This window comes from Biomphalaria glabrata, chromosome 7 (assembly GCF_947242115.1).
Source record: "Biomphalaria glabrata chromosome 7, xgBioGlab47.1, whole genome shotgun sequence".
In the NCBI taxonomy this organism is placed as follows: Eukaryota; Metazoa; Mollusca; class Gastropoda; family Planorbidae; genus Biomphalaria; species Biomphalaria glabrata.
This window is the reverse complement of record NC_074717.1, coordinates 38,011,918-38,588,633: the sequence shown is the minus strand read 5'-3', so window position 1 is coordinate 38,588,633 and position 576,716 is coordinate 38,011,918. Positions and strand designations below refer to the sequence as shown.

The 576,716-nt window shown below is 35.5% G+C and overlaps 18 protein-coding genes and 4 long non-coding RNA genes across 37 annotated transcripts; 10 read left to right on the top strand and 12 right to left on the bottom strand.

Moving 5' to 3' along the window:
* Positions 1-80,998: 80,998 nt before the first annotated feature.
* On the bottom strand, positions 80,999-94,772 carry LOC106064143 (RING finger protein 212B-like). Of its 5 annotated transcripts, none has more exons than XM_013222646.2 (14): positions 94,658-94,772; positions 90,155-90,314; positions 89,038-89,099; positions 88,831-88,905; positions 88,692-88,748; positions 87,514-87,581; positions 86,610-86,667; positions 86,341-86,369; positions 85,996-86,030; positions 85,842-85,875; positions 85,414-85,441; positions 82,714-82,750; positions 82,470-82,527; positions 80,999-81,560 (listed from the first exon to the last, which is right to left on the bottom strand). In XM_013222646.2, the coding sequence occupies exons 2-14, from the start codon at positions 90,261-90,263 to the stop codon at positions 81,521-81,523; spliced, it is 690 nt and encodes a 229-aa protein (XP_013078100.2). In that variant the 5' UTR covers positions 90,264-90,314; positions 94,658-94,772; the 3' UTR covers positions 80,999-81,520. The 5 variants fall into 5 exon arrangements, with proteins under 5 accessions (XP_013078100.2, XP_013078096.2, XP_013078097.2 ...); XM_013222642.2 differs by lacking the exon at positions 94,658-94,772 and adding an exon at positions 94,139-94,286; XM_013222643.2 differs by lacking the exon at positions 94,658-94,772 and adding an exon at positions 94,139-94,286 and having other exon boundaries at positions 86,356-86,369.
* A 2,885-nt stretch (positions 94,773-97,657) lies between these two features.
* LOC106064145 (uncharacterized) lies at positions 97,658-105,186 on the bottom strand. 2 transcript variants are annotated; one of them, XM_056036328.1, is made up of 5 exons: positions 105,028-105,186; positions 103,104-103,272; positions 99,761-99,901; positions 99,463-99,579; positions 97,658-97,882 (listed from the first exon to the last, which is right to left on the bottom strand). In XM_056036328.1, the coding sequence occupies exons 2-5, from the start codon at positions 103,158-103,160 to the stop codon at positions 97,679-97,681; spliced, it is 519 nt and encodes a 172-aa protein (XP_055892303.1). In that variant the 5' UTR covers positions 103,161-103,272; positions 105,028-105,186; the 3' UTR covers positions 97,658-97,678. The 2 variants fall into 2 exon arrangements, with proteins under 2 accessions (XP_055892303.1, XP_055892304.1); XM_056036329.1 differs by lacking the exon at positions 105,028-105,186 and adding an exon at positions 103,818-103,996.
* Positions 105,187-106,898: 1,712 nt separating this feature from the next.
* On the bottom strand, positions 106,899-154,174 carry LOC106069564 (uncharacterized). 3 transcript variants are annotated; one of them, XM_056036951.1, is made up of 20 exons: positions 152,947-154,174; positions 146,129-146,207; positions 142,801-142,851; positions 142,235-142,421; positions 136,708-136,880; positions 135,551-135,702; positions 135,034-135,245; positions 132,935-133,068; positions 132,654-132,832; positions 131,370-131,526; positions 128,943-129,089; positions 128,704-128,819; positions 121,754-121,907; positions 120,563-120,688; positions 114,692-114,802; positions 113,530-113,757; positions 112,283-112,423; positions 110,823-111,077; positions 109,919-110,042; positions 106,899-109,331 (listed from the first exon to the last, which is right to left on the bottom strand). In XM_056036951.1, exons 1-20 carry the CDS (start codon positions 153,339-153,341, stop codon positions 108,457-108,459), a joined length of 3,996 nt encoding a protein of 1,331 aa, XP_055892926.1. In that variant the 5' UTR covers positions 153,342-154,174; the 3' UTR covers positions 106,899-108,456. The 3 variants fall into 3 exon arrangements, with proteins under 3 accessions (XP_055892926.1, XP_055892927.1, XP_055892928.1); XM_056036952.1 differs by having other exon boundaries at positions 106,899-109,328; XM_056036953.1 differs by lacking the exon at positions 106,899-109,331 and having other exon boundaries at positions 113,526-113,757.
* A 20,123-nt stretch (positions 154,175-174,297) lies between these two features.
* On the top strand, positions 174,298-180,760 carry LOC106069548 (uncharacterized). Of its 2 annotated transcripts, none has more exons than XM_013229240.2 (2): positions 174,298-174,429; positions 178,266-180,760. In XM_013229240.2, exon 2 carries the CDS (start codon positions 178,440-178,442, stop codon positions 179,538-179,540), a length of 1,101 nt encoding a protein of 366 aa, XP_013084694.2. In that variant the 5' UTR covers positions 174,298-174,429; positions 178,266-178,439; the 3' UTR covers positions 179,541-180,760. The 2 variants fall into 2 exon arrangements, with proteins under 2 accessions (XP_013084694.2, XP_013084702.2); XM_013229248.2 differs by having other exon boundaries at positions 174,309-174,433.
* A 1,887-nt stretch (positions 180,761-182,647) lies between these two features.
* On the bottom strand, positions 182,648-318,832 carry LOC106078282 (neuronal acetylcholine receptor subunit beta-4-like). The gene is made up of 13 exons (XM_056035293.1): positions 317,933-318,832; positions 282,235-282,480; positions 266,190-266,332; positions 257,053-257,097; positions 253,355-253,464; positions 251,131-251,310; positions 215,045-215,161; positions 214,085-214,329; positions 192,470-192,644; positions 191,119-191,166; positions 190,307-190,351; positions 186,531-186,600; positions 182,648-184,388 (listed from the first exon to the last, which is right to left on the bottom strand). The coding sequence occupies exons 2-13, from the start codon at positions 282,293-282,295 to the stop codon at positions 183,831-183,833; spliced, it is 1,797 nt and encodes a 598-aa protein (XP_055891268.1). The 5' UTR covers positions 282,296-282,480; positions 317,933-318,832; the 3' UTR covers positions 182,648-183,830.
* Positions 199,409-207,462, top strand: LOC129927247 (uncharacterized). The gene is made up of 2 exons (XR_008778876.1): positions 199,409-201,654; positions 206,989-207,462. It is a non-coding gene; the product is annotated as an uncharacterized LOC129927247 (long non-coding RNA).
* A 17,992-nt stretch (positions 318,833-336,824) lies between the features above and the next one.
* Positions 336,825-340,423, bottom strand: LOC106059630 (mediator of RNA polymerase II transcription subunit 10-like). Its single transcript, XM_056035296.1, has 4 exons — positions 340,272-340,423; positions 339,643-339,726; positions 339,074-339,176; positions 336,825-337,939 (listed from the first exon to the last, which is right to left on the bottom strand). Exons 1-4 carry the CDS (start codon positions 340,400-340,402, stop codon positions 337,844-337,846), a joined length of 414 nt encoding a protein of 137 aa, XP_055891271.1. The 5' UTR covers positions 340,403-340,423; the 3' UTR covers positions 336,825-337,843.
* Positions 340,424-347,099: 6,676 nt separating this feature from the next.
* LOC106078288 (sodium/hydrogen exchanger 8-like) lies at positions 347,100-367,953 on the bottom strand. The gene is made up of 18 exons (XM_056035292.1): positions 367,854-367,953; positions 367,785-367,822; positions 365,030-365,415; positions 364,613-364,749; positions 363,884-363,964; positions 362,393-362,442; positions 362,180-362,263; positions 361,617-361,718; positions 360,817-360,995; positions 359,564-359,702; positions 358,804-358,909; positions 358,049-358,165; positions 357,755-357,837; positions 354,203-354,314; positions 353,912-354,054; positions 353,093-353,176; positions 351,229-351,369; positions 347,100-350,186 (listed from the first exon to the last, which is right to left on the bottom strand). The coding sequence occupies exons 3-18, from the start codon at positions 365,377-365,379 to the stop codon at positions 350,004-350,006; spliced, it is 2,091 nt and encodes a 696-aa protein (XP_055891267.1). The 5' UTR covers positions 365,380-365,415; positions 367,785-367,822; positions 367,854-367,953; the 3' UTR covers positions 347,100-350,003.
* Positions 367,954-367,996: 43 nt separating this feature from the next.
* LOC106078281 (E3 ubiquitin-protein ligase Trim36-like) lies at positions 367,997-382,838 on the top strand. Its single transcript, XM_056035291.1, has 11 exons — positions 367,997-368,210; positions 371,803-371,876; positions 372,882-373,031; positions 373,658-373,882; positions 374,829-374,950; positions 375,415-375,603; positions 375,775-375,870; positions 375,961-376,796; positions 377,485-377,606; positions 378,460-378,725; positions 379,138-382,838. Exons 2-11 carry the CDS (start codon positions 371,807-371,809, stop codon positions 379,471-379,473), a joined length of 2,412 nt encoding a protein of 803 aa, XP_055891266.1. The 5' UTR covers positions 367,997-368,210; positions 371,803-371,806; the 3' UTR covers positions 379,474-382,838.
* A 589-nt stretch (positions 382,839-383,427) lies between these two features.
* Positions 383,428-391,141, bottom strand: LOC106078280 (transmembrane protein with metallophosphoesterase domain-like). Its single transcript, XM_056035295.1, has 5 exons — positions 389,807-391,141; positions 387,578-387,688; positions 386,606-386,774; positions 386,058-386,197; positions 383,428-385,500 (listed from the first exon to the last, which is right to left on the bottom strand). Exons 1-5 carry the CDS (start codon positions 390,612-390,614, stop codon positions 385,304-385,306), a joined length of 1,425 nt encoding a protein of 474 aa, XP_055891270.1. The 5' UTR covers positions 390,615-391,141; the 3' UTR covers positions 383,428-385,303.
* Positions 391,142-391,394: 253 nt separating this feature from the next.
* LOC106078285 (cyclic nucleotide-binding domain-containing protein 1-like) lies at positions 391,395-402,263 on the top strand. Its single transcript, XM_013239132.2, has 14 exons — positions 391,395-391,627; positions 392,026-392,104; positions 393,777-393,896; positions 394,461-394,510; positions 394,910-395,069; positions 395,761-395,909; positions 396,314-396,447; positions 396,627-396,682; positions 397,164-397,242; positions 398,407-398,539; positions 399,288-399,397; positions 400,117-400,267; positions 400,426-400,493; positions 401,610-402,263. The coding sequence occupies exons 1-14, from the start codon at positions 391,504-391,506 to the stop codon at positions 401,739-401,741; spliced, it is 1,545 nt and encodes a 514-aa protein (XP_013094586.2). The 5' UTR covers positions 391,395-391,503; the 3' UTR covers positions 401,742-402,263.
* A 1,320-nt stretch (positions 402,264-403,583) lies between these two features.
* LOC106078286 (uncharacterized) lies at positions 403,584-426,804 on the bottom strand. Its single transcript, XM_056035294.1, has 8 exons — positions 426,579-426,804; positions 423,284-423,354; positions 423,031-423,112; positions 413,055-413,152; positions 412,371-412,409; positions 411,122-411,465; positions 408,512-408,586; positions 403,584-407,289 (listed from the first exon to the last, which is right to left on the bottom strand). The coding sequence occupies exons 1-8, from the start codon at positions 426,684-426,686 to the stop codon at positions 406,427-406,429; spliced, it is 1,680 nt and encodes a 559-aa protein (XP_055891269.1). The 5' UTR covers positions 426,687-426,804; the 3' UTR covers positions 403,584-406,426.
* LOC129927246 (uncharacterized) lies at positions 413,728-421,533 on the top strand. Its single transcript, XR_008778875.1, has 2 exons — positions 413,728-415,955; positions 421,273-421,533. It is a non-coding gene; the product is annotated as an uncharacterized LOC129927246 (long non-coding RNA).
* Positions 426,805-427,015: 211 nt separating the features above from the next.
* On the top strand, positions 427,016-443,371 carry LOC106078287 (nucleoporin SEH1-like). Of its 2 annotated transcripts, none has more exons than XM_056034420.1 (10): positions 427,016-427,110; positions 429,306-429,429; positions 429,990-430,037; positions 430,709-430,939; positions 432,205-432,335; positions 432,729-432,821; positions 433,092-433,232; positions 433,559-433,637; positions 434,069-434,147; positions 435,330-443,371. In XM_056034420.1, exons 1-10 carry the CDS (start codon positions 427,031-427,033, stop codon positions 435,455-435,457), a joined length of 1,134 nt encoding a protein of 377 aa, XP_055890395.1. In that variant the 5' UTR covers positions 427,016-427,030; the 3' UTR covers positions 435,458-443,371. The 2 variants fall into 2 exon arrangements, with proteins under 2 accessions (XP_055890395.1, XP_055890396.1); XM_056034421.1 differs by lacking the exon at positions 427,016-427,110 and adding an exon at positions 427,117-427,288.
* On the bottom strand, positions 439,421-462,747 carry LOC106078284 (guanine nucleotide-binding protein G(s) subunit alpha). The gene is made up of 10 exons (XM_013239131.2): positions 462,088-462,747; positions 461,880-461,952; positions 461,621-461,675; positions 457,618-457,737; positions 455,860-455,957; positions 445,555-445,683; positions 445,164-445,343; positions 444,474-444,604; positions 443,520-443,587; positions 439,421-443,370 (listed from the first exon to the last, which is right to left on the bottom strand). Exons 1-10 carry the CDS (start codon positions 462,218-462,220, stop codon positions 443,224-443,226), a joined length of 1,134 nt encoding a protein of 377 aa, XP_013094585.1. The 5' UTR covers positions 462,221-462,747; the 3' UTR covers positions 439,421-443,223.
* LOC129927168 (uncharacterized) lies at positions 451,415-457,738 on the top strand. Its single transcript, XR_008778763.1, has 2 exons — positions 451,415-451,537; positions 457,338-457,738. It is a non-coding gene; the product is annotated as an uncharacterized LOC129927168 (long non-coding RNA).
* A 5,877-nt stretch (positions 462,748-468,624) lies between the features above and the next one.
* Positions 468,625-491,881, bottom strand: LOC106069483 (uncharacterized). Its single transcript, XM_056036260.1, has 23 exons — positions 491,447-491,881; positions 491,373-491,412; positions 490,724-490,839; positions 489,981-490,081; positions 489,459-489,517; positions 489,273-489,336; positions 487,133-487,334; positions 486,365-486,478; positions 485,617-485,747; positions 484,870-484,927; positions 481,993-482,119; positions 481,426-481,667; positions 480,165-480,231; positions 479,851-479,940; positions 476,158-476,277; positions 475,154-475,236; positions 473,779-473,867; positions 473,003-473,185; positions 471,405-471,643; positions 470,462-470,988; positions 469,884-469,997; positions 469,137-469,202; positions 468,625-468,756 (listed from the first exon to the last, which is right to left on the bottom strand). The coding sequence occupies exons 2-23, from the start codon at positions 491,407-491,409 to the stop codon at positions 468,718-468,720; spliced, it is 2,868 nt and encodes a 955-aa protein (XP_055892235.1). The 5' UTR covers positions 491,410-491,412; positions 491,447-491,881; the 3' UTR covers positions 468,625-468,717.
* A 3,040-nt stretch (positions 491,882-494,921) lies between these two features.
* Positions 494,922-507,644, top strand: LOC106053924 (myosin heavy chain, clone 203-like). 4 transcript variants are annotated; one of them, XM_056035749.1, is made up of 13 exons: positions 494,922-495,071; positions 495,274-495,514; positions 496,780-496,919; positions 498,205-498,326; positions 498,669-498,727; positions 499,234-499,333; positions 499,918-500,017; positions 500,232-500,311; positions 501,341-501,418; positions 503,885-503,986; positions 504,492-504,557; positions 506,741-506,883; positions 506,980-507,644. In XM_056035749.1, exons 3-13 carry the CDS (start codon positions 496,784-496,786, stop codon positions 507,038-507,040), a joined length of 1,047 nt encoding a protein of 348 aa, XP_055891724.1. In that variant the 5' UTR covers positions 494,922-495,071; positions 495,274-495,514; positions 496,780-496,783; the 3' UTR covers positions 507,041-507,644. The 4 variants fall into 4 exon arrangements, with proteins under 4 accessions (XP_055891724.1, XP_055891728.1, XP_055891725.1 ...); XM_056035750.1 differs by having other exon boundaries at positions 494,936-495,071; positions 495,294-495,514; XM_056035752.1 differs by having other exon boundaries at positions 494,937-495,071; positions 495,409-495,514.
* Positions 507,129-517,665, bottom strand: LOC106053926 (GEL complex subunit OPTI-like). The gene is made up of 4 exons (XM_013209572.2): positions 517,383-517,665; positions 512,433-512,536; positions 510,971-511,100; positions 507,129-509,111 (listed from the first exon to the last, which is right to left on the bottom strand). The coding sequence occupies exons 1-4, from the start codon at positions 517,482-517,484 to the stop codon at positions 509,070-509,072; spliced, it is 378 nt and encodes a 125-aa protein (XP_013065026.1). The 5' UTR covers positions 517,485-517,665; the 3' UTR covers positions 507,129-509,069.
* A 3,785-nt stretch (positions 517,666-521,450) lies between these two features.
* LOC106053928 (partitioning defective protein 6-like) lies at positions 521,451-538,052 on the top strand. The gene is made up of 5 exons (XM_056035950.1): positions 521,451-521,722; positions 524,157-524,379; positions 530,983-531,257; positions 531,376-531,501; positions 534,155-538,052. Exons 1-5 carry the CDS (start codon positions 521,660-521,662, stop codon positions 534,575-534,577), a joined length of 1,110 nt encoding a protein of 369 aa, XP_055891925.1. The 5' UTR covers positions 521,451-521,659; the 3' UTR covers positions 534,578-538,052.
* Positions 538,053-539,561: 1,509 nt separating this feature from the next.
* On the top strand, positions 539,562-570,011 carry LOC106053923 (cleavage and polyadenylation specificity factor subunit 1-like). 3 transcript variants are annotated; one of them, XM_056035741.1, is made up of 37 exons: positions 539,562-539,669; positions 541,611-541,800; positions 542,354-542,396; positions 543,373-543,500; positions 544,597-544,677; positions 545,036-545,193; positions 545,339-545,479; positions 546,285-546,424; positions 547,396-547,506; positions 547,723-547,816; positions 548,330-548,417; positions 549,359-549,521; positions 549,623-549,720; positions 550,010-550,165; positions 550,590-550,769; positions 551,206-551,347; positions 551,883-552,058; positions 552,799-552,935; positions 553,512-553,604; positions 554,389-554,464; positions 554,646-554,752; positions 555,115-555,217; positions 555,992-556,237; positions 556,774-556,926; positions 557,310-557,426; positions 557,981-558,071; positions 559,128-559,212; positions 559,384-559,525; positions 560,174-560,242; positions 561,033-561,116; positions 561,874-562,050; positions 563,623-563,689; positions 564,822-564,869; positions 564,978-565,136; positions 565,823-565,952; positions 566,821-566,959; positions 568,433-570,011. In XM_056035741.1, the coding sequence occupies exons 2-37, from the start codon at positions 541,657-541,659 to the stop codon at positions 568,478-568,480; spliced, it is 4,314 nt and encodes a 1,437-aa protein (XP_055891716.1). In that variant the 5' UTR covers positions 539,562-539,669; positions 541,611-541,656; the 3' UTR covers positions 568,481-570,011. The 3 variants fall into 3 exon arrangements, with proteins under 3 accessions (XP_055891716.1, XP_055891714.1, XP_055891715.1); XM_056035739.1 differs by having other exon boundaries at positions 539,570-539,804; XM_056035740.1 differs by having other exon boundaries at positions 539,570-539,834.
* Positions 561,794-575,066, bottom strand: LOC129927300 (uncharacterized). Of its 2 annotated transcripts, none has more exons than XR_008778962.1 (3): positions 574,906-575,066; positions 567,380-567,635; positions 561,794-562,068 (listed from the first exon to the last, which is right to left on the bottom strand). It is a non-coding gene; the product is annotated as an uncharacterized LOC129927300 (long non-coding RNA). The 2 variants fall into 2 exon arrangements; XR_008778963.1 differs by lacking the exon at positions 574,906-575,066 and adding an exon at positions 570,144-570,285.
* Between the last annotated feature and the right edge of the window lie 1,650 nt (positions 575,067-576,716).

The following is a 576,716-nucleotide window of genomic DNA, read 5'->3' as shown; positions in this document are numbered from 1 at the left end:
GTTTTTATTTGACTTTATAGAACATTCCAACAGCCTCTTCCTACTCAAATCAGAAATCTTGCATACCCTGCATGTAAAGTCAATAATGTCCCTGGTCATATGCACAGAAGACAGACATAATAGAGACAAATACATGACGATCTAATTTAAATAAATCTAATTATTCCAGAAAACATTCTGAAATCCTGCAGGAAGTAGAACTCTTTTTGGCGACTTCCTGTTTGTAGAGACCACTATACTGCTGACCATTGTAATACCATATATGTTTCACATTTCCTGTCATTTATCTATCCTCTACCATTGGAGTTTGGTTCCCATTGAAAGTCATTTTCCTTTTTTTCTATATTTTCAATTTGCTAAGATGCTACATGAAAAGACCAATCATAATGTGAAACTAGGAACAATACAAATCCCAACTACTGGCAAGGCTGACATTATCCCACTTCACTTGCAGCCAGACCAATTCCGTTATATTCATGAAAAATTGATCATGTGATCAAATACTTTTCTGAATTATTATTTTTTTAAACTTTTTACCTTTCTTTTAAATAAAAAAAAAAAGAATTTATTTGTAATGTTTTGTTTTCTGCCCCTATATTGTGTCCACTACAGTTCAAACATAAGGACAACCATAAACTTCCTATTAAATTATTAATAACTTACTTTGCAATTTTGTATATGGTTTCCATAGATAATGAAAAAAAAAAGCCACAATAACACAAACATGGTAACATTTATTCTGGTGTTTTTAGTTATACATATATTAATGCATTTAACTCAGTCTGTGAAGAATTTTGTGTAGCCCTTATTGGTATATCTGTAGTCTTATATGCTAATGGGTATTTTACTATTTAGCCCCTAATTGGTATGTTTCCCTTTTATTTCTGTGCTTAGCATTATAGTCTGTATGTTAGTAGCTGATGGTGTTAAGCATTGAATTCTTTGATTCACTTGGACTTGTTATTTATTGTATACATGTGCAATAACAACCCAACTAGTGGACACAAATAGAAATTGGCTTGACTTTAACCAGAAAAACATTTTTTTTTAAATTTTAAATTGCTAATCTGTTGAGAACTAGTTGATTGGAACTCAGTTTGGTATCTCAAAAGACACATTTAACTCTTAAAGTGCTGAGCTGTCTTGCAATGAGTGCATACAAAACAGAAGTACAATTCTGATGCTTAGAGGCTCAACTACCACACGCGCTTTAAGGGTTTGCTGTTTAATTCAAGGGAGACTACTGTGTCTTAAGAAGCACTGAGTATCAAAACTTCGTACATGTAATGTGATCTCACATGCCTCTTTTTCTAGTTTTTGTTGACACAGTTAATGTCTACCATTCATTTAGCGCCTTGCTTCTTTTCGTCTGTAAGGAGAATGTTTCTCTGGTTAGCCAATAATTTGCATTACAATTCAAGATATTGTAAGTATTGGGTTACAAAAATTCTTATATGTTTCTGACATTATTCTACTAAAGCTTAGTTGTTTAAAAATGCCATGTTGATGTCAAGCTTGTTTCTTGTGTTATAGCAATTCATAATGTCACTGAATCCTATTTTGGGTTTATGGTTAGAAAAATTGTTTAATGTATAATTGAATATGTTTTTCATATTTGTAGGAATGATGCAATTTTTGTAGCCATATTACTTGTTTATAGTTAAGTGTCGCCTGATCTTGTCTCGTTGTAACGTTAGGAAAAAGTGGGGGAAAATATATCTTTTTTTTTGTGCCAGAAATAGCAATGCAATTTTCTTAAAGGTGAGGGGGGATGGAAAAGGGCTGGCTGGGGGGAATAGAAAATCAGCAAGGACAGATGACAGCCGGTCAGCAGATTCACTTCGAGTGGCTAAGAAATACGAAATAAATGGTGTCCTTACAGCCTTGTGCTTCATCATGTGTCTGGAGAGACCTCTGTGAGCCCGGAATGGTTGGCTACACAATGGGCAAGCTATTGAAGCAGGACGTTGTGTTGGTTGCCTTCAACTCGGGCGCTTTGTTTTCGTCCTAGGAGATTCTTTTGCGCCAGCTCTCATCTCACAGAGCGGCGCCACAATGCCCTCTCGTGTGCTTTCGTTTTGAAGGTGGCAGGTTTTATGTTGAAGACTGCCAGGGACGTTTAGTGGGTGTTCCTGAAGCGTTGAAGTCGTCTGCTTTGTGCTTGCTTTCCTTCCGTGTAGGAGTCTTTAGTTATGTGGGAGTTGTCCATTTTTCAGAAATGGCTTATCCATAGTTTTTGAGACTACAGCAAGATGGTGTGGATGCTCAGCAGGCCCACATTAAAGCTAAACAATGACTAACTACATTCATTTGACAAAGTGATTACATTACTTTATTCTGGACCGACATAAAAATTTATTTTTAACAAAGCTTATATTAACTCACTCTGTCTGTTGAAAGTTTTGAACACCTTATCTCCCCCACACCTGTTCTCCGATCAAGTTGAAACTTTGCACAATTATTTATTGGTCAAGACAATAAATGGATTAAAAAAAAATAAAAAATTAACCAATTAGTCAATTCGTTGCTGGAAATTAATTATTTATTTGATACCAACTAACAAAAAAATAATCCTTTACTATTCATAGATATGTAAGGCGTCTCCTTGGCGGTACACGTTATTTCTCCCACACCCATTCTCGGATCAAGTTAAAACTTTACACAATTATTTATTGTACCTAACAAAACATGAATCAATTTAAAAAAAAATATTAACTAATAGGTCAATTAATGATTGGATATTAATTATTTTGTTTGATCTTGAAAAGAGGAACTAATTTCTACATTATTGAAATATACTGTTGTAAATGTGGAATTCTTCCTCTTAGATAAGCTTTGTGTTATGTTTTGAATATTCTTGAACTTTTTTTGCTTATTTTTTAAATCCATCTATGTGAAACTCTTTTCTAATTTCTATGTATAGTTTATCCCCCCCCCCTTCCCCTCAAACACATGTTAATGTTATTGCCATAAACTCTACCTGGGGCACATGGTCTGAGTCTTAGTTGAAACTTATTTCAAAGCGTACCTTAAAAAAATGAAATGCTGTGTTAGCAACAGGTAACATTTGTTTTTGAAAGTATGAGATATAACTTAAAAGTTTCCAGAGACCCATGACCGGCGCCCGTTGATAACCAATATCCCTCACGTTGCGCCTGCAGCTTTCAAACGAGGTCAAACAGTAAGCATGGCTAAAGAAATAGGCGCGTGGAGACTTCACTTCTTCTTTAAAAAAAAGTTTGTATTCAAACAAACAAAAAAATCTTTCTATTTCTCAGCAAAACAAATCATTGGGTAATAGCGTCAAAAAGGCGTGTCTTTCTCGTAACTGAATAGCAGACGACTGTTTGAACACGGCGTTGACTTTATTCGCGCCATTTCATTCCCGATAAAATCTCGCGTTTCCCCGTGTTCGGCGAGACCTTGAGAGCCATGTCGAGGCCACCACGAGCTGGCCCATAACGTCAACGTTTTCTGACAAAACACGAGAATCTCGTGGCTTAATCTGAGACTACGTCAACACTGGTGGTCACGGAGGTTGTTTTCTCTCTCCATCCTGTTCTATCACATCGTTTTTTTTTCTTTTCCATAGTCTCTGATTGAGTAGCTAACATCTATCAAGTAACAATCAAGTCAAACAATCCTAAGATATGGATTGGTATTCATTTTATGGTTTTAAGATATTTCTTACTAATTCCTCCAGAAAACATTGTACTAGAAGAGACTCTTCTCTAAATTTTCGCACTTCTTCCATCTTATCTTCTCTAATAGTTCAATGTTCTCATTACATTTGGATGAAATAGTGGAACTATAAAATGACTTTAGTTCATCTTTAGTCTTTTTGACTTTCAGTGGAGCAAAGGACAGTAAAAGTACTACGCCACCGTTCCGGGCAACGCCCTTTGGGTCCATGTCTATCCTGACGCCTTTGCTTCTTGGTCTGTAGAGAAACAGGGTCCAAGCAACTGGAGCTGGTTTGGGTTGCAGCGGATGACCAGTGTGCTCTACATGTCCCATAGTGCTCCGAACGTTCCACGACGTTTTGCTAAATGACGTCTGATGGCCCTGGTAGTCCAATTCTGTGACTTGAGCGCCATGCAGCCGCAACATGATAACATAGCAAAGCACCAGACCAATGACACAATTTGACGCGACAATTTATGTATTTGATTATTTTTATTTTGGCTGCCCGTTTTGAAATTGTATATGGCCACAAGGCCGAAAAAATGTGGATGCCACTGCCCTATATAGTGCAAAGCAGTAGCCAATACAAAACCCAAAAGAAAAATCTTACTCTGGAATAAATGTAACCTAACACAACTACACCAAGCTGCACTAAACTTTCAACAAACATTCTTATTAGAAAAAGACATTAACCAACCAGTCGATGACCTCTGGAATTTCATTAAAAACCATCTTAAAAGCATTATAGAAAATCATATACAAACTAAATACACATCAAACAAAATAAATAAATGCTGGTTTAATAATAGACTAAAGAAGCTTTGTAAACAGAAGGAAAACCTCTATAGAAAATTTAAAGAAACTAATGCAGAAAGAGTTTACAAAAAGTATATAAAAATTAAACACTTAACCCAAAAAGTAAGCAGACAGCTGCAGAGTGAATACATAAACAATGTAATATCTAAAGATAACAACAAAAACCTATGGTCATACATTAAGTCTAAGAAAATGGAAACAACAGGCGTAGCGCCATTAAAAGATGAACATAACATAATACATAATGATAATGAAACTAAAGCAAACATTCTAAACAAATACTTTGCATCAGCATTCTCAGCCCCAGGAGACAAAGACATATTACTGAATTTGAACCAAGTAGACAACATAGAAGATATAGTAGTACAAGAAAATGGAATTCAAAAACTATTAGCCAACACCAAACCAAATAAAGCTTCTGGACCTGATGGTATTCCAGCTAGATTACTCAAAGAACTAAGTAATGAGCTAGCCCCAGTGTTCAAAATACTCTTTCAGGCTTCACTTAACCAGGGCAGAGTACCAAAGGACTGGAAAGAAGCTAATGTCACCCCCCTATTTAAAAAAGGAGAAAAATCTGACCAAGGGAACTACAGACCAGTATCACTTACCAGCATCACATGTAAAATCCTAGAACACATAATATGTAGCAACATCATAAACCACTTAGACAAACATAATGTCCTCACACCATACCAACATGGCTTTAGGAAATATAGATCATGTGAAACACAACTAATAGGACTAATTGATGATTTTTGAAAAGGTTTAGATAATAGTGAACAAATAGATGCTATCTTACTAGATTTTTCTAAGGCTTTTGACAAAGTTCACCACCATAGTTTCGGCATTAATGGTCCACTGCATCAGTGGATTAAAGACTTTCTGATAGGGAGAGAACAAACTGTAATAATAAGTGGCTCTAAATCAACACCGATAACAGTAAACTCAGGTGTACCTCAAGGTACAGTCTTGGGTCCACTACTATTTTTAATTTACATAAATGATTTACCAAATTGCATTAGTTCAGGAACAAAAGTCAGATTATTTGCAGACGATTGCATAATATATAGAACAATAAAAACAACACAAGACACAGATATTTTACAAAGAGAATTAGATGAATTACAGAAATGGGAATCAAATTGGAGCATGTCTTTCCACCCAGAAAAATGTCAGTTGTTAAGAGTAACAAAAAAACTAAAACAAATTAATTCCACTTATCTTATTCATGGCAAACCAGTATCACAGACTAAAAACGCAAAATACCTAGGTGTTATAATAAATGAAAAACTATCATGGAATCCACATATTGATGAAACTACAAAAAAATCAAACAAAGCATTAGGATTTATTAAAAGAAATTTCTATAAATCAAATAAGAACATAAAACTAAAATGTTACTTAACCTTGGTTAGGCCAATAATAGAATATGCATCCTCCGTTTGGGACCCCTCAACTCAAGAAAACATTAAGAAACTGGAACAGACACAAAATAGAGCAGTGAGATTCATAACAAAAGAATATTCACATTTGACTAGAGTAACACCTTTAGTAAAATCACTAAATTTAGAAAGCCTTCAGGACAGAAGGCTCAAAAGTAAAGTAGCAATCATACATAAAACACTGAACCATAATCTTCAAATACAAAAACAAAATTTAATAAAATACTCTGAAAGACACAAAGATAAAGGCACATTCCTCGTCCCATATGCTAGGACAAATTTGTACAAATACTCCTTCTTCCCTAGTGCTATTAGAGCATGGAATGGGTTGCCTGAGCTAGCCAGAAAAACCAGTGACTTGGCAGAATTTAAGTCATTGGTTAATATGCATGACTAAATGCATGACGCGTAGGACGTAATCATCTTCTTTTTTGAAGTAACGTCTGTATTATATAAGATAAGATAAGAGGCGGCCTTAGGGAGTGGTGAGAAGGGCAAACGCCAGAGGCCCCGCGATTAAGGGAGCCCCGAGAATAAGTGACTATTTTGTCACCCTCAGCCCTTCGTAAATATTCGTGGCCCTGATATGATACTCGCCCATGGCCCTGCGCACTTCTAAGGCCGCCCCTGTATAATGACACACTTTCAGTAATCTGTCCTACGTCTGTTCTAAACGCTCACTTTTTAATATGTATTAAGCAAACTCTCCACAGCTTTTGCCTCCATGTTCAAACTTCAAAACTACGTACCAGGAGACGGAAGTCTTTGAAACAGAAACAAAAACACTTGATTCAAACAAAAAGCAGGTCTGGAGCTCGTGCTCTTCAGGAGCTGGTTCTTCTCTTCATGTGTGCACATCACACTGGCGCCAATTTCCAAGTTTTTAAAGCACGTGCAGCCTCCTTTTGGAACATATGTGTTTGATCTTTGTATTTACAAGTCGGTTGAAATATGTGCAGGGTTTCGGCCCTTTCTTTAAACGATCAAAGATATTTAACTTAATCGACATGTTTGTTTGTTTTGAGAGAACATGCTTTTTAAATTGAACAGATGTGCGCAATGGCTACAGTCTTCAAACTAAATATTTTGTTTTATGGGATGTGTGACTGAGTTGCGATCAAACTAAAAGGGTGGTGTGGGGGGGGGGGAGGGCTTGAGTTCAAATCCTGATGTAGACTAGAAATTTTTATATTCTTGTTGCTAAGCGCCTAAAGGTAGCATGGTAGCCTTCTCCCGTCACCACATCATGTCCACCTAATGGACTGGACCAGAGTGTCCACTGGGCATGCTATAGAAGCATGAACAATGTTGTCTACAACAAGCAGTAATAAAAATAATAATAATAATAAAAAATAATAATAATTATTACTAATAATTATAATAATAATAATTAATAATAATAATAAATAATACTAATGGGGATAATGACAAATGACCTCGCAGACACTTTCGAAATATATCAGAAGTAAAAAAATAAATATTAAGCAGATATCCTTTCGTTAAGAGTTAAGTTATGTGAGCCAAGCTATAAGCCAAGTTCATCTTTACAAGTCAATGACCTTCACCTTGGCATACTTGCTTCACCACTCATATAATGTAAGAAAATTAATAAGTTCAATAAACTGTATTTAAACAAGTCGGGAAATATTTTCTAAATGTATGTGAACATTTTTTTTAAATTCTTTGTCTCTCTCAGTCTTTCGCTATTTCACTTTCACTGTCTCTCTTTGTCTCTCTCACTCTTTCGCTATTTCACTCTCACTGTCTCTCTTTGTCTCTCTCACTCTTTCGCTATTTCACTCTCACTGTCTCTCTTTGTCTCTCTCACTCTTTCGCTATTTCACTCTCACTGTCTCTCTTTGTCTCTCCCAAACTTTCTCTATTTCACTCTCACTGTCTCTCTTTGTCTCTCTCAGTCTTTCTGTTTTTTTTTTAAATGTTTATTTCTCTCTATTTCCCCCCGTCTCTCTCTCTCTCTCTCTCCATAACTTTTAAAATTGTAAAATCACAGACCGAGTTATTTTTTTGAAGCACACATTTGCTTGCCCCTTATAAACTAAGGCTGTGCTAAAAAAAAACTCGGTCTAAGCTATTACTGGAATAAAAAAAAATAAAAAAAAATTAGACTTTCTGCTTTCTGAGTAAAAAATATGTATTCATGACATCTAAATAGTACTTTAAATCTTTAAAACAAAATAGGATGTGATCAAATGAATGTCTAAACAGGATTTTAATTGACTGAATTAACGCAGACGTTTAAAAAAAAAAAGTTGAATAATTGAAATGGAAAATACAGACAAAGGTCTTAAATATTTCCATCTTCGAAGGAGACACAACAATTTAAATATTAATTTTATTTACCAGAGCCCCACCCAAAGCCCACTTTCATAAACAACACTGAAACCCACTTAATGAGCCTGACAGAGCCCCACACAAGGACCACGGAAAGTACTAACAGCCCACACAAAGCCCAAAGCCACTACGTGCCTACACAATGCCTTCACGAAGTCCCCCCGAATTCCCTCACAGCTGACACTACACACTGTCTTCACGGATTCCAAGCAAAGTCCTTCACATAAAACTCACGAATCACACAAGACCCACACAGAACCCACTTGAGAATTTTTTAGAACCCTTGTGTTTTTGCTTAGGTCAATCATAAAACTAAACAAAACAAAATGAAAATATTTGTAGACTTTTCTTAAAACTGTTAAAATTATAACTAATGAATTAACTGTATTTTCCCGTCCATAGATGATATCCAAAGGGAGGAAATCCAAACAAATACGTGTCTTAACTTTGTATTTATACAGCAACAATGGAGAGACAACTCTTTGAACGACGTAGCACTGCAAGAGGACCATGTATTTGAACATTATTTGTGTACATTCTAAAGAAAGACAACTCGTGTTTTCCTTCATGATGAAAAGACAAACAGAAAATGTAAAGAAAGTCAGATACACCGAAGACGAACGAGAGACTCCGTCCTGAGTTTTTTTTATTGTTTCTGTACGTTGCATTGAAAGGGTCTGTAATCATCCAGGGCTACTGGCTGTATACTCGTATAATTTGTAGGAATATTCCTTGCACTGTGATGTTCGCGGGAAATGCCAAACACTCGTGACATGAAAGCAGAGTCGTGTCTGATGGGAGCACGAGGAAGTCGAGGGGCTGGGAGCGGGGAGGTGTGAATGGTGAGACGCGCGTGACTTGTACTCGCGGTCCTGAAATTGGTACTCCTTCCGTTACATGAAAGAGACAGGGTACAGGTGTAGGGATTAAAAGGTCAGGTGTCCGAGATGAATGGGTTACTTTCCAGGTTACATAGGTCTGTGATCAGTTCAATTATATAGGTATCTGTTCAGTTAGATTACATAGAAGTGTGATCAGTAGAGTAACATAGGTATGTGATCAGTTAGATTACAAAGATATGTGATAATTTGGATTACATTGGTATGTGATCAGTAGAATTACTTAGGTATGCGATCAGTTAGATTACATAGGTATCTGCTCAGTTAGATTACATTGGTATCTTATTAATTAGATTATTTAGGTATGTGATTTGTTGGATTACATAGGTATGTGATTAGTTAGATTACATGGGTATTTTATCAGCTGTAATACATCGCTATGTGATACTATCTCTCGATGTTTCTTAATCTATTAATCCTCGACCTGTTTCTGGAAAAGGAGATTTTAAAAAACGCACAGGGCAGACTGCATCGACCTTCGCTAGACTCTGACCAAGAGTTTGGGAAGTTCACGACAGAGACCGAAATAGAGGTCTACCAGGCATGCGTTCTGAGTACGCTACTGTACGGCAGTGAGTCGCGGAATACCTACGCAAAGCAAGAGAGAAAACTAAACGCATTCAACGCTGTCTCCGAAGGATCTTGAAAACCACTTGGCAAGAGAGAGTGTGCAATACTGAGATCCTTGCGCGAACGGGCGTTCCAAGCATCTTTACTGTCCTCAGACAGCGCCGCCTGCGCTGGCTCGGACATGTTCGCCAAATGGAAGACAATCACATCCCGAAAATCATTCTCTACGAGCGACTAGCGTCCGGCTCAAGAAAAACTGGTCGCCTCCAACTTCTTTACGTGGCTGTAATAAAACGGGACCTAAAAACAGTGAACACTGATACAGACCATTGGGAAGACATAGCCGTAGACCGCACTAGATGGAGAGAGATGGTGACCAAGAAAGTTATGAACAGTGAAAAAATATGGGCCTCAGCTCTGGAAGAAAAGCGTGCAGTACAAAGAGTATATATGAGCATAAACCCACTTTCTTTTGTGCGTTTTGTCTGTCGGTCTGTCTGTCCCACACGTTAAGATCGAAAAAAAAAAGACTAAATCTATTGAAAATCTGATTAAACCTTTAATCTAATACCATTAATTAAATTTTTGGGATGTCTTTGCTTGAAAATTAGATGTACCATGACCTTGTAGAGAGTTTTTGCAGCTTTGCAAGCCACAGCGCATGTTGAATTTTTCATTTGTCTTCTAGTTTTTGAGATCTGAGTGTTACATACGGACATTTTGCACAAACCGAATAGCGGCTTTTCTCCTTACGGGGGCCGCTAAAAATATAAACATTATCAACAACTACAACAATAGATGCCAATAATTACGTAACAATACTTCCTTTGAAGTCAATGCCGTTGGTTTTTTCTTTTAATCTTTTTACCTCTATCACGCTAGCAAGCTTTACAATAGAATCATTGGGCTTCATCTACAATTAAACAAAGTGATTTACTTCAAGCCTAAAAAGTGTATTGAACCCTTCCAATGTTTTATCTCTGGATGCGATCAAAGAAGTTTAAATAGCAATGTGAATGTAGTGCATGTTTGCATTTCGTGATTCACATATAGAAGGCCTCAACACTGACCTCCCACGTCACAACCTGTGGGCAGCATAGATCCAATAGCTCGTTGACACGTCGTACACACCTGTGGTGTTGTCTAGACTACCCACAAGTTGTGACGTTGCAGGTCTGTGATCAAGCCTTGTATAACGATGGATCTCGGCTCAACGTAGACATAAAGCATTCGAAAAGTTTCAATTGAAAAATTCTCCTCATATCTCTAATTCATTGATAAATAACTAATGCACTAAACCCTTCCATTCATTGCGATCTTCTTTCTGACGTCTGCAACGTGTAATATATATATATATATTTCACTTAATGTCATTCCTAAATCCTAACTTCACATAGAAAAGAACTCTAAACCTAACAGTTCACATCATTAATAATGTTTCTCTACGTTGAAATGAGATTCCAACAAGGTGCAATGTGGTGGTGTGGGACTGGATGATAGCCCTTCATGGACCTACTGTAGACATGTCGGGTAGAGGGAACAAACAGCAGGGCGTGGACAAGCTAAACTAACAATGGAAGTACTCACCGAAACAGCTTTTGTTCTGGTCACCATTGCGATGCCGGCATTGATTTTTCGGTGACCGCAGGTCATCTGTTTAGCGGTTTCCCTTAATACCATCAGACACATGATCTCATTACGACCTGGGACTCATGGGGACTGGTGTCATGTCGTTCCATAATAGTGCTAGCGATCGCTTGGGTACCATTAGTACTGAATACGTATAGTGAACGTTGTATGAAATGAGAGGCGGAAACCTCTTGACTACCCATCTCATGGTGCTGGAGTTCAAGTCCCGATATAAACTAAAAATGTTTCATTTGAGATTTGAATATAGCTGAGCTTGGTGTTTCTTGAGTGGCTTGGTGTTTGTTGAGCGGCCTATAGTTGTGTTGCATAGTAAAGTAAAGTTCAGCATTGTGGTCTATAGGGCAGATGATGTAAAGGTCATCTGTTTCTATGGCCCACGGTTAACGAAGGTGTCATGTGGCCAGCACAACGACCAACCACCTTTATTTTTTCATAAACCAATGTCAGGTACCCATTAGAGCTGAATAGACACATAGGCTCCCAAAATTGAAAATCCAGGTCTTCACCAGGATTCGAACCCGTTCCCCCTCCCTCAGCCACCGCGCCTCCCGAGCGGCCTAGTGGTAGCACGGAAACCTTCTCTCGAATTTTCCCCTTCCCCACCCCCCTACACATGTCATCAAAAGAGATTGAAACAAAACACAAAACGCATGGACTATGAGCTCTACAAAAAGCAAGAATATTAATGGGGATAAGTTTGTTACTTTGTGATACGAATTGAATCCTTGACCTTAAAATCTCTTTAATTAGCTGTGTGCTAGTGTTACAGTAAGACGCGCGAATCATTCCAGTAGGTTAAAGCTAAAGTAGACTTTACACGGAGAAATTCTTATTATTTTAACGTTGGCCATCAAGTTGGCTGACTCTTAGTTCACATTTCTTTTAGGGCGTGATGTCTCCAGGGGCCAGATTTTCAACAATGTAGGGCTGTGCGCCACCAGGGGAGTCAACTTTTAATTTTTTGCCTCACCAATACTTAAAGCCTGGCTTCAGAATGTGCATAGTGCAGTCTACACGCTATCACTGTAAGGCAGTGTTTCACAAACGTTTGACCTATGTGTACCACTTTTATAATTCTTATATTATCTTATATAATTTAGCCATGCATATTAATTTATATGCATTTAGCCATGCATATTAACCAATGACTTAAATTCTGCCAAGTCACTGGTTTTCCTGGCTAGCTCAGGCAACCCATTCCATGCTCTAATAGCACTAGGGAAGAAAGAGTATTTGTACAAATTTGTCCTAGCATATGGGACGAGGAATGTGCCTTTATCTTTGTGTCTTTCTTGTACTATAGAGTACCCCACCACACTTTAATTTAGTAAGAGAACATAATAAATGAGTATTAAAACTTTCAGCATAGTAAATGAGGTGCAATGCGTACGACTCCAAAGTCTTCCCGTACTTCTGGGGGGTACTGTGACGAACTGGCCGAACGATTGTATTCATAAGTTGATGAATTCATATGAAATGACGATCACACTTGCCGGGGATTATATGATTAAACTTGACAATTCAATGAAATGAAGAAAGAAACATCTCTCTGTATTTTCTTCAAACTTCTTTAATAACTTCTTCAACTTTCACATCAAATTAACTTCTTAATTCAATAACAACTTGATACTTCATAAATAAAACTTAAAGATACATAAAACTTCACTTAGTATAACTTCAACTTCAATTACTAAAACTTTACTTAATGGACCCGCTAATATCACAAAACTTATTACTAATCGAGGACTGAGCGAGGACCATCGCTCTACAAGAACTACTACTATGCGAGGACCGAGCGAGGACCCCGTCTAACTGACTTTCCCCTTATTTATACTTTCTTTAATCGTACGTTCCAGAATCATGGAACCTTCTCAGATAATTATTTTAGTAACTTTGACCTTCTAGAAGCTGACGTGTGCTCTTTTTTTCCTTAACCCCTTTCTTTGATTGGATACCTAAAATTAACTTGTTTACGCTGGACACTTGCACTGGTTTGAACTCGAGCTTCTAGAAACTGGTCGAAATAGGTCACAGACTCGACTCGTGACAGGTACACGTACCCACTTTGGGAAACACTGCTGTAAGGGAATGAGCTAGACATTAACTGGACTTGAAAATCTCAAAAGAAAAAAAAGGACAACTCAATTCAAAGAGAAGTGACCACTACCAGGAGGTGACCACTACCAGGAGGTGACCACTTGAAGAACTCTTCTGTTTATCTCTTCTGCACGCCAAGGATGAACTCCAATTGGCAACAGGACATAAATTTCCCGGCATTAAAAGTACTAAGATCAAGGTGTCGAAATGACCATGCATAGTAAGTAGCTGATAACATGAAAGCCCCGGGTTCAACTATGGTCAGTCAAGCAGATTTTTTAGGAAAATGAAGATACTTGTGTCACTAAGTGCATTGATCAGTGATACCTGCTAACATGCTAGAACTGTTAATACCATCCCAAATTGAAAATAGATTAAATTTTTTTCAAGGGAACCTTGGGTTTCATGAGCTCTGTACTCTTCAACTCTCGCAACTAGAGAGAGCGATAAAGTGAAAGAGAGAGAGAGAGCGAGAGATAGAGAGAGAGGGAGAGAGAGAGAGAGAGAGAGAGAGCCTGAGAGAGAGAGAGAGAGAGAGAGAGAGAGAGAATGAGAGAGAGAAAGAGAGGGAGAGAGAGATAGCGAGAGAGAACGAGAGAGAGTGAGAGAGAAAGGGAGAGAGCGAGAGACAACAGGGTACAGGTGGGCTTTCGTCTTCTCCTCCCACACCCATATGTACAAACTTTCACCTTCAGATAAATATCATAGTCATAAAAGAGGCGCGGTGGCTAAGCGGTAAAGCGCTTGGCTTCCGAACCGTGTGTCCCGGGTTTGAATCCTGGCGAAAACTTGGATTTTTTTTAAATTTCGGGATCTTTGGCGACTCTGAGTTTCCCCAGCTCTAATGGGTACCTGACATTAGTTGGGGAAAAGTAAAGGCGGTTGGTCGTTGTGCTGGCCACATGACACCCTCATTAACCGTGGGCCACAGAAACAGATGGCCTTTACATCATCTGCACTATAGATCGCAAAGGTCTGAAAGGGGGATCATAAAAAGAAAGTGTGAAGGGCTCACCTTTCTATTGAGGTCCCTGACTAGACTGTTTGCACTCCCCCACCGCCTCTTCTGGCTGCGGGCCTGGAAACATAGCTAGAAAAATTGTGTGCAAGAGAGAACGTAGAGTTCTCCTTAAGACTGCATCGTTCTTAGCAGTTTAGTTCTACTCGAACCATCAGAAGATGGTCATTATACTGCAAACTCCCAATCAAGTCACTATATTAAGTTATAAATCTGCTGAAGAGTTCTGCAGCTCAGCAGCAAAAAGCTGGAAAGGAACATTAACTTGTTCTTTGAAAATATCTTTCCAAACTATTGGCTACTTCAGACAAGCACCCTCGCTCTAAGTCCAGTCACACGACAGACGGACTTGAAGAGATAGCATGATCTAAATGGAACAGAAAGACGAAAGACAGACAGACATGACCGGACTCCTCACGCGCGACTGATGAGCTGGTTGAACGTGAGGAGGCATAACCGGGGAAGGGGGGGGGGGGAGGCAGAGACATTTTTTTTTATTTTTTTTTTTTAAGAACTGCAGGGGAGCTAATAGACGTCGGTACTAGAAGTTATGGGCCATGGCAAAGTGGAAATCCGGTCTCCACAACACACAAGGAGCCACACACTAGAACTAAAATATACTTAAAACTCTAGAACAGTCGAAAGGGAGGGGGTAGGGAGTCCACTTTCCAATACTTTAGCATGTCTAGCATTCTGCACGCTCAATAAAGCAAGGTAGATGGCGCTGGAGGTTCAGGAGAGGGGGAAAAAAAAGTAACAACCAACGATAATTGGTTGGTACATAGTTATTAAGATAGAAATACCAGGAGCGTGTGTGCTTAAGGGTCTCTGGATGGGTAACGATCGCGACTATTAGATCTAGAGAGGTAGGTAAAGTTGAAACCCTTTGTCAGAATCAAGTCAAAGGTCACCTAAGGGCTGGGTGGTGCTGGGAATGGAGGGTGGAGGGGTCACTCATTTATTTACTTGGAGTGTGAATGAACTTGGTAATTGTTGACACTATGTATGTGTCAGTGACTTTGAGTGTGTTCATGTGAAGGTGTGTGTGTGTGTTGGTGTATGAGTGTGAGAGAGACTGAGTATAGTATATTTACACAGAAGGCACACCCTACATGGCCAGGAATGATAAAGTCATTAGGACCCAGTAATTAGCTTGTATGAACGGAACTGATGGTGTGGTTCGAACTAACAGGCCACCTTGGGATCTCAATCTCAGCGGTAGGCCCGCTGACTCAATGCTCGCCTTGCGGGTTTGTGGGAAAATCGTCAAATCTTGGTAGCCAGCCATAAGTACTAAATTTTAGTCTCGAGATTAAAACAGATTTACCATTACGGTATTGAAAAGTGTTTTATTTTTAATTACTTCATGTCTAAAAGAAGCTGTTAAATCTTTCCAGATCTAAAAGTTATTTATTGATCCAGATCTAAAACACATTTAACTGTGTTTTCAAAATTAAAATATTTTTTATAGGTTTTAAATAGACTTTTTAAAAACTTTTAATTGAACACGACATAATGCTATCCTGTCAAGATTTGGATTTCCATGCATCGGCAAAAAAAAAATGTATTTAATAGAATGTAATTAATGCCACGTAGGGAAATTTTAAGCAGACATTTTTTTTAAAGTTAAATTTTAATAGTTTGAAAAAATGAATGGATTGCCAGGATTGCATGTTCTGGAGGCGTTCTCAATCTACATTTCTATACACCCCGATAATGTGACGAAATTTTTATTTTACGAAGATTATATCAACTCTATCTGTCTGGTAAAAAGTTTGTACACGCTATTTCTCCGACACCCAATCTAGGATCTAGCTAAAACTTAGCAAACATTTCTTTTACCTCATAAACAAAAATCAATAAAAAAAATATTAAACAATTCGTTTATTAACTATTAGTAATTAATTATTTTGTTTAGTATCTCGAGCGAGGGGCAGAAATTGTACTTAACTGAGGTGGTGGTATAAGCTGAATTAGTCCCCTTTTATAGGTTGTCGTTTTAAAGTAAGTTTGAAACAAACCAGTCGTCTATTCGAGTCACCAGTATCCAGTCAGTCGTCTGTGCGATTCACCAGTAACCAGTGAATTCGTTAAGTATGCCGAGTCTGTCATTGAGAATGATGGGGGTCCGACTAAGAGTTTGTGTGTAAACTAGAGCACTCACTCCTTTCGTCACCGTGTGTGAGTCTGTTGTTGTCAGTATGTGGTACAATGGCAGCTCATTTACAAGTCACACATTATCATGTGAACTTAACCACAGGAAACGCCTATGAGTTTGTGTGTAACTTTCTCTCTTTTCTTTTTGTTTGGACTTTGTTATTGTCAGTGTGTGGTGCAACGTCATTTGCACGTCACTTCCTGTCATGTCGTCGACTCCCCACCAAACAGCATTCAATTCCTTCCCCCACACCTTATTACGGCTGGGCGCCCCAGCATAAGATAATTCACCCTGTCGTTCAGCGGCGTGTCCTCCAGTACGTCCCTGAGTGCACCCCAGCGTTCTCCCCCAGCTGGCATAGCTCTGTGGTGGCTGTACGGAGAAGGGAATGGTCCTGCTGTGTTGACCCCCCCCCCCCCACCAGATCTCTTGAAGTCTCAGCAGACTTTCCACAAGATAGAACCGTTAATAGGGGAAGGGTAAGGGAGGTTATGGGAGGGAGGGAAGGGGGGGGGGGGGAACTGGGCATGATATTTCCATTATGTTTCACAGAAGAGTTTTTAAACTCGGCGGATCATAGATCCGGAGTCCCCCTTGATGGATATTAATGCGTTTGTTTGTAGAGATAGGGCGAATGTAGAAAAGGTCGACAAGAACTGCCGTAAGGTCGACAAGTACTCCCGTAAGGTCATTGACAATCACTAAAAGGTCTTTATATGACAAGATGTGAATCCTGTCAAAAAAGTTTCAAGTCCCTTTAAAATGGCTATAATAGACGTAATGTCCGATGAAACACGGTTTAAATCCATCATCAGATACAAGAACTCTTTTGATTCCTTAGCAATTCAGTCATTGAAAAAAAATAAAAAAATTCACATGTAATGTTTAACTGAAACTGTGGTACGAACGTATGTATGTGTATGTATAATGCTTTGTTATGTGTAATGTACAATTGTGGAAAAGATATCGTCAAGGATATAGAAAGATGCTTGAAATATTTTATTACAAAATTAACGTAGAATATTCATAGGTCACTTCCTGTGAATGCAATGTCTTTAGAATATACTGAGATATAAGCTTGTAGAGTATGGTCATCGATTGCTAATTGGAGAAAAAAAAGGTTTAAAATGTACACTTTGATTTGAGTGCATTAAAAGGACAAATGATGTACATTCTATTAAAACCAGTAAAAGTTTGAAGCACTTAATTGCTATTCCAAAAGTTCAATTGTGAGCTCAGTTCGTACAAAGTGTGTAATAATGAGTTCAGATGGTGCAATGAAACAAAGGCTGAGTCTCTCTGGGAATGCAATAAAACAACATTGATTTAAAACGGATTGTCCTAAAATGAGATCATTTCCATACAAGGCAAATGCAGCTACTCTAGTAAGTGTTTGGGAAATGAGAGAGAGAAAGAGAAAAAGAGAGAGAGAGGAAGAAAGAGAGAATGAAAGAGGAAGAGAGAGAAATGAGAAAGAACAAACCTAAACTCGGGTGGTACAGAAAGAAAGATTAACTCTCACGAAGGAAGAGTGTGTGGGGGGGAGGGAGGTGGTAACTAATCTCTCAAAGTTTCTGCCTGACTGTCCATCAAAGTGAGTGGGTCAACAAAGAGCCTCTGGTCAGCTGGTCAAGTGGACAGTACTTCTAGATAAATATAGCATTTCTCACACCAGAAAGGGAAGCAAGGACTTTAGGTACAACACAATATCTCATCTCTGAACATTCATAGACAAAAAAAGGAACTGTATATGTTTATCAACACAATATTTAATCTCTGAACATTCATAGGCAAAAAAACGGAACTGTATATGTTTATCAATGTTCTATTTTATAAGACCTCCTTCAGTCGTAACGACCATGGCTCATCTCGTAGAATACTTTTTCAGGTGACTACGTAGCCCTATTGTGGTAAGACACTCCGGTCCACTTATATCACAGGCTATTGTGGCTTTCGCTTTGGTGGTAGATGAGTCAGCCATTTCCTTCCATAACGATGAGGTCAGAAATCTATGAGACGAATATGAAGACAGGTCAATGACAAATCCACTTTGCAGTAATTAACAAATAACTCGGATGGTGTTATGGATAAGTTTAAATGACAATAAAAATAAGTAAAATTTTTAGAAGAAAATAAACTAGATTTGTATTCATAAATTTCTAGACGCTTTTAATATACAAATTTAAACATAAGATGTTCTAAGATTATCATAGAACAACTATTACATCAGCTAATACACACCGGGTTGTAAAGTTCATCTGTTTTTTTTTTTTTTGGTCTACTGTCTACGAAGTCTCATGTGGCCAGCAAATGACCAACTGCCCCTTTCCTCAAACAGACGACTGGCAGCCATTAGTGAATGGACTCCTAAAATCCGTAAACTTAAAAACCTCACAATTTTCTCTCGGAACTATTATTTGACAATCAAGTTTTGCATGACCTGGTTATCTACTTCCTAAACATAGATCTATACAACTTTGGAACGTGACACAATTCATGAAAAATCTCATTTCTAACCATTATGGTATTGCGTATTCCAGATTATCTTGTCAATCATTCTCTGTTAAAAAAAAACAACTTTTTTTTATATTGGTTTTATGTAGAAAAGTAAAAAAAAAATCAACAACATTGACTATGTAGACCTACTCGACTTTGTAGACCTACCCGACTTTGTAGACCTACTTGACTTTGTAGACCTACTTGACTTTGTAGACCTACTTGACTTTGTAGACCTACTTGACTTTGTAGACCTACCCGACTTTGTAGACCTACTTGACTTTGTAGACCTACCCGACTTTGTAGACCTACTCGACTTTGTAGACCTACTCGACTTTGTAGACCTACCCGACTTTGTAGACCTACCCGACTTTGTAGACCTACTCGACTTTGTAGACCTACTTGACTTTGTAGACCTACTTGACTTTGTAGACCTACCCGACTTTGTAGACCTATTCGACTTTGCTCTAATAGGAAGCACCTTTTAGTACAATTTCATTGAACTAAGTGAGTCGAGACCAATCGTTAGAGAAGGCTATAACACTGACCTGTAACGTCACAACGTGTGGGTACTTTAGACCCAATAGCTCGTTGTCACGTCGTACAGACCTAAACTGCCCATTGGCTGTGACCACGCAGGTCAGTGCTCAGGCCTTCTATTACAAATGGTTTCAAATGGTCTCGAGTGAAGCATGCTTTCATAGCGTAAACCGCGACGGTTTGTCGAGTACACATCACATACGCTGGTACAACAAAAAGCACTAATTGATTTTCGCCATTAAGATACGCCCATGAGAACCTCTAGTTTCCTTTTCTTGGCCCAGTTCACGCCGCCTCTCTGCTGTACTCCTTTCCACCCCAGCCCCCTCCTCCTGGCCGCCACATCCGCTTAACAATAATGTCAAAAACTGTTGGGTCTCCGCAGATGAGGAGTTCACGCGAGGGTGTTGCTGGGAAGAAAGAAATAGCTCCCCCATGCACGTGCTAAGGTTAAAAATAGCTTTTTAGTCCACAGGAACTTATTTTCGGTAGTCTGCCTCCTGGAACAACGACTTGAAGGAAGAGTTTGGGGGAGGCAGAAGGAGGACGATCTCAGGGGCGGATCATCCTGAGGTGTTGGTGGAGAAATGAGCACTGTAAATATTTCAAACATGTGGAACGTCATTGCGGAGCAAAATAAAAGTTAGATATCTATGATGTTATCATCTAGTTGAATGGATAGGTGGAACAAGCAAAATATAAAATATACTTTAAAAAACAACAACCAAAGATTATATAAAGAAAAGAACCGCAGTATTACTGCACTATCGCTCAATAATGCTAGATTCTTTTCCTTTTCTATCAAACAAATTTAAATAATTACCACTAATGAATAAAGTAGTTAGTTAATATTTTAATTGATTCATGTGTTATCGAGAATGAATAATCGTACACAGTTTCAACTTGATCTGAGAATGTGAAGTGGGAGAAATCACGTCATTTGTACCAGACAGACAGACAGACAGACAGAGTTAATCTAAGCTTTGTATAGACACGAGTTCACGTATTTGTAGATGTCGACTATTTCATTCATACCTAAATAAAGTGTTTACTGTGGAGTTTGGCTCTGAGTGTTTGCATTGGCTAATTTAGTCTGATTTCACCATGAGTAGGACCATCGCAAACAATTTTATCTAAAGGGAGGGAAGGGCAGTGATGACAGAAACATCAAAAAGTTACAGTTTAATATCAATTCTTCTTGTAGTCAAATTGATGGTCGTCTAGAATTTCTTATTAGATTTTTTTCTCCTTTAAGTCTGCAAGGTGTCTCTCCAGTAAGCTTCAACAGTTATTTTATTCTTTTACACTCCATCTATTTTATACATAACAGCAAAATGTATACAAATGTTTATTCATTTATTCAACTCTTTATGTAAGAAAAAAAGGAGGCGGCGCGGTGGCTGAGTGGTTCATCGATTGGCTTTCGAACCTGGTTCGTGATTTTTAGGGCGCCCTAGATATCCACCCAACTCTGGTAAAAAATCAAGAACTGTAAGTAAATTTTACAGGTTATAAATATCTAACTTCTCCCTAAAAGACTTTCTAGCAATGAATATTGTCTTTCTAACTTCCCCCCAGATTTTTTGTTTGTTTGTAAAACTGGTGTGAACTTCCAAATTCAAAATTTATTTTAATTAAAGTCAGGCATTCAAACAAATTAATATTTATTTTTTTTTACAACTAGAGGCTTTTTAAATAAATGGGTATTCAAATGAAGTCTATTGAAACTAAACATTCTTTAAATTCATCAGTTTCACTGAACGAATGTCAACTGCCAACAAATCATTTACTAGACTTGAGTAATAGTACATCGAACTAGTGTTTGATAAATGTGTTGGGTGCTCTGTATTCGGCTTGATCCAAAGAAGATTACTGGCTTCGATTACAGTATTTTAAATACGAGTTCGATACATTTACAACAGACGAATAAAGGTAGCAATGATATACTAAATAAAACTGGTTAAACATCGACGACCAACGAAATTTCTATTCACCATGTAATGATCGTCTTTTGTCACTAAATTCTTTCATTCCTATAGCAGCGAATGTTCGATGCTTCACGTACAAAGCCCAAAGACCTCCTCTATTTTGTGGGCACCTATTCTGCAACGTCATAAGTTTAGGCGGTCATGTCACTGTTTCTACCGTCGCTAACATAAGTGTGCACAATTCTTAATTTAAGTTAACATACTCTCCAAACCAAAGCGTTACACTAGCCAAGATATAACATAGTTCTAGGAATAATAGGTACCGTATAGTATTACATAATAATATACAAAATAATTATTATAGAATACTTTGTTGTTGTTATGATATCGGACGATTTTATTTTGAAAGAAAATTTGAGTAACTTAAAATACAGCGACTGAGATTTTACCAGATGTGAAATAATCCGGGCACTGTTAGTTAAGTCACGTGATCTCACATCTCGCGAGCGTTACATCTCGTCTTCACGACCCAAAGCTGTCTTCTACTATTTCTATATCTAATGATATATCTGCAGCTTTACAATTTTTGAATAATTAAAATCTTCATGTAAGTTCGATAACAATAATAATGGATTAAAAGAAAATCAAAGGCGATTGTTAGGAAAGAATCGTGATAGAATCGAGTCTGAAATATCTGGAATCGCCCAGGTCCAACACATTATCACATCTTAAATAAAACCCGGCAGCCATTACAGCGACCAGCTAATTAGTACAGCAAGAAACTAAATAGGATACCATATATCAGGACTAGAGTCATCTTCACCATTATACAATGTTTATCTCTTGTCTATTTTTTTTTTCTTCATCTTCCATGTTTCTCAGTGGCGCCACCACCCCCGCCCTCTTCAGTAACTATTCCGCCGTTGACCTGGTTCCTGCTTCTCAAGAACTCTCCTGCCACATAAATCAATGGAAGGACTCCGACCTAAAAAAAAAAAAAAAAGACTACAAGTTTCCCGGCATCCATCCACCGTGACCTACTTTGGCTACAAGAGTCTTTGACTACCTCTCTGAGAGACACGAGGAAGTACGAAGAGAAAAAAAGTAACTTCCGCTTGCCAGATTTTTTTTATATTCCGGCTCCGTTAAAAAAAAACGGGGGTTTTAAACCCCTTGTATCTTCGCTGTCAATAATTTGATTCAAAGAGAAGCAAGACCGGCACCCCCACACACGCGAAACGCCAAAACTACCTCCCCCCTCCCCCTTTTTTTTTTTTAATGTCACGGTACTTGTGTGATGATTGCAACACCACGTGCTTTGAAACACCGGAATCTTCAGCTGCTGGAGATGGGAACTTGTTACAATCTTGTGGTATCATCGCTTCCTGTTCGGCGGCAATGGACGACTTAATTAAAAAATAAATCCCCTTTAAATTCCTTTTGTTGTGTTTGCTTTTATATCGTCTGCATCTTTTTTCCATGAATGAGTTAACTCTCTTAGGATGACTACAAAAAAAAAAAAACAACTTGCAATATGAATGGCTCACTGTGAATACATAAGTTTGTTCTATATCTAAATGTTTTGTTCTGTTTTAACATAGCGTATTACTGAGTGGATTTACGTCTGAGTCAAACTTGGCGAATGTTCCCATAACATTTCGTTTTGCCACGACAATGAAAGTAGAGTGTGAAAATGGGCTTTCCTGTTTAACCGACCTATTGATATCATATATACAATACAGTGAAAACGGGTTTACCCGATTTTTAAAAAAGTTTCGTTTTTTAATAGAGCTTAATTAAGGTAATTTTTTAAATTTAATTTTAAGACCTTCCTTTTGTGGAAGGGACATTTAAACTTACACTACGGTCTCCGCCATGATCTAAGGAGCATTTATGCCAAGTTTTATCAAGATTGGTCAAACGGTTTTGATTTCTATTTGGAACATACATACACTCATACATACATACATATCACTTACATTCTACTTTATATATTAGTTAGAATCTTTCTGGTACTTATGCTGACCGTTTAGAAACAATGATCTTTGCGGGACAGGGTGTGGCCGATCTGATACATACTTTCCTGGACTGGAGCATTGGTAGTCTATCAACAAATAGTGAAACTGGCTCTCAAGTCCTTAGGGTGGAGATTCAATACAGACTCGCTAGCCTAGTCCGAAAATCCCGCGGAGTGGTTCCACATTAGTGAGGGAGGGAGATAAGGGGTGCCTTCCTCATATAAGTGACAGTCTTCGTGGATTGAGGCACCATTGTTCTATCCAGATCTTAAGGGTATCTGAACATCTTTGGTCAGATTTTAAGTGATTGGTCATCCGGATAGTCACAAACCGGAAGTCACATAGGCATAACGAAATGAGCTTACATGTAAATGCAGGTAATCAGCACGGCCCCAATAAGCTTGTGGGGGGAAAAACTGGTCGAAAACAGCTTAAAACTGCTGTGCCAAGGCCGCCCCACCAATAGGGCGCCAGACGCAATGTCTAAATGCGTGGAAACATGAATAATACTGTCAGCAAACATGTGCTCGCGGCGTCCTGATTCTTAGCTCTGGCACTAAAATAGAAAAAAAAGGAAAGGGAGGAGTCTAAAGCAAGTAATTTTTGCAAATTAAAACGTTTCATTACAAATCAAGCCAGTTATTGTTACTCCACCAGCACACCCCCTCTTGTTAATATTATACAGTCTGCAATTGGCCTCTACCACTTTCTTGTTCAGTATATCTCTATGTCACAAAATGTCACAAATGGAATGACTTGTCTAAAAAATAAATGTCACTATTGTCATTTTTAAAGGATTTTTTTTTCTAGACAAGGGAAGACGGCAGATATTTTCCCCCTCTGTATTTATAAGTGCTACGTTTGAAAGAGTGCATAAAAGTTTTAGAGCTGTGCTTAGAGGAGGACCTAGATATAAAGACCATTAGTTCATGCAACGGAATTAAATGAGGGTCAAGTCACGTGCAGTCATGTGATTTGATTTCGTGGCGCAGAAAATATTTACCTGTTTCTATTAGCCAGATAAACACGAGTCAAGTTAACACATTTTGGTTTATCGAAGTTTGTCCAATTTTAGTGATTTAATTTGCTTTTTCTTACAGACAATGAGATTTGTATGACATTATTACTGATAAGTTAAGACATGAATAAAGACAAATACAGGATTGGAACAATTGAGAATCGGGTTCGCGGACAAACACCTAACCACTCGACCAAACAAGTACTTATTATAATTTTATTTTGTTAACAGTTCTATTCAGTGGTATCGATTTCAACTTTTAAACTATAAGTATTGATTGATTCCGTACGTTCCGTTTGATCACCATCATTTGTATCCTATCTCTAAGTTGTTCTTTAGTGGCTCTGTCCTTGATTGCTGGTCAAACTATAAAACTCAGGCCTAAAATACTTCCACTAATCTAATAACGACATTAATACACAGACTCAGTCTGAACAAAGCCTGCAACTAGCGCAGACCGGAAGGTACATTTTACGGAAACAAAAAATTGGCGACAGAGAGCGAGAGAGAGAAAGAGAGAGAGAGAGAGAGAGCTAGGGCGTGGGCTGCAGCATTGTTCAGACCTTCATTAGGATCCAATAAAACGTCCAGTTAAGCACGTTCCCATCTCCCCCCCCCAGCTCCTTACTAGGCTTTACGGTCAGTTAATAAAGGCAGTAATGGTCTAATTACTCACTGTTCAAGGTAAAAGAAAAAGGCTGAGCTCTTCATTAGGGAAGGGGGAATCGAAGGTTGAAAGCGGAAGCTATTACATTCAAAATTACAGGACTTTTGAGCCTGTTCATCAACTTATCTGCGTGGTAACAGACTCACTCTGGCGTGTATGGGGGAGCTAAAACTGTATCCCCCTTTATTGTCTTGAGTAGTCACTACTTCTAGTTGTTGTGGATCGTACCGTGCATGCAAAGATTTTATGTAGACCGAACCATGACACTCTACAACAGCAGCTATATCTTTGTCGTGTAGAGATGACCTTTCAAATGAACTTTCCATTTCGCCTGAGAAATTAATGTACGTTGATCAGATATAAATTCTATATGATAAGAAATGAAGATAAGAAATGAAGATAAGATGTGTACTTTGGACACTAGATTGTTGGACTTGTGTACTTTTGTTTCCCTTAGCAAGTTCAAAACAAAGTTCTCTTTTCGCCGCTTGCGTCCGCCTTAGGCAAAGACTTTTCTCTAGATCTCTGATGTGTTTCCCTTGACCTCGGTTCATTCCACAAGCCTTTGGATCTAGTTGTTTTTCTCTATGGCGGTGATGTCAAACTGGTTACTGATTTGGTCTTTATAGGGCTTTTGATGGGCACATCTTTTTAGCCATTCTCGCCAAAAAAAAAAAAGAAAAAAGAACGCCTTATGATACGGTCATTTTCCGCGTGGGACTGTTGTTCTACCCTCGACCTCTGTAAGAGTCCCCAGCTTTCCATTCCACAAGCCTTTGGATCTAGTTGTTTTTCTCTATGGCTGTGATGTCAAACTGGTTACTGATTTGGTCTTTATAGTGCTGTTGATGGGCTCATCTTTTTAGCCATCCTCGCCAAAAAAAAAAAGTTTGCCTTGTGATAAGCTCATTTCCCATGCGGGACTGTTGTTCTACCCAGAGCAGCTGCCAAACATTAAGTAATGCCTCTAAACTGTCCCCACTGGCGTTAGCAGAACTTATTTAAGCCCACGGCGGACAATGGCTCTCTCTGCACTATATCTAGCAAAATATGCAGGTCGCAATAGGGTCTGCGTAGTCACGTGAAGTACTGAGTTCATTTTAAGTATTTGGACTCGAAGATAATGGATTCACTCACAAAAAGGTCAGTTCTACGTTGTTTACTGTTCACTAAGTACAATGGTTCTCAGTCAGTCGGCACATGAGATCTCCGTCTGCACTTTCTTCATTCAGTAGCTTCCAACAGAGATCATCATGCTTCGAGCACCATTATAATGAGATGAGTTGCACATTCAGAGCTCGGACCACTACAGAAGCATGGCTTGAGTGGTCTGTGGAGCACAGAGTGAGATCCACTGCGCTGGAGCTTGATTGATGCTTGTCCGTGACATGGCATCCGCCAACACAATCTGTAGAGACACACTCAAAAAAGCGCAGCCGTAGAGCAAACGTTTTGTTGATATTGGTGTTAGATCTTCGCGCCATATTTGTTGATATTTCTCATCTACCCGTGCACCAGATCTACGAGCCCTCCGCATGAGGCGCCCCTGCAATCTGGCATGTAGCTGCCGGCTTACGGAAACCCAAATGTTTATATTCATTCATCAATACATTGGTTGCTAGGAGACCACATCAACAGTTTACACAGGGCGGCGAGCCCCAGGAGTCTATTATCTGGATCATATATTGACCAAGTTAAATAATAGACACGTTACAACAGATGCTTGCGATAAAATCCAATGTTTAGATGGATCGAACCCACATCTCAACACACACACACACATACATAAACACACTTTATCCTCATTTTGTGTGTAGATTGCATTTATTAATAATATCGACCATCTGGCAATCAGTTGCAAACGAAAATCTAAACATCAAACAAAAGTGCTTTTCAAAAATAAAAATAAAAAAATTCTGCATTTTCCAGAGTAAAATATATAAAAAAATAAAATAAAAACAAACAAGCCAAAAATAAAAAAATAGTCAGAACTTTGAATGATCTAAAATATCATGATGTCGGATTTTCACTATATTTTCTAGTTTTCGAGATCTAGACGGGACGGACGGACGGACAGACATTCCACACAAAACTAATAGCGTCTTTTCCCCTTTCGAGGGCCGCTAAAAATGGATTACTAAATTAAATACTTTCTGTCATACTAACTACTTATATTTCATTCAAAATGTGTTGTTTTTTTAAAGAGAAAAACAAATCTCTTTAGTATGCATGTGAGTCAAATATATAGTGATGGGCAAAAGTTAACTAAAAAGTTGCTAACTTTTAGTTTAACTAAAAAAAATTAGTTAAGGCCAAAGTTTAATTAAAAAAGAAAGTTTAGTTAAAATCCTAGTTTAATTAATTTTTTTAGTTACAAACTAAAAAGTTTAATTACAAATTATACAAACTTTTTTAACATACATACCAATAAATATTTAGATCTATGTAATTTGGAGAATATATATAATGAATAATGGAGAGGAGAATAAACTAGAGGGTGCACAAGTCACTAGAAAGCCTTTTGACCTTTACCCTATAATGGTCGCTATTCCCGCCAATTCAAGGTATTTGAAAGGCGAGAAAAATAAACGTGTTCATTATATTTCTAGCAAGTTTCGCTGCTTGATAAATCCTGATAATTCCTTAATTGCTTCTATAGATCTACATTTTGCTGCTTTTTATTAAACACCACTGTGTTCCTGTATAGCTGCAGGCAAAGAATTTTGCTTTACTATAGATCTAAAAGAAATGTTGACTCTTTTTATTTTAAAACTTTTTTACTAGATCATGGATTTAGATCTAAAGTTAGAGTCTAGTGACGTCTAGTCTATTAGTATTAGTCTATTACTACTATTAGATCTATAGACATAATAGTCTATATTTAATTATTTTAGTCTTAAGTTAAGTAGAGTCTAACTCTTAGTAGTCTTAGTCTTAGATGTAAATTTAAAATTATAAGTCAATAATATAATATCTAGATCTATTAGTTTAGAGATTCTACTATTCTAGAATTAGAGTCTAGATTAGATCTAGATATATCTAGATTACTTATTAGGCCTATACTAAGACCTAAGATGCAAAGATGATAGATCTATAATATTAATGACTATAAGGCGGCTTTTTAAGGCCTAATAATAGTCGTCAATGTACTAGATGTAATACTAAGTTAACTAAATCTAGACTAGATCTACATCTACTTCTATTATAATTATACTTATAACTTATATCTACTATCTAGATCTATTAGATCTAGTATTATCTACTAGAGTATACGTATATAGATCTAAATACCCATACCTAGTTATAATCAAAATTATAATAAACTAAAATCTCTAGATAGATCTAGAGTTACTACGGTATCTACTAGACTCTATTTAGATCTAGTAGTAGTTGTAGTAACTAGTATTTCTTAAATTATTTTTAGATTAAAATATTAATTATTTGATCTAGGTCTAGTAGCTAGATCTAATTCTAGATCCAGATTATATTTCTGATCATTTCGTTTGTAGAAGATATTAGATCCAGAATATTCTAGAATTAGTTAACGAGTAAACATGCAGTTTTATCATTACTTCTAAATAGATAACTTATATTAGAACTTGGACAATTACTTCTAATTTCTTTCTATAATAGTATCATTCTAGTGATTCTATTAAGATCTACATCTATCCCATAAAGACATTGAAATCTTTTTTCATGTGCACAAATAAATGTTTATTACATTTTGCTAAAGAGATTGGTTGTTGTTTATATTTTTCATGTTTGGCTGTTTCGTCCTTAAAAAAAGGTCAAAATAGTTAGTAAAAGTTTAACTAAAGTTTCTTAGTTTAGTTTAACTAATTTTTTCAATTTGTGATTAACTAAAAGTTTAATTACTTTTTTTTAGTTCAAACTTAGTTTTAGTTTAACTAAAAAAATTTAGTTTAGTTCCCATCACTAGTCAAATATAATTTAAAAAAACAGTTAATAACTCACGTTTCATATTATACACGTAAAATGCTTTCCATACTTGAGAAACCAGATACTTTTTTTGTGGCGGTACGCTCCGGTACGGCGTTCCGGCACCGTTTTAATGTGAGGAAAAAAATATTACTTTTCTTGTATTTTAACGTTTAATATTAATATATTAGTAGTTAAAAGTTAGGCAATCAATAACTGAGTACAGGCACCTAATCACTGAGTATCGGCACCTATTTTTTTTTTTTACAAAAAAAAAAAAAAGCACTGATGAGAAACACAATGCATATCTCTCCTTAGCTTAGCAGGTCCAAATGTCTATTTAAAAAAATCATTGATTAATTAAGACTATTAACTTATTTTTTTTTATTTTTAATTTATTAATGTGTTGTCATAGACAATGAAAAATTGTGTTAAATTTCAACTTGATAAGAGAATGGGAAGTGGGAGAAAAAACGTGTTCAAGATTCCACCCAGAAAAACACAGAATAAAAGCTTTGAAAAAAAAGGAACTTTACCACATCAAAACTCTTCGTTCTCCTTGAGAATATGTTTACATATGACCTGGATTCCCTTGCACAACAGAAAGGAACGATGTCAACATGGGCCAAAACTCAAGACTCCCCCAAACTGACTCCAGACCTGACACATTGGGTGGTCTTAATGTCCCTCGCGGCACTTCTTTCCCTTGTCTTTTGGACATGAAATAAATATTTTAGCGCCAAGCATGCGCAGTGTTAATCCCCAAAAATGTCCCTTAGGGAATTGTGTGTAGATTTAGTTCGTTCTCTTTGAAGATCCTCGACCAAGTGATTGAACACTGGAAGCGAATTTAAATTCATCCCATAGATCATAGATGATATACACTATACACTTAGTAGTGGTCAACGATTATACCTTTATGGAGACTATTACCTTTCAGTATCTAGACTTAAGCCTTACAAAATTATGCAGCACAGGAATCGAATGTCAAAAAAATATTTTATAAATTCCGATTTTCGATTTACACAATCTTCATAGTGAAAAAAAAAACCGGGGTGGACACGGATTTCGAAAACAGCTCTAATGGTTGTCCTATAAATTTAACAGTTTATGAATATCTTTTGGAAAAGATTAACTATTTAATTGTTAATACTAGGTCTACATATGTACGACTTTTATAATTTTCAAAGTTTAATAACAATGAAGTTTAGAATTGGTCTGGAGATCTAGAAAATATATATCTTGAACAGACATACGTCAGCGGGTATTCGCGCATCTATGGACCATAGAGTTTAATAAATAAATACATTTTGCGCACCGTCTACTAAGTCTGGATCTTTAGTCCTATTATTAGAATTGTATATACTCTGAGTAGATTTATTTAGACCTGCGCTTAACCATGGGAGATCGGGGCTGGGTAAAAATGTTCATTTTTTTAAAGTATATAATTCATTACTTATTAAGAGCAAAGTAATCACTCTTACAAAAAGTGATCAGCTTCACAAAGAAGAAATGAGAAAGAAACTTTTTTATGTGACTTGTTTGGTCCATAACTTCTTAATGACTTTTTATTTACGTTTGAACAGAGTCTTAGCCCAAGTCTGCTGCAGATCTCCACGGCACGACAGTCCAGACAAACGCTTACATTTAACTCCCCCAATATTTCCAAGTATAATATAACCAGGTCTGGACCTGTGCAAATCAGCAATAGACGAATCATTGATAGGAATATAAAGGATCTTAACATGTATTTGTACAAATATTTTATTAGCTCACTCAATCTGTCTGGTGAAACGCGGTGGCCAAGCGGCTTGGCTTCTGAACCGGGAGTCCCGGGTTCGAATCCTGGTGAAGATTGGGATTTTTAATTTCGGGATCTTTGGGCGCCTCTGAGTCCACCCAGCTGTAATGGGTACCTGAAATTAGTTGGGGAAAAGTAAAGGCGATTGGTCGTTGTGCTGGCCACATGACACCCTCCTAAACCGTAGGCCACAGAATCAGATGACATTTACATCATATGCCCTATAGACCACAATGTCTGAAAAGGGGAACTATCTGTCTGGTGAAAATGTTGAGCATGTTATTTCTCCCACTTCCCATTCTCGGATAAGGTTTAAACTTTACACAATTACAGTTACAATTACAAAAGTGAATAAATAGAAAAAAAAAATGAACCAATTAGTTAATTAAATAGTAAAAAAGTAAGTAAAGTTCCCCTTTCAGACATTGTCAAATATAGGGTAGATGATTTAAAGTTAATCTGTTTCTGTAGCCTACGGTTAACGAGGGTGTCATATGACCAGTACAACGACCAACCGCATTTAGCGGTAGTTTTTAATTAATTAATTTTGTTTGACATCGAAAAAAAGGAAAATAAATCTTATAGTATTGAGAGGCATGACTGTAAATGTAACATTCTTCCCCCTAGATAAAGTTTTTCCTTTTCTTTTTTTTTAAAGTATTTTTTAAAATTTTGCTTGTTGCTGCACAGCAATCTAAAGACATCTTCTAGAGACATCAGCTAAAGCCAAGCTTTCTCTCTTTATTTTGTTTGGATTTGACTACCACGTTTAGGATCAGACCTCGCTGGTGCGCCGCCACTGTCATTGTTAGCGTTGAAATTGTGTGGCATGCACGTGCCCTAGAGGCAACCTGTTGATCATTTCCTCTATTGTGATGTTCTTCCCCGCCCGCGCACTTACCACAGTGGTTGCAGCGTGTGGCGCACAGTTAGCCCAAAATACCGCTGAAAACAGCGTAGCACAACGCCACACTGCAGGGTACATCTTTGAGAATGTAACAGATATCGGTCTTATCTTTCTGCTGTCTTCTGTTACAATTGAACTCTTATCGTATCTTATCTTATCTTATACAATACAGACGTTACCTCAAAAAATAAGATGATTACGTCCTACGCGTCATGCATTTAGTCATGCATGTTAACCAATGACTTAAATTCTGCCAAGTCACTGATTTTCCTGGCTAGCTCAGGCAACCCATTCCATGCTCTAATAGCACTAGGGTCTAATAATGATATATTTGTTATGTTCTTTTATAGTATCAATATTAACTAAATTTTACTAAACTGGTATTCCCCCCCCACCCATCCCTTGTTCAGACAACTTCTTAATGCGTGTAGCTTGATGCAATGTGAAATGTGACATCTGAAAGCATTATTTATATGCTACAAGCCTTCTGCTATTTTGTCTATGGGAGTAATGTCCCTTGTTTTGGCTGTTCTCTTTGGAAGATGTACCTTCCGATTAAAAAAATCTTAATTGAATGTTACATTCCAAAGTTAGTTACTAAGTGATGTTCTTTCTTGGCCGTATTAAATTAATATTTTAAAGTTTCCTTAATTAGTTATTTTTTTGTACCTCTGATGTTATTTAAAAAAAAAAGGAACATGATATTCTGTTGCAGTAAATACGAACAGTTGTTGACGCTTTGAGCTACAAACCCTAACCCTACATACTATAGAAAGAAGACTGAGATGCCTCCTTTGTATGACTCTAGCATTTTGATTCCATCAGTGTCGGGTCTACCCACGGCATGGCAAATAACGTTTGAACAAGCTGTCTGTCAACGTTCTGAGCAAAAAGGTTGTGACAAGATGGCAGAGTAATGAAACATTTGGCAAACTGAGTGCGTGCTAAACACTTACATTGGAGAGTTTGAAAGTAATTTGCATATCATTTAGAGAGGGACTCGAGGGAGAGTGAAATATGAATTACATTAATCAGACTGTCAGTCAGTCAGTCAGTCCCTCTCTTTCTCTCCCTCTATCTATTTATCTATCTGTCTATCTATCTATCTATCTATCTATCTAACTATCTATCTATCTATCTATCTATCTATCTATCTATCTATCTATCTATCTATCTATCTATCTATCTATCTATCTATCTATCTATCTATCTATCTATCTATCTATCTGTCTGTCTATCTATCTATCTATCTATCTATCTATCTATCTATCTATCTATCTATCTATCTATCTATCTATCTAACAAATTTTATTTTACATTAACAAAAAATCAGAAAAAAGAAAATGTTTTAAATAGTTCTTAGTTAACATTGTTATTATAATTGGTTGTTAATTAAAAATGATTCCATTAAATCCAGTCTGAAAGATCAATCATTTTATTATAATACAATTTATACTGCGTGCAATGATCAAAGTAGATAGAGAAATTATTATTAACATAGAGAGAGATAAAGAGAGAGAGAGGAAGAGAGGTAGATAGAGGTAGAAAGGTAGACAGAGAGGTTAGAGGTAGGGAGAGAGAAAAATAGAGAGGTAGAGAGAGAGAGGTAGAGAGAGCGGTAGAGAGAGAGAGAGAGAGAGAGGGGGGTAGAGAGAGAGAGAGAGAGAGGGGGGGGGGGTAGAGAGAGAGAGAGAGGGGGGTAGAGAGAGAGAGAGGGGGGGTAGAGAGCGAGAGAGAGGGGGGTAGAGAGAGAGAGAGAGAGAGGGGGGGGGTAGAGAGAGAGAGAGGGGGGGGGGTAGAGAGAGAGAGAGAGGGGGGTAGAGAGAGAGAGAGAGAGAGGGGGTAGAGAGAGAGAGAGGGGGGGGAGAGAGAGAGAGAGAGAGGGGGGGGGTAGAGAGAGAGAGGGGGTAGAGAGAGAGAGAGAGAGAGGGGGGTAGAGAGAGAGAGAGAGAGAGAGAGCAGACGTAAATGAACAGTAACAACATGAACTATCCCATCGCATTGATCTGTGGTGGCTTTTTGTTAGAGTGCAGTGGTTCTCACTTGGTGAACAAAGACTTCATCTGCGCCTAGCTCTTCTTTCCTTCACGTTACATTTCATTCGAACTTCAAATGCAGTTGTAAAATATGACTGCAATACGAATCACGTGCAGTTTTAGTCGTCTGCTGGCATTGTGTGAACTGTGAATCCAAACATGGCCTGCGGTATGAAAACAAAATGTTGAGAACCCTCTTTCTGGAGATTTTAACACCACAAGGGAAGTAATCAAAAGTATGACATTTCTTTCTCTCGGCGCAGACGATAGAAATCCGCCGCGCGGACAAAGGGACATAACTCCGATGTGTCTAGCTTTGAATGAAATGCTCTTTTTTTTTCTTTGTGTTTATCTGGGTATTTATATTTTGTGTACGTCTGTGTTGAACAGTGAGGGGACAGGGGAAATAAATGACGAAAAAGGCGGGAAGGAGGGGATGAAGATGACGGCAGGTTAGGGTTAGGGTTAGGGTTAGGGTTAGGGTTAGGGTTTAGGGTTAGGGTTAGGGTTAGGGTTAGGGTTAGGGTTAGGGTTAGGGTTAGGGTTAGGGTTAGGGTTAGGGTTAGGGTTAGGGTTAGGGGTTAGGGTTAGGGTTAGGGTTAGGGTTAGGGTTAGGGGTTAGGGTTAGGGTTAGGGTTAGGGGTTAGGGTTAGGGTGCTATCCCACCCCCTCCCTTTCTGACATACGTTGAACTCATTTCGTTGACGGCAGTGAAAGAGGAAAAAAAAAAGGGAAGGGGGAATTGGGGTAAAGGCGATGAAGGTAAGGGTATAGAGTTCACGTAAGGACAGAATGTCAGAGGCAGCCCTGCAGGATGGTAGGTACCATTGACTCATGATGCAAGTGAAAAGAATATTTGAAAGGCATGGAAAACTCAGACTGGCGTTACTAATGGGGTTACAGATCCCCTACTGCTAAAAAAAATTGCATACACATATAACCGAGAGGTTTGACTACATATGGTTACTGATACATTCTATATACGAGAACGCAATCTTTGACCGAAACGAAAAGAGTGGTTCTCGTGGCGGTTTCGCCACTAAGTGACTGAATTATCAAATTTTAGAATTAAATAGAAGTTTAAGGATAGGAGAAAAAATATAAAACAAGATTAAGATTACGATAGGTTAACATTATTATGAATAGTAAACCATTTGACGGCTAACATTTTATTTTTTCAAGAAACGTCTGATCCTGAGATTAGAATGATGGGCTTTAAAATGTAACCTACTTTTTTTCCCCCTTTTTAACACGGGATCATTTAAAAGTTGACATGATAAACTACTTTGGTAAAATGCTGAAGTACTGATACTTCTATGGTGAACTAAAAATAACCATCGCATGGAGATAAGGCGCCGGATTAGATTTTAGTGACAGAAATGGTTTGCAGAATTTGAATGAGACTTATAGTCACTTAAACTCTACTGATTACTTTGCAAGTGTTCTAGTTTTAGTTCAGGTTTTTTATTCGTTGAGGGCTGGAATTCTCCACTTGTAGCTTGCTAGCCATCAGTATGTGAAACCTGTATCTCTGTAACTCAAAGGATTACCAAAAGAGAGAAAAGAGAGAGAGAGAGAGAGAGAGAGAGAGAGAGAGAGAAAAGATTTTGACTATACTACTTAAATTGGAGTTGAAGAAAAGAAATTGTATGACTTAGCAAAGTCTCATGTCAATGGTGTAATTTTTTTTTTCTTAACAATTATGTTGGAAAAAGAAACACAATTCTCCAGTTTCAGTGGTCAATTGGCTCCTGGGTGCTATGTAGCCAGTACACTAGCCCACCACACAACCCTTTTTCTACCCACACACACAATTTAAAAACTTTTCAGCCTAAAAAACAGATTAAAAAAAAAGTTTTGAATAGGCAATGTAGCGCTGTACCCACTGACTGACTCTACCCACTGACTGACTCTACCCTCTAACTGACTCTACCCATTGACTGACTCTACCCACTGACTGACTCTACCCACTGACTGACTCTACCCACTGACTGACTCTACCCACTGACTGACTCTACCCACTGACTGACTCTACCCACTAACTGACTCTACCCACTAACTGACTCTACCCATTGACTGACTCTACCCACTGACTAACTCTACCCACTGACTGACTCTACCCACTAACTGACTCTACCCACTGACTGACTCTACCCACTGACTGACTCTACCCACTGACTGACTCTACCCATTGACTGACTCTACCCTCTAACTGACTCTACCCTCTAACTGACTCTACCCACTGACTGACTCTACTCAATCGTTTGTACAGCTATAAACAATAATACAATCACAGCCATATGACAGGCTCATACGCACGTACACTTGAATCGCCAAACTTATATGAACAAAATACTTATCGGACAACACGGAAATGTACTTTTCCATTCAACTAGATATTGACTTTATTCTTTTTCACTACGTCTTTCAATCTTTTTTTTTTTTCACTAGTGTATTTTTTTTCCGATGACAATGTCTGTTCTAGGGTCAACGACCTTGCCACATTTGAGCCTAACCGTTTAATAAACCCCGAGCCTCCTCTCTGGAGACAACCATTGTTTTGACTAGGCTAAATATTTCCTCGTTAGTACGGACTAATTTCTGACTCTCTCTCTCTCTCTGTCTCTCTCTCACGTTCTCTATTTCTCTCTTCTTCTTTCTCTCCTAACTATTCGTTTGTTTTCGTTCCCTCCGTCTCGGTCCATCGTAGTCGAGAGAAAAAAAATTACCATTACAAAAACATCGCTGCTTTTTTTTTTCTTTTTTTTTTTTTTTCTGAGAGTCCCTCCTGGCACCTGTGATTTAACTCTTAACATCTGATGAGCCAGGAGCTCTTTCACAACAGCTTCTTCTTTTTTTTTCTCCATACTTCTATTACTTCTGGCTCTTCAACATCGCAGATATCAAAGCTGATTTCCATTTTTCCCGCCATTTTGTCCGTTTGAACCAGCTTTGAAGAATGCGGGCCGCATATTGATTCAAAAGAAGACGCCCCCACAAGCAAGACATTTCTATTCACGTCTTTTTAATTAGATGCAAATTGAAAGATAAGGGAGAATGCAGTTAGTATTTTAATTCCTCCCCCCACTCCCCTTTTGATATTAATGATATTTACAGTAGGCCTACTAAAGGATGGCTTAGTTCAGCGGACCTATACAGCCGCATCCGGCCCAGGCGTAAATTATTTAATTAAAACATTATAACTTATATATAATAACAGGGTTTCCACGGCCTCCTGGTTTTCCAAGACCTGCTGGAAATCTCCAGAAATAGCAAAATATACGAAGAAGTCCTGGAAATTTTAAATTATTAAAATCTCTTGAAAAAGTCAAAATTGTTATTTTGGGATGCCAATACTACGCGCGATTTAAAAAAAAAAAACGACATTGTCAGCTTTCATTTAACAAAATTTATTGCAAGGACGAATTTATTATATCTTAATTTTGGTATTATGCTTATCCCTACCCACACAGGGCCTCGCGCAATCAGTTTCGCATAGGGCCCCGCAATTGTTATGGCCGGCCCTGGCTGCGTTGCTGTGAGGTTGCTAGGGACTGTCGTCAGGATGGTCACGAGTTTGAACCCGCCATTCCAGGCCTTCTTATCTTATCTTCTTCTTATCTTATCTTCTTCTTACATATTACAGACGGTATTTCATGTGTCAATCTAGTCATGCATGTTAATCAATGACTTAATCTCTGCTAAGATGTTGGTTTTCCTGGCTGATTCAGGAAACCCATTCCATTCTATGATGGCACTACGGAAGAAGGAGTACTTTTAAGAGTTTGTTCTAGCGTACGGAATAAGAAATGTGTCTACTAAAGATTTTGTGCTCGAATGTAATAATCTTTATTTCTTAAGTCAAGTTGAAACTTTAGAAGTATATATATAATAATTGAAAGAAATTACTAAAATATTTAAAAAAAAATGTTTTTGTTTTAAAAAAAAGAAAGCTTATGTAAGAGAAACAATTGTACATTTATAGCCATATCTATCAATACAATAAGATTTATTTCCTTTAATGAATATCGAACTAAACTAATTAATTATCAATAAATAAATAAGTTTATTAATTAATGGTAATTAATAAATTTTTGTTTCATATGAGGAGAAGGAAATACATCTAGCAGAATAAAGATATATAGCTGTAAATGTACAGTTCTTTAAAAAAAAGTTTTTTTTTTTAAAGTATTTTGATATTTTTGTTTGTTTTACTCTTAATATATGAGCTTTCAAAATTCTGCTCACCTCATTTATAACGGTTAACATTTTTTATGACAACTTATAAAAGCTTATGAAAATAAATGGCATTCCAATGTTGTAGCTAAATTGATGGTGTCATCTAAACAGCTCGGTTTATAAAGAAAAAAAAAAAAAAGAATCTCTTAGCAAATGTTTAGGTTTTAATTCTCTTTTCTAAAGTTTCGTTTTTCTTCCTCCCTCATCCCCCCCCCCCCCCACTTCATCCCTTCTCCTCGTGTGTCCGGGCCATCTTGACACTGTAAGGACAGCAGGCAGAGGGCTCATCTCTCTTTCATTCTCCAGTCAGTGATGGCCTCATCAAATAATGAAATCTTTAAGGCTAACGTTTCCATTACATTGTATCTGCACACACACACTTTCACACACACACACACACACATACACACATGCAAAGACACGTGCACACACACTTTCACACACACACACACACTCGCACGTGCGGGCAGAACGAAGCAAATCTAAATTACCGAGTTCAGAAAATGAACTTTTATTTATTTTCTTTTTGGCCTCCACTTGTGAAACCTGATGAAGTTACGGAATGTTGAATATGAGGAGAGGAAGAGGTGAAGGAGAAGGGAGGGTAAGAGGCATGCTTTCCTTATTTTGTTTCTTCAAATTCATCTTTTCAAAGATGTTTAGGTTCTAGGCACTTGTTGGTCTATGGCAGCTATTGTGTAAGGTGGTTGGATTGACTGAAGGTGTTTCCATTCGTCGTCAATTAAGATTGATAAGATCAGATCTTGGAGGAACTCTTTAATATCAACTATAAATGTTTCCCTTTTATTTTTTGTGTATCACCGCAGCCTGCTGAACTGGGGAGGGGAGGGGGGGGGGGGGAAGAGAAAACGTGGAGTTTAGAAATTTTTTTGTTTATTAATATAAATTTTTTTTTTTAAAGATACATTCACACTTATTGGCACGTAACATTCAGAGTATATTGCACCCCTCCCCCCCACCCTCAAATAACTTAATCTCTCTCTGTTTGAGGTTGTTTTTTTTTTCTTCAAAGCCCCCCTCCCTCTCTCTCTTCTTTTGCCCAATTTAAAAAGCACGCGACGCAAGTAAAGGGAAATAATTAAAACGCTTTCATACGATAGTGGCGTTTTAACTCTATTAGTCGTCACTAGTACTCACGGAACACTTGGAGGCACAGCGCCGATCCAGGCCACTTAAAATCATCGCCCCCCCCCCTTTTCACCCTGGCGCCCCATCAGCATCCCTCCCCTACACACGACTGGCTTGCTCCGTCCCTTGTCAAAGTTGTGGAGTGAGTAAGTTTGTCATTAAGTTAAATAATTGAATTGGAAAATAGAGTTTTGTACTCTCTTTTGCCCTCATTCTTTCTCTTTCTCTGTCTCTCACTCTTTCTTTCATCTCTATTTTTTTCTCTCTCTCTCACACTATTTTCACTATCTCTCACAAGTCTCTCTTCCACAAATCTCTCTCTCTCTCACAAGTCTCTCTCTCTCACAAGTCTCTCTCACACAAGTCTCTCTCTCTCTCTCACACAAGTCTCTCTCTCTCACACAAGTCTCTCTCTCACAAGTCTCTCTCTCTCTCACAAGTCTTTCTCACACAAGTCTCTCTCTCACAAGTCTCTCTTTCACAAGTCTCACCCTCTTACAAGTCTTTCTCACACAAGTCTCTCCCTCACAAGTTTCTCTCTCTTAAGTCTCTCTCTCTCCCACTCTTATAGTGTCTCTCCATCTATCTCTTTAAGACAAACTCTTTCTCCCACACACGCACATTATCTCTATCATTTAAATTTCAGTCGGCATAACTCTGGTCCTGTCCCGGATTCTTTTCCTCTAGGTATTTAACACTAGACTAAGTTTTACGGTTCTATCATTGTCATAAATTGAAATGCTTTATGTCAAAAGAAAAACGATTCTTAACACTTAATCACCTATCTCCCCCCCCCCCTCTCTCTCCAGCCGGCCCTCAAATCCACTCCCCCCTCTCTCTCTCTCTCTCCAGCCGGCCCTCAAATCAACTCCCCACTCTCTCAAACTGGTCCTCTCAGAGAGCACGAATGTACCCTCTCCCCAATGCCACCTCAACATTTTTAATTGCTGGCACTGATTGGCTGCCCCTCTCTTAAACATCACTTCTGCCTGGCCCCAAGTGAATGGGCCAGGTGCAACTTGTTTCGACTTGTGTCCTTAAAACTTTTGGGAGAGAGCAGAGATGTGTGGCAGAAGAAACAGAATGTCTGTCTGTCTGTGTGTGTGTCTGTGTGTGTGTGTATCAGGGTGTGAGGGAGGAGGAAAGTTTCAGACGATGAAGAAACTAACCTGGTGTCTGAGAGGGAATGGGTTTCAACCCATTAAAATATAAAGTAGACAGTGACCCGGTCTAAAGATGCTAATTCTTTTTTTTTTTTTCTGACAGATGAGCAATAGTCAGCTGGGAAGTGGAGAGGATAACTCTGGAGGAAAAATATTTTGACAGTAGGTAATAGAACCTGAGCCACGCCCTAATTTGATTTTACTGCTAGACGATTTAATTTGAAAATTCTCTAAATACTTAAGAAGTAAACTTTTTCTTTAGTTCACATTGAAATGAAAAGTCTACTAACTTAGCAATTCCAAAAAAAAAAAAAATAAAAAAAAATTAAACTTTCCTTTCTCTTGTTATTAGTATTAAAGTTCAATCGCGAGTGTGTGTGAGAGTCTATACTGAAGTTTTCTGTCTTTAAAAGTCCATTGTCTAAAACAATTAAATGTTTTAAAATAAATCAACACAGATAAGAACAAAAGAAGAGATTTAATAGCAAGAACTAATGATATGCACTAGTGACACAAACGTATGTCTAGAACTTATAATAAGAACTAGTTTTAGAAACTACTAGTAAGAATTATTGATGGGAAATAATGGTGATAATAATTAAACTTTTATCTCAACTTTTTGCATCTCGAAATAAAAAAAATAAAAAAAACCTTTTTAACTATTCCCTGTTTTCTTTATGAAAGGAATATCCCCAAACCAGCTTCCCCCCCACCCAAACTTGATCAGTTTTTGTAAGAAACACAAATCCTACCACCATCCCAAACCACTCCTCCCCCGCCCCCGGACCCACAAAAAAAAAAAAAAATCATTTGAGATTGAAATAGTCATTACATCCCCTCTCCAGCCAACCAACTTTCTTTAAATTTTGTTGTTTTTTCTTTTTAGAATTATAAGCATTTGTTTGAATCGCTCATTATTAATGACGTCACGTGGGACTAAATTTAGAGTTTAAAATAAATAAGGAACGAATCAAAAAGATAAATTTAAACGAAGTTGACATGGGGAGACAACTAGAGCTAGAGCAAAAAGTTTTTTTTTTGTTTTTGTTTTGTCTACAGTTCGTCTTACTCCTATTGAAACAGAGGCAGTACGTTTTTTTTTTTGTTTGGTATTTGTTTTTTATATTTTATTAATAGATCGGGAATTTCACCTTGTTAATAGACCGCGACTTCCTCTTTTTCTTACGTTGCTTTGCCACCGCATTCCTTTATATCGTTTAGTCTTGTTTTTCTCTCATACTGAAAATGTATTGCTTAAAGAACGTTAAAAAAATCAAATTGTAACCAAATGGCCAGTCACTTCGATTAATTTTTAATGTTAGAACATCCTGTACCAGGGGTTCTCAACCTGTGATTCGCGACCCATTTGGGGGGTCGAATGACCGTTTTCGAGGGGTCGCCTGACACCATCGGAAAATTGATATTTTCATCGGAAGTTTATATATATATATATATATTCTGTGTGTGTGTCTAACGTGTTGTAACAAGCATTATTGTTCTATAGTCGTTATACATTTATATTTTGAATGTTGTAGGATTGGAAAATTATTCAGATTATATTATTATTATAAGCAAATTATGAAACGATCGTCAAGTATCGTTAAAATAAATGTGTGAATAACAAAGATAGATTTAAGAACATACGCATATAGCCAGTGGCTACGAATGACACTTTAAATGAATGTATCATCATTCAACGTAGAAGTGGTTTTTAGTGGTAGTTACTTCTTTCTTTTTTTTTATAATTGTTATTTGAAAATATTTGTTGCGGACCACATCTTCGTTGTTGCAGTATACTTTTTCAACAACCGAAATTACAGTCCAACAAATGCGTCGTAACGCCATTGCGGGATGAAACATTTCTATGGAGATGATCTAATCACGTAGTGAAGAAAAATTTAACACTAGTTAAATCCCATTTACCTAAGCCAATGAACGAAAAAGATTTTATGGTTGGGGGTCGCCGTCTACTTTAAAATTGTATAAGAGGGTCGCGGAGCTAAAAATGTTGAGAACCGCTGTCCTATACAAAATGTATTTAAAGTTACCCAGGTCTCGAACCAGATTCACAAAACAATATTGCTTCCTACAATGTTAACATGGTGGCCTGGTCATTACGTTGTTAGCTTCACAGCTGCTGAGGTTAGGCTATAAATCATGTCAGAGTGGAACTTCATTTCGCTTTTAGCAAAAATAATTTGGATATATTATCTGAAAAATTTAATGCCGAATTCTAGCTCTTCCGATCTATGAAATGTTCATTTGAAATAAAACATAGGAGATTTTGTTTTTCATTCAAAATTTGATTCAATAAATATTTGGTAAATGCTCATTTCTACACAGGGAGGTTACATAAACATGAAGACATAGGAAACTTTATCGTGTCAATTTTCATATTTAGTTGCAGTTCAGAAAATTGATAGTGCTATATTTGTACAAAATAAAATTCAAAGTTTGGCGGCTGAATATTGAAGGTTAACCTAAAGATTTTTAAATTCATTTTTGTTTTTAAAAATCTTTTTTAAAACCTTTTTTCCTTTTTAATTTTTTGAATTTTTTTTATTCACCTGAAATCCGTTAGAAAATTTCATTAGAAAAATTCGTTTGCCTTTTTAAGTTGAACATTTTAATGTGACTTTTACAAGACGAATGAGATTTTTATCTAAGCTTACTTGTCCCCCCCCCCCCCAAACCACCACTAAAAAAAAAGAAATTCAAAAGGTTCACACGCGGACTAAGGACATGTCGCTGGAAGACACATTTCTTATGCTCATAGAGCAGAAGTTCTCAGAATGAAACCAAAAAAAATGTTGCTATTTCATCGCTAGAACAAAGCATTTTTCCCCCTTTCCCCTCCACCCTCAAGATTACTCTGCGTCGTCCTTAAGCTCGACTGATTCCCCGGACAGATATCACTCGACACAACTTCAGAGTTCAAAACTCCAAAAAAAGTCGTTCATCAAAAGTCAGCGACGTTACAAATAACTTGCAACTTTCGCCAGAAGTGGGAGAGACAATTGAATTTCTGACTAAGCACTTGCAATGTTTTCAGATGATGCTATCACGTGGCATCCTGTCTTACGATGGTGTCTTGGAGATTTTTCTTGCCACGAAATTATTTCTGTTTTGAAATGTTTTGTATTTTTGATTCTGAAGGATGTGAAAAAAGAAAGGATGCTGAAATGTTGATGGGACTGATGGTTTCTGAGTGGGTTTTAAATGAGCGGCGCCAGGCTTACATCACGTGATTAAAGATACTCTCTGATCACTGTTATCGTCTGCTTTCTGGTCTTTGAACTTGACTTTCTGCTGCAGAGAGTAGACAAAAAAGAACAAGAAAATATTTTTTTTAAATACTTTAAAAAAAAAAAGACAGAGCTTATATTAAGCATAGTTGTATCGATTAGTTTGGATCAGTCATGTAATTAAATATGTAATGGATCTAGACAAACAATTTTAAATATGTGCGATTTTATAAATATTTTTACCTTTTTTTTCTATTTAGCGCAATTTCATGCTTTTATCTTTCTCAATCACTTGTCTGGACCAGTTTGGAAAAAAGTAGGGATGTGTGTGAATGCTACGGTGATGACTTTTTAAATTCATTTATAAAAACAATAAAATTGAAAGACAAGAATTTGAGCTCGAGGGATCAAACCAACACACTTACCACTGTGCTAGCAAATCGTTTATGAAAATAGAAGGTTTTAGAATTATCTATTTTTAGATTCAAACTTTTAAGCGGCGACCTACTAAGTATGAAGGAGGCTAATTCAGCGTTTACCACCACATCAGCCAAGTACATATTCTTTCCCTTGTTCGATACCAAAGAAAATAATTACTAATAGTTAATTAACTAATTTTTTTTTTCTATTGATTCTTGTTTTGTCAGACAAAAATAATTTAGTTAATTTCAGCTAGATCCGCGATTGGGTGTCGTAGAAATATCGTGTACAGACTTTTTACCAGACAGACAGACAGACAGAGTGAGTTGCTATAATTTAAAAAAAACAAAAAAACAAATAACATTGTAGGTCTAAATACATGAATTAAAATGTGGGCTAAGTACAGTTTTGAACTAAGTAGGTCAAATGACGAAGTATACCTTCAGCAGACGATAGAAGAGTCTGACAGTTTAGTAAAAATCATATGCCATGAAAGAATAAGAGGCCAAGCATTAAATCAACTTTTTTAAAAAAATGTCTGACAAGTATTTGGTAATATCAACGGAGGATACCAACTGCGTATCTGTTATATCTTTACATCCGTTTAGTTGACATATTTTTAATCGCAAGTGTTTTTTTCCCTTCCTCTTGTACAATCAGTAATTAGAACCAAATCAGAATAGTGGAAAAATAAATACGCGGATGTATTGGCTTACATTTTCTATTTGAGTCTTTCTTATCCGCTACAGTTGTCTATTGCGCTACCTAAGCAACATGCTTGCTAAGACATACACTTACAAACTAAAGCACAACTCTCTCACTTTATCCACTGACATACAGGTGTTTGTGATATCTTAAAAGGGCAGCTCCATGTCACCTCCCGCCTCTCCACAGCACAACCCCCTCCCCCTACATTCTGACACTAAGCTGTGCACGTGTTTTTTGTTTTGTTTTTTCAGTCGGCCATCTTTGACTTTGTATTCATTAGATCAAAATGCTTTTAAACATGCGCCTTTCAATTCAACGTTTTTAGCCAAAGGATGAGATTTAATTACAGTAAATATTTTGTCTTGGATTGAGATGAATTTAAATTTGCTAAAGCTTCTTTACTTGAACAAACTCCCGGGACTACAATAGAAACATCGGGGAGATTGAACGGAGCAGAATTAGGACTTTTTGACAAGTCCATAAAATAAATAATGTCCAAAACGCCTTTTTTTAAAAGATACCTGTTGCCATTTAAAAGAATAAAAAATGACTTTGTGCTATAAGCAATGTCAATAAGATATTTGATTCTAAAATTCTAATGAGTGAACACAAGTAACGTGGCTTATTACAATGCTTCGCTTATCAATACCTCAATCTTCTGTAAACCGGAAACACCAAAGAGCTTACACTCCACGGAACTGCCACCATATATAACATTTTCTCTTTCATTCGCTTTTTTAAAAGATAATATTTAACTATTTTTAATACTTACGATGAAAACATTATAAACGTTTTATTGTAGACTAGTAAAAAAAATAATGTTTTCTTTATAGTGGTATCCAATTACAAAAGTATCTAACGAAAGAGTTTATCTCTTTGTTGTATTTTTTTTTATTCATAAGCTGCCCTTTTCAATTCTGTTAGCACACCCTGGCACTCCCTTCCGTATTTCTTCTCCTCCCCTGAGTAAGTGTTATCAACACCCTCACATCTGTAGCCAAAGACCAAATTTCTTATTACATGCCGCACACCCTCAGGCAGCCTTTCCTTCCTCACCCGCCAAACAGTATTACACGCGCGACCCAGTCTGTTACTCAATCGCCACAGAATTCCAGACTTGATGACATCATACTCGCGCGCACACCTGAGCAGAAGACTCTTCCAGTGCACACCCTTAAGTCGCCTTGACATATCAGTGCCTGACTGTGTCGTCCGGCAGGCAATCGTGACATCTAAATGTCAGCCTCGTTTACATCTTTTGTTAGACTGTCCCCAGGAGAAGAGCACTCTGGAGACGAAGAAGCCGTCTGCTTTACCCTCTGACCTTTCCTTCCAGTCTCAAGGACACACTTTAAATTTGATTATTAGAAACGTCTCTAAGGAATTCTTAGCTGATATTCCTTTATCATAATAATAATAATAATTTAGTATAGTTTATTTATAGCACTGTTAGCAAAAATAGTCTAGGCAAAATAATAGAGTTGTGATATTTATAACTAACGCTAATTCACATGTCACATGTTGATTAGAGCAATGATGCTCAAAATGCGGCCCACGTGGTTCCGGCCTGCCGAAACGTTGCACAAAGTGGAGAAAATCCTATATCGCCAAAAAGAATAAGAAACTTTAAGAAAATTATCTTGCCCTACAAAAGGGCTCTCAATCTTTTTATGGACTGTTACCGATAAAATAAAAACAACATATTTGTCCTATAAAGAAAGAGTGGCTCTTTTTAAAAATACACACAGTCTAACCGCTGTATAAAACTAAACACGTCAATAAATAAGGCGGCATTCTTGGTTTGCGACACGATTGTTAAATTTCACCTAGAGTTCAGGATTGATAAGAATATTTACTAAAAAAAAAACCCCAAGAAAATGAGTCTGCTGTAAGACTTGCTACAGAGTTGCTTACATTGTAAGAAGAGACATAAGCCATTTTCCGACGGCGAATACATAAAAAGTGCTTGCTAGCAGTGATGGAAGAAATGTGTCCTGACAAGAAGAATGCTGTTGAAGCTGTCTCATGACAATTGCAAGGGAAGTGAAAGATATTGGTTAATTATCTCCATTCAAAACGGGCAAACCAGATTTCGAAATATTTTGTATTGCCGCTAACGAGTTTATCAACATATCTGATACCTCTCAAAATCTTGGTATTTATTCGAGGTACAATAGCAGTTTTGAAATCAGAGAAGTTTGATATAAGGAGTATGCATGGGACTTCCACTGGCGACTGTCAAAGAAGTTTCAACCGTTATCTTACTCTTCCATGGGAGAAATTAGTGGGAGTGATTTCTGATGGTGCTACAAGTAAGATTGACAACAAGAGCTATTGGTAAAGTTGTCGAATCAAATGTAACCGAGCCATTGTGGCTTCATTGAATTATTTACCAACGAAGTGTATGTGACAAGATGTTCTGTCTGGACCGAGTGGTGATGATCGTGTTCAGATTGAGCAATGTCGTTTTAAAAATCCATCTGTGGCCAATGTGTCAAGTGCCTAGACAAGGCTGCAGCTGGAACTGATTGACTTACAAAGCCAGGCATCTTCTGCTTGACAAATTTCAAGTGATTCAGACTTTTGACTTCTACTCCGTGTTGCTTTAACTCTTTCTCTCCGTAATTATTTACAACATTCTGGTGGAATCAACGTTGGTATCGTCAGTTAGGAGAGAAAGAGTTAAGAAACGTTTCTAAACCTCCGAAAACAAGCGTTTACGATGTCCATAATAATTACAAGCACTTATGTGTGAGGACAAACCTTTTCAGTGAGGAATCGTGCGAAACGCCTGTTACGTAACCGTGTCATGGACGAACATCTAGAATACTGGATTCAGTATTTGCTACTTGGCGTCTCATCTTGCCGGATATTTACCAGTTAGTCTAGGATAAAGGTCTCGTGAATAAATGTAAGTACTAGATTCACGGGTTTTTAATAAAAATGGTTTATGGTATATTTCCTTTTTTTTTTTTTTTTTTTTTTTACTTCTGTTGATGTAGCCCGTGACACGAGTGTCGGAAATTAAAAAGGCCCGTCGGCCGAATATGATTGAGACTCCCTGGGTAACATTATAACATCCAATTATATTGGAATAATTTTGTGCTATAAACAGCTTAGAAAATGTGATTCTTCCGTGGGTAAAAAGTACAAACAAATTTAAAAAAAAACAGTTAACTAGCGTTTCCTTTATTTTGTACACCGTATACACCAAAAAGCTTATAATTTTTTTGTTTTGCCTTGTATGAAAATCTCCACCAGAACCATACGAAACATTGTACTCACACGACTCAAAGCTCATCTCTCTCTAATGTAAACCTATTGTTACTTCCACGACTCAAAGCTCATCTCTCTCTAATGTAAACCTATTGTTACTTCCACGACTCAAAGCTCATCTCTCTCTAATGTAAACCTATTGTTACTTACACGACTCAAAGCTCATCTCTCTCTAATGTAAACCTATTGTTACTTCCACGACTCAAAGCTCATCTCTCTCTAATGTAAACCTATTGTTACTTACACGACTCAAAGCTCATCTCTCTCTAATGTAAACCTATTGTTACTTCCACGACTCAAAGCTCATCTCTCTCTAATGTAAACCTATTGTTACTTCCACGACTCAAAGCTCATCTCTCTCTAATGTAAACCTATTGTTACTTCCACGACTCAAAGCTCATCTCTCTCTAATGTAAACCTATTGTTACTTACACGACTCAAAGCTCATCTCTCTCTAATGTAAACCTATTGTTACTTACACGACTCAAAGCTCATCTCTCTCTAATGTAAACCTATTGTTACTTACACGACTCAAAGCTCATCTCTCTCTAATGTAAACCTATTGTTACTTCCACGACTCAAAGCTCATCTCTCTCTAATGTAAACCTATTGTTACTTCCACGACTCAAAGCTCATCTCTCTCTAATGTAAACCTATTGTTACTTCCACGACTCAAAGCTCATCTCTCTCTAATGTAAACCTATTGTTACTTCCACGACTCAAAGCTCATCTCTCTCTAATGTAAACCTATTGTTACTTCCACGACTCAAAGCTCATCTCTCTCTAATGTAAACCTATTGTTACTTACACGACTCAAAGCTCATCTCTCTCTAATGTAAACTTATTGTTACTTACACGACTCAAAGCTCATCTCTCTCTAATGTAAACCTATTGTTACTTCCACGACTCAAAGCTCATCTCTCTCTAATGTAAACCTATTGTTACTTCCACGACTCAAAGCTCATCTCTCTCTAATGTAAACCTATTGTTACTTAATTGTACTTACACGACTCAAAGCTCATCTCTCTCTAATGTAAACCTATTGTTACTTCCACGACTCAAAGCTCATCTCTCTCTAATGTAAACCTATTGTTACTTCCACGACTCAAAGCTCATCTCTCTCTAATGTAAACCTATTGTTACTTCCACGACTCAAAGCTCATCTCTCTCTAATGTAAACCTATTGTTACTTACACGAATCAAAGCTCATCTCTCTCTAATGTAAACCTATTGTTACTTACACGAATCAAAGCTCATCTCTCTCTAATGTAAACCTATTGTTACTTAATTGTACTTACACGACTCAAAGCTCATCTCTCTCTAATGTAAACCTATTGTTACTTACACGAATCAAAGCTCATCTCTCTCTAATGTAAACCTATTGTTACTTAATTGTACTTACACGAATCAAAGCTCATCTCTCTCTAATGTAAACCTATTGTTACTTAATTGTACTTACACGACTCAAAGCTCATCTCTCTCTAATGTAAACCTATTGTTACTTACACGAATCAAAGCTCATCTCTCTCTAATGTAAACCTATTGTTACTTAATTGTACTTACACGAATCAAAGCTCATCTCTCTCTAATGTAAACCTATTGTTACTTACACGAATCAAAGCTCATCTCTCTCTAATGTAAACCTATTGTTACTTAATTGTACTTACACGACTCAAAGCTCATCTCTCTCTAATGTAAACCTATTGTTACTTAATTGTACTTACACGAATCAAAGCTCATCTCTCTCTAATGTAAACCTATTGTTACTTACACGAATCAAAGCTCATCTCTCTCTAATGTAAACCTATTGTTACTTAATTGTACTTACACGACTCAAAGCTCATCTCTCTCTAATGTAAACCTATTGTTACTTAATTGTACTTACACGAATCAAAGCTCATCTCTCTCTAATGTAAACCTATTGTTACTTAATTGTTACTTACACGAATCAAAGCTCATCTCTCTCTAATGTAAACCTATTGTTACTTACACGACTCAAAGCTCATCTCTCTCTAATGTAAACCTATTGTTACTTACACGAATCAAAGCTCATCTCTCTCTCTAATGTAAACCTATTGTTACTTACACGACTCAAAGCTCATCTCTCTCTAATGTAAACCTATTGTTACTTACACGAATCAAAGCTCATCTCTCTCTAATGTAAACCTATTGTTACTTCCACGACTCAAAGCTCATCTCTCTCTAATGTAAACCTATTGTTACTTCCACGACTCAAAGCTCATCTCTCTCTAATGTAAACCTATTGTTACTTACACGAATCAAAGCTCATCTCTCTCTAATGTAAACCTATTGTTACTTACACGACTCAAAGCTCATCTCTCTCTCTAATGTAAACCTATTGTTACTTCCACGACTCAAAGCTCATCTCTCTCTAATGTAAACCTATTGTTACTTCCACGACTCAAAGCTCATCTCTCTCTAATGTAAACCTATTGTTACTTACACGACTCAAAGCTCATCTCTCTCTAATGTAAACCTATTGTTACTTCCACGACTCAAAGCTCATCTCTCTCTAATGTAAACCTATTGTTACTTACACGACTCAAAGCTCATCTCTCTCTAATGTAAACCTATTGTTACTTCCACGACTCAAAGCTCATCTCTCTCTAATGTAAACCTATTGTTACTTACACGACTCAAAGCTCATCTCTCTCTAATGTAAACCTATTGTTACTTCCACGACTCAAAGCTCATCTCTCTCTCTAATGTAAACCTATTGTTACTTAATTGTACTTACATGACTCAAAGCTCATCTCTCTCTAATGTAAACCTATTGTTACTTACACGAATCAAAGCTCATCTGTCTCTAATGTAAACCTATTGTTACTTAATTGTACTTACACGAATCAAAGCTCATCTCTCTCTAATGTAAACCTATTGTTACTTACACGAATCAAAGCTCATCTCTCTCTAATGTAAACCTATTGTTACTTAATTGTACTTACACGACTCAAAGCTCATCTCTCTCTAATGTAAACCTATTGTTACTTAATTGTACTTACACGAATCAAAGCTCATCTCTCTCTAATGTAAACCTATTGTTACTTACACGAATCAAAGCTCATCTCTCTCTAATGTAAACCTATTGTTACTTAATTGTACTTACACGACTCAAAGCTCATCTCTCTCTAATGTAAACCTATTGTTACTTAATTGTACTTACACGAATCAAAGCTCATCTCTCTCTAATGTAAACCTATTGTTACTTAATTGTTACTTACACGAATCAAAGCTCATCTCTCTCTAATGTAAACCTATTGTTACTTACACGACTCAAAGCTCATCTCTCTCTAATGTAAACCTATTGTTACTTACACGAATCAAAGCTCATCTCTCTCTCTAATGTAAACCTATTGTTACTTACACGACTCAAAGCTCATCTCTCTCTAATGTAAACCTATTGTTACTTACACGAATCAAAGCTCATCTCTCTCTAATGTAAACCTATTGTTACTTCCACGACTCAAAGCTCATCTCTCTCTAATGTAAACCTATTGTTACTTACACGAATCAAAGCTCATCTCTCTCTAATGTAAACCTATTGTTACTTCCACGACTCAAAGCTCATCTCTCTCTAATGTAAACCTATTGTTACTTACACGAATCAAAGCTCATCTCTCTCTAATGTAAACCTATTGTTACTTACACGACTCAAAGCTCATCTCTCTCTCTAATGTAAACCTATTGTTACTTCCACGACTCAAAGCTCATCTCTCTCTAATGTAAACCTATTGTTACTTCCACGACTCAAAGCTCATCTCTCTCTAATGTAAACCTATTGTTACTTACACGACTCAAAGCTCATCTCTCTCTAATGTAAACCTATTGTTACTTCCACGACTCAAAGCTCATCTCTCTCTAATGTAAACCTATTGTTACTTACACGACTCAAAGCTCATCTCTCTCTAATGTAAACCTTTTGTTACTTCCACGACTCAAAGCTCATCTCTCTCTAATGTAAACCTATTGTTACTTACACGACTCAAAGCTCATCTCTCTCTAATGTAAACCTATTGTTACTTCCACGACTCAAAGCTCATCTCTCTCTCTAATGTAAACCTATTGTTACTTAATTGTACTTACATGACTCAAAGCTCATCTCTCTCTAATGTAAACCTATTGTTACTTAATTGTACTTACATGACTCAAAGCTCATCTCTCTCTAATGTAAACCTATTGTTACTTACACGACTCAAAGCTCATCTCTCTCTAATGTAAACCTATTGTTACTTACACGACTCAAAGCTCATCTCTCTCTAATGTAAACCTATTGTTACTTAATTGTACTTACACGACTCAAAGCTCATCTCTCTCTAATGTAAACCTATTGTTACTTCCACGACTCAAAGCTCATCTCTCTCTAATGTAAACCTATTGTTACTTACACGACTCAAAGCTCATCTCTCTCTAATGTAAACCTATTGTTACTTCCACGACTCAAAGCTCATCTCTCTCTCTAATGTAAACCTATTGTTACTTAGTTGTACTTACATGACTCAAAGCTCATCTCTCTCTAATGTAAACCTATTGTTACTTAATTGTACTTACATGACTCAAAGCTCATCTCTCTCTAATGTAAACCTATTGTTACTTACACGACTCAAAGCTCATCTCTCTCTAATGTAAACCTATTGTTACTTACACGACTCAAAGCTCATCTCTCTCTAATGTAAACCTATTGTTACTTAATTGTACTTACACGACTCAAAGCTCATCTCTCTCTAATGTAAACCTATTGTTACTTCCACGACTCAAAGCTCATCTCTCTTTAATGTAAACCTATTGTTACTTCCACGACTCAAAGCTCATCTCTCTCTAATGTAAACCTATTGTTACTTAATTGTACTTCCACGACTCAAAGCTCATCTCTCTCTAATGTAAACCTATTGTTACTTAATTGTACTTACACGACTCAAAGCTCATCTCTCTCTAATGTAAACCTATTGTTACTTAATTGTACTTCCACGACTCAAAGCTCATCTCTCTCTAATGTAAACCTATTGTTACTTAATTGTACTTACACGACTCAAAGCTCATCTCTCTCTAATGTAAACCTATTGTTACTTCCACGACTCAAAGCTTATCTCTCTCTAATGTAAACCTATTGTTACTTACACGAATCAAAGCTCATCTCTCTCTAATGTAAACCTATTGTTACTTAATTGTACTTACACGAATCAAAGCTCATCTCTCTCTAATGTAAACCTATTGTTACTTAATTGTTACTTACACGAATCAAAGCTCATCTCTCTCTAATGTAAACCTATTGTTACTTCCACGACTCAAAGCTCATCTCTCTCTAATGTAAACCTATTGTTACTTCCACGACTCAAAGCTCATCTCTCTCTAATGTAAACCTATTGTTACTTCCACGACTCAAAGCTCATCTCTCTCTAATGTAAACCTATTGTTACTTAATTGTACTTACACGAATCAAAGTTCATCTTTCTCTAATGTAAACCTATTGTTACTTAATTGTACTTACACGAATCAAAGCTCATCTCTCTCTAATGTAAACCTATTGTTACTTAATTGTACTTCCACGACTCAAAGCTCATCTCTCTCTAATGTAAACCTATTGTTACTTGCACGACTCAAAGCTCATCTCTCTCTAATGTAAACCTATTGTTACTTAATTGTACTTACACGAATCAAAGCTCATCTCTCTCTAATGTAAACCTATTGTTACTTGCACGACTCAAAGCTCATCTCTCTCTAATGTAAACCTATTGTTACTTAATTGTACTTACACGAATCAAAGCTCATCTCTCTCTAATGTAAACCTATTGGTACTTATAACGACTAGGTGTTAGCGCAGTGTACACAATAGTCCTGTCCACAAACCAGGCCTCGTACCTTGCGTTGGACAAACCCAACAATGGTCTTGCGAAGAAGTAATCTAACTGTAGCATACAAAGGGACAGAGCTGACCAACGAGTTTGGCCTGAGGGGAGGGGGGCTGTGACACTTTCTTTGACGCATATATATATAGGGTTAATATAATAAATTATGGCTTTTATATAGCGCTACTTTCATGCTTATAGCATGCTCAGAGCGCTTAGGTCCAGTCTCATTTGTGGACAGTCTGGGGGAGGGGTATCTGGGAGAAGGTTTTTCCGTGCTGCCTTTAAGTGCTCAGTAAACACAACTCTGCTCGAACCTCGAGTCCCCATCATAGGTAGGCAAGCCAAGCTCAAGCGATGTTTTTAATGTTTCCTCTTTATACAGTGCGGGCTGATGTTTCGAAGGACCGGATAGCATGGCGTTAAGGGCCAAATTTGACTCCCCCTCCCCTTCCAGGTCATATGGCATCGTTGGCTAGAAGTTATGATGTGAAGCGTGTCAGTTTACACAGAATATGTTTCATGGTAGTAAGGAGTAGGGCTCAAATCAAATTTGGTGAGGCTGCTAGGCAAAGATGATCAAGTCTGACCAAGGGCAAATACAAAACTTACGAGCGGGGAAGGGGGGAGCGATTTATTTTGTTTACAAAGCTTGTCTCAATTCACTCTGTCTGTCTGGTGCACATTTGGTAGTTATTTCTCCCACTTCCCATTCTCGGACCAAGTTGAAACTTTGCACAATTATTCATTGTCCCTAACAAAACATGAATCTATTTTTAAATTTATCAGTTAAATAATTAATTAGTGGTAATTAATTATTTTAGTTTTCTGTAGAAAAATGGAAATAAATCTTACGGTATCGATATATATAAATGGCTGTAAATTAGAAGTTCTTTCCCTTATATAAGCTTGTTGTTTGTTAAGTTATTTTATGTTTTTTTTTAATACCTGTAGATCTGTTTAGGACAATATACATTTCGCAAAAAAGCGATTGACAGTAAACATCGAAATTTCAAATCTAGAAAATTTAAAGCAAGAATTCTGAGACATTTCAATAACAGCGCTATCAAGAGAGACAAAACATTGGAGGCAGTGGTACACAGAAGACTCTTAAGACTTAACAATGGAAATGAAGTAACATAGGCCAACTAGGCTAAAACCAAAATTACTTGTAACAGAAGTTTCTTGTCAGGATATACAGACCCCACCTTGATTCTCTTTAGTGGAAAAGTTCCCAAGAAATGTTCTATTAGCGCCATTAAAATATTGACTTGAATTTCTCCCATCAAGACTCTTTCTATTTAAACTACTCACACTTGGAGTTCTTCCCGCTCGAGTCTAACCACCTGGTCTGTACAGCCCACCTACCTGGAAGTTTAAGACTTGGAAAGTCACAGTGGACGATTTATGTCACAGCCTGGAAGTTTAAGACTTGGAAAGTCACAGTGGACGATTTATGTCACAGCCTGGAAGTTTAAGACTTGGAAAGTCACAGTGGACGATTTATGTCACAGCCTGGAAGTTTAAGACTTGGAAAGTCACAGTGGACGATTTATGTCACAGCCTGGAAGTTTAAGACTTGGAAAGTCACAGTGGACGATTTATGTCACAGCCTGGAAGTTTAAGACTTGGAAAGTCACAGTGGACGATTTATGTCACAGCCTGGAAGTTTAAGACTTGGAAAGTCACAGTGGACGATTTATGTCACAGCCTGGAAGTTTAAGACTTGGAAAGTCACAGTGGACGATTTATGTCACAGCCTGGAAGTTTAAGACTTGGAAAGTCACAGTGGACGATTTATGTCACAGCCTGGAAGTTTAAGACTTGGAAAGTCACAGTGGACGATTTATGTCACAGCCTGGAAGTTTAAGACTTGGAAAGTCACAGTGGACGATTTATGTCACAGCCTGGAAGTTTAAGACTTGGAAAGTCACAGTGGACGATTTATGTCACAGCCTGGAAGTTTAAGACTTGGAAAGTCACAGTGGACGATTTATGTCACAGCCTGGAAGTTTAAGACTTGGAAAGTCACAGTGGACGATTTATGTCACAGCCTGGAAGTTTAAGACTTGGAAAGTCACAGTGGACGATTTATGTCACAGCCTGGAAGTTTAAGACTTGGAAAGTCACAGTGGACGATGTATGTCACAGCCTGGAAGTTTAAGACTTGGAAAGTCACAGTGGACGATTTATGTCACAGCCTGGAAGTTTAAGACTTGGAAAGTCACAGTGGACGATTTATGTCACAGCCTGGAAGTTTAAGACTTGGAAAGTCACAGTGGACGATTTATGTCACAGCCTGGAAGTTTAAGACTTGGAAAGTCACAGTGGACGATTTATGTCACAGCCTGGAAGTTTAAGACTTGGAAAGTCACAGTGGACGATGTATGTCACAGCCTGGAAGTTTAAGACTTGGAAAGTCACAGTGGACGATGTATGTCACAGCCTGGAAGTTTAAGACTTGGAAAGTCACAGTGGACGATTTATGTCACAGCCTGGAAGTTTAAGACTTGGAAAGTCACAGTGGACGATTTATGTCACAGCCTGGAAGTTTAAGACTTGGAAAGTCACAGTGGACGATTTATGTCACAGCCTGGAAGTTTAAGACTTGGAAAGTCACAGTGGACGATTTATGTCACAGCCTGGAAGTTTAAGACTTGGAAAGTCACAGTGGACGATTTATGTCACAGCCTGGAAGTTTAAGACTTGGAAAGTCACAGTGGACGATTTATGTCACAGCCTGGAAGTTTAAGACTTGGAAAGTCACAGTGGACGATTTATGTCACAGCCTGGAAGTTTAAGACTTGGAAAGTCACAGTGGACGATGTATGTCACAGCCTGGAAGTTTAAGACTTGGAAAGTCACAGTGGACGATTTATGTCACAGCCTGGAAGTTTAAGACTTGGAAAGTCACAGTGGACGATTTATGTCACAGCCTGGAAGTTTAAGACTTGGAAAGTCACAGTGGACGATTTATGTCACAGCCTGGAAGTTTAAGACTTGGAAAGTCACAGTGGACGATTTATGTCACAGCCTGGAAGTTTAAGACTTGGAAAGTCACAGTGGACGATTTATGTCACAGCCTGGAAGTTTAAGACTTGGAAAGTCACAGTGGACGATTTATGTCACAGCCTGGAAGTTTAAGACTTGGAAAGTCACAGTGGACGATTTATGTCACAGCCTGGAAGTTTAAGACTTGGAAAGTCACAGTGGACGATTTATGTCACAGCCTGGAAGTTTAAGACTTGGAAAGTCACAGTGGACGATTTATGTCACAGCCTGGAAGTTTAAGACTTGGAAAGTCACAGTGGACGATTTATGTCACAGCCTGGAAGTTTAAGACTTGGAAAGTCACAGTGGACGATTTATGTCACAGCCTGGAAGAATGTCGGGGGAAATAAAAAAAAGCACTTTGACAATTCTAAAAATAGAAACCTAGCTTTTTTACAGGTGCATGATGGTTACAAAAATGTTTCGAGCCGATCTTCTATCCTATTTAAAATGAGGAAATTTGGGTTAAAAATAACAAGTGCATTTTAATAAGAAACCTACAAGCCTGAAAATTCGTGTGGAAATTTAGTTTTTGGTGTTTATTTTGCCTGCAATAAAGCCATTTACAGTTTTCATATAAGATTATTGTTTTTACAGATTATATAATAATAATAATAATAATAATAATAATAATAATTCACAACCTCATGACCAAACACAGGAGGTCGGTCTACTCCCTGACTCGCACCCCACACAATTGAGAGGTGCTGTTGGTGGTAGAACAAGAGGAGCCAAAAGGATCAAATGGACGAGAGAAATGAATATAGACATTGTCAAATCGTTCTTCCGTGTAAACATTTGTGATGATAAACCTCTCCCAGGTTATAGGCAAAAACTCTCCCTGGACCACTGTCTCATAATTTGAGAAAAACTGAGATAGAAAAACAAAGAAAATATGGGAACCTAGGCTTGGAGATTAAGCGTCTATGGAAATTGTCCAAAATAACAATATACCCCATTGTCATATCAACCGAGGGGATAATAACAACTGACCTCACAGACACCTTCAAGGCCCTTAACATTCCTAGGAACATCTTCGTTGCCTGTCAGAGGGCGGTACTGCTGCAGACCTGCCACATCACCAGAAAATTCCTCAGTGGAAACTGTTAAAGGGACTACGATGAATTTTGTTTCTCTTTAGCGAAACTCGACCCTGGCAGTGCCAGAGAATGACTACTTGTTCATTTCTAACATAATAATAATAATAATAATAATCTTTATTATCCGTAAGGAAATTTGTCTTACAATTTGTGCATTACACCAAACAAAAAACATTATAACTATAAGAAACCAAAGTGTACATTCACACCAGACCCACTCATAATTTACATGTGACAAAGTTTATACCAGATTGTTCTTATTTAATGATTTGATTGCCAGGGGAACAAAAGAGTGTTTGTGTCTGTTTGTCTTTGCTATCGGTGTCTTGTATCTCTTTTGTGATGGTAAAATCACAAAATCCCGACACAAAGGGTGATTCTTTATCTCGAGGATCTTGTTAGCTTTTTTATAGATGTTTGTCTCAAACAACTGCCCAAATGGGGTTTGTTTTTTGCCAATGATTTTGCCAGCAGCATTTAGGATTCTATTAAGTTTATTTTTATTTTTAATGCTCAGATTGCCATACCAGGCAGTGATATTGAAACTTAGAATATTGCAGATGTGAGCGTGATAAAACATAGCCAAGGCCTTTTCGCTAACATTAAACGAGGACAGTTTTCTTAGTAGTCGTAATCTTTGCTGCCCTTTTTTGCTGATATAATCAGTATTTGCAGTAAAATTTAGTTTATTGTCTAGGATAGTACCAAGGTATTTAAAGGTTTGCACAATTTCAATAATATGGCTAAACGATTGTACTGGGAAACCTGAAATGTATGTGTATAGATTATGTAGTATGTGGGATGTGGTACTTGTGTGGGGAGTGGTGTATGAGATGTATGACAGTAATGTATGAGTGTCCTGTATTTGTGATGTGAATAAATGTTATGTGGCGTGTGGAATGTTCCTAGAATACCTATAAAGATCTACTATATAGATCTATGGCTTCAAATACAGTGAGTTCTCATATGGAAACTTCAATAAAATACATACAAATAATAAAATCATTCATTTACAAAAATCTTTCAGTATCAACTCGTCTGGTGGTCTGGTTTTAAAATATTTAAAACATAACTCCACCTTTGTTTGAAACTTCACACTTATCAGTGTTAGCTCCCTTTGGTTAGTGTTTAAGTTTTCAGGTGGTCAATGTTTACCTCCCTTGTTTGTCATTCCCAGCAGACTTTCGACTGAACAGGAAGCTGAAAGTTAACAAACCATGCTAGCGGTATTAATTTGACCATAAGACTTTCAAGATTTTAGATAAATCCAAGATTGCGATCTTCGGTGGATGTTAGGTCCTCACAGTTTCTGGCAGGGCACTGGGGGCCGAGCACAAATGTAACATGAGAGAAGGCGACAGAGAGGTGGTAAGCTGACCTACTTATTACCCATACTGTGAGAACTAGGAACTCCAACAGGGCGGAAGTCTGTCTCACGTGCAGTCCATGGGAGGTCACGGTCGACTTAAATTTAATTTGACACTGTAGTCTAATCTTTCCTTGTTTACATGTCCTGCTAAATATTTACACGATGTACGCTGAATGCCCATATGTGGACTGAACCCTTACAAAGGAAGCCCCAATGGTGCTCTGCTCGTGCAAGTTGGATGTGAAAATGTCTCGCTTGACAAATTTGTAGTCATCTTATCAGATGAAATGTCTAGAAAAGTGTACCAAAATGTAAAAAAAAAAAAAAAAAAACTTGTAAAAGATATTAAATGACGAAAGTTTGAAGTCTCACAGCATTTTAATTTTACTAAAGAAGAAACAGACGTAGAGCCTGTATGTAGTATTAACGACTTATAAATAGACGTTTTCAGTATTTGCGTTTTTTTCTTAAATTCACCTCAAGGAAAAACTTTTTTTATTAATTTCCATCAGGATATTTAAATCTCAAAATCTAAAGTGCAATTGAAAGAGGTTAAAAGTAGATCTAGATTAATCTAAACCAACTTGGTAGTTTGAAAATTCTGCATTTCCTTTTCATTTTGTTAGAGTATGTTTGTGGCTACAACGTTGGCTTTTCTGAAAGCAAAACTCATATTTTTAGTTAATAATTAAATAAGCAAAGGACTGGTACAAAGACACACACCTTTTTTAAAACAAAGATTCAGAGGTCATAAAAAGTGTGTAGGAATAAAACGTACACAAATGAACTGTAAACATAGAATTCCTTGGTATGCATCAAATAAACAAAGTAAGATTATAAAATGTTAGATATATGTGTTCTTACGTACACCAGCCATATAGGACTTTCCATATTGTCCATTATTATGTTTGAATAACCAACTCTACATAAGAGTGCATATGTACATACGTATTAACTTTTCTAAAAGCAAGCTTTAGAATCCAATACATGTTTCTATAATTAGCATGGTGGGGCATCACGTGACTCAATATGCAAGTACAACTGCACCGCAGAGGCCAATACGAGCCTGTGTAATACAAACTCTCTGTAATGTCCCTATTATTTTTTATGGAAATGAATGAAATTTTCATTCTCTGGCACTTCCAGGGTCGAGCTTCGTTAAAGGGAAACAAATTCATTATAATCCCCTTGATAATGTTAATTGAGAAAACCTCTGATGATGTGGCAGGTCGGCAGTAGTACTGCCCTTTGAATTATATAAAACACAATTGGAACGTTCACATTTAGGGTCACTGTACAATTCTAGTAACGAAATTCAAGTGATAATCTAGTAGAGCTAGTACTCTGGGCCAAAACGTGATGGTGTGGCTGTGACTACAGTTATATAGGTATATTCACTTTGTTGTGTTTTTGATAACTTTAACAAATCAGTAGACAGCTTTGCATTCATAATCATCTATTTTCTTATATTACAGTCCTTTATAGTTTGTTCAGAAACTTTATCTACGAATGTATTCTTCCCTTACCTCCCTTTGGTGTAGCTTTGTGTAAATTTTATTCATATTTTAACAAATAGCACTTTGAACAACTTACAGTCGCACACAAAGACACATTCACACATACACAAACTGAGGTCAAGGTTCACAGGTAGGGGTAGAGTAAACTTTAACTTAGCAGTCCAACTACAAAGCCTACTACACCCTAAGTCCCTAACTATCAGATCTGATTTTACTACTCCAAGGTAAACACATACCCAACATACGAACACACACACACACAACTACGAAATCAATCTCAGAAGCTAAGCAGTGGATCTTTTCAATCAATCTGTCTATCCATCTCTCTATCTATATCTCTCTCTCTTTCTATAGATAGATAGATAGATAGATAGATAGATAGATAGATAGATAGATAGATAGATAGATAGATAGATAGATAGATAGATAGATAGATAGACAGACAGACAGACAGATAGATAGATAGACAGACAGACAGACAGACAGACAGACAGACAGACAGACAGATAGATAGATAGATAGATAGATAGATAGATAGATAGATAGATAGATAGATAGATAGATAGATAGATAGATAGATAGATAGATAGATAGATAGATAGATAGATAGGCAGGCAGACAGGCAGCCAGGCAGGCAGACAGACAGACAGACAGACAGACAGACAGACAGATAGATAGATAGATAGATAGATAGATAGATAGATAGATAGATAGATAGATAGATAGATAGATAGATAGACAGACAGACATACAGACAGACAGACAGATAAATAGATAGATAGATAGATAGATAGACAGACAGACAGACAGACAGACAGATAGATAGATAGATAGATAGATAGATAGATAGATAGATAGATAGATAGATAGATAGATAGATAGATAGATAGAACAAAAGTAAGAGCCAACAGGACCAGAACAAAGCTTGCATATTTTTGGGTTCTCAACTCAAAATCACAACTTTGACAGCTAATTGTTTTACCGTCACTTTCAAACTTGTTCAATTATTTCCTTTTCTCCATATGTCCTGATGGATTCTGCAGATTTTGTTTCAATTTGCAAGATGAGATATATGTTCTTAAAATTTTTTAAAAAATCCATGTCTGTTATATTAAATTATAAACTTTTCTCTATTCTCCTGAATTATCGGTCATCAAAGTAAGCAAGTGCTATAGAATAGTCACTAGGTCTAGTTCTTTTACTCTCTGGTATTGTATCCTAGATTTAGGTGTTTTTGTTTTTTTTTTTTTTTTTTTTGCCTCAATAGCTCACTAGTTTCTTTATTTGTATTTAGCTAGAAAAAAATGTGTTGTACTGGAATTAAAGCATCGAGTATTAATCATTATTATTTTTTACGTCCCTGCTAATCCAACTAAGAAGAATTATATATGAAAAACAAAACATAATCAAATAAATCATCGGGGTATGTATTTTAGGTTAAAAATGCCTAGATTCTGGGTATTTTTCCAGAAATTTAGTGGAAGCACTGTTAGTCACTATTACAGACTTGAAAGATGGTAATGACATCATCTGTAGGTACTTAAAGGTAAGTACCATCATTAGAGCTTTAATTCTTCAGTTATCCCCCCTCTTCTATTTCTTTTTCTCTCATATCCTCTCTTACTCTCCCTGCTTTACTTCTTCCCCCCACCCCTCGCTACCTTGCCCTCCCACGTGACATAGAACGAACATCAAACTTGAATGTCTCCCAGAAGACTAATTTCCCAAAGCATTATTTATTTTCGAGTTTGCTGTGGCTTCCTGAAACCTGCGCCGGACACCAAAGAAGGGAGACGACCTCGGGAGGAAATAGCAGTTTAAACATTCAACAATTATCTCCCCTTTGATGTCCATGAGATGGGAAGAAAATTCATGGAACCGAGACACTTACTTGGGATAAGTTCAACTTTCCTATCTCCGGAGTGAAGAGATTAGAAAAGCTGGAATGAAAGGTGAATGGGAGGGGTGGTGTGGGGAGGTATGGTCAACGAATGTGGTAGTCATTTAAATGCATGAACACATGAAAGCTGAGGGAGATAAAAGACAATAATTCTTTTCAACGAAAAACGAAAGAGAAATTCTAATTCGATCATCATTGATCTATTCATCTGTTGACTAGGGAAAGGAAAAAAAAGAATGTTGAATTGAATATCTCCAGGTATAGTCCATCTTAGTTCAAAGCTTATTAAGTTTTCTTGTTGGAATTGGTTACGTTCAAGCTACACAAAGAATTATAAACAAACAAAAGAATACGACGGAAAGTTTTTAAACACACTATGCGATTGAAAAGAATAATGGATCAAAATGGATAAATTGGGAATTTGATTTGTTGACGAATTTGTGCATTGTACTTTATGTGCCATTTAATCCAATGTAATGGTCGTTTTAAGATACATAGTGAAATAGGTTTCCCTTCACCCAATGGCAAATTATTGGCAATTTATATTCACTCAGGCAGTGGCGTCACTCTTGTCGGTGTCACCTAGTTCGGTTAGCTCAGGGTGTCACCCCCTTCCATCAACTTTCTTAAAATATGTTCCAATAAACACTATTTTTAGTTAGTTTTTTTTTTTTTTTTGTTGAACCAATACAGTGAGCTGATTACCCATTTTTATTATTGCTACTCAAATGTCAAATGAGTGTCCATTCTATTATAAAATCACAATGCTTATGGTATTTATTCAATTGTTATTGCGAATTTTACAATGCAATTTATTTAAAATTAGAAACAGACTTAACAACGCCTGAACAGGTTTCCTTTGTTACACTTTGAGACAGAAATGATATAACGATGTGCTCTATCATTTAAACTTAAACAACCATCTAGATGTGTTTAGGCATATTTGGGCATATATCTAGAGATTTTATTATTATTATCTTTTTCAATCTGTCTACTTTTGCCAAGATATAATTTTTCTATTTGGGTGTCATCCCCAATAGGGTGTCAGCCGGTGCAGACTGCACCCCTCACACCCCACTAGTGACGCCACTGCACCCAAGCATATATACTGCAAAAGTTTCTGACAGGCAAATATACTGCCAACGTTTAACGCAGGCGCATGCACTGCACAATTTTAACCCAGGCACACCAACTGCGAAGGTTTAACTCTGACACATTCTGTAAAGGTTTGACTCAGTCACATAAACTGCAATGGTTTAACAAGCACATACATCACTAATGTTCAACCCATTCAAGTTACAGAGAAAGTGTATGGGGCTGGGGCAGGAGCTCGGTGTGTGGGGAGGGAGGGAGAGGCTGCATTATGACCAGCAGTTGTGCCAGATATGTCGAGAATTAATCGTTTCAGACAACATGTCTACCCAGAGGTTTAGGATGTTCAATCGAGGTATGTGATTGTGCATGGTGCGCGCCTGGGCGAAGGCGTATGAAAATATCAAAAGATGTGTGCATGTCTGTGCAAGGTTGAAATCTAAGCCAAGAACCGCAAGATGTTTCCATCTGGACATCGAAGGAATCAGTTTGGGAACTTCCTTTCTTTTTGTTGTCTCATCACCAGGGCTTTATGTTAAACACACAAACGTACACTACAAGCAGGGCCGGCCTTAGATAAATGGAGGCCCTAGGCGAAATAAATTTGGCGGTTCCCGAATGAAATAGAAAAAAAAATAAACTGCGAAATAAAAGAAGTTATGCAATTTCTTTAAAACCTAGTATACTCCAACTGTAACATTGGAGACAAGTTTTTTTTATTTCTTCTTGTAAAAAATGAAAACAAACGCTATGAAAGTCGGAAACCCAAGGCGGCTGCCTACTTTATTTATGCCCAGGGACGGCCCAGCTACAAACATACCAGGCGTTGGTATTGAAAGGGAGATTGTAGGACCAAAACAGCTGTCGCTTAGATTCATTTAGAAATACAAAAAAATTGTTTATTTCCCTTGAATATACGGCAAGGTAAGATATAAATATCACGTGGTTATGTTGGGGAATAAGTTAAGCCCCCTGTTTACATTATGAACTGAAAACGTTTAATACTAATTAAAAGTTGATTAAACTGTACACATAAAATGTAGGCTAATATTAATATAAGACACATCAAACAGAGTCTTCTATTGGGCGTGTTTTTTTCTGTAGGTATCCCATTTCAAATAGTATGTACTTTTCAATATTTAGTTTTTCATTTTCTTCAAAGCAATTGAAATTGAAGGGTTGACAATTTTTTTTTTCCAAAAAGTGTTATCATTATTACCATGATAATTGTCTGTCCCTTGATTTTTGTCAGTTCGCGTAACCAAATCCGTCCATTTTTCTCGGTCAGGAGCTGTTCTTAGCAGGATAGCAAGCCAGTTTTTGTTCGGACAACCCTTTCTTCGTGCTCCGTCCTTTGTACCTTGAAGGATGACTTTTGATTGTGAGTCATGTCTTACAATATGACCAAACCAACTCAGCGTTCGTCTATCCACAGTATTAAGGAGTTTCTCCTTTCTGCCAGCAAGAGGGTTGACTTGTAACAGTACAAACTCATTTGTCTTCTTTTCCTGGTATTTGATACCCAGCATTTTTCTGTAGTATTTACTCTCAAAGGCTTGAATTCTTCTTTCACCCTCAGCGTTCAGTGTCCAACTTTCGCAACCATATGGAGGTGTGGTGACCACTAGTGAAGAATACAGCTTTAATTTTACTTGGAAGCTGATATTACTCTTACAAAAAATCTTACAGTTTGTTCTTGGCAAAGACTGCGGTTTGATTCACAGAGACCCATGCCGATAGATATAAGATTTCGTTTTCAAGGAATACTTTACATACACAAATTTGAATAAATATTAACTTAAACGTTTTTGAATATCAATTGCACCCTAAATGTCGGTATTATAATTATTCATTAATCGCTTTTATAATTCATTTTTACTAAGAGGCAAGAAAAGAACTGTAACCTAGGCAAAAAGATGCGTTGAGATAATGATGGTCTTAGGTCTTAGGTTAAAGTTCTTTGTCCTAGCTAATGACAAACTTAAACTTGTTATCTAAATATATCTTATTGTTCCTTCACCAACAAAGCGATGGCCACCTTGCTCTGCTCTATATGTGGACGGGAGTGTCTCTCCAAAATAGGGCTCCACAGCCATAGGAAAAAGTGTTCGAGATGAACCATAGTCGTTCTACGACTCAAGGAGGCCAATACTAAAAATTAATAATTATAATATTTCTTTCTATGACAAGCTGCCTCTTTTAGTAGTTCGCAATCCGCAACTTTTATTACAGTTATAACGAACTGATTCTTCAGCTCAAATTTTTTATTGCTTTTCTTTTACCTAAAAGAAGTTGCGGTTTGTAGACAGAATAAGACTGGTCTGGTCCTGGGTAAATTAAGGAGGAAAGGAAGTTGTCTGGGTTTAATGCATGCGTGACTTTCTCGTGTAATGTACGCACATTATGATGACGTGGCTAGAAAACACATTTATCTCCATTTTCGAAGCCACCATTTCAACAGTCTCCCATTAACGAAACAATTAATCTCTCAGAGTATCAGTTTTCAGCACACAGACTGCACAATTTTACGTTTGGACGATTTTTTTTTCTTTCCCCGATATTAAAAAAAAAAAAAAAAACTAAACTCTTAACCGGTTCCCTCTGGTCGCCTGTCCCGTGATGCTCATCTCTGAGGTCAAAGTTGAATGTTCCCACGATTCGGAAATGCACAATGATAGTTAGATTTATATGTATATGTATATATTCTTTTCGGTTTTATGTTTGCAGTATACAACAGAATTTTGATGACCTTTTCGACCAGGTCAACAAAAGACATATCTGATGTGTGACCTTTCCCTCTCCCCCCGCCCTCTCTCTCTCTCCCTCTCAAAACTTATTCAGGACTGAAATTCATCTCATGAGTCCCACAGCAAGTTCAAGGACGACCATATGGCTTGTCAACAGTGACGCATGTTCCGGGTAGGGAAACGGCAAATGGCTAGAGGGAACGGGAAGAGGGTGGTTGGGTAGTCGTTGTTACGGGAATTCCCGAACATTTAGAGACAAAGTTGCCTCTTTCTCAGATCGGAAATGGGTGTTTCCTTCAGACTAGCCTCCCAGTTTCCCGAACCCGTTTAGACTTGATCTCGAATTGTGTTTATGTTTAAGACAAGGCTTCCGTTATCCTTGTGGCGTTCCATGGCGGTGCCCAGTGACTGTTTAGTCAACAAGTAGACACAAAACATTTCAGAAAGTAGTTGCCGTATGTGTTTTTTTGGAGGCGCCCTTTCTCACCTCTCCCACTCACGCCCCCCACCACTTCCGCATTTTTTTTTATTTTTGGGATGTATCAATGTTACTTCCACGCCCCTCTCCCTCAAAATAGAAATCTTTTAGTCTCTATTCTGGAACTTTAAATCCCCCCCCCCCACGGCGTTTTCGTTTACTGTTGCCCTTGTCGTCGGCATCTCCCATGGAACAGTAATCTCGCGAACTGGGAAAAGTCACGTGACTAGTTATTTGGTGGTCAAAGATTTACATTGCAGATAAGTCGCTGGACAGTGTCACAAATGTGCCAAAACATGTGCTTGAAAGTACATCTGGAGCTGACGGGTCTCACTACTCACCCTCGAAGACTTATAACCTTAACCATCTAATGTTACTCAAGCTCTTGTTACCTGAGAGTGTGTGTGTGTGGGGGGGGGGGGAGGCAATACACGGAGTCTTTTGTTTACTTTTGGCTTTAGTCGTGCTGGTAAGAAGAGCAAACGTTTCCCAGCATGCCTCCCGGTACAGACACCGAGATCCGGAGTGAAGCAGAGGCACCTCCAACTAGGCCTAAAATTGTCAAAAAGTAAATTAAAATTGACTCTTTCCGACACGAAGTTAAAAATATCACACGCTTCAATCAGGTGACTGCAAAGAGTCGCTCCACTAAGGCGGGAAAACGAGATCTATAATTAGACCAAAGGGGACAGCTCGTTTTATCCCCCCCCCCCACCATTTTCTCTTTCCCTATGGTAATTTACGTGTAAAACATTTGCATAATTTTTTTAGCAAAGTTATATTTCATGTGACAAATAGGACTAACCCTATATTCTCTCTTTGCAACAGTTTATATCCAAATATTGTCTCTACTATATATATAGGTCTGTGCTCTCAATACAGAGATTGACTTTCTGGTGTATTTATTGTAGCCAACACGGAAAGACTACAGTGTCATATTGGGTTTATGTCTTACCATGCATTTCAAAATAAAGATTGAAGTTTCAACAAACAATAGAAAAAAAGAATACTTTTTAAAAATCAAAGCCTATTTAAAGGCAACTAACCGCTAATTACTGACATTTATCTGAAAATTACAGGGTTTAGCTCCCTTTCTAATAAATAAAACAAAATTAATTAATTAGTACTAAATGATTAATTATTTGGTTAATTTTGGACTGATTCATATTTTGTCATCGACTATAAATAATAATGCTAAATTTTAACTTGATCCGAGAATGGGAATCGGGAGAAAAAACATTTTCAATTTTTTTTTTACCAGACAGACAGAGTGAATTGCTATAAACTTTCTAATAAAGAAATACACGACAACTGGCTGGAGAATGAAAAGAAGAAACTAGACGTGCAGAGCAAGCATTCAGATCTATATATATACGGGGCTATTTTGTGACGGTACGCACCGGTACGGTGTACCTGCACCTTTTTGAATGTGGGGAAAAAATTATTACTTTTCTTGTATTTTAACGTTTATTAGTAATTTATTAGTAGTTAGGTAATCAATCACTGAGTACCGGCACCTAATCACTGAGTATTTGTATTTATTATTTTTTTTTTTTTTTAAAAGCACTGTATATCAACAGAAAATATATCTCAAATGGTCTACGTAAGTGACAAATTAAGAACATCACACTGAAATGTAAACGTAGATCTTCTGTAACAAGCTCAGAGATCAGTGCAAGTTGATACAGTTTCAAAAATGCCTAATTTTAAAAGCAAAGGATCTACTAGAAAACATGGTGAGGGGTCTACGAGAAAAAACAGGTTGGGGAGCACTGGTTTAGAGAATATTTTCTAACAAGTAATGAAATCTAACGAACAAAAGATTCAGCAAATCAAATTTAAATTCATTCGATCGGCTGATAGTTTGTAAACAGAAAAATACAAATAAACTTCTTAAGTTACTGTAATAATGGTTTGCATTTTAAGAAACTCTCTCTCTTTTTTGTTTTTTTTAGTTCAACAGATATTATTCTTGTAAAATAATTGTCACTCGGTGAGCAGAGGCCAGTTTGATAAATAGTCAAAAGTCTTGAGTTGAGAAGTTACTTTATTTAAGAGAAGAATCCATTGAATCGTTCATTGAGTCCTTCATCAATGTCAAGGACGCTAAAGTAAACCACAAAATTGCAGCCTAAATAAAAGTTACAAATAGAAGAGTTACACATTTTGTTACGCAATGAGCACCTTGTGAGCCGAAAGGAGAGATTTACATATTATATTACTTTAAAACAAAATAGCTTATCAACCCTTATTTTATTTTATACACCGAAAATATGCTATTTATAGTTCTTCCGCCCTTCATGAAAATCTCCAATAGGTTAGGAGTTAAGGATATGCATACGTCTATTTGTTTGTCAGTCATTTCAAAGAACTACGACTAATTTGGATTGCAACTAATAATAGAGATAATACTATTAGTGTAACTCTGGGTCACGTGAAAATTCAAGAGGTTAAGTTAGGAAATTAAATAAATCTAGGAAAGATCTAAATAACAGGCAGTAAAAATACATTAGTTCTAGTTCCTCTACATCTTCTGATAGACATCATAGATCAGAGAATGTATTAGTCGTATTGCTCGTGTTACAGTTTGTCGTAATAAGAGATAGAAGATAAATGCGAAACCAAACCTATACCTATCTTCAACTCATCACAAAGTTTTTCTTTCTATACTTCTACAAACAAAACAAAACAACACAATACAGTTGAACACGCTGAGATGATTTAACATTTAAGAATGGGGTGGAGAACAAACCCATAAAAACCTATGAACCAAGAAGGGACGCTAAAGCTGATAATGGCGCACGTCCAAGGATCATAATAACTTCTTATAAAATGTCGGCTCACATCATCCGGTCAACCACTGCATGAACGGGACGAGGGGGGGGGGCTTAATGACGTAGCAAAAATCGATAATGTGATCTGAAAGACAAACGTCTTCTTAATCAGTGGCCATCCTGGGCTGAGATCTTCTTTCCGCCAACAGGGGCACTTAGCCGCTCTATCTTAATATCCTTAGAAAACGCCTCCCCAAGTAGCACACTAGCTTAGTGTATGATAAGAAACAAAAATTGTTTGTAGTTCTAAGTGTATCTTTTTACTAAGTGACGTAGATGGTCAAGGGACCTACGTCCATTTCCTAATTCTTTTCTAATACCGGCCCTTTATTTTCAGTCTCGGAAATATCAGAAATATGTTTTGTTTTGGTCAACAAAAAGAAGGCCTAGAATTTGTAAATTGTAATGTTTTGTGTGTGTGTGTGTAGTGTGATAGTATGCTCAGTGCACATACCTGTTGGGGGGGGGGGGGTAATCTGAGAGAAGGTTTCCGTGCTGCCTTTAGGCGCTCTGCAAACACAACTAAGCTCGAGTCGGGATTAGAACTCCAGCCCATTTGATAGCTAGCCTCGCGGTTTAAAACAATTAGCAACATAATTGTTAATCTGACTTCTTAGATAAACATTTGTTAATTCGTTGGTTGTTTCATGGGTTTCAGCTTCTTATCTTATCTTATATAATACAAACGTAACTTCAAAAAAAAAAATGAGTACGTCCTACGCGTCGTGCATTTAGTCATGCATGTTAACCAATGACCTAAATTCTGCCAAGTCACTGGTTTTCCTGACTGACTCAGGCAACCCATTCCATGCTCTAATATCTCTAGGGAGGAAGCAGCATTTCCAATCTTCTTTTTTAAATATATTGGTATATTGTTCGTCTACTCCTAAGCAAAAGCAATAACAGAGTCCCGGCATTTCTGTTAGGCTACTCCTCCCCCCTCCCCTTCAGCCACACCCCTCCGGATCTGACCTATGTGATCTCGGCTGCTTTAGCTACACTGATGACCGACCTTCTCCAAATCCAACTTTTTTGAATTTACTTGTAGGCCTAGATCTAGGACGTCCACCAATTAGATCTACTGTCCATTCTTCATTCAAAACAGATGCTCACTCTTAAAATATTCAGGTGTTCAATGATACCGGGAGGGGAGACCAACTCGCGTATCTTCTTGAAGACGCGTCAATCTGAGCATCCCCATCGAGGCTGGGACGTGTCTGCAACGATAAGTTTTTTTTAAATGAAATTCACGAGAAAATTTCATAACCTTTTAAAATCTCGAGCTCAGTCATAACAAGACGAGGATTAGGTTTTTTTAAAGTGCAAGTCTTATTTCTTCCTAGCAAGCCATCACAAACTTTAATGCTGCGCGTACTTACACGACCGCCAGGTTCATTTCTACCTTCTCACGCGCTCACTTTAATTGGTAGCTAATTGCTCCATCACGGTGTAGGTAGCACAGAACAACATCGACTTTTAACCTTTCGCCCCCTTTAGTTGAAAACATCTGGCCCTCACCGAGTACGCGCGGCTGGATTTGAAAAACAACCAAGATCGGTGGGTTGTGGCATAAAAATTGAAAACAACCCAGCCCTTTTTCCTAGAGCTCCACAATCAAACAAAAAACCCAGAACTCTTATTACTCAACTATTCGACAGGTCTTTTTTTTTCTGGGTCGGAAAATTCAAAGCGATGAGAAGATAAATAAACAAAATCAGGAGCAGTAACTCCTGGTCGGACACCTGGGCCATGTACCTTAACGCTATGCGCACAGGAAGTAATGTGCAAAAATAGACAAATTGAAATTCCGACCTGTGTGTATTATGAAAAACGTATAATAATTTATTATGTTCTTTATTCTTATTATGAGAATTCAGTAGATTAAGCCATGAATAATCAAATGTGTTTTCCCCACCAAGATGCAAAGATGGGCTTGTAAGAAAACATGGAAGACAATAGCTCTTCAATTCCGCATACATGACAATAGTGAAAGAAAGAAACAGTGCAGACTGCAGTTGTAAAAGGTTGCGTACTCAGATTTAAAAAATAGAATTTATTGGAAAATGTTTGCAAATTGTGACTTTGTCATTTTCATAGAATTTAACTTTTTCAAACTTTTTCACGTTCCCCTCTTCCCCTCACCAATTTTTTTCCCACGAACTAAACCCTCCTAGAAACACTTCAGGTTTCCATAGTCGCATCTCCCACCCCCCTTTCACCTTTCCAAAGTCACATCTCCCCTTTCTATAGTGTGTATAGTCGCACCTCTCCTCTTCCAGCAGAGAACAAGATTATTATTGTTTTAGAAAATGTACTTAATCAAGCGAGACCTGTAAATTTAAGGTGCTGGTCCTTTAAACCTGATCCTTCTTCCTTAAGTATTTATTTACGCTATAATCATGTTGCAGCTTTAAGTCTACTTGACGATTGTAAATAATACATAGATACAGAAAGAGTTTGTTTTGGTTCGGGTGTCCAAATAGGCAAATAAAACAAGAAGATAGCAATCTCTTTTCTGTTTGGTCAAAGAAGTGAATTAACACAGCAGTGACAGAGAATCCTCTCCACACATTTCATACCATTGAAAATTAGTGCTTATTAAACCATCGGCCAACAGCGTAAAGTAACCAAAGAATGTACCAAGGTGTTGATGGCTGGGCCATTTTTTTTTATTTACAATGTTTAAAATTACTTTTTTTTTTCAACCTGCAATCTGATGCCAAGGCATAACAACTGACTATACCGACTCCAATACATCCCTTAATAAGGCTCAATTGTTTCGTACTAATGTTTATTTTGAAACAGTTCTTGCCTTGGCCAGATTTTTTGAGAAACCGGAGCACGGAAGAATTTACATAAGTAATGCCATATTTTAGCTTAAAATAAAATTAGATGACAATAGAGCACGGGTTCTCAACCTGTGGAACGCGACTCCCTTAGGGGTCGATTGACGATTTGCCAAAGACCATTGAAAAAATGGATTGTTATTGTCTATTCTTCAATTGCTGTGTGTGTGCGTGGGGGGGGGGGGTCGCGGCTAAGTGGGGTATTGTAAAAAGAGGTCGCCGAGCATAAAAGGTTGAGAACCGCTGCAATAGAGTATTCAAAAAATTAAAAACTTTTTATACTTTCGTAATGTTATTTAAGCGAGATACCGGCTGTAATTAAATCTAATTTTTTAAGAATTGTAGAAAGATATAGACAAACTGGAAATTTTAGAAAACCCGGGCAGTAGTCCTAAAAAAAATTCAATAGTAGCTGAATGCCAAAATAAGAAATCTATAAACTGCCCAAGGAGAAAACAGTGGCGTATCATCCATGGCGCGAAGGGGTTCAATGAACTCGGGCCCACGAACATTAGGGGCCCACAGTAGCAACAATGACGCAAAGGGGTTCATTGCACTTGGGCCCATGACTATTGACTAGTTGGGGCCCACGTGAGAACTTACGGATGTTCTAATGTTCAAAATTAAAATTTCGACACAGCTGCTAATTATTCAATTTTTTCAAAGCTTAATCAGTTTCTTTATTTTTTTGTATTTAAAATGTGTTGAAACAACTTTTGTTATTAGCAACAATGTTTCATTAAAATCTTTAAAAATTCTTACATTTTAACTGACTTTCAACTTAAGTAGCCAACTATCGCAACAGGTGCTACAATGAATGGCGAAACAAAATTGGGGTGCAACTTTATAACAAAGATCTAGAAGATAGAGAGATGTCCAAATTAATCAGGAATAGCGTCTTTCTCTCACCATTGCTTAGGATTTGGTTCATAGTTCTAAAAGAAAGTTAATACCATTATATTTATACAAAAACCTCTGACCAGGTTGTTGTTTTTTTAAATTGTTATGAATATTGAAATTTGACAGGAAAACAAAGCGCCACAAATTCAAAACGAGATAATAGACCTGTTGGGCGATGAAGTTCTGGACAAAATACCGAGGTCCAATCAACACCATTTTTCTCTTTCATTTTCACTCTGCTAACCACGACTTAAACTTGGTCCTAAATGATTCCGTCAGCTGTGTCCAAGACGTTGCAGATTTCTAAGACTTGGTGTTTTTTGCTCACAGCATCTCAAGATGGGCGCGTCTTGAATCCCATAGGAAGAGCATAGTTTACATTAGACTCAAATACTTTTGCCCAAAAGGTGGTCATCAAGGAATGCTCTAAGAAAATGAGATTCATATATCTTGATTTACCAAAGTTGATCACTCAAATTACTTTGTGTTCTTCAAAAGAAAAAGAACGCCTGGAAGCTGCAGTACTTTGAGGAAAATTAGAAACATTCGATACAATTGTTCTGCTTATTGTCGAGTATAAAATTGTAAGCGCAGTCAGCGTTACGTTACTTAAAACATTAAAGTTTTGGATTGTCTTTTGGTTAATATACCCATACATTCAGATTACTAAATTGTTCTGTCACACACTACACTCGTTTTATTTGGAGGAGGGGGCCCACCATGATATTCTTGAACCCGGGCCCACGAATACCTTGCTACGCCACTGGGAGAAAATATGTATTCGCTGTATTGTCTAAATCAGCCCCCCAAAAAAAGTAAGGACTTGAAGGATTCAGTGACTTGGCTCTTTACCCAAAAGAAAACTTGTTCTTCAGTGTTAAGAATTTTTGGAGTAACACCTTTAGTAAAATCGCCAAATTTACGAACCCTTCGGGATAGAAGACTAAAAAGTAAAGTAGCAATTATATATAAAACAATGAATCATAATCGTCAAATGCCAAAACAAAATCTATTAAAATACTCAGAAGGAAAGGCACATTCCTTGTTTCAGGACAAATTTGTACCAACGCTCTTTCTTCCCTAGTGCTGGAACATTCAATGAGGTGCTTGAATCAACCAGGAAAACTAACGACTTGTCAGAGTTTAAATCAGGGATTAACATGCATGACTAGATTGACCTATGAACACGCGTAGGACGTAATTATCTTATTGAAGTAACGTCTGCACTATATAAGCTAAGATAAGATAATAGTCTAATTACAAACAAGTTTCCACGTTCCATGCATAAAAACAAAAGAACTATACCAATCTTTGCAAACAATGTAATTTTACAAAGCTTATATTTTTACCTAGCTAATAAGAGCAATTTTATTTTTAAGAAGTTATGGTGATCTGTAAAATTACACGAGAGACCACAAACCTATATGATATAGTCTGTGTGAGAGACTTAAGCAAAAAAAATAAATAATTTTTTGAAACGAAAGACTTCAAATCTTTGTAAACAGTTTGATGAGTAGGGCAGGCACAATTGAAAGGCTTTTGTGTCTTTGTTCACTATAAAATTTATTTCCCAATGTGTTGGATGTGTTGTTAAATCTAATTGTATAAATAAATATTTAAAAAAAATGTATTTATTGTTCACCTACTTTGGACCACATTGTATATAACAATGAAAAAATATCATTCAAAAGATGTATAGTCGAGTCGACTAAGAAAAAGCAACATACGCTTAGGAAAATGCTTTGTCAGCCAGTTATGAATCTACGGCTTCATTTACATAACTGATCCCTTTATGGCAGAGTGTGAGACACGAGCCGATCCAAAAAGACAATCCAAAGGGATATTTTCTGCTCACTTCAGCATTTCACAATCCTGCGCTTGGCGCGGGCGTTGGATAAAGTGACGAGTGTACGTGGCTTACATTCTCACCCCATTAAGCTCTTTGTGGACCAACCTATCGTCTGCCCAATAAGTAGCTGAATATTCATATGCCGGAAACATCGAAACTTTATCCTGGCAACATCTTGCCCCCGTGTCATTGATAAATTGCTTTGCATACGTCTTTCTGGGCGGGAAATGACTTCCAGAATAGGTCTTGTCCGTATTCCTGCGTCATATTTTTTTTTTATATATAGGCTATGTATTGATGTGGACTATTTGAATAGAAATGACTCGATAAACTTTCTTGTCTTCTAAAAAGCAATCATCGGTTGGTAACGCGGGAAGATCCAGACGACTAATTTCTTGCCAGTTTTTTCTGACGTGGAAAGGCTTAGAAAAAATCGTTGTTAACATAACGTAATCTTGTCTGAAGGATCAGCGGCGATTAGTCCGGGGTATTAGAGTCGGGAAACGGAAAGGAGAAAAAGGGAGTAGGACGCAGACGGATCAGTAATTGCCATGGCGACTTAAGTCAACAAACTGGCGTTTATTGTAACCAAATATGGTATTTCAATACTTATTATTCTAGCGGCTTTTTCGTTTCTAATGTAGATCTAGATTTATTTGCTGGTGAGGATCTAGCGCTGGACGTTAATAGAGAGCTTAATAGCGTAATTGTTTATTTGTTTGCTTTTTAATTGTGTGTTTATCTATGAGGAAATCTATGTTTATTTGATATCATATTATATGTTGATTACTTCGATATGTAGATAAAGGCGTATATAAGGTAGGGTTTAAGTCTTACCCGGATTTTATGTAACAATAGTCATTTATGTTCAAAAAAGCGAACACGTCTTACAAATGATGTATATTTATTTCTAATAGGTCTACTTCTGAACTCAATTTAAATATACAAAGGGAAAAATCCAAAGAAAGGAAATCTCACCTGGGATTTTTAAAATATTTATTTTTATCTAAGTTTCATCGGAAGTAAATGTGAATAAACTGTGGATCTAAGTATTAATGTAGGCCTATCATTGGTAACAAAAAGACTATCTCTCTCTCTCTCTCTCCACTCTGTTGCTCTGTCTGTATAGACACACCTATGTGTTTATCGTTTAAAAATATTTAATCAATTTTAAACTAAAATAATACGATCAAATTGTACATTAAGTTCTATAAATAGATGTGACGAAACAATGCGTTTAACAGCCGTCACTTAAGAGTTCTGATAGCCATGCCATGAAACTCGCCCACTTCGTGAGATAACAATTTTTCTATGTTCATATTTGTGGATAATACTCTTTGACATTTCAAAGCTTGAAGAACAAATAACTCAGTCTGTTCCCAATTATGTTTTGCTTTTCTTCTTGCAATGAAAAATCGTTTCTGTCAGTTTGTAGGTCACGATTTTTTTTTACTCAAGTTTAATTTCGAGGTAGAACACGTCTGTAACAGCATGTTCCGGCGCCCCTAGTACATATTTCGTTTTGGCGCCCGTTTTGTTTCTCTCTTATACCTTTGCGGAGGTTATTACAAGAAATCAACACAGGCAACGAGATAACGTTCTGTTTGCCTCCTGGGACGTTTTGTCCCGGGAACTCGTTTGGTTCAAGATGATAAAGATATCAGCATCTGCCGGAAGGGTCTGATATTGTTTTATGAAGTGCGCCATTAGCTTATATTTTCTGCGAGATGGAAAGATGTGCAGTCACACAGGTCAGGCTCATTACAGTCATCACGTTAGCAAGGTATGACGTATTTCCGTTTCATTTGTATAGGCCTACGTCGTTACCTTAACTATTGAAATCTTAAAGAGCTATCGTCTTTAATTTGATACATCTTTACAACCCCCCAAAAAAAAATAAAAAAAAGATACCCAGACAAACAAATAACCATGCAAATGCAGGTAAATTAACATATATTTCCAGACGGAACGTATTCTTTCTTCTTCGTTCTTATATGTTGGAGGGTTCAGACGAGTAGTCCTATAACTGCGCAGTGGTTTCCAGATCTGGCAGCTCTCCATATTGTTTATGTTCTATAAGAGAGTCAGTGTCTTCTTCGGGCCTCTCGATAAAGTATTCAGCTTTCAAGGATATGGTCGGCATTCTCTGGCGATGCTCCAAAGGGACAAATCTCATTAGTTACGGAACCTATGTAGTCTCATTTTGTTACGTCCGGTTCTGAGACGAAATATATTATGTTGGTCTTGTCGGGATAGCTTGTAATAGGCATTTGTTTTTCTTGAAATTTGGGCGAGAGCTGGTCCATTTTTCGTTTATTCAACACTATTTTATTTTCCATTTCTAATTACAATAGTTGTTATTTTTTTTAGTTATATTCCCTAATATATATATTTTTTTTATCTGGTAATATGGGTTAGATTATTTACGTTAAGTTTTTAACCCTTATATATATATACACATCTACATGATAAGGAAGGGAATGGAGAGGGAGAAAGAGAGAGTACAAGAATAATCTTATGGACACGTTTTTTGAAGCCATTTTAAAATATTACAAAAAATTCGTCCATTCTAGACTACTTTATTTTAAGAGATGTTGTGTACATAGTCAACGTTAGCAAAATGAACACAGCAAGGTATTTTGTTATTTGTTAGAGAAATACTTATTCTGCGAGGTTTCTATAACTCAGATAATTCTCATCCACTTAATGAGCAAGAACGTTGATGTTTATAGGTATTCATGTAACTTGGAGCAATTTATTCCTTGAGTTCTGATATAGTGTGTCCATTGTGCAGAAAGATATTTCTACATATTTGTTTGTAGCCCATCGTCCTGTAACACGAGCACGTTAACAACTTTGGTGATCAATAAAAAAAATGCAATAATAATATCGTTAAGTTTATAAGTAGTAAGTGATGTTGTCTTTATATGAGAAAAAAAGTCCTTGTAATCACAACAAATTTCCATTTGGATCAATAAAGCAAGTCTTAGATTAAATTACTCCACACCCCTACACCCTTTTTCCAACTGTCCGGTAATTTGGCAGAAACATTGATAGTCTAGCCAATATTTTTACAAAGCTGATATCAACTCACTCTGGTTGGAATCTTATAGGCCTACACGTTATTGCTCCCATTTTCCATTATCGGATCAAGCTGAAACTTTGCACAATTATTCATTGTTTATGGGATAATACATGAATCAATAACAAATTAACCAATACAAGTGGTCGATCTTCAAATTTACTTTATTTCTCAATGTTGCTTACCTTTCGTTGTCTATTCCTTTTGATGTCTTCCTAGTCCCCCCCACCCCCCACCCAATGCTTTGCCAGTATTTTATATTTCTTTTTAGCTTTAACGAGCCATTTTGTTAAGTATTTTGTATGGGTTAGTTTTGGTTATTTGTTTTACAGCTCTGTTTAGTTCGGTCGCTATCCATTTTTAGAAGGTTCAGTGCATGTGTGGCTAAAATGTATTAAACTTGGGTCAGTGATGTGAGCTTTCAGCTGATAATGTCATTTTTAAACATTAGCATACTTTTAACTCTTTTAATTAACCACGAGAAGTCTTAGACGATTGTGTGAGATCAATATCTAGAAGGCCTACGACTTCACTAATAACAAGTCTGGAGTGGTTGAGTATAGTTTTAGCAAGTTTCAGTTCACAGGTTCAAGTGTACTCTTTATAATTAATTGTGTTAATTATAACTACATTACATAAAACTATGATAAAACATTTTACCATCTTTCTTTTATTTTATGTAAATAAATTGTGTAAGCTTAAAAAAAAATGTATGCATTCATATACGATATACCGGTATGTGTATGTAGGACATATAGAACTACATACTGCACTGCTATTTAATCTTCGGACTCGATAATAAAGCATTTTCATTCATATATGACAAATGGTTAATGCAAGATGCAAAATATTGCCATATCCGAACAAATTGGTTCGAACCACACAAAGCTCTCACTAGTTGCCATATAGAGAATAATGGAAGCTGGGGAGCAGAACAAAAGCTGCAAGGTATACCCATAAGAAACAGGAGACTGATCAATGCATATTCAAACATCATGAACCAATGTGGAGATCAAATGTGACAGCAAAGAGTAATGTTTCAACTGAAGGGTCTAGAGCTACTAGCTAGCCTTAGTTTGTGTACGTTGAAGACCATCGTAAGAAATGATTTCCTGCAAGATGAGGTAGCGACGAAGACAACTTTTGCGACGGAAGTCTAAACACCGCAGTTGCTTCTAACTACATCTTTGACAAGATAAGAAAAACTAACAAACTAGGTTTTCATTGATGGGACACACCAACAAATACATTTATAAAATTAGAACTAATACGTGTAACGATAATGAAAACAAGTTATAATGCAAGGGAGATAATTTGTGTGTGCTTAACAAATGTTTTGTTTCCACTAGGCTACTTCCCTTATATCTAACGTGTGCAGTATTTTTGAGTTTTATTGTTTTTATGAAATACTGTTATGTGATTAATTATTGGTTAATAGTACTAATTTTGTTTAATGAAATAGTTCAGCGTAGTAATTTAGAAGTAATGGGGATAGTAATGTACATATATTCTTATTCATTTTCTATCAAAGCAAATAATTGTCTGAAGTGTACATTGTGCATAAACTTTGCTAGTATTTTATTGGTTGTAAATATCGGTCTATAACTAATATCTCAGTAATAAAAATACTCAGTTATTACGTTATGCTGTTTCAATCAATATTTCAATGACTAAATATTGGACTTATTTAATTTATCTTGGCTTTTCTTATTTCTATTAATTATAATATTTCACAAATTGAAATTGTACTGTCAATATGCTGTTTCATTCAATATTTCAATGACTAAATATTGGACTTATTTAATTTATCTTGGCTTTTCTTATTTCTATTAATTATAATATTTCACAAATTAAAATTGTACTGTCAATATGCTGTTTCATTCAATATTTCAATGACTATATATTGGACTTATTTAATTTATCTTGGCTTTTCTTATTTCTATTAATTACAATATATAACAAATTGAAATTGTACTGTCAATATGGTGTTTCATTTTATCCTATGTACTTATCTCAAATTATCTATTTTAGTATCTGATAATAGATATATTACATCAAATTTTAATGCCAATATCAGCATGTCTATAACTAATTCAAGATATGAGAATACTATCTAAACAAGACATGATATTTAGATATATTACTGCTCTTTAATATTTCAAGCTTTATGCAATAGAAACAAAACATTACATGAAAGAAATTATAAATTGAATGCCAACATCAACAAGTCTATAACTAGATCAACATATGAACAGAAAATAAGCTAAACAAGACAGAGTTTAAGATTCAGGATTCACGTTTTACAAAATATTTAGACAATTCAATAGCAAAGAGGATGGGGCAATGACAAAGAACCACTCATTATTTTACTAAACTTTATTAAACAGAAATCAAAACATTACATGTAAGTAAGAAATAAAACAAGGGGGCTTATTAAGTCTCTTTATGGGCTAATTAAGTCTTAACAATGAAACCTGTATGTTTAAACAACAACAACAAACCTGTTAACACCTTTAGTCAAATGCAAACAAAAGTAATTATAACTTATCAGTTACCTAATAATTGTTCCAAAAATCTAACTCCAACAAGTAAACCAACAAATAAATACCAAGATTAAAAACGAATTGTTTGTCAGAGTTGATTCCAGCTTCTTTATCCACTCTTGGGAAATGCAATAGGCCTGGGAATACTCCTGCATACAAAAACATTGCATTTTGTTTCTAGTATAAAAAAAGTTAAGTTTACATTGCAGCCCAGGGGCTAATTCAATATTTTTTCAAACTTTACACCTATTGATGGGGTTGTGTTCTCTACATATATACGTAGCTAATTTTTTTGTACAATTGTAATATAATAAAGATATAAAGAATGGTTAATGTATTTAAATAAATGATTTAATTATCAATTCAGGTAATAGCTAATATTCCAACAATGCAATTAAATGAAAAGAATAAATTTGAGAAAAATGAATAGGTAACTTGTGATCTACTAACATATTAATAATGAAATAAAACAGTGAAACAATAAAAAAATAAAAAAACAAATTTTATACAAAGTGTAGTTGTATCAATTAGTTTGGATCACTCATGTAATTAAATTTGTAATAGATCTAGACCAACAACAATAAATCTGTGCGATTTGAAATATTTTAATTAATTGTTTTTGTTCTGTGCTATTTCATGCTTTCAGCTTTCTCAGTACGATTCTTTCACTTATCTAGACCAATTGTGAACAAAAAAAAAAAAAAGGGGGGGGGGGAAAGAAATGGATATTTGGTATTTGGGTGGATTTTATCGTAATTGTTTTTTAAAAGCATTTCTTAAAAAACAAAGGTGGAACCTGAATTCAAGCTCTTGACTCAAGGCTTCTTAACTCCTCAAGCTGACATTCTAAAAACTTATGAAAATAGAATTTTCTATAGTTATCTATTGTTTGTTTCAAACTTACTTTAAAGGGCAACCTATAAGGAGGACTGATTCAGCTTATACCACCTCCTCAGTCAAGTACTATTTCTTCCCTTGTTTAAGATACTTAACAAAATAATTAATTATAAACTTTGTAGAAAAAAAGTACAACACAACCAAAATAAATCTTTACTCACATTGGGTATACAGTGGTGCCAAACTCAATAGGACTGCAAGTGGCACTATGAATTACTGCTGCATAGTTGGACATAACAAAGAATATGAAATCATAAGACTTTCTTAAACTTATTTAAACTTTTATTAAGTGGTTAAAGCATTCTTAATCATTCACTTTAAAAAAAAAATTTTGTTGAAATTTATATGAATACACAAAACATAATTTCAAATAAAAATTTTAAATCTTGAATGTTAAATATTTACCTTGTGGTGGAGTTCTATAACTGAAACTAGAGAGGGGCTAAAACCAAAGAAATATAATATATATTTATAAATCATAAGGAATATAAATTTTTTTAAAAGCACAATAGAAGTAATTCCAGTACTTGATCAGTCCACTAGTGGCAGAGAAATTTGTAACAGTCAATCTATTACAAGTAGTCAAGTCTGATAAATCCTTCTTAATTGGTCTTACTCTGCACCTTGAATATGCAGTGTTGTATGCTCACAGAAACCAATAGGTGGCTTTAAAGGGCCATAAATTGACTAAGTAGAAAGGCATCATTCATGCATTGATGTCATCATGACTAATGTAGATGTTTTCCTACAACTCTTCTAAGAAATCTCACCAATGGAAATGTCACACTATGAAATGATATTGATTTATGGGTGTTGTAGTTCATTTGGCTCATCAAAGAATTATTTGATTATTCACTGATGCCAAAAAACTAACAACCATTGATATTTTAGTATACTTCTCTATTACTAGGCATCTGTCTTTCTGTAATACATAGTAGATGTTGGTTCATTGGACCACATCAGAACATGATATATTTTGGTCCTATCATCATTAACAGGCTGGCCCAATTATGTTACTGACAAGAACTAATGTTGTTTCCAAACTTAAATGAAAATGATCTACAATATACATTGTATAATCTACTCAGCATGCATAGCAGAAAAGTCAAGCCTTTATTTTTTTTGGTAGATTTAATCTTTGCATTTTATGTCTCATGGGTCAATATTTTCCTTATGCAACTTTTCATGTGATGAACGAAGTCTTGATACACAGTTGTAGTCACAGGTTGGGTTTTTGTGATCATCAGATGCTGCAGGATTTTCCCCTTTCACTCCACTTCTAGTGCGTGCACCATCTGCAAATCAATGACCATGCCTTAATGCTTTCTCTCTATGTGGATCTATTCAGTGCCACTTTCTCCCAACTGTTGGTGTTGATTTAGAAGAGCTTCATGTCGTGCTTGCATACATCAGCATACCTTCAAAAGTGGACTACAGCTTCCCTTCCTTCTATTAGATCACCATACAAAAATGTCTTGTGTAGGGGTAATTACCAAGTTATTGGTCTGATTTAATCCAAATAAATGAACAACATAATACATCTTGTTAGGTGCTTTAGCATTTGGCATGAAAAAGAAATATACTGTATAATTAGCACTATTGATGTTGTTTGCTTTCAATTATAAGTTCCTTGTAATGGAAAAATGTGTGTTTAAGTTTAAGGGAATACATTAAAAACAATAAAAATCAACAATATATTTTTAAATTGTGACTAGGGAGATAAAAATGGTAAATTGGTTAATAATTAAATAATATATGCATTATCTGAAAGATTATCATGTTGTTACAATGCTAATAAAAAACTTAAGAACAAAAATATATAAGTCATTATTTTACTTGAAAATACAGTTCTAGATAAGTACCAGAGGCTGATCAATCGTTATGTATAAATTTGGTTTTGGAACTAGATATAGTGCAGTCAATTTTAATCATCATAACACAAAAATTGGTAAAAAAACTTTTTTTTTAAAAGTTACTTTCAATTTTATATTACCAAAAGATGAAATAAAGAAAGATCCAAGATTGAATACCAAAAGTATTTCATCTCTAAGGATCACTGGCGGATCCAGAACTTTGGAGGGGAAAGGGGGGGGGGGGCGATTTTTTTCCAAACCCTAACCCTAACGCCCAGTAAACCCTAACCCTATGCATAAACGTGCGTACAGCATATATATATATATATATATATAAATATATTCGATATATGAGAATAAAATAAGACTGTTTCTCAATCTTTGGCGAAAAAAACAGAAAAAAAAAACAGTCTTTCTCTTGCAAGCTTGGGGGTCTGGGAGAGCGATGTAAGCTTCTTCAGTGGGATTCGGGGCTAAACCCCGACGCCAAAAGCGTTTTCTTGCATTTTCACGGCTGAAACGCATTCTCCAGACAACTACAGCTTATTATTCATCAGTGAGGTTCGGAGCGAAGCCCCGACGCCAAAAGCGTTTTCTTGCATTTTCCACTGCAGAAACGCATTCTTCTGACATCTACAGCTCAATATTTATCAGTGGGGTTCGGGGCGAAGTCCCGACGCCAAAAGCGTTTTCTGGCATTCTTCACTGCAATAACACATTCTCGTGCCCTACAGCTCATTATTCATTCTATTATAAAGTGCCTTTTGAATAATGAGAAAAATATTCTAATATGAATTTATAGTCCCTTAATACATTGCAAATAAAACCGATTTGTTCTTTGAAAAGATTAGATATCCCACATATTTAGTTTAAGGTTTTGAGGATCGCCGCCGAAAAAAAAATATTCGATTAATAATATTCAATAAAATTCTAGTATACATTGTGAGTTATAGTCCTAAATTTATTTAACTAGAAAAATATGAGATAGAGTAAAGGTTGGAAAAAGTCGACTAGGAAAGGATTATCTGGCTTTTGAACTCATCTCAACCGTGACTGTTATATTGAAAAATTTCGTTTGAATTATAACTTTTAAAAAACAAAGTCTTTCTTAAAATAGTTATGATAAATTCATGTCCCTATCGCCCCCCCCCCCCCCCCCCTGGATCCGCCAGTGCTAAGGATGTATAATGTGTCCCGCAAAGACATTTCACATTGCAACACAAACTAATCCTTCAGCTAACTGTGAACTTACCTTGTTTAATGAACTGTGTGCACAGTGCCTGTAATTAAAGACAAACAAATCTTTTAGAAATATTAATTTTGACTATTAGGTAAAATAACTTGTAGAGCACATAAATTATATATATGGCCTTGAAATGAGATGAATGCCTGGGCATTAGCTGTGGTCAGAACGATGTCGCCCACACATCAGTTCCCCCCACTCCACGCAGCTGATGTACCCAAAGGAACGGCATTGCCAATACAGTTTGGGGTCAGCGGCGTCGCAGGTTCTGCCAGAGTGTAGCACATAAAAAGGGATATAATATACAGATTCATAATCAATTTACAAAACAATACACTTATCCCTAAGCATGGATTGTATGTTTGTGTGATGATAAAGACAAAATTTAACAAAATAGATTTGGGTTAATCTACTGTCCTATACAATATAAAACTTACTGAGTCATATCATGAGGCATTGTTGTAGGAGAAACTGAAAAAAAAATTAGCAAAAGATATAGTAATTTTAATTTGTTCTTATTTTTTAATATAAAAAATATTTTTTATAAAATAGAATGTGATACAATATAAAAATATGTGTTTAATACTTAACCATCAAAATTTCTTGGTGAAATTCCATTTTTGCACCTAAACATAAAGAATACAATAGTTAATTATTTACACTAATATTTTAGTTTAACAACTTTCTTGAAATACAAACACTAGAGTTGAAAGAACAAAACACGAAGAAAGAAAAACATTTTTATACAAATTTGTCCTGTTTAACAAAATAAATAAAAACTATTGATATTTTATAAAATTCTCAAATATTTAAAAGATAAGTATAAAATAAACTTTAAAATAAGAAAAAAAAATTACAAAACAAATAGGGTAATCAAAAGCTACAATTAAAAATTAATCAAGTGTTATTTTGACAACAAGAAAATAATACTCATACCTGATATACTCATACCTGGTATGCGAGTCCTAGAAAACAACAGACATTAATTATATAATGCTTTTATTTTTTAAACTTCAAAACTAATAACTATGAAATGTTGGTAATGACATATTTGTTTTATGCACTACATTTGCACTCTTTAGTGGGTCTCTTGAGAAACTTATTAAAAGATTACATTTTAAGAAATATGATTGGATTCTTAAAAATTTGTTTTAAAAAAAAACAAAACAAAAAAAAAAAAGAAGAAAAAGAAAGTTAACACAGACCTTTTTAGATAAAAGCAATTTGAGATATTCATTTTCGGACTTGAGTCTAATTAGTTCCCTATTTCAAAAAAACATTTAGAAAATTAAATCTTGTTAATGTCTGAATAACAAAATGTCTGAATAATGCTTCATGAGTCTAACCAAAATTGTTAAACACATGTCAGCAAGCAAGCGAAAAGATATAGCAAAGAAGAGTTCTTTTACTCAACATTCTTTGTATTACTTACTGTATAACCAAAACAAATTCAAGAGCACATTTAAGCAGATGATTAGACTTTAAAATATACAGAAAAATATGTAAAAATTTCAGCAAGAAATTTTGGTCTACTACTTAGCAAGACATTTCAGTGGAAACCATTAAAACATTTGTCATCTCCACAATTAAAAGAAAAAATTAAAGAGCTCTAGATAAAACAACTTTAAAAAAACAGCGCTATACTTTTTGCAGTCACATGACTCAAAACTCAAAGACAAAAATCACAAAAAAAATATTCATAGCTAATCCATAAAGAAAATAGAACCACAGCAATCAGAGTCTCAATTAACATTGAAAAAAACAATTCTGGATAAGAGAAATTGGAAGTGTGATTGGAAGCAACTAAAACATAGCCATTCAATTATGATCAACATGTCTCAATAAGACAAAAAAACATGCTTTAGTGCAGTCAATCTACAGAATGATGAAGACATCCTATTATAACAAACACAATATTTTCATATATTCCTATATCAGATCAACTCTATGCGGAGCAGGTTACAACAAAAACTTCTGGAACACTGAATATAAATATTAGACTTATTGTTTCAGCTATTTCAATGTTTTGGATAAGAATAAAGAAGGGAGACAAAGATAAAAATACACTTTCAAATAACAATGAAATATAAAAACAATTTAACTCTATACCTATCTTTGACCTGAGACTGTGCATATGCATTGTGATAAGCTGCAAGTTGAGACTCCATTGCTTTCAGCTGTTAAAAAAGAAAACAAAATGTGTGCATATATATATATATACAGTAAAAATTTAATGTATATAGCACTGTTAACAAACATAACGCAGACTCAAGGCACATTGAGAGCACATCAGCATAGAACAAAGCTAAAAAGGGGAAACCAACCTAAGAAAGTTTCAAAGAGGTAGCTCTTCATTTTCTTAAAAGTAGAGTAGCTTTTGGTATTTCTGAGCTCAATGGTGAGAGGAGGTCGAGTTCCTAAACTTAAAGGATTCTCAGGCAGTAGATTTTGAGACAAAAGATGGGCAGAAGAGATAAGTTTGTGAGTGTAGGAATCTTAGAGGAATATATGGAGTGATCAGTTCCATAATGTTCATCTTTGTAGAGATGTCATGATGACAGATTGTCACATTTTTCTCTCTTTATAATCCATTTTATTAGGAAAGCACTGTCTCGACAGGTCTTGGAAACCAAAAATTCTCGACCTGTATGGCGACATTTATGCACTACGCAACACAGCAGGGTTTCTTGTCGTCCAGGGCTTTTGCAAGAGAGGATTTAAGCCTCTCAAGCCCTCACTCAAATGGAGTTTGACGATGATGATGATTAGGAAAGCACATAAGATTAGATGTAAAATCATACCTTGTTTGCAAAAAACTTTTCTAATAAGTATTTTTAATTTGCTGTAGCAAATAGTTTTTTCTCAACATTTTTTAAGCCTCTCAAATATCAAAAGTGAAATCAAAATAAAACTCCCCCACCTGAACTCATAAGATAAATGTTCAAATTCTGGGATGAAAAAGTGATAATTTAACAAAAATCTTTTACCTAGATTCTTAAAAGATATAATCATTTCATTTTTTTCACATCTCTTTAGAAACTGCACAACTATTTTAGTCAAATGAAAGCTTTTATAAAAAAAAATAATTTTTTAGTCCTAGACATTGTGAGTCTAACTTTGTGCAGTTATTTTATCAAATAGATGTAAAATCCATTTAAGTTAACAGTAAGCATGCTCTATATGTTACCTGGTAACTTATAAAATAACAGTGTAAAAGCTAGACATACTTTAAGCATTCAGTTTTGTTTCTTTAAATAAAATACATTATAAAAATAAAATTAACTCACCCGTGCCCTCATCTGTTTAAAAAGTCTCTTTTGGTGATTTTTTTGAAATTCTAAATTCTAAAAGAGAAAAACTGAATTAGATTACAGTCCTTTCTTTCATTTAATTTTTTTTCCCTGAATTATAAATTATCAAAAGTACCTGTTCAACTTTTTTCATGCTCCTTTTAAAAACTTCCATTGGCTCATGGAAAAGACTTTCTATTTCTTGACTAACCTAGAGATATTGTGTCAAAAATTAATGATTCTATTCCTTCTAAACTATATCATAATGTGTACAAAATTAATGATTCCATAATTAATTTCACAGATAAAAAACTATTTAAAAAAATCAACACATAGTTCCTACCTTGTTATTTAATAACATCGTCTTGCAAATAGATCCACAAACCTTGCACTTTTCCTTAGTGCCTAATGAAAGAACAAAGTTATATATACTGTCTCAACATGAGCATCGTTTGACATGCTTTTATCTCTTACCCCCAAATGAAAAAAAAATTCTTTCACAACCTCCTAAGCCACATAGTGCCCTGGGGAACACAGCAAGCTACCTCAGTGAGGTCAGGAAAGGTTTTAAAAATTTAATAAAAAAAAAAAAAAGGATCGTAAAAGATAATGATTACACATTATTCTAGTTTTACTTTGCATATATAATGTTCATTTAAAACTAGTCCCTTTAACCTTTTCTTATCTGAAGTAGTGTTTTGTTGAACATTTTAAAGTTTTTAGTAAACTAGAAAAGATTATTTCTTAAATAAGTAGTGAAAAAACAGCAGGTTTCTCCCACCCAGACAGCAATGAGGTCTGATCAATCTTGTTGCAAACCCTTCTTGTGGAAAGGTCCAACTTGGAAGAGGCAAGATATCCCTTACTTCCATTTTGTTGTTAAACATTGATATTAATGTCATCTTTACTTGGTCAATATTGACAAATGGATTTATAACTGCAATGATAATACATTTTTAAAATCCATTAAAAAAACTGAAAGCTTTCACACACCAGTCATTCAATCCACAATTTGAGAAGCACTGGGTTAGAAGGATAGTGATTTGACCCAACACTCACACACAAAAACTTGTAAGTTTCAGTAAAGTTTAAAATCGGGACCATCACGATGACATCTCAAAGTACATATCAAATGGCCAGGAAGTTATCTTTTATATGTCAATATTTTTGATAAGTAAATTCTTACCCTCCCTATTTTAAATTTTTAGCAAATCTTTACAATCTTGTTGGTAATGGAAACATAAAAGAAATTCAGGTTCACCGCATGCAACAATTTTATTGAGCTCATTCAGGTTACTTCCACTGACTACTCAGCTTACCAAAAGCAGTAACTATAATATTAGAATTTAATTTTTTTCAATTGATATAGTTTAAATATTTCAACTAAATTGCATTTTGTTTATTGGTAAAATAGAAATGTATGGTAAAACACAGTTGCAACAGTTCACAAGTAAACTTACACTCCATCACACATTTTTCACAGAAAATGTGGCTGCAATTGGTCAAATAAAATTTCAGGTTGGTTACTGGCGGGCTCAAGCACCTATTACAGTGAAGCCAGTGAGACATCTTGTTTTCTTGGAACTGTTTAGTAGAACTATCAGGGGTAGGTATTAAAACCTGAAGAAGAATACACAAAAACGTAATAAAATCAGCAATTTTGATCTAGATCTATTATGATTTTTACAACAGCATAAAATGTTTTTGAATGCATGAGAAAGAGAATTTATATTAATTGATTACACATCTATATCTAGTAGGTCCACCACTGTTTCTAATTTACATAAATGACCTACTTAATTGCATTAGTTCAGGAAAAATGTTAGACTATTCGCTGATGATTGATCAATAGTAGGCCTATATATAGAACAATACTGATATTTTACGAAGAGAATAAAATGAATAACTGAAAAGGAAATCCATAAACAACAACATTAAACTAAAATGCTGGTCTTAACTTGTTTGGATGATGTAAGTTACTCTAGATCTAGATAGGACATAGTAGGACGTAATCTTCTTTTTTGAAGTCATGTCTGTATTTGATAAGATAAGATAGAGATCAGGGGTTCTCAACGTGTGTGTTGCAACCCCCTTGGGGGTCCACTGACGATTGGCCAGGAGTCGCCTAAGACTATTGAAAATATTATTGTTGTTGTTTTTTTTGTGTATTATCCTAACGTTGAAAAATTTTTTCCATTGGAAGTTACTATTTTTCTATTGCCATTCTAGAATAGATGTTTTATACAATTGAAACAGAATGATCTCAAACATTGAAATTGTTGTAGAATAACTTTTTTTTAAACAGTTTAAATTAAATTAGCTCTTCAAGGTCTGACAGGTATAGGTATGATTCTTCGACGAATATTAGTAACAAGACACATCCGAAATAATTACAAGTAATTAAAAGCATAACAGTATGGATCAAATGTAACATGGCTCGATTTGTCAAAAAACAATCATATCCTTCTAAATGAATTTTGCCAATCATATCTGATCATTATGAACCTGACAATTGGATAAAATGATAATTTCTGTGAAAGAACATTTATCTTATCTTCTTATCTTATATAATACAGACGTTACTTCAAAAAAGAAGATGATTACGTCCTACGCGTCATGCATTTAGTCATGCATATTAACCAATGACTTAAATTCTGCCAAGTCACTGGTTTTCCTGGCTAGCTCAGGCAACCCATTCCATGCTCTAATAGCACTAGGGAAGAAGGAGTATTTGTACAAATTTGTCCTAGCATATGGGACGAGGAATGTGCCTTTAGCTTTGTGTCTTTCAGAGTATTTTATTAAATTTTGTTTTTGTATTTGAAGATTATGGTTCAGTGTTTTATGTATGATTGCTACTTTACTTTTGAGCCTTCTGTCCTGAAGGCTTTCTAAATTTAGTGATTTTACTAAAGGTGTTACTCTAGTCAAATGTGAATATTCGTTTGTTATGAATCTCACTGCTCTATTTTGTGTCTGTTCCAGTTTCTTAATGTTTTCTTGAGTTGAGGGGTCCAAAACGGAGGATGCATATTCTATTATTGGCCTAACCAAGGTTAAGTAACATTTTAGTTTTATGTTCTTATTTGATTTATAGAAATTTCTTTTAATAAATCCTAATGCTTTGTTTGATTTTTTTGTAGTTTCATCAATATGTGGATTCCATGATAGTTTTTCATTTATTATAACACCTAGGTATTTTGCGTTTTTAGTCTGTGATACTGGTTTGCCATGAATAAGATAAGTGGAATTAATTTGTTTTAGTTTTTTTGTTACTCTTAACAACTGACATTTTTCTGGGTGGAAAGACATGCTCCAATTTGATTCCCATTTCTGTAATTCATCTAATTCTCTTTGTAAAATATCTGTGTCTTGTGTTGTTTTTATTGTTCTATATATTATGCAATCGTCTGCAAATAATCTGACTTTTGTTCCTGAACTAATGCAATTTGGTAAATCATTTATGTAAATTAAAAATAGTAGTGGACCCAAGACTGTACCTAATAAGAATATTTGTTGAAAGTTTAGTGCAGCTTGGTGTAGTTGTGTTAGGTTACATTTATTCCAGAGTAAGATTTTTCTTTTGGGTTTTGTATTGGCTACTGCTTTTATCTGACTGTGTATTTTTATGATCTCATGGTCTGATAGACCAGGGATAATTTCATAATCAACTACTAATCCAGGTCTGTTGGTTAAGAAGAGATCTAATGTGTTGTTTAATCTAGTTGGCTTTTTAATGATTTGATCTAAACTTAGGTTGTGTAAAGTTTCTATGAAAAGCTCATTTATGTCCTTAAGGTTTTGGTGTTTATCTATGGTTAGTGTTTTCCAATTTATATCAGGTAGGTTGAAATCACCCATAATCCAAAAAACTGCATTTGCGCATGCATGCGCACGAAATTTCATGCTACTTTTCAAATCTACCAGACATACTGTTTGCACTTGCCAGAATTCATTAACAGTTAAAAATGAAGATGTTCCGGAGACATGTCAGAAAGTATTGAGTTCATTAATAGCGATGCAGTAAAAACTATTTTCTTTAATGCCAGTTAAAGAAATCTGAATGAAGTATTTGCAGTCTGATTTGTCTGTATTGCGATTTTTTCTCCGTTTCCAATAATTATTTTTGTGAAACATCGTTTTTCAGCTTTTTTTTAGTCATGAAGTCTAAATAGAAAATAAAGTAGACTTGATGCAGAAGATAACATTAGTTGTGATCTTCCAAAGACTGTCCAGAGAATCCCTAATCTAGTAAAAGAGAAACAAACTCAGACAGTTGCAACAATATTGTAGTAATGTCACTTACTATTTTCCAGTTCACAGCTCAGTCATGCTTTGCAAATGTTCATATAAATATATGCAACATGGATAAGGTGAATAAGAAATAGAAAAGTAAATAGAGGCCCGTGTGAAAGGTCAAAAAGAAAAATTTATTTTTGTAATGTAATGATAAGGGGACTATATATAGATCTAGATCTATTTGAAAAAAAAATCATTTCAAACTGATTCATGATTAAACATTTAACTTTAGCAATGCATATCACTCATTGATATCAGATAACTATAGTATAGTCTATAGGAAATTTTCATTTTATAACAGAAGGAAAAGTTACTTATGCTGATCTAGACTAATCTTGATAGAATCTATAATATATCTAGGTCTAGATTAATAGATTAGATGGTTATTCGTTTTTATTGTAAGACACAGCTCACTGTCAAAAGTCATTCTGCAAACTGTCACAGCATGTGAGCATCCCCTCCGACAAAAGTCAAGGGACAGATGAGATGTCAAATGAGATAAATTATTAAATAAGAGTAGATAATCGAGATTAGTCTGATTAGATTATCATGATTATCCATTCCATTTATCTACAAAAAAACTGTAGTACTACTAGATCTAGTAGTACTAGATCTATAATCTAGCTTATAACATGGATATGGACTATGTCTATGGTCACATTATCATATGATTATGGTGAATAAGAAATAAAAAAAAAGAGACTTAACCTCACCTGTCTGAGGCCTGAGTTCTGCCAGTAATTACGGAAATTACCATAATTCATTAATTGGCATAATTAAATCATAATTTTTGATTAATAATATTATTTAGATAGAACTAATAGAAGCCTGAGTGTATCATGAATGATTGAATATAATTCAATTATTTCAATATCAATAAATTTCACTAAACTTAAAATGATCAATCACCATGACGTCCATGATGATCATGAATTCAAATTTCAATTGAATTTCATGAAAAATTGAATTTGAAATTGAATGCCTAGCATCGCTTACCATTGCGAGTGACAAATGAGAAAAAATCAAGCAATTAGATCTAGATCTATATATCTAGATTAGAAATCTCTAGATAAGATGTCATATAGATTAAATCTAGACCTAGAATCTAGATCTAACTCTGGTTAGTGTTTCAGTTTGGTTCGTACCACTATTCCACTGATCACTAACAACGTCTGCTGGGCTGGAGACATCAAAATTAAACTTCGAAACAAATTGAAAGTGAAATATAAAAACAGGAATCAGTGTATTTTTTTAGAGACCAATTATTCATTGTTTTTAATTTAATTAATAATAAGACTTGTCTTCGAGTCCAAAGATCAATGAGGAGTGATGTAATTTCACGTGGCTACGCAGTCCCACCTAGAGTCTACCTATTTTGGCACATCTATCTATCCATAGACTAAAACAGCTAAATAGTTTTTCTTAAACTGTGCAGTAATCCTGACAAATAGCGCGAGGTCCTGACAATTTATCTATATATGTTTTGGGGTGAGGGCAGACAATTTATTTATTATATTTATTAATGGAAAAAATATTCTTGGTATGTTTGAATATTAACTAAGTAAAATGTTATTATTACCGATGTTTTAAAAATTGAAATATTTTAAAGAGATGTAAATGTTTCACTTCTAAGAACTTTTTTAAAAATCTAAGCTGTAGCCTACTCTTTTATCAGGATAGGCCTACGTCTACAATGACTTGTTAAAATGTCTCATTTAACGAGGTTATTCTTGACGTTATATTAGTCTTTTGTCAAATGAACTCTTCCCCGACAGTTGTGCCTCGTTATGTTGACATTTGCCTGCAAAAAAAAAAAAAAATCCAACAAACAGGAAAATTATTTTAAAATAGCTTTTCTAAGAGGAAGAACTACAAAATCACTACCATATACCTGAATACTGCAAGAACAAGTTCCAATTTTCTATTTTTTAAAAATTAGTAATTTGCCTCTAATTGATTAGGCCTAACTAGTTTGTTAATTTTTATTTTTTTTAAATTGGTCATCCTTTATGAAAAATTCTGCACAATTTCAACAGAAGACTAAGTAAAGTAGCAATCATACATAAAACACTGAACCATAATCTTCAAATACAAAAACAAAATTTAATAAAATACTCTGAAAGACACAAAGATAAAGGCACATTCCTCGTCCCATATGCTAGGACAAATTTGTACAAATACTCCTTCTTCCCTAGTGCTATTAAAGCTAGAGCCTGAGCTAGCCAGGAAAACCAGTGACTTGGCAGAATTTAAGTCATTGGTTAATATGCATGACTAATGCATGACGCGTAGGACGTAATCATCTTCTTTTTTGAAGTAACGTCTGTAATATATAAGATAAGATAAGATAAGATCCGAAACTGAGAAGTAGAGGAAAATAAAATCGTCTGCAATAAGGGAAATAACTTCACATAAAAGAAGGATTTATCTCCCTTTTTTGATACGAAACAAAATAATTAATTTACTAAAGGTTATTTTTTTTATTGATTCATACCTATTGTAAGGTAATAGGTACAACAAATAATTGTGTAAAGTTTCAACTCGATCCAAGAATGGATGCAGGTTGGACAAATAACGTGTGCAAAAATTGTACCAGACAAAGTTAGTTGATATAAGTAAAGTTATGTAAAGTTTCCATTTTAGGCCTTGCGATCTATAGGGCAGATAATGTTAGGGTCATCAGTTTCTTTGGCCAACGTTTACAAGCAGGGTGTCACAACGATCAACCGCCTTTACTTTACCCAACTAAAGTCAGGCACCCATTAGAGCTGGGTGGACTCAGGGGCGCCCTAAAAATCCCGAAATTCAAAACCCCATTCTTCAACGAGATTTCGAACCCAGGACCCTAGGTTCGGAAGCCAAGCGATTAACCACTCAGCTACCGCCCCCCACCCCCCGAGTTGATATAAGCTTTGTAAAAACTACGCCAGACGTCTAATTTAACACAAAGATTAACTTTCAACGAACACATACATAACAGACGTTAAACGTACTTGCGTTATATTTAGCCCCTTCTGTCTCGGAAGACAATCGATGTGCCCAGAGGAGTAACTGTGCACATATTTTTTTTACAATATCTCTATTCAAGTCTTAACTTCATGGATCCAGGAAACTTCATGAACAGCGGATCTCAAAAAAGGGCTCAAACGATTTTCCTAGAAATTTAACAGTTGATGAATATCGCTGAGAAAAGAATGACTAGCTCGTTTAGCCACACGGGGAACAACTCTAGTGTGACCGTTATCATTTTTCAAGTACAAAATTAAAATAAATCAAAATTTGGCAATTGGATCTGTTTCTAAATTTTAAGGTCTTCACAGGCGTGTTCAAGTTGTGGACGTTTCTTCAGGAATAAAGAAAATTACCCACAAGCACAAACCTCTTGCAGGACAAAATGGATGACAAGAGCAGGTTTTGAACTCGCGACTATCGGTCGATAATCTATTATGAATATCATATGATCATGCAGCTCCAGTCCCGTACGTCCAAAATATGTTTGGTCTATAAGTTTATTTAAAATCTAAGTAATAGAGACTGTTGGCTTCCTTCAGTCGTAGAGCATTATGGTTCATCTCAAACTCTTTAACACATCATTGTGTGCTGAAATTTTGGAAAGAAACTCCTGTCTATCAAAGGATAGTGTGGCTTTCGATTTGGTGGTAGAGGAGCTGGCCATTTTTCGTATAGTATTGTTACGAATCTCACTATCCAGGCTCTCTGCAAACTGCACAATACACCACCAACTTAAAGAACTTGACAACTCAGGGCTCCAAAGTAACGTAACACTTTAATAGTTGAATAAATAACAGCCAATACTGTACAATTGGCAACATGTATACTGTACAAATATCTCTCCGATAACACCGTTCCGCCGTATCAACTCTTGCACTGGCCTCTCCGTCTCGTTCCGGGCTTGCACTAGGTTCAACAGTTCAGGACTGACTTCACACACTAGGCTCGTTGTGACGGACTCGATCGCAGACCAAGATCAACACGCCAGTCATCTCAACTATACTTGACAGTACTCCGCACTGAACCGTCGTAATGCTCCGTACAGAGCCACACCGTTGAACTGTGCTGTAGTCGACCGGACTGTATTGAACCGGGTTGTCGTGAACCTTCTGTCGTGAACCTCGTTGTATTGAGCCCCTTTTCTCAACCGTCTTGACTGCGACACCTCCGCTCTTATATAGGGTCACTAATGGCCTTCTAGAACCGGACAGAACGCCGCTTGACGTTTCTAGGTGGTCAGATGACTACAACTCTCGTGACGCTCATGAGCTTTGTTCACGACGGCGATCCTTCCCGAACCGTCCTGTTGACACTTGACTCGGCTGACCGTCGTAACTCGTCACGGTTGACCGCTCGTCTAGCGCTGGCCTGGGGCGATTTGCGTCGGCTAACTACACACACACCACTTTCCCTCTCTGTGCCACCACCAGGTTTATAACAGTATGCTTTTCTTTCGTGATAGTGATTTACGTTTTTTACTGATTACAGATATATTATATTTTTACCTTGCCCAATCGGTCTGGTATAGCTTTTATTTAATTGCATACATTTACGTGCGTCATAAAATAAAGAAACAAGTTTGTTTGTGTTTTAGCTCATCATATTTGTTATTCCTCTTGGATCTAAAAATATCGTGTCCCCCTTTTTTAAAAAAAAAAAAGCCAATTCAAAGTTTATTGGTTTTGTTTATCAGGGAGGGCCGATCTGGGTTGGTCGACAACATTCAGGGGAGGTAAGGTCCTCATGCCGTTGCCTCTGGTGAACTGCTTGTGACACAGGAACTCCCGGGGATACAGAAGGTTGACATTGTCGATCATGTAATCTCTATACCGGCCATAACTCATGTTGACCTCCACATTGACCTTGCGAGTCATTTCCTGGAAAAAAAAAGCAGGTCATTTTAGTCCTTTATTTTATACATTTAAATTGAGAAAATAAAACAATGGAAGTACGGAATAAGTGTGTGTGTGTGTGTGTGTGTGTGTGTGTTATTGACTGATTGTTATGGAGTGTGTGTGTGTTTCTATGGTGACAGTAATAAGAGGTTAGCGATTGGTTTGAATAATGCAAGATAGGTGGCATTGTCGTCATTGGTCTTAGGGCAGACGACTCCAAAACGTGAGACTTAAAGTGGACTGAAAAGGTAGTGTTTATACAGTGAGTTAGATATTGTTAAAAAATAACATTACTAAAGTCTATTATATTTATTTTATCTCATATCAGCTTGATTTTGTGATTTTTGTCCATATCATAATAAAAAAAATATTTAGTATTGTTCACAAGGAAGCTATTCAAGCTCATTGAAGTTTTATTAGTTGAGATATATTATGCCTACATCGGTTTAGTTGTCTACCAGCGGCATGGTACTAAAAGTCAACGACTGTCAACAACACTGATGTAACATGGAGGGCTGGATTGCGCGGGTCATCTATAAAATAGGGCAACAGCTGATGAAAGACGGAAACGGAAACACGTGCGAATATTAAACGGCGTGAACGGTAGATTTTATGTGAGCAGAGATAATGTTTTAAAATCCCAAAACATCTAGTGATTTAATTTGTATTTTGTACATTTTCTACATTGAGACTAAAAGATTTTAAGTATTTCTTATTAAAAATTAAGTTTATTTTGTTGATAAAAGCGATCTGAAGTTCTAATCAAGTTTCTGTATCACGTTAATTAAAACCCATACATGGTAGGTTGGGATAACTGCCGGGCGTGGGAGCTTCACCACAAGGCAAGCCTAAATAAATAAATAATTAATAAGCATAAAAAAATCTATAAAACTTTGACCATCTTTCATTTCAACTAGCAATGTTTTCACTTAGAAAAATAAAAACTTACCACCTAAAACATTTCTGTGATTTTTTGTTTCGAGCTAAGTTGGAAAAAAATTGCCCATGACATGAAAAACTGCTAAGACCAAAAAATAACGGTAAGAACTAGGGCGGAATGAAATGGCAGCGAAAGACAACATCGAAGCATGGACAGTCGTTACAATATGGGACACTACAGAGACCAGACAACAAGAAATTAGTGAACAGCTCGATGTGCGCCAAGCACCCATTCCAGGTTCCGAAAAAGAAAAGCTCAAAACTGTTTGTAGCTTGTATAAATTGTAATATTCCATAGGCCTAGCGTCCCAAGAGTCTTAGACTCAGTTCTTAGGATAATCAGGAATAGAATAAGTCAGTGTGGCCAAACTATTTTTTGAGCTATGGGATCAATGGCATTTCCTCTCATGTTTCACGGGCCTCTACTGCTTCATTATGCACTATGGGTAGAAATTCGGAGGGGCCAGCTACCAACTCGTCACTAGTCGGTACGGCCATCGGGCGTAGTTAGGTATCACTTTTAAGTTATGAATAAACATCAGACGGAAGGGGGGGGGGATGAAATTTGCCATCTTTTGTCTCTGAAGCTTCTAATACAGCAAAGCAAGCATGTTCCATTCTACCTCTTTTCTGGCGGAGATCATGACCGTAGGCTTGTGAAACATGTTGTCCTTCAGCAGCCTCTGGTCGTAGCCCATGACCGGGTTGTTGATCCTGTCATAGTTGGACACGTACTCCACCTGCAATGGGACCAAAAAAAAGACATTATAACACACACACACACACACACAAAGCCGGGAAAAAGTTAATCAGTTGTAAAAAGCAGACGTCATAAGTTACGTCATTCATTTATTCAATGCAGGGGGTCGAATAAGGGAGATAATGAGTCATGTGGGAGAGAAAAATGTACTGTTTACTTACACAGGTTTTTTTCTTTCTGCGTCCACAGTAACTGTCCCTCAAACAGGCGATCTCCTGTGGAGTCAACTGGTCAGTATAGGGCCATCTCGACTCTCTGCACATCTTAGTAGTCGGGTGTCTCTTGTAAATCGAGATGTTTCGCTGGAAGAAAAATATTGAGACGTCTGCGTTTATTGTTTATTACGAACAAGTCATCTTTAATTCAAAGTTTCAACTGCTCAAGATGAAAGAAGAAAAGTAAACAATTTTCAAAAGATATAAGTAAACAAATATACGTGATATGCAAACATTCTTGGAATGTCGTCAATTTAGATAAATAGTAAACATTTTTGAAATATCGTCATGCTAGATGAATAGTAAACATTCTTGGAATATCTTCAATCTAAATGAATAGTAAACATTAAACATTTTTGGAATATCGTCAATCTAGATGTATAGTAAAAAGTAAACATTTTGGAATATCGTCAATCTAGATTAGTGATGCCCAAATACTGCCCGAGGGCCAGATCCCGTCTCACCAGGCCCGCCGAAACGTCGGTACAAAGTGTAGAAGATCCCCCTTTTTTTTTTCAACAAAAAAAATGTAAAATGTATCTTTACCTAAGTTAGGGCCCTGACTTTTTCACTGATGGATTGGTACCATGACATTGAAAATGTGTAGGTTTATGAAATGGGAGAGCCGAAGAAACTAAAAGTGGACTCCGAACTTAGAATCTACCAGGAAAAGTGAACGGATCTTTACTTTTTTTGTGGACATGATAATAAACCAATATATTTGTAAAGTGTGGCTGTTTTAAAGCACAACATAGAAACGGATTATAAAATATTCTTAGTTTGAGCTGCGAATTAAAGATTATTTAACTACTCTTGAAGGATCGATGGGAAAATTTAACATAAGACAAGAAAAAAAAAATGTGTGTAAAATGTTTTACATGTTTCGGATGTTCCTTCAGAGTTGAAGATGATGTACTTCCTAGTCTAAACCTCTCACAGAACGACGGGGGATGGGAGCGGGCAGGGTTTGAACTCGGGACCATTGATAAATCCAAACGACAGTCCAGCGCGCAAACCGCACGACAAGGCAGCCATCCACGACCAGAAAATAAGTCGTTGGTAAAGCTATCTACGATGTTGCTCACAATTCATGTAGAGAAATGAAGCCAGTTTCCGACGCGTCAAAAAAAAAAAGAGATATATCCCCAATTTCCTATCCATCAAGGTAAGTACTAGATCCACGAGTTTCTAATAAACTTGTTTCAGGTCAATTTCGTTTTGTTTTGTACATTTTTGGTCATGTGGCCCCCGAAACGAGTTTCGGAAATTAAAATGGCCCGCGGGTCGAATTAGGTTGGGCATCACTGATCTAGATGAATAGTAATTTCGTCAATCTATGTTAAACAATTTGGAATGACGTCAATTTATGAGACTAGCAAAAACTATTGGAACGGTGTCAGTTTTATCAGTTTATATGAACAACACACATTCTTTGCTTCGTTTAGCACGCCATCTCTTCATCTTACAACCTGCTCAATGCACTCTTATTATTGCCAGTTTCTGACAATCGTTAGGAGCGTGTTGTATTGCATAGTATGCACTCAATGCGCCAGGTTCAAACCCTGCACGCTGCCATTCCCCGACGTCCTGAGGAAGCTTTGGTCTAGAATGTAGTCATCTTCAAATCTGAAGAAACATCAGAAACATGTATGCAACATTTTATTTTTTTCTTACAAGTTCACGTTTGAGTTGTACGAGAAGTACACTTTTAATCTCGAACTAAAATTGCTAAACCTAAGTTTGTCAGTCAAGCTATTTATAGTTAGGTTCAGGGGAATTTGTGACTTGAGATTATTGTTAATTCTTTGTAAAAAAAAACAAATAAAAAACTGTGGTAAAGATATTCCTTAAAGCTGTAAATCAGTGGTTCCCTAAGTGGTTTGTACTGATCCCCGGGGAATTGATACAATAACTGCAGGCAGTGGCGTACCGAGGGTGCCAGGCGCCCGGGGCGGCATAGTCTGTTGGCGCCCCCCCCCCCTATTAGTATGCGTAATCTATATTTGCATTAAAACAATCACCAATCAATAAATTATTTTTTTTTATTGTAAACAAAGTTAATAAACAATCTGAAGCAACATTAGCCGTCAATGACATCATCAAAATTAATTGTTTCGACCAGCTCCTTTTCTATGCTTAGCAATGCCAAGTCTGACAGACGCTCCTGACCCATTGAAGCTCTCAAATAAGTTAAAATGATTTTTAGTTTACTAAAAGAACGCTCACAGCTTACAACTGACACAGAGATTGTCAGCATAATTTGCACAGCAATTCGCAAGTTTGGAAATATGTCATTGCCATATGAAATAATAAATGAAAGTAATTCTAATGGGCTGCTTGGGGTAGCATCTGGCCGGGTTTTCAGCAACATACTGCAGTCACTGATTTCTACGAACAGTTCAGTTCCATCGATATCTGTTTTATAAAAGTCAGCCAGCGTAGCACAGTGCTGTTGAATATCATTAGAGGTATCATTAGCAAACAATTTGCTGATGTTGAATAGAAATCCAAACTTTTCATCTAACGTCTTCAGACGACCAAATCGTGTTGTCATCTCCTGGATTAGTCTATCAATAACTGATTTCATAATGCGAGTTATTTCTTCAACAGCAGCGAGTCCTGCATCACCAGCATTTTCACCAGGCATCTGTTTTCGACGTTTAATTCTTCCTTCTATCCTAATTCCCAATTTTTCACACAGAACTTTAGCTGCAGTGACTGCAGTGATGCAAACATCTTCTCGAATGATACTTAGAAGTTGCTGCAGTCCTTCTAAATCCAGTGCTGCGTCATGGAAATTCATTGATGGATCTTGCAGTCTTGCACCTGCCTAGTGACGCCATTGGTAATACCCATTTTGGCGCCCCCTACTCTCCAGCGCCCGGGGCGGATACCCCCCCGCCCCCCCCTCCTTTCAGTACACCACTGACTGCAGGGGTCCACAAGATTAAATTATGAACTAACATTTCGATATTTGACACTGGTTTTGGGTGTTCATAAAGATTCTGTATTGCTAAGTCAACAGACTTAACTAGTGTATTAAAGGGGACTTACTCTTCTTGACAAAAAAAGTAACTACCCTTATTATCCCTCTTGTCATACCTATATATGCCTCGGTATCCATTGCATTGCTACAAGCGCGCCAAAAAGGTGGGCTTATATCCTGTGAGGACTGTGATAAAAATATTAAGATGCCACAGGGGCTTTGCAAAGCCTCTAGTACAGATTTCGCGCCAATGACAAACGACAATGTGTGTTGCCTAATTAGATCTGTATTATTAAGACTTACATTTATTTGTTCCACTTCAAAGGAGTGTGTCCTGTACGGAGTTTTGTCAGGTTCCATCTGCAGCAGACGATCAACTTGAAAGAAAAACTCGACACACAAACTACCGGAAACTACGAGCAGAAGTGTGCTATCTTGAGAAATATTCTGACACGAAACTGTTTTCACCGACCTTGTGGGGAAGTACAAATATATCTTTCAACAAAAACTAGTTTCAGTTTGCAAGCGAACAAATGTAAGTTTTACGGTGTGTAAGAAAAAAAATAATTTTCTGTATTATTTTAAAAATCAAATTACGAGTCTAGATCCGTGAGTAGGATGTTATAAGATCATGTGATGCTAATAAAAATATCGATGACGGACAGACAGTCGGACGGACAGACCACACAAGACTAATAGCGATTTTTCCCTTTTTTTTGGGGGGGGGGGGCGCTTAAAAAAAGAGTTGTTCGTAACAAAGAGTTTACGTTGTGATAAAGTTATCGTCCAATTATATCTAGAGTATAGATCTATGCTGAACAAGATTTTTTTTTAAATCTAGAATAAATCTAATCTGTAGATTAGTCACAGATGAACAGATTGTCCTTACAGTCGTCTACTGATTCTTAGTGATTCTTTTTTTTTTATTGCATATGAAATTTTGATTTCATTAAGTTTATTAACATTAACATTGTTATAGTATAGATAGATCTAGATTGTTGTGTTTATTTGTTATACCTTATGTTATTAATTTAGTAAATAAGTCGATTAGATGTCACCATAGAATCCCAACTCCATAACGAATTAATTTTTAAACAGCTTTGACAACACATGTTTCAGAATCAAAGGATACGAGAATATAAAATAATCCAAGTAATATTAGCCCATGGTGTTCAGCATGATCACACCTCTGCGTTTAGCACTTGGTTAAACATGTGCTTCTTCTGCGTTCTCATTGTTATGTTGGAGCGTTCAGATGACTAGACCAATTTATGAGATGAACTGCGCAATGGTTTCCAAATCAGAGAGCTCTCCATATAGTTTTCTTTCTTGGAGGAGCTACCACTTCTATCAAGCGTGTCCCCAGGTGGCGGATAGGGAAAGGACCCTTAGATGGCTAAATGCATGACGCGTAGGACGTAATCATCTTCTTTTATGAAGTAACGTCTGTATTATATAAGATAAGATATAAGATAAGCTGTGAATACCAAATAAACAGCCGCTGACCAACTGGTTTGCAGTCATGGAGGATGAGGTGGAGTATTTCAATGGTTAGAATATTTACAAAAGACCTCTCAGAAATCCAGGGAAATGATAGCAAAAAGCGAGTATGGGGCACTCAAACTCTAAACGCGGGTAGATGAGGCTCGTTAGCTAAGGAAAGCAGTTCATCTAGGAGAGAAAACTCCGAAAATAAACACCTGCTGCCTTGCAGATGATCTTGGCTGATCAAAGGCTATGGGAGTGCACCCAAAAAGAAAAGCAGGCTGAAGTCGGAGTCAATGGGCCTCCTGACGCATAACGCTTTGACACGCAACCTCATCCTTACATGTGCATAATTTATTTGTATTTGTTTGTGTTTTGGTGGATAAAAATGTATATTTGTTTTCCTAGAAACGAACTTTATTTTAATTTTTTCATTACAATACCCATAGATATTTTCCTATACGAAAAATGTGTTCCAAGCGTGGTCGAGAGGCCAAGTGCAATTGGCTTGGCTTGGCTACCTAGAAGGGGGCTCGAGGTTCGAAACCCGACTCGGGCAGAGTTGTGTTTACTGAGCGCCTAAAGGCAGCACGGAAAACCAACTCCTAGATACCCCCTCCCCCCTACTGGTCCACAAATGAGCATGCTATAAGCATGAAAGTAGCGCTATATAAAAGCTATGATAATAATGGAATTGTGGGAAGTAAAAATAAAATGTAGCTAGATATTGACACTAACTTACTTTACGAAATATACAGGCCTAACGGAAATGGCCCAAACATTCAAGTTTGTAAATAGATCAAGATGTGTCCATTTAAAAAGGAAAAGAAAAAAAATCGATCAATCAGACATGAGTGTCCAGAGTGTTCTAGATCTATCAAGACAGTATAGAACTTTTTTCTTTCACCCGCGATTAAGCCAAGAACTCATTTAGTATGCAGACATGGTGAGAGAGCCAGCACGAGTGATTCATGAGATTCACTCGTGTGCTTTTGTGTCTGTGTGTGTGTGTGTGCTTGAAAGATCAGATTATTTACACCAAGTATTGAACAACATCACTCATTCGCTGTACTGCACAATGGCTAATTAGAAAGGTTTAGGGACATTGAACTTATTGATTTGAAACTTTCTCGATAATTTTTTTTCTGGATTTAAAAAAAAAACGTTAGGGCATGCGGCAGGTCAATTCAAGTTCAATATCATTTGAATCATTAAATCAACGTCATATAGTTAGTTTGGAGGCGCAGTGGCCGAGTGGTAAAGGGCTTGGCTTTCGAGCGGGAATCCCGGGTTCGAATGTTGGTGAAGACTGGAATTTTGAATTTCGGGATTTTTAGGGCGCCGCTGAGCCAAGGTAACTCTAATGGGTTCCTGACAAATGTTGGGGAGAAGTATAGATGGTTGGTCGTTGTGCTGGCCACATGACACCCTTGTTAACCGTGGGCTACAGAGACAGATTATCTTCACATCATCAACCCTATGGATCGCAAGGGTTGAAAAGGGAACTTTTCACTTTACTTCTATATGCATGTTAGTTTAAACCTTTGAGAAGTGTCCAAAAAAAATATACCCTCCCCCCCCCCCCCCCCCAAAGTAGAAAAATATTGAGCGCCACTGCTCTTACAGAATTTCTATTGGTAGTGCAAACGAGTTTTAAATGTGTTGAAACCTTCTACTTCCCACCTCCCTTACACGTTAACGCCTGCACTGACTTAAAGGTTAGTCACGTGATCCTTCTTATAACTAAATATATCGGCCCTATATATATATCATTGCGCAATGTGATTACAACATTTTTGTGGTGGTCATTTTCCTAGTCTAGGTCTTAAAAAAAAATCGAGAAAGTGCAATGTGTTACTACATATCAAAGAACTAGTAACATATGTTTTTTTTTTCTTTTAGTTATATCTAACTAGACTAAACATTGCAGACGATAGTCGAATGAAAAATATGATGTATACTTGTGTTTTGATGTATACTTGTGTTTCTCTATTTTATTAGGTGATGTTTTTGTAGGCCTATGTGTATCATTTTTCAGACATCTATAAATATTCCACCTGTAAAGAGCTAATTTGCGTTAAAAAAAAAACGCTAGCTTAAAATCTATGGCCATATTACAAGATCTTCGGGGTTCGCAAAGACCTTCCTTCAGGGAACAGTACCAAGAACAGGAAGAAGAGGCAGACAGAGAAAGCGATGGGAGGGCAACAGAAAAGAATGGACGGGCCTGCCATTGAAAGAAGTTCTAACTAAGGCAAAGAGAGAGATCAAGAAAGACGGTCGACGAGTCTTGCATGGTGCCCCAACGGTCCAACAGACTAAGGGATAGGTAAATAAATATTCCACCAGTAAAGAGCTTACCTTACTAGCAATGACGCATAACTATTTTAAGTATTTCTTTTTTGCAAGTCATAGATTTACCTTGAATTAAAAAAAAAAGTATTTATATCTGTCTCTTGACACTTTAAAGTAAGTGACTCCCAGGCATTGATAACCTTGGTTACTGGCTTCATCACAGCATTCAAAGGAGCGCACCCAGCGTAGAGTGAATGATTATAAGTTTTGTGAAACAATAAACTCAATCCAAGTAATGTGTTGTTTTATCATGTTTATTTAATAGTAGATAAAATGCAAAGTGCTTTATAATGACAAATGATAAAAATGTGATATGTAAATAGATAAATAATGACATTCAACAATTTTGCATATCAAATATTTTAAGCAGAGTACGAAATGCATAAAGTAAAGCATAGTGACACCCAATCTGGCCACCTTTTTTATTCTCGTCTAAGGCATAGAAAAATATAAAAACGAGAAAATATTTGATAAAAGAAATGTGTAACTTTAATATTTACAAATCAATTTTTAATTAATCTACATTGGCTACAATTTTAAAATAATAAATATGAATATAAGAAAATATGAATTGTCGAAACTAGCTTTTACCAATGTGATATTTAGCGGCCCCGAAAGGGGAAAAGACGCTATTAGTTTTGTGTTGCCTGTCCCGTTTAGAAACTAGAAGAGAAAATGAGAATCGGATATCATCATGATATTTTAGATCATTCAAAGTTCTGATGCAACGGCTATTTTTTCTTTTCCGAAAGTGAACCCTTTAATTTAAAAAATTATATATACAAGTAGATTTTTCAAAAAATTACACCACTTTTCAATGAAAAGCTTCAGGGGAGGTAGCTTTTTATGGACTTCTTAATAACTCAAGCTTCATTCATAGATTCACGCATTGGCACATACAATTTGCATCAGAGGTCACAATGGTAAAAGTGTCAATAGATCATTATAAAAAAAAATTTTCATTTATAAACGAACTCATTCAATAGAATACTGATTCAAATGTTGTTTTTAAAAACAGAATTTTGATACGAACTTCGTTTTAGTTATAACTTTAAAAAATAATGACATATCCTCATTAATTATAGGGGCCTACACTTGACAGTCTAAATAAGACTAGATAGAGCCCAGATCTAGATATATTTATAATTAGCCGGACATTACCCACGGCCTGCGGGCCTTAGTTTGTTTCTACTTATGTAGTAAATTGGATTTAGATTTTAGATGTATGTTAAACTTAGCTAATGATCCTTTCAAGTTTTTCTCTTTCGCCACGAAAATAAAAGTAGTTTTGCAAAAATGGGCTCACTAGCTAAAGTAGGTCAAGAATTTTTTCATATTCCCAATTTATCTAATTTTGTTAGAAGAATAAATCTTTTTTTTTTTTTATATTTCTCTATGACATGTAGCATGTTATTAATTTTCAATGTATGGATAAGGTTAATAATTATTATTTTAAAAAATATAAGTGTACGCTAAATGAATATTTGGAGATGCTGTGGCTGAGGGGTAAAGCACTTGGAACCGGAAGTCCCGTGTTCGAATCCTAGTGTAGACTCTAGGTGGACCACTTAGGGGGCCCATTTTGAGTTTGTGTTTCCACACAAACTGTCTTTGCAACCTTGTTTTCTTCTTAGTATATTGTACAGCAAATTGTCAGCAAAGAGTCTTATAACTAGAGCTGCTAAAAGTTATTTTTATTTGAAATAGGACATAAGTAAAAGGTTAAGACTCTTTATAACATGGTTATTTATTATGTACATATTTAGCAAGGTTGAGTGTACATAAAACATACTAGCTGTAACATAAGTTTTCAATGCTACAAAGGTAGGACTTTACGATGTCTAAAATGTTTCTTTGACTTTGTTCTTTCAGTTTGTTGTAATTCATTCAAGTCTTCGATTATATCCATTGGTTTCTCCGAGGAACGTAACTTTGATTTCTTTGTTTTAGCTTTGAGATTAGAACTCTGCAACGTTTCGTCTATACAGTCAGATTGGTCGACTCTGTCATTAGTTTGATGAAGCGGATCACTTTCCGGTATCAAGCTGCGAAGATTTATTGTAGAGATAGGTCCTGCCACATTGTGGTGGTCAGTTTTTTCATGTGCACAACTGTTACATGAGTCGTATTTTTCGACCCATTCCGTTGAGTCATAGGCTTCGAGGTGCGCGGGGAATCTAATGTCGAGTTTTTCTTTGGAAGATTGAGGTAGTTCCTGGGCAATGTAGAAAGTTGTTGTGGGTGGTTCGTGCAGATCCACATCCACCTCAGCAGTGCTGCCTGTGTACGCTCGTTTAGATGCCTTTAAGAAATTAGTCACGGAATCTGAATTTTGTTTGCCTTTCGCCTCAAGATGTGAAGATTTTCTGAAAGTTTGTAAATGTTCAGATCTCATTGCTGCGTCGTCGACAGGATTTTCGCATATAGCGCTGTGTGCTATCGTCACTGTCGATGGAGGTAAATCAACTTTAAGATCTAATTTGTTTTCTGGAGATTTAACCAAGTGACTGGTGCCACATATTGGCATGTCAGCAGCTTGGCTTCCCGTTGTCTGAGGAACACTCTTGTCAGCAGAAATGTCTACATCCCGCCGCCGTAACTCGCACTTCAGTTTATTACGTTGTAGCCTGCCCTTAGAGTTAAGCTCTTCTGTACACTGCCCATTCAAAGCTTGGACTTTTGACGTTTCTGCTGAAAAGAAGAAAAGAAAAATTAAAACAGAACTCCTTTAAACATAAAAAAAGTTACCGATTTGGCCTGACCTATAAATCTACACACTATCGCCTGCGATAATTGGGGGACAATTAGAATGTTGTGAGTAGTGATTGGACTTTCCAAACAATTATGTTGGCGACGTTATGTCTCAATATCACTGTTACGCACCTTTATGTTCATGTCCTACTGTTAAAATACAATATTAAATTTGGCGTTGACTGAGGAAAGGGATAAAATATATTTTGCTTCATAGTGTAGATTCTTGATGATAAAGTATAAATATTTTATTTAGAACTTTACGAGTAGTTTTTATGAATTTGATGTTTGTGGTCCTTTGAATATCAATTTATTATGAATCATCATTAAGATCTATAGCCAATACCAATTTGTACAAATAAGCTATCACTTCCCAGTAGAAAACCAGCCAGCTCTTATTTTCTTTGGGTCCCTACCTATTTGTCTAATAATCATTTCCATTATATTATCTAACCTTAAAATGTGCAACAAACCAGTTTTTTTGAGAAAAGGGAGGCAGGCAGGTTTTAAATTGAAATTGAACTGACCTTTAGTAGTTGAATGATTCTTGTCTCGTGACTCTCCACCAAGACCAGAGTCCAGCGAGACAGATGGTGCAGGATTGGGGTCAGCTCTATTCCCAACCAGTATAAAAGCTTCGATGTCTGTGTCCTGGTCAACAATGAACAATGAAAATTGAAGTGACTGCATTGTTTGTATGTTGTTTTTTTTCAGAATTTATTAAGTTTTGAAAAACAAAAAGGTTTTATACTTAAAATTAAAAGATACAATTTATTTCATACAATTTCATCGTAATGTACTTAATATTATTGTAAAACGATATATTTTATGTATAAAGCCATATTTTATGTATGAAACCATATATGTATAACGCCGTATTTTATGTATTAAGCCATATTTTATGAATTAAACCATATATATTATATAAAGCCATATTTCACACATGAAACCATAATGTATGTATGAAGCCATATTTTATGTATAAATCCATATTTTATGTATAAAACCTTAGTTTAGCTTGTTGACCCCAAGTTAGAATGAATATTTTACAGATTATTCTCCACAAATATTTAATTTTTAAGCAAAAAAAAAACAACAACAAAAACTGTTGATTGCTAATCAATTTTTCATCTGGAAAATCAATCCCCTAATGTCCACACTAAACCCTACTAAATTAAAAGTAACAGTTGAACCATAAAAACAGTTCTGGACCCAAAGCACTTAAAAAAAAAAAACAACTCTGGAAATGAAACGAAACATAAAGACATAACTGTTTTCAGGGCCGGATATAAGTATGCGTATTCAAGTGAAAACGGGAAGAAAATTAATTAACAAAAAAAGACACTCTCTTAGTCCCAGCTAAGGAGTTCTTAAATTAACACCCACTTCCGCTGACGTATCGTTAGCCGTTAGCATAGTTACCAGACTTACGTTACACGTAATCCACTCGGCGTCTCTTCCGGTGAAGAGAAACTCGGGCGTTTTCTCGATCTGGCTGAACAGGCACTTGGAGACGTAGACTGTGTCCGGTCGTGCAGAGGTCAGCAAGGACCGACTCACATCTAGACCGCTGCCTCTCAAGAAAAAGTGCGGGGAAGTGTGAGTGCTGCTCCCCACCGCCACTGTGCCAACGTGGGCGCTGATACGAATGCTTCTTGAAGCACATCCCTCTAAGGCAGACATTGCCTTGGGTTTAGAAGGAAACATAATGATTCAATATGTGTTTGTGTCTGTATGTTTTTACCCTAACCATTTTTTACCATATATTAAGACTGAATGGACACAATCACTCAACTCATTGACATAGAAAGTTTATGGTATTTCTTTTTTTGTTTAACAAGTTGGGTTTTTAAAAATTGTATTGAAAAAGACAGTGTTTAAATTAGTTTCTAGTTTTAACCAAGACATGTTCCATTGAATAAAAGTACTTTCGAGTATTTAAAATATGATTTTAGAGAGAAAGATGGAGAGAAAAATAAAGAAATGAAGAGAGAGAGAAATAGAAATGAAGAGAAAGAGAGAGAAGGAAATGACTAGTAGTGTTATCGCCAAAGATCAATAAATTACATTGAGTTTCATAAAATATATAAACTTTTTTTTAAAATCAATAGTATTCTAATAGTGAGGGCAGAATTTACAACAGGGAACACAGGCTATAGCTTACCACCCTTAAGAAATAATTAGCAGTGACATATACTATCTGGGCTTATAAAGAGCCCAAAAAGGGCCCAATATCTCTATTAGATTAGAGTATTTTCCAGTCTTAAGTAAGACACTCATAGTAATAATTGTACTTGGTGTTTGTCGCACAAGACGAGTATTTTGTTTGTATCGCTTTTGTTTGTTTCGTGTGAAAACCATTGTTAATTTTCAATGTAGATCTCTCCTGGGTTTTAGTTACTTAATTATTTGTTTCATTTGATCGATTTAAAAAAATGGATTCAAATCTTGCTGATGCAATATTAACTTGCATAAATCTGATCATTTAAATACTTGACGCATGTTGCCAGTGCATTTCTCGTGTTATTTCATACCCTTTAACTCTTTCTCTCCGTAATTATTTTCCATGTTCCTTCAGAATTCTTCAATTTGCTCATTAGTAATTATCTACCCTGCTATGATTAAGCTTGAATAACTTTCTCGTTTGTTATCAGAAAGTGTTTTATTTAGGCTAGAATTCAAGGGGAATGCATGCTTTATTTTCATATAACACAAAGTAAAGTTGATAAAATCAAACATTAATTTAATTTAATGAGGTCAAATCAACGATGATGTCGTCACGTAGGGGAGAAAGAGTTAAAGTAAACAACGTTATTACAAGTAAATTATATCACAGGGACTGCAGAGTTAATGTAGACATAGTAAGTATGGAGACACTATATATAACTTACCTTCAAGAGATTCAGTGCAATGCGAGAGACCTCCACACACCTGTCGTATAAGATGACTTGTTCCTGGCCGATACCTATCAACAGGAGATGAGCTTGACCATAGGGACAGGGGGGAGAATAGGCGTTGTACCTGGCAGCAACCTTCAGAAAGTGTACAGAAGAAACACGAGGCAAAAGTTTGACTTGTAATAGTTTTACATTTTAAGGTGGACAACTCGTAAAAATATTTTAATAAGCTGTCTCAGCATCACTCATATTACACTGGTGTTAGTTTCCCCTTTTCTCTTATTAGAGATTTTCATACATGGCGGAAAATCCATAAATAGCAAGCGTTTTGGTGTATGCGGTGTATAGGATAAGGACGTGTTGACAATCTTGTTTTAAAAGTAGCATGATAACGTTTGTAACACTTTTTTTTTAGCGCTGCAGAATTACATTTTGATTTTGTTGGCTGTTCTGAAGTTCAATTTAATGCTCTTCACATTGTTGAGTATATCGTAAAAAAATCTCCATAAACGGAATTCTGTGAGGCTGATGAAGTGATATGGATGAATGTAATTAGTGAAGTGAGATTGGTGAGTCAGGATAGACGAAGTGAAAAGAGGTATTTGAATTCAGGTGAGTTGATGACAAGAGGTAATTGAAAAGAAGTGTGTTCAATGAAGTGAAATGAGGTAGGTGAAATGAAGACATTGAATTTAAATCTGTGAAATGGAGTAATTAAGGTGAGATAGATGAAGTAAGGTAATTGAAGTGAGATAGGTGGAGTGAGATAAATAAAGTGAGGTAATTGAAATATCCTAACACATACTAATGTGTTATGTATATATTATAAAGTTAAATAGCATAATATACTCAAAAGGTAGTTGGTAAATAATAACTGTCGATTTTTTTTGTGGGGACTTACAAATGTGATTATATTCTTCATTAATATTCCAGTCTGACAATGGACCCTCGCTTTCTCTAAAGAATGATTTCTAGTTTTTTTTTTTTTTTTTTTTTTGCTGGTAGAGAGGTAGGGTGTTAAGCTTCCAAACCGAAGACTGCGAGATTGAAATGTTTTTAGGACATCCTTAGACCACCAAGCTCTAGTGGGTACATGACATTAGTTGGGAAACGTAAGGGCAGACAATCGTTGTGATGGCCACATGACACCCTCGTTAACCATCAACCTTAGAAACAAAAAAACTTCACAATGCAGACAGCAAGAGGAACTTAAAATGTAAGTACATAAACAGTTTACCTACTGATTTTATTTCACTCCGAACTTTGTCCAGGAAGTTAAAAACTTCATTGAAGTGACCGCTGTCCACCGAGTCTCCCTCTCTTTCAATGTCCAGCATGATGATACCCAGAGCTGGGTAGATCCTTGATTCAATGGCCTCCCCAACTCTCAGGGCTTCCATATAGTCTACAGGTACTAGCTCGGACATGAGAGTGTCCAGGTCTAGTTTGACAGATTGAAGAGTTGATTCCTTTGAAATAATACAAACCATTAATGGTCCCTGTCACACTTGACTGCACATTGAGTCCTATAAACTGATTAAGTAAATACACAAAAATAAAGTTCTTTTCTCTGGCTTTGAACAGATAAACTCAAGATTCGGTTACTGTTGATTACGTCATACTGTCAGTCAAGCTTGAATTATTGGCTTCCTGGTCTGCGGTATGTGCGCGGACTGTCGTTCGGTACTCTTGATGGTCCCGGGTTCCTTCATTGCCCCTGCCACCCAACGTTTCATAAGGGAGGTACAGACTAGAAATAGATCACCTTCAACTCCGAAGGAACTTAAGATACATGTAAAACAAACTTTAAAAAAATACTTATACCTTGAAGCTTACATTACATTGAGAGGCATTGAGAGCTAATAGCAACTCAAATGACAGAAATAGTTGATATCTCATTACATAACGCCATACTTTCATAAAGACTATTACAAGCAAAATGTATTAAATACTTTGAAAAAGCTTATCCACGGGAAAGAATTTACAGAGATTCATCTCAATACTGTAAAATTTGCGTTTTTCAATATCCAACTAAATTGATTCATGTTTGGTTAGGAACAAAAAAAAAATTTAGCACGGTTTTAACTTGTTCCGAGAGTGGGAAGTGGGAGAAATGACGTGTTCAAAATTGATACCAGACAGACAGACAGACTTGGTTCATAAAAGCTTTGTAGAAAGTAATTTCTCCAAATAGTTATTAAGCACAATGCAAGGAACATGTGCAAAGTATATTCTTATAATCTATACTTTTTTATTCTTATAAAATTAGCATAACAACTGTAGATCTTTATTATAATAGTATAACCATACCAAATGTACTACTCATGATTATCTGTACTATTTCTTCTGGGACCATCATACCGTCATGTTATTTCCATTGACTCCGGGTTATCTCCCCTTTACCTTGGTTTGCATTTCCTCCTCCAACTGATTGGTATAGTCTTCCATGGTCTCCATCATGTTGTCCATAATAGTTTTACCTCCCCTTTGATAGCGGCGTAACATTTTGTTCATCTGAAAACACGTTACCAAAACATCGAATGTTAGTTTCAATAAAAATTGGAAATTTAAATACCAAAAAGTCAATCATAGTTATCTTTCCTTTCTTTCACTTTAATTTAAAAGATTACATTTACGTTTTTTAACCCTTAAAGTGCTGAGCTGTTTTAGAATGAGTGCATACAAAACGGAATTACAATTCTGATGTTTAGAGGTTAAACTACCACACGCGTTTTAAGGGTTAAGCAGTACAAAAGAGAATGAGAAGGGGGAGCAATACGAAATAAGAAAAAAATGGAAAAAAAACGAAGCATACATTAAGTGTGATTGTCTAAAATGAGTTTGGATCAGTCAGGCATATGTATGATGTATGATTGGCCTAGACATAATAAATATGTGCGATTGGAAATATTTTTACCAGCTGCACCTGTTTAGCTTTTAGCTTTGTCAATGTGGTATGATCCAATCACCCATCTGAACCAGTTGTCTCGGGCGGAGGGAAAAAGAGGTATATATTGTGAATGTTTACATGATCGTTTTTTAAATGCATAAAAAAAATATTTTAAAAAAACATAACAAGGACGACATATTTGAAATATATTTTGCCTATTAGTAATATCGGTACTTAGAGTTACAAAGGATTGAGCTTAAAATATTGAATAAAGTGCAAATATACTGGTATATGGTTTATTAAAATACTTCGCTTATCAATACTTTAGTATTCTGTATTCTAGATATAACCTTCCTATTTGTGCATCCGGGCTACCGAATAGTGAAATAAAGTAAAAATGTATAGAACCCAGGTTGTTAAAGTGAGGGCTTTAGTGTCGTAAGATCTCATAGAACACTACAGAGATGACACACTTATTCTTGTCACGTTGATAGTTCAATGAGATTGGGACGTCTGTGTGATAAGAGTCGAAACTCTTAAAGACAAGATAATTTTAAAAAATTGATCGCTCTCAAATAAAACAACAGAAATATTGACCAGGCGATGTTGTAACACGGGCGGCGAAACAAAAAGAATGAAGCTAGTTAGCGCGGTGATAATTGTATCTCAAAAAAAAAAGCAATAAGTAATAACAAAACATTTCATTGTCAATACAGTATCTTTCATTTCTCTCCCTTCCCCTCATATAATACAATGGCACCATCACTCACTTGCAACGCACACACACACACTTACACACACACAACCTGTGTTTCGTGTTATCAATTTTTTTTCCACACATTTCTATCCATGGACTTTGATCTTATGACCTTATGGGAACAAACGTGTGATGTAGCCAGCCATAGGACTGTCTAGTAAAAATTATAAATAAGAAATATTTGCAAATTGAGTTTCATTTATTTGATATTTATGTTTCATTTTCAGTGAAATGTCCTGGCTCAAATTTGAGGATTGTATAACAGAGTTTCTTAACTTACGGGGCGCAATTATCTGACAAGGCGGTGGACATTCAGAGCTGAATTTACCTATAGACAACATAAGCCATAGCGAAGAGCCCCCACTTGACTGCTAGGCTCCCCAAAAATTGTTTTGAAGAACACGCAAAAGAATACATTGCCTTCCGTTGATTACATGGAGACCCCTATCTCAAATACTTTAGGCCTTTATTGTTATGGATTGTGTGTGTTTCTATGGTGACTGTGGGAAGAGGTTAGCGATTGGTTGTGAATAATGCAAGATAGGGGGCATTGTCAACAGAGGTCTTAGGCACTGACCCGGGAACGCTATTCTGCCTCAACGTGGCACTCGGGTGGAAACGACCATTTGAGGAAGTGATTAGGCTAAATGAATAGCAAAACAAAACTCCTGTGGGAGTGTCCAAAGAAATGCGAGAGCTTTCCCATTGCAAGGTGCGGAGTTGAAAGAGAGCTCCCACGTCCCTGTCGATAATCCATTTGCCGTTCCTCAAGGGACCGTTACACTAATGGCGAGTCCTGCACGGCTAGCTTGGTACAACATAGGAAAATGGCGGAGGTTCCCGGTGTACTCGGCCTTCGACCATGCACTCTAGTCCATGCGCCCGGAGTGCCGGATATATCGGAAATAGTAATGCTTTACATAGGCATTGACTTGGATCTCTTCCAGACAGAACGGTTGTTCAATCAGGCTTACACGCCTAGAGCTCGAAGAGCTTCGGCTCAGCTCTTTTGACAATCAAACGGTACAGCTGACGACTCCAAGATGACTAAAATCAGCCCTGGGGTTGGTGTAGCTCTGTTTGTATTGCAGTTGTTTATTTATATTTGGAGCATTAATTAACTAAAACATTTTTTTTTATTTGAGTAAAGGTCGAATTTCTCCACTGGGTCTTAGCATCGTTCTGTTGACGTATGTTTTATAACCAAAAACAGGCCCGATTTAAGACGAATAGTCAACCGAAAAGATAATGTTACGGACATCAAGCAAATCACATATGCAAATTAGTACTAGCTCATTATAATGGAATCGTTACGTCTTATGCCAGAGAGATTTAACTAAACTATAAGTACTTTCTCATGCTCATCTTTGCCTGTGCCCTTGTCTGGGGCATTGGCCACCAATCAGCTTGCAAACTTTCACCTCACCTATCCCTTAGTCTGTTGGGCCGTTGGCCACACATGATTTTTTGACCATCTTTCTCCATTCCTCTCTGTCTTTAGCCTTGGATAGATGCTCTTTCAATGGCAGGCCCGTCCATTCTTTTATCTTGTCTTCCAATCGCTTTCTCTGTCTGTCTCTTCTTTTTCCTGGTACTGTTCCCTGAAGGAAGGTCTTTCCCGAAGACCTTGTAATATGGTCATAGAATTTTAGTTTGCATTTTTTTACAATAGTTAGCTGGTCATCGTGGGGTCCAATCGCTCTAGTAACCCTACATCTAATCTCTTCGTTTGTGATGCGGCCTTTAAATGTGATACCAAGTATCCTTCTCTACCATCTCTATTCCATTGCTACGATCCTCCTAAACAAACTTTAGTGAAACCTAAACTGTTAGACATATGCGTTTCACTTGACAAATTTCTGCGGGCTACACTCCGAGAATACCGCACGTCTTGAATACACCCTAAAAATAATCTTTCCCCAAGAATAGCATTCACTCCTCTAAATAAAAGATAAGAACGTGCTAGAACTGAAAGAAAATGTGTAGAATCGAAGTGTTTGTATTGACGCCATCTATTGACATATTTGCTTAAAACATCACTGACAAGTCCATTATCCCGCGACAAACAGCGACACACGATCGTCCAGACTTGAGTTCAGCAGGTACGGCTAAACACTTCATTAAAAAACAAAACAAGGAAAGGATACAATCTTTAACATGGACCTTTGGTGAAACGCGGCGGGATCGTTAATTAAGTCTTAAAGAAAAAAAAGAAACATAAAGTAAAAGACTACTATAAAATTGACAATCTTATTTAAAGTGCATGCGCAGTCAGCCAATGTGACGGTGAAAGGATCATGAGTACACAGTTTAAGAAGAAAGCAAAAACGTCCATTTAAATCCCCTTTATTCTTGCTCTCTCTCTCTCTCTCTCTCTCTCTCTCTCCTCTCTCTCTCCTCTCCTCTCTCTCCTCTCTCTCTCTCATCTCCTCTCTCTCTCCTCTTTCTCTCCCTCTCTCTCTCCTCTCTTTCTCTCCTCTCTCTCCCATCTCCACCTCTCTCTCTCTCCTCTCCTCTCTCTCCTCTCTCTCCTCTCTCTCTCATCTCTTCTCTCTCTCCTCTCTCTCTCCCCTCTCTCTCTCTCCTCTTTCTCTCCCTCTCTCTCTCCTCTCTTTCTCTCCTCTCTCTCCCATCTCCACCTCTCTCTCTCTCCTCTCTCTCTCTCTTTCCTTTCTCTCCCTCTCTCCTCTCTCTCTCTCTTTCCTTTCTCTCCCTCTCTCCTCTCTCTCTCCTCTCTCTCTCTCAATTCAAAAAAGGAGTAAGAAAAAATAAAAGACAAATGTGAATATCTACTTATGATCTCCCTGTCTCACCAATACCAAATATAATAATCCTTTCTACGTAGAGCAATGTAGTTATATTTAGCATTAGTCTAGCACAACGAGCCCTAATCCCTAACACACTCACATACGTAAACATACTTTTCGGATGTAAATTCGCACACCTTTCTTTGGAGTTCTGACCATAAGTTTCAGGCCTAAAAGGAAAAAAAAAACATTTTCTGGAGGCCTCGCTTGAATGCCTGACACTGAAATATCTGTGGTTTCTAATTTGTAGATCTAGAAATGTAGATAATGATGTCGAGATAAGACAATAGAATAGTCTTATCCAGTGGCGTCACTAGTGTTTGTGTCGACCGGTGCGGTAAGCTCGGTGTGTCACCCCACCACCAAGGAAAAAATAATCTCCCCCTAAAATAATATAAAAAAAAAACTTTTGTTTATTTTGTTTCTTTATGTTAAACAATAAAACTGTAAGCTAATTCATTGTTGGTAACACACAAACACACAAAATAGTTTTTGATACTTTTTTTAAATGTTATTTATGACATTTTATCAAAAGTTATTACATTAATTAAAAATGTACAATTATTGAATTGTGAACATTGAGTGTAATATATTGTTATTAGAAATTATTTAATAGCTCCTTACGGAAAGTTTTTAATTATACTTGTCAATACTAGTGTTTCTCAGCTGCTCCCAAAAAGGCATATCAAGAACTGAACAGTTTTCAGTCCTGAGTAAAAAAAAAATAATTATCTTTGCAAAGTGTAGTTCTTAAAATTAGATCTAGATCCTTTCGGTCTGGTCGCATGTAAACATGGCTTTATGACCTAGATCCAAGAAATAGGCCTACTTTCATAGAGTTTGGCAATTATTTTTTTTTTGTTGAGGGTCTTCAGCTTGTTTTAGGGCTACTTTACATACGTTAGTGTTCCAGTTAGTATCCAAGGAACATTTATGCCAAGTTTTATCAAGATTGTTGAAAGGGTTTTGATTTCTATTCGGGACTGTGTCGAGACATACATATATACATACGCCTTACTTTATGCTTTATATTATCATCATCATAAAACTCCATTTGAGCCCTGGATAGAAACCCTGCTGTATTGCATAGTGCATGCATGTCACTATACAGGTCGAGAATTTTTGGTTTCCCAGATCTGTCGTTGATAATTCTTAAGCTATGAACAAGAGAAAAATACGCACAGCTGATATCTAAAGGTATTGTGGGTATAGAGAGGGCGTTTCCCAAGACCAACAGAATCTTTTCTTTGTTTCTTTTTTTTCCTTTTCCCATTAAGATGATATTTTTGCTGTGCCCTAGTTTGGTTTCACTCCCGGGCACTAGTTTTGAGCTGGAGTCTGCTATTAGAGAAGCTAATTGTATTCTTTTTATGACTGCGTATAGGGGGGGGGGGGACTCTAACGGGTGTTATTATAAAGACGACAATTAACCCGTTATATTTCGTCGTGTGGGTTGGCGTGTGTGTGGGTATGAGTGTGTGAGTGTGTGTGCCTAGGTGTCTTTCTACGTCATTTAGTATTGGCAGTTTAAGTTCTAATACTATCGATCTCCCGTACTCGTAATTGTAATGAAGTTTAGAACATATAAGCGACTCAAGTCTCAGATCTACGTATAAGGTTCTTCTGAGCAGTTTGCATGATATTGTTTTTACTATGACATAAAACACATTTAGAAATTCACGTGGGTCGGGACGAGCATGGGTGAATCAAGAGGGAAGTTAACCAGGAGGCACGCTAAGGCCTGGTATTGAGTCCTAGGTGGTTTCTTATATTACCCCACATTACTGTTTGATAATAGAAGTAATATAAAGAAATTTTACCTGCTCAAAACTTGGTCGAGAGGAAGGCACATCTGACCAGGCCATCTCCATGATCTGTCGTATGGACATCGGGATGTCGGAATTCGGTTCAGGCCGGAGACGATTTTGCACTACTGCTTGAAGGATCTAAGGTGAACATAGAAGTGAACATAGAAGTGAACCAAGCAGTGAATTAAATAGTGAATCAAATAGTGAACCAAGAATTGAAACAGGATGTTAGCTATGGAGTGTATGCGAATTACATATTGACTTATGTATTCAGAATACTATGAACAAAATGTTATTTTTAGAAAGACGGACTGCATGTTCAAATTGGGCTCCTGAAGATTGGATATTACGAGTAGATTTGAATTTAAAAGTGAATGAAATATGTTGAGAATTAACTGTTTCCGTATTTCACTACTCTGATCTTGAAGTTTTGCAGATATTTCTGATTAAAATTTAAGCTCATTTTGCTCACTATAAGAGATTTCCAAGGTTTTATTCCAATGCGGATGTCGCCATTGGATAAGCTACCTAGAGCTACATTCTAGCACAGACTTACACGACACATTAAAAAGTAACTGTAACAAATTCAACACAATCAGACATATAAAACCTACATGCTTATGAGGTAACCAAGATTCCTTTCAGACATTGCGTTCTTCGGGCAGATGATGTGTAGCGCATCTGCTTCTATGACCTAGGGCTACGAGGGTTTCGTGAGGCTAGCACGTAGACATTCTTTATTTTCACCAACTAATATAAAGTACAGTACACATTAATGTTGACTGTCCTAAAAATTCATACGTTTAAAATGCCTGCTCTCAGCGGAATTCTAATTCGAGAACCCTCGGGTTAGCAGTCAATCGCCTAACCACGGGCCACTATCCTCCGAAAATAAAATATATTCTAAATGTGTTGCTGCTGCTATTGCTGTTGAACTATTTGAGTACATGAGAGTGGGTAGAGGAAGGTAGGAGGATGAAGAAGAGGGAGACGATGGACAGAAACAGAAAAATGAGGAACAGGAAGAAGAGTGTTGATGATATAAACCAAAGTAACATTTATTTAAATCAGCCGCCCTACGGTATATAAATGTTAAAAACATGCTCTAAATAGATAGATAGATAGATAGATAGATAGATAGATAGATAGATAGATAGATAGATAGATAGATAGATAGATAGATAGATTGATAGATAAACTCACTTGCTCTGGACTCATATCATTGGCCAGTTCTATGTACGGCTCGTCTCTGGTAAACACTTCATGTAATATGATGGCGTAACTATAGACATCACTGGATTGGGAGGGCCATTCGGTGAACTCTGACCTTAAAATTTCAGGCGCTGTCCAGAAAGATCTGAAATAGTGAAGAGTTGACAAGAACTCAGAGTTGATAAATGGGAATGCCCAAAAAAAATTACAGAAACATTGACAGTTGTGCACTTAAAACCCTCTGTAGCTATCACTTCTGATCGTGCATTCTATTTGGGTGGGAATTCACACTTCCTAGATATCCTTATGTAAATAAAAAAGGCGACTAGAATGTATGTGTTATTAACATGAAACAACATTTGAGTAGATCTTTCCCGTGACACACACTCTTTCTTTTTTTATAATAACACACACATACGTGCACAAACACACGCACACCTAAAGCTATGTTTTCATTTTTTTAATATTTTTTTTTTTTTGGAAACGCCATGATTAATTTTTCTAGCAGTAATATTGAAGGGAATGGATAAAAATGACCCCTCTGTGGGGTACGCGTATTCCCAGCTTGAGAAACTCTGACCTTGTAGACTATAAGTAATGACTACACTAAGTAGACCAATCAATAGAATGCGGCTTACAAAGTTTCACAATAATGGTCCGAATAGTTATGTTGATTGATGAATCAAAAAGGTACAAAAGATAAGATTAGATAAGATAAGATTTCGTCATTTCCATAGCCTATCTGAATACTTTTTTTTTGTACAGTATTTCCATTCAAGTCATAACTTCATGGAGGGCGACTGGACGCTGATTCAAGATCGGTTTTGTAAGGACTATCGCGTTCTTGAAATGACTATCGCTTTCGAAAATTTCCAAATGCTATGATTTATTGATTCAAGACTTAAATTAAAATTCAGGAAAATTGTGCGCATCGTCTTCCAAGTCTAAACCTAAATGCTTATCATCGGAATGTTTAGAAGTTTACTAGATCTATACATTTGCTTAACCAGGATTCTTTCTCGGGGGAGAGGGGCGGAAGGGGGCGGGGTTAAAAGAAATGTTCAATTGTTTTTAAAACTCCATTCATTATTTTTTAAGAGCCAAACAATATGTTGTATACAAGAGGAATTGTCTTTTTCAAAATGTAGGCCTATTTGTTATGTTTTTCATGTTTAAAACTATTATTCTGTAAAACAGCTATTTGTTCAAATGAATGTAATATTATTCAAGTAGTTATTGTGAATAGTCAATCGATTCACACTGTAAAGGAAATCAAATACTTATGAATTATATTTTAAATCTAAACAATAGAGCAATGGTTCTACATGCATTGACATCCGATTCCAGTATTGATTCGTGATTAAAGCATGCAAACAGATCATGCTATAAAGTATTGGGCAATGAAATCTAGTCTCCTGTATTTAAATAGTAATGCAATCCGGTTGATGGAAGCTCATTTTATAACGGCTTTTGATTAACGTAGCGGAATTCGGTTTAAATTTAGTGCGTCTGCTGAGAAGGGAGATAACTTGTTTGAATTTCCTGTTTCAACGAATTCAAGTTCTCTGTCAGGTTCAGTACATAAGGGCCGCGGTGGTTCTCATTTGTGTTCCTTGTTCCTCCCACACTTTTCAATCTGTGCCCTAACATTGTACTCATCACGCTGTTAAGGTCATAAGTCAAAGGGACAAGCAATTAGTCCACGTATCATGAATGCAAAGTTAAAAGTAAAGTTTCCTTTTCAGACCATATAGTATCAATTACATATAATGTTCAGATCGTCTGTTTCTATTGTTACTGTCTTCTCAATCAGGCCTTCTGCAAACACTACTTAACAACACAACAGCACATCTAACACAAGAACTTGACAAAAAGAGCTTCAAGTAACAAAGTGGCGGTTTAATTACAAATACATCGACAGCCAATTCAACACAATTGGCTACATCAATTCAAATGCTTTCTTGAACTTAACAGAACTGCCTAACTAAACACTACTAGTCTATCTAGCTCGTACAGCTACATTTTCGAGGACTCAAAGGTACCACAAGTCCTTACTGCCTTGCTGACCTGGACTCTAACTGTCCTTTTAAACACACTGTCTCTCGACCGTGAAGGCTCTTGATCACATGACCACAACACAGGTCATACTTGCGGTTATTAGCGGTACTGTCCCTTGTCTATCGACAGCCGTTGACACGTTGACCTGTGTGATTGGCCTGAGTCGTGTGTATCAGTAGGCCGCACACACATTAACCCTTTCAGTCCGCCACTGGAGTTACAACACTATGGCCAACGGTTAACGAGCAGGGTGTCAAGTGGCCAGCACAGCGACCAAATGCATTTACTTTCCCAAACTAACTTCAGGCACAAATTAGAATTGGGTGGACTGGATAGATATCAACAAAGCAGAATCTTTCACAGCAAAAGTCTGGACTACTTTCTTTTACCATGTCTGGATGTGTATCACCAAACTAGAACTTTATATACTATGAGTTTATTCATGCGAGTAACCAGGGGGAGTAACCGCTCTTACAAAAAGTCAACCGCTTCTAAAAGGGGGAATTGTTTTCAAAAAAAAATAAAAAAAATTCTGTTACTTTTTTAAATTGGAAACCTCGGCCTTGAACTTCTCATCTTCTGAATCCTTTGGTCTCTTGGGTGTCCCATTTTCTCTGACTTCCCCCCCCCTTTTCCCTTTTGTGAGAGTCGAATCTGGTGATGTGTATGACTATTGAATCAAATTCTTGAAAGTACATTTGGCATCTAAAATTGAAAATCACACCTCCATGGAGTACATTAACAAACAAAAATGTCAATGTTTCATTTATATAATATAGTACGATTTCAATGGAATCCCAATACAATTGGAAATTTGAGCATTAATTAGGTTGTATTTATTTGCATACATTTTCATGTATGCGATAATTGTAGATTTAGTTAGCAATGTACTTCGACTTTGGAAAGCATATGAATTGAAGTGCCAAAATGGCCGAAATTTTATGAGAAAACTCAGAGCTAATATATCATCTAGATTCTAGATGTACAGATAGCTGACATCAACCAACTCAACTCTGATAGTAGTTAATGCCTTAGTGTAACATCGCTGTAAAGTCATCACGCATATAAATTATGTTATAATCTCATGTAATTTGTACAAACCTTGTATCAACTCACTCTGTCTGTTTGTCTGCCTGTCTGTTTGTCTGTCTGTCTGGTACCAAATTTCAAACACGTTATTTCTCCCATTTTCCAATCTTGGATCAGGTTGAAACTTTGCACAAAAATTAGTCATTGTGCCTAACAAAACGTGAATCAATTAAAACATGAACCAAATAGTTAATTAAATAGTAGTGATCAATTAATTTTGATTGATAGCGAAAAAGGGAAATACATTTTACAGTATTAAGATATATGGTTAGTGAATAGAGTTCTTCACCCTAGATAATTATTGTTTTTATTTACTTTTTTAAAAATTCTTTTTTATATTTACTTCTACATTTTCCAGCCAGCTTTTTGATGCTGACTGTAGGCGTTGCTTTGTTTTTCAGCCCTACAGGGCGTTGGTTTGTTTCTCAGCCCTACAGGGCGTTGCTTTGTTTTTCAGCCTTACAGGGCGTTGCTTTGTTTTTCAGCCCTAAAGGGCGTTGGTTTGCCTGGGTTGTTGAGTAAGTTGAAGCCAAGCGCTTTACAACAACTTGGCCACCCGCCCCAGACTAATTTACAACTACATTTATTTACAATATATATTTACTTAAAGGGGTAGTAGCTAAATCAAACATAAGCTTTTAATGTCTACTTATATTTCCATGCAACGTACGTAAGTTAACACAAGAAATAATTTGATTACGAAATAAACATACAAAAAAAAAATATGATTGCCGTACAGGAAGCTGTTGCCATAGAGCTTGCAATCAATACGCTGGACTGTTGTTCTCATTGATAGAATAGGAGATGTGGAGAAGGAAAAAAAATGGGGGAAAAAACGTTTGTACCACGTGACATGACATCTAAAGGAAGTGACAATGAACAATTCTGTTCATTGTCCTGGGTAATGTAAGAGATACAGAAGATCAGTTTCCTTTCATCAATACACTATTCTCTCGCAATTCTCTCACAATTCTCTCATAATTCTCTCACTATTCTCTACATCAGAACAAAACTTTAAAAAAAAAAAACTCTTTGTCTTTTACCTCACAAAATGTAAACAAAAAAAAATAAAAGGCCATAATGTGGGTGTTTTCGTAGAAATGGCTTTTAATTGTCAATAAGTCAATACAATTCAATAGCTTTCTGGGCATTTAAAAACATCAATTGCATTAACACCCAGTGAGGGCTGATACAATCTAAGGTCTTGTAGTTTATAGACTAGTAATTAAAATATAGACATACTAAGTTCTACTCTGACTTGTTTTATAATTTAACTAGTCGACTCACGGCGTAGCATACGCCGCTATTTAGTGACGGGTGAACACTTCCTGAAATACAGAGTTGTCCAAATGGGGTGGGTTTGGGCAAACGACTGTGAGTGAATGAAAAGACGGAACTCTGGAGAGAGCAACATACAATTGTCCATGACTGAAAACTGGTTTTGGAAGATACAGGCATATCTTTTTGAATGTTTGGCCTTGTGCTTTATTTATTGTCATGGCAAAGGCTAATCTTACAGGGAATTGTCTGCCTAAAGGTAAAAGGCAAATTTGAATCTGATGAAGTCAGGAAATCAGTTTATGAGGTAGGCGCTGCGATAGTTTTACACTCCAGCTAAATAGCAGGGATATGGAGAGAAGAGATGTTGATCCGGATTGTGAACTCGAGGAGGGTCATGCGGACGTTCTCTGAAGTGAATAGTGAAAGAGCGGGAAGTATTTGAGACATCGACACAATTTCAGCCTCGCCACCATAAACGCCGGAGGTATTTATGTAGGCAGCGTATTGTTGAGCAGAGTGCATGACTGAGCTTCCGTGAGTAAGAACAACGGACAGGGCGTCGCCATAGTTATGCCAATGTTCGCAAACAAAGCTGACAGCCATCTTGCAAAGTTCGAGAGCGACAGTTTCGTCGATGACATTTTTCTAGAAATATGCGTCTGATAAAAATAAAGAGTTACCTGATGCATGAATTTCGACTAAATTGAAAGACCTGTTGACTCCACGAAATATATGTGAAGCCGAGGCCATGCTTAGGAAACGAAGGGCAATACAAAGGGGCAAAATCAAAACAAAGCTACATAAGAAACATGCAGCTATTTTAATGACACCAGATACTGACGAGTGTAACAAAATGCACACATAATAAATGTAGTCAAATAAATAATGTCAAGAGAAAGATGACTTGTTCTCTCCCCCCTCCCCTTTTTTTTCTTTTTTTTCTGATCGTCTAGGCTTGCAGAAATAAAAGAGTTATCTTTCCATGACTGTATCGTGGTGTACTGCATGGTTGGGTCATGAAGAGAACTATATAGATGGATTACAATAACAGGCTATGGGCATAGCCGGGGAGTATGGAGTCGGTTTTCAGCCACCCACCCACCCTATTTTTAAATAAAATCTCCCCTCGCAGTTTTGATTTAGTAGTTTTTTTGAGTTTGTTTTTAAAAGGAAAGAAAAGCCAAAGTTTATGAACGTAACCAAAGAAGAAAAAGGTTGAGGTTAAAGCCCTCGCTCCAGTGAACAATGAATGTAAAAAATAACACCAAATTGAGGTTAACCCCTCTTCACCTTAAAAAACCTAAAGCAAAACAATAGTCAGTGACCAAAAGTTATTTGCGTAGCAAAGATGTATTTTAAAGTTAAAATTGTCGTGCGCGCGTGAAGTTTTCTTTACATTTAATATTGGTGCTTTAGCGTATAGGAAGTAGTTTCTTTTAAGTGCGTTTTGTTGTCTAGAATATTGTGTGAGTGTGTGTTTACGTCATCCTTAGTTCCCGCAAGAGAGAGAGAGAGCTTCGTTTGTTGGCTGGGTAGCTGGTGTTGTGTTTCCCCCTTGTAAGGGTACGTAAGTACATAGTTTTATTAAGTAGGCTGATCTTTCGGTACGGGTGTCGCTATTGAAAAGTTCTTTCTTGTAGCGGCATCGCTAGATCTAGGTTTTCTTGTCGTTTCAGGGTGTTAGGCTTTGGGCTATGGGAAAGTGTGTCGCCTTTCCGCCCTTGGAGTTGTGCCGTAACTATTGTTATTGAGGTGTAGGGAGTTGAGGTTACGTTGGGCGCCGAGATGGAGTGTGAGCGTGAAGGTGTGTTATGTAAATTTATTGGCGTGATATTAGACTAATTATTAATTCAATGATGACTTCAATGATAGTGATGAATATGTAAATATGTTGGTAACTTATAATGAATTATTATTAAATATTGTTCATATTGAAAACCATTGTTATTCACTAACTGTTCAGTTGAATAACTGTTATCCGATGTTCGTATGTTACATGCCATTACCTTTAGGTTCTTGTGTTACTCTGTTCAGGCTGGGGATACGGGACCATCATATCATACCCTACTTAAGCGACTAAACCCACCTGACAAAAACTACCCCTTCAATAAAAAAACAACAACTAAAGCAAAACTACAGTTGCTAAATTCCACGAATAAAGCCAGGGGTTTTTTTTAGGGTAAAGTGCAATAGACAGATACTCTTGTTAAGAGCAATAGACATATACTATTGTTATAGTGCAATAGATATAAACTCTGGTAGATACTCTTGTTATTGTCAACAGACACTCTTTGTTACTGGGAGACAACCTTTGAGACCCAAATCCCTAGATTGATAGATTGATCCTTTGCTGTACCTAGTGGCTCTGTTTATATCTCCCTTTTCATCTTTTGGACACATTGAAGAGACAAATTTGATAAAATTCTCTCTAAATGAGCTTCAATAAGTCAAATTGATATCAGAGTAGCGGGAGTTGAAAATGACTTGACAAAAATGTTTGTACTAAAACTTACTTGAGTGTCGCGTCGTCTTTGTCCTGTGTTAAAATAGATTTGGTTCTGAAGGCCAACAGAGGATTCATCTTACTCTTGTAGGAGAAGAACAGCTTGCAGTATTCCCAATCAGCAATCTGAGGATATAGAGACAGAATACAACGTTTTGCAGACGTCAGGTTTTTAATGACTTGATAGTTCGCTAATGGGAAACAATGAAGAAAGGAAGAAAGAGAGACAGTTTTTAAAATGTCTCCTACCTTAACTGTCCATTTATTGTCCAGCATGCAGCAGTGTGAGGTCAGCATCCCGTGGACAATGCCATGCATGTGCAAAAATGACATTCCAGACGAAATCTCGACAGCCACAGCCATTTTGAGGTCTTCGGACAAATTGTATTTACCATTCTGAGAAAACGTAATGTGACTCATTCAAGACATCGACGACAAAACTGTCTCATATTATATTATGTACAATGAATGTTGATACATACAAACAATACTTCTTCACGTTGACATTCATGACAATAGACGGATATACCTAGAAACAAACGCCCAGAAAAAAAAATTTAAAACAAAAATCTACACAACTCAATATTTGCAGTGCTTAATTCATGATTCATTAGACACCTGCAACGGACCGAGACCAAAATCTATCCCAAAGGATTTTTGTCCTGAAAACATTTTTTTGAAACTATGAACGTGAACTGAAGTATAATTTAATGGGCTTCCCAACGAACCAATGGTTTCTAGTTTTGTATTCTTGTTTTGACTGGCGAATTACAAGTTTTTTTCTAAAAGTTTAGGTATAAGAAATGTTTTGGTATAGTCTGTTTGGTATTTCCAGAGATCTGTTGGTATCAAAGTATTTACATTAAGCTGGAAGATAGCGCTACAAACATATACACACATTTACAAACATGTGATGAGATTAAAATAAAAAGCATACTATTGTGTTGCTGGTACAACACTCAAACTACATATCCAAACGTTGCTAGTAGAAGACACTATTATAATATTATTACTATAAGGTGACAAGACGTCCCGATTCAAACTGGACAGTCCCGCTTTTTATAAAATGTCCCAGCGGTACGCCAATTTCCCATATTCATCTAAAAAGTTACTTCTTATTAAAAATCTGATTTAGCGAATCGCTGTTTGATTAATAATGTCAAAGTGACTGCTTTTTTGCATTTAATTCTCAATCGTTATTTAATTTTAATTAAATGACGAGGTACCGTGTATGACGTATTAGTAGGGAGATGCAAGCTAAAATATTGGAGATGAATCCGTTTTAGGCAAACACTAAGGAGATTAAATGCCAATTTATTGCACATGTATTGCACATAGGTTTCTCCCCTCAAACAAAGTACGCTGTGGCCACGAGTTTCGACACATCTTCCATTTACGACTTTTACTATCTAAAGCTTTGTTTCGGCTTCAGTGGTTTTAGTTGGTGTGTGCGGCAGAGGAGACGCTGTGACCAGGCTGTGGACTGAGGAAGACGGCGTCACAGCAATCGAATTGCATGCCATTTTGGCTTGTTGCTTGAGAGGTCATTGATTGCCAGCTATGTTACAAGGACATCTGAGAGGAGAAGACTGCGGCAGTATTTCATGAAGAAATAGAGGCCTGTAAAAGATCCTCAACCCTCTACCTCAGCTGTCTCTCCTGACTTACCAACATTATCTGTATATATAATTCTCTACGTCACCCAACCGTGCGGGACACGCACGCAAGCAAACTCTCTAACCCTCGATGAAAAAGTTATGGAAAGATAACTCTTTTATTTCTGCAAATCGGACTAAGGTTACCATACGTAACTTTCTCGGTGACAGAGAGCACAGCTCAGTAAAAAAGAAGGGGGGGGGGGGGAGAACAAGTAATGTTCTCTTCTCTGTATACATAATTCTCTACGTCGACCAACCATGCGGGACAACATGCACGCATGCCGAGTCTCTAACCCTCCTTTCGCCCCCTCCCGCGCACCAGCGCCTTATTCGCTCCCCACGGTAGTTTGCTCAAAACCACCCCATTAGGACAACTGTGTCTTGCAAAAAGTGTTCACCCGTCACTAATAAGCGGAGTATGCTACGCCGCGGGTCGCTTGTCTAGAAATAATTTTAATACTCAGTTTATTTCAATACACTATTCTATGGCGCATAGACATATATTTTGTTGAAAGCGCAGTTGACAGGCAAAAGCAAAACAGACCCTTACTTCCCTCTTTTATTGTATGTCCCATGATCTGCACGCGCCCCGATTTCGGTCAAGAAACATCTGGTCACATTAAGTAGAAGATCATACATTATTAGTATTCCATAGTTACCAGTAGAAGCGAGGTAGCTGAGTGATAAAACGCTCGGCTTATCAACCTAGGGGTCCTGGGTTCAAATGTTGGTAAAAGATGGGATTTTTAATTTCGGGATCTTTACGGCACCTCTGAGTCTACCCAGCTCTAAAGGGTACCTGACATTTGTTGGGGAAAAGTAAAGGTGGTTAGTCGTTGTGTTGGCCACATGTCATCCTCATGGGTCACAGAAATAGATAGCCTTTACATCATCTGCCCCATAGATCGCAAGGTCTGAAAGGGGAACTTTACCTATTTTTTTAAAATTATTACCAGTAGAACACATGTTGCATGTGTCAGCGTTATCTTACTAAACGAATCGCCAGTTCTCTTGTTACCTGTAGGACGTCCAAGATGGTTCCTTTGCTGCAATAGTCTCCAATGACGTACCTGGCGCCGTCAAGTTCCGTGAGTCCGTAGAACCTGACAACATTGATATTGATGAGGGAGTCTCTCATCCAGAGCATGGTGTTCTCCACATCGCGAGTCACTTTCCTAGAGGAAGAGATCGCACATAAACATTTTAACTTGAGACACTCTTTAAGTTGACATCTACTCGCCATTTTAAAGCGTTGCAGCTATTCGAATAATGAGCATCTAAAAGTAAACTTCACTTTCAGACCTTGAGATGATGTAAAAGGCATATGTTTCTGTGGCCCACGGTTAAGGAGGGTGTCATGTGGCCATCACAATGACCAACCGCCTAAAAAAATCCCTAAATTGTAAAGTCCATTCTTCACTATGATTCGAACCAGGGACACCTCGGTTCAGACACCAAGCGCTTTTTTACCACTCAGCTACCGAACCCCCGATCATCATGTAGTACTGCTATATATTTTTTTTTAAATCTTTATGAAGACGTTTACAACGGAAATCTTTGAACGCCTTGACTACAAGAAAAATAAATAAAATAACAGCGCTTAACTAGGCCGTCGACGTTTGTGCTGCGAAATGTTTTATCATTGAAATATCATCTTTGTCCTGTAACCGGGGAAAGGTTAAAATGATTGTCATAGAGCTAAAATACAAGACGCACAGAATAATAGACATTCCTGTTTTATGATATGCCATTGTTTATAAAAGAAGATAAAACAACTCATTAATCTCATTGGATATGTCAAGTATCGTGTTGAATTTAAAATGTCATAGAACAAAATATTTTTTTGGGGTTGACATTTTTCCGTGCAGTATATTCAACTATATTCCTGGAGTCAACAACGCTTACAGACGAACGAACAGAATAGAGAATTCAGTAAAAAAAAAACAGTACAAGAAAAAGTTCCCCCTTTCAGACCTTGCGATCTATAGGGCAGATGATGTTAAGGTCATCTGTTTCTGTTGCCAACGGTCAACGAGGGTGTCATGTGGCCATCCCAACGACCAACCTCCTTTACTTTTCCCCAACTAATGTCAGGTACCCATTAGAGATGGGTGGACTCAGAGGAGCCCAAAGATCCGGAAATTTAAAATCCCAGTCTTCACCAGGATTCGACCCGGGGACCCCTGCTTAGCCACAGCGCCTCTATGATAAAAAGGATAGACAATTATTCTAAAATCTGAAAGAACCCATAAATGACTCAAAAACACTAAATACATTTATATGAAAGGGTCAGTTTACTCACCGTATGTCCAGTACGTCCAGAAGTCGTATTCCAATCGTATTACCCCTCCATTTCCCTGGCCACTGCAGAATTTGAGACAAAAGTTCTGGGCCCTCAGAGATTTGGCCAATAGACATGAAAGACTTGACGGACTTTTGGCGTAAAAACTTTGATCTTCCACTAACTGACGTCAACTGCATCTATGAGAGAACAACCGGAAGTGGGAAAATTCAATTCTATATGTTGCGCACTGTGTATGCATTTAGAGCTGATTGTAAAGCAGTAGCTAAACTTGCTGTTACCTTCTCATCGTAGAAGAAGACAATGTCTTCTATGGGGATGTTCCAGTCATGTCTGTGGTTGACAGAATTCAGTTTGAACCTTTGATACATGATGTATGCAGCCATGGCAGCAAATAACAAGAGACATACTGAAACTTCAGACACCAAACAAAAAAATCAATATTGGAGATGTTCATATTACAGGTTATTCACAATGATCTGCATTTTATTCAGTATGTGATTTTTTTAATTCTATAGTGTTAAAAAATAAAGTGCATAAAAATTAGCCTGTCCACCGGATACACAGAAAATCTTTTTAAGGATTTACCTCTGTTTTACGAAGATCTCTGATAATGAAAATGTGTTAGACATTAATTAAAGATACGTGACGCTAGAACTAATCGTATTCATAATTTCATTAAAGGAAAATCCATTGTGACACTAGGGGACACACTCCTAGATTAACCTTTTTTATGACCTTTGAAGTTATTCTGTATGATTTATCCGTTCTTTAATTGTTCTTAACTAAAATGCTAATCTGTGGAATGTTATATATATATATATATATATATATATATATATATATATATATATATATATATATATATATATATATATATATATATATATATATATATATATATATAATTCACGTCTGCTTCAGGTAAAGGCGCTCTGGTTGTTTGCTTCTTTATATTTGATAGATTTTTTTTTTATTTCTTATGTTTGTTTGTTCTTTTTTTTTTTTTTTTTTTTGCTGCTAAGAACAAATACACTTGGTTTACTTTTACGAGCTTAGGAACTGACGATAAAAAAACCCATTCAGGTCATGGACATCTTTCAATTGGCAGTTCACGCACCACTGACTGAGCTCTAACTAGCTCAATGGCTTTACCGTAACCCTCTCCAAGTGCAAATTATACTGCAGACAGTGCAGAGTATAAATACCAGATGCAGGTGACAGAGAGGGCGTAGCTAACACAAATTTAAATAGCTCTTGAGTAAATGTAACATTTGTTCTTCCTTTTCATTTGATTTCATTTTGACGGCAGATACGAGATTGTTATTAAAACCCGTGTATTCTCTGTCAGATGACGTTAGGTTCAAGTTTATGTACTTGTTGTTGGCTTTGTCCGGATGTATATTAAAATAAAGTTCCCTATTCAGACCTTGCGATCTATAGGGCAGATGATGTTATGGTCATCTGTTTCTGTGGCCAACGGTTAATGAACAGGGTGTTATGAGGCCAGCACAACAACCAACCACCTTTGCTTTCCCCAACTAAAGTCAGGTACCCATGAGAGGTGGTCTCGGGGGCGTTCTAAAAATCCCAGTTTTCACTGAGATTCGAACCCAGGACCCCAGGTTTGGAAGCCAAGCGCTTAACCACTCAACCACCGCGCCCCCTAGGATGTATATTACATCATGCTTATTACTTGCGTACGGAACATCCAGGCATCTTGCGTAAATGACTACAGACATTCGTCTTGGGGCAGACAAAAATGATATGTTTATTACAATACAATGTTGATGCTGATAAAGACCACTTCATAAATAGTATACATATATTACATCATAATCCAAGAATATAATTCCTTTGACTTAATAACAAGCTCCTTCGAGAAATAGGTAATATAATAATATAAAATACTGGACTTCACATTTGTAGAACAAATGTTTCTCAACTTGACCATAGAATGACTGTCCACCTTAAGTATATCTGGTTAGTTGAAGGCTACACGTATTCATTCTAAAACTCGTGAATGATAACGCAGTCACCTGGGAGATCAGTGCAGGCAATTTTTGGGAACCACTGTTCTACTGCTAAACCTTAACATAACCTATTGGAAGGACTATAAAAGAATAAGATAGAAGAGTTTAGAAGAGTTAGATCTATGCACTCTAAGGCAGAAAAAGCAAATTCAGTTAACATCTGCTTACGCGAAACCTAGAAACTGCCCATTAGCAGAAGATACATATTAAAAATCTAATGTGACCACTTCCCAATGGACAAAAATATCTTTAAATACACCCCCCTTTTGTTTTCTCTTCAAATCCCAATCCCCAGATTTAAGGGGAAATATCCAAAAGTAGATTTACCGATGACAAAGCCTACCGACCTGTAATAGACACTGGTATCACCCAGGCGGGTGTATCCACTGTCTCCTCGCTATCAGCTTCGATCATGTCGATGACCAGTTCTCCATTACAGGTCACTTTCTTCAGGACCTCATCGTGGACACGCTGCTTCATCCGGTCACTAAGAGTAGAGAATCCGAAGTGGTCAGCGTCTTTCTGTGCCTGGGGGTCTGAAGTTAGCCACATGAAGAATCTGAACGTAAAACAATGGCGGACGTTAGAGATTCAAATTTATTGTTAGTGACAAATGTGTCATGGATCGGATTAAACCTTTCAGCTGTATCCGAGTTGGCCGGTGGCTGCAGTCAGCCCATGACTGCATATGCAAATTATTAAAGAAAGGATCAAAGGGGTAATTATCCACAAATTATTTTAAAAATTGCTTTGCCTCAAAGCACAAGGGCTACAAAGGCAGTTAAAGTTACAAATAAATACACATAATCAGCATGATCAAAAAATTGTTTAACTTATCCAATTCGAGTCAGGATTGCCACTCACCTGACCATTTCCATCACAGTGGCACAATCAGTTTTGTAGGTCCTATAGAATACCAGGTACGTATAGCTCGACACCGGGTAGGCGCCAGGTGTTTTAGGGTCTACCAGGTATGGAGTTAGTGACGTGTCGTTCTCTTTGTAAATCATGGCACCCTGGGGGTAGAATGAACAAAATGCAAGCAGACAAAGCCTATGTCCTGTCTCAAAAAATAAAATCGTAAGGACATGAGATGACCAAAACTCAAACGATGAATTACATTTTCTGGTATTTCCTAATAAAGCTGGTTAAATGAATTTGTAAATAACTATGCAGGAAAATGTTAAAACTAAAAAGTTATCAACTGCTGCTAAAAAGTATTACTTTTGTTGTAAATGTTTAAATACTTAATTTTACTTTACTATTGAAATCTAAAGCCGATGAGATTGCCGAAAAGTAATGTATGTATTTCTAGTCTTATTTCCAGAAGACTCTTATTTCCAGAAGACTCTTATTTCCAGAAGACTGAAACTTGAAAATCTTTTCCTCTTAAAAAGTAAATAGACGCAATGAATGCCCTCTTATTACGACTTTCAAGAAGCCTATTAGGCTCCCCCTTTCCGCCTTAACAAACAGTCTCTGGGAGTGCTAGAAGACAATCGATTCTGAACTGAAGAAAAATAAAATTAAAGCAGATGAGCAATGACTATAGATCTCTGCATATCGCTGATTTTGGGCCTGACACCATTGACTTCTTTAAGGAACTTTTTTCATCCAGGGCGGCATTTTGATTATATGTTTTAAAATTATGTTGTACTCTTTAAACAAGCTCGACCAGAAATCATTTAACGGTTAATGTTTGTACCTTTGTTTCAAATTAGAGTCAAATCTAGAGCAGTTCAAAGTTCAAAGTTCACAGTGATGTTATCGAATTTTTCCGTTTCCGAGAAGGGTTCATAAAATCTATTTTTCTGTTCTGCATTTACTGTGGAATTAATTATCGTGTTGTCCTACTCATTAATTGCTCCAATAATTCGTGGAAATACCTATCCAGGCCCGCGGAACACAGTTTGGGAAACACTTTACAGCTATTCTATTAAATTTCATGAATTTTTTTTTAAAATTTGGTTTAAATTTTGATATTGAACTCTGACATATGAACTCTGACATTGAACTCTGACCTGCAACGAGGCCATAGAAGGTAAGATGAACTCGTCGTTTATGTTTCCGATGGCGGCGTAGCTGATGTTGTCACTCTCCGCCTCCCCCACAGAGAGATAGCTCAATGAGTAGAACAGAGATCGAACTAGACTTCCGATGTCACGGTTGGTTGAGCCGTAATAGCGAATCACATCTGAGGGGAAAATAAATTTGGGGGGGGGGGAGAGGGGAGGGGGGAATTCAATTAAAGGCTGTTAGATATAAAAAAAAATCAATAAACCACCAATGTCAAGGACATCACTTGTACCTCATTATCCAATTTCAAAAAGTTTTTTTTTATCAAATAGACAGTTATATATAGCTAAAAGTGGTCTTAATTCAGACCAGTGGTTCTCGCCTTTTTCAGTTTCAACTCCATTAAAAACATTAACTCATTCCCTACAAGGACCTGTACTTTTTCTGTTTCAACTCCATAAAACACATTAACTCATTCCCTGCAGAACCTGTACTTTTTAGAAACGGGTACTTATTGCCAACGAATGACAATGATGGCCCTTTATAAGGGTCTGTAATTGTCTGTAAGGGCTCTCTCATGCCAAAATTCTCACCTCTCAGTCAGAGGCAACCCGCAACAGCATGTACAATTACTAGCCTCACATGCCTATTATTGCATATACAAAAGGCGTGCTATTAAAAAAATAAATTAAAAAAGGTAAATGACCCATTTCAGGCCGTGCGATCTATGGGGTAGATCAGTGATGCCCAAACTGCGGCCCACGGGCCTGATCGGGCCCGCGACCAGCTTCTATCCGGCCCGCAAAAAACATTGGAACAAAAAGTAAAATAAAATGTAGAAAATTAGAATGTTGAAAAAAATATTCTCTTTAATTTAGGATTCCCACTCGTTCTTTGATGAATCGTTATGTTTGGTATCCGAGTATCCATATGAAATATTTTCTTTTTGTAAGAACACAAGTGTTGTTGTTTTTTTAATGGCGAAAAAAATTGACAGCTATTTTTAATTCTTGGAAAATCCTCTACTGTCTTGAGCTAGCCGTGTCCTTGACACCTTGTGTTTGCAACACAAAACATCATTGGTGCATCATTTTGGGTTGTGTTCTATTGATATTAAAGTAATTGGTACCGAATTTGCGATTTAATAAAACGGGAGAGCCAAAGAAAAATGAAAAGTGGACTCTAAATGTGTAAACTTTTAGGAAAAGTGGACAGAGCTTTACTTTTTGTGGAATATGATAGTAAGCCAACATGTTTGATTTGTAAAGAAAGTGTGGCTGTTTTTAAAGAACATAACATCAAAAGGCATTTTAAAACCAAACACATATGGTAGCTTTCTTGGTTTGAGGACAAATTGTCATTGATTGGGGTGTTGTCGAGAATATTTACAAAAAGAGGAAAGAAAATGAGTCGGTGATAAGGGCCAGCTACAGAGTTGCTCACATCTTAAGTAGAGCAATGAAACCTTTTTCCGATGGCGAGTGTGTAAAAAATCTGTTAGCTAGCAGTGATGGTAGAAATCTGTTCTGAAAAGAAGAATGCAGTAGAAGCTGTCAGCCTTTCTCGCATGACAATAACAAGGCGATTGGAAGATATGGGTGAAAATTTCCATTCACAATTAAAAGACAGAGCAGCAGAATTCGAAATGTTTTCTATTGCCGGTGACGAGTATACTGACATAACTGATACTGAGCAACTCTTATTCACTGTACAACAGCAACTTTGATAGAACAGAGAAGTTAGCAGCTATGGAGAAGACCTGTTCAAAGAAGTGTCAACCACCATAGAGGACCTTGCTCTTCCTTGAAATAAATGAGTTGGAGTGTCTACTGATGGCGCTAGAAATATGGTTGGATGTCACAGCGAACATACAGCAAGAGTTATTTAAAACGTTATTGAGTCAAATGGAACTGAATTTTTGCGGCTTCAATGCATCATTCACCAACTAAATCTCTGTGGAAAGGTTTTCAATCTCGACCATGTGATAAAATGATTGTGCTCAGCACTGTAAATTTCAACAAATCACAGAACTTTCAAAGATTTTCTGACATTGAGTCCGAATATGAAGACGTTCTATTTCACAGTGAAGTAAGGGGCTGGTTAAGCCGAGGAAAGGTATTAAAACTTTTTTTTTGTATTTGAGACATGAAATTGAAATATTCTTGACGGAAAAATCAAAACAAGTGCCACAACTGAATAACCCCTCATGGTTGTGGGATTTTATGCGACATCACATCACATCTAAATGAACTCAACACCAAACTGATTTCGCATGTGTATGTAGACATAAGCGCTTTCCAAAGAAAATCGCAACTCTTCATTAAACAGGCGGAAAGTGTGCATCTTGTCCACTTTTCAATCTGTACCACTCAACAAAATGATAAGCAGCTAAATATGTCTTTCCCTGATGACAGAATGATCCAACTTCTGAGGCTCTTGATGAATAATTTCAGTGAAAGTTTTTGTGGATTTCCATATTTTTAAAAATATAATACGTCTTTTAGAAAAACCGTTTGCTGCCGATGTGTCAAGTGTCCCAAATGATCTGCAACTGGAACTGATTGACTTACAAAGCCAGACATTCCTGCTTGACAAATTTCAAGTAATGCAAACTGTTGACTTCTACTCCGTGTTACCTGCAGAAACTAAGCGAAACAAGCGCTAAGGATGATCACAATGTTTTCAAGCACTTATTTGTGTGAAAAATCTTTTTCAATGATGAAACAGGTGAAAACCATGTGACGTAATCGCCTCACGGATGAACATCTACATTCAGTGCTCCGACTTGGTGTTTCATCTATGCAGCCAGATATTCAGAAGATGATTTTGAAAAACTTCATGCATCACATTAATTTATGTAAGTAGGTCCACAAATAAAACTTAAAAATAGCTTATTGTATTTTTTTTTTCTTTTCGGTGATATGGCCTGCGACACTCGAATGCCGAAAATTAAAATGGCCCGCGGACCAAATAAGGTTGGGCATCACTGGGGTAGATGATGTAAAGATCATCTGTTTCTTTTGGCCAATGGTTAACGAGCAGGAGGTCATGTGGCCAGCACAACGACCAACCGACTTAACATAAGGTACCCGTTAGAGTTGGGTGGACTCGAGTACCTCCTGACAATCCCAAAATTAAAAATCCCAGTCCTCAGTGAGATTTGAACCCGGACCACTTTGCCACCACGCCCCCCCCTTTTTTTTAAACTTTGGTGGCGGATTCGAACTAGATGCAATAAAGATGGAATCGATATCTACACATTGAAGCAGTGTTGTCCAAAACGAGTTTAAAAGAGAGAACTACCTCTATAGGTTTTATTAAAAGAAATTTCTATAAATCAAATAAGAACATAAAACTAAAATGTTATTTAACCTTGGTTAGGCCAATAATAGAATATGCATCCTTTGTTTGGGACCCCTCAACTCAAGAAAATTATTAAGAAACTGGAACACGCATAAAATAGAGCAGTGAGATTCATAACAAACGAATATTCACATTTGACTAGAGCAGGGGTCGGCAACCTTTTGAGTAGGAAGAGACAAAAATAACAATTCACAAAATTTCAACGTTTTTAAAGAGCCACAATTTTTTTTCTTCCAAACAATAAATAGTACTCACATAAATAACGTTATTTTTATTTTAAAAATACGAATCTATTTATTCATAAGAAAAAATTTCTACTTATCTTTGTATAAATTGTGTTTTTCACAACCAATAACAATATTATATTTATTTATATGGTATTTATATGCTATTATTAGATAATTACTTCTTATGTAAGTATAAAATTTAAAACAATTAAACATTTACATACAACACTAACGTGTACTTCATAACAAACAACTGAGCAAACCAATTCAGTAGTAACTGTGACTTTTGCATGGTTTTAGAAAGTTTTGATACATTCGGTTCATAGCTTGTTTTTAGTTCCAATCACGACCCTAAATTTTTATTTGCTAATTGTTTTCTTACTTTACTTTTAATTATATTCATGCAAGAGAACGCTTGCTCGCACGAATAGGTCGAACCAACGATAGTCAGCCTTCCAAATACCAATTTGTTCACCTGACTGTAGCAATATAAGTGCCTCATCTCGCGGCATTTCTTTGAAAGCTACATACATTTGTTGTGTTGCATACATTTCTGGACATACAACTCTTCAAACTTGATTTTCAACTTAGTAAATTTCTCACACCACATAGATTTACTTTTTAAATCGATCAATTGCATGTCAAGAGATCCAGTATCAATTCCAAATGGCTCAATGTGGATTTTTAATAAATACTACTAATCGTTGTCTTGATTTTTAATTGCTAAAATCTGTTACCAATAATTCAGGGTGATAAATGCATTTTTTATTTAGAAATGTATTCAATTCATTCAAGCACAAAGCGAAATGCGATCGCACTTTATTGTACAGAAGGAGGTCGGAATCTCCATTTCGTTAAGAATTCTTTAAACTGACAATGTCAGAATGCTTTTGACAAGATGCTGTTAAAAATCTTGAATACCAAATCATGAAGTCAACTATTTTGGCGTAGATGTTTGTACTTAAAGCACTTCCTTGTGTAGTATTCAGTGAAATGTAAAAATTTCGCGGTTTATTTTGCATCAAAGAATCGTAGTTGCCCCTTTATTTTTCCTGTAAAACTTCTGGCTCCATCAGTTGCTATTGAAACGATTTTAATTATATCGATTATATTGTCTTCAATGTATTTTTTAAGACATAAGCTCTATCTTTTCCTCTAGTTTGTCACGAGCGCGGTAGCAATCCTAGAAGTTTTTCTTATGGACCTTAGGGAAGACATATACCTGACAAAAAGGTCTTGACTTGTCTTATATGTCGCAAGACTCATCTATATCAAGTGATAAGGCAGAAGAAAGTTGAAGATCTTCCACCTGCAAATTGGTTACATTTCAAGACGCGGGGAAGGAGTGCGCTGAAAAGCGAGTACAAGGGTCTGAGAGATAGAATCGAATCAGAAAGATTTTTAATTATTTTTTTTTCGTTAGAATGCATACTATTTGCAAATGGAACTAAAGAGCCGCAGTTTAACATCCAAAGAGCCTGAATGTGGCTCGCGAGCCTCAGGTTGCCGACCCCTGGACTAGAGTAACATCTTTAGTAAAAATCACTAAATTTAGAAAGCCTTCAGGACAGAAGACTCAAAAGTAAAGTAGCAATTATACATAAAACACTGAACCATAATCTTCAAATACAAAAACAAAATTTAATAAAATACTCAGAAAGACACAAAGATAAAGGCACATTCCTCGTCCCATATGCTAGGACAAATTTGTACAAATGCTCCTTCTTCCCTAGTGCTATTAGAGCATGGAATGGGTTGCCTGAGCTAGCCAGGAAAACCAGTGACTTGGCAGAATTTAAGTCATTGGTTAATATGCATGACTAGATGCATGACGCATAGGACGTTATCATCTTTTTTGAAGTAACGTCTGCATTATATAAGATAAGATATCATCTTCAGACAATTCTAAAACTACCTGTCTGTGTGGTCTAGTGGCACTCACCTGGATACCAGTAGACAGGTATATCTGTTCCTTCTTTAGTACCTTCAGAGAAAGATCCTTTCTGATTATTCCACGCTACGTCAAACGCCGACAGGGCGGAGGTAAAGGTTTTAGTGGTGCCGGAGCTAACACGTCGTGCGATAACAATGATTGAGGCGTTGGGCAAATTGCACATAGAGTTGACCATCTGGAAATAAAAGCTAGGTGTAATGCTCTGATTAAAAAATTACCCCCTCCCCCCTGATTTTTCTCGTCCCTCCTAACAAAAAAAAAAAACAACCTTTAAATTGGTTCGGAAATAATTTCAGGATAAAGAAAAGTTCATTTTTGACACCTAAAGATCTATGTATCAGTTGACTTACTATTTTTTTAGGCCTTGATGATAAGAATTTTGTGTCACTTACCTTTTTTGTTTTTAAATTCCGACTACCGCTACTACTAAAACATGTAAACTTACAAATCTGCTACAACATTCGACCAAATTGTTTGTCAACAAAAAGAAAGTTGAAAAATTGATGTTTAACTCTTATCATTTAATTTAGTCAGCAATTCAAAGCACTATTTACCTGTATGGATGGGTCATTCCACTTGACAAATGTGCCATTAAAAATTCCAACCTTAATAATAAAACGATGTAAATATTAAATACAAATATTAACACATTTTTCTGTTTACAAAATCCTTTAGTCCTTAAACCTCCAATACAAATGAACGTTTCATAAGCAGGGGCGTAGCTTGCATTGTTTTCTCACGGGATTAACTCTAAATGTCTTCCTTCTTGATCTACTCCTTACAACTCATTCTCAAAACATTTTGAGGTGTAGATTTTTTTCAAATTCATGTTTCGAAACACTATCGATACTTTCTATTCATAAAAGCTTAAACTTTAAGAGAGTTCTATATATATACATTAAAATAGAAATAAATTATGTGTGTGTGTATACTTGCTGGAGAGAAATATTTTCCCATTCCAGTCCTTGACTTTGCCATTGTAAACAAAAACAAAAAATGAACCAGCGTTGGGGAATTTAAAAATTATTATTCATTTCATCCTCTGTAATTCCTTGACACATGACACACACACACAAGCACACACACACACACACACACACACACACATGTAAAAGACAAGGTCGACGATAAATATTTGTATTAAAAAAAATAGTGCCTATTATCAATCAAGATTTGCCTGATTGGCTGGATAGATGTTCTGGTCAAAATATCAAACATGGGAAAAAATAATACTTGGAGAAGGAAGTTCATTATCTTCCACTGTGGAGGAAAATCCGAAACTTGTTAAACATCATTTTATATAGAAACATGATTTTAACTTCAAAAATTAAACTCTTCTGCTTCGAAAAGAAAAGTTTTATTGGTTTTTCACCTATTCAAGAAACTCCTTCACACCATTGGACAGTGGCTCATCAGACTTTGTACAGTGGCTCATCAGACTTTGGATCAGATCAGATTGAACTTCTGAAAATACCAAGATATTCTCCAACACCATTGAAACAATGTCTCTATAACCTTTCATGCAGTTGTTTGTCTTGTAGGCTTATCATGTCCAGGTGAACAACGTTGCTCCTTAAACAAAGTAGTACACAGTTCCTCCTTCGTGGTCCAAGATGTGCATTTTCTATGAACTAGAAGATGGATATGAATTCAAATCTTTGCTGGACCGCACACAAGGCAGGGGTAGGTAAGGTCTGTTGCTAAGTGGCCCGCTTTTTACGAATCGTATATCAAACCACTCTGTCTGTCTGTCCTACGCCCATTCTTGGATCATGTTGCATAATTATTCATTCGCATATACAAGAGATGAATCGATAAGTATTGTTATAAACTTGGAGGTGGCACAAATGGGGGTAGTGGTGTGTGTGTAGTCAGCCGACGCAAATCGCCCCAGGCCAGCGCTAGACGAGCGGTCAACCGTGACGAGTTACGTTTGTCAGCCGAGACGAGTGTCAACACGGCGGTTCGGGAAGGATCGACGACGGTCCGGGAAGGATCGACGTCGTGAACAGAGCTCAGGAGCGTCACGAGAGTTGTAGTCATCTGACCACCGTGAACCGTCTTGACTGCGACACCTCCGCTCTTATATAGGGTCCCTACTGGCCTTCTCGAACCGGACAGAACGCCGCTCGACGTTCAGCTCGCAGTCTACTTTTGTAGGCGTGGGTTCAGATCCCACTTCTGACACCAGTTGTTACGAATCTCACTATCCAGGCTCTCTGCACCATACACCACCAACTTAAAGAACTTGACAACTCAGGGCTCCAAAGTAACGTAACACTTTAATAGTTGAATAAACAACAGCCAATACTGTACAATTGGCAACACGTACACTGTACAAATATCTCTCCGATAACAGCGTTCCGCAATATCAACTCTTGCACTGGCCTCTCCGTCTCGTTCCGGGCTTGCACTGGGTTCAACAGTTCAGGACTGACTTCACACACTAGGCTCGTTGTATCGGACTCGATCGCAGACCAAGATCAAGACGCCAGCCGTCTCAACTGTACTTGACAGTACTCCGCACTGAACCGTCGTAATGCTCCGTACAGAACCACACCGCTGAACTGTGCTGTAGTCGACCGGACTGTAGTGAACCGGGCTCTGAACCCCTGCCGTGAACCGTCTTGACTGCGACACCTCCGCTCTTATATAGGGTCCCTACTGGCCTTCTCGAACCGGACAGAACGCCGCTCGACGTTTCTAGGTGGTCAGATGACTACAACTCTCGTGACGCTCCTGAGCTCTGTTCACGACGTCGATCCTTCCCGGACTGCCGTCGATCCTTCCCGAACCGCCGTGTTGACACTCGTCTCGGCTGACAGTCGTAACTCGTCACGGTTGACCGCTCGTCTAGCGCTGGCCTGGGGCGATTTGCGTCGGCTGACTACACACACACCACTACCCCCATTTGTGCCACCTCCAGGTTTATAACAGTATTAACCAATCGGTAAATTAATTACTGGTAGTTAATTATTTTTTATATCAACAAGGGAAATTAATCCTTCAGTATTCACATATACGGCTAAATATGTGGGATTGTGTACCTTAGATAATTCAACACTTTTTTCTCCCATAACCAATCTCGGATAAAGTGGAAACTTTAAACAATTGTTTATGTACCTAAGAAAACGTGAATCGATTTTAAAAATTAACCAATTAGTCTATTAATTCTTGGTAATTAATTATTTTGTTTGATATGGAATAAGGCTAATACCTTCCGCATTATTGAGAGATATAGTTTATATGTAATATTATATTTTGCTTGTTTTTATCTTCATTCATTGCTGAATGCTGTCCTCTGTGCCTCGTAGCTTGATATACCGACAGTCACAGCCAAACGGCTTGAGAAGCGACCAAGGGCAAGTAATTCCCACTCGTGGATGTCAGTGTCACATTCTTTAGGGGGGACAGTTTGAGAGTGTCTTTTGTCTTGTGAGCACTTCCCAGCACATAGGTCACCATAAAAAAAATCGTGAAAATGAAACCAAGAAGTAAACAAAATTATAATACATCGAGCATGACATCCCCTGCACTTCCGCCATGTTAGCCTATCGAAACGAGGGTATGTCTTCTGCTTGATATCGTCTGGCTAGCATACCTCTTCAATAGTTCAGAAATAGCTTCTCGTATTTCTCCAATGTGTTTATTTTGTTTTAAAAAAAAGGCCATCGATCCTTTTGTTTTGTTCTACACCAAGTGCCCCATACATATTTGATACTAAAGCATTAACAAACTTTTTCAGCGCATGCCAACTCCGAGGAGTGGAAGAAAGAAAAAGGAACTCATTATCATTCAAAACAAAATGGAATTGTTCTCATTGCTCTCCCTTACCACGCTCTGCTACTCAAGCTGACATGCGCACTAATTAGCAGGACTTACCACGTGTTCTCTGGTCAGGTTAAGTGTTTGACCAGCGGTCTTTTGACAACTTGGTAGATTGTAGGCAATGACTATACCTCTGAAATTATAATATATTCGTGAAAAAACATACAAAGATACTTGAAGTAGATAAAATGTTAGTCTTATTATTTACTTTATTATTACACTTTTTAAGTTGATATTCTGATATACTCATTTATTTTCTAATACCAGTATCTTGTGGATGGTCGTTGACTTAAAGTACCAAACTGCTGGTAGACAACTAAACTGCTGTAAGCGTACTATATTATTACTTGTAAAACTTATAATAACTTGAATAACTTCATTGTGAACAATATTATGAATAACTTTATTACAAAATAAACGAATTCAACTTAAGATGAAATGCAATAAATGTAGTATACTTGAGTAATAATCTAAAATAGTATTTTGAACAAAATCTAGCTCACTACAAAAACACGTCTTTTCACTCTTGCAATTCGGATTCATCTGTCTTACTTAAGACAAAGAAGAAAATAGCAATTGTCTTGCATTATTAACACTGCAGAGCTAACCTCTTTCCACCATCGCCATAAAAAAAAAATAAGGTTACAAAGACAGTTTATGTGGAAACACAAACTCAAAATCGGCCCCCGAAGTGGTTCGCCCAGGCAGGTTAAAAGGCAGGTTTCAATATTTTCAGAAAGAACATCAGAATGAAATTCTATCAAAGAAAAATTACAGATCTTGTGTGGTGCCCCCAGCGGTCAAGCAGACCAAAGGATAGGTGAAAGTGAATGTAAAGTTAAATGCGAACCTGGCCTAACTGATGTCTTATAATGAATATCTAATTGATTTAATTGTTTTGTAAAGAGTCTATCTCTTAATCAAATCCAAAAAAAAAAAGCAAAAAATATTTCCGTAAAAATAAAATAAAAAAATTCCTTAGTTAAGTGTTATATGACCACAGTGTTACTGCAGTCTTCGCGATAATATGAAAAACCTACTTATTAATTGTGTCCAACTTATTTACATACTAAATAGATTTTTTTCTCTTGAAAAAAGTAAACATTTTTTGGGGTAAATGTAGTACTTAGTAGGACAGAACTTACATAACGTAGCAATACAAATGTAGAAAAAAAAATATTTGTAACATAAAATGTAAAACCATTTGCATAAATGTGTTATAAATATGGTAAATGTCTATTTCCCCTACTAAAGAGTCTCATGTGTTTGATACTATTAAGAGTGAATAGTTGTAAAAGTGGTGTATTTTTATGAAAAAAAAAACTGCTTGCATAAGTGATTTAAAAAATTAGATTTTTCGCTTTTAGAAAAGAAAAAAGTAGCCGTTGCACCAGAACTTTGAATGGACTAAAATATTATGATGTCGGATTTTCACTATCTTTTCTAGTTTACGAGATCTAAACGGGACGGACGGACAGACGGACAGACATTTCACACAAAAACTAATAGCGTCTTTCCCCTTTTGGGGGCCGCTAAAAACACATTCACGCACTCCAGAATACCCGTGAAACATTCGTTGGTGTTGATTTTCTTTAATAGAAAGCCGGATTGAAGTTTAGTTTAGATGTTTTTTAGCGATTTGAGAACCTTCTTAAAAACAATTTTTCTTCTTCATCAAATCTGTATTCTGTATAGATAATATTTGTGTTGTCTACAAAAGTGATGTTCTGTGTATGACCTGCTGGCCACTTCCGGCCTGTGACGTTGTGCTATTCAACTCTTGATTTGTTCTCATACATTATCATTGATACAAAGTCATTGACACTTACATAGTCATTGACACTTACATAGTCATTGACACTTACAAAGTCATTGACACTTACATAGTCATTGACACTTACATAGCCATTGACACTTACATAGTCATTGACACTTACATAGTCATTGGCACTTACATAGTCATTGGCACTTACATAGTCATTGACTCTTACATAGTCATTGACACGTACATAGTTTTTGACACTTACATAGTCATTGACACGTACATAGTCATTGGCACTTAAATAGTCATTGACACGTACATAGTTATTGGCACTTACATAGTCATTGACTCTTACATAGTCATTGACACGTACATAGTATTTGACACTTACATAGTCATTGACACGTACATAGTCATTGACACTTACAGAGTCATTGACATTTACATAATCATTGACACTTATATAGTCATTGACACTTACATAGTCATTGTCACTTACATAGCCATTGACACTCACATAGTCATTGATATCTATTGGTAATAGCTGTATAGACGCAATTACTTTAATTTGCTGAATGTTTATAATGGCTGCCTGGTAATCTGGTAAGCGCTATAAAGATCAAATCAGGCGCCATTTCGCCCTCACTGGCATAGAGGTAGGTAGCTGGCAGCAGACGGCCTCTGAGACAGTTGGAGAGCACTTTCAAAGGCTGCGGGACACACATTTGAGACCCAAGAGAAAGCACATGTTGAAGACAAGCGCAGAAGACGATCTTAAAAAAAGATGGCCTGAGGACAACGTCACGAGATGCGGAAAAAATCTGCAAGCCGCAACTCATTCTTAATCTTCGGAATCGAAGATATTGCCATTATTATTATTATTATCTTGTGGTATGCTTTTTAGAATGTTCTATGTTCCCCATTTTAAATCCTGCCATTCAGGACGTTTGGAATAAGACGTAATAATCTCCATTTTAGTGTGGAGCGTCCGAAACTTATAAAAACGAACATCTAAAAGGGACGCTTACCAACAGTTCTTTGAAAGGAATATTGAAAATGCTCAATGTGTATCTTTCAGTTAGTGGCAAAGTATGTAGGTCACGGCTGGGTCACGGGAAAAAAACCTGCAACTATCTTCAATCTGCGAAGACAAGACCTTATCTTTATCATCAATATCTTTCAATATTCTATTAGCACATCCGACCTCATGTGAACTCTGACCCAAGTTCTTCTAAATATAGTTCAAAAGATGTACAGCTGTATGGCCGATGTTCTGAAAACTAAAAAACAATAAACTAATGAATAATTCAAACGCGTGTTGACATTGGATATCCCATGATTCCTTGCTATCACGTGCTTCCGTATTAGTGATCGTTGAGTGTACACAGCACAGTCGTAAGTTACGAAACTTCGGGCTAAGTGACACGGAGGGAGGGGGGAGGGATGAAAAGTGAGAGGGAAATAAACAGATAACGGGAAGACAATTTTAAAAGGCGGGAAGGGAGTTAACAAAAGTAAATAGATTATGATAAACAGTTTAGGAAGATAACCAGAGATGAGGAGAGAGAGAAAAAAAGATGAAGAAATCGATAGAGTTGTCTTATCATGGTAAAAACACTAAGCCAGAGACACAATTAAAAATCTGTATCTTGAACAGACTGTCTTCGGGAATTTCCGCACGAAGGTTAAACTCGTTAAAGACTTTAATAAATTAATATTCAGGAAAAGGTCCATGTTGTTTTTCTAATCTAACCTTCATTAGTTATCAACCGCTCTCTAAGTCGTTTAAGGTAACTTTTGTCTGTTTTTTTTTTATTTTTATAAAGTATTATTGTAACCCTGCCTTGCACCAGTGCTTGTGGTGCGCACTAGCGCACTGTTGAACGTAAACAGGAAGACACTAGAAGAGAGAGAATAACAGTGCATCGGGGACTGTCAAGAGTCTGAATGTTTGGAAAATAAGAAGCCATATTTTGTGCTGCCTGAAGGTTGTAGAAGGGACCTGGAGCAAAGCGGGGAAGGCTGTCGTTAGTCCACATTCGGGTTAAGCAGCTGGTATAGTTAGTTGCAAGACTCTGAGGAAGCTGAAGAATGTTTTGTGTTTGTCCTAGTGAATAAACACACGTATTTATTTCATGTTGAAATGCATTGAGTTGCCTACCTTAGAGTTACAACAGTATTCTTTTAGATCTTTCTAATTCTAATGTAACTTAATCCTCGGGTCGGACTGCAGTGTATTGTTATAATATTTTTTGTTATTATACTTTGAAACATCTTTTAAAATCAGCTTTAAGTGTATTGAATAACCAAAAAAAATATTTTAAAAGTCTACTATAAAAACTATGAAATTCAACCTCTCAGGTTCTCGAGTTCCGATACAAAATACAAAGTGGTAGTTATCAGATCAAGAAATAGTTTCCATTTCATCCAATATTGATGTATTTTACGTCTGATCCTCACTGTCCATATTTAACGAGATACTTAATATCAACATGACGTATGCGTTGGGTCTTACCAAACAGTCGGTGGAGATACAAATGTTGTAGGAATGGTTTCAACGGACTAGCGGTCATTAATTTTTTTGTTGTTGTTATTGAGTAAAGTTGGTTTGTGCTACTAACATAGATCTATATTTAAGAAGTCGTAATTGAAGTTAATATCGCATTTTAAAACTTTACTGTTAAAATATTCAAAGTACTGAGTACCACGAACTGCACACAAAAACAAAGAATAAAATCAACACTAGATTGTGCTAAATATTGTTCACACATAGGGACACTATTTATTTATAATGCAACTATCGATCTGTACGGGAAATAAAAACAATTTTAATGGATGACACAAGTGACGAATAACAAAATGAGAGATTTATGGATTATTACCGCTAGTTTGACTTCATTTAGATTTTAGAGAGTCAGGAAACGTAACTCTAGTTTGACGTCATGTTGGTAACGTTTCTCAGCCTCAGCGTGGCGACTGCGTGAAAACGTTCGTTAGAGGAAAACGAATAGACCAAGAGAGAAGAAAAATGGAACCGCCGTTGAAGTGCCAAAAGGAACAAAATTCGCGAACTGGGAGGGGATATTTGAAGAGAGCCTCAACAGTTTTGTTATAATCCACAAACCGTTCCCTAAGAGGCTGCTTGTATGGCGGACCCCGCTCTGCTGATATTGTATTGAGGTGTAAATGAAAGGGTCTCCTTGGTGTGCTTGGCCTTCAACCTCGCTTCTGTCCCGACTGCCTTCGGAAATAAACCTCCGAGGAAAAAAAAACAACAGGTGTAGCGAATTTATTTCTGCTTGGAATCCTTTCAGACAGAGCGACTATTTATGCATGCCGTAGAGAGAAGCTTCCTTTGACCTAGTTTGATGAGATTTTTTATGTAAAGATAGCGAATAAAAAAAAAAAAGAAAGAGAAATGGAGATTAAAAAAAAAACATGAAGAAATCAATAGATCTGATGACATATTCAAATCTGTAGAGTGGGGCTTGTATTCGAATCCTAAGATTTAAAGAGGGTCGTGGCTACGAAGACCCTTACCGAATGCCGCTGGCTAATTTGTTTGTTTGTTTTTACCGCATTCTTCCGTCTTGGACAGTAGGTTTCTTTTTGGACTGAAAGGTGTATTCCTTAGCCGTTGCAAGAGTTCTCACTTTAAAAAAATACCCAGCGTAGGCTAGAGGCCTTCTATCTTATTGACATTTGTTTATAAAATTAAGACAGGGCACACACAATCAACAAATACGACCGCATGAACTCAAAGACTTATTCAAACCCCAAATTTAAAAAAAAAATACAGCTTTACAAAAGTATTCGATCTTGTGATCTCTCTGTGAGGCAGCCAAAGATTTTTAAGCCCCAGCACTACACCCTATACCTCTTTGCAGTGCTTTTTTTTTGTAAAAAAAAAAATAAAAAAATAGGTGCCGGTACTCAGGGATGGATTGCTTACCTTTTAACGACTAATAAGCTAATAATAAACGTTAAAATACAAGAAAAGTCATAATTTGTCCCCACTTTGAAAAAGGTGACGGTACGCCGTACAGGTGCGTACCGTCACAAAAAATCACTGCCTCTTTGTACGAAATGAGTTCAATAATTAATGCCCAATATAAATTTTGTGTGTGTGTGTGTGTCCGGGCTTGATTGTTGAAAGGGCAAACACTAAATGTAAACAACATGTTCCACTGTAGATGACTAGGGAGTTATCAGATCAAGATCCTATTTCATTCTTGATCTATTTTATGTCTGATCCTCGCTGTCCTTATTTCACGAGATACTTAATATCATTCCTGTCACCGAACTGGATCTGATTAGTGACTAGATCTTGAATCTAAATTTAGATCTAAAACCAGGTCTAGACCTAGTTAGATCTGTGTCTAGTTTGTATGACAAATGACAATGGAGATATTAAGTCATTTGTAAACGATTGTAGCTTAAGGTAGGTCAAGAATTTTTTTTCGTGTTGCCAATTTATTAAATCTTGTTAGAAGAATAAATCTTTTTTAGTTTCTCTTTATTACATGTAACATGTTATTAATTTTGAATGTATGGATAAGGTTAACAATTATTTTTTTAAAAATATAAGTGTACTCTAAATGAATATATGGATATGCTGTGGCTAAGGTGTAAAGCACTTGGAACCGGAAGCGTTCGAATCCTGGTGAAGACTCTAGGTGGACCACTTCGGGGACCGATTTAGAGTTTGTGTTTCCACCCAAACTGTATTTGTAACCTTGCTTCCTATTGTCTTCTCTTCTTTTACTACTTTGATGGAGTTAGTTGTTTAAAGAACATATACTGGATCTTAAAACATAATGTTATATACGTAGAGTATGTATGCTTCAAATTTAAATTTAAAGTAAGAAACAATAATGGATGGGCCTAGAAAAATGAGTTCAATAAATTTTTCAGGACCAAACAAACGAAACAACTTTGGGGGACTACTATATATATATAAACTTTCAACAATTTGAATTAAAATGGGCATGATTTCGAAAAAAAAAAGAACTATTAATTCAAGGATTGTCTCCTATGTAATATGCAAGTTATTTAATTTCGAATCAAGAGACTACTGACGACAAAAAAAAAAGATGAAAAAAAAACTTACCCTGCAACTGTAGGAAATATCAGTAAATCTAAATCCTTATCTGCAAACTTGCCGCTGAGTGGATTGTCGGAGCCCACAAAATTAGCCTTCTGTGGCGCATTGACGATAAGATTGAGGCCCAGGCTGCTTGAGGTAGCCTTGTAACTCAGTACGACGTCTTTCTTGGGGCTTCGATACGTTCTGTAAGACTCGCTCCACTTTTGATACACCGAGTCTGGGAAGCTGGCGCCTTCAGAATGCAGGGAGATTTGCTGTGCGTCTGTTGGAGTTCTGAAGACGATTAGCAAGATGTAGAGGAAGCAAGAGAGCCGTGACCTGGTGCCAGCAGTGCGTAGCGCAGACATCTTTACAACGTGCCTGATCAGAATTCCCTTCGCTTTGATTTCTATAGGCATGGTAAACGCAAATCGAACAACGAGAAACAATAGATACTTTATCTTTCATTATAATTCACATTCCACACCAAATATATAACTTACAATATTGAAATAAATCAGTTTACCTTATATAGCAGTTTAAACGAAACAAACACATAGACACTAAATATTAAGAAACAAAAAATCCTAAACGGTGTCAATCCTATGTAAACGCCAGCGTATGTACACAACACTGAACAGGTCTTGAGCTAATTCTGCTCAAAATAACACTATCCTATTACATAAAGTAAGAACCAAAGTAATTCGATCTCTCCAGCCCCTAAGTCGTTGTTCTCTCCCCTACACATTTCTGCTGTTTGTTAGACAAAAGTGGCTCTACTAAATATTTGATACATCTCTGAAATAAAAACACTTGCGCGTGAAAGAAAATATTCACATCTCTCTTGGCATTGAGAGAGAAAAACCTCGTCACGTGGTGGCGGAATGAATATTGCATTCTCTCTTTTGAAATATCACCGTTGGTGTTAAGTTGCTCCGTCGCTATGTTCGCGGGGCCTGTGTGGAAACAGATCGATTGGTCATCCAAAATAGAAACTTGTTCAAACTAGAACTTAACTTGCCAGAGTAATTATAACTTACCGTCTTGAAGGACAGGTAATTTCTGATGTATACAGATTTTAACAAACAATGTTTGTGTTCGTTTGGACAGATATAATTGGAGTGAGCCAACGTCTACGTTGTAATTCAAATGGGGATCATAAAAAAATCAAACTTTGGTGTCAGGAAAAATTGGAGCAGATAACAAAACAAAAAGTCATATCTAAGGAGAGAAACCGGTGTGTGCGTGTGGGGGGGGGGGGAGAGGGGAGACTATACAAATGAATGATCGTAGGTCCAACCACATTATAAATAGCATCCAATGGCCAACTCCTTACTTTATAGTGTATACAAGTCCAGGTCATTCAAACCGATAGCTAAAAACAGATCTCTTAAACTTTAGTTAAAAAAAACAACAACAAAACCAGTATTAAGGAGACATTTCCCCTCAAGCTTCTTTTTTTTTTTCTCAGACGAGCTCTATCTCATTTGAAATAGTCAGTCCGATTGACCCCTAGTTACTAATTGAAAAGTCCATTACGCCCAGGCTATGTGTATGGTGGATGTGACTCAATGGTGCCAAAATTACTCCCGCGGGCCTTATTCGGCTCGTGACGCGGTGCTCTCTGGCCTCTCGAAACTTCTGTCCATAGTGTATAAGGAAGTCGCAAAGGCCTCAGTATTAGGGGCCTCAGTCGTAGAGGCCTGAGTTCTAATGAACTTGGAACGGACCACGACAAACAAGGCCGTGAATTTAGAAGGACCCCCAAGGCCGAAAAATGTTCGACAACCGTGATCTAAATCCACTTGTTTGTATTTGCTTGGAGGTTTTCCTTCAGTGCTACGCTTAGTAAACATGGCGAGGACTTATATCAATTAAGTTAATTATAGTAATTTGTTTAAACTTTTTTTTTAATCCGATTTATTTTCGAAAGACAAACCCATTCATCGGTAAAATACAGAAAGAAAGAAAAAAAAATGTAAAGCGATATGGAGAAATTTTTGGATCGATAATGAAACTAAAGAAGAAACGTAAGAAATGAAAAAGAAGAAAAAACTTCGGAGAGAAAACAAGGTCAAGGACACTAAAGTGATAGGTCATGAATGTGACCTACAGTAACAGCCATGACGTGGTGTTACGGGTGAAAGAAGCTGAGACATTCCCAATGCGTTCCTTGTCAATCCAATCATCACGGCGTTGTCCAGCATGGCAAGGAGATCATCAGGAACATTCATCGTCCATTCTATGTACAGTGGCGTAGCTAGGGTGAGGGGAGGAGGGGTCCAAAATTAAAAAAATCCACGTGGGCCCCCACTGAGGGATCCCCCAAAATGAATGTCCCAAATGTGTTTTTACATTCAATATTACACCATTATCTCATGTCATGATGTTGAATGTCAAAATGATGAGGCCCCTAAAGCCACCTCGGGCACCAAAATCCCTAGTTACGTCACTGTCTATGTGTCTGTAATAATTAGTAATATGTAAATTACTGATGCCTATGGATTGGAGGCGCGGTGACTAAGTAATAACGCGCTTGGCTTATGAACAGGGGTTCCGGGTTCGAATCCTAGTGAAAACTGGCATTTATAATTTCAGGAAATTTTAGGGCCTCCGAGTCCATTCAGCTCTAATACCCATTGGACATTAGTTGGAGAAAAGTAAAGGCAAATGGTTGTTGTGCTGGCTACATGACACCATCGTTGGTCAAAGAAACAGATGACCTTTACATCTTCAGCCCTATGTGCAATGTCTGAAAGGGGGAACATAACCTATATCGACCCACTCTGTCTGTCTGTCTGTCTGTCTGGTAAAATGTTTCTACACGTTATTTCTCACACACCCAATCTCGGATCAAGCTGAAATTTTGCACAATATTTTCTTTTACATGCCAACACAGGAATCAGTTTAAAAAATTAACTAATTAGTTTATTAACTATTAGTAATTAATTATTTTGTTTGGTATCTCGAACAAGTGAAAGAAAATTTACTAGACTAAGATGGTATAAGTTGAATTACTCCCCTTTATTTTTTGTAGAATAAAAATGTGTAAATACAAAACATTTCCATAACCAGCTCCATGGCACAGTGGTAACGTACTGGCTTGAAGCGGCTGATGAGGAGTTCGACTTTTAATCGCTCATTTTATTTTTTAAATAATTATATTTAAAAAGCGATCACCCAGATAACCCTTCTTTCTTACCTCTACCTTTTTCTACCCCTTTTCAACTGGTCCAGACCAGTGATAGGTTCAAAGCGTATTGAGAAAGCTTAAAGCTAGGAATTACCGCGAAAAAAAAATGGTACAAATGTTTCTAATCGCACAGATTTATTGTTGTTCGTTTAGATCTATTATAAAATTTAATGACATGACTGATCCAAACTAATTGATACAACTACACTTAATAAAAGCTTTGTTGTTGTGTTTTTTTTTTGTGTGTTTTGTTTTTCAGTACTTTTTTTTTCATTTTGCTTGTTAATAATAATAATAATAGGTGCATCTTGTCAGACAAACCTGTGTCATGGAGTGACAACCCGAAGAGCAATTTTGAAACATATATTTTTTTTGTTACAAAGCTTATATTGACTCATTCCGTCTGTCTGGTACAAAGCTTATATTAACTCACTCCGTCTGTCTGTTTGGTACAAAGCTTATATTAACTCACTCCATCCGTCTGTTTGGTACAAAGCTTATATTAACTCACTCCGTCTGTCTGTCTGGTACAAAGCTTATATTAACTCACTCCGTCTGTTTGATACAAAGCTTATATTAACTCACTCCGTCCGTCTGTTTGGTACAAAGCTTATATTAACTCACTCCGTCTGTCTGGTACAAAGCTTATATTAACTCACTCCGTCTGTTTGGTACAAAGCGTATATTAACTCACTCCGTCTGTCTGGTACAAAGCTTATATTAACTCACTCCGTCTGTCGGTTTGGTACAAAGCTTATATTAACTCACTCCGTCTGTCTGTTTGGTACAAAGCTTATATTAACTCACTCCGTCTGTCTGTCTGGTACAAAGCTTATATTAACTCACTCTGTCTGTCTGGTTATCTGATACGTTTTTTCTCCCACTTTCCATTCATGGATAGAGTTAAAATTTGGCACAATTATTCATACGTGAATAAGATAACATAAGATTGTTAAGATCATTTTTATTGGTTCAATGAAATGGAAATTCAGTTTGACAACTATTGACCACAATTGAAAAATTAACTAATATGTTAATCAATAAGTGATAATTAATTTTTTTTCATTAGAAAAGAGGAGTTAAACCTTGCATTATTGAGGGATATGGCAGTAATTTTGTGGTTCTATTTTTATATTTTGGTTTAGATATTATTATATTAATGTCAATTATATTTAAAGAAAGTAATGTCATAACCCAAATACAGTCTTTAACACTGGCTAGTACACCAGTAATCCGTTTTGACCTCAACAAAAATAAATATTCTTTAAATTTTAATGTCAAAATCGTCTACATATTTCTTCAATGCACTACCACGACATTTGATTTTGAGCGGCCCCCGAAAGGGGAGAAGACGCCATCAGTTTTGTGTGATCTAGACTTAGATCTATTTCTAGATCTAGACATGGATGCAGTTCTAGACATAGACTTAGATCTTGAATCTAAATTTAGATCTAAAACTAGGTCTAGAGTCTAGACCTAGCTAGATCTGTGTCTAGTTTGGATGACAAATGACAATGGAGATATTAATTTTTATTTGCGAAGGGAGAGTCTTGCTTGACTAGTAATTTGTATACATCTGTACTCTGTAGCTAGCTCACTACCTAGAGTGCTAAAGGCCAAGAATTTATTTTTTCGTGTTGTCAATTTATCTAATTTTGTAAGAAGAATAAATCTTTTTAGTTTCTCTTTATTACATGTAACATGTTATTAATTTTGAATGTATTGATATAGTTAATAATTATTATTTTTTAAAATATAGGTGTACGCTAAATGAATATATGGATATGCTGTAGTTGAGGGGTAAAGCACTTGGAACAGCAGACTTAGAAATTTTATTAGAATGTGAAAAACCAGACATAATTGCAGGCACAGAAACTTGGCTACATCCTGAAATTTATAATGCAGAAATTTTCAATAGTAATTATGAAATTTTTAGAAAAGATAGGGCTGATAATCATGGAGGAGTTCTTTTAGCAATAAAAAACACTCTTATAGCAGAAGAAATTACCTTACCTAACTCAAAAAATATAGAATCAACATTTTGTAAAATTAATACCACCTCAACATCCCTAATAATAGGCAGCATTTACAGACCACCAAATTCTAGTTTAGAATACATGCAGGAACTATGTAATCAGATTACTACACTTAAAGAGACAAATAAAAATGCAGTTTTTTGGATTATGGGTGATTTCAACCTACCCGATATAAATTGGAAAACACTGACCATAGATAAACACCAAAACCTTAAGGACATAAATGAGCTTTTCATAGAAACTTTACACAACCTAAGTTTAGATCAAATCATTAAAAAGCCAACTAGATTAAACAACACATTAGATCTCTTCTTAACCAACAGACCTGGATTAGTAGTTGATTATGATATTATCCCTGGTCTATCAGACCATGAGATCATAAAAATACACAGTCAGATAAAAGCAGTAGCCAATACAAAACCCAAAAGAAAAATATTACTCTGGAATAAATGTAACCTAACACAACTACACCAAGCTGCATTAAACTTTCAACAAACATTCTTATTAGAAAAAGACATTAACCAACCAGTCTATGACCTCTGGAATTTCATTAAAAACCATCTTAAAAGCATTATAGAAAATCATATACCAACTATATACATATCAAACAAAATAAATAAATGCTGGTTTAATAATAGACTAAAGAAGCTTTGTAAACAGAAGGAAAACCTATATAGAAAATTTAAAGAAACTAATGCAGAAAGAGTTTACAAAAAGTATAAAAAAATTAAACACTTAACCCAAAAAGTAAGCAGACAGCTGCAGAGTGAATACATAAACAATGTAATATCTAAAGATAACAACAAAAACCTATGGTCATACATTAAGTCTAAGAAAATGGAAACAACAGGCGTAGCGCCATTAAAAGATGAACATAACATAATACATAATGATAATGAAACTAAAGCAAACATCCTAAACAAATACTTTGCATCAGCATTCTCAGCCCCAGGAGACAAAGACATATTACTGAATTTGAACCAAGTAGACAACATAGAAGATATAGTAGTACAAGAAAATGGAATTCAAAAACTATTAGCCAACACCAAACCAAATAAAGCTTCTGGCTTCACTTAACCAGGGCAGAGTACCAAAGGACTGGAAAGAAGCTAATGTCACCCCCCTATTTAAAAAAGGAGAAAAATCTGACCCAGGAAACTACAGACCAGTATCACTTACCAGCATCACATGTAAAATCCTAGAACACGTAATATGTAGCAACATCATAAACCACTTAGACAAACATAATGTCCTCACACCATACCAACATGGCTTTAGGAAATATAGATCATGTGAAACACAACTAATAGGACTAATTGATGATTTCTCAAAAGGTTTAGATAATAGTGAACAAATAGATGCTATCTTACTAGATTTTTCTAAGGCTTTTGACAAAGTTCACCACCATAGTTTGCTTAAAAAATTAAAATATTTCGGCATTAATGGTCCACTGCATCAGTGGATTAAAGACTTTCTGATAGGGAGAGAACAAACTGTAATAATAAATGGCTCTAAATCAACACCGATAAGAGTAAACTCAGGTGTACCTCAAGGAACAGTCTTGGGTCCACTACTATTTTTAATTTACATAAATGATTTACCAAATTGTATTACTTCAGGAACAAAAGTCAGATTATTTGCAGACGATTGCATAATATATAGAACAATAAAAACAACACAAGACACAGATATTTTACAAAGAGAATTAGATGAATTACAGAAATGGGAATCAAATTGGAGCATGTCTTTCCACCCAGAAAAATGTCAGTTGTTAAGAGTAACAAAAAAACTAAAACAAATTAATTCCACTTATCTTATTCATGGCAAACCAGTAACACAGACTAAAAACGCAAAATACCTAGGTGTTATAATAAATGAAAAACTGTCATGGAATCCACATATTGATGAAACTACAAAAAAATCAAACAAAGCATTAGGATTTATTAAAATAAATTTCTATAAATCAAATAAGAACATAAAACTAAAATGTTATTTAACCTTGGTTAGGCCAATAATAGAATATGCATCCTCTGTTTGGGACCCCTCAACTCAAGAAAACATTAAGAAACTAGAACAGACACAAAATAGAGCAGTGCGATTCATAACAAACGAATATTCACATTTGACTAGAGTAACACCTTTAGTAAAATCACTAAATTTAGAAAGCCTTCAGGACAGAAAGCTCAAAAGTAAAGTAGCAATCATACATAAAACACTGAACCATAATCTTCAAATACAAAAACAAAGTTTAATAAAATACTCTGAAAGACACAAAGATAAAGGCACATTCCTCGTCCCATATGCTAGGACAAATTTGTACAAATACTCCTTCTTCCCTAGTGCTATTAGAGCATGGAATGGGTTGCCTGAGCTAGCCAGGAAAACCAGTGACTTGGCAGAATTTAAGTCATTGGTTAATATGCATGACTAAATGCATGACGCGTAAGACGTAATCATCTTCTTTTTTGAAGTAACGTCTGTATTATATAAGATAAGATAAGATAAGATAAGAACTGGAAGTCCCGTGTTCGAATCCTGGTGAAGACTCTAGGTGGACCACTTCGGGGACCGATTTTGAGTTTGTGTTTCCACACAAACTGTCTTTGTAACCTTGTTTAAGATTGGCATTGCTAGTTTCTGGTTAGCACACTTTTTTTTTCCTTTGGTGTCTGCAGTTTTGAAAATTTTAGTTATTTAGAGATTGTCCTCAAAGACTAGAGTGCACACTGTAACCATAATCGTCAGATAAAATTAAAGCAGCTAACTGATTTATCTAATCTCTCAAAGATCACAGTTATGGTCGATGTTCGTAAGGTCCAGCTGTTAGTTTACATCAGCTATTACCACGAGGATTGTGAAGTCGTTAAACTGGTTGGTCCAAAGGTCAAAGGTCGAGATCTATAAATATTTGTAATTCAGGAAGTAGGAACTATTGGTACGTGGGAGGTGAGGTACTCGGGCTATTTATGGTGCTCCAAAAGTGTATATTTTTGTTTTTGAATTAATCATGCTTATATTATGCACATGCATATAAACTATTTTAGAAACGTGACGAAAAAAGCAGTTCGTGTTAGACAATGATATATCTCATTACTTTTACATATCATCCACCGTCGTGAGTCCATGTTGTTATCTTCTTCATTGTGTTTGAAAAACTTTGATCCATGCAAAGACATAAATAGTCTGAACAAAAAGCTAGCCTTTTTGGTTCTAAAATTAGGTATGTATGTTTTGTGCACATACGTACAAAACATTTTTTTTAGAACAAATAAAAAAAAAATAATTATGATATTATTCATTAGTTGTATAGATGATATGCATTTGTACAACCTAACCAAAAAAAAAAGTGAAAAACAAAACATGGACATCGAACATCATTTTGACAAAGCTTATGTCAACTATATCTAAGACAATCTAAGACAGTCTAACACAATCTAAGACAGTCTAAGACAATCTAAGACAGTCTAAGACAGTCTAAGACAATCTAAGACAGTCTAAGACAATCTAAGATAATCTAAGACAGTCTAAGACAGTCTAAGACAGTCAGTCTAAGACAGTCTAAGACAGTCTAAGACAGTCAGTCTAAGACAGTCAGTCTAAGACAGTCTAAGACAGTCTAAGACAGTCTAAGACAGTCAGTCTAAGACAGTCTAAGACAGTCTAAGACAGTCTAAGACAGTCTAAGACCATCTAAGACAGTCTAACACAATCTAAGACAGTCTACGTGCATTCTCTCATACGTGTTTTTCTTACACTTCCCATTCTCAGATCAAACAGAAACTGCACACAAAGATTCATAAGTCGAAGACAAAACATAAATCAATATAAACAAGGTTACAAAAGACAGTTTGTGTGGAAACACAAACTCAAAATCGGCCACCGAAGTGGTTAACCCAGGCAGGCTTCAATATTTTCAGAAAGAACATCCGAATGAAATTATATCAAAGACAATTGAGAGATAAGAATGGAGAAAGAAGGTTAACAGATCTTGTGTAGTGCCCCAACGGTCCCGCAGATCAAAGGATAGCTGAAAGTGAATGTAAAGCTAGATGTGAACCTGGCCTAACTAGTTCCCCTTTCAGACCTTGTGGTCTATAGGGCAGATGATGTAAAGTTCATCTGTTTTGTGGCTTCTGTTAACGAGGGTGTTATGTAGCCAGCACAACGACCAACCGCCGTTACTCTTCCCCAACTTATGTCAGGTACCCATTAGAGCTGAGTGGACTAAGAGGCGCCCAAAGATTCCAAAGTTGAAAATCCCAGTCTTCACCAGGATTCGAACCCGGGATCCCCGGTTCGGAAGCCAAGCGCTTTACCGCTCAGCCACCGCGCATCCCCTGGCCTAACTGATGTCTTATAATTGATCTAATTGTTTTGAAAAGGCTCAATATCTTATTCGAATCCTAAAAAAAAAATAAAAAAATAAAAATTCCGCAACAAAACAATGTTCACAAAAATGAAGTTTACAAGATTACTATTCTTTTTAAATTAGGTCTAACTTGTAATGCATACTAATTAGCTTTTTCTCATAAAAAAAACTGCTTGCATAACTGATTTTAAAAATTAGATTTTTCGCTTTCTGAAAAAAAAAGTAGCCGTTGCATCAGAACTTTGAATGGTCTAAAATATTGTGCTGTCCGATTTTCAATATCTTTTCTAGTTTACGAGATCTAAACGGGACAGACGGACAGACGGACAGACATTTCGCACAAAACTAATAGCGTCTTTTCCCCTTTCGGGGGCCGCCAATAAATTACTCAATAAATTAGTGTTAATTATTATTAATTAATTTTGCTTTATATAAGAAAAAGCGAAGATAAACTTTGCATATATGTATAAGGCAATGATTGTTCAGTGCTTTTCCTATGTACTTTTATTTAAGTACTTTTTAAAAAATATTTAACTTTTTCTGCAACAAAGTTCCGTAATTACAGTAATGGTCTGTTATTGTTAAATAAGCTACCACTGTTGTAAGTGATGGAGATTTTTTTGTTATTGTTATGTGTAAGTAAGTACAACTGACCCATAGGGCCGCCTACCAGTATTAATGTAACATAACTCTTTTTTAAATGTTCTTTGCTATAGGACAAAAAGAAAGCTTTTCTTTTTTATCTGGCTTTCTTAAAAGTGTTGCATATATTACTGTCTAGGCGGCTTACTGAGTGGGCTAGTTGTACAGCTTGCAAGCTAACAAGCACATTAAATATTATAGGAGATTGGTTTCCTTATATAAGGCCTCTTTCTCTCTCTCTCTCTCTCTTTTCTCTATCTGTCTGTCTCTCTCTCTCTCTCTTTGTCTCTCTCTTTCTTTATCTTTTTCTTTCCCGCCCTCTGTTTTTCTCTCTCCCACTGTATCTCTCTCATTCTTTCTCTCTTTTTTCTCTCTGTCTCTCTCTTTCTGTCTCTCTCTCTCTCTCTGTGTCTCTCTGTGTCTCTCTCTGTCTCAGGTAATCTCGCTCTTTCTCTGTTGCTCTCTCTCTCTCTCTTATATTAATCCTCTATAAAAAGCCAGTAATGCTAGATACTAATGGGTTCTATTTCACGTCTGCTCGAGCTAATTATGCATTCCGCAGACGTTTCTCCATTACGGACATTATTAAAGTCATACCACATCTATATTTAGGGATAAAGTGAGACCTGGGATTAATTATGAACAGGTTTCTGGATGTTTAATTATGGCCAGGCGGAAGGGGGGGGAGAGACTTACTGAGGATAAGAGAGAACTAAAGTTTAGAGATCTTGACATAAAAGACGTGATATTTTGAGTCAGTGGTTCTCAATCAAAAGAACAGAGATCATAGAGCTCAAGAATATGTCTGCTGATATGTGAGTGTTATGCTATTAAAATTTAAATACCACTAGCTCGTATGAGTCCTACTCATTTCATGTGTCAATCTAGTCATGTATGTTACTCAACTTTTACAGCTCTGCTAAGTCGTTGGTTTTTCTAGATGACTCATGCAGCCTATTCCATTTTCTAATGACACTAGGGAGGAAGGAACACTTGTACGAATTTGTTCTAGCATATAGAATAAGAAATCTTTGTGTCTTTCTTGGTATTTCATTCTACAAAAGTAGACATGGATACTGAAAGCAAGAACTATACCAAAATAGACATGGATACTGAAAGACAAGAACTATACCAAAGTAGACATGGATACTGAAAGACAAGAACTATACCAAAATAGACATGGATACTGAAAGACAAGAACTATACCAAAATAGACATGGATACTGAAAGACAAAGAACTATACCAAAATAGACATGGATACTGAAAGACAAAGAACTATACCAAAGTAGACATGGATACTGAAAGACAAAGAACTATACCAAAGTAGACATGGATACTGAAAGACAAGAACTATACAAAAGTAGACATGGATACTGAAAGACAAAGAACTATACCAAAGTAGACATGGATACTGAAAGACAAAGAACTATACCAAAGTAGACATGGATACTGAAGACAAAGAACTATACCAAAGTAGGCAAGGATACTGAAAGACAAAGAAATATACCAAAGTAGACATGGATACTGAAAGACAAAGAACTATACCAAAGTAGACATGGATACTGAAAGACAAAGAACTATACCAAAATATACATGGATACTGAAAGACAAAGAACTATACCAAAGTAGACCAGAATAGTTAAAGACAGGAAGTGTCCTAGAGCCAGACTTCAAGAAACAAGATTGAAGCAGATTAAGTGTATGCCATAACTGAGTAACTCGACGTCTGCTGCTGAATACTGAAACACCTTTGTAATGTGTATAGGTAGGGTTAATGAGCGCCCTACTTGACATTTATTGTTTAGGCAGCTCGAGGTTGAAACAAAACCTGTCTTCTGGGTTGCATTCATATCCGGCTTCAGAAAAACAGTCCCGTGTTAAGACGTGTGGCGGTGGAAGAACAGGTCTGAGAGACAGGATGACAGCCATGAGACAGAGAGAGAGAGAGGAGAGAGAGAGAGAGAGAGAGAGAGAAACGGATAGTAGCGAAGAAATGGATGAGTGAAAGAGAGGGGAACAAAGGCATACACAATAACAAGAGAAAATGCGAAAGAAACACATGACAAAGAGACAGGTGAAACTTGATCACAGAAAGAGAAACAAAGAGAGAAAAAAATAACAATTATATATATAAAGAGAGAGAGAGAGAGAGAGATTGAAATCGAGAGTGAAGTGAAAGAGATTAAGAGAGAAAAAAATGAAAGAGGAAGAAAGAGAGAATGAGAATAGGACGTTGGAGAGACAGAGAGAGATAACAAGAGTGTATAGGCCTGTTGCTGTTGACGGTGGTTGACTTACTGCACCAAACCACTGACAGACAACTAAACCACTGACAGACAACCAAACCACTGGCAGACAACCAAACCACTGGCAGACAACCAAACCACTGGCAGACAACCAAACCACTGGCAGACAACCAAACCACTGGCAGACAACTAAACCACTGGCAGACAACCAAACCACTGGCAGACAACTAAACCACTGGCAGACAACCAAACCACTGGCAGACAACCAAACCACTGGCAGACAACCAAACCACTGGCAGACAAACAAACCACTGGCAGACAACTAAACCACTGGCAGACAACCAAACCACTGGCAGACAACCAAACCACTGGCAGACAACCAAACCACTGGCAGACAACCAAACCACTGGCAGACAACCAAACCACTGGCAGACAACCAAACCACTGGCAGACAAACAAACCACTGGCAGACAACTAAACCACTGGCAGACAACCAAACCACTGGCAGACAACCAAACCACTGGCAGACAACTAAACCACTGGCAGACAACCAAACCACTGGCAGACAACTAAACCACTGTCGGCGTATTACATTATAACGTGTAACACTTGAAATAACTTCGATTGTGAACAAAACTAAATAGAACTCTTACTGCAATATAAACAAATTCAACTTGAAGCAATGCAATCAATAGAGTAGGCATCAGTAGTAATATAGAATGGTATTTAAGATAAAATCTAACTCACTAGAATAAAACGTCTCTCCTACCTAATACTGACGACAGTTCCTCTTATCTAGCATCATTCACAACCAATCGTTAACTTCGTCCCTCCGTCACCATAGAAAAACACACACACACACTATATATATAACACATATAAAGGCAAGTAGAGCGACTATTTGATTACATTATCTATGACTAAATTGAGGTGTTTTATACTTGTGAAATGAAATAAGATGATTACTGGTAATCTCATGAACTTTTGATATACTTTAACAAATCAACTTTTTAGGTGTAATTTCCTGTTAGTCACTAAATAGCAAGTCTTATAGCAAAATGTCTGCAAGAGTATAACAAAGAAACATTACACCTTACACGCCCCCCCCCCCCTTTTTACTCCCATGATTTGTTTTTTTTAGTCAGATACCTATTTGTCCCTAAAACTTGATTCTTAGCACTCTGTCACCTCAGCCATCACCCAAGTCTTGAATTGCTTTGAATGTATCAAACTCGGTGCATGTCATCAAAATCAAATTAATTTCTCTCTAGTTTTATTATAATTATTATTTTTATGCTTCCAAATACTTTACTGAAAACCTTGAGACTTGAGCATGATAAATGCGAACATAAATGTCACCAGGCGGGCTTAAAGGTCTAGAATACGAAAGCATATAATATGAAATGGATTAGTTTGTCTTCCTTCATGAGAAATCATAATAAAATGTAGAAGTAGTCTAGAAGAACACATTGAGTTTCATAAACAGAGTCTAGCTAGTAGATGTTAAGTCTACGACATCTTTAACTCCCCCTCGAGAATCCATGCCTTCCCTCTGTAACTTCTCATGTGACTTAAGAGGTCAATGCTTGATATACATCCAGTCAAAAGCAATGCATCTGTGTTCACCAATTGCTGCAGCCCTTTCAGCCTTTTCCCTACTTCTGATATGTTCACCCTCTGTGATCCAGGACCTCTCCTTTATACTTGCCTTAATGTGACCAGAGCACGTGTCCTGTATGGGGGATGAAGGTATGCCAAAAGCAGTCTTTTTATTTTGGTGAGCTAAAAGGTGGTCGACGTAACAGAGGTGCTCCATGGAAACGCTTTAAAGACCAGCTTAGGCGCAAACTTGTCTTAGCTGAGATAGAAGAGAGGACCTGGTGGCATGAACATTCAGAACAAGACAGCTGGAGGTCACGCACAAAGGCCGCGGGATACACATTTGAGACTGAAAGAAAATCTGCTGCCTAGGACAGACGCAGACGGCGAAAAGAAAATCTTAATCGACCACCTGCGGACAATGGTTATGCTTGCAATGGATGAGGCAAAATATATAGGTCACAGCTGAGGCTGCGTAGCCACGGGAAAAACTGCATTCATCATTAATCTTCGGACTCGAATTAATGTGGGTCTATACGATGCGTTTTCCTTCCAAATGTCGGTGTCTGTCTTGAAGAGCTTCTTGAAGAGCTTTATGTCCTGCTTTCAAACTGTGAGGTGACGACCTGCATCTCTCTCCCATTTGGCATTCAGTGTACACGTCCAAGGCGTAAAACACGCTGACATCATGGCGGCTGTCCTGGAGGATGTCCTGGAGGATGTCCTGGAGGATGTCCAGCTAAGAGTAGGCCTACATATACAAACGTAACGTAGTGACTAGCTAATGACATTAACTAAATACACAATGTACCACACATTCTTACATATGTGACGCCCAAGCCACAACTCCTGATGTCATTTCCTGTCTATGGCTGGGTCATATCCGGCTCTTCAGTTGTTCCGCTCGCACTGCCTAGTGAAGACGTAGAAGACGATTGTTTGCAGTGCAGAAGCCAGTGACCCAAGTGTAGGAAATGTTAATGTCTACCACAGACATCGCTAATAATGTCAGCCACGGGAAATACTACACTCTTCCAGCCACATTAAATACTACACTCTTCTAGCCACGAGAAATACTACACTCTTCCAGCCATGGGAAATACTACACTCTTCCAGCCATGGGAAATACTACACTCTTCCAGACACGGGAAATACTACACTCTTCCAGCCACGGGAAATACTACACTCTTCCAGCCATGGGAAATACTACACTCTTCCAGCCACGGGAAATACTACACTCTTCCAGCCACGGGAAATACTACTCTTCCAGCCACGAGAAATACTACACTCTTCCAGCCACGGGAAATACTACACTCTTCCAGCCACGAGAAATACTACACTCTTCCAGCCACGGGAAATACTACTCTTCCAGCCACGAGAAATACTACACTCTTCCAGCCACGGGAAATACTACTCTTCCAGCCACGGGAAATACTACACTCTTCCAGCCACGGGAAATACTACACTCTTCCAGCCACGGGAAATACTACACTCTTCCAGCCACGGGAAATACTACTCTTCCAGCCACGAGAAATACTACACTCTTCCAGCCACGGGAAATACTACATTCTTCCAGCCACGGGAAATACTACTCTTCCAGCCACGGGAAATACTACACTCTTCCAGCCACGGGAAATACTACTCTTCCAGCCACGAGAAATACTACACTCTTCCAGCCACGGGAAATACTACACTCTTCCAGCCACGGGAAATACTACACTCTTCCAGCCACGGGAAATACTACTCTTCCAGCCACGAGAAATACTACACTCTTCCAGCCACGGGAAATACTACACTCTTCCAGCCACGGGAAATACTACACTCTTCCAGCCACGGGAAATACTACTCTTCCAGCCACGAGAAATACTACACTCTTCCAGCCACGGGAAATACTACACTCTTCCAGCCACGGGAAATACTACACTCTTCCAGCCACGGGAAATACTACACTCTTCCATAATCTACGGTCTCTAAAACTCGCCTATATTTACTGACAAATGGTGTTTTATGATTCCCCTGTGCCTGCTAGACACTAGTTACAAAGTCAAGTCTATCAGGTACACATCTCTGTTCTAGACATCCACAGTTCATAAATCATTCGCTCGACTTATATTGAGGGTTTGTAACTTTATATTGCCAGGATTTCTTACCAATAAACAGTCTTCAAGCGGATTCTCTGGTTAACTCTTGGTTCAGTGGGTTAAAATTTGCTAACTAATATAATAGATTCTAAAATTACAATTATTTGTTTTCTCATCTTTAGTAATTTTGGGCATCAAGTTTTGAAGGCAGAGAAATGACAGCGTCTGGGTCACTATCAAATTCTATTTCATTGACAAACTAATTTGAATTAAGTTCAGGTCCGTCTTGCTTTTGTAAGTAAAATGTATGTTAAGTAGTCAAAAGTAAAGAAGTTTCTCTTTCAGACCTTTTGTTCTATAGATCCCGTAAAAAAAAAATCCCAGTCTTTACCAGGATTCGAACCCGGGAACGTCTGCTCAGAAGCCAAGAGCGTTACCGCTCAGCCACAGCGCCTCTGGGTTAAGTTGGCCATATTGAAATGATGCTAAAACATCAGGATGTTGTTCAGACATTGCAATATTAATCAGACATTGAACTGTATGACATGCATCAAAATTTAGGTCAGACATCAAATTGTTGGCCGGACATGATGTTGTTATTCAGGCATCAAATTGTTGGCCGGACAGGAAGTTGTTATTCAGACATCAAATCGTTAGTCAGATATGAAATTGCTCGCAGACATTAAATAGCTGGCAGACATCAAGTTGCTGGCAGACATCAAGTTGCTGGCAGACATCAAGTTGCTGGCAGACATCAAGTTGCTGGCAGACATCAAGTTGCTGGCAGACATCTAGTTGCTGGCAGTTGCTGCCCTGACCACACGATCACACAGACCAACACCATGTCCCACTCAGTCACATCAGCTGGTTTATTTAACAGTTTTATTGATGATGGCTTTATTTGTATCAGGATCATCGCCTTTCGATGAGGTTTTTGTTTTATTTTAGAGGACTTCGAACAGGAAAAGGTGTGACTTATTATATCGTCAGCCTGTCCGTCTGTAGGCTACGTCTATATTGAAATAGATAGACTAAAACTACCAACAAGATCACTCTAGAATAACAACCTCATATCTCGAACTCTTCGATGGAACTAGGGTGGCGGGGGGGGCGCATAGTGAGAGTATGTAAAAAGGGGTCGCCGAGCTTAAAAGGTTAAGAACCGCTGAACTAGATCTACGAGATACATGATGTAAAATAACATCACAGCATTGTTAAGCAACTTACAGCGAATAACAACAACTAATTGTATTCATAAATTACAAGCATTTATATAGATCGTGGGTGAACATGTTTCCAACGCATTACTCATGTATCTATGGACAAATCATACAGACAACAACTGACAACGCTCTGTATAAGTCCAGATTGTCTGGAATGAAAGCCCCCCACCCCCCAAATAGGTCACTAAGGTCCTACAGTTGACACACCTGTATGTCTGACAGTAAGCCGTTCATAAAGTTTGCCTAAGTAGTGGATAACCACTGACCACTGGCTATTTTTTAATGACTGACTAAAATATTGACAGGGCGACGTAAATTGACGCCAGAGCGTGCCAAAAATCTACTCTTTCAGTAGCACACTGCTTAAGTTAAAAAGCCTGCATTTCATAGAACACAACTCACACAACAAGCCACTCCAACCCTAGGGTGATTGCCCTTGTCGCCTCGACGTAAAGATGGTGAACGCGCACACTCGAGCAATAAAAACGGCAAACTATTAACAGTAAGCACTTCACAGCTTCATTCAAATATACGAAAATAATCCACATAATGAATCGTGTTGCTAAATCCATCTTTATATTGTCTGCACGCAGACAGGCTATGCCAGACCTCTTAGTGTACAGGTGAGATGTCCTGGGACTAGATCGATTGCACCTGTCTCGGTCACTCGGTGAAATATTTGTGACCGCATTTCATTGTTGGGAGTTAGTCCCAGGTATGGAGCAGGGCGGTGATTGACAGGGCATTGTTCAAAATAAAACATAGGGCGGTTATAAGCATTATATATGTAGAAGATTATTTCTGTTCGAACTCTGCGTCGCTCACTAAACGTGAGACACTGTAATACGTAGGTGGGGGAGTGTGTGTAGTGCCGAGTGTGTAGTAAGTATGTGTGGGACTGTAAGGCGATGTCTATTGGAAGTATGTGGCGAGTATGTGTGATTCTGTGTGTGGAGTATGTGGCGCGTGGGCCTATGTGTGGGGCTGTGTGTGGAGTATGTGGCGCGTGGGCCTATGTGTGGGGCTGTGTGTGGAGTATGTGGCGCGTTGGCCTATGTGTGGGGCTGTACGTGGAGTATGTGGTGCATGGGCTTATGAGAGGGGCTCTGCGTGGAGTATGTGGCGTGTGGGCCTATGTGTGGGGATGTGTGTGTAGTATGTGGCGTGTGGGCCTAATTGTGTGGCTGTATGTGTAGTAGCCTATGTATTTGGCTGTGCATGGAGTATGTGACACATGGGCATATGTGTGGGGCTCTGTGTGGAGTATGTGGCGTGTGGACCTATGTGTGGGGTTCTCTGTGGATTATGTGGTGTGGGCCTATGTGTGGGGCCGCGTGTGTAGTGTGCGCCTATGTGTGGGGCTGTATGGGGGCCTATGAGGCGCGTGGCCTATGTGTGGGGCTGTGTGTGGAGTATGTGTTTGACTGTGGAGAGCCCGAAAAATGAAATGACTATGTCATTGTCTCATAATAGCTTACATCTGATCACTATCGTTTTAGCTAATGTTAGAAGTGAATATTTTAGTTAATTAATACCATTTTTTTTAGATGACACAAGAATAACTTAACTGTTAATACTGTTACATAAAGAAATACTAATTAAAAAAACAACACACGCTAATAAAATACTCAAAAAGACACAAAGATAATTTCTTTTCCAGTTGCTAGGATAAATTCGTATAAGCGCTATTTCTTCATTAGTGTCAGTAGAGCATGAAATGGGTTGTCTGAATCGTGTGTAGATAACATTGACTTTGCATGTAAGACTATATTATCACGGTGGAGTTCATGTGCCATTGTTATAGTGTACAAGTAGTATCTTACAAGATGAGATAATCTTAGAGATAAAGTAGGTGAATTTCACCATTCACGATAGATTCGGGTGCTAATATTTTCTATATTATATTTGTAAAAGATTTTAATTCACAAGTATGCCTTTATCTCATTTATTTACACATTCTTTTTATTTTTACTTCAGTTATTAATATATTCAACAAAAATTGGGACTTTTTTTTCAATATTGTGTATATACTTGGTATATTTTCTGAGTTAAGTTATTGCTCCTGAAACTGTTTCGTTTAATTTTCTGGTTTCTACGAGAGAAGTAGAACATTTTTAGCAGCAATATTTTTTTTATCATCCTACACTCGAGATGATTCTAAAGTAATCATCTATCGAACTCAGACTGCGAAATGGGAAAATGACAATAATTGAGATAATAAAATGGTTTGCACTTTCTTCTGGTGGGACTCATGCATTATGTCTAGAAGGTAAGAATGTCTAGGAGAGAATTGTTGTGTGTGTTCATGTGTACAGTGTGTGCAGTGTGTGATGTGTATACAGTTTGATGTGTAGAGAGTGTTTGCTGTGTGTGTTATGTGGTGTGCGTGCCCTGTGATGTATTATGTGTGTTGAGTGTGTCCTGTGATGTGTCATGTATATTACATATGCTAAAAGTGTTGTGCGCAAAGTGGTGTGTGTGTGTACTGTATGAGCGTGTAGTGTGTGTGTTGGGATGTATATGTTAGGTAAAGCAGGCCTGTGTGCTGCGTGGTGTACACATAAATAAAGTTTTGTTTGGCCCATAACCTTGTTTTCAAATATTCGACATGGCTTTGTATGTATGCAGTTATTGTCTTTCATGAAACCGACCAAGGGCTAACGAGCAAACCAAGTGACCAGCACAACGATCACTAGTTGTTCAATGATGTCCTTACAGTTAGTTGGTCTTTCTAGTTGTCTTAAATCCCCAACCATTATCACGCATGCGCAAAACGAGCTTAAAGGAGGACTGGGTGAAAGAGACACCCTGGAAGCGCTATTCAGATCAACTCTGCGCCATTTTGCCCTCACTGGCATAGAGAAAAGAAGCTGCTAACAGATGAGCTCTGAAAGAGTTGGAGAGCTCTCACCAAGTCCGCGGGACACACAGTTGAGTCCCAAAGAAAAGACGCTGCCGAAAACAAGCGCAAAAGACGAAAACTTAAACCTTCAGTGAAGTCCAGTAGGGAATCGGCGCCTATGAGGGCGCCATTATCCCGTTGGTTGTAGGCTTTTATCCAACAACCAGGCCTGGACAAGGGATTCCCCATCCCGAGTCCTGTCTGAGGACTCCAAGTGGTAGACAGCCATGTTGGTTGAATGGGCTATAACCGTACTGTGCCGAGTACACAGCGCACCGTCCCAGTTCCTGGACCCCACTCGCTACAAGTGGCCGAGGAAAGTGCTGACTGCGGGGAGCTTGTTTCATATTCCTATAATGTAAGCGCCACTGTTCCGTGCAGGGACCGCCACTCCAGCTACGGGTTTCTGATGACGGCCCCCTTTGTGGAACGGCGTGGCGGACTTTTTGGACTGGTGTGCGGGCTACTTGTTCCATCCCTACCCCGAGTGAGATTAAAAAAAAAGCTCACCCTGGGGGTCCCGCAAGGGCCTGGTTCGCTACTATTTTACTATTTTACTATTTCTAGTTCCACTACTAGACGTTTCCACCGGAGGCGCCACGCTGAAGCTACGGGTAGCTGGAATCCTCCGGAAAAACTTAAACAGACCCCAGCGGGCTAGGGCTTTGTCTGCATTAGGTGGGACAAAAATGCATGTCGCAACTGGGTTTGTGTAGTCATGTGAAACAATGCAATCATCCTTATTCTTCGGAATCGAAGAATTTACGGTTCAAATCTCAGCTGAAAAAAAAAAAGACAACTTTCATTGATTTCTCACCATTCAATCACCAACCAAGAGCTCTATCCACTGAGCCACTTCATTTGATGGTATGAACATACTTCGTAAAATGTGCCCAACAAGGTCAAGTGGACTCGCTGACAAAAACATGTCACATTTGCATGACATAACGTGGCCCTGACGTCACACACATACACACTCACCTACGCAAAGGAAAGCTCACAGGTAACTTTTTTTTTTGTTGCATAAAAAAAAATATGATCTATGTACAGCTTATAAAAAAAAATCAGAAAAGGTCAAACATAAAGCTTGTTTGTCATTATGAAAAGAGAGCCCTGTCTAGGCAGATGGCTTTCAAATTCTCAGTGGTGTAGTGTAACGTCTGGACTGACTGGATTCGGGTGATTCTATAGCAACGAGTAAAGTTTTAATATTAAGTAAGTAAGTGTTTTGTTTTAGAGTCTGTTGTTCCGTTTAGCAAAAAAATATTTTGTTTTTATGTTGTCAACCTTCACTTTGTTCAGTATCTTTCCAGGCACCTGAATACATGTATCACTGAAGTTTTGTTCATTCAAGTTTTATTCTTAATAATATTATATATATATATTCTTAATAAGACGTGATTTAAATGATTCATTCAAATCTTATTGCAGATTAGTTTATATACATTTTATTCTTATTAGTAAAAATCCACTTTCAGACAATTTACAAATAATACACTGGTTCTTGTACATCTTATTGTACACTGGTTAATTCACGTCTTATTTTAGACTAGTTTATGCATGTCTCATTACAGTGTCGGCCTTAGGCCGATTTGACCAATTGATCATAATTCGGCCTCGCGCCTGGAAGGAGCCTCGCAATTTACATTTAGCAAATTACTATCAGTCATGGCTCTTGTCAAATGCTTTTATGTAAGATGTAGGACTTAAAGGGTTAACGTATTTAGTGTATCGTTCGATTGACGTCACTTTGCGCCTATTGTATTTGAGTTGCTTCCTATGCACGTTGTATAATAAATGTTATATAATGAACTAGGTAATAGTAATGGTTGTTATGGTATAAAAAAAGGGCCTAAAAAAACTGCTTCGAGACTCCCCCCCCCCTCTACTGGTCCAAAAATGAGATTGGACCACAGCGCATTGTGCACGCTAAAGCAAGAAAGTTGCGCTATATAATAAAAGCAGGATGTTTCAGAAAGAGACACCTGGAGATCACTTACATGGGCAGCGGGATACACAGTTGAGACCAAAAGAAAATCTTCTGCCGAGGATGGACGTAGACGGTGAAAAGAAAATCTAAATCGACCACCGGCGGACATTGGTTATGCCTGCGCTGTTTGTGGCAAAATATGTGGGTCACAGCTGGGGATGCGTAGCTACGGTAGATATTGCATTCTTTATTAATCTTCAAACTCGAAGACCAGCTTTATTATTATTATTAAAAAAAAGAGAACGTGTGACTATTTCCATTGAAATACTTTTTCAATGAGTCTTTCAGTCTTAGAAACACGGCACGCTATTTTGAAATGGTTCAAGAGTCGTTTCTTTGTGCTGGTAATGATCTTGATTTCATGTTTCAAAAACTTACGTGTTTTTGTTATCTTTTGTTTTACTTTCTGCATTTCATGTTTCATCGTATAGAGGAATTGTGAATTCAGTTGTAATTGAATACAGCCTCTAATTGTAACATAATGATAGTTTTAATAACGCGATACACTTGCAAAAAAAAAACAACAACAATAAAACAAAAGCATGCATTGAAAGGCAGACCACGACTACCATGGATTGACGATGTAGATCTACAAAAACATAAAGTTCGAGCAGGGAGACGACATAATCAAGAGAGATCTGAATGAAAGGATGTGATGAAGCAGGTCAAGGTACTTCATGGGCTGTAGCACCACTGGGAGGGATGGATATAACTTAGAAGTTAATGACTCGTGTATGATTAGGCTATACACATGCTTTGAGCTACAGTGGACCCGCGGGACCCTATTTGTTTTAAATAGGTCAACGGTCAATTACATTTTTTAAAATAAATGTGTTCAATAGCTGTGCACGATTTTTTTTCTAGAAATGTGGCTAATGGCAAAGTATAAAGCGTAAAAAGACACTATCACCCTAGACTTTCGGTCTTTGTCAACAGCCTCTCTCTCTCTCTCTCTCTCTCTCTCTCTCTCTGTGTGTGTGTGTGTGTGTGTGTGATTGTACCGTAATGTACCTTTGACACTTTCTCTTGGTAATGAGCGACATTCAGACAACTCTTTGTATTTCCCTGTACATGGTAACCTTACCTAGTGTAAACAGACATGGTCCACTAATCACACGTCACAAGGTCGCTAGACTTAGTCCACATTTCACAATCCGTACCATCCAAAGGTCCAGACTTCCTTTCTCTATTTCCTGGTTGCTGTCTCGTGGCTAATCTTCATTACGCAGCGTTTCCTGATAGTCAGTTCTCGTGTTGCTCTTTTTATTTTTATGTTTGGTCGCTGGTCGTTAATGGGGTCGCTGACTTGAATGAGGCTCTAAGCTTCTACATGTCTTTAGCTTCAGAGGTGAACTCCTTGACTTGAAAAGTCACGTGTCCTTGTAGCCGATGACGTTCACCTACTGTTCCTGCATAATCCTAGTGTTCTTCTGACAATGTCAGAATGTACATAAAAATTAAATGCTATTTATAGGAAGTCTACTTTCTGTTACGATGTAGGCCTTCACTTTTTATGTTGTTATGCATCTAGGATTGTGTATTTTTGTGAGTGTATGTATGCATTGGTGTGGAAAAAACGCGTTTGTTACGCCTGTATGTATCATTGTTCTCTCCCTTGTGTATATATCTTAGTTCTCTCCCTTGTTTATATATCTTAGTTCTCTCCCTTGTGTATATATCTTAGTACTCTCCCTTGTGTATATATCTTAGTTCTCTCCCTTGTTTATATATCTTAGTTCTCTCCCTTGTGTATATATCTTAGTACTCTCCCTTGTATATGTATTTTTGTTCTCTCCCTTGTGTATATATCTTAGTTCTCTCCCTTGTGTAAATATCTTAGTTCTGTCCCTTGTGTATGGTTCATGGACCTGTTTTGACTTCTTACTCCGAAGGTCCAAAACACAAAATTGATTAATTTATATCTAAATTTATAGTATTTCAATAATAGAAAGTTTGTATCTAGATTATCTACTAACAAAAATAAGTAGCAATAGAACTATATTTCTGTACAATGTTCAATAGTTCTACTATAGTAATTTGTACTTGTTTATGAATGTTAATTATTATAACGGGAAAAGACATAATAATAAAACCTTTTGTTTACTAAAAACCTGACATTAATAGAGAGAAGAATATTTCACAGTAGATGCCTTGCTAAAACATACACAATCTATAAAGACTATCTGCAACTAGGAAACCATTCTTAGGTCAGACCTGGACGAAGTGGTCGGCTCGTCTCATTGCAGGGCAGATCAAGCTGTTTTGAGATCGTTTGTGGTTACTGAGACGTGCATAGAAGCTCAGTTTCGAGATCGTTTGTGGTCACTAAGACGTGCATAGAAGCTCAGTTTCGAGATCGTTTGTGGTCACTGAGAAGTGCATAGAAGCTCAGTTTCGAGATCGTTTGTGGTCACTGAGAAGTGCATAGAAGCTCAGTTTCGAGATCGTTTGTGGTCACTGAGAAGTGCATAGAAGCTCAGTTTCGAGATCGTTTGTGGTCACTAAGAAGTGCATAGAAGCTCAGTTTCGAGATCGTTTGTGGTCACTGAGAAGTGCATAGAAGCTCAGTTTCGAGATCGTTTGTGGTCACTGAGACGTGCATAGAAGCTCAGTTTCGAGATCGTTTGTGGTCACTGAGACGTGCATAGAAGCTCAGTTTCGAGATCGTTTGTGGTCCTGAGACGTGCATAGAAGCTCAGTTTCGAGATCGTTTGTGGTCACTGAGACGTGCATAGAAGCTCAGTTTCGAGATCGTTTGTGGTCCTGAGACGTGCATAGAAGCTCAGTTTCGTCAAGCTCTGGTTGTGTGTTTAATTATTTGTCAATTGTAGTCAAACTGAGTTTCCATTTGATTGGATCAATAAAATTATCTTATCTTATCTTATTTACCTGTAGGTTGCGTGTAGTTACATTTATTCTTGTAGTAGCCTAATGCTGAGGAGGAAATTGTAGACAAAACTGAATTTTCATTCGTTTGTAACTATAAAAATATCTTATTTAGCATTGAGTGTAAGGTAGTTTCAATCATTTGTAATCTTCATTTGTGTTCTTCTTTTTTAAGGTGTTAGACCCAAGTTGGCAGTACTGTTGACACCGGATTTCGCCTTCTTGCAATGTGAATACAGCGGCGTCCAGGACATCTCAACATTGTTTTGAATTAGGATTAATTGCCAACTATGAAATAAATTAAGTTATAACAAAAAAAGCAGCTCTGAAATTCTAACGACCTTAAAGGATGTCTTCTCTTCTTCACTGGTTTCAGAAACGTCGCTCTCTGTCCGAAGAGACAACGAAAGACAAAATGCTGGGCTTCCAAATAACTGTAACAAAGAAAGGAAGAGGAAACCACGGTGCAAGGGAAGTAACCATGAAAAAACAAAAGTCTCTTCCGGCCAGACCTAATTACCCCCAATTTTATCTAGATTCGGACAACTACGACACACTGTACGACCATCAGGAAAACATGTATAACCAATATGCCAGATTGTATGGCAATCGTGACAGTATGTATGACATACATAACCCTGACTTCATCATGGGCTATCAGCCCATTTGGAATTGTCAAAGAAACGTTTCCGAACAGTTAAACTTGAACCATCCTTGCTTTTACAACGCTAAAAAGCTGCATCCTCTCCAGTTCAGCAACAAAGTTCCAGCTACCTCCGGGCTTGTACTTCGAAACTCGTTCTCCCAGCAGCGGCACCTCGGAGAGATGAAAGCACGCAGAAGGAGCGACAGCTTGTTTAATTACGTCCCCAAAGCTTTCGGAGATCAAGACGCCTCAAAAATTTTAAACGGGGAACGAAAAGATGACGTTCTGACATCACGTATGTCACTGCCGGCGTTGTCGGCGACTCACGAGAGAAGGTCAGGTCCTGGCAGCACAAAGCTGACTTCTAACTGCGTCACGATTAATCTAAGCAGCCGAAAGAATGACAATTCCAAGCGATTCGCTCGCACGTGCAGTCTAGACAGACCAACATTCCCGGATGTGGATGAGGAGAGCCTCGATCTGAATGAGAACGACGGCGTCAGCCATTTTTTCTTTACTCCAGCCATGTTAATCGAAGACAAGATGGAAGATAAAGAAAATCAAGAAGCTTTTAACAATAACAAAGATGTGACTGACAATGACAAAGATGTGACTGACAATGACAAAGATGTGAAAGACAATGACACAGATGTGACAGACAACGACAACTACAATATCAACAGCAAGAGTGCTGACGAGGAAGTCTCCAACATACTAAAAGAGTTTGAGAACATTGACCGCGACAACAGCAGAATTAGCGACTGTTCCAAAAATATCGTCGCTAGACAGGAATTTCTTTATTAGTATCTTAGCAGCTGGAACAGGAAAGTGATACTGTTAGTGGTCAGTGCTTCTCAAATAATATTGATACTGAAAGTGAATACAAATACATATGTAAGCTGTATAAACATAGTGATAATTCAATGTTGAAGACGCAGTAATAATTTGTTAATACTTTTCTTTACCAAATATCAGTCAGTTATCTCTACTTGCAGGTGTATTCAACTTTATTGTGAAACTATTGGGGCCAAAAAAAATACTGTCAAAAGTTTAATATGCGTGATTGTGTGTCAGAGAAAATACCACTTAGTTTTTGTCTCCCTTTTCCACATAACTTGACTAGAGGATTTTTTCTTTGATTGATTCGTGTGTTATCATCGACAATGAACAATTCAACAAAAGTTTGAACTTCTTCCGAGATTGGGGAAGTTGCTTTTTCGCCCTCACTGGCATAGCGGCACAACAGTTGTTGGCAGATGACTTCTGACAACGGTGAGCTCTCGCGAAGGTCACGGGACACACATGTGAGACCCTAAGACCCCTTCCGAAGTCAGGGACAAACAACAAAAATAAAACTTAAATAGACCCTTGGAGGACAAAAGCTTTGTCTGCATTAAATATGGCAAACTATGCAGGTCGCAACTGGGTTTGCGTGTCCCTGTGAAACACTGGACTTATTTGAAATTGAAGGCAATGCCTACTATTGAAATATCTAGATTTATGTCTGCAAATATTAAAATTAAACATAAATCTCATGACAAACATTTTGTACATTCCTCTATCGAAGTGTAAATATTGTGTTTGTTGTTTTGTTTTGTTAATTAATTTTTGTCTGTTTTAGATGTGCCACAATATGTAGGCCACCGCAGGGTCAATGTAAACATCTAATGTACTTTTTTCTTCCTTAATTTATGACTCGATGACGTTCTCTCGAGACCAATCGTTATGCAAGCCCTGAACACTGACTTGCACCATCACAACCTGTGGGCACTTTAGACCAATAGCCACTTCACAGGTCTGTGCGACATGGCAACGAGCTATTGAACTGAACTGCCCACAGCTTGTGGCGTTACAGGTCAGTGCTGTGGCCGTCTGTTACGAATGGCCTCGCATTCTCTTAGCTTATCTTAATGACTGTTAACAAATTGACCAGCTCTTTTTGTGCTAAGATTAAAATCTGTATTGCTCGTTTGTGTAAAGTAATGATGGATAACTCTGAAATATAAAATTTATGTTTAAACAGACATTAACTCCCTTTTTTTGGCTTTAATTTCAATGTTAGTTTTTTCTAGTTTATCCAACCCTAGCCAGATTTTCTGGTGTATCTGGTGTACAGAACGAAAGAAGTGTTGATAAAAATAATTATTGTAAAAGTTATGTGATTATTTTTCTACTCTGCAGAATCAAATTACCATACACCTCCGTTTGTAACACAAAAATATAATAACAAAATAAGGAAATATAAGAAGATTAACTCTGAGACACTGCTGCGACTAAATACATACTGAAAGACAAATGGGCAACAGACTAGCGGTAATAAGGCAGGGTTGATATGAAGATCGCCAGATGAAGAGATAAAGAACTTCTTGGATGCCATTCATTGCTACCAAGTGATGCTTAATTTATTAAACTCTCGAATCAATAAAGCCTTACATTCGGAAATTCCCGAACGCGATACTCATTTGAAGAACGCGATAGTCCTTTCAAAACCAATGTTGGCTCTAGATCTAAGTCTTCTTCTCAAGCCAAAATTGTATTTATTTATTTTCACTTTGAAAAATTATTACGGTCAAACTAGAGTTTTTTCCCTATGTGGCCAACGAGCTAGTAATTCTTTTATCAGCGATATACATCAACTGTTTAATTTCTAGAAAAATCGTTAGAGCCTTTCTTGAGATCAGCGTCCTTGCAGGTTCTCGAAGGATCCATGAAGTTCTGACTAGCTTACATTCCTTTTCGTGGGTCATTAAAAAGTGTTTAAATCATTGCAAGAACATCTCGTCATGTTTGAAAAAAATAAAATGCATTAGATCAGATGTCCAAGCCAAGGCACGCAAGTCATAACCGGCTTTTTACATTATAATTTTAAAATAATAAATTTATCTTTTTTTTTTTCACTTCAGAGATAGCATGACCATAAGGATGAATCTTTTGTACAGAGACAATGGTGTGTTTTTAACCTCTCAGCACGTGTGTTTGTTATGCCTGTGTGTGTGTGTGTGAATGCACGCATCAGTGTGTGTACGGGTCGTCCGCTGTGTTAGATCTTCACGACATATTTGTTTGTTCCGAGCCTACGTTAAATCAACAGCACCCCCCCTTCCTCCACCTTTTTGTAACACCTGTAAAACATGTTGATCTGTTTTTCAAACGTCGCCACGAAGGGCGTGGCTGTAATTCAAATGTAAACACTCATTGACTTTTGATTGTGCACGAAAGAAAAAAAAAATTTAAAAAAATATAAACTACTCCAGTTTCAAAGAGTTACCCTCTCCTCTTTTTTTATGTTCATACTGCTACCGCATGAGCAACCATTCGTTCTCTTTGACTCTCCAGGAGACCATATGGATGTCCTCTGACAGGTCATGTGGTTGTCATCCACCAGATCATATTGTTATTGTCCAACAGGTAATGTGGTCTCAAAAAAGGTATTGTGGTTGTCTCAATTGGTAATCTGGTCATGTGGTTGTCTCAAACAGGCAACGTGGTGCTTGTCTCAAACAGGTAATGTGGTTGTCTCAAACAGGTAATGTGGTTGTCTCCAACAGGTAATGTGGTTGTCTCCAACAGGTAATGTGGTTGTCTCAAACAGGCAACGTGGTTGTCTCAAACAGGTAATGTGGTTGTCTCCAACAGGCAACATGGTTGTCTCCAACAGATAATGTGGTTGTCTCCAACAGGTAATGTGGTTGTCTCCAACAGGCAACGTGGTTGTCTCAAACAGGCAATGTGGTTGTCTCAAACAGGCAACGTGGTTGTCTCAAACAGGCAACGTGGTTGTCTCAAACAGGCAACGTGGTTGTCTCAAACAGGTAATGTTTTTGTGAACCCTATTTTTAGAATTATATTTCAAAATATTTCAAACAACAATCAAAAAAAGAAATCACGTCAAACATAAAAATATCATTCAATAACCAAAACATGAAACTATTTTATTTTTGCATGAATGATATAAGAGGGTAATGAGACAGTAAGTGACCTGGGTCTGAACAACTAGGAAGAGAAAAGAATACATACGAATCTTCTGCCAAAACAAATCCAAATATTTACTTCTATGGCTGCTTGAGAAACATAAAAAACAAGACTTGAAATACACAAACTTACTGGTTAGTGAACTTTGTTCTTCAAAGTCATTCTAGTGAATTAAACATAACTTTTTTTATTTCATAATTTGTTAATTTTAAAGTGATGGGAGAAGGGGGGAATGCATAGGCTTATTTTTTTTAGCTTCAATGGTTAAGATCTGGGGACAGGCTATGGATGAGAATAACATTATTCCAAAGACAACATTTTAAACGGCGCCCCTGTGTGGTCTTAGAGACACCAACGAATACATATAGGTGGTGATATATAAACAGATGTCATGACATGATAAAAATAGCAAAATATTTCTTTTCGATGATCAAGCAGATCAAATAAATTTACGATATTTTAATAGCGTTCAAGCTAGAAATGCGAACAGTCCTTATCAGTTTAAAACACCATAGTGTCACGCCTTAGTGATCAAGTCATTGTTTTATGCCTCTCCGGTGAATTTGAGCTTTCTCTCTACTGGTCTTTAGCACAAGCTAGTCAGCCATTTCTAGCACAAAAATATCGTGTATGGCATCATCAGATAGTTTAAAAAGTGGCCAAACTAGTAGCACTTTTTAACTATCAAACAAAACAGAAAGCTAAGTCGTAGTCCTTTTTGTAAGTTACAAGTGAAGATGTCAGTACAGAGTCCACCTTGGCATCATAGCTAAAGGTTTAGCATATTTGGCATATTTGTTTTTAACCGAAATCAATCAAAGTTTGGCAGCACTGATGTATATAATATGAGCCATGAACGAACTAAGATGTAGCTGTTTTTTAAAGTACAGAATGCAGAAGGTCTAGCATTTTTTTAAACAGTTGAGAGTAAAGCAGCATTTATCACCTTTCAATAGCACTCACTGACGGATCATTCCCATTTAGACATTAATTAGTGAGAAAGAATATTATGGCGGCATTAATTTCTAGCACAAAACGATCCAGTTTGGCATGATGTTTTAGTGCCATTTTAAGAAGTTTGAGCTGTTGACAACTAAGAATCGGTTCAGTATTTAGCCTTCATCACACTGATAGATCAAGCTCTGTGTCGTTTCTGATAAACAGTACCAAAATGACCACAGTGACTGTGTTGGTGACCAAGAAGAATATCCAGAATAGCCAACGGTCAAGGGAGTTTCCGATGTCGTGCCAAGTCACCTCTTGGTCAGTCTTCTGTGGATCGACCATTGGACGAAGTATCTCCTGAGAGTCGCCGGGCAGGTTGTTGTAGCCGTCGTGCAGGTATGTCGTCTGCCTGGTCTGGCGGCTGAGCTCATAGCTCTCAGCGGAGGTGGCCCGAGCGTGGTTCGAAGCCCGCTCCAAGACAGGGTGCTCCTCACGAGAGACGTATGCCTTTCTTGTGCTGTGGCTGGAGTTGGGGTGCGGCTCCCTGTAAGGGCGGCCGAGGTACCTAGAGCCAGCCTCCCAAGTGACCTCAGCGGCCAACTCCTCCTTAGCGTTGTTGTTCGGACCCTCGTTTGTCACCTCTGCGTCGCTGGAATCCTTGTTGCCTCCCGACCTAAAAGATCGGTTGCCATAGCTACGTGACCCATGATTTGACCTCTGCACTCCACCTAGTGGCTATACAAAAAAAACACACAAAAGTAAAACTTAAAACTGAATATAAATTACAGTTTTCAAAAGCATCATTCAATGTAAAGAGTTATGATTTGGTTTATATAGTAATAAAAGAATGTAATGACTATAATGAACAAATTTGTTACTTGTGACTGATTTACTTAAATATTAATCTAATATATAAAGTAGAATGTAAGGTGTGTGTATGTTTTTCATAGAACAGCGTTTGAAATTTGACCACAATTTTCCTTAGATCGGGTGTTTTCAAACTGTGGTACGCTTACCCCTGGTGGTACTTTTAAACAATGCCAAGTGGTAGACTTGTTGTCCATTGCTTTCTATGAATCATGTCTCAATCTTTCCGGGTTTTTGTTTTGTTTTATTTTATTGCAGTTCTTTTCTCCTTAATAATATGTGAACGATCTTAAAATAAAAGCATAATTAAACTTTTTGTTTTTAATCAGTAATTAGAGACAGAAAAATGGAAACATGATTTAATTAAATGTAATAGCATTCACTTGCCAGTTTGTCTCAAGGAAGTTAGTGCGATTCCATTTTATTATTTTTTAAGCGCGTGCAGTCACTTTGAAATAAACAAATTAGTCATGACAAAAGTGACAATACGTGGACTAGAATTACGGAGTGGCGGCTCTAACAGTAAAGTCACAGGTTTGTACGAAATGGCAACAAGCTATTGGTCTACACTGCCCACAGGCTACGACGACGCAAGACAGTGTTGAGACCCTCTATATGAATGGTCTCGCTTAGATTATTGCGGAGGCTATTCTATATAAGTTAGAAGTCGTGTATTTATCTTTATTATTTTTTGTAAATGGAGGTGGCTGGTAGGTAAAGCATTGGCTTCCGAACCGAAAGGTTCCAGGTTTGAATCTCGATGAAGATTGGAATTTTAAATTTTGGTTAATGGGTACCTGGCTTTAGTCGGGGAAAGAAAATTGGCTTGTCTTTGTGCTAGCAACGTGACAAAGTCGTTAACCGGCGGCCATAGAAACTGATGACCTTTATATCATCTGCTCTATAGAGTCGCAAGGTCTAAAGGGGGAACTTTACTATAGGCCAACAATTATTTTTAAAACTTGAATTACTAGTCATTCTCTGACAGCCCGGCTCGACATTCGTCAAAGGCAAACAAAATTGACTAGTCTTTAATGGATTGCCCCGCTGATGTGTCAGGTCTGCAGTAGTACCGTCCCATTATTATTATCTTTATTATTATTTTTTTATTTATTTGCCATTTGAATTTGTAAATTGTAAGACAAATTTCCTTATGGAAAACAAAGATTATTATTACTATTATTATTATTAAATCTTTTGTATTTGTATTGTGGTTATAAATTCATATGTGAGTATTTATCAAGTATAATATCCAGTATCAAGAATAATATCAACGCTGTCAATTTTCGTCAAAGTAAAAAGTTTTAAGCTGTTATCGCCTGAAGCCTCTGCAAGCAAGATCGATTTAAAAAAAAAATTATTACAGAAGAGATTTCAATACATCATCACCTAGAAAGGTCCTCTATAAATCGGCTTGCTAAATACGAACATGTTCTTAAGACAATCTAAAGACAATCTTTAGACAATCTTAACACAATCTTAACACAATCTTGACACAATCTTAAGACAATCTTTAGACAATCTTAAGACAATCTTGACACAATCTTAAGACAATCTTAAGATAATCTTTAGACAATTTTTAGACACTCAAGTATATTTCAAAGATATACGTTATACCGCCTTCAGTATTTCACACTTCAGTATTTCACACTTCAGTATCGACACGTTCAACCACTTGCGCTCTTCTTATTTGAAGAATAATATTGCCTTGCAGACGTCAGGAGAATGAATCAATTCTTAAGTACAGAATGCAGAACGCCTTGGAGAGCTTTTCACATATATTCTAGCTGACAAAAAGGGGCGGGGGCGAATGTCATTATTTTTTATATACATTTTTTTTTTGGGGGGAGGGGCACTACTAAACAGACATCTTAGCTGCCAGAAAGAGGCGTGGGAGAGAAAGTAAATATTTTTTAAAGTTTTTGGGGGGAATGGACACTACTAAAAGTTTGAGATACACTGATATGCATTAAAAGAAAAAAAATACTATTCTGACTTTGAAAACCTTACCTTCTCAATTTCAACAGTTGTATCTTCCTTATCATCCGTTGTATCAGTCAGGTGACTTTCTCTGCTGTTTCTGCAGGTGTATAAATATACAAATAAGTCAAAGTGCTTCTATTTTCAGTGTAATCCATTTTATATCTAAATTGAGATTTCAAAAAAATGTACCTACACAATCTTTAGTCTCAACACTAGTCGACTTACATTGCGCTAGTAAAACTGGTTAAAATATAATTAAACGAGATGTCTTCGAATATAAATTGGGGAAATTTTCCACACAAAATATCTGTATGTGTTCACATATTATTACATTTCTTTCATTGAATATTTTTGTTTTCTTGAGAAAATCAAAAGGATTCCCAACTATAAATAGTTTCTTCATATTCACTTATTTCCTATACAATAAGTATATACTATATGTATATTAGTCATACAGGTACCTATTCATCATCATCATCATTAAACTCCATTTGAGTGAGGGCTTGAGAGGCTTAAATCCTCTCTTGCAAAAGCCCTGGACAGAAACCCTGCTGTCTTGCGTAGTGAATAAATGTCGCCATACAGGTCGAGAATTGTGGGTTTCCCAGACCTGTCGAGACGGAGATCAGCAAGTCTGGGACAGTCAAACAGAATATGAGGCACGGTTTCCTCTTCTTCCCCGCATTTGGCCATAGCCGTGAGAAATATGAGCCAACAGGACAAGTTTATGTTTGTGGTCTTCCCCTTAGATTGAAAATGCCCTTGTAAGACTTGACAGTAGTGGAAAAATATTGACATATTTTTTTTTCAAGGGGGGGACTACATCTCTTCACTTGTTACAATCGATGTGCCAGTTCTTGTTTGGGTTGTCGTTCAACTGCACGTAATACACCCGAACAATTACACCCAAACGATTGCAGAGTAATTGGTTGACTTCAAGACAGCCTGAACTAGCAACATCACAGAAGACATGAATTTTTAATTGTGGTAATTTTAGGACGCCCGTGAGTCCAGCAAGCTCTAATGGGAGCCTTACTCTAGTAAGGAAAAGTCAAGGAAAGCTGGCCACGTGACATCCTCGTTAACCGTCGGCCCTAGAAGCAGCTGACATTTACATCGCCTTTCCAATAGATCACAAGGTCTGAAAGTTGTACTTAACTGACATTCTTTTTGTGTGCTGATATCTATTGGTAGGGGACACGACATAAAGATGTTTAATTAACATACCCATTTTATTGATATCTTATTAACAAAAACAAATATAATACAGACGTTTCTTCAAAAAAGAAGATGATTACGTCCTACGCGTCATGCATTCTGCCAAGTCACTGGTTTTCCTGGCTAGCTAAGACACACTAGTATTTTTTCCACAATCCTTTCAGTGTTTTTACGAGAGATAATTTAGATTTTTAACAATGGTACTAGATTTGGTACAATATATGGTTTCACTGTTCAACTCTGAACGTCACATACTAGATACAGATCTAAGGTTAATACTTATCAATTAAGACATCTAAGAAAAAAAAAACTAATTACATATACAACACTAGGAAATATTTTGATCCCCTATCAAAAATTATAATTTATCGCAATACAACAAAATAAAATTGTTTCAATAAATTTGTTATTGAAGTCCAAGCAATCAAATTAGTCTACCAATGGGTGGTCACATTGAAACAAGTTAACTAAAATAAAAATAAAATAGAACTCCTTTTAAACTTGATGGAAAGTACTATACTAGTGTCTAGTAGATATTTTCAATAATAACAGATTGAACATGTGTATAGGCAATGTCCAATAAAGTTTGATTACTTCCAGAGGAGCCAGTCTGACTAGCACTCCACTAGGTGTTAACTAGAGTATCCAGATGAATGGCTAGATTCACGGTAGATGAACAAAAAAAAGGTCGGTGTAAGGTATATTAAAGGTGAAAGTAAAAATGTTACCTACAGTAAAGTGAGGGCCCGTTTACATTTTTCAGCTAGCTTGTAAGACCTCTTTTTTAATTTTTTTTAAATTTTAAGTATAATTTTTATCACATACTGTCCTCATTAACAAAATATCAACAACAACAAAAACAACAACAACGAAATTAAATAAACTCGGATTTGACCTGATCTCTAGAATTTTTTTGCATTTGGAAATAATAGCTACAAAAGTTTTAATGTAAATAAATTAAACAGGCGATGAGAATATATAATATTAACAATATGTTACTATCCAGTGAACGATTTGTCTGTGAACAATTTGTCCGTGCCGTGAACGAATAGTCGCGTGAACGATTTGTCGCGTGAACGATTTGTCGTGAACCAACTGTCGGTGAACAAGTTGTCTGTGAACAAGTTGTCTGTGAGCGAATAGTCTGTGAGCGATATGTCGCGTGAACGAATAGTCTGGTGAACGAAATGTCTGGTGAACGAATAGTCGCGTGAACGAAAAGTCGTGAACGATTTGTCGGTGAACGAAATGTCAGTGAACGAATTGTCGTGGAACCCTAGTGGTATGTGTTAGAAGCAGCGCCTATTTCTGGAAGCAGGGGGAGACAACAGGGGGAGGGGTAAGATTGAAGCACATTTTTAAAGAATAAATACCTAGAAAAAAAAAAAAAACAATTTGCTTCTTTACACTCTAAGAAAATGTATCATGGCTCGTGTGACTTTACATACTTTTATTTCAAAGTGTATCATGGTTTAAATCAGTGTTCTACAAACTTTAATTCGCGAGGCCTGAATATGTATTTAAAAATTGCTAAAATAATTAAATAGTAGGCCACCAAGTGAATTAATAAGGCTTGTCTTCGAGTCCGAAGATTAGTGAGGAGTGCAGTATTTCCCGTGGTTGCCCAGCCCCAGCTGTGACCTAAATATTTTGCCACATCCAGGGCAAGCATAACCATTGTCCGCAGGTGGTCGATTTAGATTTTCTTTTCGCCAGCGGAGTTTCTTACCAAGTGAATTAAGCTCTCTAAAAAAGATATGCAAGGTATACTCTAAATACTCAAAATGTGTAAAGTGTTCCGTTAAGGACAAAGTTTGGCGACGCTGGTTTAAAAAAAAAGGGCAGTTCATAAAAGAAATGAAAAGACAGTCTACACATGTGTAAGTATACCAATAATTGTGATATTAGGTTGAACCATTGTACACAACACGTTACCTATGTTCTCGCACACAAACATGTTACCTATGTACACAAACATGTTACCTATGTTCTCGTACACAAACATGTTACCTATGTACACAAACATGTTACCTATGTACACAAACATGTTACCTATGTTCTCGTACACAAACATGTTACCTATGTACACAAACATGTTACCTATGTACACAAACATGTTACCTATGTTCTCGTACACAAACATGTTACCTATGTACACAAACATGTTACCTATGTACACAAACATGTTACCTATGTACACAAACATGTTACCTATGTTCTCGTACACAAACATGTTACCTATGTACACAAACATGTTACCTATGTACACAAACATGTTACCTATGTTCTCGTACACAAACATGTTACCTATGTACACAAACATGTTACCTATGTACACAAACATGTTACCTATGTTCTCGTACACAAACATGTTACCTATGTACACAAACATGTTACCTATGTACACAAACATGTTACCTATGTACACAAACATGTTACCTATGTACACAACATGTTACCTATGTACACAAACATGTTACCTATGTACACAAACATGTTACCTATGTACACAAACATGTTACCTATGTACACAAACATGTTACCTATGTACACAAACATGTTACCTATGTACACAAACATGTTACCTGTGTTCTCGCAATGTTAGACGTCTTGCTTTTATGGAGGGCCTTCTGAAAAATAAACAAAGTTCAAAAGAGAATCACAAATTAATTCCATTATTAAATGAATATAAAGGAATATATATTAGCAATACAACGCAGAGTAAAAGTCTGTACCTCTGTATAATAGATGGAAAGTCACAAAAAACAAAAACACCAGACTTTCACCAACATTTATCTTCACCTACATTTCACCAACATTAACCTTCACCAACATTTACCTTCACCAGATAATAGGAATACGGTGGCCCGACAAGATATCAACTGTCAATTTGTGGAATAAATAAGTAGCAGAAATCCATCATCCAAGACTGCCAAGACATTAAAAAGCAAAAAAAGGGGGGCTGACAATGACATACTTTGGAATCCGCAAGGAAAGAGGATAGTGAGCAGGCTTATAAACCGCCTATACAAACCTAGAGGAGGGCGTTCATCATTTGTATTTGAATAAAAATTAAAATCTGTGTAATTCGTAAAAAAAGGATTTCATGCGTTTGTTCAAATTTGTAAGTCAAGCTTTACGCACACGCTTAAGGGGCAGGATGGATTAGTTTTCAGAGGTACCACACATGTAGGGAAGATCCACAAGACAACAATACATATAGAACTCTTAGGATACTCAGATACCGAGTCTTATGTACAAATATAATTTGAGGATCGCCGTATTGGTATAATTGGAAATATTTCCAATGTTTTATGAGGAGGAAAAAAAAAGGAAAATGTTTCTTTTGCTCAAACGATTCTCGGAAAACATTCAGAAGACATTCAGAAGACATTACCTTTGATCCCAGAAAGCGGGTCTTCTGTCCAAATGCGAGATCGATGCCCTGGGAAAAAAATAAGGAAATGAATACACGAGTGCAGCTATGAATGTGAATCACTTCCTTGATTACGTCCCTTTTATTTATTTATTTTTTTTCTTTTTTTTTAAGAAATCAAGATACTAAAAAAGATACAAAAGAAAAGAAAACATTGTTGATTATATTTTTAGCTCTATTTTTTATTATGATTAAATCATCATCAAATTATAATAGAGTGTAGATGATTATCATCCCAATAATGAACTAGCAAATAATGAACATTCCAATAATGAACATTCAAATAATGAACATTCAAATAATGAACATTCAAATAATGAACATTCATATAATGAACATTGAAACCTTATTTTTAGGTTATCTTTAGGGTATTCAGATATTAGAAACTCCCATAAAATAAAAAAGCGTTCGTTGTCATTGTATGAAACAATTAGCCCGCGATTCATGGTGATTTCCCTTTTTATTCCAAATACGAACTTAAATCACACAGCAGATCTCGTAGTCAATAAGTCGCAATTGTTAGATCTATCTACTTCTGAAGTTTCAATTATCACTTTCTAGCATGACGATTGTTTACTTCGGAATGTCGTCATGGTGGTCCTAGGTTCAAATCCAACAGGAAAATTTAGGGTAAGGTCGTAAAAATCTTCATTTCTGAACAAACGTTCGAACTGTGTAGACATAAAAAAAGAAACTATTTTGAAAGAAAGAGTAAAAATGGTTGTTAAATTATTTCTTTTATCATTCATCGTGTCTAAGACTTGATGTGCATTGATTTCTACTCAGTGGTAAAATGTAAAGACCCTTTCAGACCTTGCGTCTATAGGACAGATGATGTAAAGGTCATCTGTTTCTGTGGCCTATGGTTAACGAGGGTGTCATGTGGCTAGCACAATGACCAACAGCCTTTACTTTTCCCCAACTAATGTCAGGTACCCATTAGAGCTGGGTGGACTCAGAGGCGTCTGAAGATCCCGAAATTAAAAATCCCAGTCTTCACCAGGATTCGAACCCCAGACCTCGGTTCGGAAGCCAAGCTCAGTGGCGTAGCTGAAAATTTGGGGGCAGGGGGGCTTGACCTCTTTAGGAGTCCCTGCATTTTGACATTCGACATCATGACATAGGATAGTGGCGTAATATTTAATGTAAAAACAAATTTCGGACACTCATTTGAGGCCCCCATTAAGTGGGAGCAATTGGGAATTTTCAAATTCGGACCCCCCTCTCCCACCACTCTAGCTACGACACTGTTTCTACTAGCTCTGGAGTGAAGTTTCTACCTGCCAAGGTTCCTAGACCTGGACTAACCTACCTTTGACATGTCAGGTTACAGACGACCTTGGTCTTGCTCTGGTTGACTGAGGAGAACATCCAGATGAGGATGTTTGGGACAGGGTGGGCAGGATCTCTGTAGTGGATGTTGAGAACAATGCCAGCACATACAACAGAAGCTGTGCTCAGGGCCAGGAGACTAGTCAGGTAGATGGCTGAAAGACAGGATTCATCGGAGAGATTATTACAAAACAGGGGAAGATAATTCTGAGACAAGGCCGATCACTAAGGGTCAAACAATACACTGACATAGGATAGTATGTGAAGTAATGTACAATAATTATAATAAATTATAATACGACTAATCGATACCGTGATAGGTATCGATTTATCATATTGTGACACGTAATAATACGTGTGAGGGTCAAGATTGTTTTAATTGTGTAACCAATAAACAACATGTTTAGATTTCGAGAAACAACAGTAATTTTCAAATCATACTAAATATAACCACTGGAGTTCAAAATTAAGAAGGGATCTTTCCAGTAGAAGGTTCTGGTTCTGTTGGACAAGCAATTTTAGAAGAGAAGAAAATACAAGACAAGACAATAAGCGGAGTCAGTCATTAAGTTTTAAGTTTCATGTTAAGTCTACTTTTTGTAGATCCATGGTTGAAATAGTTATGTTGTGTGTTTTATGTATTCGTTTAATATTCCCATGATTTCTACTTGAGGAATTAAACAGTCTTTATTTCATAAAGTGGAATCACGTGACTTCTACATCACAAGATTTCTCGGCGTACCTAAACATTTGGGTCATAGGATTGAACTGGAGTGTGCAAGATTTATTATACACACCTGATTCCATTGCAACACTTTGTCATGTACAGGGGCGGACTGGCTATATGGGCAAACGGGCAAATGCCCGGTGGGCCGGTACAAAATGGGCCGGTCTGGTCGAGACCAAAGAAAAAAGAATGTTTCAATGCAGACAACTTTTTTAAAAAAATGACAGCAGCAAGACATAGATGCCCAAACACGTTTTCTTTTTTTTTTAATTATTATTACAACAAGAATATCAACAAATGTACACTGTACACTGTAGCCTGCTTATTATCATTTGCAAAACGTTAGACCGTACTTTTTGCTATGCACGAGCGGCATGAACTTAAACACTACTTTGATGTCTTCGAGGCTGTGTTTGGCCTAATCATTTTGCTGGTCAGCATGTACGTTTGATGGCTCTCCCTTTTGTTTTTGCTCCTTCCCTATTCTAGGCTAAAAAAAAAAACGCCCGAAAGAATGAAAGGTCAGAATGTAATGAAGATTAAATACATACATATACATTGCAGAGTGGGGGGGGGGGGGGTAAAAAAAACACCCCCGCACCACCGAAAAAATCCTGGCTACGCCCATGATATGACATGCCATTTATTTGTGGGCCGGTTTATATGATAATGCCCGGGCCGATTTTGATTCCCAGTCCGCCGTAGTTTGTAGATGTGTCGATTCTTGTAACAGACTTTTGTTTTCTAATAATGTACGCCTACAGACTGTATACAATGGTGGCATTGTGCTTTTAAGTATAATGCCGTCCCCTAGTGAGTCTTGTTCTAAAAATGAATCCGATAAACTAAGAAGATTGAATTCGACATCCGGGTAACAAAATTTCTAAGACAAAGTTATTTCTTTTAGTAGCAAACTTATACTCAAAGGACACACACATTCGGGGGGGGGGGGGGGATATCCTTTCCCCCTTTCCTTTGAAAGGGATTTGAAAATAGGCATTTGTAACCAGACAAGATTAAGTGGCCAGAGGTGACTAGGGTTCCGAGATACTTACAGATACAGTAAGAGTGTATTGAATGTAGAAGCCATCTCAAAGAAACTCATTTAAATTTACTGGTCAAAGTTATCCAGGACTCTAAGATATAACAATAAGATTTGAACCCAGCCCATTCATGACGTCAAGAATCTCTCGATGTTATTTCACGTAATTAGCTCTAGCACATTACCAACAAGACTCTTCTGTGGAGTCATTAAGTGCAACAAACAACAGCATAAAACTTCCCAGTTTAGTTTCTTCTTGATATAGAAATGAGAGAGCAAGTAATGTAGTTCTGAGATCTCCAAAATATAATAACAATGATAAATAAAATAATTTTACCCAGCTGGGCCAGCTCTCTTGCAAGGGATTCGAACCCTAGAAATTGCGTCAATTATGCATTTTAATATTTCACTCTTAAGTAATGTCAACAGTGGTGGTCCAGAAGCAAGCTAATGGGATAAATCACTAATACTTTCAACTCGATGAATAAAGTCTGAAACCTACCGTCTACCAACTGACACTTCAGTGTCAAATAAAACTTCTTGCTTCTCCACTGACCCACTAAGTACACACACACACACACTATGTAGATGTCTCAGGGGGCCGGGGGGATGAGAGGGGAAAGAACTTGTAGATAACGAGGAAATGTCAACAGACGAAGTTAATTAATGCTCAGGTATTAGCGTAACCAGCTCTAGCAATAACTAGACATTTCTATTTCATTCGATTTACGTCCCGTTTGATTGGCTGGGGCTTATCGTTCTTAGGGGACGAGTATTTAACACTTTGGGGGACTGGGTGCGCACTTCTCCAGGACATTCTCTGTTCACGCTAGTGTGCGACATTTGGGCGGGGACAATTTATCCTCTAACTGGACAAATTGGTCAATAACAAGAATTATTTTCTTTAGCTATTAGTTCCACTCAGTTTCCTCCCTTTTTCTTAGAAAAGGATTTGAAAATAGGCATTTGGTAACCAGACGAGATCTAGTGAACAGTGGTGAGTAGGGTTCCCAGAAACTTACGCCCACATAGGAGAACAATTAAGAGTACACACACATATACCTACTAGACTGTAATGAGTCAGTGAATTGTGGAATTGCAAATCGTATAACAGACTTTCAGGCGTGGTTCTATTATAATTTAATTATTAGTATTCTTATTGAGTGTAGAACTCCGTGCATGTTTTCTTCAGGTGTTAATAGCACCTTACACACTCCTCGGAGTTTATCGTAAGTGAAGATTTGAAGCACAACCTCAAATAGCATGAATGGAAGGGGGAAGACAGTAATACACTGGAAATAAAGACGCCATGAACCTATTTGTTGTAGACTTGTCAAGACACAGAGTTTACTTTAGTCAAACGTTATTAAAAGTCTACTTTGAAGAGCAAACAGACCTAATTAACAATTAATTGTATTAACGTAATGAGGCCTGAAGACACGAGAGCAGATGAACTCAGTTCCTAATGGTCATCTCTGGAGACAATCGCTGCTAACGGTGATTGGGCCACGGCCTTGACTACCCAGATGTGGCTAGTAGACTAGTAGAATTAAACGGTTTTGAAGTATGAGAAACGCGATGCAAAAGAGGACTACTTTAAGCTGAGCCCAAGGCTATAAATAGATTAAACTATATTTTAAAACATGTTTCTACCTTGTCGTTAAAAAAAAAAAACACACACACAATGGGCTTTGTTGCTGCCCTTAAAAAGTATACATGTGTCAGACGCGAATAGCCCAAATTTTCAGTAAAAGAAATTACAAAAGTCATTTCTCTATAGAAGAAGTTACGAAAGTTATATAATATAAAACCACAGACCTATATACAATAAATATAGGTATTTGCTCTCTATTTACGATTTATTTAGGTAGGTGTTATTTTACTATTACACACCAAGTATCTGATTTTAGAAAAACCCAGGTTCGTTGTTTTTTTTTTTTTGTGTAACGCTATTCGCTAAAACCATATAGATCTAAATAACATCTCTTTATTAGTACATGTATAATTAAATCTATATATTGAAATCTGTTTCAAAGCGTTAATAAAATAGTAGACTAGAGCCACATTATCCACATATTATAAATGAGATTAGTAGATTTATGTTAATAAATTAAGGGGTTTGAGTTTGAGTTTTGAGTTTTTGGCACATCGGCACGCTTTATGCCATGTCGTGCCCATAATTAATAAATTAAGTGGAATAGATCTATTGTTCTAAAATTTTAGAATCTACATGTTTTGTGTTTTTTTTTTGTTTTTTTTTTTTTGGCATCTCGTATAGCACAGCACATGTTAGACACCTTATTTATATAAGTTAGTTATTTAGCGACGCACCATAGTAGACGCATATTGAACGGGACTAGTGACGTTTGGGATATGTTGGGTTAGAGACCGGAAAATCAGTTAGCGTTAGAACACTCCAGGGTAACGACGTGTTTAGTGACAGAGACTTCTACTGTGGCCTTTTATCATAATAAATATATGTACAATTGTTCATCATCGTTTGACTACATCTCTTCACCTGTTACAATCGATGTGCCAGTTCTTGTTTGTGTTGTTGGTCAACAATAATTAATAAATTATTTATGTTTTAAGTATAATGCCGTCCCCTAGTGAGTCTTGTTCTAAAAATGAATCCGATAAACTAAGAAGATTGAATTCGACATCCGGGTAACAAAATTTCTAAGACAAAGTTATTTCTTTTAGTAGCAAACTTATACTCAAAGGACACACACATTCGGGGGGGGGGGGGGGGATATCCTTTCCCCCTTTCCTTTGAAAGGGATTTGAAAATAGGCATTTGTAACCAGACAAGATTAAGTGGCCAGAGGTGACTAGGGTTCCGAGATACTTACAGATACAGTAAGAGTGTATTGAATGTAGAAGCCATCTCAAAGAAACTCATTTAAATTTACTGGTCAAAGTTATCCAGGACTCTAAGATATAACAATAAGATTTGAACCCAGCCCATTCATGACGTCAAGAATCTCTCGATGTTATTTCACGTAATTAGCTCTAGCACATTACCAACAAGACTCTTCTGTGGAGTCATTAAGTGCAACAAACAACAGCATAAAACTTCCCAGTTTAGTTTCTTCTTGATATAGAAATGAGAGAGCAAGTAATGTAGTTCTGAGATCTCCAAAATATAATAACAATGATAAATAAAATAATTTTACCCAGCTGGGCCAGCTCTCTTGCAAGGGATTCGAACCCTAGAAATTGCGTCAATTATGCATTTTAATATTTCACTCTTAAGTAATGTCAACAGTGGTGGTCCAGAAGCAAGCTAATGGGATAAATCACTAATACTTTCAACTCGATGAATAAAGTCTGAAACCTACCGTCTACCAACTGACACTTCAGTGTCAAATAAAACTTCTTGCTTCTCCACTGACCCACTAAGTACACACACACACACACTATGTAGATGTCTCAGGGGGCCGGGGGGATGAGAGGGGAAAGAACTTGTAGATAACGAGGAAATGTCAACAGACGAAGTTAATTAATGCTCAGGTATTAGCGTAACCAGCTCTAGCAATAACTAGACATTTCTATTTCATTCGATTTACGTCCCGTTTGATTGGCTGGGGCTTATCGTTCTTAGGGGACGAGTATTTAACACTTTGGGGGACTGGGTGCGCACTTCTCCAGGACATTCTCTGTTCACGCTAGTGTGCGACATTTGGGCGGGGACAATTTATCCTCTAACTGGACAAATTGGTCAATAACAAGAATTATTTTCTTTAGCTATTAGTTCCACTCAGTTTCCTCCCTTTTTCTTAGAAAAGGATTTGAAAATAGGCATTTGGTAACCAGACGAGATCTAGTGAACAGTGGTGAGTAGGGTTCCCAGAAACTTACGCCCACATAGGAGAACAATTAAGAGTACACACACATATACCTACTAGACTGTAATGAGTCAGTGAATTGTGGAATTGCAAATCGTATAACAGACTTTCAGGCGTGGTTCTATTATAATTTAATTATTAGTATTCTTATTGAGTGTAGAACTCCGTGCATGTTTTCTTCAGGTGTTAATAGCACCTTACACACTCCTCGGAGTTTATCGTAAGTGAAGATTTGAAGCACAACCTCAAATAGCATGAATGGAAGGGGGAAGACAGTAATACACTGGAAATAAAGACGCCATGAACCTATTTGTTGTAGACTTGTCAAGACACAGAGTTTACTTTAGTCAAACGTTATTAAAAGTCTACTTTGAAGAGCAAACAGACCTAATTAACAATTAATTGTATTAACGTAATGAGGCCTGAAGACACGAGAGCAGATGAACTCAGTTCCTAATGGTCATCTCTGGAGACAATCGCTGCTAACGGTGATTGGGCCACGGCCTTGACTACCCAGATGTGGCTAGTAGACTAGTAGAATTAAACGGTTTTGAAGTATGAGAAACGCGATGCAAAAGAGGACTACTTTAAGCTGAGCCCAAGGCTATAAATAGATTAAACTATATTTTAAAACATGTTTCTACCTTGTCGTTAAAAAAAAAAAACACACACACAATGGGCTTTGTTGCTGCCCTTAAAAAGTATACATGTGTCAGACGCGAATAGCCCAAATTTTCAGTAAAAGAAATTACAAAAGTCATTTCTCTATAGAAGAAGTTACGAAAGTTATATAATATAAAACCACAGACCTATATACAATAAATATAGGTATTTGCTCTCTATTTACGATTTATTTAGGTAGGTGTTATTTTACTATTACACACCAAGTATCTGATTTTAGAAAAACCCAGGTTCGTTGTTTTTTTTTTTTTGTGTAACGCTATTCGCTAAAACCATATAGATCTAAATAACATCTCTTTATTAGTACATGTATAATTAAATCTATATATTGAAATCTGTTTCAAAGCGTTAATAAAATAGTAGACTAGAGCCACATTATCCACATATTATAAATGAGATTAGTAGATTTATGTTAATAAATTAAGGGGTTTGAGTTTGAGTTTTGAGTTTTTGGCACATCGGCACGCTTTATGCCATGTCGTGCCCATAATTAATAAATTAAGTGGAATAGATCTATTGTTCTAAAATTTTAGAATCTACATGTTTTGTGTTTTTTTTTTGTTTTTTTTTTTTTGGCATCTCGTATAGCACAGCACATGTTAGACACCTTATTTATATAAGTTAGTTATTTAGCGACGCACCATAGTAGACGCATATTGAACGGGACTAGTGACGTTTGGGATATGTTGGGTTAGAGACCGGAAAATCAGTTAGCGTTAGAACACTCCAGGGTAACGACGTGTTTAGTGACAGAGACTTCTACTGTGGCCTTTTATCATAATAAATATATGTACAATTGTTCATCATCGTTTGACTACATCTCTTCACCTGTTACAATCGATGTGCCAGTTCTTGTTTGTGTTGTTGGTCAACTACACGTAATACACCCGAACAATTACACCCAAACGATTGCAGAGTAATTGGTTGACTTCAAGACAGCCTGAACTAGCAACATCACAGTGGCGACCCCCGACGCCCGAAGCCCGGATTAACCGAACCTCGAAGCCGAACATCGAACCGGACCTCGAAGCAGAACGTTTACTCAGGTGAGGGTCGTGCACTCGAAGATATAAGATTTCATTTGAGTACGGCTGAACACAACATCAGCGCAGAGTGACTTTGTTCTAGATCTACATGTTCTTGATCGTACGTTCAACGAGCCGTTAACTCAGGGTGACCTTCGTCAGGACAGTAATCATCGTAACGTCTGGTCTACTTAACCAGTATATTATCAAAGCCTGATCTTCATATGCTGAATCGACCTACAACCAGAGAAACCGTTCATTCATAACGGGTGAGAGATCGTTAGTGAACCTGTTGGACATATTTTTTTTCTTCGTCATAGGAGCCACATCGAGTATCAAGTTTTACCTCGTCAGTTTCGAGAAGGACAGTTTGCCCGCTGTCAGAAATATTGTGAGTACTACAAGTTTAGTAGCTAACTAAATCGAAATCGCTCTGTCGTCTTACCCTTGGAGAGATTCTTGTGGAGCAGTTTGCTCATTGAACCGGTTGCTTGCCACGTTTATAACGGTCACTGTGTTTAACCTTTGGAAGGTTAGTGAAGTAATATTTAGCAGTACTGAACATTGATATATATAGTATTCGTCGGTCTAGACCATACCTAGACTTGTTAGCAGTGAAGTTGTGGAAACAGCTACATCCACTTAATTTCGTTGAAAACCGTTAATCGTCTAACGGAACGTCGTCGGAGGTGACCTTGGTCTCACCTAGTCTACATTGGACAGTTTGATCTAGTGAAGCAGAGTACAACAGCAAACTTCGTCGTACTACCAGAGTAGCAGCAGAAGCAGTGAACTATTTTAGAGAACCGTTATTCGTCAGCCCAGATCAAGTCATCGTCAAGAAAGCCGTTATTCGTCAGCCCAGATCAAGTCATCGTCAAGAAAGCCGTTATTCGTCAGCCCAGATCAAGTCATCGTCAAGAAATTCGTTATTCGTCAGTCGTCCAGATCAAGTTGCCGTCAAGAGACTGTTATTTGTCAGTAGTCGTCTACACAAGTCAAGTCATCGCCAGAAGAACCGTTAACCTATTCGTCAGTAACTGTGTACACAAAGTCGTCGGAACTACACATACGGTCATCAACAGTCGTCGAAGAAACTGGAACATTTTGCTGTGGCATATCAGGACATCTGTGGCATTACGTGGGATACTGGTAGCACCGGAGAACAGAGTCAGAACTGGAAGAGAGGCAGTGGAATTTGTTGTGATCTAGCATATTCGGGAGTCCGAACAAAGGGATCTTTCTTATCAAAAGCTAAGTGCCATTTTTCTTATTAGTATATGTTTAGATTGCCCTTAGAAATAGATTTTGTCTAAATTTGGTACGTTAGCCTGAGTAAAATCAGGTGGTGCGCCTTAAAACCCGTCGGGGTAGAAGACGTAATTTAGATGAAAAGCTATATTATACATTTAGGGTTGTAATTTGTTTTGTTTGTGTAAACGTCATATCCGTTGTTGCCTGGTTACTTCGTGACGTTATCATTGTGTGCCATATTGTCACATCCCAACCCATAGTGATAGTCTCATTTAATTATTTCATTTGTTTATATTATTTTAAATTATTTATTTTTATTAATTTAATTAGATCTGTATTTTTTTTCACTTAATGATAGAAAGTGCGGGTAGGATTCTTTTACTGTGAATCAGACTAAAATAATTTTAGTTTGAGCGGTTAAAATCAAATATGATTTTGCCATGAGAATAATGCCGAAACTGGCTATGTAGTCAAACACTGTCGTCTGGCTAAATTTAGATCTGCAAATTGTTGTACATCTCTTTGGTACAATTTAATTATCTAGACTCTAATTTGAGAATATTGTTATTAAGTTGAAGATGAATGAAGGTAGTACATTCTAGATATATATATCTTGTTGAAGATATATTTGACACTGTATACACATATTTATTTCGCATGATTAAACAGAACCATAATTTCTGGATCTAGATCTATCTTATCTACTCTAGACAATCTTAGAGTCTACTGAGTACTCTAGACACTTCAGTCATACCAGATTTTAAAATTGGTCATAGTTATTCATACTAGATCTAATAGTCATAGTGCTCTTGATAACTATAGATCTAAATTGTATTATTATACATACTATAATATACTAGATTTAAATTTGTGTGATACTAGACCTAATATACAGATTTGAATATAACCATAATAACTCAGACTAGAGTTACACATTTACTAAATCTATAGATAGAGATATAACATTTAAAACTTGTATAGAAGTTTGTAAAAACTTAAATATAAAATAAGTTTAAAGTATAGCCATAACCAATATAGGCTAAGTAAAAATATAGATAAAACACAATGGCTACATCATCATATGTGGACCTTAAGGAGGTTAAGGAAACAGCTATGCAGGATGGAAAGGCCATGGAGTTAAAAGGAAAGGACTTAGCAGCTTATGTACAGCAAGTTGTGAGGGAAGAAACAGAACGTCAAAAACAAGAAATAGAAAGACAAGAAGAACGTCAAAGACAAGAAAGGATCAGAAAGGAAGAATATGAGAAGCAAAAAGAGGAACAAGAAAGGCAAGACAAAGAGAGAGAAAAAATTAGAGAGCATGAAGCTAAAATGGAGAAGATGAGATTGGATGCAGCACAAGCCAGAGCTCAAACTGAACAAGGAAATAACACAAATAACTCAAATAATTATACCACTCAAAGAGACAACCCTAATTCACAGACATGGCTAAAAAGAAAAATTCAAAGTTTTGATGAACAGAAGGATGACATTGGTGATTTTCTAAAAAGATATGAGGCAAAAATGTCTACATTTAATATGCCTGAAGAAGAGTGGTCTGAAATACTGATAGACTTTGTTCATGGTCAAGCTCTAACAATATGTCAAAATCATGACCATCATATTGATGATAGCTATCAGGTTTTAAAAAGAGAATTATTGAATGCCTATGGTCATAATGCTACAACTTTTAGAAAGAAATACTTTGACAATATACCATCATTAGGAATAGAACCCCAAACTACTATTAATATGGAAAAGGATTTTTTCAATAAGTGGGTAAAATTAGAAAAAGTGACAAGCTCTTATGAGGGATTAAAAAATTTTATTCTAGTGGACAACTTTGTAAATAAATGTGATCCTCAATTACAATCTTTTATTAGAGAAAGAAATCCAAAAACTATAGATGAAATAACAGAGATAATGAGAGTATACAAAAATGCCTATCCAAATAAACCATTTTCTGATAGGGATAAAAGCAAAGTAGATTTAATAGGATACACCAAAGAAAATGTTGATAGAAGTAGAAATAGAAACAGATCAAATAGTGGAAATAGAAAATATAGTGAAATAACCTGTTTTAAATGTCAAGGAAAAGGTCATATAGCAGCTAAGTGTAGAAGAGGGAATAGTAGGTCTGGAAGTAGAAATAGATACAATGAACAAAATAACAGTAGATATAGGAGTAGAGATAGGAATGACAGGGGAAATTATAGAAATAGGAGTTACAGTAGGGAATACAAAAATAAAGGTACAGATAGGGTATATTTCATGGAAGGAAATAGGAACAATTTTGCAGTGTACCCAGGGTTTGTAGATAGAATTCCAGTGGAATTAATCAGGGATTCAGGTTGTAACACTTTGGCAGTAAAAACTAAATTTGTCAAACCTCATTGGTATAAAGGGTTTACTAGGAAAGTAGAATTAGCAGATGGCACTGTAAGGGAATTTAAAGCTATAAGGGTATACATTGAAACCCCATTTTTCACTGGCTATTGTGATGGCATTGCAATACCAGAAATGAGATATGATATGTTAGTAGGAAACATAAAAGGAGTTAAAGAATGTTCAAGAAAAGAATTAGAAGACTGGCAAAACAAATACAAAAACATAAGACAAAATCATGAAAACATAGAAACACAAAATATAACAAGTATGGTAATAACAAGATCAATGGATAAACAAAGTAAGAAACAGGAAAATACAATAAATGTAATAAGTAATGATAAAGAAAAAGAAACCAGTAATGTAATACAAATAGAAAATACAGATGTTAAGGAAAGAGAGATAGAAAATGAAACACAAAATAGTCTGGAAACACAAATATCCCAAAGTGAAAAAGAAACAACACCCACATTTGCATTAGAACAAATGAATGACAATATTATTGGGAAAATTTATTCAAGAATAGCAGATAAAAACAATAATAATCCAATGGAGAAATTTTGTATAGAGAATAAAATATTATTTAGACAAACAAGTAATGATAACAAGAAAATAAAACAACTTGTCTTACCACAGAAATATTGGAAAGATGTTTTAATCATGACACATGATAATAATTTAGCAGCACATAGGGGAGTAAAGAAATGTTATAGGAATTTGTCAAAACAAGTATTTTGGCCCAAAATGAAAGCAACAATCAACAAATACATAAACTCATGTGACATATGTCAAAAGAGATCTAACAAAAGCCTAGTGAATAAAGCACCTATTCAAGAAATGGATGAACCTACAGCACCATTTCAGAAAGTATCTATTGATTTAATAGGTCCTTTAATTCAAACTGAAAATAATAACAAATACATTCTAACAGTAATAGACATGTTTAGTAGATACCCAGAGGCAATCCCATTATCAAATACAAGTGCAGAAAATATCATTAATGCCATAACTCAAAAAGTAATTACAAGACATGGTATACCTAAAATTATATTGAGTGATCAGGGATCTCAGTTTAAGTCAGAACAATTTAAGAAATGGACTAAACAATACAATATACAGCACATATACTCTTCGGTTTACCACCCGGAGAGTAACGGTTTATGTGAACGATATGGTGGTTCATTAAAAAGATCACTAACAAAGATAATTCAGAATAATCAGAACAAGTGGGATCATTACATTAACTATGTACTATTTGCTCATAGAAACAACATCCATGAAGCAACACAATTTTCACCATATGAAATAATACATGGAAGAAAACCTAGAGATGAATTAGATGTTTTCAAAGAAAATCTAATAGACAATGAGAATAAATTAAATAATGACAGTGAAACAACAATCACAACAGAATTGAAAGAAATATGGACTCAAGCATATAACAACAATAAGAAGTATAAACAAAGTGCTCATGAGAATCTAAATAAGAAAAGACAATTGAAAACACTAGAAGTAGGAAACAATGTATTAATATTGATAAATGACCTGAAAAATAAAATTGGTAAACAATGGAAAGGTCCATTTAAGGTGATAAAACAAATTAGTGATGTGAATTATCAAATTGAAATAAATGGGAAAATTAAAACATATCACATAAATAATTTGAAACTGTATCATGATAGAGAAGATGAGTTGATACAAAACATTCAGGAGGAAATAGAAAATACATTTTCAGAAAGAGAAGAATGCTTGATGATAATAACAAATGAAAATCACAATGAAAATGATATTAAGGAAATACCTGTAATAGAAACAAAAGAAAATCAAACTTGGCAAAAGATTAATCTTAATAATCTAACTAAGGAAAAGTCAAAAGACATAACTAAAATAATACAGGAATACAAAGAAATTTTTTCCAGCATACCAGGAAAAACTAATATTATTAAACATGACATTAAAGTAACAGACACAAAACCTATCAAGCTTAAGCCATATAGAATACCGCTACATTTACAAGACAAAGTAAAGAAAGAAATAGACAATTTACTAGAATCAGGTATAATTGAGCCATCAACATCTCCTTATGCTTCACCAATTGTGATAGCCAAAAAGAAGAATGGAGATATACGGTTATGTATTGATTATAGGAAACTTAACAACATCACAGAATTTGACCCATATCCAATGCCAAATATAGAGGATATTTTACATAAATTAAATGGAGCAAAATTTTTTACTAAATTAGATTTAACTAAAGGTTATTGGCAAATACCTTTAACAGAAAATGCAAAACCTTACACAGCATTTGTAACACCATATGGTATTTTTCAATGGAATTATATGAGTTTTGGATTAGTAAATGCACCTGCCACATTTAATAGAATGATGAACATGATAATTGGAAACAAAGAAAATGTTATTTGCTATTTGGATGACATATGTATTTTTAATAATAGTTGGGAGGAACATTTGGTAGATGTAAAAGAAGTGTTCAAAATAATAAAAGAAAGTGGACTTACAATTCAAGCAGAAAAAGTAGAAATAGGATTGGAGGAAATAATTTTCTTAGGACATAAAGTAAATAACAACATGATTAGCCCTATTGAAGATAACATAAAGAAAGTACTTAATATTGAAATACCTACAACAAAAAGACAAATTAAAAGCATATTAGGAATAGTAAATTATTACAGAAAGTTTATAAAGAACTTAGCAGAAATAGTGAATCCACTAAATGACTTACTTAAAAAAGGAAAACCTCAAAAAGTAGTTTGCAATGAGGAATGTGTGAAAGCTATTGACAGAATTAAAGATGTTTTTAGTCATGAATTAATATTAAGACTACCTGATAAAGACAAAATATTTTATGTCACAACTGATGCATCTGGTAATGCTATTGGTGGTTGTCTGATGCAGAACTATGATAACTTACATCCTATATTATATGTAAGTAGAAAATTGTCAGAGGCAGAGAAAAAATATAGTGTCATTGAAAGAGAAGCCTTAGCTGTAATATGGGTAATTACTAAGCTAGAGAGCTATTTAATAGGAAGGAAATTCATATTATTAACTGATCATAAACCTATTCAGTATATACAGCAAAAGAGCATGAAAAACAGTCGTGTTTATAGATGGTTCTTAGCACTACAGGAATATAAATTTGAAGTGAAAGCTATTAGTGGATCTGTGAATATTGTAGCTGATCTATTGTCTAGAATGACATTGAAGTGAAATAATTTTGTAAATAAACTATGATTATATTGATTATGTAATATATATTAATATATTGACACCATTTATATGTTATGAAAAAGGGAGATAAGTAAATTTGATGTTAAGCATTTGAAAGTAAGTATGGATATTTTTTTTTTGTGTGAATCATTTCATATATCATTGACGAAAGTTAGTTCTATGGAAAAGGGTGAGTATAAAAGAAAAATGGACAAAAGCACATAAAAGGGTGGTAAGAAGAAAAAAATTTATGGAATGTGTAAATAAAGTTTATAATTGGTTTTTTGAAATATTGTATTTTATCAGATTACTGCCAGTGAAGAACATTTGAGATGTGTAGGACGTGCCCATAAAATGCCACATTTTCCTCCATGATGAACTGAAGATGATTCTGGAATGTTATGAACTGTTATGAACATTGACATGAATATGAGGAACTGTCAAGATGAAGATGTCAAGATGAAGAGATCAAGATTTTATGTTTGTGGTCTTCCCCTTAGATTGAAAATGCCCTTGTAAGACTTGACAGTAGTGGAAAAATATTGACATATTTTTTTTTCAAGGGGGGGAGGAATCTGTTAGACACCTTATTTATATAAGTTAGTTATTTAGCGACGCACCATAGTAGACGCATATTGAACGGGACTAGTGACGTTTGGGATATGTTGGGTTAGAGACCGGAAAATCAGTTAGCGTTAGAACACTCCAGGGTAACGACGTGTTTAGTGACAGAGACTTCTACTGTGGCCTTTTATCATAATAAATATATGTACAATTGTTCATCATCGTTTGACTACATCTCTTCACCTGTTACAATCGATGTGCCAGTTCTTGTTTGTGTTGTTGGTCAACTACACGTAATACACCCGAACAATTACACCCAAACGATTGCAGAGTAATTGGTTGACTTCAAGACAGCCTGAACTAGCAACATCACACACACCAACTTACAAAAGCCGTCAAGTCACAATAGGTTCTGCATGTCACCATTGTGTTTGATCTGGCCTTTTTGTCCCAGATGAAACTTCTAAAGAATGGATAGGAGCTTAGTTGGGCATCCGAGCCTGGCCAGAATCCTCCATTAACCATTGACCGTGACGAAAGTCTTGGTGAGGTAGCATACATATAGGTTTATATAGTATACTAGACTTAAATCTAGTCTAAAATCAAGACTGTCTAAGACTCTAGATCAAGATTGCCTAGAGTACCAGTAAATTCTGATTATCTTAGATTCTGTATCTACTATATTTGTAACCTAGATATATATTCTAAAAGTAGATCTAGACTGATTGTATTCTATGTTACAATTTGAATTCAACGTGAATATTTATGATTATATAGATTATAGATTTATAACTAGATTTTATAGATCTATGACTATTTTGACAAGGCCCATGGCATGTGTGAGATCAATTTTTCAAAGCAAATCTAATTAATGGACTTCATCTAAAACAAGTTCATTCATATATTCACATGCAATTTTTTTTTTTATATTTATAACCTTAGTACTATTTTGGACCAATGTCTCACAACGACTGATAAGGGAAATCAGGTATAATCATCAAGAGAAAACACGACCCCTTAACTCAAGAAATAATTAAGAAATGAAAACAGACACAAAATAGACAGTGAGATTCATAACAAACGAATATTCACAATTGATCACAGTAACACCTTTTTAAATACACCTTTTAAAAAATCATTAAAAGTTTTAAAATCACACTTTTTATTTCTACAATTATTTTTGTGTGTGAAATAGTATATCGGAAATAGCCGGGAACTTGAAGTTCTAAAAAAAATACACAGATGTTGGGTAAAAGACTCATCAAATAAAGTACTGTAAATGTGTAACTTCACGAGCATGTTTCAGGTCTTTTCTTTTTATAGCCTCTATCGGGTTTGATCCCAACTACCCGTATTTTTGTCCAGAATTTTGTTTCTATCAGGTACACTTAAATTTACAGCCTAATAATGTCAGCTCAATTTAAAATGAGAACTGAAGAATGCAAAAGATATATAAGGAAAAAGTTACTTCCGGCCCAATTTCTAATCCTAGTTTTAAACCAAAGAAACGAAACTCAAGCGTAACATAGACCAGTAAACATGGAATATCTAGAGTTCTAGATATCACATTTTTAGTACGTATATATATATATATATATATATATATATATATATATATATATATACGTACTAAGAAATGAATTGCATTTGATTGCTTTGATTTCTGCATATCTCTTAAAAATGTTAATTTATTTTTTCAAAATATAATGCTGGTTAGAAAAGATAATAATAATAATGAAGACATTGTCTCCAAGTTAGAAGAATAAGGAAAACTGCAGTACAATACATGGGTATGTGGTCCCCGGCTGTGACCCAATTATTCAGTCACAGAGGATACCGAAAGTCAATATAAGTTATGTTTTACTCCTCAGGGCTTTCCTTATCAGAGAGTCGACTAAAAAGTGTGCTAATTATATTTCATTGTAGTTCGTGGATCTATGGTACTCGTTTCAGCAATTTAAGGATCTTTGGTACTCGGTAGATTGTTTCAGTAATTTATGGATCTTTGGTACTCGATAGACTATGTCAGCAATTTATGGATCTTTGGTACTCGGTAGATTGTTTCAGTAATTTATGGATCTTTGGTACTCGGTAGATTGTTTCAGTAATTTATGGATCTTTGGTACTCGATAGACTATGTCAGCAATTTATGGATCTTTGGTACTCGATAGACTATGTCAGCAATTTATGGATCTTTGTTACTCGATAGACTATGTCAGCAATTTATGGATCTTTGGTACTCGGTAGATTGTTTCAGTAATTTATGGATCTTTGGTACTCGATAGACTATGTCAGCAATTTATGGATCTTTGGTACTCGATAGACTATGTCAGCAATTTATGGATCTGTGGTACTCGATAGACTATGTCAGTAATTTATGGATCTTTGGTACTCGATAGACTATGTCAGCAATTTATGGATCTTTGGTACTCGATAGACTATGTCAGCAATTTATGGATCTGTGGTACTCGATAGACTATGTCAGTAATTTATGGATCTTTGGTACTCGATAGACTGTTTCAGCAATTTATGGATCTTTGGTACTCGATAGACTGTTTCAGCAATTTATGGATCTTTGTTACTCGATAGACTATGTCAGCAATTTATGGATCTTTGGTACTCGATAGACTGTGTCAGCAATTTATGGATCTTTGGTACTCGATAGACTGTGTCAGCAATTTATGGATCTTTGGTACTCGATAGACTGTTTCAGCAATTTATGGATCTTTGGTACTCGATAGACTGTGTCAGCAATTTATGGATCTTTGGTACTCGATAGACTGTGTCAGCAATTTATGGATATTTGGTACTCGATAGACTGTGTCAGCAATTTATGGATCTTTGGTACTCGATAGACTGTGTCAGCAATTTATGGATCTTTGGTACTCGATAGACTGTTTCAGCAATTTATGGATCTTTGGTACTCGATAGACTATGTCAGCAATTTATAGATCTTTGGTACTCGATAGACTGTTTCAGCAATTTATGGATCTTTGGTACTCGATAGACTGTGTCAGCAATTTATGGATCTTTGGTACTCGATAGACTATGTCAGCAATTTATGGATCTTTGGTACTCGATAGACTGTTTCAGCAATTTATGGATCTTTGGTACTCGATAGACTGTTTCGGAAGCTAGATAAAGTTAGAAAGTTGTTTTAAATAATAAATTTCACATTTTGAAAAAAGTCTGCAAGAAAAAAAAAAAGAAGATAATCACAAATATGTTTTCTGAAATTACTATCATACAAAAAAATATACTTCAAGAAAAGGTTTGATTTGAACTCCACAACGACTTCTGTGAACCGAGTCTCACGTGCCAGACATACTTCCATACACGGAGCAGACGTGAAGATCTTGAATGAAGTGACAGAAGGCGGAGAGGACAAAAAACGCGTGTTTCTTTGACCACAAGTGAATGCTTACCAAACGAGTTACTGCTGCTGTGACCCTCACTTAGGCTAACCTCATTTTTTTTTCTTTTTCTTTCTTTCTTTTCTGCTGTGTTAGCTCACAAAATCCTTTCTCCATCATAAAAGCCTATTCACAACCTAGACTTCTCTTTCAACAGTGAACAAAAATAGTTCCGTGATCTATTTTTAAACTTCTTTTTAAGCAGCCCAACTTTTGGTCACGTGACTTTCTTTTCACACAAAGGCTAACCGGAAGTGAGGTCAATGATGAAGAAAAAAAAAACAATCTTGTATAATTCCCGGTACGTTATGAACAGATTTAAAAAATGTTTAAAAGTCTAAATGACGTCAGACAACTGTTATAGTGATATACAAGATCTAGCAGACGAGCAGAAAGTAGTTCTAATCGAGATTACATACACTGAATTTTAAGTCACGCCTGTCACTGGCCACATCGCAACAAAATAAATCTTTGAGTCCAAAAGATCTTCTGATGCTTCATGATGCACTGTGGTCAGAGGATACCAGTGGCCGGAACGCACCTCGTCACGGACCGGATGTGACCCGAGAGTCGTAGTTTAGGCATCACTGAGATACAGAATTAAAAACTTCAGTTCTTAGGCCCAATGACTGACACGTGGACATAAGACAAGAAGAAGTGAATTAAGGCGAGTAGAGACAGCAGGGCATGATATCTAGGTCAGAGCGGTCCATCTCTTAGTTCACAACTGTGTCCGCCGTCAGATCAGATTTCCTACGTCAGATCATTTACATCCTAGTTATTAGTTCAGGTTTTGGTTTTAAGATGCTTGAAAAATATTTCCTTTATTCTAGTACGCTAATAGATCTACAATACTATCACTATTAGACCCTTGATGAGTGAGAGGCGATTTAAAACAAGTAAATGAAATAGTTTTGTTTTTTAATCAATTCCTCTTCTATGATGCTGACGGTGGTCTATCATTTTTCATTCTAATTATTTCTTGTAATGATTCAATATTGCATGGAGTCTTTCCAGTCAGTTTTGCACAATCAAATTTTTCTACTACAGTCAAGTTCATTTCTACATAAGACGGTGCGCAACATGCACATGAATGTCTATTAATTTATTCAATTCTTAACTATTTAAAACTCTCTGAGGGAATACCCGCTGAAGTGTATTTAAAAATGAATATGAAGAATCATTTGAGGTGAGTGCGGAAATTCGCACAAAAGCGCATTCAAAATAAACCAAATTTATTTTTAATATGATATAATTTTATAAATTATAACGATTGAAGCGGAATTGTCCATGTATAGCCAATAAGCTTGTATTTTTTTCCATAACGTAAATAAAAACTGTAGAATTTCTAGGAAAATTGTTAGAGCAGTTTTTGAGATCCGTGTTCACCCCACCCTCTATCCATGAAGACTTGCAAGAAACATTGCATTGTAAAAAGAAAAAAAAAGTCACATGACTGTATGAGTTGTACAAAATGTGCTGGGGATCCACTTTCACTTCATTTAAAGAGTTAAAAATGAGACTCGAAAAGACAAACATTTGTTAATAGATAAAAGGAAAAAGAACTGAATTCTTTCCAGATTTCTTTAACTTTGATGACTTTGAATCCGAGGTTCTACAAACACACAGAAAAAAAGACATTTTAGCCTCGAAATGACAAGTCTGTGCAGTGTAAATATTTATTCTGCATTTTTTTTGTGTCCTAAACTTTTAATGATTTTGGAAAGTGAGAATTCTACGCAAAAAAACTAAAAATGTTAATTGAAATGCTAACAAAAAAAGACACTTCAGAGAGTTTATTACAAATGTCAATAATACACTGTTATAGTAAAAAAAAAAGATCTCTAGATGAGTAACATTCTCTTAATGATGCCCTCTTCACTCTTAGGGAACAACATTTTAATAGAAATCCCAGGATCAACTGAGTGTTATGGATACAATTTAGTTTCCCCGAGATGGCGTCACCCTAGGCTGAATAAGACAAACAAACCTCGCAATTCAAAGAGGATTGTCGGTGCCTCGTTTGTAAGAAGAAAAAAAACTAATGTTAATAAATTTAACCTAGCTTCTTGAAGACTGGAAATCTCACAATGCTTCTTGGGCTTCAAGTTTACGTTGCACTCTCTGGCGGATCTGCAAATTTTGTACACGTTACTAAGGACGCCGCGATAGTTCTTCAAACTGATGTGTCATTACTCTTGTGTCGAATTGTCAATATTGTACATTAAATTCTGGTAGTTATGGAAGCTACCAATCCCAATGTAAGCATCGAGTACTGATCAACATATATTTCTTCAATGAAATATACAATTTGCTAATTATTTCTTTCATTCAGTTTAGCCCCTTACTACAATACTTTGGATAAGCTTTGTGAGATTTTTAAATAGAAATTTAATTAAAATACTGGAGACCGAAATTTAGCAGCTACTTGATCAAGATACAGGCTAATTTGCAAAACTTTCTATCAGTAGGACTCCTTTTTTTTTATTTTTATATTAAGGTTTGTTCTCCTTCACTAGAAACTTGACAAATACTAGATACAGAGAAGAGACAGAAAAATGTCACATCCTGAGAGAAGTCAGACGAAGACATACACAGAGAGATAGAGAGAGAGAAAAGGGAGAGGTAGCGAGAGAGAAAGAGAGTCAGAGAGAGGCGCCGTAAAAAAGAGAGACAACTAGAGAGAGAGACGAAGAGAGAAAGACACAGAATGAGAGAAACAGAGAGAGAAGACCCTATGTAAAATTAAGGACTTTAAGACGGCAGTATTAAATTTTTACAAAAAGACAATCTAGATTCTAGAAACTCAGTTGAGATTGAATTATCTCTCTCTCTCTTTCTCTCTCTCTCTTTTAGCTTGAATTAGTTTGTTTTCATACAGGCAGATGGGGAAAAGCTTCTAAACGCCTAGAGCTCCAAGAGTCTTAGAATCAACTCCTAGAACGATTGCAAAAAAAAAATACCTGAAGCAGCCAAGAAAACCAAGTGACTTATTCTAAGATTCTCTAATTAATATGCACAACTAGATTAACATTAATTATGTTTTGAAGGAACGTCTGTAACTTATAAGATAAAATAAGATTCCATATAGTAAGACACATTCTTTCAATCGCCTCTTCCTTTTTCTTGTTCCATTAGAGCATGGAACGGGTTGCCTGAATCAGCCAGAAAAACCAATGACTTAGCAGAGTTTGTCTCTAATAAACATACACATTGATACACGAAGGACGTAATTATCTTATCGTTTGAAGAGACGGCTATAAGTTATACCATAAGATAAGATTTCAACTTCTTTTCAAATTTATTTATTTTCCAAACGTATGCCTGCGTCACTTCCGCTACTTCCATTAAACATCCTTTTTCTCTTTCGCAATTTTGTATTTCTAAATATAGCACATCGCTCATGACCATGAACTCCTACTCACCCAGTAAAGACAGGCTCTCGGAAGTCTTTGGAATGTTGTCGCTGATAATCCCCAGGTAAACGGTAAAGGCCAGAAGCACGGTGACCGCTAGTGCCATCCGCTCCCCGCAGTCCGAGGGCAAGATGAAGACCAGGACATTCAGACAGGACAGCATGACCACTGGAATGATTGTATTCAGAACGTAGAAAAAACGTTTCCTCCTGAGATGGACAACAAAAGTCACTCCCGTGTGGTCAGTGCCAGCCCTGGAATACAATTATACAAATTGGAGTAGTAGTAATAATTATAATAATAAATAATAATATGGGAACCTAGGCTTGGAGATTCAGCGTTTATGGAAGTTATCTAAGTTAACAATATACCCCATTGTTATACCAACCGAGGGGATAATACCAACTGACCTCACAGATACCTTCAAGGCCCTTTTAACATTCCTAGGAACATTCTCGTTGCCGGTCAGAGGGCGGTACTGCTGCAGGCCTGCCACATCACCAGAAAATTCCTCGGTGGAAACTGAATTTTGTTTGTCTTTAGCGAAACTCGAATTATAAGTCGCTAGTGTATAAAAAAATCATTTCTACTGTATATATTTCAAAACGCTAATCACCTCTTTAAAACACCTCTTCAAGACAAATATTTACTGAAGGCCTATTTCTCTTCAACATAGGAAAACCGTAATAACTGAATCTCTCAGTACAAATTGTTCTTACGACATTTCCTTACAATATAACCCTCAGATTTTTTACCCATCTTAAGACTCTCTCCCCATCTCTTCTCCAGCCACCGTACAGCAGATACAACGTTTCAGCAATTACCAGAAGTGCATAAGTTGTTTGCCAATGACTAAAACCTGTACACCAATAGCTAGACCTAGATCTACATAACTGTGAACCGATTGCTCCATCTTCCTACCTCCAGAACAAAGATTCACATTGTCTACTAATGACTAGATTTGCCTACCTGTAGGTAGAAGGATATCTGTAATCTTTAGCTTCAGTTTTGGTAATATCCCATTCTCCATTTGGAAGTAAGGCGTCCAGGTTTATGGTGTCTATTTCAGGCTCAACTGTCAAAGTCCTAAGAGAAGATAAGATAAGATAAGATAATTTTTATTGGTCTGAACAAATGGAAATTCAGTTTGACTACAATTGACCACCTCATTGACTTAAAAAGATTCAAAATGTTCTCACCTTAACAGAAACCTTTTTTTTTTCCTTTATCTAACCCAGAATGTAAATGATTGTATTGGAAATGACAGGACAATCAAAGTGAAAGTATTGGAAGAATTTTGTTTGTATCTTCTTTTTTTTTGTTTATAACTTTTGTTTTGTTATTGTACTACTTTAGTGGTTTATGTGGGAGACCATTCATTTCAAATATTTGAGAAAATTGTTTAGATCTTTGAACCGGAAGAGGAAACATTTCCAGAGACTGACAGATAGAGTTCCGATTATCGGACATAGTTTCGGGTATTGGACTTGACAAGAAGAAAACAAACCCAACAATATGTTTGCAAAGATAAGACTCTAGGGTACAATAAGATACACATTATAACAGAGGAGCAATAGTTTGATTTAAGTACAGAACCAGTGTAAGATATGGTCAAATTTTCTCTCAGTGCAGAAGGGCTAGGTCTTAGTACAAATAGTCACGGGAGAGTTATTGTTTAGAGAGAGCTTGTGGATTTCAATCTTTTTCAACCAAATAGAAAGTAGACATTTGATGTTTTCAAAATATCAATTCGTCTCACAATCACACACACACACACACACATACGTCCATAATTAAACACCAAATCAGAATCAGGCTTTCTTTTCAATAAATAGCACATTAACATAATTGTATGCAACTTTGTAACATTTTTTCTGTCTCTCTCTCTCCTTTTCATTTTCTATTTATTTCATTTCTTTCTCTTTTCTCTCTCTCTCGCAATTCGCTTCTTTTTTTTTTCCGCTCTCTTTTTCCCGTTCTCTTTTTTATTTACACTTTTCATTTACTCTCTTTTTCTTTCATTTTCTATTATTTTCATTTTTAGCTTCTCTCTCTCTCTCTCTCTCTCTCTTTCTCTGTAACCTCTTTTATCCAAATTTCCTTTAAACCCCATTCATTTCAGTGCAGCGTTATGTTTGTGTCTCTCCCCCCCCCCAACATTTTTTTCTCTTAATCTCTTCTCTCCCCCTCCCCCCTTTTCGCTTCTCTTAATCTCTCACTTTCTCCAACATTTGTTTTAATCTCTTTCTGTATACTCTCTCTCTCTTCTCTCTCTCTCCCTCTCTCGCTCCTCTCTCATTCACCCAGTAGTTAATTATCCCCGCATAATTCCACTCCCTATCAAACTCTTCATGTCAATGTCAGAAGAAATTACTTTTAAAAATTAGATACAAAAAAATCCTCATTTATTATTATTGTGCATTAGGCTTCATAATCCCCTTCTCCGTACTGTCTTCGGTGCGCACTCTTGCTCTTGCTTATACTAATGGGAGTCCATGATGAATGCGTCCTAACAACAAGAGGAAATAACCCCCATTGTCTTAGAACTAGATCTACAACTCTTTATCTTGATGAGCGCCAACATTTGTTTTCATGGGTGGGAGGAGGGGGGGGGGGGGTGCTGACTCTGAAGATGATTGAGTTCACGTGTGGTTGGATTGATGGCAGTATGGAGTTGGGTTTTTCTGGGTTGCGAAGGGGCCTTGACCTTGGAAGGGAATGTATGGTTATGAAAGAGGCAGGGGCGTGTCAAAAGGTCATTGTGAAGTCGGGGCTGAGAAAAGTGGCTGTAAAATAAATTGATATTGGGATGAGAGAAGGAATCAGTTCTAATGGGTGAGAGACTCTCCTGCCGAAGATTGGGTGATAGAGGGAGGGTGTCAAGGCATAGAGAATTGTGAGGAACTCAAGTGCTGAGTAGATTCCAGAGGCACAGATTTGTCTGCCTTTTTAAGATATATAAGTAGACTGTAAGGTGAATGTTTGTATGTAAAGTGAATGTTTGTATGTAGGCTGAATGTTGGTATGTAAAGTGAATGTTTGTATGTAGGCTGAATGTTTGTATGTAAAGTGAATGTTTGTATGTAGGCTGAATGTTTGTATGTAAAGTAAATGTTTGTATGTAGGCTGAATGTTTGTATGTAAAGTGAATGTTTGTATGTAGGCTGAATGTTTGTATGTAAAGTGAATGTAAAGTGAATGTTTGTATGTAGGCTGAATGTTTGTATGTACTTCCTAGACACCAACACGTTTTGACCACATCTTTATTAAACTTGGCATTAATGTTGCTCAGAGCGTTGCAGTGGCCGTAACATATGGATGGATGCCTAATCGCGCGGTATGCGCTACAAACTGTCGTCTTAGATGGTTACGGGTTCGAATCACTCCTCGCCAACACTGACCACATCACAATATCTGCTAGTGAGACAATAAAGTACCACTGAGTCTCACAAGTGTCCATCTGTTCTAGCTAGATATTCGTGTCATTTCGACACGTCTACTGTGAGGACGTGTTAAAACAAGCAAATAAAAAAATAAAAAAAGCAAAACTTATATAAAGGGAAGAGCCGCACTATCACGAGCACATAACTCAATATCTATCTATATTTATTTTTTTATTTATTTATTTATACTGCAAGATTTATCCCCCTTTTGTATATAAAACACAATTTTATTACCACTAATTAATAGAGCAATGGTTACGTTTTTCATGGTTTCATGTGTAATCATCGACAATGTGGGTTAATTGATACAAGATACATTTCTGTCTGACTTTTGTCCTATAGAATTAGTCTAAGCTCTCAAGGTCAATGAGATATTTCTGAAGAACCAGATGTGAACGATCAAATAGTTTCAAAGTCTGATATGCAAAGATCCAGTTGTTGTGTCGACAGGATTCCACCGCTAGAAAGGATTATTTGACGTCGCAGTGTAAGCGGAAAGTAAATGACCACCAACTTCCTGTTTCCTGTGACGCCATGTTCAAATAACAGGAGCGCACCATCCAACAAGCGGTTCCAAACATTTTGATTGGTCCAAAAATGCTTGGAGTTGAAAATTAATATAATGATGTTTTTAACATTATAAGCCTTAATTCATTCTCAAGGAAACTATCAAAAATGGCCACCGAAAGAATAATTCTTAAATACTCAGACTTAATCACAGACACAAAATACAAATACAAAGATTCAAGACATTAAACATGCATTTCATTACAAAGACATTATCTCTACTTTGACATAACACTCACTCAATTTCTATCAACGCTTTAAATGATTTTTGAATCCTTACTTGATGCATTATTTTGAGCGGAACCTTGAAATAAAGCCAAAAAGGTTCCATTTCCAAAATTAATTAGTAAAAATTCAAAATCGATAATTATTCGAACTTTTAAATGTATCGTAATTGTAATCCTACATTAGATGAGCGTGAACTCACATTGGCCTGTTACAAGGAATAAGCGTAATGCCATTTTTATGAGTATGATGCTAGAATGTAGATCAGACAGAAAGTCAGTTAGCCAAATAGCAATTGAACTTTTAAACAATCACAATTATTGTTTTAACAAACTAGTTACAGAAGTTCTTTTTTCAGACCTTGCGATCCATAGAGCAGATGATGTCAAGGTCATCTGTTTCTGTGGGCCAAGGTTAACAAGGGTGTCATGTGGCCAGCACAACGACCATCCACCTTTACTTTTTCCCCAACTAATATCAGGTACCCATTAGAGTTGGGTGGACTCAAAGGCGCCCTAAAGATCCCGAAATAAAAAAAATCCCAGTTCTCACCAGGATTCGAACCCGCAAACGAAGTCATCTAAAATGTATTCATCTAAAAGATATTGTAAGACATGAATGCACGTGAAACTTGGACACTGCCAAAAAAAAAAAAGAAGAATACCTATTACAGGACTGGGACAAGCGAATTCTTAGAAATCTACAAGGAATTTTATATTGACGAGGGGAGTGAACTTAAGAAAATAACTCACCGTTTGTCAGGTTGCTGGTATCTCTCCTATTGCAGAAGCACAATCCAACTATAATCAGTCAATACTCCAGGTAAAAAGAAATAATTTCACAATACTTCAAATTGAAATTTACATAGCCAGATTCACTAACACAAATTTTAAAAAAAAAGTCCTCAATCCTCTGTCGAGAAATCAAAAATCAAAAAAGTTACTAAACACATTAACACACAAGCTCAGGTCATTTGCGCCCACAGTATTAACAAGAACCACTCTACTTCGCACATGGAAAAAATGGTTAGTAAGGGAGAAACAGGTTTACATTAATACAATTAAACTGAATGGAGGTCAAGTTATAACCAGGAAATAAACCAGGAGATAAATGTACCAATGATATGAAGACTCATCTTTACTGATTTAAATAAAAAGAACAGTTTACGTTGAGCAGGGCTCCTCAAAAGAATTCGGGAAACAGAAAAACGAAAAAAAAAAGTTTTCTGGCAACAACCAAAAGACAGACCACAAATTCGATGGCTGCAGAGGCAGACCTAAAAGTCGGAGATGAAAAACTCAAGAAGAAATCTGAATGGAAAGATGTGTCCGAGCAGACCATGAACCTCTGAGGGCTGCTGCTGTAGCGCCACTTGAATGGAGGAATGGCAGAACGAGTTCCAATAACAGGAAGCTGGATTCATAGGGTGAGCATTTAAACATTCTTTGATTGTCTTAAAACAATGTTTTAATTAGGCATTAGGGTAAGCTCACTGTTGGAGCCCAAAGCCGACTGTATTTCTAATATATAAAGCAGAAAGTAAGGGTATTTATGTGTGTATGTATGTCCAGAATAAAAATCATAACTGTTTGACCAATCTTGATAAAACGTGGGGTGAAAGTTCCTTAGATCATGGTGGAGACCATAGTGTATGTTGAATGTTTTTACAGTAATTTATATTGGCTATGAATATGTTGGCTGAACGGGTAAACCCATTTTCATTCTCTACTTTCATTTTCGAGACAAAATGTAAAATAAATGTGAAGGGAACATTCTCCAAGTTTGACAGATCTAAATTCAATCCAGTCGTTTATTATGTTTACATCGATGACATTGATGATGTCTTTATAACATTTTAAGACACCAATCGATAATACGGAATCAATGTTATTATGATAACTCTGTACAATTAGTAGTCTCCCAATATTTATGGCTTTTCATTGAGTTGACCTTCAGAAACAAGAAGCCTGGTTTCTGAGCCAAAAGTGGAGAGAGGCTCAATATTATTTTGGCCAGACTGTCCGGAGGTGTTTTGATTTCATTAAATTGTATAGCGGTCAGCCTCATGTCAATAGTTCACGTCAACAGCCGGTGTTTGTTTGTTGATGTTGTTTGTTGACGTTGTTTGTTGATGTTGTTTGTAGATGTTATTATTTGTTTGTTGATGATATTATTTGAGGATTAATGTTGTTCTTAGTTTGTTACTGTTGTTAGTAGATGTTCTTTGTTGATGATAATTGTTTTTTGTTGATGACATTGTTTTTTGTTGATGTTGTTTTTGATGTTGTTTAATGATGTTGTTTGTGTGAGTTCGCTATTTACCTATTTAAGTGTAAATAGACTAGCAGACTTCGACCAGATTATTGCTAGGCCTTATCCATAGATATACAAGCTAGTAAGTGTATAGACTAGCAGGCTTCGACCAGATTATTGCTAGGCCTTATCCATAGATATACAGGCTAGTAAGTATATAGACTAGCAGGCTTCGACCAGATTATTGCTAGGCCTTATCCATAGATATACAGGCTAGTAAGTATATAGACTAGCAGGCTTCGACCAGATTATTGCTAGGCCTTATCCATAGATATACAAGCTAGTAAGTATATAGACTAGCAGGCTTCGACCAGATTATTGCTAGGCCTTATCCATAGATATACAAGCTAGTAAGTATATAGACTAGCAGGCTTCGACCAGATTATTGCTAGGCCTTATCCATAGATATACAAGCTAGTAAGTATATAGACTAGCAGGCTTCGACCAGATTATTGCTAGGCCTTATCCATAGATATACAAGCTAGTAAGTATATAGACTAGCAGGCTTCGACCAGATTATTGCTAGGCCTTATCCATAGATATACAAGCTAGTAAGTATGGGATGGGAGGAGTAGACAGTGTCAGTGTTTGTTTTTATATTTCTTTAACAGAAAGAAAACGATACACTAAAAAAGAGAGAGAGGGAGACAGATCCAGAGAGAGACAGATCCAGAGGGAGACAGATAAATTGTGTGTGCGTGTATCTGTGCGTGAATGAGACAGAGAGAGAGAGACAGAGAGAGACATAGAGAGAGAGACAGAGAGAGAGAGACAGAGAGAGACAGAGAGAGAGAGAAGGCAAAAAAAAAGGTTGTTATTTTTCTGCTCAATAATTAATAAGAAAAATGAACACAAATCTCTCAGCACAGATCACACACGATCTCACACACCGCACATCCTTCACACATGTAAGCAACATCATATGTTGCCTTTGTTTACTTTCATTACATCTAAACAATACACAGCGACATCTACTTCATCGCAGGCTATAGCGCCGAGCTCTTCCCAGACCCTGGCCAGGTCCTTCACAATTGAAGTAAAAGGGTGAACGAATGAAACGATGGCCTGCAGATATATATCATCTACCCTTGTGCCCACAGTGAGCAGACAAGATGGCCGATCACAAGTAGTAAATAACTTTTGGAATATAAAAGCCCATGGTCCTTGGTGCTGCTTTGGGTTGGAGGGGAGGAGTATCGACCTCACCCCTCCTCCCGAGAGCCTTTTTTTTCTGGTTCGTCTAACATTTTTAGTTATCTAATAAACCAGAAGTCTTTTTTTTTAATGAAGATTTAGGATTAAAAGAATAATTATATTTAACATTTGAGCCGTTTGTGTAATTATGTGTACTATTGGGGTGTATGTGAGAGTGTCAAGTAGAATTGGTTAGCTTCTGTAACACGCCCAGGCAGGTTGTATTAACACAAAAAGAAATCAAAGGCAAATAAACTTCACAAAACTCATAGGAAGGTACTTTTAAAAAATCAAAGGAAAGTATTTCCAAAAAATCAAAGGAAAGTACTTCAGAAAAAACTTAAAGGAATGTACTTCAAAAAGCTCAAAAGAAAGTATTTAACAAAATCAAAGGAAACCATTTAAGAAAAAACTTTGAATGTACTTCAATCAGTTTGTGAGATTTTCATCAATAGGGTTTTCCGGTGCACACAATACGGAAGTCTTAATAAGATCTACATTTTCAATAGTTCCTATTGTCTTAGAACTGTACATTGCTAAGCGTTTCCTGATGCAACACAAATAAATGATTATTTGATTAGCCACAGAGAACTTCCAATTCACCGTCATCGACATTGTTAATTTTATCTTTTTTTTATTTCCAAATGTCTGCCAATCTTTAGCTTTTCATCTTGTTACGTTTGTCTAGAGCGCATGCCACACGACCATCAGACATCGTTGTCAGCATGTATAAACGTCTATAGAATGAAACTAGATGAAGTATTACTATTGTAGTTAAGTTTACTTTTTGAAAGTCTTACTATTTCCTTACGTTTTCTTCATGGATGGAAAAGTAAGGGTGGAAGTTCGTTTAAAACTTAGGTTTAAAAAAGTAATAATTTTTTTTTCAAGCTGAAATTCTGCACATAGATAAAGCGTTGCGCTAAAAGCGCGAAGGTCGTGAAGTTGTTTTGTTTGTTCATAGAGAACTCAAATCTGAATGTTTTCTGAATTATTAAAACTTCGATCTGAGCTTGTATTTCGTTCAATAGAGACAAATGATTCAAAGTAAGACTTCCTGGATGTCATGTTGTACTTGCTGGACAGATTTGAATCAACGCATAGATTTTGTTTAAAATTCAACTCAACTCATAGATTTTGTTTAAAATTCAACTCAACTCATAGATTTTGTTTAAAATTCAACGCAACTCATAGATTTTGTTTAAAATTCAACTCAACTCACAGATTTTGTTTAAAATTCAACTCAACTCATAGATTTTGTTTAAAATTAATCTCAACTCAAAGATTTTGTTTAAAATTCAATTCAACTCAGATTTTGTTTAAAATTCAACTCAATTCATAGATTTTGTTTAAAATTAAACTCAACTCATAGCTCCACTCAATTCACAACTCGTGTAGATCATTCGGGATGATGCTATTCCCTGATATTGTAATTCAGGAAAATCGATAGCTGGAAATTTTGAAAATGTTTGTCCCGCCCTTAGACACCAGACGCTTTTCATCAAAGATTATCAGAGATTATCAGAGATTAACCTACTTAGAGCGACCAGGATCCAGGTAAAGATGAGGAATAGAGGGATCAAAGGTATCACCAGGTAGACAGTCTATCATGAAATATATCATTTGATTGCATGTGTTATGTGGACATCTAGGATTCTAGCCCGGACTTTTGACAGATACTATGACTGACCAATCAAATCTGAGATTTCAATGAATGTTATGGTCATATAAACTAACCTAGGTTTAAATCTTCTACGAAAAAAAAAACTTGCCTTGATTGAAAAAAAGGAAATTCTGTGATATGTTTTTTAAATAACTGAAAAATTAAAACCTGTATCAATCTCTTTATTTAATTCATAGAAGTATTTATAGTGTGTTTCAACTTCTCTGGCGCTTCCAGGTAATACATTTATAAAAAAGAAGCACAATTTATTGTAGTTTCCTCTGAGAAATTTTCTTCTGCCATGACAGCCGTCCAGCAGGCCACTCTCGGGGAATGAACTTCTTAGACATGTTCTTCTGCCATGACAGCCGTCCAGCAGGCCACTCTCGGGGAATGAACATCTTAGACATGTTCTTCTGCCATGACACATGTCCAGCAGGCCACTCTCGGGGAATGAACTTCTTAGACATGTTCTTCTGCCATGACAGACGTCCAGCAGGCCACTCTCGGGGAATGAACTTCTTAGACATGTTCTTATGCCATGACAGACGTCCAGCAGGCCACTCTCGGGGAATGAACTTCTTAGACATGTTCGAGGTCACGAAGAGGTCAGTTGTTACCACACCTACAGCTGATGTCACAGTAGGGAAGATTGTAGTTTTAATTAACTGCCGAAGCCGCTTCATCTCCAAGTAAAGTTGTTCATTTTTTTGTTGCTTTTTTTTTCTTTTCTTTTTTACAAAGTTTATATCAACTCTGTCTGTCTGTCTGGTAAAAAGTTAGTCCCACACCCAATCTCGGATTAAGCTGAAGTTTTGCACAGTTATTTCTTTTACCTGACAGCACAAGAATCAATTTTAAAAATATTAATAGTCTTGAATCAGAAGTCTAGATTTAGATCTAGTTCTAGATCATAAGATGTCTATATAATGAAAGTGTCAATAAATCATTATGCAGTTATGCAATGCCCGCTGGCCTCATGGCTAGCATCGTTCCTACAAGGCGCTGAATTGGATTAATTATTGTTTTGTAATTAGATTTAACTTTTGTATAACGGAGCTATTATCTTTTTAATTTTTTAAAAATATTTTTTATGTTTTTCTTATTTTATTGTTTGTTATTGTTTTTTTTTAATTGTTTTTTTTTAAATTGTTTTTTTTTTAATTTTGTTTGTAGAAATAAAAAGGAAATTTTTAATATACTATTTGGCTTTAGTCTTTTTAGTGTTTGTGTATTAGTTTCACATGTTTTGGATGATTCTTTCAGTCCAGAGCGCATACCATAGAAATATAAACAGGCAGTCATCCAGACCAGGCACACATCCAAGACGAGGATCCTTAAGTGTGTGCTGGTCACCAACTGATCAGTTTAGAAGGACAAAATAAAATGATGTGGATATTTCTTTCTTTAAACTTAGAGCAACTTTCTTTTTACTATTGCCAATGACATGAATGTTATGTCATGTCTATAGACATCTTTAAGTATTCACACATATGTAAACACACATTCACACATATGTAAATACGCATGTACACATATACATGCTCAACGACAACAAAACGATCATGGAACAGAAGTGCTGGGAGATGATTGATGCTACAATAACTCCGAGGCCAGCTCGAGACGAAGCCTGGGGGTCAATGCCTGATGACAACACAAGCGCGCCTCACAGAATGGGAAAATGTATCCATGCCTCCTTTGACACATCAACCAAACACAGACATAAATCCTCGTTGAGTATTGAAGCTCAATTTGGTAAGAGCTTTCCGTGACAAGAAGTAGTCCCACGGACAGAAGTCTGCTTTAGTTCTGAAATAGCATATAGTTTAGAAATTATCGTCTGTTCCTGTTTTCATGTACTTACATTATTCCAACTTTTACAGATACATTGTCTTAAGAGTTTGGTTTGAGGTTATCTGAAAGACAGAAGTCTAGTCACGTGATCTTCTCTACAGCACGTAATCTTACGCCATCCGGATATAAACAAGAGATAACATGCTGAACAATCTCCATCATTCCTTGAAGCTTTACTCACCAATGTCACTTAGGGCATTAGTATCTGCCTTTACTCACGAGTAGAAGGCAAGAACAGAAACTTGTACACGCAAAAGTAATGTCGCAGAGTAGCAGGCAAAAGTAGGATTTCAAATGATAATTGGAGATAATGATAATCCATAGATAATCCGTAGATAATCCAGAGACTTTCGGGGGGTCGGCGAATAAATGAGCCAATAACAAAAGAAGAAGATTGAAATATACAAAATATTTATAAAAGCAAAAGAAAGCTGATGTTGAGTGAAATTGTGTCAATATTTTGGAACAATCATGTAATCTATTGTTTTGAAATATTTATGACTCACAAGTTAACAATATACTTGCAATACCAAATAGTTTTGTTGTCCAAAACTATGTGTTATATATGTATGTATGTATGTATATCACATATATATACATCACAGTATCACAGTACGATACGGTTCAATCACCTTAGCGGACCAGTGCGTGGGAGAGAGGGTATTTGGGAGATGTTTTCTATGTTACAAAAGCTAATTTAATAAAGCACAATATAAAAAAAAAAAATACCCTATTTTTCAAATCAAAGGTTATCTAAGGGAATAACGGTATATTTATAGCCATATCTATCAGTACTGTGAGATTTATTTTCCTTACTCAATATCAAACTGATTTAACTAATTACTACTAATTAATTTATGAAATCACTTAATTTTTTATTGATACTTTGTTAGGAACAATGGATAATTGTGAGAAGTTTCAACTTGATCCGAGAATGTGAAGTGGGAGAAATGACGTGTTAAAGACTTTGGCCAGACAGACAGAGTTGATATAAGCTTGAAAAAAAAATATTCACAAAGTATTGTGATTGTATTTGGGAAGACCAAAACAAATGTATATAGGGTAAATGAACCTAAGATAAAAAGAGGGTCAATGACAAGTCATTGTTTTATAGTATACCTAGCATCAGCCCGTCTGCTATATCTGGCACCTCTTTAGAAAAGCGAAAGAATTACGTTAAAATAAATAAAAGTCAAACAGGCAGAAGACAGGTTCGGCTCTAAGGTAATATTTCAAATTATTTTGCAGTAAGGAAAATAAAAAAATGATTTTAAGCTAATGAAGAAGTATTTAATAATGAAAGACACAAGCGATGACACATTGAGACTCTTTCCTGAACTCACTTGTGTACATCAGGCTCACTCATGTACTCCCTTGTGTACATCAGGTTCACTCATGAACTCACTTGTGTACTTCAGGTGCACTCATGAACTCACTTGTGTACATCAGGTGCACTCATGAACTCACTTGTGTACATCAGGTGCACTCATGAACTCACTTGTGTACTTCAGGTGCACTCATGTACTCACTTGTGTACATCAGGTTCACTCATGAACTCACTTGTGTACTTCAGGTGCACTCATGAACTCACTTGTGTACTTCAGGTTCACTCATGAACTCACTTGTGTACTTCAGGTTCACTCATGAACTCACTTGTGTAGGACAGGCTCACGCATGTATTCACTTGTGTACATCAGGTTCACTCATGAACTCACTTGTGTACTTCAGGTGCACTCATGAACTCACTTGTGTACATCAGGTGCACTCATGAACTCACTTGTGTACATCAGGTGCACTCATGAACTCACTTGTGTACATCAGGTGCACTCATAAACTCACTTGTGTAGGACAGGCTCACGCATGTATTCACTTGTGTACTTCAGGTTCACTCATGAACTCACTTGTGTACTTCAGGTTCACTCATGTATTCACTTGTGTACTTCAGGTTCACTCATGAACTCACTTGTGTACTTCAGGTTCACTCATGAACTCACTTGTGTACTTCAGGTTCACTCATGAACTCACTTGTGTACTTCAGGTTCACTCATGAACTCACTTGTGTAGGACAGGCTCACGCATGTATTCACTTGTGTACATCAGGTTCACTCATGTATTCACTTGTGTACTTCAGGTTCACTCATGTATTCACTTGTGTACATCAGGTTCACTCATGTATTCACTTGTGTACTTCAGGTTCACTCATGAACTCACTTGTGTACATCAGGTTCACTCATGTATTCACTTGTGTACTTCAGGTTCACTCATGTACTCACTTGTGTAGGACAGGCTCACGCATGTATTCACTTGTGTACTTCAGGTTCACTCATGAACTCACTTGTGTACTTCAGGTTCACTCATGTACTCACTTGTGTACTTCAGGTTCACGCATGAACTCACTTGTGTACTTCAGGTTCACGCATGAACTCACTTGTGTAGGACAGGCTCACGCATGTATTCACTTGTGTACTTCAGGTTCACTCATGAACTCACTTGTGTACTTCAGGTTCACTCATGTATTCACTTGTGTACTTCAGGTTCACTCATGAACTCACTTGTGTAGGACAGGCTCACGCATGTATTCACTTGTGTACTTCAGGTTCACTCATGAACTCACTTGTGTACTTCAGGTTCACTCATGTACTCACTTGTGTACTTCAGGTTCACGCATGAACTCACTTGTGTACTTCATGTTCACGCATGAACTCACTTGTGTAGGACAGGCTCACGCATGTATTCACTTGTGTACTTCAGGTTCACTCATGAACTCACTTGTGTACTTCAGGTTCACTCATGTATTCACTTGTGTACTTCAGGTTCACTCATGAACTCACTTGTGTACTTCAGGTTCACTCATGAACTCACTTGTGTACTTTAGGTTCACTCATGAACTCACTTGTGTACTTCAGGTTCACTCATGAAATCACTTGTGTAGGACAGGCTCACGCATGTATTCACTTGTGTACATCAGGTTCACTCATGTATTCACTTGTGTAGGACAGGCTCACGCATGTATTCACTTGTGTACTTCAGGTTCACTCATGAACTCACTTGTGTACTTCAGGTTCACTCATGAACTCACTTGTGTAGGACAGGCTCACGCATGTATTCACTTGTGTACTTCAGGTTCACTCATGAACTCACTTGTGTACATCAAGTTCACTCATGTATTCACTTGTGTACTTCAGGTTCACTCATGAACTCACTTGTGTACATCAGGTTCACTCATGTATTCACTTGTGTACTTCAGGTTCACTCATGTACTCACTTGTGTAGGACAGGCTCACGCATGTATTCACTTGTGTACTTCAGGTTCACTCATGAACTCACTTGTGTACTTCAGGTTCACTCATGTACTCACTTGTGTACTTCAGGTTCACGCATGAACTCACTTGTGTACTTCAGGTTCACGCATGAACTCACTTGTGTAGGACAGGCTCACGCATGTATTCACTTGTGTACTTCAGGTTCACTCATGTATTCACTTGTGTAGGACAGGCTCACGCATGTATTCACTTGTGTACTTCAGGTTCACTCATGAACTCACTTGTGTAGGACAGGTTCACTCATGTATTCACTTGTGTACTTCAGGTTCACTCATGTACTCACTTGTGTAGGACAGGCTCACGCATGTATTCACTTGTGTACTTCAGGTTCACTCATGAACTCACTTGTGTACTTCAGGTTCACTCATGTACTCACTTGTGTACTTCAGGTTCACGCATGAACTCACTTGTGTACTTCAGGTTCACGCATGAACTCACTTGTGTAGGACAGGCTCACGCATGTATTCACTTGTGTACTTCAGGTTCACTCATGAACTCACTTGTGTACTTCAGGTTCACTCATGAACTCACTTGTGTAGGACAGGCTCACGCATGTATTCACTTGTGTACATCAGGTTCACTCATGTATTCACTTGTGTAGGACAGGCTCACGCATGTATTCACTTGTGTACTTCAGGTTCACTCATGAACTCACTTGTGTACTTCAGGTTCACTCATGAACTTACTTGTGTAGGACAGGCTCACGCATGTATTCACTTGTGTACTTCAGGTTCACTCATGAACTCACTTGTGTACATCAGGTTCACTCATGTATTCACTTGTGTACTTCAGGTTCACTCATGAACTCACTTTTGTACATCAGGTTCACTCATGTATTCACTTGTGTACTTCAGGTTCACTCATGTACTCACTTGTGTAGGACAGGCTCACGCATGTATTCACTTGTGTACTTCAGGTTCACTAATGAACTCACTTGTGTACTTCAGGTTCACTCATGTACTCACTTGTGTACTTCAGGTTCACGCATGAACTCACTTGTGTACTTCAGGTTCACGCATGAACTCACTTGTGTAGGACAGGCTCACGCATGTATTCACTTGTGTACTTCAGGTTCACTAATGTATTCACTTGTGTAGGACAGGCTCACGCATGTATTCACTTGTGTACTTCAGGTTCACTCATGAACTCACTTGTGTAGGACAGGTTCACTCATGTATTCACTTGTGTACTTCAGGTTCACTCATGTACTCACTTGTGTAGGACAGGCTCACGCATGTATTCACTTGTGTACTTCAGGTTCACTCATGAACTCACTTGTGTACTTCAGGTTCACTCATGTACTCACTTGTGTACTTCAAGTTCACGCATGAACTCACTTGTGTACTTCAGGTTCACGCATGAACTCACTTGTGTAGGACAGGCTCACGCATGTATTCACTTGTGTACTTCAGGTTCACTCATGAACTCACTTGTGTACTTCAGGTTCACTCATGTATTCACTTGTGTACTTCAGGTTCACTCATGAACTCACTTGTGTACTTCAGGTTCACTCATGAACTCACTTGTGTACTTCAGGTTCACTCATGAACTCACTTGTGTACTTCAGGTTCACTCATGAACTCACTTGTGTAGGACAGGCTCACGCATGTATTCACTTGTGTACATCAGGTTCACTCATGTATTCACTTGTGTAGGACAGGCTCACGCATGTATTCACTTGTGTACTTCAGGTTCACTCATGAACTCACTTGTGTACTTCAGGTTCACTCATGAACTCACTTGTGTAGGACAGGCTCACGCATGTATTCACTTGTGTACTTCAGGTTCACTCATGAACTCACTTGTGTACATCAGGTTCACTCATGTATTCACTTGTGTACTTCAGGTTCACTCATGAACTCACTTGTGTACATCAGGTTCACTCATGTATTCACTTGTGTACTTCAGGTTCACTCATGTACTCACTTGTGTAGGACAGGCTCACGCATGTATTCACTTGTGTACTTCAGGTTCACTCATGAACTCACTTGTGTACTTCAGGTTCACTCATGTACTCACTTGTGTACTTCAGGTTCACGCATGAACTCATTTGTGTACTTCAGGTTCACGCATGAACTCACTTGTGTAGGACAGGCTCACGCATGTATTCACTTGTGTACTTCAGGTTCACTCATGTATTAACTTGTGTAGGACAGGCTCACGCATGTATTCACTTGTGTACTTCAGGTTCACTCATGAACTCACTTGTGTAGGACAGGTTCACTCATGTATTCACTTGTGTATTTCAGGTTCACTCATGTACTCACTTGTGTAGGACAGGCTCACGCATGTATTCACTTGTGTACTTCAGGTTCACTCATGAACTCACTTGTGTACTTCAGGTTCACTCATGTACTCACTTGTGTACTTCAGGTTCACGCATGAACTCACTTGTGTACTTCAGGTTCACGCATGAACTCACTTGTGTAGGACAGGCTCACGCATGTATTCACTTGTGTACTTCAGGTTCACTCATGAACTCACTTGTGTACTTCAGGTTCACTCATGTATTCACTTGTGTACTTCAGGTTCACTCATGAACTCACTTGTGTACTTCAGGTTCACTCATGAACTCACTTGTGTACTTCAGGTTCACTCATGAACTCACTTGTGTACTTCAGGTTCACTCATGAACTCACTTGTGTAGGACAGGCTCACGCATGTATTCACTTGTGTACATCAGGTTCACTCATGTATTCACTTGTGTAGGACAGGCTCACGCATGTATTCACTTGTGTACTTCAGGTTCACTCATGAACTCACTTGTGTACTTCAGGTTCACTCATGAACTCACTTGTGTAGGACAGGCTCACGCATGTATTCACTTGTGTACTTCAGGTTCACTCATGAACTCACTTGTGTACATCAGGTTCACTCATGTATTCACTTGTGTACTTCAGGTTCACTCATGAACTCACTTGTGTACATCAGGTTCACTCATGTATTCACTTGTGTACTTCAGGTTCACTCATGTACTTACTTGTGTAGGACAGGCTCACGCATGTATTCACTTGTGTACTTCAGGTTCACTCATGAACTCACTTGTGTACTTCAGGTTCACTCATGTACTCACTTGTGTACTTCAGGTTCACGCATGAACTCACTTGTGTACTTCAGGTTCATGCATGAACTCACTTGTGTAGGACAGGCTCACGCATGTATTCACTTGTGTACTTCAGGTTCACTCATGTATTAACTTGTGTAGGACAGGCTCACGCATGTATTCACTTGTGTACTTCAGGTTCACTCATGAACTCACTTGTGTAGGACAGGTTCACTCATGTATTCACTTGTGTACTTCAGGTTCACTCATGTACTCACTTGTGTAGGACAGGCTCACGCATGTATTCACTTGTGTACTTCAGGTTCACTCATGAACTCACTTGTGTACTTCAGGTTCACTCATGTACTCACTTGTGTTATTCAGGTTCACGCATGAACTCACTTGTGTACTTCAGGTTCACGCATGAACTCACTTGTGTAGGACAGGCTCACGCATGTATTCACTTGTGTACTTCAGGTTCACTCATGAACTCACTTGTGTACTTCAGGTTCACTCATGTATTCACTTGTGTACTTCAGGTTCACTCATGAACTCACTTGTGTACTTCAGGTTCACTCATGAACTCACTTGTGTACTTCAGGTTTACTCATGAACTCACTTGTGTACTTCAGGTTCACTCATGAACTCACTTGTGTAGGACAGGCTCACGCATGTATTCACTTGTGTACATCAGGTTCACTCATGTATTCACTTGTGTAGGACAGGCTCACGCATGTATTCACTTGTGTACTTCAGGTTCACTCATGAACTCACTTGTGTACTTCAGGTTCACTCATGAACTCACTTGTGTAGGACAGGCTCACGCATGTATTCACTTGTGTACTTCAGGTTCACTCATGAACTCACTTGTGTACATCAGGTTCACTCATGTATTCACTTGTGTACTTCAGGTTCACTCATGAACTCACTTGTGTACATCAGGTTCACTCATGTATTCACTTGTGTACTTCAGGTTCACTCATGTACTCACTTGTGTAGGACAGGCTCACGCATGTATTCACTTGTGTACTTCAGGTTCACTCATGAACTCACTTGTGTACTTCAGGTTCACTCATGTACTCACTTGTGTACTTCAGGTTCACGCATGAACTCACTTGTGTACTTCAGGTTCACGCATGAACTCACTTGTGTAGGACAGGCTCACGCATGTATTCACTTGTGTACTTCAGGTTCACTCATGTATTCACTTGTGTAGGACAGGCTCACGCATGTATTCACTTGTGTACTTCAGGTTCACTCATGAACTCACTTGTGTAGGACAGGTTCACTCATGTATTCACTTGTGTACATCAGGTTCACTCATGTATTCACTTGTGTACTTCAGGTTCACTCATGAACTCACTTGTGTAGGACAGGCTCACTTATGTATTCACTTGTGTACTTCAGGTTCACTCATGTATTCACTTGTGTAGGACAGGCTCACGCATGTATTCACTTGTGTACTTCAGGTTCACTCATGAACTCACTTGTGTAGGACAGGTTCACTCATGTATTCACTTGTGTACTTCAGGTTCACTCATGTACTCACTTGTGTAGGACAGGCTCACGCATGTATTCACTTGTGTACTTCAGGTTCACTCATGAACTCACTTGTGTACTTCAGGTTCACTCATGTACTCACTTGTATACTTCAAGTTCACGCATGAACTCACTTGTGTACTTCAGGTTCACGCATGAACTCACTTGTGTAGGACAGGCTCACGCATGTATTCACTTGTGTACTTCAGGTTCACTCATGAACTCACTTGTGTACTTCAGGTTCACTCATGTATTCACTTGTGTACTTCAGGTTCACTCATGAACTCACTTGTGTACTTCAGGTTCACTCATGAACTCACTTGTGTACTTCAGGTTCACTCATGAACTCACTTGTGTACTTCAGGTTCACTTATGAACTCACTTGTGTAGGACAGGCTCACGCATGTATTCACTTGTGTACATCAGGTTCACTCATGTATTCACTTGTGTAGGACAGGCTCACGCATGTATTCACTTGTGTACTTCAGGTTCACTCATGAACTCACTTGTGTACTTCAGGTTCACTCATGAACTCACTTGTGTAGGACAGGCTCACGCATGTATTCACTTGTGTACTTCAGGTTCACTCATGAACTCACTTGTGTACATCAGGTTCACTCATGTATTCACTTGTGTACTTCAGGTTCACTCATGAACTCACTTGTGTACATCAGGTTCACTCATGTATTCACTTGTGTACTTCAGGTTCACTCATGTACTCACTTGTGTAGGACAGGCTCACGCATGTATTCACTTGTGTACTTCAGGTTCACTCATGTACTCACTTGTGTAGGACAGGCTCACGCATGTATTCACTTGTGTACTTCAGGTTCACTAATGAACTCACTTGTGTACTTCAGGTTCACTCATGTACTCACTTGTGTACTTCAGGTTCACGCATGAACTCACTTGTGTACTTCAGGTTCACGCATGAACTCACTTGTGTAGGACAGGCTCACGCATGTATTCACTTGTGTACTTCAGGTTCACTCATGTATTCACTTGTGTAGGACAGGCTCACGCATGTATTCACTTGTGTACTTCAGGTTCACTCATGAACTCACTTGTGTAGGACAGGTTCACTCATGTATTCACTTGTGTACTTCAGGTTCACTCATGTACTCACTTGTGTAGGACAGGCTCACGCATGTATTCACTTGTGTACTTCAGGTTCACTCATGAACTCACTTGTGTACTTCAGGTTCACTCATGTACTCACTTGTGTACTTCAAGTTCACGCATGAACTCACTTGTGTACTTCAGGTTCACGCATGAACTCACTTGTGTAGGACAGGCTCACGCATGTATTCACTTGTGTACTTCAGGTTCACTCATGAACTCACTTGTGTACTTCAGGTTCACTCATGTATTCACTTGTGTACTTCAGGTTCACTCATGAACTCACTTGTGTACTTCAGGTTCACTCATGAACTCACTTGTGTACTTCAGGTTCACTCATGAACTCACTTGTGTACTTCAGGTTCACTCATGAACTCACTTGTGTAGGACAGGCTCACGCATGTATTCACTTGTGTACATCAGGTTCACTCATGTATTCACTTGTGTAGGACAGGCTCACGCATGTATTCACTTGTGTACTTCAGGTTCACTCATGAACTCACTTGTGTACTTCAGGTTCACTCATGAACTCACTTGTGTAGGACAGGCTCACGCATGTATTCACTTGTGTACTTCAGGTTCACTCATGAACTCACTTGTGTACATCAGGTTCACTCATGTATTCACTTGTGTACTTCAGGTTCACTCATGAACTCACTTGTGTACATCAGGTTCACTCATGTATTCACTTGTGTACTTCAGGTTCACTCATGTACTCACTTGTGTAGGACAGGCTCACGCATGTATTCACTTGTGTACTTCAGGTTCACTCATGAACTCACTTGTGTACTTCAGGTTCACTCATGTACTCACTTGTGTACTTCAGGTTCACGCATGAACTCACTTGTGTACTTCAGGTTCACGCATGAACTCACTTGTGTAGGACAGGCTCACGCATGTATTCACTTGTGTACTTCAGGTTCACTCATGTATTAACTTGTGTAGGACAGGCTCACGCATGTATTCACTTGTGTACTTCAGGTTCACTCATGAACTCACTTGTGTACTTCAGGTTCACTCATGTACTCACTTGTGTTATTCAGGTTCACGCATGAACTCACTTGTGTAATTCAGGTTCACGCATGAACTCACTTGTGTAGGACAGGCTCACGCATGTATTCACTTGTGTACTTCAGGTTCACTCATGAACTCACTTGTGTACTTCAGGTTCACTCATGTATTCACTTGTGTACTTCAGGTTCACTCATGAACTCACTTGTGTACTTCAGGTTCACTCATGAACTCACTTGTGTACTTCAGGTTTACTCATGAACTCACTTGTGTACTTCAGGTTCACTCATGAACTCACTTGTGTAGGACAGGCTCACGCATGTATTCACTTGTGTACATCAGGTTCACTCATGTATTCACTTGTGTAGGACAGGCTCACGCATGTATTCACTTGTGTACTTCAGGTTCACTCATGAACTCACTTGTGTACTTCAGGTTCACTCATGAACTCACTTGTGTAGGACAGGCTCACGCATGTATTCACTTGTGTACTTCAGGTTCACTCATGAACTCACTTGTGTACATCAGGTTCACTCATGTATTCACTTGTGTACTTCAGGTTCACTCATGAACTCACTTGTGTACATCAGGTTCACTCATGTATTCACTTGTGTACTTCAGGTTCACTCATGTACTCACTTGTGTAGGACAGGCTCACGCATGTATTCACTTGTGTACTTCAGGTTCACTCATGAACTCACTTGTGTACTTCAGGTTCACTCATGTACTCACTTGTGTACTTCAGGTTCACGCATGAACTCACTTGTGTACTTCAGGTTCACGCATGAACTCACTTGTGTAGGACAGGCTCACGCATGTATTCACTTGTGTACTTCAGGTTCACTCATGTATTCACTTGTGTAGGACAGGCTCACGCATGTATTCACTTGTGTACTTCAGGTTCACTCATGAACTCACTTGTGTAGGACAGGTTCACTCATGTATTCACTTGTGTACATCAGGTTCACTCATGTATTCACTTGTGTACTTCAGGTTCACTCATGAACTCACTTGTGTAGGACAGGCTCACTTATGTATTCACTTGTGTACTTCAGGTTCACTCATGTATTCACTTGTGTAGGACAGTCTCACGCATGTATTCACTTGTGTACTTCAGGTTCACTCATGAACTCACTTGTGTAGGACAGGTTCACTCATGTATTCACTTGTGTACTTCAGGTTCACTCATGTACTCACTTGTGTAGGACAGGCTCACGCATGTATTCACTTGTGTACTTCAGGTTCACTCATGAACTCACTTGTGTACTTCAGGTTCACTCATGTACTCACTTGTGTACTTCAAGTTCACGCATGAACTCACTTGTGTACTTCAGGTTCACGCATGAACTCACTTGTGTAGGACAGGCTCACGCATGTATTCACTTGTGTACTTCAGGTTCACTCATGAACTCACTTGTGTACTTCAGGTTCACTCATGTATTCACTTGTGTACTTCAGGTTCACTCATGAACTCACTTGTGTACTTCAGGTTCACTCATGAACTCACTTGTGTACTTCAGGTTCACTCATGAACTCACTTGTGTACTTCAGGTTCACTCATGAACTCACTTGTGTAGGACAGGCTCACGCATGTATTCACTTGTGTACATCAGGTTCACTCATGTATTCACTTGTGTAGGACAGGCTCACGCATGTATTCACTTGTGTACTTCAGGTTCACTCATGAACTCACTTGTGTACTTCAGGTTCACTCATGAACTCACTTGTGTAGGACAGGCTCACGCATGTATTCACTTGTGTACTTCAGGTTCACTCATGAACTCACTTGTGTACATCAGGTTCACTCATGTATTCACTTGTGTACTTCAGGTTCACTCATGAACTCACTTTTGTACATCAGGTTCACTCATGTATTCACTTGTGTACTTCAGGTTCACTCATGTACTCACTTGTGTAGGACAGGCTCACGCATGTATTCACTTGTGTACTTCAGGTTCACTAATGAACTCACTTGTGTACTTCAGGTTCACTCATGTACTCACTTGTGTACTTCAGGTTCACGCATGAACTCACTTGTGTACTTCAGGTTCACGCATGAACTCACTTGTGTAGGACAGGCTCACGCATGTATTCACTTGTGTACTTCAGGTTCACTCATGTATTCACTTGTGTAGGACAGGCTCACGCATGTATTCACTTGTGTACTTCAGGTTCACTCATGAACTCACTTGTGTAGGACAGGTTCACTCATGTATTCACTTGTGTACTTCAGGTTCACTCATGTACTCACTTGTGTAGGACAGGCTCACGCATGTATTCACTTGTGTACTTCAGGTTCACTCATGAACTCACTTGTGTACTTCAGGTTCACTCATGTACTCACTTGTGTACTTCAAGTTCACGCATGAACTCACTTGTGTACTTCAGGTTCACGCATGAACTCACTTGTGTAGGACAGGCTCACGCATGTATTCACTTGTGTACTTCAGGTTCACTCATGAACTCACTTGTGTACTTCAGGTTCACTCATGTATTCACTTGTGTACTTCAGGTTCACTCATGAACTCACTTGTGTACTTCAGGTTCACTCATGAACTCACTTGTGTACTTCAGGTTCACTCATGAACTCACTTGTGTACTTCAGGTTCACTCATGAACTCACTTGTGTAGGACAGGCTCACGCATGTATTCACTTGTGTACATCAGGTTCACTCATGTATTCACTTGTGTAGGACAGGCTCACGCATGTATTCACTTGTGTACTTCAGGTTCACTCATGAACTCACTTGTGTACTTCAGGTTCACTCATGAACTCACTTGTGTAGGACAGGCTCACGCATGTATTCACTTGTGTACTTCAGGTTCACTCATGAACTCACTTGTGTACATCAGGTTCACTCATGTATTCACTTGTGTACTTCAGGTTCACTCATGAACTCACTTGTGTACATCAGGTTCACTCATGTATTCACTTGTGTACTTCAGGTTCACTCATGTACTCACTTGTGTAGGACAGGCTCACGCATGTATTCACTTGTGTACTTCAGGTTCACTCATGAACTCACTTGTGTACTTCAGGTTCACTCATGTACTCACTTGTGTACTTCAGGTTCACGCATGAACTCATTTGTGTACTTCAGGTTCACGCATGAACTCACTTGTGTAGGACAGGCTCACGCATGTATTCACTTGTGTACTTCAGGTTCACTCATGTATTAACTTGTGTAGGACAGGCTCACGCATGTATTCACTTGTGTACTTCAGGTTCACTCATGAACTCACTTGTGTAGGACAGGTTCACTCATGTATTCACTTGTGTATTTCAGGTTCACTCATGTACTCACTTGTGTAGGACAGGCTCACGCATGTATTCACTTGTGTACTTCAGGTTCACTCATGAACTCACTTGTGTACTTCAGGTTCACTCATGTACTCACTTGTGTACTTCAGGTTCACGCATGAACTCACTTGTGTACTTCAGGTTCACGCATGAACTCACTTGTGTAGGACAGGCTCACGCATGTATTCACTTGTGTACTTCAGGTTCACTCATGAACTCACTTGTGTACTTCAGGTTCACTCATGTATTCACTTGTGTACTTCAGGTTCACTCATGAACTCACTTGTGTACTTCAGGTTCACTCATGAACTCACTTGTGTACTTCAGGTTCACTCATGAACTCACTTGTGTACTTCAGGTTCACTCATGAACTCACTTGTGTAGGACAGGCTCACGCATGTATTCACTTGTGTACATCAGGTTCACTCATGTATTCACTTGTGTAGGACAGGCTCACGCATGTATTCACTTGTGTACTTCAGGTTCACTCATGAACTCACTTGTGTACTTCAGGTTCACTCATGAACTCACTTGTGTAGGACAGGCTCACGCATGTATTCACTTGTGTACTTCAGGTTCACTCATGAACTCACTTGTGTACATCAGGTTCACTCATGTATTCACTTGTGTACTTCAGGTTCACTCATGAACTCACTTGTGTACATCAGGTTCACTCATGTATTCACTTGTGTACTTCAGGTTCACTCATGTACTTACTTGTGTAGGACAGGCTCACGCATGTATTCACTTGTGTACTTCAGGTTCACTCATGAACTCACTTGTGTACTTCAGGTTCACTCATGTACTCACTTGTGTACTTCAGGTTCACGCATGAACTCACTTGTGTACTTCAGGTTCATGCATGAACTCACTTGTGTAGGACAGGCTCACGCATGTATTCACTTGTGTACTTCAGGTTCACTCATGTATTAACTTGTGTAGGACAGGCTCACGCATGTATTCACTTGTGTACTTCAGGTTCACTCATGAACTCACTTGTGTAGGACAGGTTCACTCATGTATTCACTTGTGTACTTCAGGTTCACTCATGTACTCACTTGTGTAGGACAGGCTCACGCATGTATTCACTTGTGTACTTCAGGTTCACTCATGAACTCACTTGTGTACTTCAGGTTCACTCATGTACTCACTTGTGTTATTCAGGTTCACGCATGAACTCACTTGTGTACTTCAGGTTCACGCATGAACTCACTTGTGTAGGACAGGCTCACGCATGTATTCACTTGTGTACTTCAGGTTCACTCATGAACTCACTTGTGTACTTCAGGTTCACTCATGTATTCACTTGTGTACTTCAGGTTCACTCATGAACTCACTTGTGTACTTCAGGTTCACTCATGAACTCACTTGTGTACTTCAGGTTTACTCATGAACTCACTTGTGTACTTCAGGTTCACTCATGAACTCACTTGTGTAGGACAGGCTCACGCATGTATTCACTTGTGTACATCAGGTTCACTCATGTATTCACTTGTGTAGGACAGGCTCACGCATGTATTCACTTGTGTACTTCAGGTTCACTCATGAACTCACTTGTGTACTTCAGGTTCACTCATGAACTCACTTGTGTAGGACAGGCTCACGCATGTATTCACTTGTGTACTTCAGGTTCACTCATGAACTCACTTGTGTACATCAGGTTCACTCATGTATTCACTTGTGTACTTCAGGTTCACTCATGAACTCACTTGTGTACATCAGGTTCACTCATGTATTCACTTGTGTACTTCAGGTTCACTCATGTACTCACTTGTGTAGGACAGGCTCACGCATGTATTCACTTGTGTACTTCAGGTTCACTCATGAACTCACTTGTGTACTTCAGGTTCACTCATGTACTCACTTGTGTACTTCAGGTTCACGCATGAACTCACTTGTGTACTTCAGGTTCACGCATGAACTCACTTGTGTAGGACAGGCTCACGCATGTATTCACTTGTGTACTTCAGGTTCACTCATGTATTCACTTGTGTAGGACAGGCTCACGCATGTATTCACTTGTGTACTTCAGGTTCACTCATGAACTCACTTGTGTAGGACAGGTTCACTCATGTATTCACTTGTGTACATCAGGTTCACTCATGTATTCACTTGTGTACTTCAGGTTCACTCATGAACTCACTTGTGTAGGACAGGCTCACTTATGTATTCACTTGTGTACTTCAGGTTCACTCATGTATTCACTTGTGTAGGACAGGCTCACGCATGTATTCACTTGTGTACTTCAGGTTCACTCATGAACTCACTTGTGTAGGACAGGTTCACTCATGTATTCACTTGTGTACTTCAGGTTCACTCATGTACTCACTTGTGTAGGACAGGCTCACGCATGTATTCACTTGTGTACTTCAGGTTCACTCATGAACTCACTTGTGTACTTCAGGTTCACTCATGTACTCACTTGTGTACTTCAAGTTCACGCATGAACTCACTTGTGTACTTCAGGTTCACGCATGAACTCACTTGTGTAGGACAGGCTCACGCATGTATTCACTTGTGTACTTCAGGTTCACTCATGAACTCACTTGTGTACTTCAGGTTCACTCATGTATTCACTTGTGTACTTCAGGTTCACTCATGAACTCACTTGTGTACTTCAGGTTCACTCATGAACTCACTTGTGTACTTCAGGTTCACTCATGAACTCACTTGTGTACTTCAGGTTCACTTATGAACTCACTTGTGTAGGACAGGCTCACGCATGTATTCACTTGTGTACATCAGGTTCACTCATGTATTCACTTCTGTAGGACAGGCTCACGCATGTATTCACTTGTGTACTTCAGGTTCACTCATGAACTCACTTGTGTACTTCAGGTTCACTCATGAACTCACTTGTGTAGGACAGGCTCACGCATGTATTCACTTGTGTACTTCAGGTTCACTCATGAACTCACTTGTGTACATCAGGTTCACTCATGTATTCACTTGTGTACTTCAGGTTCACTCATGAACTCACTTGTGTACATCAGGTTCACTCATGTATTCACTTGTGTACTTCAGGTTCACTCATGTACTCACTTGTGTAGGACAGGCTCACGCATGTATTCACTTGTGTACTTCAGGTTCACTCATGTACTCACTTGTGTAGGACAGGCTCACGCATGTATTCACTTGTGTACTTCAGGTTCACTAATGAACTCACTTGTGTACTTCAGGTTCACTCATGTACTCACTTGTGTACTTCAGGTTCACGCATGAACTCACTTGTGTACTTCAGGTTCACGCATGAACTCACTTGTGTAGGACAGGCTCACGCATGTATTCACTTGTGTACTTCAGGTTCACTCATGTATTCACTTGTGTAGGACAGGCTCACGCATGTATTCACTTGTGTACTTCAGGTTCACTCATGAACTCACTTGTGTAGGACAGGTTCACTCATGTATTCACTTGTGTACTTCAGGTTCACTCATGTACTCACTTGTGTAGGACAGGCTCACGCATGTATTCACTTGTGTACTTCAGGTTCACTCATGAACTCACTTGTGTACTTCAGGTTCACTCATGTACTCACTTGTGTACTTCAAGTTCACGCATGAACTCACTTGTGTACTTCAGGTTCACGCATGAACTCACTTGTGTAGGACAGGCTCACGCATGTATTCACTTGTGTACTTCAGGTTCACTCATGAACTCACTTGTGTACTTCAGGTTCACTCATGTATTCACTTGTGTACTTCAGGTTCACTCATGAACTCACTTGTGTACTTCAGGTTCACTCATGAACTCACTTGTGTACTTCAGGTTCACTCATGAACTCACTTGTGTACTTCAGGTTCACTCATGAACTCACTTGTGTAGGACAGGCTCACGCATGTATTCACTTGTGTACATCAGGTTCACTCATGTATTCACTTGTGTAGGACAGGCTCACGCATGTATTCACTTGTGTACTTCAGGTTCACTCATGAACTCACTTGTGTACTTCAGGTTCACTCATGAACTCACTTGTGTAGGACAGGCTCACGCATGTATTCACTTGTGTACTTCAGGTTCACTCATGAACTCACTTGTGTACATCAGGTTCACTCATGTATTCACTTGTGTACTTCAGGTTCACTCATGAACTCACTTGTGTACATCAGGTTCACTCATGTATTCACTTGTGTACTTCAGGTTCACTCATGTACTCACTTGTGTAGGACAGGCTCACGCATGTATTCACTTGTGTACTTCAGGTTCACTCATGAACTCACTTGTGTACTTCAGGTTCACTCATGTACTCACTTGTGTACTTCAGGTTCACGCATGAACTCACTTGTGTACTTCAGGTTCACGCATGAACTCACTTGTGTAGGACAGGCTCACGCATGTATTCACTTGTGTACTTCAGGTTCACTCATGTATTAACTTGTGTAGGACAGGCTCACGCATGTATTCACTTGTGTACTTCAGGTTCACTCATGAACTCACTTGTGTACTTCAGGTTCACTCATGTACTCACTTGTGTTATTCAGGTTCACGCATGAACTCACTTGTGTAATTCAGGTTCACGCATGAACTCACTTGTGTAGGACAGGCTCACGCATGTATTCACTTGTGTACTTCAGGTTCACTCATGAACTCACTTGTGTACTTCAGGTTCACTCATGTATTCACTTGTGTACTTCAGGTTCACTCATGAACTCACTTGTGTACTTCAGGTTCACTCATGAACTCACTTGTGTACTTCAGGTTTACTCATGAACTCACTTGTGTACTTCAGGTTCACTCATGAACTCACTTGTGTAGGACAGGCTCACGCATGTATTCACTTGTGTACATCAGGTTCACTCATGTATTCACTTGTGTAGGACAGGCTCACGCATGTATTCACTTGTGTACTTCAGGTTCACTCATGAACTCACTTGTGTACTTCAGGTTCACTCATGAACTCACTTGTGTAGGACAGGCTCACGCATGTATTCACTTGTGTACTTCAGGTTCACTCATGAACTCACTTGTGTACATCAGGTTCACTCATGTATTCACTTGTGTACTTCAGGTTCACTCATGAACTCACTTGTGTACATCAGGTTCACTCATGTATTCACTTGTGTACTTCAGGTTCACTCATGTACTCACTTGTGTAGGACAGGCTCACGCATGTATTCACTTGTGTACTTCAGGTTCACTCATGAACTCACTTGTGTACTTCAGGTTCACTCATGTACTCACTTGTGTACTTCAGGTTCACGCATGAACTCACTTGTGTACTTCAGGTTCACGCATGAACTCACTTGTGTAGGACAGGCTCACGCATGTATTCACTTGTGTACTTCAGGTTCACTCATGTATTCACTTGTGTAGGACAGGCTCACGCATGTATTCACTTGTGTACTTCAGGTTCACTCATGAACTCACTTGTGTAGGACAGGTTCACTCATGTATTCACTTGTGTACATCAGGTTCACTCATGTATTCACTTGTGTACTTCAGGTTCACTCATGAACTCACTTGTGTAGGACAGGCTCACTTATGTATTCACTTGTGTACTTCAGGTTCACTCATGTATTCACTTGTGTAGGACAGTCTCACGCATGTATTCACTTGTGTACTTCAGGTTCACTCATGAACTCACTTGTGTAGGACAGGTTCACTCATGTATTCACTTGTGTACTTCAGGTTCACTCATGTACTCACTTGTGTAGGACAGGCTCACGCATGTATTCACTTGTGTACTTCAGGTTCACTCATGAACTCACTTGTGTACTTCAGGTTCACTCATGTACTCACTTGTGTACTTCAAGTTCACGCATGAACTCACTTGTGTACTTCAGGTTCACGCATGAACTCACTTGTGTAGGACAGGCTCACGCATGTATTCACTTGTGTACTTCAGGTTCACTCATGAACTCACTTGTGTACTTCAGGTTCACTCATGTATTCACTTGTGTACTTCAGGTTCACTCATGAACTCACTTGTGTACTTCAGGTTCACTCATGAACTCACTTGTGTACTTCAGGTTCACTCATGAACTCACTTGTGTACTTCAGGTTCACTCATGAACTCACTTGTGTAGGACAGGCTCACGCATGTATTCACTTGTGTACATCAGGTTCACTCATGTATTCACTTGTGTAGGACAGGCTCACGCATGTATTCACTTGTGTACTTCAGGTTCACTCATGAACTCACTTGTGTACTTCAGGTTCACTCATGAACTCACTTGTGTAGGACAGGCTCACGCATGTATTCACTTGTGTACTTCAGGTTCACTCATGAACTCACTTGTGTACATCAGGTTCACTCATGTATTCACTTGTGTACTTCAGGTTCACTCATGAACTCACTTGTGTACATCAGGTTCACTCATGTATTTACTTGTGTACTTCAGGTTCACTCATGTACTCACTTGTGTAGGACAGGCTCACGCATGTATTCACTTGTGTACTTCAGGTTCACTCATGTACTCACTTGTGTAGGACAGGCTCACGCATGTATTCACTTGTGTACTTCAGGTTCACTAATGAACTCACTTGTGTACTTCAGGTTCACTCATGTACTCACTTGTGTACTTCAGGTTCACGCATGAACTCACTTGTGTACTTCAGGTTCACGCATGAACTCACTTGTGTAGGACAGGCTCACGCATGTATTCACTTGTGTACTTCAGGTTCACTCATGTATTAACTTGTGTAGGACAGGCTCACGCATGTATTCACTTGTGTACTTCAGGTTCACTCATGAACTCACTTGTGTAGGACAGGTTCACTCATGTATTCACTTGTGTACTTCAGGTTCACTCATGTACTCACTTGTGTAGGACAGGCTCACGCATGTATTCACTTGTGTACTTCAGGTTCACTCATGAACTCACTTGTGTACTTCAGGTTCACTCATGTACTCACTTGTGTACTTCAGGTTCACGCATGAACTCACTTGTGTACTTCAGGTTCACGCATGAACTCACTTGTGTAGGACAGGCTCACGCATGTATTCATTTGTGTACTTCAGGTTCACTCATGAACTCACTTGTGTACTTCAGGTTCACTCATGTACTCACTTGTGTACTTCAGGTTCACTCATGAACTCACTTGTGTACTTCAGGTTCACTCATGAACTCACTTGTGTACTTCAGGTTCACTCATGAACTCACTTGTGTACTTCAGGTTCACTCATGAACTCACTTGTGTAGGACAGGCTCACGCATGTATTCACTTGTGTACATCAGGTTCACTCATGTATTCACTTGTGTAGGACAGGCTCACGCATGTATTCACTTGTGTACTTCAGGTTCACTCATGAACTCACTTGTGTACTTCAGGTTCACTCATGAACTCACTTGTGTAGGACAGGCTCACGCATGTATTCACTTGTGTACTTCAGGTTCACTCATGAACTCACTTGTGTACATCAGGTTCACTCATGTATTCACTTGTGTACTTCAGGTTCACTCATGAACTCACTTGTGTACATCAGGTTCACTCATGTATTCACTTGTGTACTTCAGGTTCACTCATGTACTTACTTGTGTAGGACAGGCTCACGCATGTATTCACTTGTGTACTTCAGGTTCACTCATGAACTCACTTGTGTACTTCAGGTTCACTCATGTACTCACTTGTGTACTTCAGGTTCACGCATGAACTCACTTGTGTACTTCAGGTTCACGCATGAACTCACTTGTGTAGGACAGGCTCACGCATGTATTCACTTGTGTACTTCAGGTTCACTCATGTATTAACTTGTGTAGGACAGGCTCACGCATGTATTCACTTGTGTACTTCAGGTTCACTCATGAACTCACTTGTGTAGGACAGGTTCACTCATGTATTCACTTGTGTACTTCAGGTTCACTCATGTACTCACTTGTGTAGGACAGGCTCACGCATGTATTCACTTGTGTACTTCAGGTTCACTCATGAACTCACTTGTGTACTTCAGGTTCACTCATGTACTTACTTGTGTACTTCAGGTTCACGCATGAACTCACTTGTGTACTTCAGGTTCACGCATGAACTCACTTGTGTAGGACAGGCTCACGCATGTATTCACTTGTGTACTTCAGGTTCACTCATGAACTCACTTGTGTACTTCAGGTTCACTCATGTATTCACTTGTGTACTTCAGGTTCACTCATGAACTCACTTGTGTACTTCAGGTTCACTCATGAACTCACTTGTGTACTTCAGGTTCACTCATGAACTCACTTGTGTACTTCAGGTTCACTCATGAACTCACTTGTGTAGGACAGGCTCACGCATGTATTCACTTGTGTACATCAGGTTCACTCATGTATTCACTTGTGTAGGACAGGCTCACGCATGTATTCACTTGTGTACTTCAGGTTCACTCATGAACTCACTTGTGTACATCAGGTTCACTCATGTATTCACTTGTGTACTTCAGGTTCACTCATGAACTCACTTGTGTACATCAGGTTCACTCATGTATTCACTTGTGTACTTCAGGTTCACTCATGTACTCACTTGTGTAGGACAGGCTCACGCATGTATTCACTTGTGTACTTCAGGTTCACTCATGAACTCACTTGTGTACTTCAGGTTCACTCATGTACTCACTTGTGTACTTCAGGTTCACGCATGAACTCACTTGTGTACTTCAGGTTCACGCATGAACTCACTTGTGTAGGACAGGCTCACGCATGTATTCACTTGTGTACTTCAGGTTCACTCATGTATTCACTTGTGTAGGACAGGCTCACGCATGTATTCACTTGTGTACTTCAGGTTCACTCATGAACTCACTTGTGTAGGACAGGTTCACTCATGTATTCACTTGTGTACATCAGGTTCACTCATGTATTCACTTGTGTACTTCAGGTTCACTCATGAACTCACTTGTGTAGGACAGGCTCACTTATGTATTCACTTGTGTACTTCAGGTTCACTCATGAACTCACTTGTGTAGGACAGGCTCACTTATGTATTCACTTGTGTACTTCAGGTTCACTCATGAACTCACTTGTGTACTTCAGGTTCACTCATGAACTCACTTGTGTACTTCAGGTTCACTCATGTATTCACTTGTGTAGGACAGGTTCACTCATGTATTCACTTGTGTAGGACAGGTTCACTCATGTATTCACTTGTGTACTTCAGGTTCACTCATGAACTCACTTGTGTACTTCAGGTTCACTCATGAACTCACTTGTGTAGGACAGGCTCACTTATGTATTCACTTGTGTACTTCAGGTTCACTCATGAACTCACTTGTGTACTTCAGGTTCACTCATGAACTCACTTGTGTACTTCAGGTTCACTCATGTATTCACTTGTGTAGGACAGGCTCACTTATGTATTCACTTGTGTACTTCAGGTTCACTCATGAACTCACTTGTGTACTTCAGGTTCACTCATGAACTCACTTGTGTAGGACAGGCTCACGCATGTATTCACTTGTGTACTTCAGGTTCACTCATGAACTCACTTGTGTACTTCAGGTTCACTCATGAACTCACTTGTATAGGACAGGCTCACGCATGTATTCACTTGTGTACATCAGGTTCACTAATGTATTCACTTGTGTAGGACAGGCTCACGCATGTATTCACTTGTGTACTTCAGGTTCACTCATGAACTCACTTGTGTACTTCAGGTTCACTCATGTATTCACTTGTGTACTTCAGGTTCACTCATGAACTCACTTGTGTACTTCAGGTTCACTCATGAACTCACTTGTGTAGGACAGGCTCACGCATGTATTCACTTGTGTACTTCAGGTTCACTCATGTACTCACTTGTGTACTTCAGGTTCACTCATGTACTCACTTGTGTACTTCAGGTTCACTCATGAATTCACTTGTGTACTTCAGGTTCACTCATGAACTCACTTGTGTAGGACCGGGGTCGGCAACCTGCGGCTCGCGAGCCGCATGCGGCTCTTTGGATGTGAAGCTGCGGCTCTTTAGTTCCATACTCAAATATTATTTAATTTATCGAAAAAATTTTTTTAACGAAGATTAAGCATCGATTCTATATCTCAGCCACTTGTACTCTTTTTTCACCACAACCTCCCCCATTACACGCTTCGTCACTTTCGTCAGTCCCCGGGAAGCTCTCTGTCGTCGTCGGATGTGTCTATGTAAGTTTTAATTCGCTTACTACGCAAGACGAATTGGTATCTTCACCACTCGCTTTGGCTGAGACGTAAAGTTTATTGTTTCAAGTAATGAGTTAGAAGCGATTATCTTCTCAAAGATAGAAGCAATGTACAAGTAATGCTAATATGGCGAGCTTTGTAGTACCACTAGAAATTGCACAAAAAGGCTAACCATTTACAGATGATGAGAATATCAAAGACTGCTTCCTACGTGCATCTGAGAAACTGTTTAGTGATTTCAAAAAACAAACCAGATATCTTGAAAAAAAAATCAAAGGTTTGCCACTATCCATTAAAACAGTGCAAGATAGAATAGCTCAATTGTCTTCAAATGTAACATATTTACAGGTGGGAAAATTCAACTTTCTTTTGTCTGATCACTTGCTAAAGATGAGTCTTACAACATAAAAGACACGACATAAGTTGCCCATTTTGTCAGATATATGTCTTACCAAAGGTCCAAGAGAAGAGCTTCTAGGATTGCTACCACTCTCGTGACAAACTAAAGAAGAAGATGTAGCGCATGCCGTGTAAAAATACCTTGAAAACATTAGGCTCGATTTAAATAAAATCTTTTCAATACCAATTGATGGAGTCGGAAGTATGATAGGAAAAAATAAAGGGGCAACAACACTTCTTTGGAGCGAAATTAACCATAACATTCTTACGTTTCACTGCATAATACATCAGAAAGCGCGTTGTGTCCAAACACTGCAGCCGAAATGGTTGTGGTCATAAGTTTGGTAATCAAGATTTTTAACAGCATCTTGTCAAAAGCACCATCGTCAGCTTAATGAATTCTGAAACGAAATGTAGACTCAGTATTCCGACTCCATTCTGTCCAATAGAGTGCGAGGGCTTTCCAAAAGTTGAAATGTTTCTCTTTGTGCTTGAATGAATTAAATACATTTCTAAATTTAAAAAAAAGGCATTGATCCCCCTGACTTAGAGAACGACAAATGGTTGCAAGCATTTTACTTTATGTTGGATATAACAAAGAAATGAAATGAGCTGAATCTGAAACTGCAAGGAAAGTAAAAAGTAAAAACCCAGCCGATGTTTTGGTAGAAGAATTGTTTTGTTTTGAAGAAAAACATTCTTTTAGCAGAAGATATTCAGTGCGGTAAGTCACTTCATTTTCAATGTCTAAAGCAGTATCACGATACAATCAGTGCAGCTTTTAAAACGAATAACTTCAGCATAAAAAAAATCTGAGATGAATTTCTTGACAGATTTGAGCAGTTCAAAACCAACAAAACTAATCTGGCATTCCTGGTACACCATCTCAACACAAATAGTAACGAAATCCACACTGATCCATTTAGAATTGATACTGGATCTCTAGAAATGTCATTGATCGATATAAAAAGGGAAGTTTTGTGGAGTAAAAAATTTACAGAGTTGATTTCAAGTTGGAAGAATTGGAGGTCCAGAAATGTATGTACGTAACACAACAAAAGTGAACAGCTTTAAAAGGAATGTCGCGAGTTGATGAGCTGAATAGTCTTCCAGATTGCTACAGTCAGGTGAAGAAGTTAGTATTTTAATTGACATATTCATGCAAGCAATCGTTCACTTGCATAAATATAATTAAAAGTAGAGTAAGAAACCAATTAACAAATGAAAATTTAGAGTCGTGTTTGAAACTAAAAACAAGTTATGACCGAAATGTGTCCAAACTTTCTAAAACCAAAGCCATAGCTTCCATTGACTTAGCTTCCTAAATTGTTTGTTATGGCAGTACATGTTGGTGTAAGTAAATAATTAACTGCATAAGTTGTTACTGAATTTAGAAATAATTATCTAATAATTTATATATATATATATAATCTAATTTGTTGCAAAAACACTATTTATAAAGGAATAAAAAGTATAGTGTGTGTGTGATATTTATTGTTGGTAAGAAAAAAATGTTGTGGCTCTTTAAAGCTTTAAAATTTTGTAAATTCTCATTTTTGGCTCTTCCGACTCAAAAGGTTGCCGACCCCTGGTGTAGGACAGGCTCACGCATGTATTCACTTGTGTACTTCAGGTTCACTCATGTACTCACTTGTGTACTTCAGGTTCACTCATGTACTCACTTGTGTACTTCAGGTTCACTCATGTATTCACTTGTGTACTTCAGGTTCACTCATGTACTCACTTGTGTACTTCAGGTTCACTCATGTATTCACTTGTGTACTTCAGGTTCACTCATGTACTCACTTGTGTACTTCAGGTTCACTCATGTATTCACTTGTGTACTTCAGGTTCACTCATGAACTCACTTGTGTACATCAGGTTCACGCATGTACTCACTTGTGTACTTCAGGTTCACTCATGAACTCACTTGTGTAGGACAGGCTCACGCATGTATTCACTTGTGTACATCAGGTTCACTTATGTACTCACTTGTTCGTGTGCATCCAGGTAAGGAATCTCACGTCGCACACCTGGGTGTCGAAGGGGTATTTGCCGATGTTGACGGCGCAGCTGGTCTCCGTGATGATGCCCGGCTCCCAGTGGACCATGCCCGTGTGCCGGACACTGATCAACATCTGGCTGTTACCAAGCTCACGGTAGTGTTGGGCTCTGAAATCAAAACCATAGGACAAGTGTTACAGCAGTGGGTATCAACTTTTGTTATACTACAGATTCACTGCTCTAGATGTTTGAATCACTCCCTCACTATCAGGGAATTGAATTAAAAACTGTGATATCCAAACACAAAACCAGATGTGATATTGATTTATTACCAAGTTTTAAAGTCCTTAACAATATTACTACGTAAATCAACATCAGAATATAAGAAGCAAAATATAAAATTATATCCTTTTTTAAAAAAAACAACAACTTATCTAAATGGGAAGAACTCCGCGCTTAAAACTATAGGCCTATCTATCAATAATTTAAAATTCATTTCCCTTAGTCGATATCAAACAAAATAATCAATTATCAATAATTAATTAACTAATTGATTAATTTTTTATATTGATTCATGTTTTGTTAGGTATAATAAATAATTAGTTAAAGTATATATTTTAAAGTATATAAAAAGTATTAAAGTATATAAAGTATATATAAAGAGAAATAACGTGTACACACTTTTTACCAGACAGACAGAGTTGATATAAGCTTTGTGAAAATGTATGACTTTTAACTCAAACGTTCTTACTTAGTAGACTAGTCAAAACACTAGTAGACACTAATTGACAATCAAAACATCACTGAGGCAATCAATTATCTGACTGTACTTTTCCCTACACGTTGCGATCCATTGGACCCTTTACAAATCAAGAATCATAGCAAAAGTTTGTTGTTGTTATTTATTAAGAACAAAAGAAGTTTGAAATATTTTTCAGTGTTTTCTATTAGCATACTCAGTAATTACTCAGTACCCAGACCAAACAATAACAAACATAACCAAATAGTCTGGGAAGGTAGTTTAAAAACTAAAAGTACTATTTGATAGGAAACCTTTAGAGTAAAGCATATAGATCTACTCTACTGGTCAGGTTACAGTCCCCTGGGCTGCTCCTGTCATGATCATTTGTATGCACGGAGAACAAATGTTGTGCTTCTAACTTTGACAAAACTTTCTTTCACCAGATACTCTTTCATTACACAAGGCATAAGCACTATTTGAAAGCCAGTAGATCATGCTTCACATGCTATGGGAAATAACTTCTCGTGTTTCCAACTTCTCAAAAGGACATACTAAATACAAGATGACTCGAAGAGTTGTCATGTAATATATTGCCTCAACTACACTGGGGCGTTTTCAGAATATTTTAGCTTACAGTACAATTGACAATGTCACTTTGTTACTTTGTTTTGTTACTTTGTTTTGTTACTTGCTTCATTACGCTGTCCCTCCAAATACTTTGAAACAATTCAAATATTCAGTCAATCGAAACATTTATCTGACGGTATCCTTTCTATCTATCTGAAAGAGACATTTGGAGAACTCTCGCAAAGGCTAAAGGACACACATTTAAGACCCAAAGGAAAACCCTTATTGAAGACAGGCACAGAAGACGGAAAGAAAACATAGACCGCCAGCGAGAACGGCTTTGATGCATTAGATGTGGAAAAATATGCAGGTCGCAACTGGGTTAACGTAGTCCTGTGAAACACTGACACTCATCCTTAATCATCGGAATCGAAGACATTGTCATTATATGTCATTATATATATATATATATATACAGTATTATACAGTGCTTTTTTGTAAAAAAAAAAATAGGTGCCGGTACTCTGTTATTAGGTGCCGGTACTCAGTAGTTGACTGCCTAACTTTTAAGTACTAAAAATTAATAATACGTCAAAATACAACAAAAGTAATAATTTTTTCAAAAAGTTGCCGGTACGCCGTACCGGTGCGTACTGACACCAAAAAAGCCCTGTATATATTTATATATATATATATATGTATATACGTGTGTATATGCTTAGGTGTGTGTGCGCGTGCAAGGTAGCAATTAAAATGTTTTAATTAAAAAGAAAACACCTACCTAAGCTAAAATCACCAGAGATTATGATTTTTAAAAAATTAGGCTAAACTGATGAATATAGGCATTAGCCAATCAATGTTTCAGATCAATGGCATGGCACCGTTCTCTCCCCACAAACTCACGTGTTTTCCACAAATATGTCAGGAAGCCAGACATCCTTTTGAAAGAGGATCAGCTCGTCAATGCCTCCATAATCAGCTGGGCTCCACTGGAGAAACTCGTCACACCATTCCTGAAAATAGAACAATATGCAATAAGTCTTAAACCTTTTTTGTATCTTCTAGGTTACTTAGTGCAAGAGAGCTGGAGACAGTGACAAGGATAAGCTCAACATGAGATTGACTTTTGTCGCCCGGTGCAGAAAGGGAGGCCATTGTATTTGTATATTTCTAACAGTAACATATGAGTCATCTTCTGGCCAGATTTTTTTCTGCTTAAGTTCGTTTGGGGTTTGTGACAAGGAAAAATCGCGTGCTGTTGGGTTTTTTGTTGTTGTTTTTTTTTTTTTTGTTGTTGTTGTTTTTTTTTTGTTGTTGTTGTTTTTTTTTTGTTGTTGTTTTTTCAGCTATTCGCACTACCACACACTGTGTTGGTTATGCTGGGTTGTTATAGTAATATGGTCTGCCTAAGGTGTATTAAAGATGGTATGTTTGACAGTTTCGTAAGGACGCAGTATCTGTAATGGGGTGAATGTGTAGTTGCTTTTTGCTTTTTTTTTTATATTTCTGTGAAAGAGAAAATGTTAAGGTGTGTGTCCTGGAAGTTGGAAGATTGCGGATTGGTCTTAACTGCCTGTTAGATATTTTGATTACATGGAGGCAAAATTCATAAATATCGCGTGTTATGGTGTATCCGGTGTAATAATACGGAAGTATTGATAAGCGATGTGTTTAACTAGATCATATAGATCTAAAAAAAATAATTGTAAGTGTTACATCTCTTTAGCTTGTAGTAATTCTTATTTTGTCTTGCAACCGCGATCTTGTATCTGGCCAATTTGACCTTGTTTTGTCTGTTTCTATCAGAAACTCTTGGAATCTTTCCCTTTTCTTACGTTTTTTTCTTTGGGTTTCATTACATACCACCACATTTCTTCATGTTGTTTTCTCTTCTTTTTTTTTCCTCTTATTGAATATTACTATTTCAAGAACCTGAATGGGGTCTTTAAAAAAACAAACAAAGAACAGATAATGGTTGATGACTTTTAGGGTAGGTAATTCTATTACCATCCGCGTAGATACACTTTACAGACTTCATTTGGCTTTTATGATTGATTTATTAATGACTCGACTCTTGCAAAGTTTATGACACGAATTTTGTTTCTTGAAAATTAAATAATTATATACGTGTACTTGTCTATAAATTAGTAATTTTTCGTTTGTTAAGAGGTCTTAGGCTTAAATCAATAATAGAATCGAAAGTTACAGAACCGCTCAGCTTGTGCAAGAGTAAAATAGAAGAAAATCCAAGGGAGATAAATTGTGAGGAAAGAGTTCAAGAAAGTAGAGTGAATGGACCTTAGTACTTGTAATAGGATTTTTTTTTCTTCTCTTCTTTACACTTTTCATTTCAGTCTACCGGACAATATGTTTAGCCTCTTGACCAGTGTAATCTCAGTGACCATCCTAAGTCCGGGCAGAAGTGTCCAATCCTGCTGGATGAATCTTACTGTCCAGTTCAGGCAGAGGTTTACGTGAAAAGGGGAATTGTGTGGAGGGTCACAAATATGGTGGTAGGTCAGTTGTACCACGGTGACTGGCCAGGAGATGTACAGACTAGCATCATGAGCCTGTCTTTATGTTGGATTAGAAGCAGATCTATAATTTAGACCAAAAAAAAAGTATAAACTCGGTCTAGATTTGGTGATAATGTCGTTGTTAATGTTATATCTCAACCACTGCAAATATCAACAAGCAAAACAATTTATTTTTTATTTCTTTAGCTTATCTAAGAGGAAGAACCTCAATATCACTGTCATATATATTAATAGTACATGAATAAGCTCTCTTTTTTTCTATAAATAAATTTAGCATTACTAAAATTAAGTTGTTTTTTTTTTTTACAGATTCGTGTATCAGCTATGAATAATTATGCAAAACGTCAAATTAATCCAGAAAAGGACAGTGTGAGAGAAAACGTGTACAAAATGTAATAAGCGAAATAACTCCATATATACAGCCACATCTCTCAATAAGTAGCAGGTATTTCACTGATTTGATACGAAACATAATAAATGATTACCAATAATTAATTACCAAAGGATTTATTTTTATTGATTCAGGTTTTTTGAAGTGTACTATGTCGTTCTAACTTGATCGAGAATGGGAAGTGGGAGAAATAAGGTGTTCACATATTGTACCAGTGAGTTGATATAAGCTTTGTAAAAAAAAAGATTTTCACAACTGTAGGTTTAAATTTTTACAAATGAAAATTTTATAGTTTATAAATGTTCACAAATGTAAATGTTCACACAGCCTACATGTTCAAGTTTAATCTTGTATATTACAGCCTTTCCCTCACAAGAGAAGATAATTACGTTCTTCGCGTTTACAAGTTTTATTTTTAACTCATTTCGCCTATTCCTTAAATCAACTACAACATTTGTATGCGACATGAACCTAATACCAACGGGTCTACGTTTTACCTCTCTACCATTCAACCAATAATATAAAACATTTATTTAAAAAAAAAAAAACTAAAAAAAAAAACTAAATAAAACCATGATACAAAATGAACCTCTTCTGTGCGTGATAAAAGGGAGATTTGAAGACTGTTTAAAGTATCTATTCATATTTTACATAATATCTGGATACAAATACAGACTTTGATGTGTGTGGGGGGAGGTGTATATTGAGAAATACCACTGTAGCCTGAATGGAAGCAGACGTCAGACAGAGCTCAATGAGCAGATGACAGGTGTGGGCACTTTACGTCTCCTTCAATTACCCTCCCCACAGGCACGGAATGATTGGTTTTAATCTCTTTCTAAAGAAACACACACAGAGACACACATGCAATGCTGTACTCTCCCCCACAACCCCCCCCCCCTCTCGTCTCCGTGCTAACGAGATCGAGGCGCTCACGTGATGGAGATGTCGGGAGTAACGGAAATGAAATTATCGCCATCTTTAAAAACAAACCGCCAATTGTAATCAAATCTTTTACCACCACAGCCCCGCAACTCACGCTGTGTGTCAATAAAGCGCTTTGAAAAGTTTTATAATTGGAGATATGCCATCTTCGCTTCCATTTTGTATCACCCTCCCGGTCTCACCCCCCCCCCCCCATCTCCCCTCTTTGTGCCCCGGGTTCGAATAGCCGTCGCGGAATTGTATGATTCTAGAACTTAAGTCATTTACACCTTAAAAGACGCTGGGGTGGGAATAGCTCTGTCACGTGATCTGCGCAGACGATATGATAAATGGAATTGAGATAGTGAATAGCAATACAGACAGTACAAACATATCTTCCAGTGTATAGATCACCCTAGTAAACATTGAAAAAAAAAAAGAAAACATTTTTGGGTATACAGAATTCCATTGTGTTTTGTTCCTATTTACCGAGACATCTATACGTTGAGAGGAGACATTTAAATCAATAGGAAGTTTCTTAGACACAAATAAAGGTCTATGAAGCAGTGGCGTCGCTAGCGTCGGTGTCACTCGGTGCGGTACGCGCTCCGCGTAGCGCTGAAATTACTTCACCGTCATTTAATTTTAAAAAAATAATAAATAATATAAATTTTAATTTAATTTAATCTCAAAATACAGTATCGTGTCAGATTCAAGATGCACTGTACAACAAAGAAATAAACACTTACAAACTTGAGCCATCCACTGGCCGTTAGCACTTGATTTTTCATGTTCTGTTAACAGATAAGAAGAGCATTTCGTTAGGACAACTATATGAAGAAAATATCATGAGTAAATATTTAATGACTTCTGCTTCCACTGTCTCCAGCATTGAAGACGGTAAAAAAAACCTAGTTCTATATCGGAGTTACAGAGCTTTTTAAGGAACTAAAGTTATAACTCGTAAGAGAGTTTCTATTATATAATGATTATTGTTATAAACTTGATGGAGGCACACATGGGGGTAGTGGTGCAGGGGCGTAACTAGGGATTTGGGGGCCCGGGGGGATTGACCTCTTTGGGGGCCCCTTGCATTTTGACATTCGACATATGACATGAGATAATGTACGCAAAAATATATAAGCCCCAAATCAAATTGGTTCAGTATATCAGTAAACTTAACAAAAAGTAATCATCAAGACTCTTTTAATTAATAATACCGTTGTTTATTAGTTAAATAATGCACAAGTGACAAATCTAAATTGATATCGCTTCACGTCGTGCATTCTGTGCAGCAAAGACATCTATAACATCAACTACATCGATACTTTCTAGTATTTGTGACTTCACTGACATTAAAACCATGATAAGCCTTTCTTGCGTCATTGTGCTCCTGAGATTCTTTTTGATGAGCTTGAGCTTTGAGAATGATCTCTCACATGACGTAATGGAAGTGGCCTGAGTTAGCGGTATTCGGAGGAGGTTGCAAAGTCTGAGCACACGTAATTCCCATATGAAGCCTGTTTTCTCAATATGTCTATTGGTGATTGTATTACTGTTTGTTGATGAAAAGTGCTCGTGCATCAATGACATCATTGAAAAAGCGATTTTCCATTTATTTCATCATACAAACAGGAAAAGTAGCACAGTTTGTAACAAGCGTGTCTTCTAACAGGTGTCTTGGTTCAAGAAGAAACCCAAAGATATCCATTTTCTTTCCAGCCTTTGGAATCTGCCCTTCATCTCCATATGAAATCTGTCCAGCACTTCTGTCTCAACACGTTTGAATTGCAGTTGTATTGACAGTCCTACATTAGAACTCAACTTCCCATCAAGTCTTTTCTTTCATATGGTTGTTTTGATTACAGGGAATCCATAGTATTCACTACCTTCTTTTGCTTTTTCGATGGATTGGGTTTTTGTCAGTTTCTCATCATTTTGCAGAAAGCATGAAAGGGTACTAATTTCTTTAGCAGATTCTCGTATATGCAGTCCAGACTTTTGTAGTTTCTTCCGAACTATATTAATTGGGCACAGGAGCTTTGACCAGATTTCAAGATAGGCAAAAAATTCGTAATTTTCCACTGCATGAAGAAGATTCTGTGCTAATATTATATGGCATTACGTCATTGTTGGTTGTTTATGTTTTATTCGAAAGCAAAAGGATTCAGATAATACAAAAGTGGGAAAGATCCATATCTCGTTATGCTCGAGTATAGAAATACTCCGATAAGTGGACTGCCGTATTCACCATCACAACTGCTGACGAGTAGAAGACTCAGGGAATCATTCCAACTGATCCCAAACTATTGAAACCATCGGTAGCTGAAAATGTGGAGACATTACTCAACGAACGACAGACGAAAAGCTAAGTGAAATACGATGCAAAAGCAAGACTACCTAAAGATTATTCTGTCGGAGAGTTCGTCTAGGTCAAACATGGCAGAAAGCAGTTGTCATTAAAAAAAATTCAGCACCCAGATCTTACATCATAAAGACAAACAATGGAATAACATACAGAAGAAATCAACGCTTTTTAAATAAGAGTTTCGATGAAGACATCTCTGGGTACTATGATACCGATGAAGACAATGAACTGCAAACTGTTGCTACAAACGAAACAGACAGTTATACACCAACGTCTAGAGAACTTGTTCAGTCAAAACAACCAGAAGTGGACGAATTGTTTAAGTTCCTAGTAGACAGTGCCGGTCGCAGTGGGCGCCGCGCTTTCATAGGGCCCGCGCTAATTCCAAGTGTACATTATTAAATTAAACAATTATAACGTATATAAAATAACAGGGTTTTCGCGACCTCCTGATTTTTCAGGGCCTCCAGGAAATCTCATGAAAAGGCAAAATATACGATAAAGTCCAGAACTTTTTTTGAATTTATTCAAATCTCCTGAAGAATAGACGAAATTGACGTTTTGGGGTGCCAATAATTAAAAAGTGGCATTGCGAGCTTTCATTTGATTAAAAATTTATTGCAAAGACGAAAGTAGGCCTATTTTCTAATTCAAAAAATAATAATGTTGACATTATGCTTATCCCTACCCAGACTTGGCCCGCGCGATCCGTTTCGCATAGGGCCCCGCAAATGCTAGGGCCGGCCCTGCTAGTGGATATCACTATTAAGAACTTTAAAAGGAAGGGTGTGATAATAACTTCAATAGGAAGGATGTATTAATATTATATGATATTACGTCATTATTTTTTTTTTATATTTTGTGCTAAAGCAGGATTAGATCATTAGATGTAAATAAAAAGAGAGAGTTTCCATTGGATTGAGGAAAGATGAATAAAGGGGTAATAACTCGAGTGTGAAGTTTAATTCTGAAATTATAGACGCCAAACCCGAATAATGGACAATTTTAGCATTGTTAAGAATAACTTTTATTTATACTCGATTCTGTAAATTTTGCTTCAAGGTTAATTAGTGTAGCCATATAATACTCGCCATTTAGATCTATTATTAGTAAAGGTAACAAGATACCTGGAATTCGCTGTATATCATGCAGTTTTATTCGTAGCAACAAAGTTTAAATTGGAAGGGGAATTCCATTTATAAAAACCGATCTCTGCGGCAAAAATATCTTTAAAATATCTAGGTTTAGTCTTTGTGATAAATTTAATCCATAAATGTTGATTAAAAAAAGACACCCGTTGACACTATTTATCAATCAAATATATTAATTTATGTATTTACAAATAAATTTCGGACACCCATTTGGGGGCCCCCCCTAGGTGGGGGCCCGGGGGGATTTTAAAATTCTCCCCCCCATCCCCCCCCCCCCTTAGTTACGCCACTGAGTAAGTGGTGTATGTGTGTAGTCAGCCAACGCAAATCGCCTCAGGCCAGCGCTAGACGAGCGGTCAACCGTGACGAGTTAGGACGTCGGCCGAGACGAGTGTCAACAAGATGGTTAGGGAAGGATCGACATCGTGAACAGAGCTCAGGAGCGTCACGAGGGATGTAGTCATCTGACCACCCAGAATGGTCCAGCGACGTTCTGCCCGGTTCTAGAAGGCCAGCAGGGACCCTATATAAAGAGTGGAGGTGACACAGTCAAGACGCTTCATGACAGGGGTTCAGAGCGCGGTTCACTAATGTCCGGTCGACTACAGCACAGTTCAGTGTGGTTCAGCGGTGTGGTTCTGTACGGAGCATTACGACGGTTCAGTGCGGAGTACTATCAAGTACAGTTGAGACGAACGGCGTCTTGATCTTGGTCTGTGATCGAGTCCGACACAACGAGCCTGTACAGCCTGTGTTACGTGTTGCCAATTGTACAGTATTGGCTTTAATTTATTGGACATTAAACTGTTACGTTACTTTATAGCCCTGAGTTGTCAAGTTCTTCAAGTTGGTGGTGTAATAAAAATTTCGCAGAGAGCCTGAATAGTGAGATTCGTAACATTATATTAACTCTGTAACTTTTTGTATGTTTAGACTTTTTACAATTTTCGACCATTTCTTCCCTTCCAATTGTCATCAAAATTTGCAATAAGCTCATGATTGATGATAACACCACATGAATTGATAAAAAAATAGTTAATCAATAAGTCGTAATTAGTGTAGAGAATTACTACTTTTTAGTGCGTTTATATTCGAGCGTTGTTTTTTTTTTCTTATTATTATTTATTTATTTATTAAGTCCGTAGCTGTCCCAAGCCGTTTGATAAAGTATCATGGTAATAGGTCTTACTTAAACGCACCAAAGTATTACTGTATTATCTCGTGGAGAATATTAGCTTACTTGATTGTTTAATTGCATTTATATACTCAAAAATGGTATATACTTTTATGTTCTACACAGCCAAGTTCCAATTAGAGTAGTCTTTTTGCAAACGTTCGTTTGATATTTAGATCTGTACTATTATATTGTTACGAATCTCACTATCCAGGCTCTCTGCAAACTTCACCTTACACCACCAACTTAAAGAGCTTGACAACTCAGGGCTCCAAAGTAACGTAACACTTTAATAGTTGAATAAATAACAGCCAATACTGTACAATTGGCAACACGTACACTGTACAAATATCTATCCGACAACACCGTTCCGCAGTATCAACTCTTGCACTGGCCTCTCCGTCTCGTTCTGGGCTTGCACTGGGTTCAACAGTTCAGGACTGACTTCACACACTAGGCTCGTTGTGTCGGACTCGATCGCAGACCAAGATCAAGACGCCAGCCGTCTCAACTGTACTTGACAGTACTCCGCACTGAACCGTCGTAATGCTCCGTACAGAACCACACCGCTGAACTGTGCTGTAGTCGACCGGACTGTAGTGAACCGGGCTCTGAACCCCTGCCGTGAACCGTCTTGACTGCGACACCTCCGCTCTTATATAGGGTCCCTACTGGCCTTCTCGAACCGGACAGAACGCCACTCGACGTTTCCAGGTGGTCAGATGACTACAACTCTTGTGACGCTCCTGAGCTCTGTTCACGACGTCGATCCTTCCCGAACCGCCGTCGATCCTTCCCGAACCGCCGTGTTGACACTCGTCTCGGCTGACCGTCGTAACTCGTCACGGTTGACCGCTCGTCTAGCGCTGGCCTGGGGCGATTTGCGTCGGCTGACTCCACACACACCACTACCCCCTCTGTGCCACCACCAGGTTTATAACAATATGAATACATCATGACATCTTAATTGAAATTAACATTGCGAGACTCTGAAAATTGTTTAATGGTTAAAAAAAAATAATTTAATCGCAAATAATTAAGCTGAGTATTTTGTCTCCCCCCTTCCCATTTCAATCCTTCAGACAATAATTTCCATTGTTTAAATATCTTCTCCACTGTAAAGCTGCACAAAACAAGCTTATTGAGCAATCGATTGGCTTGTAATAATAAGAGGGTTAGAGGGGAAAATACAACGTTTATAGTGAAGGATGGAAAAGTCAATCGAATTTGACTGGGCTAGTCTGAGGCAGGAGAAGCAAAGTGACGTCTTCTTGTTTAACTAAACAATTTATAAGTACTCTATCAGACTCTTATTATAGAAACACGGCAGTCCTACCAACTAAGTCTAGGTCTACTTGTTCTAGGTCTACTAGGTCTACTGGATCCAGGTCTATAGGTCTACTAGGTCTATGTCTACTAGGTCTACTGGATCCAGGTCTATAGGTCTACTAGGTCTATGTCTACTAGGTATACGGGATCCAGGTCTATAGGTCTACTAGGTCTATGTCTACTAGGTCTACTGGATCCAGGTCTATGGGTCTATTAGGTCTATGTCTACTAGGTCTACTGGATCCCGATCTATAGGTCTACTAGGTCTATGTCTACTAGGTCTACTGGATCCAGGTCTATAGGTCTACTAGGTCTATGTCTACTAGGTCTACTGGATCCAGGTCTATAGGTCTACTAGGTCTATGTCTACTAGGTCTACTGGATCCAGGTCTATAGGTCTACTAGGTCTATGTCTACTAGGTCTACTGGATCCAGGTCTACTAGGTCTATGTCTACTAGGTCTACTAGGTCGTGGTCTCCTAGGTCTATGTTTACTCTTGTGGGACATTCGGAATGTTAAGATAACGATTTCCATAGTTTCCTGTCAAATCTAGTCAAGATGAAGTTATATTGTTGTGTATGAAGCTTACTGCGTATTCATCGAACGCAGACTTAAAGTTGCCAACTAGTTAATGTAAGACATACAGATTTACTTCTGCATTAGATAAATAATATAAAACTATACTAGACATTCAGTTTTCAAACAGGGCTTCCTATATGAATCTCCATGAATGGCTGCATATACGACAACCCAAGACTGTGCAGGCGTCAAAAGCCTCACCCTAAAATTGGGCCTTCACATATCAAAAATATTAATTACACACAAAATGTGGACATTAAATATAAACAAGAAAAACACTCTTTAAAAATTTATAAAAACAAAGCTTATATTAAGTGCAATTTTATCAAGTGGTTTGGATTAATCGAGACCATTTGTTAAAGGCTTCAACACTGACCTGCGACGCCGTAACCTTTGGGCAGTTTAGGCCAATAGCTTGTTGTCACGTCCTACAGACCTGTGACGTGGTACGAGCTATTGGTCTAAACTGCCCACAGGTTAGGACGTTGGAGATCAGTGTTCAGGTCTTCTATGACGCTTTGGTCTCGTATCAGCCATGTCATTCAGTTTGTAATAGATGTAGACTAACAATAATAAATCTGTGCGATGAGAAATATTTATTTTTGTTTAATGCAATTTGATGATTTTAGCTTTCTCAATGCACTATGATCCTATCACTTTCTCAATGCACTATGATCCTATCACTTTCTCAATGCACTATGATCCTATCACTTTCTCAATGCACTATGATCCTATCACTTTCTCAATGCACTATGATCCTATCACTTTCTCAATGCACTATGATCCTATCACTTTCTCAATGCACTATGATCCTATCACTTTCTCAATGCACTATGATCCTATCACTTTCTCAATGCACTATGATCCTATCACTTTCTCAATGCACTATGATCCTATCACTTTCTCAATGCACTATGATCCTATCACTTTCTCAATGCACTATGATCCTATCACTTTCTCAATGCACTATGATCCTATCACTTTCTCAATGCACTATGATCCTATCACTTTCTCAATGCACTATGATCCTATCACTTTCTCAATGCACTATGATCCTATCACTTTCTCAATGCACTATGATCCTATCACTTTCTCAATGCACTATGATCCTATCACTTTCTCAATGCACTATGATCCTATCACTTTCTCAATGCACTATGATCCTATCACTTTCTCAATGCACTATGATCCTATCACTTTCTCAATGCACTATGATCCTATCACTTTCTCAATGCACTATGATCCTATCACTTTCTCAATGCACTATGATCCTATCACTTTCTCAATGCACTATGATCCTATCACTTTCTCAATGCACTATGATCCTATCACTTTCTCAATGCACTATGATCCTATCACTTTCTCAATGCACTATGATCCTATCACTTTCTCAATGCACTATGATCCTATCACTTTCTCAATGCACTATGATCCTATCACTTTCTCAATGCACTATGATCCTATCACTTTCTCAATGCACTATGATCCTATCACTTTCTCAATGCACTATGATCCTATCACTTTCTCAATGCACTATGATCCTATCACTTTCTCAATGCACTATGATCCTATCACTTTCTCAATGCACTATGATCCTATCACTTTCTCAATGCACTATGATCCTATCACTTTCTCAATGCACTATGATCCTATCACTTTCTCAATGCACTATGATCCTATCACTTTCTCAATGCACTATGATCCTATCACTTTCTCAATGCACTATGATCCTATCACTTTCTCAATGCACTATGATCCTATCACTTTCTCAATGCACTATGATCCTATCACTTTCTCAATGCACTATGATCCTATCACTTTCTCAATGCACTATGATCCTATCACTTTCTCAATGCACTATGATCCTATCACTTTCTCAATGCACTATGATCCTATCACTTTCTCAATGCACTATGATCCTATCACTTTCTCAATGCACTATGATCCTATCACTTTCTCAATGCACTATGATCCTATCACTTTCTCAATGCACTATGATCCTATCACTTTCTCAATGCACTATGATCCTATCACTTTCTCAATGCACTATGATCCTATCACTTTCTCAATGCACTATGATCCTATCACTTTCTCAATGCACTATGATCCTATCACTTTCTCAATGCACTATGATCCTATCACTTTCTCAATGCACTATGATCCTATCACTTTCTCAATGCACTATGATCCTATCACTTTCTCAATGCACTATGATCCTATCACTTTCTCAATGCACTATGATCCTATCACTTTCTCAATGCACTATGATCCTATCACTTTCTCAATGCACTATGATCCTATCACTTTCTCAATGCACTATGATCCTATCACTCGTCTGGACCAGTTGGGAAAGGAGAGGGGGGAGAAGGGAATATCTGAGTTAACGTTACCGTTTTAATACGTTAAAAAAAATTCACTAAGAGGTCAAGCCTCCTCAAGGGAACTAATTCAACTTATACCACCCCATCTGTCAAGTAGGATTTCTTTCCTTTGTTTGATACCAAACAAAATAATTACTTACCAATAGTTAATTAACTAATTGTTGTTGTTGTTTTTTAATTGATTCTTGTTTCGTCAGGTGAAAGAAATAATTGTGCGAGATTTCAATTTGATCCGAGATTGGGTGTCGGAGAAATAACGTGTAAAAAAAAAATTTGAATTCAAACTCAGGGCTTAAAGCCTTCTCAGAGGTGACTAATTCAGCTTATACCAACACATATGTCAAGTACAAGTTCTTTCCCTTGTTCGATATCAAACCAAAAATAATAATTATCTGACAAATAGGTTAATGTTTTAATTTGTTCATGTTTTTTATGGTACGCTAAATAATTTTTTGAAGTTTCAACTTGATCCGAGATTGGGTGTGGGAGAAATAACGTTTACAAACTTTTTACCAGACAGACGGGCAGACAGAGTGAGTTGATATAAGCTTTATATAAATAATGTAAAGGCTATTAAAAGTAATCTATTTATTTATATATTTCACAAATAAGACATGCTTTTTGACTTATTAATATTATAGAGTGCAATTATATTCAACGGATATTCGCCCAGGCCCTCTACTTAATAAAATACGACCATGTGTATATTTCACGTTTCTACTTGTTGCATGAAGCGTGGGACGTAATCATCTTTTTTTTTAAAGTAACGTCTGTATTATATAAGATAAGATAAGATGTCTTTATTATAGATAATATGGGACCTTCACTATATTACAGATTTCCCAGATACTTTGAAAAAAATGAGCCAGAAGTTTACTTTGAAAAAAAAGTTAAAGTTCTCACCAAATTGTGTATCATTATCAGGAAGAAGGACATGTTGACTGCGATGGACTTGCTCTGGTTCTTGATGGGCAGTACTCCTACACTGTAGCTGGTCAGTAAGTCGTTGCGTAGTTTGACCATCTCGTCAGAAGAAAATCCAAGAACTGCAAGAATACTCACATGTCAATAGCATCAAGAGATGAAGAGAATCATCCTTTCAACTGTCTCACAATACTAAAAGATGGACCAAACATTGATAGAGTATAAAAACTAAGAGGGTTTCTTAGGTCCCCATTTGAGATGAAAGTAAAAAAAAGCTTATATTGTATATAAAAATTTACATATACAACTTTAAAAATAGCATTTAATGGTTGACTACATTTATGAAACAGAACTCGGGCTAAATGCTAAAAGCATATATATAATATTGTGAGTTGCAGGATGAGGTCTCATGATATAAATAGCTTAGTAGTTGTTTTTTTTTTTTTAGTTTTTTTTTTTTGGAGACGGTAGCCAGGTTTAGATAATGAATTGTTGGTAAATGAAAATTTACAAATCGAAATTAATTATTGAAACTAAATGAGTTTTTAGAACATTTTTAAATACTTCCTTCCCCTTACATCTATGAAGATACTAGACAAGCAACTAACTGGCTTCAACCTTTCCCTGCGTCTCCAATATTTGCTTATAATCGTCGATTAAAGTTTCCCTTTATAGACGTAGGTTGGTCAATTATGTCTTCCACATTGTCTAGGTAGCTGTCAAGACAAAAAGCAGAAGTCTCGAGCCTACTTATTCACATCTGTGATTCTTCCCTACCCATCCTTTTTTTTTCCACGTTCTCTCCCTTGTGTACACAATATTTCTATGTCTAATACTTCAGCTGTATACTTTATACACAGGTTATGTGATTATTATGAGCTGTGGCTGAGTGATAAAACGCTTGCTTCCGGACATGAGGGTCCCGTGTTCGAATCCTGGTGAAGACTTCGATTTTTTATTTCGGGAATTTTTTAGTCCACCCACCCCAATGGGTACCTGACATAAGTTGGGAAAAAAGTAAAGGCGATTGGTCGTGTTGGTGACCACATGACACCCTCATTTTAATCTTAAGGTCACAGAAATAGATGACCTTCACATCATCTGCCCTATCTGCACCCTCTGAAAGCGGAACTTTGCTATGTGATATGGTTTAAAATAAGCATAGTTCATTCCTGGATCAAATAGTGTGTGAGTTGTTTGTGTTCACCTCTCCTTTCCTTTATGTATAGCAGTATATATAACATATATAAATATAACAGTATACGGGCACGACATGGCCTAAAGTGTGCCGATGTGCCAAAATACTCAAAACTCAAACTTTATAACAGTATATTGAATTCACCTGAATATAGGCAATCAAAAGTTTGGTCTCAGAACTAGCTGATTGGTTGGAATTTTTATCAGGCGTCCAATCATTTTTTTTTTTTTACAAAGTTTATATTAACTCAATTTGACTGTCTGGGTGAAATCCTGCACACGTTATTTCTGCCACTTTCCATTCTCGGATTATTGTTATTGTTATTATCATTTGTCTAGATTCTAGATCTACAAAAAGTTAATAAGGCTACATGGTTGATTTGAAGTAATTGCTTCAATTTCACTCAATATAAAAATAAAGTATTTTTTCATAGTTTACATCAGTGATGCCCAACCTAATTCCCCCAGCGGGCCATTTTAATTTCCGACACTCATGTCACGGACCACATGAGCCAAAAGGTAGAAAAAATAAAATGAAAAATAAATGAAATGGACAAGAAATTATTTTATTACAAATTCGTGGGTCTAATACATTAATTAATGAGATATATTTTTTTTTCACGCGTCAGAAAATGGCTTCATTTGTCTACTGAGCAATATCGTAGTTAGCGTTACAACCGACTCATTTTCTTGTCGCTTTTTGGTCAATAGTCCCATCGATCCTCTACCATTTAGGCTCTTTTATTCGCGGCTCAAACCAAGAATGCTTTCACATTCGTTTTAACATGCCGTTTATATGTTGTCCTTTTTTTAAAACATCCACACATTCTTTACAAATCAAATATGTTATCTTAATATCCACACACAAAAAAAGTAAAATGCGTACACTCTTCCTGGTAGATTCTACATTTCATAAACGCACAGACCAATCCATCAAAGAAAATGTGAGAGCCCTAACGTAGGTTAATAATTTTTCGACTTTTTTTTGGAGGGGAGATTTTCTACGCTTTGTGTCGACTTTTCGGCGGGCCGGATTGAACCACGTCGCGGGCCGGATATGGCCCGCGGGCCGTATTTTGGGCATCACTGGTTTACATGTTTCTCAACTATCCAACGTAAAGTTTAGACCACTAGCTTGAAACTAAATTTTAATCTAGCACAACCTGGTCTTTAACTATTAGGCCTATATGTAGTTTCTAATTCTATTTACAGTAGCCTATAAATGTGTATATCCCAGACGTTTGGAATTAAATGTTCAAAGCCCTTTTCCCCCCTTTTTTTTCTTTTTTTTTTTTTTTTAAAGAATGAATCTGTAAAAGAAAAAGAAGTCCTGGGTTACAGAGCTTTAGAGCAACAGTGGGGGATAACAATGATTGTAATGAAAGGGGCGGACAACTCTAGAGTAAAGCTTGGGCAGAAGATACAAGATTTATGGGATAAAGACACGAGATGACGTCATTTGAATCTTTTTCTTCTATCCAATCGCTGTTTACGGCTAAAGAAGACATTTATTTTTTTTTATAATTAAAAAAAAGGTTGCTAAATTGAAAATAGATTTTAATGTCAGCCTGAATTTGTCCGGTGTGTGTCACAAGACAGTTTGGAGAGTGTCCGTCTCAAGAAGGACTTTGTCATCAGACGTCCGTCAATATATTCTGACAGATCGGGTAAATAGTGCTTTATTGAGTGGACACACACACACGGCGCACAAACATCTTAAAGTAGAGTCTGATATGCAAAAGGAGAGTTCTTAAAAATATTTCGACTTTTTATAAAATGATATGATTAGAATTGTTTTATTTGAGTGCGTGTTTCAATTTTGTGTGTATGTCGGCGCTATAATATTCTTATATGTCAGATCTCAATAGCATACTGTTAGATTTAAGTTTAAGGTCTCAAGAGAAGTGTAAACAAGAAGTCTTTACATAGAATAGTATACATATAAAGGGAGTAGTAAGAAATGAAAAAAGTTTTTATTATATTTCCGCTTTCGGTTTGAAAGTCTATATATAGACGAGCTTGTGTCAGGATCTAAAAATGGGTCTGTTCACTTCATAAATTTTAAGCTTCAAGTTATCACCACCTTATCTTATATAATACGGACGTTAATTCAAAAAAGAAGATGATTACGTCCTACGCGTCATGCATTCAGTCATGCATATTAAACAATGACTTAAATTCTGCCAAGTCACCCATTCCATGCTCTAATAGCACAAGGGAAGAAGGATTATTTGTACAAATTTGTCCTAGCATATGGGATGAGGAATGTGCCTTTATTTTTGTGTCTTTCTGAGTATTTTATTAACTTTTGTTTTTGTATTTGAAGATTATGGTTCAGAGTTTTATGTATAATTGCTACTTTACTTTTGAGTCTTCTGTCCTGAAGGCTTTCTAAATTTAGTGATTTTACTAAAGGTATTACTCTAGTCAAATGTGAATATTCGTTTGTTATGAATTTCACTGCTCTATTTTGTGTCTGTTCCAGTTTCTTACTGTTTTCTTGAGTTGAGAATTTATTATTGAATTTGAATTATAAAGTGTATTAGTCTTTATTATATAGTGTGTGTTCAATCTTTTAAAGATTTCTACTTCTAGAATTAAAGTATTTTACTTACCTAAACCAGTATCTCCGATATATTTTAGATATTGGGTCATTATCGGGTCACTTTTTTAAAAAAAAGCTAACCACCCTACTCCATAGTTACACATAAATTAGTCTATATATGACTAACTTGAACAAAGAACATTGGCTTGTATAGGGTTTAAATTTTGCCACGAGAGGACAAAACGTTATTTACGTTACAGAACCACTAACTACAATACCAGAGCAAGATTTTAAACACTTAGAGAGCTGTCCAATTGAAACGATTTACAAACTTTAATAGTAAATAAACATAAAGTTATTACTATTTGATTCATAGTAATATTAATTTATAGATTTACAGAAACCACAGCCATCTGAGTTGTAATTAAACGTACTTTTTTTCACGATTTATTAAGATCGTACCCTCGTCATCATGTCGGCTCACCCTAAAATTGTGCAATAATTACAATGCGCGGGCATTAGGTAAAAATACAATTTCTTAAAGTAGGACCAAGAACTAAATTAATCCTTCAACCAATTCCTAACCATATAATCTCATCTTTTTTTTTATGTCCTTCACCATATCAACAAAATAAAGACCAGATTTGGATTATCTCTCATCACAGTTCTCTTCCGAGCCGCAAGACTTTCTGAAAATCAATGGAGCATCCAGAAACTGGCCTTAAGGGTGCAAATGGGATTTCTTTTTAACAGCATAATGAAAGTAGAAATAACTCAATAGTTCTTAGTTGTGTTGTTGCGTTTTTAAGTTCTAGGAATAGTGGTTGAGTTTCCAATAGTTTTTTCTACCTAGTATTGAACAGAGGTTGAAAGACTAGATACTAGTCTTAAGATTCCCCCCTCTCTTCCAGTTCCACTTATATTTTAATCAATCCATTCAAAGCTAGTTTCAACTGTAACCATACAGTGTACACCTCTCTCTCACATTCTCTCTCTCTATCTCTCTATCTATCTGTCTATCTATCTATCTATCTATCTATCTATCTATCTATCTATCTATCTGTCTATCTATCTATCTATCAATTTATCTAGATCGATCTATCTATCTAGCTATCTTTTTTTTCTCTATTTATCACTTTCTCTCTCTCTCTCTCTCTCTCTTTCATCTTCCATACCCTCCATGATACTGTTTGTTGTTTTGAATGACGAACGCTGACTGGTTGCTACGATCTCTTCTTTCAACACAGGTATCTTCAATCACACTTAAGAACAGCGGTTCTCAACCTTTTACGTTTGGCGACCCCTTTTTACAATCCCCTACTCAGCCGCGACCCCCCCCCCCCCAAGCAATAGAAGAATAGACAAAATACAATCCATATTTTCGATGGTCTTAGGGGACCCCTGACAAATCGTCAATCGACCCCCCAAGGGGTCTCGACCCACAGGTTGAGAACCCCTGCTTTAGAACCATCTTCGACAGCAAGCGCCTCAAGATTATTCTTTCAATTATCATGCGTACATACCTTGAGATAATTCCCTGACATTATAGTTTACTTTGCAATTTACAAACATTTAAAGAAAAAATAAAGAAAAAAAACAAAAGAAAAAAACGCTTATGTCATGTACATCAGTCTTTCTGGCTATTGCATTGTCATTTGTTAGTTTTGATCATATTTTGGAGTACTCAAATGATTACCAAGAAACAGTCGTGGCAACAGTGTAGCAATCTTTACTGACTGTGCGACTATATAAGATCAAATGGGTCGTTTTGTCCAATATTGGGCACCATGTGATTAAGTGGTCCATTCAAATGTAGACTATCCATGTAAAACACAAGAAGACGATCGCTGTAATTGGACCGGAAGTCTATAAGAACATATTGACGCGACTGTTACATCTCTGGGGCAGGCTTTTTTCTCCCCCTTGTAACAGACGCTACGGGATAAGTTCTTAAAGTTGACCGTGATGACGCAGGCGGAAGTCAATACCATACATGCCCTGGGGGCAAACTGACATGAATATGGGCCATTTCCTCGGAATATTTTGTCTCACCGAGGGGTTGAGAATCCACACTTGAAAAAAAAAAACACAGCGCTAATTGTCATTTTCAAAATTATTGAGAAACAATAAGCACTGATAATGTGTTGAAGTGAAAATAGTTGTATCAGTTCACTGTTTGACTATTAATTACATCTTCATGACTATGTTACACGTTACTTTATATCTACATAATATTTGACCTAATTGTACAACACAACTGGTCGTGGTTATAACGAAATGATAAACCGCTTGGTTTCGAACCGATGGTCGAATCCCATGGTGTTCGTGTCCTCTGTCCAGCAGACATTGGTCTTAATTGTGAAAATGTCTGAGTTTCACGCTGCAGTTAACTGCATTGTCCAGTAAACGGATTAATTCTTTGTATTTTCTGGTTTAAACGCATAGACTTACTTAGACTTAGGTTCTCCTGCGCCGTTCGGCGCATTCGGCGGCAAGTTGTCTCCATAAAGATCTGCCATTGGCAATGTCTGAAGCCTCCTCCCACCTGGTGTCCACTGTTCTGAGGTCCTCCATGAAGGTGTGACGCTTGCGTTGAAGGGCTTGCCATGTATCGGGCATTGGACGTCCAGTTGGGTTTGATCCAACACCGCCCTCGCAGCATGTATAACTCTTCCATCAATGATGACACGCTTACAGCACTTAAAGAAATGTGATATTATGTTAAAGATTTTCCATCATTGGACCAGTACTTCAAATCATTTGTCGGTGGGGTTACATGACACCTGCACGCCCAAAGTGTCAGTGGGGTTACATGACACCTGCACGCCCAAAGTGTCGGTGGGGTTACATGACACCTGCACGCCCAAGGTGTCGGTGGGGTTACATGACACCTGCACGCCTAAAGTGTCGGTGTGGTTACATGACACCTGCACGCCCAAAGTGTCGGTGGGGTTACATGACACCTGCACGCCCAAAGAAAGACAGAAAGGAAAGCAAAGCCTCACCAAAAAAGACAATTAAAAAAACATCTTAACTTATATATTACAGACGTTACTTCAAAAAAGAAGATAATTACGCCCTACGCATTTCATATGTCAATCTAGTCATACATGTTAATCAGTGACTTAAACTCTGCTAAGTCGTTAGCTTTCCTGGCTGATTCAGGCAACCCATTCCATTCTAATGACACTAGGGAAGAAGCAGCACTTGCATGAATTTGTTCAAGTGTATTGAATAAGAAATGTACTTCTATCTTTGTGTCTTTCTGAGTATTTCATTAGGTTTCGTTTTTCTATTTGTAAATTGTGGATTAGTGTCTTACGTATTATGGCTACTTCAGTTGTTTTTTTTCTTCTGTCCTGAACTGTCTCTAAGTTTAATGATTTTACTTATGGTGTTACTCTAATCAAAATGGAATATTCGTTTGTTATAAATCTCACTGCTCTATTTAAAAAAACCATGACCTACACATTAATTTAAGAACTAGAAAAGATATTGAAAATCCGACTTCACAATATTTTAGACCATTCAAAGTTCTGATGCAACGGCTACTTTTTTTTTCCTGAAAGCGAAAATTCTAATTTTTAAAATCAATTATGCAAGCAGTTTTTTATAAGAAAAAGCTAATTAGTATGCATTATATGTTAGACCTAATTTAAGACGAATAGTAATCTTATAAATATCATTTTCATGAACATTTTTCTAAAAAGCGGAAATTTTTTTTTTTTTTTTTGAGGATTCGAAAATGAGATTGAACCTTTTCAAAGAAATTAACTTATTTAGTTCGAACCGAGGGTCCCGGGTTCGAATCCTGGTGAAGACTGGGATTTTCAACTTCTGAGTCTACCCAGCTCTAATGGGTACCTTACATTAGTTGAGGAAAAGCAAAGGCGGTTGGTCGTTGTGTTGGCTACATGACACCCTCGTTAACCGTAGGCCACAAAAACAGATGAACTTTACATCATCTGCCCTATAGACCACAAACTAGTTAGACCAGGTTCACATCTAACTTTACATTCACTTTCACGTATCCTTGTGGATTAGTGTCTTACGTATTATGGCTACTTCAGTTGTTTTTTTTCTTCTGTCCTGAACTGTCTCTAAGTTTGATGATTTTACTTATGGTGTTACTCTAATCAAAATGGAATATTCGTTTGTTATAAATCTCACTGCTCTATTAAAAAAAACATGACCTACACATTAATTTAAGAAAACCTGTCAATAGATCTTTGGTAGTGAGACTAGTTATTAAGTAACATTTCTTAGAGCAAGAGATTTCTCTCAGTTGATCATTAGCGCAACGAAAACCACAGATGCACGGGGTAGGCAACCTCAAAAAGAAAAATCTGTCCTCCTGTTGCATACGTCTGGTCTAACTATTTGTTGCATAGGTAAGGGACACCTTTTCGAAACAAATTTCTCCATGAACAGTGATGTTTGTATGTTCAAACTGTCCCTGTAATGTTTGTATATTTAAGCTGTTCCCATAATGTTTGTACATACAAGCTGTTCCTGTGATATTAGTATATTCAAGCTGTTCCAGTGATGTTTGTATATTCAAGCTGTTCCAGTGATGTTAGTATATTCAAGCTGTTCCAGTGATGTTTGTATATTCAAGCTGTTCCAGTGACGTTTGTATATTCAAGCTGTTCCAGTGATGTTTGTATATTCAAGCTGTTCCAGTGATGTTTGTATATTCAAGCTGTTCCAGTGATGTTTGTATATTCAAGCTGTTCCAGTGATGTTTGTATATTCAAGCTGTTCCAGTGATGTTTGTATATTCAAGCTGTTCCAGTGATGTTTTTATATTCAAGCTGTTCCAGTGATGTTAGTATGTTCAAGCTGTTCCAGTGATGTTTGTATATTCAAGCTGTTCCAGTGATGTTTTTATATTCAAGCTGTTCTAGTGATGTTAGTATGTTCAAGCTGTTCCAGTGATGTTTGTATATTCAAGCTGTTCCTGTGAATGTTTCTTTTGGAAAAAAAAAGTTTCTTTTATCAACGCGTAGTGGCAAAAAGAAAGAAATAGACCCTCCATTGACTCAGTAAGAAAGAAATAATAATAATAATAATAATCTTTATTATCCGTAAGGAAATTTGTCTTACAATTTGTGTATTACACCAAACAAAAAACATTATAACTATAAGAAACCAAAGTGTACATTCACACCAGACTCACTCATAATTTACATGTGACAAAGTTTATACCAGATTGTTCTTATTTAATGATTTGATTGCCAGGGGAACAAAATAGACCCTCCATTGACTCAGTAAGAAAGAAATAGACTCTCCATTGACTCAGTAAGAAAGAAATAGACTCTCCATTGACTCAGTAAGAAAGAAATAGACTCTCCATTGACTCAGTAAGAAAGAAATAGACTCTCCATTGACTCAGTAAGAAAGAAATAGACTCTCCATTGACTCAGTAAGAAAGAAATAGACTCTCCATTGACTCAGTATGAAAGAAATAGACTCTCCATTGACTCAGTAAGAAAGAAATAGACTCTCCATTGACTCAGTGAGAAAGAAATAGACTCTCCATTGACTCAGTAAGAAAGAAATAGACTCTCCATTGACTCAGTAAGAAAGAAATAGACTCTCCATTGACTCAGTAAGAAAGAAATAGACTCTCCATTGACTCAGTAAGAAAGAAATAGACTCTCCATTGACTCAGTAAGAAAGAAATAGACTCTCCATTGACTCAGTAAGAAAGAAATAGACTCTCCATTGACTCAGTAAGAAAGAAATAGACTCTCCATTGACTCAGTAAGAAAGAAATAGACTCTCCATTGACTCAGTAAGAAAGAAATAGACTCTCCATTGACTCAGTAAGAAAGAAATAGACTCTCCATTGACTCAGTAAGAAATAAATAGACTCTCCATTGACTCAGTAAGAAAGAAATAGACTCTCCATTGACTCAGTAAGAAAGAAATAGACTCTCCATTGACTCAGTAAGAAAGAAATAGACTCTCCATTGACTCAGTAAGAAAGAAATAGACTCTCCATTGACTCAGTAAGAAAGAAATAGACTCTCCATTGACTCAGTAAGAAAGAAATAGACTCTCCATTGACTCAGTAAGAAAGAAATAGACTCTCCATTGACTCAGTAAGAAAGAAATAGACTCTCCATTGACTCATTAAGAAAGAAATAGACTCTCCATTGACTCAGTAAGAAAGAAATAGACTCTCCATTGACTCAGTGAGAAAGATATAGACTCTCCATTGACTCAGTAAGAAAGAAATAGACTCTCCATTGACTCAGTAAGAAAGAAATAGACTCTCCATTGACTCAGTAAGAAAGAAATAGACTCTCCATTGACTCAGTAAGAAAGAAATAGACTCTCCATTGACTCAGTAAGAAAGAAATAGACTCTCCATTGACTCAGTAAGAAAGAAATAGACTCTCCATTGACTCGGTAAGAAAGAAATAGACTCTCCATTGACTCAGTAAGAAAGAAATAGACTCTCCATTGACTCAGTAAGAAAGAAATAGACTCTCCATTGACTCAGTAAGAAAGAAATAGACTCTCCATTGACTCGGTAAGAAAGAAATAGACTCTCCATTGACTCAGTGAGAAAGAAATAGACTCTCGACTCAGTAAGAAAGAAATAGACTCTCCATTGACTCGGTAAGAAAGAAATAGACTCTCCATTGACTCGGTAAGAAAGAAATAGACTCTCCATTGACTCAGTGAGAAAGAAATAGACTCTCGACTCAGTAAGAAAGAAATAGACTCTCCATTGACTCAGTAAGAAAGAAATAGACTCTCCATTGACTCGGTAAGAAAGAAATAGACTCTCCATTGACTCAGTGAGAAAGAAATAGACTCTGGACTCAGTAAGAAAGAAATAGACTCTCCATTGACTCAGTAAGAAAGAAATAGACTCTCCATTGACTCGGTATGAAAGAAATAGACTCTCCATTGACTCAGTAAGAAAGAAATAGACTCTCCATTGACTCAGTAAGAAAGAAATAGACTCTCCATTGACTCAGTAAGAAAGAAATAGACTCTCCATTGACTCAGTGAGAAAGAAATAGACTCTCCATTGACTCAGTAAGAAAGAAATAGACTCTCCATTGACTCAGTAAGAAAGAAATAGACTCTCCATTGACTCAGTAAGAAAGAAATAGACTCTCCATTGACTCAGTAAGAAAGAAATAGACTCTCCATTGACTCAGTAAGAAAGAAATATACCCTCCATTGACTCAGTAAGAAAGAAATAGACTCTCCATTGACTCAGTGAGAAAGAAATAGACTCTCCATTGACTCAGTAAGAAAGAAATAGACTCTCCATTGACTCAGTAAGAAAGAAATAGACTCTCCATTGACTCAGTGAGAAAGAAATAGACTCTCCATTGACTCAGTAAGAAAGAAATAGACTCTCCATTGACTCAGTAAGAAAGAAATAGACTCTCCATTGACTCGGTAAGAAAGAAATAGACTCTCCATTGACTCAGTGAGAAAGAAATAGACTCTGGACTCAGTAAGAAAGAAATAGACTCTCCATTGACTCAGTAAGAAAGAAATAGACTCTCCATTGACTCGGTATGAAAGAAATAGACTCTCCATTGACTCAGTAAGAAAGAAATAGACTCTCCATTGACTCAGTAAGAAAGAAATAGACTCTCCATTGACTCAGTAAGAAAGAAATAGACTCTCCATTGACTCAGTGAGAAAGAAATAGACTCTCCATTGACTCAGTAAGAAAGAAATAGACTCTCCATTGACTCAGTAAGAAAGAAATAGACTCTCCATTGACTCAGTAAGAAAGAAATAGACTCTCCATTGACTCAGTAAGAAAGAGATAGACTCTCCATTGACTCAGTAAGAAAGAAATATACCCTCCATTGACTCAGTAAGAAAGAAATAGACTCTCCATTGACTCAGTGAGAAAGAAATAGACTCTCCATTGACTCAGTAAGAAAGAAATAGACTCTCCATTGACTCAGTAAGAAAGAAATAGACTCTCCATTGACTCAGTGAGAAAGAAATAGACTCTCCATTGACTCAGTAAGAAAGAAATAGACTCTCCATTGACTCAGTAAGAAAGAAATAGACTCTCCATTGACTCGGTATGAAAGAAATAGACTCTCCATTGACTCAGTAAGAAAGAAATAGACTCTCCATTGACTCAGTGAGAAAGAAATAGACTCTCCATTGACTCGGTAAGAAAGAAATAGACTCTCCATTGACTCAGTGAGAAAGAAATAGACTCTCGACTCAGTAAGAAAGAAATAGACTCTCCATTGACTCAGTAAGAAAGAAATAGACTCTCCATTGACTCGGTATGAAAGAAATAGACTCTCCATTGACTCAGTAAGAAAGAAATAGACTCTCCATTGACTCGGTATGAAAGAAATAGACTCTCCATTGACTCAGTATGAAAGAAATAGACTCTCCATTGACTCAGTAAGAAAGAAATAGACTCTCCATTGACTCAGTAAGAAAGAAATAGACTCTCCATTGACTCAGTAAGAAAGAAATAGACTCTCCATTGACTCAGTGAGAAAGAAATAGACTCTCCATTGACTCAGTAAGAAAGAAATAGACTCTCCATTGACTCAGTAAGAAAGAAATAGACTCTCCATTAACTCAGTAAGAGGCCTTCCACTTATAATGTACACAATCAGAATCTGGAGAAAATTTCATCGCGAATGATGAATTTCTCAAAAACTTTCATTCTGTTATAATTCTAATTCTTAAAACCCAAGTTTGATTTACTGAGTTGTTTCATCATTAACATTGTAATTAAACCTGGGGGTGGAGGGGCGGGTATCCTCCCTTGTAAGGCTTGGCTCTTCTCTCTGGCCTCCTTTGCACGTGCATGTCTCTAGCCACACCAGTTCTTATGGCTTTTCATTAACCTCCTATTAACATAAGGCCGCCAAATCTGGTGAATTTAAACCTGTATTCCCCACTCCCGACCCGCCTTTTAATTATATGAGACACTGAAACGTGAAACACCGACTCAAGAAGCTAGGTCAGACGAAAAAAGAGAGATGTGAGACTTATAACAAAGGAATATTGACATTAAACTAGAGACACTTGGGGCAGAAGACTGGCAAGTAAAGGTGTAATAATACACTTAACACTTAACCGTAATAAAAATATAAACAATAATACAAAAAATAAAACTAATAAAATACTCAAAGGGACACAATGATAAAGGTATTTTACTTTTTCTTTATGCTAGTAGGAATTCTCTTAAGTGCTCTTACCCCCCCCCCCCTAGTGCCATTAGAGCATTGCACGGGTTGCGTGAATCAGCCAGGAAAACTAGTGACTTATCCGAGTTCAAGTCTCTAACATTAACGATTAACACAAGGTTACCGGTAAGAAACGAATACAATCAATAACATAACAAGGAAACACAAACTCAATATCGGCCCCCCGAAGTGGTCCACCCAGATAGGTAAATGCCTTTTTCAATATTTTCAGAAAGAACATCAGAAGGAAATTCTATCAAAGAAAAAAGACAGAGAAGAATGGAGAAAGAAGGTTGACAGATCTTGTGTGGTGCCCCAGCGGTCTACCAGACCAAAGGATAGGTGAAAGTGAATGTGAAGTTAGACGTGACCTGGCCTAACTGATGTCTTATAAAGAATATCTAATTGATTTAATTGTTTTGTAAAGAGTCAATGTGTTATTCATATCCTCAAGAAAAAATAAATTTCCTTTACTTCAGTGTTCTATTGTTTACGTGCTTTCTGGCAGTTCACGCGATAGTATGAAAAACTACTTATTAATTCTTGTTTTAAATTATTTTCTGCTTATATTCATACTAAATAGATTTTTTTCTCTTTAAAAAAAAAGAAAACATTTTTTGTGTGTAAATGTAGTAGGTAGTATGACAGAACGTACCTAACTTAGCAATACAATTGTAAAAAAAAATGTTTTTTGACAAAAAATCTAAAACCATTTGCATAAATGTGTTAAAAATATGGCAGATTATTATCCCCTCTACTAAAGAGCCGCCTCCCTTGTTTGTTACTATTAATAGTGAATAGTTGTAAAAGTGGTGTATTTTTATGAAAAAACTACTCGCATAATGGATTTAAAAAATTAGATTTTTCACTTTCAGAAAAGAAAAAAAGTAGCCATTGCATCAGAACTTTGAATGATCTAAAATATTATGATGTCGGATTTTTACTATCTTTTCTAGTTTACGAGATCTAAACGGGACGGACCGACGGACAGACATTTTACACAAAACTAACAGCGTCTTTTCACCCTTTTCGGGGGCTACTAAAAATCAGTTTAACTGGACCAGTTTATAGTTTAAAGTTTAGAATAAAATATATGAGTAATGTCCACTCTGACCATTTCAAGCCAGACAAGCAATCCTCGAGTTTCTCTAGCGCGAAAGAAAAAAACAAAAACATGTATTTGACAAAACAAAGGTAGCTAACAAGATTGTGGGTAGAAATAGTGTTCAACGTTTGTGTTTTTCAGAGTTTTTCTGGGTTGATTATCAGATTTTTTCTGTGTAGACAATATGTACGTTTGAAGTGGTATATTAATAGAAACTTTTCCATCGACATAGGCAATTGCCGCTGACACTAAGATGTACGAACAAGAAGCCTGGACTCGATGGACTCGCCGTCCGACTTTCACAATGAGTCCCACTCTGAGTGACCGATTGGCCAAATTAGGTTTTTTTTTCCTTATGTGAATGCTGATGGGGTGAGTGGGGGGGGGGGCAGGTTCTCTCGTCAGACAGACTTTCATGGTACATTCAAATTGTGTCTCTAGAATATATTGATCTAATTTAGAATATGACGAAATAGGTTTTATTTTTGGACAATACAAACCTGGGGGTGAAATTGATGTGGCTTGATCAAATATCTAAGATACAGCCGACATGTAGTCTAATTATAAATTATGTCCCATTTTAAAATTACAACTTGATTGGCTGGTTTCGTAACGAGCTGACCTAATTAGCTTTTATGTGTATGTGTATATAGTTGAGGTCTGTAAAACTATTCTGGATGTATATGTTATTATGTTCAGTTTTTTAGTCGCATCTATATTCTGAAAACATACTACCTCTAGAAATACAAAAGACTTACGGAGTGGATGCTATATTTTGTTTTCCCCCGAAATCGTTGAACAAAGCTCATTGGGCCCAACAGGAGCCATTGACTTTGGCTCCTTTAATGTTTTCTTTTCGGAATGGCGTGAAAACAGCGGAGGAAAAAGCCTGGGACAATTAAGTAGGACAATATTTGTCCTCCACAAAGCGCAATCAAGTTGTGAAAACAGTGAGGTCCCTATCAGATGGGTGTATCTCTTTAAGTGTGGTGTACACACTTGAACAAACTCTGGAACATTGTGAATTGTTTTCTGTTGAGATTTTAAGATGTCAAAGATGGTTTACAGTGCGATAGGAAAAGATCTAAGACCCATTACAATTTGAAATATTTTAGAGTGTTTATTAAAACTAGTTCTTGGTATTTTATTTTATAATCTTATTTTTTTATCGACTACAATAGTGCTAAGCCCTTTTGGTTTTGTGCAGTCTGTCTGTCAGTGTGTGCGTTGTTGTTGGTTTTTTTTTTTGCTTGTTGTTTCTTTGTTTTCTATTTATTAATTTATTTTTGTTAGATTCTTTTCTTACAGTTTTACTTCTTCAAAGCCAATGTAAAGTCAATTGATTGGATAGGAATTCGCAACGACCAGCAAGAAAAGCAGTGCCGAAACTTAAGGGTTGGAATACTGTGTGGCCTCGTACTTAGAAAAGGATAGTTTTGCAGCGTATAAAGAATTTTCTCATGAGATACCAGAGGTCCAAGTAGAGGCCAGCACACCAAATGGCCGGAATAAATTGGATTCCAAGTTTGTCAGAAAATAGTAAGGAAACAATGGGGGGCGGGGGCTGGACGTTAACACAAATGTAAGTATTAAGTATTAAAGTATCCCTTTTCGGACCTTGCGATCTATGAGGCAGATGGTGTAAAGGTCATCTGTTACTATGGCCGATGATTAATTAGGATGTCATGTGGCCAGCACAACGACCAACCGCCTTTACTTTCATCAACTAAATTCAGATTCTCTTTAGAACAGGGTGAACTTAGGGATGTCATAAAAATCCCAAAATTACAAAATGCCAGTGTTCACCGAGATTCGACCGGAACCTCTCGATTCGGAAACAAGCGCTTTACCATCCAGTCACCTCAACCCGCCTTTTAAGTTTATCGTTTATTTAAAAAAAAGGATTGCACTTCAGACTGTTGTCACTAAAGCCCCGAGTTCGACACCTGACTAAACGACATGACTTACCGAGATGGACGCCTCGAAGTATAAGCCAGAAGATAGCGAGCAACAGGAAAGGTTTCAGCATGCTCTGTGTCCTCTTGGTCCGGGTCCGTAGTTCGTCCTTCTGAATGACCACCACCGAATAGAAATGGTAACCATAGATGACTTCCCACCATCGGGTGACCTTCAACTCAACTGATTCCAAAAAGCAAATCTGTCATGAATGTAGACTTCGTAGTGTTAGCCCATGTAGCTCTAACTTCAAGACAGCTGGGGAGTAATGAAATGAAGAGAATTATGTTTGATAATAAAAACGTAACTACACTGGCTAGCAATGTGAAAATAATATGGTCAGATTATAATAATAATAAGGCTTGTCTTCGAGTCCCAAGATTAATGAATAATGCAGTATTTCCCTTGGCTACGCAGCACCAGCTGTGACCTACATATTTCGCCATCTAGCGCAGGCATAACCATTGTCCGCTGGTGGTCGAATAAGATTTTCTTTTCGCGTCTACGTCTCTCCTCGGCAGTGGATTTTCTTTTGGTCTCAGTGTATCCCGCGGCCTTTATTTGTGACCACCAGCTGTCTCGTTCTGAGTCCGAATGCAACCAGGTGCTCTCCTCTATGCCAGCTAAGGCAAGATGGCGCCTAATCTGGTCAGACTATAATATGTATGTAAAACACATGTATAACTATGATCCGGAGAAAAACAAAGTTGGCAGATTAGCAAAAAAATATTTTTAAGTAGGGTAACAAACAGTGTCGGATTTAAGTAATTGGACTCCCTGGACAAGACTTATAAGGAGGTCCCAAGCCTCTTCTGAAGACATCAATAAAAATGATTTTAATGTATGTCAAGACAACGAGAAGAGAGGACTATTTGATATAATTCTCCTGTTTTATATTAATTTTCAAATTTTTGTTTTATTTCGGATTGTTTAGTTTGTGAACTTTCTGATTGCTTAGAAATATTTTTTCTCCAGAAATATGCATTAAAAGTGTATTATCCAATAAGTCTTGAAAAAAACAAAACTTTTTATTTACTCAGATATTCTTAGGACTAACTTGGGACTACATGCTTCCGTCTGTTAATACTGTCATTGATCCTCATAACCTAGGATTTCTTTTTGTTGAATAAAAGTCCTGTTTCTTCGCTAATTTCGAGAGTCTGGTCAGTTTGGAGTCCGGGAGAAAAGGCAGATGTCGAGGTGAAATTCAGGTCTTCCAGATGTTGTGTTAGGGTCCATTGTATGCCTTTTTGTTGTCAGAGACTGTCTGTCTCGTGACCCAATCAATCAAAATTTTAAAAAAGGGCGAAAGCATACATCCTTGTTTGACTCCTGTTGTAACAAGAAAACGATAACAGTTCTGTATTTCTTGGCATGATGAACCATTGTACAACTTTTTCAAAATGTTGGTGAACTTCGTTGGAACTCGTAATTATTCGTAAGCCTCCATATTATGTCTCAACCGTCGGCCATAAAAACTGATGACTTTTACACCATCGGCCTTATAGATCGCAAGTTTTGAAAAGGGGGGGGGGGAACTTAATTTATAAGAATGGTGGGGGCTTATTTATGAAAAGTAATATATTTATTTAATGTAAAAAAAGTAAAGGGGTCTTAGTGCAATTATATTTTTAAATAAGGTAAGATAAGAACATTTTTATTGATCCAATCAAATGGAAATTCAGTTTGACTACAATTGACAACCTCAGCATAACTACTGTAACAATAACAATATAGATGCAAATACGAACAACATTCACACACGAAACACATACACACTCATAACCAGCGCTTTATGAATTAGACTTCTATGTAGTTCTCGATGATGACAGATGATCTTGTAACACTCTGACCGACAGTGGGATGAAGGAGTTTTTAAATCTTTCTGTTTTAGTTCTAATGGAAATGAGACGACCACTTCGTTCAGATCATATGTAACAGTGGTTTTATGGGTGCAGGTTATCTTTAAGAATCGTGAGTGTTTTGGAAAGGCATCTTTCATGGAAAAGCTCTTCAAGAGATGGTAGCTGTGTTCGAGTGATATACGATGCTTTTTTAATTAGTCTGTTTGTTCTAAGTCTTTGTGCAAGTGAAGTATTACCATACCAGCTGGTGATGGCAAAGTTAATTAGACTGCTGATGTAAGACTCGTAAGCTATATTTCTTTTTAATATGATGAATATTTCTCTGTTTATACTCTAAGCAGAGGCTTATGCTTAAATGCCTAGCCTGTAGCCTTGAGTGTGTATCAAAGACTGGCCACTTTAGTCACGTGAAAGGCTGCAAAGAAGACTATCTACTCTAGAGAGTAACTGGCTCCAGGGATTTCAGATAAATAATTTACTATACAATGAACAGAAGGTTTAAAAAAAAAAAGGTTTCTGAAATTTACATTCCAATTTCAAATTAAGACACTTTTTTTTATTCGACCTTTAACCTACAATAACACACATGACAAACATGTTAACGCATTCACGTCCAGATATCACTGTTGAGCAGTCAAAGTTATTTAGAAGTTGTATATAGTTCATGATCATTTACACTTTTCATTCGAATATACCCGCCTCAGCTCATCACTTATCAATCCATCGTCGCAAATATAGGAGCATAAGCCTTAGGGCACTGCAACCTATGAGGCCGCAGTGGGCCCCGCACTTTCATAGGCCCCGCTCTAACTCTAGTTGAAAATTATTATTTTAATTTATTACAGGGTTTCTGCGGTCTCCTGATGTTCCAGGAGCTCCTGGAAATCTCCTGAAATTACAAAGTATACAAAAAGTCTTGAAAATCTCCTGAAATTATTAAAATATCCTGAAAACTCAAAGCATGTTCTCAAAATAGATACAATTGTAATTTCGGGGTGTCATTCAATATGGAAAACGCCATTCCTACTCGCGATTTAAAAAAAAGGCATTGTCAGATTTCATTTGATAAAATAATAACGCGAATTTTAAGGGCGAAACCAAAACAATAAGTTCCAATACTTAATTTACTGTAATAGTCAATGGCATTTAAATGCATATCCAAATTAATCTCCATCTCTTCAAAAAAAAAAACAAAAGCGATATTTTGCTAGTAGATAGTAAATCTAAAAGGCAGATCTGAATGTGTATCGGCTTTATGTTGGAAATCTACCTTCTATTATAGATGGCTCGTCAAGTTAATTTGATCATGATTTTGTACTTAGTAAAGTATGAATAAAATGCAAAGACGAATTTATTTTGTAACAAAAAAATCTTAATTTTCACTTTTATCCTTATCCCTACCCAGACAAGTATATTTACTGGTGTGGCGTAATCTAAATAAAAATAAAACAAAGTCTTTTTAACACTGCGCGTTCTTGATAGAATACTTTTTAATTATATCTAATAATATGTGATAGCAAGCCGACAACGCTTCTTATCAATACAAATTTCACAATCTATCAATCATCAGAACAGGACGTACGAAAATAAATGTTTAAAAAAAAGATTTCTTAGTTTATTATAGAAATTCAATCTGAAATAAGCCCCAGGGAAATGCTGGTAATGGATGCTTGATATATTTTTCATGAACTATTTTAGGGAATGTGTGATGACATGACAGTAAGCAAACCCCCTACCTCTGACACGTCTTTGTAATAAGTATTGCATCAGCGTTCTTTCTATAGAAACATTAAAATGGTAATCAATACAAACCTCTTGTTAACGCTTGCAATACCTTAGAGGCCCGCCGCCAGAAGGTAGTAGGTGGGGGGGGGGGGGGGGGGGCGAGGGCATAGTCTAGTCAGGGTCTACATTATTTTTTTATGCATATTGTATAAGTATTCAAAGGTTATTTGTAAGGGGGGGGGGAGTCTGCTGTCTGGGGAATTCATATTTCTAGGGGGCTTGCCTGAAAATTATAATACAGTAACATCCTTACTATAACTGATTATAAGCCCAGTTTGTATCAAAAGCACAGTTTGTAGCCCACCTTTCTTTAGATCACCTGTTACATCCTTGGACGGCCAGTAGAAAATAATCCCCACACACACGCACACAACGCTTTGTTACAGAGTTTTTTAAATATAAAAACACTCTTAATAATCCCACAAATCTAAGGGTAATCTGTCGCATTCAATCTGTCAATTATGTGGATTCTTAATTCGATATAATCTAGATCTAGAGGAGAATTAGATTTAGATCTAGTCATTATAGGAGACATTCCTTTATTGTCTAATATTGCTTAACGCGAGTTATCATTTCTTCGTCCATTTTTGTTTTTTTTTAAGACACGGTCGAAAAATAAAAACAATACTTAACTATTGTTAAAGAGAGAAAGGGCAATCTATGAGTGTGTGCGTAAGTATGTGTCTGTGTGGATAAGATTACTACACTCTTTAGTAAAAGTCATTATAAGTCTATCTATGAACCTCGGGAAAAAAGAAGTCATGTTCCACAAGTCACCCAATAAGACCTAATCAGCCCCAAGGATCACCGTAAACGGACAGTCCCTTAACGTCGTAGACCACTTCACATATCTGGGTAGTTTAGTGTCAAATGTCGCCTCACTTTAAAGGGAAGTTGATAACCGTCTGGCCAGGGCCAGTAGCGCTTTTGGACGCCTTCAGGCTAGAGTTAGGCAGAATAAATCGCTCCGCTAGCCTACGAAAATCAATGTCTACCAGGAGGTGGTTCTCTCAACACTTCTATATGAATCTGAGACATGGATACTATACAGTAAGCAACTAAAACTATTTGAGCGCTTTCACTAAAGATGCTTGCGCTCCATCATGGACATACGGTGGCAAGTCCGCACTACAAACAACGATGTCCTTGCGAACGTTGGTATGGACAGTATAGAGGGACTTCTTATGGTCCGGCTGTTACGCTGGGTAGGGCACGTATCCCGAATGGTAGACGAACGTATGCCAAAGGCAGTCTTTTTGGTGAGCTAAAAAGTGGTCGACGTAACAGAGGCGCCCCACGGAAACGCTTCAAAGACCAGCTTAGGTGCCAGCTTGCCTTAGCTGACATAGAAGAGAGGACCTGGTTACATGCGGACTCAGAACGAGACAGCTGGAGGTCACACACAAAGGTCGCGGGATACACATTTGAGACCAAAAGAAAATCTGCTGCCGAGGACAGACGCAGACGGCGAAAAGAAAATCTAAATCGACCACCTGTGGACAATGGTTATGCTTGTCTTGGAAGTTGCAAAATATGTAGGTCACATCTGGGGCTGCACAGCAGCCACGGGAAATACTACATTCCTTACTGATCTTCGGACTCGAAGATAAAAGCCTTATTATATATATATATATATACATGTGTGTGTGTGTGTCATTAAACATAGAATCGAAAGAGTGTGTGTCATTAAACATAGAATCGAAAGAAAGAGAACAAACATCGGTTGGGGAAAAAGATCATAGTGGTCATTTAGAGTAACTAATGTCGAATAGTGCTTAGTTATTCCAAGAATATATTTATTAAAAAATTAGGTAAAAATTCAAATTATTGAGCGCCCCCAAGTGGGAGAAATAATTCAGTCACGTGTTCTTTAAAATTACATATAAGAAGAAAGAATATACGTCAATGAAGGGCCGGATTAAAGTATGGGGAGGACCCGGGGCTTTTTCGAAAGTTTTAATACAAATTATCTTATTTATTTAAAAAAAATATCTTAAAGCATGACATAGCATAAAAGAAATCGAGAATTTGTAAATTAAATTTTATTATCCTTCGTTTAAAAAAAAAATTTAATATGCATATTTTAGTAACAAACAAGATAAACATTAAAAAGTGACTTGAATAGAGGTATTGTAAAAATGAAAATATAAGAATAACAAAATGTAGTAGATCCGTAATATATTACGAGAATACGAGCACACTAAAAGATGGCACTTTTTAATTAACTACAACAGTGTTGCCAACTTTAAGATTTAAAGTGTTGCTGGTAAAAATGAAAAAAAAAACAGATAAAGTGCGGATTGCTAACCCATCCCAAAATAGATATTTTCTCTCTATTGTGGGGGCCGCTTTCTTGTAGAAGTTTTCTGGGCTGTAGCCCCACTTGCCCTCCCTTAAATCCGGCCCTGTGTCAAAGTATACTGACCACGTTTAGTAACAATAAAAACATTGCATTTCACAAGCTATCAATGATCAGAACAGTAGGCCTACAAATGTCAATAAGTTTGAACAAATATTTAGCAGTTGATTTGTTAAATAAATACATTCTATTTTATATATATCCCAGGGATGTTTTTGAGAGTTGGAATGCAGACTTAAAATATTTTTGTTTAAATATTTGAGGTGACGCCCTTGGCTGTGCGGGTTGACGTGACTGTAAACACTACAGGACAAAAAGACTAAAAAGTATAGTAATAGTACATAAAACGCTGAACCATAACTTACAAATGCAAAAACACAATCATGATAAGATACTTAGAAAGACACAAAGATAAGGTCACATTTCTTATTCCATACGCTAGGAAAAATTCATACAATAGCTCCTTCTTCAGTGCCATTACAACATTGAACAGGTTGCCTGAATCAGCCAGGAAAACTAATGAATTAAATGAATTAGTAGAGGTTAAGTCTCTAATTAAGATGCATAACTAGATTTACACATGGATTCGCTTAGAATTTAATTCTCTTTTGAGTTAATGTCTGTAATTTATAAGATAAGATAAGAGCCTCTTTTGATGTACAGATAATATCAAATGTTGTATAACTTTAATTCGTTTTTTAAATTTTTATTTTTTTTTAAGAATATTAAAAGTCCTATAAGAGTGGTTCCCCCTGACACTATGCGCATGAATGACTTTTCGGAACAGAACAGAAAACGTGAACAAAATAAAAAAGGTTTGATTAGGGTCATTGGGTCTCTGAATTTTTTTGTCTCTTCCTTTGTTTATCCTTCGCCTCTTTTCATGAATAAATTATTCCAGACGGATCATAAACTTGTTAGCCATCTAGAGAGAACAGATTTTTTTTTATCCACATTTTTTAATGTATATATAGATAGATAGATCTAGATAGATATTTTATACAAACTTCGCGAGATCAGACAGCTCGAAACTCGGCGCCTCTCGCTTAGGACAGACACTCGCGAGACTCTGGATGACGTATCCAATCTGCTGCCAACTCTGCTGCTATTGTACTCTTTCTCGGCGCAACCTCTTGGCTGTATTGTTTGTATTATTATTATTTTATATTATTATTATTTATCAAGTTGTGATGTTTAGTATTAAATTTTTTCAGTATCCACTTTGAATATTATGTGAAAATTATTTGCAAGCTTACATTTTTTTTTCAAGCTGGGGGTATGATAGCGTAACTTAAAATATCACAGATGGTTAAGCTATAGTTGTATCGCTTTATTTACAAAGGTTATATCAACTCACTCTGACTGTCTGTCTCCCACACGCATTGACGGGTCAAGTTGAAACTACACTGTTATTTATTGTACCTAACAAAATCATTATTCAATAAATAAAATTAACCTATTAGTCAATTACTTACAGGTAATTAACTATTTTGCTTGATATCAACAAGGGAAATTAACACTTTTGTATTAAGAGGTATGGATAAATATGGGTCCCTTTAGAAGCTAGGTGTCTTTGTTGCACAGAAAGCACGACGTGAGGCGATATGAATTGAGATTTGTCACTTGTATGCATTATCTCCCTAATAAACAACGGTATTATTCATTAAAATAGTTTTAATGATTTTTTTTTTTGTTAATTTTATTTATATTCTTTGTACCAATTGGAATTTAGACTTATTAATTACGTTATCTCATGTCATGATGTCGAATGTTCTATTGTAACTAACCCAAAAAAGATATATCCTATATCCTTAGCTACGCCACTGATATAGATTATAAAGGTCTTTAACTCGAAAGTTCAAGTATATACTCCTTAAGGAAAAGCATTGATTCCTTTCAGTAATTGACTTTCTGTGTAGAAACTCAAAGCTTCTAGAAGCCAGAAACTTCCTGTTAGCACTTCTCTTGGGACCTTAACACCTACACATGAGAATAAGTAAAAAGAAAACCTAAACAAAATGAATTCTTCAAAGAAGTCATTTCAATTTTTTCAGGCTCTTTAAAACAGTAATGCCACAACCACTTCCCGCTGGTCTTATCCGGCCCTTAATGAAGCGCATAATGAAGCCGAAAAGGCTCACACGGTGCTCGACGATGTTGTACGAATGATGCGTAAAGCACTTGGGTTCCAAACCGGGTGTTCCGGGTTCGAAGCCTGGTAAAGACTGTCATTTTTACTTTTGTGACCTTTTGGGCGCCTCTGAGTCCACCCAGCTCTGACGTTAGTTGGGGAAAAGTAAAAGCGGTTGGTCGTTGTGTTGGCCACATGACACCCTCGTTAACAGTGGACCACAAAAAACGGATTACCTTTAAATCATCTGTCTCGTATATCACTAGGTCTGAATGGGGAACTTTACTTTTTTTTAAATTTTATTTTATTAATTAAAACATCCTCGAATCCAGACGTCTCACTGTGGTCACACGTTTCTGGGGCTAACCCCGCGTCACAAACCAGATATAGTACCCGGATGAGCATCACTGCTATAAAACAATAATTTTATTTTATTTTGTACAACTCAAGATCCATTCTCGGCCCGCTACAATCAGATCTAAAATAAATCAAACCTTAAGAGTGCACTGGCCACAACACGCACAAATTAAACAGGGCCGTTTCTGAAAGTTGTAATTGAAAGACAGGGGAGGTCAACGACCTATTTCATTGTGGATCATTAGATCAGGTGTGGGGGCCAGGGAAAAAACACAATTTAAATAGGTTGACCCAGTCGGGATGGCCATCTTCAGGCTGGAATTGGACATCGACTCGAGTCAGTCAATTGATTGGTTTCTGGGTCTACTTGAGCTGGGGAGGAGATTAGTCAAACTACAGAGTTAGAGGTGAACAAAGTTTGCGTTAACTCTACGGTGGAATTTTAGCCTAAACTTGTTGGCAAATGGCAAACTATAAGGTGTAAAGTTAGCATAGACTTAACCAGCTACTGTACATCGTCATATTACTTATGATATATATCTATACTATAAAGTAGAAAGTAAGGCGTATGTATGTATGTCCCGCATAGAAATAAAACCGTTTGCCTATTTGATAAAACTTGGCAGAAATGTTCCTTGTGTACCGTAACGTATGTATAGTAGCCCTAAAACAAACTTAAGACCCTAAAAAAAAGTTGCCCAACTCTATAAAAGTATTAGTATCTTATAAATCTAGGTCACACAGCCATGTCTACATGATGAGACAAGACTGAGAGGTCACGCATGCGCAAAAAATTTCTAGGTCTATATTAGCTCTCATTCAAGAAAACATAATTTTTTTACTTTTACACATGAACATTCAAATTAGTGTCTATTCATTTCATTATTTAATGAAAATTAACCTTCAAATTTGATTTTACAAATTTTTTTTTACATAAATTCTTTCGCTCTAAATGTGAATAGCTTTAGCCGTGTTGACACACTTTTCCGTAACTTGCGGGACCATTACTTGCTCCGCGTAGTGATACAAATGAAATTAACATCAGATGTCATAAATTAAGATGACTATCAAACAATGTCCTGCATTCTCAGAGGCAAAGATGCACTTAAAGAATAAACAAACGGAATAAATGCGTGTTATTAGTAAAAAGAAAGAAACTCGAGCAAAGCCGGGTAAAATTCATTCATATAAGTCTAAGAATTATTTCTATCATGAAGAGTGATAGATGGATGGATGGATGGATGGATGGATGGATGGATGGAAAGATAGATAGATAGATAGATAGATAGATAGATATGGAAAGATAGATAGATAGATATGGAAAGATAGATAGATAGATAGATAGATAGATAGATAGATAGATAGATAGATAGATAGATAGATAGATAGATAGATAGATAGATAGATATGGAAAGATAGATAGATAGATAGATAGATAGATAGATATGGAAAGATAGATAGATAGATAGATAGATAGATAGATAGATAGATAGATAGATAGATAGATAGATAGATAGATAGATAGATATGGAAAGATAGATAGATAGATAGATAGATAGATAGATAGATAGATAGATAGATAGATAGATAGATAGATATGGAAAGATAGATAGATAGATAGATAGATAGATAGATAGATAGATAGATAGATAGATAGATATGGAAAGATAGATAGATAGATAGATAGATAGATAGATAGATAGATAGATAGATAGATAGATAGATAGATAGATAGATAGATAGATATGGAAAGATAGATAGATAGATAGATAGATAGATAGATAGATAGATAGATAGATAGATAGATGTGGAAAGATAGATAGATAGATAGATAGATAGATAGATAGATAGATAGATAGATAGATAGATAGATAGATAGATAGATATTTTCGCACTATAGATATCTCATTGATTGCTCAAGACTCAATGGCCTATTTTTTCCAATCAATGAGTTCCTGATCTATTTCAAATAATACATCTCAAAAAAAAAAAACTTATTATTTTCTGCTGTACTGTAATCTTCATAGATCTCAAGTTTTTCTTTTGAAAAGGAACAAAAAAAATCTCATGGTTTTCAGAATCTCCCATGAGACTCCCAATTGAGAACTTGCACACAAACTTCAACAACTTCAGAACTCACTCTCCAAATGTAATCCACAATTAGCCGCAAGAACCCAAAACTCAGAAAGACAGAAAACACAGTCGAGATAAAAATCCGAAGTGAAATTATCAGGGTCAAGGTTCAAGGCTGCTGCCTCTCAATGGAGGTAAGGAAACGATAAAAGAACATCTATAAGCATGTTGCGAACAGTTGGAGTGAAAAACTTTTTTTTTGATGAGCTCCCTTGAAAGAGCTCTTCAATGTCTCTATAAACATTTTTGTATCTTTTATTCTTTTTGTTTCGGCTGTTGTCTCGTTCTGTCTCGTTCTGTTTTGTGTTGTTTATTTGTTGTTGTTGTTTTTTTTATTCCGTCATTTTGAAATGTTTGGCTACTTCTAAATGTAATGTTGCTTGCTGTGTTATACATAGTTTTAAAAGACAGAAACAGGATTGCAGCAAGACGAAATGTAGAATGTTAGTGATCTGCGAACGTTGGCAATAGAGGACCATTAGTACAAATTAAGATGACTATTAAACAATGTCCTCCATTCTCTGTAGCAAACATGCAATTAAAGAATGGTGTAGTCCGTTCAGCCTCAATGTCATGTGCGGCAATAGCGTAGCAGCCATGGGGCGAAGGGTTCATTAGGGGGGCCACTGGGGCCCTTAAGTAAGCAAACAAAAATTTGTAACAAATTAAATGTATCAAAGTTTTTTAACATATTTACATTTTGTCCATCGTCCAAGTATATTTACGTTACTGCAATGTTATGAGGATGGCGCTTCCCGAGGCCTGTGTGCCACTAATTGAAGTAACTAATTAGAAGTCCTATAATCACGTGAATTAATACCTAAGTACATACAAAAAAAGGGAGAATAAATATTGATTCTGTTAGTTCTTCTCAGTTACGTAAAAAAAAATCCCCCCTACCTGGCTACGCCCAAGGCGCGGAATCTTGGGAGTTTTCTTCGACTCAATACTATCTTTCGACCCACACATAAGTCAGCTCTGCAAGGGTCTTTATCTGCAGCTACAATGTGGCGACACTTTGTCATCAGTGCATCTATAATAAAGAAATGCCCTTGTACCTTAGCGAACTGATCACTCCATATGTCCCCCAGAGAGCCCTGCGCTCAATGGACTCAACGCTTCTAGTGGTGCCACGTTTCTCCCTCAAAAGCTACGGTCTGCGGGCTTTTTCGGTGCACGGACCAAAGGTTTGGAACTCACTCTCCATCGATCTCAGACAGACAACATGTTACACTACTTTCAAGAAGAACATAAGGCCTATCTGTTTAAAACCTTTTTAGATTAGTTTGTCATTTCAGCTGTCTTGCTTGTGTTTGTAATGTTATTACAGCGCCTTGAGCCTACATGTTTGTTTGTTAACAGCGCTTTATAAATAAAATTATTATTATTATTATTATTAACAATGAGTTAGAGTTTCTTCATTAGTCATTAGAGAGACAAACCTTTACGTATTACTATTTTAGTACGGCAAAATTCTTTGACATGTTTTCCTAGAAGTAAACAGACCCGTGTAGGTCCTCTCTGTAGGATTAGTTTTCAATACATTTAGAACAGTTGAACATGATAGCTGTATGAACAACATTCTCTTCAAATAAACATTCTACGAGGTAATATTCAAATCTTCAGTCAACAACTAAAATATTTTATCATAACTTTTACCCTAAATACCACACTTATATTTTGATGCGACACTCAATTACAATCTTCACAAATCCTTTTCTACGGTGTTTGATAAAAAAAAAACTCAATATTCTGGTGCAATTTTTTTTTAAACTAGAATGTTTTATATATCAGGAACTTCGTTTTTGTTTTATAATAAGGTATCTAGCATATGTGCTGATTGTCAGAGAAAGATTAGTGGTTATTTCTCTCAATAATGGTTGGTAACTACGTATAACGCTTTGTTCCCCTGTATATTTTAGTTGAATTTTATGTTTACGTATGGCGCGATACCCAACAATTATCCGGACAGACCCAGTTTCCAACTAAACCGGATAATCGACGTTTTAATGAATATATTTTAGTACTACACTGTAGTAAATTTATTTGTGCTATTCCCACCCCCAACCCAAAAAAAAAATGCACGGAGTAGCAGGATTTTGTTTAGAAGATCCAAATTTAGAAATACAATTGATGTTCACAGTTCAATATCCTCTCTGGCCTCTATCCTTCTGTTGGAAGTTGAATGTCGTGCTTTCATATAAGATGTGGCGAAAATCCAAGTAAAAACAAATTGAGTAAAAATTCTTCATATCTGGGTGTTGTTTTTTTTTAGTGATTGTTTTTTTTGTTTTCTCTTGTTTGTGTGTGTATCGAGTTCCCGCCTGTTTTCACCTCGTCATTTCAATGTCATTGAGTCTTCTGTATGAGAGTCAGACTCCCGTGTGTTCTTGGAATCAAGTATGCGCATGTCATTACAAAGAAACCATGGCTGGTGCCTTCGTAGCAATAAGTTTCTGCTTTCTTCAAATGTCTCACAGGGCTAACCCTTCCTATGTATTAAGCCAAAGAATATAATAAACTATAACACGGGATAGATAGTGAAAGTTGTTATTCAAAGAACGCATTTTTTTTTCTTCTTTCAAGTCAAGTAAAGGTTGGCAAAGGCTAGTGGGACATGGCAATGACATTATTTTAGAAGCAATATTTCACTTCAGATTAACTTCGGTGGCATTCAACTTGATTGCAAAAGCAACGTAATCAAAATTGATTATTTAGAAAAAAAACTGGATAATCAAAAAGAATTTAATGACAAAAAAAAATACTTTAAAACAAAATAAAGCTTACATTGAGTATAATTGTATCGATTAGTTTGGATCAATTGAAAATAATAATAGATCTAGACTAACAATAATACATCTGTGCGATTAAAAATATTTTTACCAATTATTTTTGTTTAGCGCAATTTCATGCTTGAAGCTTGCTCGGTGCGCCACGGTCAAACCACTTGTCTGGATTAGTTATGAAGGGGAGGGGGAAAAAAAGGGGGGGGGGGTCTGGTTGAAGGTGACCTTGATAATTATTAAAAAGCAATTTTTATTTTTAAAAGTTGTACGACTTGAATTCGAACTCGAGGGCTCAAGTCTTCTCAAGCCATCATATTAACCACTGTGCCAGCGAAGTGCTTATAAAAATAGAAGGGTTTATAGTTATCTATTCATAGTTTCAAAGCTTGAAACACTAAATTTTTTATTTATATATATGTATTGTTATAGATAATGAATAAGTATGCACAAGTTTCAAATTGATTCCAGAATGGAAAGAAATCACGTGTAAAAAAAATGATACCAGACAGTTGATATAAGCTGTATTAAAAAAGACTTTTAATATGCTCACTACTTACAAACGCGTTTAGTTTGTGGAAGGATTCTAGTTTTATTGGAGATTTTTATAAAAGGGAGGCAAACCCATAAACAGCAAGCCTTATGGTGTCTCCGTTGTATAGGATAAGCACTTTATAAGCTATACATTTGTTTCCATCAATAAACATCAAATGATTGGACAACGAGAATGTAAACTAATAACATGTTACTGTTCATTGTTACATTGCGACAATTCAAAATCTTCTAACATATGCAATAACCTGTTGTCATGGTAACGTGGCATCCAGACTGTTGCGCCACCAAAAAACAAAAACTACATACACAATCCTACCATATTTAAATGAACTTTCTGAACAAAATGTCAGCAGCATAGTCGGACAAATCGTAGAAGACAACCGCCACCCGCTCCATTACATATACGCCATGTCATGACCTCTGACCTTTAAGGCTCGAACCGAAACGTACAAGACCTCGTTCGTCCCTCATGTCAATCTATATCAGCGCTACACGTTAACGAGGGCTCGTGAACAAAAATGTTTGTACAATGTTTGACATGTTTCGGATGTTCCTTCAGAGTTGAAGATAGTTTACTTCCTAGTCCAAACCTCCCGTAGGACGACAGGGGATGGGAGCGGGCAGGGTTTGAACCCGGGACCATCGATAAATCCAAACGAGAGACCAGCGCGCAAACCGCACGACCAGGCAACCATCCAAATGGTTAAGACGTCTGTATGTAGTCGGTCAGTGAACGTTGTGTGTTGTGTCTGTTTTCCTTCGTGGAGCCTCTAATGCAATAAAAAAAAGAGTCCTTGTAATCACAATAAATGTTCACTAAGGATCAATATAGCAGATTTAGTCTTACTCTTAGAAGTACCAGGGTTATCTCGCTCGGTTTAATAATTTCTTAAAGAAGGATATATACTCGAAGTCATTTTCGGAAATATTTTTTTTTTAACTACGATAATAAACGATCGGGTAAAGACAATCAATCTGAAGAGTTGCTTTTGTGTTCTTTGAGTTCTAAATGTAATTGTACATGGCGATTAGAATAGAAAGTCTCTTAAGTCCCCCTGTCGTGCGCGCGTGAAGTTTTCTTTGCATTTAATATTGGTGTTTTAGCGTATAGGAAGTAGTTTCTTTTAAGTGCGTTTGTTGTTTAGAATATTGTGTATGTGTGTGTGTTTACGTCATCCTTAGTTCCCGCAAGAGAGAGAGAGCTTCGTTTGTTGGCTGGGTAGCTGGTTTTTTGTTTCCCCCTTGTAAGGGTACGTAAGTACATAGTTTTATTAAGTAAGCTGATCTTTCGGTACGGGTGTCGCTATTGAAAAGTTCTTTCTTGTAGCGGCATCGCTAGATCTAGGTTTTCTTTTCGTTTCAGGGTGTTAGGCTTTGGGCTATGGGAAAGTGTGTCGTCTTTCTGCCCTTGGAGTTGTGTAGTAACTATCGGTGTTGAGGTGTAGGGAGTTGAGATTCTGTTGGGCGCCGAGATGGAGTGTGAGCGTGAAGGTGTGTTACGGAAACTTATTGGTGTGATACTAGACTAATTATTAATCAAATACTAACTTCAATGATATTGATGTATATGTAAATATGTTTGAAAATTACAATTAAGTATAATTAAATATTGTTCCTGTTGACAACTGTTGTTATTCACTAAATGTTCACTTGAATAACTGTTATTCAATGTTTGTATTTTACATGCTATTACCTTTAGGTTCTTGTGTTACTCTGTTCAGGCTGGGGATACGGGACCATAATATCATACCCTACCTAAGCAACAAAACCCACCTGACACCCCCAACAGTGTAAAAAAAAAAAACATAGTTCACGTCGTGTCGTTTCTTTTGCGTAAAACTATAAAGTGATGCAAAATCGCTTCGTTATTGGGTAAAATATGCACTTTGTAGCAAAGTAAAATGACGCATTTCTTCCTAAAACTTGTTCATGTTGGCAAAGAAATTTTTTTTAGTGTAAGCCTGTGACGTAAGCGGTGTCAAGTTTTTTCCTTTGACGACATTTGTAAAATTTTCATTCATAAAACATTCTAGCCAAAATTAAGTTTTCGATAATGAAACATTTTAAAACCAATACTACGGTCGATCTAGAGTTTTCACAATGTGGCCAATGAGTTGAGAATAGTTTTTATTTATATACACATACTTTGGGATTTTAAAGGAAATCGTTAGAGTCGTTTTGGAAATAAAATTTATATATGTATAAATATACATACATATTACATACATACAAGAATAGCTCGCTTAAGAGTATAGGATAACCTTAAGTATGAAAATCTAGTCTGAGTTTAGCTATTATTTTTCTTAGAATTTTATAGTCAACAGAAATACTTATATAAAAAAAAAAGCAATTGTCATTGCCAAAAAAAAAAAACATAGCGAAAACAACAGAATAAATAAATAGAATTAAAGGCGGACGACTCTCAAAATATTTATGAAAATAACATATTCTCGTCACGTGACTTGGACAGGGAGAAAACTGAACACTCCTTATTGTCACAAAAAGGCTAAAGAGTGCCCCGAGGAAAACCGGACAGCCGTACTGACTGACGCCAAGAGAACACCTTGGCTCAAACTGCTCACATACAAGTCCTCCCTCGCCCCTCCCACTGTGTCTCCCCAACCGCGCCCCTTCATTAGCCTAAGGACATACCACAAGAAAGGACAAGTACAAGTCAAATTGTCTCCATGTAAGAGTGTGCGCGCGCGCGTGTGTGTGTGATGCGTTTGGGTGTTCAAGTGTGTCTATGTGTGAGTGCTTACTGTTATATGACGCGTGGGGAGGGTAACGCAGCCTGTGATGACATTCTAAAATCTCTCAAGTACTCGTGACATCATTATTAAGCCTAACGTCAGTCCTGACATAATAAATAAGTTCCCCTTGTTGTTGATTGCACACAAGCCTAGATAAAATAAAACACAAGACGAAACACTGGAAAGGAATTTTTTTATATTTAAATGTAGAAAAAATATGATATAATATGTGTAGTGTTATTTCCGTGTAAACTCATTTTTATGAAACATCCAACACAATCAGACGTGTTTAGTATATAGTCTAGGAACCTATAAGAAAGACTTCCCTTCCTAAAGTTAGTTGCACTTTTGTGAACTTGCAAGTCACTTGTATATATAGTTCGTCCATCGTGGTTCGATTATGACCACTTTGTCATCCAGGGTTCTAAGGGCTTTGCACTGGGGTTTTATGCCTCCTCATGTGGCTGGTGAGACCTATGTGAGCCCGGAATGTTCGGTCGCACACTGGGCAGGTTATTCCAGCTGGAGCTAGTGTCGTTTGCCTTGCTTTTCTTTTCGGGCGTTTTTTCTTCTGCCAGCTTTGTTCTTTTTTCCTCAGCAACATGTGCGCCAGTTTTCACAGCGCGACGCCATGATGCTCTGTCATGTGCCTCTGTCTCCCAGGTGCCTGGGTCTATGCTGAACGCCTTCAGAGAAGCTTTGAGGGTGTCCCTGAAGCTCTTTCTTTGACCACCTTGCGAGCGCTTTCCTTCGCTTAGTTGGCCATACAAGAGTCGTTTAGGGATGCGGTGGTCTTCCATTCTGTAAACGTGACCTGCCCATCGCAGCTGGGACTGCATCAGGATTGTGTGGATGCTTTGCAGACACGCTCTTCGAAGAACTTCTGTATCTGGTATTTTGTCTTGCCATTTGACATTTAGTATTTTTCTCAGACATGTCATGTGGGAGTGGTTCAGTTTCTTTGCATGCTTTCTGTACACTGTCCACGTTTCTGAGGCATAGAGCAATGTAGGGAGGATGACGGCTCTATAGACCCCTAGCTTTGTCACTTGTAGAGTTTTATTGACAAGGAGGTCAAGTGCCTTAGAAAATACAAATAATTAAAGATCTTTTTTTTCCCGTTACTGTTACTCAGAAGGAAGGAAGGAAGAACTTTCCCCAGAAACGTGTCACATCATCAACAGGATGCGTGAAAAAAGCTCGCTACTCGATCGAATCACAAGGAATAGCCCCTCTAAGTTTGCCGAGCATATGGTAAGACTAACTTGTAGAAATACCCCTTCTTCCCTAGTGCTATTAGAGCATGGAATAAGGTTGTCTGAATCAGCCAGGAAAACCAATGACGTGGCAGAGTTTAAGTCAATGATTAGCATGCATGACTAGATAGACCTAGGGAAACACGTAAGATGTAGCCTAATCATCTTTCTTTTTTGTTTTTGAAGTAACGTCTGTATTTTATAATATAAGATAAGATAAGATAAAAACATAAAACAGTTTTTCTGTAATGAGAGACAGTAAGTTTTTTTAAAGTTCATTTTACTGTTATGCAGTGTTTGTGTGTGTGTGTGTTTCTATGGTGACGAGAGAAGAGATTAACTATACAGTTTGAATGATGCAAGATTAGCGGATGGCCAGACGACTGCAGATTGCCAGAGTGTAAAGACGTGTTTTTTGTAGTGAGTTAGATTTTTGTTTTTGTTTGTTTGTTTGTTTGTCTGTCCAATGGCTGTGTGAAGCGTCTAGTGTGGTAGCTTAGCTTGTTGCCACCGCTGGCTAGCATTTGTGAAAGGGGAGCAACTTTGTAAGTCTCTCTTGCCAGTACATAGCCTCTCCACAGCAAGTCCTATGCAGTACCTCCTCGTGGTGGCAGATGGAAACTGAGGCTGCGAAGCCTCAGGCTAAACTGCAAGGGTCTCGGAGGAGGTTTGGCCCCAAGATGTGAGGCAGGCATGGCCCGTCGGCGTGCGGACACGCCCTGTTGCCCACAAACCAAACCCCTAGCTATAGGTCAATAGCCGCACTGCCTTGTGTGTGTGTCCCTGTAAGGTCTAAGGCTAAGGGAGTAAACCCTAACAGAAAATCCGGTCCTGGAGCCCCGTAGGCGGGGGGACAGTAGTAAGACTACTGCTCTCTGGCAAACTCCTGCAGCCACCTGTCCCCAAATTGTGATGGCTCGCCATCCCTTTGGACCCGGTCAGTATGGAAGAGAGGCGGGTGCTGACGTGTGGGCAGCCCAGCACTCGCAAATTTACCGCCCAGGCTTTCCCCCAGCAATGGAGAGGTCACTCCATCTCTGACAGTAATGTCTTTGAAAAAACACGGAGAGTGGTAGTTACCGGTGATAAGTTCCTAGCTGATTGGCGTAAGCTGGAACGCCAGGGACCACTCTTGACGGTAGGAGGGGCTTTTTAGCCTCACTGGATAGCTACTGCCTGCCTTAAGCCGAGCAGCCCTCGGACAATAAAGTGCTATCCCGCCACAGCTTGCCGCACCACTGGGTGCTTGGTGCTAAGACAAAATCAAAAAGCAAGCTGCTCACCCGCACCTGCAAATAAAATGAAAAGAAAACCCTCAACATTAATGCGTTTAGCAAGCTGGAACATACGGACAATGTGTCCTGGCTTCAATACTGACCCTGAACTCGTCACCGACATGCGACAAACAGCTATCATCGACAGAGAACTCAGCAGACTAAACATTGATGTGGCCTGCCTGCAAGAAACCAGACTGGCAGACAGTGGATCTCTTACAGAAAGCAACTATACATTCTACTGGCAAGGAAAACCAGAACAAAGCCCTAGAATACATGGCGTCGGCTTTGCAATAAGAAACAGTCTCGTCCCCTGCATTGCAATGTTTCCCATTGGCAATGAAAGAGTAGCACACATGAAATTTGCATCACCGCAAGGCAAAGTTAATATAATCTGTGCTTACTCACCAACCCTTGCTGCACCAGAAGAGGACAAAGACAGATTCTTTCAAGCTCTAGAGGACGTAATTAAAAGTATTCCAAAGTCCGAGCACCTCTATATAAATGGAGACTTTAATGCCCGTGTTGGTGATGGAAATGATGCATGGCCAAAATGCTTGGGACCCCATGGTGTTGGCAAAATAAATGACAATGGCCAAAGGCTACTTGAGTTCTGTAGCTCTCATGAACTGTGTGTAACAAATACATTCTTCTCTGGCAAGGAACGCCATAAAGTCTCTTGGCAGCACCCACGCTCAAAAAGGTGGCACCAGCTTGACCTCTGCATCACCCGAAGGATGGATCTGAAAAGTGTCATCCACACCCGTTCATACCATAGTGCGGACTGCAACTCAGACCATTCACTAGTGCTAAGCAAAATCAAACTACTTTTCAAGAAGGCTTACACTTCCACTCAACCCAGAACTAGGCGAATTAACGTCAACCATGTAGGTGACCCAGAGAAGTGTGCACTCTTTGGCGAGCTCCTGAACAGTTCAATCCCCTCGTTAAGTGATGAAGAAGACATCTCGATCAGATGGGAGAAATTAAGAGACGTAATCTACAGTTCGGCAATCACCGCCTTTGGGCCTCAAAAACACAAAAATGTAGACTGGTTTGAGGCGAATCTAGCACATATGGAACCTTGCATCGAGAAAAAACGATCTGCACACCTCGCTCACAAGACAAAGCCTAATCCAAAATCTCTGGAGGCCTTCAAAAGTGCTAATAAAGAGGCAAAACAAATGGCTAGAAAATGTGCTAACAACTTCTGGAGGGATACCTGCAACAGAATCCAAGACAGTCTCCACTCAGGAAATAGCAAAGCTCTATTTGATGTCATTAAAGCGGCCCTGGGTCCAGCAGCGTCTAAGCCTGCCCCCCTTCTATCCAAATCAGGAGAAAAAATTACAGATCAAACCAAGCAGCTAGAACGATGGACAGAACACTACCTCGAAGTCTATGCCACACAGAATACAGTAGACGATGTCGCCCTGGCTTCTCTACCAGATCTTCCAGTACTGGAATGCCTAGATGAGCTTCCGAGCCTTAGTGACCTCAAAAAAGCCATTAACTGCTTAAAAAATAGAAAATCTCCTGGGAGTGATGGTATCCCAGTGGAAGTAGTGAAAGTCAACGAATCACTCCTGCTCCCTGAACTCTATATTCTCCTCTGCCGCTGTTGGGAAACAGGTCATGTCCCACAGGACATGCGTGACGCAACTATAGTCACAATATACAAGAACAAAGGGGATCGGAGTGATTGCAACAACTATAGGGGTATCTCTCTCCTCAGTATAGTGGGCAAGATCTTTGCTAGAGTGGCACTATCCAGGCTGCAAGTGATAGCTTCTAGAGTCTACCCAGAGTCTCAGTGTGGATTCAGGAGTGGTAGGTCCACTATAGACATGATATCTTCTCTACGACTACTGCAGGAGAAATTTAGAGAGAGAGACAGACCCCTTTACATTGTTTTTGTCGATCTGACTAAAGCTTTTGACATGGTCAGCAGAAGTGGCCTTTTCAAACTCCTGAGGAAAATAGGTTGCCCTCCCAAACTACTGAAGTTAATTGAATGTTTTCACGAGGAAACTAAATGTACTGTCAAATTCAATGGAGCCCAATCAGCACCTTTTGAGGTTTGCAGTGGTGTCAAGCAGGGATGTGTGCTCGCACCTACTCTGTTTGGCATATTCTTCTCCTGTCTACTGCATTATGCGTACAGCGACATAAACGAAGGTGTGTTTCTCCATACAAGATCCTCTGGAAAACTATTTAATGTATCAAGGCTGCGGGCAAAAACCAAGGTTAGGAAGCTACTCGTCAGGGAACTCCTGTATGCTGATGATGCAGCTATTGTGGCTGATTCTGATATTCAGCTACAGTCCATGGTTGACAAACTATCTGCTGCTTGCCAGAAGTTCGGCTTAAACATCAGTCAAAGCAAGACTAAGATACTTGTCCAAAACACAAACACTGCACCTCAAGTAAGCATTAATGGCCAACCACTAGAAATTGTTGATCACTTTTGTTACCTTGGCTCCATCATATCCAACAACACTCTACTGGATAAAGACATAAACAACAGGATAGCCAAGGCAATGGCCACCATGTCACGGTTGCAGAAAAGAGTCTGGGACAACATATTGCTGACTAGCAGTACTAAAGCCCTAGTCTACCGGACCTGTGTGTTGAGCACCTTGCTGTACGGAAGTGAAACATGGTCAACCTACTCATGGCAGGAAAAAAAGCTGAATGTCTTCCACCTCCGATGCCTAAGGCGGATCTTTAAAATAAGGTGGCAAGATAAGATAACAAATGAGGAAGTGCTACATAGAGCAGGATGCCAGGACATCCGCTCTGTTATCAGCAGCAGACGCCTTGGCTGGCTTGGCCACGTTCGTAGAATGCCAGTAGGTCGACTTCCACAGGACATCCTGTATGGCGATCTAATTGAAGGCAGGAGAGCCGCTGGTCGCCCACTTTTACGTTATACGGATGTATGCAAACGCGACATGAAGCTCTTCAAAATCGACACTGGCAACTGGGAAGAGGTGGCACTGGACAGATCCACATGGAGAGAGAGCATAAAGGAAGGGTCACAGATTGCAGATGTCATACACAACAGAAGCAGAAAGAAGGGTGAAAATGCAACGGCGCCTGGTGATTTTATATGCCCAACCTGTGATCGCAGCTGTGTATCAAGGATTGGCCTCTTTAGTCACGCAAGAAGTTGCAAAGGGAAAAGATCGTCTCACGAGACGTAAAATGCCACAGACAGAGAGATTTTTGTTCAGAATACCATTTTATATTATTACTTAAGTCTACTATATTTATTGCATTTTATCTTAAGTTGATTTTGGTCTATATCAGCGGTTCTCAACCTTTTAAGCTCGGCGACCCTTTTTACTATCCCCCACTCTGCCGCGACCCCCTCTCCCCCCCCCCCCCCCCCAATAACATACACAGCAATAGAAAAATTCACTAAATACAATCCATATTTTTGATGGTCTCAGGCGACCCCTGACAAATTGTCAGTCGACCCCTCAAGGGGTCGCGACCCATAGGTTGAGAACCCCAGGTCTATATTGTAATAAAAGTTATTGTTTACTAACAAGTTAAGTTAATTCATGTTTTATAAGTTACGTTAATAAGTTAATACGCTTATAACAGTTTAGTTGTCTACCAGCTATTTGCTGCTAATAGTCAAAGACAGCAACATGTACAAACACAACTTTACAACAAAAAAAGAATACCGCACATCTAATACATATTCTCGGGGATTTACGCATGCCAGAACACCTGGTGGCAATCGACTCAAAAAAAACAACCTAAAACACTGGAGAATTTGCGCAATTTGACCGTAAGAAGCAACTTTGAAACTCGAAGAAATGTTACACCAGTATACAATCACACACACCAAGCACCAATCACCGGATTCCTCTATATGATTGTGACAAAATAATGTAGGTCACTGGCGGGTCTTTATATGAACGTATATTACATTATTTTCGTTCAAGAAAAAAAATGCTATATTGTTGTTTTTTTTTAGTTTTTTTTTTGTCGAAATATAAAGAAAAGAATCTTTAAATGTCATGTCATTTAAATCAAATAATCAATTTGAAAGAGTTATAGAAAATCTTATTTTAAAAGTCGTACAGAGAGAGACACACACACATGCACATACAACACAGAGAGAGAGAGAGAGAGAGAGAGAGAGAGAGAGAGAGAGAAATGAATTGTTTAAAATTATGCACTTTTAGAAAATATTTGTAGGAAAATTCATTTGTCTTTGTTTCGTGACCTAGTTATTGTTTTAGAAATGAAGCAAGTTTTTTTCACTACTGACTAAGTACTGACTAGCGCAGGAGACTTACACAATCCCAGCATGCTTCTAGTTTCAGTTTCATCTTACATCTTACCAATATGACAGCCATAGAATACTGGTGGCTGTGAAGCTCACGTCTGCTTTGATATTTTACTACCAAAATGTTCAAGTTCTATTTGTAGTGAGACCTAGACAGACATTATTTACTACTTTTTTAGCTGTTGTTTTTTTTTATATATATTTATTATTTTCGCCTTTTTTACCTTAAATTATGCACTATTTTTTACCACTGATGTGGTTACGTTACCGAGTCTAAGATTAAAGTATTTCATAGTCATTTTGTAGAACCAAAATTCTCATATAAAAAGATATTAAAGACAATGTTAATTACCAAATCCATTACACAGTTTTCTTTAGAATCTATTAATATGCATAAAGTCTTTACAACACATCTCATCTTGTCTGGTAAAGTTCCTGGCAAAAAAACAAACCCCATTTGGGCAGTTGTTTGAGACAAACATTCATAAAAAAGCTAAAAAGATTCTAGAAATAAAAAAGCACCCTTTGGGTCAGGATTTTGTGATTTTACTATCACTAAAGAGATACAAGACACCAATAGCAAAGACAAACACACAAGCACTCTTTTGTTCTCCTGGCAATCAAATCATTAAATAGAAACAATTTGATATTAACCTTTCACATGTAAATTATTATTATTATTAAACAATTTCTAGTCTATGAAACGGTTATTAGGAACGCTCAAATATTACGTAATGACAAAAGAAGGGGGGGGTGGGATAAGGTCAGGGAGGGGGTATAAAAAGTGTTACGATTCGTTACAAGGATGGAGAGGGTCTGAAAATTCGCTACGTATCAAAACAAAACAAAAAATATTCAAATTAAATATCGTACAGTTGCCTCTCGCGTGTTTGAAAGGAAAGATTGAATCACAAATCTGTCAGAAAGATTGCATCACGAATCTGTTAGAAAGATTGCTTCACGAATCTGTCAGAAAGATTGCATCACGAATCTGTTAGAAAGATTGCATCACGAATCTGTTAGAAAGATTGAATCACGAATCTGTTAGAAAGATTGCATCACGAATCTGTTAGAAAGATTGCATCACGAATCTGTCAGAAAGATTGCATCACGAATCTGTCAGAAAGATTGCATCACGAATCTGTCAGAAAAATTGCATCACGAATCTGTTTGAAAGATTGAATCACGAATCTGTTAGAAAGATTGAATCACGAATCTGTTAGAAAGATTGAATCACGAATCTGTCAAGGATGCAACACATAGTTCGTGTCAGGGACCGTGCTGACGTCAGTGTAGTTCCTACGACCAAAACGACTGATTACAAAGTTACGTCATGAAGTCGATGGCGATGAAGTGAAGTGATAGACGCGAGTGAAAGTTGTGATGATCGACTTTGAAAATTTATAGAAAATGAGATCGAAAAAAAGTTGATACCCTTCCCATCATTCCCATCGATACCATGAGGAAAAATTTAATTTGAGAACATTATAATTAATAAAGAAGTCTTTTGTAACATTTCAATTTTCTTGCTATGTTACTCTGGGAGGAGTTTTTGAGATTTGTTACAATTTGATAGGCCATAAAACTGATCAACGCCGTTTGCTATTTGTGTTTATAAGTTCTGATAACTTAAATATTTCCTAAACTTTGAAATAAATACATCTACTATTATTAAAGTTATAGATAATAAAATTATGTTATGTGTTCATCACATACTGTTTTTTTTTTTACTAGCATCAATAGAAATACAGTATTCTAAGGAGAATAACTCTCGGCTTCCCTAGTTGTAATTAAAGGATTATCCCTGCCTGCCAAAGGACTGAATGTGTCAGTTATCGCCAAGTCCCACAGGATTAGGCGAAACCAACCCACGCACTCCCCGTGCTAGGGGAGCGTTACAACTTTATGCCGTGATCGAACAAGATCTGATCAAATCCTGGAATCAACCAGGTCAGCACTACAATATAACCACACACACGCGTGCGCGCGTTTCCATAACAAAAGTCCTTTTTAAGACTACATATTCAGAATGACATTTTTGAACTGAGCTTTGGTCCAGACGGAGTAGAACTAAGCCTTGTAGAGTTGTTGTAGTCTTACTCACGTGATTTTAGGTTTTGAAGGGAAAAAGGTATCTATTAAAAGTATAATTCGTCTACAGTTCAAACACACCATTCCTAATCAAAAGTAAAAAAAAAATGGGGAAAAATAAAGCATTTTATCCACTAGGCATAGGAAATTGAACCTTCATTACAATACCTCTATTCAATTTGTATCTTCCTGGAACATGGATATGTATCTCGCAAACGGCTCTAACGATTTTCCTAGAAATTTGACATTTGCCATTCTGAATATGTACTTGTCTTAAAAAAGACTTTTGTTACGGAAGTGCGCGCACGCGTGTGTGTGGTTATATTATAGTGCTGGCTTGGTTGATTCCAGGAAAAAAAAATTACAAAACTTGGACAGACATAGATGTGGTCCAAAAAAAATGGTTTGTTTGAAAGTGAAACCAAGTTTTGTATTTTAAACCAAAGATACTTTAAATTTTAAGTAGCACTTGCATATATAGCAGTGATGAAAAGGGCAAGAAAGTTTTCTATGTAACAAAACTATGGAGATTTGGGTGGTAATGAAAATAGAAATAAAACTGGCCTCTCAGTTGAAACAAATAATACAAACATGAATTCAATTCCGAACTCGGGATTCCTTCAGGTAGTGATAAGTGGATGAGTGACTAAAACCGCTTGGATACCTACAAAGGGGGATTAAGTTCGAATCCCGACTCAAGCAGACAAGTGTTTGCTGATCGGCTAAAGGCAGAACTGACACCTTCTCCCAAGATACCCCCTTTCCTCACTGGTTCATAAAACAGATTGGACCATAGCGCTCTGAGCGGGCTCAAGCATGAAAGTTGCAAAGCAATGTTTAAAAAAGTACCACCTCGTCACTGTTCCTCCACTCCCAAGGCGCCACCTCTGCTTCATCGACAAGTGCCGCTACTCTAGTCTTACATCCGGTATAGCCAACAACAGCTAGTACATTTAACGGGGGTCCCAGCATGTCATGAAACAAACAAATAGGCTTTGATTTAACAGTCAGAGATTCAGTCCACAAATAATTGATCTCTGTGCACTGGGAGGACCCGATGACTGTATGCAATACTCCAGAGAACCAACATCACAGCCACATAGAAACACGGATTAATATTTCAACTGTTTAGTTAGGACATTAACGGTTTAGTATAACGCTGGGCATTATGTAGAATTTATAGAAACGTGACTTGGTAAGTCATAAATAAACCATAAAAAAAGATAAACATTCCAATCAAATGAAGTTCTATTTTAATCGAAGCTACGAACGAGCGGCCAGGTACATCATGAGGTAATCTATTATCCACTGCAGTTTGATCCAAATAAGACATTTCGATATTGAATAGTTGCTTATAGAGCACATCGATTGAAGCTGAGTGGCAAGTCGTTTCACTCTTACGGGTGGGACAGGTTCAGCAAGTCTACGACTCTTTTATCTGGTCAACATCTTTGACCAGTACAGTACATGTTATCGGCAGTCACACGAGGTTAGGAAATAAAGTAGAAATAGACTAAGTCTAGACTAGACAGGTGTTGATAGCTGATCGTTGGCTTGTTATTAAACAGTTGATATAACTAAGCCAGTGTAAGAGTATTATATTCTCAAAGTAGAAATACAACTGAACAAACTTCTTTGTAAAGATAAGTGAATATGACTTTTATTAATAAACACACAGAGCTTTCAACTTGAATAGAGTTGTATGTCAAAAGACAGCCAAGTTAAAAACTATCTCGAACAACTGAAACAAAATATATCACTCTAAAAAACGTCTTTTCTTATGAAATACAGACGTTACTTCAAAAAAGATGATTACGGCCTACGCGTCATGCATCTAGTCATGCATGTTAACCAATGACTTAAATTCTGGTCACTAGTTTTCCTGGCTAGCTCAGGCAACTCATTCCATGCTCTAATAGCACTAGGGAAGAAGGAGTATTTGTACAAATTTGTCCTAGCAAATGGAACGAGGAATCTGCCTTTATCTTTGTGTTTTTCAGAATATTTTACTAGGTTTTGTTTTTGTATTTGAAGATTATGGTTCGGTGTTTTATGTATAATTGCTACTTTACTTTTGAGTCTTCTCTCCTGAAGGCTTTCTAAATTTAGTGATTTTACTAAATGTGTTACTTTTGTTTGTAGATATTATCATCTGTTATGAATCTCACTGCTCTATTTTGTGTCTGTTTTTGTATTTAAAAATTATGGTTCAGTGTTTTATGCATAATTGCTTCTTTACTTATGTGTCTTTCTGTCACCCGTCTCGCGCTTGTTGTTCTTTCTTCAACTTTAACCTTTAGTTACTAACTTAAATTACATAAGATTATCTCGTGCTTTTATTAGACTCTCTTCAGCCTACACAATCAAACCGCCCGCCTACTTTTACTCATTGGAAACACGCATATACATCCCAGAATAAAAGGCGAAGTGTAATCAAGTTCAAACATAATGTGATTCCCATGATTCCTGCATGTGTTTTGAAACACTCGTAAATCTATTCTCTATTTTCTTTCCTCGCTTAATCTGTTTTGTGACAGTGGACAACAATATTTAAAAATAGATGAACAGCTTTGAACCAAAGTGAACTGTACTCTACTGTTATCAATGGAAGTCTTCAGCAATAAACTGAATGACAAGATCATTCAGTCAATATGTTTGGGTACATTCCTGTACAATTGAGACTCGCAAAACAAAAGAGACCTATTTTTGAACAAACGTTTGAGTTTCAACTTTTGTATTCATCCAACAAAAACAACAACAACAATGCCCGTTGAGATGTGGTCATTATTATACCATCTGCCTTAAAGATCACAAGGTCTAAAAGGAGCACTAGTTTCTAATCCCATAGGTATCCATTGCCACATTCCTGCCATAAGTCTTAATTACTTACGCATTGGCTTGGAACTGTGTAAAGTAAAAGTTAAAAAGACGTTTGGAAGTAAGGATCAAAGATTGGAGACATATTTCTTTTATAACCACGTAGAGAGCGCGCTCTGGTCTGCTAAACAGAAAAATAAATTACTACTACGTTGGCCATCTTCTAGCGTTGGCCTGTCAATTATGTTGGCCAACTTCTTGGGAAGGCCGAGTGGTTAAGCGCTTGGCTTCCGAACCTGGAGTTGTTGTTTTGTTTTGTTTTTTCATCAAGGCAGCTCCAATCTCGGTGAAGACTGGGATTTTGAATTTCGTGATTTTTAGGGTGCCCCTGAGTCCCCTCACCTCTAATGGGTACCTGCCCTAAATTGGGGAAAGTAAAGGCGATTGGTTGTTGTGCTCGTTAACCATTGGCCAAAGAAATAGTTGACTTTTACATCATCTGCCCCATAGATAGCAATGTCTGAAAGGGAGGTATTACTATACTACTATTCTATTTAGAAACAATAGACGTTTGTGCCCGCTGGTTACATTGATGCCAACTGCATGTGTTGCTATAAATGTTATGTTAACATCTTTTATGTCTGCAGGCCTAGGAATTATGTTGGCCTAAGAATTATGTTGGCCTAAGAATTATGTTGGCCTAAGAATTATGTTGGCCTAAGAATTATGTTGGCCTAAGAATTATATTTACTAGTCATTGTTCAGGCCTACTATACTTGTAACAAAAAGAAGTGCCATTTTGTTTTATCTCTATAATTTTTCATAGAATGTCCTCCTTCAATCCGTGTTTTTAAATAACATTGTCTAGTCCGTCTCGTAAGCCAAAGTTGACCAGTACACAGGCATTACTGTCTTAGAGGAATACAGTTCTCTGGACTGGACTATATGCTATATCTAGACTGCCACAAAGCCAACATCCTACATCTGAACTGTCACAAAGCCAACATCCTACATCTGAACTGTCACAAAGCCAACACCCTACATCTGAACTGTCACAAAGCCTACATCCTACATCTGAACTGTCACAAAGCCAACATCCTACATCTGAACTGTCACAAAGCCAACATCCTACATCTGAACTGTCACAAAGCCAACATCCTACATCTGAACTGTCACAAAGCCAACATCCTACATCTGAACTGTCACAAAGCCAACATCCTACATCTGAACTGTCACAAAGCCAACATCCTACATCTGAACTGTCACAAAGTGTATCTGTGCTGCCTACAGGGGAGATGAGTGAGTTACATAAGATTCAGAAACAAGACACTAGTAAATTTTTTTTTAAATCAATAAATAGTTTCCAATTTTATTTTTTTGTTAGTTAACATGTTAGGTCAAAATAATGATCTACCAGATCAATGTATCCTATCTTTAGCTTATTCTGTTGTGGGTTTTTTTTTTTTTTTTTTTTTTGCTTTCTTAAATTGTAAAGCGAACATACAATGGGATGGTAACGACTATTTTTTATTCTATAAACAAATCAACAATACGATAAATGTAGTAAAAATTGTACTGCAATAGGTCAACGGTAGTGTATGATGACTGTACCGTTGTCTGTACCTACAGAAAGTATAATTTGTTAAAGAGTTTTCGATGACATTGAAGACTTTTTATGTTTCTCTGATCTGTAGATACAGTAGACAACGCACACTGGATCAATATATCGCCCCCAGGGGACTCATTACCAATAGAAGTTAGTTGGACTAAAAGCAATACGTTTTTACAATCTGAAACTTGACTTGAAGTCTCTTTTGAAGTTGTGCTTATTAACTCTCTTATACTTGACGTCTGGCCAAATTCTTTAACTTTGTTGTTTCCCTTCAATGTACTTTTGAAAACTTTTTTTTCACAAATTTTCTGTTGCGAAAATAAGTGGATCTGATCATAATCGAATGTCTTTGTATTTATTGGATTTCAATCTCACCGATAAATGAAATTAATTCTTTAGCTGAATAAATAAATTATGGTAAGAGAATATTAGATTTGGCGCGAACATTTTAGGTTAGCTTATTGGGTTCATTTTTAGTAGTGACACTTGGCCTCGACTGTGGTGTAATTAAAAATATGAATTGATAATAGATATGAAAGAAAAGTTAAGTTGATTTGTAGTGTCTTATTAGTGACACTGGAGAGGAAGGATCCCGGATTGCAGATGCCATGCACATCAGTAGCAGAAAGAAGGGCGAAAGTGCTACGGCGCCTGGTGATTACAGATGGCAAACCTGTGACCGCAGCTGTGTATCAAGGATTGGCCTCTTTAGTCACACATGAAGTTGCAAAGGGAAAATAGGTTAAAACGCCACTGAATAGATAGATCTCTTTGTATTATTGACTAGTGTTTTGGACATGTCAGTGGATGTCTGGTCACGTGACTTTTGATCTCTAGCGGCTGTAACATATACCTCAACATAGTCAACACTAAGCGTGGCAAAGGTTTCAACTATAGGAATACTGCTAGTTCCTAGTTCTACTAATAAGCAGGGCCGGCTTAGGCAGGGTGCGGGGGCTGGGCGGTGCCTTTTATCGTCAGAAACTGTAATCTTTAATGTCAAAAAAAAAAACAAAGCATCTTGGAAAGCATTCCCAATTTTCCAATAAACGCACTTGTTATTATGTTCTATGAGATTTCCGAATTCCAAGTTTTGGAATCTGGTGAAAGAAGCTTCCCGCACCTCAAACTAATGAAGAATTACTTTAGTTCAACAATTCTCAAAGATAGATTGTTATTATGATTCCCAACTGGCCTTCCAATAAATGGACTTGTTATTATGTTCTATGAAATTTCCGAATTCATTTACAAGCGTTGGCCTATTTAATGCAGATTATATTATTTAAGTATACAGCAGAATATATTATTTTATTTTACAAACTCATGTTGACAACCTACAGCTTAAGAGCTGGGTTGCTATGACAACAGTTGTGTTTACAGCTGCCCCATGTGCTCCCTCCCCTAAACTCCGCATCTCTATTTAGACAACCATATCTACGAAATATCCCATATCATATCAGACATGCTCTATTTAGCCTACGTGAACTTTTAAACCATAGGTTTGTTTTGTGTTTAAACATTTTCTGGTTTGTTTGTTGTTTTCTGCGTTGATTACATTCTCTTGTTCGACTACGTTTTTATGCTCGTAAGATGGCTACTTGGTCGTGTGGTATGCGCTCTGGACTGTCATATGGATAGTTCATAGAAGAACATTTAATACACACACACACATCTGTTGCTATAACGTAAATGTGTTTGGGCTTTCGTTTCTTTTGTTGTTCTTCCCTTACGCAACCAGTACAGTATCACAAATAAATCCAAAGTCGCATTATTATTGCCCTGATTTTGCTACTGATGTTGAAAAGCTGGCTAGATAAAGTAAAAGAATGGACTGGACTCTCTATTGATATCTTGTTAAGAAAAACTGCTGACCTAGAAAGTGGAGGGATATAGTCAGGACTTTTTTGTGACGGTACGCACTGGTACGGCGTACCGGCACCTTTTTGAAAAAATTATTACATTTCTTGTATTTTAACGTATATTATTGATTTTTTTGTAGTTAAAAGTTAGGCAATCAACTGCTGAGTACCGGCACATAATCACTGTGTACCGGCACCTATCTTTTTTTGAAGCACTGAATATAGTTATGCAAACTGTCACTTCACCCCCTACTACGAACTGTCACAGCACCCTTACGAACTGTAACAGCACCCCTACGAACTGTAACAGCACCCCTACGAACTGTCACAGCACCCCAACGACGAACTGTCACAGCACCCTTACGATCTGTCACAGCACCCTTACAAACTGTCACAGCACCCTTACGAACTGTCACAGCACCCTTACGAACTGTCACAGCACCCTTACGAACTGTCACAGCACCCCAACGACGAACTGTCACAGCACCCTTACGAACTGTCACAGCACCCCAACGACGAACTGTCACAGCACCCTTACGATCTGTCACAGCACCCTTACGAACTGTCACAGCACCCTTACGAACTGTCACAGCACCCCCAACGACGAACTGTCACAGCACCCCCAACGACGAACTGTCACAGTACCCTTACGATCTGTCACAGCACCCTTACGAACTGTCACAGCACCCTTACGAACTGTCACAGCACCCCCAACGACGAACTGTCACAGCACCCCCAACGACGAACTGTCACAGCACCCTTACAAACTGTCACAGCACCCTTACAAACTGTCACAGCACCCTTACGAACTGTCACAGCACCCTTACGAACTGTCACAGCAGCCCTACGAACTGTCACAGCACCCTTACGACGGAAGTCAAAGGACAGATGATGAGATGAGATTGAAAACTATACATCCATTCATTCCAGTGGCTCTACATCCCATGGAGGGCCCTGGCCTGCTATAGCACACTTCTCCATTCTGATCTATCTCATGGAGTGCCCTGGCCTTCTATAGCACACTTCTCCATTCTGATCTAACCCATGGAGGGCCCTGGCCTGCTATAGCACACTTCTCCATTCTGATCTATTCTGGGCTTTACGTCTCCATGCCAGGACTCGTCTTAAAGCTATTAAAAGAAAAATACTTAATGTGCATTTATGTATTAAGTAAATTATTAATTTATTGCCATTTTTTTGAATGTCCAATGAGAATGCTGGAGATCTTTTGCAAAGGCACGAGACGCATATTTTTTTTTATAACCAATGGAAATCTTACAACCGATAACAGGTGCAGACGGCGAAAAGAGTTATATAGCCGACCACCGGCAGACATCAAATAGTCTATGTCTGCGCCGGGTGTGACCAGAGATTTAAATCACTCATGAAATACAAGTAAAATAGGCTACTGTGTTCCTCTTGACTCTTAAAACAGGATTTTGTAACCGGTGAAATTGTTAAATTTTATTAGGATATTATTGATGGCTGCCTGTTCGTGCGGTATGCGCGCTGGACTGTCGTTCTGACTTACAGATGGTCCCCGGTTCATACCCTTTCCGCTGCCATCCCTCATCGTCCTGCGGGAGGTTTGGACAAGGAAGTAAATTATTGTCAGCTGTGAAGGAACTTCCAAAAAATATATTACATTTTACAAAAAAACAAACATAACATTTGTTAAGAGACTCATTGCTATAATAGTTTACAAAAATCTACGGTGAAATTATCGACTAAATGGGACAAGATGTTCAGATTTTACTACTTAAATCTGTCCGTTTTTCAATGATGTTTTTAACGCCACCAAATAATTCTTTTTATGTTTGTTCTGCATTAGTAAATTCTGAAAAAAAGAAACTATTAAAAATCATTAAATCTATTCGAAAAAAAAATATCTGACACTTTTATTCACTGCCATTTCAGTATTTAATCTTGTCAGTATTCCAGTACTCTACGTCACATTGAATCTAAATTATAGAACAACATGAGAGTTGAGGCCGATACTTGTACTCTCAACATCCAACAGCTAGCGCTTGTTTCAGTTCAAAGCTTTAGCTTTCGCTGTTCCGAGAGTGTTGTCCTTATTAAATCTACTTTGAGTCTCTTGTCCAGTCCAGTGTCACCCTTCTGTTGTCCAGTCTTAAGTCCAGTGTCACCCTTCTGTTGTCCAGTCTTAAGTCCAGTGTCACCCTTCTGTTGTCCAGTCTTCAGTTCAGTGTCACCCTTCTGTTGTCCAGTCTTAAGTCCAGTGTCACCCTTCTGTTGTCCAGTCTTATGTCCAGTGTCACCTTCTGTTGTCCAGTCTTAAGTCCAGTGTCACCCTTCTGTTGTCCAGTCTTAAGTCCAGTGTCACCCTTCTGTTGTCCAGTCTTAAGTCCAGTGTCACCCTTCTGTTGTCCAGTCTTCAGTTCAATGTCACCTTTCTGGAAATCTAAATATATATCGTTATGTTGCGTGCGTTGTAGTAGTTTATATTTGTCTCTCATGAATAAAAAAAAACGTAAAATGTGTCAGAACTGGATGGGACTGAAAGTGTCTGCAACAGTCTGTCTACTGGTCTTGCTTTTGAATTACAAAGTTCTCAAGGGACTTGCTCTAGCATATGTCAATTTATCTCGGTATGATTGAGCTTCAGGACATTTTGAAATGTCGGCATCTTCTCAATTAAGTTGTACCATTGGGAATTGATACAGTCTATATTTTAAAGTCATTTTGGTTTTATTAGTATCACAGCATCTCATCTTATGCTACAGAAGGATCCTAAGTATCACAACATATCTTATGCTACAGAAGGATCCTAAGTATCACAACATCTCATCTTATGCTACAGAAGGATCCTAAGTATCACATTCAAAGACCACATCACAAACCAAGAGATTAGAGACAGGGTTTTAGCATCAGCAGCGATCTGACCCCATGATGACCTGCTAACTATAGTAAAAAAAAAACGCAAGTTTAAAATCTATGGCCATATTACAAGATCTTCGGGGATCGCAAAGGATCGCAAAGATCTTCCTTCAGGGAACAGTACCAGGAAAAAGAAGAGGCAGACAGAGAAAGCGTCCGAGGACAACATAAAAGAATGGACGGGCCTGCCATTGAAAGAGGTTCTAAACAAGGCAAAAGACAGGGAGGAATGTAGAAAGACGGTCGACGAGTCTTGCTTGGTGCCCCAACGGTCCAACGGACTAAGTGATAGGTAAAGATAAAGGTAAAAGTATCACAGACAGAGAGAGAGAAAGAAAGATGGTGAAAAGGATTTAAATAAAAGAAAGTTTTAACCTTTCAGTCCTTGCGATATTTGAGAAAAATGATCTAAAGGTCACCTGTTTCTATGGCTCACAGTTAACGAGGATGTCATGTGGTCGGCACAACCTCCTTTACTTTTTCACAACTAATGACAGGTACCCTTTAGAGTTGGCTGGACTCAAGGGCTCCCTAAAACTCCCGAAATTCTAATTTCCGACTTCGGCGGGATTCGAAAACGACACCTCTTTTAACTGGTGCCCAAGCTATTCATCATTATGCCTCCACGCCTCTAAAAAGATTATGGTTATTATTATGGTTAGGGTTATTTTGCATATCGGCTCACTCTATGCCACGTCGTGCCCTTTACTATTCCAAAGAGTATCTCCGTAAACACAGACGAAACCTTTTTAAACTATAAATAAATTACAATTCAATTCAAATCAGCAAATATAAAGTTCAAATATTAAAACTTCTGCTTCTTGTTACCAAAGTCATTAGAAGAAAAAAAAAAATGAAATGACGTGAGCTTACCTTAAATAAACATCCGAGGCATGTTCCAAAAAAACCTGGCTCTACCTTAAATAATAAACAACGACTTAGGAACAAGTGTGAACTTAAAAGCACAACTCATTGGTCAACAACAACTTACAAGAAGCGATCAAACTTTAAAAAAAAAAAACAATGCTTCCATGAGACCATAACCGATGACACGGTGCAGGGATTTCGATTAACTAGATTCTAGACATACTGCAAGTTACTTCAATAGTCACAGAGTTCCAGTAGACCTACTAACGTTATAATCCTTCATGAAATCATGACGTCGAGGTGAAAACTAATTACTTTTGGTGTGACAAACACAGTATGTTACATATAAATTATGTTTATTCCTACGAGAATTGTTAAACTTTTTTTGTTTAAATCAGATATTCTGGAAATAATTTTCCGCTAGTCGTAGGTTTTACGAATTGGTCAGAGTATAAGAAAAGATTAAAAGGAGAAGAAGAAGAAAAAAGGGAGTTGAAAGGCGGCAGTAGCCAGCGCCACAATAGTGGACAGGAAAGGTGGGGTGGGGGGTGGAGATAACTGAACACGCGCTTAGCTCGCACTGGCCATTATCTCAGCCTCTAAGTGACTGGAGGAAGTAAAGGGAGAACATTCGGAAGCTAGTTTCAAAAACTCGGAGTAGATTTGAACATGTAATAAATATCCTGGGCTAACAGAGATGGTTGTTGGTGTGATAGTGTTTATAGACTAGATGTGGCTGAAGAAACGAGATCATCTTAGTGTTTATAGGCGTGATATAGATCAAGAAGGCCTCGCTAGAGATAATCTAAATTTTGTTGACTAGAAATGAGTTCATTTGAGTGTTTCAAGACTAATTATTGATACAGAAATAATAAGATAATTTTAGTGCTTAAAGACCCAATTGTTGATAAAGGAAAAATGAGATAATTTTAGTATTTAAAGAATAAATGTGGATAAAGAAATGATGAGATAATGTTAGTGTTTAAAGACTAATTGATAAAGAATTATGCGATAATTTAAGTGTTTATAGACTAGATGTAGATAAAAGAAGACCTAATGATAAAATAATCTAAGTGTTTATTGACGAGATGTAGATAAAAGAAGACCTAATGATAACATAATCTAATTGTTTAATGACGAGATGTACATGAAGAAGGGCTCTTGATACGACTATCTAAGTGTTTAACACTAGATGTAACTGAAGCAATGATGAGATAAACACTCACATTAGGACTAGAAGTAGATGAGGTCAAGATGAAACAAACTTCATGTTTATCGGAGTCAGTGTGAACTTATTCCCTGCAGGAACGTCATATCGAGCCCTAAGTACCTTGTAATATGGACAATTTTGCTTTTTTTTTACAGTAGCTAGTTAGTATAACCTGGTAATAACTATTAATATATAAAATGTTTAACTTTTCTGTGAAGTATTGAAGGTTCAGCATATTTTATGGTTAATACTCAACTAAGCTTAATCTTTTGAGACCGCATTATATACCGATGCGGCCTTGGGAGGTGGCAAGTGGTGCAACCGCCCCAGGCCCCGCGATAAAGAGAATCTTTCGACATCGTCAGCCCATCGTGCAAATATTCGAGGCACTATTATGACACTCGCCCAGGGCCTTGCTACTGCTAAGGCCGCCTCTGCTGCATAGTACTTTTTTTAGGAGGAAAAAAACCCAGATCTAGTAGACTACGAGTAACGTTGTGGTCTTGGCAAATCTTCGACTGCTTTTTTTTTTAATCATTACATGCGACGGAGTGCTTTCCCTTCGATAATTGTTCTCCCTGACCTATATAGCCAATGAAGTAAGGCTTTCAATCACCAAACAGAAACGAATTGTATCGGTCCGGGGCAATTAATGGAATAATTAGATTTATTGCGACGTCCACATACCAAGACTGGACGAAATGAAGGTGTGGCCTTGAATTTATAAAAGAGGGAGGGGGGAGAAATAAGATTTGGGAAAAGTTTGGATTGATGGTAGGTCCAGTAGAGAAAATGTCATTCACTCTTTAATGTGAGAGTTTGGAAAGTACGCAGGTGAACAATGTTGACAAACAAACCCCAATGTCTGCAGTAAAGGCTTAAAATAGTAATTTAATCTTGAAATAATACACGATGAACTGTGAATAAACTAACTGCAAAGAAAGTTTTGTTGATGATGTACTCATTTCGCTACTTTGTTATGGCGACCCTGGAAGGCAGTATTATTATTATTATTATTATAAAAGAACGAGTATTCATTCTGTGGCGCTGCCAGGGTCGAGTTTCGTTAAAGGGAAACAAAATTCATCGTAGTCCCTTTATCAGTTTCTACCGAGGAATTTTCTGGTGATGTGGCAGGTCTGCAGAAGTACCGCCCACTGACAGGCAACAAGAATGTTCCTAGGAATGCCAAGGGCCTTAAATGTATCTATGAGGTCAGTTATTTTTATCCCCTCGGTTGATATAAGAATGGGGTATATTGTTGTTTTAGATAATTTCCATAAACGCTTAATCTCCAAGCCAAGGTTCCCATATTTTCGTTGTTTTCCCAGCTCAGTTTTTCTTAAATTATGAGATAGTGATACGGCGATGTCAATAATGGTAGCAGCTTTTTCTTTTTTATCGATGAGCAGCAAATCAGGGTTATTATTATAAAAGAACGAGTATTCATTCTCTGGCGCTGCCAGGGTCGAGTTTCGTTAAAGGAAAACAAAATTCATCGTAGTCCCTTTATCAGTTTCCACCGAGGAATTTTCTGATGAAGTGGCAGTTGTTAATATCCCCTCGGTTGATATAATAATGGGGTATATTGTTGTTTTCGATAACTTCCATAAACGCTTAATCTCCAAGCCTACGTTTCCATATTTTCGTTGTTTTCCCAGCTCTGTTTTTCTTATATTATGAGATAGTGGTACGGCGAAGTCAGTTATTATTAGTAGTATTATTAATATTATTATTATTATTATTATTATTATTATTATGCGAAAAACGAACTAATACTAATTTTCTGGCACTGCCAGGGTCAAGCTTAGTTAGAGAGAAACAAAATTCAGTGTAGTCCCTTCGACAGTGTCCAATAAGGAATTGTCTGGTGATGTGGCAGGTCTGCAGCAGTTCAGCCCTATGACAGGTAACGAGAATCGTCTTAGGGATGTTAGGGCCTCGAAGGTATCTGTGAGGTCAGTTGTCAGTATCCCCTCCGTTGACATAACAACAGGATATATTTTTACTCTAGACAACTTCCATAACCACATAATCTCCAAGTTTAGGTTCTCATATTTTCTTTGTTTTTCCAACTCAGTTTTCCTTATATTATGCGATAGTTGTACGGTGATGTCAATGATTGTAGCGTTTTTTTTTAGTTTTTTTTTCGTTTTTGTTAATAAACAGCAGGTCGTGACAATAAAAATCCACCGTTTCGTCAGTCAGAATAGGTGCCAGTAAAATAAGTGATCGGTTCACTCGACAACCACATGCTGTATTTGTACATAAAGGGGAGTATTCTTATTAATCAAATTATGTGTCAAAGCCAGGTGTTATTATTATTATTATTATTATTATTATTTACTAAATTATCGTCTTTTTAATTTAAGTAATGTCATTTGATAATACTCAAGCATTGAAACAGACAGAAGTTTGGTTGGCTGCAGCTAATGTAAAACTTCTGTACGATGATCTTGTGAATCATCAAATAGCAGGCAGTTCTTTTCCATTCCTAGTCCTGAAGATTCAGTAAATTTTTTTTATTATTAAATTGAATATTTTTCTGTCTTAAATTTGATCTTGTATTTAAGTTTTCTAAAATGTAGTGATGTTGCTACAGAAGTTCTGCTTACATTAGTTGGGTTTTATTCATTAAGTAGTCAGTTCCGTGGTATAACTACAACTGCAAGGCACTCCTGTTTACATTGGAAAGTGTTGTTTTGTTTGCTATTTCGTTCATAGAGAACTTACCAACATTGCCAAAGTTTCTCGCCTTTTCTTGGACTCTTCATTGTCGAAGTAGCCCGGCATAGTGGTCCGGACACTGTGAGTCAGTGAGATTGTAAAACTCGGGCGTCTATACAAGACAGGGATGGTATCAATATTTTACGATAGGCTTTGACCTCGGTCTCTGTGCTGCTGCTGGACAGAAATGAAAATGGAGTTTTTCTTTTGGTTCATATTGTACTTTCTGGAAATGTAAAGGAGGGGCGAGGGGGGGGAGGACGAACAAAGACCATTGATTCGTTCTGTTTGTTTGGGGTTGTTTTTTTATTGAAAGCGAGCTAGAGTAAGGGTGATAACCCTTTCCCTTTCACTCGGTCAACTCTCCAGATCTACAGAAAATGTTCACTGTATGCTTCATTATGATAAATTATAAAATGTGTCCTAGTGACAAGATGTTTGAAGAATCTAAGAGCGTATTCTATACTGTTTGATTTCTGATGCACGACGATTTCATTTGGTGGGCTTGTTATTTGATTGAAATGAATGTAAAGCTAGGCCTGCTTTTAATAATATCAAATCTGCCAAAAATTTATAAGACAATCGTGCCTATAGTGTTTGAGGATAAAGAAGTACTTTGCGCATGGCTATTTATCTAATGTAAAGATGATGTTGTATTTCTTTAAAAATCTTTTTACAAAGCTTATATCAGCTCTCTTTATTTGTTTTTATGGTTAAAAGTTTGTACAAGTTATTTCTCCCACACCCATTCTTGGATTGAGCTGATATTTTGCACAATTATTTCTTTTACCTGACAACACAAGAATCAATTATTTTTAAATTAACCTATTAGTAAATGAACTATTGTTAATTATTTTGTGTGGTATCTTGAACAAATCGTACTTGACAGATGTGATAATATAAGTTGAATTACTCCCCTTAAAGAATCTTGATCTCTGGGTTAACTTTTTTTGTGCATTTTAATTTAATTTAATGAAAATCTTAATAACACGACTGATCCAAACCAATTGATACACTTTGTTTTATTTTTGCTTTGTTTTTTAAAAAGCTGTTTTTTTTTATTTTGCTTGTTTATTTTTGCGTATTGTATCAAATATCGGTTATAATGCGTTAAGAGCGTTCGTATACTTTTTTGTTAATCTGTGAATTTTTTACTGATGAAGATGTGATTCTATGTATTTTTTTTTTACAAATACCTCTATTCAAGTCACTCCTTCATGGCGCTTGACCTTAAAATTTTTCAAAGTAAAAATAAATAAATGTACATTTGGCTAGAGACTAAATCTAGGTCTAGATCCTACATCGGTTTTGAAAGGACTTTAGCGTTCAGGAAGTTCCGAATGTAAAACTTTATTGATTCACAAGTTTAATAAATTAACGTTCAGGAAAATTGTGCGCATTGTCTTCTAAGTCTAGATCTCAATGCTTATCATTGAAATATTAAAAGGTGTGGGCCTACTAGATCTAAACATTCGCTTAACCAGGATTCTTCCTCGTGGAGAAGGGGGTGGGTTTTAAAAAATGTTCTAGCATTCATTAATTTTTAAGAGAAAAACAATTGCTCAATAAGTTGCATAACGAAGGTATTGTCTTTAAACAAAAAAAAGTATTTATAATTTTTTTCTTGTTATAATATTGTTTTTATAAAATTGTATCTGTTATAAATAAATAAATAAATAAATAAATATATATATATATATATATTTGTGTAATAGAGGTCCACTATTTTTACTATAAGCCCTGAAGTTTCAGGTATCTATTCGTCCTGTAGGTCCTATATTTGTGTTCTAAATCAAACAAAGCATTGGGGTTTATTAAAAGAAAATTCTATAAAACAGATAAGAACATAAAACTAAAATGTTATTTAAGCTTGGTTAGGCCAATAATAGAATATGCAACCTCTGTGTGGGACCCCTCAACTCAAGAAAACATTAAGAAACTGGAACAGACACAAAATAGAGCAGTGAGATTCATAACAAACGAATTGTTTGACTAGAGTAACACCTTTACTAAAATCACTAAATTTAGAAAACCTTCAGGAGAGAAGACTCAAAAAAAAAGTAGCAAAATAGAGTAAAATACTTTGAAAGACACAAAGATAAAGGCACATTCCTCATCCCATATGCTAGGACAAATTTGTACAAATACTCCTTCTTCCCTAGTGCAATTGGAGCATGGAATGGGTTGCCTAAGCCTGGAACAAATAGATGCTATCTTACTAGATTTTTCTAAGGCTTTTGACAAAGTTTAACACCATAGTTTGCTTAAAAAATTAAAATATTTCGGCATTAATGGTCCACTGCATCAGTGGATTAAAGATTTTCTGATAGGGAGAGAACAAACTGTAATAATAAATGGCTCTAAATCAACACCGATAACTGGCGATAACAATAAACTCAGGTGTACCTCAAGGAACAGTCTTGGGTCCACTACTATTTTTAATTTACATAAATGATTTACCAAATTGCATTACTTCAGGAACAAAAGTCAGATTATTCGCAGACGATTGCATAATATATAGAACAATAAAAACAACACAAGACACAGATATTTTACAAAGAGAATTAGATGAATTACAGAAATGGGAATCAAATTGGAGCATGTCTTTCCACCCAGAAAAATGTCAGTTGTTAAGAGTAACAAAAAAACTAAAACAAATTAATTCCACTTATCTTATTCATGGCAAACCAGTAACACAGACTAAAAACGCAAAATACCTAGGTGTTATAATAAATGAAAAACTGTCATGGAATCCACATATTGATGAAACTACAAAAAAATCAAACAAAGCATTAGGATTTATTAAAAGAAATTTCTATAAATCAAATAAGAACATAAAACTAAAATGTTATTTAACCTTGGTTAGGCCAATAATAGAATATGCATCCTCCGTTTGGGACCCCTCAACTCAAGAAAACATTAAGAAACTAGAACAGACACAAAATAGAGCAGTGAGATTCATAACAAACGAATATTCACATTTGACTAGAGTAACACCTTTAGTAAAATCACTAAATTTAGAAAGCCTTTAGGACAGAAGGCTCAAAAGTAAAGTAGCTTTCATACATAAAACACTGAACCATAATCTTCAAATACAAAAACAAAATTTAATAAAATACTCTGAAAGACACAAAGATAAAGGCACATTCCTCGTCCCATATGCTAGGATAAATTTGTACAAATACTCCTTCTTCCCTAGTGCTATTAGAGCATGGAATGGGTTGCCTGAGCTAGCCAGGAAAACCAGTGACTTGGCAGAATTTAAGTCATTGGTTAATATGCATGACTAAATGCATGACGCGTAGGACGTAATCATCTTCTTTTTTGAAGTAACGTCTGTATTATATAAGATAAGATAAGGAAAACCAGTGACTTGGCAGAATTTAGGTCATTGGTTAACGTGCATAACAAGATTCATGACGCGTAGGATATAAACCATCTTCTTTTTTGAAGTAACGTCTGTATTATATAAGAAGATAAGATAAATCTTTTATCTGTCCTCAGGTCCTCTATTGATTTTACATTTACATTTTTATCATTTTTTCCATGTAGTTTTTTTTTTTATTTAATTTTAGTAAAACACACTGCCTTGGGGAAATCATTAAGACAGAGCTCAATCTTCTACCAGTTATGTCCGGATATGATTAGTTCTCATTGCATTTCCCTCCCCCCCCCCTTTTTTTTTTCTTGTGTAGCGACCTAATGTCTGTTGATGCCTGCCATGCGCAAGCTTTTCTTGATTCCTAGCACACGTTGTACCAGCCAATGGATGTCTTGGTGCTCAGCACCTCTAGGACTTGGGACGAAGGAAACTTACAGAATTAGAACTTTAAATCTGTTGCATTGAACCTGCCTTCTTGGGTGTAGAAGTCTTTTGGTGTTTGTATGTTCATACTTATTACAAAGCGTATATCACCTCACTCTCTGTCTGGATTCTTGGACACGTTTTTTCTCCCACTTCCAATTCTTGGATCAAGTTTGCACATTGTCGATGACAACACATGAATCAATCAGAAAATTTAACCAAATAGTTAATCAATTAGTGATAATTAATTAATTTTGTTATGTAGAGAAAGGGGGGGGGGAATAAAGCTTGCAATAAATCGGTCCACTCCCTTTACTCACTATAAGCTTTGGTATTTTTTCTTTATCTTGCTTGTTTTTTTATTTATTATAATTTAGTGTAACTTACTTTGACCTCTGATACGGAGGACTCCTAAAAGTGTAGTCTTCAAAAGTAAACATTGTGTAGTTTTAATATATTGGTTGCCTGCTCAAGCGTTTTATAACTTATAAGGTAAGCCCTATTATTTGGTTCACATCTTTTATTAATTGGGTTCTATCCACTTTTACTGGGAAATTTATTTGTTATTTAGATAACTAGTTTCATAGGATGTTAGTAAATAATGTCTAATTATTTAGAAATGCTTGTAAAATGTTTGACATGTTTCGGATGTTCCCTTGGGAGTTAATCTACTTCCTAATCCAAACCTCCCTCAGCACGGCGGGGTGGGGGCAGCGGTCAGTGTATTAACTTGGGACCATCGAGACGACCAAACGACAGTCCAGCACAGATACCCCACGACCAGGCAACCATCTTTTTGCATTGTCCCAGACCGGCCAGTGTCTTGTGTTCTAAAGCTTGGCCAGTGTCTTGTGTTCTAAAGCTAGGCCAGTGTCTTGTGTTCTAAAGCTAGGCCAGTGTCTTGTGTTCTAAAGCTAGGCCAGTGTCTTGTGTTCTAAAGCTAGGCCAGTGTCTTGTGTTCTAAAGCTAGGCCAGTGTCTTGTGTTCTAAAGCTTGGCCAGTGTCTTGTGTTCTAAAGCTAGGCCAGTGTCTTGTGTTCTAAAGCTAGGCCAGTGTCTTGTGTTCTAAAGCTTGGCCAGTGTCTTGTGTTCTAAAGCTAGGCCAGTGTCTTGTGTTCTAAAGCTAGGCCAGTGTCTTGTGTTCTAAAGCTAGGCCAGTGTCTTGTGTTCTAAAGCTTGGCCAGTGTCTTGTGTTCTAAAGCTAGGCCAGTGTCTTGTGTTCTAAAGCTTGGCCAGTGGAGAAGTGTTGGAAACTGAATGTAGATCTAATCATGCATGTTAATCAATGACATAAAGTCTGCTAAGCCTTTGGTTTTCCAGTCTGATTCAGGCAGTAGAGACAAGAGATTCCTTGGACGATTGAGCGTGGTGCTTTGTTATTGGTAAGTTTTCTTACTATTTTTCTTGTATTTCTTCTCTATTTACGGTTAATAAACTCTTCGGATTATGTACAAACAAACACCTTTAGGATTCAGTTTTAGTTCGTTTTACCTGTGTGTTTGTGTGTGTGTGTGTGTGTAGGTGTGTGTGTGCTGAACAGATGTGTACCATTCAAATATCTTTAAACTCATACTGAATATAATAAGGAATTAGGCTTTTAATAGATTGTAAGCTACACAGGGCTGGCAAAGATTTCCTACAGGGAACAGGTCCAGGAAAACGAAGGAGATACAGACAAAAAAAAAGCGATAGGAAAGGCATCATGGCATAGGAAGGCATCATGTCATAGGAAAGGCATCATGTCATAGGAAAGACATCATGTCATAGGAAGACATCATGTCATAGGAAAGGCATCATGTCATAGGAAGACATCATGGCATAGGAAGACATCATGGCATAGGAAGACATCATGTCATAGGAAGACATCATGGCATAGGAAGACATCATGGCATAGGAAGACATCATGGCATAGGAAGACATCATGGCAAAGGAAGACATCATGTCATAGGAAGACATCATGGCATAGGAAGACATCATGTCATAGGAAGACATCATGTCATAGGAAGACATCATGGCATAGGAAGACATCATGTCCTATGAAGACATCGTGTCATAGGAAGGCATCAGGGAATGGAGAGACATGGTCAGCAAATAATGTTTGTAACCCCCAACGGTCCATCCAGGGACGGCAAGAGTTCTTCCAATTTATTTTTTCAATTCGTTATGTTAGAATGAAAGCAGAGAATGGTTAGCAGACATAAGTTATTGATCTACCTAATCTATTATAGTTTAACAGACATTGGAACATGACACGGTTAGAGGGGTGCGGGCCGCACGGGTGACACCCACCAGGGTTCGGCTTTCTCCTTTTCTTCCACTTTTTCTAATTCTCTTTTCTTCTCACCCTTCAATTCCATTTTCTAACCAACTCCAAGATTTTATCATAGGTAGACATTATTGATTGGTATGGATATAGATATTAAGTAGGATTTAAATATGTGTATAGTAATAAACTCTGTGGTAAATGCTTAGTTTTTCAATTATCAATAGACAAATAATAATGTCTCACAAGAAGAGTGATAAAAATGTCAACTTTGTAATCGATATAATAGATAGCCAAAAGATAAATGTATCAACTTAACGGTCATTGTGTGTCAACTTAGTAATTAGTAGCTAATAAATGTATCTATCTTGTAATCAATGTGTGCCCAATACAGTGCACTAAATAATCAATAGTGAAAATGCTGTGCCAAAAATGTTTCCACAAAATAATCAGAGTACGAGAAATATATCAAAATAAAATAAACTTTTTAGTCAATGTGTGCCAAATGCAATGTACAAATTAGTCAATAGTAATAAGTGTTGTGTCAAAATGCATCAACACAAAATGTGATCATAGTATGAGAAGTGTATCAATACGAAATAAGTACAAGAGCTTAAAAACATAAAGCTCGAATCAAGTGATAGTATATATGTACACAATAGTATTAGTTCAAATCTATCTTTGTAACATGTTCTATGTGCAGTGAAAAATAAAATAAAAGAGAAATTAATGAAAGTAAGACAGAAAAATAAAGACTAAGTGACTAAGAGATGTACGCGAAACCAATATGTATAACAATACAGTCTGCTATAAAAGAAATTAATAAATAGAAGAATATGACAAGAGAATCACCAATATGTCATTACAAGACTTATACAAACAAACAGTATGAAAACGAAGAGAAATTACACTACGATTATTCAAACAAAACTATACGGCTAAACAAAAAAATGTCTAAGTGATCTAGAAGTCCCTACCGAACAAGGCTAGTCTACTCGGACCTTATTAGGACTAGGAGAACAAAAAGAAAATCCCTAAAGATTCCTATCAGATGAAGTGAAATGGAACGGGACAAATAAATTGTGCCGCTTCAGTCTCAAAACATAAGACAGACCCACGCCGACCGCCCTTCAAAACAATTATACATATAAAAAGAATTCAATGTGCTTCATCTATTAATCAGCAATTAATCAATATAAATAGTTACTTCAAATGTTTCTCAAGATTATAACTTCCGCCGACCAAATAAATGCTCAATTTAATTTAATATATAATGATAAATACTTAGTAGTGACTTACAGCCTCATTCTGTCGTGCCGAGGTGTAGCTAAGTTCAATCCTCTAAATGTCGATCTCTCACATACAACATAGTAGTCCAATAGTAATCCAAGAGGTAATCCAATAGTAATACAATAGGTAATCCACTTTATATGAAGCACAATTATGAAATAAGATATAATAATCCACTAGGTATGCAAGTAATCCAATCAGTAAGCCATAAAGCGCGACGATGTAGGAAGTACCAAAATAATCCAGAGAGATGACAGGTATATAATAATCCAATTAGTTCAGTGCGCGCCGATATAGTAATCCATCAGGTAAAATACAGTGATACTCCAAGGGGATAGAGAAAAATAATCCAAAATACTTGAGCGGTTACAAAATAATCCAATTGTAGATGACTAGCTTGTATAGTCCACGATATCCTGTAATGACAATGTGTCAGGTAGAAACAGCTTAAATAGAAAGCTTAATACAATAGTGGTATTATTTGCTTGAATTTATATGCACCACAATTAGCTACCGTATGGGGACAGTGAACAAATTTATATATAGGTGAGTCTAAATCGACGTACACCTCGATGATTGGAGACTTGAATGACGTCAGATTCTGGGTCGAGTTGACATGTACAGGCACATCAGTTCCAGCTATAGTACCTCCGGGGTTGTCTCTGCTGTCTTCTGTTTCATCCACGCAGATGTACAAGGTTGTAGATGGTGATGTTAATACTGGATCTTAAGATATCAGCAAAAAATGTAAAGTGAAGCATTGACCTTGCTGTACAGATGTGAAGTCCCAATTGGTCAATGACAAAGTAAATTATTTAACAAATATGGTTGTAGAAGAACTGTTCAGTTGCTTGAATTTACTGCCTGGATAGCAACAATAACTTCCGTGTCTAACAATCCCAGTCGTCTGTAGAGGTCAGTGTGTGTTCAGGTCAGTGTGTGTTCTGGTCAACCAGTGAAAAAGTGCAGGCTCAGGCTAGTTCAATGACAATGGACTTGAATACGTGTGACTGGTTTTGCTTGAGTGGTAACGTGTTAATTGGCTTGTTACAGTTTAAAATAGTAAATGTAGAATAAAATCAGTTGAAATGCTATCATAGTCACCTTAACTTGTAGGCCTACTTCGGAGAAAAATCTTCAGACAGACTTCACAATTTGAATAGCGATCTTACTGGTGAAAAATTATCAGTTTTCTTGAGTTCCTGAGTGCTCCCAGAAGTCCGTGCGTGTCAAGGACACATACTGGCTACCAAAAATGTAAAAGGTTAAATGGTGTAGTGTTGAAGAATGCGAATGTCGTGGAATGCTGGGTTCGTGCTTCCTGGAGTACTCTTGACACGTGACAAACATATATACCACAAATTGACTTAAGTCCGTTTCAGCAGACAAATACAAAGTTTATTTGACAATAATAATAATATTACTGCACTCCTTGTTAGTGCTACAAGTCAAGAAAATCCTATCCGCCTAACAGCGGTATCAAAAATATCCAATACGTTAAACTTTCCAGAGTATATTACAAATCACGTCCGCATCTCAGCGGGTAACACTGTACAGAATAATACTGATTAACTACTAGAAATACATGTCTCAAGAAGACACTGGCATCAACTGCTCAAAAGATACTTCTTAACTCAGAGTTACAACTTGACAAACAAAGTCGCTACTACTACGATAATACATAACTGCCTCGCACAGACGATATCACTTGACTGCACTCAAAGTCTTCTTCATTCTACATCAGGAATTCCACGTGTCTTTTAATCTCTTAACATGACGTGAACATTAAATCAGGCAATGTCAACTGAGACTGCGACAGTCACCCTAGTCGGAATGATGCACTTTTCCAAAATGCAACTTTTAAAAATAAAACATGTCCCAAACTTTCTTCATTTAATTCTATCTGACGTGTAATCTTCTTAATGTGTGAAAAATAATACGTTGTAGACGCCAGAAGAAAGAGTTTTTGAAGCTCAGAAATGTAGAAAAACGCTTGTCGCACGGGGCTTCGCCCCGGACAACTCCGGGTGAGCTTAAGGCGCTCCCCCAAACATCTTATCTGATCTGTTGAGAGGCGAACGTAACATTTTTTATTGTAAAATTTTGAGAAACACATAGACTTAAGCCCGTCGCACGCTATTCAACGCATAGGGCTGTAAGCACTCTCCACAAAAACAAGTCTTAAGCGACTTTCACATCCACTTTTTTCTTCTAAAACGTTGTTACGCCAAAATTAAACGTGGACGCCATGTTTTTTGCGTTCCTCTTTTCGGCTTTCATGTTAAGGCTGACTTTGGTAAACCATTTTCGTCTTGTCTTATGATATGTCTCACAAATGCCAATCGACGTTCAGTCGCCATCTTCCTTGGACGGCGAATGTCTGTGCATGAAAAGAGTTCTCTATTGGAAACATTATCTTGGTACCTCATTCGTAGGATCCTTCTCAGCGAAAAAACTAAAACAAATTAATTCCACTTATCTTATTCATGGCAAACCAGTAACACAGACTAAAAACGCAAAATACCTAGGTGTTATAATAAATGAAAAAACTGTCATGGAATCCACATATTGATGAAACTACAAAAAAATCAAACAAAGCATTAGGATTTATTAAAAGAAATTTCTATAAATCAAATAAGAACATAAAACTAAAATGTTATTTAACCTTGGTTAGGCCAATAATAGAATATGCATCCTCTGTTTGGGACCCCTCAACTCAAGAAAACATTAAGAAACTAGAACAGACACAAAATAGAGCAGTGCGATTCATAACAAACGAATATTCACATTTGACTAGAGTAACACCTTTAGTAAAATCACTAAATTTAGAAAGCCTTCAGGACAGAAGGCTCAAAAGTAAAGTAGCAATAATACATAAAACACTGAACCATAATCTTCAAATACAAAAACAAAATTTAATAAAATACTCTGAAAGACACAAAGATAAAGGCACATTCCTCGTCCCATATGCTAGGACAAATTTGTACAAATACTCCTTCTTCCCTAGTGCTATTAGAGCATGGAATGGGTTGCCTGAGCTAGCCAGGAAAACCAGTGACTTGGCAGAATTTAAGTCATTGGTTAATATGCATGACTAAATGCATGACGCGTAGGACGTAATCATCTTCTTTTTTGAAGTAACGTCTGTATTATATAAGATAAGATAAGATAAGATAGATGGCCGTTGGGACAATGATTGTATTTAGTAGATTGATTTTTTTTTTCAGATAGGCTGTACTTTTTGAAAGATGGCTCGTACTTTTCAATCCGATGCAACACCATGATATGCAACTTCATTGCTTATATAAGTTATCATTTCTATTTTTCTTGATCTGTATGACCAATTTTGATGGGGGTTTTGGATAGCCCTCACTCAATATTTATAACTTTGAGGGCGACTTTATCCTTCATATCGTGTATACATTTAATTGTATTTCAAAGTAATGCAGACGACATAGACACCCTGAGCTTACCGCACCGTGTGACACTGACCCTAGAAATCTCCTTTGTAGTCTAAAAATAAGTTTCTCCAAGTAGTATTAATTGGTATCTATTATCTATCTATTTATTTACTGTCAATTTAGAAAGCTTTCAGGAAAGAAGACTCAAAAGTAAAGTACGCGGTAGCAATTATACATAAAACACTGAACCATAATCTTCAAATACAAAATCAAAATGTAATAAAAATACTCAGAAAGACACAAAGATAAAGGCACATTTCTCGTTCAATATGCTAGGACAAATTTGTACAAATACTCCTTCTTCCCTAGAGCATTGAATGGGTTGCCTGAGCCAGCAAGGAAAACCAATAACTTGGCAGTCATTAGTTAACATGCACGACTAGATGCATGACGCTTAGGACGTAATGATAACCATTTTTTTCAGAAGTAGCGTTTGTATTTTATAAGATAAAGATAAGAAAAGTGTGAGTAGGCCTGTAGAAATCATTCCAAACTAAATGAGCGTTCTGTAAGAAACGTGGAAATATCGTTACATTGGCTTCTTGCAATATTTGCAGCTACATTGACGGTATAAACCTTTAATATAGATAATTATTATTTTTGCTTCTCTGGAAGAAAAAAAAAAGATGTTAAAACGACAGTGTGGAGCTTATTTCACATGACCAGCTTGAACTTTGTTGTTCATTATCCCTTCTTCCCCTTACTGGTCTTTGCTTGAGCTCAAATTTTGTTTCTTTATATGAATTATCTAGTTATTGTTTTTTATTTCGCAACTTTCCAACCTCAAATAGCCTCGGACAACCAGCTCAGCTCTTGCCCTTCACTAGCAGGAGAAGGGGCAAAGGCGAGTAACTGGCGCCTAAACCAGTAAGCTTTGGGCATGTGTCTTGGTTTGAATCTGCTTTAGGCTGTGAAGAAAGACTTAGGAGATTATCTGAAAGTCTGTGTCCTCAAGCTGATGACACAAATCGAATCCCGTTACATATCGACTAATGGTTATCTTAACATGTCATCATACCGGTACTTGCGATAATATTTTCTATGGTTGCCTCGGTGCTGTAAGAATCTGTAAAGGATGTTGAAGCTACAAAGTGGATACAACTAATGAAAGAAGACGAGTTCTACTACAATATCCCCCCCCCCTTTTTTTTTTTAAACTAGAATGCAAATAGTTGTAACTTGATATTGACATTCAGGATGGCAGCCAGGTGGTGCGACATGCACTCTGGACTGTCGTCTCAATGATCCCTGGTTCGAACCCTGCCGGCCGATTCTCCCGCCGTCCTGCGGAAGGTTTGGGCCCCAGACGAAGAACCATCCGAAACGTAGAGCAAACAAAAACAGACAGCGTTCTGACTCAAATATGTTTGTGTCACATCTTTTCTGAGCCATGTGTTTGTAATATTGAAGAGATGCTCCAAATACAGCTCCAAATACAGCTTATTAATTTAAAAAGATGTCGGGATTCAGCCATTTTGAAATGTGGCCTCAATGCTACACGGAATCAAAGCATAAGTCTTTATGTATGCCGCTATAAAATGTGCAGAAGTGACGCCTACAGGCAGCATACTTTAAAAGAAATACATTAATGTAACATAGATGTGCATGTATAGATCTACAATGAGAACATAAACTGTGGGATGTTGTTGAAGATTCTCTGAGATAACCCAAAAAATCTTACGACTACCACAAAGACTCTCTTTGTTCCAACCCCAACCTGCAACGGGTAGCCCGGTAGCCCTTTAAGTGATTCAATCAACGTCCGGTCCCACGTTCCATGTCCTGGACACTGAAACATGGCGTGTTTGAAATAAATAAGGAAATCTAATTCACGGTGAATGGACCAGGCTACTCCATCTTGTCTACCAGACGATACCTTTTACGTTTGGTGTGTGTGTGTGTTGCGTGGGTCTCAAAGGAGCGTGGAAGGGGGGGGGGCGATTGGGAAATGCGAGGGATAAGATCAATATAATAAAAATTGCTGAGTGCTAATGGCATTCCTTGTAATGTGATAAAGCAGAGTATCGGCGTTATACATATATATATATTGTTACGAATCTCACTATCCAGGCTCTCTGCAAACTGCACCATACACCACCAACTTAAAGAACTTGACAACTCAGGGCTCCAAAATAACGTAAAGGTTTAATGTCCATAAATAACAGCCAATACTGTACAATTGGCAGCACGTAGAACAGTACAAATAGCTCTGCGATAACAAATATCTCTCCGATAACACCGTTCCGCCGTATCAAGTCTTGCACTGGCTTCTCCGTCTCGTTCCGGGCTTGCACTGGGTTCAACAGTTCGGGACTGACTTCACACACTTGGGCTCGTTGTGTCGGACTCGATCACAGACCAAGATCAAGACGCCGTTCGTCTCAACTGTACTTGACAGTACTCCGCACTGAACCGTCGTAATGCTCCGTACAGAACCACACCGTTGAACTGTGCTGTAGTCGACCGTGTTCTGAACTCCTGTCGTGAACCCGCTTTCTGAACCTTGCTGTATTGAGCCCCTTTTCTCGACCGTCTTGACTGCGTCACCTCCGCTCTTATATAGGGTCCCTACTGGCCTTCTCGAACCGGACAGAACGCCGCTCGACGTTTCTAGGTGGTCAGATGACTACAACTCTCGTGACGCTACTGAGCTCTGTTCACGACGTCGATCCTTCCCGAACCATCCTGTTGACACACGACTCGGCTGACCGTCGTAACTCGTCACGGTTGACCGCTCGTCTAGCGATGGCCTGGGGCGATTTGCGTCGGCTGACTACACTCACACCACTACCCCCATCTGTGCCACCACCAGGTTTATAACAATATATATATATATATATATATATATATATTAAATCAACTTCTACTTAATGTTCTAATGACACACAATAGTATCTGATCAAATCGAATACGGATTTGAGCTGATTTGAGGTTGAAATTCTCACTGGAAAACAAAAATTGGCTGGTATGAGGATTGAGCATTATCGTTATTGGGGCGACACTCTACTTCCCTGCCAGTTTTTTTTTTTTTTTTGGGGGGGGGGGGGTACATTTTTATCCAGCCAACTTTTTCCTTCCATCTCCTAACATTGTGAATCCCATGAAGAGAGAGTGTAAGCCAGTAGTACGAATTGAGTTGATACTTTCTATTTGAAAGGCTACTTATCTAGAGTGGCGTACCTTTCAGTTCTCAGATTACAGCGAAATCTTTTTCAGTTGCACTGAAGTCTTTCAAATTTGTCATAAAGTTGTATCAAGTTATATTCCTAGTTCCTTTGTAAGTCCATTTAACCTAGCAGAAGTTGTTTGAAACCTTTGTTGGTAGCCTCGCCAGATTGGATGGGACAGAGAAGATAGGTGAGAAACGCAGACTCCTAGTGCCGTGTGCAAATCTTCAAATAGTTCACATTCTGCTAACAATGTTTGTGTAAGAAAGACAACTTTTTGTTGTTCAGTTTCCAAGCCCTCACAAACATGTGTCCTGCACTAAGTTTCTTACTTTCTTTTCATATAGTAAAGCATTATTGCACAATTCTAAAACATAGGCAGGCCGGATATTACCTATTCACGGTCCGATGTTGGCCAGCGGGTCGTAGTTTGCCAATCACTATTTTAGATTCTTGAAGATCACAAGAGACTGGACTTTGTTTATTTTCAGATACAAAGGCTATTTTTGTCGGATGCCACAGAAACTGTCAGGTAGCTGTACCAAGTTCTGTATTCTAATTGATATCACAAATTATCACCTTCACCTGTCCCTTAGTTTGTTGGACCATTGGGGTATCACACGTGATCTGTTGACTGTCTTTTCTCCATTTGTCTTTTGCTATAGACAGGCCTGTCCATTCCTTGACATTGTCCTCTCATCACTTCCTTTGTCTGCCCCACCTTCTTTTCTCTACATAAAGTTTCTGCGAGCCCCCGAGGATCTCCATTGTAATGGCCATACAGTCTTTACAAAGTGTCTTTACAAAGTATATCAATTATCAACTATATAATTCATGGGTGCAGGTATAAGTATCAGACACTGCCATGAACTGATTTAATTGTACTTGACTTCATAACCAAACAATTTTTTTTTTATATTGTCAAACACTTGAATCTTTATGAAAATGTTTAGGAAAAAGACAAAACTATCTGAGACATGGTTAAGACAGTTTATTGACAACAAAATTAGTAACAGGATAAGAAATGACACCAGTTTAGTTAGACATTGTCTCAGCTCTAAGCAGGACAAAGTTTTTGCTGCTCTTCAAGATATACCTAACCAGAGTAGAAAATTCAAACTTATGCATTTGCTTGCCACTAAACATCTGTGCTGGTATGTGCTGAGACAAAAACATTTTAGCGCTGCAAAGTTGGCAGGAGAATGATTGCAGTAAACAAGTCATAGGTATACACTAATACACAGGTCAGATGTAAACCTAGTTCAGAGAAATTGTATTAATGTACACATGATTATTTATCTTAATAAAAACATTTTTTTGTAAAAGATTAAGATGTCTCTTTAGCCTCTTTCAAGTAAAAGAGAAAGCCATAGTGCACTTGAGATTAGGACCCATTGATCTCAAACTTTTTGCAAACTTTTTGCTATGCTAAAACTGTCAACTTCAAGGAAGTTAAATCTTCTTTTTTGAAGTAACGGGTCTGTATCATATAAAATAAGATAAGATAGTTGTACTATGGTTATCAAAATAGGAACTATCCTACAGTTATGTTTCCATTTAATAGTCAGAGCACAACTGGGTACAATACAATGTCTTCAATAAACACATGAGGTTTATATTTAACACCATGTCATGTTGTAAAAGAAAAGTATTTATTTATATACAAGGATTTCATTCATAAGAATAAAATAAATTCAAAGTCATGATCTATATTGAGTTCCCTCATCACTGCTTGCAGTACAAACTTGTTCACATTATTTAACTTGATGCAGACTTAGTCTTCATTTACCTGAGCCTGATCACCACAGACTCATCAAACATTAGCCGAGATTGAGCATATGACAAACAGAGAAGTATTTTCTTAAAATCTTCAGTTCCGTAAACGACAGTCAGACATGTTTTAAGCTTCAGTTGTGTCATCATGTCAACATCAACATCTCTGCTGTCATATAAAAAAGTACCAGAACAAATGTATTTTTGTCCACTGCCATGTTTTTATGTTGGTCCACGGCCTTGTTTTAAAGCTCTGTACATCTCCATTTCTGAAGGGAAAACTTTGGACAGTTCCAAAAGTAGCATGGCTTTGAATCTCTGAAAACACACACACATTGGAAAAGTAAAAATGAACCTGGATATGTATTTTAGTTTTTTAATTAAAAACACACAATAACTGAAGCAACATGATTGTTTAAAAATATCTTACTGATCTTCCAAAAAGGGGCTAAAACCTTTGAAATTATAGACATGTAGTTTAGAACTAATTATGTCCCTTTTTTAAACAGTATATTTTTTCCTTAAGCTCAACCTAAGAGTAATTTTGACTTTTTATTTCTATCAATGAATTAAGCCCAAGCTTTTGAAATCAACAGTACTATATTTAAAACAAACAGTGCATTAAACAGAAAGTATTTCTTTTATCAATAGAAAATTGTGATTAAATTATTGCATTGGGTGAGAAAATCTTGCTGTCAGTAAATAGAATTGCCAGTATCTTCACAAGGCTAACCCTACACATTTATCAAGAACTGAAAATCACTTTTTCTAGCGCCTGTAGAGAGTGGTGCATAAAAGGAGGTAATCCTATTTAGCTCAGCGCTTCTCAAACTGTGGGGGAGGAGGTGGAGACAACAGAGGGCTGCAAGGTGGAGGGGGAGAAAAACAAATATTTTGTATTCACATTGTACTAGAGTATAAATCAAGTCACAAAGAATATAATGAATGTTTAAAAAATAAATTAAATCATTAGATTGAGTGATGTCAACTTTGGCAATAAGATGGATTCAAAATGTTCTTTTAAAGAAGAAATTTCAATACATTTATCTTTCAGATTTCACGTGTTACTTATCATTGTTCTTTAAACATCTTGTGAAAACAAAACAGGTCCACTAAAGTGATGTTGTTACGATAGTCCAGCAGAAAGAATGCAGGAAAAACTTGGTGCCTGGGCTCAGACCCAGATAGCACCAACCAGGAGTGATTAAAGCTTGTTTCTGGTCTCCTTAACAAGAGGGGCTCAATACTAAATTTTTCAATTTAGGTGAATGTTGCAAGTAAAGGTTTGAAAACCACTGATTTGACTTCTCTTAGTTGTGTAAATTTGTGTGTTGATACAGTCGTAAGTCTCCTTCTGTTGTAAAACAACCATGACTCTTTTAATAGAAAATAGGGCTTCGTAGCTTACTAAACTATCAGTTTCAGTGATATTGCTAAAATAGTTTTTTCTACCTTTAAACTGTCCGTCTTTCCTTTGACCTGTTCATTTTTGGCAAGGGCTTTTTCCAAACAATCTTTTGTGTATAGGTTTGGGTTTCTACCTTGATCAATGTAGCTAAAAATAAAAATGTGAAAGTTTAAGTAAAACATTTAAGAAAGGTAAATTATACAAAGCTTTAAATTAAATGAGTCCATATAGAGAAATGGGTTCCGTGTAGTTAAAAGCTTTCAAATTTCTGCATAATGACAAGCAATTAAAGATATGGTTTACATATCTATATTTATTTCAAGGTTCAAGTTACTAATGAGATAAATTTACAGGTGCTCAAAATTTCTCTGATGTTCTTTTGAATGGTCTTTAGTTGGGTCCTGGTGGAGACAATAAAATTTGTGCTAGACCATGACTTGAACAAGCCCCACAAAGGTACCTGGCCTCAGCAAGACTAAGTAAAAGTATAAGGTCATTGTGCTGGTCAGATAACACTCTTGTACACTGATGGCTACAGAAACTAATGAACTTAACACCAGCAAGTAAAGATGCTGATACACCAACACTAATCAATTGATTATCTGTAACTTACTCAAAAACTTCAAGAGGTACATGAACATCTGGAACTTGTGTCCGCAGTTTGTCTATCTCATTCATTTCTGTCACCATTGTCTGTCTGAGGATTTAAAAATGTCATATATATGTAAATGATCATCTGCCAAAACATTTAAAAATAAATAGCCCTTTAAGCTTCAACCCAGAAACAAGAAAAAGATTTTTTAAATACTTTTATTTTATTTTCTGTCATCACAATGCCGCCATTTTGTCCCCACCCCTCTGACATTTCTTGAAGCTCAAGACACAATAATTTGTTTATTTCCTTCAATATTTACATTCTAAACTGTAAAACGCCACCAAAAAAAATCATAACTTTCTAGATCTAGATCTATCTAACTGTTAAACATACAGTGACTTACAGTCATAATTTATAAGTCATTGGAAAGTTCTGTTAAAGTATTTTAATCATGTTACATGTATAAACGAAAAATTGTTTATAATTTATACAAAGTGAAGATATATTTTTATATTTCACATCCCTACTCCGAGTTACGTTTTAAATTTACGATAAATATCGGATAAAATTAAAAACAAAAAGAACTGAAGCTTTAGAAGGCGATTTAATAATTATAATAAGAAGATACGCCTTTAAATATCACTCACATTTTTTGATTAAGTACATTCTGTCCTTGTGGTTGAAAATCACTGACAATTATCCCCATCTGACGAGTATTTTCAATAAATAATTCAAGTTTTTGTTCCAAAGTATCGAACTTCTCTGTTTTGTCAGCCATTTTTAATCGTTAAAAAAAAAAAAAAAAGTGGAAGTGTATAAAATTGATCACTGGCCTATATACTGAAGCATAAGCTAAGCTAGAGATGCGTTTCTATTGGGAAACGCCCATCAGCGAAATGGCATATAAAGCGAACACCTCCCCGTAATTTTTATCCATTCTTATTTATTTCAAAAGTAACTGCAGAACTAATAAAATGGTATTACAAAGACTCCATTTTTCTACATTTCCCACATATTAACTTTCGTTTTCCCTCATAAAATAAAGCATAGATGAAGGTCAAAGTTGACATGCTTGGAAATTTCATTCTCAAAACGTTTCCGGATAAACGAGAATAGGTCCGAACTTAAGGCGATTTTAAAGCACCAATGGACATCGGCCGAAAAAAAATCGCCTATTATGCTTCTAAATAGATGAGGAAATAGTTAGCTAGAATAGCTAAGGCTATTCATTTCGTTGAAAAAAAATATTATGGGGTGTTCGCTCAAAATGACCTTTTTAACTGAAAACCTATTCAGCGAAACCCCTATTATAAGCTTAAAAAGCCATTAAAAATAATTTAGTTACTGAGTTAATCTGTTTTTCTTTTTGTCTTATCTAATGTTATTGTTTGTAAACTGAAATATTAAAATAATAGGCCTATTTTTAACCTTAACCCAATGTCTTCGATTTCGAAGATTAAGGATGAGTGCAGTAGCCTACATGTTTCACATGTCTACGCCCAGTTGTGACCAGCATATTTTCCCGCATTTTCTTTCCGTCTAAAATGTTTGACTCGCAGCTCTCCAACAGTCTCTTAGAAGTCATATGCTGGCAGTTACTTTCCTCTGTGCCAGTGAGGGTAAAATGACGCATCATTTGAAACAGCGCTTAGGCCTATACGGTTTATACGGAGGGGGGGGGACCTCTGCTGTTTTGCCGTCCTCCTTTTTTTGTAACTGGCTGGTTAACCTCTTGTTACTAATTAATGATATCAATATGTGTATAGATGTTTAAAAGAAGATCAGAATTCATTTTCACTGGGTTCCCCCACCATTAGGATTAGGATTTCCAAGAGTTTTCCAGGAGAAAATATTCGATTTCAGGAGCGGAAAAAAACGCTAACTATATATTTAGTAATAAATATAAGAATTACCATATAATATACATGTATAAAATTACAAGATCTCCCCTGAGCCTTTCGTCTCCATGCCCGAAACCCAAGTTGTTGAAGATCTACCTCCCATACATCATCAATCCATCGCATTCGGGATCTGCCTTTGGGTCAATCAGCGAGCGCGTGTGTGTGTGTGGGGGGGGGTCGAGTTGATGTTGATTAAATTAAGTGCACTGAACATGTGTTCTTAAAAAAATAGTCACAGTAACGAGAGTTTATGAAATGGGGAGCAAAATGACGTGGACTAGCCAATAGGGAGGAGGCAAAATAGAATTTTGTAGTTTCTTTCTTTCTCTAAAAGAAAAATATTTGATCGCAAGTTTCGTAGGCTATATAGACATCAGTTCCAAGCAGAGAAAAGAGATATGGAGCACGAGAAAAGTGAAAACAAATTTAGGCCTAATGTCACAAGGAGGACAATAGTTATAATGCTTCATGGAAGAAGTTAGATGATAGAACTAATTGAAGCATAATTTCCTATATTTTAACATGCTATTTCGCTATTTTTTACGGCCTTTCGCTCTATATGACTCCTGCGAAAATTGCGTTCGCTGATTAGGTCCAACCCCTACCGCAAGTTGACTTGAATTATATATTTAATAGCTGATATGGAAAAAAAGATTCAAATTTAGTTTTATCGCCCAATAGCTGAGGAGTCCGCAGATGTTTTCATTTTTTTAATAAGTTTAACCATTGCGGAGTTATAAATTCTAAACTAAAAACTGGCACAAAAGCGTTCGCCATTGGTCCTTTCCCATAAATCTAGATTCAAGTCACTGACACTTATTGTTTTTAAATTGCCTGCTATACTATTACATAACTATATATTTCTTATCTTATATAATACAGACGTTACTTCAAAAAAGAAGATGATTACGTCCTACGCGCCATGCATATTAACCAATGACCTAAATTTTGCCAAGTCACTAGTTTTCCTGGCTAGCTCAGGCAACCCATTCCATACTCTTATAGGCCTACTAATAGCACTAGGGAAGAAGGAGCATTTGTACAAATTAGTCCTATCATATGGAACGTAGAATGTACGTGCCTTCATCTTTGTGTCTTTCTAAGTATTTTATTAGATTTTGTTTTTGTATTTGAAGATTATGGTTCAGTGTTTTATGTATAATTGCTACTTTACTTTTGAGTCTTCTATCCATTTTTTCCTCTTATGTACCGCCCCTTTCCCGATTCAGCGATGGGTGAGATCTGCACATTCAGTTAACACCGACACCCGGCTTATCTACGCACAGTTAAGGCACACAATTTACATGGCAATGTCTTCCATTCCCACTGGCGGATCCAGGGGGGGGGGGGCGGTAGGGGCGATCGCCCCCCCCCCCACTCGGCCGACCCCCCCCCCCCCCCGAAGGGGGGGCGGGCGAATTTTAGTATAGAATTCACACAATTTGTATACGAATTCATTACTTATGTTAATAATATATACTAATTATTTATATTTCAACCTATTTTTAGATTATTTCGCCCCCCCCTGTAGTATGTTGGCCGATTTGGTGGGGTCGGGAGGGGGCGATGGTATATCAATCCAATTTCTTTGTAGAAATCACAGCTTGCTAACAGAATCAATTAAATATCTATGTGATTAAAACTTGTTATTGATATTTTAACCGATCTTTGTATTATGTCGTTCCCTGTTTGCCAATTTATCTCTACTGCCCTTCCCACCTAAACCTTTTGAGGGGGGGGGGCGGTCCTACTTTAATGGAGAAATCATAGTTTGTTAACAAAATTAGTTGAATTAATATATAGATTTATATTATGTCGCTCGCCTTCTTGTATCTTGGCCGTTTCGGTGAGGTTGGGGGAGGGGAAAATTGCATGTACTGCCCTTCCCACTCTAGCCCTCTGAGTGGGGGGGGCGGTCCTATTTTTATGGAGAATCATAGTTTGTGAACAAAATTAGTTGAATATCTATATAATATAAACTATGAGCTGTGAACTCATTGTATATTATGTCGTACCACACTCTAATCTCAAATTTTATCATTAGTAAAATTTAAAGGAAAAAGGGCTGTACCAGGTGGGAGGGGCGATTCATGCAATCGCCTTTCCCCCATCGGACAAACCAATACTTTTTCTTTTTGTATTACAGTTAGGAAATTACAAAACAAAAACATCTGTCACTAATATAATTTATATATACTATAAATTAAATTCTTATATCGAGTCTTTAATGCCAAATGCAATCTTTAGCAGAAACTATTAAAGGAGCGAGGATTAATCATTTTCACTCTACCGCTCCTCCCAGAGTTTGTGTAATTTCACATGAATTTATCATAACTATTTTAAGAAAGACTTTGCATTCAAAAAATTAGAATTCAAACGAAATTTTTCAGTATAAGAGTCACGATTGAGATAAGTTCTAAACTCAAATGAATGAGATGAGTTCTAAACCCAAATCATTTTTTCATAGTCGCCTTTTTCTAACCTTTACTCAATCTGATATTTTTCTAGTTAAATAAATTTGGGACTATAACTCACAATTTATACTTTGATTTTATTGAATATTATTTATCGAATAATTTTTTTTTCGGCGGAGATCCTCAAAGCCAAAATCTAAATATGTGGGGAATCTTATCTTTTCAATGAACAAATCGGATTTTTGGCAATGTATTAAGGGCCTATAAATTCATATTAGAATATTTTTCAAGTACAACATTATTCAAAAGGTCCTTTTTTAATAGTATGAATATTGAGCTTTAGGTCAGGAAAATACGTTTGTTCTGTGAAGTATGCAAGAAAACGCTTTTGGCGGCGGGGCTTCGCCCCGAACTCCATTGATGAATAATGAGCTGTAGATGTCAGGAGAATGCGTTACTGCAATGAAGAATGCAACAAAACGCTTTTGGCTACGGGGCTTTGCCCCGAACGCCATTGATGAATAATTAGCTGTAAATGTCAGAAGAATGCGTTTCTACAGTGAAGAATGCAAGAAAACGCTTTTGGCGGCGGGGCTTCGCCCCGAACTCCATTGATGAATAATTAGCTGTAAATGTCAGGAGAATGCGTTACTGCAATGAAGAATGCAAGAAAACACTTTTGGCGTCGGGGCTTCGCCCCGAACTCCATTGATAAATAATGAGTTGTAGATGTCAGGAGAATGCGTTACTGCAATGAAGAATGCAAGAAAACACTTTTGGCGTCGGGGCTTCGCCCCGAACTCCATTGATAAATAATGATTTATAGATGTCAGGAGAATGCGTTTCTACAGTGAAGAATGCAGGAAAAGGCTTTTGGCGGCGGGGCTTCGCCCCGAACTCCATTGTTGAATAATGAGTTGTAGATGTCAGGAGAATGCCTTACTGCAGTAAAAAAAAGCAAGAAAACGCTTTTTCTCATATTTATATATGCGCACGTTTATGCTTAGGGTTAGGGTTTACTGAGCATTAGGGTTAGGGTTTGGAAAAAAATCGCCCCCCCCCCCACTCAAAAGTTCTGGATCCGCCAGTGTCCATTCCAAAAATTAAGGAATTATTGCAGTATTTCACATGACTACCAAAACCCAGTAAGTTGAGATCTGCATATTTTTCCGCATCTCGTGCAGACAAAGCCATTTTCAGCCGGCGGTCTATTTAAGTTTTATTCTGCGCTTTTCTTTGGGTCTCCAATATGCGTCGCGTTTTTTATGTGAAAGCGAGATCTCCAACTGTCTCTTTCAGAGGCCATCTGCTGCCAGCTAGTTTCCTCTATGCCACTGAGGGCGAAACGGTGCCTGAGTTAGCTAAGGATAACAGCGCTTTTGGTCGCCTCCAAATAGGAGTTGCAAGAATTCCAGGAATAGATCTCTTTCCTTACCAACGAAAATCAATGTCTACAAAGCAGTGGTGGTCATCACATATTTGTATAGCTCTAAGACCTATGTGTTATTCGACCGATTCCTAAAAAGGTCTTTTCGCTCTATCATGGGTACACGCTGGCAAGATTACCACACAAAGAACTATGTTCTGCTGGAGGGAACAGTTAGAAGCACTACTTACCATTTTACAGCTGCGCTGGGACACTCATTTCAAATTGGGGGTGACCACATAGCCTACCAAACATGTTTTTAGCGAGCTTAAAGGAGAAAGAGACATCTTGAGAGCTCTCATGAATTTCACGGGACACACATTTGAGACTCATGGAAGGGCCCTTATCGCAGACAGGCGTTGATGACAAAAAGAGAACTTATGTAGACCCCCGCGGACAACGGCTTTGTCTGCATTAGATATGGTAAAATATACAGCTTGCAATGGGTTAGCGAGGTCATGTGAAATACTGCTCTCATTGGGAAGGCAGTTGACAAAGTTCACTACCATGGCTTGCTTACAAAATTTAAACACTTCTTTTTTTTTTTTTGTTCTTCTTACCAATGGGTCCAAAATAAAGCGTAATAAATAAAATGGATCCAATTTAACACAAATAACAGTAAACTCAGGTGTCCCTAAAGTAAGTCACAATCAGTACATACTAATTCAATAACAACACCAACTAAACTATTGAAAAAAGACACAAAGATAAAAGCACATTTCTTATTCCAAATGCTAGGACAAATGTGCATATGATAAGTGCTCTTATCTTCCATGGTGTCATTTGGCCAACAGCTAAAAACTAGTTGTCTTAATCATCCCAGAAAACCAATGGCTTAGCATGTCAGGTATGACTATATGGTTATACGTAATACATGAAAATCGTCTTTTGAAGAGAATATTTGTCAATTATAATAAGATAATTGTATGGCCTCTACATTATTAATTCATAAAATATAATGAAGAAATAACTTAAAATATTTTAGTATTGACTTGAGGACATAAGTTATGAAGTTCTATATAACAATGACATAACATTCAAAACTTGATCGTTTATTCAGAAATGAATAAAAATGATAATCTGAAGTTCCTACTTTTTAATGGAAGAGAGGAGAACAATCTAACTGTTTATAGTTATCAAGATATCAAAGGAATTTCACCTTAAAAAGCCAATTACATTACAGGCTAGAGAAAGTTAAGCTCGTTCAGTTGGTTTTGTATTAGCTCTGAATTTCTTTCTTTACTTGTCATGCTGACAATTAATTTCATTAATATCAATGTCTTTGATTAGCAAGCAGTTGTCCCTAATGCAGGATAAGTGTTCGACCCAGCGCAGATGTAGAATGGTATTTAGTGCTTCTATACTGTTCAAACTGATCTTCAGCAGAACATGGTTATTTAAATGTTGTATGCCAACGTTATGTCCAGTATGGTTATGTCCAGTATGGTTATGTCCAGTATGGAGCGAAGGCACTTTTGTTGGAAGCGTTTAACCCTCATGCTGACAATAAATAAGCTTCAAACTACAAGATTATAACATCCACAATTTTCAATTGATTCTTTAAGTCCGAAGAGCATACAAAAAAAAGCTGTATGTATGTACTAACACTAGCATTGGAAAACTTTGTCTTTACTTTTAAGAGTTTACCTAAGTTAAATCTTTTATGAGTAAACACGATGATAGGCTTAGCTGAAAAAACAATTCATAACGATGAAATGATCAATAAAGAATACATAGTTAAAAGAAATATTTATTCAACATTTCATAAACAATGACATAAGAAAATACAAAAATAATTTGGCAAATATTTCATTTAGAAAATACCTTGAAAGCTGAAAAATTATGCCAATAAAATATTTAAAACATCAAATCAACCTTTCCAATGAAATTTTTCAAATGGAATAACTAAATAAGAAAAATATATATCTTTTTCTTACATTTTCTTCATCAGTTCAGTTGTCATTGGTTTTCCTATATTTGATAACATTTTTTTCTGTATTAAATGGTAATTAGCTTAGGAATATTGTCATTGCTGTGATGTAACTTTAAAGAAATTGTTCACGAATCAAAAATAGAAGATGAATCAAGCTCAGGGATACATCATTATGCTAAGTAAAAAAACAATGTCAACATTTTTTATTTTTAAATGTTGGCCTAAACAAATTTTTAATGATAAAAAAAATTGTTTGAAAGGTTCAGACCCTTGTTTAATAGATAATATATTGCAAACATTGTCTTTCTCATTAAGAACTTTAAGCAATTATATTAGTAAGAAGCCATCTGTCATTACAAAATATGATTCGCCTTGTAGGCTACTTCTTGTTGTGGCAATGTGTGTCTATTCTAGAGTGACAATAGCCTGGTCAATGGCTAGGTTCAGAAAGTTGTCACCCACACAGCATTTTTCACTTCACCATGCAGCTGTTGGATCAAAAGGAATGGCCACAATTGGTGCAGTTAGGGAAACAAAAGTGTCACAGGATCTGCCAGAATCACGCATCGTGTGCTGCCAACTAGGTAAGGTTCACCACTTCCTAAACTGAAACACTATAGCTGAAGTAAACAAAAAGATAACTCACATAGAACCCTGGAAGACTGGCTGTCAGCATCCGATATAACATAAAATATGTATGTCATAAATAAACAGTGACACTTACATAAAAAAATATTCAAGGACTCTACATTTATTCTCCATCAAAGGCACCAAACTTTAAAGATGCACTAAGGGATAGAAGAAAAGGATAAAGATAAAAAAACAAAACTCTGTTTCAAATTATGGGCCAAAAGAATTAAGTAAAAAACTTCAAGAATGTAAACCAATAAGAGTCAAATTTATGTGTAAATGCAAGGCTTTTTAAGCTTAGACTTTTCTTGTAGGTTGAAGGAGCTACAGCCATCACACACATTTATAGAATGAATTTACTACTGGACATGAAATATTTGCTGAACAGACTGAACAATAGTGACACATCAGGTTCCCACGCTGTCTCACACAGTGACTCCTTGTGATACAGAGGATTTTCCCCACCCATTTTGAATTTTTATGGGCATATAATTAGTATAAAAATGCTTTAAGTATTACAGGTTGAAGATTTTAGTTGATATTATTTACATGTTCAGAAAAATGTGGCGAATATTTTACAGAGAGGGAAAGAGAAAGAACTCAAACAATAAGCAACCTTACATCAAATAGCAGTGAAAAGATGGGGAGGTGGTATAATTTGTTTGGTAATTTGGTTTGCAATATGGTATAGTCTTGATAATACAAAAACATTAATGTAAATGATGTAATATTTTGATACCATTGTTCAGATTGGCTGCTAATATTTTTTTAAACATGTGTTTGTTTGAAGTAGGACATCATTTTTTTTTTCAATGTGACATTCAACCTTTGAAAAAGAATGCAGCAAGATAAGACAGAAAAGGATGAAGACCAGACTTAAATGGAAATGATTTTCAAGAAAAAAAAAACAGAAAAATGAGTTTCATACCAGAGCATTGCTTTGGCTTTTGACACATTGAATCTGTGATTGAAAAATGTGTCAAACCCTTAACAAGAATCCACACAAAAAAGAGATTAATTATAAATAGACATTTTTATAAAGTTTCAAAAATTCTGGATAACTATCTTACCCCAAGAAAATCAAACAAGAAAATCACTAAATCTTATTAAATCAAAATTGGAAAACAAATCTCATGCCTTTATTATGTAAAGATACCACTTTTTTATTAAGCTATTTACACACAAAAATATTTACAATTTAACTGATGTTTAAAAAAATACATCTCCCACAATCTGTTTAAAATGTAACACAATTTTATATACAGATTTTAACAATATAAAAATAGAATCTTTGACCCACTTATAATATAAAATAATATAAAGTTGTTTTTTTTTTTATTCACATGGGACATTACAACAGTTTATGGTACAATTTGATGTGTAGTTCTACAACATGGGTACCTTGGACCAACATTAATATCAAATAAACATATCATTCATGACTGCGTAGGTTATCCCCTTTATATAAATGTGTGAAAAACACAAAAACTTCCCACAACTCCTAGTACTGTCAACATATCATGAGCTTGCTCCCATTAGCTGAAAATATCTGATGTTTCATATGATCCAAAAGAAACCCATTCCTTTCTGTACTGTATTACAGAGCTCAGTGTAAATTAGTGAAAAACTTCAAAGTAAACCTGGACTTTGATCAAACATTTGATTTAAAACACACAAAAATAACTTTAGAACATGAATTGGAACATTTTCTTCAAGTATAATGAACATTTTTCTATGACAACCAATATTCTAATGTCAGAAACAAAGCAAATTTATTTATTACAATTTTGAATCCAAAAACTAAATAATGAATAATTAGCTTGCAATAGAGTAAAACTCTACATGTCAAAATCTAACATATACACTCACACAAACTAATTTGGTTGTGTAAAAAAAAAAAAGTCATAGAAAAAAGAAAAAGACAGGAAAAAAAGGACCTTAAAAATATTGCACAATCACAGAATATATATTAAAGATCACAAAAATATATTGGACCCAGTGAAACTAGATCTAGCTTCTTTACCATAGGATTCAGAAAGACAAAACAATAAAATATTTATATATAAAATCAATGTTTAAGAAACATTGCTTGGGGTACTGCTTCCATTTGGTGCTAAAAGTTTGTTTGAGCCTGACTGAGAAATAAGTGATGTTTCAAATTCAGTAACATCATCCTCAGACTCAGAAGGAGCAGCACGAACCTCCATTTCCCATTGATTAGCTAGAACATCTACCTGGCAACGGCCTTCTTTCATTTCCTGTATAACAAAAAAAAAAGCTTTTAAAGAATGTGTAATCCATCAAAGGCTCCATATTTATAAAAATTGGTAACAATTTAAAAATAAAATAATTTGGAGCATTAAAATTCAAGCAGTTATGAATAGAGAGAGATATGTAAAAATTCTCTTTGAATGATATCCCTGATGACTAATACAATCTATTGGCACTAGTGAAATCTATTTTAACAAATGTCTGTTGTCTAACAAATGTGGGTGATCCTAGGAGGCCTACGTGACAAAAAGTGGAAAAGCATAAAAATGTATCCAGCTACAAGTTAAAAAAATATTTAAAAGAGAAGCCCACAGCAATTATTCTAAAAAGTAAAGTATTTCCATTTCATTATAGACTGATACTTCAGATTGATATATATACTTCAGATTGATACTGCAGATTGATACTTCTAAAAAAATTTAATGTGTTTAATAGTCAGACAGAGGCATTCAGGAAGACAATCTTTCACCCTTGCTGTAATATTTAAACACATTTTTTTTTTGTACAATTGGCTACTTTTTTAAAAGGGACTTTTAAAGTGTATTGTAATATTTCTTCAGAGTAGCATGATTCGGTGCACTGCAATGTATTTTTAATAGACCAGAATATTTTTTGAGCATTAAATCCAAAGACAGACAACAAAAAAAACACAAGGAGTTATTAGCCAAAATATTTCTTAGTGTCATTCAATATTTTTTTTTTTAATACTATTTCTTCAATTACAGAACATGAGTTATTGGAACTGTGAAGAGACGAAAGCTGAGCACTTTCAGTCATATTGTAAGACATGACTCACTGTCCAAAGTCATCCTTCAAGGTACAGTGAAGGGAGTATGAAGAAAGGGTCATCCAAAGAAAAACTGACTGGACAACATAAACAAATAGATCAGCCTCTCTCTTGATATCCTGCTAAGAACAAGTAAAAGTGGTGGGATTTGGGTATGCAAACTGTCACGGCACCCCTACAAGAAAGTCAAGGGACAATAGAGAGAGAAAATACTGTTATACTTCTTAAGTACTCCTACAAACCTGCTGAGTAAACCTCTTGGTGAAAAATGGAATGAGATAAAGTACATCCAGTTTGAGGAAACCACGGAGTTGAGGTCGAACAACGTGTATCTCATCTTCTTCAGTTAGTTCAGATAAATGTTCAGAGTCTATGGCATCCCCCTGAGGAAGGTATCAAGAGTCAAATATTATTATAGTCAGTTCAGATAAATGTTCTGAGTCTATGGCATCCACCTGAGGAAGGTATAACGAGTTAAAACAAAGAAAAAAATAACTATAAATAAATAAACAAGTCACCCAGAACAAAACTGTGACCAAGTCTAGTCTAATGATAATTTTGATAATATTATTTAAATGCTCTTTTTTAAATTGGTGAGATAAACCACTTGTCTACCAATTTAGGGGCCCATGTTTAAATCCTGAGTTGAGTTGAGCTGATCGCATAAAGGCAGCACAGAAACCTTCTCCCAGATAACCCTTTCCCAAAGGTCCAGAAAAGAAATTAGACCATAGCACACTGAGAATGCTATAGTATGAAAGATGCACTACATAAAAGTAAACTTGTTTAATATATATAAGCAAGTGAATGTTTGAACACAACTGATGCACTTCTTGGTCACGGTCACATTATTAAATGCTTGAGAATCTTGGACTCAAGCAGGATTGCTGAGAAAAGTGAAACATATAAAGACATGTTGCTTTAAGAAGGTATTTGCCATCACATCATAATGAGGAAATTCCTTACCTTACCATTGTCAAAAAAACAAACAAGAAAAACATTTTAAAATATATTTTTTAAAAAGACAATACCTCCATTATTAACTCTTTCTCTAGAACTCTTAAGACTTAGTCTAGATCTACTTCTAGATCTAGAATCTAGATGTAATCCATATTAGATGTATGTAAAAATATAAGCATGGCTTATAAACTTCCATAAAATTGAAGCAACTTTAAAATTACTGTTATTGCATAATTACTGTAATACGGCTACGTATGCCATGTTGGCTCTAGAACTAGATATAGTCTAAAGTCAAATTTACATTTATTTTTTTTTTTAATTTAAAACATTATAACGGTCAAACTAGAGATTTCCCTGTGTGGCCAACGCGCTAAAAGTCTTTTCTCAGCGAAATACATCAACTGTTAAATTTCTAGGAAAATTATTAGACCCATTTTTGAGATCAGCTATACAATGTTAAACACCTATTTATAGTATTAATTATTTAGCGACGCACCATAGAAGACGTATATTGAACGGGACTAGTGACATTTTGGATATTTTGTGTTAAGAGACCGGAAAATCAGTTAGCGATAGAATCCTCTAGGGTAAAGACGTGTTTAGTTGAAAGAGACTTTTACAGTGGCCTTTTATTATAATAAATATATGTTAAATTGTTCATCAGTGTTGACCACATCTCTTTACTCGTTAAATCGATCGTCTTGTTTATTCTGTATTGTTGAGCAACTACAGTGAATACACCCGAACAATAAAACTCAAACGCTTGCAGAGTAATTGGTTGAAATTCAACAGTCATCTATAGTTGACCTCAAGACAGCCTGAACAAGCACATCACAACAACCACCTACCCAGGTTCCATGAAGGATTGACTTGAATAGAAGTATTGAAAAAAAAAAAAAGAAATACAAACTCAGAAGGTGGGTGCAGCTATGTCACAAGATACGTTTTTCTACAGTACAGAATAGTTTGAGGAAAAGATAGAATAAAAGACAAAAACAAAAGGAAGGCAAGGTCAAGGGATGGACAGGTCTTGAGTTGGATAAAACATTAAGGAAATTCAAGTAGCAGGAATGAATGGAACCAGACAGCATTTGTGGCGCTACACAAGAGGTGAGGGTTGATATGATGTGATCATTATAAACTTACCATTTCTTTTGTCTTGCTAATAGCAACATCAGCATCATGCTTCTTCTTTCTTTTCTTGTATTTTTTATCTGTTCTTTGAAGAAGCTAAAACAAAATGAAGTAAGAAAAAAAAAATTAAAACAAGATCAAAACACTTCTAAAAAAAAATTGATAGCTCTAATGAGAACAGAATCTGAACAAACCATCAAGTCAGACTGACACACTGAAAATGTGCAGGCTTTTGTGTGTCTGTTATTTTTAAACAATTTTGGGATGGAATTACCAGAAGACTAATAATACATACTATTATTATTTCCCAGTCCTTATCTTAAGCCAAGACATATATACCCGTTATATCTGCGTTTACTGGAAGAACAGAAAACATTACAATTTTGAGATTGCATCCAGAATGACACCTGGTTATAATGATCATAAAAGTTGTTGATGAATGTAAAGGTTAAGATCCAAGAGACACAAGAAATTAAAACCCTGAAGATCATTGCACCATATACGGAAAATTATTTTTTAAATTTAATGTGCCACTCTATAAAGATAACTAGGCACAGCCAAGATGATAAATGGCAAATTAGAAATGAATGAGAAGGAAAAAAATGAGCAGAAATGAATGAGAATGAAAAAAATGAGCAGAAATTCATGAAAATTTACATAGATTTTTACATGACCCTAAAGAGAAAAAAAAAACAACTGCCCTTCAAAAGTCAGATAAAATGTAAACTCCACCTTATATTTGTTCAAATTTAATAGTCCTTTTCTGTCCTTATCTGAAGGTGTCTGGTAAAGCTAGCCTGAAAAGGGTAAGTAGTCAAAACCATAAGTTACCTTCAACAGAGGCATCGTTGAGCCACCAAGGAAGACAATCGTGAACAGCACCATGATGAGAGTGGTGGTTACCACAATGTAATGTTTCTCTTCCTCCAGTTCCATGTGTAGACTTAGGGCAAAAGCCACAGCCCCTCGCAGACCTACAACACAATATACGGAGATAATAAACAGGCCATTAAATTGCAAACACTTAATAGTTTCACCTTTGTGGATACTTATATCATTTGTATTTTACCCAAGTCATCTTGTAAAATCAATAGTGATAAGTTCATGGCATTGCTCACTTACCGCTAAACCACATGATAAATTGATTCTTTCTTGTTATTTTATGTTCACGGAAGAAGTTCACAAGAAATGACAAAGGAAAAATATTCAAGGCTCTTCCCACCAAAATAAGCACCTGAAAAAACAACAACATTAAAAACAAATTACAGCAAGTGTTTTACAACTGTATCAAATAGTAATTCATACTCATTTTCCCAACTGTTGTTCTTTGCAAAATGCGTAGTTCTACATTTTTTGGATGATTTTATGAGTAGATGAAGATCAAGACCTAGACTGCATTAATGAAACACTATGCCTCGTAACTATCCTACCTTACAAAGATTATGGTAATTAAGTTATTAAGATATACAAGCATTATTTTAAAAATTAAAACAAAACAAGATTACAAAGAGAGTTTGTGTTACACAAACTCAGAGGCGGCCCCCGTCGAAGTCGGATCCCTGTCGGATCTGCATATTCGCAAATAATATTCAAGAAGTGATTTAATTTTGATGTAAAATGTTTTACACGATTCGGATGTTCCTTCAGAGTTGAAGATAATTACTTCCTAGTCCAAACCTCCCGCAGGACGACGGGGGATGGGAGCGGGCAGGGTTTGAACCCTGGGCCATCCATAAATCTGAACGACAGTCCAGCGCGCAAACCGCACGACCAGGCAGCCATCCGATGGTCAAAAGTAATAATGTTTCAAAGATTCATTTGCCGTAAATTTAAATTTAATAAAAAAATAGTAGATTAGTTTTAGTATATTAAAACATTACAATATTGATCAAAACGTTTGGAAATGAAAATCTACACTTTTTTTTTACACTTTAAGTTTAGAAATTGAAATTCTACATCTTAATCTAGTCTATTTTAGTCTAAACTAGATCTAGAAATTCTAGATCTAGACTCTAAAATAATTTTAATTAGAATATAAATCCAGATCTAGATATACTGTAATAAAAATCTAGATCTAGTTTAAAAAATCTAGATTAGATCTAAATCAAGATATCATTCCTTTTTTAAACGCGAGTCACATAACGAGGCTTAATAAACATTACTATACCGAGTTCTTTTTTCATTTCATTTGAAGAATTAATTCCATATAACGTCAGAGGGAAAAAAAAACACTACGTCACACGGCCTAGCTAGACTAAAAATCGCCTTCATCTATAAGAGCCATTTATCGAGTGTTCATAGACTTTGGTGCACCGAGTGCGTTCTTTAAGCATTTCATTTAAAGAATTTTGTTCCATATGACGTCAAAGGAAAAAAAACACTACGTCACACGGCCTAGCTAGAATAAAAATCGCCTTCATCATTACGAGCCTTTTATCGAGTGTTCATAGACATTGGTGCACCGAGTGCGTTCTTTTAGCATTTCATTTAAAGAATTCATTCCATATGACGTCAAAGGAAAAAAAAACACTACGTCACAAGGCCTAGCTAGACTAAAAATCACCTTTATCAACACGAGCCATTTCTCGAGTGTTCATAGACATTGGTGCACCGAGTGCGTTCTTTTAGCATTTCATTTAAAGAATTCATTCCATGTGACGTCAAAGGAAAAAAAACACTACGTCACACGGCTTAGTTAGACTAAAATATGTTTTCATTAATACAAGCAATTTTTTCGAGGGTTAATAGACATTGGTGCACCGAGTGCGTTCTTTTAACATTACATTTAAAGAGTCCATTCATATGACGTCAAAGAAAAAAAATTCCATTACCTCACAATAGGCTAGTACCAGTACCATAAAAAAAAATGTCTTTATTTACACGAGATATTTAACGAGGGTTCATAGACATTGGTGCACTGAGTTCTAATATATATTATTTAAAAAGGATCAAAGCCACATTGTTTTTGCGTTTTGTCTGTCAGTCGGTCTGTCCGTTATCTTGATATAAAAAAAACAACTAAAAGTTATTAAAAATTGATTAACCTTTATTTTACGTTTCAAAACATCGCAATAATTTTTAGGTATGAACACAATTGAAAAGTTTATATAATAGATTGTTCCGGATGTTTGTATAAATAGTAAAAGAAAAAGAGAATCTCAGATAAATGTAATACCGTTAATTAAATTTTTTGGATGGTCTTGTATAAAAATTAGATGTACTACAGCCACGTGGAGAGATTTTCATACCTTACTTTGGTGTTTGGATTCTGTTTTCCTTAAAAATCGGAACATAATATTAACGATAATTAGATTTTTTAATGTTTTAGGTAGAAAGTTAAATGTACTGTAAGAGAGTAGTGAGTTAAAATATTTTTCATAAAAATCCGTAAAAACATTATTTCGTAAATGAGAAGATTATTTGTTTATTAATTAGAAGAGGGAGTTCAAACAATTATTTGGCGTTAGTAGATTTTTAAATAAATTCGGAAATTTCTGGCGACGATTTGTAAGAAACAAAATCCGGAACTTTCTTTATCGATTACAAAACTTCTATGTTATGTTTTACAAGAAAATTAAATGTCTAAAAAGTAATTTTCAGTAATCAATTCTAGTAAATTACTTTTTTTAAAAGCCTTATGCGATTTCAAACAATCATTAGGCATAATTCATGTTTTATAAAACAATATCCGGAACATTTTTACACTTAATGAAATATAAGTCAGTATAGAGATTATGATTTAGCATTAATATGCTATTTACATAAAAAACGGAACAACATATTATTGATAATGTGTTTTTGCAACGTTTAAGCATGGAAATTGAATGTAATATAAGTTAGAAGAGCAAACAAACATTTGTTGGCGTTGATTAGTTTTGCACAAAAAAATCCAGAACAATCAATTTTAGATACTTAAAACTATTGAGATGTTATGGGAGGAACATTAAAGGGTAAATCAGATTTTCAATAGCTTTTAGAGTTCTAGTTTTTTAAATCTAATCGTGACGGACAGACCGACCAACAGACAAAATGCACAAAAATAAGCTTCTTTTATTCGGATGGGGGCACTAAACAAAAAATAAATAAAATCTGATTTTTAAAAAAAGTTTAAGGAATTGGTTTAGCACCTGTTCATGTTGCGACGTTACGCTACTGCACGATAATCGCTGCATAAAAAGTCCATTTAAAAAAATGTGGGTGATATTTACATACAAAGTGCATTATTAGCCTTTATAAACAAACAGAAATGTTTTCTTTTAATTTTAGCAGCTAGTTGACCAGAAAAAACGTCTTTAACTATTATTTGTATTTGTTGTAAACATTTCCTGTACATTTTAAAAATATATTTGACTTAGTGATACTGAAAATACACAAAAATTGTCCATCTTTGTTAGCATACTGTAACATTGCCTCCCTTACATTTACGTAATTGTTTTAGAATTGGTGTATTTTTATGAAAAAATCGCTTGCATAATTAATTTTATAAATTAAACGGTTTGCTTTTAGAAAACCAAAAGTAGCCGTTGCACCTAAACTTTTCAAGCCGGATTTAATGATGAAATAATATTTTTCATATCTCTTCTAGTTTTCGAGATCTGAGTGTGACAGACGGACATTTTGCACAAACCTAATAGCGGCTTTTTCCCCTTACGGGGGCCGCTAAAAACAACTTACAATGCTCCAGATGGTAAAAGCTGGCTTAACTTGAACTTTGAAGCTGAAGATGGCAAGCCCAAGGTAAGCAAAAACACAGGTTTCTGTTGGAAACAAAAGATTTGGATAAGACCCAATGTTTTAGTAAATAAATCTTCATCAAACAAGATTTGTGTAATTTTTCTTTTTTTTTTTTTCTAATCTCATTTATCTTCCTAAGAAATAACATTAGCTAGTTTTGGTATAAGTAGTAGATTAAATATTGCTTCAATAATAATTCTATATATAGAACCAAAAATCACTGGAGAAACCAACCTGCAATGAAAGCAATAGATCTAAATGTTTGCTGAACAGTTATCTGTGAGACTGGTGAAAGGTTCAAGTGAGTGTAGTGAGACATGACAATACCACAAAATAAGATGGCCATAATACCTAAATAAATATGCAAACAAAAGAGTTAATAACAAAAATTGAAAATAATGTCAGCTCAATAAAGGAATAGTTATTTTCCCAATGCTTATATAAAAGATAGATCATAGAAGGCACATTATCTCCGCCTAGACCTTTGTCACAGAAACAAGATATGTTCAATTTCTCAGCATGCAAGTTGTTGTTTTTACACTTTTATTGGCCTATAGTAATGCTATTGTTATAATTTTTATAATCATTTATGCACAGTACATTCAGTTTTGTTTAATCATTCTTAAAACAAAAGGCAACAGAAATATTTAACAGCATTTAAAACATAGGCATTATTTAAAACATTTAAAACATAAGTATGATTTTAAACACACACTAAGTCTCACTTCAACAACAGAATAACAAAAGCAACAGAAATATTTAACAGCATTTAAAACATAGGCATTATTTAAAACATTTAAAACATAAGTATGATTTTAAACACACACTAAGTAAGTCTCACTTCAACAACAGAATAACAAAAGCAGCTTTCTAATCTGACTAAGGTAATTAACTTAAATAATAAAATTGTATTGATAAAATTGATATTTTCATTGATATTTTCATGTCAAAATAAATATGTAAAAAAAATGTGAATATTTTTTACTTACCAGACAAATGTATGCCCTCAGCTAACGCATAAGGTAAATAAGAAAAACAAAGTACCATCCCAACTTCAAGTGATGGAGTTTTATGTAAATTTAGAAACTTTGTAATCTATAAAGACATAAAGAAACAACATATTTACATTAAAAACATGATGTTACTTTGGTCAAGAATTTTAGAAAAACAAGACTAAATAAAATAGTCCTATAATTACTGCACTACATGTAAATAAGTTATGATTTTTTCTTGATATGGGTTTCACACTATTAATAATACTTGGTTAGGTAACTTTACATAAATTTATGATAAAAAAAAATGTTGCTCTTATATTTTTAATATTGTCTTTGAAATATTGTCTAATAATATTATTAATTACATATATAAAAATAAATTAATATTTTCTTTGAACTCATGATTTTTATAATCATGTTTAGTTAAGTTTATAAACATTAACAATGCTAAACAAAAGCACACAATTAGTTTTAACATTTTTTATGCTCCTTAACACAACAATGTATGTTTAACATTTTGGCCAAATTCATGTCAGGAATATTTTATGACTGGATTTATTTTCTTTTGCTCCAAGGTGAGAACAGAAAGTACATGAAGAAGCTTGCCTACATACAGTTTCTAACCTCAGATATTTGAACAAACTGAGGTGATCATAGAAGCTCTATATATCTGTATATGTCAAATCTAACACAGAGCTTAATGATGGAGAGATTGATGAATCTAAATGTGTGTGTCAAAGTTCAAGGTACTCACCATAGCACTGACTAGACCAAAGGCCACACCAATAGCAGCAGACGCAAAGAACATCAAACAAAATCTCCAAACAGCCTGAAAGAATGCAGCTGCACCGCTGGTTATCACAGTGGAAGGTGAAGAAAATTCTAAAATTGTCCTGTCAAATTCAATAATTAAAGATGTCATGACAATTATGAAAATTAAATAATGATAACAATTACTGCTAACAAAGATACCCATAATACTGCTTTTCCATAAGGAAAAGACCTTATAGTGATCATTTTCTTTATATTACTCTCTCATCAAGAAGGAAAATTAACGATGCAATACCAAGATTGCCTATAATGTACAGTAGAATGACAAGTATCCTAATTAATTAGGAATGGGGTCTGTCCAAATCATAGATTGTCTGAATGACAGAATGTGAAACATTATAAAAAGTCCAATTCACCAATAAGAAGAAATTTCATAAGGAAGTAAACATAAAATTTAAGTACAATATACAAAGGAGCAAAGCGTTATATGTAGTAACCTCCCAGTATTGAGAGAAATAATCTCTGATCTTTCACTGCATATCAGTAAGACCACTTAGATACCATACTTTAAAACAAAAAGGCAGTCTAGATATAAGATGTTTCAGATAACTGACATCGGGATAATCAACATTCTACTGTACTCATAACAGATTCAAGGGTTGTGTGTAATGTAACAGAGTGAAAAAGTAAACACAGTGTTATATCTTGAAATATATGTGCACTTCTGAAATCCAATCTCACTATCTGCTATAAATAAGTGCATTGACTATTGAAAATCTACCAGAAGAGTGCCCTTTAAGTATTTAAAATTAAGTATGCATAAATATACACAAACATATTGTAGAACAAAGACAGTGTGTTTTACTCAAACTGTTGAGAAGCTAGACTATCTCAGATTGTTTTTACTATTCTTCAGATAACCCATACATGCTTAATTTCGATAACCAAAATAAAATAGGATTCTTGTGGCCTCCTCAACAAAAGAGGTTAAACTAGAGAGCACCGGGCTTGCAAAAGTAAAAGGAAACATACTAAACAAAAATAATAATTTAAAAAAAAAATTAACATATATACTTCTGCTTTATGCACAATAAAGTCTCATAAAGGAGCTATACTTTTATTTTACTTTTGAACAACACATTGAGAAAAATGTGTACACAGCGAAATCCACAAAAACCTTCCTTTTTAATTTCACCAAATAAAAAGTTCCAAAATACTTCATGCTGTCATACTTACGTTGTTAACACAATAGACACTGCATCATTCAACATCGACTCTCCAAATACCAACATGTACAATATGGGATCAACATCTAGAGCTTGAAAAATGGCCAATGTGGCCACTGGGTCCACAGCAGAAACCAGGGAACCAAAGGCAAAACTCTCCACTACATCTAATTGATATGCTACTTGAGCCTAAAAAAAATAAAAAATAAAACCTACACAACATGTACTCATAAGTTGATAAATATATATGTGTGTGTATATATATAGTTTACTCATTAGCTCATTGGTTGGTTGTCCCTAGAAGAGAAAATACAGTCAAAAACAATTTTCTGAAATAATAACATCGGCTCTTACATCTAGTCAATCACTCCCATATCTCTTCGATTTCATTGCCTCAAGGACAAACTGTTTAGTCTCAAGAATCAATTGCTACAGTTTATGTTCTTAAGAACCGGCTTTCACAGTATTAGTTTCACATGCCAACTACTGCAGCAAAACGTAGGAACTGATTTTTTTTTCCATCACCTACAGCTCTTATTTATATAACTTTTATGGGATTCTTCAATTTTTCTTCTAAAACCAAAAGCCATTCAAACATGAAACAGGATGTCTGACTTATATTTATATAAATATGTAAACGACAAGTGCTAAAAATTGTACACAGTTTGTAAACCAATCTCATAACTTATCTTCGAATCTTAAGGCATTTCTTTTGCAAAGGGAGATTATTACATCCGTTGCTTAATTATTTCCAGTTTTGAAACTAATTATAATTCACAATTATTTGGATGTTTTTAAGCAGAAACTTACCTGTCCCAACAAATAGACACCACCACCAACAACTACAGCAGAGATGATAGTTCCAAAGACAGCAAATATCAAAATTGATCCAATGTTGTGAAAAAAATTACCCTGAGCAAAGTTTGAAATATGGAATGAATCAATGAATATAATTATGTATTATACGAAAAACGTAAAACTTTAAGCCATATATCATTTGTAAAAAAATGTGTGTAAAATAATTGGCTTTAATCTATAGTACTAAGAAGAAACAAAAAATTACTATTAAGACTATTAAAGTTTTTGTGATTTTCACTTTCACTTGTGTAATCTAATAAAACTTTACATTCGATTTTAAATTATTTTTTTAAAACAAGACCAGACAGACTAGTAAGACACAAAAGTGTGTTATATGCTCTCTGAACTGCTGCTTTGATGGCCTGGGTTGAAACCCTGCTGTCTGCCATCCCCCACAATCCTGCCAGAAATTGGGGCTATGATGTAATAATCTTTGATTCTGAAGAAGCATCAGAAGCATGTAAAACATAATAATTCTGAGCTAATAAAGTCGTTACATTTCCTGGACAACTGACCTTGTGCAAGTTGTAGCCTCCTTCAAAGATGATAGGCGGTAACAGCACTATAAAAAAAATGTTTGGTGGAAAAGCCTCCTCTTTCTTCAAAACAAAACAACAAGTAAACTATTACACAGTGCTGACACACAAATTAATTTACTGACATTAAAACTACATTGGGTTTAATGCTAAACTCTAAGTCATAAGTAATTTGACAACTACATTTCTGACCTTCCAGTTTCCAAACTGAAAAAGTTTCAAAACAAGCCCAATGAAAGCACCTGTAAATAAAACCCAGATAACATAAGTAACTATTACATAGAAACTAATGTTTTTATCTCTATCTATACCATGATAAGATATCAAGTTTAGCAAAAAATGATCAGCTCTTGAGTTTCTAAAATGTCAAGATTTCTAATTTTAGTCAACTAAGCATTGTATTGTTTTGTTATTCACTTTTTGGTTTTGAATTGATATACAAACACAAAGAGAACAAAGAAGAAGACAACCACAAATAATTTCAGAAAAGAATAAATCTGGACAAAAACACAAAGTTTGTGCTCTCCCTTGAAGTTGATCAATTTTTTCACGCACAAGGCCCATGATGCTTAAATTAAAAAAGGGAATTAAGAAATTCCTCATTGCTATACAGTAGGTAAAAGAATTAAAAACAAAGTTATTTTTTAATACACTTGAATACGACATGTATGATCAAAGTCCCAGCTGATTCCCTTATATCCAATATTCAGAGAGAGAACATAAAAATACAATATGCTTTTTTATTTAGCTGAAGTGTTTGATGATTGTTATATTCCCTTTAAAAAAACAATAAAGCAGGGACAACAAAATTGAATTTTTTATACTAACAAAATGTTTTACTGCATAAAAAAATTCTATTTAGCATAACACTTCATACTAAAATATCTTTAAATTAAACTTACAGCTAATGTTAATGTCTTACAGTTGATTAAGAGGGCATACGCCCAAGGTTAGTATAATAAGATCAGAAGGGTGAAATAATTATTTTGAATACAGAACTTCTTTCTTTTGGGTGCTGACCTAGCATAAAGTTCTTTTTGCCTATAAAAATGTTTTCCCTGAGTTAATATTGAGTTGCTAATGCTCATCTTTGTATCAGAACTTCTTTTTTTGGGGTACTAACCTAGCATCAAGTTCTTTTTGCCTATAAAATGTTTTCCCTGTGCAAATAACAAGATGATAATGCTTGTCTTTTGTTTTGTACATTAGTACAGACTGAGCATGGATCAGGATGTCAATTCATTTTTTTCTTTTACAGGGTTGTGGGTATTTTACCTAGGGGAAGAAGGAATGGAAGAGTGATTTCTAACAATCTAAAAATCTGTGTGTGGATTAGGTCCCCTTGATTGTATATTATTAGTTGTTGTTTTTTTTTATACATACAATAGGAAACAGTTTAGTGTTCAAATGAGTTTCATGCTGCTCTTTGGTAGCTCTTAGCAATCTCAACAATAAACACTATTAATTATAAGCTAACATTTCAAAGTAAGGTGTAAAGAAAAGTGAGATAAACTTGAAATAAAAAAAGAGGATCATTTTTAAATGCTATTTCTATTTTAAGTTGACTTCGTGCAAAAGAAATGTATCTAGTTAAATGTTTTCCTTTACACTGTATTACATTTATAATTTATTCATACACAAAAAAAAATTATTTTTTCCTAAAGCAAGAAGATATAAACCAACCAATCAGTACAATGGCAATGCTGTCTGGCAAGTAATGGAACTTGGTCTGAATCAACAAGTGAACTACAAGGATGGATATAGCTGAAACAAAACAAATAAATGAATGTAAATAAGATGCACACATTAATCAGACTATGATTATCAAAAATAAAAGTAATGTTCATCTTTCAGACCTTGCAGTCCAAGAGGGTATTCGTTACTATGGATAAAAATGAATGAGGGTGTCAAGGCCAGCAAAGCCACCAATTGCCCTTACTATCCCCAACATATGTCAGGCACCCATTAACTCTTTATCTCCACAATTATTTTTTCCACGTTCTGACAGAATTGTTCATTTTTCACTTTTGTACATTCTACCCTGTTATGATAAAACTTCAATAACATTTTTGTTTGTAATCAGAAAACGTTACTTTTGATATAGAATTATAGGAGAATGCATGCTTTTTTTTTATATAACACAAGTTATTCTTTCTAAGACGAAAAATTGACTTAACATTTAGCATTATCGAGATTATTTTGAGGATTGTGTAAAACTATTTATTTACTGAAATATTTAGATGTCACAATAATATTTGTATAATGTTAAGTTATGCTCAAATTGTTGGAAAAAACATTTCCGACCACTACACAAGAAAAAGAGAATTCTTAGATCAACATATCTTGTTGGAATTAATCAGTTTAACTGTCAATTAGGGAGGGAGTGGGGATCACTGACTAAATAGTGCTCACCAACAACTAGCAAGATGAAAAAAATGGTTAAACTGCTATGGTGCTCTTCTTCTGCAGCACCTTTCTCTGGCAAATCAGGCTTCTCTTCATGTGGTTTTGCCTGCGTTGTTGTAGGGCTTTCAGTAACATTCAAAGTACTATCAGAGAAAAAAAATTGTAGAAATAATTATTTCTCCAAGTATTTAAAACACTAAGGGTGGTGATTGATAGCCAAATAGACAGAAAACTATTCAAATATAAAGAAAAACATAAAACTGAAGCCTTGGAAAAGATAGCTAATATATCGTGTAAAGTACATAGGTTACTGTAATACATCAAATAGAAAGTTTGATAACTTTTTGAGCCCATACTATGAAAGATAAGATTTTTTTTTTACAAAAAATTCAATGTTAATATTTACATGTGATGAATCAATACCTGGAGTTATTCCCTGACTCTGTGACTACTGCTGTCACACCCAGACCAACAGCAGGTTCATTTTCGATGCGATGCTCATTAGACCATTCACTTCTAGCATTTCTCTTGATTGGTTCATGCGAATCGGAGGAATAGATTTGTTTCTTTCTGGTAAATTCACTTTCATGTAGCACATTGTGAACGTCAGTTTCAGTTTTCACAATGTTAAACTCTTTCTTTAAAGAGTTTGTAGGCTGCTGAGAAAATTCACTTTGCTGGTTCTTACTAGTGTTAGTCTCATCATGTTTCAATGCTAATGATGCAGTGACGAGACTAATGTTCAACACTAGCCAAAAGCAAATTTTTAGCATTGCCAAAATACTTTATCGAAACATGTGTCAGGAAATCTGAAAATTAATACAAATGTCATTATATATATTTTTACAAAGCTCAATCTGTCTGTCTGGATAGAATCTTGTATGCATTATTTCCCCCACTTCTCATTCTTGTATCAAGTTAAAATTTTGTACAATTATTCATTGTCGATGACAACACATGAATCAATTAAAAAAACAACCAATAAGCTGATCAATTAGTTGTAATTAATTTATTTTATTTTACATAGAGACAGTAGGGCCTACTTAGCTAAGGGGAGATAAGCCTTGAGATTAGGTTGTTTGCCAAAATTTTTAAACTAATAATAAAACCCTTTACTTAACTTTTATAAGTACTTGCATGCTCAATGGCTAACAAGGAAGTTTTCCATCATGGAAAATTTAGTTTCAATTCAGAACCGAGCAACTTTAAAAAAAAATTGTTTTTGAAAAGCAAAACAGGCACCTTCTCCCAAATACCCCCTTTTCCCCTACCAACATCCCACTGGTCCACAAATGTGATTGGGCCATAGCATGGGGTGTGACATCCCACTGGTCCACAAAAGTGATTGGACCATAGCATGGGATGTGACATCCCACTGGTCCACAAAAGTGATAGGACCATAGCATGGGATGTGACATCCCACTGGTCCACAAAAGTGATAGGACCATAGCATGGGATGTGACATCCCAGTGGTCCACAAAAGTGATTGGACCATAGCATGGGATGTGACATCCCACTGGTCCACAAAAGTGATTGGACCATAGCATGGGATGTGACATCCCACTGGTCCACAAAAGTGATAGGACCATAGCATGGGATGTGACATCCCACTGGTCCACAAAAGTGATAGGACCATAGCATGGGATGTGACATCCCAGTGGTCCACAAAAGTGATTGGACCATAGCATGGGATGTGACATCCCACTGGTCCACAAAAGTGATTGGACCATAGCATGGGATGTGACATCCCACTGGTCCACAAAAGTGATTATTTTTCATGATTGTCTCAAAATAATTGATGCAGTTCACCCGATATAGCTTTGTTTTTGAAAAAGTATTTTACGCCAGTACAGAATTGAAAAAATCAATTTATCTGAAAAATTTAAATATATAAATTTTATTTTTTTTAAACTCCAATTTTGTATCTTGTATGATTTTTGTCACAGTCTTCTGATAGATTCCAGTTCTTTTGCCTATCTTCAAAGGGTACTGCCCTTGGACACCAATGTTTGTTGGGTCGTTTTGTTTTTTCAGCCTCCTCCAGTGCATCATCTGCTTCCTTAACTAAAGCAGAAAGTGCTCTCTTTTGTCTCTTTGTTTCTAGATCAAATTGCTTATTTCTTCTATATAGTTCGTCCATCGTGGTTCAATGATGACCAGGGGGCTGAGGGCTTTGCACTGGGGTTTTGTGCCTCCTCATGTGGCTGGTGAAATAATGAAATACTCAGAAAGACACAAAGATAGAGGCACATTTATTATTCAATATACTAGAACAAGTGTTCCTTCTACCCTAGTGGATTAGAGAATGGAATGAATTGCCTGAATCAGCCAGGAAAACCAATGACTTAGCAGAGATTAAGTCATTGATTAACATGTATGATTATAAATTAACACATGAAATGCATAGATCTATGACAATCTTCTTTCTTGAAGTCATGTCTGTAATTTATTTAAAATAATAAGGCTAGTCTTCATAGTCTTAATAAGGAATGCAGTATTTCCTGTGGCTGCGCAGCCCCAGCTGAGACATACATATTTTGCCACATCCAGGGGAAACATAACCATTGTCCGCAGGTGGTCGATTTAGATTTTCTTTTCGCCATCTGGGTTTGTCCTCAACAGCAGATTTTCTTTTGGTCTCAAATGTGTATCCAACGGCCTTCGTTCTGAGGCCGCATGCAATCAGGTGCTCTCTTCTATGTCAGCCAAGTCAAGTTGACGCCTAAGCCTAAGCTGGTCTTTGAAGCGTTTCTGTGGGGCACCTCTGTTACGTTGACCACCTTTTAGCAACAAAAAAAAAATGCCTTTGGCATACGTTCATCTCCCATATGGGATACGTGCCCTGCCCAGCATAACTGCCATAACTGTCGGACCAATAGATCTATATTTAATAAGATAATAATCAAATTCATTGAAATCATTGATATTTTATTGTGATACCTCCATTAATTTGATAGTTGTTTATCATTATAATTCATTGTCATTCATGTTATAAAATATTATAAGTTACTAGATCTAGATCTATACTCTAAGACTAAGACTAAGGCGTCTAAGTTAAGGACTAACTGTCACTAACTAAGTAAGAATACTGAATATGATTTTATAAATGTTGATAAAATAAAACTAAAGTAAAGTCCTAAAGTCAGTAAAATATTTTGAAGACTCTGTCGGATATTACCATATAGATCTAGATTTGATCTAGGTCTAAAAGGATCTAGATTATTTAGACTCTAGATCTATAATATATTATAGACTCTAGATTTGATGATGTTCATTCTTCAGTAAAACATACTTCTAACCACATTCTAAAAAGACAAAGTTGAAAACCCAAATGTGCGATACGAGATGGAAGTGAATGTTGTGTTGTTGTCATTTCCGGTTAGTGGGCGATGAGTCTATTTCTATTTGTTTACTTTTAAGTGTACTGTAGGAAACAGACAAATTGTCTAGATTCTAGATTAGATCTAACTAGATCCATAGACTCTATTCTATACCGTAGAGTCTAGTTTTATAGATCTAGACTCAAGATTCTGAATAGCTTGTATAGTGTCGCGGTATTTTTTTAAAATTAAAAATAATTTCTGATTTGGATTTAAAAATTTTTGTAAGTCACACTAATAACTAATTATCACACTTTCATTTTGAAGGGAAAGGTTAGCAAAACAATTAAACATCATTATGATCATTCACTATGATGATTCACTTTCACATTCAATTCATTGTTCATGATCATTATAGACTAATTAGAGTATTTATTAATTTAACTATTTAAGTATTAACTTAGTATTTAGAGATCATCCTACTGAATCCTAGACAATGACAAAGATCTAGATCTAAATCTAGTAGAGTCTACTACTCAGCTACTGTACTGTAGCACTGTAGGCATTGTAGTTGTAGGTATTATCCCCCCCCCCCCCATACTAAGTGTAGTCACTGTACTAGAGTAGATCTAGATTTTAGATCTTGATCTAGATTTACGATGATCGACCACTAAGGTCCACTTCTAGATCTAGATTAGAATTATATTCTCTATCTTAGCAGAATTTTATTAATATAATAATAATAATATATATATAGTCATTTTCATCTAACAAACACTCCCTATTGACCCTATTTTCTGATATTGGTGAACACCCCACAATCTTTGTTTAAACGATCCTTTATTTTGATAGCTATGATGAAACTAGGTGTATTGTTTTGGTTTATGTAATACTCCATTTCTTTATAGTTCAGACACATTTAGTTTCATTTAATCTGAAAAACTAGGGTTTTACACAGGTTCAAAGAACACTGGTAGGACAGTGCCATTTTTTTCTTCTAGGACAGAAGGAAGGTAGGTCCAGGGTGAAGGAGATTTTTTTTAGAAAATTTAGGTACCAGCTAAATAAGACCTATCTAAAATTCTTCTAAATAGGCCCTAAAACACATACATGTCATAGTCATAACCTTTGTGTAAATAGGGGGGTGTTCACTAATATTCATTTATTACTATCAATGACATTAACGAACGCTATTTTAATGAACATTGAGCTATTATAGACTTATGAGGCGGCGCTAGATCTACATTTTTTTAAACACTATGTTATTACTATTTTGCTTGACATCACTAATTGTCACGTACGCTTTGTCTATATTTAGCTCAAGGCTTGTCGGCAAGATTTCAGCTAGCTCGGGATATCCAAGTAGACAGAAACTTTTTATTAGAATAATTGTAATTGGTCAGAAATGTTAACTATTGTATGTTAAGTTGTATTTTATTGGTTGGCCATGCAACAAAGAGATACTAGTCACGTGGTAACGCTCTAGAGTCCGGGAAAGATTCTAGATTGCCTCCAGTGTCGAGCGGAACGTGTTAGAGATAAGATGTACTAAAGTCTCGTGCTGAAACTCAAAGGAAGATGACATGATCATATTATTGTGTAGATCATTTAATTTAGTAGAAATATATATTTTATGTTTTATTCAATCACAGTATATCATTGTAAATATTGTGAATAGCTTTTCCAAGTTTTGAATTAAAGTTTTTGTATTTGACGAGGAGAAGTTTCTTCATTGAATATAATATAATATATTTAGATTGTCTTATCGACTAGCAACTTCTAGATGATCCTCTTATCAACTGGCAACTTCTAGATGATCATCTTATAAACTAGCAACTTCGAAATGATCATCTTATCAACTGATGATTTCTAGATCCTCTGCAATCACAATCATTGATTGTGCAGTTTAGATCAAGTTCATATTCAACGTGACATTATTAAGAGGCTTATAAGAGATCATGACATCTAGCACATCATAGATCGTGACACTAATGCTCTACAAATGTAAAGACAATCTAAAGTGATAGGCTACTAAGGCTAAAGCAAAAAATATGCTGAAACAATTAAAAAACAAACACAGTGATAGTAAAAAACAAACACAGTGATAGGCACAACCCTTCTCTCCCTCTCACTCAGTCTGTCTCTCTACAACAGTATCAGAAAAAAAAAAACATAGAGGGAGGGACTATTATGGATCGATCAGGTACAAAATTAGGTCACAGTCACTGAGCAGAGTGAGCGGGGTCGTGACGTTTTTTTTTTATTTGGGTCAATTAGACCTAGGTAGGCTTTAGTATATAGGTAAAACTTATGTCTAATGGCCTGGTTATGGTGTCAGTTATAAGCAGAGAAGGGACCAATTAAGAGTGGAAAAGTAACACTAATCTGCCGGTCTTGATTTGGTTTAAAAAAAAGAAAATTGAAGATAATATTATTTTTAAATACAATAACATGAAGTGTTCATTAGTGTACAGAGCGGGTAAAGGTGTTCATTACTGTTAGTGCTGGACCTCATTGACCTGACCCTTTTCAACATAATATTATTGTAACTATGGGTAGCATAATGAAGCAATATATTATATCTATTTTTATTGACAATTTTATGGATGACGAGTTTATAGATGTTTCCAGTTTTTTCCTAGGACTAACCATTACAGAGCTATTAACATTAATTTTTTATGTTAAAGTTTGTATTTCTCTTTTTTTTTTTTCATTTTTCAGATGTGGGAGTGATTGTTCTTTGTTTTGGTAATAAATTTGATGCAGTAACAACATGTTTTTTTTTTTAAAAGACAACATTGTGTTAATGGTTCCTCTTGTTTAGTTTATTTCCCGGGACCCACAAATGTAAATAGTACAATTTCTTAGTGCATTTGTTCATTTTTTATGAAATTTAAAGTGATTAAATATCATGTGTTAAGTATTAAAATTTTTATATATTTCTATTAAATGTTTAATTAAAAAGTTAAATCTAATTGATTTTAAACTAATTTTATAATATATATTTCCTTTTTTTTCATGATCAGTATAAAATTAATGAAAAATACAATTTTCTTGAATAATAAATTTTATTTTTTATAATTTTGTAGCCCATTCATTTTCCTTTAAAATAAAATAAAAAGATTATTTAATAAAAATAAAAAAGTTATGTTAGTTTTAGTAATTCTACCCCCCATGAAAATTTGTGTTCATCCTGTATAAACCATTTTTCCTATCAAAATAATTTGCACTGAAAGAGATAAGGAGTAAAACTATCCATGGACATGCTTTCATTTAGTCTCATTTAACAGTTTTTCACGTTTGATAGTAATGTTTCAGAGCAGTTGTTTTTTTTCCTGCAAGATTCTGCTTCATGCTATTGTCTAGGTTTAGAATAGTAGATAAGAGTACAAGAGTACAGTTCGGGAACATTATTCATAGCTAGGCTGTATTTCACATTATTGGAAAATAAAAGCAACAAAAGAAAACAATTGAGTATTAAATGTGTATCATTCCAGACCTCCTCCGTAAGTCTCTGTCATTAATGAATTGAACAAGATTTCCATCTGCTCAATGAGGTAGACACCCTATATATATATATATATATATATATATATATATATATATATAAAGATATAATCTAAAAAAAAAACTTTATCTTTATCTACTAATACTCCCTGGAATTTTTTTGTTTTAGGTGATTGTCCTTGACATTTCTTTTTGATTGCCCTTACCTGTTCATCATTGTTAAGGCATTTACAAAAAAAAAAGGCTATAAAATGTGTTAGCTCCATAAATTAAATCCTTGTAAAGCTCTGACTGGCACCACTGACTGGCACTATTTATTGTCACTTTCTAAATATGTATTATGCCTAACAGTAGTCTTCTGTTGTGTAGGTCGATGTCAACTATGTTCAACAGCACCACTAACTGTTTGCTTGTTAAAACTCAGGAGAATATTTCATCACAAGGTAACAGTGGGTTAATATTCTACTTATAAAATATAGTTTTCTAAAATGCTAAGCAATATCATTGTTTTTTTTGGTGTTAAAGGAATTAGTTGCACTAACAGGAATATTGTCAGTCTCCTTCTATAGAACAGTCTTCCACCATCTAGATCACTTACACACACTTCTTTGGCCAGTTGCTTGTAGCCCTAATACATAAACCACCACCAATACATACAAACACACACAAACTTTGTCCATAACTCTTTAAGGATGATGTGTTTTCCTTTCTTTATTGTTTATATGAACAGTTCAAGAGAGAAAACAGAACCTTCTACAACACACACACACACATGCACATTTGTGTTTCTTGGGTTCATCATTTCTAGATCTACTTCTCTGAATCCAGCCATTACCTATAGCCACCCATGATATACTCCCAATCTTCTTGGTATCATCAGTTGTAGCCTTTTCCTTGCCTCCTCCTTCCCACCTCCTATTTCCACTCTAAAGCTTTCTGTCCTGACTCACCCACCCATATGGACCTAATACATACTTTCATAGTTTTTTTTGCTCCTCAGTTTTAGATCTACATGTAGATGTAGCTTTTATAAAATACCTTTTTCTTTACATTCCCTTTACACTTTAGTGATTAAGAACACACGTACACATACACTGGTTGATACAGCTATTTCAAGGGGTTTTTTTTTAAAGGAAATTTCTTTTGGCTTTTATAAAGTATTATTGTTTATGATCATACAATTATTCTCCAGTGCAAAATATTAATAACTTACTATGTTGAATTTTTTGAGAGTGGTTAAGGAATGATCTCATGTGTTATAAATGTTATTTTTATTACTATTATTATGATTATAATTTTAGTGCATCCAAAATGTCAGTGTGATAGGCTTTGTTATATAAAGCTTTACATTTTTTTTTATTAATACAATGACAAATTTCAATGACATGCTAATTTATAAGTCCAAAAATGACCAAAAATCTTTCACTCATTGAATGTTCTCTGTTTAGATGTAAATTTTGTTGAAATGGAAGAAGAACTGACATGTCCAGTGTGCCTTGAGTTGTTTGCTGACCCTCTGATGTTACCTTGCTCACACAGCATATGTAAAACATGTTTACTTGATATTATGAAGTGTAGGTCAAAGCAAGGAAAAGATGGTTAGTAACATTCTTTTTTAACATTGACATAACAATTCATCATTAACTCTCTAAAACCACCACAAGTTAACTTGGATTGTAAAAATCAGTACCTGTCCTTTAGATGCATTATCTTTAGAGTAAAAACATTTTTTTTTTGTTAGGTGAAACATTTTAAATATGTTGACAAATTTTTATTTTAAATGTTCTTGTTTATGCTAAAACATTATAATGAATAAAACATTTTTTTCAAAACACAGTTGTTAAAAAAAAAAGCAGTTCGTTAAGTTGTAATTGAAAGTGATATTGCAATAAATAGCATGTAATGCATACTCTCTTGTTAAACAAGATATAGATGAACTCTCTTTAGTGAGTGTTTTTTTTTTTTTAACTCCTTTATGTAACATTTGTACTTATTTATTTTATATATATATATATAATATTATTATTATAGCTTTTGCATAGCGCTACTTTTCATGCTTATAGCATGCTCAGAGAGCTTTTGGTCCAATCTCATTTGTGGACTAGTGGGGTGGTGGGGGGGTATCTAGGAGTTTGTTTTCCGTGCTGCCTTTAGGCGCTTAGTAAACACAACTCTAGGTAGCCAAGTTCAAGCGCAAAAATAATATTTTATATGTATTGAATAGGCATGGAATGTCCAGCCTGCAGAGAAAGCCATAAGTTGATAGCTGATCAAATTAATAAGCTCCCTAAGAATCTTGCCTTGGAAAATATAGTCTTCCGCTATCAGGAGATACGCAGCCACAATATGAGCAAGGCAGGGAAACTATTGTATAAAGAATCAGATGTTAATGATTGCCAGGACAAGCCTGATTCACCTTCAACAAACAACTCAGAAGAGTTTCTATGTGGTTAGTACACCTTTTTATTTCTGTTCTAGTCGTATAGATCTTTAGTTATTATTCAATTACTGCGATATGGTGGGTGAAGATGTTTAAAGTACTAAACTGCCCGTATATTTAGCGGTGTAAAAAGAGGAGGCAGAGATCTAGTTCATCCTAATGCCACACAGAAATCTGGTGTTCGTTGGACCTAAGATATAATCTTTTTTTCGTATCTCACAAGTGTAGTGCATAGTAAGTTCTATCACGTTTTCCCATCTTCTTATCATTCAGTATTCTGTAGACCATCATCACATGGGTGACCGAGTGGTTAAGTGCTTGGCTTCCAAACCTGAGGTCCTGGGTTTGAATCTCTTTGAAGACTGGGATTTTGAATTTTGGGATTTGTAGGGCACCACCCATCTGTAATGGGTACCTGGTTTAGTTAGAGAAATTATACGTGGTTGGTCACATGACATCCTGCTTGTTAATTGTTGGCCTAAGAAACAGATGATCTTAACATCAGCTGCCCTATAGAATTCAAGGTCTGAAAGGGGAACTGTACTTATTATTACAGATATGTTGTGACAATTACAGATATGTTGTGACATAGAGTGATTGATAGGTTTATAGACTCATTAAATAGTATGAGGGTCTTTAGTAATAGTTAAGTTTTATAACTGCCTGATACCAGTTCATACATTTGAATGGTCCATCATCCCAAGGAGAAAAATCAAGGCAATATTTTAGTGTTAGCCACATGTTTATTCTTGAATGCATTTGGTTCAGTGAACTAGTTCTGTAGTCACTTATAGTCTTCCCTTTTACATTGAGCTGCATAAAATGTTAAAGGGAAATAACTTTCTCAAGATTACTGAAGAAAAGATTTAACTTACTCTACTTAAGCAATGATGAAATATTTACTGAAGATATTTGCATTAATATATATTTATAATAATAATAATAATGATTCCAGGAATGTGTGAAGGCCCAGACAAGAACCCTGCTGATTGGTTTTGTTCACAGTGTACAGTCCTGTATTGTCAAAACTGTCTTGGTAAATACCACCCCAAACGTGGACCTCTATCCAAGCATAAGGTACAAATAATAAAGAAATGTTTTATTTACTCATTTCATACATTTATTACTTTTCAGTATATGCAATTTCTCAATAACCTTGACTGCTTAACGGTATTATATGGTCTGGATGTGGATTCGTTAACCTGTTCGTCTTCTGTGTTAGTGTAAATGAAAGTATAATCTGAATAAACCATTAAAAAAAAAAGTAATTGACAATAACAAAAAAAAAAGTATAAATGCCATTGGATAGTCTGTTGTATCTTGGGCCAGGGATTGAGATTTATAAGTTGTCCTGTCTGGTCTCCATTTGAAAGAAACTTGGAAAGATAGGATTTATGTCTAAATTTTCATTAACGATAAATATGAATTAGTGTTTTCATTTCTGTTTTGTATAGTTAAAGTTATTAGATTTTCTTTGTCTGTAATGGTCACAGATTTGACAGTAGCTAAGATGCTGTTCTCTTATTACTCTTATTTCTAAGCTGATGAAACCCATGATGAAGGAAACTCTTGAAAGCTCCATTCACTGCCCCGACCATGAATGTGAAGTTGCTAGTATATTTTGTGGCACCTGCAAAGTAGTAGCATGTCATCTGTGTGTCTGTCAAGGCATCGGCCAGCACTGCAATCACATAATTCTGGACCTTGAAACAGCCAAAAAGCATTTGCAGGTCAATCATAATTACTTTTGAGACACCTTTAAATTAATTTATCACTAGATATGTTAGATGGCATTAACCATAGATTACAGTGCATGAAATTGTTACAATATTTAGTGGTGCTATGAAATCTCTAATATAGATTTAGAAATTGTATTGCCACTTACTTTTTTTTTCCTTTAGGAAGCATTACTAAAAGCTAAAGGAGATCTGGATACTATAATAAATTCCATAGCTAAAAAAGATAGCACAGTCAACACAAAATTACAGTTTATAAAGGTCAGCTCAGAATATCATTTAGTAAAAAAATCTTTAAAAATCATTATCAATTATTAGATTTTATTTAATTTAAATTATTTTTTTTTTCAGAGTCTAGAGATGTGTGCAGTCAGCAACATTTCAAGTCAGTGTAATTGTATACTGGCTGATGTAGCTCAGACTTTAGAGTTGGCAAGAAAAAAATCAGTCAGGAGCATCTTAGACATATCCAGCAAACATTCCTCAAATCTAGTGAGCAGCAGCCAGCAGATTAAGTCTCTGTTGTCTCAGTGTCAGAACCTAGAGGCTGTGTGTAAGGACCTACTTGGCATGCAGAAATCCGAAACTCTTAGCTGCCCATCAGCCAATGCTCAGTCACAGCGACACTTCTCCTCCCCCGCCATCTGTTTTTCTGAGACAGTGTCATCATCTGCAGAAATAGCAGAGTACAGCGATCCTTTCAGTGAGTCACAGGACATACGTGTTAGTAGCGCAGAACCATTGGATAGGGATCGGGACAAAATTAAAAATGGCGATTCTGAAGGGAATAAACTGCAAGAGGGGAAAAAACGAGCATCTTCTGATTCTATCAACCTCAGGTTGTCAAGCCAGAAAAGTGTTGAGGACAGATCGCCCAAGCAGAACCGTGTCAGCACCAGAACATTCTACACACCTGTGAAAGAAAAACCTAATGCTCTGGTGGAGGATGATCTGGCTAGAACTAGAAAAAGCGTTGTGGACCAAAAAAATTCTGAGCGCAAAATGTCTGCTGGGCAGATTGGCTTGAAAAAACTGTTAGCTGGAGAAATAGGAATGTCAGACCTGAAAGATAAAGTTAGCTTTGAGCTCGGCTCAGATAAGGACAGGGATACATCAGAAGATATGTTATTGCAGAGAGCAGATGAAGTGGATCCTATCATACAACATATTGCTACTTTATCCAAAGAGTAAGTACCCTGATGTTGTCTACTCATTTTTATAATTTTCCACAACACTTATTGCTTTTAATTATTTCGATAGTAATTTTCTTTTCATCAGTATCTCTTTTTTTTTTCTTTCTATAATTATTCCTTATTTAAATGAAATAAAGAATAATATTAAAATAATCTTAGTGTTGTCAATATTTAACCCATTGGCATGACCATACATCCTATGTCACATTTTATGCCTAATGTAGTACAATTTTTTTTTTGAGATACTGTTATTATTTCTTTAAACTTTCCTATAAGAAGAGTTCATCTTGTCTTTTTTTTGTGAAAACTGGTTATGTTTTTTTTTTGTTTTTTTTTTTTGTAATTATAAGCGCCACTACCCTTAGTATAAGCCACCACCTGGGAAATTGAGTATTTTTTAACATTGTTTTTGTTGTTAAGCTATTTAAAGTATATAATATTTACCAGGTATTTTTCTATATTTTGAAGTTGATTATTGTTTTAAATAATATTTATTTTTATCAATTTAAAAAAACTTTTTTTAATTTTTTAAAAATTCGGATTTATTTCTATCTAGATAGGCTGTTTAAGCTTATCTGCCTCTTATAAACCAATAAAGAATTTGGCTCAAAAGCAAAATGGAACCAAAAGTTTGTTTATTATCCTACCTGTATTTAAAGAAACATCTTTCTTTATTCTTAAGGAGTGAATCAGACCAGATGCCAGATCTCCAGGATACACAACTCAGTGATGATGAAGCTAAAATTAATAACTGTGTATTGAGTTTTCATGCAACTACTCTGGCGTTGTTATCAAACATATCAGGTTTGGATTGAGTGAATATTTACATTATTTTTTTTTTTACCTATTAAGCTAAATATACAGGCTAAGCCTTTTACTACATTTGTGTGTTTTGCAGCATTGAATTTATACTGTTTATTGCTTTTCATGTTATTTTATGAATGCTGTTATGTAGAAATATATGGAATGTGGTAGCTGAGTAATTAAGAAGTTAAATGTCTTTGAATCCAGGCAGAAAGTGGCTTATTAACTTAGTATTATTCTTTGGGGGTGTCTGAGTATTGAAGAGCTTGACTTCTGAATTGAGTGGTCTTGGGTTCGAATCTCAGTGAAGACTTTATTTTTATTGTCAGGATTTTTAAAACTCCTGTGAGCCCATCCCACTTTAATACTGACACCGGCATGGCCTAAATTGTGCCGATGTACCAATAATCCAAAAGGGTACATGACAAGTCTATGAAAGTAAATTCAGTAGGTTTTTGTGTTGGCCTTATAACATCCTCATTAACCATTGGCCTTAACAACAGATTACCTTTACATCATCTGCACTATAGATTGCAAGGTTTGAAAGAAGAACGTAACTTTCCTTTTTTTTTTTTACATTCTTAGGGAAAGTAAATATTCTGAGTCATTTCACTGGTCCTTTATGACCTAAAAAAATTATAACTATATAATCTGGTTAACACTTCAACACCTACCCAAAAATGTTCACATCTCTGCCAAGTCACTTGTATTTAATGTTCTTTGACTCAAATGAGAATGATCTAATGTATTCCATTAAATTATAAAATAACCATCATGCTTATTATTGCTCATGGTTAAATCTAAGCCGTTTGCTTCCAGAATCTCTGTCATTGGTTGTTTCTTGTTTTTTCAGACGACACTGAAATGGATTGTCCCATCATTACTCCGTCTATCAGATCAGTGGTTTCCCCAGCAACTGTCAGTGGGGCACCACGAGTCCAAAACAGGTTGTTAATCACTTGGGGTTTCAGCTCCAACACATTCACAGCGGAACCAATTGAGCACAGTGCCCAGTGGTCAGTTCATATCTCCAGAAATGCCAACCACTTTGGAGATATCAAATCTGGTTATTTATTTGGTGTTGGTGTAGCCACCAAACCTCTGAACTCCAAAGACCAGGTATCCATTTATTTTTATTTTTTCTAAATGCTATGCAATTTTATTTAATACTAAAATAATGATTTTAAGGCTGCAGTATAATAAAAATAATTAGGTTTATTAATGATTAAATAATGTCAAGGACTTGCAATTTCAAAATGAAAGTTAATTCTCTCATAACAAAATCTATATGACTAGTACCAATATTTATAATAATTGGCCTTGATACGTTTTTTTGTGCAAAAATTTATTTAATAAACTGGGACCTTTATAAACCAAAAGTTGTGTGTTCCAGCAGAAATGAACTAAATTAGATGATTTTTTAATGATTTTGACATATTCTTATTAATCATTTTTAATGACTTTGACCTATTTTTATTAATGATTTTTAATGATTTTGACATATTCTTATAAACTACTTTTTATGTGACAGGTAGGAATGACTTCAGAATCTGATGGCATTGTCTGTGTCAATGGTCAGCTAGCTCTGTGTCAGGACAGTCAGCTCAACATCATTTCACCACTTAGAGATCTACCAGTGGTCATCACTCTCTATGTGGACAAGAACCACTTAGGATACATCATGGCCTATAAAATCACATTCACTGACTCATCCAGCTCTGTGCGGGGAAAAAGGCTCATCCAACTGTTACCAGATGAGGCTCCCGACAGTGTTGACAAGCAAAATGTCCCTGAGGTCAAAGTTTACCCTGTGTTCACACTAAGCCAGCGGGTCAAAATGCAGTTCCCTTTATCCTCAGATGTATGATGTTAAACTGAATATTGTAAAGGACATAAATATGTAAAAGATTTTTGTTTTTATGGGATCAAATGTTAAAAAGAAACTCATTTCTTAAGATCATTTATTTATAGTGCAGGCATATTCAACACGAGTTTTTGTTATCTCTGTAGTTCAGTAGCCTTAGATAAAGATGTCATCATATTCAGCTTAAATTATATTCATCATCATCATCAAACTCCATTAGAGTGAGGGCTTGAGAGGCTTAAATCCTCTCTTGCAAAAGCCCTGGACAGATTTGGGTTGCCCCTTAGAGCGAGCAGTGAAAACAGTCCAGACATGAACATTGGACTATGAATCGATCGAAAGATCAGTTAATTCAACCACTCGCTCGTATGGGCAGGGTTTAATCCACGAAAGTGGAGTGAGGCAGGAGACCTTTTTTTAAAGCCACCAGTTTTAGGGCCCGCAAATATTTTGATGGCTTGACCCTCCACTAGTCTCCAGGGCGGTGGCTGGTCAGTTCAACATTAGCTAAAGCCCCGACAGACACAAATTCCTACACCAGACGAGCGTGCAGGGGTTATGTCGATCAGAGCTTAGCATTGCCCAGACCTCACCAGCCTGCTAGGAAAGTTGGGGCTCCCGCAACGTTTGCCCTTTTCGGACCACCCTGAGAGCAAAGGGTGGACTTACTCCAGTTACCAGGGGACACCACGGGGACACCACGAGGAGGTCGACGGGCACTGTCCCCCTTAAATTATATTAACATCATTCCCTCATTTCCTCCAGTGCACTTGGAAACATAAAATACACTGAGCATGAAAACAAAAAAATGATTTTTGTAAGAAGGAAAGTTTTCACTTGTAAATATTTTTAGATTGTAATATTTATTTATTTGCGGTGGTCTTAAGTGAAGAATGTTTCTTCAACACTTTGATTGTAGATTGCACGCTTATCTAGTGCTGGGCACTCAGTAACTTAGTATTTCAGTTCACTTTCAACTATTAATTTTTTTTTATTACTTTGTTGTTGCTGCTCTTCCCCACCGAATGTAGTTAATTTGTTATAGCAGTTTCCAACTTAGGACTGTCATCACCATCTTCCTGAGCTAGAATCCTGTCTGTCATTACTATCTGCAGAGATTTGGGCTTGTATTAGAGCATGGAACAGGTTGCCTGAGTCAGCCAGGGAAGCCAATGACTTGGCAGAATTTAAGTCATTGATTAACATGCATGACTAGATTGACATAGGGACACAAGTAGTATGTAATCATCTTTTTTGAAGTAGCGTCTGCTAGCTAATAAGATAAGATAATAATTTTCATATCTGAAACATTTAAAGCAAAACTGAAGAAATGTCGAGAGAGACTCAGAGAAGAAATTGAGACATAGAATGTAATAATTCTTTATTTCTGAAGAAACTTCTGAGATTTTTATTTTCATAGATAATTTTTAATTTAATTTTGAGCTGTTTGTTAATTGAATTCTTAACTTCTTTTGCATGTACTTAAAAGATGAACAAAAAAAAACCCAACTCATTTCTGAGTTTGGTGCAAACCTACCGGTATTTAAGACAATTTAAACCTATTGAAGACTATTTAAACCTATTGAAGACAATTTAAACCTATTGAAGACTATTTAATTTTATTGATGAAATGGATCCCTTGAATTCTAAACTGTTTCTTTACTTAGAGAAAATGTTTTATTTTTATTCTGGGTTGTGATGAAGTGACTATAGTGCAATAATAATGTAAATATTGAACAAATCAAAGCACTGGAGGCTAGAACCTCAATGTGTTACAGTATGTTTTTATGTCTGGCAGAGTCAAGATTACACCTAATTGTTGTTATAGAAAAAACATAAAAGTACCTGTACATAGCCTTCTATTTTGGGTTGTTTTTTTTTTCAAAAGTTTTTTTCTCTGTGTTTTTTCTGTGTGTGCAGTGATCTCTTTACATATCAGTATGAGAATGTTTTATTTTTCTATGCATTTCTTTTTTACTCTATTTGTCGTACTGTTTGGTCCACAGTAGTATTCTTTTTTCTGTGAGATTAAGAAACCACCACTCCCACAGTTCCAAGTCTGGTCAGGAAACATTTGACCACTAATGGTAATCCGTTTGGGAAAGTATTTTAAGTTGATTGTTCTGGTGGCTTCAGTTCCCCTTTTGTCCCAGCTCCTCATCCGTCCTACTGAGCTCTTCAATAATGTAGTAATACATTAAATATAGGCTGAAAGCATTGCCCTGAACATAGACCACAACTACATGTTTTAGCTTTTAATGAGATGAAATGCCTGAAAAAGTTGATATTTTTATTTAAATAAAGAGGATTAATTATAGACACGAATTAGTATCATTCAGTTTTTTTTTTATTATAACTTGTTTATAATTACAATGGATATATGACATGTTGTATTCCTTTATAACAAATCTGTATGTGTGACAAGTCTAGTATTTTGTCAGTTGTACTAACAAAATGTGTACAAATGCTATGCTTACTTATCACTTAGGAAAGTATGACATGATACATTGTGGTATCATTTTATCAGGCCTCTGAGAAAATTGTATCAGTATGGCAAAAAACGAAGGTGTGTTACATTTTACAAGTTTAAAAAAAATTAATGTATGAAATTTGAAAAAAAAAATTTATTTGAATGAATATGCTGTACAAACAGTAGATAACATGCTTGTGGTTGGGAATGTTTTGCTGATAGCTTAATTAGTTCAGTGGTCCTACATTTGATTAGCACAGACAAGTTATACTACAATATTCAGACTCTCATTTCTAGAGAGATATATTTTGACTTTGTTTATCTGCTATTTTGTTCAGTTTGTTTTTGATTTTGTGATCTTCTACCATTCCGTGTGTACATAACTATAGCATTTTAGTCTTGACACTTTATTAGCATTTTTGTGTTTTTGTTCGTGGCAGTTGACAAAATATTTTTATTTTGTTTTCATGTGTACATAGATAGGCATTTATGTGATTTTTTTTAAAACTTGCTAAAAAATTGTCAGACTTTGGTGTGGTTTCATTTGTTGTTTTGTAACCAGCAAGCACAAGCTTGTTTCCAGGATAAGTTGGCAATTGAAATACAACTTTTCATGGCATGCACAGGTCCAGACTTAGAAACATCAGTTGAAAGAGTAATCTTTTCACCTTTGTGTTCTTACTTTGATGCATGTCCCTTGAACAATGGAAGCAGTCAATGATGGGACTTCAAAACATAACGTAGCTATTTCTTATTTTGTTATATAAAGTACATATCATTATATTCATATATAAAGCTGTAAATGGCTGCTACTATTGTATTCTACAGTGGTGTTCAACAAGAAAGACTTGTTTAATTAAAGCAGTTTAAAAAAAAACAAAAACATCCAAACCAAAAACTTGTTTTTTTTTAATCATTTGGATTATTCTAACAAAAACCCTTTTTAGTTCTCCCTCAATAATTGTCAGACTGTTCCATGGGGCTTTCAATTATATTTCAATTACGGACTGAAAAATGGACTTGAATTTGTTATGTTATTCAAGAGCTGTTTTAAATATATAAATTCATGTATCTGCAGTTAAAACAGATTATGTCCCAAAACAGTGTGACCTGAACAAGTACAAGGAAAAATTATAAGTTACCTATTAGCTCAAGATGTTTGTATGTGTTAGTCTGCTGTATTGTTTACTATATATATATATCTGTTCCCTTAGCTTTAGCCTGTAACACTTTGTAAAATGAACTTGACCTACTACCCAATTGTAACTTGGGAGAAACTCTATCCAAAGCAAGGGACAGAGAGGAATGGAGAAAGTTGGTCAACATATCGTGTGTGGTGCTCCAACAGACTAAGGAATAGGTGAAGGGTGAAACTTTTCAAAACTGAATAATTAAATTTATTACCATAATGACAACTATAAATGTTCGTTAGGCTAAATCTATTTTCATAAATTTTAAACATAGAATGAAAAACAGAACAGACAAAAAAACATGCCAAAAGTTTAATTCAACATTATTGAAAGACTTGGATGATTCATATCACTATCGACCACATTTGGTTCATGCTAACACAAAGTCATGCCTAAAAATTCAACTGCAAAATCAAAATTTCTGGAAAACGATATCGCATTTTACCTCAAATAATAGAGACATTTAAGTTACTATTAAATGTAATCAAAAATAGCCCATCAGTAAAGATATAGAAATCTGAACTATAAGATGTAATAATCAAAAGGTTTTCTTTAAACATCTATGTTTAAGTAAATAATCTAAAAGTCAAGTAGTTGGATTTTTAAAAATAAATTTACACTTGGTTTTGTCAAAGCAATTTAAAAAAGAAAAAGAATCTTAATATAAAATATCCTGTTTGTGTTTTTTTTGGTTAGAAAATTGTTCCTGGGTTCAAATTTGTTTAAATAACGTACTGACAAAGGAATGACCAAAATTACAACCAAAACAAGATCAAGACTGGAAACTTTCAGACATCAGGATTTCATCATAAATAGTGACAAAAAAATAATTTTTGGAATATACAAATGCACACAAAAGAAAGTGTTTATTTATTATATTTATTTATTATAGCTTTTATATAGCGCTACTTTCATGCTTATAGCATGCTCAGAGCGCTTTGGTCCAATCTCATTTGTGGACCAGTGGGGGGGAGGGGTATCTAGGAGTTGGTTTTCCGTGCTGCCTTCAGGCGCTCAGTAAACACAACTCTGCCAGAGTCGGGTGTCGAACCTCGAGCCCCCTTCTAGGTAGCCAAGACAAGCCATGTTCAAGCGCACTTAGCCTCTCGACCACGCTTCCCACCATGCTCATCTTGTAATTCACATGTGCTCAGACTGATATCTACACACCCTGTCACACACAATCACAACTCAAATTGAAATAGAATAACTGTATTTCAAGAATAAAACCAGTTCCCATGAATGTAACATCTAAAACCTTAGTACAGATCTGCTAGATCAACATACATACACGTTCATCTCTTTAGTCTTCTCTTGTTTTTGTATTAAAATGTAAAAACAGAATTTGATTTTTTTTTTTACTTAGGCATTTATTTTGTTGCAAATAGGCCAAGTTATGGAAAGGGTTTCCACCACTGTGTCCAGATAGCTACCTCTGCTGTAAAGCTATGATCTGCATGACAATTGAAATGTATGCCACACTACTGACAGTATCAAACTACCACAATAACAATGTTTGAGGAAATCTTACAATTTAATTCAGAAAACAGTCAAATTATTGAAAGGTTATCAAAAAAAATTAGCATATAACGTTAAACCTAACATCTATATTCACTTTAGTTTAATTAAAGCTATTCAACTAAATGAGTTGGATACCAACTTACTTATAGAACATTTAGGCCTATTTGAAATAGGTTCACTGTGCAGCTACTGTACTACTACTTGATGAGATTTTTTTACGCTAGCTCAACTTAAAATAACAGTTTTTAAAAAGAGATCCACATACACATTTTTTCTCACTAGCTAATGATGAAAATGGGTTTAAAAAAAAAGACTTCCTAAAAATACCTGAGAACGCACACATCAATAAATTAACATTTTCAAAATGATCCTAGTTACAATTACTCAGCTTCAAACTATTTGTTCAATTCATTACAACACAATATTATTGCAATGTAATTATGCAGTTAATTGAAAGAAATAAAGCATTAGGTCCACACAAAGTTCATTAAATATCTGTCCTAGTACTATCAATTTAGTCCTCTCATGTTGTTCATACATTGTTGGAGCTCATAAAATGTGATCGTAATCAAATTTTCTAAACATTCCTATAAATATTTTTTTTTTAAACATTCCTATAAACATTTTTTTTCTTTTCTTTTTAATTTTTTCATTAATTAGCTGACTGGAGGGTTATCCTGGTAATCTCCATTGTGGTGGCAATTCTCATTGGAATCCCCCAATACTGGGTGCCTTGTGAAACATAAACAAAACTACCATTAGGTCCGTACTTGTACAGTCCAGCAAAAAATGGATTAAGCAAGTATGCTGCAATAACCATTGGGAACATCTGACCTCCATGAGTATGACCTGAGCAAAGCAAACAAGGAATAGTATAAAAGATCATGATCCTTTATTAACATTTTTTTAACTAAATCTAAAAGTTGCAACTTTATATTTTAAAAAAAATGAGAATGGACTGACAGTCAAGTGGTATTGTTTGATTACTATTGAATTCAGCTAACAGGACTACTTCAAGACGCAAATGTTTTGGTCCTAATAACTTACATATCTGATTAAACAGATTACACTTTATAATAGGATTTCTTTTGGTTTTTAAGGAATCTATCTAAAAAAGATTAACCGAATTCTACTGTATTTGTTACACTACAGTTAATGTTGTTTGATTTCTTTGTTGTTTTATTAAAGTGTTTTCTACAAATTTGAACAACGCTTGAGAATTGCTTTGTCCTTTTGCTTTATTTGTAATCTGGTACTAAAAAAACATTGAACAAATGAATGTTTTTAAGTGTTGTTAGTGTTTACCATATACTGTATTATATAAGATAAGAAGATAAGATACTATTCAAGGTAAAGTAAGTGAGAGCACTGAAAACCTCAGGATAAAGTGTCTAGGGCATGTATACCTGATAAGACCAAATCTATCCTATATGATGAATCCAGAGCTATTTTTGCTGCCTTTGGTTGGTGAGCTAAGAGAATGACTGGCCTTTGTTGACTACAATTACCAACTGCTTTAGCCAAATCAAATTTGTGATCTCCATATCTGGGGGGGGGGGGGGGGGGTGTCAAAATAAATTGAGAAAAAAATAAAATTATTGACTTTTGCAATACAGTCTGGTTGCTGAACAATAAATATGTGTCTAAGATGTAAGAATTGATTTATTCATATTCAAAACTCATTAGACTGGCAGACTAGAAGTAAAATGTTTAAACAGCATATTTAAGATTATCATTAGTGTAGAGAATCAAATGTGTACAAAATTACAAGAAAACTTACAAGACAATAGTGCTGCAATAGGAATAGTTACATCAAAATAAATATATTTTTGGTTTATTCCTAATGATTGAAGTAAAATAGATTATCATAGGTAGATTAAGTAAATAACCATCCAACAGTTACAGATCTGATCCAAATTATTTATAAGATAAATAACCTTGTTTAATTACATACCCTATCAGATTAGCTTGTATGTCATCTGTTCCTGCTAGACAAATATGTTCTTGACCATTAGCATTCTTCTCTGGTATAAATACATGGCTATTGTGAAGAACTTTAAAGCCCAGGGAGGCCAATGCAATGAACCAGTTATCCACATCACCAGTATAGTATTCATGATTGCCTGTGCCCAGACCATAACAACAAAGTTTATTATCATAGAGTTAATGAGCTGTTTCTTTGTAATGATTTCTATTAGGGGTGAAATATTTGACTTACTATTAACCTATGGTATTTGATAAAAAAAACTATGTCTTTAAAAATTAATTATCAAAACAGATGATGGTGAGTGTATCAAAATCATCATGTAATATTCCTTATCTCTAAGAGCCTTAACTATGAATAATTGAATGCATTAATTTATAAATATTCAATAAAATATTAGCCATTGAAGCTATGACAAAACATTACATAACATTTCAATATTATACTGACTCTAGAGCATCTTAACAACAGCACTTTAAAAAAAAACACTAAATATAACCAATAAATCACCAATTAAAAGAGATAACATAAATTGTCACTTTAAAATGAATTTTGTGGAAAGAAGTTTAAAATATTATAGCTGCCTAACCATATACGTTGTACATTATAATCCATCACCTCATAGTCTAGTTTGAAACATATTTCTAGAACTAATGTGATCTCAAGAAGACCAGTTCCCAGATCTTTGATCTCTGAATGAGTGATGGGTAAAAGTTGAGAAGAATAGCAATAGCTTCTTTTCTCTCATCATACAATTCTATTACACATTTGTTTGATTACTTTACATTTGGATTTGATGTATTATATACTGTTCATCATAAAAGAAAAAGACTCAAACTGCTTTTTTGTTGTGGTTATTTTAGATAGTCAATTAAATTTTCCCCTCGTTGACTAAATTTGTAGAGCTGAAAGAATGATAGCAGTGTAAAAATATTTAAATACCTGTTACAAAATAATTTCCATACTTTGATTGTATGGACTTCAGTGGCACTGCAGCATCTTGTAGAAATACAACACTACCATCTACTAGGTCACCAGTCAGAACAACAACATCTAAATGACAAAGCTAAAATATGTAAAATGTTGTCATTCTTCATTTGAGTATCTGCAGTTAAACATTATGTCCCAAAACAATGTGACTGGATCATGTACAAGAAAAAATTATAAGCCACCTACTAGCTCAAGATCTGTGTATGTGTAAGTCTGATGTATTATTTATTTTATATATTTTTCCCTTAGCTTTAGTTGAAGTCTGTAACACCTTGTAAAATGAACTAATCTAATTACTTACTTAGACTTACGTCCTCTCGCGCCCTTCAGCGCATTGGCGGCAAGCCGTCTCCATAAAGATCTGTCATTGGCAATAACTGGTGTCCACTGTTTTGAGGTCCTACCTGAAGGTGTGGTGCCAAGTAATATGAGGATGTCCCTGTTTGCTCATTCCTCGTATTGGACTCCATGTCATCACAATTCTTGGTATCTAATACCAAATTGTAACTTTTCGGCCTGTCATTGGGCGAAAATTATATCCAAAGCAAAGGGGGACAGGGAGGAATGTGTGGTACCCTTACAGTTCAACAGACTAAGGAATAGGTGAAGGTAAAGGGTAAAACTTTTTAAACTTAAAATCACTTTGTACATAGGCACGAATTTATTGAAAGTTTATGGAAAGTCACTTTGCATCTTATATAAAAGGAAGGTGTAAGGGGTGTAACTCAAAATGCTCAAATTACACATGTACACACAAACACTATACAGATATTAAAAACAATTTTTCCTTTTTTTTTTAACTAATTTTACTTAGTAGTATTAGTATTGTGTCATAAGGGTTGGCTCCAAGGCAGAGGATGCTGATATTGAATTACATATAATATATATATATATATATGTGCATATATATACATGTATAAGAGAAACAACTGCCTGTGGATTTCTGAACAATTTTAATCCAATCACAGAAACTTATATTTAATTGGGTTGGCAACACAAACAACTTAAAAGGATTTTTGTTAAGATGAAAGCCTGAGCATTAGCTATGTTTGGAACATTGTCACCCAAACATCTATTCCCCATTCTCCATACAGCTATTTGAGTCACAAGGAACGGCAAAAAAACATTTGGGATCAGCAGCATAGCAGGATCTGCCTGAGATGAACTCCAATTGGTGACAAGGTAGAGAGACCTAGGTCTCCCGTAGTGCCCTGGTAAGGAACTCTGCTGTGTGGTGTAGTGCCTCATAGCTTCCATACAAATTAAGTGTACCACTGGATACGTCACCCCGCAGTGCGGACACTCTTGCAAGACATGCACCACTGTCTCTTCTGATTCCTTGCAGTGTCGGCAACGGGCATCAAAGTTTGGCTGGAACCGGGCAAAGTACGCACCAATGGGGCAGTGTCCAGTACGCCACTGCGCTATTATCGATTGTTCCGACCTTTTTAGCCTCCACCACGGGTCCTCTCGATTTGGGTGGAGCATGTGCTGCCAGACTCCCCAGGCAGTTTCAGAGTCATCCAACCATTTGTCATGTACCCACTCTCATATAAGGATCTGACAGAAATTAGCACTGTGTACTGTCACCAGTATCACAGCCTCGTTTGAGACTCATTGTGACATGTAGTCACTTATAATATTTTGTGTTCTTCTCACAGGGATAAACCTCAGTCTGAGCTGAAACCATGAGATAGAACAACAGTTGTTACTTGTCCTCAGAGAGGAAGGACATATGACATAGTAAAGATATTTGTTGTAAGGCATAAATTATTATTAAGCATCATTGTAAAGTGTATTCAGAAGTTGGACTTGTAATTTGTTCTTGAAGCTATTATTCAATCATGTATTATGCCTTTATGGCTGGATTACTTATCAATTACAGTCTTATATTAATAAATATATTGTCCACTAACAAGTACCTTGGTCAGTGAATTTTAATGTTTGTCGTGATACTAAAGAAACAAGACACACACAAGAACCCAAAGTAACATCCAGAGAATTGAGTGATAATAATGGTGTTACAACCAGCTCCTGACTTTTCATCAAAGTTGACTCTCAAGTCTTTTCCCATGTTATGGTTTAGCTGTACAAGTTTTCCTTCTCTGTTTTAATAACAAATATAATTGCTAAACTGTCTAAATAGCAAATTATTTAATAATAAAATAGAAAATGAATTACCAGCCTTTTCTTGATTAACAATTGTTACAATTTTGCTAAGTTTTGAAAATCCTACAGTTGGTCCCAGATGAATATCACTTAGCTGTACTATCTTCAGTCCATTGAGACCAACTGGTAAATCTCTAATTGGGATTTTCACATCTTTAACAACAGGAGGTTGAGAAGCATTGTATAGTCCATAAACAGAAGCGCATAGCATAAAAACTGATGAAAAAATAGCTTTTTGGTTACTGGAAAGTTGATAATAAGAAAGCCTTTGACTTGTTTTTTTTATTTTGAGTATATTCAAAATTTGAGATACTGTCTTAATGATTAATAGTCCTGTGTTCAGTTGAATAAAAGAGCCTAGACAAGCATATGTAATCAAGCCAATCCAATAAGGATCCTTTCCAATAAAATATAAGTTTGTTAAATAACTTGTGTGACACATTAATAGATAAAAGAAAAGCACAATTTTCCACAGAGTCCATCTTCTATTTTGTATTAACTCGGCTCCAGCAGTTAAGTCACTTTCAGAGCTTTTTCGCATTGACTTTTCTTTAAATTTAAATCTACCCAGTATCTTTCCAGAAATAAATTCCTCTAATGAGGAGAAAAAATTGTCGGCAAACATACAATCTTTGAACGTTCTCCAAACAAGAAGTGAAAATGTAAGCATTATCACCTGAATCCCAAGTACGAAATTGGCTCGCATAATTCTAGCTTTTGTTTGGAAGCTGCTAAAAGAAAGAATGATGAACTGAACTCCAATTATTGTTATTATAGTCAAAATACTTATGCTTATCTTTGAGCAGTTTGATAGAGGCATTTTTGCTAGAAATCTGAGTAGTCTACTGTTAATCTACTGCAATACAAGTAATACAACTAGTCACAAACTATCCTATCATGTCTCCACTCTAGATTAAATCTAGATCGAGATTAGGATCTATAATCTATATAGACAAGTCTAGTAATTCTAGATAGACTCTATAACTAGGCCCTAGATTCTAGGGTTGGTCATCAGTCACAATCAGTGACATCATCAGTCATCAGCATCTTCGATCTTGAAAACTTCCATTTTTCATTATCTGAATTATCATTATTGATTATTGACATTATAAATGATTATAATTATAATGATGACAAGTCTGAAGTCATGTTCTTAGTCTTGCGTGAAGTCTGTCAAACATAGATCTAGATATTGAGATCTAAATCTAGACTCTAGAGTCTATAAAGAAGATATAGATCTAGACTCTAGACCCCTCTATCTATAGATCTAGATGTACATTGAGATTAGAGTTTAGAGTAGACTCAAAATTATGAACCTAGATATATGAACCTAGATACAGCTATCCAGAAGATAGATGTACTAACAGCTGTTTTTAGAATTATATGCATAATCTTTATGAAAACTCTATTTATTGCCAGTATCGGTAAACTATTTTTCAAATTCAAATGAGCTAAAATTAATTTATTATACACTCGCAACCTTTTAATCTATATACTTTTCCAATAATTTTTAATAGATTTATGTATAGATCTAGATCTATTTAGAGAAAAACTATAGTGTCTATAGATCTACAGATAAAAACATTTACGTGTTGATAGTTTACTCTTATGAAAGGAAGTGCTTCTAGGGCAACGTTTGGCAACACTTTTCTATAATATTCTAAACTAAAAAAAAATACGTAAACAATACCTTGTTATTTTTTTTTAATATGACATCGACGAAAATTAAAACGAATAGATCTAGATCATTCTATAAAGAGAATCCTCCAAATTGTTCATCAGATCTACAACTAATCAAAGTAAAAGATAAACCACCTAACATAAGAATTCCAAGTAGGTTTTACAGTTATAGATCGAAGATCTCTAATCATTTTACTGATAATCATAATTTAATGAGAGCATTTTTCATTCTACCATTCTGTTGTCATATAGCATTTCATTTAATTGTGTGAAGCATTGATTGAATAACAAAACAGACCATTTATCATATAAATATAATATAATCATGTCTTATGCATTAAGATTATGTTAATGTTATTAGTAAATTAGCTTATGACCTTATAAAAATAAGTTTTAAGTTTTTCTTTATAGATTTGTGAACATGTATTTCTGCCTTCCTTTTTTCACTAGCTTTAATGTGTCATCTCAATGAAGGAGTTTTCTTTAATATTAATTTTTTTTTAACAATGAATAAAAAGTGTGTTATCCTTAGTTTTATGTGTATTCTCTAGTTCATAGCAGCGTAAAAACACCACTCATTGACTACAAAAAGCTCTCATGGCTCTGCCCTGTAAATACCAATAAAGCAAAGTAAGTTTATGACAAATTATTTGTGTTTCTTTCAGTTTTTTTCCCCATTGTGTAATAATTGGTAGAATTTTTACTCCAGCAAAGATCTTCTTTATACAATTTCTTAGTTCTTGATTTAATATTATTACATAACACTACAGATCATCTACTTGTGAAAGCTTGAATTATTATTATATATTGATATTGGACATATGACATGGCCTAAATTGTGCTGATGTGCCAAAAACAAATATTTAAAAAATATTATTTATATTACTAATGCCACATCAGTATTAATTTTTTACTTACTGTTAGTTTTGCCTGTTAGATCTCTGTTCATTATACTGCTTCAAATATATTAGGCCTATTTATAGCCTACAATTATAATTACATTATTAATGTCATGAAATAGGTTACACTTTTAAGAGTAGAAAGATTATCTAAGTCCATGTTCACTAACTTAAATGAATGCAATGAAACACTCTTATCTTAGTGAACTGATCACTCCATTCAGAGAATTCATTTTTTATGCTTTATTTCTAAGTGTTTTTTTTCTCATAAATTACAGTTTTTGGAAATTTTTTAGTACAAAGAGCAAAGGTTTAGAATTGACAAACAACATTAAGACCCAACAACAAGTTTCACTACTACATTTAAGATTAAGACCTACTTGTTTAAAACTTATTTAAATTAGTTTGCTACTTTAACTTTGGTTCTTAGGGTGCCTTGAGCCTACATTATGTTAGTTAACAGCCTTATATAAATAAATAATTATTTATGTTATTATTATTATTAAGGTTTAATGTAAGTAGTACATCATGTCATGCTTTTTGGTTAATTTCTAAGATATCATTTCACCTTCGTCACGTTCCAAAGTCTTAGAGACATAACAGGTTATCTACTGAACAGCTTCTTTTTTTACTCTTTTTTTGATTCTTTCTCATTGTAAAGTCCATTTTTTATTGAATCACTTGACTCTCTTTTTATCTGTATGTATCATTGTGGGAAATCACAATGTCTGAGGATTTTGAGAAATATTCATATCAGCTGACTTTGCTTTTTTTTTTTTTACACTAGGCATGACCCCATCAAAAGTTTGATTTTGCTGCAAACTTGTAATGTAGTCTCTGTGTAACTTAGCAATGCCATTTTCCACAACAAATGTTTTTTATCTTTACCTTACCTTTTCCTATCTCTTAGTCTGTGGGACTGTTGGGGCACCACGCAAGATTTGTAAACTGTCTTCATTCCTCTCTGTCTTTTGCCTTAGTTAGAACCTCTTACAATGGCAAGCCTGTCCATTCTTTTATGTTGTCTTCCCATCGCTTTCTCTGTCTGCCTCTTCTTTTTTTTTTTTGGTATTGTTCTCTGAAGGAAGGTCTTATTGCAAGCCCTGAAGACCTTGTAATATGGCCATTGATTTTTAACTTTGATTTTTTTTTTTTATGATAGTTAGCAGGTCATCAAGGGGTCCAATCACTGCAGTAACCTTGTCTCTAATCTCTTTGTTTGTGATGCAGTCTTTAAATGTTATGTATATACAAATAAATTAAGTTTAAAAAATTACTAAAAAAAAAAAAAAAAAAAAAGAATTTTACATGCAAAGAATTTATGATTATATTGCAGTTTAAATTATAATTAGCTTAAACTAGAACGTATTTTTAATAATTTATTTGTAAAAATGATTCTACAGTGACAGAAATGCTGCCTATTCAGAGATAGATCATGAAACATTCATGCTAGAATATAAAAAAGTATTTATGCCAGAGTCTCCTGTCAAAAGATGTCTACAGTATTATAATGATAAAGAAAAGTAAGTTTTAATTGTCACTTATTGATTTAAAATTAAATTAAATGTTTGCCAAAGATTTTTTTCTATTCATAAGTTATTTGGTTGTAGTTTTTTCTAATTGGAAAATTATTTAAAAGAATTTTTTTTTATGTAATATGTTTGATTGATAATTTTTAAATGTCTAGCATTTATTCGCCCTGTGATTTCATCAAAAATATTACTGTCATATCTGCTCTTTCCTCAAACAATCTTTTTATCCTCAGTCAACAAGAGAAAAAATATCTGTAGCATTATTTATTTTAAGCTGGAGGTTCCTTTTTTTTTTTTAAATTTTTTTTATCATGTGATAGAGTTAGTGTTTACTTTATGGAAAATTTTTCCTGTCATAACCTTCTTGATTTCCTATAACTGAACAAAAATTAAAGTTTATTGAAATTAAATGCATAGATATAATAAATACATTATCATATGTGTGTTTATGTGGCAGCATGCTTGCCTGTTTGTCTATTTTATTAAAATGTAAATTTCATTTATTTGTAATATAAAATGTTTGAATCATACTGTCACAATTGTTTGCTATTGTAGAGAACAGAACAGTTCAAGTTCAAGTCTAAACACTCTAGCTGTTAACACAAGTAAGTCAGACTTAAAGGGGAGATAAGCTCTTTACTGTAATTGGAGTGTATAAACACAAATTTATGTATTATGTTTTATATATTGTATATTTATCTAATTTATCTAATAGCTGAAGCAAGAATAAAAAGGAAACAATTCTGATTAGGTCGATTCCTCAAATAAATCTACTTACTACTTATATAAGCTGTAATGTAACAAATTAACTTCAATTAAACAATTTTTATTAAAATATGTAAATATATAAATATAGAGATTACAGATTCTAGAATAAATAAGAATGAAACATAATATTAGTCCTAAAGTTCACTATATTTAAAGATTGTTTGGTTTGTATGTTATATTATCATTTACTTGCTTGGACTTGTTAATTTGTTGCACTTTCCTCTTTTATCGTCTAGCTACATCCCCCAAATCTCTACAAAATGTGAATGCCTCAGAACAACCAAGTTTTGATGTTAGAGATTATTTGCCTCTTCTTCACCGTGTAAAGAAAACAGAAGATAAAAAAGTTCTTCAAAGAGAGAGTATACAAACTTTACGACAGATTTTAACAAAGCAGTAAGTGCAATGATTTACATGAAATTTTCAAATACAGTAAGTGCAATGATTTACATCTGATTTTAACAAAGCAGTAAGTGCAATGATTTATGTCAAATTTTGATAAAGCATTAAGTGCACAGATTTACATCAGATTTTGACAAATCAGTAAGATACTGTTACGATCTCTCCTACTATCCAGGCTCTCTTCTAACTGCACCACACAACACAACGAACTTAAAGAACCTCACAACTCAGGGCTCCAAAGTATCAGTCAGTTTAATTTCAATACATCACAATTGGTAACAACATTAACACTGTCTTTACAAAAACCTAGTCTTGCTCCGCCTGACTTCACACACCGTGCTGGTTCTCGCCTCGTACTGGTCACATTGCGAGGTAACGTGAAGTGAAGTGATTCTGACACACTCGCTCTTATATAGTGTCTCTACTGGCCTCGAACCTTCTTGACCACTCCAGTTGATCACTTTTGCCCGTAATATTACTACACTGGTCCTTGCCGTACTGGCGTGTACTGTCACTGGTCACGGTTGACCACTCGTCCTGCACTGGACTGTGGCGATTTGGGTAGGCTAAAGACACACAGCACTACCCCCATCTGTGTCACCACCAGGTTTAGAACAATACTGACATCATAATTATTATTGCATACATATAAAAAAAAAATTATTATTTTTCTTTCCAAATTTAGTCCTTTTGAACGAACAGCAACTGAAAATGATCTTATCTTTTCTAATCTTCAAAATTTTGACTTTTTTAAAAACAACATTGAACCAGATGTTTTGAAGGAGTTGTCTGTGTTAGCTCAACTGGAGACTTGGCCAGATGACGATTTTGTGGGTGAGAAAAAAATAATTGTTTTAAATGTTTTAGATATTCATTCATCCTAGCCCAAATCTACTGGAGGATGACAGGGGGCAGAGTTCAAACCCCAGACCATCAAACATCAGTACGGAGCACATACCACATGACCTGACAGCCTTTTGTTCAAACCATACAAATGTTTTAAATACTTAAGTTTTTTAAAAAGTCTTTTGCGGTTAAATGCTCACAAGCAGGTCTATATTCTAAGAAAAATTTAATGTATGAAAAATTTTTTTAAATGTATATTTGCTAAAAAAATAGTAAACATTTGTTAAAAAATAAAAATATTATTTTTTGTAAGAATATTGTATGATAGATAGTTTACCATTAAATTTCCTTGTTACGCAACTCTTAAGTACCATATTTCTTTTTATTAACAGTTTATGGTAAAACTGGCATTCACATGGTTCTAAAAGGTTCAGTGGTGCCTAAATACACACCATATCTGGTAGCAGGTGTGGATGGTGTGTACCCCTCAAAATTTACATGTTGTGATGAGGATGATTTACCTCTAGTAAGATTTATTCATTAAACATATATATATATATATATATATATATATATATATATATATATATATATATATATATATATATATATATATATATAGTTTATGTTTATTTGAGTAGTAGCATTTCCTTATTGTTCAAAATATTTAAGTTTAACCAGATATAATTTTAATTTTCTTGGTAGCTTTCAGCAGGAGAATGTTTCGGGACTTGGCTAACGTATGAGGATCCCTTTTCAGAGTAAGTGGAAAACAATTTTTATAGAAAATAATATCAAGAGTTAGTTATACAGTATTTTTTGTAAATATATATTTTTTACATTCAAAAACAGTTTGTACACATTTATAGGCTTAAAGTAGGAATGTTTGGATATTATGTTATACCAAAAAACACCTTTTTTAACCCCCTCTCCCCCTTGTAACAAATTGAAAAAAAAATAAACTCACCCCCCCCCCCTGAGTAACATAACAAGAACATTTTAATTTTACAAAAGATTTATTAATTATCATTTTCCCAAATTACATTTAATATCATGGTATTGATAGAAATGATTGGGAAAGTATCAACTTCTTTTGGTGCTTCAATCTCATTATCTAAATTTTCTAGACAATCATACAAATTTGGCTCATGTCTAACCATTCCACATTGGGTGAAATTGATTAAAACATGCAAAGGATCACTGTACCTATTATTTGATTTAATTTTTTTTTTTTTGTTACAGAGAACTTAGTGTCATAACACTGGAACCAAACTGTGAATTTCTCAAGTTTACTGTTAGTGACTATAGACGTATCAAAGAGGTAAGTGTCAATCATACTATATCAAATATATTTCTATTAAAAATGATTCAAAGTTTGTTTTAAATTTCAAAAGATGCATTATTATTATTACTACCTTTTAAAATCTTTTAGAATTAAAATTTGTGATTAGAAAAAAAAAAGTGTTTTGTTTTATTGTGTGATGTTTAAAACAAATAGAACTGGAGATAGTAAAACTTTTTTGTGAGGTGTGTACCATCACAACATTAGCAGCATAGCAAACAAATAATAAGAGCACCAGAATAAACCTCAGAAATACATAAGAGAAGTTAGCATTTAAATCTAAAAACAAAATTTCTCAAAATCATTTAAAGAAATTTTCTATTCTATCTAGGAAAGCATTAACCGCACAGTACAGAGCTCAAATTTTCAACTCAAATAATTGAATAATTATTTTCTAGTATGAAGGTCATCTGTAGGGTATGCTGAGTTCAAGAGTTCAAATGATTTGGTAGTTAAGACTAGAAAATAGCCAGCTTTGATTTAGATAGAATCAGGGATAAGCTTTAGAAAAAAATGAAACACTATTATAATGACTTCCACTGATGGCCATAATGTATACCACCTTCACCTATCCCATAGTCTGTTGGGCCATTGGGTCACTGTCAGGGAGAGGTATGGCGAGAAAGAGTATTACTTTGATATTTTAGTTTTATCCCTTTGTTATATGAATAGTCTTGCACGTGTTATGAACTGAATGGTTAAGTCTTCGTTGAATGTGTGAGAAAGTGTGTTAGTTAGTGAGGTCTTCTTCCCGGTCAAGGAAGGTTGGATAGTCGCTTCCTGGACTGGTGTTTGTATTATTCCTTGAGAGTGATATAATTGTGCGCTTTATTTGATATTAAAGAGTTTTGTTATTCATTGAAAGATGGAATTAAGAGTTGAAGTATATTGAGTATTCATTGTTCTTATTTGTGAGTAATTTGTAATTGAGTATTTAAGTAACTAAGGAGCTAAGTTGAGCCAAGCTAAGAAATGAACCCTAACAGTCACCACACAAGATCCATTGATCATTTTTCTCCAAAATCTATATGAGAGTTTTCAACAAAAAAAACTCAACTTCTGAAGTATACTTTTACATTAAGTAGTCCAATAGCTAGTACATATGGTAGTTGTCATTGGATATAAATATTTCTTTTCCCTCAGCATATAAAGCACAGAGAGGAATCAGAAAAGTTGGATTTGCTGCTGCACTGTGAGCAGTACAAGCTTTGGCCTAAACAACCTTTGTCTTCTCTAGCGGAAACTGTTGAGTGGGTTGTCTACCCTCCTAATACCGGTAAGAGTAAAGTGAGTGTACATATTAAGCCTTTAGCCTCAAAAAAGAGAAGAGTTAAAACTGGGTTTAGCTGGCTATTTAAACAAAGAAAAAAGAAAAAAAAAGGAAAAAAATAGGAATAGCAGAAAAGAACAAACATGCTATATGGATTGTTAGTCTCCAATGCATAGGATAGAAATATAATTTCCAAAGAGAGGTTTATAAAGACATTGATTTCAAGACAAATTTGATAAACCAGATAAGAATTTCACATGCTATTAAATGTTATTTATTATTTGTGCATTTTTTTAGTGAAATTTAAAGGAAGTAACTCATGTATGTTATCACTGTTATAATGCCATATTCACTTAACACGACTGCTCCAAAAACAATCGCAACTGAACATTTATAATTGGTCAGAAATTCATTATGAATTTATTGTTTTCTTTCACAAAATATCATTTTTGTTTCATTTTGTTTTGTTGGGCAAGTTTCTGACATTCCTTCAGAAATAACGTCCTAGTCTAAACCTCCTGCTGGAAGGGAGGGGATGAAAGTGGACAGGGCTTGAACTCTGGACCAAAGTGATGACAATCCAGAGCACATACTCCATGCCCAGACATATATTCCATGCCCAGACAGCCATCCCAATTTTTTCTTTCCAATGCTATGCACAAACACAATTGTAATATGTGTAATTTGAACAAGTTGAAGGTCACAAGTTATCTTCAATACAATCTGCTTTCAATTTTCTAAATTTTATTTCCAGTTCTAGCTAGTGAAGGTTACAAGTCACCATTTATTGGGTTCATCCAGTCTGGAGAATGTCATGTACTTCGACAAGTGGAGGTCTTTCATACTTTAAAAAATGGGAAAAAGGTATTTTAGCTAATTGTATAATGTAGGACAGTAGGCTACTTGATTTATTAACATTGCAATCATTTGGCCTTATGAGGACTACCAGCCTAGTGTCAAAAATAAACAAAATTTCCAGCAAGATGCAGTACCAGAAAAAAAAAAAAAGAATGTAAGCAAAAAAAACTTTAGGGAGGACAACATTTGCAGATAACTAGTGATGTCTCAATGATGAAACAAACAGAACTATTAGAAAACAACTTTTGGAAGACATTTGCAGATAACTAGTGATGTCTCAATGATGAAACAAACAGAACTATTAGAAAACAACTTTTGGAAAAAGAAGTGATGTCTAAAAGGTTGATCATAACCAGATAACTAATAATGTTCCAAACATTGAATAGAACTATAAAAAAAACAGCTTAAGAATATGTGGTGTCCCAAAGATTCACCATAACTGAAAGAAAACAGATAATGATTATCAAAACATCGAAAAAGAACTGTACAAAACAACAGAAAAGCAGAAAACTTGTGATGCCCAAAGATCTTTCTTGTTTTATAGGGTTAATAAGATCATGAAGAAATTATTCATTCTAAATTTTAAAAAATAAGACTATCAATGTGAATCATTATTACATCAATTTGAAATTTTCTATTAATATACACTATAGTAATAAAGTTTGCTGTAAAAGTTTCTTGCTATTAATACATGGACCCAAATGATGTTATTGTTACATGTACAGGAACAACGTACACAACAAGTAGTTGTTGGGAAACTAAGCCAGTACTCTTCTTTTGCTGAAATCAGTTTATTGTTAGATGAACCACTGACATGCTCAATAATAACAACAACAAAAGTCAGACTAGGCATCATACAGCCAGAGAAATTAATCAGTAAGGCATTCTGCATCTTATTTTGGTTTAAAGTTATTAACATTAGATGTAATCCCCTGTAGCAACACATTACATTTTTATTTTGTAACTTAGAAAATTAAATAAAGCTGAAACTTAGCCTGAATAGAAATCATTAATTTTTCTTCACCTACTAATAGGTCTAGATGATGTAACCAAACAATTATTACGGCAATCTAACACAAGGACATTTGGACACCTGTCTCAGGTAGTAGACCTTTAAGGTGTTTTTGTTTTCACCCATACCTTTTAATTCATTTAAATCTTTTAAATGATAAGATTATGTTTAATGCATTTAATGAACTAAGGACCAACATCTCAAAAGTTTTTGGGTTTTACTTTTACGAGTTTATGTTTAAGCCTTGAATGTTTTGTATTTTAACTTATGACAAAAACGTTTTCAATACATCGACTATTTTTTTTTGTAATTTACTAATTGGCAGAACTCTTTTAGTACACAGTGACCATGCATTACCAATTTACTAATTGACAAAACATTTTAAAAAATTGATTATGTTTTTCTAATAGGTTAAACTATGCATGCATACCGTCTTTTTTTTTCACAAGAGTGACCATCTAGCAAACATTAAATATTTGACCTTGATTCAAAATTGAAACTCTCACAAGTGAATAATTTTTAGAAAAAAAAAAAAGACAAGTTATATTTCTTATTGACAGATTTTGGTATTCCAAACATTCCATTTCTTGATCAACACATAAATAGACAAAGTAAATGAAAACATAAATATTTTTTATTTTAACTTTTAATGGCAACTTTATCATGGCCCACTTCAGCAAAGCAATGTAAGCAAGAGTTTAAGTCAGTTGAAAATAATTAGAAAGAAATATTAATTCAGCATCCTTTTATGTTTTTTTTTAAATTGCTTTTACTATCTTAAAGTACACAAAATAGCTAAAGGTAATTAGCATGCATTATGATTCTGTGGGCCATCATATGTGTCTGCTCACTTCATCCCCTGGTCCTCTGATCATTTTATCCAAGAAATTTAAATTTAAAAATTTATGAACAAGTATATAGAAATAGCAATAAACAATATACATGCATTACAGATGTAGAAATATGGATAGAAATATTTACACATATACTGATGATGGTCCTATATATACCACTTAAATGGGGTTTAAACAAAACTTACATAGGTGATACACAATGACTTATAAAAATGTATTTAATTGGGTAACCACTGAGGATGAAATGGCAGGATGACTAGGAGATGAAGTGATCCGGATTCACCATCTTCATAATTAAATACATAAAAATGTTTAAACTGTAGCTGAAGTCTATTCTGTACATTTTTATTAGGAAGAGATTCAAACAGAATATCTCCAGCAGGAACTCAAGAGACAATGGAATGAATTCAAGCATTCTCAGGTGCTGGAGGTCATCAATGCACGTGGCATCAGGCCAGGTTATGGAAAGTGGTCCAAAAAATAAAAAAACTAGAATCAATTTGTTAAACTTTTCAACTGTGAAGCCATATTAAATGACTAAACATTTATTTGAATCAATTGACAAAGTTGTTTTTTTTTTGTCTCTTTGCTGATAACTGAAACCCCCCAAAAGTTGTTTGCTAAAAGAACAAAAACAAATAAGTATTTAGTTTGGATATCCCTTAGACACAAACACATTATGACCCTGGACAAGCATAAATTATTTATTGGGGTGGGATGTTGAAATAAAGACAAACTGTAGGTATAACTATTGCAATGATGTTTTAAAAAAAATTACATACTGGTAACAATAAGATCATTAGTCATCACAAAGTACATAGAATCCCAATTCATCAATCACTGGTGGTGTATGTGCATGTGTTTTATATTTGCTTGTATTTACTTCTATATCTTTATTGTTCTAGTAAAAATGCTGGGTGGACAAATGTAGTCAGACTGAATTTTTATTTGTTTGAAACAATAAAATTATTGTATCTTAATAAATTGAATTTTTTTTAGTTTCAAATTATTTTTTGTTTGTTTGTTGCATTTAACTGTAAATATTATGTTTTTTTAATGTATATTCATATTTTGTAAGTCTTATGTTAAGTAAAAAAAACAAAATTAATTTAGCAGTATATCTATATTCAACAAAAACTAAAACTCCTATCACTAATTCTCCCACTTTGCTGCAATCTAAAAGCAATTTCATCCCAGAGTGTGCGTGGTGGGAAAGAATTAATATGGAGAGAATGTTCTTTTCAAGCTGTTCCACTTGATAAAAAAAAACATTTTATTCTTAAGGATTCAAAATGGCAGGCCTAAGTTGTGAGTTTGAATGCAAGGCTAAATTTTGGAAAGGCTGCTCTGTTGCAGTAGGCAAAGCAAAGGTATTTAATACCTATTTATGGATTACAACTGACAAGCCAAGAAGTTGATGTTTGTTTGTTTGACATGTTTTGGATGTTCCTTCAGAGTTAAAGATAATTTACTTCCTAGTCCAAACCTCCTGAAGGACAATGGAAATGGCAGCAGACAGGGTATAAACCCAAGACAGCCCAGCATAGACTGCATAACCAGGCAGCCAGTCGTATGGGTAGGGAGCTCCACTGTGGCTGAGGCTGCTTCTCTCCACTATTCCATTGGTTAAAAACAAAGTATTGGAGTTAGGTTTACTAAAATCTACAAGCCAGTGAAGCAGCAAATAAGGTACTAGAGTAGTTTATTTAATCCGGACATTACATGAATTCGGACACTCACTGTTTTTGTGGTCATAAATCTTTTTTTTTTTAATATTTAATATGAAACTAGCATGCTGTATAAAGTGCTTGTCCATTTTCCAATGATTCTGACCCAATTTCCTTCCATTTAGTTGTCTTTTTATGTAAGAAAAAAGAATTTCCTATGTTACCAGGATGACTTTACCTCTTCCTAGGGTTAAGACTATATTTTTTGGTTGGTTAAGTCTATGCTAATGAGCCCAGCAATATTTATTCTGTTTTTGGAGCTGATTTATTGATTCATAAGCCAAGTTGTTTGATTCCATACACACAAAAATTAATAGGGTGTTTGAATTAAATTACAATTTTCTTACCAAAATTTATTTCAAACAGCCAGTTTTGGACATCAATGTTAATGATCTTATATTATAATTGTTTGTTTGTTGTTTTTTTATAGAGAATAAATAGGCAAATGTTTGGAGTGAGCTTGGTACATTGAATGAAGTTAAATGCCTAGATCTAGATCTACTAGATAGATCTAGATTTATATAGAGATAATATAGAGGATTCAGCTATTTAGGCAAGAATGGTACTATACTGTATACTGTACTATACTACAAAAGATCATCTGTATTAGAAATTTATTAAATGAATTAACAAAAAACACAAACATTCAACACACATCTAATCAAGCAAACATAAAACTAGTCTAAAAGTCTGTGTAAAAGTCACTATCCCAGTGACCTAATTTTGGTAGAATAAGTGTGTTCATTGTTATGACATTAGGTATTTGTTTCGGGAATAAGGGGAAAGTTTTACTTAGTGACGAATGACGAGATAGATATTTAAAAAGTAGAATGCTCTATTCGACACTATTAACAAGACGCTTTTCAGTATACAGACGGCTAGTAACGGAGGACATTAATCAGATCCCTTCTTGAGTATTAAAAGTGTTTATAGTTTCAATAGTGTCGACTACCTATATTGATTGTTTTGGCATTTCGCCAGAGTTCCTGAATTAGTTTAAAGGTTACCTCCTGTTTATTTCATTGATTTTATTGACACTGCGGAAGAGCCACAACATCATATTTTTATTTTTTGTACTCGTGTTTATGCATAATTTGAAAACATCTTAATGATTTCATATGAGAGGCTATGCCTGGGGATCTTAAAATTTAGTTAACGTTAATATAGAATTAAAATCTGAGTTTGTTGATGCCTAAATATAGACTGAAATAAATTATGGTGTCTGGAATCAAATAATGTGGGTCAAATTTGTCTGAAGTAAATGAAAACACATGGCCTCTTTGACCTTAAATATAATAACAAATATAGATTAGGGGTACAAATATAAGAAGTCATCCTTATTCTCCTTAAACTAAAGAAGATTTTGATACTTCATTTTCTTTTCTATATCGAACCATTGTCAAAAAATGCGCTGTCAAAGTCAAACTTTGAAATTTTTGCCTATAGGTGTCCGAATAGCATAACATACTCTATATTAAATGCATAAAGACAAATTATTCTGGTCAATATAACAATATATACACTTCAAATCAATCCCTCAAACAACAAGAGGTCATGTAGCAAAGTTGGTCAAATTATTACAGAAAAATAGAAATGAAACAAAAAAATGCATTAATATGGTCATTGTCAGTCTGTCACATCCTGGGAAAAAATGTATTTTCTCATAAACACAACTATGTATATATACAATTATTTCAGAAAGAAGATGGGTCTATGCATAATCAGGTCTTTTATTTCTCACAGAGTCTAAGTAACAGTACAAGAATCAATTCTTTCTTCTCCTGCTTGTTTTTGTGTTTTGTTTTCACATATCCATCTCCATCAGTACATTTTGATATACAATAAAAAAAAAATATAATATGAACAAAACAAATTGTGATTATGTGTTATTTAGATGCCCTGGTATCAACAATTTATTAATGCATTGAAATAGACATATTTACAATTTTCTTTCCATTTGTGAAACAAATATTATATGGTTACTTAATACTCTTAGATTTACACACACACACAAATAACACAAGTATTTCCTTGTGCAATATCACTCGTAAACAATGACAAGCACATTGATTACAAATTGCAATATAGTACAGATGTAGATAGTCTATTGATGAATGCTCAAAGGACACAACCTTGAGTTTATAGAGTGTTTTACTAAGGGAGCTAATTACACTAAATAGGGTGACACAAAAAAAGGTTAGTCATTGTGAAAAATAGTTCAGAAAAGTAGATTTGTGCGTGTGTATATTGCTTGGGGGCAGTTGGATGGAGATTGCTTTAAAAAAAATTAATGTACTGTGTAGGTATAGACCGCAGTGAGTGTTACAAGAACTAAAGAATCTGCTTTTCTCCTGATTAATCAATGTACCCAAGCTGAAGCACCTTTTTTTTAGTAGCTCAAAGGAGAACTGATTCAACCATTCTAGATTCCCATTCACATGTCCTTATCTATCAACAAGCTATTGGAGGACTACAGCGTGGCAGAGTGAATCAGAGTAGGACAGCTTGATATTGTGGCAGACCCACTCTGAGCTTAAGCCCCAAAAGATCAGACAGATTCTATTATGACTGAAGAAACCATTGGAACCACAGAAGATGTAGTTAGACCATTAAAAACACTAGCAGATGAATCTACACAAAGATACAATCTTAAAAATTAGAAAATCTAAACCAATTTTCAAGAGCACAGGAGCATCAGCTTACTGGACTCTCACATTTTATTTGTTAGCACTTGGCAAGCTAGACTTTAAATGGACATTTTATTTTATGTAAATTTGTATCTGCCAATAAATGTCATTTAGGTATTTTTATTTTATTTGTAACACTAATATTGTTCAGCCTTAACTCGCAAATTTTCTAATTGTTCCTACCATTAGGTGACAGTTTAAATCCAGAGGAATGTTGTGAATGTGAAATCATTTGCTGTTATTCATTATCTTGAAGACATACAAGATAGACAAGGCAATTGGTTTCAGTGTGTCTGTAATATCTACTTAGGGAAAAAGAAGAACAAGCAAAATATAAAAAAAATACTTATATCTAAGGGAAAAAACCACAACATCATAGCTATATCTCTCAATACTGGATGGTTTAATGCCCTTTTTAATAAGACACAAAATTAATTAATTACCACTAATCAAACTCATTCATGTATGAATAATTTGTGCAAAAATTTTAACTTGACCCATGAATGGGAAGTGAAGAAAAAGCATGAACTAAATTTGTACCAGAGTGAGTTAACATAAGCTTTGTAAAAAGGTCAAGAACACTAGGTTAAGAAAGGACTTCTATCAATATGGTATCTAATATATTTCCTGAATCAACCAAACGTTTCAGATACTGTCACACAATAATAAACATATCATGTCCAGCCACTTTTATAACATCGGTCAAGGATTACAATCATTGTCACAAGTTTGTCATGCTAAGATCAGCAACACTTTTACAGTTTGGTAAACCCTGTCTTAGTTCCAGAAGAAATAAAATTAAGGATAGTCTTCAAACTCTCTCTGTTTTTCTCAGTTGGATCATGCTGCATAATAGTCATGTCCTGAGAAGGGCATTCCTGGTTTGACGTCTGCCTTTTAGAAGATGAAAACTTCTTATTGTCAGCAGATGTTTTCTTTGGAACTTTCTCCCTTTTAACATTGGTGATTTGCATGTCACATTGATCTGTAACATTTAATGGAAGACCTGAAAAAGCTCCTGTGACAGAGGTGTGTTTCTTTATCATAGATCTTGTTCTCATTTTATTCTTCTGACTACAGTCCCAATAATTAAGATTAGTTGTATCAGTATCCAGACTTCTATGATCTGTCACAGAATTTGAAATTCTGTATTCATTTTTCACACACTTTGAGATATTATGTTTTATCGTACTATCTAATGAACTTTCATGACCTGTCGTACGTGATATATGTGACATTGTACGACTTTTCTTAACAGAAACAGAACTTTCACAATCATTTCTCAGCAAGTTTGACGAAGATTTGCCAATTTTAGCTTTTTTCTTCAATTTTCTTTTGCCAGGTAAGCTAGAAGTTTTAGGTGAAATAATCATTTTGGCAGAGCTAGTGTGTGCTTCACAATCAAGATCTGAAAATAAACTTCCAGAGCTATTTTCCTTAGATGTATGTGAATCATTCTTCACAGCTTGATTTTGATTGGTTTTCATGCTCTGAAATCCAGGTGCCATTGGCTCTGCTGCTTGTTTGTCTTTGATGTTTGTAAAAGAGCTGGGTTGGCTGCTCTCTTGAAGTGAAGCCTGTGATGAGATGAGACTAGGCTCATAGCTAGATTTCCATTCTGTGGGTATAACAAAAGTAAACATTATCAAACAGCCACACCATTCCCATGTTTCAAATGACAAGGAATGATGTAGATTGTATAAAATGCTAGCTCAGTGCTCAACCTCTATGTGGCAATAACTAATTGTATTTTTCCAAATAAATATCAGCTACCCTTACCACTAAGGCACATTAAGAAACATTGTCAACTCCCAGACTACAACACAAAACTTTGAAATTACAGATCTGCCAAGCATTATAAGGTACAGCCAAAAGATTTCTCAATTTCACTTATTTATATTTCAATTTTTCCAACCAAGTAAACTAAACTTATCAGATCCAAGAAATGATAAGCAGAATGGATTTAAAAAGTGATGCCCCCCCTTTCACCGATTTTAAAAGCAAAAATGTAGCAGCTTCATTTGACAAGCAGCATTCAGTGGCTAATGTAACACTCATCTCCAGAATAATACCTCGTCAACATCTCCCAATGATAATCTATCAACATCTCCCAATGATAATCTGTCAACAATTCCCAATAATAATCTGTCAACATCTCCCAATAATAATCTGTCAACATCTCCCAATGATAATCTGTCAACATCTCCCAATGATAATCTGTCAACATCTCCCAATGATAATCTGTCAACATCTCCCAATAATAAATTTGTCTACATCTCCCAATGATAATCTATCTGACTAAACATCCCTGATATATTTTCAGCAAACTGTGGAGCCCAGCTGAAGTCTCAAAAAAAAAAAAAAAAAAAAAAGAAAATATTAAGGGCATCACTGGTTTTATCAAGGGAAAGAAGAAATCAGACCAAAAAAAAATCTCAAAACATAAAGATATTGAATTAATCATATTTTTAAGTAGAGATAAAAAAAATAAAAAGATATTGAATTAATCATATGTTTTAAGTAGAGATAAAAAAAAACATAAAGATATTGAATTAATCATATGTTTTAAGTAGAGGTCAAAATATGTTGCTCAGCAAAACAGATGCTCAATATAAAAACATGTGTGTATATTTACTGTTGCACATCAAGTTTAAATATTTTTGCTCATTAATTAGATTTAGATTTGTGGTTTAATTCAAGCTTAATTAAGTTAGAGCCTGTCACAAACATGGAGGCATTTTCTTCTTCTTGAACACAAGGTCAAGGATGTTTTTAAAAGGATGGCATGGGGATTAACTTTGAGTCATTCGTAATAGTACTCTGCAACATTAAGGACTCACCAGGTAGTGCATCCAGTATTTGTTGTTGGTCTTCTGGAATCAAAACATATCTAAGTCTCATCTTTTGTTTTGAAGCTGATAGAGAAACAAAAAAAAATGTATCACTAAAGAAATGTATGCTGCAATGCTTCCAAACAGTTACACCAAGTACATCAGCTATTGTTCATGCTGCTGGGAAATACTTTTGTAGTGACCTAGTTTAGTTGAGAGATTGTGTTAGTTTTGTGAATAAATTTATTGTGCGTTGTTTTTTTGCGACAGTAAAAGTAGTGATGTAGTCAGACAGATGAATGACGTTGCAGAACAGGCATGTACATGGAGAACATACATGGAGAACAAGATGGCTACAGGCATGTACATGGAGAACATACATGGAGAACAAGATGGCTACAGGCATGTACATGGAGAACATACATGGAGAACAAGATGGCTACAGAGATGTACATGGAGAACATACACGGAGAACAAGATGGCTACAGAAATGTACATGGAGAGCATACATGGAGAACAAGATAGCTACAGACATGTACATGGAGAACATACATGGAGAACAAGATGGCTACAGACATGTACATGGAGAACATACACGGAGAACAAGATGGCTACAGGCATGTACATGGAGAACATACATGGAGAACAAGATGGCTACAGGCATGTACATGGAGAACATGCATGGAGAACAAGATGGCTACAGGCATGTACATGGAGAACATACATGGAGAACAAGATGGCTACAGACATGTACATGGAGAACATACACGGAGAACAAGATGGCTACAGACATGTACATGGAGAACATACATGGAGAACAAGATGGCTACAGACATGTACATGGAGAACATACACGGAGAACAAGATGGCTACAGGCATGTACATGGAGAACATACATGGAGAACAAGATGGCTACAGGCATGTACATGGAGAACATGCATGGAGAACAAGATGGCTACAGGCATGTACATGGAGAACATGCATGGAGAACAAGATGGCTACAGGCATGTACATGGAGAACATGCATGGAGAACAAGATGGCTACAGGCATGTACCGGAGAACATGCATGGAGAACAAGATGGCTACAGGCATGTACATGGAGAACATACACGGAGAACAAGATGGCTACAGACATGTACATGGAGAACATACATGGAGAACAAGATGGCTACAGACATGTACATGGAGAACATACACGGAGAACAAGATGGCTACAGGCATGTACATGGAGAACATACATGGAGAACAAGATGGCTACAGGCATGTACATGGAGAACATGCATGGAGAACAAGATGGCTACAGGCATGTACATGGAGAACATGCATGGAGAACAAGATGGCTACAGGCATGTACATGGAGAACATGCATGGAGAACAAGATGGCTACAGGCATGTACCGGAGAACATGCATGGAGAACAAGATGGCTACAGGCATGTACATGGAGAACATACATGGAGAACAAGATGGCTACAGACATGTACATGGAGAACATACATGGAGAACATACATGGAGAACAAGATGGCTACAGACATGTACATGGAGAACATACATGGAGAACAAGATGGCTACAGGCATGTACATGGAGAACATACATGGAGAACAAGATGGCTACAGGCATGTACATGGAGAACATACATGGAGAACAAGATGGCTACAGGCATGTACATGGAGATCATACATGGAGAACAAGATGGCTACAGGCATGTACATGGAGAACATGCATGGAGAACAAGATGGCTACAGGCATGTACATGGAGAACATGCATGGAGAACAAGATGGCTACAGGCATGTAAATGGAGAACATGCATGGAGAACAAGATGGCTACAGGCATGTACATGGAGAACATGCATGGAGAACAAGATGGCTACAGTCATGTACATGGAGAACATACATGGAGAACAAGATGGCTACAGGCATGTACATGGAGAACATACATGGAGAACAAGATGGCTACAGGCATGTACATTGAGAACATACATGGAGAACAAGATGGCTACAGGCATGTACATGAAGAACATACATGGAGAACAAGATGGCTACAGGCATTTACATGAAGAACATACATGGAGAACAAGATGGCTACAGGCATGTACATGGAGAACATACATGGAGAACAAGATGGCTACAGGCATGTACATGGAGAACATACATGGAGAACAAGATGGCTACAGCCATGTACATGGAGAACAAGATGGCTACAGACATGTACATGGAGAACATACATGGAAAACAAGATGGCTACAGGCATGTACATGGAGAACATACACGGAGAACAAGATGGCTACAGGCATGTACATGGAAAACATACATGGAGAACAAGATGGCTAGAGCTCAGAGAAGGAAGAATAGTGATAGATAGGGAGACAAGACGAGCTTCCCATTTGTAAATAAATACATCAGTTGACGTATTCAGAAGTCTTGAGAATTGTGAATTGTAATGTCCCTTGGCTAGTTTAGACTGGTTGAGTGAAGTATTGTTGGATTTGCACAGCACACAAGATCCTAGCCAGGACACTTTGCACTCATGGAAAAAATAAAAACCTTAATTCAAAAAGAGGTATTACAAAACAAATACAAATATTATTTCAAAATCTTAGAAAAAAAGTACAAGTACCAGTTCGGAGACAGTCACACTGAGCATCCTGGCTATCTGATTCAGATGTTTCATCTGTTATATGGACGCTCTCACTGCTATTTGTAAACCGTGTATTATTCACACTGCGCTCAGGCTCAACATGAAACACAGGCTCTATACTGTAAACACTAATGATTGAATCCTGCTGCGATTGTCTGTCACATGACAGGAAGAGTGACTCTGGTGAGTTGTCGCTGCTGCTCTCCTGTGAAATTTCATGCTGTTGTTGCTGAGAATAAGCTGAACTGTTCCCCAGGTTGAACTCATTCATAAGTATAGACAGCGGTTCACTATTATTCAGCAGCTCTGGAATCTGTAATGACCTGCACATTAAAAACATGTAGATGATTAACTTTTTCTCTTCGTAATTATTTTACATGTTCCAATGGATTTATTCATTTTGCTCATTTGTATTTCACAATCCTGTTTTTGATTAAACCTCATTAACTTTTGTGTTTGTAATCATAATATGTTATATTTGGTATAAAATTAAAAAGGATTTAATGCTCTTTTTATACAATGCAAATTAATGTTCATAAAACTAAAAATTAATTTAATTTAATGGGGTCAAATTGACATTGGTATCGTCAATTAGAAGAGAAAGAGTTAAAAACCTAATATAGGAGGTGAAAGCAAGTGAGGAAGAAATTAACTTTATTCAGATAGATAACAAAGAACTTTAATAACGATCATATTTTGTTTTACTATTGGTAACAGATTGCAAAGTTAAAAAGGTTAAAAGATTAACACTTTGTAGACAGCACAACTTCAGAAAAATAGTTCTGAATTGATGAGATTACATGGAAGCAATGTTTCGCTCTTCTACAGCCATACATACTAAGCTTAAGTTAGTTTGCAGCCTTCAGTTATGAGTTGAGTATGGCTCATCTTGTGGGGTAATTTTTATTGTGGCTGTAAAGTCCTATTTCGGAGAGGCATTCTCACCTACATATCTCACGTGTGAAAAAAGAAACTGTCTTTTCTTTTGGCTCAAATTTTCTATGTTGACTGAGATCATCATATTTCGCTGTCCACTGCACACCTTGCAATCATTGGCATTGCAATCACTACTCTCCACATGGTGCAGCCTACAGCTAAGTCTTCTTTTAAAAGGGCAGGAAACATGTTTCTTTTTTTTTTTATTCTTACAATGATACAAATCAAAAGCCATATTACATTAAGAAATAAATTTGCACATGACATAAGTCAATGATTAGAAGGTACTTACTTGTCACGTAGGCTTTGTTTAACTATTTCCAGGTTATTCCTGCAGAGAAAAAGCACTAAATTTAAATCTATAAAATCTTCATTCAAAATTAGTTTTTATAGTTACTCAGGAGACATGGGTTGAGTGCTATACAGACTGTCTAACTGAAGGTGTCAAGTTACTCAGGAGGTTGAGTGCTATACAGCTAAGACTGCCAAACTGAAGGTGTCAAGTTACTCAGGAGGTTGAGTGCTATACAGCTAAGACTGCCAAACTGAGGGTGTCAAGTTACTAAGGAGGTTGAGTGCTATAAAGCTAAGACTGCCAAACTGAAGGTGTCAAGTTACTCAGGAGGTTGAATGCTATACAGCTAATAAGACTGCCAAACTGAAGGTGTCAAGTTTAAATCTGGTGTAGGTTGGGATATTTTATTTTGAATTAAATGGCAACCTAGAAATCAAAATAGCTTTAACTATTTGACACCTTTTGAGGAAAGGCTATTAGTAATGGTACTCTACACAAAGGTGCTTTTTTAAAATCATTTATAGAAAGTGTAAACCAGTTCTATTAAAAAAAAAAAATTAAAAAAAATAAAACTACTTTAAAAATTCTGGTATTAAGTATCTCATTTTGACAACAGGTTTACCAGTATTGTATTGTGAACAGTTCTTGTTAATGCTACTATAAATGACAACTAGTACTCACACATCTGAAAGTTTTGTTGGATCTATTGATGTATGTGTCTCAGTAGAGCTCCATTTAATTACCTGGATTGTTAGTTTGTATTCATCTTGGCTATCACACTGTAAATGACAGACACAGTATTGTGTAAATCTAGACAAGCATCTAGTATTGTGTAAATCTAGGCAAGCATCTAGTATTGTGTAAATCTAGGCAAGCATCTAGTATTGTGTAAATCTAGGCAAGCATCTAGTATTGTGTAAATCTAGGCAAGCATCTAGTATTGTGTAAATCTAGGCAAGCATCTAGTATTGTGTAAATCTAGGCAAGCATCTAGTATTGTGTAAATCTAGGCAAGCATCTAGTATTATGTAAATCTAGGCAAGCATCTAGTATTGTGTAAATCTAGGCAAGCATCTAGTATTGTGTAAATCTAGGCAAGCATCTAGTATTGTGTAAATCTAGGCAAGCATCTAGTATTGTGTAAATCTAGGCAAGCATCTAGTATTGTGTAAATCTAGGCAAGCATCTAGTATTGTGTAAATCTAGGCAAGCAATTCAACAAAAGAGATTCAATGTGGATCAGGATGCTTATTAACAATGGAGAATAATGAAAAGACAATCAACACACACTCACACATTAAGAAACTGATACAGACACAAAACAGAGCAGTGAGATTCATAACAAATGAATATTGTTAGACACCTTATTTATATAGGTTAGTTATTTTAGTTATTTAGCGACGCACCATAGTAGACGCATATTGAACGGGACTAGTGACGTTTGGGATATGTTGGGTTAGAGACCGGAAAATCAGTTAGCGATAGAACATTCCAGGGTAACGACGTGTTTAGTGACAGAGACTTCTACTGTGGCCCTTTTATCATAATAAATACATGTTGAATAGTTCATCAGAGTCGACTACATCTCTTCACTAGTTAAAATAGATGTGCCAGTTCTTGTTTGTGTTGTAGTTCAACTGCACGTAATACACCCGGACAATTACACCCAAACGATTGCAGAGTAATTGGTTGACTTCAAGACAGCCTGAACTAGCAACATCACAGTGGCGACCCCGAACCTCGAAGCCCGACGAACATCGAACCGGACCTCGAAGCAGAACGTTTACTCAGGTGAGGGTCGTGCACTCGAAGTTATAAGATTTCATCGGAGTACGGCTGAACACAGCAGCATCACAGAGTGACTTTGTTCTAGATCTACAAGCAGTCGTCGCCTGTTTGATCGCACGTTCAACGAGCCGTTAACTCAGGGTGACCTTCGTCAGGACCGTAATCATCGCAACGCCTGATCTTCATATGCTGAATCGACCTACAACCAGAGAAACCGTTCATTCATAACGGGTGAGAGATCGTTAGTGAACCTGTTGGACATATTTTTTCTTCGTCATAGGAGCCACATTGAGTATCAAGTTTTACCTCGCCAGTTCGAGAAGGACAGTTTGCCCGCTGTCAGAAGTATTGTGAGTACTACAAGTTTGGTAGCTAACTAAATCGAAATCGCTCTGTCGTCTTACCCTTGGAGAGATTCTTGTGGAGCAGTTTGCTCATTGAACCGGTTGCTTGCCACGTTTATAACGGTCACTGTGTTTAACCTTTGGAAGGTTAGTGAAGTAATCTTTATCAGTACTGAACATTGATCTATCTAGTATTCGTCGGTCTAGACCATATCTAGACGTGCTGATATTGTTGTGGAAATAGCTACATCCACTTAATTTCGTTGAAAACCGTTAATCGTCTAACGGAACGTCGTCGGAGGTGACCTTGGTCTCACCTAGTCTACATTGGACAGTTTGGTTTATTGAAGCAGAGTACAACAGCAAACTTCGTCGTACTACCAGAGTAGCAGCAGAAGCAGTGAACTATTTTAGAGAACCGTTATTCGTCAGCCCAGATCAAGTCATCGTCGAGAAAGTCGTTATTCGTCAGCCCAGATCAAGTCATCGTCAAGAAAGCCGTTATTCGTCAGCCCAGATCAAGTCATCGTCAAGAAATTCGTTATTCGTCAGTCGTCCAGATCAAGTTGCCGTCAAGAGACTGTTATTTGTCAGTAGTCATCTACACAAGTCAAGTCATCGCCAGAAGAACCGTTAACCTATTCGTCAGTAACTGTGTACACAAAGTCGTCGGAACTACACATACGGTCATCAACAGTCGTCGAAGAAACTAGAACATTTTGCTGTGGCATATCAGGACATCTGTGGCATTACGTGGGATACTGGTAGCACCGGAGAGCAGAGTCAGAACTGGAAGAGAGGCAGTGGAATTTGTTGTGATCTAGCATATTCGGGAGTCCGAACAAAGGGATCTTTCTTATCAAAAGCTAAGTGCCATTTTTCTTATTAGTATATGTTTAGATTGCCCTTAGAAATAGATTTTGTCTAAATTTGGTACGTTAGCCTGAGTAAAATCAGGTGGTGCGCCTTAAAACCCGTCGGGGTAGAAGACGTAATTTAGATGAAAAGCTATATTATACGTTTAGGGTTGTAATTTGTTTTGTTTGTGTAAACGTCATATCCGTTGTTGCCTGGTTACTTCGTGACGTTATCATTGTGTGCCATATTGTCACATCCCAACCCATAGTGATAGTCTCATTTAATTATTTCATTTGTTTATATTATTTTAAATTATTTATTTTTATTAATTTAATTAGATCTGTAATTTTTTTCACTTAATGATAGAAAGTGCGGGTAGGATTCTTTTACTGTGAATCAGACTAAAATAATTTTAGTTTGAGCGGTTAAAATCAAATATGATTTTGCCATGAGAATAATGCCGAAACTGGCTATGTAGTCAAACACTATCGTCTGGCTAAATTTAGATCTGCAAATTGTTGTACATCTCTTTGGTACAATTTAATCATCTAGACTCTAATTTGAAATATTATTAATTGAAAAATGAATGAAGGTAGTACATTCTAGATATATGTATCTTGTTGAAGATATATTTGACATTGTATACACATATTTGTTTCGTATGGTTAAATAGAACCATAATCTAATCTAGATCTGGACTCTAGACAGTCTTTGAATTTACTCTAGACATTTCAGTCATACCAGATTTTAAAATCGATCATAGTTGGTCATACTAGATCTAATAGTCATAGTGCTCTTGATAACTAGATCTAAATGGTAATATTATACATACTATAATATACTAGATTTAAATTTGTGTGTAATACTGGACCTAATATACAGATCTGAATATAACCATAATAACTCAGACTAGATTTACACATTTACTAAATCTATAGATAGAGACATAACACTTAAAACTTGTATAAAAGTGTGTAAAAACTTTTAAAGTATAGCCATAACCAATATAGGCTAAGTAAAAATATATATAAAATATAAAACACAATGGCTACATCATCATATGTGGACCTTAAGGAGGTTAAGGAAACCGCTATGCAGGATGGAAAGGCCATGGAGTTAAAAGGAAAAGACTTAGCCGCTTATGTACAGCAAGTTGTGAGGGAAGAAATGGAACGTCAAGATAAAATAAGAAGGGAAAAAGAAGAGATAGAAAGACAAGAAGAACATCAAAGACAAGAGATAGAGAGGCAAGAAAGGATCAGAAAGGAAGAATATGAAAAGCAAAAAGAAGACCAAGAAAGGCAGAGAGAGCATGAAGCTAAAATGGAGAAGATGAGATTGGACGCAGCACAAGCCAGAGCCCAAACTGAACAAAGAAATAACACAAATAACTCAAATAATTATACCACTCAAAGAGACAACCCTAATTCACAGACATGGCTAAAGAGAAAGATACAAAGTTTTGATGAACAGAAGGATGACATTGGTGATTTCCTGAAAAGATATGAGGCAAAAATGTCTACATTTAATATGCCTGAAGAAGAATGGTCTGAAATACTGATAGACTTTGTTCATGGTCAAGCTCTAACAATATGCCAAAATCATGACCATCATATTGATGATAGCTATCAGGTTTTAAAAAGAGAGTTATTAAATGCATATGGTCATAATGCTACAACTTTTAGAAAGAAATACTTTGACAATATACCATCATTAGGAATAGAACCCCAAACTACCATTAATATGGAAAAGGATTTTTTCAATAAGTGGGTAAAATTAGAAAAAGTGAATAACTCTTATGAAGGATTAAAAAATTTTATTCTAGTGGACAACTTTGTAAATAAATGTGATCCTCAGTTACAATCTTTTATTAGAGAAAGAAACCCAAAAACTATAGATGAAATAACAGAGATAATGAGAGTATACAAAAATGCCTATCCAAATAAACCATTTTCTGATAGGGATAAGAGCAAAGTAGATTTAATAGGATACACCAAAGAAAATGTTGATAGAAGTAGAAATAGAAACAGATCAAATAGTGGAAATAGAAAATATAGTGAAATAACCTGTTTTAAATGTCAAGGAAAAGGTCATATAGCAGCTAACTGTAGAAGAGGGAATAGTAGGTCTGGAAGTAGAAATAGATACAATGAACAAAATAACAGTAGATATAGGAGTAGAGATAGAAATGACAGGGAAAATTACAGAAATAGGAGTTACAGTAGGGAATACAAAAATAAAGGTACAGATAGGGTATATTTCATGGAAGGAAATAGGAACAATTTTGCAGTGTACCCAGGGTTTGTAGATAGAATTCCAGTGGAATTAATCAGAGATTCAGGTTGTAACACTTTGGCAGTAAAAACTAAATTTGTCAAACCTCATTGGTATAAAGGGTTTACTAAGAAAGTAGAATTAGCAGATGGCACTGTAAGGGAATTTAAAGCTATAAGGGTATACATTGAAACTCCATTTTTCACTGGTTATTGTGATGGCATTGCAATACCAGAAATGAGATATGATATGTTAGTAGGAAACATAAAAGGAGTTAAAGAATGTTCAAGAAAAGAATTAGAAGACTGGCAAAACAAATACAAAAACATAAGACAAAATCATGAAAACATAGAAACACAAAATATAACAAGTATGATAATAACAAGATCAATGGATAAACAAAGTAAGAAACAGGAAAATACAATAAATGTAATAAGTAATGATAAAGAAAAAGAAACCAGTAATGTAATACAAATAGAAAATACAGATGTTAAGGAAAGAGAGATAGAAAATGAAACACAAAATAGTCTTGAAACACAAATATCTCAAAGTGAAAAAGAAACAACACCCACATTTGCATTAGAACAAATGAATGACAATATTATTGGGAAAATTTATTCAAGAATATTAGATAAAAACAATAATAATCCAATGGAGAAATTTTGTATAGAGAATAAAATATTATTTAGACAAACAAGTAAGGATAACAAGAAAATAAAACAACTTGTCTTACCACAGAAATATTGGAAAGATGTTTTAATCATGACACATGATAATAATTTAGCAGCACATAGGGGAGTAAAGAAATGTTATAGGAATTTGTCAAAACAAGTATTTTGGCCCAAAATGAAAGCAACAATCAACAAATACATAAACTCATGTGACATATGTCAAAAGAGATCTAACAAAAGCCTAGTGAATAAGGCACCTATTCAAGAAATGGATGAACCTACAGCACCATTTCAGAAAGTATCTATTGATTTAATAGGTCCTTTAATTCAAACTGAAAATAATAACAAATACATTTTAACAGTAATAGACATGTTTAGTAGATATCCAGAGGCAATCCCATTATCAAATACAAGTGCAGAAAATATCATTAATGCCATAACTCAAAAAGTAATTACAAGACATGGTATACCTAAAATTATATTGAGTGATCAGGGATCTCAGTTTAAGTCAGAACAATTTAAGAAATGGACTAAACAATACAATATACAACACATATACTCTTCGGTTTACCACCCGGAGAGTAACGGTTTATGTGAACGATATGGTGGATCATTAAAAAGATCACTAACAAAAATAATTCAGAATAATCAGAACAAGTGGGATCATTACATTAACTATGTACTATTTGCTCATAGAAACAACATCCATGAAGCAACACAATTTTCACCATATGAAATAATACATGGAAGAAAACCCAGAGATGAATTAGATGTTTTTAAAGAAAATCTAATAGGCAATGAGAATAAATTAAATAATGACAGTGAAACAACAATCACAACAGAATTGAAAGAAATATGGACTCAAGCATATAACAACAATAAGAAGTACAAACAAAGTGCTCATGAGAATATAAATAAGAAAAGACAATTGATAACACTAGAAGTAGGAAACAATGTATTAATATTGATAAATGACCTGAAAAATAAAATTGGTAAACAATGGAAAGGTCCATTTAAGGTGATAAAACAAATTAGTGATGTGAATTATCAAATTGAAATAAATGGGAAAATTAAAACATATCACATAAATAATTTGAAACTGTATCATGATAGAGAAGATGAGTTGATACAAAACATTCAGGAGGAAATAGAAAATAAATTTTCAGAAAGAGAAGAATGCTTGATGATAATAACAAATGAAAATCATAATGAAAATGATATTAAGGAAATACCTGTAATAGAAACAAAAGAGAATCAAACTTGGCAAAAGATTAATCTTAATAATCTAACTAAGGAAAAGTCAAAAGATATAACTAAAATAATACAGGAATACAAAGAAATTTTTTCCAGCATACCAGGAAAAACTAATATTATTAAACATGACATTAAAGTAACAGACTCAAAACCTATCAAGCTTAAGCCATATAGAATACCGCTACATTTACAAGACAAAGTAAAGAAAGAAATAGACAATTTACTAGAATCAGGTATAATTGAACCATCAACATCTCCTTATGCTTCACCAATTGTGATAGCCAAAAAGAAGAATGGAGATATAAGGTTATGTATTGATTATAGGAAACTTAACAACATCACAGAATTTGACCCATATCCAATGCCAAATATAGAGGATATTTTACATAAATTAAATGGAGCAAAATTTTTTACTAAATTAGATTTAACTAAAGGTTATTGGCAAATACCTTTAACAGAAAATGCAAAACCTTACACAGCATTTGTAACACCATATGGTATTTTTCAATGGAATTATATGAGTTTTGGATTAGTAAATGCACCTGCCACATTTAATAGAATGATGAACATGATAATTGGAAACAAAGAAAATGTTATTTGCTATTTGGATGACATATGTATTTTTAATAATAGTTGGGAGGAACATTTGGTAGATGTAAAAGAAGTATTCAAAATAATAAAAGAAAGTGGACTTACAATTCAAGCAGAAAAAGTAGAAATAGGATTGGAGGAAATAATTTTCTTAGGACATAAAGTAAATAACAACATGATTAGCCCTATTGAAGATAACATAAAGAAAGTACTTAATATTGAAATACCTACAACAAAAAGACAAATTAAAAGCATATTAGGAATAGTAAATTATTACAGAAAGTTTATAAAAAACTTAGCAGAAATAGTGAATCCACTAAATGACTTACTTAAAAAAGGAAAACCTCAAAAAGTAGTTTGTAATGAGGAATGTGTGAAAGCTATTGACAGAATTAAAGATGTTTTTAGTCATGAACTAATATTAAGACTACCTGATAAAGACAAAATATTTTATGTCACAACTGATGCATCTGGTAATGCTATTGGTGGTTGTTTAATGCAGAACTATGATAACTTACATCCTATATTATATGTAAGTAGAAAATTGTCAGAGGCAGAGAAAAAATATAGTGTCATTGAAAGAGAAGCCTTAGCTGTAATATGGGTAATTACTAAGCTAGAGAGTTATCTAATAGGAAGGAAATTCATATTATTAACTGATCATAAACCTATTCAATATATACAGCAAAAGAGCATGAAAAACAGTCGTGTTTATAGATGGTTCTTAGCACTACAGGAGTACAAATTTGAAGTGAAAGCTATTAGTGGATCTGTGAATATTGTAGCTGATCTATTGTCTAGAATGACATTGAAATGAAATACTTTTGTAAATAAACTATGATTATATTGAGTATGTAATATATATTAATATATTGACACCATTTATATGTTATGAAAAAGGGAGATAAGTAAATTTGATGTTAAGCATTTAAAAGTAAGTATGGATATATTTTTTTTTGTGTGAATCATTTCATATATCATTGACGAAAGTTAGTTCTATGGAAAAGGGTGAGTATAAAAGAAAAATGGACAAAAGCGTATAAAAGGGTGGTAAGAAAAAATGTATTGAATGTGTAAATAAAGTTTGTAATTGTTTTTTGAAATATTGTATTTTATCAGATTACTGCCAGTGAAGAACATTTGAGATGTGTAGGACATGCCCATAAGATGCCACATTTTCCTCCATGATGAACGGTGTACCAATGAAGATGATTTTGGAATGTTATGAACTGTTATGAACATTGAATATGAGGAACTGTCAAGATGAAGATGTCAAGATGAAGATGTCAAGATTTTATGTTTGTGGTCTTCCCCTTAAATTGAAAATGCCCTTGTAAGACTTGACAGTAGTGGAAAAATATTGACATATTTTTTTTTCAAGGGGGGGAGGAATCTGTTAGACACCTTATTTATATAGGTTAGTTATTTTAGTTATTTAGCGACGCACCATAGTAGACGCATATTGAACGGGACTAGTGACGTTTGGGATATGTTGGGTTAGAGACCGGAAAATCAGTTAGCGATAGAACATTCCAGGGTAACGACGTGTTTAGTGACAGAGACTTCTACTGTGGCCCTTTTATCATAATAAATACATGTTGAATAGTTCATCAGAGTCGACTACATCTCTTCACTAGTTAAAATAGATGTGCCAGTTCTTGTTTGTGTTGTAGTTCAACTGCACGTAATACACCCGGACAATTACACCCAAACGATTGCAGAGTAATTGGTTGACTTCAAGACAGCCTGAACTAGCAACATCACAATATTCACATTTGACTAGAGTAACACCTTTAGTAAAATCACTAAATTTAGAAAGCTTTAAGAATAGAAGATTCAAAAGTAAAGTAGCAATTATACATAAAACACTGAACCATAATCTTCAAATACAAAATTTAATAAAAAACTCAGAAAGACACAAAGATAAAGGCCCATTTCTCGTTTCATATGCTAGGACAAATTTGTACAAATGCTCCTTCTTCCCTAGCGCTATTAGAGCATGGAATGGGTTGCCTGAGCTAGCCAGGAAAACCAGTGACTTGGCAGAATTTATGTCATTGGTTAATATGCATGACTGAATGCATGACACATAGGACGTTATTTACTTTTTTTTTTTAAGTAACGCCTGTATTATGTAAGATAAGATAAGAAGACACACACACAAAGTAGTCCTCCACTGTCTCACAGCTCTATTTCTTCTATGCCTTCATTCTGGAGCAGAAACACTCTCAAAGCATTGCTGTTTAGGCTATTGCATGAAATAAAGCACACCTTTCACCATTTTGATGGAGGGGTGAAGCACTGAGGTAGCATTACTGTTTATTAACTTAATATTCTTTTACAGTCAAATATTAGCCTTTGAGAACTGATTAATGTTTCAAAAGCAATGGGGTTGTTAGGAATTTCTTTGTGTCTTGCGACAATGGTATTTACTTCTTGTTCCTAACGTAATTTCTGTTACTTGATAATGAGAATGGGGGAAGCATTAGTCAATATTAAATAATTAATTATAGCTCCTCCTTCATGGTCAAGCATGAACAAAGTCTCATTTCCTATGAACTCGAAGATGGCTTGAAGTAAAACATTGGCTTTGAAAAGCTGATTGCACACAAGGCATTTTTAGGTTCGGCCTGTTGCATAGTTGTCAGCTTTTTCTTCTTAGTTTTTTGTTTTTAAAAAATCTTCATTCTTTGCTGATAGCTGTCTAGAACTTTGAAATGACAACTCCTCATGCCTACATGCCATGAGGAGCAGTGAAGGGCTACCCTTTCCCAGTCATGGATGTCAATTTCATATTCTTTTCTTTGAGGGACCCATTGAGAGTATCGTAGTTAATTCACTAAATAAATAGACTAGCTGCAATTTAACCTACAGTACCTCTGTGTTCAGTAGTTGAAAAGTGTAAAGTTGAATATTCAGGTCAATACTTTGATGGATACTGAATATATCATCTTGGTCTCTGAAATACATAAAAAAAAAAAAATTATGCACTAGCGAATATTTTTTAAAGAAATAAGCTAATACTTTTTTGAATTTAATGAATGCAGAATACCCTGGAAAATATAAATAAATAAATATGGCTCTATATGTCTCAGAAGACATATATACATGGTAGAGTTGTATCACTTACTTCTGAATTGCACTATGTGATTGAGGATAGAGTGGAATCAGGTAGTAACCATCTGTCAAATAGAGTTCATCCTTAAAATAAAATAATAATAAAATGTTGATATATGATGAAAGGGTATAAATAATTAAAAGGGAGATGATCAGTGAAGCAGCCAAAAAGACTCGAAAACTATAAACGTTATTGTTATGCAATTGAGTTATTTTCTGTGCTGGAAGGTCATGTTCATTTGGTGTCAATAATGAAATTAACCATGAGAGATGTGTGTGTTTGCTCTTAATGTTGAGATGAATCTTGTAGAATTAAGCCAAGCAATAAGTTATTGGTGTTACTTGATTACAACTATAAACACTTCAGAAACACTGGTTTAATGATGCATATAAGGATGAAGATGTTCAACAAACAAGACAATATTAGCTTACTCCCCTTCATAGAAAAACAAAGTATTCCAATGAACAATAGTTCACATCACTTTAAATTCTCATCTTAAGATGTTAACCTGCACACACAAACCTTTACAAATACTGTTACACCCATATGGAACTATCAAAGGTTATATCTTTCTTTGAATGCTCCAAATCATCATTATCAGAAAGGTCTAATGCCCCATTATTGTTGTGTGGTCTAATCAAATCATCATCATCAGAAAGGTCTAATGTTCCATTATTTGTGTGTGGTCTAATCAAATCATCATCATCAGAAAGGTCTAATGCCCCATTATTTTTGTTTGGTCTAATCAAATCATCATCATCAGAAAGGTCTACTAATGCCCCATTATTTTTGTTTGGTATAATCAAATCATCATCATCAGAAAGGCCTAATGTCCCATTATTTTTGTGTGGTCTTATCTCTTTTGCTGACATGTAGGTGGATATGTGACACAGCTCATTCAAATCTCATATATATAATAAATTTATAGTCAACATTGAGAGTCAAACACGAGTTAGGTAGTCAAGCAGTCCATGCCACAGTACACATTCAAAGTCATTTAGTTCCAACAGTTAACCTTAGCTAGCTCTAGAATCTAAACCAGATGAAAGACAAAAAGATCTCTAATTGAGATAGTCAATAGTCTAAAATCTGATATATATCTTATTTATCTAGATTGAGGATGGGAAAACCACTTTATCTAGAACTAGCATTACCTGCCGGCTATGCCCATTGATTTATTCCAAGGCTATGTATTGTTTGGTTCCGCAAGGTAGTCATAGTCAGAAGTGGTAATGGATTATAAGCACTCCACTACTTATAAGTTATACTAGGAAATATTAGTAACCACCAATGAAAAATTTTGAACAAGTTTTTTTAGAATAAGTATATTTTTCTGATGGTTTCTGGAGGTTGAGACCCACAGGTTGAGAACCAAATAGGAAAAAAACAACCCCTGATCTAGAATCTAGACCAAAAAATTACCTAGTAGGTCTAGAGTCTATAATCTATTTTAGTATTTAATATCTTGATTCTAGATAAGATAAATGAAGAATATGCATCATATTATTATCATTATATGCCATCATGGAATATGGATATTAGATCTATTCTATCAATCTATGCAAATTATAAATAATATCTAGGTAGATCAGGGGTGGGCTAATTACGACCCGCGGGCCACATGCGGCCCGCCAAAGTGTTTTATGCTGCCCGCCAACACCAACAGAAATTAGGTGTGCCCACAGTATATAGGGCCTAGATATAAAAATGCAAATATTTAAAAAAAAATATCTACATAAATTATTGAAACTGTCTCATTATAAAAAGTTTTAAGTAAACAAAGATTATGCTTATTGGCTATATATGTCAATACACTCAATTCAAGACACAATGTCTGAGTGTTGGGTAGGCTTGGAACAAGATGGCAAGTGTAACAACTGATGGAACTCAATCTATGACTGAGAACCATAAACTTGAAACAGCAAAGTTTGCACAAAGCTGCATATAATTTAAACATTAAATTACTGGTAATAGTAAAGTAATGGAACTTACTAGAGCTAGGGGAGTTAACCACGGGTAGTTCTGATTTATGAATAAATAATCCATTGGAATGTATCCGCTAGCTTAGCATGGGCAAGGCAAAGGAGAAGAATATAAAATCTCAAGGATGCAACAGTTATAAATGTTACTTAAAGGACATTGATTGTGACTTGGTTACCAATATTTCTAATGAAGATTAGAAGGCAAAATTTCATTTTCTATATAATTTCTATTGCAATTGATTGTTTACAAATGAAATGTAAATGCCTGTTAAATCTTTTCAAAGAGGCTTTCCCATTTGTACAGGCAAGCAAATAAAAATAGTTTTTGTCATTTTCCTTTGCTGAAAGGTGAAACTATCTTTAGTGAAATGATTAAAAGTACAACACTTTTTAAAAGAAGCCGATTAAGCTCCAGAGGACATAACTCAAAGCAAATAGAAGTCCCAGTCAGCACTACCACGAGAGTTTTATGGGTGCCAGAAGCTGTATTTCCACACTTTAAAAAACTTTGCTGCTGCACACTATTTGGGTACACATACATCAGTTCTTCTTCTTCATTCTCATTTTACATGTTGAAGGGTTCAGATCAGTAATCCTATATCTGAGATGAACTGCGTAGTGGTTTCCAGATCAGGCAGTTCTCTAAATAGTCTTTGGAGAGTCTTGTTTGGGTCCCTTGATTTAGTATGCACCATTAAAGCATTCTCTGGTGATGCTCCACAAGGGCAGGCTTCGCTCGTCCCGACATTTAACTTCCGGAACATAAATTGTCTCATTCAGTGAGCAAGCATTTTTAGTGGAAACAAAACAAGTATAATCACTGGTCAATGTTGACTGACTGTAATTTGACAGCAGTCACACACAGGGGTAACAACTAGTAAGATAGTTTCACAGTTAAGAAACATTATGCACGAGCGTAAGAAGTAAAATACTGCACATTAAGTACAATTGTATATTTGAGGGGATATTGTGATATAAAAAGACATTAGCAATTTTAAATAAAACTGTAATACAGTGTGTATATATATATATAAATGCGGCCCGCCATTCCAAAAATTTTTTAAATGCGGCCAGCCATTCCCAAACTTTTTTTAATGCAGCACTCGATACAAAAATGTTGCCCACCCCTGAGCCGAGGCTGAGGTAGACCTAGATGATACTAAATCAATTAATTATTTTCTATATAAAATTTAATAAATATAATAATAGATCTAGGTCTAGATCTAACTATATCAGTATATCAAGTATATGAAATAATTTTATCATCAATTTTCAAAAACAAACTTTCACTAAAAGTTTAAAATTAAAAGTAAAGTTTTACAAACCTGCAAAGTTTTAATTTGGGCTATTTTTTCTGATTCACCAAACTGACCAGCCTGAGCATTATTAGAATATAACTTCAAAATATCATTCAATATCCAAGAATTATTCATTTTTAATCTTGAGTTTAGACAGTTTAGAGTTAGACTCTAGCCTACAAACACTCTATAAATTATAGTCAAGATCTTACTCTTCCTTTCGCTTTCAACAGAATGAATTGTACAAGAAAAAAAGTTGAAATGTTTATTTTATTAAATAAAAGAAACAATATCAAAATAATCATCATTTATACATCTAATACAATCAAGCAAAAATTGAGACTATCAGCTAAATCTAGACTCTATATTATATTTTAGTTATTATAAACCTTCAGTTTATTATATTTTTGAAAATACTTTTTAAGTAGATCATCTAAATCTAGATGTACATCTAGATCTATTCTAGAATCTAGATCTACATGTTATTAAGTATAACAGTTTTGTTTCGTATCCTAAGTTGGTTAAAAACCTCTCTCTTCTTGCAAGATAAATATTGGTGGTAAATCCTTACTCACTTACTCTTCGTCTCTTCAATCTCTTGTCAGTCTGTATTTGACAAGTGTTGTAGATAGTTTGAGAAAGTGTATATTTAGATGTATACCCAGTACTAAACTCACTTGACTCACCCTGCCTAAACTAACAGGAACACTACTAGTACTACTACTAACATTTACACAGTGAGTCTAGTCAGTCTTAGTAAAAACTCTTAGTCTACTCTAGTGAAGTGTTAAAGTTAAAGGGAAACTCCGATGGTTTTGACAATTTTTGATATGTGTTTTGATTTAGATCTACAGATAATGAATATATTATTATTTTGTTTTTATTTGCAATAAAAACTTATTAATTGATATTTTTCTGACGTAATTTTCCTGCCCATCCAAAACGGTCAGACTTTCACCGGGTTTCTAATTCTATGTGACGTCACACATGCCTATTAATTTAATCTATTGTCTTACTGTATAACGGGAAACCATACAGTAACGTTTACATTCTCGTAAAAGAAATATATCTTCATCTATGCAGTTAGATCTAGATCTTGTAAGCAAAGAAAAAAAATGCGTGTTAAAGGAGATTTACATGCTTGACTAACCACGGTAGTGTGTATCTTCTCACCTGACCACTCAACACACAACAAACACTATCGCTTGGTTGTCTTGTCATGACTGACTACACATAGTCTAGACTAGCCTTACACTGACCACTTGGGACAGGGAGGGGCTTAGATGAAAATGTTACTTTTTTTTATCGAGTTGGTTGTCCTAATGCTTTTAAATCTATCTATCTATATATAACCATAGCGCTTGACTAGGCCGCCACTAAGACTTACAGCCTAACAGCTACTGTAAGAATGAAGCGATACGATTGGTCAAATCTAGATTCCCTTTTAGTATTGATGAGGGAAGTGACGTATGCCTAACCTAAAAACAAAATATCATAGAACCCCGTTTTTTTTTAGATTTCAAGAATTTACTGTCTAGTTTATTAAATAGAAATGTTTCTAAGCATTTAAATAAAAAATGGAAAAATGCTTACTATTAGAACTTTTTACGCAGAAAAAATATTTCCATATTGACTAAATCTATGACTAGATAGATTAGATCTATTAGCTGATCTCTAGATCTGGTTATGGTAAAACTTTGATCAAAGGCCCCTTTTGAAGAATGTTACACAAGTGGCAGAGGACAGCTGCCAAATAATTTACCTGAAAAAACGCATGTTATATTATTACATAATATGGATCCAGAGTTTTCATTTATATAATTAGAATGACTAGATCTTTCACGAACTATTGTAATTTAAACATTATACTACCATCACTGCTAGGTTACCTGCCAATAGTAACCTTTAGTAACCTTGTGACCAGATGACCTTAGGAATAGACAGCACGCTGCCACTTGCATAACATTCTTCTAAAGGGGCCTTCGATTGGAAGTTTTACCCATTCTCTGTTCTGGACAATGCCCCTCAGTTAGGTACATGTCCATCCTGCCATCTTTGGCCGTCTTTGCTTCGTGTTCTTCTGATCTCCTCCATGTTTGCTTTGGTTTCTAAGCCTTTCTCTTCACTTGTGGGTTTCAGTCTAAAGCTGGTTTTGCAATGTTTTCTGTTGTTTTTTAACTTTGTATTATCAATCCAGCCCAATCAGAACTATTGGTGTTTGCTTGGTTGTTTCCCACTTTAATGAATAAGATTATAAGACAGAAGGCACAGTCACTGAGTAGGTCTGTGACATACAGAGGACCAACATGCATAATCTTTGCATCTAATTAAACACATTTTTAATTTTCTAACTCTGCAAAAGACAAATGATTTGAATTTGTTAGTGATAAAGTAACTTTGTTATGGATGCTAATGAGATTCAAATAAATATATGTGATTGACAAGTAAAGATTGTTCAGATAATGAAATAGCTTTTGCTTCCTATCAAGTTTGAAATCCAACTCAAACTGAGTTTTGTTTGCTGAGTGCCTAAAGACAGCACAGAAATCTTCTCCCAGCATGTCCACAAAGCCCACTCAACATGTTTTTTAATAAACATGAAAGATGTGCTTTACAAAAAATAAATAAATAATAATAATATTAATATTTGTAAACTTATTTTTTCAAACAGTTTAAAAATAAATAAATCTCTTTTGAATAGTAGTGGCTCATTTTAGTTGATTTAAAAAAAACAACTATTCTATTTGTCCACAGTCACTTCTACATTATGTTTGTTGCTAAGTCTATATCATCAGAGCATAAAGATATTATCCATGATGTGTCCTTTGACTACCATGGCACTAGAATGGCCACCTGTTCCAGCGATCACACTGTTAAAGTAAATACATCATTATTACATATTACCTATAGTTTAATATATTTTACTCTTCTTAAATATTTTGTTATTCTTGTCACTTGTAGCCAAATTAATGTTTATGTCTTGGTTACTGAAAGTGTGCCACACACTCATTCTCATATAGTGTTTTCAGTCTTAGGCTTTTCTCTTTTGGGTTAACAAATAGGAAACCTATATGTATGTATATCATGAACTATAGAGCATATCTTCTTCCAAACAAAATGTGCATTTAAAATGATTGCCTGCAATCTGGACTAATGGCTAAATGTCCCTGGCTATAATATGATCAGTGTAATCAGGTTTTTTGGCATGTAGACAAAAAGATGGACAAATTGATGGTTATAGTAGCACGTGTATTACTTTCAAATAATATGAACTGACTATTAAATCTTCTTAAAAATGTGTACCTGTACTTGAAAATAAAATATAAAATTTTTAGTTTTCCCTTTACAAAGGCTCTTGAACGAAACACATTTTGTCTTCATTCCCTTTTGAATTAGAATTAATGTGGTGTTAATTAATGCTTTTAAAATTGTTGACAGGTTTGGGATTTGGAAAAAGGAGAATGGCATTGCACTGCTAGCTGGAAGGTCTGTGTTTTTGTCACATTATTTTCAAAGTTTGTGTTATTTAAAAACAAAAAAGGGAATTTATTAATTATTCCTTTAATATCTAGTTGTTACATAACAAAACTGGTGCACAGCCAAAAACCAATAGCTAATAATCATTGGTAAAACCTGGCAAATATCAAAATAACACATTTTCCACTAGATAGTCATTGCAACATTATGGCTTGTAATTCCTGTTGTTGTTTTTTTTAATGAATTTGTATAGCTAATTAACTGAATCATTGTAAATACTAAACTGGAGATACTGAACATTTAAAAAGCAATAAATAATGATAAGATTTAAAACATATATAGGTACTCTAAAATTATAAAGAAAAATCAGTATCAAGAAATTCACTGATTAACAATTTTTAATCTTAACAAGAGATGTTTCTTAGCGGTTTTTACTGCTTGGGAGAATTTTTGAGGAATTACGATATAATTTTTCTTTAATACAAAGTAAAAAAATGTATACATTATGTTCCTTTTTTGACTAAGCAACTTTTTCAATTTTTTTTTAAAAATCTTTAGACATATACTTATTGTATAATAGGCTTTGTTATTTTCAGATTGCATGTTAACTATGAAAACATTTCATTATAATAACATATTATTACATGTCAACTTACATTATGATAATATTGTTGTTACAGACTCACAGTGGCTCAGTGTGGCGAGTAACATGGGCACATCCTGACTTTGGTCAGGTTCTTGCAACATGTTCATTTGACCGTACAGCAGCTGTTTGGGAAGAGTTAAGTGGTGACGTGGGCACAAAGGGAGGTTCCTCAAGTAATACCTGGATTAAACGCACTTCTCTAGTTGACAGCAGAACCTCTGTCACAGATGTGGGCTTTGCCCCTAAACACCTTGGTTTACAACTGGTACATGTCTTATTTGTACAACTTAAGTTTTCTTGTTTGCTGGAAAAGTATTTTGGCTCATGTTTTTCTAAGAGACCCAAAATGAAAGTAATTGATTTAAAAAAACTAATGCACATATTTTATTTTTTTTTTATATGTTCTAATTGTTCTTTGAAGAACATTTTCATAGCTATACTTAGGAATTTTTTCTTTTTAATTTTTTTTTTCTGTCACTTAAATTACACTTGTAGTTGTCAACATTTTTTTTATACTTTTCATTGTTATATAGGACCCACACTAATTTTAGGTGTATAAATTATTAAACCATTTTATAACAGGAGGTCCTTTGAAATCTCCTTAAATTCAAAATATAGGAAATAAGTCCTGGAAATTTCCGGAAATTATTAAAATCTTTTGAAAACTCATACCAATCACCTGAAATATACAGCCGAAAATTGTCTTTGTTTTTTCACTCTTAAATTACCTAGGATAAACTCCCTCCGTCTGAGTTGCAAAAATAAAAGAGTGATCTTTCCATTGTGTCCAAACTCTTGAGCGTGCTCTGTCGCTTCGATAGTTACTACATTGTAGATTACTCCCCCCCCCCCTTTTTTTTTTTTTACGTGAGGTAGAAATAAAAAAAAAAAGAGTGCTATTGCAACGGTCCTGCCCTACGTGACTACGTGTTCTCTCCCCCCCCACCCCCCCTCTTGTTTTCTCGTGGACTATCCGCAGAGTGATCTTTCCTTTACTCCTTACTACTCGTTTAAAGTGTTGAGGGAAGAAGAGAATTATATATATATATAGATGTCTACAATCTGTAACTTTTAGGAAATGTGTACATTAATAGTAATATTTGGAAATTATTTTAACTCGATCACCTACTAAATTTTTACATTTTTTATAAATTCAAATGACATAAGTTTGTATATAAGGCATTGTCTTTGATTGCAAACATTAACAATCAGTACAGTATTTCACACAACCACGCAAACCAAGATGCGGCCTAAATATTTTTCCAGATCTGATGCAGACTAATCTATTTTAAGTATATCTTATTGAAATTGTTTTTAAAAAGTTGAGAGTCATCTGACAAGGAAATAGCTTTCCATAAATTGACGCAGATTCTCAGACACAAACTCCTCTTCTTCTCCCAAACATTGAGTCATAAATATTTGTTTTGTTAATTTTTTTGTTCTCTCTGTTACTCTTTCTTGTTTTGTTCTGGATGTTCATTTTATCTCCTAAGATTCTTCAAAGTATTCTAATCAAAGTCATTGTTCCAGGCAACTTGTTCAGAAGATGGTATTGTTCGAATCTATGAAGCTGTTGATGTTATGAACTTGAGTAATTGGCAGCTCCAGTATGAATTTAACTGTAATTTTAAACTGAGTTGTTTGTCATGGAACACATCAAGGTAAGAACTTTTTTCACTTGTCACTAGTGAATATTTGTAGCTTACAAAATGAATACAATTTAACATTGTTCAAATATAAGTGCATCAAAATGTAGTGGCTAAATAATTTTATAAATAAGACATTAAACCTAGAATTTCAGTTGCTAAAAATCAATAGAGACAAAGATTTAAATTAAAAAGGAACTTCCATTACGCTTCAACAAGTACACACAGACACTCTTACTTAAATATTTTGCACATAGAATGGGTTGGCTAAATAGTTATAAAAATCAACATTTTCTAACATTTCTAATATGATTGACTGGATAAGCACATTGCTATTTCTAAGGGATAATTCACATTCAAACAGTTTGAATAGTTGAAAGAAACAGAATTTTTTGTTTGTCCTGCTAGAATGCATCCTCCGATGATTGCTGTAGGCAGTGATGAACCAAGTCCAGCTGCAGGAGGGAAAGTTCAAATCTATGAATACAGTGAAACAAACAGGTAGAAAGCACCTACAGTAAACAGTTATTTGATTGTGATCCAAGTCAATTAAGTAAAATGACATAGATTATATGTTAGTGTTTATCAACAACTTTATAGGTAATAAGATAAACCATCATTTTTGTATGTAGTTAACAAAAGAAAATAAAATTGGTTAGTCCTTTGTGCAAGCCACATATTACCCTCATAAAGTTTTGATAGCTAAAACTCTGTTTCTCAGGAAAAAAAACTTTTAAAACAATCTGAATTTTTTTTTTTTATGGATTCCAGAAAATGGCAGAAAGTAGAAATCATCTATACAGTTACAGACCCAGTCCATGATGTCAGATTTGCTCCAAACATGGGAAGATCGTATCATCTCCTGGCAATAGCTTCCAATGATCTTGTTATTTTAACATTAAAAAACTTAAGGTAAAGTCTTAGCAGTGCATTGACTTAATGTCATAGATATAAATTTATCTTTATCATTCTGAAAAACGTCTGTACACAAAATTGAAATCAAAATAATGCTTCCTAAAGTTCCATTTCCTTCTGGTGTGAGCGCATACACACAATTGTTTTGTTGTTTTTTTTCTTGGATAAGCCAACAATCATTTTATTTTGAACATAATTAGCTGTAAGTCTCCTGCTTTACCAAAACTATTTTAAGTCATCTATAAATACTTTAATTCTTCATTTTATCATTTAGATCTCGTGTTATACTAATGAGAGATCTTCTATCTTTTTTATTCGTACAGAAAGGAGGGTGGCAATGCTGGAGGACCAAGTAGATTTGAAATTCGACAAACAGGAAGCTTTGATGATCACCAGTCAGTGGTTAGTAACTGAATACACATTTATTAGCTGGACTACTCATAAAACGGGGGCACAGTGGCTGAGAGGTTAAGTGCGTGGTTTCCGATACCTGTACTGGATTTGAATCTCGGTGAAGACAAGAATGTTCAAATTCTGGATTTTTAAGGCGCCCCTGAGTCCACCCAACTCTAATGGGTACCTGACTTTAGTTGGGAAAAGAAAAGGCGGTTGGTCATTGTACTGGCCTCATGACACCAAGCTCATTAACCATTGGCCGAAGAAACGGATGACCTTAATATCATCTGCCCAATACATCTTACTAACCCATATATATAAAGAAAACTATATATATATGTAAAATGACATGCAGTAAATTCATTTGCTAATCTTAAGTTAGTCTTAATCTTAATTTGCTAATCTTAATCCTTAAATCTATTTCTGCAATGTCTCAGGTTTGGAGAGTATCATGGAATATAACTGGAACAATTCTGGCATCATCAGGAGATGATGGTGCTGTTCGTTTATGGAAAGGTTAGTACAGCATTATCAAATAATTTCTTTTTATGAACTCAGTTGAAGTCCTTTCTTACATGATCTTGTAGCTGTCTCTCTACCTTAAATTATTTTTTTGCACCATTGCAAAATCTGTTGAAACAATATTCTCAAGAATATATTTTTCACAAAACCTTCATAATTTAGACAAACATGAATCCTGATCAAAAAGGATGCAAAAAGTTAGTGTCCCACTTTAGTCTAAAGAATGAGTTCAATCATCTTACTGAGCTTTTTCTCTTTCCCTTTACTATTTCTGTGTACTGCATTTTTTAGTCTTTTGATATCATTTCAGACTTACAAACAACTTGTAGTACCCTTTTAAACATAAAGCTTCATTTTTTTATAGATTGTACTAGTGTTTTAGTTTCATCTCATTTTGAGCAAAAAAAAATATTGAAAATCCGACATCATGATATTTTAGGCCTTTCAAAGTTCTGATGCAACAGCTACTTTTTTCTTTTCTAATAGCGAAAAATGTGATTTTTAAAATCAACTGTGCAAGCAGTTTTTTCATAAAAATACATTGTTTTTACAACTATTCACTATTAATAGTATCAAACATGGGAGGCTATTTAGTTAGGGAGATGACTATTTACCATATTTGTAACACATTTATGCTAACGGTTTTAGATTTTAAGTGGAAAATAATTTAAAACAATTAATTATAAGTATTTTTTCATATTATTGAACTGCAGTGCGGCTCATGTTACATAAAACACTTAACTAAAGGAGTTGTTTTTTTACGGAAATGTTTTTTTTTACTGAGGCTTTGAATAAGAGATTGACCCTTTACAAACCAATTAGATCAATTAGATGTTCATTATAAGACATCAGTTAGGCCAGGTTCACATCCAACTTCACCCTCACTTTCACCTATCCCTTGGACTGCTGGACAGTTGGGGTGCCACACAAGATCTGTCAACCTTCTTTCTCCATTCTTCTCTGTCATTTGCCTTTGATAGAATTTCATTATGATATTCTTTCTGAAAATATTGAAACCTGCCCTTTTACCTGCCTGGGTGGACCACTTCGGGGGCCGATTTTTGAGTTCGACACAAACTGTCTTTGTAACCTTGTTAAAAAATATGATAAGTAAGGTAATGTGGCATACAAGTAGTTTAATTAGTTTTTAACTTCGATATTTCTTCTTTATTACAGCTAATTACTTGGACAGTTGGAAATGCATAGCTGTGTTACAGTCTGAAACGTATGCTTCGGATATTGAAAAAACAGCATTTTTGGCCCCCAGTATAGCTAGCACACCAACACCTGGCAGTTATAGATAGGACTAGAAATAGCATCTTGCTATTGATATGTATTACATTTCCATGAGATATATTTTTTTATATAATTGTGTTAATGTCAAACACAATTCAAAGTAAATATTAAAAAAAAAAAAAAAAGAATCATAATGAAACTTTGTTTTGTTGGTTTGCATTTCTTATTTTTCTAAATAGCAGTCTATATTTTAGTCAGACACAAACTATAAGGTTTATTAATTAAAAGTGCTGCCATGATATGTTATATTCTAAGTACCACAAAGAAAAACAAAACAAGTCCAAGTGAATGGCAGGTCAAAACATACATTATAAAAATGCTTGATGGATTAAGTAGTGCAATAATCTGTTATCATTATCATCTTGTTTCAATATATTGTAATTTGAATGCAGAAATGATTAATATTAATAAATGTATAAAAATAAATATCAACTATGGTCCAAGCCATTTTGAATGAATAGATAGGCACCCAAAAGCCTTATGGTTTCACAAAGATTTTTTTTTACTACTAAGTTTTCACTATGATTGATTTCATTGTTGGATTTATATTCATTTTATACGGACCTAGTCTGAGAAGATTAAACTACAATCAACTGAACAGTGATATTGTGTCCCTTCTGTGTGTACTACATGTATTTTAAAGTGTGTGCAACATATAGACACAAACCAACTAAAATGTATGAAATGATGCAAATTCATTTCAACTGGCAATTAACTCCACAGTTCATATTCACCATTGCTAGTACTACTTGTGTCAAGACAATGAAGGAATGAAACCATAACATCTTATACATTTATTGATACAACTGAAGACTTATTTGTTCATTGAGAACTTGTATGGTAGTATGTACCCCACACACCTGCCCCTCTGTGGACAATACGCCCACCCTCTTTGAATGCTCCAATTTAATTCACTTTATGCGGACCCTAATAAAACAACCAACACTCAGTATGGCAGTGCAGTACAAATGAAAAAAAGAGCATACAGTTTTCTTGACAGACTGCAAGAGTTTCAGCAAAAAAAGCTGGCTAGAGCAATAGAAGAGATGGAGAACTTGTATATATCTACTAAAGAATTATTCCTTATCTTATCTTATAAACTACAGACGTTACTTCAAAAAAGAGGATTACATCCTACGCATCTAGGTCAGTCTAGGCATGCATGTTAATCAATTACTTACATTCTGCCAAGTCATTGGTTTTCCTGTCTGATTCATCCTCTAATAGCACAAGGGGAAGAACGAGTATTTGTAAAGATATGGCATTGCATATGGAAATATGAATATTTGTTTGTTATGAATCTCACTGCTCTATTTTATGTCTGTTCCAGTTTCTTAATATTTTCTTGAGTTGAGGGGTCCCAAACAGAGGATGCATTTTCTATAAATGACCTAACCAAGGTTAAATAACATTTTAGTTTTATGTTCTTATTAGTTTAGTAGAAATTTCTTTTAATAAACCCTAATGCTTTGTTTGATTTTTTTTATAGTTTTAATATGGGGATTCCATGATAGTCTTTCATTTATTGTAACCCCCTAGGTATTTTGAGTTTTTAGTCTGTGTTACTGATTTACCATGAATAAAATAAGTGGTATTTATTTTTGTTACTCTTAATAATTGACATTTTTCAGGGTGAAAATTTGATTCCCATTTCTGTAATTTATCTAATTCTCTCTGTAAAATGTCTGTATCTTGTGTTTTATTTATTGTTCTATAAATTATGCAATAATCTGCAAACTAATGCTATTTGGTAAGTTCCTTAAAGTACACCTGAATTTACTGTTATTGGTGTTGACCAATTTTTAAAAAAAGGAATCAATCCAAATGATAATAGTATTGTTATTATTCTTGGAAAGATGAACATAAAGCAGTAGCATGATCAATAATGAAGTCTTGATGCAGATTTATCAACATGCTATTATATTCATAGACTGCATACAATTAACTGTTAGAAATATTGAAATGGAAAAAAATTAGATGCCTAAACGTGTTACTATAGTAGGTACAGTGACTGGGCAAATTAAAATTTTGAACTTAATTATCAGTGTTTAGATTAATTGAGCTAATCAGTAATAAAGATACATTATTTTAAAATTGTTTTCCTTTTACAAGGAAAGGGATACAATTTAATTTATATTGGCCAACACCAAGGATTTAGTTTTTCTTAGAAATTTTTTTAAAGTAATTTTTCAAAATGTATCTAATTTTACTGTCTCAATGGAAACTTTTTTTTCCCAATTATCATTATGTGTAAACAAAGTAGATGGAATCTTTTTGTATCTTGTAAGTTATAATCATAAGAAACTGTTTGAGCAAATTGTACTTTCTGCCATTTAGATTTATGAACTGGAGTAATAGTTGCCATAGTTATTTTAATAAAGTTACAATTTATAATTCTAAATTGACATGTTTATATAATTCTTTATGACACCAAAACAGAAATAGAAAAAGTGTCATAACAGAAAGTTAAAGCAATTCACACAGGCTCCAGCTACAATAGCATGTCCAGTATGCAGCACTTCATCAGTCGCGTGGAGAAAGTCTGAATTGGTCTGCAAAGTCCCCCTAAACAAAAGAAGTGGTCATCATCAAATTTGAAGAACCAACTTTATATATATTTAGTACAAAGTATAGTCAACACAACTAGGGAGCAGGTATGTGAGATCTGTAGCATTATAGTTCTTAGCACTCACTGATAAACAGCAGCTTTTTGTTATGATTCACTGAACTATTTTTTGTTGTGTTTATTAGTACCAGTATTTCATACTCCATACTTAATCTTCAAACTCAGCCTTACATGAAATCTTAGAATTAGCACTAAAGAATTGTATTCAATTAGTTCAAAACTACAAAATATTGTAAATGGTTCAGGTAATCTAAACTTGTAAATGTATTAGTCTACATTAACAATTGATACAGCTTTAACGTTCTTTGAGTTATTTATTATTCATACTAAAGATAAAAACGTTACAAACTGGAAAAACAATTCATAGACTGTGAAACTTACCATACTGAGTATTTTACCTTAACTGTGTCAGACTGATTAGTACTACCACTTTATTTTCAATTTTTAGGATTCTATTTATGTGGTCTTCCTCCTACAAGTCAATATGTTTGTTATGGATATTAAATAAATGTTTTCTTGTATTTGTGTGTTAAAAAAATTGTTGTACCACTACAGTACTTTTGGTTCTTATTGAGTGAAGTATCTGGTACATGTTAACATACTGTATTAAACGTTTATAAAAAGTAATACTCATAGTAGTATTCAATGACTACATAGCATTAAGTCAAAATAATAAAGAGAGATATTACCTAGGCCAATCATTCTACAGCTGAAATAATGTAGCCTACAGTGTTTTGTTTTTATTTGTTCCTCAATACAGAAAAAGATTCAGATGCTTGTGTTCAAGATTAACTGTAGGAAGTATTTTTATTTTTAAAACTGCTTAACAGTAAAAATGCATTTAAACAGCTCAAACATTGAATGGTATCACAGGGGACTCATTTGGTCCAAGTCTCCTTCCCCCTTCTTTTTCCCATTAATTTAACTGAAATTACAAGACATGGTTTGGCAGTGGTGAAGTAGACTATTCTGTCTTCCAGATATTGACTATTTCTTTTTCATGGCTATATGTTCAATTTCACTTGAGCTTTACTTCTAGACTTAACGTTGCTGTATGCTTCTCTTGATGGCCTTACAATACTACACAATATCTTGACAAGTGAAAATTAGTTTATTACTGTCTTACATAATGTATTGATAATCACAATGATGGCAAAGTTCAGTGTTAGAGGATCTTCACATATATAACTATGCATGCACGTATCCTAGTATAATAAATGGACTTGATTAAAAATTAGGACTATATTTTGAAACTTTGAAGAACTGAAAAGGTTAAGAAAAGTACAATAAAACAGAGACTAAAACTTGAAAATAATAAAAATTGAAAAAAAAAAAAAAAACAATCAAAAATGAAAACTTAAATTTATTTACATTTGTTACCATCTGTACTAAAGTCAAATCTTTTGATCCAATTCTCAAGACTATACACACAAAGAAATAAATAGTTAAATGCTCCCCTGCATTGTATAGGGGGGAGCGCAGTAAGAGATAAAAAGTTAGACTAATTCTTTCAATCATCTTGATCACAGTTCTCTAGAAAATCACTCAACAGAAGGGAGGTCTCTGTCCTAATGTTAACATCATAGACAGAAGTTATAAAAAAAAAAAAAAAAGCATTCTCAGCACACTTTAATTGTACAGTCCCATCATGAAACATTCAGAGAAGATGCACTAAAACAGTGAGTGAAAAACAGGAAGGACTGCTCAACATGTGCACTAGATCAGATCAGCACTTACCCAATCCTAGCCAAACAGACTTTGGGGAATTGCTGATGCTATAAAGTGACTTTAAGAAACACTGAATTCTGTTGAACATAGATATGTATAGACATGGATTGCCTTCTCTATTTCTAGGTAATTGTATGCTCACAAAGATTTGATAGAACTACTTTCTGCATTATTAGATAAGCAAGTGTAAGCTTAAACTACAATTATTTACATGATCAATAAAAGAAACATGCCAAATATATTTTAGTCACAAAATAAAAAGATCATTTTTTTTTATTTCATTTAGAAATGACTTATGATTGCTGACCCACTTTTCTCCAATTGCAGTAATGATTTACTAATTTTCAATCAAACTTTGATCATTGAAATTTAATAGAATAGGAAATATCTATTTTTTCAACAAAATTGAAATGTAATTCATGTCCTTCCTTGTTTAAGACTGAGTGTTATTGGCATGTCTGGTTGCAGTACTAGTCTCTTTAAGAATGTGAACCTGTCAATTTCTCCCAAAAAAAACATTTCAAAAGAAAGTAGGCAAAATATTCAACACATTTGTTGACAACTTTATATAAATAGTATAGAATCCATGTCAATACATATTTATGCTTCCATCACATTCAGTTACAGTTTAGTACCAGGATTTAAGATCAAATACAAATACTGCTACATTGAATTTCAAATGTATGCCCTATGAACCCATTCTATAAGGTTGCTTGTCTTTTTTTTTTAATTTCATTTGGTTTTTTATTTCTGTGAAGTCAGTTCACAACATTCATGATTTTAATCAGAGTACTTTTGTTCAACAAAGTATTCCTGGGATGAATAAAATTGGGGCGAGAAACAAAATCCCCCATCCTCCAAAGATAGTAAGAGAAATAGAAATGTGCTTCTGAATTAAAATTTAGAGAACACGTTTCATGTGAATATGGCACAATTGTTCATTGTTCCGTTTTATTAGGTAATCATTGTTGAAATGTGAAACTAATCTGCAATGTATGCATGACATAAAGAATAAACAATGCTTTGAAGTTAAAAAGAAAAAATGGAACTATTTAAATCTAGCTACAAAAGAAAAATGTTATAGTCTAATTGTCCTAAGGCAGTCTTTTGGTCCACTAACTTGTACCACCAGGTATACACTGAATGCTTTCATAATAAAGAGATATTTCTTGAGAATGAAGCATGTTCTCACTAGCAGAAGGATATATACACATTTACACACACACTTGTGAAATATAGATCTTTTCTGATTATCTTTGACAAGTAGAGGCACAAATTAGAAAACATTGGAAATTAAAGCCAAATACTGACAACCAAAAGTACTGTGGGTATTTGCTTGTCTGTGGTGTGTGTGTGTGTGTAAATATGTCTATATATAAATATATATTGAGATCACAATATATGTTGTTGTTTTAGTTTGTTTTTGTTTTTAATAAAAAAAAAAAATAAATAAAACTAACATGTCTATTTGTTTCACTCAATGAGTTTAAAATGATATTTTAATCGACTATTGATACTAGTAGGTAATAGCAATCATCATCTTTTTGAAATAATCAAGTAAAAAACAAAGGTTTAAAATAATATTAAATGTAACAATTTGTTTTAAAAACCTAAGAAACAATAACAATCAAACAAACAGCAAACAGAGAATACGATAAAATCCAGCTGAGCAGTTTCATCAGGACAAGAACATTTGTCCATAGGAAGGTTGGTTATTTCAATCAAATTATTGTTTTTTTTTTAAGGGGATTGATGTTTTGAAGCTATATATATATATATATATATATATATATATATATATATATATATAATCTACACACAAGCATAATCGAATTAACACATCTATTAATGTGTATAATCACATACATACATTGGTAAAGAAAAGAATAGTCTCAACAGATGTACAAGTCTAGAATTACATACACGCAACTGATGTCAATCAGGTTTGCAGAAATTCATTAGAAAAAAAAATAAAATAATAATAATTAAATAAACTATGCTTACAAATCAAGAAGTATTCCCCAGTCTATCACACTTGATGTTAAATATTTGCCAGCAGTCAACCACAAGGACCAAGTCCAATAAGTTTGTGTTTAAATTGTGTGTTTTGTTTGAATAAGACCTTATTCATTCTTCCATGCACTATGCTGTATCTCTATTTACACAAATATAGAGTAGAGATAGATAGGAGTAATCAATTTGAAAGATTCAAAATAAATCAATACCAATTTAACCGAATGCAAATCAACACAAGCTTTAAGCATGTAATAATGGTTTGGGTAGGAGGGGTGAATCAAATAATTTACAGAAACTACAACAATACTTCAATTGGTCAATTGTTTAATGTAGTTGCATCTTCTAGTATGCACAGCCTTCTTAGTCTTCCATGAAGACTTACAACTGTAGCGACCAGGATTTTTTTCAACGTATAAAAAAATTGAATGACCAGGAGCATCTTTAGATCCTTTCAAACTATGGTTCATATACAACCCCTATATTGGCTGAAGAGTCCATTGACTACCTTCACTGGATGACACATAAAAAAAAAAACAGATGCTAGCATCTAACATGAGAGTTAGGTGTGACATTTATTCAATTCATAGAGTTTCAGTTGGTTGTCAGAGAACATTCACTGACACCTCCACACAATAAAACAATGTGAAAGTATAAAACACATTTCTCTCCCTCATTGTGCTCCTAACTTTTGGCAAAGAAATAAAATGATGGTAGCTACATTTAAAAAATAAAAACTGTGGAATTAAACTGTGTTTACTTATGATTACATTGTTATTGAAGTACAAAAGGTTATTGTTACTATCTCTTAGCATTCCATTCTAATTGTTGAGCATTGACTAAACATCCATAAACCAGATCAAATGTCAGAGTCCACAACAAACATAATAACATCAACTGAAAGCAGCACAATACATCCTCACACCTGTGTCTCACTAGCTCTGATAGAGATTGTTTGTACTTGATTTATACTATATAGGTAGCATAGTCTAAGCGGCTAGAAGGTGCCACACTATCACATATATCACATCAGTTGTCGCAATGCCTCACTGCCTCGTGGCAGCAGCAATAATGTCATTGTCAGTAATAATATTAAGCCCTCAGCCTTGCCAGAAAATGTTTTTTTTTTTAAAGACTCCAGGATGGTAGCCCAGAATAATTTCTCTTTGTTTAGTAAGCAGGACCAACAAATGAGGTTTTCAGCTGTATGGCAAGGCAAGGGAGAGGGACGGAAGAGAGTCACTGGAAGCGCCGAGCCCCTTTCACAGCCAGCCTTTCTGCTTCCATCCTCTTGAGACGGTGGCGTACATCCTTGAATTCAAACATACAGAAACACACACACGGCCAACAAAAAGCAGAGATGCATCACAATAGAAAATAGTAGTTCAGCAATTGAGCTGGCCAAAATCACAGAAGCTCATATTGTCGTAGGTGCATTCGCTGAATGATATCTCTACAGTCGTCAAACACTCTGCGGATATTTTCTGTATCAACTGCACATGTAAAATGAGGATAGCAATAGTGCCTACCATCTCCACTTGCTGTGCTGATTCTCTGTTAAAAAAAATGTATTATAAAAGTTATTTACTACACACACAAAACTTTATACAATTATTTCAAGAAACTGATTATATGTATTTTGTTCCAGAGTGCACAGTACATTAAATTAAATTTAAAGGTAAATATTAAAAGAAAATACGTACCAAAAATTCATCCCTAATAAAATACTTTGCTCTGACTACCTCAGGGTCATCTCCCGGTTCAGATGAGGCTGTATCAACAAATAAATGTAAGCATTAATATTCAGAGCCACTACATTTTCATCTTCTTGTTATAATTGTTTTGACCTTGAGAGATTATCAGCTTCAAAGCATTAAATCTAGCAAGACTGTGGAGCCTTCTGAATTTTGTGATGTAATTTGAAAATATACATTTTCACTTATATTAATTATACATCATTTCCAGCTATTAAAATTAATATACATGAACATGTCTTCATGCTGATCATCTGATGCATGCACATGATCACAATATTTAAACTATATTGATACATTTTATCTTAATGTAAAAAAAAAAAAAAATTAACAAGAGCAAAATGAAGTTGAATGTACTATCAAAATAAGGTTATTTAGATCTGCTGAGTAGAGGAAAAGAGTAAACCAGAAGACACTGTCCTCAATAATTTTGTGGACATGGTTGCAAGAATAAACTTGTACACATTGCTCTCTGTGTCATTTTGGGTTTCCTATTTAGAGAGTGCAAGTAATTGACCATTGATGAAACAAACTTGTTACAAAGCAATACATATGGGCAGGTAGGTAGCAATTAACTTCTTATTTTTAATTCATAGGTTACATAAAATGGCAGGTACATGGCTCTGTTGATATTTGATAATCAATAGTGATTATGAAAAATAACAGTAGTTAACGTGTGTTGACCACCAGCATTTTATGCTTTCAGAGCAATAGTATCCTCCCTTAATGCCAAAAAAAATCCAATCTCAATGGTTGCAGCTCACACCTAGCTTAAATAATATTGATCCAACTGATCCACTGGTACTACTGCATTTTAATTCATTGGTTTCTTTATTCAGCATTTAAATTTCAAAATATTTGATGTTACTCTAAAGAAAAGTATAAAAATGAAAATGTGCTTACCATCAGGTGGTACCTGGTATCTGGCATATTCAGGGAAATAATCTTCAATCTTTGATTTTCCAGCTTTAACCTTTTCAGCTAATAGATCTTGTTTATTTAAAAACAAAATCACTGATATTGTTCTCAGCCACCTAGAGCAATCAAAAGAAAAGATTAACTAAGTTGAACTGTTTCAGCAACAGAAGTTAAATTGTGTTGGAAATGCTAAATATTCAGTATCAATAGTTTGAAATAGTGACTCCCCTTGCATATGAAATACATAAGAAAAATACCAAGGGAGAATTGCATAATTTTTATATTTAAATAATAAGAATTTGAAAACTGTGAATTGCAAATTAGATTAATTAAGATCTTAAATTTATGTAGATTTTAAGCAAAACTATTCCCTCCTTTGTAAGACTATTAATATATAAGTTGAAAGTGCCTGGTGTAACCAAGCATGTAAACAGAAAATTTTTTGTTAATTTTTAAAAGACATTTTAAATAATTTGTACCAGGTAAATGATAATAATGGATTCTCAGAAATAATAAATTCTGAAAATAACCTACAAGGCTTTGCATATTTTTATCTATTTTTTTTTTTAAATTAACAGGCTTTTCTTTTTTTTTTAATTGCAATACACAAGTCACATATATTTTGGCTTTAAAAAAAAGACAATTAGAAATAATTTCCTTCTCCATTTGTCTTACCTATTGTTCCAAATACTTTTAAAAAGATCTAAAGACTCTCTTAATCGATTCTGAGTAGCATCTTCTCGTAACACCATATTGTATCCACTACAAGCTGTAACAAAGATGATTGCTGTCACATCATTAAAACACTGAATCCATTTACGTCTTTCATCTCGCTGGCCTCCTACATCAAACATGCTACAAGAAGATAGGTTAGAAGATCTCTCATCAGTATCAGTGAACTGTAGTGTTTTTAATATTATCTAGACAAAGTGTTCTTGTCATAGTGTCTTAACTAAAACAAACTGGTATTATTACAACATAGAATTAGCTTCAATCTAATCAAGAGATTTTCAAACGTGAGGACAAGTGACAATAATTGATAGGAAGGCTCAAATAGTATACTCACTGAAAATTCACTTTATCCACACTGAACTTTGTTTCAAATATCCCTGATGTTAGCACACGACATCTAAGTATATCTTGTTCAGAAGGAGTGTACTCTGGTTGCTTTATTAAGTGAACTCTATCTAAAAAACTGTAAAATAAGATAAAAAAAAATCTTTTAAGAAAATGTAGAATGGTGACATTCTTTTTTTTTCATTCAAGTTTCCATTGCTTTAATTAGGTATAAGAATGCTTTTTTTAAACTAAGGCAATGGTTTCATTAATCACAAGTCTATTCTCCGTAATCTAGTCCCACCTGCAGAACTAAAGGGTAGAAATGTTAAGTGAACCAGAAGCCTCAAATTAAAAAAAGATGCATGCTTAAACCTAATATAAGAACAATGTATGTGATGATTAACAACATAATTAATGCTACTTGTGGTACTGACCAATAACTGAATTGACTAAAAGCCAATCTCTAGCCAGTGTCTATGAATGTTGTCTGCTTACTTTCTAAGTCTTCAATGATTTGTTCAACTATTAAAAAAAAAAGTTTTATACATCCTTTCAGGGAACCCATAAAAAGAGGGTCAATTGGAGTTTAGTACAGTAGTATGTTTCAGTAAGGTAATTGTATAGTCAGTATTTTGTGCTATTACTTTGCTTACTTTGAACAATTAATATACCACCCCACTTACAAAGGAGTTGTCAAGTTTCACATTATATCCAGTGTAAGGAGAGAGCCAGATAGAGGGATGTAGCAATGTCTAATACTCTAGTCACTTTTAAGACCTCAGTATTCCTAACTAATAACAGAAAAAAAAAGTATAGACCTATTTGACAATCTGATGTTCAGTTCATAAACAAGATGACAAACCCGCCTCAATTCTGATAATCACAAATGTCATGTGATCTCAGCGCACTGGCTTCATAATATAATTTTGTGAATATTTACATCTTTTTTTCCTCTTATAAAGTGTGTTCAAAACACAATCACAATGGCAATATGGCCTCACGATGACCAGTTCAGAATAGTCAGAAAATGCAAAGTTAAACTGTATGGCCACATCACAAGGTTCTTATGGTTTGCAAAGACTTTATTGCATGAAGAAGTACCAGGAAAAAGAAGGACAGAGACTGCAATGGGAAGACAAGATCAATGAAAGAGATTCTAGTCATTATGCAAGACAATGGAGACAGTCAACAGATAAAGTGTGGTGCCCCAACAGACTCAAGTAGTAGAAAGTAAAGGTGGTGAATCATGATAGTTTCAAAATATAGAGGTGTACTATGTCAGTTTCAAAATATAGAGGTGTACTATGTCAGTTTCAAAATATAGAGGTGTACTATGTTAGTTTCAAAATATAGAGGTGTATTATGTTAGTTTCAAAATATAGAGGTGTATTATGTTAGTTTCAAAATATAGAGGTGTATTATGTTAGTTTCAAAATATAGAGGTGTATTATGTTAGTTTCAAAATATAGAGGTGTACTATGTTAGTTTCAAAATATAGAGGTGTACTATGTTAGTTTCAAAATATAGAGGTGTATTATGTTAGTAACATAAGATATTCAAATGTAAATATAGAGTTCTAAGCAAAAGTACAGAAAGATTGAATTTTAATTGAAGAATTTTTTTTAAATCAGTGACCTTGATATGCATTAGAAGGGCTAGATAGATTTCATATATAAAACACACAGTGTACTAATATACACAGACAAAACATAAACAAAAAGACATTAAGCAAGTAGGAATGTCCTTAAAGACACAGTGACTTGACCTCTAACCCAGACCACCCTATATCTATTTATGAACATGTATAGACCACTTTGACTGTAAGCTGTGTTGTAGTATTTTAGTTCTGGTGAATCAGTGTTACAAGATCTGTGTGTGTGTGTGTGTGTGTTGGTTCACATACAAAGAATAGTGAACAGCATTCAAACTAAGTAAGAAGTTATGCCTCAAGACAAATATAAGCTAACCTAGGAGTGTAATGAAGGATTAGAGAAGAAGGTGACTCAGAGAGAAGATTATATAACACAAACACACTCAATCCCACTAGAATATAACACCAAATCCTTTTCAAGCAACATGATTTTTTTTAAAAAAGGAAGCTATTGGCTTATCAGAGTGTGTGATCAATTATTACCAAACTTGATTTCAAGTGTTAAGTTCAATATTAGGTATTTTTTAAGGTGTATGTATACATTTGATCATACTTTATGGTGCCACTTGTACTACTTTGATGTGGCACATAATTCTAGGAGCAAAATTAAACCTTAAAACAACCTTCTGTTAAATATAAAGAACTAATATCTGTAGTCAAGCAAACTCTCTTCACTAATCTCAAAAGGTTTGACTGGGGAAAACAAGTGAACAAGTATTGGGAACTACTGCTTTAAGAATAGGTCCTTGTTATCTCCAGACACTAAATATAGGTTAAGTGTACACAGTCCAATGACATAAAGAACATTCTAATTGTGAGCCTGAGTTATCTGCACACAGTTTGCCATGAGATAAATGCTGTCCTAGCAACTCTCTGAATGGATACATCAATTCACCTTCCACCTTGCAGAAGTTCAAACTAATTACCTTCTGTGATTAAAAAACACAAGAAAGAAAAAGAGCTGAATTGCTTGTCTAATATATATGAAAAGTACTAGATCTACTTTAAATGGCTAGAATGAAATCTAAGAACTATGATACAAGGATAAAATAAGACCCAGAACATCAAAAGACATGGTGTAAATTATTGCTGAATATATCTTTTTAATATATCCTAATGACATCTATGGTCTTGTGTTGAATCAAATAATAATTGCTTTGGCATGTTATGAAGCAAAACAGCCAGCTATATAAATACCATGACACTTTCTAAAACAATGCATGTCAATATTGAACTAATTTATGAAAACACATGCAAAGATTCATGATGGTTGCATGAATGATCTAGATTTGACCAATCAAATGAGAGTATATAAGTTAAAAGGTTCCTAAAGATAGATACACAGTAATTCACATTAAATACTGTAACTGTTTAGGATTTAAGTCCTGGACAAATATTTAATAATGCTATTATTAAATAATGCATATATAACATAACTGTAATCCTGTTCCTGTTTTGCTGGCTAAAAAAAAATCTTGTATTTACTTTTAATCTTTAGCAAAAAGGTGCCATGTAGAATTATCATTCATTCATTGTTCAGTGAGAAAAGATCCATTATTGATTTTAACAGATTATTATATGTCCATAATTGCAATTTAGATTATATTCAATAAATATGTTTAAAAAAAAACACATGTATCAGCCTCCTATCAGCCTCCATATGGATGCGCCACTGTTGTTTTTGAGCTTTTAGTTAGTCAATCTGTCCTGTTTAAATCTCAAAAAGTGCTAAAATATCTTAAAATAGTAAAAAACACTCCATCCAATGTAAAAATAAAAGTACAAGTTTGAGGAACTATTTCTTTCTTACTTTTTTCTTTTCAAAGAGCAAATGTAACAATCAAACTATTTATCTTGCTAACATAAATTAAAACTCTCTGGACAGTAATGTATAGCTGTCAGTCTCAGAGAACAAAGAAAGCTAACTGAAATTATTAATCACAAAATTATGTTTATTTTTTCTAAAGCACAGCCTAAGAAGTCAATGTGAATGTGCCAGATTAATAACTATAATAGCATGCTGCAAGTCATTGTTATTGGCAATGCTATTTACAATGTTAAATTCCATGTGAAAGCTATCATTGTAGCATGGCTATGATGTTAATTTCCTCCTTCAATCATCTCTCCAAAAATGAAAACATTCTAATCAATTATTTCATTGCTTTCAAAAATGTAATTTTTCTATAGACATTCCTGACATTTCTATTGAATAATAAGCATCTATAGTTCACCAGGACATCTATGAATTTAATCAAAAAGTATCTATATTCCATTTGAATTTATTTTAGTATAATTCTATCAATTTAAATAAGTATTCTTGTCAGTTGTTAACTTGTAGCACCAGATTACTAGTAGCCAACTAAATCGATGAAGGTGTATTTTAATTATAGAACTTGAAATAGCTAGAGGATGAAGGTGTATTATAAATTATAGAACTTGAAATAACTTGAGGATGAAGGTGTATTATAAATTATAGAACTTGAAATAACTTGAGGATGAAGGTGTATTATAAATTATAGAACTTGAAATAACTATAATAAACTTCTTTTTGAACAAACTAATTATAACTTTTATTACAATATAGAAAAATTCAACTTGAGATCAGATATAGTAATAAAATAAACTGATATTTAAACAAAATCTAACTCACTACAAAAAAACATGTCTTTAATGTTTCAAATCTCTGGTCATCTCTCATTCTTATGACAGAGATGCTTATCTTGCATCATCCTAACAGACAAACAATTAATGCTCCCTTTCTTTATAATCACCTTGGAAACACATGCACTCCATAACAAGTATACAATTATTTTATTCATCTTTCATTTAATGTACTGAGTTTTTCTAGATGGGATGGTAGAGCCCAGTTTCATCCTAGCAGAGATCCAGTTTTTAAGTCAACACATATTTTAGGTTACCTTCCAGATGATATAGGAGGCTTACCTAAGACCACCAAGAACTGCTGATCACTGAGCTAGCCTAAGAACTAACTAAGCTCTGCCTCACCAGCACTGTGGGTGGTGATTAAAAGTTAATGAAAAAAACATTTTAATGCAGTTTATTGCATTCAAAATTGAAGTTCAATTATATTTTAATGTGTATACATTATTCATTTCTAATCTGAATACTGCAGGTATGAGTACCAGTTGAATAATCAATTAGCAATCTGCTTTGGGAAGGGGGGGGGGAAGAACTAATCATTACAGTACTGGGATCTAGCTGTTAGAACTGCCTGACCCAAGTTTGTCCTATCTTGAACTAGATCTATATATTAGTCGTGTCTTGATTCAACTAGCAATACCTGTGTTGTGTGAAGATGGAACTAAGCAACCAAGATCTACAAAATTCCCCATAGCCTGAGATCATGACAATGCTTGTCAAACATGCAGAAAGTGACGAGGAAAGGGAGAGGGGGGCAGTTAGTCAAGATCCTGTTTAATAGATCAACAGTGATAGGCCAAAAGTGGTAAAAGGCTAGTATATGGGGCAGGCCGGTATCAATAATATATGGAATGAGGGGGTGGGCGCACAATTTTGTTGAGAAAATTATTGAAAAAGCGAGGAGGGGGGAGAAAACACGATAAAACTAGCCCTTTTTATTTGTTTAAATTACAGACACTGATCAATACCAAAACCAGCGATACGAAAAAAAAAATGTAGCCGATAGAAGCTCTACAGAAAGAATAAAAAGCAGAAGCTTACACTACAGCTCTCCATTCCCCACCCCCTACCATCACTACAGCTCCCGGCCCCTCCCCCTTTTCGTCACGCTATTATTAGCCAGCGGTGTGTTGGACTGATAAAGCCAGCCCCTACACACATGTAAACTTTACGGCCGTTCATTATTCAATAGGCCTAGCAATCTTTTTCGACACAAAGTACAACATAAATAGCCGTGTTTTTTTTTCTTTTTAATGATATGAATATAATGGTATAGTTAGGTGGTCCAAGGAAAGATTACAACCAACGTACAGAAGAAAACCCTTAGGCAGTGGCCTGGTTTTATTTTTGGCTTGCTCTACTGCTTCATGTTGACAACTGTGCTAAATATATGCACACTATTTGAAATGGTGGTCTAAAAATAGACACGCTACAGACAACATGAATTTTCCACAGCTTAGCCTCAACACTAGTGCTAGCACAGCGTGGGTCTCGTCTGACCTTGACATTACAGACGAGAACTAGATAGCTTTACAGAGCTTTGATTCCCCCCACCCCCACTTTTTTTTTCTCTCCTCTGATTCACAAACTGTACACAATAAAAGGAACGCGTTTTAATAGGATACCAACTAGTTATTGCTTGAGAGGTGTTTCAAACAACCCTCCACATTTAGATCTGGTAAGCCTTAGTGGAAAAAAAAAAAAACAACTATAAAAGTCAAATGACTGCACACTAGATCTATTTAGATGTTGAATAGTCTACACACAAATGTGCTGGATTTCCACGACGTGAACGCAGTTGTTCTACTAAATTCACTGGATCTAAAGGGATGAGACACACATAGCTTTAGCACCCTTGTAATTGGTCGCGACCAGCGCCTCGATCTAATATGGGTTGACATGGCTCGCTTTCAAACCGAATCGTCTGCAGTTTATTCCTACGTTCCTCCCTTTTCTTGGGAGAACCAAAAGGCACGAGAGTGTCTCATGGAGGACTGAATATTTTCTATTCACCTGTAGGTCTACAATCCAGGGCAATATCTCTATTAAATGCTACATCAGGTTAAAATAAGTTGTTTTTAACGTTTTGAATGTGCCTCAAGAATGGAACATTTTGTACATCTTAACCCATATTTCCTGCAGGGGGGTGACTGCGGCAGGGTTCGAACCCGGGACCATCGAGACCTATAGACAGCATAAGCTATAGATTGCCCCCCCCCCAATTGTTTTGAAGAAAAAGTAAAGGGATATTTTGCCTTCAAGAGACCTCGGCTTCTAAAGGACCTCTTCAAGTCTAAATCCATTCCTGTCACATACCACAACCGGGCAGCAATTTCTGGAATGTTTAATTGTGTGTTGAAATGGGCCACGAGACTTGAAGGCCCTTTACAGTACGTCTGATGAGACCTGTATAACAATAAAAGACAAAGCCCCCCCCCCCCCCCCAAGAACTTAGACATCTTACAACTTACAGGAACCAAAAAAAAAAAAAACAAGTAAAGAGGATAATGATTGACAGAAAACTTGGGTTATGAAATGATTGAAAACAAAATCCTTATTAGATCTATACTATAACGGAACAATTGAAATCTTGGTAATACAAAGATCATACGACTATTAGTCCTATAAATATCCAACTATGTAGCCTTGGTGTCGTAGGCCTGGCTACAATCTGATCATCTTAATGTATACATTGGTTCTAGATTCTAGCCAAAATCTAAAACACGTTTGCTAAGACTTTGTGGTCTGAAAAAATTCTGACCTGACAATGAAACACAGTACTTATTTTTTTTTCTCAACATAATCTTTTAGATCTAACGCTCAGACTGGTCCAAACAATGCTTTTTTCATTTAAACGTATTCATTAGCTCGGAGGTCGGAGATGTTCATTTAAAGATAATGCCATCACCTTTGTAAACAGCTACCTTATGGAGACGCAAATTAGGAGTGTGGGGTGAGGCGAAGGTGGTCTTAATATTTTCTTTAAAGGATGCAAATTATAGACCTTACTTTGAATATTGGTCAAGTAAAAGGACATTGTTCTAAGATTTAAGGTTCGAAGTCCAGCATTCTTAGTAGCATAATATTTTGTATTAAAATCTGTATCAGAAAAAAAAAAGAACCAAATGAGGCCTTTATGCAATTAAACCACCAGGGGGCTTCTAGTAGTTTCACTGTACAAAAAAGTTTTGCTAGAAATGTATTCATATTGTAAGTAGTAACTAGTATTTTTACAAAAATCGTAACAGTATTTTACAAGCTTCCCAAAAAATCTGCTGACACTGTTCTTATCTATATAATACAGACGTTACTTCAAAAAAGAAGATGATTACGTCCTAGGCATCATGCATTTAGTCATGCATATTAACCAATGACTTAAATTCTGCCAAGTCACTGGTTTTCCAGGCTAGCTCAGGCAAGCACTAGCTAATAGCACTAGGGAAGAAGGAGTATTTGTACAAATTTGTCCTAGCATATGTTTAGTTGGAAAAGGGGAAGGGAAGTGACTTAACACTGCATTTTCCTTCAAAGTTGTTACAATGATGATCCCATGTCTATGGAGAATGCCAACCACCATTGATGTAAAATCTGTGCATAACACTCTCAGTATGAACAGAATCATCCATTGGAAGCTAATCCAAGAAATGTATTTCAAAAACACATGCACCATTACTCTTACTAAAACCCTCTTTATTTTACTCTAAAACAAAGTCACCTATTCTGAAGATTACTTCAAAACAGAAAGTTGAAAACAAGGTCTACACTCTCTAAGAATAACTTTTTTTTTTTTTAACTATTTTCTCCCTTTTCAATCTGACCATATTGGACATAGCATTGTATGCTATTGATAAACTCTAAATAAATGTCATATCTTCTAGAAATCTAATGTACACTGTACTGGCTTTTGATTAATGTGAGGTGGTACATTAATAACATGGTCACATACTTTTTACAAATGTAGCATCCTTTTCCCCTTTAAGCCATCTCTAGACTATCTATCCCAAAATGAGATGCTAAAAACTATTTAAAATTCTAATTCTATTCTAGAAAAAAAAAGCAATGGAGACAACAATAATTTAATTAAATATCAGATTATAAATATCTATAGTAGATTACAAGATTCTTTTTTTTTTTAAAGCACTTTCACAGAAATATACATGGATAGTTCTACATATTACCAGGCATGCTGGAAAAACAGGAGACAAAATAAAATGGTCAGAGATTCATACTGATGTGATTGAGGGGGGAAGAGCTCAGCTCCAAGTATCCATGAAAGTTCATTACTACAATATGTTTACATCATTGTACTACTGACAATTGAAACTTCTAACATGAAGCTTACACGTTTTACACAATATTTGAATGTTATCAAGGTGATTTTAATAACCCTCTAGAATTATGGGTATATCCAAATTATTAAAATATATGCACTGGGCACATTTCAGTACATACTGGACCACTAGTTAGTACCTATATACTTTTTGTCTTTTTTTTTAAGTACCAATGATGTCAAAAAGAAAAACTATATAAAGAGGTCAATGAGAAATTGAATGAATTTAGTACTCATAGAACTAACTCCAAGGTCAATTGATTTCAAACTCTCCTCTGGATATACTTTCAAGATTTATCTTTAAAAAAAAACAACCAACTTTTAAAACTTTTTAACTCTTCTAATAGCTGAATATTTAATTTTATCAACAAAACTTATGACATACAATGTAATAGGAGCAGAGATTTGAAACAAGCTGTTTTCTTTTCCAGCATACATTATCACATACACAATAGTAGAGATTTGAAACACGCTGTTTTCTTTTCCAGCATACATTATCACATATACAATAGCAGAGATTTGAAACAAGCTGTTTTCTTTTCCAGCATACATTATCACATACACAATAGCAGAGATTCGAAACAAGCTGTTTTCTTTTCCAGCATACATTATCACGTACACACATTTCAAATCACTAAAGAGGTACTTTTATATTTGATAAAAAATAATAATCAGAAAGTTGACACTATAAGAGGATAAAAAAAAGGAGATAAAACATTCACCAATTGGTCATAGAAAAGATTTTTTGTATAAAAGCTATCTCACTAAAACTAACAGTCATTATTTACATACTAAGACAACATAAAATACTCCGTTTTGTAAATTATATATAAAGTGCATATAAGAAGCATATTTCACAAGTGGGAGAATGTATATCATTTAAAGCGCTCCAAATAACCATCTAACAACATTAATTTGCTTATTTTTTAATATTAGTCTGGCGTCAGCTTTAAAATGGGTAATGATAATGCTATAAGTTTTCAGAAATCCAAACCTATGGATGGACCACAGTAGGCAACAGCTATCAGCTATCTTTTTATTGTACTTGATAAAATTCTTGACTATAGCATGGCCCCTAATCTGAATAATATTGAATTTTAAAACCAGCAATGTTGCTAGACTATGCTTTGTTCCTGCTTTAGTTGAATACTGGTAATGACCAAATAACAAAAGCTATACATTATAAGAACAGTTGCCAACTTTATCATCTAATAGGCTAAATGAGAAAAGGATAAGGACTGCAGTATCACATGCACACTTTTAAAAGACACCATCAAGAATTATATTTGTTTTCAATTTTTTAAAAAAAAGGTGCTATATCAGGATAAAAATTAGTATGTAGCTGATATCTCAAAATAAATAAATATATTTTGAGAATCTATGACTTGTCTCACCTTCAAAAATTAGTATTTAAAAAATTCAAACTAATCTCTTTTTTTCTTTATAATACTGATTATTGTCTAGTAAAATTACCAATACAGTAGAGATGTATACATGTAATATTTTGAAGGATATATATTTCCTAGTGAATAAAGGTCTTGAAATAATTCATAACAAACAAGGGGCAAAAATACCACAGAAATAAAGCCCATAGAGTCTGGGGAAGATGGATTTAAAGTGTAGATAAAGACAGAGACAAAAGAGAAAAGTCCATAAAAAAAAAAACTTACTATTGTGCACAGTCAATTAGCTGGTATTCATTAGATCTTTCAAAAGCAGCCTGCACTCCTTTATCCTTCCATAATATTTCAGTATATTCATAAAATATCTGTAAAAACATACCGTATATACATATTAAATGAAAGAGTGATTTCTTTGTTTCTGCCATGAATTGGATACTGGACCTACACTTAAATGGGGTTTTTTTTAATGTGGTTTTAGCAATTTATTTTTTAAAGTCTATTTTGCAGGACACTGAAAAAACAATAAAATGCACAAAAGTGCATTTGTTCATCTTTTACTATTTAAGTGACAAAATGTATTTTGTTTTGGGATCTTTCAATACTTTATGGATTAAACTGTATAATCAAAAGGTAAACCTTTCAGTTAGTTGATTATTAAACCTTTTTTTTTTTCAGTACTTTTCTGTACTAAGCAGTATTAGAGATCATTATGTTATTCCCACATTACATTATTACTTAGTATAAAAAATGCTAGTCCTTTTTGTCAAGCGCATTTTGAGTTGCTTCATCTGGGACACCAAGACCTATTTTACTAAAGTTATATAAATTTATATATTTCTTATTTATAAATTAAAGAAAACTACACCTGGTAAATTAATTATTGATGCTTTTAGTAACAGAAACACATTAGGGAGCAGACTGTGTTTGCTTAGTTTACAATTGATAGGGACACCACTTGAAGCACCTGTGACATTTTGAAGACCACATCTAAGTAACACTAAAATGAATATATATAATATATATAATGCAATAAGTAAATGTTGTCGACCCATCTAACAAAAATGTCTGTTCAATACTCCTTGGTTTTAGCAGAATATTACTTCAAACCAACCCAAAAGAAGCCATTTTTATGCTGTACACATTTTTTATCATTTTAAAATAACACTATGCACCTTTCAAGCTCAAAATATCACAATTTATACATTAACCATTTCTTAATGCAATGAAATGAAAATTGAAACATTTCAATGGAAATTTTGTGAGAGACATAGACATTTTAGTGAACCAACACCTTTTGGTCACCAGCAGTAGAAACACTCATATACAAATTAACCTGGAGCAGAATTTCATTTGAAACTTTACTTACTTACTATTGATTTTAAAAAATATTTGAAAATGTTTTTTTTTAATACTATGGAAAAAAAATTACAATAATGTTACATAATATAGACAAGTATTGCAAAAAAAAAAAAATAAAGCTGAAAAGATACATATTATGTATAAAGATAAACATGGCCAGGATAAACTCAGTGTTTATGCACCATTACCATGGTAGACTCTAGGTTTTGTCCATATAATGTGAGCATTTTTATCCTTATTATTTTGTTCAAACCTTGGAAATTAAAAAAAAATTATTTCTATTAACTTTTTAAAGATTAAAAGATTTTTAAAAATATTTAATTCTATTTGCTTTTGCTTGCATTTAGCTGAATAAATGTTTTTTTTTTTACTATATTTTATGCTAGTCATCATCAGCAATAGAGATGCTGGAGATGAATGACACACATTTCACAAGCCTGCATCCAATACTACAAGGCAAGCCAGCACCTGGAACCCACAAGGAAAGAGGAAGAGGGGATGGCCCAGGAATACATGGCGCTGGGCAAGATGTGGAGTGACTGCCCAGAATCAAGATGAATGGAGGGAGGAAGCTGGCTGATGCCCTATGCCCCATTAATTTAATGTTAGTCATACTCCACATAAAAGGTTAGAACAATCACTCAAATTCTGTATGTATAAACTTACCGCAGGATAATCAAATTCTGCTTGACTTGCTTTGTCTTGAATATAATCCACTTTGGCTTTATTTGAGGGGTTCTCTAGATGTACAGGAGGATTAAGTGTGCTCATAGCTCCTGTTATAGTCTAGCAAACAAAAATACATAAAAAGATTAGAACAGAAACTGATTTTTTTTGTAATGATTGAAATAATATATTAGAAAGTTAAACCTTTAAACAAGTAGGTTATATATCTAATGGCATAAATAATTAAGGAAATCATTTCAACTGAATAGTGTTGATATTAAAAAAAAAAAGGAAAGTAAAACAAAATCAAAGCTGTCAATGTGCACTATGAGAATTATTCTTTGCAATATGTATGTATGAAACCATTTGAACAACCTAATATGTAGGTACTATTAAACACATAGATTATTTCACTGACTATATTTGGTAAAAGTACTAGATGCTACATACTGATACAACCAAAATTAAAAGAATTGTTTCTATACATAATTTGTTTTCTTGTAATTGATAAAAAATCCAAACATTTAATGTAGTATACACACAAGACAGGGCAAGAAAAAAGCAAGTGCAGCAAGCTTGGGTAGAAATTATGATATATTATATAATATAGTAGTTTCATACACTAAAGAATATCAGTATTTGATTTGCATAATATCAGTATTTGATTTGCATAATATCAAAATATTTAAGATGAATAGCAATAATTGTTTGAAAGGCACAAATTTGACTCATTTTATTATAAAGATGCAATTAAATTTAATCAGGAAAATAATGTGCACCTTTTGTTTGTATATCAATAATATAGGGAACCTTGTTACTGTAAAAGCTTTTGAATGGTTCAGTAAAAGACCCAGATTTTCTATTCTTAAATTGGAGAAATGAGAAAAAAATGTAATAGAATTTTCATATAACTAACAATATTGTGTGTTCAAAATGACATGTTTAATGGATTGTCTAAAAGCTTGCATAACAAAAAATTCAAATGAAAATATCTAAAATACTTCAAGAGGGTATTTGAGTGTATAAAGCTTTTGCACTTCATTTAGCCAAAAAAGTACAAAATTTGACTAGTTGAGCATGTTTATCATTAAGTTAACCGTAATCTTGTAGACACAAGGGATTTGCCATAAGGCTTACATGCTTAAAGCACTCCCAGCAAGAAATATGTTCAAAATGTGCACTTTATACAGAGTCAAAATGGTTCCTCCCAAAGGTACAAATGTTGAATGCATTGTTTTGATTATAATTTAGTTTATATATATATGAAAAAGAAAGTGAATCTACAAGTGAAAAATATAAGAAAACAAATTTCTTAAATCTATTTTTTTTAAATAGCTAACATAATGTAAAATCTTTCTAAAGGAAACAAATACCTTTCTTCTGAAAATTTTGTTACTGTTTTTTCATTTGAATATAAATTTTCAACTCTTTTTTATTACTATATAATGGGACGGGTTATAATCATGATTAATTAAAAGAAAAGTTACTATTTTTCTATTAATTTTAATTTCTAAAAATCACAAGTTAGAAATGCATTTTTTTAAACAAATTTTAAACTACTTAATCTTAGGTATAATAAGATTTGTTCATTCTGTTTGCTGATAAAGTGCTATAAAGATACTCGATGACACAAATGTGCTAGTGCATTGCATGCCATATTTTTTTTTTTTAAATGATGATAATTGTATTTAAAGAAATCTCAGTCAGAATCAACAATACCTCTGTTATTCAATGCAAGTAAAAACAAAAAACTTTTTTTTCTATGAAGTAGCCTGTGTGTTTTATTGACCTATTCAATGAAGAGTAAGAGATTTCACCTTAAAATAAACATCTAGTGAATGAAGAGTTAAAGAGTCCACCTTAAAATAAACATTTACTATCATCAAATGTAAGTGTCATAAGATATTTATCTTTGCCTTTAGCTCTATAAAACTGTGTATCGAAAAAATATGTAGAACTATTTATTTTTTTACAGTTAAAGATGTCAATAAGTGATACTGAGATTGTGTGATCTATATACATACAGTAGATTTATGTGTTTTGTAAATCTATTCCAAAAAAAAAACAATTAAAAAAAAAAAAAAAGAGACAGAGAGAGAGGCCATGTTTAATAAGGTGTCATCAAGTTAAAAACATTTTACTGGGATCTAATTCCTATCATAAAATATATAGTTTTAAACCTGAGGCTAATAAGGAAATTTTAATAAACATGCAAACAATTTTATATTTGTGTTTTCAATATTACTACAAATTAAATAACACTAATCTATTGTATAACATTTCAATTGCATCATACTTTTTAACACTACATTTTCTTCATGTTTTAAAAACACTTGAAAAGAAAAGCTAAGATTTCTATTTTAATAAAAATAATATTTGTCAATATTTCACATTTTAAAAATAATAAATAAAAAATTGACATTTTTAAATGTTTCATTAATTATTATGAAAAAACATATTCAAAATAATTAATCAGTTTTTTTTTTTTCCCATATGATGGAATTTTGAAATCACTAAATTTAGAAATCCTTCAGGATAGAAGAGCTAAAAGTAAAGTAGCAATTAGGCATAACTTGTAGAAGAAAATTTAGTTTATTAGTTCAATGTAGGATTTAGGAGTTAATACAACACACCCCATTCCAAAATGCTTAACACACGTGTCATAGGGAATGTAGCACTATGTATCTAATGGGCTTCTGAGTGTTGATTACTTATAATCCATAAGCATATTTATATTCTTAATATATACGGACAAAAGACGGATATAGCTGTATAACTAAACTCTACAAGACATGTTACGGATATTTAATTTTTTTTTTCTCTTTATATTTAGCCTTTTCATTCCAACTAAAAATAACTACAACAACAAAAATAATAATAATAATTAAGGAAATAAATCTATATCTTATCTTATGAAAAACAGATGTTACTTAAAAAAAAAGATGATCACATCCTACATATGTTCCTCTGTCAAGATAGTCATGCATGTTAATCAATTACTTTAATTCTGCCAAGTCATTGGTTTTCCTGAGTGACTCAGGCAACCCATTCCATCCTCTAATAACACTAGTAAGTAGACTAGGAAAGAAGGAGCAATTGTACAAATTTGTCCTAACATATAGATAGAACGAGAAATGTGCATTTAACTTTGTGTCTTTCCGAGTATCTCATCAGGTTCTGTTTTTGTATTTAAAGATTATGGTTTAGTGTTTTATGTATAATTGCTGCTTTACTTTTAACTCTTCTATCCTGAAGGGTTTCTAAATTTAGTGATACTTTAATAACTAAAGGTGTTAACCTAATGAAATGTGAAAATCCATTTGTTATGATTTTCACTGCTCTATTATGAGCTTGTTCCAGTTTCTTAATGTTATCTTGAGTTGAGGGGTCGCAACAGAGGATGCATATTCTATTATTGGCCTAACCAAGATTAAATAACATTTTAGTTTTATGTTCTTTATTTGATTAGTAGAAATTTCTTTTAATAAAACCTAATCATGGCCTAATGCTTTGTAACTTGTTTGATTTTTTTATACTTTCATCAATATGGGGATTTCATGACAGTTTTTCATTTATTATAACATCTACAGATCTAGACTACTCCAGTTTTAGTTGTTTGGGGTTTTTTTGTATTATTTTATGTATTTATTGGTTTGTTTTTTTTTTGGGGGGGGGGGGGGGGGGGGGAATGTTACATCTAAAAAAAATGAATGACCTAGATCTACTTCCTGGCAATATATCTAGATCTAGACTATATATATATAAATATATATATATATCTTAATTTTATTATTGTTTTTTTTTATTTATTTAGTCTTCACAAAAAAAAATAAATAAAAAAAAAATTGGTGCCCATGTTGATGTTTTTAGCCTGTAACTAGGTCTTGAAAGAAGCAGGAATGTATTAACAGTGAAACAGGATCTGGCAACTATACTTTCGGCCATCTTGGAAAAATGGACTAGACCATAGGGTAGAAAGGATAAAAATATCCAGAACACTTACCAAAATAGCATCTCTGACATTCCGTTTAATGTCTTCAATTTTTTGCTTTCTTTCTCTATAAATTAAAAATGAAAAAAAAACAAAAGTATAAGTAAAGCTGGTCAAGTTGTAAACAATATTACAATAATAGCCAAAGCCACTCCCCCTTTTCCTTACTACATGGAATCATTCACGCATACATAATATGCCTTAGCAAGATTTTGATGGGGTAGTGTTAAGATTATAACAACTAGGGTTAGTTATGTTAAAAAAAACTCACTCTGCACTAAATCCATTGACATGCAAAATTCGCATTTGCTTTACAATAGTTGATTTCCCTGATTCTCCAGCACCTTAAAAAAAATTGGAACGGAAGCTCATTAGGAAATGAAAATAGAAACGAGTCTCGTACTGATAAATAAAGACTAGGCTAGCCTATTTTGTCGATTAACTGCACTTACTATTAAGAAACATTAGTAAATACTTACCCAATAATAACAACCGATGTGTTCCCCTATATAACAGTTTATCCTTAGCAAGCTGTTTTTCTATTTTCTTATTAGCTTCTCTTCTAAGTTTGTCATCTTCGTCGTCTCTGTTCTGTCGAGGAAAGCACCCCATGCTGTCAACAACCGTCACTAATTTTGCCAGTTCGAAGCAAAAATCCAATCATAAACGATAATCCAACATCAAAGCGAATAAATTAGCAAATCCTTCTGCCAACTCCAGCCCTGATTAAGGGCTATAGGGCGCAGAAAGGCTGCCCCTTCGAGAATTTCACACGACAAAACATCTAGTCGGATTCGGTGTTGGTGCCGACATTAAACACAGTCACAGTGCTAAGCACACAGCCACACACAAATCTGACAGCGCAGGGTGGGGTTATCGGTCGGGCATGCCGGGATATTCGTACAATAGTATTCCAGGGCAAGACGGTGACGTCACACACTAAAAATGGTGACGTTCCAGTGGTCCTATTCTTATATTTTTCTAAATTTGTGACTTTTTGATGTTAAGAAAAAAAAAACATTTCTTTACAAATACTTTTTACCTATACAATTGTTTATATTTAAAACACACAAACTTCAAATACAGCGTCTCTGATTCATGCAGTACAGAAAAAATTACGATTACATGGACGGAAAGAAGTTTTTCTTTTACATGTTTAAAAAGAAAGCAAGATATGTGCACTTGTTTTTATTATTATTGTTGTATTTTATTTTCCCTATTAAATGTTGGCGTGAAAATCATGGTGTGAAAATTGTGAGTTCGAATTACTAAACAATACGAATGATTTAGATCTAGATCAGAATGTATGGAACACAGACTTACATAGTCTTCTATTCAGGGCCGAGTTTAGGTATGTGGAGGCCCCAGGGCTGAATTTTGTGGAGGCCCCTACAGTGCCTACATACATTTTCGAAAGCTTTAATAAAAATCCACTTTTTAACACTTATTATTAATCACTGATAGCTAATAGCAAGCCATATTTTAGCAGAGAGAAATCTAGTAGGTTACTTTTAAATTTTATCTAAATTTTCCACTTTACAAAAAATTACCATTACATACAATATGCAATTTAAATTTAGTACCAAAAATGTATATTTATTATGTTTTTGAGTTTGTGGAGAGTAAGACCATGGGTGACCAATGCCGTAGATCCGAAACTGATTTTCTATATTACGAGCAATCTACAATTTAAGTGGACACTTCTTAACCACGACATTAAAGTTGCCATCTGTAAAATGGCGTCTTAAAATTCGATCTCTAAAGACAATGAATGTGCATCATGCCTCATGCGCTCTGATTAATTACGTCTATGTAGTACCCTTAATAAGTATCGGAAATCACATCATTACGGTGGTGTAGAAATGTAGGTCTACCTACTTGGGATCAACAATTGCAAGAAGCCTAAATCTATAGACTTAGAAGTGTCAAGTGACAAGCAAAATTGGAAAAGCTTCTGCAACAATGGTTGCCAATCGTAAGATTTAAGGTATTGTTGGTACACAAAAGTAAAAAAGAAGTAAAAGTTGTTACACGTCTAAATTTTGAGACTTAAAATCTCTTTTGCGGAGGCCGCTTTTTTTTTTAGCCCGCTTTTTTTCTGGAGCCTATGCCTTAAATCCGGCCCTGCCTCTATTTCTGAACGAACTGCAGTCTCGAGAGTTGTCTTTGGGAAATGCATGTAGGACTTATTTTAGCATGCAGTTTCACGTCTATTTATGCATAATATGCCTAATCACGCACTTGAAATACAATATACAGTAAAGAGATTAGTATTAGACATACATAAATAACTAAGATCATTGATTTGTCAATATGCTAAGACACATTTGTACAAGTGCTCCTTTCCCTAGTGCCATTAGAGCATGGATTGAATCAGCAATGAAAACCAACGACCTACAAGATTTTAAGTCACTGATTAACATGCATGCGATTAGATTGACACATAGATAGAGTCTCATTTCTTATTCCGGATACTTAGAAAAATTTGTACAAGTGCTCCTTCTTCCTTAGCGCCATTAGAGCATGACCTGAATCAGCCAGGAAAACCAACGACTTAGGTTTTAAGTCACTGATTAACATGTATGACTAGATTGAAACATGAAATGCGTAGGACGCAATTATCTTTTTTTTCTTTTTTGAAGTAACGTCTGTAATATATAAGATAAGATATATGGATACGAGTAGGACATAATTATCTTCTCTTTTGAAGTAACGTCTGTAATTCATAAGACGTTTTATGTCACACTTACTTACACATGATCTTATTTGCATAGTGTGAAGATCCTCCTCAGAAGCTTGACCCGATTTAATTAACCTTATCAAATTGTCAGATCAGCTTTTCTGTCATCTTTTCTCTATTACCATTTCAAAATGATCTAAATGTCCCAGTTTTGTTTTTTATACTTAGAATTATACAATTTGTCAGACCGTTGCTGATGGGTATTGAAGCGTCAGAACTAAATTTCTTTATTCACAAAGCTGTAAGAAGCCCATAAAAAGAACACAAAATGTTTCATCGACAAAATCTTTTACAGAGTTAAATGTGCAGAGTTAACATTAAGTTAACAACTATACTTTGTGTACCACTGAACCATAACTTACAAATACAAAGACATAACCAATAATTCTCAGAAAGACAAAAAAAAAGGCACATTTCTAAATTCACATGCTAGGACTAAGCTGTACAAGTTCTCCTTCTTCCCTAGACCCTAGTGTCATTAGACTTCATCAGAACGGGTTGCCAGCATCAGCCAAGAAAACCAATGACTTAAATTAACAGAGTTTAAGTCTCTAATTAATATGCACTAGATTAACTCTCGAATGCGCGAAGAGCGTAATTATCTTCTTTAAAGGAAAGGTTTTATTTTTAAAATAACTTTTGCATTTCATTCTTATATTATGCTCAGAAAACTATGGTCCATTCTTTTTTTGTGGGAAGGGAGTATCTGCAATGGGGGTAAGATAAGATAAGGTAAGATAAGAAGTACAAGATATTTCTGGATTGATTTTTTTTACAACTTTCAGACGCGTTTAGCCAGAAAGGCCGCGGAATAAAAACATTTGACAGTGGCGTCACTAGGGGGGTGCGGGCCGCACCGGGTGACACCCACCAAGTGGTAAAATTACACTTTTCCAAAATGCAACTTTTAAAAATAAAAATTAATACCTCGAATGTCTCTCACAGTTTTGTATAGACATGCCCCAAACCTTAATTTCATTCTATTGGACTTGGAATCTTTCTATTATGAGAAAATTAATGCGTTGTAGACGCTAGGAGAAAGAGTTTCTGAAGTTCAGAAATGAAGAAAATCGCTTAGCGCCCGGGGCCTCGCTTCGGAAAACTCAAGTGAGCTTAAGGCGCTCCCCCAAACATCTAATCTTACCAGTTGAGTGGCGAAAGTAACATTTTTTTTTAAAATTGTAAAATGTTGAGAAACACGTACATATCTTCTTTTTTGAAGTAACGTCTGTATTTTGTAAAAAGAGGAAGAAAACGCATAGAGCTGAAAGCTCTCTCCACAGAAATGAGTCTAAGGCGACTTTCACAGCCACTTCCCAGCTGATGCCCACGAAATTCAGGACTTCTACAAAGGTGTGAGGCCATGTTAGACGTGGGCGGCCATGTTTTTACGTTCCTCGTGTTAAGGCTGACTTTGCCAGACGTGCTTCGTCATGTCTAATGGTATGTCTCACAAATGTCCATCAACGTTCAGTCGCCACTTCCTTTCAGACAGCGAATGCCTGTGCGGAAAAAATATTTCTCTATTGACATTATCTCGGTATGTCATTCGTTAAATCCTTCTCAGCAATCACTGCTCTTCCTCTTTCAATCTTCCACGTCTCGAAGCGGAGGTGGCCGTTGAGATAAGGATTGTATGGAGTAGATGGATTTTAATATCCAGGCTAATTGATCTGTTTGTTCAGATAGACCATCATGATATGCTTCTTCATCGCTTGAGATAACACTGCCTGAATAGGTTAACTTTTCTATTAGTTCAAGATCTGTATGACCAATGTTGATGGCTGTACTGGGTAACCTGCACCGAATATGCATAACTTTGAGGGCGCTTTATCCGTCATTTCGTGTATAAATATAATTGTATATCAAAGTAATGCTGTCGTCTACAAAATCCAACTCAGTTTGGTTTACGCAATGGGAACACGTATTTTTATGACATCTACAAAAAAGAGAAATGGGGATGAACCCTAATCTCATATCCGTCTCGATGTTGAAGAATTCCAGCGTCTGTTGTGACACACCAGCTTGATTTGCTTTAGACATGTCGCTGAATAAACTCTTGTGAGACGCCTTATTCTCTTGCTATTTTCCTGAGTGATTCCGATGGACGGTACCGGTATCATTTTTTTTTTTAAATCTACAAAACTGATCAACATCCTTTGTTGGTATTCCAGGCTTTGCTCGACAATGTTTCGCAGTACGTAAACCTGTTCAGTGCTTGCCTTTTCGGAAGGAGCTGAGAAACACTAGTAGGCTATAATTTAAAACCTTTTCCGCAAGGAGCTCTTAAATAGTCTCTGATACAAAATATGTAAAACTTAAGGTTTCTCAATTTTATATTTGTACATTTGTAATTTATGTAATAACTACTTTTGATAATATATATATATATATATATATATATATATATATATATATATATATATATATATATATATATATATATATATATATATATATATAAAACACCGACATTTAAAAATATAAATGACCATCAATTAATTAGTTTACAGTTTTATTGTTCAACATAAAGAAACAAAATAAACAAAAGCTGTTTGTTTTTTTAAGGGAGGAGGGTAACACCACTAGCTTACACGAACGGGTGACACTGACCCTAGTGACGCCACAGTTTAAGACTAAAAGGAAAATTTCTGCCGAGGACAGGCCAAGACAGTAAAAAAAACTTAGACGATCACCGTCAGACAACGATTATGTTTGTTCTAGATATGTTAAAATATTTCGATGACAGAACTGCGCAGCCACGTAAACTACTGCACCTCCCCCCCCCCTCCATAATGTTCGGACTCAAAGACAAGCTTTATAATTAATAATAATATATTGTTTCATGTTATTAGCTAAGCAGTGACTCACACATCACTAATTCTAACACTTAATTAAGGGCGCTAAAAAAATTAAATTCGCACAGTTATTCCTCTACGTGTTGGCTTGGAATAACTATAAGTCTTATTTATTATAAAGTTTATATCAACTCATACTGTCTGGTAAAAAAGTTTGTACACGTTATTTTTCCCACACCATATTTCGGATTAAGCTGAAACTTTGCACAATTATTTCTTTTACATGCCAATAACGCAAGAATCAATACAAAATTTAACCAATTAGTCAATTAACTATTGGTATTGTTTTGTCTGGTAACTCGAACAAGAAATTTTACTTAACTGATAAGGTGGTATAAATTGAATTAGTCCCCCTTTATTGTTAGTAGAATGAAAAGTTTGTAAATAACTATGAAACCAGTAACATCTGTAATATATATAAGATGTGTTAAGGTATTTTCATAAGTTACTCTCTGGCACTGTGGTTACTGTATTGGCTTGAGGTTGGCAAGACCCTGTATAGCCCTCTAGTTTGAATTCAGGTCGCTCGCTTTTTAAAAATAAATGCATTTAAAAAGCGATCACTCACATACCCCTTCTTTCTGCCTACTCTACCCTTTTCCAACCATCAAGTGATAGGATTATAGCGTATTGAGAAAGCTAAAAGCATGAAATTGCGCTAAACAAAAAAAATTGGTAAAAATATTTTTAATCGCGAAGACTGGTTGGGGGTGTGTGTCTTTTAATGCCTTTCTTTTGTGTCAATTACATAACTGTTAATGTTGACAGTAAATCGATGAACGCGAAGTTGCAATTGCCACATTACAAATTAGCATGCCACAATATAGGCCTACTTGTAATGTTTTGTATGTAAATGTTACCCTATGGTAACAGTGACCGGCAACACCGTTGCTGCAGACTCCTTAGCCTGCAAAGGACGGGCTAACACCACATACCGAGCAGCCTGTGAGAAAAAAAAACCCCAGTTTGAGTGCTGGGAAAGGTAGGTCACAAAAAGCCTTCCCAGTCTGGGAGCATATGAAGTGGTAGATGTGGCCCAGGCTAGTATCACAAAGTGCAGTACGGGCCACTGTCCTGTTGGTCCATATTTCGCACGGTTCCCCCTCCCCCCCAGGTGGAAGAGGAAACTGTCTCATTTCTTTTGGACTCGCTGATTTCCTTATGGACAGGTCTGGGAAGCCACACAAGTTCTTGACCTGTATGGTGGGTGACATGAGCATTATACACAACAGCAAACGTCTTTTAATTGTTCACTCTTTGATGATATATTATATATGGTTTGGTGCTGTTGCCAAAATGCTGCATTACCTTTCCATATATCTTTTCCTGAAACTTATGTGTGAACCATAGCAAATGTTTGATTTTATTTTACAAAATTTGTTAATTAATAATATTAATAATAATAAAACACATGACAGACATAAAAAATAAACACATTATAAACAATTATTACAAATTATTTTTTTTATTACAGTGAGTCAAATATAAAATATGGCTGCAAGTTTCATCAATTACCTTCCCTTGCTTCGCCTTAATTCCAAGCTAATTATCTGTTTAAAAAAAATAATTAAAAACAAATCAGATGACCATAATTGCAGAACTGATATTGAAATTTATCAAATGATACAAGAAATAAAAAAAAATTGAAGTTAAAAAATAAAAGAGTTCATAACAAAATAAGTTTTACATTTCCTAGATTTTCTTGGATTGAATATATTAAATGATGATAGTGGATCCAACATGCCAAGCCAAATGGAATACTAAGACAACAGAATTTGCTGATCTCGCTAACGAATTAGGTGACAATGTTAACAATTCATAATACAAATTCTTTATGTGATACTTTGAAACTATTGAGTTTTCTGAGCATAAATGAAAGAATACTTATCTATAGCATAGAGATACTTTTACAATGGAGGAGAACAGTTACCTGATCAACTTGAGCACAAACCACATTTTTCATTTCTTCAGTCAGATTTCTAGATGAGGTGAAGGTCTGCCAAAAGAACAATTAAAAACAAGATGACATTGCTTTTACACAAGCTTGTAGTACCCAGCAGATTATTTTTTTAAAAGGACCTTGAGTTAACTGAGACCATTATCATCATTAAAAAAAAAAAATCAATATATTTGTTGACTTCTTTAGTACCATTGTGTGATTCATCCATACAAGGTATAAAATAACATATACTGCCTTTTTAAAATTTTGCTACATAAATTGGTTTATATGTATATGCCTACAGTATGCATACTTAATTTGAAAAAAAAAAAGGATAAGCTATTGCATCCATTTTAATTATTATTGAATATGATAGTTAAATAATTTTTGTTAAATTTTCAATGGATGAATGTCATTTCTGAGATGAAACACTGCTTAACATAAACTACCCTTTAAATTTTGTTTTAAAAATTGGTTTAAATGTATGTTGGTAAAGTAAGCAATTAAAATTAAAAGATCAGAAGAATATTGCTTTTGAATAATATGATTGTAGAATAGTCTTTCCGTACAAGCACTTTAACAAGCCAAGAGTAAACTTGTCTTTTGTATAAAGACAGGGTTAGATAAAAGTGGTTAAGATTCCGAATCGACGTCTGAATGTCTAACTAGGTCATTTGTAAAGGTCTTAATGTGACACTATGCACAATGATAATGAAAAGAAAAAATTGCAATACTAACCTTTAATAAGACCAAGCTCACATTGAACAAGTTCCTGGCACATGAATCAAATATTTTGTCCCCTTTTTTCACACCTTTCTCATTCAAAACATTGTCAACAATAGCCTGAAGTTTCTGGAAAACAGAATCAGTAAATAGGATTCCTCAGAATATTCATGAATCAGATAATTCAAATGTTAGATACCAGACTATTGGTTCAGCTATTTAGTTTTGGGTTAACAACTTTTAATTAAAGCTGCACTGAACAAGGAGCTTACATTTACCCATACCACTAAAACAACTGAAGTAAAAAGTCAATGTAATGTTTTTGGATGATATACAAAACAAAACAAAAAAAATGTTATTGTCATAAAACTTTGTTACTTATTTACCTGACATAATAAAAAGTATGGTTTCAAAAAAGCACAATGAGACAGAAGTAATATTTATAATTTATATAACTTAATAAAACTTATGACTAATGCAGGATATGGTGATGAAAGCCCTAACCACAGTTTGAACACACATTCTTCATAACAATTTTCAACCAATTGAAAGAAATTACACTGGATACAAATATTAAGAAATTGACAACTTGCCAATTTATGTCTTTGAGATCTTTTCATTCTGTCAGACTTTTTCTGGTCATTCTTCTCTGTAGTACTATTTGATGCACCAGGGGATTCTTGGGTACTGCTTCTATTTTCACTTTGTGCATCTGGCCTTACTCCTAAATCTTTAGTACCACTTCTACTTCTGCTCTGTACAGCTGGAGTTACACCCAGATCTCTGTTACTGCTCCTACTTCCGCTCTGTACAGCTGGAGTTAAACCCAGATCTCTGTTACTGCTCCTACTTCTGCTCTGTACAGCTGGAGTTAAACCCAGATCTCTGTTACTGCTACTACTTCTGCTCTGTACAGCTGGAGTTAAACCTAGATCTCTGTTACTGCTCCTACTTCTGCTCTGTACAGCTGTACCTACATCTCTGTAGCTGGTTCTACTTCTGCTTGGTAGGTCTAAAGCTACATGTAATTTTGTGTCACTGCTTCTTTTTGTTTGTGCTTCTGACATCACAGCTTGATTTTTCGTGCAGTTTTTTTGTCTGCTTTCAACATCTAACAAAACTGAAAAAAAAGTTAAGAAATAATTATTTTAAAGTGCTGCAAGTCTTAGTTGAATATTAGGGAAATTATTTTTTTTTATAAATCTCAGCTTAGGGTTATAGAATGAATTACCTTAAGACACTAACAATAACAGCTAAAGATAAGCTGTCTATGTTTCTAAAAGAAGTATTAAAACGAAGTATGAAAATTAAAAAAAAAAAAAGGTGGAAACGACTACAAAAAGAACAATGATTTGTTGGATAGAAGATGTAGAAGTATTAAAAAGTAGTGGTAATTGCAATGTTCTCAATGATGAGAAAACCTAAAAAAAAAATGTTGAATAGAGGTATCAAAAAATAGTTCCTTTAAAAAAAATGGATTCAAGATTTTATTTATTTTTAATTCGTGAAATAAAAAGGAAACAAAATGAAACAAACCAGTTGAGCTTGCTGATTTTGTTAATGCCAGTTTCCTTGGTGAGACTCGAAGTGGTTGTGTGAAGCTTTCTGTTCTCTTAAGTCTATCAATCCCAGTCTCTTTTCTGGGCCTTTTCTCTACAGCTGACTGAGATGGCTGATAATTCTCCTGTGTGGAATCTGAATTCTCCATGGGAGCTCTGACATGTTTTGAGTGTGTGAAACTAAACAGACTTGGTGAGCTGAAGGATATTTCTTTGCTAGGGAGGAAGTTAAAAAGACTTTTGGTAAACTAAGAGAAATCAGAAAGATTTAGTATTAAGTAGGATTTAATTTGTATACATAAATATATCAGAATGTGCAGTGTTTTAAGCCTGTGTACAGTTTTACATCACATGATACAATAGAGCAACAAAAGTAAATACAATTTAGCAACAAAACTTTATCTTTCTAAAATTGAAAAGAAGAATATGTGTTTGTATGGTAAAGTATACATTTTTAGAACTGTTAATACTTTACATAAAAAAAAATTACTTGATAAAATCTCTCAGAACTGATTTCACGTCAGCTTCTTAAAACTTTTGATCGTGATTCTTGGTAAACTTATGAACATTTCAGCAGGTTCAGAGTGGTCATAAAGGTATTAACAAAGACACACACATTTTTTAATACAGCATTGTTTAAAAAATCATCAACAGTTCAACCTTAACATTTCAAACTGCATTAGTAGAATTAACTATTGATTTTAGATGGGAGAAAGGATCAAAGAATCAATTTTTTAAAACATCTAATTGTTTGATTTTGAGAGGTTTAATTTAAAATTGATATAAAAGACAATGTCTACAATATCATACCACCTTCTTTTAATTGTCTTTCTAATCCAATAGTTATGTCTCCAGCTCAAGAATATCTAATATTCTAATCAGAATATCTAATCAGAAAACTGATTTGGGCAATCCTTATCCATTGACAAAATTATGATTTATTATTTATATCTTCCTTTGTAAAAACTATGCTTCAAGTTGTAAATGTTAAAAAATATGTGTAATTATTTCCACCACACCAAATCCAATTTAAAATGTATTAATTTTAGACCAACGTCATATTGACCAATATCACACGGAATATATACATGTAATTATAATAATAATTGTCTAACTAATAGCATTTACCTTACTAGAAGTTAAAATATCAAAAACAAACTTTTCAACCCCAAAGAGCACATTTTCTTCAAGATTCCTAGTAACAAAGTGATCTGACACTAATCTGTTTCTTTATACCCTTTAACCTAATCCAGCCTTAGTCTAGGTCCTAATTACAACCTATGAGTGTTTACTTGAGTTGTAAGGTGGGGACAAACAGTTTCTCTGAAGTAAAGCAGTACTACATGAGGAGCATACGCAAGAAATCCAAGACCCAAAGTAAACAAGAAATGTAAATTATGAGTGAGTATGATGTGAATGTATTATATTATGGTTTTCTATAATTCTAATGTTTTGTTTGGTGTAATGCACAAATTGTAAGACAAATTTCCTTATGAATAATAAAGATTATTATTATTATTATTCAATTAACATAAACAATATATATAGAAATAGAAAAAAAACAACATTAGACACCTTTCAGTATTGCCTTTGATATGACAAGAAGAGCTTCTAAGTGATGAGCTAATTACTGCTGTTTTTCTGGTTTTCTTTTTTAGTGGAGAAATAAAAGAGGAGCCAGTATCAACATCATTAGACCTGTCTCTGATCTTGGCATACATTCTTTCAAACAGAAGATCATTTTCATCCCTGTAATAACTGTAACAGAAAATATGTTCCACCTTAACAAATCCAAAATGTTAATTTACTTTTATTAACTGTCATAAAATCAATTGATAAACTTTTGACATATATATTAGACATATCATTATATATTTCAATGTTCATTTGAATGTAATATATATAATATAAAATGTAATATGATGTTCATTTGAATTTAATAGATATAATATAAAATGTAATCGATAAACTTTTGACATATATATCAGACATATGATTATATATTTTGTTGTTCATTTGAATGTAATATATATAATATAAAATGTAATATGATGTTCATTTGAATGTAATATATATATATAATAAAATGTAATATGATAACATTTTACTTTTGGAAATCACTTTTAATTATAATTATTTAAAAGAGCAACATTTTTAATAAACCAATACGCTTTATTGAAACAGACTTTTTTTTGTAATTCAGTATTTTTATTGTTGTTTTTTTAAATTCTGTATTTTTATTTTTTTTTTTAATTTTTTTTTTGTAATTCTGTATTTGTGTTGAATCTGTGAGAAACACTAAAGAAACATATTTACGCATGTTTATACATAGAGCAAAGGTATTAACTTACTAGATATCAGGGGCCAATAAATGTTGACTGTTTGGCCAAGACAAAGAATAATCTGGATGGCTTTCATAACGACACAAACCCCTTCCTTTCTGGAAAGGAAAAATTAAAAAAAATAACTTATTCATAAAAAAAAACTATTTACAGAAAAGAATTCAAAATTTATTTATTCTCAATGGAATCCAACCATTCTCACCATTCTATTAGGCTCTTGGCTAACCAGGTTTACTAAGCTGTGTTTTAATGAAGCAATGTTTTATTTCAAGATATGTATCTCTCACAGTTTCTCTGATATGTACATTCACACAATTATTGGTTACATGGAAAATACAGTAGGTTACTGTATTAAGATAAGATAATTTTTATTGATCCAATCTAATGGAAATTCAGTTTGACTACAATTGACAAGCTCAGCGAAACTACTGTACAAAAACAATATTGATTAAAAATTCGAACAACATTCACACACAAAAACACACACATTCACAACCAGCGCTTTATGAATTTGACTCCTATGTACTTCTCGATGACTACGGCTGATCTTGTAACACTCTGACCGAAAGTAGTAAAAGTTGATAAATTGTGTAGATGTTGAAAGAATTATATACGTTTATGACCAAACTTCAGAGGTCAATAGGATAGTCTTAGCATTATTGGCGAGCACTTTTTGTAATGACACCTTCCTTTAAAAATCTCTTTCAGACCTTGCAATGTATAGGGCAGATGTTTCTATGGCAAAGGATTAATGAGGGTGTCATGAGGCCATCACAATGACAAACAGCCTTCACTTTCCCCAATTAATGTCTGGCACCCATTATAGTTGGGCAGATTCAGGGTCGTCCCAAAAATTCCAGTCTTCACAGATCCAAGAAGCCAAGTGCTTTACATCTCAGCTGCCACCACACCCTATCACCCTACATTCAACTCAACCAAATAGATTGCCTTTGGCATATGGCCACCCACACTATGGAACAGGTGTGTCAGAGAAGTTGATGATCACTATATATTTATGGCTCATAAACTGATTTAGATTGGTTTATTAAGTTTCTCTTTCTTTATCCCCTCACTGTTAGCTTTTCTTTTGCCTCAAAGTCAAAAACTCCATCTCACTATTTAACACCAAGACGATTGAACTTGCACTAAAATTTCCAACTCAAACCATGCAATAGATAGATAGTGTTATTGAGCAATAGTAAGAGTTTTTTTTGTAAAGAAAAGTTACACATTTTATAGAAAATATTTCAAGGTCTAATAAACTTTGAATTTGATAGATGCAATATTGTTTCAACTTATTATAAATTCTCAACACAACTTCACATTAAATTAGAACATCAATGACACAGCAGTGCTTCAAAGCTAAGTAAAAGGCAAGACTCACCACTTTGATTGGAGCAACATGAGTTGACGACTCTAGATAATGGTATCGTTGCAGAAGATCAAGAACATTAAAATCCCAAGAATCTATAAAAAAAAAAAAATGGGATACATTTTTTTGTTAAAAAAAACAACAACAATAACAAAAACAAAAGGTGTTAAATTACTTAGCAATTTGCTGATATGATAATTTTCCTTGTCTCAAACAAAGAAATACTATGCCAAACTGGGACTCAACCACTTAATTAGGTTTGCAGGACATGTCCACCGACAAAATAAATTATGCATACCAAGAGTTGCAATGACATTACCAAGAAATCGCAAACAGAGATATCCTATTTAAACTTGGTGCCATACTTTCATTGAGAATCTCAAAGCAGTGAACACCAGATGGGAAGAGGCTTACAAAGCTGCCAGTGACAAATCTTTATGGAGACAGCTTTCCACCAAATGCGCCAAAAGGCACGAAAGGATCTAATTCACAGTCCTAAAAAAAGACACAGCAGCACAAAGCAAATCCTAAACCATAAGATAAAAATATAAACTAACAAAACATGCCCCTGTAGAATGAAAACAGAGAGTGTCCTTCAAGCTTGCATTCAACAAACCTGGTTGAGTCCCTGACCATGAGATATGATTTTCAAGGATGAACTCTATTTGAAAGCTGGCAGATGTAGAAACCACCCCAAAGTTCTCTTAGATATATGACATATTATTTAACTCTCTAATTTTACTGATCAGAAAAGAGAAGTCTTCTTAGGTTGGTACTAATATTCAACTATTAACAATATACAAGCAATATTTCATTCTTTAAAAAAAAAAAAAACAGAATGATTTCTAAAACAAACCTTTAAATAACTAAAAAGTGTAACAACTGCTTTATTCCCTGCGTTTTACTGTTTATGTAATGGATACACTTTTAGAAATACAAAATATATTTTGATTCTATTTATCCAAGTAAAAACAAATTAAAGTTCATGGTATTTATAATATCACTGAGATAATTACCTATGTTTTTGTCACTGTCATCTCTAGAGGCAGATGACTGTACACTATCATACTTCTGGGAATTGGTTCTAACTGATTCCCTTGCTTCAAGTATACGTCTCTCATGGGACATGGAAGACTCTATGATTGTTAAACAAATATAAGCATGAAGAAAGGAGAAAGAAAATGTATACATTTCACATTTAAATCACAGCAAATAATGTAAACAAAACTACAAAATATGGTAGGGCATGGTGGCTGTCAAACTGAACATCTTGATTTTGAATCCAGGAGAAGGATGGGACTAGTACCTTTTGTGGAGAGTAGATGTTAGTGGTAATAATACAACATCCCACATAAACTTATGGTCATACAACCAAAGTTCTAGTTCTTTTGCCTTATATAACACTAGTTCTGAAAGTGTAACTTGTGTGTCACATTGATATGATATAGATTAAAATTACATAACAGTAGTTAAGAAAACTGTTTTATGTAACAAGTAAAGATTTATATCCCCATCACTATACTTTTTTAAACAAATGAAACAATTAGAAAATGGTGATTCTGTCATTTATCAGTGATTTCATGCAGTTAACTTTTTATACTTTGTGCAGTTAAGCCTGAAGTATTGATCAGTTGCAGTCTCATGGCTTTTTCACCCATAACACTTACTGAATGTCAACTGGCTATGACCACACCTAGTTAGTGGGTGTGCTCTGTCCTTTTCAATCACAATTAGCTGTAATGGTCATTAAATTTTAACCAGTCATGAGTACTGGTAATAAAAAATCAAAAGGTGACCAGTTATAATTAGATATATGAGACACATGTACTATCTAATGCACAGTAAGGAATATTAGGTCTTCTGACACCTAATGATGTTTTAGATTTGTGATTCCCATATTGGTCACATAACTTCCAAAAGGTAGCTTATAGTGGCAATTTTTTAATGAGGGGTTGGAGCTATATTATAAAAGTTAGACATTAGAGTATGCAAAGTGATAACTTATGTTTTTTGTTTATGTTTTATATGCATTTCACAAATGGAAAAAACTATTTAATCCAAATAAAGGAAACAATCTAGAAATTTTGAAAATAACAAACAAAAGAAAAAAGAGTACTCTATAAAAAAAAAAAATTGTAGGGGAAAGAACCGCTAATTACTGCAATTAATTTCAAAATGGCAGAGTTTAGCTACCTTTCTGTTAAATGAAACAAAATTAATTAATTGCTACTAACTCATTAAAAACTTGGTTAATTTTTTTATTGATTTGTATACCGTCATTGATTATGAATAATTAAGAAAAAAATCCAACTTGATCTGAGAATGGAAGTGGGAGAAAAAATGTGATAAGGAAGATAAATCCATATATGCATCCACATCTAAGTAGCACTTATTCCCCTTATTTTGATATCAAACAAAATAATTAATTACTAATTCATAAATTGTTTTAGTTGATTCAAGTTTTGTTAGGTACAATGACTATTTGTGCAAAGTTTCAACTTAATCTGAAAATGGGAAGTGCAAGAAAACTCATGTTCAAACTTTTTTACCAGACAGACAGAGTGAGTTGATATAAGCTTTATAAAAACTGAATGATTGGGAAACTGACACCTTGCTATAATTACTGGCTTGAGTGACTAAACTGGCATGAACTGAGTCAGAACTGAATGAATGAGAAGAAGGCCTGTCTTCCCTTGCTAGTTTTATAAATGACTACTCTAAATGAGCTGTTACATTCAAACCTTTCTTACAAGATTTTCTTGACACTGGCCAGTTTAATTTGTTTACATTTTGACTAGTCAAGCTCTTATCTGAAGCTTTCTCAAGTAGTCTCCAAGATTTTGGAAGCTCCACCCTCTTGATCAAGTGCATGATAATGCATTTACAAGTAGTGAAAGTTGTTACTAATGGAAACTAGGGATTCAATGTATCCCATTTTTATAATTAATAGCAACATTCATTGAGAATGCATAATATCTAAACATTTTAAAATATTTTATGTTGTAAAAATTATTATTCAACAGACTGATTTGACTTGCATGCATAAGGTCTAGTACTTTGTAAGGTATACACACAATTTTAGTTTAGCTCCAAGGCTGTCATTTTCTATCAATTATCACTGGCCATGATTCTTAACATTATACAAGACCTGAATTGTTAGCCCACAAGTACAATGACCAAATTACATTTATATTTTCAGATTTGCTTTTTTATATTTTTATCTCTTACTTTTCTGAGTAGTTTTGTGAGGTGTTGGCATGTCTAGGTTGTAATTTTAAATGAACTGTACTTGCGCATTGAGTTAACAACTGGACAGGCATATTACAGGTAATAGCAAAAGGTAAATTTATATACATTATTTGTTTAGATGCAATGAAAAGAGAGGGGATAAAATGAGACATAAATAAAAGAAAAGAATGACACGATTTAGTTTTAGATTATTATCAAGACTAAATGCGCTGGGCTTATAGTGAGAGTGTCATTAATGCCCTTTTTCTTATTGACCATATTCAAGCAGCTGGTTGCACTGATAGAGGTGCTCTGATACAGTCTCAGCTGGAAGAGCTGGCTGTTGTTGAAGAAGATTGTCTACAGGAGTGATACACTGTGAGCTGTGACTGATGACAGGTGGCGTGGATCGGCACAAAAGGCAATGCAATAGTGTAGCACTCAGTAGTTGCACTGAGGCAGTTACCTATGGGAGATATCTGACACTGATCCAAAGATGGGAGATAATGGAATGAACTAAACAAAGGATATACTCACTGTTCTGCTCAAAAGACTGGAGAAGTGACCAAGAATAAACTAAGTGCTCTTTTGAAGTAAACAAAAAGATGATGGAGAAGGAAGGGGTGATTACAAGATGGTACAGTGGGTAGGAAATAAACATTTCTTTGACAATTAGTAAAATGTCCCTTTGATCATGGAAGAAACAGTTGGAGCTGAGAAAGACATAACATCCTAATGTGAACCTATGGAAACAAGGAGCTGAGATGTGTTGCACAATCAGTGAACCCAGGGAAACTCAGTCCCATAATGTAGTTAAGTGGAAAATTCATAGATGTATGTAGTGATAGGAAAAATACTTTAAAGAAGTAGAAAATCAAACATATGGACAAAACAGTCAATAAAATCTATTAGTACATGAAGAGGAAGTTTTGTGGACATCAGGGGCAGAATATTCATGGAAATTGAGTGAGATCAGTTCCAGAAGTTGAGGGGCACCATTTTGCCAAAGTGGCAAAGTGCATTAACCATGAAGTGACCCAGTCATATGTTGCCAACTTTTCTCAGTTATTAATGATAAGAGTACAAAGTATTCAGGTAAGCTAGACACAACTGAGAAAGTATTGTTCAAAGATTAAATCATTTCATAGATTTCAAGAAATTATTCATATGTCCTAACAAAAAAACTTTTTCTGTTGATATAACAATGCATCTCCTGTTTTAACACAAATTGCCATAAATGTTGAGGATTTTTTAGTTGTAGCTAGAGTTTGAAGGATTAGAAACAAGTTTTAAAAAATTAAACTCAAGAAATATTGCTTAAATTCAACCCAGGGAATTTCAGTTCAGGCTTTGACTCCTACAGTCACATCTTTTCTCCATTATTCCCCCACTCACATTTTCTCCTAGCATACAGCAATGCCTTTGAAATTGAAATCTTTGAGAACAAAAAAAAAATAGTAAAAAGTCAGTTTTAGTACTACCTCGTATCCAACTGCTGTCATCACACTTATAAGGTATCTTCTTGTCACAAAATGGTTCTATCTGTTCTTTGGGAATGCTTGACAAAACATCTGTAACATTAGAATTGTAAGAGTAACTCTAGAAGGATTTTTAAAAACGTTTAAAAAGCATAGGATTTTGTTCCTCATGAACTACCACAAAGAGCAATGTTGAGAAATTCAGATATACATTAAAGAAACACAATTTTCTGCTTGTATTAAGAAATCAAAGTTTTAACTATTGATAACTGTAAGACAAATATTTATCCTGTTTCAATGAGTAGTCAAAAACTCACCTTGAGTGTATTTCAGTGAATCAGGATTTTTGGTAAAAAACTCTAAGAGCTGTACAAACTTGTCAGGCTGAAATTGGTAGAGAATTATAAAAAAATTTTTTAGACTTTGGACGCAACCATTCTGTCATAAATTAGAAACATATTATTAAAAGTACTAAGATTTTAAAGAAATTTTAATTTTAATTTGTGTTTGTTTAATCACGCTTTTGAGTGTTTGCAAGAACCAGTTGACATATTTTCAATCTAAATAAGCAATAATAAATGAATCCAATGGAAAGAAATGGCATTCCAAGATGCCTCATTATTCCAATAAACTGCAACAGATTTTTTGTTTTAATTTGGAAAGAAGGAGAGAAAAGAGCATAATAAGTGACACTGTGATAAAACATATAACTTATAAATCTAGACATGCTTTTTTCCCCTCTAGTCTATTGTTTAAACAAGTTTACAATATAGTTTGTGTGGAAACACAAACTCAGATTTGGCCCTAGAAGTTGTCCACTCAGGCAGGAAAAAAAGGTAGGTTTCAATATTTTTTGCATGAATATCAGAAGCTTTGAACTACAAACAATCAACAACTACAACCCTATCTCCTATTGAATAATCATCTAATTGATGTTTTTTTTAAGGACAATTCAAGGCCTCAGGCAAGAAACTTTTCCCCTTGACTAAGTGTCTGGCGACATTTGTGCGAGTAGCTGGATACTCTGCTTATATAGTATAAAAATTAATACTTATCTAACTCAATGAAATCTTTCTCTTTAAAAACAAAATTAAACACTTTCTTTAAAATTGTTATTTGCTCGTATAACAGAAAACAGTTCACTAATTTCACTATCTTTTATAACATTATTTTAGAAAAGAACAAAACCGTTTGTTTTAAAAATATACAAATAATGTCCATTATTAATATAGTCTCCCCTGTTTTTTACTATTTCATAGTAAATAGTTGTATAAATAGTTTATTTTTATGGGAAAAAAAAACTGCTTTCATATTTAATTTTAAAAATGAAACCATTCACTTTCAGAAAACAAAAATGTAGAAGTAGCACCAGAACTTTGCAAGATCTAAAATATCAAGATATAAGATTTTTAATATCTTTTCTATTTTTTTTGGATATAAATGGGATAAATGGACCACACAAAACTATTAGGGGCTATTCCCTTTCAGGAGCCACTAAAATGTGAAGTAGTATTTCATTCATAACTAAATATTAACAGTATTAAAATTTTACTTCAAAATGATAATTGATCTTCTAACCTGAATATAGAGTTCATCTTTAGTTTTAAGTAGATCTAAATCTTGGCAGTGAGCTGAATTGTTGGAGCTATTGCCGAATCTCGCATCTCCAAACATTTCAAAGATGGATTCATTAATTTCATAGGGAGACAACAAAACTTGGGCCATAACAGATAAATGTGATGCATTGTTGGGTGGAGCTTGGGGCAGTAAAATGAAATATAAATACTTGTATTCGTAACCTATGTTGATTTCTTCAGGATCTGGAACAAAATCAAATCAAGAAAAAAAAAACAAACACTATAATCTTACTAATACATATTTCAAATTTTCAGCACTTTTATATAATTTTGCAAAATCTGGAATTTTGATTGGTGTGGAAATATATACATACATATTCACCTTATAGCCAATACAATGAGCTTTTTAAAACATCTTTGATGATGCTGACCACATACTTTAAGCATACAACAGACCTGGTCAAGCTATCCCACATGAATACAGTTCATCTCAATCAAGGTATTAGTCTCTTGACCCCTCAAATAATACACATGAAAATGAAAAAAAAAAACAAAAAAAAACACTAACCAATTAAATGGCAATAATTGGAAATGATTCTTTCTTTCCAGGCTTCAGTTCTTACATTCGGAAGCTCTCCACACAATGGAATTTCTTTGACATCATTGTATATGCGTAGCCTTGCCAGTAAACCAGTCTTAAAAGGAATGAATATTAAGTTCACGTTTATTTAAAACAAAAAAATTGAAACTGAAAATTGTAGTTCAACAAAGACATTTTCATAAAATCTAATAATTATTGAATTTAAAACAAAAAGTTATAATATAAAATAAAACATTTATTTTTTACATCACACAATAACTGTTTTAAATAAACAGTGATAATTTCTTTGTACAAAAAAATTGATACCAACAACTAATTGCAATAAAAAGCATTACAATAATAATTGGCTTTTGATAGATAGGGGGATGGCCACTGAAATGCTGCAACAATGTGAATCTCAAGTTTGTATAATTGCTCAGAGTGAGATTGTAATTTTCCTCAAAATGTTACTACATCCTTGAACCCACCAAACAAGCAATTGATTCAGAAATTTAAGGTACTGGGTACATAGTGATTGTACTGGCAAAATGTAACTCCCTGGTCAAGTGATATGCACTTTGGACTGATCTGAATGGCCCTACCAGCCGCCATTTCCTACTGTCCTGCTGGAGATTAGGGCTAGGATGTAATAATCTTCAACTCTGAAGGAATGTCCATAACATATAAAAGAAACAAATTCTTATTGACCAATAAATTGAACTTTACAACCCAGTCTTCTGCTAGGTTTCTTCAAAGGAAACTAAAACCAAAATGTTTACTAATTAGATGCATTAAGTTCATCTACAAATGAATCAAAATATCTTATTTTTATTTTTTACCCCTAAAGTGCAGAAATTAGATATTATGCAGATTAACTAGGGTAATACATTAATGTGCTGAAAATTGTTTCATTTTTCAGATTACCTAGATAATGTGCAAATTACGTAATAAGCACTAGTTAAAATGAAAAAATTGTTTCATTCTTCAAATTACCTAAATAATATGTAAATTACCTATATACCTTGTACACAAACTACTAAGCACTGGGAAATTAGATCTTTAGAAATGATATTTAAATATTTATTGACAACTAAATAATCAAGTTAATATTAAACAATCATCAAATCAGAATCAAATCGACAATTAAATTAAATTGAAAAACAAAGAATAAAATTGTTTACATTATGAAAATTTGTAAAAGCAATTTTTGATTTACAAAGAACCACAGCTAAAATCGAGCGGGCATCAGTTTTTGTTCTGTCTATGGGTAATTTAATTCTCCAAAAATATTTTTCAAATGAAAATAATCATCAATATTAAAAATAAACAATTGTATATAAACAACTATTTGTGCTGAACAACTGAAAAAAAAACAGCACAATTTGTGTCCTCGGCACAGACTGCAAGAGCCTACAGTTAACTGGCTGGAAGAAGAATACATAAATATATATGTACTAACAAATGTATACAAATATTGTTAAGGCAAATACGAATAAATGCAACTACAGACATAAACAAATTGTAAAGCTACAAGTCAGCACACGCAAGTATATAGAGTGCTAATCTTCTTTGGCTAACTTGTTCTTTCCTTGTCTTTGAGAGGCTTATGACCCCAAAACGCCAGGTGCATTTCAGGAACAATAGTGAATAAACGTAGAGACTTGGTTTATTTTAGAGAACAACAATTTTAATTTTAGTTACAGGTGAGTTTTCCTCTGCCATTGACTCCTAGAGTTACTTTTAGAGTGTTTTTTTTTTACTGTGCCCACCACATTCTGTAATGTTGTGGCCAATCACTTGCCAAAAAGGTTAATACAATGGATTGGACTTGTGGATAGCTTTTATGGTGTTGCTATTATCATCCTATACAACATTCCTGTAGTGCAGCCCAAATGTCTCAATGGAACAGCTAAACATGATAACAGCTGCTTGCTGCTCTATACTGTCACTTAAGCCAGGATGATTTATGTAGCAAAATGGCTTGCTCCTAAGCCACAAATTGTTCATTTGTTATAGCTTTATTTTTTTTCCATTTTTTTTTTTTTACTGCAAACATGGCATTATTTCAACTACACTTGCAAATCCAATCTGGTTGTCAATTACACATTCAGCACCATAGTTGGACCTGTGTCTTCTTGTCTGACACGTGCCATCATATGATATGTCAGTCATATGTCAATAACACTGTTTCTTTCATGCTAACGGTAAGCTTTTTTGACAGTGTGTACTGTTTCACTTAGAACTTTCTTAGTGAAGAGAGCATATTTATAAATTCCAAAAAATTTGGAAAATCCAGTGTAACTCATAAGGGATGCAGCTAGTGCTTGTATATTGGTGGTATAGACCTATTTTATCAACTTTCAGTGAAGCGTAAGTTTGTGTTTTTACTTCAGAACATGCAGCACAAAACACTTTAAGAAGCACTCCAAATCCCGATTTATTTTTTGCATCATGAATCAGCTGTATGACAAAGGCCTTTGGTTTTTGAGGTTTAAACATAACAGACACATGATAGACACTACAGAGGATGATAAAAATGTATCACAAAGAATTGGCTGAGCAAAATACAAAGTAACAGTTTTAACTTAACAACAGAAAAATTAAACCCAGTTTGATGTGCTGTAATTTAACAATTCTTTTTATCTAAATTTTGAATGCAGGTTTGCTAAGATTCATTCAAATCTTTACATACCCAGCATATTTCTGTTGTTAAGTAACTTAGCAGCAATGTTGCACATGTTGCATATAAAATGTATGGATGATGTTGAAGATTAAGATATGTATGTAACATACATATATTTATCGCAAACACCCACATGCAAAAGTATAGACAAATGAAAAAGTGAACAAATGTTTACTACATACCTGCTGCATCTCTTGAATATAGTTAATGACAGAAGAGGACACACCATCTTTCACAGCTCTTATCAGAGATTAAGAAAATAAATTAATAAGGCAACACCATAAGAAAATAACACATGGATGATGTCAGGGGCAGGTATGGCAAGAGTGAATGTGTTTTTTCTTTGTTGCTTTATTGGTATGGAAGAGTTATATTCCTTTGTTTCTATCCCCAGGTATGAATGTGAACAGTATACACGTAATATTTTTGAATGAGAGTTTTCCTTGTATGAGAGCGAGAAATTGGTAGTCAGTTGTTTTCTGAGAGTGGAATAGAACATGTGTCATTATGTCTTTTTCAATTATTAAAGATCTAAGTTTTCCTGGATAGCTGAAGTTTTTTTTTTATTTGTGTGGAGTTTATTTAGTAGTAATTAGTAGTATTAATCGTTCCTAAGTAACCCCTTGAGCCAAGTAAGAAAAGAACCTGATAGATACAGCAAATGAAATTAGACAAGTTGATGTAGTGTTCAACAGTTTCATCCAAATATACTTGGTGTATCAAATTTCTTTTTTTTCTGTTTCTTTAAAAAAAGTATTCTGACTATTGTCAAAAAAAAATGTATATGATAGTCTAATAATTATGTTTAGATATGAATGGTAACATGGTGCAACTACGATGACCAATACTATTCCAACAATTCCTATAGAAGAGACTCCTATCTCAAAAGCTGCGAAACGTCTACAGCTACCAGTGAGTCAAAAGGATACAATATTAAAGTCCATTTATCGAATAAAAACAAAGGTACAGTCTGTAGATCCACTTCTTGTAAAATTTCTATACAACGACCTAGAACATGCTGCTTGAGGTCTGAAATTTGTTGGTTCACAAACTTCCTGGTCTGACAAAATATGGAAATAGAAGCACACAATGTTACAAATAATGTTGACATTGACAACATCAATAACATTCATGTCCATTTTTAACTATGGGGGGGACTAAGTGGTAAAATACTTGGCCTCTGAAGCAAGGGGGTCTCAGGTTCAAATCTTAGTAAAGGCTGGGAATTTAATTCAGGATACCCCTGAGTCCACCTAACTCAAATGGGTACCTGATATTAGTTGAGGAAAGTAAAGTTGGTTGGTCATTAACCATTAGAAACAGATGAACTTTAAATCATCTTCCATATAGATTGCAAGGTCTAGAAAAGATATTTGACTAAATAAAAAAAAAAGTGTCTGTAACAATATTTGATATTGTTATAAATTTTATATCATATAAAAGTCTAGAATTTGTTTATAAGTGACGATGGTTAAAGGAAGCCATATCAGGCTTAGATTTTGGCTATTCTTTCTGGTAACTGGTTGTAGACAATCTGGCAGGAGAAATTCTACACAATTAATTTTAAAGCTTTGGGCCAAAATCTGTTTTAGTTTTATCCTTCTCAAACTACTTATTCTTACATAGAAATGACCTCCCCCACCACCAACCCCACAAAAAAAAACCCCAACAACTTACATTACATCTAGGCTTTTTTGGAAGACATCGCAAGGGAGACAATTTGTACTGTAAGAAGCTCACCCAATCATCACATTCAAGTTCATAACCAGGTAAGACAAAACCTTTACCTTCCTGTTAAAAAAAAAAAATTACATTTGGTACATTATTTTATAACATACAAAATGGCACTATAAGCACAATCAGTAAATGGGATCACATATTAAAAAGTTGTATAGCCATCTAAAAATAACATTATACAAAAAAAAAAAATATCCTATATCTGATTGGTTTATGATACTAACATTTCAAATGTAATCCTTTTCTTAACCAACTCCTTATAAAGATATTGAAAAATTAGTTAAACAACTGGTGACTAACAAGGTGCACACTACAATTGGATAGACACAGGAACACCATGAATTGAAATAAAATAGACTTTCTATATTGACACTGGGTGACTCTCCAGTAGAAGGAGAGCCCTGGAACTGTAATACTTCATCACAAAATCCTAAGAATTGATCCATAGTTTAAATAAACATTAAGAACATGATTTCCCTATCATACCTATACAAGTGTAGAATGACTTTTGCAAAATAAAATTTACATTGTTGAGTTCTCAATGATCTAGGAGCGATCCAATTATGGAACAAAACACAGGCTAAAAAGACATATACCATTAGAAGTCATGATAATATTAGCTGCTGACAACACACAAAAAATACAATTGTTAAAAAAAGAGATGGATATTTTAAATTGAATAATGATTTAAAAAAAAAAAATTCATACGCATTTATTCATCAGGACTAGGCTTCCTGCCCATCCCAAAAATGGCCTACTTGGCAAGTTGAGGGTATCCAATAGTCTAAAGTTTCCCATTTCTAAAAGCTTTTGGCCAGTTGCAGGAAGTTGAGATGTTAATTTATTTATTATGACTTCAGCATTGTGCCATTCTGTCAAGCGTTTCAAGGCTCCAGCAATTGATAAAAAGCTGAAAATAAAAACAGTTAATAAAAAGATAATGACATTGTAAATATATAACATGTATAAATCTAGCATCAGGGCCGGATTTAGGTAAGTGGAGGCCCCAGGCCAGAATTTTAGTGGAGTCCCCTACAATTTATTGAATGCTTTAATGCAAAGCCATTTAATATCAATACTTATATCTAAAAGCATGCCATATTTCATAAGAAAGAAATAGAGTGCTTATAAATAAATTAACCATTTTTTCTTCTTTTTTTTTTTTTTTTAATATTTAATATGCATATTTTAGTACAAAAAAAAAGTATATTTTTGGGTTTGTGGAGGGTTATACTCTGGGTTGATGCACTGCCATAAATCCGGATTGCATTTATATATTATGAGCATGCTACAAGCAAACACTTCTTGTTCTTAAAGGGAAACTCTGATGGTTTTGACAATTTTTGATATAATCATGATTTACAGATAATGAATATATTATTATTTTTGTTTTTATTTGCAATAATAACTTAGTAATTGATATTTTTCTGACGTAATTTTCCTGCGCATCCAAAACGGTCAGAATTTCACCGGGCTTCTAAGTGATGTCACGCATGCCTATTAATTTAATCTATTGACTTACTGTATAACGAGAGACCATACAGTAATGTTTAAATTCTCATAAAAGAAATATATCTTCCTCTATACAGTTAGATCTAGATCTTGTAAGCAAAGAAAAAAATGCGTGTTAAAGAGATTTACATGCTTGACTAACCACTGCAGTGTGTATGTTCTCGCCTGATCACTCAACACACAACAAACACTATCGCTTGGTTGTCTTGTCATTACTGACTACACGTAGTCTAGACTAGCCTTACACTGACCAGTATGTTCAAATCAGTCAGACCTGCGATCTATTTACTTCTAGGGACAGGGAGGGGCTTAGATGAAAATGTTACTTTTTTTTCTCAAGTTGGTTGTCCTAATGCTTTAAATCTATATATATATATATAACTGTACCATAGCGCTTGACTAGGCCGTCACTAAGCCTAACAGCTACTGTAAGAATGAAACGATATGATTGGTCAAATCTAGTTTGCCTTTCAGTATTGTTGAGGGAAGTGACGTATGCCTAACCCAAAACAAAATCTCGAAGAACTCCGGTTTTTTTTTAAGATGTCAAGAATTTACTGACTAATTTATTAAATATAAATGTTTCTAAGCATTTAAATAAAAAATGGTAAAATGTTTACTATTACAACTTTTTACGCAGAATTTAAATATGTCAATAACTCAAATTTTAAAAACCATCGGAGTTTCCCTTTAACCATGACAGTGTTGCCAACTGTTGCCTATAAAAATTGTTTTAAAAAATGTCATTTTTTACAATCTATATTGTGGGGGATTCTCTGCCCTACCTTAAATCCTGCCCTGTCTAGCATTAAAAGAAAAAAAAAGATAGAAAGTATAATAAAAATCTGATCAGCGAATCATTTGCAGATTCACCAATCTAATGGGATATATTCCCTCATAAAAATAAACATAATTTTGTTAAAAAAAATAGGCCACAAAATAGTCTGCATAACTTAAATCTGAGATGAAAGTCTATTTTTTCTGTTAAATGTAGTAGACCTAAGAAAAAAAATCTATGCATAATTCATGACATGGTCCTAATGAGGGTATAAGACCTAAAGGGAAGATTCTAATGCTATAAATCTTAATTCTTAAGTTTATTTAAAAAACAAAAAAGAGGAAAAGTATATATTAATCTGTTAAACTCTCTTATCCTGATATGCTTGAATAATATTCAAAGAGCCAATAAGTGACTAGAGTTCTTAAGATTATTTTATATTTCCTTTAGCCATAGTTGTGTACTTGGGCCTGCCCTTTTCTCTTATGTCTGTCACATGTCTGACACTATAAAAAAATCTAATCTTTTACTATACTTAAACAAAACAATATGTCAAACCTTTTACACTGTAAGTCATTTTCTTTCGTAGTTCCAAATATGAATATTACACTAAGATGAGTTCCTATTTAAAAAAGAAAATCTTGATTTCAACAGAAATTTGTTATTCCAACTATGCAATTAGTGCTAATACAAATTAAAAGGAACTAAAATATTAATTTGAAAAAAACAACAACACTAAATTACCCAAATATGGCAATGAGTCAGCCATTTTATGTAATACACTGGATAAATCATGCTGATCACTGGAATATACAGACAAATAAATAATTTAATGAAATAAAAAATATGTCTTTTATAAGTTACTGATGCTCCTGATAAAAAGAAAATTCTGGCCCTAAATAACTATTTTGAAAAATCCAATGATCTACAAGTGACTTCTATGATGTAGTTTATTTAACTTCCGAACTTTTCAAAAGTGCAGTTATACTGTAGATCTATTTGTTTATTCTGACTATTATTGATAGGCAGTTAAGTCATAATTGCAAGCCCAATGCCCAATTATATCCACCATATAGGAACATTAAATCCAAAACTCATTCTTTAGTCTTTTTTTTTCTTACAAAAGGCTTTTTAGAACTGTAATAATATGCACTGCAATAAAAGAATCAAACTAACAGTATTTAATTATTTGACTGACATAAAAAATTATATCTATTTTCTCTCTCTCTCTCTCTATATATATATATATATATATTAATAAGTCACCTTATTTGATTTGTATTTGTGAAGGAATCATCCAGGGAAGAAATTAAACTTTGTAGCTCTGAAGGAGTTATCCACTCTTTACTGTGAAGTATATTTACTGACTGAAGACAAAAAAAAATGTTTTGAATAAGGATTTTCTTAGATTTTATTTATTCTTTTCAAAATCAAACCTGACATTATTTCTTTCTCAAGGTCCAAGAGTTTGTTTTCAAAATGGAAGAGCTGAGGAATCTACCATGAAAAAAAAAAGAAGTCAATCTATGGAGCACAGATAATGTAAAGCACATCTGTTTCTGTGGCCCATGGTTAATGAGAGAGTCGTGGCAAGCACAATGACCAGCCGCCTGTACTTTTACTCAACTAATGTTAGGTACTCATTAGAACTGAGTAGACTAAGAGGCAACGCAATAAAAAATCATAAGATTCACCAGGATTCGCACCCGATGACCCAGACCCCCCCCCCACCCCCGGGTCGGAAGCCGAGTGGGCACCCTGATAATTCCAAAGCTCAAAATCCCAGTCTTCACTGGGATTCAAACCTGAGAACTCTCGGTTCAGAAGCTTTACCACTCAGCCATCACATTCCACATACAAAAATATTTTAAAACGTCATACTTTATGATTGCTGCATGAAATGCACTCTGCAGTAAAACAAATTAAGGCTAGTCAATGAATGTAAGCAAATTTATATGAAAAAAAAACAACAACGTATATTGCATCTCAATACATTTTGCTAAACTTACTGTATTAACATCTACCCAGGTTTTGATGAGCATAAATAATTCATTTTCCAAAGCACTATGTGCAACAGATACGACATTCTTGATGAAGTCTTCCTTTATATTCTTGATCTTGTGATCTGGACAAATGTTAAAATCATTTGTAAGTAAATATTACTAGATATTTGAGAAAAAATATTAGAAGGTAAGAAGAATAAAATAAATAAATAAATGAATACATTTATATGTATGTATATGTATATATATATAAGATCTATGATAGATCTAGATTTCTCTAGATACCATATAAGTACAATGATAGATTCTAGAATATAAATATATCTAGTAATCTAGTAAAGACATTCTAGATTGCATTACATTACTGAGTACTCATTTAATTATTGTGTAGTAACACCACTATTCAGGACAGAAGAAGCTCTAGAATCAAGAATATCTAAGTCGACTAAGTAGATCTACAGATGTCTATATAATTTTAAGATAATATTAAATATAATAAAATAAGTCTTAGTCTTAGTAATAGTAGCATTAGTACACAAACACACTGAGACTAACAGTTTTGTTATTAAATTAATGTTAGTTTGTTATTTTTTTAGATTAAACAGTCTAGATTTAGATTAATTAACTGTTAAAATTAGTTTGTTGTTTTCTTTACCATGAAAAAGAATTAATACTGTTCTTTTCATTTTCATACTATTAAAACTATTTTTATAATATTACTATGATACTTGAAAATACTTCAATTTCATTGTCATTGTCGTTTCACGTTTGTAATTAGACTGAGACTCTTAGAATACTACTAATACTAGTATTGTAATTGATCATGATTGATGATACTGATTCAGTGATTGACTGATAGTATCATTATATAATCATAGTTCATAGTAAGTTGATCTACTTCTACTCTCGTCTCTACATCTAGTCTAGGCTTTGAATATTTTGATTAGTTTGAACGTTGTGAGTGAAGAGCTAACAGAGTGATCTAGAGACTTCAGACAGATTTAGGACTGTAAATCTAGATTTCTAGAGAGAGAGATAATAAAATATACATTAGATCTAGAGATCTATTAAAGATAGATTTCTAGATCTAAGAGAGAGGTCGACCCTAGATTCTAGATAAGATTCTTAGATTTTAGACGTCGACTGCTGTTTTTTTATTTTAAAAATATATCGAGAAAATAAAACAACAGTTTTTAATAATAAAAAAATACCCAGATTTTAATGTCTGGCATGGTCCACAAAATTGACACTTGCCTATATGTCGGAAAGATAATGCCTCTTTATAGGCCTTCGAGCAATTGGGGGGGGGGGGGATATTGCTTTCAACAGCGTAGACTTTATTACAATACATCGAAAATGTACACACACAAAGTTTACACATAATGTAGGCCTACACATAGGCCTACAATAATTGCACAAAGTATTTAATGAAAAATATTAGTAGTGCCGTCTTGCGTGATACCAGCAGTGAACTGTCTGGAGGACCTGAAGCGACACTTAAATTGGAAGTGTGTTGGTGTTCTGTTCTAGTGTTAAGTAGGACTTGTAGAACTTAGGACATATAAATACTCCCTGTGGCTTGATAGCTGAAGTCCATGTCTAAGTTTACATATTTGTTTATTTATTATAGCTCTAATTCTACAGTAGGCTATAAATAAAACATTGTCTATTATTACCTCCTTCCTTTCGTTGAGTGCTTGCATTAGATTTACTACATAATAATCATTTTCAACATCATTTCTGTTTTGTGAAACAGCCCATTGAGTGGATTATAAAAGTTCAATTTCAAGACGAGTATATTATAATAGGCCCTATTATATTTACGGTTATAAGCAATTTTTTTTCAATGGCAAAATATATGTGTCAATATTTCAGACAAAAATGAATTGCATTTGAGTATTGATTAACATGATAATCACAACAAAACCTTTTATCAGCTTTTAAATCAATATCTATAATTTAAGTGGCTCCTTCTTAGGGATCGTTCGGTTATTACGTAACACAAAAAAATCACGTTTTACGCCCCCTTCCCTCTTATAATAAATCGTAACAAAACTCCCCCCCCCCCGTTAGTTTATAGTAACGTAACAAGAAATTTTGAAGTTTATTTGTTAATTATCATTTTCCAAAATTTCATTTTTCATCATGGTATCGATAGAAATGGTACGTGAAAAGTATCAACTTCTATCGGCGTATCGATGCGGTAGGCCCATTCATTATCCCCCCAATACTGTAAATAATCATCGGGTGGCCGCCGAATAACCCGTCGGAAAACCTATTGTGTTAGAAAAAAAAACGCTGGGTATAATTTATTTCCATTAATATTTTTTAAAAACCCGTATAGGCCTACACGTGTGTGATAACTTTCTAATTGTTATTGAACAACAATTACATCTATCAAAGTAAGAAACTCGTATAAGCTCTATTTAATATCAATCTGCAGCACTTTATTCACTACTATCACAACCTACACCAGCAGGCTTAGGCGTTACACTGCGGTTCTGCATTCCTGCATGACGTTACCCTTTCTAGGCTGACCAAATCAACCTTTGGACAGGTACTAGAACAGCGTGGCACTCATGTAGCCATGTACCACCACGACCAAACACGCACACCGACATTTTTTCACAACACCGTGGTAAGCGAAAGTCGGCCCCGCGAAATTCGGCCCCGCAAAAGTCTTACTGTATCTTACGCCACTTACTGTATCGCTGTTAATAATAAAGCTTGTAGGCTTAAACAAGCATAATGTATGCTGATATAATAATATGGCACTGTGATAACATAATAAACATAAACACGATAGTTAAAATGACAAAATGATCTAAAATTATTAATTTTATTTCATAAGAATATTTTTTTTTTGCTACATGACAAATCTTCAGACCCGCCCCCCCCCCCCTCCAACTGTAATAAATGAGTATATACGTGACCTCCGTGACTCAATGTCGAAGGCGCCGGTATATATAATAGTAGAGTCACTATTGCGGAGCAGGCATGTTTGCGGAACAGCTCGTCGAAATTAGTTAAAATCTACTTTATTTTGAAATTTTCTGCTAAACTACTGTAACGGTACTGCGCATGGTCCATTTCTCTACATTTCCAATATAAGGGTTTTCCTTTCACAGCAGAAAATTAATTTTGACTCCAGGTTAATGTTGACAGGTGTGGAATCGTCCATTATTTTTCACGTACCAGGAGAACCGCATAGGTCAGGGGTTAAGGCTTTTTAAAAATGATAATGACACATCACCTGCATGAAACACATATTTTTTAGATTTATAAATGGATGTGGAAAAACTTCATGTCGTAGCCATCTACCAGGAATTTAATTTTAAACAAATTGGGAGGTGTTAATTTAACCCAGTTTTTACCATTTTAAAGATAGTCACAATCTTATAATACTATAGATGTCATTTATTTGACCTGCGCATTTATAGCTTAATATTTACATAGTGATTTAGATTATCTGAATTTAAATATTAGTTTGTATTAGTAATCATAAATTTAAAAACATTTAGACAATAATATTACATATAATATATAATTTATGATTACCAGACGTCCAGCAAAAGAGGACAAATCATAATATCAAATAATATATATATATCATCTAGGCCTATATAATATTAATATAACAAAAAAGAATTAAAGAATAGTGGAAAAAAAATCTTGTAAGGAAAATCAGGGTAGTGTGACGTCAATTAAATTAACAGGTAAAGAATCAAAAAGTGACAATGTGTTGTCTTAAGCTTTATTAAAATAAAATTAAATGTAAATTTAAAGGATAAGGAGTTCAAGTATTATATAAGACTAATAAATATATGCTTTGCTTTGTTCCGACATTTTTACCGTGTTCCGCAATTGTGACTCCTTAAAAAATCCTGTTCCGTAATTGTGACTGACCATATCTCAGTCGATTTGAATGTAAAATTTAAATATCTGTTGAAAAACTAAACAATGCGTCTATTTTTATCGGAAAATGGATGGGCGATGCCTAAATACTTTTAGTTTTTCCATAGGTCTAACCATTACGGAGCAAAAAATTGAAAACTAAAAGTAGCTGCAAACTGTTCCGCAATAGTGACTCTACTCTACCCCCCTCCGTTACGTAATATCCGAATCTCGCATTTTGAGACCATAGCCATATTTAATATAGTAATATAAATATATTATATATAGGTATGTGGTCTAAATCTTCTTTGATAAAACCCTGTTTTCGTGAGGTTGCCGCGGTAACAAAATGGCGTTTACAAGTATGGTGGATCCACTCACTTCTGTCTAGTATGGTGGATGGTGCTTGGTTGGAATGCAAAAATATCTCTTTTGACTAGATTATAATAAGCCACAAAAGGTAATTTTTGTGAAATCAGTACTATTATCATCTAAATCTAATTCTAGTAGTTAATATTGTTATGGATAAATTATTTCCTTTTCAATATATTTAGACTAAACTTTAGAATAATAACTAAATAACTAAATAAGCCTAATTAACTTAAGACTAAGAGTCAAAGACTGCTTAATTGGACCTTATGGAAATTTGTTTTGATTTCAAGGACTCTTTTCTCATATAAAGAAAACACAACAGAAACATTTGCATGAATAGAACAGACACAACATAATCATACAGAGTTCATTGAGGGACTACACACAGATATCTTGGTCCTTTTCATATGTTTCTTGATCAACAGCCAGTGGCATTGATATAGTCTGACCAAGCAAGGAACGAACAAGTTTTTGTACTGCTCGGTTCTAGTCTTGAGAGATAGAAGTTGCCCACTTCTAATAATCTTAATAGTAAGTACAGTTACCGTCTATGAAAGATAAGAGATAAGAAATTAAAGAATGTCTACTCACTGTTTAGATCTATTATAGATCTAGAATCTAGAAACAGAATAGATCCATCATCTAGATATAGAGTAGTTTATGCTATTCAAACACCTATAGGCAAAGCATTCAAAGTTTGACTTTGACAGCGCATTATTTGATAATGGTTTGACATAGAAAAGAAAATAAAGTACCAAAATGTTCTTTAGTTTAAGAAGAAAAGGATGACTACTTATTTTTTTAACCCTAACCAATATTTGTTATTATATTTAAGGTCAAAGAGACTATGTGTCATTATTTAACCCTGACAGATTTTTCACAGTTTATTTGATTTTGAACACAATCATTTATTTCAAACAGTTTCTATTTGGCATCAATAAACTCAGATTTTAATTCTATATTAATATTAACTAAGATCCCCAGGCATAGCCCCTCACATGAAATCATAAAAATGTTTTCAAATTATGCATAAAAACGAACACAAAAAAATAAAAATTTGAACACACTTATTATTCTACCAAAATTAGGTCACTGGGATAGTGACTTCTACACTGACTTTTAGACTTATTTTATGTTTGCATGATTAGATGTGTGTTAAATGTTTGTGTTTTTTGTTTATTCATTTTATAAATTTCTAATACAGATGATCTTTTGTTCTCTAGTACAGGCTTGGGTGGTCATTCTTGCCTAAATAAACTGAATCCTCTATGTTCTCTCTATATAAATCTAGATCTATCTAGTAGGTCTAGATCTAGACATTTAACTTCATTCAATGTATCAAGCTCACTCCAAACATTTGATTAAGTTAACTATACAGATCTATATCTAAAATATCTAAATATCTATTTACTAATGTTTGAAATAGTTTTATTTATAGTTCTAGATTTCATCATCATCACTCCTTTGAGTTCCTCATGGAACATAGGGCCTTGACAAAAACACGCCACTCTCCACGGTCTCTTGCTAACTTTTTGATGGTGTCCCAGCTCTTCCCGGTCTTCTCTGCTTCTTCAAGTACACTGCGTCGCCATGTTCTTTTTGGTCTTCCTCTGCGTCTTGTTCCCTGGGGGTTCCACTCTAAGGCCTGCCTAGCTCTATCTAAAATATCTAAATATCTATTTACTAATGTTTGAAATAGTTTTATTTATAGTTCTAGATTTAAATATACCTAATTTTTTTTTTTTTTAGTTCTTGATTTACTTTATTTGTTTTTAATCTTTTTTTTTTAAATATAGAGAAATGGCCAGTTGTGGATGCAGAAATGGTGAAACTGAAAAAATGCTATCACAACACAATGGCTTTGCTTTTGATAATGTACATTATGACCCATGGCAAAGGAAAGTGAAAAGTAAACAGACTCATAAGACATCCTTAGGTAAATATTAAACCATGCTTATAAATATAATATGTGAAAACAATGTTAATCATCTTACAACACCTTATTAGGCTAACAGGAACATCTCCCTATCACTGTAATAAAGTGATGAAAAGGAAAATTGCTTGGACACACTATTACATAGAGTTCAGCTTACTAGCAAAGGTTATCTTTTAGGATATTACAAAAATAGAATTAACAGCCCTGTCATCAAAACAAAAGCTTAGAGCATGTGGGTATGTGATGTTTTGGTGCAGCTGTTTTGATTAGTTGGTTGTTTTGACACAGTCATTTTGGGGCAAGAGGCTCTGCCAAAAATAATTTATAAAACTTAAAACTTTTTATAATGAACATTGTTTTTTTCCCCTATACTATACTATAGTATATATTGTATAAATCCTTCCCCCTCCCTCACACATTGTAAACTATGGCTGGCTGGTCATGATGTATTTGTTTGGGAAATGTCATCTCAATGGTCCCAGGTTTGAACTACGCCAGCCGAAATCCCCCACCATCCTGTGGGTTTGGATGTAATAATCTTTAATTATGATGGAACATCCAAAACATGTAAAACAAACTATGAAAGGTCAGATTCCTACCGAGACCATGATATTGACATGCTTCTCACACCTTCATAAAATGTAGGGAAGGTGTTTGAAACATACATGATGATATTCATCAGTTTTCTCTTTGTACCATAAATTAAATAAATCCTTTTTGTGTGCACTAAACATTGCATCCATTTTTGTCTATCATTGTTTCATTTTGTTTTTGCACAATATTAAAACCCCCCCACACACATTTTAATGTTTGTGACATAATAATAATTACACAAAAAACTTAAATCCCAAATCTATTTGGAAAAAAACAACAATTGATCTATACATAAAAAAGATGTTTGAACACAAACACACATACAAAACATAGATACGTTTTTCCTTTTTTAAGGACATAATAAAATAAACATATACAATGTGACTAAACATTTCATGCCAAAATGACCAGCACATCAAAATGTCTGTGCCAAAACATCCTTCTTCGAGAACATGCAGCCATGTCATTGAACGAAAAGCTGACTTAATGTGAAAAAAATGGACATGTATGTATCTTAAGATGCACATGTGTAGACAGCTTCTGATAGAGAACTTGAGTTCAAAACACTGTCATATAACCCTGATTATGCAAGTAAAATGTCAGATCCATTTTAAATTGTCTAATCAATAGTTTATATTTTGTTTTCTTAACAATGTCCAAATGAATTTACTGTCAATTTGTAACATTTTAGCTCCACAGAAGGTAACAAAATGTGCACAAAAGATAAATGCTTCATTCATTCCTCACACTTCTTCTCATGTCCAGGAAGAAGATAAAAAATTACAATCAAGAGAAAGATGTAAAACTTTAGAGGTAAGCTGAAACTATTTTGTAATAATTATAAAACCAAAATATATAATTGTTATTATTAATTTATAAAAAATACATGCATTAAAATTGTGTAGGTTGAAATAATTTAACCCATGCTAGCATTTCCCTCTGCCATATGATAAACCCTGCTGAGAAAGGAGGAGGGTTGGGCGTAGGGCTAGCTACCTTACCCTGTAGAAAAACCACTAGCTACAGAAACAGCATAGGGACAAAATGTTTTTTGAAATAATATATATTGCTTGCAAGCATAGCTTATTTCTGAGAGCTGCAATATAGTTTTTTTTTAGTCAGTTATGTAATGCTTTGTTTTTGTATTTTTTCTAGGCTGAAATAATCAATGCACGAAAAAGTCTGGATATGCATTTGAAAAGAGAAAAAGAACTGTATCTTTTAATACTTAATTTACATTTTAATCTCAGAAAATTCTATTTAATTAAAATTCTCTCATGAAAGGTTTACTTATATATATACATATTTCTCAATCCCATAAGTCCAGTAAACCACAGTTTTAAACAAAGCATTCCCTTCTTTGCATCCTAGCATGTAATAATGCACTTCCTGTGGAACAGTTTATAAGAAGAATTAACTCTATTTGAAACTTGGTCCACTCTTTACATTAAAAAAATTTTTTGTTGTCATTCATATATATATATCTATATCTAGAAATGCCCCTTATTTAGTATAACCCATCTCCACAAACCTCACTATACATCTCCCTACAGAAAAATAAACAACACACACTCACACTTTTAATAGGCCTATAAATATATATAAATATATAGTCATTTTAAAATTGTGCTACACATTGTGCATCAGATATATTTGAGTTAATATTTGTAAATTTGAAGCATTCTCTTTGTAGAAATACATTTCCTTCATAATCTTTTAGCATTGAATTAAATCTTCAAATTATTGATGCTATTGAAAGTCTTGAGGATAAAACACATGCAGATGTCAAGCAACTTTTACGAAAGTATGAAAAGTATAGGGTGAGTTTAAATGATAGGATTAGGCTGAAACAATTCATATAATAAATACAGTTTAGGACTGAGTATGTGCAGAAACCATATAGGTAAAATCAAATGTTAGGATAGATCCTTTTTTTAAAAATCATCACCACTAAAACAGTGTTTGAGGGAAGGCTTGAGAAGCTAAAATTTTCCCTTTTAAAATGTCTTGGCTAAAACACTGTGATTTTGCATAGTGTTTATGTTTCCATGCAAGTCATATAATGCAAGGGGCTTAACTGACTGAACAAAGCAGAATTCAACAAACAAAGGGAAATGGTTCCAACTTTCTTCCTTTAGAGGTGATACCATGAACCACTGAAGTTTCATTGTTCTGAATTTCTCTTCATTTCAATCAATCAAATCTCATTAAATTAAATAACATAAAAAATTGAGAATGTTAAGGAAGAAAAAAAAAGGCCAATTAAAAACAAATAACATACATTTGAAAAATATAGAAGCTCAATTTAAGTGTACTTTGTCAAATATTTTTGCATTATATGAAAATTTGAATGAAGATTAGATTTTTTTTTCCAATCTTATATTTTGCTAAAATATTATTACAGAGTGGAATAGCGACCTTAAATGCAAATTTTCTTAACGAATTAGCAGAAGAAAAAGAAGATTTACAAAACAGAAAAGCCTTTATGGATTCACAAATTAGTGGTATTTACATTTTTCTTACTGCAATATGTTTTAAATCACAAGTACTACCTATTAGTAGCTATTCTTAATGTTTTAAATTTGACAATTGTTAAGATATTTTGTGTTGTAGACAGGGTGTTATTATTACTCTTTGTTTTAATGCTATTCACTAATGCCTAACAAAATGTTACTTTTTGCTGGCATTGACCTAGTTACATTTTCATTTATAAAATAGGTTTAGAAAGAAAAGTTGAAGAACTGAATGAACAGTTACAAGAAAAACAGAATGAATTAAGTATTTTAAGTACTTATAAGGTAAGACGAGTTTAACATCTCTATTATTTAAAAAAAAATCCTATTTGACTTTATCAGAAGGTACAATGTTAGAATCTAATCAATCTTCAACCAACAAATCTGCGATTTTAGTAATAAAAAATATTTTTGCTGGTCAGATTCTAAAAAGCTTACTTTAGTATTTTCTAATTCTTAATTACTTAGACTTACTTAGATTCTCCCATGCTATTTGGCACATTAGGCAGCAAGCTTTCTCCATAACGATCTGTCACTGAAAAATGTCTGAAGTCTCTTCCTACCTGGTGTCCATTGCTCTGAGGTCCTCCATGAAAGTGTGGTGCCAAGTTATATGAGGACATCCTGTTTGCACTTTCCTCATATTGGCCTCCATGTCATTGGAACTCTTGGTATACATTCTGTTGGGAGACATGTCTCGCAAACCTCATGCCACGCTTGGTCACAACCTCATTAAGTAGTCGAGTCCCAGTTCAGAATAGGATTTCTTTGTTTAAGAGATAATAAATTTCTAAAATTTATTGGCTAATTATCTTTAACTTCATTGGCAATTAATATAATTATTATTAACCACGATTAAAATATAAAATAGTGTCACTTGTTTTCAACTGCAACCCAACTGCCTTACATATTACCTTTCCCTACCCCTTAGTCTGTTGGACCATTGGGGCACCATGCAAGATTCATCAACCATCTTTCTCCATTCCTCTGTCTTTTGCCTTACATATAAAGCAGTTTAAATTAGGTTTACTCAACACCCTTTTCATAATTCATGCCACAATTACTTTTTGATAGATTTTAAATTTATCTTATCTTCAGTGTAGTCCATCTTAAATGTTCATTAGTATCACAGTATAATGTTCAGATTGCATATTTTGTTTTGAAACTTTTTGTTCAGCCATTAGTGACCAAAATAAATTACTTAAAAAAAAACTACTTTAAAGTAACATTTACTAACATTACTAACATTAACATATTTTGTTATTATTTTTTATTTACAAAATCTGTATACATTTGAATTTACTTCTCTTAAAGGATAAAGAATATCCAGTCAAGGCAATGATGATTTCAAACTTCCAGGCAGAATTAGATAATTTTAAAAGCTCTAACCAAGTAAGCAATATGCATGACTAAATGCATTACGAGTAGGATGTAATCATCTTCTTTTTTTTTGAAGTAACGTCTGTATTATATAAGAAGATAAGCAATGTATTAGTGTAGTAGAATAATACTCTGTCTTGATTATAAGACCTAAGAATTAAGCTTTTATTATAACAACTTGTTTGAGCAACTGAATACAATTTTGATAGGGTTGTTGAGCACTGATATGAAAAGTTGGCAATTTAATCGAGCACTTCATTCTGACACTTCTAACTATTGTTAAGATTACTATATGGAAGCTTTGCTCATATGCGCATTGGAATTGCAGATTCTAATTTGAACATAGTAAAGGGAATAACTAATTTAAGGGGTTGGAATATAACTCCACAGTTGGCATCAACACCTTCACAGATAAGTCATGAAAATATGTTTCTAGCTCAGAGCTACTAATTCAGATCCCGATAATGATGTTGAGGCTTTTTAGTAAAAGTAAGTTTCATGATCTATGGTCTATGGGGCAGATTATGTAAAAGTCATATTTTGTGGCCAATGGTTAATGAGGATATCATGTGGCCATCACAATGACTAAAGATCTATAAATTAAAAATCCCAGTCGTCATTAGTATTTGTAATTGGAACCCCTGATTCGGAAGCTCATATTTTGTGGCCAATGGTTAATGAGGATATCATGTGGCCATCACAATGACTAAAGATCTATAAATTAAAAATCCCAGTCCTCATTAGTATTTGTAATTGGAACCCCTGATTCGGAAGCTCATATTTTGTGGCCAATGGTTAATGAGGATATCATGTGGCCATCACAATGACTAAAGATCTATAAATTAAAAATCCCAGTCCTCATTAGTATTTGTAATTGGAACCCCTGATTCGGAAGCTCATATTTTGTGGCCAACGGTTAATGAGGATATCATGTGGCCATCACAATGACTAAAGATCTATAAATTAAAAATCCCAGTCCTCATTAGTATTTAAAATTGGAACCCCTGATTCGGAAGCTAAGTGCTTAACCAGTCAGCCATTGCTACTCTGAGGCTTTTTACTGAGCTTTTATCAATTCACTCTGTCACTCTGATCAAAATCATTTACATATTATTTCTCCCACTTCCCATTCTCAGATCAAGTTAAAACTTAGCACAATTATTCATTGTAAATGACAACACATAAATAAATTTGAAAAAAAATCAATTAATGAAACATTTCATTCCAATTGATTAAATTTGTTTTTTTATGGAAAATGTACTAAGCTAATGGGAGATAAGCCTTGTAATAATCAGAGATATAGCAGTGAATGAATGGTTCTCTACCACCAATTAAAGCATGGAGGAGACTTGTCATTTTCAACATGCAAGATAGCAGACATGTTCTTCTTCTAGCCAGCTTTTTGCTGCTGAGCTGTAAGCTCTTTTGCAGACTGTGCCAAGGAAAAATAGTATGCTGTTCTCTTCAGTTGTTCAGCACCGCCTTAGATGGTGTTGGTTATGTTGGGCTGTTGTGGAAGTAGGGTCTTCCTAAGGTGGCACCTCAAAACCAGTTTAGCTTCGTTTTGTTGGGGCATGTCAGCCTGATTATGCAACCCATCTAGGAGAAGGAAAACTCTGACTCCAAAGCTCCACTTTGTGGCGATACTCCCCCGTGTGGGTATCGGAGCTTGGAAATGACCAAGAATAATAAATAACCCCACTGCCTTTCCACTTGCATATCACTAAGCGAATAATAGTGGACCTTCCACCCCTCTAGGTGCTTTTTGATGGAGGTCTGGACTGCACTACTCAAGACGGAGGTCTATGTCTTACTATGCTCTACTACTGGATATAAACCCATCATGAAGTTTTTTTCTGGAACTGGTGAATTTGATAGGGTGAAGGGGCCTGAATCCAGGATGTGACAATTCCACAGGGCATACCCAGGGCACAGTCCACCTTAAGCTTTCTACTGCAAAATAGTTTCATTTGGAGAGCTCTGTGGATGGTGGAGAATGGACCATTGGCCAACCCCACCTTGTCCCATGGATATTCCAGTTACAGCTTTTAGACCCAGATGTTCTTTTACGTCAGTATTGCTGCAAATTGCCAAGACCGAAAACCCTCTTAAAATGCGGGGATTATACATAAAAAAAAAGCCTGAGGAAATACCCAGCCTACACTAAATAGAAGACGTGTAAAAGTTGCAGGACCAGGAGAATAACTTATACAATTGGGACAATTATGATTAATTCAAAATGATTGATGCAATTTCACTCAAAATAAATTGAGGTTTAAAAAAAAAGTATTTTTTTTTATATTCAGCTTGTTAAGTTAAAGATTTATACTTACCGGTATATAAATATAGTAAAAGAAGCTGGTAATTTTGACTGAACCATGTGTTGAATGTAACTTTCAAATGTTTAAAATTTAAATTATGATTTTTAAGAAACATGAAGCTTAGCTCTTGTCATGCTATGTAAGGTCTTATTTCCAGGCTGACCAAGAAGAACTGGAGCACATTATCAAAACAGAGTTGGGGAAATATGAAAGAGAGAGAATTAAAGTTTCTAATAACATTATTTATAAAGTTATTGTGGTAGGTATATTGAAGGAATTTCTATGTAAACTAATGTATATGAAGTTGTGTTGTTTGTATGGTGATGCAAAATTACCTGCAACTGATTAGTAAGTTAAGTGCACAGATTTATTTTCAAATATAAAGCTCCACAATATTTGCTGAAAATTAAGGTGGATCTATGTTTTCATTGCTTTTGAAAAGCTATGCATAGTCATTAACAGAAAGTATGAATAATATATATTCAATCTTTTCATGAGGAAGATTTTGTGATTAATAGTGGGTTAATTTAAATTTTCAAATTTGGGTTTTCTCTGATCCAGAATGTCACCATGATGGTCCTGGGTTTAAACCCTGCCTTCATTATCTGATTTCCTCCATGACATTGGGGCTAGAGCATAATAATCTTCATTTCTTAAAGAACATCTAAATACTTACACAAATCAATTCTTTGAGTCACTTTATAACACTAAGGTTTTTTTTTTATAAATGTATAAGAAATGGCTTATGCTTATTTTATTTTCAGGAATCTGTTGCTCTGATGCATCCAAGTATTAAAGACACAGCTCTGCAAAATGTGGTCATGAAAAAGGTAATAATTTACAATTTTAAAATCATTATTTTATTATTTCTATGACTTTTTAGCAGTGTAATTTTTTTTTAAAATAAAAAGTTAACTTTTGAAATACTTATTATTGCTATACCTTACTTATCCCAGTCTTAGGCGTAGGCAAACTAGGCAGCCATCTAAGGCCTCCAATAGGTGGGGCACAAGACTAAAAAAATTGAGAAACTTGGATCAGGTCTCAAACATAGTAGAGCATAACGACTCTTTTAGTCTAACTCTTGTCTCTACCATGGAAATAGTGTTACATGAATTTCACTTAAGACTAAGACTAAGACTGCTTTATTGATCCTTACGGAAATTTGTTGTGATTACAAGGACTCGTTTCTCATATAAAGACAACACAACAGAAACATACACATAAATACAACAGACAACATGAAGAGTTCATTCAGCGACTACACACAGGTATCTTGGTGCATTTCATGTTCCCTGATCAATGAGTGGCGGTGATAGAGTCTGACCGAGTGAGGTACGAACGAGTTTTTGTACCGCTCCGTTCTTGTTTTGATTGACAGCAGTCGCCCACTTCGCGACGACCTGGCGTAGTTCTGATGGAGCGGGTGGCCGTTGTCTTCCAAGATTTTTTTGATTTTTCTTAGGCACGTTTGTTCAAAAAGTTCCTTTAAATGTGGTAATGTTGTGAGTGTAATTTTTGATGCTTTTTTAATGATGTTTTCTAGACGTTGCAACAGTTTAGATGAGGCGTTGCCTTGCCAACAACTTATTCCGTATGTTAGCAGATTTTGTACAGTTGCGCCGTAAAATGTCTCAAGGATCTTCTTGTTTAATTTAAAACTGTTGAGTTTGTATAGAAAAAAGAGTCGCTGGGCTGTTTTCTTTGTCAGAGTTCCAAGGTGGTCTTCCCATGAAAGCTTGTTGTTGATGATAACGCCTAGATATTTATATGCCTTTACTTGTTCTATAGATGTAGTGTTTATTTTCAGTTCACGTATAGTTTGTTTTTTCTTTCTAAAATCTATTATAAGTTCTTTAGTTTTTGTTACATTCAGTTCTAGAAAGTTGTCGGTGCACCAGTTTGTAAACTTTTCTATCGAGCTTCGATACTGAGTTTCGTCTCCTGAAATAAGACCGACTATGGCAGTATCATCAGCGAATTTAATGAGTTTAACTGAGTCATAGATGCTTCTTATGTCATTAGTGTAAAGAGTGTATAGCACAGGAGAAAGTACACAACCTTGTGGAGCACCCGTACATAGTACTCGAGTTTACGATTTGGTGTTGTTGACTTTAACATACTGGGGCCGTTGGGTTAAAAAGTTTAGAACCCATGCTTGTAAGTATTTGTAATTATTTGTAGATTTAGATATATATGGGAAGGTATTTTAATAATTTTATTTTTAGAGTTTCTTTTTGTTTTATTTCATTCGGGGACCATCAAATTCACTTTGCATAGAGCTTCCAATTATTCTAGGTTAGCCCTGTGGCAGGATATGGTTTCTCTACTGTTTTATTTTTTGTTGTAGAACAGCCTAGAATAGAATAAGCCCTACTTCTAGCTTGACATCCATTTATCTTTTTTCTTCATTCTTTTCTTATGACTTTAATATGGCCATTGGATCTTGCCACAAGACCTTATTAGCATCTATCCTGTTTGACCTAATCGATACTGAGTAAAATCAAATTTAATTTGTCACTCTCAAAACATCTGCAGGGCGTCTTAAAAATATTTTTACGTCTACTTTGAAAACATCATACTTGTTTGTATCAGGTATTTTGAATATTCAGAAAAGATTTTTAACTTTTAAGAGTCATTCTGTGGGAAGCGTGGTCGAGAGGCCACATGCGCTTGAACTTGGCTTGGCTACCTAGAAGGGGGCTTGAGGTTCGACACCCGACTCGGGCAGAGTTGTGTTTACTGAGTGCCTAAAGGCAGCACGGAAAACCAACTCCTAGATACCCCCCCCCCCCCCCCCGTCCACAAATGAGATTGGACCAAAAGCGCTCTGAGCATGCTATAAGCATGAAAGTAGCGCTATATAAAAGCTATAATAACATAAGAGCACAAGTTCTTCACTGAACATTGAAACTTCCCAAGTGGTATCCTATGATTTTAACTATTTTTTAAAATGTATTTATAAACAAAATTGTTTGATGAACAAAGTGTCTGTCATGTTTCTATTTTCTAGGAGATAGAATTCCACCAGAAACATCATGAGGAAATAACTCAAGCTAACAAACAGCTAGAAAGGGAAATAGAGTCTTTGTTAAAAAGTCCTAAAAGCAATTTAAGGCTACAATTGTTTCCAGAGTTTTTTCCAAAAAGAGAAAAGTCAGTAATTTTTAATTTATTTCTGAATTTAGAATACTTGAAGTTTTGATTATGTGAACAGCCACCAGTACAATTTATTTATATTTATTTCTCCAGGTGTACTCCTGACATGGAATTGACCTTTGACATACCAACTCAAGACTGGCTTCCAATTTAGGAAAATTATCTAAGGCCTATTATTTCAAGACTGGCTACTAATTTGGTTATGAACAAATTAATTTCTAAATTTTCTAGAAAGTCAAAGGAATGGATGTGTTTGTTTAATAAAAGTGAATTATCTTCTATGGTACACTCCATGCTTATTCTTTGAGAATGATCCACTGCTAAGCAGTCAAGATTTACGGTACATGTCAAATAAAGGTAAAAAAAAAAGAAAAACAATGCCTGCTAACACTGCAAAGGACTAAGATGTACAGCAAACCCATATCAGGTCTCAAATTAATAAAATTCTTTGTTATGCTACTGAGAAGACCGGAAAATGGTAGTTCAATATAAAAAAATGTGAGCATAAATTTGGTATTTTTAATGTTTTCCTTGAATATTAATATATTAAAATTGCTGAATTAAAAATGTATTGCTTAATTTTTATGTTGATTGTAAAAAAAAAGGTCTTTGAACATGGTACCTTAGTTATTTATTTATTTTGTGGAGTTCAAACATTTACAATGTAAAACAGCTTCAAAGTTATCTTTTTTTTATTAAAAAAAAAGTAATTGTGAACAGATTGGTCTTTTCTGAATAAAGTGAAGTTTTCATCAATGTTTGGGTTGTTATTAACACCTATTTTAAAAATCTGTTGTTTTTTTCTGTCAACTGTTATACCCCCCACTCACATATCAATCAATTATTTTGAATTGCTGCTCCACACCCCTATAAAGTATATTAAAAATACTTTATTGCATTTTAAAAGCAATAGATTCAAATAAAATACAACCGATATAATTTATGTGTAGAATAATATATTTTGAACTCTACAATGGTTTGTATAGACTTCAATTGTTTTTTTTATTCAACTTACATCCTTAAAACATTAATAAACCATTCACAGTAACCTAAAATGAAAATGAGTGAGAATTATTTACATTTTTCCTCTGATTACAATGATATCAACATACTGTGTGTTGAATTGTGTCATTTTGATAAGCATGCAAAATGTGTTGTTTTCTTGCCAAAATGTGTATAAAAAAGAAATAAAATAGATTTTCAATAAATATAATATTTTGTTGACATATGCACACATTAAAAATGAAACAAATTTTGTTACCAGCAGCTTATGTTAAATGTATGTTTAACAATGACTTTATCTTAATTAAAATGCTCATCTATGTAGTATTGATCTTGGAAAATTGGTTAGGGTTGTATATTCAATATACTATTTAGCTTGGAAATCTCAAAGTACCAATACTCACACTTTTCAACAGACATAAAAAAATACAACCAAGCATTGCTATACCAAACATGCCCTCAAATCAAACACCCATCTTTATGACTGATTATCAAACTTAAAGATGCCTTGAATTCATCAAAGCAGCTTATTGAAGATAGATAAAAAAAACAACACAAGGTTTATATTAAATTAAAAGTCTTCTTGAGACAAGTATTGAACAATATACAGCACCATTCCACAATAGCTAATACCTTCATAATCATGTTAAAGATTTGTCTGTTTTACATTACACACAATAGTCTTTATAAAAACAACTCTTTTTAACTACTTGAAAAGTATGAGAGAGAAAGTATGTGGGACATGTCCCACATTTCATTGTACTTATCAGCAATACATCACATGATCTATTCTTAAAATGCTATCACAGATGACTAAAAATGTACTTCATAAATCGTTTGACTTCATTTCCAATCAGAAAGTGTCTGGTTAAAAGTATATTTCTGAAATATTATTAACAATATTAATCACTAACATTTACAGAAAGCAAATAACTTGTATGTATGGCTAACTCAATATTAGTACATAGTATTATTGTACTGAAATACATACTAGAAAAGATGAATCTATACATTTCAGTGAAACAAATAAATACAATTTTTTTTTTTTTGCTAAAGCAATCAATTGAGTTTTTTTTTTGTTTTAAAATGCTGCAATCACTTTAACAGCACTGGCTAATGAAGTAAACCAGGTCTCTTTAGAATAAAAACTTATTCAATGCATTCTGTAGTGATGAGCTTGCTTACTCGGAATGTAATGCTGAGTACAAAATGATCCAGGCAACCTGAAAAGGAAAAAAAAATGTTTAAAGAATTCAAAAATCAAGTTATGCAACATCCTATGGCATTGTTCCAATCAAATTAATCATGGTAATGTGCTCTTGTCTTTACTACATTTATTGCTAAGAGTTTTGGTTTAAATTTGTAAAAATATTTTTAAAATAAAACGTCGGAAGATAAAGCAATTGAAAAATATTAGTAAAAATGTAGAGACTATAGGGGGAGAGTATGAAAGAGAGGAGATAGAGTATGAAAGAGAGGGGATAGAGTATGAAAGGGAGGGGGTAGAGAGAGTGAGGGGTGGAAAAACTGAAAAACATTCAGTTGTCATAGCCACAATGAAACCTCCTTGTTGCCAAACTATAATCAATCATTTTAAAAACATTTTATCATTTCAAACTAAATGTCTAATATCACAAAAACATTTAGGTTTTGAAGGTTTAGTGTTCAGCAGATACTTTTTAAAAAGAAATGTCAAGGTCACCAGAAGTGTTGAGATAGTCATGTCTTAGCATGGGCCTCACAAACCCCCTCTCATTCTGGTGCTTTGGGGTGATTCACAGGCGTATCTAGGGGTTTCATGGCTGGCCGTTTAACTTACAAACCCAGTCCAGTCACTTGTCGACCGGATTTCTTATAGGCTGATTATTTTGTTCTCACATCACGCTAATTTTATTGTAGTCAATATGTTGTATTTCACAAAACAGTTCATTAAATACAAAGTTCAATAAAATCAATGAATGGGACAAATAGTCACATACCACATTCAGAAAATTAAAACCTCTCCCTTACTCTATAATAAAAAAAATCATCCTCACATCTTTGATACACTTCTTAAGAACCTATTGACCATATCACAAACCCTGATCCTATCTAATGTGGATTTCTCAAAACCAGGAGTTCAGTAAGACTAAAAATGGAATGGGGATCTATAAATTTGACCTTACAGTAAACTCACAATCTGAATTGTGACAATGAGTTACATCAAATATAATTGTTGTTAAAAGTGATTCATATTAGTTATGGATATTTTTCTTTTCTTTCTTCTGGAAATTTTATGTTATTTAACTACTGAATGCTTTTTACTTTGTACCCAAAACCAACATTAATGGGTGCTATATAGTGCATAATGATACAAAAGTATTATACATGTCATAACTTAATAACACAAACTGTCCATAAAGAAATAACCAATAGTATTTTTTATTGTGTAGATTTGCATACATTTTGTAATAGCTCCATGACAAAACCTAAATGTTGATCTGATTATGCCCCTATAATGTTTGTGTGATTTTATGTGTTATCCCTCTTTAGTCAATATAATCATTGGATGAGTTATGCCCATACATTAAGGATTGTTTTTTTAAGTCTGAAGAAAATGAAGATTGAAGAATTGTATTAGGCTTTTTGTGTTCAAAATAACTTGGTATAAATAAATGAAAAAGTTGTAATTATTGTAAAATTGCACCCATTTCAGTTTCTTTGAATTGTAGCTAAATAAACATTCACCAAATTTTGTAGATTGGCAAACTATTCATAACTATCTTTGATAGGATCTGTTTTACATAGTGTGCCATTTTAATGCCTGGTTCAAATGTACATCTGGAATTTAATTAATTTGGTTTAAAGATTACAGGGTTAGGGTTAGGTTAAACAATAAATGTCTGTTAATTTATAGGATAAGATAAACAGGATTTATAAAGGTGGAGGGAATATTGTGGTCATTCTATGGATTCAGTAAGTAGTTACTTAAGAGGAGTTACTTTACAGAATACATAGTTTTCTTTTAGAAATAATTATTTTGTGCTGAAAATAATTCATTTTAAGTAAGAAATAATTATACCATATAATGTTTTTGACTTACAAGAAATGAAGAAAATGATGTCATGAGCCCTTCCTTTAAAATCTCTGATGTTCCACCATATTCCTCCTCATCAACTTTTTGGAAACTGTTGTAGTAAATATACACAATAGCAACATTCACCAGTAGAAACCTTTAACAAAAACAAAATAATGTTTTAATGAAGCAGACACATGGGAATAACTTTAATCAAATATTAACCCCCCAAGTTTTTCAATTGTTAAATTTATAAGGGGGTTAAGTGATAGTTATGTCAACACCTAATAATACAAGGGAGAAGTAAGGAGGTGAAGAATGGATGATAGCATTAAAAGATAGAATAAGATTGAAAATAGGAGTTAGTCTAGCAAAATAAAGAGAAAAGAGAAATATGTAACATGAAATTTGGCTACTAATGGTTTAAAAGGATTCACATAGAAACATATTTGAACTATTACTTTGACGACTTTCTATAGACTCATTCATCCTAATAAACTCTAAGGTTTCCTTTGTCAATACAGATGAAGGTTGCTTTGAAATGTATGTTCCCTTCACAACTTCAGCTAGCTGATATCTTAAATGAGTCTTAAATTTTAAAGTGCACTGAGCTGCAATATTGTATATAAATTATTTTATTTTGGCATTTTATCCCCTACATCTGAAATGTGATCATTGAGAATATCAACAAAATATTTGATGGAATCATTCAAAATTAAGGAGCCATTTAATAAACTCATTGAATCTAATTGTGACTGATTTCTCTTTTCCATGAGATCTAAACTGAAATCATATTTAAATGATAGCAGAAGCTCATATAATATGTATGAGGGAAAAATGTGTGATGACAAAGATTTTTTTCTTTATAACTAAAGCGATTTTCTACATCAGTGGTTCTCAATCTTTTAAAAGTTTTGCATCCCCTAATATAATTTCCCACTAGGCGGCAACCCCCAACTGTATTTTTTTTTCTTTTACAGATAAATAAATTTGTGCTCATAATAAAATTTTAAAAAGTTTATTATTCAGACCTGCATTTATTTTTATTTACTTTTCTATTGCGTTTCCACAATATACATGTTGCACGCCAATGGTAGTACGAAAGTTGAGCTGTTTTCTGTTCCTCCAGATCAGAAATTCAGTAGCACAACGAATGTCATCTTCTGCATCAAGTCTGCTTCTGACTTTGGACTTAACTAACAAGCTGGAGACCTTGTTTCGCAAAGATTTATTCTTGGTAATGGAAGAAGGCGAAACACAATCTCAAGCAGAATGGGATGTGAAATATTTTGAATACCAAGTATGCTTAAAATATGCTTGTTACAGCACATTAGAATAGACAAAAAAAATGCTAATTTACTGGGGTCTTAGGCGGCCCCTAGCAATTTGTTATTCAACCCCCAAGGGGGACATGACCCACAGGTTGAGAACCCCTGCTCTACATATATGTAAATATATAGGCTAAGATATAGAGACAGTAGAAACTTACAGTGCTAAACCAATGAAACCTTTCATAGGAATGATTCCCCAAACAATTCCAAGCAGCAGACCCAAAATCTGCCGCATCCAATAGATAACATCCAAAAATTCATCCTGTAAAATATAAAGGTATAAATTATTGCTCATAGAAAGCTAAAAGGATCTTAAAAATAGAGTGTATATAAAAAAAAAAGTACAGATGACTGTGATTAAATTTTAGTGTGAAAATCCCAAATAAAAATTCATATTATGTAAAAAAAAAAATAGCATCAGCTTGGTTTAGTGTCTTTAATAGGGCAATTATACTACAGTACTACAACTATACTAATGGGGTATTGGGGTTACTGTGAGTGACCCCTCTGCCCTTAATTCTTTTTTACAGTGGTCTTTAACTGCATTTACTCTTTTAAATACTAATTAGGTCTTTGAGTCTTCACTACAGTTATTACACTAATACAAACTCATATTCTTAAGTCACTATAGATCTTTAACTGTTACTAGACTACACTAAATTCTTGTTACTGTTTGATTACTATTGTTTTTTATTAGATTTGTTTCATTTATAGATCTACTACTAGTACTACATCTAGATGTAGAGCTCATAATATTTTATCGTTAATTAGATTGCTACTTTGCCTTTGTCTTCTATCCTGAAGGCTTTCTAAATTTAGTGATTTTACTAAAGTTGTTACTCTAGTCAAATGTGAATATTTGTTTGTTATCAATCTCACTGCTCTATTTTGTGTCTGTTCCAGTTTCTTAATGTTTTCTTGAGTTGAGGGGTCCCAAACAAAGTAAAATAGAAATTATACATAAAACACTGAACCATAATCTTCAAATATAAAAACAAAATTTAATAAAATACTCAGAAAGACACAAAGATAAAGGCACATTCCTCGTTCCATATGCTAGGACAAATTTGTACAAATGCTCCTTCTTCCCTAACGCTATTAGAGCATGGAATGAATGGGTTGCCTGAGCTAGCCAGGAAAACCAGTGACTTGGCAGAGTTTAGGTTATTGGTTAATGTGCATGACAAAATGCATGACGCATAGGACGTAATCATCTTCTTTTTTGAAGTAACGTCTGCATTTTATAAGATAAGATAAGAGGTAGAGCAGGATTGTGCCACTCATAAAATCATTTTCATACATATTATGTCCAACTTTGCCCCTCATTAGCACTATGCTTAGCGATATTCCCTTTTCTTTTTACCCATTCACATCACACTTTGTTTAACATCTAAGACAAAAACAAAATTAAGTAAGAAAATGTTACAAAATAAATCAAAGAAATATTCATTTCCTGGCATTGAGTTACATCCCTTTGCTTTAATATGCATTTTCAGCATTAAAATAGCATTTGTTAATGTCATTGATAGTGACAAACGAATATTATGTTGGAGAGCTCTGATGACTAGACCAATATATGAAATGAACTGCCCAGTAGTTTCCATATCAAGGAGCTCTCCATATAGTTTTCTTTCATTAGGGGTGTTTGGGGCCATTGTCTTGTTCGAGCCTCTTAGTAAATAATGCAGTTTTGAAGGACATTGTCAGCAGTCTCTGGTGACACTCTATATGGGCAGATTTCACTGGTTCCAATTTTGAGCTTCCTGAACATAGGTTGTCTCATTCTGTTGTGTCCTGCTGAGGCCAAAGATTAAAGGTTGATTTTGTCTGGATATCTTATGATAGGTGTCATTTTTCTTGTGATTCGGATGAGAGCTTGTCCATTTCTCATTTATTCTATTCACTATTAGTTTATTCATTTCTTCTGGGTAGAGTGCAATGTTTAATTGTGTGTTTATTCTTCCACACTAGATTTTCTCCATCTGGCCATTTGATGAGTATTCCAGCTCCTCCATTTGTGGTGGCTTTATGAGATGAACCATCCATGTAAGCTCTGATCTACTGATTCTTAGGGCAATGAGTTTGTAAAAAAGAGAATAAACTAATGAAACATAATGGAGTTTAAAGCTTTTAGTGCTGAAACAAATTATGAATAAGCATGACATGTGACACACACATATATATATATATATATATATACTAGACATATGTTACCCGCGACCCGCGGGTCTTTATTTGCGCATTACTGTCGATATAGTCACTGAGAGTGTTTTGTAAACAATTAAACGAAATAATAATGTAATAAGTAAAGCGAATGTGTCAATGTAAAAATAGTGTGAATGAAGCTATCAAATCAAAATAGCTAATAGGCTTAAATCCATTTTTTCAAATTAAAACATTTGCTTGTAGGCCTACATATATTTGATTAAAATTTGAGATGAATAGACTAAATTTTGTATGTTTATGTGTATAAAGTATAAAGTAGATCTTGAGGTAGACATAGATCTAAATCTACACTAATCTAGAGTTAAAAATTGGCTTTTATAGAGTTCATTCTGTGCTACGCATGCGTGAACTTTTTTGCATGAATGAATATAGGCCTATCTCAACACCGCTACGCAGCTTTAGCGAACAGCGAACGAATGTATTAAAAATGCCTTAGAAAAACAAATTTGAATGTTAATTTGATTAAAATATGAAATGAATGGACATTAATTAGCATGTTTATGTGTTAAAGCATAAAACTATCTTTGCGAAAAGAAGTTTTATCATCTTAGAGTTCAATAAGAGTTTTAGACCTAGGCCTAGGAATAGACTCAGTAGAGAGATGTGTTAATGTGTAACCATTTGGTAATAGTAATGTCTAATGAAAGAATGTTCGCCAGGAAATCTGTAGTCACAGATATCAGGTACTAATTTATGTAAAAAATGCTTCTGAATAATCTAGTGGATTGGATTTAGATGTATGTTAAACGTAGCTAATGATCCTTTCACGTTATTTCTCTTTCGCTACGAAAATAAAATAAGTTTTGCGAAAATGGGTTTACGTGAAGTCGATACATTCTTATCTATTAAAACGAAAAGAGCGATAGCTTTGTTAAATGAATGGGATTATAAAGTGAACAATTAAACGAAATAATATTTAGTACGCGATTCATGAATGAATATAGATCGAGGCCTATCTCAACTCGGCTTCGCAGCTTACGTAGTCGAATGTAGCTTTAGAAAACCAAATTTGAATGTTTATTTGATCAAAATATGAAGTGAATGGACTTAAAATTAATATGTTTATGTGTTCAAGTATAAAACTATCTGTGCGAAGAGAAGTTTTATTATCTTAGTGTTGAATTAGAGTTTTAGATCTAGGGATGGGATTATAAAGTAACAATTAAACGAAATAATTTTTAGTACACGATTCATGAATGAATATAGATCTAGGCCTTTAACTCGGCTTCGCAGCTTTCGTAGATGAATGTAGCTTTAGAAAACCAAATTTGAATGTTTATTTGATCAAAATATGAAATGAATGGACTTTAATTAATATGTTTATGTGTTCAAGTATAAAACTATCTGTGCGAAGAGAAGTTTTATCATCTTAGTGTTGAATTAGAGTTTTAGATCTAGGGATGGGATTATAAAGTAACAATTAAACGAAATAATTTTTAGTACACGATTCATGAATGAATATAGATCTAGGCCTTTAACTCGGCTTCGCAGCTTTCGTAGATGAATGTAGCTTTAGAAAACCAAATTTGAATGTTTATTTGATCAAAATATGAAATGAATGGACTTTAATTAATATGTTTATGTGTTAAAGTATAAAACTATCTGTGCGAAGAGAAGTTTTATCATCTTAGAGTTGAATTAGAGTTTTAGATCTAGGGATGGGATTATAAAGTAAACAATTAAACGAATTAATATTTAGTACGCGATTCATTACGGAATTGTCTAATGAAAGAATGTTCGTCAGGAAATCTGTAATCACAGATATAAGGAACTAATTAATGTAAAAAATGCTTTTGAAACACAAAATTGAAGGTTAATTTTATTATATAATGAAATCAATGGATCTTCTTTTGTCTTTTCATGTGTCAAAGTAAAAAACTATCTGCGCAAAGTGTATTTCTTAAAATTAGATCTAGGTCTAAATCCTTTCTATCTTTTCTCATGTCAACATTGTAGACATGGCCTAGATCCATAAAATACTATAGCTGTAATAGAGTCGGACAACTTTATTTTTTTTGAGGGTCTTAAGTTTGTTTTAGGGCTACAATACATACACTATGGTCTAAGTTAGTACCCAAGGAACATTCCTGCCTAGTATTATCAAGATTGGTCAAGCGGTTTTGATGTCTATAAGTAACATACATCCATACATACATACATACACCACACATTCTACTTTATAATATAGATATATATATATATATATATACATATATATATATATATATATATATTTATACATATATATATATATATATATTAAAATATATAAAAAGTAGATCTTGAGGTAGACATAGATCTAAATCTACACTAATCTACAGTTAAAAATTGGCTATTATAGAGTTCATTCTGTGTTGCGCATGCATGACCTTTTTTCAGAAGTTTTATCATCTTAGAGTTCAATAAGAGTTTTAGACCTAGACATAGACTCAGTAGAGAGATGTGTTAATTAATGTGTAACCAATTGGTATTGTCTAATGAAAGAATGTTCGCCAGGAAATCTGTAGTCACAAATATCAGGAACTAATTTATGTAAAAAATGCTTTTGAAACACAAAATTGAAGGTTAATTTTATTATATAATGAAATCAATGGATCTTCTTTTGTATTTTCATGTGTCAAAGTAAAAAACTATCTGCGCAAAGTGTGAGAAGTATACTATACCTAAAATGGCCTAAAAAAAGTGTCCTAAGTAGTAAGTAACAGTAAGTTAGATCTATAGAAAGTTACCTTTAACCTAGTCCTGGTACACTAATCTACTGTGTTGTGTACTGTAAGTAACTAGTACTTACTAGACTACGAGTTAGTTAAGTAGCCTTTCTAACTTAGTTTCTCTACCCGGACTCTACCGAAAGTTTGTAACTTTGTTATTGTTACTTGTACCTTATCTTGCCACTTGTATTCTGGAATTAATGCTTTTGAAAATAACGAAGGTCCATTATTTGAATCATCTGTTTTAGATTTTTTACTAGAATGATTAGCCATATTTCCCTGTTATGTGACACTCTAGATTAGATATCTAGACCCAGTCTAAATTAGCTCTACTGGCAAGACGCAAGTAGTTGAAGTACTGGCTCTAACTCTGTAGATCTTGTCTAGGCCTAGGGTAAATTCTTGTTTGCCTAATGAAGTTTTAAAGACAAGTCATCAACATGGATGATCCAACTTTTTAAAGTTTAAAAACCCAGTTTATAAAAATTCATTGAGAAAGAGCACAAAATATAAGAACTCATAAAAACCAAAATGCTTCTCATTTCAAATCATTACTCCTCTGCCATATAATACAAGTCAGTCTAAAATTGGCTTTAATAAGCCTATTAAGGTAACCCAGAGGAGACCTTATGGCTTAGGGGGTGGCAAGTGGGGCAATCGCACCAGGCCCCGCGCCTTAGGTGCCCCTCAAAAGCATTTAATAATTATAAACTATTATCTTGTTTGCTAATTTTAGTGCAAATGTTTCTGAGTCATTAGTACAACTTACGTTTATTAAAGGCCTCTAAATGATTATAAAAGGACCGGGTACAAATCTTACAAAAAGGTTACCCGCAGAACAATTACAATAATGTAGTGACATGTAAAAAAAAAAAACAAGCCAATAATACCGTTGGCCTACCTGTACCTACGTACGTATTAGGTTTTGCAACAATAAGGCCTATGGCCTATAGTAGGCCTATTACAGGCGGACGAACTTGTTACTTTGATGTGATACAATATATAGTCACAGTGTAGCCTACGCTTACGGCTCATATAGGCCTGATGGTGTATGACACTCAATCCTGGCCCGCGTACTGCTACTCATGGCAAGTTCAAAGTTGTTAACCTGATATTTTCAGAGCAAAAGCAGACCACATGTCGATCATGGGATGAAAAAAAAAGGCTTTGTTCAGATCTTGCTGAGCAATCGTGCTTACAACTTTTACGTCAATACAATAGTGTATTTAAAAGAAAAAAAAGCGGTATTTAAGTTAAAATTAGTTATACATTTAGTTCCTCTCAGCTGTTCCGATGATGACCTGATACCAACATTTTCCGAAGCTGTTTTTCTGAAACGTGCTTTTTCTTTTAAGAGGGACATTAGCCGTCAAGATCTGACATTTTATGAAAAACATGACAAATGTTCTAAAGTGCGACGTAGCCTACTATCCCGCCTAAGTCGGTAATTTAAGCCTGCTCATCTTATTAAATAAATATGATTATATTAGCAAGCCTGCATAGTTCCGTCTTTAAATTAATCTGAGTCAGTAAATTTGGGGATGGGGGGCGAAGCAGGCCCTATATAATATTTCCAGTTATTTACAACAGATTTTTTAATTAATAACATATTAACTAAAATTTTATTACTTGAATTATAAATAAACTTTTTTCTAACTAACAATAATTGATAGAACGCATAGCTGAACGTCACCTCTAAAACCCTGGGTATAAATCAGCCTTGTGTCTTAACAAAATTTTTAACTAGCCCTAGAGTCTATGATAGGCCAATGTGGCAAACTTCCCACTTCCACGACAAATGATTCATGGACCATTGGTTCAACAAACGCTTCCATTCCGATTTATGATTCACCGGATGATCGATTCGCAGAAAGCTATATAATAGGAATAGGCCTACACAGACAATCGGTTCACAAATAAATCATTCACTTGACAAATATTCTTACAGTCAACACTTATTTGTTCGGTTTTTCTTTTAATTTAAGGGCCTCTATTGGTCAATGATATGGGTGCAACGAACCCCATCGCGCCATGGGTGCTACGCCATTCCGTATAGTCTATTTAGTTCTATTCTGGTATTGAATCGTACACCAGAAAAAATAGAGGGCAATAACTAAGACATTGTTAGAAAATTTACTACAATGCAAATCTTTTTTTCTTCTGTATATAGAGAGAAAGGCGGTTTACTATAATAAATCGAGCCGAAAGGTTAAAGCACTTAAATACCCAAATTACGACCCCGCGGCTATATCCATAAGCGGTGATGTCCAGTCCTCTTAAATTTCGGCCTACCCATCCATTCCATTAGCCCAGCTACGTACAGCTCAGATCTCTCTTGAGCTTTTAAATCGGTCTCCATGGCCGAACTCTTGTTTTACCACAGTTCTTATAATGATGCCTTCGCGCTATAGCGGGCATACGCGGGCAAAACTACATAACAAATAACTATATTCTGCTGGAGGACGGTGTGGACAGTGAAGAAGCACTAAATATCATTTTACAGCTGCGCTGAGTCGGACACCTATCCCGCATGGGAGACGACCGCATGCCAAAGTTGTAAAAGATATGTCCTCATAGGCGCTGTAAAGATTAACTCAGGCGCCATTTCGCCCTCACTGGTATAGAGGAAAGTAACTTGCAGCAGATGGCCTCTAAAAGAGACAGTAGAAGAGCTCTCACAAACGCTTCGGGACACACATTTGAGACCCAAAGGAAATCATTATTGAAGAGAGGCGCAGAAGACGGAAAGAAAACATAATAGACTGCTGGTGGACAACGGTTTGTCTGCATGAGATACGTAAGAATATGCAGGTCGCTAATGGGCTTGCGTAGTCATGTAAAACTCTGCGCTCATCCTTAATCTTCGGAATAGAAGACATTGCTATTAATGAGGCCGCATAGGTGAAATCCGATTGGACTGGAAGATTTTTTACGAAGATGTTTTGGCACCATTGCACTAAAGTTGACTAAAGTATGTCTACATGTCCACATCTTGCGATACCCCCTCCTTAAAAAAAAAGTAAGAACAAAATCCAGACTACGAATATTCTATTCTTCGTGGATTTTAGGATAGCCTTATGGTCGTAGTCTTATGAAAGACGTCCGGCAAAAGGAGAACATACCCGGCAGGCCATGGACAGACGGACAGACATTTCGCACAAAACTAATAGCGTCTTTTCCCCTTTCGGGGACCGCTAAAAATGCGTTTTCGCTGATAAACACACTGTGAACAAAAGAGAAATAGACTCCACAATACTCCACATTAATTGACTCACAGAGAGACAAACTTCAATCTGAAGAAAGTGCTAATAGGCCTACACATAGGCATAATGTTTGTGCGAATGATGCAGCCTACTAGGCCCTGTTACTAAGCCAACGATGGATGACTGTTAAGTCGTTGGTAGGCCTAGCTAGATCTATATCATATGCGCACTGGTCGGTCGTTCGGTGGTTAGCTCGATGGTCCAGGGCTCAATATATAGCTAAATATTTTTCAAATTCGAAGGCCTAAAACATTTAACCAAACATTTTTTTACTAAGATAAGTCGCTTTGTCTGAAAAATGTTATTTAATCTTTTGATTACTGAAATGTGAAAATAAATTGCAAAGTTGTAAAACTTAATTTTTTAAATATAGGACTTATATAAAGCGCCTACTTTTCTATTCTCTCGTTTCTTATATTATAATAATACAGACGTTACTTCAAAAAAGATGATTACGTCCTAGGTCCTACGCGTCATGCATGCATCATTATATAGTCTTGTTAACGTTTAAGGCATTTAAGGGTATTTTTTCCTTTTATCCTTCCATAAGCGTGTAGGCTACAATCAACCAATAATAAACTTTTCCCGCTATGTTAATATAGTAAATCAAATAATTGCTAAAAAAAAACCCATTGAAATTTAAATTTAATTAATGTCCATCCCAATAAGAGGATAACTGATATCTCGATCAAACGGTAATCATTATAGATTCATCTGGAATCTAGAGATTAGGCCTAAGACTAAGTGTAGGCATAATATATATAGGCTAATATATGTCAATCGTGCCTAGCAAAGATGAAATGGTACGGGAATATAAATTTACAGGTCTGTAGATCTAAAAAGATTTAGAATGTAGATCTAGATCTAGATAGCCTGAGTCTAATTACGAACTTAACCTCTTAGGGCGTAAGGAGGTTGGGTGTAGAAAAAAAAATAGGTGAGATGACGTCATACATATTTGTCGATATAAGTTAGAAGTGTTGCGGAAGCCGAAGTGGACACCTTTTGCTTTGGTTGTGTTATGAGACTTGACTCATTCATAAATCTTGAAATTTAGACTACTACACGGTCTAATGTTGAATGAATTTTTTTTTACAATATTTTAAAACTTCGTTTTATGTTTTAACATTGTGTTAATTAGTTGTAATAAAATAAATGTAGCGGTGATTATCAGATCTACTGAAAATGTCAAGAAGTTCTAAAGGAGCTTTACGATATAATGGCGGAATAGTGGAAATAAAGAGCAAGGTAGATCTATTCATTTGACATTTCTCAATTTCTGATTTCATTCACCTGGTTTTCAATCAACTATAGTTCTAGTCTGTAGGCACTAGATTGACTAGATCTAGATAGATCTATAATCTATTCCTCCCGGTGTGTCAGTGTAGGTCTACTCTTTCTAGTCAAGTCTAGTCTAGGCATTGTGATTGTCTGAAGATGAAGACAGTGAATGAAGTAGTAGTACTAGCTAGAGTGCTAGACTCATTTCTAACTAGATCTAGAGTCCAAGTCTAGATCTTAACTTAATCTTATTGTATAATATTTTTATATCCAGAATACTAGATTTAGATAAGCCTAGGTCATAATTTTCTATTTTGAAGTTCTCTAAATTAATCTAAATTATAAGATAATATATAAGATCTAAGATAATTACATTTATTAAATAATGTAGATCTATTAATGTAGACAAATCAATAATATAAGCTCAGACCACTACCTTTTCAGTGGCCAATATAAACTTCCAACACAAGTAACAGGCCCTGGACCATTTAATGTGGACAACTTTAAAGATTTCAATGTTATCAAACAGTTCTTTAGAACCACTTTGAGGCTGTAGCAGATATACTGCCCCTTGAGTCTTGAGGAAGAGTTGGTCAACTTTAGAGATATATAACAATTGAATGTGCCGAAGAAGTAATCAGTAAGAGTGGATGCAAGATTGAACATGGAAACTGATTGATGAGAGGAAAGGTGTCAGACATAGCAGAGACCAGAAAATCGCAATTCAAGAATGCAAAGGAAGCCTTAGGAAAGCAGATCTGAAAGTAAAAAGAAGTTGCTGGCTAGATAAATGAGACTAGCTTGAACAGAAGTGCCAAGAGGCACAGGTGGCTGTAAATAAAAACAACATAGTGATCCTTAAAGGATTACGGGCACGACATGGCCTAAATTGTGCCGATGTGCCTAAACTCAAACTCAACAAAAACAACACAAGGACTTTTCATTGCATTGTTCAAGACCTCACTGTATCAAAGAGTGGACCAATCAAATACAAACATGGTAAACCACTACTAAAGAGAAAAAAGAACAACAGGGTGCACTAGGAGCAGCATGGGTAGAACACTTCAAGAAGACCTCAGCTAACCACCTCCATACCTGAACTTTACATTTAAAGAACCATCCCCAGACAATGACCTTGAGATTAGGACAAGGCATCAGGTTTAGATATGGTATCAGTAGACATGGTTAAATGTGGATGACAATAACAAGAGTAAATGGCATCCTGCTACAGTTTGTTGAAATTCTGCAAAACCTCTACAGCATTTCAAGGTTTTGTGTTAGCCAGTATCCACTTTCACTTAATTACTTACTCAAGAAAGAACCTTTTCAGGTTTAGGAAGAGCTGGAAATTCTCCATGAAACACTAATTCAGAAAAATAGAGTGAATATACTAGTTTTAATAAACATTCATTATATAAATGTCCAAACATTTTTAATTTATATGCAAAGAAAAAAAAGCAAAAAATTATTTGTTATATAATTACAACTTTATGTTTTTAAGTTTCATTTTCTTTTTCATTACATTTTAAATTCATCTCCCCCAAAATCCAGGCAGTACCCATAAAACCACATATAGTATAGGCAAATATAGCTCAAATTACAAAATCAAATCCTAACAGCTTTAAAACCTTGTTAGCTTTGCTGTGGCACAAAACTTATCAGTAGCTCATCCTTCCTGAAATGCATGCTAACTTAAATGGACCATATTTTCAAACGATGGATGAATTAAGTAAAATACTGTACTTTATTTCTGTAAGATTGCTCTTTATATATTTTATGATTTATGATCATTATAAGACATTTCAAATACATTCAATTCCGCTGCAGACGCCCCTTGTGAAAATGGTATACATGTTAAATGTCTCTTACTTTTTGAAAGATAAGTAGTATGTCTTTTTACTTAGTTACTATTCAGACACGAATTTAAAACAACAATGAAAATACAGTACTAATATTTGTACATCCCTATAAAAATAAATTGACTCGCTTAGCCCACAGTTTGAAAAACACTGATCCAGGGATAAAGTTTGGATTGCTCTAAATTTGCATGTACACTTTTTGATAATGGTATAATATCAACCTTGGGCTATGGTTCAAGCAGTTTAGTTTTTTTCTAACAACGCATTACCATGGCAGAACAAATAGATGCTAACAAATGTTGTTATTTAATACAAAATCTGTTTAGACCCTAAGACTTAGTTTTGTAGCCTGAGCTATATTTACCAATATACCGAATTGTTATAAACCTTGATTTGAGAATGTTGGTAAACTTTATATTATATTATTATCTAGCAATATGATTCTTAATTATTTTACTTAAAATTATCACAATATTTTGCTGATAATTAAACTAGAAAGAAAATGCATTATTAATTGGTCTGCGATTTTTATGGTTTCCCAGTTTGATGCTGAGTTTCGAAGATTTTCTATTGATAAATCGAAGATGAGACTGTTTGATGACTTCTATCATCTGTTAGAAAACCTTCATTTCTTGCAAGATGTTCCATTCATCATCACCTACACAGACCAGTACATGGATTTACTACCAATCAACAATAATGAGAATTTTAGTCGAGCACTTTCCACAGCCAGACCAAGTTTAAAGATTTTAATACAGCGTAAAGGTAAATATATATTGTGGTATTATATTTATGTGTGGTATTAGAGTTTATATTATTCCACCTTATACATAAATATTGAGTGTTTTATACATGGGTCATTTTAGTTATCGTCCCGAGACATGACGTTAAACTGCGCTCCTCTTTCCTTAGCACTTTTGGAGCTCAAAAGTGCCCTACTTCTTTTCTATCATTGTGTCTGCCTCCTCTTTTCCTAAGTCTGCCTTCATTGATCATCACACTGTCTCCTTAACTTTAAATTCTCACTACGTCCTAGACCAGTCCGTTTGCCGTGGACTGCGACGGGTAAGGGGGGATAAAGAGATCCTGGTGTTTGAGTGGTGGCTATCTGAGGATAAACCACAACAACACAATACTTCGGCTCCAAGTTCCCCTAGACCTGAGACCCAGATGGCCCGCTCTGGGTCAACCGGCTGGTCATGCCGAGCTACCAGCATAGGTCATCGACATATGCTGGAGGGCGGTGGCTGGAGGGTCAATCAGGGAGCTGCTGTATCGGACACATGTCCGATGTAGCAGCTGACTGAGTATAGCACCTGTGTAGCCCTGGCGGGCTCATTCTGGACATCCGAATGGCCCGTCCCCTTGTTGGACTCGATGGCGGGTGGGGAGCACAGGTGCCGAATTAACCAAAATATATATGGACAAAAAAACACACACAAAACTACTTGCCCCAGACCTATGTCTGGGCAAGAAACGACGAATTGACGATAAAAAAGAGGAGGTCCCAAAAAGCTGTGCCACCTGGCCATCATTTCTGGTGGTTAGATGCACAGAGGAGGGAAAAAGCCTGACCAAGTTGAGCCCTTTTATTATCTATAAGGGACTCAAGTCAGTAGTGGGAGAGCCCAAGAGTGTGTCTAAGCTACACAAAACAATGGAACTCCTTGTAGAAGTAGACAGCAAGACACACTCTGATGGGCTTTTAAGATGCAGAAGACTCTGTGAACTCCAAGTGGAAGTCATGCCACACAAGAGTCTGAACACCAGCAGAGGTGTAATCAGCTCTAGGGACCTACTGGAATGTTCCGAGAAGGAAGTAGTGGAGGGCATTGAAGGAGTCACCCATGCCCGGCGCATTACCAGGCGCAGGGAGGGTGAGGAGGTCAAAACCGCCACTATTATCCTCACATTCGGAACTAGGACACCGCCAGAGTATGTGAAGGCAGGATACCTACGAGTTCCAGTGAGGCCCTACATACCTAACCCCATGAGGTGCTTTAAGTGCCAGGGTTATGGACACGGCGCGGCAGTCTGTAAGAGGAACACTGTGTGTGCCAGATGTGCTGGAGAGGGTCATGAGGACAAGGGCTGCACAGCCCAGTTCAAATGCCCAAACTGTCAAGCTGGCCACTCAGCCTACTCCAAGGACTGCCCTGTGTGGAAACAGGAGGTTGCCGTGCAGGAGTACAAGGCAAGAAACGGATGTACCTTTAGCCAGGCGAAATCGGCTGTACTGGCCCTACCCAAGGGCCAATTCGGCTTGACAAAGACCTACGCCCAGGCTGTTGCTAAGAAAGGAAGATCCATAGCCACACAGACGGACACATTGACCCCACCACCCCCTCCTCCTCCCCCAACTCAGAAGAAAACACCGCCAAAGAACACACCTCTGAAGAAACAAGAAAGCCCTGTTGTCATGCTAAAGAACAGGTTCTCTGTGCTCGCTGATGAGAGCATGGAGACTGAGCAGCATGTCAAAACCAATACTCCGGGAGAACCCGGAGACATCATGTCTGACACAGGTTCTCCTCAGAGAACCCAGCCAGACACCCCAACCTCTACTGAGTTAGAGGTTGACCAACTCCCTAAGGGGAGAAATCAAAGCGGAGAGGATGCCCGATGTGAGAGAGGAGGAAATAACCTCCGCTCTAACCAGAGGGATCTCCCCTCTCCAGAGAGAAAGACTTCCCCCAAAAGGGGGTTGTCCTCCTCTCCATCCAAACCCAAGAATAAAAATACCAAGGTCACTGGAATAAAGGGAAACCCCTCCGGGATCCTCCCAAGGCCAAATAGCTCCAAGTAGGTCATCTAGAATAAGCCATGGATTCCAGAATTGTACAGTGGAATTGTAGAGGCCTCAAGGCCAATTACGAGGAAATGCAGCTACTGATGGACTCTGAGACTCCTGTAGCTGTCTGCTTACAGGAAACATTTCTAAAAGATTGTATCAGCTTCCGAAGCTACCGTGCTTACACCAAGAATGTTGAGGATGCAGAGAGAGCATCAGGTGGAGTCTGTATCCTTGTGAATGATAGCATCCCCCATGAGAGGGTAGAACTACAGACCACACTACAGGCCGTAGCAGCTAGGATAACCCTTCACAAGGTTATCACTTGCTGCAGCCTGTATCTACCACCAGGCGCTCCATTAAACCGAACAGACATGGAGGACCTATTGAAACAACTCCCCCGGCCTTATTTAATCCTTGGGGATTTCATTGCCCATAACACCATGTGGGGATCCAACAATACCGACACAAGAGGTCGTATGCTGGAGGATATCTTCCTCCAACATGATTTATGCATACTTAATGATGCATCACCGACCTACTTGCACCCAGGAACTGGATCATTCACATGCATTGACCTCACCGTATGCGTCCCCGGACTTCTGGACGATTTTAAATGGTCAGTTAGCAATGATCTACGGGGAAGTGATCACTTCCCAATCATCATTACTAACAATCTCCCTTCATTGGGACGACCTCAGCGGTGGAAACTGAATAAGGCCGATTGGGAACAATTCCAAAAAAGATGCTCTGAGGATATCACAGAAAATATCCTCCATGAACAGAACCCAGCTGATACCTTTGCTAGCAAGCTACTAAGTATAGCCAGGAAAGTTGTACCCCTAACCTCTGCAAATCCAAAACGGCCTAGCAAACCATGGTTTGATACAGCTTGCAAAAGTGCTATTGGTGATAGGAAAAAACGACTGGCTGCATTTATAAAGAATCCTTCCCAGGAAAACCTAAAGCTATTCAGGATAGCTAGAGCAAAGGCTAGACAAACCATACGGTCAGCCAAAAGGAATTCCTGGAGAAGTTTTGTCGGCAGTCTGGATGCCAAAACTTCTGCTAGAGCGGTTTGGAAGGCAGTAAGGCGAATCAAAGGGAAAGAATCAAATGCAATAGGGCATTTGAAAAACCAAGGACGAACTGTCACGTCCCCCAGAGAAATAGCTGACTGCCTTGCATCCTCAATAGCAGAAAAATCATCCACTGCACACTACACGCCAGAGTTCCAAAAAGTCAAAACCAGGGAGGAAAGACACCCCATTGATTTCAGGTCAGAGAACAATGAAGACTACAACAAACCGTTCTCGCTTGAGGAACTGAGGGAATCGCTGGACAAGTCACATGACACAGCGCCTGGAGAAGACGAAATCCATTACCAGTTCCTCAAGCACCTTCCCGAACCCTCATTGGCAGTCCTGCTAGGGGTCTATAACTGTGTGTGGCAAACAGGCGCTTTCCCAAACAGCTGGAGGAAAGCCACAGTCATACCGATACCTAAACCGGGAAGAGACGGCTCTGACCCAGCTAACTATCGACCAATAGCACTAACAAGCTGCATCTGCAAAACCATGGAAAGAATGATTAACAGTAGGCTGGTCTGGTACCTGGAAAGGAATAAAGTGATCTCAAACTACCAGTGCGGATTCCGGCAGGGGCGGACAACAACTGACCACCTGGTAAGGCTGGAAGCTTATATTAGAAATGCATTACTCAGAAGAGAACATCTAGTAGCTGTATTCTTCGATATAGAAAAGGCCTATGACACAACCTGGAAACATGGCATTCTACGTGACCTGGCGCTTATGGGGCTTAAGGGACACCTCCCCCGTTTTGTGGAGGAATTCCTGAAAGATCGAAAATTTCAGGTTCGAGTGGGCAACTCCGCTTCTGACACTCATGACCAGGAAATGGGTGTACCCCAGGGCAGCATACTGTCAGTCACCCTGTTCAACATTAAAATAAATAGCATCATAAATGCGCTGTCCCCTGGCATAGAGTGCTCTTTGTATGTTGATGACTTTGTCATTCTTACTTATGGGAAAAACATGAACACCTTAGAAAGGAAATTACAGTTATGTTTAAACAAAATTCAGGGTTGGGCAAACTATAATGGTTTCAAATTCTCAGACTCCAAAACAGTTAGTATGCATTTTTGTAATCTAAGGGGACTCCACCCAGACCCTGAACTATTTATACACAAAAAGAAGATCCCTGTCGTGAAAACTACAAAATTTTTAGGCCTCACCTTAGATTCCAAATTTAATTTTCTCCCCCACATTAAGGAACTTAAGAAGAAATGCCAAAAGTCATTAAACATACTAAGAGTACTCAGCCATACGGACTGGGGAGCTGACAGAGATACCTTGCTGCTGCTCTATCGGAGTCTAATTCGATCCAAGCTAGACTACGGATCCATAATATATGGAGCAGCAAGGAAGTCGTACCTAAAAATACTGGAACCAATACAAAATGCTGCCCTGCGTCTCTGTCTCGGCGCGTTTCGTACATCACCTATCCCAAGTCTCCATGTGGAGGCTGGAGAACTCCCCATGGATATAAGAATGAAAAAGCTTGCAATGCAGTATATAGTCAAGCTAAAATCCAACCCCACGAACCCTGCTTTTGACTCCATATTTAACCCCACAGAGGTAGAATTATACAATCGAAGGCCTAACGTCATACAGCCGTTGGGCCTTCGAATGAGAGAACCCATCCAAAATTTAACCCCACCCATTGACCAAATCTCTAAAATAGAAACCCCTCAGAATCCTCCTTGGCTAATGAATAAACCCAAATTAAATTTATCCCTCCTTAATTTCAAAAAAGAAAATACAGACCCAAGCATACTACAAGTCCACTTTAGGGAACTGCAGGAGAGCTACGGAGATTGTGGCACCATCTACACAGACGGATCCAAAATGGAGGGAAAGGTCGCGTGTGCCTGCTCCTTTCGGAACAAAACAATCTCCCGTAGACTCCCCGATGGCTGCTCCATCTTTACGGCCGAATTGCACGCAATATTCCTTGCACTTATGGCCGTAAAAGCATCAGAAAGGAGGAAATTTATAATCTGCTCCGACTCCAAATCTGCATTGCAAGCTTTGGGGCGGATGAAGACCGACATCCCATTGGTACATAAGAGCCTGAAGCTGTTGGACCTAATAACAGCCGACCGTAGGGATGTCACCTTCATCTGGGTCCCCTCCCATGTTGGCATTGAGGGAAACGAAGCCGCAGACAGAGAAGCAAAGAGAGCCCTAAATCATGCGGTGTCAGGAACCCAAATCCCCTACTCGGACCTGAGACAAAGTATTGCCTCTGCCACCTATCGAGAGTGGCAGAACCGATGGGAGGCTGAGACTCACAGTAAACTCAGGCAGATTGTGGCGGATGTCAGGTGGCGGCCCACATCTAAGGGTCTGACAAGGCGTGGTAGCACAACCATGTCCAGACTTAGGATCGGCTACACCTACATCACGCACTCTTTTGTACTGAAGAGAGAGGAGCCCCCACTTTGCGAGTACTGTGACTCTCGCCTCACCGTGGAACATATCCTCGTTGATTGCCCCAGATACCAGGATGTCAGGGCGAAACATTTTAGAGCCACTAATCTAAAAACACTATTTAATAATGTCGACCCTGGGAAGGTACTGGGCTTTATTCGGGAAGTGGGGCTATCTACGAAGATCTGATTTCTGAAATTGTGAACATGCACTATTTACATTAGATTTTTACCAAATATTTAAATTTTTACTACCTTTACTATTTTAACTGTGAATAGACCTTAATTTTAATTATATTACTGTATAGAATCTGGCCCTTGTTGTTTAGAGAGAGAGTAGTCCTTAAGGGACTGCAGGCACGACATGGCCTAAATTGTGCCGATGTGCCTCAAATCAACAAATCAAATCAATCAATCATTTTAGTTATTATCATTGATTGCAATATTAAAACCATTTTTAGAGCTTGGGGATTTTTACTTTTGATTCTCAGATTCTGACAGATTTGAAATCCACTACTTGCATTTTACTTACTATTATATGATATCTTTTATTAATTTTAAATGTTAACGAAAATTTCATTAAAAATTACGGTATATTTCTTTATGGTCATTTACATGTAACTCATTTTCATACTCATATAATATATTTTTTCACCTCAAAATAGGGTTAGGGCTCAATGTACAAACATTTCCCTTACGTGATGGAGTGGGGGGGGTGTCTTTTTTTAAAAAAACTTTTATTGAAGGACTATGGTGTATATATACTTTAATGACAGTATTTGGGCCAGACCACTTGTCTCATCTTTTTATTTTTCAACATAATATATAACAGAAAATTACTTTTATTGTAAAAGTCTGTACAACTGTATATTCCACTGGCTATTTCCTTTTTCCTTGTTGATCATTATGAATTAAAATTCATTGATTCTACATTTACCAAAGTAACAATATTTTAAATTTAAATACACTTACTGGCACAGAAAGGATTATTTGATTATTGTTGTTGTTTTCTATGTAAAAAATTCTAGCAATATATATTTTTGACAAAATGTTTCTTTCCAATAAGGTGAAAGCTATGGTGAATTAAATGGATATGGATCTCAACCAGTCAAGAAGAAGAATCCGATCACTAAATTGATTAGTTCAGAAAACTCTCCACGCCAAAAGATACAGATTAGCCTCATGGAGGATTTTAGGAGAGTCTCTGCTATTATTGATGTTGATATTGTACCAGAAACTCACCGGAGGGTTAAGTTAATGAAAAATGGTTCAGACAAACCATTAGGGTTTTACATTCGAGATGGTACCAGTGTCAGAGTTACTCCGCATGGTTTAGAAAAGGTACATTAAAATTTTTTTAGAATTCCTAATTAATACATTTGAAATCAAAAGAATGAATTTTTTATGTAAATGCTTAAAAATATGTACTAATAGTTAAATTAATGACATTACGGATTAGGTACCAGCAATATTTATTTCAAGACTGGTTCCTGGAGGTCTGGCTGAAAGTACAGGTTTGTTGGCTGTCAATGATGAAGTTCTTGAAGTCAATGGCATAGAAGTAGCTGGCAAAAAATTAGATCAGGTTGGTACCACTTATTTCTAATTCTTTTCTTCTGCATTTTATAACTTCTGGTTAAACTTCCTGTACTATAAATCATGTTTTTAGTAAAAAAAAATAAGTGCACTTTGTTCCCATTTAAAGAAATATTTTGGAACAATACAATTTAGAAATAAGGCTTTTAGTTTATCCTATATTATATTAAAGTAAAGTTCCCCTTTCAGACCTTGCGATCTATAGAGCAGATGATGTAAAGGTCATCTGATTCTGCCTATGGTTAACGAGGGTGTCATGTGGCCAGCACAACGACCAACTGCCTTTACTTTTCCCCAACTGATGTCAGGTACCCATTAGAGCTGGGTGGACTCAGAGGTGCCCAAGGATCCCGAAAAAAAATCCCAGTCTTCATCAGGATTCGAACACGGGACCCACGGTTCAGAAGCCAAGTTCTTTACCGCTCAGCCACCGCGCCTATTATATTTTGCTTGTGAAAAAAGTTGATTAATGTGATACAATGCAATAGGAAGTTACTATCATGTTTTTTAAACTTTTAAAACCATTTTTCTAAAAGAATTTTTATTTTAGTGAAATCTTCTAAAAGAAAGTGCCTTCTATAGAATTAAATCTCATAAACACTTTATGACTTGACTGTAGAGCCCCTATTGTCAAGAGACTTTCCTGTCTACATGTATCACATGTTAAGGTGGTATTATATTTTGTAGTAGAGGAGCCAACCATTTTTCGATTGGCACGCTTTTCTTCCAGACCAGATGCCAATGCTTTATTAGCTGTCCATAGCTTTCTTGGTCAATATCTCTCCACATAGAAATTGAGTGTTTAATTTACTTTTTTTTTTGTCTGTTCTAAATGTAATAAAAGTTATTCCTTTTTATTAGCGGCCCCCAAAAGGGGAAAAGACGCTATTAGTTTTGTGCGAAATGTCTGTCCGTCCGTCCTGTTTAGATCTCGTAAACTAGAAAAGATATTGAAAACCGACATCACAATATTTTAGACCATTCAAAGTTCTGATGCAACGGCTACTCTTTTTTTTCCTGAAAGCGAAAAATCTAATTTTAAAAATCAGTTATGCAAGCAGTTTTTTAAAGAGAAAAAGCTAATTAGTATGCATTATAAGTTAGACCTAAGTTAAAACGAATAGTAATCTTGTAAACGTCATTTTCGTGAACAATTTTTTATTGCGGAAATGTTGTCTTTTTTTTTTTTGTGCATTCGAATAAGAGATTGATCCTTTTCAAAACAATTACATCTATTATAAGACTTCAGTTAGGCCAGGAGATGCGCGGTAGCTGAGCAGTAAAGCGCTTGGCTTCCGAACCGGGGGCCCCGGGTTCGAATCCTGGTGAAGACTGGGATTTTCAACTTCGGAATCCTTAGGTGCCTCTGAGTCCACCCAGCTCCAATGGGTACCTAATATTAGTTGGGGAAAAGTAAAGGCAGTTGGTCGTTGTGCTGGCTACATGACACCCTCATTAACCGCAGGCCACAAAAACAGATGAACTTTACATCATCTGCCCTATAGACCACAAGGTCTGAAAGGGGAATTAGTTAGGCCAGGTTCACATCTAACTTTGCATTCACTTGCACCTATCCTTTGATCTGCTGTACCGTTGGGGCACTACACAAGATCTGTCAACCTTCTTTCTCCATTCTTATCTCTCATTTGTCTTTGATATAATTTCATTTGGATGTTCTTTCTGAAAATATTGAAACCTGCCTTTTTACCTGCCTGGGTGGACCACTTTGTGGGCCGATTTTGAGTTTGTGTTTCCACACAAACTGTCTTTGTAATCTTGTTGTTTCTAGATTCAGCTTTGTGTAACTCTCCAAATTCTTATTGTTACATTTCATTATCTTATGTCTTTTCTTCTCCTTTTTTTTTTTTATATATATTATATGCAATCATTTGCAAAAAGTAACTTTTGTTCCAGGACTAATACATTTTGGGAGGTCATTATATAAATTAGAAATACCGGTAGTAGTGGGGTCTGCTACCATTCCTTGAGAGGGGAACCTGAATTAAGATATTTTTTTGTTTTGTATTATTTAAAAGCCATTTAAGAAAAAAAAAAAGGAAATCAATCTATTTTTTAGTTGACCACATATAGTCTGCTTTAAGTGGTCAAATAAATGCCTTAGAGAAGTGTATAGTTAGGGTTTCTGTTTGCTTACTATTATCTAAATTAAAAAAAAACATCAATTAAACTTTTTAAATTAAAGTTTGCATGATTTAAATTTCCCTAAAGCCATGTTAGTGTGACACTAGAACATTAGATGATTTATGTTTCTATGTACTATGTGGTCCAGTATTTTATACTTGATGCTATTGTAACTGGTCTGTAAATTCTCCACTTTTAAATAGAAGAGGGAAACAAGTGTTAAAGCCATAGGCTTTAGAATGAAAGAGCCTTGAGTTAAAATTTCAGTGAAGAATGGAGTTTCTTTATATTTGCTGGGGGATAAAAAGCTTGTTTTGAGGGCTGCATGAAACCTTCATTAACCATTGCAATCAAAATAAATGAACTAAAACTCATCTTTTCCATACAAATATTAAAGGAAAAAATTAACTATTTGGGATGGTGAATTAGTAAGTAGAAGTCTATAGAAGTTTACTTACTTAAAACAGTTTAGTAATACATACTTGTTGTTTACTTTGCAGGTGACAGATATGATGGTTGCTAACAGTTCCAACCTGATTATTACAGTTAAACCTGTTAATCAGCACATGACTCTGGCCCCTCATCGTGGTGCTGTGGGCCGCAACAGCAACATATCCTCCACCTCTCAGGCCTCGCAACAATCGCAGGCCTCCAATTACTCCTACCACTCAGCCAAATCATTTGACAGTGAACCTGTGGCTGAAGACGATGAAGATGAAATACATGACCATCTGTCTTCTGCAGCTGCTGCAGAGTTGGACACTTCTAACAGTGAAAGGGGAGATGGCTCAGACGTTGAGAGTATGTCTAGTAAAAACAGCAGCCGGAAGCAGTTTAAAGGTAAAAACAAAAGTATGAAGGACTCTGAGAATTCCAGTGACCAGGAAAGAAAAGAGAATGAAGATCCGGTTGCAACGCTTTAGCGGCTATTGTTGTCACCACTCTTGGCTATCAGTTAGTGTGAACAATTGGTTGTGATTTATTAACATTTTTACAAGGAAAAAGTTTATACACACTCTTAACCATTACAATAAATTAAAGTACATATGTATAGTATCGACTTGTATCTGCTTGGAGGTAGCTCCTGATGTTAGATAACAAGACTTATAGGTTACTATATTTACAAAATATGAGGTACCATTCCCAGTCTTTATTGTTTCTATATTGTTCATATGATGCAATTATGTATTGCAAATTATTTATTCTAAACACTTTAGAAGTGTTTTCCCACTATTTATATTTATAAGGGATTAATAGTACATATGTTTGTAGACTGCATGAAATATTTAGATGTAACTTAAATCATCATGTCATACTTTAAAATTTCTTTCCTGAATCATTTTGTGTATATTATGCATGTAAAGATTCTCAAAGGGTAACAAGAAATTAGAACAAAACCAGGGATGCTTTATTTATTTAATAGCAGTCATTCCTTACTGTTCCCTTTTATTTTTTTTTATTATATTGTCATTGTATTATAATATTTGAATGATTATAGATGTATGACTGTTGACTATATCACTATAAAAACAAAAGAGAAATGTATTAAATTTCTTTAGCCTCCACAAGATAGTAATGTATTTCAAAATTGTTGACATTTTTAATTGGTGAATAGCCACTGTTGTTCATTATCATGTTTAATTGACTGTAAAAATTAGTGTATAAAGTAAACATTTTTTTTTACTTTAAAAAACAAAAATGAGGTCAAACGAAATGCATGCTTGCATAAATTAATGACAGCTCATTATTTAAAATGAGTGTTGATGGGAATTATTAGTGTGTTCCATATGTGTGATTAGTCCTCAAAAGGTTATTTTTAAAAGTTAATGCATGATGCTTTACATTTTTTAAAGTAAAATTATGTTCTGTCTGTTCAAACATATTTAATATGTTCAAAATATTGGTGCTTTAATGAATACTGATTGCAACGGATTTGTGCCTTTTTTTTTTTCTACATTCACACCCCAAGATATTCTTGTTCTTATGAAAGTAATAGTAGTAGACTTAATTTTTTGGAAACATTTTGAAGTGTTTCTAATTAATGTGATTGAAGGAGCAGTATGGTAATACAGACCTGCCTACCGTTACGCAAAATGCGTATTCGTTACTCAAAATCTCCCAAAAATGACAGTCAGTACGCGAATACGCATTGAACCCGTCGCGTTACGCTTTTCGTATCTTTTTTTCCCCCCTCTCTTGACTAGCTTACGAGCGGTCACGGAGGTCACGCTAAGCCATTTTGTTGGCCGGGGGGGGGGGGACAGGGACAGAAAAGGTGGGGGAACACATTGTGTCCAGATCTATACGTTGATTGGTTCTTAAAAGCAATTAGATTTAGTCTAGAAATGAAGAACGCGAGAGTGAGGGAGTGGCGGGTTGGTACCGTCAGTTAGCTGATACACCAACGTGACTTTTTTTTTGTAAGTTCATTAGTAGAAATTAATTATGTTGAATCCCTGATTCCCGTATTCATTTGTATAGAAAAAAATATCAAAGTGCTATCGATTCAAAACACATTGAGTGACGTAGATATCTAGTCTAGATCTGGATTCTAGATCTAGAAAGCTTGTTATACAGGAATAGATCTAGCTAGTCATTACGTTAGTCATGATTCTCTACATTACTCAACAATCTAGATCCAATTTAGTTGTAGTATGATTTAGATTGATTAGATCTAGATCTATAACATCTACTACCATCTAGTCTGGATCTAGACTAGATTCTTAGTCTTAGTATAGAATAGATCAAGGATGAAGGTAGGCTTACGAAAGTTTGGAGTAGACCTACGTTTGTAGCGGATCCACGGCATCGGTAACACTCTCGAGCCCAGATCTAGGTCTGGAGTAGATTATATTCATTATATAGACATAGATCTAGTCTAGATATCATCTCTATTGTCATATTGATCTAGATTTAGATTGTAGATTTAAACATGACATCTAGATCTAATATTATATATATATATATATATATATATGACAAAGTAGTGGATCTCGTAAGTGTTACGCATTCTGGTTCCAAAATACGCATTTTGACCATCAGCGTTACGCATTTGGATTTTTTTTTGGTAGGCAGGTCTGGGTAATAAGTATCCCTTGCCTGCTCATTTTATGTCAGTATCTACTTTCTGATGGAAATTATTTTGGGGCAACTCAATAATATTGTGAAATTTCTTGTCCTATTTACAGTCTATCATTTAGTAGTTACTTTTTCCATTTGTTCATAACATTTAATTATGTTTGTTCTTGATGACAAGTTTAATTTCTTTATGTATTGTTTATACTCTGAATGTTCATTCTTATCTTATACTTTATCTCTACATAGCTTGTTGGAAATTTGAATAATTTTTTCCTTTTAATATACAATATGTACTGTTCACTACTAAACATAATGATTCGGGACAGTGATCAGAATGTTTTTATAATGTCATGTCCTTGTCTTATACATCTAAAAGTTAAATGAGACTCATAATTTTGTGTTAGATTTTGGTGAAATATTTGCCACTGTTTTGGCTTGCAAGCTATATCTAATAAGCATTTATGATAGAAAAAAATAAATAAAAGTAAAATTACACCCTTAAAAATAAAGTAATTCTAAAAAGAGGACAGAGTTTTTTTTTTTTTTTTAAATCTTTCTCCTGATTAAGACTTGAACAATTGGTAAGAATTGGAAATATTTGTTTATCATTTTATTATTGCTTTTTAAATAAAGTTTTATTTTTAAATTACAGCATTATCCATTATCAAACTGGAAGAGTTTGTAAAGAAACTTCTCTTTAAACATTCCTGTTAAACTATTTAGCAAGTCATTCTAATGTTTATGGACCAGTGTCTGATATTGGCAGTTAAAAAAAATATGGTTGGCTTTATTTTATTAAAAGTTGTTTGCCATTTTTGTATACATTATTATCATTATTAAAAAAAAATCAATTACTTTTACACTCTTTTGTGTCATTTTTCTCATATACATTGATAGCACAGAAGAAAAAAACACCATCCAGCATTTTTCCATGTATATTTTTTTTCTTGTATGTTGAAATTATTCCTCTGTTAAAATGTACTTTTATAATCAATGATAGCAAATTTTATAAATATTTACAGTCATCATATACATATATCAATTGTCACTTATTTTCTACTTAATACTTACACACTTTACCTTAATATCTTTGCATTCCAATTCCTAATCATTCATGTTTTATACTCGCCACACCAACACACACACAACTTTCCCCCAAATCCTTTATAAAAATACCTATATTATGTAGTATCAGTTTATGGATAATTAGTCAAATGCATTAAGAGGAGCATTATACATGGCTCTTTGTGCGTACATTGTTTTGATCAAAGGTTTCCCACATTTATGGCAAAAAATAAAATGCAATGTGAATATAAATGACTTGATTTGTCTTTATTTTTTTGTTATATTATATGCATGACTAGTTTTATATTTTAATAACTGTATTTTTTTTTTGTCCTAATATTTAGGAAAAAAAAAAAAAAAAAAAAAAAGTTATGGTGTGATGACAGTTAAAAAAAGATCAACTGGTCAAATGATCTGCAGATTTAGTTCTGATAAAGTAATAGAAAGGCTGAAGGAAATATCATCAATAACTGAAAATAATAATAATCTTTATTGTCCGTATGGAGATTTGTCTTACAATTAGTGCACCTCTGCCTGGTGCACTACTCTTCAAGGATGGCAAGATGAGAGCAGAATGGGTGTCTCATAGCTGTTTAAAAATATGTCCTTAATTAACTCGTTAATCTTGAAGACAAGCCTTATTATTATATTATTACTATGAATAGAAATGCTTGTTAAACATAGTCATACTAAAGTAAAAACTGGACATTGCTATTTTGGTCATTTCTTTGTGCCTTAGCTGACATAGAAGAGAGCACCTGGTTGCATGCTGCCTCAGAATGAGACAGCTGGAGGTCACTTACAACGGCTGTGGGATACACATTAGAGACCAAAAGAAAATCCGGTGGCGAGGACAGACAGCGAAAAGAAAATCTAAATCGACCACCTGCGGACAATGGTTATGCTTGCCCTGGGTGTGGCAAAATATGTAGGTCACAGTTGGGGCTGCGCAGCCACTGGAAATACTGCATTCCTCACTGATCTTCGGACTCAAAGACAAGCCTTTTTATTTGTGTCATATGTATAACTTTGAGACAATCCTTATTATTTGTGTCTTATATATAACTTTGAGACAAGCCTTATTATTATTACATAACTTTGAGCTTCAACTTATGAGTTGATTAATAATAATAATTAATAATGCATTGAAATATGTAATAGAAGACTATATTCAGTGATTGGTTGATGTAGATCTATACATCTCATCTACATGATTACAGTGTCTTGTGTTGGATGAGTAACAGTTTATAAACTTTATTAGGTGAGAATTTCTATAAAATCACTATGTGCAATAACTATAATAGATTAAAGGAACTCTTCAAATTTGTTTTATTTTTCTATTAAGCCCATTTTCGTCATCACAAAAAAAAAATATTCAAAGGTTCCAAGAGTTTGGGAAAACATCTGTTATCATTCTGTAACAAAATGACCTTCAAGTACATGTTCTCAGTTTTACAAACATGTCACACAAACGTGAAAATAGGATATTTAACAGTAATACGCACTTAAGACATTTCATTAGCTCTCAGTTATAAAAAAAATATTTTTTTTTCCTTAATGGCTTTACGGACTAAATCTAGATATAGCTCAATTAAATTAAAGCAACGCAGTGGAAAATAGAGACCTAAATCTAGATCTAGAGATTCTAGATTTTACAATGAGGGAAATAATATAAAATGAAAACATTAGATCTCGACATGGAATCAGATTTTTATTTGGTTCGTGGACAAAGTCCATTTTTTTTAATTTTTAAAATTGTAAACATTATCTTTATAAAACTTGTGGTTTAGAGTTTAGTGACATTTAGATCTAGATCTAGATCTAGATATATTAATACCTAAAATTCTTCAAATGAATGGCATGCGTCTCTAGGTAGAATCTCTAGATCCAATATTACTAGACTCTAGTAATATCAGATCTAGATCCTATAGCCTCTGTCTGTCTAGTAGTCTGACAACCAGTCCAAGTCCAACTCCTGGCCTTCAGCAGGCGTGACTCAGATGTTCGGTCCGTGTACTGTAACTCAATACTGTTAAAGTTCTGTTAATATTAATATTTAAAATATTAATTAATAATAAAATTAATAAAAACTTTTACTTAAATATGTTTAAATAAGTTAATCATTAATGTTATCATCACTAACACTACACGACACTACTACAGAACCGAAGGGGCAAATGCGAGGACGCGAGGTCTCACGGCACATCCTGTACTGCCTGTAGCCCAAGCCTGAGGCTAAGGCCTAAGTCGGCTGAGTAGGCAGTAGCTTACTTGACTTAACCATCTTTATCTGACTAACTTAGCAGGCCACTTAGCAGTTATGTAGCATCTTAGAACTAATAACTAAGCCTTAGCTTCAGGCTGGAGGGGCTCTTTACTGACTTTATTAAGTCTTTAGCCTTAGCAATAGTATTGATGTTATCCACCTAAGTATAATAGTATTATAATAATCTATACTAAAAGTGTATAGAAATTAAAAAAGAAATCTGTATATTATAGTATAAACATATAGACATAGTCATATGTATCTGACCTCTTCCACTATTACCCTGAATTCATAGGCTTTAAACTTTAAAGATTAAAGGGGTTACAAATTACATCTGCTGCTTAGATTTAGATAGACTCTAGATAGAGATCTATACCCAAAAAGCTTTAGGAGTCATTATTGAGACTAAGGAATATTCAGGAGTCTGTGACTCTTAGGCAGCTTAGACAAATTGCACAGCAGCACACACAGAGTGTATCACTCTGGCAGAGCCTGGTATGCTACTATGCTAGATCACAAAGTGTAGATTTATTGCCTTTCCTTGAAAAGGGGAGAACTCAACTGCATTGTGGGCGACATCATTCCAATCATACTACATTATATAGTACAAAGCTAATGCCAATGCAAATGCTCAGGCGTCTATAACTTTTTTATGAGATTGTCATGACATTTATCATATTCGCTTTGCAACTGAAGGAGGCCAGAGAGAGAGAGAGAAATTTAGATCTAATACTAGGTTTATATATAATAATAATATATGTTAAGTATCTAGCTCCTAGTGTGATTGTACCTTGTAGATATCTGGATCTAGTTAACAGCAACTGGTAAGACTGTGAACACATAGAAAGTATGAGAAATAAACTAAGAATAAGAGTATACTGGGTTTTGTGGTGATATCTGCATTCTCCAACTGAATTAAACTTTCAAAATTGATTCCACATTATTTTACATACTGTATCTTTATGGCATTTCATACTTTGTCTTTATCTTGTCAATCTAGAGTAAATCTAAATATAGTAGTGTAATTAGAATCTATTTAGACTTTCTAGTTCTAGTATCTAGAGAATTTAGATACAGTAGTAGATCTAACTAACCAATGAATGACAATGTAATTACAATCATGGTTCCACTTAGACTATAACCCAAGTTGTCACTTGTAAATTTAACATTACCTAGATGTCAAGAATTAGATATTAGAATCACCTTGTATGAAAAGGGAAAAGATTGAAGAACACCATAGTTTTTTTTTTTTTTTAAATTTATTGCAAAATCAACTCTTGCTTATTATTAGTTATCAAATTGTGTTCTACTTTAAACAATATACTACCCAATGAAAACACCTACACAATACATAAATTAACAAAACAAAACAAAATAGTAACAAACTCAATTTGTAGTCTTGTCTAAAACAAGTTTAATTAGCTACCACTGCAGTTATAAACATTAAAACAAAATATAAAGATAAACTTACTAGACTATATATTTAAAAAATTACATATGAACTATATTTTAAGTTTATTTATTCATTTAAAAAAAAACTTTTTCAGGAAACCAACTAAATCTTCCTGCTGAGAGTAAATAAACGTAAGAAGAATGCACTGTATGTACAGACAAATCCATCCGCCAACTGGCATAGAACATTGTGTATATGCTCACTTCTTCAGCTGGGAGGAAAAAAATCTGATCATAGCTGGAGTTAACCAGCTGCATGTCTACCGGCTTAATTCAGAGCCTGAGGTGTGAACCTTTTTTTTTCTTAAATTTGGGGAAGTTAGGTCTAATAAGACAGGACTAAACTCTGACTAAATTCCGAGGAGTATCTATTAAGAAGAGTGTAACATGAGTTTTGGTGGAGGGAAGTTTTATAGACAAATTTATTGGGGGTAAGTTTTTACTGAGACATAAGTATTGGGGAAAACTGTACTATAAATTTAAGAGACATTTAATGGAGTGAAGTCTGTAATGGGATTCATAAACACGACCTTAATATTGGGCAGATTGATAAGTCTAGTTTATAGTTCACGACTTAATTTTGTAAAAAAAATCTTAAAGGTTAAAACATTATAAAATGTATATTTATTTATAATTATAATAATATGTTACATTTTTTTTCAAAATGGCGCTGCGCTGTGGCGACATGCGATTTGTGCTTTCATTATTCATTATTACACTTTGGTTTCTTATAGTTATAATGTTTTTTGTTTGGTGTAATGCACAAATTGTGAGACAAATTTCCTTACGGATAATAAAGATTATTATTATTATTATTATTACTTTGACTATTTTTCAGCGTGTAAGACCTGATGGACAATTAGTAACAGAAGAAGTCACTAGTAAGTGTTTTTTTTATTTAAATGGATGTCATAAATGAATATCATTGCCTTTATTTTAGCACATTTATTTTGTCAATGTAAACACATACATGAAAAGGAATGTTTTTGTATATGTTTTGATTTAAATGTTATAAAAATTAGATGCCCGGAACAATTATTGTGAATCTAAAACATGGCTTTGTATGGCCATAAGTTGAGTGAACACATGCTGGCGGTAATAAAGAAGTTAATATAGAAAGTTCAGTAATTGTCCACTTTTACTTTGCATAAAATCAAAGTTAGAATCTTTTATTATTAGTATTAAACATTGTGTATGTGTAGAAACTTAACAACAGATTGGTATATGGAAAAACTTTCTGGGATCAGATGTCTAATTGGTTTTATGCGGCCAAAAGCTGAACACACTAATATTACAGTTTCTAGTTGAAAAATCTGAAGTTTCCTTTAGGAAATAAGAGTTGACACATGGGAAGGGAACCAAAATTCATAGCTAGAACTACCTCAAGGACTGCAGCTTTTGAATTGGCCTTGTTATTACCAAAGTGACCTGAGCAGTCACAACATGGCCTAAATTGAACCATTCTCCAATTGTGATCCAATTGTAAAGGGCACATAGATTGTTGAACATGATCTGTTAGCCGTTTTTCTCCATTCTCTGTCTTTTAATTGAGTTATTCTCTTTTAGCGACAGGTCCCTCTACTCTTCGATGTTGTATTCCTAGTCTGCTTCTTTTTTTTAAATTCCTGGTACTGTTCCCTGTAGGAAGGTCTTTCAAGCCCTAATGACCTTGTGATATGGCCATTGATCTTAAGTTTGCATTTTTTGACAGTAGGCAGCAGGTAATCCTGGGGCCCACTTGTGATCCTGTTCCAGATTCCTTCATTTGTGATAGGGTCTTTGTTGATCACTTGAGTTTAAATACTAATTTGTACAAAATATTCAATTTAAATAACTTTATGCATGTTTCTTGAACAGCTGAAAAGAAAACCCGCCTTGAATGTCTAGCATCCTACAGTCTCCATGGCAACATTCAATCTCTAGCTGCTGTCAAGCTGGTTGGTGCCAGTAGGGATGTGCTGCTTCTTAGTTTCTTGGATGCCAAAGTATGTTGTAAAACTAATCCCATGAATACATTTTAATTTTTAAAAAAAAATTCATCCTAAGCTTTGTATATCAATATATATCATTTTTAATGTAAGTTGTCTCATAGTTTAGTGTTAATTCCATAAAATCTTTTTTTTTTTTTTTTTTTGTTTACATTTTACTCCTTCTTTTGTGTGTTGATTATACATTTTCCTGGTATAAAGTCAGTGGTGGCTTACAAAAAGTTGTATTGTAAACCATACCCATTTTTTTATTGGTGATTAACATCAATCTGAAAGTTTTAAGATTTAAAGAGTTTATTATAGCACATTGTAGGCCACTGCCCAGTGGGTTCATATTTCACACAGTTGCTGCGGGGAGGAAGAAAAAACTGTATCCCATATACTGTTTGACTGCCCCAGACATGCTGATCTCTGTCTGGGAAGCCACAAGTTCTTGACCTGTATCTTGATATGTGTACATTGCACACAACATCTGGGTTTCTGTCCAGGGCCTTTGCAAGAGAGGATCTGAGCCTGTCGAGCCCACACTCAAATGGAGTTTGATGATGATGATTTCTGTGTTTAGAGTTAATATATTTAATATAGTTTAACAACATGTACACTTTGAAGATTCAAAGGGTTTTTTCTCTTTTAGAGTACATTTCTAGACTATAGGCTTAGATAAAGTAATCATTGATTGTGCCTGCATTTTGGTTTCTCACTTAACCATACTTCTGTGATCACTCTTCTAGAGGACTTGCCTTAAAATAGTGATACCTTTCGAATAATATATATTGCTAAAGTAGGATTTTTGATTATTAGCTATTGCCTGAGCGAAATGGTTAAAGTAACACTTTGAAGTTATGCCCTCATTTTAATTGGACTAGAAAGTAACCATTAATATTTGATAGACGCAGCATTTAATTACCTTGTATAAATACATTGAGGCTTATAAAGTTACTATAATTTTACTAACGCAAATTTTGGCTTCTAATATTAGAAGTTTTATTTCATTCTATTTTGTCAGATATACTTATTTGATATTTGCAAATGTATGTATATGTACCAATGTATATACTAAAACAGGAAGTTAAACTAATGTGTATCATTACAGTTATCAGTAGTAGAGTATGACCCAAGTACACACGACCTCAAAACATGCTCCCTTCATCAGTTTGAGGAGCCAGAGCTAAAGGTAAAAAGTTTTTATTTAGCTGTTTTTTTTCCCCCCTTGAGATTGGTTAAAGTAATCTCTTTATAAATATCTGTTTTATTAGGATTTTTTTTCCACCTTGTGATTGTTACTGCTTGGATGATATCAAAGCCTGTGCATTAGCTATGGTTGGAACATTTTCATAAAGGCCTGTAGTTGTACTAGCTTCTGACAAACAGTACAACTACAGGTCTTCATGAAAATGTTCCAACCATAGCTAATGATCAGGCTTTCATATCATCGAAGCATTAAACCATAGTTATTTACTCTGAGCCATACAAACAGATTTTTTGACAATCTTTGTTTCCTGTGTTGTGAGAAAATTTTATTATGTTTTTAGGGTGGACACAGCAGCAACATTCATCTTCCTATGATCCGTGCCGACCCAGATGGTCGATGTGCTGGAATGCTGATTTATGGAACACATTTAGTTGTTCTTCCTTTCCGGAAGGATGTCTTATTAGATGACTTAGATGCACACACTGGACTGGCTGGAAAGTAATTGCTTTTCACATGACAAATTGTTTTCATTTATTTTGGTCAAGTTTTTTTGTATTTTTGGGTTTATAATTAAAAAAGTGTTGTTGTTTTTTTAAAGAGAGAAACTTAAAAAAAAACTTTTTATTTTATCTTTATCTTGCAGGTCACCCATTATGTCCTCTTACACGATAGACCTGAAGAAAATGGATGGTAAAATATTTAACATTTTGGATTTTCAGTTTCTCCATGGATACTTTGAGCCTACGGTCTTCATTTTGTATGAACCTCTGGCTACATGGGCAGGGTATGTCCTCTGTGCTTTTTTTTAAAATCCTCTTTCTATATGGGTTGGGTCTAATTTTTTTTACAGACTTCTGGCTACTTTTGTTTAAAGACTTTCATGTTTCGTTTGGTAAAAAAAATAGTTAAAAATATAAGAAGAAACAATACAATAGTTTGTAACTGTAATAATTTACTGTGTATATAGGTACCTTTGGAAATATCTACACTTACATTTAAAGTCACTTGAAATATCTACATTTATTACAGTCAGAACCACTTTTAAAAACAGCTAATGTATATTTCTTAGGCTTTTTTGTCTTAAGTGCATGAAGTAGGGCTATGCAGATGGTATATGTGCAATTTATTTTAATCATAATGAACTAAATTGGGTTAACAGTATATATTTATATTGATATTTCTATGTATTGTCAATTCTTATTATAATGAACTCTAAATAGGGCTAATATAATTTGTTTAATGTATCTAATGTTTGGTATATTTGTCATCAGCTGTTTGTATCCATTAATTAAAAAAATATATAGTATGCATTCTACCAAAGTTGATTCTCCATGATCTAGGAAGATTGCTGTGTTTCTTACTTAGGATTTCCATGTCACTTTACAGGAAGAAATCCCCAATAGTACCAGCTATATCTCTCTCTCCCAATATCGAAACCATTTCTAATTTCATGTAGTACCCTGCATTCATAGAGAATTTCTGTATTTCTGTATTCTACTTGAAACTTGACTAGTATCATCTTTATGTTATCTTGCCTAATTTGTTGACAATCTTGTTTTTCTTGTGTGTTTGTGTGTGTTTGTACACAGGAGAGTTGCTGTCAGGACGGACACATGCTGTATTGTGGCCATCTCTCTAAACATCCAACAGAAGGTGCACCCCATCATCTGGTCCCAGACGAGTTTACCTTACGACTGTTTTAGTGTAGCTGCTGTACCTAAGCCTATTGGTTAGTTTAACATACATCTAGTGCTTTAACCCTACTAGCCCTGAGCCCCTGAAAAAAACTGTTTTGTTTATTTGCTACCATTTATTCTCTCTAGTTCTAATAGATCTCTCACAGTATCATTCAGTGGAAGTAAAAACATAATTCTTAATAAAATTCTGACTCCTAAGAGTCTAAATCAACTAAAATATTGATCAAAATTAGGCTTATTACAAGCCTAGATCTATTTTCTACGTTCCTGGTTCATGTTTATTGCATGTTCATTGCAAATTTTCAGAAACTTTTCATGTAAAACCACACCAATTCAATGTCAACTCATGGAGGCAGACATTTGCAAAGCTAAACATGGTTTAATTACAATTGGTTGGTTATTTTTAGGTTCTGACTTATTTTTCCCATGAAATAGGCAAGTATCTAAAAGCGGTACAGTGGCATAGTGGCCAATTTAGAAATTATAGAAAAAAAACAGTCCATCAGTCTGGTAATGTTAAATAATAAAAACCTCACACTTTAATATTTTTAGAACTGTCTACATTTTTTTCTTCTTCACTCTCCCCTCTTTACTTCAACCTAAAAAAAAATTATTCATGTATTTTTTCTTTTAGAAAGGAAAATGTAATGATATACATAAAAGTTAACTGCTGCAGGGATTACAGAGAGTTAAAAAAAAATCAATCAGCACCAAAGTATATAAGGAAATACTGATGGAGTGAAAAGATCATTACCTAATAAGGATTAGGGCAAACATAGGCAATTAGGCAATAATCAAACACTTTCATTTTTTTGTTTACAAAAGAGGAATTAAAAAAGAAATTGATTGAAAATGGCTTAAAAAAGTATAGTGTCAAAGAAAGGGGTGGCTGGGGTTTGGTGTATATATAGTGCATGGAGAAGAAATGAACATATAAAATTAATGAATTCTGTATAATCATGTAACATTCTGTTCTGTTAATATTTTCTGTTGTCTCCTCTAGGTGGTGTTCTTATATTCGCTGTCAACTCATTACTATACCTTAACCAAAGTGTTCCACCATTTGGAGTGTCACTCAACAGCATAGCTGAAGCCTCATCACAATTTCCATTAAGTAAGTAGTTTCATAATAATGTTAAGCTTTTGTTACTTGGAAAGACATTGGTTTTATGTGAATGGTAACTAGCACTTATGATGCATAGGTGAGATTAAACTAATTGAAACTAATTTTTTTAAAATTTATTTGTAACTGGTGTCTATTTTCAAAGAGATGAAAATTTTTTTTTTCTACCATGTATTCTAATGCAATATATTTTTTGTTGGTATTCAGAAGTTCAAGAGAATGTTCAGTTCACTCTTGACTGTGCTCGTTATGAATTCATCTCCTCCGATCGGTTGGTTGTTTCTTTAAAGGGTGGAGAATTGTAAGTGCTCTTGAAATAATAATATTTCTTTTTGCTCTTTATACATAACAAATAATATTCAAATATATAAAACAGTCAAATCCAGTTTAATTGTACCAGTCGCTTATTTGGACCAAATCCTAAAATACCAAAGAAAAATCCTTTTATAAAGTTCAATCTGGTTAATTAGCCTGTTATTACGATCAAAGCGATTGAGTCCTTATGTAGTTTGATGAATCGGATTTGACTGCTTTCATGGTAATTATATTTATTCTATAAAACTTTTTGTTTACAATTCTTTTTAACACTTATTCAATGCTGACACATTGCTGTGTTTTTTAAAAAATTATTTATATTGTCGAGCCTAAACATGTTACATTGTTTTCTCTATGTTCAAAGTTTGCTGTTTCTGTAGCAGTTAGACATGTAGAATATTAATGTCTATAAACGTTTAAAAAAGTATTTCAGTAACAACTCATTTTTTACCATGTCTGAATGTATTTTGTTTTATGTCATCTCGATTGCTTGATCTAGATATGTGCTGACCTTGGTGGTTGATGGAATGAGATGTGTTAGAGAGTTTTATTTTGACAGAGCTGCCTCAAGTGTCCTCACAACTTGTGTAAGCTAATACACCTTTTTCAATATTTATACTAATGTAAGGCCACTTTTTCATAGTTAAAAAAATCCAATAACTTTGTCTAAATGTGCTTTTTTGACATTAATCATTATGAAACTACTAGAAACACTAGCATTGCTTACTTGCTGGCCATAGAATATGGTTGCAGAGTGGTACATCGCTTGGCTGCCCTAAGGTGCCCAAGATTGAATCTTGTTAGAGGCTAGAAGTTTTTAGGATGAACTTGAGTCCACCCAGCAATAATGACAGGAAATGGAAGAGTTGGTTAAAGTCCCAGGATGCTCATTAAAACTAATTGCCTCAGAAGCTATTGAGTTTTACTTCATAATGAAATTAGCTGTCCCAGTATTTCTGAACTTCTGAGGGCCATGCCCCTCCCCCCTTTTTCTTACTATCTTTTAAGCTCTAGATCTAATAAAATCTAGATTTTTCTTATCAATCATCTCTATCTTGTCTCTTTCAATTGAAGTACAAAAAAACATTCTTCTTAATAAAATTCTGACAACTAAGAGTCTAAATTACCTGAAATGTTGATCAACTTTAGGCTTATTAGAAGCCTAGACCTACCTTTTGCGTGTCTGGTTCATGCTTATTGCAAATTTAAAAAAAAAATTCTTCATCAAAGTGTAAAACCATACCTATTCAATGTAAACACATGGATGCATACATTTGCAGTGGCTATACTTGTGGTTTAATTACAAATGGTTGTTTTTTTTTTAGATTCTAACTCGCTTTTCTTTTATGAAATTGGGAAGTACAGAAAAAATAGGTACAGCGGCATAGAAGCCATTTTGGTAATTACATAAAAAGTGGTACAGCGGTCTGATAGTGTTAAATGGAGCCTTATCTTTTGTTACAGGTTTTATTTGCGTCAGATATGGGTACCTGAGGCTAAATTAAATTTCCTCTGTCTTTTTGATTAGATGTGTCTGTGTTCAGAAGGCTACCTGTTCCTGGGTTCCAGACTAGGCAACTCTCTGTTACTGAAGTATGTGGAGAAATCTTCTGGCACCATTATAGAGAGTGATGAGAAACCAGCCGGAGTACCAAGTAAAAAGAGACGATTGGAAGGCCATGAGCAACTCGGTATGTTGTAAAATGATTCAAAAATCTTTTTTTTTTATTATTCAAAATGAATTTAAAAATGACAAATTAATCCTGTTTTATTTGTGTGTGTATTCTTTAAGCCTCAGATGTGTCTGAAATAGAAAATGTGGATGAGCTAGAGGTTTATGGAGTTATTGACAATCAGCCTGGAACACTCATATCATCTTATTCTTTTGAGGTGAAATAACCTTAGCAAACTTTTGATTAGATTCTTAATGATATCTTATTCTTTTGAGGTGAAATAACCTTAGCAAACTTTTGATTAGATTCTTGACATGTTATTCTTTTGAGATGAAATAACCCTAGCAAACTTTTGGTTATATTCTTAATGACATCTTATTATTTTCTATAAATATTATTCTAGTTCACATTTTATCATAGATCTATTCATTTTCATGTATAATTTAAACATTTTTCTGTTTTATATGAAGATAGCGATTGTGTGATTTGTTTTTCTTTCTGAGCAGGTGTGTGATAATATTTGGAACATAGCTCCTTGTGGGCATGTTGCAATGGGGGAGCCAGCATTCCTGTCTGAAGAGTACAGCTCTCACCTTGATCCTGATTTAGAACTAGTGACCACTTCTGGACATGGTAAAAATGGGGCTCTTTCTGTCCTACAGGTTAGTGCTGTGGTTATAACAATTGAATTGTTTTTTTCAATTTTGTTTTGTTTTAACGTCCTTGTGTACAAAAGAAATTACAATATTGAGAATTGCCTTGGGTTACTTTTTAATTATAAAGATAATCTATTTTTATCATAATGAATCAGAACTTAAAGAAGTCATGTGATTATTGCTAGTGATGAATTTTCTAAATCTTGAGTTCTATAATCTTTGCTAAATATACACTTTATTTTGAGCTTATTTGTTTAAATGTCAAGGTCTAAAATAACTTTAGTAAATTAAAAGTATCAGTAGGTCAGGAAATAAAAAAACAAAGTTAAAGGAAAACTTGTGTGTTTGGTGCAATATAATTCAAAGTTGGTGTAATTATGAAATCACTGATACATAAACATTCAAAGTAACTTTGTAACACAATTCACAGCATAGCATTCGACCACAAGTCGTCACCACCTTCTCATTGTCTGGCTGCATTGACATGTGGACTGTTTACTCTGGCACTGATCCAGATGAAGAAAACCCAGAAGGCAAGTCTTCCAATCCTGAAAAGATGTTGCTAGAAGGCCATTCCTTTCTTGTGTTGAGTAAAAGAGACTCCAGTATGGTAAGTTTAAATATTTAACATAATGGAAAGTCTACGTCTTGATGGCCTAAAACTAGGGTTAGGGTTATATAGGTCTTTTATAATGCTGTAAAACCCAAAATGATAACATTTTTTTTTTCATTTGTCACTTTGCTAGAGAAATGTTGAAGTCTTTATATATTTGATTTTCAGGTTTTACTTTGTTTTTTTTTATATCGTCTGCTGGACTAAACATTATTTGTTTTTTTTTCTGTTTATACAATCCCAGTTAGTATTCTAGTTATGCATATTTCTTTTTATTGCATTTTACACCTTTAAAAAATATTGTTATTAGATATTGGGCTTATTATTGTTGTCTGAATTTTTATTTCAATTTCCAGCACAAAAGCACTATATCTTGCTCTGTCGTTTCAGTCTGAAAAATGTAAGATTTAAATAACTGTCCATCTTTCTCTAGGTTCTCCAAACTGGCAAAGAAATCAATGAACTTGACCACAGTGGCTTCAGTACGCAGACCTCCACTGTGTATGTGGATAACATTGGGGACAAACAGTACATTCTTCAGGTGACACCAGCCTCCATGAGATTGCTGGAAGGGAGTAAGTTATTTCATTTACTGCATTTGCAAGTTATATTGAAATGTACATTAATGTTTATTCACCAAGATTTAAGTAAATTATAGTTGTGTATATGATAATTTTTTGAACATTTATTTAAAAAAACATTCTTTAACTTAAAATATAAAATAAAAAAAAAATTTTGGGGTGTTGTTTCAAAGTATAAAATAACACTATAACAACACAATGTCACAGTATCAAGTAAGTCATCAGAAAAGTTCCACCATGAATGATTACAACCAGACAGCATAAGGCAATATCACTGTCAATTTAGCCATTTTGATGAATGTAGAAAAAAAATGACAAAAAATGAATACTAATTTCATTATTTCAGCTACGAAATATAAAACAAAACATATTGCAAACTAATTCCTTATTAGCTTGTCCATATCAGAGAGGAACTTTCACTTATTAAATATTACCTCAAAGCAGTGATGACTTTGACATTTATACAATGAACCAGGCAATAAGGAGACAGAATTTCTCTTTATATCTGTCTTTGTGTTTGTTTCCTCAGTTAAACAAATACAGCATATTCCAGTGGACCTTGGCTCTTCCATCCAGAGTTGTTCTGTGTGTGACCCCTATGTTGTGTTGATGGGGGCAGAGGGACAAATGATGATATTTGTCCTCAAAGATGACACCCTGATTGGTGGAGCCAGACTGACTGCCAGCAAAACTTCCATTCCTCAGGTCAGACTTGCTTTGAATTGTCCCTTTTTTTTTTCATTGGCTACTTTGTTCTTTGTGGTTTCTATCTATGCTTAAGATACAAACAATTATATCGATGCTAACCATGTCCTTCAAAAATCAAGAGTCACAAACAGCCAGCCCCAGGACACTCCTTTATAAAGTCTAATTGGATGGAAAGTTGCCTGATCTAGGTTGAAGTCAGGATAAAAAATAACATTCTTATAGACCTATTAAAACAAAAGTAAAGTTATTGTAAGTAAGAACATTGGTTATTCTGTAGCATTTAATTAGAAATAAATGACATAATAATTTGTTTGGGCTCTAGTAAACTGATAAGATTTGGTCATGTTGACGCACCATTAATACATTATTAGTGGGGGAAAGTAAATGGGGTTGTTTGTTGTGCTGGCCACATGACACCCTTGTTTGGTCATATTGATGCACCATTAATAAGTTGTGCTGGTAACATGACATCCTTTTTTAACCATCAGCCAAAGAAGCAGATGACCTTTACATCATCTGCCCTATACATCTCAAGGTCTGAAAAGGGTACTTTACTTTAGTTTTTATTCATTCTGATCTTCAAATATACATATCAATAAAGGAAAACAAAATTAAGATATTTGAACCTCCACCAACTCTGCATTCTTTCTGTCAAGCACATTAAACAAGTTTATAAGTTGTGTATACTGGAAATCAGTGTAGTATATGTGTATTTTTTCTTTTTTTATCTTTCTCAGAAACCTCGGATAGTTGCAGTGACAACCTACAAAGACTTCAGTGGTATGTTTACATCTGAGACACCAAAGTCTGCTAATACTGTAACCAAAATTGAGCAAATCAAACCAGCAGAAAAAGCTCCACTTTTTACTCCTGGGTAAAAATTTCTTTTTAGAATCGCTTAGAACCTTTTTAGAAATGATCCTTATATTTCTCATACAAAACCTTGAGATAATTTTCCATTTGACTGTTTTTGTTTTTTTAAAATCTAAATATTTAAAGTTATGAACAAAAAAAAAAAGGGGGGGGGGAGTGGATGAGTGGTTAAGCTTCCAAACCTTGAGTCCTGGGTTCAAATCTCAGTGATGACTGGGGTTTTGAATTTCTGGGTTTTTAGGGCACTCCTGAGACCACCCAACTCTAATGGGTATCTGACTTTATTTGGGGGAAAGTAAATACTGTTGGTCGTTGTGCTGGCCACTACACCCTGCTCATTAACCATTGGCCAAAGAAACAGATGACCTTAACATCATCTGCCCTAAAGACCACATGCTCTGACAGGGGAACTTTACTTTTAATTTTTATGTACAAAATACAAATACAGTTTTTTTGCCATATTTTTAACCTTTTTGTTTTGATGTGGATGAAATGTATCAACATTTAGTAATGCTTGAATCATATCAACACTTAGTAATGATTGCATTCTTTCTGAGCTTGATTCTTTGTTCCCCAGTGATATTGATGATGAAGATGAGTTGCTGTATGGGGACACATCCATCTTGAACACTTCTGACAAGAAAGCGAACGAGGAGGAAGCTCAGGAAAAGTAAGTGCCTCTAGTCTCTGGCTGTGTCTCCAAATAGTTTATTTTACTTTTGTTATTTTATTCAACTCTTCAGTTATTTAAATATAGTGTAGGGCAGTGCTTTTTTTGTAACAAAAAAAAATAGGTGCCGGTACTCAGTGATGGATTGCCTAACTTTTAACTACTAATAAATTAATAATAAATGTTAGAATACAAGAAAAGTAATAATTTTTTCTCCACATTGAAAAAGGTGCCGGTACATACAGTGTGTACCGTCACAAAAAAAACCCCACTGGTGTAGGGTAATACTGTATGTCTCATGCTAGAAGGCAACAATATCTGTTATGGTCTATGGAGCAGTAATATATGCTAAAACCTAGGCATGCACAAGTATATGTACTCTTTAAAAAAAACAATCACTAAATGGATAAGATCTAATTTTGTTTTTGTTGGAATAGGCCTTTTTTTTGTCTACCCATTAGTTTGTATTTTCATTTACTGCATTTGCTACACTAATTGAAAGAAAATACTTCAGCGGCTCATGAAATCTTTTTTTTTTTTTTTTTTTTTTTAACAATTGTTACTCAATAATAATGGTATTATGAACTTTGCTGTCTCCAATATTTAATTCTATATTTGTGAAGTGGACAACTGTGTATTCACAGCTGAGAGTCACTATTTTAAATCATTAACGTCCTCTAAATCTTTTTTTTTTTTAATTTTATATTCAAGTGCTAAAGATTTATATAAGTAAAATGAAAAGTTTAAAAGTCCATTAAAATTACAAACTTTGAATGCTCACCAGAAATTGTATGCCCAAGTCAAAAGAAATCAAAGTAACTTCATGGCTTTTGATAAGTCGAGAAAATGGACAACTTGAGGTAATGAACATTATAGATGTGAATGTTTCTTAAAATAGATGCAAAACCTTAGCTAATACTTTTTCTTTTAGTATTTACTCATTTCTGTCTATGGCATTTTATTTTGTACAGATATACTATCTTTCAAACTTAGCTTAAGGATGTATTATTATTATTTTTTTTGCTTTTTTTTTTCTACTAGTTTTATAGCATCCCAGAGTTCAAACTGGTATACACAATCAAAAGTTTTCCATTAGGACAAAGAACATTGGTAGATAGTGGGCCTCAGTTTGATACCAGCAAGCCAGGGTAAGGTCTCCAAGTGATTACTTTGTTTGCTCTAGTTTGAATTATTAAAGTATCAAATCATTACATAAATATAAAAAATTAGGTTGGAAGAGCACACCAATGTATCATTGTCAAACTAAGATATAATGTTTAAAAGATTCTAAAAGCAACTGGGCAGCAAACAGGATTTGGATTTGAAATGCTCCCTGAATCCAGCCAGCACCAATAGGTACAAAAGCGTACTAGAAAATGGAGTACATTTTAAATCATTGAGATTGCTTTTTTCAGTCTAATAGCAGACATTTTCCTTTTTCTTTTTACCTAAAGCGATATTTCACCATAGCCTGTTTTTTTAAATGTTTTTCTTTTACTTCTCTAACTAGAACTTTGCCTGAAAAACAACCAAGTACTGCTGGAGAGATGCCTCTTGTGAAGGAGATTCAGATGTTTGGACTAGGGCACAATAAGTCTAGACCTTATTTGATGGTAAAACATCAGAGCTAATTTTATTAACAAATTGTGTCTTGGTATGATAGGATTAGATAAAAGTGAAATGTGATATGATTGTTGGATTGATTCAAGAGACTATCCAGTGAGAATTAACACCATTTATATAGAGCCATGGGCCAGATGTTACAGAAAAATGCTGGGTATCAGACAACAGGAAAAAAAGACAAAAAATCAACTTTCTTGCTGGCAAAACGGAAGAACTCTTCAGTACTCAAGTATTGTGAAGAGACAAAAGCTGAGATGGTTTGGTCAAATTGTAAGACATGACTCACTATCAAAAATCATTCTTCAAGATACAGTGGAGGGAGCAAGAAGAAAGAGTCGTCCAAAGAAAAGCTGGCTGGATAACGTAAAAGAATGGACCAGACTTTCTTGATATCCTGCTAAGAACAGCTGCTGACTGGGAAAATTGGAGGGATTTGGTTACGACTGTCACAGCACCCCTACGATGAGTCAAGGGCCAGATCATGTGATGAGATGATGGACCAATATAATTTTGCACAGGCTTTGAACCCAAATGTTAAAAAATATTTGTCTATTTGTTCTTTTATATTAAATAATTTGTTAAAAACATTTAAATAAAACACAGAGTTTCAGTTAAGTAGCCAGCTAAACCATTTGTTTCACAGTAACATAGACTTGTGCCCTATTACTTTTTCTATGATAGGCTTGCTCAGTTTTGTAGTTTCATTTTTAAAATGTGTACTCAGCTGTAAGCATTTTTTTAGCAGACTTTTTTGTCTTCTAAAGGCTCGTGTGGATGAAGACTTACTAATTTATGAAGTGTTTCCACGCATGCCGACTGCTGGGGACAATCTACCCACTGGTGACTGCTTGCGCATCCGTTTTAAAAAAGTGGCTCACAGTCTCATTCTTCGAGAGAAACATTTGCAGGCCAAGAAAAAAGAAGATGAAGAGGAACCTCCTGATGAAAATATTCCACCAGACCATATCCAGCAGCTTAGGTACTTTGAAGATATCTCAGGCTACTCTGGAGTAAGTTGAAACTGTCATTCATACTTTTTGTTTAGATCAGAAGACTATTTATAAACAATAGATTGAATTGTCTTCTGCTGACATTAGTACTACATAATTTAATGTATTTAGTCTCAGGTTTGTTTTGTGCATGTTTCTATAAATCCTTACTGTCTGTTTTCGTTGTAAATGTTAGTTGGTTGAATTAACAGCCAAAACAAAATTTTGACTCAATTAGCATAATAGAAACAATGACATATTTACCACAACAGTATTTATGTAGAAATATTTGTAAAAATAGATTGCACATTATCTTTTTGTCTAGTAAAAAACTAAGAAAGGTTTTACCAAAGCATGTCTGGTTGTATCACCTTTTTATTACGTTAAGAGCTTTTAAAATCAAAGTATTTTGATATAAACATTTCCCACTTCTAATAAGAACTAGTAGAGTAGCTCTTATCAGCTGTGCATAAACAATTTATTCAGATGTGCACAAACAATTTTTCATACACTAGAGAGCTCTAAGCTATTTTTTTGAAATGATTGTTTTCCTGCAGGTATTCATCTGTGGGCCATATCCTCATTGGCTGTTCATGACAAGTAAAGGATCCCTGAGAATTCATCCAATGGGAATAGATGGCTGGATCACATGTTTTGCCCCATTCAACAATGTCAACTGCCCAAAAGGTTTCCTCTACTTCAATAGAAAGGTTTTCAAGCATTTTTTTTTCTTCTAAGCTTATGACATTGAACAATATTTGTTTTTTGTTCTTTGTGTTTCCTTTTCTTATTTTCAAAGTTCACCAAGTGCCTCTTCTTTTCTTTCATTTACAACTGTGGTCTTCTTATCTAATCTTATATCTAGTCTCTCTGTTAATCTCATTTCTCTTGGCACCGTTTTCCTAAAACTTGATTTATACAAATCCATTGTTCTTATTAATTCTTTGCTGAAAACAATGTCAAGTATTTAAAAAAACAACAACTGGTCAGCTGAACCTTGATTCATTTCTCAAGGTTTGTTTCTGTTGAAAAGGTGAACATACTATCTTTATTTTGTTTCTCATCACTCATATAATGTTTATCTATTTAACAGTCGGACTTGTGTATCTGTGTTCTGCCCACACATGTGACCTATGACGCCCCATGGCCCATTCGTAAAGTACCACTGCGGTGCACTCCTCACCTTATAACATACCACAATGAGAGCAAGGTAATGTCAAACTGGCTATAATACTGTGCGCTAAATAACTAATTATACTTTGGTTAACTGTGGTTATGTACAGTTCGCTAAATAATAGTAAATCATGTAAATAAATTTAATTGTAAAAATACTTTTCAAAAATTCTGTAACTGAAGTTCCCTACATAATTGTGAGGAATTAATTAAAATTTTGAACATTTTAAAACTTTATTGAAATCATTTATTAGGATTGATCTTATATAGTATTGGGAGTACATAACAAGTTGCACCAAAATAAGATAACTAAAGCATGCCTTTGTACACTCCTCAGAAAACGTGCTTATAATACTTTATAAATCATATATATTTTCAAAACATTATATCTACATAATTAACATGAGACAATGATGATGGAAGGATTTAAATAGTAACCTTTAAATCCCATATTGTATTTGGATACATTATTCTTTTTTTCATGTTGATCTTATTAATATAAAATAGTAATTAGATGAAAAGACATGAAAATGTCTAGATAGTGTTGATAAAAGTTTCCTTTTTTGTTTGACTTGTGTCAACATTTGCCAGCTGTATGCTGTAGTGACAAGTATAGAAGAAAGCACCAACAAGTTTCCTAGAGTTATGTCAGATGACAGAGAGTGGGACTACGTTGAAAGACGTAAGATGGCATTTGTTTCTTTATGTGCATATTACATTTAGGGAACATGATTCTAATTTTTTAAATGTTCGTACCTTTGCGAGGGAAGGGGGCAGGGTTAATTTCTCATATATCTGTTCTCATCTATCTGTCTATTTGTTATCTGTCTCCGTTCTTTTCAACCCTCTAGGATTTTATAGTTTTCGGCTAGTCAGATCTTATCCTTATTGTCATTTTCTTTTGTCAGTTCGGCTTTGTCTTCTGCCTGCTACTGTAATTGCTTATTGAGCTTTTAGACATTCATAGGAATGTTAAATTTTGTTGCTTGACAACTTCTGAAGTTCTGCTAGAAATTAAAGATGCACAGTCAAATAATGACAGTTCTATTTAAAGTGCTTTGTGCATAATTTAAAGAGTAACTCTTCTATCAGAAAATCTGTCACTACATCATACCTATCATTTTGTATATATATATCTTTAAACCACATGGAGAACTGACTGATATTGATTCTGTCAGGTGGGTTTCACAGGTTTAGCTAGGGGAGGATTTAAGTTAACTGGGTTACCCACTTCACAGGCTAAGCATTAATAAATGACTACACAAACACAGCGTACATGCGTTAAATAAACTAACTTTGAACATTAAGTAAATGGTCAATGTTCATTTAACAATTTAACATTTAGTATGGAAATATGAATGGATGATGAATATTAAAAGGTAATATGCTACATTTGAAATGTGACTGGCAATTTATATGACAGTAACTAAGCATAACACACCTCACGCACACACTTGATCCCTGCCACACAGCCCAGGACCTCTAATAACCACAGCGGTGACGCTGTACTAATCAAGGCTGCCCAAGACCTGACTCAATCACGGCCCAGAGTCTGTTTAAACATGAGACAAAAGAAGTAAAAGTAAAACGTACTGTATATGCTTTAACACTAATCTTTCTATGTAATTTAGTGAAATCTTTTTATAGTACCAAATGAAAATGAAGTCCTTGGTGCATAGCAATATTAATGTTCAATGCATTGATTATCATCCATCTTACTTTATTTTATTTGTTTCAGCTGATAGATTTATTTATCCTCTAATGAGTAAATACACTGTGCAGTTGTTCACACCAAGCACATGGGAGGTCATTCCAGACACGAGGTACAGTAAGAATTATCTAACCTGAATAACAATTGGAACTATTGCAACTGCCTTGGGATAGACTAGCTTGAATATATCTATGAAACAATCTCCTAGTCCTAATTAAATGTATGCTAATGTAGTTGTACTAATGCACTAGATGTTATCACTCTGCCTAAACCTGTTTTCCAGATATGACTGTGAAGACTGGGAGCATGTCACTTGCCTAGAAAATGCCCAGCTGAAATCTGAAGGAACCATATCTGGCTTAAAAGGCTTTGTCACCATGGGAACTGCATACTGCATGGGAGAGGATGTGGTTGCTCGTGGCCGTGTAATTAAATACAACCATTATATAATTCTTAAACATAAGTCACTTTATTATTGAATCTACAGTAATGTACTAAGGGAAAGAATTCATTTTTATTGGAATGTTTTCTTATAACTGTCTTTCAAGTAGTTCATTCAATACCCCTCCTTTACCTTTTTACACCAATATGTTTAAATACATGGGGGCGCAGTGACTGAGCAGTAAGGCGCTTGGCTTCTGAACCGGGGGTCCCGGGTTCGAATCCTGGTGAAGACTGAAATTTTTAATTTCAGGATCTTTGGGTGCCTCTGAGTCCACCCAGCTCTAATGGGTACCTGGCATTAGTTGGGGAAAAGTAAAGGCGGTTGGTCATTGTGTTTGCCACATGACACCCTTGTTAACCGTAGGCCACAGAAACAGATGACCTTTACATCATCTGCTCTATAGACCACAAGGTCTGAAAGGGGAACTTTATTTTACTTTTTTTTATGTTTAAATACAGACACTAATTTCTTCTTTTAGAAGCTTTGTCTGTCATCACTGATATATATATATATATATTTTTGAGTTACCCATAGCACCCCCAAGAGTAGTTTACACAAAGTTAAGAAACACTGAGTAGTGATTGGAAGATTGACTTAAACTTTGACTGAAACTCTACTTATATTTCAGATTATCATATTAGATGTTATTGAGGTTGTACCAGAACCAGGATTGCCTCTGACAAAAAACAAAATTAAGGTATGAGATTGTTTTAACATTATTCTCTTTCAACATTGTATTCTATAATTCTCAGGTATTCTTATAACATTGTATTGTATAGTTCTCTGGTATTCTTATTCTTGCAACATTGTATTCTATAGTTCTCTGGTATTCTTATTCTTGCAACATTGTATTCTATAGTTCTCTGGTATTCTTGTTCTTGCAACATTGTATTGTATAGTTCTCTGGTATTCTTATTCTTGCAACATTGTATTGTATAGTTCTCTGGTATTCTTATTCTTGCAACATTGTATTGTATAGTTCTCTGGTATTCTTATTCTTGCAACATTGTATTGTATAGTTCTCTGGTATTCTTATTCTTGCAACATTGTATTCTATAGTTCTCTGGTATTCTTATTCTTGCAACATTGTATTGTATAGTTCTCTGGTATTCTTATTCTTGCAACATTGTATTGTATAGTTCTCTGGTATTCTTATTCTTGCAACATTGTATTCTATAGTTCTCTGGTATTCTTATTCTTGCAACATTGTATTCTATAGTTCTCTGGTATTCTTATTCTTGCAACATTGTATTCTATAGTTCTCTGGTATTCTTATTCTTGCAACATTGTATTGTATAGTTCTCTGGTATTCTTATTCTTGCAACATTGTATTCTATAGTTTTCTGGTATTCTTATTCTTGCAACATTGTATTCTATAGTTTTCTGGTATTCTTGTCTTCTGGTATTGTTTATTTATTGAAAATATATTCTTTGCATAACAAAAAAAAAGAATCTAACATCTGTTGATATCTATTTGTAATGTGCAGGTTGTTTATGATAAAGAACAAAAGGGTCCAGTATCAGCCATTTCTTATCTAAATGGTCTGTTAGTCACAGCTATAGGACAAAAGGTAATATAAGTGTGATACATCTTTGATTGAATAATGTGCTTCTGATACTTAGAGATTTGTACTCTGCCTCTAAAGGTTTAGAAGGATTAGATAAATACTGTAGGTTTAATAATTGTTTTGAAAAGATAGATATATTTTTTATGTTTGGTATAAATATAGAGTGATTTATTTTTTTTTACTGTTTGGTATTTTGAAAATTATTTTTGTTCTTTTATGAAGTCAAGAAGTCTTAAAATCTTTACCAATATGAGAGATTTTTAGTATGTTTGACAGAATCTTTGTTGACATGGTAGCTGAATGTTGCTTGAGTTAAAACAGCCCAAATTTTGAATAGAATTACTTCAGAATTACTTTTATTTGTGCTGGTTAAGTTAAATATAACAAGTTTGTGACATTGGTCAAAATGTCACATTCTAAACCTAACTCTCCTAAGTACTGATGGATAATAAAACTGGCATCTAAACCCCATATCATTGACTCCACATTCTATTGTGCTTATCACATGACCAGACAATCGTTCAAATGTAACAGCTACAGCATGTTAGAACACACCTGTTTGTGAAAACAGACGTTTTGGGTTTCCAAATCATTACAAATATTTGTCCTACAAAGAAATACATAAATTTATAATTCATACTTAAGCAAAATTCCCTTTAAAAAAAAAACAAAAAAAACCCTGAAAGTATAAACATATGGAAACTGTATTAAATTTATTTTCTTAAACCTTTAAAAAAGAATTATGTTTTGTTTATTTTAGATTTATATCTGGTCTTTAAAAGATGATGACTTGTCAGGAGTGGCATTTATTGACTCTCTGATCTATATTCACTCCTTGCGAATCATTAAAAGTATCATCATCGCCGCAGATGTTCTGAAGAGTATTGCACTCTACAGATTTCAGGAAGATCTCCGTGTTTTATCCTTTGTCAGCCGGGTGAGTGGCATTCCTATACTAGCAAAAAAATAAAAATATTAAAGAAAAAAAAACAGAGTAAAGAAAAAACACAAGAGTTTTAAGCTGCTATTTCCAGAACTGAGCTCAAATTATTGACATCTTTTGTTTTCTTATAAATTACAGATGTTTTTTTAAAGAAGATAATTTCATCCTTTGTGTATCCGTTTGTTAATCTAATTGTGCATAGACACTTAAGTCTACTCTACTCTTCTCTACTAAGTGATTGGCTGATTCAAGCAACTCATTCCATACAGCAAATGGCTCTAATGGTACTATGAAAGCAAGAGCACTAAAAATGATTCATCCTAGAATATGGAATAAGAAATGTGCCTTTATCTCAGTGTCTCTCGTAATTGTTATAGAATTTATCCAAATGAATACCTTCAAGCAGACCTGCCTACCAAAAAAAGTCCAAATGCGTAACGCTGATGGTCAAAATGCGTATTTTGGCACCAGAATGCGTAACACTTACGCGATCCACTATTTTGTCATATATATATATATATATATATATATATATATATATATTAGATCTAGATGTCATGATTAGATCTACAATCTAAATCTAGATCAATACGACAACAGAGATGATATCTAGACTAGATCTATGTCTATATAATGAATATAATCTACTCTAGATCTGGGCTCAAGAGTATTACCGATGCCGTGGATCCGCTCCAAACTTTCGTAGGCCTACCTTCATCCTTGATCTATTCTATACTAAGACTAAGAATCTAGTCTAGATCTAGACTATATGGTAGTAGATGTTATCGATCTAAATCTAGTCAATCTAAATCATACTACAACTAAATTGGATCTACATCTAGATTGTAGAGTAATGTACAGAATCATGACATAACGTAATGACTAGCTAAAAAGCTGCTAGATCTATTCCTGTATAACAAGTTATCTAGATTCTAGAATCTAGATCTAGACTAGATATCAACAATGTCACTCAATGTGTTTTGAATCGATAGTATTTCGATATTTTTTTCTATACGAATGAATACGGGAATCAGGGATTCAACATAATTAATTTCTACTAATGAACTTACAAAAAAAAAAAAAGCCACGTTGGTGTATCAGCTAAATGACGGTACCAACCTGGTACCAACCCGCCACTCCCTCACTCTCGCGTTCTTCATTTCTAGACTAAATCTAATTGTTAATTCCGATAAGAACCAATCAACGTATAGATCTGAACACAATGTCACTGTGTTCCCCCACCTTTTCTGTTCCTCCTTCCCCCCAACCATGACCCAACAGGACGGCTTAGCGTGACCTCCGTGACCGATCGTAAGCTAGTCAAGAGAGGGGAAAAAAAAAGGATACGAAATGCGTAACGCGACGGGTTAAATGCGTATTTGCGTACTGACGGTCATTTTTGGGAGATTTTGCGTAACGAATACGCATTTTGCGTAACGGTAGGCAGGTCTGCCTTCAAGTAATTTATCATCAAATTTCTTTCTTTAGAAAAGTAGATTTAAATGTATTGGAATGAAGACATTACCATTGTATCAATATTTATTCATATTAATGGTGTTTCTACAGGACATCAAAGCCCTTGAGTCTTATGCTGCTGAATTTATGGTGGATGGGGAAGCTTTGAATTTTGTAGGTTAGTATTCATTAAAGTTTAGTGAAGATATAAAAAAAAAATTATTTGTTAAGAAGTATTTTAGCTGTGCATTGGTGTCTGACTGGCATAGACCTCTTGGCCACCTATCAAGGGTGCTTGGTTTGGAATCTCAAGCTGAATTGTATTTGCTGAGTGCCTAAAGGCAGCATGGAAACTTTGTTCCCCTATTCCCCCTCTCCTCTCAGGTCCACACAAGAATGACCAGAGCACACTGAGCATGCTATAACTTTAAGATGCTCAAAAACAAAAAAACAATTTAATCTTTTAAAAAATTATTTCAGCTTAATAGATAATTGATATACTTAACATGCTTTAAGTGAGAGATCAATCTGTATATATTGTGAAGGTCAAATATGCATATACAACTAAAAATGATTGGTTAAGTGGTTGAGCATTTAGCTGGTAAGCTGAAAGTTCTGGTTTAGAAACCCTGAAGAGTTATTTCTTTTTACATGGGGACTAGTCATGAACTTAACCTCTACACTTGCTACTCTGGCTTGTATTTGTGTTAGTAATTTTAATCATGTTTGCAGTCAGTTATGAGTAATTTTAATCATGTTTGCAGTCAGTTATGAGTAATTTTAATCATGTTTGTAGTCAGTTAAGACTTGTCTGGGCCTGTGTTATTGTGTGTTACCTCTCTCTCATGTTCTTATTAAAATGAAGCCTTTGTTTTAAGTTAATGTGTCAGTTCAGTATCTTTCAACATGGTATTTGGAGATGTTGAATGATTCTTTTAGTTAATTGACATATGCTTTAAAACAGAAATGCTTGATGATAGTACTGGACATAGAGTGCATTTGTTAACATTCAGCGATAGAGACAAGTGAATGAAATACAAGATACTCATGACAGTTTATGTTGGACATAGTCTGCCTTTGTTAACATTTAGTGATAGAGACAAGTGAATGAAATACAAGATACTCATGACAGTTTATGTGTCTACTAGAAATATCTTTGCTCTCACATTTATGTTGTGTTTTTTAAATTTTTTTTTTCCATTTTAGACCCAGGGCATGTATATTCTTTACATTTTCTCTTTCCAAAAGAGTATTACGATAAAGAATTTTATATTTCCTATTCCTATGATTCTACTATTCTATTGTTTCAGTGTCAGACAGAAATAAAAATGTCGTCATACTGGGTTATTTACCAGAAAGTAAGTCCAATTCATTAGATTCCTAGCATTGTGAGAAATGTTTATTGTTACTAATGTTACAGCTTTCTTCAATTAGTAATAATTTAACTTTTATTTTATATTTCTAAGTGCGAGAGAGTTATGCTGGATCCAGGCTGATCAGACGGGCTGATTTTAACGTAGGAAGCCATATCAACACAATGTTTAGGGTCAGGTGTAAACTGGAGGACCCATCCACCAAGACAAAGAATGCAGCTGCCGTGGAAAATAAACACGTGACATATTTTGGTAAGCTATATTGTATTGTTCTGCTTAATTTCCAGTTGTGAAAAGTCAAATTAAATTGGATCTGAATTAGTTTCTGATAATTAAAAGTCATATTGAATTGTTCTTTATTAGTTTCTAATTTCATATTGAAATGTTCTGCCTAGTTACTTATCTTTGTAACTAATTTTGAATAGTTTTGTCAAGTATTAATGATGACATCAGATAGTGTATGTTAACTTATTAGTAATATAAAATTCATCCACTATCTCTGGTCATCTGCATTATATAACATAAGTCATCTCAGACAGTGAATAGTAGATCCCTGTACTGACTAGTTATTTAGTTTTCCTTTGCATATAGTTGCTGAGTTCTCTGAAATAATGGACCAGAATAATGTCTCATTAAATTTACTTTAATGGTTCCAACATTTAAGTTAAATTTGTTTACAAATTAGATGATTTATTTGCCAACAATGAATGAAATGGTTAGGACACCTTGTACAGGGGCAAACCAATAGTAAACTGAATAGCATGCACTGCTAGATATTCAGAATAAAAGGGAGGCCAAGAATGAGATGGGTTGATAAAGTAAAGACTTAAACCTAGTGTGCTAGATTTCCATTAGTACGTTGTCTGTAATAAGATAAATCCTCATCAAATTTTGTTTTTAGAGTGACTCTATCTGAGTTTCTACTTTTTATTTTGCAGCCACTCTTGATGGTAGTATTGGCTACTTATTGCCCATACCCGAGAAAGTTTTCAGACGTCAGCAAATGTTGCAGAGCTCAATGATATCTCAATTACCCAGTCCTGCTGGATTAAACCCAAAAGCTTACAGGTAATATTTTTGAAACCACATATCAAAAATAGTGCAGTGAAACCACTTCATTCAAAGTAGAAACAAGATGAGACCTTGAATAGCAAAAAGCAACTTTTATGGGCCGTGTTTTTCTGCAGCAATGCCATTTCATTTCAATTGTCAGAGATTTGTATTTTTCCTTTAAAGATTTTGGACTAGAAGAAATTGATGATGCCATTTTATTAAGAACTTAGGAAGTAATGTTATCACAAGTGATAGTGAATACAACAAAGTGCATATTGTCTTGTGTGTGTGTGTTTGATGGTGTGAGAAAAGGGAATAGGAGAGGTCTGAGTCAGACATTCTTTGTCTCTCACTAGGCTCTCTCACACAGTCTGTTGGCGTCTGTACATGATGAATCATGCCATATTCTTTACACACACATAAAATGCAATGCTAGAAATGGGTTGAACTATGTACCATTGGCTTGTTATGGTTGGATAAAAGAGGTGTACAGAAAACTTGATATTTATTTGAATGATTAGTAATCAGACATTAACTTTTTTTTTTTTTCAATAAAGACAAAAGAAGAAAAAACATGGTGAAGAGAATTAAAATTAATCAGAATATATGCCTATTTGAATTATCTAGATTCTATTTAATTTCATTTACTTAAGTTTTGGCAAAGTATTAAGCATTTGTTCTATTATTGAAAATAAGATGTATCCCAAATGTGTATGATAATAAATGAGTTATTTAGCCATATTTTGGTTACCAAATTTTAAACCCATGCTTTCTGTTACTGAATACAGATGATTAAAGTTTAAATAAATTATGGTTGTACAAATTGATAAATCATTACACTCATCATTTTAGTACATTCTTAATTATTCCGTTACTTGGACAGTGCTTTTAAGAGCAGTAGGACTGATAGCAGCAACCCATTACGCAACATCCTAGATGGGGAGCTGTGTTGGAAGTATTTATACTTGTCTACCATGGAAAAAACTGAAGTGGCTAAGAAGATTGGTACAACAGTTGACCAAGTAAGTCTTAGAAGTTATAAGTTAGTCTTGAAGTTATAAGCAAGTCTTGCAGTTATAGATAATTTTTATATGCTATTTAGTTTTAGACAGTTATTCTGAATTATAAGTTAGTCTTGAAATAATAAGTAAGTCTTGAAGTTATAAGCAAGTCTTTCAGTTATAGAGAATTTTTATATGCTATTTAGTTTTAAACACTTCTATCAGAGATGCCTACATGCCAAAATGGAAATGTGTATTCCCAGACCTGGAAATGCGTATTTTGAGGGGCAAATGCATATTTTCCTAAATATCAAGAAATATACCCAGGAAATACTAAAATTAAATAATTCAAGCACATAACATACATGAAAGGCAGCTATCCTAAAGTTAACACAACATTAAGTTATATAAGACATTGTGTACATAAGTCAAAATACTTACACTTTTAGTCTTTGTCTTAGACATTTCTAGACTATGTTAGAATGATATTGTTATTGTAACTTGGTTAGGATCTTATGATCATAATGCCTCTTGTGTACTTCACATTCCATAATAGCGGCAACAGAACATTTAACTGGATCAGTGACTTCTAGTTTTATAAAAGTAATTTTGTTTATAGGCAATTTCTTTACAAGGTATCCAGCCACTGGAAATAATTTATAGTACTCAGATTTTCTTCTACCAGACCTGGTCATATCTAGAGGTAGAATGTAGACTAGAATTAGATTTAGATCTAGAATCTAGATTTATATCTAAATCTAGAAAAATCTAGATCTATATTTAGATTACACAATTAGATCTAGATCTAGATCTCAATTCTAAATCTAGATTTACGTACATGCTATTATTATAGGTACCTGACATATTTCTGGTTCTAGATTCAGTCTAGATGAATGAGAACTAACCAATCAATTAATACCCAATTAGTATGAAGACTTTATATAAGCTGACACATTGAAAGGAACTCATCTAATTCTCTTTGTAAATTTGTAAAATATCTGTGTCTTGTGTTGTTTTTATTGTTCTATATATTATGCAATCGTCTGCAAATAATCTGACTTTTGTTCCTGAAGTAATGGCATTCGGTAAATCATTTATGTAAATTAAAAATAGTAGTGGATCTAAGACTGTTCCTTGAGGTACACCTGAGTTTACTGTTATCAGTGTTGATTTAGAGCCATTTATTATTACAGTTTGTTCTCTCCCTATCAGAAAATCTCTAATCCACTGATACAATGGACCATTAATGCCGAAATATTTTAATTTTTTAAGCAAACTATGGTGGTGAACTTTGTCAAAAGCCTTGGAAAAATCTAGTAAGATAGCATCTATTTGTTCACTAAGATAAACCGTACTCGCATATTTTCGAGTCCATTTGCAAAATATGCTAGATGCGTACTTGTAGGCAACTCTGACTTCTATCATTAGTACACTAATAAAACAGTTTTTCTGAAGCTTAAATAAAAAAGCATATATTTTAACTTTCCCTTCCAGATCATTGAAGATCTAATGGAGTTTGATCGTCTGACTGCTCACTTCTAACTTTCTTCAGTGCATCTAGGTGGAGGTATGAGTCTCTCCTCTTAATGTTAAGATTGGAGACACAAATAGATTTGATCTTGAAGTTATTTTGAGATTCGGCTTGATTTGTACTGAATGTTTAGTGTATTTACCAATTTAGTGTTCAAAAAAGAGAATATACATGTATCATTAACTATTGGTGCATCAGAACTTGTGTTTAGGACACTTTGATATACACATTTAGAGTATTTTCACAAACAAAATTCATCCATTTGTCTTTTTTTCCCAGTGTGCTTAAATTTATTTAAAAGAGACTTAAACAAACTGTTAAATTTGTTACCCTGGGCTGAAAAAAAAAATAAAAGGTCTTTTGAGCCAAAAATAAAAAATGCTTAAACTATTTTTTGAATTTCTTAAATGAATGAAAAATTTATTTTTTTTCTTCACAAGTTTGCTAATATAAAATTTGCTTTGTAAGGATGGTTGTATCTTCATTGTATGTTAAATGACATTTTGACTGAACAGTTAAGCTTGTATAGTGTTGTCTGTAAGATTATACATATATATACATATATATATACATATATATACAATGCCAGGACCCTCATATTGAGATAAATGTTGTTGACTGATAACAAATTGTAGATTAACCAATTTATGTTAGATTGAGAACTAAAACAATTTTGTTTCATGTGTTCAATCTTATGTAACTGAAAAACACTCTTTTGAATCCAAACTTCAGTTTAGTTCTAGACATTGACTACAGTTAAAAGTTGTAGATGGTTGCTAAAAGTGTTCAATGTCATAAAAGGATGTTATAAATCCTGTGTTATTTTCTATTTTTAATGCCCAGAGTGAACTATGCTGATCAAGCCAAACATTGAGATAGGAATCCATGTTTTTGTAGTCTTTAAGGTTACACTTGTTGAAAAGTTGCTTCCCAGATAATTTAACAGTTCAATTTGTTTTTCTCCTTTGTCTTCTAGTGTTGCTATATTATAAAGTTTTCATTATTTAAGTTATGACATGCTTGGATTTGTTTGATCGACACTTTTGTTTTTTTTATATTAGGAAGTAAAAATGAATGGGGGAAGAAATTAATAGAAGGGAAATAATTCAAAAAATTTCTCCTCATTCACAGCAATCTCCCTTTAATTGTTCTGTTTGTGGTTGAATTTGATCTAAGTTCATATCTTTATTGCCTTTGTGTGAAAATTAAGGATAATGAAGCGTGAAAGTATTCTTGTTTTGTTCTTGATATTATCCCTTGATGGTGGTAGCTCATTTCTATTGAATTATACATAGCTACCAAATTTATCACTGGATGTTACAGACAGGCATTTTGAATTATTTGTGTTTAAATGAGAGTGGTTTGACATTGCAGATGGTTGAGTTAAATGTAGGGTACACTGACTTAAGAATCTTCTTTTGGTTGAGTTGAATCTACTAACAGTTGCGTGATGGGTAGACAGTCATTGAAAACATTTCAACTATGTTCCAAGAAAATGTTGTTTTTTTACTTGTTTTATTCAATACAAAATGTTAATGAAAAAAAAAAGAGTTGTCTTTTTCTTTTATATTAGGAGGGGTAAAACGAATATTAACTAGGTCACACTGCCCTATGTTATGTTCTTAACTTTGAATAACTAGTAGAATGTAGTGGCAAGCTTTCAGTAAAACTTACCTGTCAATTCAATATGGTCAACTGGAACCAGGTGAGCCATGGTACAAACAGAAATTCATTTTTTTCTGTGACACACTTGACAAGAAAATTATGCGGTCAGCACAGCACGAATGTTGAGTGGTCGTTAAGCTAATCTTCTCCCCCCCCCCCCCCCCCCCCCAAACTCGAATAGTTTTCAGACTCCATTGGGACTTTAGAAAACTGTGTGATACAAAGACAATCACGTGTTATTGTCATATTTCTAATTTAGAGACGTTTTAATGGAATCGATTTTCTTATTGTATTTTGTTTATGGTCTCTAGGATTCAGTATAGAGATCGAGTTGACCTAGCTTTTTGAGTTAGCCACGTAGATCCTAAGTCAGGCGTATTTCGTGTTGCAAATAAAACAGGCAACTAAGTCTATTATGTTCTCATCTAAACCTGCTTGAGTGATCTCTCACCCAAAAAAAACCCACAAATTTTATAAAATCAACTATCATCAATCTATATGTAATTCGGAGACGGACGGGAATTCAGACATCCCGGCCGCAATTAGGATTCATGTGCCTTACAAAGGATAAGACTGGAGAGTCGCTGTCGTTATAGAGTGACTTACTTCCCTTGACTCTAATCCCATCTCTATGTCGTTAGATTTCTAGCTTATTCTATATGTCGCTTCATAAAAAATTAAGTAGGCTAAACTATAAATAGGTTATACGTTATTCCAATCGCAGATATCTATCAATATACATACCTCAACTAATTAGAAGGTTTAATTATATATTCGTTATACATTCATTATTAAAACGGTAATGTCCAGTGATGTCTGGTGATAGAGGCTTAGAGGAATGGGGAGGGGGGTAGAGACAAAGGCGATTTTTTAAAGGAGGAAAAAATATGTTGCCTTGCATTCTAGTTATAAATCCATATCCATTATTTTCAAATCAAATCTAGAGCGAACAGCGATACACAGAGCTAGTACTAGTAGTAAGTATCTCACGCTTTCTCGAAAGTTAAAAATAGAATGGCTAAAATATAAAAAAAAATCAACCACTGCGGTTTCGATAGTGAAAATGGCTTAGTTGTTGCTAGATCTAGATAGTAGATCTATGTACCGGGTACCTAAAAAGTAATAAAAAGTTAAATTTTCGTATTTTTTTAAAACGTCCACGGCAAGTGGTAAAATGAGTGATTATCTGTGAATGAATTAGATCTAATCATCAAGTCCAAAAATTCTATATTGTAGAAAGATCTATGATTGTAAATCTCTTTCTTTTTGATTTTCGGAGATTTTTTGACTGTGTTGTGTTTCTTAAAACTGAAGATCATACGTTTTCTTTCACTGACCTATGTGCTTCTTTTGTCTGATATATAGTGTGAAGAGCAAAACTCAAAGTGCATGGCAACCATTGTGTTTTAAAGGATCGATTTATTTAGCATCTGAAAATGAACGAATACAAATTCTCATTGACCATTCTATATATTAAACGATGACGTCGTGATTTCCATAATAGAAAGCAAGAAAGTACGCAAGTACCAGAGTGTGGGAACAAATAGAAGTAAAATACAACAAAATATTCCATTGTCGCAAACGTGGAGATCTTAACGTTGATTAATTATGAGACAAATAAAAGTACTACCAAAGTAGCAATGGATTCGTCAGAACATTATCAACATTTCTCTATATTTGCAGTGGAAGTGCCTTTTCGGATTTGTTTTCTTTATGTTTTAAAAAGTCTTAAGAGTTAAAAAAAATACATATAAAAACAATATTGAGTGTGTGAAAGAAAGATGGGGGAGGGGGTATTCTTCTTACTTCTTAGCAGGTAATTTCTGTACAACATTTGTGTAAACAGACCTCTTCAATTCCCCTGAATGTTATCTACATGACAAGAAAGTTGTCCAACTTTTCTTCATTTCTGTTATATATTTATATTTTCAAACGAGCTTTATCTTCTGCGGTCATAGAAAGTTGGCCCCCTAAAGCTACAGCCATCCAGAAAAAAAAAACACGGGAGGGAATATTTGGTACTAATTAAATAAGGACACTGCTTTTAGCCAGAGCTAGAAATATTCGCCGTCTGCTATCTAATTTGTCGTAACTAGCTTAATTTGTCGAATGAGTTTTTCTTCCTTCGTCTTATTTTTTTTACGGGAGTATGTGCTGTCCGCAGGGTTTAATCCGCGGAATTGGCCGTCGGCTGCTTTCTCTTGCCATCACGAGCACGGCACGAGAGATCAGAAATATATTTTCGGCGAACCTCTTGTAAAGTCGTTAAGGCTTGTTAATATAATCGCTGATCTGGCATCGAGTGTTTTAGCAGTCAAACGATGATTCGAATGTAGATGTCTGGGTTTGAGGGGAGAAAAACATGGTCTGGATAATTTTTTGGCTTTTTCTTAACTTTTTTTTTCTGCAATTATAGAGAGGATATTCATATCTACAGGCTTTTATACATTTATTCTCTTATTATTTCGCATTTTTAAAAAAAATTATGTTTATGACACGAAGATATAAATTAAAGAGTGTCTCAATCATAGGCCAGCAGTAAGAAATATAGAAGCAGTATGAGTATGGTCTCTGGTAAGTTGGGATTATTGGCGTACCTAGAGGGATTAAACAAGGGGCTACAGAACCTAGAGCTGTAAACTGTAGTTATTTTAAACAAACTTCCAATTAAAAACTATAAAATATTAGAGAAAATATCACTTGCACCCTAGTTCTTACCAAGAAAGAAATATATGCTAAGTATATTAAAATGAACGAATAAATATTTATGTCCATAGCCATAATCCGATACTAACAGCCTTTCATTTTCACTTTTTTTTCTCTTACTAAAATTAACTTTCATAAATTAGAGTTTTTTTCTCTAAAAATAAATACAAAATAAGTAAATTATGCAACCATTTGTTCATCTTTTTTTCTTCCTTTCTGTATTTAGATAGAAAAAATATTTTTTCTTGAGTACACAACAATCCATGTGATATTAATTTTAATGAGCTCTGGATATAGATATGCATACACACGTGGAAGTTTAAATAGGCTGGTTATTATGAAACAATGAAGAAAACCAACAAAGGAAAACAATTTAAAACTTAGAATCAACTAGTAAGACTTGATAACCTTTTTTTTAAGTACTTTTGTAAAGAACGTCTATAGTTTAAAACAGAGGTTCTCAAACTTTTTTTGACCCGTGACCCATTCATACAGTCAAAACGTCCCCACGGACCCCTAAGTGAAAAAGTTACATTAATGCTAAGTAATTAATTGAAGGAGTGTTTACTGAGATTATAATTTTTTTTTTGAAATTATAAATTCTAAAAAAATAAATAATGACTTAGATGATGTGTATGATATTTTATGAAAGTATTTATGTCTGGCTTTATGTTTGTAAGTAGCAACCGCAAATCTCCACAAGCACAAATGTATGTCGGTTTCTTTTATTTCTTATGAGATTCATGTCAACACTGAATCCACGTTCTACCAAATCAGAAGACGGATACCAGGCTTTTTACCAGCACACATAAAACTAGAGGGAAATGAGAAGGCTGACACACTCTACCCAGAAGAAAGGAAGAAACTAATAGTAAATAAAATAAATGAGAAATGGATAAGCTCTCATCCGAATCACAAGAAAGATGATGCCCATTATAAGCTATCCCGACAACGTCTAATCTTTCGACTCAGGACCGACACAACAGAATGAGACAACATATGCACCGGAAGCTCAAAATTGGAACCAGTGAAATCTGCCCATGTGGAGTGTCACCAGAGAATGCTGACCATGTCCTCTAAAACTGCTCTCTTTACCAAGAGGCCCGTACAAGACACTGGCCCCAAAACACCCCAATTGAAAGAAAACTATATGGAGAGCTCCCTGATTTGGAAACCACTGCGCAGTTCATCTCATATATTGGTCTAGTCATCTGAACGTCCCAACATAAAAATGAGAACGAAGAAGAAGAAGACGGTAAAGCAGTTAAAAATGTCTGTACAATGACACCCATAATACTGCATATAAAACTGGAATCTGTTTCTGTAACCAGAATTTATGGTCTCCTTGTTCAAACATTGGTTTCAGTTCCTCGTTTGTGGATATTTCAATAAGTTGCTCCTGTATTGGTAAGGATTCATGTGAGATTGGCATCTGCGTTTTTTTTCATGAGCAAAAGCGTTCAGCATTCAGTCGGGAATATCCAAGAGAAGAATGTCTGAAAAGGTCGTCACAGAATAGCTCGTTATAAACATTAAACAGTAGTGAGAGGAGAGTTGATTAATATTGAAATTATCCGATCGGATATAAACTATCTTTTAGAGAAGAAGTTATTTTATTTGTATTCAATTTTCATCTTTCTGTGAACCTCCTACGGACGTCTCACGGACCTCTGGGGGTCTGAGGACCACAGTTTGAGAGCCATTGGGCTAATATGAAGAAGTCGTTTCAACTCGTTAAACTAATTTAGAAATAGTAGAATATATATATATCTTGAAATAACAAAGTGTCTGTGCGTTTGTTTGTTGCGCTTGTTAAGATTCGTGTCTGTTTATGAAGAGAGAGAGAGAGAGAGAGAGAGAGAGAGAGAGAGAGAGAGAGAGAGAGAGAGAGAGAGAGAGAGGAGCTGACGAGGAGACTAAATCATCAGTGACCTAGGTGACCATTAGCTTTATTGTTCAGCCTACAAAATGATGGATCGATGATTATTTTGAATGGAAAAAAAAAAAAGACCGAACGCTTCTGTTGGACATACGCCATGTTTCTATTGACTAAGTTAAAACAAACCTATGTAAAATTCATTAGGCTCCAAGGGTTCTAATTATACATGTCAGAGATAAGACTTAATTATAGAAAACAACTGTCATCATACAAAAGAACTAACGCGTACTATGATGAAGTAGTTTGGGAATGTATTGACCAAAATGGGTGGTCTGTCTAGTTTATTTTTAGCTATCTGGTAGAACTCTCCTGAGTTGAGAGTATCTAGTTGAAATCCAAATGGAGGCTGGACATTTTATGCCATCCTCTGGATCCAACTCGTTTATCCGGATTCCTAACATTTGTTACAGAAAACAAAATGGTTGGTAGTTGCGATGTGGTGTCTGCCTGGTTGTATGATATCCTCTTACGACTGTCGTCACGATGGTTCCTTAGATCGAACCCTGCCCACTGCCAGCGCCTGCTGTCCTACAGTTGGTTATATATACAGCGCCTGCTGTCTTACAGTTGGTTAGAGCTATATATATCTATATAAATATGACACCCTCAGTAATAGTTCTGCAAAAGCAAAAAAAAAAGACGCGATAAGACGTGTCAAAGAGTACAATTACATTTTGTTTTCTGAAAGACGGGATACATTTATGCTAATGGAAAAAAAATCTGTTAGATGATATCTGAATTAAGTAGGCCCATGTGTGACAATGTGTGTGTGTGTGTGTGTCTGTCTGTGTGTGTTTGTGTGTGTGTGTGTGAGAGAGAGAGAAATCTTATGTACTCAGATAAAAACATTTGAAACTCGCTCTCCTTTAAGCCTATACAGACTACATGTCATAAAGAAGACCATTAGGATTTACCTTTGCACATTGAAATTAACTACATTTGACATTTGATGTCTAATCCATTCTCGTAAGAACGTCCTTAGCCTACAACTGTGGACATGTCAGTATAAATTCTATTCTTATTCTATGTGTTCCCTTAACGATATTAGCATCTCTCATGGACCACTCATCATTCCAACAACATGGCCCAGACTAAGAAATCATATAAAATCATATAACACACACACACATACACTTTCACACATTTTCACACACTTTCACACATGCCTTTACATTACATCCTCTTACAAACAAGCTACCCCCCCCCCCGCTCCATTTCTCTCCCCAGCCACCCCACACAAGACGTTGACATCGTTCGAGGATGACCCCTAGTGAATGTGACCTCCACCCCCCCCCTCCGATTTCGCCCCCCTTTCTTTCCAATGAGGGCGATTGAAGATGATTGATGATGATAATGACAGAAGATGAATGATTGAGGCGAGGGTAGAGGCTGGGTGCCGGGGCGAGGGGGGGGCGGTGGAACCGGACCTGGACAAAGTACATCACAAAGATACTTCTTACAACAATTATTATTAGCTTCGGAGTTCTCGACGCTTTGTCCTCGGCATGGACTCGTTTCGCTTTCAATATCATAGGAATCATGGGATAGGTCATTACCTCATCGTCCCCCATGTGTAACGGGAAATTCCGTAACGAGGCATGAACGATTTAACTCTTTCTCTCCTAATTGACGATACCGTCGTTGATTTGACTTCATTAATTTAAATTAAGGTTATACCTTTATAAACTTTATTTTGTGTTATATGAAAAAATGCATGCAATCCCTTTAATTCTATACCAAATAAAACACTTTCTGATAAACAACAAAGTTATTGAAGCTTAATCATAACATGGGAGTGAAATAGTAAAGAGCCCAACGGAAGAATTCTGTCGAAATATGGAAAAATAATTACGGAGAGAAAGAGTTAATACACTTCGAAACATCAAAAGAGAAAATACGAATGTTTCCAGGTGTTTGTGCGTGTCTTTCAGCAGCTA

Bases quoted from the DNA above. Each gene is read 5' to 3' on its own strand.
- LOC106053923 (XM_056035741.1), top strand. From the start codon at position 541,657: ATGCACTGTATGTACAGACAAATCCATCCGCCAACTGGCATAGAACAT. The intron at 554,753-555,114 runs GTAAGGTCTCCA...TTCTCTAACTAG, and splicing joins TTTGATACCAGCAAGCCAGG to AACTTTGCCTGAAAAACAAC. The intron at 560,243-561,032 runs GTATGAGATTGT...TGTAATGTGCAG, and splicing joins TGACAAAAAACAAAATTAAG to GTTGTTTATGATAAAGAACA.
- LOC106078286 (XM_056035294.1), bottom strand. From the start codon at position 426,686: ATGAATAATTCTTGGATATTGAATGATATTTTGAAGTTATATTCTAAT. The intron at 411,466-412,370 runs GTAAGTACCTTC...TTTAATGTGCAG, and splicing joins AAACAAAGCCTACGTGACAA to GTCATTACAGATTCCAGAGC. The intron at 408,587-411,121 runs GTACTTGTACTT...TTTCTCTATCAG, and splicing joins GTGTGACTGTCTCCGAACTG to CTTCAAAACAAAAGATGAGA.
- LOC106078282 (XM_056035293.1), bottom strand. From the start codon at position 282,295: ATGCTGAAACCTTTCCTGTTGCTCGCTATCTTCTGGCTTATACTTCGA. The intron at 257,098-266,189 runs GTGAGAACTTTA...ATCTGTTAACAG, and splicing joins TGATAATGATACACAATTTG to AACATGAAAAATCAAGTGCT. The intron at 192,645-214,084 runs GTGAGTAGGAGT...CCTGTCTTTCAG, and splicing joins CGAGAGCCTGTCTTTACTGG to CCATCTACCTGACTAGTCTC.
- LOC106064143 (XM_013222642.2), bottom strand. From the start codon at position 94,183: ATGTCTCCAGCCCAGCAGACGTTGTTAGTGATCAGTGGAATAGTG. The intron at 85,876-85,995 runs GTTAAGTATTAA...TTTTTTTTTCAG, and splicing joins TTCACCAAGAAATTTTGATG to TTTCTCCTACAACAATGCCT. The intron at 81,561-82,469 runs GTGAGTAAAGAT...TTTTGTATGCAG, and splicing joins GGCACCACTGTATACCCAAT to GAGTATTCCCAGGCCTATTG.
- LOC106069483 (XM_056036260.1), bottom strand. From the start codon at position 491,409: ATGAAAATGAAAAGAACAGTATTAATTCTTTTTCATG. The intron at 487,335-489,272 runs GTTTGACATATT...TTTTATTTTCAG, and splicing joins AATGACTTACAGTGTAAAAG to CTTTTTATCAATTGCTGGAG. The intron at 470,989-471,404 runs GTTTGTTTCATT...CTTTTTTTTCAG, and splicing joins AAAATCAGCAAGCTCAACTG to TTTTGTTAGATGTTGAAAGC.
- LOC106078288 (XM_056035292.1), bottom strand. From the start codon at position 365,379: ATGCTAAAAATTTGCTTTTGGCTAGTGTTGAACATTAGTCTCGTCACT. The intron at 359,703-360,816 runs GTAAGTATGACA...TGAATTTGACAG, and splicing joins GTGTCTATTGTGTTAACAAC to GACAATTTTAGAATTTTCTT. The intron at 350,187-351,228 runs GTTTGTAGGAGT...TTTGTTATACAG, and splicing joins CCAAGAGGTTTACTCAGCAG to GAAATGAAAGAAGGCCGTTG.
- LOC106078285 (XM_013239132.2), top strand. From the start codon at position 391,504: ATGACATCGACGAAAATTAAAACGAATAGATCTAGATCATTCTATAAA. The intron at 393,897-394,460 runs GTAAGTTTTAAT...TTGCTATTGTAG, and splicing joins TATTATAATGATAAAGAAAA to AGAACAGAACAGTTCAAGTT. The intron at 397,243-398,406 runs GTAAGTGTCAAT...CTTTTCCCTCAG, and splicing joins ACTATAGACGTATCAAAGAG to CATATAAAGCACAGAGAGGA.
- LOC106053926 (XM_013209572.2), bottom strand. From the start codon at position 517,484: ATGGCTAATCATTCTAGTAAAAAATCTAAAACAGATGATTCAAATAAT. The intron at 511,101-512,432 runs GTAAGTTTCTAC...TTTTTGTTAAAG, and splicing joins GGTTTCATTGGTTTAGCACT to GTTTCTACTGGTGAATGTTG. The intron at 509,112-510,970 runs GTAAGTCAAAAA...TTTCCTTTTCAG, and splicing joins CATCATTTTCTTCATTTCTT to GTTGCCTGGATCATTTTGTA.
- LOC106053924 (XM_056035749.1), top strand. From the start codon at position 496,784: ATGGCCAGTTGTGGATGCAGAAATGGTGAAACTGAAAAAATGCTATCA. The intron at 496,920-498,204 runs GTAAATATTAAA...GTAACATTTTAG, and splicing joins GACTCATAAGACATCCTTAG to CTCCACAGAAGGTAACAAAA. The intron at 500,018-500,231 runs GTATTTACATTT...TTTATAAAATAG, and splicing joins TATGGATTCACAAATTAGTG to GTTTAGAAAGAAAAGTTGAA.
- LOC106078281 (XM_056035291.1), top strand. From the start codon at position 371,807: ATGTCAACTATGTTCAACAGCACCACTAACTGTTTGCTTGTTAAAACT. The intron at 371,877-372,881 runs GTAACAGTGGGT...TTCTCTGTTTAG, and splicing joins GGAGAATATTTCATCACAAG to ATGTAAATTTTGTTGAAATG. The intron at 374,951-375,414 runs GTACAAATAATA...CTTATTTCTAAG, and splicing joins GACCTCTATCCAAGCATAAG to CTGATGAAACCCATGATGAA.
- LOC106069548 (XM_013229240.2), top strand. From the start codon at position 178,440: ATGTCTTCTCTTCTTCACTGGTTTCAGAAACGTCGCTCTCTGTCCGAA.
- LOC106064145 (XM_056036328.1), bottom strand. From the start codon at position 103,160: ATGGAACCTGACAAAACTCCGTACAGGACACACTCCTTTGAAGTGGAA. The intron at 99,902-103,103 runs GTAAGTCTTAAT...TTTTTCTTCCAG, and splicing joins TTGAAGTGGAACAAATAAAT to CGAAACATCTCGATTTACAA. The intron at 97,883-99,462 runs GTAGAATGGAAC...TTTTTTTTCCAG, and splicing joins TGATCTCCGCCAGAAAAGAG to GAAATGACTCGCAAGGTCAA.
- LOC106059630 (XM_056035296.1), bottom strand. From the start codon at position 340,402: ATGGCTGACAAAACAGAGAAGTTCGATACTTTGGAACAAAAACTTGAA. The intron at 339,177-339,642 runs GTAAGTTACAGA...TTTTATTTTTAG, and splicing joins GTACCTCTTGAAGTTTTTGA to CTACATTGATCAAGGTAGAA. The intron at 337,940-339,073 runs GTAGAAAAAACT...GTGTGTTTTCAG, and splicing joins GAAAGACGGACAGTTTAAAG to AGATTCAAAGCCATGCTACT.
- LOC106078280 (XM_056035295.1), bottom strand. From the start codon at position 390,614: ATGCCTCTATCAAACTGCTCAAAGATAAGCATAAGTATTTTGACTATA. The intron at 387,689-389,806 runs GTAATTCATTTT...TTTGTCATTTAG, and splicing joins TGTTAATCAAGAAAAGGCTG to ATGTTGTTGTTCTGACTGGT. The intron at 386,775-387,577 runs GTATTTAAATAT...GTCTGGGCACAG, and splicing joins TGGAAATTATTTTGTAACAG to GCAATCATGAATACTATACT.
- LOC106053928 (XM_056035950.1), top strand. From the start codon at position 521,660: ATGTCAAGAAGTTCTAAAGGAGCTTTACGATATAATGGCGGAATAGTG. The intron at 524,380-530,982 runs GTAAATATATAT...CTTTCCAATAAG, and splicing joins GATTTTAATACAGCGTAAAG to GTGAAAGCTATGGTGAATTA. The intron at 531,502-534,154 runs GTTGGTACCACT...TTTACTTTGCAG, and splicing joins CTGGCAAAAAATTAGATCAG to GTGACAGATATGATGGTTGC.
- LOC106078284 (XM_013239131.2), bottom strand. From the start codon at position 462,220: ATGGGGTGCTTTCCTCGACAGAACAGAGACGACGAAGATGACAAACTT. The intron at 455,958-457,617 runs GTAAGTTTATAC...ATGTTTTTACAG, and splicing joins CAGAATTTGATTATCCTGCG to ATATTTTATGAATATACTGA. The intron at 443,371-443,519 runs GTACGTATTTTC...TTTTTTTAACAG, and splicing joins TTATTAGGGATGAATTTTTG to AGAATCAGCACAGCAAGTGG.
- LOC106078287 (XM_056034420.1), top strand. From the start codon at position 427,031: ATGTTATTAAGTATAACAGTTTTGTTTCGTATCCTAAGTTGGTTAAAA. The intron at 430,038-430,708 runs GTCTGTGTTTTT...TTGTTGTTACAG, and splicing joins ATTGCACTGCTAGCTGGAAG to ACTCACAGTGGCTCAGTGTG. The intron at 432,822-433,091 runs GTAGAAAGCACC...TATGGATTCCAG, and splicing joins GAATACAGTGAAACAAACAG to AAAATGGCAGAAAGTAGAAA.
- LOC106069564 (XM_056036951.1), bottom strand. From the start codon at position 153,341: ATGCCTATAGAAATCAAAGCGAAGGGAATTCTGATCAGGCACGTTGTA. The intron at 142,422-142,800 runs GTAAATAGTGCT...TTTTATTTCCAG, and splicing joins GGAATGACCCATCCATACAG to ATGGTCAACTCTATGTGCAA. The intron at 135,246-135,550 runs GTGAGTGGCAAT...TTTTACGTTCAG, and splicing joins ACTGTGATGGAAATGGTCAG to ATTCTTCATGTGGCTAACTT.